The sequence below is a fragment of the Gymnogyps californianus genome, chromosome 1 (assembly GCF_018139145.2).
Source record: "Gymnogyps californianus isolate 813 chromosome 1, ASM1813914v2, whole genome shotgun sequence".
Classification (NCBI taxonomy): Eukaryota; Metazoa; Chordata; class Aves; order Accipitriformes; family Cathartidae; genus Gymnogyps; species Gymnogyps californianus.
Window position 1 is genome coordinate 215,717,306 of NC_059471.1, and position 576,716 is coordinate 216,294,021.

General features: G+C 46.8%; 1 protein-coding gene across 1 annotated transcript; it reads right to left on the reverse strand.

Moving 5' to 3' along the window:
- Positions 1 to 29,466: 29,466 nt before the first annotated feature.
- PLXNA4 (plexin A4) lies at positions 29,467 to 485,854 on the reverse strand. The gene is made up of 32 exons (XM_050892199.1): positions 485,818 to 485,854; positions 456,080 to 457,343; positions 435,586 to 435,768; positions 256,507 to 256,638; positions 183,350 to 183,450; positions 143,095 to 143,218; positions 139,562 to 139,715; positions 136,714 to 136,813; positions 134,505 to 134,619; positions 118,266 to 118,466; positions 110,163 to 110,259; positions 106,638 to 106,828; positions 100,909 to 101,060; positions 100,155 to 100,272; positions 94,580 to 94,716; positions 92,741 to 92,908; positions 86,918 to 87,011; positions 84,344 to 84,583; positions 83,357 to 83,503; positions 77,841 to 78,075; positions 76,169 to 76,311; positions 72,935 to 73,203; positions 69,474 to 69,540; positions 67,165 to 67,311; positions 60,210 to 60,369; positions 53,204 to 53,307; positions 51,319 to 51,418; positions 48,230 to 48,420; positions 44,354 to 44,523; positions 41,516 to 41,728; positions 30,962 to 31,112; positions 29,467 to 30,211 (listed from the first exon to the last, which is right to left on the reverse strand). The coding sequence occupies exons 2-32, from the start codon at positions 457,256 to 457,258 to the stop codon at positions 30,116 to 30,118; spliced, it is 5,679 nt and encodes a 1,892-aa protein (XP_050748156.1). The 5' UTR covers positions 457,259 to 457,343; positions 485,818 to 485,854; the 3' UTR covers positions 29,467 to 30,115.
- Positions 485,855 to 576,716: the final 90,862 nt, after the last annotated feature.

Sequence of the window (576,716 nt, forward strand, 5' to 3'; positions counted from 1 at the left end):
TGTAGGAAAGTTTGAATTTTAATATCCCCAAAGATGGATATGGGCTCCAGTACTAGGCTGTCTTCTGTCAAGGCATCTCCAAGAAGTAAGGATTGTGTGGAAAGCCAGGGAAATGTCTGTCCTCTTGCTAGTTGAGCCATTCAAAGAAAAAGAAGACTTTTCACATCATTTAAATTCTAGGTAAATTTGTGGTTGGTTTGTTTATTTGTTTGTTTGTTCGGGGTTTTTTCCCTGTTCACTTTTTGCTAGCTGTATTGGCTAGTTTAGATTTCACAAATAAATATTTTTATTTATCTTCTTCTGGAAGTTAGGGTAATTTAAGATAACAACCCAGCACTTTCTCCTTAGACATATTGTGATCCTAAAATTGGGTACAAACTATGAAGAGCCCAAAGCCTTAACGTAGGCTATAAAATACTTCAAGGGATAATAGGATATGCATCCACTTTCTCTGCATGAATGAGCCGGTACCGCAGAGGTCAGAAGAAGGAGAAATGTCTTCTAATAACCAGCAATAAGCAGGAAAGCTCTCTGTCATGTTGCAAGGTAGACAGGAGCATGCCTAAAATGTTAGGGTGCTGAGAAAAGGCTTGACAGGGAGGTATGAAAGCACATTTACTCTTGAAGCAGAAAAGGGCAGTAGAAATGGCGCTGTGGGCTGGACTGGACGATGAATTCAATCGCACAGCAAGACAGAAGCTGACTCATGAAGTTAATTGATAGCTGGTTGGTTTGTCACTTACATTTTTCAGCCAGACTCCCTCATGGAAAAAGAAGGATTCTTTCTCTCATAGATGTTAAATGATTGTGAGATTAGTGGCCTAGGAATTATGAAGTCCTCCCTTTGACTCCTTCTGGCTCTAAGCATTAATCAGATAATTGTCTGGGATGTGAGACACTTCTACCTGCTTCTTCCTCCCAAGCCTCGGTACTAAATCTTACCTCTGCACTGGGCTGACTTCACCCAGGCTGTGTTCTACTGCTGTAGATTTTCTGCCTCCTTTATTATGCATATTTACATGGAAGCAGAAGATGGGGTGGAGAGAAGAGGGGTGGTTTTAGGAACACAAGACCAGGTGAGATGCCTTGGTCCACTGCTATTATAAGAGCTATGCTATATAGTCTGTTAAACAAAGGCATCAAGGTCCATCTAAGTAGTTTGGTTTCTTGTCCTATCTCCTCCTTTCATAGCATACTCTAAAGCTTCTGGTTCTGATGCTTTGACTCTTTTTTCCTAATTTTCAGCCTAAATTTATTCATGAGCTCTCTGATCTCTCCCATTATGTGCTCATGGTCTCTGCAGTCCTGCCCTTCCTGTCAGCTAGTTGAAGAGGTTTTGTCACCTTCCCTGGTTTTTATGCAGTCCGGTGAAATTTTTCTGAGTCATAATTTGCTTCAGGAAATGCAATGTGGTGAGTCTCCTCTCCTAAAATAGGCTCTGCTGCTCCTCAGTCATCTGATCAGCCCTTCGTTGTGCTTGTTCCAGGATAAGTTAATTTATAGAGCATGGATGTCCTAAATTGCACATTGCATTTGCCTCCCTACCAACATGAGACAAGATTGTGCTTACCTGCAAAGAAACTCAATTTCACATCAGTTATAGAGGAAGAGGCAGTTATCAGGGTGTATATGGGAGTGGAAAACAGATGGAAGAGGTTGGATATTATTCCCAAGATCATGCATAAGTCAGGATCCATCACTTCTCATACCATAATGAAGCATTGCTAGCACAACTTTAGCTCACAGAAGTTCCTTTTATGCATTTTTTAATCAGCATCGAAGCAACTGGCAATCATGACATGTAACATAGCTTAGAGTTAACAACTCCTTGAGATGAGTGAAGACACCTGTGCCTCAGAGACATGTATTCATGCCCTCTGCAGATGCTGCTGTCTCTGTTTTCATCTGCTTTGCAACTGCAGGGCTTCTCTGCAACCCCAGTACCTGCCAGAAATTTCTCTAGCTGGATGTAGGGATCTATAGGATGGGCATCTCTCTTTGGGCTAGTCACTCTCAGCTGCCTTTACAGCTGGTAGGGTGAATGAGGCTTCTTGATTTATGACCCAAAAGTGCTTGCTGTTGACCATAAAGAGTGCCAAGGATAAGATGCAGTCATGTGCCCTGGATCTGGCTAAACACAGGTTGGATGAGCCCTGTTGTTGTTTTCCTCTTTGAAAGAGAGCTAAGAGTGAAATGAAAGGCAGCAACATCCACAGAAAAGGACTGTCTTCCAGAGTCTCAGCAAACAGGACCTGCTGGAGCCCTTAAGCTTCACAGCTGCCTTTCTCCACATCTGTGTTTTATCCTTAGATTCCAGAAATATTTTATATGCATATGACATTTCTCACATCTCTCAGGCTTGCATGCCCAGTACAGTGTGGGGAGTAATTTTTCTCATCATTGCTGCTAAGATTTCAACTCTGACAGTGGGATACACCTTGCTGGACATATGAGAAGCAGGAAGAATTTTGAGCGACTTTTTGTCTGCTGAGCAGGGTTTGCAGCTCTGTAATGCTACATAAATAAGTACGTCGCTGATTTGTAAACAGAGTGCATTTGAGGAGGAGGAGCTGTAGGATTTTCCATTGAAGGCTCTTGACAGCTATGTCTGAACGCAGCTGGCAGACAGAGGCAAAATAAGATCCGATAGTAGGAAGGAGAAGGTGGAAGGATTTAAAATTAAAATAAGAAACAAACTTGTAATGCTTTTTTGGTGGAATGGATCATCAGCAAAACGAATCTTCTTGCGGTGGGGTAGCTTCTGCCCTTGAGATCTTTATAGGTAGAGTGATCTAAAAACTTTGCCCTGGCTCGTGTACTAGCTCCTAGGCTCAGAGTGAGTGGTCAGATTTCTCTGGAGGTCAGACAGGATCAGAATGGTCCTTCTGGTCTTAACTCCAAGGCATCTAGCCTTGCAGGGGAGAATTAGCATCCATGTTTATAAACAGGGAAAGCAAGGCAGAGGAGCAGTAAGGGGCATACTGAGAACTTACTCATCTTGCAGCCCTGGTCACTACCCCTTTCTAGGGAATGGCTTCTCCCACCGCTTGCTTGGTGTATGGTGATCACAGCCTCCCAGTGGGCACAGGCTCCGTCCCACTGCAGGTGTTCAACTGTGCTCCGATGTCAGTAGGGGCAATACAAGGAAAGCTCCCTGCTCGCCCATCAGTGGCAGGATTGACTGTGAGCTCACTGTTTTGCTGCAAAATAAAGTTATGGTCGGAGGTAGAACATGGGTCCTTCACTCCCGTCCTTGTGTACCTGTCACATCGTGTGAAGCATGCTTCACTGGCCCGTTTTATACACCAGCCACAGGTCCTGTTGCTCTCACGTAACTTTCCTCCTGCTCCTCCACTGGGAAGCTCCAGGTTGGGATGCTCAGAAAGGAGGATGTTTTTCCCAGCTCTCTGATCCACCCACGTGAACTCTGGGACAGAGGCGATGTGTGATTCAAACACATCATATCTCACAAAGAAACTTTTCAGAAAATATGCAGAGCTTTCCAGAGGGGGACAGGGAAAAAAAATCCAGCTGACACAGCCCTGGGAATCTGTGACTGTTATCATTACTCGCCTGGTAAGGAGTCAGGACCATGCGGGGATCTGTCACTGCCAGAAGGCTCTTGAACATCTGTTGCAACTGCAGCAGCATCAGAATGAGGAGGAAAAGATTAATCATGCTCTGGACGTTACTGGCTAATGCATCTTCCCTGCTAGCCTGCAGTCAGTGACAGGGGTGTCCTGAACTATGTTTTGCAGTGGGCTCAGCAGGGACACCCAGACAGCTGGGAGGCTCTGGCCTTAAATGGCTTCATTTAAAAGTTGCTCTCTGGTTAGATTGCTTTTAAATGTTGCTAACTTCTCCCTTGTTTTTTCCCTCTCAATCCCATCTTCAAGAGGGAGTACAGCCTGGAAGTGGATGCAAACAGAATTTGGAGCTGGGATGAAGGCTGGCTTCATCTGAACAAAGCAATCATCATGGCCTGTGGGGCTCCTATGACTTCTGGGAACAGAAAAGGGGGATGCAGGTGTGGATCTGACACATAAAAAAGGCCTGTTTAGAAAAAGGTGAAAATAGAAAGCAGTTACAGCAACTACAAACTCTCCCACGGTTGGATCAGCCAATGAGTGTTTGCTCGGGGGGAAACATTTCTAACGTGCTTTTGCCATGCCTTCAGAGGCTACCACGTGGCGGGGAGAGGCTGCCTCTGTGTTCAGTGATGCAAAGGGCTTCTGCTCACAGCAAACTCGGCTGCTACGTGTCTGCCTCCTCTATGGGTCACCGCTGTTGCCCCAACATCAATAAAGGAAAATGGAGGGGAATGAACTAGGTCTAACTGGCAGGGTACATGTAGGTAAACGCCATCACTACGCTGTATGGCTGAGAGCTTTATTGAGCCGTCTTCACAGAAGAATTTACTGCCTATGGCTAAATTGTCTTTATGGTTCACAGGTCTCTCCTGATCCTCCTTTTTTTAAGATGGTGCATTACATGCTTTTAATGTCACCTGAAGGTACTGGGGATTCTTCTATGGTTCGTGGTAAGAAAAAAAAGGATGGTTGTTTTATGGACCCTTCTGTTGAATGGCTGCTGGACACTGGCAGTGATGGCTCCATGATGCAGAAGACCTCCTACAGACCCAATCCCATTCAGAAAATTTTTATACTGAATCAGAGAAATTGGGTTTCAGTAGACAGGTGCTGTCTGGTAGGCCAAGGTAATCTCCATGGTTTCACCTCACACACCTAAGATGCATTCAGTTCTTGGCATCCCTTAAAGACTTCTCCTTTCTGAGTTCTCTGAAGAGGATGCAATTGCAAGGGATCAATCCCAACCCCATGTTAGGAATAACCAATCTGTCCGTGCAAGTGAGGAGCAGCAAATACGTCTGTGAACACGTCAGGGTAAGTGCCAGTAATGATGATTAGATAAACTCCTAGGTGCTGAGATGATGGAGGGCAGAGTTGTCGAGCTGAGTGCAGGAATAGTCTGTAAAGGCAGTACATTTTGGTACCACAGCATTTCAGAGTTCCCTCACATTTTTGTTACCTCACAGATTCGTGGCGAAAATGGGGTTTTATTCAGTTTTGACAAGATCATTTCTCCCTCTGCAAGACAGGCCATCTAAGAAATAAACGCTGTATAACAGTATTTATCTGAAGGCTGTAGAAGAAGGAAATAAAATAGGGAAGAAAAGAAACTCTTTCTCTCTGGCTCTCTGCGAAGACAAAGCTACAGACAGCAAAGACCAGATTTAGCCAGCCAGTCTCTGCTTAGTCCTGTTGGTGTTTCCTACTGCCTTCAGAGGCCTTCAGAGGTGAATAGGCATCCAGAACCAGTGAGAAATATTGCGGGGTGTTCAATGGAAGTTAGACCAATGAAGTCTGGCCTCAGGGAGAAGAGATATTTCCAGATCTAGAGTAAGATCTAGGTGGTTTTATTCCAGATCTATATACCATGCTTACTCCACCTCCTTTGATGAACCAGACCAAAGAGCCTGTCCAGCTGCTTGGCCACCCCACCGCTGGAGGGTACATGGTCATCCAGTGAAAAGCCCTGGGCTCTGGATAGGAGCATGGCCCCAGACCACAGCTCTCACGGGACACACAGGAGGGATTTCAAAGTAATTGAAACTTGGTTGTGAAATGACTGAAAAGCTGTTGGCAGTTTTGCGACCAAGCTCCACCATTAAAAATCTCCCCGCACCCTGGAACGACCTCCCTCCTTCCTTCACGGAGGCAGAGCGAACTGCAATTAGCATCTGTGCCCGCTGTCTAAAGCAGCTCAGAGTAAAAGTGAGCAGCGTCTCAGGCCATTAGCCCTGGCACCGTGCCACGAAGCCCTTCCCCAGCGTGTCTGCCACCGTGATGGATGGCGGCAGGTTTCAGAGCTCGGCTTGTTCCCAGCCAGTGACTTACGGTAACTTTCTCTGGGGGTTGAGGGTAGAGGAGGAATAAATAGTGCATGAAGCATCCATGGGGGAAGGAGACAACTCCAGGAGGAAACTCCACCACTGCACAGATGTGTAACATCCCTCCCTGACCACCCAGGGACACCAGCTGCAACATATTGTGGAGCTGGGGGAAGGATAACTAGAGATGGTAGCCAAGGGGAGGACCATTCACTGGAGGCTGGAGATACAGGCAGCTGCTAGAGGTGCAGGGCATGTGAGTGGCATGGGGGAAAGCTGCTGGAGGTGCTGGGATGAAACGGAGCTGGGGAAGTGTTGCAGCCAGGTGGATGTCAGGGACAGTGCAAGGCAAGAAGAAAAGTGATACTGAGGTATCAATATCACTTATTGATATTATATCAGGAAATGATGGGTCTGACCCTCTCTTAGCCTCACAGGAGGGAGAGGCAGGCAGGTGAATATCACAGACTGATAAAAGCCAGTTGCTGCAAGTTGCCAATATCTTGCTAAGCCGGAATCGCAAATAAATGCTGTTGCATTTGCAGTGCTGAAGGTATTTGCCCCAGGGATTGGTGGCCATGGTGCAGAAAGGTCATGTCCACATTGTTTGGGGAAGCTCTTTCCAGGCCATTACCTAACGTAGTACTTGGCTATGGCACTCTCTGGCCTTAAGATAGAATTATTATTTCTACTGTGCTTTTTCCAGTTCAAAGTGCCTGACATACCATGTGCAAGTGGGCATGAGCATTTTGTGGGATCAAAAGCTGTGGGGATAGTTTAGGACTGTGTGGTGGAGGGAGCCAAACCTAGGGAAATTCTGGCTATAAGAGCTCTCCTGAGAGAACAGCCCTTGTATTCTTCATTTATGAAGAAACTGGGACTGATCTAACACATACGTACTGCGGGCAGTTTGGGGAACCAGGACCTGGAAATGATCTTAGCAAACACAGAAACACAGAAGTCTGAAATTTCCTGACGCCAAGCTAACTTGCTTAAAGCTGGCCAGGAAAATCCTGTGCTTCTTCAACTGCTTATTAAATAGAGAATGACAAAGTCCTCGTGGTAAGATGTGCTTGCATCATTTGTGAATCATTTTTCCTTCTCTTTCCTATGAGGCACACTGTACAAGCAACTGCAGTGCAACAGCAGTCTTGTTACACCTCCGTTTCAGTGATCCTGATTGTTATTATTGATAATAACAGCACTTGCAGGTCCTAATCAGAACCAGCGCTAGATGCTGTACACAGGATGGTTCCTGACTGAAACACCATAGAAGCATTATATACAGCTCTTATACCTCCCTGTTCTCTTGTGAAACCGTAGGAAGGTGTAATTAATCTGACATCAGCAAGAAAGCTGCTTCTTGTTACTTTCCCAAATTTTTCCTTTTCCAAACAATATGTGAGATTTACCCTTAATTTTCTATATGCCATACGTTTCTCTAGAGACCAGAAAGCTGTTACTCCCTTGAAATACTACTAATGCTACTCTGACACCAGAAATTTTGTTTTTGTCAACTTTTACAAATTACTACCCAATATTTCAGCAGCCACTTGATTTGTGTAATTCTATCAATTTTTATTCTGGTTTAAGCCCTGTGAGTTATATAAGCAATGCCTGTGATGTGCTGTAAATTTGAAAGCACATGAAACGTTTGTGCCCAATTTAAAAGCACGATAAAAGATCAAAACAGCTTGCTGCACTGGAAACTCATGAAAGCTGCGCAAAATGCACTCAGTGAAGAAAACTGTAGATGGAGAAATTACATATACATTATAATTCTGTATATATATGGGGAGACATCTTTCAGAGGTAAAGAAGTGCTTTGCAAAATTGTCAGAGGCTGTGTGAGTTTATCAAATCGTGAAATTTGGCTGTCAGAGTCCTCTTGGCTACTGAAAACACTGTATAATTCAGCATCTCCAAGCATCAGATGTTGCAGGGAATGAGCTCCGTAGACTGCTTGCAGTATATAACGAACAAGTTAACGGCCATGAATCCAGTGGAGCCCTTTGCAGCTCCCCTGCTGAGAGATGACTAGGAAATGTAATGAAGCTGTGTGAAAGATGCTCCCAGGTGACCAGCAAAACGAAAACACTCTGGATCCACTGCTAGAAGTGCACTGAACATGAAGTGCCTTCCAATGAGTTTGATTCTGATACCGGTATCCAAAAGACCCAGCTTGTAGCACCCAAGAAACTATTGTGAAAACCACATATTATCTCATCACCTGAGCTGTGATTTCACCTTCCTCCCACCCAGCCTTGTCTCGCTCCGCTAGATTGGAGGACTCAAAGCCCACGAGCTCTGCTTCTGTAAGCTGATGTTCCCAAGAGCTAATGAACATGTTTCAAGCAATCAGTCATTATGAGCCTGTTTGCTTCTACTTGTGCTACAGCTGAGTCCGGGGTCCTTGGAGAAACTGTCTTGCTTGATTGCCACAGAGTGCATGGGTGTTATGTGACCTTGCTAATATTGTGGATCTACCTAAAAAGTGTCTAATCATTCTGCAGGCAAAATTCTTAGGCAATTTCTTAGCAAATGCTGAAACATTTCTGTGTCGGTCCAAATTGCTTCCTCTCCTTTTCCTATCTGGGAAATAAACAGATTTTTCTGTTTGCAAGGGGAAAGCAGTCTTTACTTCTTGAGGCTGAACTGGGAAGCCAAACATACCCTCTTTAGTATTACTGCTGTCATCTTCATTAACCCCATGGGGCTTCCTTCAGCCATCACTCATCCCTGGCAATTTTTCTGGACTGTGAGCACTGAGCTAGGACAGATCTCTTAGTACAAGTGCATGCAGTGTTTCCAATATACAAAACACTGCAGTGTGAAAGTAAGAGCCCTGCTGCAGTGCACATTCCCTGGGCAGAGAGCAAAGCTGTGTGGGAAGCTAAAAGGAGGACCTGGCAAAGTTTGAAGCAGAACTTTTTACCACAAAATTTTATGTCCTATAGCCTTCTGGGTCCCATATATTTTGTATTTTGTTCTGCTTCCAAAAGGTGCTGTTTGTCCCCTGTCTGTTTCTCAGTGTATATAGTGCTGAGTATTGTGAACTGTATTTGCCTGCTCCTTTTTTTTTTTTGTTGTTTCTCATAAACATATTGTAAACATGTTGTAAAGCCATCAATGGCAGAGGAAGAGAGGGGGAGGGATAATTCTTGGATTTCACTTGCTAAACAGTTTCTAACACCCTGGATTATCTGTCTGGCCTCCAGGTTTTGTTGCAGAGAGTCACAGGTTTCTGCTTCATGTGTATCCTGTGTCACCTTTACCAGCCCTATGGGGGGCTGTTGGCATTTTTACCACTGTTGAATGCAGCTGATGGATCTGCCTCGCTGATGAATTGAACATCATCATTGCTTCTTGTGTTTGGGAGGAGGTGATCGGGGTGTCAAAGCAATCTGAGATCTCCTTGTTCATTTGCAGGGCCTTTGGCAACAGTCACCCTTCTCCAACACTGTGGGGCAAGAGCAGATAGTTTCAGGATTGCCACAGTGTACCGAGTCCTTGTCCAGCACGAGACATGCAGTAACAGACTCTCTACTCTCAGGATCCATTGCAAGAGCAAGGGCACGCTGCATTTCACTTTATAATGGGGTAAGGAGGCCAGAGAGCTGAGGAGATGGGGCTTCAGCTGGGAGAAAGAGCAAGCAAACAGGAGGGGAAGTCTGAAGCAGAGAAATCCACCAAAGAGTGCAGGATAGGATAGGCTGGGTACCAGTGTGCACCATATCCCTTCTCTGCCAGCTTGAGATGGGCTCTGGCAGGGTGAAGATGGCCCTCAGGAGGTGTTATTGGGTGGAGAAAGGACAAGTTTCCACCATTCCCAGATAAATAGCTTGTACTTGTGTGCTATGGGCAGCTGGGGGAGTGGATGCACGCAGAGAGACCTCACAGCCCAGACAGGTTTGCCTGTGATCTCAGGGCACTTTGGAGGATCATTGAAATTAGCTGCAGGTGGAGGCTGTGTAATAAGGTGTGCAGGTTCCTCTGAGCCCGACAAAGGATAAAAAAAGCAGTGAGGCAATGGGATGTGCAACAAGAAGAAAGACTTTCCCTTTACTCTCTTGCTGACCGTGCGTCTGAAACTGATGTGGCTCAGGTACATCTGGGAACAAGGACAAGGCAGGTCATCTGCCCTACCTGACTTCAAGGTGCCAGGTACAGCTAGGACCAGCCCAGCCAAGGGAGCACCCCTTTCCCTGGACCACTGGAGGGATATTTTTAATTCTCTTCCAGCACCTCATGTATAGGGGCCAGGGGAGAGAGAAGGGATCAGTTTACAATACAAGGAAGAGGAGAAAAGTGACATGCCCCAGCACACTGTGGACTTGAAAGCTTTAGCACAAGGAAGAGTAAGCCCTGGAGCACTACCCTAGCATAAACTATTCCCACTTCTCCATTCTTCTCTCTTTTCCTAAGTTTCTTTCCTTTGATCCTGATTTGCTGCTTCTGAGACTTGCATAATTTCGCCCTTGGGCGAGAGGAACAGATGCAAACCTTCTCTTTCCTTCCTTAAGACACAACCTGCAGGCAGTTTTCTGATTTGGGTGCCTGTGGACTAGATCTGCCTTCCATCATCAGGTCACCTCTGATCTGGGTTTTTCTAGGGTGGACCAAGGAAATTGCCTCCAATGAAGTTGGCCTCAGAGGACTGGCCATGGCAAGTACAGCGTGTCTACCCCATAACTGGTGTGGCCTTAAGTGCCTGCTGCAAGGTAGGCATCTTCTTTACTCCAGAGACTGCTGCACACAGTGTCTTTATGATGTTGATGGTTGGCAAGTTTGGACTCCATGGTCAAGTCAGTGTAGATGTGGTATCTGAGGTTTAAGGTTCTGTCTCAGCTCCTTTCTCATATACTCAAAAATATCTGCTGATCTCTTAGAGCAAAGTAAACCATCAGAGTTACTTGGGCCTGAAATGAATTGAGTTTGAAAGGTGTTTCCATGCATTGCTGAGCTCATGGCAGCAAAGAAAGGAGCAGAGCTGAGGTATTTCGGCTCTGCAAGGCTCATACTGCAGATAACCCACAGTGATTTCCATAAGACATTTCTGGAGTAATCTCTAGGAAGCATTAGTACAGATGGATAAAGGCAGACAACAGGAATTTTTTCCTGGGCTCATGCTGTGACTGGAAAAGGAAATACTGCTCCACTAGCACTTATTGGCCTCCCAGTTTTAGAAAGAGTTTTGGGATTTTTCACCTCCTCTCATGTCACTGAGAAAGGGCGGAATGGGACTTTTTTCTCAGCAAGAGGGAGTTGCCAGCAGGAGCAGAGAACAATAATGGTTGAGCTGAGCTCTCTTTGCCGTGCCTGAAGGGTTAGTGCTGGGCTTAAGCCAACCCATGGATCCCAATAACCCGCTCAGCAGGCCTATGGGTAATGCCAAAATCTTCCTTGTCTTCAATCTTTTCCTGCTGACAGCATCTCTCCAGTTTAGTACATTCTCTCTGTGTGCTAGAAGACAGTGGTTTCCTTTCGTTTGATGCCACTATTTTTAGTTACACTTTGTCCTCACTCTTTTGAGATGAAGACGTTGACGGATTCCCACTCCATCACCAGGAAATACCTGCTGTTCTTAAAGAACCCAGAATCTAACCCTGAGAAAAGTCTCAAGAAAGTGTTCATCCTTCAAAAACTGCTGCCGGCCCCATGCAGGCTTGAATTCTGTGACTAGGCAGATTATTTTGGAAGTTTAATTCATCCCACAGACCGAGCATTTGTCATTCTTTCTGTGAATTATGTCATATTCCTAACCAACTATTTGTTAGTCACGTGGTTTCCAGCGCTTCTGTGAACAAGATTTTTAGGCTCTGAATTGCTGGGAAAAGTGATGACTGTTTGTTCTGCATGTTTTAATTATGATTGTTGTTTGTCTCCCAACTGGACAGACTTTTTGTCTCTTTTCTCTTTGCTGGTTATGAATACTGAAAGACACCGGCCAGGTGGCCGGAGCTGTGCATTTTTTTCTGTTGCAGATATCTACCCTGCAGATATTTAGCAAAGGAGATATTGGCAATAGTACAAACATTCAAGTTAATGCAGACCCACTCTCAAGCAAGTTGACTAATAACTAAAAGAGAGAGAGGGTTGAATACCAGAACAATGTTTTCAGTGTGAGAATGCCCATTCAGTTGCAACAGTGATTAAGGAAATACGATTTTAAAGTCCAAATCTGTTATAAACTGGCCATGTAAGATGTCTTACTATCAGCCCATGCCTTAAAAATAGATATTTTATTTTCTTTGTCACTTTTATCTAGATTTAGATTGCAAATACTGAAAGGAAAAACCTTGGAGGAGAATAGACTATGCATAGTGTCCTGCAGACTTGGAGTCCAGACCTCAAGTTCTACGTCCTGACAAGTTCTAACAGTATGTCACAAAACATGCCTATATATACCCTTCTTCATTGGAGTCAAGGTCTGCAGTGGTTTCATCGGTGGTATCAGCCCTATCTCCTAGAATATTTGCTTCCTGCTGCTAGACCATTTTAGCTGGATGATGGCATCTTTTACTCGGCGTCGCCCAAGCTAATCTGAAATCATCGCCAAGGAGCATTCACGGCTCCTTTGAGCCTCTGGAATAGATTAGCAGGGGCCTTCTCAGCATGTCCCTAACCCCAACACTGCTGAGGCCACTACGCAATTAGCCAGCAATTGTGCCGCAGCAAACAGATTGCATTGAAGATAACCAGATGTGAGCAGATAAAGGGGCCGGTGGAATTTGGGCCATGTGTGTCTTATCTCTGAAAGCCTTCAATAGCTTCTCCAGACAAGAGTTCAAACAGCAGTCACAGGCCTGCAGTGCCTCATGCCAGGATGTTTATTAGGCACCATTTCTGGTGATCTAAGCCGGCTAAACTTGCCAGGTGAATGAGAAAGGTCAGCAGTTTGAAGGTGAAGGCAGAGTTGTGTGCTGTCAGATTCTTCTGATCACAGGACATCTGCTCCTGCTCATTCCTCTGAAGGTATCAAAGCACTCATAACACAGGACTGCCAGGGCCTGAGACGAGGATCACAGCAGCTGTCTTGTTCGATGGTTGCATGCTCATTTGACTCTGGTTGCATCAAGTAAGGGGGCTGGGAATAGATATGGCACTGCAAGATAGCACTGAGTAGGCCCAGATAGACCTTCTCTCATCCATGTTTTCATTCCTCGCTGCTGAGCGGTGACACCAACGCTCAGGCCAGGTGCTCCCTGCTCAGGTGGGTTGGGGCTAAACACATTGTCCCTTCAGCTGGGGGTGTGAGGGAGGAGAAATGTAGCTCATGAGAACTGGCCCCATCACATCAGTTCCCCCAATTTTTTTTATCATTCCTGACACCCTTCCCTAGGAAATATCCATGCTCAAGACCACAAACACATCTTAAACTCCATACGCTACAGATGCAGCAATTTCAGGGACATAGTGGTCTTTTCCCCAACCTCCCATACACCTAATATCAACAGTAGTAACAGCGATGCACCACACTTCTGATGATTAACTAGCAAAACAAAGCCTAGCCTTTCAGTGGAAGGGAATTTCATTGAAGACTAAAATGAAGAGCTGTCCAACACATCAGAGAGTTTAGAGGCATCAGGTGGAATCTGAAATCCCATACAAATTCTGAAAACTGTCCTCCTATATCTAGATATATTCAGTCAGCATGGATGTGTTCATGCTTCTAACATCCTCCACAAGTGAACCATCAACAGGGTCAGATGCAAAAGGGGGAAGGCTGCCTTACCTTGAAACTCTTGGTTTTTAAGAACCAGAAAAGATGAAATGAACACTCCTGTGTGCTCAGAGCGTGGCTGCTCTAGAGCACCTCTCAGTGTCCTCTACTCCACGTGGGTTCCTGTAACTTTCACGGGTCTTTTTCAACCTTTCATCCCTCTCATGAGTGAAGGTTCAACAAGAAACTCTTTCAGTCACCTGATGAAAACATCCACCAGGGTTAAAAGTGGCTATAGACTGCACCTAGAAGTTTGTCTAGACGTTTTCTCAGTCAGATCCAGCAGTTTGGGTGTCCTTAATACACTGTCTCTTTTCTTTTATCATCCTCTTTTGCAGTTGAACATAGCAATTCAATAAGCAACCTCCTTCCCGCCCCTTTCATTCCCTCTCTGAAAGGCAAACTGATTACTATTATTTTTTTTAAAGAGTAATCTAAGCTTTACAGGACCTCTACTGTCAGGCTATTTCAGATATTCCATTGACAACTCCTAGCTAGATTTATCTCCAAGGATATTCAGTGCCTCCTGATAGCATTATCCTTCTGCTAATTGAAATTCCGTCCTAAAGGAAGAAAAATGAAAGATTTCCAAAGGGGGTAAGAAATAACAAGGCAAAAAAATAAACCTAAGCAAGCCTCTGAGGCAGCTCCCCAGGCTAGAAGTCTGGAACAATGTTTTGTGCCTTTCCCTTACAATCAACTTCCCAAAGGGGCAGAATTATCAAATATTACGTGGGGCAATCTTAGTAATTAAAGAATTTATACATATATATGAAACACCACAATGCTGATCACAACGCACAATCCAGTTTGCAAAGTATTTTTCTGCTGGGATTCACCAAGACACTTACTGTTTTATTATGAGTTGGCTTTCTTAAAAGATTGGAGTGTTTTTAATCTATTTTTTCCAGATGTTTTACCTCATAACATTTCAGGTTTTACTATATGGCTCTCATTTGTTTGCCCAATAAATTTCTTTCTCCATCTCTCTCTTTCCTCCCTCTTTCTCCCTAAATTTTAGTATGTGATTTTTGGAATGTGATTGCAGCAGAACCCTGCACAGTAGACCACTACTAGTTATCTCCATGAGATGGCTTGGAAGCACATTGAAGAAGCCTCAAGTGAGGAGCAGGAAGACATTGGAGTTAGTTACGTGAGGCAACTTTCAGAGATGGACGGAAAACAAAACCCAAACCAATTAACCAATCAACCAAAAAACTCAACAAAACCCACCCTCAAGGATTCCATCTGACTAAGAAAGCAGAAGTTCAGATGACAAACCTTGCCATCCTGGTTGGCCAAACTAGGAGAAAAAGTCTGTAGGAGGGTATTTAAAAACAATCAGAACATGTCTTTACCTGTTGTGGAAAATCTCCCTTCTCATGGAGCCCAGGAGAAACATCATTCCCATGTGCACTGACCAATAACCTGTTTTCCCATGAGACATCTCTGAATCTCAGAACTATGTCACTGACTTAAAGCCCACATATGACCCTACATGTGTTTGCATTGGGGTATTTTTGCCTGGTGAAACAACCTTCTCAGTGTGCTAAGACTGTTTTCAGAGTTAGTAGCGTAAGATACCCTCAAAAGTTGCACCACTTGTCAGGAAAAGCCTTTCCAAAGGTTTTGGAGCTGCTGCCTAAGTCAGAGCAGCATGAACCCTTTGGCCTTTCAGCTTTAAACTCACATAAACATTTAAGCCATCTCGGCTTAAGTAAGGTATGCTACTGATTTTGCTGTGGTTTGACATCGGTACAACTCCCTCCTGACTTGAAGGGAGTTTGTGATCGTTTATATCATAAAATATATGAAGGGTAATGAAAATGACAGAGAAGGTACAGAAATCTCTGAGCCAGTGAGAAATGGTGCCCTGCAATTTCTCATGTATGGGTGTCCAGCACTTCCAGGTTGTGCTTCTTGATCTATCACATCAAATTCCTAAATTCAGTAAATTGTAAAAGTTCTGGTGGAAGGAGAAGAGGGGATATTGATATAATGTAAAGTGCTCAAGCCCAGTTTTTTCTTATCTATGCACGCTGACCAGCTGGTCTGTTAGAAGAGGTGGTGTGATCTAACACATCACCTGAGCTTTGGACCAGCAGGTTCTAGTCCCAGCTTTGTGTCTGACCCTAGCAAATCACTTCCTTTCTGGAAGATCCAACCTTTGACTCAGATTTACTTTCCTCTTTCTGAACTTGTGCTGAGGGTATTTTATGAGGCCTGCCAGCTTTAACTTACAAGGGATTCGCAGTCTGGCTCTTTACCAACCGTTGAAGTCCATGCTTTGGGAAGCATGGACCACCTCTGAAGTTCAGGCTGCCCAAAATGGCCCACAAACAGACTGAGGTTGGAATCACTTAGACTTGTCTAACCTGTAATGCTGAAATGTTCCAGACTGGGTTTCTGTTTTGCAGGCTGAATGTCTGCACGTAAATGCCAGCAAGAATATAAAGGTGTGGGGCCCCCCCTTATCCCCTAAACCATCAAAGAATGCAATTAAGGGAAACTACCTTGTTTGGCCCAACTTGAAAAGAACCAGGATAGCCCTTTTGTTCAGAAGGTTTAACATGGGTTAGATGTTTGCAATATGGCCTGTGCTAGGGAATGGTTTGTGGATAAAAAGAAGTGAGAAGCAGACTGAGCGTTGCTCTTACTCTCCAGGATGAAGGGGATTGGATGTGAGTGTTTGACTGGCAGATTGGTCTGTAGGACAGCAACTACTTTTATGTCTCTATTAAGCAGGAAAGGAAGGAGGAAGGAGATGAAAGGAAGAAGATAGGATGGGTGGGGAAAGTGAGGAGACCTGGGTGCAGCCTGGAAACATCAACCTGTGAAGTAGGAGATGGAAGAATGGCAGGAAAAAGAATGGATTTACAGCCTGACACCCCCACAGATGGCTCCTTGCATTTGTCCTTTGGCAGACAAACAGACCCCACTTGAATTATGGGGCTATAATTCTATTTGTGGATGGTGGACGGGAAGAGGGGGGAGGTTGCGAGAGCTGTTTGGTGGTTTATGACCTCCCCAGAAGCCCTTGATGGAATTCCAGCCCCATAACTCACAGCTGCCTCTTCTGGATCTAATTCACCAGAGGTCTCTGATGTGGTAGTTGAGATCGAGTTCGGTGTTGTGTCTTGCCCCTGCTGGGGAATTAATCAGATTACCTTTGCTAATCCAAAGCAGGGCAGTTTTATGAGACAGTTTCCCTGGCGAGTGCATTCTGGTTTGGCTTGGGTACTGTGAAAGCAGAGAGCACACTTAGGTACCGTTAACATAATTGGATCAGTGTCTGCAGCCTTCTTTCTTTCATAGTCATCCATTAGAAAGAAAGAAGAGTACAGGACCAGAGCCATGGCATGGCCATCGAGGTGACCCTGCTGTCTTGAACCCTGGAGTTTTTCGATTTGGCCCTCCCTAGTGACATCAAGGAGCTGTAAGCTGCCTGCAGGTCTGCCCTGTACTGCCGCTGGTGAGTGAGACCTAACTCAGGGCCACGAGACCTAACTCAGGACATGAGGTCTAGCTCATGTCCATGCCTGTAGACATGCCTCATAACATTACAAAGAAGAATAGGTCCTGTCAGTACCTCAGGGTCTGTACTCTGGCACCCTGGTGCTCCTCCAGCAAAGGGTTAATCAAACTGGACAGGGCAGCACTTACAGGACCAACTTAACGCCAGTCAGTAGTGTCTAAGGGACAAAGGTGGGATGTCCTGGGATGTGTCACTTGCTCCAGTGGATAGATTTCTCTCTGGCATCATCTCTCTGCCCCCAAAAGGCCATGTTTCAAAATTCAAATCTAACTTCAAAGCCAATCACAAACATTTCTTACGGCTCATTCTCCTATCCCCATATACAAGCCCTGAACAGGTAAGCATCACACTCTCACGATCATAACAGACTGAACCTTTAAAACAGCTCCTTTTCCAATATTTTATTACAAACATCTCCTGACTCAGTAGACCCTTTTCCCAATATGCCTTTCTTTGGTCTAGCTCTGTGTATTTGGCCCAGTAATGCAACTGTGTCTAAGAGCATACAGGGTACAGGGAGCCAGACTGGATGCAGTTTTATCCATGAAGGTAAAAATCCCTGGTACGTGCTCTTCCCAAACTGTCCCTGGGCATTCTCTGGGAGAGGGTTAGCTGGCACTGTCCAAAACTGTGCTGGGGAGCATGCTAACAGCTAGGCATCACAGACAATTTCAACATAATGCTTGATACTCCACCTTGGCCTTCTTTTATTTACTAGCACAGATGTAGCCAGGAAAAACATAATGCCTGGTGGTGTTATCTGCTTGTCGTGTTCCTACCCATAAAATGTTTGTGTGTCATGAATTGTGACTAACTGGTGATCTGCTTGCCTGTGTTGTAGGAACAAGGGCTGCATCCCATATGGCATACTGAAAGAAAGCTGGCCTCTGGAGATGTCTTGGCATCACGTTTGGATTTGGGAGTTATAAGGTCAGTGAGTACATTTCCCATTAGAATTTGTGAGAAGGCAGGAAATTCAAAGAAGTAAATAATAATAATAAAAATAAAACAGTTATTCTCCTTTCAATTTTTTTTTCTTTGAACATCTTAGCTGAAGGCAGAAGACCAAATTGATTCCTGCTTTCCTCCCAAATGCTTGCTGGATTGTGGGAACATACAGCACACCACGGAGGAGTTCAGGGCTCTGCTGCATATACAGCAAGAGACATTCCCTTTCCTAAAACAATTACAGCAAGAAAGGTGAAGGCAGACCCACTGGTGGGATTCATCGCACCTGGCTTTAGAAAGGCACAGTGAAACCATCCGCAGCTGGGCTAGCTCCCCGCATCCTCCCTAGGGTCAGCAAGAGGAAACAAGCATTTACCTCAGTCATTCACTGATCTATTTTAGCCATCGAGGTTGCAATGAGATGAATCGTATCCTGAAAGGACCCATTTTTCACTGGTGACTGTGCAGGGAGACAGGATGACTAGCACAGAAGAAAACACCCACAGCCACTCAGATAACTCCCCGGCAGGAGAAGAAGTGATTTTGCAGCGATCCTGATAGGATGGCTCTGAATAAAACCTCATTGATCCCAGAATCATCGTCTTGCCATGCAGTGTGCTGGCACACCTTGATACTGAAGCTAGCAGGTCTCTGCAGGGCAGGTGACTCCGAGTTATGGTCCCCATCACTCTCGCCACCTTGGTGAGGATAATAAACCTGAGGGTGAGCACAAGGAAGAGAGAGTCTGTCAGTTCCCTTGTACAAGTGATATCCAGTGGGCACGAGAGAGCTGATGCCGGAGTTATACTCTGCTGAACCAGAAAAGCCTCCAGGAAGGGGACTGGTGAGGGGAACAGCTTAATACGATGCAGGCAGCTGAACCTGTGAAGTGTCAGAAAGTGAGTGAGGGAATTGGGAAATAATAAAGGCAAATTGAATGCTCTCCAGGTTGCTGGAAATAGTCCTTCTCAGCTGACATCTGGGATTGCTTTGGGAAGCTGAGTTGCAGACCAGCTCCTAGCTTTCCCCTGAGCACTGAAGACCAGCTCCTAGCTTTGCCCTGTCCGCTCCCCTGCCAGGTTTTCGAGGGGCACTTCGGGGATATTATTTACACGGGATATGTCACAGAGCTGAGGCAAATGGTCACCATTTCCTCAGTGGAGGATCTTGAAGGAGGGATGGATTGAGATGCAGGAAATGGTCATCACCTCTTGTGGACAGTAAAAGCAGGAAAGCTTTGAAAATGCCTCTTTTCTGTAGCTTGGGGATGGGAGAATCCAGCATGGACAGAGCAACATCAATGATCTTAGTGAAGAGATGGGAAGATGGCTCCTGCCTGCTTTATAAATAACTGGTTGGCCTTGAACATCCAGCTTAGCCCATTTGGGAGCTGAACAGAGGCATTTCAGAGGCTGAAAATGGGAGAGGTGGCTGGTGCCTCCAGCACAGTTGTGCTGTCTCTGTCATGCACTTGCAAACACAGCCAACAGGACCTGAGCCAAGGTCTCTCAGGATCTCCAGAGTGCCCCAGCAGGCACCAGACTGATGCCCTGTCCTGTTGCAGACATATCCATGTCAGAGGTTTTCCTCTTCACTTCTACTCTTGCAGCTCTCATTGAATCAATAGGTAAATTCTCCACTAAGTAGTAGCAAGCCCACACATGTAATCCCCTTGAAAGCAAACATTTTGAGCTTACAGCTGACAACAGGGAGCTGCCACAAGCCTGGAATCTGTTTGTTTGGCTGTGTTAAGTAATTGCAGCCCCATTTAATGCTTGGAAGGGTGTTTTTGTGGGAATAGTTGGTGTTGTGTTGCTCCCCAGTCTTGGCACCGAAGACAAGAAGAAACTGTGGTGCAGTACATATCACATATGAGGTTTAGCTACAGGATCACAGTGTAGGTCCCAACCGTGCCCTGCCCTATGGATTCTCACAAACAGGCAATACACTGCTCTGTCCAATTGCAAAAATAGTGACTGGGTTGATTGGTACTGGGAAAAATAGGCTGCAGAGACCCCAGCTTTGCCTGTGAGCTGCTGTGTGATTGCGGGCAACACATTTCACCTCTTCGTGCCTGAGTTTCCTCCCCACCTCTTCCTTTTCCTGTCCGGTCTTACCGACATGGAAGCTGTTATTTCTACAGGGACACTCTCTCTTTGTTTATGCAATGTCTGGCAGAGACTCAGCCTAAAACTACTCTTGTGCAAATGTCAAGTACAACCACTGTGTCTGAAAGGAAGCTTTTGTGAGGTATTTTAGTTTAGGTTTAAAAAAGGCCCCGAACAACAAAAGCCTTCATAACTCTTTTCCTTAGAGGTATTCTTGTTTTTTCCCTAAATACACTAGTAATTCAGAATAGCTGCAATCTGAAGCATTTCTTTGCACACAAAATTTTCTAGCATCGGTTCCTGCAATTCACCCTGCTGCCTGGAGGAGTCCGCTGGGTGATACCTATACAGGCAACACACTGCTGTGACTGAGCTGCTGCTGGGACGTGCTGGAAGAGTGATGCAAGCCCTTTTGGGTGACAAGGACTTTTCCTCTGCTGTGTCCCAAGGAGCAGCTGGACAGAGATGTCTCATTTCCATGGCTGGATGTGATCAGTCTGTCGGCATATGTATGCTGCTCATCTATAGGTACCCAGACACTTGCTAAGCGGTATCAGGCTGAAGCCTACTGCAAAAGCTGTCAGAGCTTCATATGATTCCCTTCCCTTTTTGAAATTCACTTCCTTACTTCCTTTGCATGCTCTCCATTGAGCTGAGACTTGCAGAACTGAGTTCAGCAAAAAGGTGTTTGCTTTCCACAAGACTTATATTGGCACTGTGGTCTGCAAATCCCATAAAACCTGCCAGCTGTCTCATCATTCGGTGAGTGACAGAGGCTTAACCCTATGGAGCATGGCTGGAGTTGCACCAGCTCTGGGCATGCAACCCCAACTCTGTTTTCCTCTCTGCTGAGTGAAATGGAGGGCAGTGGCACAAGGCTGGCTGGGAGAAAGGAAGCAGCGGGAAATGCCGGGAGCATACACAGGCAGAGGAGGCTGGTAAGGATGCTAATGCCACGTGCCCAGCTCTTGGGATGACAGCAAGGGTAAGAAAGAGCTTTGTCACTGTTTTGTAGGGAGAGGGAGGCTGGTGGCTATGTGCAGCACTGGCTGCGAGTCTGCTGGGGGATGTGGGACACAAGGAGGAAGCAGGTACAGGGCTCTGACCTCCTCTGCCATGTCTCATTGCTGTGAGAGTGGTGAATTATGAAAGATGGCAGTTTCATTAGTTCCCACCACCATGTCCCCTTTCCACCTCCAAAGGGACCTGGCTCTGCTTATATCAGTTTGGCTTTTTAAGAGCAGGGTCGGTGAAAAGCACCTATGAATCTTTTGTCTCCAGTTTGCCTTCAGCTGAGGTGTCTCAAGTCAAGTTTCCCATCCTTTGGGACACATGATGAGGCTGATATGTTAAACCATGCAGACCTGTGTCAAGGCAGTGCAAACCCCGCCTGGGCTCGGCCAAGCCCGTCATCAGTCCCAGGGAATCTGACCTCCTTCATTAAAGATTTACTCTTTGCAACAGCCATTCAAAAGACAGTATCGTAAGATAATAATCATAAGGGGAGCACAGTAGTTGGGGAGCAGACATGGGAAAGGGAAAATGGATTTTCCCCTCTTGCTTTAAGCTAAGCTATGCAGAAACTGGAGTGTTCATCAGCTGCTCCTTCTCGCCACGTGTGGGAGGGGAGCAGGGGTAGGAGACAGGGGAAGGAGGGAGGCTGCATTTCTCACTGCCTGGAGAACATCTTCAGCTTTGAACATACTTGCTGAGAAGAGATACCATGGCTGGCAGCAAGAGGGCTGCAGATCTTCCCACAGGCAGCTGATCCTTCCCTCTGCCTTGGAGAGACATCCATCTTCTGCCTCCCTCTATATCCAGCCAAAGATATAGATGCTGAGGACAGATGTTTTCTCCCTATTTGTATGGCCAACCACCAGTGCTGCAAGCAGGGCTTGCCCCAGCAGCAGCCTCAGGCCTGGCATGACATCCTGGGGACAAAGAAGCAAGTGGGCTGGGGGGTTTGCTTGTCCACCTAAGACTGCCTATGACTCTTCCAGGTTTGAAACCCAGTGTAATGATTGCTATTCTAATGTAATGGCCAAGGAATCAGAGGCTGGCTCCCACCGAGGACTTTCCTTTCAAGAGCCATAGGATACGGTTCCTTTAATAGTATCCCTGAATTCATGAGCTTGTCAATCATCTTCAAAATGCACAGCTGATGACACCCCAAAGGCAGATGGAAAGGAATAACCTGGCTGGATCCCACCTCTCCAGAAAAATTTCAAACAATCCAATAATTGTGGTTTTGTGTGAGAGGGAAAAGAAGAAAGAGAGAAAGAGAGAGAGGACAAAAAAGAGAGAGAGAAGGCAGGTGGGGAGGAAGGGAGGAAGGGATGAAGGAATGGGGGAAAGGAAGAAGGGAGGAAGGGAGGGAGGAAGGGAGGAAAGGAGGAAGGGAGGAAGGGAGGAAGGGAGAGGGAGGGAGGGAGGGAGGGGTGGACTGGTGGAAGAAAGATCTTCACAGTCATTTGTTGACATAAGCATGCTGATCCTCAAGCCTTTGCCCTCTGTACAAGTAGCTGGGGTCTGCCCAGCTGGGATCCACTTCCCACCACACTTCACCAGCCCAACCCATGGGCATGAGTATGAAGCCAAGCCCAAAACGTCAACGTGTGCTGACTCTCTGGAGCACTAAGGAAACTCTGGAGCATGTACTGTGGATGGTTGGGAGAGCCTGAACTTGGGAGAAGGCTCCTACGGTGTAGAAGTGAAGTGGACTTGCTTCAAGTGGAAGTGGACCACTTACGCGGTCTCCAGTCTCATGCTTCCCCTTCACTTGAATTCCCTCTCTCTGGCTCTGTTTGCCCACATGAAACAGCAATCACAGCCTGGAGCATTTTTATTTCTTTATTTTTTTAATAAACTTTATTCTATATTACAAATAGGTTTCTTTTCTTTTTTGTTCTGGACTGCAAAATAGGAATGCCTTATATTTACATACACAGGTATACAATTAATTATAACAAAGGTACAGAAGCTTTGCCTTTACCAAGTAACAATGGGATTCCAATTTAAATAGTATAGATTTCATTTATTTTTTAACTAGGATCAATTCAAAAGAAAATCAAACCAACAACAACAACAACCTAAGAAAAAGGATCCCAACCTCCCTTCTAATGCTGTCTTGACATCTCTTTGAGGCTGTTAGTAACACTGTAGTGAAAGGATATGTCTTTACATTGATTTTGTATTTAAGGTGGAAGCTTTAGCAAAATGGAGAATGAGACTTCTGGGCTCATGTGTATGTCCAAGACACAGGGTCAGACACTAGGAAGGGCCTGTCTTGTGACGTTAAATAATCCAGTTGCCTCTTGTCTTGATTCCTTGGGGAAAACACTGGGAGCATTTAGCTAGCACCTAATCTCTCTGCTTCTTTACCCCACTTTGGCCTGGAAAGTGGGTTTTCTCCAGGGACTGGAGAAAGAGCAGCATAGAAATTTTAAATAACACCAAGTTTCTCTTAAGATACTGCAGAAAGGACTGCAAGCTTGGACATGTGCCTTGATTTCTCCAACTGGCTCTTGTGCCTCAGTCTATCTGAAAGCGAACAGCAATGTCTCCTACTGGGAAATGCTGCCTTCAGAGTCAAGGAGCCATGCCAGACCACACCAGCAAGAGAAGGGAATGCTGAAAGAGCTTAAATGTCCTGGTTTTCCCCCTGTTTTCCACACCCAGGTTCACTTTACAGAGCTTCCCTGCACACTGCTCTCTGCTGTGAGCGTCTTTGAGGTGATCTGTTTCCAAGCAGAAAGAATTTCTTGAGGTAAACTCTCCATTTTTATAACAGAAGATTAACACAAAAAAAGCGCCAATGAACAAACAACAACAACGACAACAACAGAAATCACACACGTGACAGGTTGATTAGACTAAGCAGCTTTATATCCTCGCTGGGGTTTTTTTGGTGGTTTTATTTTTTCCAAGTGTAAACCTTTTTTCTTTCTTTTTTTTTTGACATCTTTCTACAAATTAATTTGTTGCTGTAAGCATGTGTCCCCTTGAGTGCTTCTCTAACAGTGTGGTGAACTGAGCCATCCCAAATAGAACATTGTTGACAAGCTCCATTTCCAAAGCATTCTCCGCGAAATGGTTATCCCCTGTAAGACAACATAACTTTTTTGGAGGAAAGGGCATTGCACAGTGGCAGAGGTGAGGGAAAACTGCAGGACTCCATGAACCAAACAATACTCTGAAATGGGAACAGCATTGGGTGCAAAGCAGGAAAACTCAGGCTGTGAATGGCCAGGAGGCTGAGGTTCACACCATAATGCTGAGGTTCATTTGCTTCATCAGTTGCCTGCTCCATAGCATGCCAAGTTTGGATGGCGAGAGCTAGGACATCTCAAGACCTCCACCTGCCCTGGAGGACAACTCTTTTACTACTCATCAGATGCACAGAGCAAATTGTCCTGGCATCACTGAGGCTTGGTGTACGTACTCACTTGAGTATGCCAATACTTCTCTAACCAACAGCTGTCATGGTGAGGCATCTGCCAACATAGAAACACAATCTACTATGTGTAAATGATCATAGCTCCCTAGTTTGGAGAAAGAGATCCATTCCTGGGCTCCCCTGGTCATCCCAGGAGAGGAGGTTATCAGAGGCTCAGAGGAGTTTAAACAACACCACTGATTCGAAAGCTAGATTTTCATACTTATTTCCTCATTCAAGGATGGAGAATATGCAAACTGGGTTCCTGGATGCAATTTTTGGTGAGCTACCCAAACCCAACACAAACCTGGTGGGACTACAATGCACATTCCTATACAGTGCCCTCTGTCTTGCTTCTGTAGCTAAATGCTGAAGTGGGGAGAAGAAAGGGACCAAAACCACCTTGTTGGGACTGATGGGGTTCTGGCAAAAAGGGCTTATCTGGTCACGGCGTCTCCCCACATCAGCAATGGCCGCAGCAGAAAGCAACAGATTTCTATGGAGGAGCAAACCTCTTACACACTAGAGCCTACCTCAGGAGTTTGGGAAGCAGGACCAGTTTTCTTCCTCTCTCTCATTCCTTTTACAGCACCAAGCAATATCTCCACACTATCAGATGAATCTGCTTCATGAGTAAGTCGTCTACAGGCTGCTGGGAAGGATGAAGCATGACTTGTTTTACTGATGCCTTGGTGATGTGAAAGAGTAGTCCTGGTCATCTCCAGCAGCCCAGACTTTTCTTTTTGGTGTGAGATGGTCCTTGAACTTAAAGGTCCTTTGTGGAGACACAAATGTATGACCCACTAAGAGGAGCCCTGGGACTCAGTCCTTTCAGGTTTCCAAAGTGAAGTGCTTTGGAAGACTCTTCCACGTAATAGTGTCTCTTTCCAAAGCACTTCACTAAAGCCTTGGGGAAGGACAGATCTAAATTTTGTGTTTTGGCGTACTTTTAAACAATTTTCCTCTTGATATTAGCTGTTTTGTGCTTGGGTTGTTACATCATAGGAATCCCGGACTTTAGGAAATGTGGAAGGAATGTGTAGTCTTTGTGTTGGCTGACTCAACAGTGAGACTGGCCATGGGACTCCTAAAACTCTATTTATCTGTTTTCAATAACATCATTAAAAATAATGATGACCATTATGTGATTTACTTGGTCTCTTTCCCTTCATGTTAACACCTTCCTGAGGGCTAATGCACAAGATCTGGAAAGTTTGGTAATCACTTTTCAATTAAAGCAAATACCAACTAGAATTCTGCTGGTAAATCTTCTTCATGTCATAACAATTTTATGGTCTCCAGTGTCAAAGAAGTATGATAAGACAACTGCAGTGGTAAAACCACAGATCAGAAAATTGGCATAGCCGTCTTACCTAATGGGGCAAGGCTGGTGTATGCTGGATTAGACCAAACCTTCAGATATGTTCAGGACACAATGAAGAGTGGGAAGAGAAGGACTGGGGCATGTTGGGAGAGGAAGGTGCCCTTGGGTAGCTGCATTTCTCCTTTTCGGTAGTTCTCCCGTGCTGTCTGTTCAAGCGCTAACAGTCTCTAACACCTTCTTCCAGATAACGCACAACTTCTCCCACAACAGTGTTTACTGGAAGGCTCAGTCTGCAAAAGCACATGATGTGATGGATTATGTCTCAGATCACTGTGTCATTGATAGGTGAGTACACTCACAGGGAGGACACAATGTGTTTGCAGAGGGAGTGTTCACCTTTTGTTCCTCTAACCCAGGCGCAAAGTCCCAGGCAAACTCTGAAGTGAAGAAATAAACTTAGCGCTCTCAGTAGAACCACAGAGAGTCTTCATGAGTTCCCTTTCCCCATTTCTGATGGTGCTGCAAGTGTCAGCATTCATTGTCTTGATTGCAACGTCTGAGAAATAAATCCATAAAGATCAGCCTATCATCTGGCATATTTTGGATATGAGGAGCCTGTCCATTGATTTCTGGGGACTTTTTGGCTCCAGTTCTCTCCGTGTGGCTTGAGAAACAGTGTGGAATACCACCTATTGGGCATTTTTGGTCAAGTGTGGAAAGGGAGGTGGGGGGCAACAAATCAAAGGAAGAGGAAGAGAACACATCCATGTTGTAGTAATGCTCATTCTTCTGCTTGTGTCTTTGTTTTTAGTTGTATTTTACATGCACTTAAAAAATAGTTAGCTCAACAAGTGAGGCTTGGAAGAAAGATGCTAAGACCTCTCATAGACTGGGGGATGCTGGGACAGTGGTTGGAAATGGGGAGGGTACTGAAGGGGACACGGCGGGAAGCCCACGCATTTACATCATGACTCTGGCACGTTTTCCAAGTGAAAACCAAAACCAGCTCAAACACTAAATAAAGAAAAACAAAAATAAAAACAAAAAAGGAAAATAAGGAGGAGATGAAAAAGAAGCAAAACACAGATTTTCTTTAAAATCCTGGGGATGGGGGAAAGAAGAGGGTGGAGAGAAAATGGAAATGCCTAAATGGGAGCCTGGGAAGGGTTAAGACACCAATCTCATGGCGCTTCCCATTTCCCCTAAGTGTTTCATTCTCAGTGTCTCTGAGGTGTTCAAGTTTTTCTTGAAAAATATATATATATATATTACAGATGAAAAACTCCGTACCAGCAAGAAGAAATAAAATAATAACAATGGAACACAACCATAATAAAACAAAAACACAGCCCTGAAAACATCAAAAAGAAACAGGGTGAGTCTCAAATTTCCCCTGTGGTGTTCCTCTGACTTCAGTAACAGTGCAGGATTACACCGGTTCACTTTGATACTTTTTTTTTTTTTTTTTAAACAGCTTCTTCTTCCTTTCATGTGCGCGTGTCCAGGCAGTATAGCCCATCACTCATAACCACTTCCCTCCAAGCCAGCTATTTGTCCTTAGACTCCTACCATCCAGCTGTCAGTACAAGGCATGACAATAGGGTCCATATTAATCTTTTGTGGCACTTTGTTTGTCAAAACCTTTGGTTTCTTCCTTTTTTTTTTTTTTTAATTTTCCTTTTTTATGTACTTATAAAAAATATTGTGTTTGTGTTGTTGTTGTAACTTTCTTATCGCTGGCTCTGGTGAGACTTCCACCCCACTTTCACAGCCATAATCAATGGATCTGGAACATGCGCCAACATTACTAAATGGATCAACAAAACCATGGCAGAACCAACCAAACCGAAATCATCCCCAATGCGCAGGCCTCTTAAAAATGCTGAGATGTCCATAAGGTGCACGATGAGTCCATCAGCTCAGCAATCAAACAGAAAGCAAGCAAAATTAAAAAGGAAGGAACGCACACACGCACACAGATACACACACACACACGCACACGCACAAAATAATAATTATAATAAAGAGAGAAATGTCTGGGGTTTTAAAACCAAGACGTGTCCCTAAGTTTGCTGTTTCAATATGAATCTTGTGATATTCTCCCCACAGACACATCCAGTTTTGGACTGCTGTTCTTTAAATGGTTTTAGACAGACTTGCCTACATATGTATCTGCTTGGCTGAACAAAACCCGCTTGCTGACTGACTCCTGTTTGCACCACATCCCCCAGTAGACACACTCATGATCCGTTGCTTTGAAGAGGTTCTGGTTTGTTAGCAAGAGGCATGAATAAAACCAAATGCACTCGTTCTGTAATCAATTTACACACCCTGTCTTTACCCCTTCCTCCCTCCAGGTGCAAAGTAGATCCAGGCTGTAGCTCTGAGGATGGTGTGAGATGGATGTGGGCTGATTCTCTGTGGCATCAAGCCACTCCTCCATGTGCTAGTAAGCTCTGTTCTTTTCTGGTGAGATGAATGCAGACCCAGCTCTTGCCTCCATGGTGTACAAGATGCAAGGTTCTCCAGACCCTGAGGGTCTCCTAGTATGCTGAACCATGGTGTTATTCAGGCTGACAGGTGTATGAACAAAATAGCCAAACGCAGAAGACACGCAGGAACTCATTCCTCTTTGGTTGGCCATGAAACAGGTTGAGATGTTGCTCTGGAGGAGCTGAGCAGAGGATAGGACAGGGTAGTCACCCACAATTGTCCTGTGGTGACAGTGATCTCTGAAGGGGTAGGAAGTGCAAAGAGAGAGCAAATCATTCCCAGGTAGCAACTGTGCCTTCAGCAAGGCCTGTTGGTTCCAGAAATGGAGAAGAGGAAAGGCCAGGAGTTGGCACCAAAAGGTAGATGGGCTTACAGCGGTTCAGAGACCTCCAGAAGACATGCAGTTCAGCTGGGGGTATCTAGGTAGAAGAATATTTTGCAGTGTTTCATTTGGATTTCCTCCAAGATTTCCTTCTAAAATGTGTGGTGACACTTGCTCTCAGGAGTGGCTTTCAAGGAAGGTTTTACCATCAGTCCTATGCACCGCCTTGCTTCATGGCAAGCCCTTCAGTATCCTTCTGATATTCCACCATGAGAAAATAATAGCTTTGTTCCAGTTGAGGAAACAAAATGGAAAGAACTAACAGTTTTTAAAAAAATCCCTCTGGTTGGTTTTTGAGGCCAAGCTCCTTGCCTGGAACAAAATGAGACTTGTGGCTCTTACTTTCCAAGCTGAGGTGGGAACGAGGGAGATGCTGTGCTGTCCATTGCCAGAAGGAACAGAACCACCACCGACGGGATGCCACTGAGCAGAGAGAGCATTTTTGTTGCAGTGCTACGACCAACAGGACACAATGGGAAAGACGGAGGGGGACACAGGTCTCCTTGAAAAATAAGAATAACCATATGAAACACATGGGCAGGGGAGCATTGGTCTCCTCCTCCCCTCTTGACCCTGCCCCTGCCCCAAGAGAGCAGCTACACCGCTGTTTGCCCAGGCAGATAAAAGCCACAATGGTCCCACTCTGGACGGAGCTGTGGCATTTTTCGGGGAGCCTTGGGGTTCCTCTCCCAGTGGGTCACTATCAAGAGATAGAGTTGCAATGGCTCTGCAGGAGAGGATCTTGATTTGCTCCTGCCCTCCAGGATCCCTGCAGGCAGGCTGCCTTCCCCTTGGGGAGACTTTTAGTAATACTGAGTTCATTTCCATGTCCACTCCAGAGGCTACAGCCCTTGGAGGGCAGTTAAAGCAGCATGACAGAAGTTACCTCCCAATTTCCCATCTGCAGAGTGATGATGTGATGTTGGGGGAGGGTTTGTGGGGTTTTTTTTTTGTGTGTAACAGTTTTTCTCTAGGGCAAAGGCAGAGGGGAAGCTGTGAAAAGGAGAGCTCCATCCGAATGTCTTGATGTCCCCAGAGCCAAGATTCCTCTGCAGTCTTTTCTTTTAACCCCTGGGGCTTTGTCACTCTGTCCATAGATTTTGAAAGAGAAAGAAATGAGAGAGAGAGAGAGAGAGGAGCGCTGTTCAGGTGACTCTGCTTACAGCCGATCAAAACTTGCACTTGGTAAAGATGATGATCTTGAGTGAGGCACGACTTGGTTTATCCCTCCCAGGGTGTCCCTGGCAGGACAGTTCTCAGCTGTCTATGCTCATGAGGGTTATGACTTGTTCAAGTTTGTAGGCAAGTTTCTGTTTCCCAGCCTGGTCATCTTGATCAAGGGCTCCGAGAATCTGGAAAAGGAGAGAGAAAGAAATGATAGAGATTTTATTTTTTTTGACCAAAGGGACTGAGTTCAGCACCTTATAGCAGTAGATGAGGGTTAGCTTTCTCTAAGGTAGGTCCCAGGCTTAGCTTAGATCATGCAAAGCAGATCAGTCAACCAGCAGGGAAGTAGGCAGGCAGTTTGGGGTTGACCTGACTATATGCAGACCTCTAGATTGCAGCCAATCAAATGGATTCTTATCTTGGAGATCAGTTATTTGATAGCTTTATTCATCACCTTGCCATGCCACTTGAGATGCCCTAAGGGGTCTCACCCGGTCTTCAACACATAGAACCATGCTGGTCACCTTTAAGTCCTGTGTCATGCTTGCTGGACCATTCTTGGGTGCTTTAGGGTATCTGAAATGGCACTGGGCACATATGCTTAAACAACTTTTGGCCACACGTAATGCAGATCTTATGTGGCGCTTCTCTGTAGTCAGCTAACATCTGACCATCAACTACTGCAAGCCGCTAAATCTGATGATTGACCAATAATAGGAGACAAAAATAACAGGGATCCAGATGGAAGAGTACTGGGGAGACCAATAATCCCAGACCTTCCCTTTCCACACCCCAGGCCTTGCTTTTCATTCCTTAAATCCATCATCCCCCTAGCCAGGATGAAGATAAGTATCTGTGACACATGCTGCGCCCTGGGAATGGGTGGGCTGTCCCATGGTCCTGCAGAACTGCTCTTCCTCCTCCAAGGTGCTTACCTCCTCGCTGTACTTGCCAACGTAGGAGTATATCTCTGAGAGCGCACTCATAGTGTTGAACTCGTTCATATGCATGCGAGACTGCTCGGCCAAGTATGCGTTCATGTCCTGGTCACTGATTGCTGGCATTTTGGCGATGTCTGAATAGTACCTGAGAGAGAGAAATACAGGTGTTTCTTGAGGGGAGAGAGTAGGGAGTCAAGAGATGAAAGCCATCAACAATAAGGAGAAAGAGCACACTTAGTACTCTCGGGCTCTTCTGGTGCCTCAATGATATACCTGGTTGTCGTGGTTTAACCCCAGCCAGCAACTAAGCACCACACAGTCGCTCCCTCACTCCCCGCCCGGGCTTCCAGTGGGATGGGGAGGAGAATCGGGGAAAAAAGGTAAAACTCGTGGGTTGAGATAAGAACAATTTAATAACTAAAGTGAAATATAATACTAACAGTAATAATAATGAAATATAATAGTAATAATTGTAATGAAAAGGAATATAACAAAAAAAAAAGAGGGAAAAAAAGAAAAAAAAGAAAAAAAAACAGTGATGCACAATGCAATTGCTCACCACCCGCTGACCGATGCCTGAGCAGCGATCCGCCCCTCCTGGCCAACTCCTCCCCATCTATATACTGGGCATGACGTTCCATGGTATGGAATACCCCTTTGGCTAGTTCGGGTCAGCTGCCCTGGCCGTGCTCCCTCCCAGCCCCTTGCACACCTGCTTGCTGGCAGAGCATGGGAAACTGAAAAATCCTTAACTTAGGATAAGCGCTACTTAGCAACAACTAAAACATCAGCGTGTTATCAACAGTATTCTCACACTAAGTTCAAAACACAGCACTGTACCAGCTACTAAGAAGAAAATTAACTCTATCCTAGCCAAAACCAGGACACTACTCATGCTCTTCTTTTACAGCAAGGGAGATATTTACCCAAAGTGGAAATTACTGAAGCACTATTCCTGAATACCAGACGTGTGTTGTATTCACTCAACCCTATTCTGAGACTGAAGTCCCAAAGAACATCCTGTAAACTTTCTCCATGCCATCAAAGAAGTAGTCAGTACCTATTGATGCTGGATTCCTTTGTCAGGCCTTCAAGGGCTTTGAGCGCTGCCTCTAGTCCCACAGAGAAGTCCCACTGATCTCACTGCCCACTGAGAGCTCAGGATTTCACTGCCATAGACAAAAAACCACCTTGCGTGCTTGCTTGCACCATTCACACTAGTACATCTGCATCCATTACTAACATCACCCACCTCCTCCGCTGAATCCAGTCTATTTCAGCAACTTCTGTGCTGCTCAACATCTCCCTTTTGCCCCAAATTTTAAGCTGGCCTGATGTCAGTTTGTGGCAACAGGCTTCAGCACTCCCATCCCCACTCTGACTGGGGAAAATCTGCTTTCCTTAGGAGTCAATGTCATTCCCCTTGAACTCAAGAGGACTGGGGCTTTATCCATAGGATACGGATCCCCTAGAACCATTGCCCATCAGGCTGCATCAGCAGAGCAATGTCTCTTTAAGGAAGTTGCTGTTTTCGATGTCCTTCGTCCCCTGGCTAAGGCAGGTCTTGGAGGACAAGGTTTGCAGAAGGTAATCAGTCACTGTCACTCGCAGCTGTGCTCTGCTGTCAACTGGTTAATTAGCTGCCATCATTTACATTTTTAATTTCTGCAATTTGACATTTTGTGCACAAGGAAAAAAAAAAAAAGAAAAAAAGCCCATAGCTGCAGCAATCCACAATTTTATAATTAGGAAGCAGAGGGGACGGGGAGCCAAAAGAGCTGACAGGTGTCCTGTAAACAGCATTGAGACACCTGCTGAGATGGAGGCTGTTTTCCACTGCAGAGAAATTGGACACTGAAGTGCTGTATGATGAGGATTCTTCAGACAGACAAGTGGGGAAAATACTCTCTATGACAGAGTGGGACAAGCAGCTGCCGAAGTCTCCTATGAAAGAGCACAGTGCAAGAGCACTGGGAGGAAATCCCTCCACACCAAAAGGCTCCAGTTTTGCTCAGTCTGGTTTTGTGCCCTGCACTGCCATCCTGATTTATTGCAATGGGTTGGTCTCAGTTGCTATCCTGGTTTTGCAGGGAAGGCTTGATGTAACCCTTCGGAGAGAAAGGCATAGGAGGCAGAGGTCCTTCTCCCAGCTCCATGCATAGTCTTCTAGCCTGACTGCTTCCAGAGCTAGACTCTGGCTTATCATAAAAACTCATGCAAACTTCATTAACTTTACTGCAACTTCCAGTCTGCACAACAACATTATTCTCCCTGGCGTCCTAGCATCTTGTCTTCTGGTCTCAGGACCAGCCAAAAATCCTAGTCTAACTCAGTCCCATGGTCTAAATATTGCCCACTCCCAGTACTCCAGTGAGGAGTGGTCTGGGCTTAATTTTGCTTTACAATCTGCCTAACCCTCAATCCCCAAGTGGACCTGAACAGTTGTCTATGAGTAAAGCAGGCATCTAGAAATCCCGTGAGAACCTGTCCTGCAGAACTACCTCCGGGAGAAGATGATGAGCAAGATGTGTAAATATTTCTCGACCTTTGCCACTCCCAGAAAAACCCAAACAGGTCTCAGCATCAGCAACTGGACAAAATCAGACCTGTGCTACATGGATGTCTGACAAGAGAAAGCGTCAGGAACCGGTGGCATCCATGACAGTGCTATTGCAGGCTCCTCAGAGCCAAAGAACATTGCTGAGAAACAAGGAGTCTTACGGCCAAAAAGCAAGGTGTGCCTTGGCACCCAAAGAAAACTACATCCATGTGCAACCAGCACAGTTCGTAGACTTGTGGGGAAAAACAGCCTGCACTGCAGTGAAATGCATTGATTTATGGTGCCTAAGAAGAGCCCGTGGAGAAGAGCCCAGCTCCTCATGAATATTGCATAGGCACCCTCCTGCTGGGCAAAATGAAAAGTGAAGGGGATTACATCACAGCAAAAATAAATGAGGTCTGTGGGGGAAAGCAGAGGTACTGTGTTGTATTTGCCGGTCTGGCTCTGATCACCAGTTGAAATGCTCCTTTTCCTCTCTGGTTCAGCTAGTCATCAAATGGTGGCAGGATAGTGGGTGTAGGGATAGGGTGCTTCCAAAAAGTGAAACACAGACACACGTATCGTCTGCTTCTCCAGTTTTGTCCTCTCTCCCTTTCACCTGGTAGCAATGCTCTCCTGAGTCTGTGACTCACAAGGGTCTGAAAGCTCCCCAGTCCCTTTCCAGCCCTGCAGAGATATTCTCCCAGCAGCATAACACTCCCATGACTCATCTGAACAATGAAAAGCAATACGCAATGCTCCCTGGAGCGAAGGACAGGATGCAAGAATCTGAGTTTCAGGGCTTGGAGGCCTCTCCAGCCATGACGGACTCTCAAGCTGTGATCTCAATGTTCTGGGTTCACGGGCCATTACCCACCACCATACCAAAGTGTCCTGGTCTCCCCCAGACTCAATTCCCTGGCCATCACACACCTGAGCCGTCATTTCCCATTAAGACTGCAAACCAAGATATTGTGGAAGTGTGTTTCGCAGGAAAAATAAAAGAAAAAGAAGGGGAAAAAAAGCAGGTACCAATAATCAAACCTAGCTGCTAGTTCAGGGAGAAGACATATAATATCCTTCCATCAGAACTCTGCCATGGCCGAATGACTTTATTTATACAGAAGTGTTTCTAATGAAGCCATCATTGCGCTATCTAAAGAAATGATTAATGTGTATACTAAAGCATCCTAGCAGGGAGATGACAATATCCCTGCTGAGTCTTTATTTACCTTCTATTTGAGCCCAGATCCTCAGAGGTACTTAGGGCCTCTCTGCCATTTGCATACCCCTAATGTCTTCAAAACCACTGTGAAGCTGTCGCCAAACCCCAGAGGTCCTTACATTTTCACTGCTGGCATTTGCAAGGCTGCCTGCGTGCCGCTTCCCTTCGCCCCTGCAGCTGACAGCTCTCCCTTTTACACCACAGCTGAACTGTGAGGCAATGGAGGGGGAGCGAGATGCTCTTTCACCACACTGCTCCGGTGAGCACCCCTACGCTGAGGGCCACCAGATCTCACCTGAGACATGGACAGATCATTGACTCACACTTCCACACCCCCAGAGGCTGCATTAGCCAGCAGGAGGTTGGGAACGCAGGACTAAGCTAGATTCCCTCTGAATGAGACAGAAAGGTAGCAAAGCAGCAAATCTAGCTTAGCCTGCCTCCAATGGTTCAAGACTGTGAGTCCAAAGTAGGAAACGGTGACTACATGGTCAGATGTGCACCACTCGCTGGCCTGGTGCTGCAGATTTGCTGCTTCTTCCGTACTCCAGTTTTGGCTATCTCCAGTGGATCCTTTCCCAGCTGTTTCCAGAAGATCCTTAGATGCATATCAAAAGATCTTGCTTTATGTGCTTGAGTTTCCCCTGAATCACAAGAGGAGCCTGAGTTCTTACCTCAAGGCTGTTCATTCTCTGATGTGGCAGGAAATATGTTCATTAGACTTCAGAAGCAATAAAACCCCCAAGAAATTTGGGTAAATCCATCACTCAGGCACATCAGCAACTCAGATGGAGGATGTGAGGATTTCTAGACCATAGGATGTGACTTCATAGGTATCATTAGCACCGCAGCTCACCCCAGCCTGGCTTGAACAGGAGAGCCCATGAGACCATCCACTGCCACTGTTGTGTGGGGAAGGATTTTGGATGCACCAGTATATAGTAGTGCTCCTTCTTATTCTCAAGAAATAATTGTTCTTGTTCCTTTCACATCCTCCTCTTTCCCTGGATTGTCTTTGTTCTGTTTTGTTTTGCTTTGCTTTCCTAAGGAAAGCAATACAACAGTGACCTGGGAATACATCTTGCCCTCTGTTTAGCCAGGAGTAAATGCTCTTGCCTTCGGTACCAACCAGGAAAGGCTCCTCAATGGAGTTGTTTCACAAGAATGACTGTGCTTGCTGCCACTCAGTAACTCATTAACTCATCAAAAGAGAAAAGAAGAGCCGTATTGCCAGTGCTTCCTCTCCAGTCTGAATTTTTCCAGCACGGCCATGGTTTAGGCAGCTTAGCATCGAGCTAATTGCCTTCCAAAAGATCTTTTTGTCATGGCTGTTGTGCCGTCGCTGGGTTGGGACTGCACTCATTAATAATCATTTTAGCATATGAAAAGCTTGTAACGAATCCATGTGCTGCAGACGGCAGACGCAATTACAGCAATAACATAATTAGGGTTATGCAATAGCCGGCTGTATCCAGACCACTGAAGAAGGAAGAGATGCATGAAAGGGATATGGGGGACTGTTATAGCAGAGAAGGGCTGAAGGAAAGCTTGGGAACAACCTAGCGGCGAGCTCTTTCATGGGATGAAGTGAAGCAATGCAAGGACATGCTGTCAAGTTCTTCTGGTGACACGGCATGGCAGTTTCAGTTTCCTGGGAGGCATCTGAGCTGCAAAGTTTGCGTTTGTGCTGATTCAGCTACAGGCAAGACTCCGTTAGCCCAGACTGATCCTGTTTCAGAGAGAGGTTCAAGGCCAGGCTGTTGGGCACTAGTTGGACTTTGGCAGTAATAACATGACAGCTAAGCAAAAGGTACCAGCCCCAAAGTTAGATGAAGACCTGTCAGTTCTTCTAGAGATTCACCTTGAAGAGCTTGAGGGAACAATTCTGTCTGTGTATGCATCCCCTAGCTAGGGCAATGATTTTATTTTGCATGTGCATGGCTTTTCCTGCTGCTTTTCATCTCAGAACAAACGGTAGAGAATGGGTGGGCAGCACTGCTGAAGAGTGAATCAGTGCACAGGTAGTTCCTCTGGGAGAAGAAACCATCCAGCATCGTCTCAGTGCAGAGAATGTGTGGCTCTGAGGCTGTACCCTCTGAGCATAGACACATTTTCATCTTGCCGGCTGAAAACGGCACTATGTAAGAACAGCATGTTACTGCGATGAGAAAACATCAGGAGTTTTTTGGAGACTAAATGTGAAGAAAGACAAGCAAACAGTCTTTAGATACACCAAAAGCTGCAGCAGAAAGGCAGGGAATGAGCTGTATCCCCTGCCCCTGGGGATGCAATGAGATGGCATGAGCTTTAATTACAGCCAGGGAGATGTTGGCTGGCCATCAGACAAAACACTCTGATGGGAAGGACAGGGAAACGCAGGAACCGATTGCCTGAGGAGAGCAGGGGCTCTGTCGTTGGAGGCCTTTAAGAAAGGGGTAGACAAGCATCTGTCAGGAAGGCTTCAGACAGAGCTGATCCTGCCCTGAGGCAGGAGCTGGTCGGGTTGACCTCCTGAGGCCCCTTCCAGCACCAGTTTTTATTATCTCTACTGACAACACCCCCCTACCTTGACCCTTGGTATCCTATATCTTGAACCTTCTTTCTGGCAGGGAAAGGAGACACAGAAGACTGCATTTTTTAAAGTAGAGCCAGGATTTACACCTGTCATTTGATGCTCTCTTTTAAAGTCTTCGGAGTCACCCCGATGTTTCTGTTTAAAACCTCAATAACTTACAATGTTAGGGTGCATGCAGCTTATAATCCTTATTGTACTAAACTAGTCCAATTTATCTTTCTTTCTAAAACTAGCTGCAAAGTGACCAACAGACATCACAAGCACTGCACTGGAAGAGACCATCTATTGACTAGGGAGTCCTGAAACCACAGGCTGACAAGTTACATAGGTTAGATCCTGAATGGGTACAGACTATCCATTTTGTGTACTCCAAACACACTCCCACAGCATTTTCTAACAAGCTTAAGACCTCAACATCTAAAGGCTAACGCTGTGCAAATCAGAGTTGCTTCAGGAAAAGGAAATAGATAAGATCACCGACCCAGGACCTGGGTACCGACAGCTAGGTCAGGTAGTGTTTGTACCCAGGTTAACATAATAAACTGCAGATGTTATAATTCTGAATCCCACAGATCAGGTCACTTGAAACCTCTTTTAGTCCGGAATCTGGCAAGCCTATTTTGAATGGGTCTTCATTAGAAGATTCTCAAGGTGTTAAGAATACTTGCAATGTCTCCATTGACTTTCAGCTTTTCTTTGAGGGGCTATTTTTAATGCACAATAAGCAGCCAAAAGGAGACCAAGTCCCTGCAGGTAAGAGAAAAAAGCACCAGTTCCTCTCCTTGCAGCACTGCAGGTAGTTTGGTCACCAGTGTGCAATGGAAAAACTCTTTGGCTTCTGCTTTTTGTGCTCTGCCCCTTTTCAGTCTCCCACATCCCTGCCTCCATGCCAGGCTTCGGTAGGGGAACATGATATTGATTGTGATGCAGGCAATTAAATGGTGTTAATGAAGTTCAAACAAGTGTTATCATAAGCTTGGCAGCGTGGAGAGAAATGAAAGGTCAGCCACAGCCCTTTGTCATCTTTTCAGTGTGGTGTTGAATGCTAATGAGACAGTCCCAATTAGAACAGGCTCCCCTTTGTATTGCTTAGGGATTGCATCAAATGCTCCCAAGTTCTCCAGATTTCTAGGCTCAAAGGGGACATTTGAAGTAAACTTGAAAAGATGCAGATCTGAAGCTGCTCTAATGTAAATTCAGCAATGCCTATGGAGTTTTACTAACAGAAGTCAGATGAGAATTTGGTCTACCGTTCCCATCTTTTCCTCTTTTTTCAATAGACTCATATAATGATAATTGAAAAGCCTCCACCTTGTTTTAGAACTACAGGCTGACTCTTCATGGCTTCAAAAAAAGCCAAATAGCCTGTCCCCATTTCCTGGGTTAATTCTCCTGCCTCAGTCAGGCCTCATCTTCTGCCGCAGGAAACCCAAGTTGTGGCTGCACCTAGATACTTTTTAGCCATGCGTTTTCACAGTGAAAGAGCCCTGCGTGTGTAATTTGAATGCTGAACCTGGTTTTCCCCAAAAGGCAAGATTTCTCAGCGGGATTGTTTCAGCAGGCAGAGTCCACCTCTGCTTCCAAAAGCGTTAAAAAAGGACTGTTGAAATCAAACTCCCAGTTGACTACTATGTGGAGGTAGACCATTGTCAGGCCAGAATCCTTAGCTATTCCTTTCCCAATGCACATTCACAATCTAAAGAAGTGGAAAACTAATCTTTGAAGGATTGGAGGAACGTACTTTCACCCATGCCTGCTTCTTATGCCAAGGTTATTCCCTGCTTTGAGTTTTGTGAGTCCTAAAGGCACACTCCACACTGAGAAACCAGCACTTGCAAAGGGATGGCTTGGAGTAACCGAGCTCAGCTACAATTTCAACAGACTTGTTAAAAGTCAGGAGCCTGTCTTTACTCTAGAGTGCCTTCAAGTTGGGTTACAATCTACCACTGCCTAATTGCCCTCTTGTAGTTTCTTCTTCATCAAAGAAGTTCATTTGATTTCAGGTTCTTCTGATTTACTCAACTGCTTCTTAAACTCCCCGACTGAAATTCTTTTTATCTTATGATTCGCTCTTTGAAGAAGTCTAGTGGTCTTGAAGGATGCCATCTCCAGCTGGTGCTGACTACAGAAATAGCTCCAACGAGTACTGGAAGCCTTTGGATTTGGAATAACTCCCTCAAAGTACAGTTGCAGAATGGAGAAAAGGAATTCATTAACTCAGGGTAGAATTGAAATTACATTTTATTCATCCTTGATATGTTTTTTCTTTGATCTACCACAGCATCCAGGTGCCATTGCCTTGAGTCAATGGAATTGACACACAAAAATACAAGCAGGGCAGAAGCTCTAACCATATTCCAAAACCTGCAGCCTCCCCCTGGGCTTCAGTTCAAGTTGTCAGACATCAGTGCAGATAACAACCCAGCACATGCTGGGCACAGAAATCCAGTGCTGTTTACTAGCAGCAGGAGGTGTTATGTACCTCGTTTACAAACCCAGTTGTTTGGGAAAACTTCCAGGGAAATGCAGCACCTATTGCTGAAGATCACTGGGCAACAGGATTTAGCTCCAAAAAGTTGTAAAGTGAAATCAATACAGGAAAAACAAAATGGAAACTGCAGCCTTCTGTTTATCCAGAAAAAACCCAGGTGTTGCATGAGGAAATACTCTGTTCTCCACGTACGTACCTCAGTTTGTCGCTCAAATGTACCATCTCCAAAGATAAAAAATCAACCAGGGTCATACGTAAAACAAAATATTTGTCCACAGAAACCAACCACTCTCTACACGCAAGCTTGCTAAAGCGTCACTAGAGTATGACACCTTTGGGTCACTGTTGGTGCAAACTTGATTTCTAAATGAATTTCAAACACCTCTTTCCCCCTGTCCAGGTCAATCCAGCAATCAACCTCAATACATGCTAAGAAACTTGGACACAGTACCAGAAGTAGGTCATAATTAAGCAAGGTAGCTTGTAAGAGCCTTACAGGTTGCCTAGAAACGACATTTGCAAAAGTGTTTAACCGCATCTAAAAATAATTGTCCAGACAAATCAGAGACCAGTGGGAGCATTATTGTAAAAAATGTTACCTCATGCCGACGAGGGGACAGAGCTTGTTGATCAGCCATGCTCTCCTTTCACAAAATGAGAGAAAACCACCCCCGCCAAAGGAAATACAGCGGTTTACAGTGCAGTGTGCCTACAGTAGCAGAGGTCTCATATAACCTGCATGACATGGTATCAATTTTAGACAGTGTCTATGAAGTCATCCAGACAAATCGTTGCTGAAAACTGGATGGCATTGCACAGGAATGATCTGTAAGATAAACCCGTCTTTGTATTTACAGAGTAGTAATCACTCTCCATCTGTGCAGTTCCCAAACCTGTCAATAACGCCAAGTAAGCGTAGCGTATTGGAAAACAAAGCACAGATCAACTTCTGCAAGGCTTGCTCCAGCAGACAGGCTCCTGCTGAATGGAGTGCAAGATGTGCTATTTGCTTCTCCTGTGGAAAATCTTAGAGAACCTGAGGCCCCTACATACTGCAGGAATAGTTGTCTTGGTTGTATTCCCTGTGGAGTAGCTTTGCCAGACACTGACCTTCAGTGCAGTAGATTGAACATTACAGCTACAGGTCTTGCAGATGTGGATAAAATGCTTGGAAAGACCTCTGACCCTTCAGAAAATACCTGCAGAGCTTCAGTCACCAGCCTGTCAATCTTACGACGTCTCATTCAAAGCACAGAAGAGCCTCCAAGGAAAGCTACTGGACTTGGAATAAGGGGAGATAATTGTATGACCCTCAGGATTCAGGCAGTGTGGGGACTGTCACAACGATGCTGAGAACAGCAAACCGTTTCTGGTCTGTGTGGAAAGACTTAGAAGCCCTCGTACTTCACAGGGCTCAAACACATCACCTCCCTTTCCTTCCTCCCTCTATCGCTTCTCAACAGTTTCTTCTCAAGAGAAACAATGATGACAAACACCTTCAGTTCACACCTCTAATTAAATTTCCATCTCTGCTGCAAGGCATGTGGGAATAAAAGGCTAACACGGAGCTTTCTACTTAGGCAATAACCAAAGAAAGAAAGCTCAGAGGCAGCTACCAAAAGCAATACTGATGATGCCTCTTACCTCCATCCATGAAGCAGCGCCTTGTATCACTTACTTATGTCATTCCTATTCCTATTTCTAGAGCTAAAACTCACCTTTCCACCCAGTTCTTGTAGCTGGGGATGTCCTTGGCGTAGAGAAGCTTGTTGGAGGGTGAGTCTTTGCCCAGACGGTGCTCTGAGGTCGAACAGGAGTCCATGAAAGTCTGAGCCACTACAGAGAGGCAGGCATCTGTGATGCTGTTCTTGTGGATGTCGAAGACAAACTGCGGGTTCTTGATCATGTTAACCCAGAACCGTAAAGGCAGGCTGCAAGAGGGATGGGAGGGGTGGAAGAGGTGAGTCAGTCAGTGCACGGTTCACAGGCTTTGTCATTTGAGGTTACAATGGTAAATGGTGGATGGGAATCAAAGGTCATGGTGTGGAGATAAGGATTCTGTGATAAGCTTAAATATACAATGAATTCCTCCCCTACAGGACTGGAGGGACAGCAGTGGAATCACCTCGGGAGTGGCTTTTGTCCCTGTTATCCTTACAAGCCAGACTTTGTCGGTCTTAAAGTCAATGCCATCTTATTGAGGTTGCACATAAATTAATGGGAGTATAATTGAGGTGATGAAAATTACTCCTAACTTCTCTACGTTAGGTTGCAATGTAAAGTTGCACCTGTTGGCTGCTTCATCAGCCGAGGACAGGCATTGCATCCGCAAAACTTAGGGTGAACATTTGTCATTGAGGGACTTGGCTTTTAGCCCTCATAGCAACCCCATGGGAAGAGAGGTAGGTAGAGCTCCCAGGTTGAGACTAGGAGCGTTAATGGCATGCACTGTGTGCTGTGGACACCATGTACTGTCACGCTCCACAGCTCAAGCCCAAGCCTGCATACGATCCCACCACAGTGGGCGTGAAGCAGTTGTTACGTGACAGGAAAAACCCTGTTGCCTCAAGGAAAAAAAAGGAACTGGGAAACAAGTGTTGCAACCTTTGAAATGAAAATATGTATGCCCTAACCAAGGAAATATTATTCTAATTGCAAAAAGCAAAGCCCTTTTTTTCCCCCCTTTTTCTCAAAAGAGCGGTTCATTTGTATGAGATGCCCTGAGGTGTCTACCTGCAGCCTTTGCCTCAAGCCTTTTTGTCAGGGCAAATGCATTCATGATCGTGGCCTAGGAGCTGAGACGTGTCACTGATCACAGAGTCAAACTCTTGTCTCTCTGTCAGGTAGACTGTTAAGTCTACCTTCAGTGTCTGCACCCTCCCAAGAGGAGGTTATTTTTCAGCTTAACAAATTCACCTGATGTTCAGGCTAAACTCCCCAGTTCCTGAGTTTCTTCCATTTGCTCGTTACCTCCATGGGTTCACAGCACCATAAAAAATTCATCTCCAAGTCCAATACATTTCGGCTAACAGCAGGCAGCTTAGCATGTCCTGACAGAGGGATGACATCACGTTTTCCTAAACCACCGTGTGTTCTCCTGAGCCAGCAAAATCACAAAGCAAAGGTAAGGAAAGCCCCACACATAGGTAATCCTACCAGCCAGGTTTAGGAGAAGTGGGAGATGCTTGCAATGAGACCTGATGGAGTTGTGGTGGGGAAGCATTTTAGGCTGGGGATGGAGGTTCATCTGTTGGGGGACGAGGTGGCTGAGTGAACCGTGCAGAACTTCTTCTGCAGGTGTTTGGATGGCAAACACAGCCACAGTGAGGACGAGCAGAGAGTGCATGTATGTGTGCCTGAGTGTGTGTACGGGTGCAGGGAGGGGCTGGGGGGACGAAGTCCCTAGCTGGGAATAATGAAGCCCGTGATGTGACTTTGAGTTAATTTAATCTGATTGAAGAGATTTTTTCATACTGCCCCTTTTCCCACATACACACACACTCTGCCTTCCCTCCTCCCCCCTTAAATAAACCTCCTGCTCATTTAGTCTGAGTGGCTGCAATCAGCCTTAGATTAGTGCCGCAGATAATGTTAATAATATGCTAATGTTTCATTAGTTGAAAGCCTCTTTGGTGCATGGGGTTTCTTTTTTTATGTCACTGCGCTGTGACGATCTGCCATCAGCATGGCTGGTAAAAGGAAAAAATGCATGAGCTGGGAGCCCCATGGCTCTCCTCTGCTGTTCCTTTTATAGTCCCTGTATTTGCACAGGAGAAGGGGAGGGAGCGATTCCCCAGGGGACTCTTTCCAACAGGGAAACTCAGCAGAGAGGAGCCGCAGAGATCTTTTCTCTCCACCGATCCTGGCTTTTCCCTGCTGTCCCATTACACGTACAAAGAGGGTCTGCTGCCTGGCAGCTAGAGCAGGGGGCTGATGTCAGACTTTCTCACTCGCTCCGAAGGAGACTCATATTCAGCTCCACACCCTTTAAGTGCTTAGTATCATTTGAGATGCTCTCCTGGCCTCCAGCTGCCAACCCAGGAGGGTACAAGTCTCCTGTGGGTGCTGCACATCCCCTGCAGATGTCTGGGATACCTTAAAATATCTCAGATGGCACTAGATGCCTATGTGTGGGCAAACAAATGGAGCTCTAGCCCTGCTCTGACTATAGTGGGAATTCAAACACCCAGTCTAGATGAAGACAGTGGTGCTGAATCCTCTCCCATGCCTCCCTAGATATTCCTATGGGCCTGGGCACTGCGGCAGTTAAACACTTCACCATTTTTCCTCATGAGGTACCTCAGAACTACTGCCCTCCCCATGTAATACAGGGCAAACTGGGACCTGTTTAGCCGAAGCACTCCATCCTTTAGAGCATCCTTCAGATTCTGAGATCTTCTGACTTCCCCATCAGCTTGGGAAGACTGAGCCCGGCGCTCTGAGCCCCACGCCAGGATCCTCAGCTCCCCAAGCAGCCAGATCCAAAACCACATGTCCCTCTACTCTCCTTCCAGTCCAGGACCTGGTGCTGGACTGTACTGGGGTGTCTCACTCACCAATTGCTCTTCCAGGTGTGCCGCACGTGAGGGTCATGGATGTTGTGCTTGTCAGCCTGCTCATCCAGGAAGTCAAACATGTATTTAATAGCCAGGGGAAGCGCGCTGCCACGGTGAGCAGTGCTGAAGATGGTCTCAAAGAGGTCGTCTACAAATTTCTGGAGGGTGCCCTGTTGGGAGAAGGAAGGAAAGAAGAATGTGAGATACCAAGTGGGAAGAGGATGTTGAATTTTGGTACCCCACTGAAAACAGAGTATGTCTGTGGATCAGGCCCAGAAAGTGTGATTGAAAAGTGGGAGCCATCTAATACGTGTTAAATGTGACATGAGTTGGAAATTTCAATACAGATGTCTTTAAGCAGGCATGTGCATCTTCACAATATCTGCTACAACTGGTTAGCAGCCAGATGTAGCAGGTCAAGATGCTACCTGTCCTTTCTGCTACTAATACTCTCTGCCAGGGAGGGTGGCTGAGCTGTGGTGGGATACCTTGCCCCATCTCAGGTATATGGTGATGGAGAGGCCCTGATCTGTTGCCACCAAGATTCCTCTCCTCTGCATCCTATCCTCAACTGCTTTAGTGCATGCATGAGACAAAAACTAGGCATTTTCTATGCTGGCTTTCATCCAGGGCCAATTCTTAAGCTGGGAATAGAAGTCAGATGACTGCAGAGCAGAGCAGAAGGTGTCATTGAGACAAATGGGACAAGAGTACCTGGAGAGAGATGGCTGTTTTATATGTGTGAGTAGTATAACAAATAAGACGAACTTCATCTTAATCCCCAAGAGGCCTCCTCATTTTTTACTACCCATTGGCATGGGACTGAGGCAAACCATAGAAGCGATGCATGGATGTGTCAGGTACTGCTCTGCAGACCTCAGTAATGTCCACTGCGGAGACTGCAGAGGTCTCCTTATGCTCCTCTGGGTGGAGAATCCCAGATCCTGTGCTTGGAGAACCACCCTGGACAAGCCAGTGAGGACAGTTGACCTTTAACAAGAAGGTGAAGAGCTGGAATATCAGAGGGTGACCAGGCTTGGAGAAGGAGGCAGTTGAGGAGCTGTGATAACCAGATGAGCTGCAGGCTGTGTTTGGGGGGGAACCAGGCAAGGCATGCTTTCCCTGCTGAATGGGGAGCTCTAGCCCACGTTTGAACCTCTGCTCTGCCACCAGAGCTTCATAAGCATTTACAGGTGAACCAACCATACAGCTGCTAAAATAACCAAAAAGCAATCTCATCTCCAGCAAACGTTTCCTGGTATGCAAAATTTCTTCTTCTGAAAAATAAAACCCTCCCCTTTCTCTGCAGACCCAGAAAAGAAATTCTCCTTACTAGAGATGAAGTAGCAGGTTCCACCAGAGTGGCTCAAGTTTACATAGTGCTAACAAATACTTAATTAGAAAGCTGGTGTCTCTTGCTGATTTACCACTTGATTTATTCTTTGGGAAACAAACAGAGGCACCTTTTGCTTGTGTGAACTCTTACAGGGTGAATAAAGCCCTGCAGCACATGTCTGACTCAGAAAGGGCCCCCGAGGGGAAATCTTGTTGGTCTGACATGGAAGAGCTGCCCTCAGGTTCAGTTTCTGGAGGGAATTAGTTCGCTACATGCTCACCCACACAAACACAAAGAAAACCTCTGAGGCTTTTAGGCAAGAGACTCTAGGTCTCAGAGGTCACGGATTTACCAGAATAAAAATCATTGTCAGTTTAACTAAGTATTCCCTGCGATTGTATTACCAGCAATTGCTCTCTCTCCTCTTTCCCTCCCTCAAATGGTAATGATGAGAAAAGAAAATTGCTCAGCCCAAGAGGGGAAACAATAAACCCCCAGCCTTTCTACTCTCTCCATTGCTGTGCAAGTTTTGCAGCTGCTTTCCTGCCATCTCCACAAAAAAAAAACCCCGAGTGTTGAGTTTGTGATCTGGAACAGAAAGCAAAAGCAATTCAGTGGTGGAGTAGGGGATGTAACACCAGACAGCGTAAATCAGCACCGGTCCAATGCTTGCTGGTTTACACCAGCTGGGGCCTGAGCCCTGGGGAGCATCATTTTCTTTTTTTGTTGTGTGATCCGTAAAAGCATCTTGATGCCAGGGAGCTGGGCATGTACCAGGGGCTAAAGACAAAGCCACTTTATCTCCAAAAATAAATGGAGAGAGTCAGACATGAGAGCCAAAATGAGTTGAGGAACAAATGTACAAGTAAAACTTACGGTAGGACTTAAGCATGTGATGAAGATCTGTCTGATGGGCAAACTCAGATGGTGTTTGCATGAACACATGAAATTGTGTTTGTGCCTGTTAACACCCTGACACGAAATTATAATAGTCAAAACTTCAGAGAAGGGAGGAAGATTGGGCTGTTTGATCACTGCTTGGTTTAACTCTGCTCAGAACGGGGTGAGATAACACCGCAATCAGCCACACCTGAGCCTCAGCTACCCTGCAGTTTCCACTTCTGGGATGCAATGAGATAACTCTCGAGCTAGAGAGATTCGGGCACAGAGACGCTCTGCGCTGTGAGAGGACAGCAGAACTGCACAGGGAGCCTGTCTCTGATTATACTGCCTTCCTCCCCACCTGCCCTAGTCCCTGCTGGGGTGCAAAGGAATATCGTTGCAGCCTCTTCGTTAATGCAGGCTTCTCCAAGGAGACCATCGTCCACAGGGTGAAGAGCAAATAAATGTAAACTCAGACAACTGCTTTTGCCCACACTCCTGTAGAGCCTGTAGAGGCGAGTTAGGTGGAGGACAGTCTCGGTCAGAGATGAAAGAAGGTGAAAGGCCTGAGATCTTTTGTCAACCCCAGAGTGAGTCAGCTGCAGCAAGAACCAGCCATCCCCTTCGCAGGGAAAGGACAGCGTGGTGGTGAATGACAGTGAGTTCTTTCTGTGCAGACAGTGGCAATTAAGCCACTTTCTGTGGCTGTCCAAGAGCCAAAGTCCACTGCAGTAAATTTTAGACCTGTCAGCTTGAGTGATCTCCGCTTGTGCAAGTGTTCTCCTCACGGTGCTGCATGCTCAGTTACACCAAACACTCACATACTGCCCTACTACAGAAGTTTTGCTGGCTCTGGCGGGCACCCACGTAGGAGGCTGGTTTCCAGCATTCTGGGGACTATGGATTGAGCAGATGGGATCTTACCAACTTCCCAACACAGTCTTTGCCCTCTCTGCAGAGACTTGCCATGGGCCAGCTGTGATGTGTGAGATGTGTCTGGGGATTCAGTTCAGGATGTCCCTGCTCTGCCCCCACCTGACTTAATCTGTATTTTCTCTTTGGAGACCCTGAGCTTTCCATGTCTCAATGGGGATGGGCATCTAACTCTACTTGCTCTCCTTGGAGCTGGCCACCTATTAGCTACATCACGGTCAGCTTAACCCCCTGCCAAGTCATCAGCACAAGAATCTTTATGGGCCCAGAAGAAGGGTGGAGAAGAAGGACTTGTACCACAAAACTTAGGGGTTTGTGGCATAGGACCCTATTTCAGAGTGTGAGGCGTGACGCATCCTTGGAACCTGATCTGAGCACATTTACTCCCCCGCTCTTCATTTGCTCAATTTTGGTACAAATTACGTGCCAGTATATTTGACAACCCCAGCACCTACCCCTGTGCTGACTTCCTCCACCAGTCCCATGGCCCTGGGTTCTTTACTCCTCATTGCTCTCCAATGTCCCTTTTCTGACTCTGCTTTCTAAACTCAAGCTCCTTCCCTATATGCTTGGAGCACTCCTCTTGCTCTGTTTTCCTTCTGCTCTTCTCTCTTTATTCCCCTTTGGCACCCTTTGAGCAGTCTCTCATTTCTTGTAGGCAAGAAGTCCCACTGCAGCCTTTAAAAAAAACATTTCTCACCCTCTTCCCCGCCCCCACCATGTACCTTGGTGGCAAGTAATCTTGTCAGGTAGATCTCAGAAACCATCTTGCTGCCCCGGTCACCCTCTTTTTGGTCACCATGCTCATGGTTCTTCACCAAGTGCCACATCTTGACTCCACTCTCAAGGTCAGGGGTGATCATGGGTGTGCGGGAACGGAGGCTGTCCGGGCTGCCTGTGTAGCGGATCATGTTTTCTGCAAAGAGAGATGCATGTGTCTCAGCCCTAGTAGCACTTGTATTGGGATTAACAGGTTTCACCAAGGAAATATGCTAATGACATGCCACCTAATAGAAGTTTTTCATCAGACAGGCAAGAAGAAGACCTCTTCTGTCTGGGTTCTGTAGCAGGTACCTCTCCCATTCAGTACGTGGGGTGGATGCTCATACAGATTCTGGTGTGGGGCTGAGACAATCACAGTTGGTGAGTCCGCCCTGGGGAGACGTTAGTTTGGGTCTCCAAAGTGGGAAGGCTGTAGCAGTACTGCGATGTCCCTGCTCTCACAAGCTCTGCATTTCCATATTAGTATTAAATAAATTTCCATCAACCAATTCATAACATTAGGCTACACAGGTTGCATCATATCTCTTGACGTAATTACAATGTGAGATGGAGAAGCTCTCAAAGCAGCTGTATGGGTCAGGCCTTATTATCAAAGCATTATCTTATGACTGAGTGATTTGCTCAGCAAAGACAAGGGATGTCAGCCAAGCCAGATGTGACGTCAATGTCCACATTATTAAATTAAACGAGGCTCAAACACTGACTTTCAGTTGCCGACGCTCTTTACCTTCTATCACGTTCCCTGGCAAAGATTTGGCCTGGGACAACTAGCACTATCAGTGTCAGACATTGCCCAGGACTGGTTCAGGGGATAGTACCAGCTACTCATGGTAACCAGTATGGCTAAGTACAACTTGTTTTAACTGTATGGATGTTAGCCATACCATGCCATGCTGCTTGGCATTACAGCCAGAGAACAGGCCATGGCCTCTTTGCATAGTAATATTGATGGAGCTAACGTGACCTCTTGTTTAGCTCCCCATCCCCAGACTTAGGAGGAACTGCCTCCCCTCCCTCCTTTGACAACAAAGCAATCCAATAAGTCCTGCCCGGTCATCCTCTTCACTCCCTGCTCCAAAATCTTGTTTTGACAGAAAGTAAAAAGCTGCTGGAGTGTGTCCGAACAAGGGCAACGAAGCTGATGAAGAGTCTAGAGCACAAGTCTTATGAGGAGTGGCTGAGGGAACTGGGGTTGTTTAGCCTGGAGAAAAGGAGGCTGAGAGGAGACCTTATCGCTCTCTACAACTACTTGAAAGGGGGTTGTAGCGAGGTGGGTGTCAGTCTCTTCTCCCAAGTAACAAGCAATACTACAAGAGGAAATGGTCTCAAGTTGTGCCAGGGGAGGTTTAGATTGGATATTAGGAGAAATTTCTTCACCGAAAGGGTTGCCAAGCATTGCAACAGGCTGCGCGGGAAAGTGGTTGAGTCACCATCCCTGGAGGGATTTAAAAGACATGTAGATGTGGTGCTTAGGGACATGGTTTAGTGGTGGACTTGGCAGCGTTAGGTTAATGGTTGGACTTGATGATCTTAAAGGTCTTTTCCAACCTAAACAATTCTATGATTCTATGGTTCTGTGATTCTAAACCAGAACCCCAGGTGGGCCTGCACAAATTTCTTCTCCAAGGACACCTTTAGCCTCCAAATTTTACCTCCCTTTGCCTCTGAGTGATGGCATGAGGCATTCCCCTCTCCCTGACCTTCCAGCAATGCTGCAGATAGAGACTTTTCCAACCATAATTAACAGAAGTGTTGCACCTTTCTGTAGCAAGATCTGAATCAGCCTTATTAACGCATTACTGATCTCTACATATTAATTATCAGGTGGAATATCCTTTTTCTCTCTGGATGCTGTTTTCTTAATTGCAATTAACAATCACTTCTGACCCACTACATCTTCTGCTCCCCCTGCATTCTTCCCCACTCCCTCCTCCTGAAAAATCAAATGGCAAAAGAATTAAAGAAATCCAACAGAAATTACCCCCCCTCAAGTCTTCCTTTTCAAAGGTCACTGTGTCTCTCAGTAATTGCAACAACATGGCAAAGAGGATGAATATTAATAAGGTCTGGTGGATTGCTTATGTCCTTGGAGAAAGAGGAATGGGGTCCTCTGGACACTGAGTAACTGTATTTTCCCTCAAGCTAAAGGGAGTAAGAAGGATTGGAGATGCTTTCATAAATTAAAAAAATAATAATAAACTGATATGACAGCTGCATCCAGGTTGGAAGGTGGCTTTGCAGAACTCTGGTTACACAGTAGAGATGTTTTGCTTTGCCGTCCGGCATCACCATAGTGAGACACATCCTGGGCTGCAATTCTAGCGCAGGGGAGAAAGGTGCGTGACGGTGTGAGTGAGATTCAGGATGTCTCTGTTTGGCTCTACAGAAGAATTTCCACCTGGTCTCTATTTCACAGCTGTCTCATTCTCAGTTTTCTCATGGGTAAAGTGGGAACAACAATCCACTGCCTTGAGATATACTGATATAAGACCTCAGTAAGCTATTTTTATTGTTATTCCAGGTGCAAATTCCCTTGGGATACCTGGGTGGGACACACAACACCCACACTGAGATATAACTGTAAACAGGCTATGCCCCATGTAGATTGTGGTTGCTCATCTGTGCCACAGATTCCTCTTCACAACAGACCATGCTCCAAGGACTTTGCCCACCAGAACGACTGAGCCCATACAGTGTGCAGTGCTTCTCCCTTGTCTCTGTGCAAACTCTAAGAGTGAGACTCAGTGATCTAAAATGTAGGCAGCTAATTATATAGGCTCCTCCTTTCATTAATGAGGGAGGAGAAATACTTCCCAAGAGCAATCCAACCACTTGGATCAACAACTTGGACCAGATGCCAAAGTTTTAGATGGCTAAATCCTCTCCTCCTGCCATCCCTCAAGCAATATCTTATCAACTAGTCATCTGCCTATCATTCTGTCTGCTGGTGCTCAGTGTCTTGTAACCACCATGACGTTTGGGATCTCTTCTCCAGTGTTCTCCCAATCCGTATCAGCACACAAATCCTTACCATACTTGCTGGCTGATGTCCGGGAGACCGTGGAGTTGTTGACTGCATTGTAGGCAGTGACTTGCTTGGAGACTAAAGCTACCACAGATCCATCTGGCACCTGTAGAGAAAAAAGGACTTTGTCAATAAGCTTCTGAAAACTGGCTGAGGAGCATGCCAAGGACAGCAGAAATTCAAGGAGCAGAAACTGAGCCGTAAACCAGTGTCACTGTAGGCAGGACAATAGTTTTGGCCCAAAGCTTCAAATGCTTTCTTCAGTGGGTCTATTAACAGAAAAGACAGGAGACAAAATCTTCTGTTACACCGCTAGAAGCCTGCATTTGGGCAATAGGACGACTGATGACAAAGCAGACTCTGCTCCATTCAGGTCGTGATTCAAAGCCCAGTGGCGACAATGTGAGTCTTTGCATTAACCTCAGTAAAGCTGACAGTATGTTCTTCACAAGGAAGGTCTTATGCAGAACAGGACCATGAGAACAAAATCATCTGAGCCATTTCAAACATCAAGAATGGGATGTCCCATAAGGATGATAAAACTGATGTGAAATTTTTGATTCCTTCCACCTCGGTTGCAGGTGATACCTAGGTACCTAGCTCAGAAACGGATATCTACATTTTCCATTTTGATTGATCGTGTCAGCCTCTCCATGCACAGTCTCCCCCTTCCATGTGACAAATGCACAGCTGGACTGAACTGCCTACCACAAGTTCTTTCTCTTTGCTGTGTCAGAGGGTCTCAGACAGGGGGAAGCAGCAGGTTTGGAGTGGTTGGGCTCCAGGATGTCATGGGATAGTGTTTCAACAGACAACAGAGCTTTCTGAAATGAGCCAGACTTTCCATTTCTACAGCTAGGCAATTCATGTGGGTCCTGTATCAGAAATGTTAACAAGCCAGTGGCTCAGAGGAGCCATATCAGGAATATCTGTGATAAATAAGACATCATAAAAAGGAGATGGGTGAAAAAAAACCTGCTAACAACGTCTAACCCTTGTCTGTGTAATAATAATAATTAGCACTTGCATGGAGTTTTTCATCTTCAAAGCACTGCACAGGCTAATTAAATGGCCCCTCAGCAATCATGGAAGGCAATTATTGGCTCTTTGTAGGTTTAGCCCCACACTACAGATGGGGAAACTGAGGTAACAGGAATATCAATGTCTGTCCCAGCATGCTCCATGTCTGCCCTTAGGATAGCCAGGGTAAACGATGTAGAGCTCAACACCCTGGCAGCTGAGACCTGTTCTGCCCCAGCTCATCCATATAGCTGGGAGCTCATTGCCTGAAGCAAACAACTGGAAAAAGCACAGAAGGGAAAGAAAATTATGGCTGGTTTGTTGGTGAAATAAAATAGAAAACATCCCTGCTCCCCCTGAAAAAAATTGTTCTGGAGTCAGCCAGCAATGTTTCAGTCAATCTGAAGTGAAAAGTTTTGTTTCCTTTTCATATTATTGCTTGCTGCCTCCTCAGGTCAGCTCTTAAATGAAAAAAAAATCTTGTTATGAAACACAGATTGCTAAGGTATGATTGAGGAAATACCGAAATTGTCAGCATTGGTTTAAAGTTAATGAAGTGCTTTTTTTGGGCGGGGGGGGGGGGGGGGCAAGGAGGGAAAGGAGTAGGGGGAGCTTTTGACCAAAACTCCATTTTTCATGAAATCTATCACTTACATAAGATATTTTTGGACATCTTTAGCCCTCTTTTACCGATCTCAAGGTCATGCAGAGATGGACGTCAACTGGATGGATCTACTCCACACAGGGGCTCTGTCCAGTTATGGCCCACTCAACTGTTGTTTATCTCTGCATCTTAGAGAATAACACTTTGCCCTTCTCCTTTTCACTTTCTTAGCTGATCTACCTTCCACCCGTCCTCTCACACAGTTACCTGATAGTGTGCCAGCGTGTTGAGTCTCTTCCAGTCATTCTCTATCTTGGTTGTGATGTCTTCATCCTGAAGGATCATCCTTGCCCCGCTTGCTTGCCGCCACTCTGCAAGAACAGGGACATTGAACTCTGCTGTGCAGATCGCAGCTCTGAGATAGCGGGCAGAGCCCTGGCAATCCCTGTGTCCGTAACCCATGTGGTCATACACGTGCAAGCTGCATCCGTGTAGCGGCATGTCAGTCATTGCCATTACGCTCTGTCAGATGCCTCCAACCATGTACAACATACAAATGCACAAATGTCCCGAGTCCTCTTTCCAGAGAGAAAGAGGAGACAGATGAACCATGAAAGGTTCAGGGAGATGGTTCAAGAAAGTATGGAAAAATCATAGTCATGTGGCAAAGTTTAGAGTCAGGTCCTAGGTTGTCCAGACTGGTTTCTTTACCCTTGATAAAATGATATTGCTATCACAAAACAACTTTTGCACAGGAAACACCCACCCCTTTAAAGCGTGACACCATGTAGAGATCAGAACGTAGAGCAGTTGCCTACAGAGATGAGAGGTCCAAGGCTAGGGCACAGCAACACACAGTGGTGAGGTCTATATAGATAAATAAAGCAATGACCAGAGAGCTGTTGATCCATTGGCAGAGCTGAACAGAGCAAGGTCTGGTGCTTTAGCACCCTGGTTATTCACACTGCTTAACTCTTGGCTGACTCCCTGGCTCTATTCTTGCTCCAACATGGCTTTTTCCAAGACCAACCTGTCCTTGCGTATGTTAGCCATCACCATGGGACAGAAGCAAAGGAATGTGTCAGGGATAGAACTTCATCCCTGGCCCTCTTTCCTTTAGCAGCGTAGACACAGCCTTTATTGATACCCGAGATATGTCTAACTGCCAAGACCTAGCCACAGAGGGGGCTCCCCTGGGCAGAGCAGTGTCTTGTTCAGCACAGCACCAGACCCCGTACTGGGCTCAGTTCATCTCCATTAGTGCTTGCGCAATACTTCTTGCCACTCAAATCCAGAAGTGATGGAGAGCCGGAAGCCTTTAGCTTTGGGCACAGTAGAGGCACAATGGGGAGAAGAGCCAGAGACAGAACCAACACCCTGCTCCGTGGAGCACGTAATATCTACCAGCCTTCAGCAGAGTGCCTGTGGGCAGAAGGACTCCAGTTTCTGACCACATCCAGTTCTCCAGCCTCTACCCCAAAATACTCAATGCTTCTCTCCATCTGCAGGACTGGAGCACCCCGTCACTTCTCAGGGTACCACCTTTTGCTCAAATCTTGAAGAATGCTCCATGTGGAGGATTGTCACAGCTTTCCCCACAGAGGGCTCACAGACTTGCCTATAGGCAAGGAACACATAAAGATGGCCAAAAGGAGAGAAATGTAGTATCACCTGGTGACACCAGGGAAAGCTGTGGCTGAACCACAGCCAACCTGAACCATCCAAAGCTTCCTTTTTGGTTGTCATGTCTCAGTCACAGTGACCCAGCCACATACAGTTTAGCCAGAGCCAAAGCAGAAAGTCTATTCTTTTGCAGGAGTTGTTAATTAAAATGAACTCTTGGATATGGAGGCATCACCTGCCACCCCTGCTTATTTCTCCTAATATAAAAATGCAAGGACCGTTGCAAATTTATTTTGGTTTCAGCAGTTTTCTTATCACATAATTAAAATGTATTGGGAAAGCCGCCCTTGCCTTTATTATTCATTTAAATTAGCAGGAAGAGGTCAGCTGCTGTGTTTATTGCTGGGTGTTACTTTGGCTGGAGATACTCAGAAAGTAGGCAAAGGTTATGTTGGCTAAGCACTGATCCTGAACTGCCCTTCGTTTACTCCAGCTCCTTAGATCCTCACCTACATTATCCTTGTGATGTCTGAGGATGATGCTCTCTGTTCATTCCCACCTGGATCAGATTCCTGGAAGCTAACTGGTCCCAGACATTTCTTGGAAGAGCACAAAATGATGAAGTTTGGACTGGGCTGGGAAGTGGTGCTCTTACAAAGTGTCCCACAGAGTGCCAAAGCCAATTTTACTGTCACAAAGTGTATCCTTATGTGCCTTCCTCATGGTCTCTTGGGGACGGTGTCTCTTTGACCTCTCTCCTTCAGGGCTCTGCATGTTCCTATGGTCCTCCTCTCTCCTGACTCATCTTTGGGTAGAGACACACATACTCACGTAGTGTTTCAGGAAGGATGCACAGGTTCTCAGTGTTGCACTTGGCTCTGATATGAAGGGTAGGCACAGCTTTCCTCATTCTGTGCTTTATTTGTATTCAAGGGCTGAACAAGGTCCTCAGAGCAGCAGCAGCTTTCCCTCTGCTCCAGGGGAGCTGGGGACATTGTGGGATGTCCCCTCAAGCCCTTTGTGCTCCTGCACAGACCCAGGGGATTGCCAAGCCCTTCCCCTTGGCATTCCTGCAGAAAGGGGCCATGTGAGGAAGAGGAAGGGCCAGTCTGACTCCACACAAGACCCACTCCTGAGCAATACAAGGACGAAAACACCCTGCAGGGCAGGTTCAGAGCATCTGGCTTCAGTTTTGCAGCCCGTTTACCCTCACCAAATACAAATCACTTCATCGTGCATCTCAGCAATGACAGGTAAAGGACCCCCAGTTGTGGTCCCCCAATTCTTCTTAGTCTTGCGGGAGCACTGCAAGCTCCCTTTCTCCATGAGTGCCAGCTGAGGTGGTCACACACCGATATGCAAGGAAATGCAGTGGCTGGGAGCAAGGGAATGGGAAGGGAGGGAGCAAAGGAGGAAAAGGTGACCCTGACATCCATATTCACAGCACTAAGTGAAAACTGTTAGCTTTGTCCTCGCTGGCAGCACCTTGTCCCCTCTCTCATCAGATCTGTGCACTTCTCTGCGAGCCGGCACAAAGGAGGGACATACTCCAATCCAATTTGTTACACTTCCACCTTCCGGAGAGAGAGAGGGAGAGGGGGAGGGAGGTAAAAAATCCCATTATCTTTATCAAGCCTTCCAATCAGGAGCAGCAGTAAATGCAAACTCAGGAGACAGCTGCTGTGAAGCCTTTATATTTCATTCAGCAGATAGTGTATCTTTTTATTGCACGCAGGAATTACTTCTTTTTTTTCTTTTTTTCTTTTTTCTTTTTTCTTTTTTCCTTTTTTTCTTTCTTTTTTTTTTTTTTTAAGAAACAACCTTTCTGTTCAACTTGACTGGGAAAAAGGAAATTCCAGGGGCCTTTGACAAAGAGGTGCTTCTTTGAGCTGTAGCAATGCCTGGCTAGGGAATGACTCTATGGGGAGATGGGAGATGGGGAGATGTCCTCCTGCACTCAAATCCTATAGAAAATGTTACACCTCCCTCGTACCTTCTCTCTGATCTGGGTGACCCTGAAGATGCCCGTTGAACAAGGGAGAAAAGGGGAGCAGAGAGAACATTTTTTCCAGGGCAATTGAAATACCCAGGTGGATGGAAGACCTGCCAGCTCACTCCAACTGCTTTCATTTGAGCTCGTCATCATCAGTTACACCATCCTTTACAGGCACTTCTAGGTCATGATGCACACAATCCATTTCAGTCAACTATTCATGCCATATACTGTGCTTCCCACCATTTTCCTAAAGACCCTAAGTCTCCCATGAAGAGCTGTGAAATGGTTTGCAGCTGATATTGTGCGCAGCAATGGCATGTGGAACAAATGCATGTGGCTTACTCAGGCTTGATGCCTATTTCATGATCCTTTGTGCTCATGAAGGATTAGTCTGGAGAGCAGGGGGGCTGCTTTTAGTCTTATGAGTATTTTTTTCACTTCCCAATAATTTCTGTGTGAGAGACAGATTGGCACAGGAAACAGGAGAATAAACCCTTTGTCTGTAGGCTGCAGGAACCAGTACAACCAGGTGGGTAGGAAACAAAAAAGGTAAATGTCTAGTATGCAATGACCTCTAGGAAGAGAGGAGAAAATCAGCTCTGCTTCTGGAGTGGAGAAAGGACCGCCGTGGTTGGGGAAAACAAACTTCACACCAGAACGCGTAGATGGAAGATGCCTGGGAGATATTTCATCCTGTATATGCAAGCTGTCTGCCTTACTGTATATATACTAGAGTTAGACGCAGTTTAAATGGCTCCTAAGGGTTGAATCCCACATCCCAGTACCGCACCGTTGGTAAGTCAGTGAAAGGTTGCCTGACATGGTCCTCCACAATGAGCCTGAGACAGCACCACTGTCAACCTAGTAGCTCCCATCACCTCAGCAGTCCCTTTCAAAAAGCAACTGAAACACAGGGAAGAGAGAATGCCTCAGCATGAAGCCAAATTCCTGTTTTGTGATCCTCACACCCTAATGCTTTCCCGAAGATGGGGTATTTTATTTATGGTGAGGGCTTTAAAAAATAGTGATAACAAAAATAGCCACTGTAGAAAGAAGCCTTTACTCAGAGGGCTGCAATTTCAGTTTTGGACTAAAAAGTAACCTCAGGGTGTCCAAAATAAGTGCTTTCAGCTGACAACCCCCTCCATGAGTTGTCTGGGTAACTGCAAAACATTATGACATTTGCGACACATACAAGTCACTCTGCTTGCAGCTACCCTGCATTTAACAACTCAAAATAACTCATTAGCTTGTTTGCTTTCTTCCATGTGAGCAATCTGGCCTTAGTGCGGACAGAAAGCCCAGAAAACTGTAATGGTAACAGAAAACGGTGTTGCTGTTCAGAAAACCATCGATTTCAAGGCCAGATTACAGCCATCTGCTCTGACCTACTGTTTAGCATGGACTGGTGGGGCTGATCCAGCTGCCTTTGCAGTTCTGAGCATTCAGCCTGGGGCAGGTTGATCCTGAGAGCTCTGAGCTGCTTCCTAATGGCCAGCAGTGCTTTCTGCTCTCCCCTTGCTGCCTTCACTGTCACCGAAGGATGCCAGGTGCCAACAAACATCTTTTCCTGCACAGAGGCTGGGCTGCAGCTGTGGCTGGATGTGCATACCCTCTTGTTCTTGCTTCACCCATGCCAGCCCTGCTCCTCCCAGCTTGTTAGCTACTGTGCTAAAGGAGCCTGCAACTATATTGCTGCTGGCAAGACTCTTCTACTACATGAGGGTTTTTTTGTGTTTTCTTTGGGGTTTTTCTTCCCCAACTGCATCATCAATGCTATTGGCCAAGCAGCTGCTCATTAAGCAGCCTCCTGTCAGTATGGACAAATCTGTCCTCTGAGGGGTGCACACGCTCATAAATACTTTCTGGAACTTGCTGGTCCTCAGCACCACTCAGCAGGTCAATATTTCTTAAAATAGGAACAGTTTGGGATGCAAAATTGTCAGGCTCCAGCTGGGACCCCGCACACACACACTTCTGTATCTGTCAGCTGTCAGAGCTACAGTAAGATCTGTGGACTCCAATTTATCCCTGGTATTTGCAACATGCAGGTAAAATTCCCACCTCCCATTTTGGGTGCATCATTCGTCCCCACAGCAGAACAAACTACTTTCCACTCACACCCAGTCTGAGATCCAAATATAATGGGCTCTGTGGCCACCAACCAGCACCAGACAGGTCAAGAGATCTGGCTGTAAACCCCACTCCTCCAGTCTGCTGTGCCCTGGCACCCTGCCCCATCTGCCCTCATGCTCACACTAGCACTCACCATTCCCCTGCTGACTCACAGAAGCTCCAGAATCATCTTGGGTCCTTTCCTGATGATGGATATGATCTGTTCTTTACTGCTGCTGGTTTTGGCAGCTTGTTTCATTATTTTAACGGCCTTTCATGAGCAGGAATCTTGCTGCAATTTCTGTCAGGAATTCCCTCCTCCCCTACACATACGCACACACATATAGACACTTAACTTTAATCCCTGACCTCTCATTCCTGCCTCCATTATTGCTGTGAATTGTTTCTTGGCGTCAGTCCATTCCTTCTCCTTTTGATTCCTCTTCTACTTTGCTGAGTTTTATAGACTCCATCATTTTCCACTCAAGTCTCTTTCACTGAAGGTCACTGAGGGCAAATTCTGGCAGATACAGCCACAACGCAGTCCCCAGCTCCCTACCAGCCACCTCAGCAATACCCTGAGCAGATTTTTCTACATTCTTTCATAGTAGCCTCCAGGTGTAGTATCACCTCTGCCTCTGGACCCCAACTTCAGACGTCTCACTCCTCCCAGCATCCTTGCTCCAGATTTTGGGCAGAAATGGATTTTGGCCTCAGAGGCACCCCTGCACTGGGCTGTACAGCTCCCAGTGTGCCCCAGAGCTCAACAGCACAACTGCCCAGAAATGGAAGTGAAGCTGGTGCTGCTCTTTCCACCCTCCAAGCAGAGCAATGCACGAAGGAGAAAACCACTGAGAAAAAAAGCATGAATTCATAAACAGAAGAACTGATCTTTCCTTAAGACCTCCTAGTCCTCTGCAGAAAGGAAACCTCAGGGCAGCAGCTCCCAGCCCTGCTGTTGGTGGTGGGGTGCTGGCAGGAGGGGGAAGCAGTCAGGGGTGAGATGGATGCAGCCCACTGAACGGAGGATGCTTCATCCCCTTTCCTGTGCCTGCACAATGAGTAATTAATACTGCTTGGGCTGTGACTATCTCAGCAAGAAGACATATATACCAAACCCTCACTATTCAGAGAAGAGCTAGGAATAAATCTCTGCAGCCTGAACACTGCTGACAACATCACCCTGGGCATTTGGTACTCTTTTTCCAGAGGTCTTTGGCAGGACAGTGAGAATAGCCCCAGTCATGCCTTTTCCATACCCCTGTCCAAGCTGAATTCTGTGGTCAGAAAAGCAGGATGGCTACTGGTCTGTTTAAGTCCTCAAGGCCAAAGATTTCATAAGCCAAGAGTATATGCATCAACTTAATCAGTCTCTTCTGCCCTCTCACCGTTGCTGCTGCTCCGCCTTGCACAAGCACCAAGGGTACGCTCAGTCTGGAGAGGTGGCACCTGCCCCAGCAAACAGAGTCTGGATTGAGTTTGGCTGTCTCCCATCTCCCCTCTCCCCCCTCACATACCCAAGTGTGTGCCCTCACATACCCAAGTCCATATCAGCAGCTTTGGGCCGGTGGGAACAGGGCACGTTCTTGAAGATGGCGTCGAGGATCTTCTCCTTGACCTGCGTGATGGTGTCACAATTCAGGATCTTCACCGGGATCTCGGGGCTGTTCACATTGTCAGGGTTCACGCAGCTCAGGACCTGAGAGAGAGGCAGTGAGACCAACCACACATTTCACAGTAGCATGGGTACCCTGTGGCTGCCCTTCTTGCAGGTCCCTGTGTCCTACAAGCCAGAGCGATCTAGGGTGCAATAAGGGGAAAAATGTGTACCAAGAGTATTCCCTCCTTCAAGAGGGCACAGAGACCTGGTTTCACACAGGGGGATTCCATGCATCCACGCCTGTGCTGCTCTCAACCCCTTACCACTGTCTGTGCCCAGTGAATTAAAGGTAACTAACTCACTCAGCACTTGGCTCTGAGCTAAGTGCCGTGGACTCCCAGATGTTGCAGCCGGTGACTTAGGGCTGACGTGAAGGTTTTTCTGAACTTGTGTCTCACGCCACTTATCTCTATGAGGTGAAACTGCTATACCTGTGGGAACAGCTCCTTAGATTTGAGCCTCATCTCCTTGGCATCTTCACTATACTTAATATGAGAAAGCCCATGAATACCAGCTCAGGTTCTGGTGCTTTCAATAAAAATGGCATTCACCCAAATGGTAGCAGACAATTGTCATTGACACACTCTTTTCATAGAAACCATTAAAAATGGGTCAGGCCTGACCCTGGTTGGAGCTGAATTGATATCCAAAGGGCTCTCCAGAGCTTTACTTGGCCTCTGACCCATTCCATGCTCCCTAGAGAGCTGGCAAGGTGACCTAATTCAGTAGTGGCCTCCTTGCATTGCCACTTGACTTCTTTGACAATTCAGGTAAAAGTGCTCTTCAGTGTCTCAGCCTTAAACAAACTTAAACAAACCATCTTCTGCACAGCCATGGGACTGACCCAGACCCTTCTCAGAAGAATGTGATTAATTTGAAATGCAGGGCTTCTTAAAAAATGAAACACAAAACAACAACTTCTGCTTTCACATATAGAACAAGAAAATTGACCCAACTAGAGAGGCCTCTCATTTCTCAGAAGGAGAATATAATTTTCTCCACAGACTCTGTCCAAGAGTAAATGCAAAGCATATGGGGTGGTGAGGGAGGGAGGGATACCTTAAACACATACACACAGTGTTTAACAGCCATCTGCCTGCCAACTCCTGGCCATGTCTATGTTGAGCATTCGGCTCTCTTCTGGTTACAGGAGTGTGAAGTCTATAAACTTTTATAAACTTAGCACACCTTTGCACTTGGAAGGAGTGTTCAGTGATGCTCCTGGCTATATATGGTCATTAAATGTTCCTGTGCCGCTTTTACAAGCGCAGACATGTTAGTTTTGGTGCCTTAGACAAATTCTACCTTGACTGTAAATTCCCTTCTGTAGTACACAATAGGTACTGGACTCTCCATCACTTTCCATCTTAACCTACTAAGATGCAGTGGGATCTCAAAGTGGCTTGAAACTGGGTAAAATCATATCAGTATAATTATATACTGGCTCACCAGGCTCCCTTTGGTGCTGTTATGCTCAACTAAGAGGGACTTGTGAAGATATTGCTTACAAAGAGCTCTGTGATCTTTCCAGATGAAAGGGGAGATGTAAATATGAGATATTGATTAGATCATAATAATATTATTTATATGTCACTTCCAGGAGTATCGAAGAAGCATCGGGTCAGATTATAATAACAATGGTGCAGATTTACAGTTCTGTGGCATCTTTCATCTCAAAGGATCACAGAACTATACATAAAAAGCACTGTTGAAATGCATCCAGTGTTGAGGTTACTGGTTGCCCCCCTCCCATTACGCATCTGTAGGGAAATGAAGCAGTGATGGCAGGCTAGCACAGCTCTTTTGAGCATGCTGTGGGGGTCACACATGGTACTGGAGACCAAGTTACTCTGCAGGTCTCTCTCAGCGATCTGAGCTCAGCTGAGGTGAAATGAGCTGACGCCAGTCAGAGCAAGCTCTGTGGTGTGATTCATCTCTGATGCAAACACCTGGGGTTCAGTTCAGTTCCCCACATGAAGGCACTTAGCGCCCTTTAAAATAGTCTACGCTACCCTGCCAAGCCAACATCTGGTCCAGAAGACCCAACATCTCCTGCGGGTGCTGAATAGTGTCCACCACACCAGTACCCACCATGCACTGCGAACCATCATCCAGCTGGATGCTGACAATGGTGATTTGCTCTTATAACTTGGTTATCCTTGAAATTCACAGAGTGTCAACTTTGGAAGGTGGCAGGAAAACTCTGCCTGAGTGAGCCACCATCATTCGTGCCCTGACTACAGCAGTCCTTGCTTTCCTTTTTTCCAGCTCCGCTGGAAGAAGAAGGAGCAGGGAAGGCAATATTTCAAAGGGCTGTGCAGAGAGAAGTTTGCTCTTAGTGGTTTCAAGCATAGATGGGGGCAGCTGGTAGTACCTGTAAACCCCTGAACTCCAGTGTGTTCATTTGAATGACAGTCAAGAGGCTCCTTTCAACGTTTTAGGGAATTCAAGCACTGCTTATAGAACTCAACACCCTTCCCAGAGCACAGTGGCTTTGACGTATATGCCCCAGGCTTCACATCAACTCTCGGTGTTTTCCAACTGTTCTCTTGTGGAGCACTAAACTTTTCTCCGTACAAAGACTTCAGGAATTTTGCAGGGTGCATCTGTGTATTGCACACACTAAATAGTTGTTCTTTGGAGATTGTCATGGGCCCTATAGAAGACAGGTGTGTGTAAGAAGTCATCCTTACACCACAGATTGAAAACCTCTGCTCCCCTTCCAACAGACTGAAGCTCCTAATCGTAATGAGGTGTTTGCAATGGAGAGAGAGATTCCTATCACTTCTGTGGGAATCCTCCCAAGGGTTTCTTCTGTTGTCATCCCACGCTTCTATAGATTGTCCCTGGTAGGGGATGACCAGGAGAAAAAAATTAAGCATAGGCTTCATCGATTTAGCAGAGTTCAGATGCTCCAGTCTCACTGAAAAAGTAAGGTTTGCCCTGTGCTTCCACCCAGAGCTGTCCTCATAACAACCAATGTAAGACAGAGGACTAATCCAATTGCTCCTGCAGTGCTGCTCAGCTATGTCAACACAATCTTTGATGTCAACTGGTGGGGAAGAGACCCCTGAGATGGCCTGTGTTGTATTCCTACGTGATGAGTCCCTCTGAGGGAAGTTTTGCGACGCTGATCTCCTGAATGCATTCACTGTTACTGCTCCATCAGCCACCACCTGCCTTTGAGACCTGTGGGGCAGAGCTAACAAGGTGGATGAAGGGGAGAGGAAAGTTCAGTGTCACTCAAGGAGGTGCTGAATGTTTTGTCACTGAGAGGACACCAGCACTTGGCACCACTGTTCTGTCATGCATTGAGGTCTGTGTCAGCATAGCGTAAGGACAGTGCCAGTTGTGGGGTCAACATGAAAAGGTATGGGACTGGGAGCAAGCAGAGTAGTAATCTCTGAGCCTTGCTCTCCCACTGACTGTGTATGACCTTGGGGCATGCCATCTCACTGGATTTGTGTTTATTGACCTTTTTCTACATCCTTGGGCTTTTTTTGTCTGCCAGCCCTTCCAGCCATGAGCTGTCTTTAAGTGTATATATACATGAAATGCTTAGCACCGCTAAGCCCTGATCTCCACTACAGATTACTGGTGTTTAGATAATAAAGGCACAGCTTGTGATTACTCATACAGTGACCCTGGCTTTGAGCTCTCTGCAGTGCTTGAGAGCTCTGCCTGGAGACCAGGACATCGCTACAGTTTCTGTCCCAGGGACAGACATCTTTCTTTCCCTTCTAGATTGGGCTAAGGAAGGTTCAAGGCAGCTAGCATACAGCAAGACTTAGCAACGAACAAGGAGGAGAAGAACCCCAAAAAAAGCCAAGCATAGGAGAGCCTTCTGATATCTTGGTAGTGGCTTCCTCCCTGCCACTAAAATTCCCTGAAAAGCCTTAACCAAAGGCAGCTGAAAGTATCCTTATCCATCTGGAATATGTTGGCAGGAGAGATGATCCGATTAGGCCCTCAGCACTGGAGCTGCCGAGGTGTGCAAGGACCACACAGAGCATGTCACTGCTCAAGATGTACTGGGCAGCTCCCGCCTACCACTCCCAAGCACTAATTAGCCAATACCTTTAACAGCTTCTGACACACATCGAGGTCTTTGCTCCCCTGCATTATTTGTATCAACAGAAATGAAGCTGATGCAGGAGATGGATGGTCTTTCATCTCCCAGTGACAGCAGAGCAGTGGCAGTAGGGAGTGAGGTTTTTGCATCTGGACTCTGGTTTGGTAAATGGTTAAAAAATCATGGATTCTGGCAAAGGCAGATGGCAGTCAGCAGGGATGAGATCTTCCCGTCTCTCATAGACGGAATAATCTAGCTGGGTTTTTAATAACACTGCAGACCAGAGATGATGAGCACTGACTGCTAGCGAAGACATTAACACAAGAGGGTGTTTCTCTGAGGTATACAGCTTGGGAGAATATCTACTGTTTAGTTGCAACACATTTATTCTAGCAAATCACATCTGTAACTAGCTTAGTTTCTACTGTACTGAAAAATCCCTTCTAAGTACAGAAATTGTTATAGACTGCAAAGACTGTAGGACATTGAGGCTGCTTCCTTGGAGAACTGTAGGACCTGGCAGACAGCAAATTGGAGCTATCTGGTTTGGAAAGAAATCAGACCGAAACAATCTAAATTTAGTGAATGAGGTGTGTATTGTAAAATCAGTAATTCCAGATGTCTGAAAGTGCTCTGTCTTCTTTTTTCTCCCTGGATAAGTCAATTTCTTTGGATCTGCTTTTCACTCAAACCATATTTGAAACCATGACTTAAAATATTTGGTCATGATTAACGAAGGCTAAAGAATAAATGCCTTCCAAAAGAAGCCCCGGCCTTGTCTTCCTGGAATAATGACAATAAACAGCCTGTTTCAATGTGCCACGCTGCTGGAATTGTGATTTAACTCAGTCAAGCAGTCATCTAGCACTCATGAAACATGAACAACCCAATGAATTTTAGCTACACACACTGCAAACTCACAGTGGTGACCAGGTGCATTTGGTAGAGAGCAGAAGACATTGAGGGAATTCTTATATTACAAATACTGAATCAGTTCTTGCTTTATTTCATTACTATATATTTTTAATAAAAGATGACAGACTGCTTAAGGAGGGTAGAGGAAAGAAAAAATAAAACAGAAATAAAGAGAAACAGAAAGCAAAACCAATCTTATTTATATTCTGCTTCTTCTTAATCTCCTTCACCAAAGATGATCTCTGTAAATCTGCTGAGATTCCTATCTGGATATATTTGTCTGCTCTTGAGATGTAAGAGGGAGAGCTGATTAACATCAAACAACATAAAGCGAATGGAGGAGAGCTTTGTTCAGACTGATGTATAATTACTACCCTTTGCTGGCTGCTTTATATCAAGCCTAAAAGGATCGGAGGGATTTCCTTTGGTGAAAGTGATCACTCTGCATCTGCATTTTTCTTCCTTTTGCTCACTCTCTCCGTGCGAGATCAGGCCTCCAAATTGCTAGACAACCACACATAATAGAAAAGAAGCACTACGCTGCTGATTTAATAGAAAAGTCACGTTTTTAATATGCAAAATAAAATTGTGGTCTTATTTAAGACTAAAGTCTACCCCCTCATCAGACTTGGATTCAATCAAAGCTCAGCTCTAGACTGTCTGTAGTTACTGAAGAAAAGCAGGCATTTCTAGCGTCAGCCCACCTGAGCTAAGATCTAAGACAGGTCAAGGAACTAACATCGACTGGACACAGCTCTCAAAGCTAGCTAAAGTTAAATGAGATGAGTGTCCCTCAATTGAAGGTGCAAATAAAATAATCTGATGATAAGTTCAGAGCATCTTCTGACCGTCCTAAAATTTGGGGTTGGGGTTTTCCGAGAACAAAGACATGGGAAATAAAGAAATTACAAGGATCACATCACAAGAGGAAGTGTGAGGAGTCCTCCCCCTGAGGAGGAAGGAGCAGCAGAAACAACGTGTGATGAACTGACCACAACCCCCATTCCCTGTCCCCCTGCGCCGCTGGGGGGGAGGAGGTAGAGAAAATCAGGAGTAAAGTTAAGCCTGGGAAGAAGGGAGGGGTGGGGGGAAGGTGTTTTTAAAATTTGGATTTATTTCTCATTATCCCACTCTGATTTGATTGGTAATAAATTAAACTAATTTCCCCAAGTTGAGTCTGTTTTGACTGTGATGGTAATCGCTGAGTGATCTCTCCCCATCTTTATTTCAACCCACGAGCCTTTTGTTATATTTTCTCTCCCCTGTCCAGCTGAGGAGGGGAGTGATAGAGCCGCTTTGGTGGGCACCTGGTGTCCAGCCAGGGTCAACCCACCACAGCATCACTCCAGGGAAAAGGGGTAGATACTAGGAAGTATTTTTTCTAACAGAACAGAACAAATGGCCCATATCTATTGTCTTCACATTCACAGGCATATTCATGACACAAGGTTCACACTTGTCTTCCAATGCTCCCAGACCTCACCTAATCCAGGCAATGGTAAAGGATTGGCACTGTCAGCCTATCCTGCAATGAGTGCAGATGCTTTCAGAGAACAGGCAATGCCTTGGGGGAGCTGGAGATGCTCTGGGCATGGGGCAGGGCACAATGGAAGTAAATTGGAAGCAGCCGTCTTTGCAAACGTGCTTTGCAAGCAGATGCTTCAGCCACAAACCTTGCTGTGTTAAGGGATGTGACTAGTCAGTCTTCAGCAGGGTTACCCTGCTGGGTTGCATGAATAAATTGTCCCAGAGGGTCAGCATGACCATCACCGGCTTCTTTTCTCTAAATCCCCTTTTGCTAGAAAAGGCTGAACAAGCCCATTGGAAGGTGTGCTCAGAGCACTCACCAGTGTCTTGTAATCAATCTGCTGTCGGATAAGCTTGTCCTCACTCAGCGAGTACCGGGCCTCCCCAGTGATCGAGTCGATGGGACCCTTTTCCATCTGCTGCTTGATAGCACAGAAAAGGGAGAACAGAGGTTCGCCAGCACACTCCTGCAGGGGTGAGACACAACCATGAGGTGAAACAGGAGGAGCAGAGGTGAGAACCCAACCTACGCAGCATCTCAATGACTGCCATAGCTTGCATCCCCAACTATTCGAGACAGATGCATCAGTGGGAATCAGTCTATTCCATACAACCCAAGAATAGAGGTGACGCTCCACTTCCACAGAGTGCAACCAGCCCTCTCGAGTGTCCTGTCACAGGACAAAGGTGTCAGTGCTCCCTGGCAATGTTGGGGTTAGCAGAGCCTTGTAGGAGCTGTTTGAGTGATTGCCATCAGGCCAGAGGTTTGCACTGGAGCAGGTGGTGGGATGGGTCCCAGAGGACCTGGAGACAGGTCCGAAAGGGAGATGGACTGCTGGTGCCCTGTCCTCGGTGTCTGGGCAGAGTCCGCAGTCTCCCTGAGCACTCCTATGCTGGAGGCAAATAGGGATGCTCAGGCAGGAGCAGCTCCGTGACCCAGGGGAGATGTGCCCCTGGATCTGTATGGTTGCATCGGTGATGTTAGGCGTGTGGGGCCCAGCACAGGACAGCAACAAGCAGCCCACAGGCAGGGCCAGCAAAGCACACCTCTCCCTAATTTCTCCTTCCCATCATTCGCAGCCACTGCACTCCTCTTCCCACACTTTTCCTAGCCTCTTCTCCCTCGCTGCCCTCCCTCGGCACATTCGCTGCCATGCACCCCTCCTCATGCTTTCTTCTATTGCCTCTCTTCCCCTTCATCTCTCCATCCTTCCTCCCCTCCTCCCCACCTTACCCTCTCCTTTTGCAGCGTGTCCCAACTCAAGGAGCGAGGTCATTTTCTTCTGGTGTAAATCCCAGCAAAAACAAGTTAATAATCTGAAGCAAAGTGGCCCCTTTCTCAGTTCCTACACCTGTCTCCCACTTAATTAGCTTATCTGCCAGCAGCATATTGCTTCTGTGTGCCTGTCTCTTGCCCTTATCAGGCCTCTGTTCAGGCTAAGGCAAGCAGACAAGTAGCTGAGTGGGGTGAAAAAAGCCTATTATAAAAGCAGCTCTTTAGAGAGTCACCTCCTTATATCCTTTCCTTTCAGCTGGAAGCAGGAATCTGATACCGAAGTCACTGAAATTACCTTCCAGGGACCTTCAAAACTTTCCCATGTGTTCATCCTTGGACTGGTTGTGCCTGGGGAAGGCTCAGGGGAATGGGATTGATTTCTAAAGCCTTGAATTGCCAGGCAGAGGGTGGCTATTCTGTCCAAATGGGGCTGTAAGGTGTAAGGATATCTGGCAACTGCACTGGGAGTGGGGGAGAGGTGCAGAGCCCAGCTCCTTCCAAAAATCCTGGTGCCACAGCAATTAGCATGCTTGAGGCTCGGTGTGGGTCCCCAGGAGGGAACTGCCATCACCCAGCAGTCAGTGGCAGGTCTCAAAGGCTGAAAGCCTCTGGTTTTTTACTACACACCACCCCAAGGAGACCCTCCTGGAGGAACGAGAGGGCTCAAGGAGTGTCTCAAGTCTTTTAATTCTTTTGCTGATGAGTGTCCTGCAAAGCCAATGCTACCTCCCACTGGGATACAAGGCAGCAACAGCCTCAGCCTGTGTTGGGTTCTGGATGCAGCAGTCAGGTTTACACTGTGTATTGCGTCCAGCCCTCTGTACTCAGAGGGTGCATGGCCATCCCCAGGGCAGGCTTGAGACAGCCTAATGCCAAGAAGAGCTTGGGTTTGGGCTCAAATTAAACTAAGCAGGGATCTGGTTATGGTGTGCATAAAACAGATAAGTATGATGGAGGCACTGGGCCTCAATGCTGCCTCTGAACTGGGGTGGGAGATCTCCAGCCACTATGCACTGAAAATATGAGCCACCATGTGATGGAGATCTGAATCTGCTAGCAAAAGGAGAGTATTTTCTATATAGGTCTCCATCAGGCTCTGAAATCCTTCACGTTTCAAGTGACCCATAGATACCACCTCTGTACAGGAGAAAGACCAACAGGCTGCCTCTCTAACAAAGTGTCCCTCTTTGTTCTCCCTGGATCAGAAAGCAGCCCCTCTCCCATTAGGCAGTGAGCTTCCTCCAGACAAAAAAGCCTTTTCATTTATATCTGGGAAGTTTTTGCCCCCACTAAATCTCACCAAGAAGAAATGTATTAAAGCAGCTGCTCATCCAGGCATGCTGCTCCTCTTACCTTGAGGAACTTGTACAAAAGGAAGGTGAACCAGTTGGTGAGCATTTTCTCAGCCACAGACTCTGTCCTAAAATCAGCCAGAGAGAAAAAGCAAATTGGAAATGAGTTAGTCGTGCTGGTTGTATCAAAGGGCTAGTCAAAGATTGGCTTTGTCCATCTTACTGCCTAGACGTCTGAGCCCCGTGGAAAGTCTGGCATGACACCATCAAGATTAAGCACATCCCAGGTTCTCTGTTTTAGCTTTGGATTTAGGAAACCTTCAGGTATATCATTACTGCCCTGTTGATTCTCCTGTGACTAGGAAAGTCCCTGTATGTCTGTTTCTCAGTTTCTCCATCAATGAAAGGGAGATGACAATGTTTGAGGGAACCTTCTCAGAGGAGCTCAGGGAGGATAAATCCATCAAATATGAGGAGCTCAGAGTTAGGCCATATGACAAGTAAGCTATATAAATACTTAAGACAGAGAGATCTAAATCACCAGAGAATAGTTACCTGGCATTGACTATGTCCCTGGCATTTGGGAGTGATTATACGGATTCACGGAGCTCATCCTTTTGCCCTTGAACACTCTGTCCTCAACCAAACAAAAATCCATCCTGAGTCTTCAGGGTGAACTTTTCCTACAGAAGGACCGACTCAGACCTGTAAATGTGGTGTGGACACCAGGAGCACAGGATAAACCTGTGTTGGCTCCAGTACATGCACTGGTGTTGCTCAAGAAGAAAGCAAGAGTCCCTGCCTGGGTGAATTAAAGCAGGTCTTCCTTGTCCTGGCTATCGCCAAAGCCACGCAGGGGTTCTCACTTAGGACTGCAGCTTGCCTTTTAGGTTCCCTAGTCCATCAGCATCAAGTTGATCTTGCTTCCTCTGGAGCATGAGACTTTCAAGGGGAAAGGTTTGCATCGCTGGAGCTGTATGTGTGGAACCAGTCAACAGCCTTGCCTGAAAGCAGTGCCCTGTTACACCAACACAGAGCAAGTGATGGTCCCTTCCCTATCTAAATGCAGTTGATCCTTAGCCTGGTTTCCATAGGGATTTCTCTGTTCTTGTGGGCAATTTTCACTTAATGGTGAGGATGGTGGGTGAAGGAATGATAATAGAGGTGTTTTCTGTCACTCCTCTTTTTCTTGCCTGCAACCAGAGAAAGAGGTGATATGGTCCCAGTTTTCTACCAGATTAATGCTGTGTTTCCTTCATCTACAGTGATCATTGCTGTGTCTCTGCCTAGAGACTGCCTCTGTCCAAACCAGCCTGTTTGCCCTGTATTCCCCTTGGTCATTATCACCTAGCTGCTGGTCTCCCTTGGTCATGGCATGATATTCAATTCCAGCAATCCCCATGCTTATGGTCTGAGATCCTCGCAGGGAACGTCACCCAGAAGAGTGCTCTTTCCGATGCTCCCTGGTGTGACACCTGGGACCCATCACATGGTGCAAACTTGTGCATTACCATGAGAAAAAGAACTGAAATCTTGTTGTGTTATTGCTCTCTGCAACAACTTTGATCTCTTTGAGGCTGTAGATGTCATGTGTGGGATGAACACCGGACACAGGTGAGGTGGGAAAATCATTCCAGCCAGCTCCTTCCTCCTGACAAATACTCCCAAACCCCAACACTGCAGAAGGGTGTTGGAAGATCCCCTTCCATCCACAGAGTCACAGGAAGGGAGGAGAAGCATCAGGTTGAAACCAGCTGCTCCAAATAATTGTCTAGGGACCTCACACCAACATCTGAATCCCAAGGCACTGAGCTGTTCACATGTTCATCAGTAGACTCTGTTCTGGTGCTGCTCAGTACAGGATCTCCATTTCAGAGCACAAACCACACTTCTGACTTCTCCTTGTGTTTTCAGAGCTTGGAACAGTGGAGGTGCCTTCTTTGTTCTCTGGCTCTCCTTCCAAAGGGCACATTTCATTTCCAACAAAGATGACTAGAGTTAGAAAAGAGCTGGAAGAAGGAGAAAGAGGGAAGATGGGATGCTCAGGACAAGACAGGAATGAACAACCAGGGAAGATAAAGAGATGGAGAAAGTGGAAGAAAAAGGAGAAAATGAAGGGAGGAGACAGTTGGAAGGAGGCAGTGCCACCCAGCATCAGAGGAGAAGCACAGAGAGGAAGCCTGGGGACAGCCGGAGGGAGGTCACCAGCCAGGCTGTAGGGCTTGAATCACATCAGGGATTCAACTGACACCAAAGCAAAGTCCAGTCTCTGCCCCTGGCATTGCTGCCCTGAACGCCAGGAAGTGCCTTCTGCTCACTTTTTTGCTGGTTCTCCATAGTGGGCTGTGTGTCAGATGAAAAGCCTCCCAGCAGGCACCACAGATCTCTTCCCTGCCCAAGCCGTCCATTGTAATCAGCTGAGGGCTCCTCAAAGTTGGCTCTGAGCAGTGGCAAAGGCCATTCATTTCCAGAAGACCCCTCCTGATTTTACTTGCGGTCTTTGAATCAGAAGGATTGGTTCAGACTGTGAAAAGGAGATGAATGTTATCCTGAAGGGAGAACAGGCAACATTTCCCTAGGCAGGGAAAGCACATTAATTACAAAGCAGTAGATTTCTAATTCGAGGGTTCCCACAGAACTGTGGAGTTTAGACCTTAGACCTGGCCAAGAAACACCAATCCAAACTTGTGCCCTGTATGAAACCAGTTCTGTTATCCTGCTCAGCTCTTCTGCTGGCTTCAACAAGCTCCCAGCACCATTGCTCAGGGAGAGACAGGAGATGCCACGATGCAGCTGAAGAAGACTCTCCATGTGTCCGTAGTTAACTTATGAACAAGAAACAAAGGAGGGCAGTCCACATCCCAGGTGGGAGATAGCAGCAGCTGACTGACTTACCAGGGATATAATACAGCCTGGTCTATGTGATATACTTATGGGTCCTACACAATGCAATTGGAGTTTTCAGGTTAAAAGGGAACATAAGCATAAACGAACATCTTAAGCACACAAAGATTCCAAAATAAGGATTAGGAAGCATGGGCTCTTGCTGCCTTTACGAAGCTTTCTGGAAGATCCACATTAAAATCCAGAGGTATTTTAGTTCTGTAACTTTTAATCATTGACTACTTTTTGGTTAGGGAGGAGATGGAGCAAGATCTACAGACACACTTGCTGAAAGGGAAGAAAATGCAGAGAGGATGCTGGGAGGAAGAGGAGAGTCCTCTAAGAGAAGGCACGGTCTGTCAGGAAGTCTTAAATGAGCAGGAAACCAGAAAGGGAGAGCGATTCAGTCTTCCTTCAGCCCCACTTGCCTTATTCACTCCTCTCTGCAAACAGCTTCATGCCAGCCCTATGGGGTTACGTGAACTGTGGCTGTATATCATCCTGATTTCACACCCAGCTGCACAAACAAAAATCAGGCAAATTTACCCCTTTCCTCCAAATATGACTAGCATATTTATGTTTTAGACAATGGGGCACAGGCTGCTCAGGCCAGCTCACTCCAGCCCCAGGCATCCTTACCTCCGGAGCAGCAGTTTGGGGTGGTTCTTGCTCTCCAGATTTTTGTCTATGAGGTCGGCCAAGAGCTGTTTGAGGACATCAGTAGCGTACTCCAGCTTGCTCTGCAGCACTGTCATGATCAGCGAGGCCACATTACCGCGGTCCCGCATGGAGAAGCTGCGCTGTGACTCCAGCGTGCGGATGAAGGACAGCAGGAAAACCTTGTTGTTGATGAGCTGGGCAAAGAGCTTCAGGCCTTTCTCCACCCGTTCTTGCCTATAGCCAGGGACCTGCGCAAGAAGAAAGGGAGTTTATACCTTTCCCTCACTACCCACTGTCAGACCTCCCCAAATGAGTCACACACCCTTTGCTACCTCTCTGCCCTCATCCCTCCAGCTCCTCCAGCTCTACACTTTGACATCAAGCAAAGTCAGTTCTGAGACAGGGAAAAAGGAAAAGCTGCTTCAAACAGCAGAGACAATTAAAAAAAAAAAAATCTTGCATCTAGCAAGCAGGTGAGTCCTTCTGTATCACAGGATAGTCCTGTAAAAAGGAAGGGAGTCCATACATCATCTAGTGATTAGGAAGCCTGAGAGACCTCCTAGCCACAGCCAGATGATGTTTTTCCAATCCTGTTTCCCTCTCTGAACACTACATCAAAAAGAAATTGCTAATGCCTAGATGTGGTACCAAACCATGTTATATTTTTATTGTAGTCAAACTGAAGTCTCTCTCTGTCTTCACCTAAAACCTCTTTTTCATCCCTGCAAGAAACCTGCTTACAGAGATTTGGGATTCAGCTTTAAGAAGCTAGGAGAGGCAGCAAGAAAGTGAATGGGGAAGAGAGCCCAGGGTCAGGTTTTGAGAAGAAGAGATGCAGTGAGGCAGAGGCTGAGGTGGTGATCATGCACTGGGCCTTGGTTTGAAGAACTAGGTAGATGAAGGTGTGAGAGGACATCCTGAGTTGGGACCTGTCTTGGAGGTTCCACTGCAGTAGGACCCCTGGGCTTGGGAGGGGAGATGGTTTGGAGACAGAGAGGTTGATAAGTCTCTAATATATTTCTTAGCTGTGAGAGGCTGGTGAACTAGTTTTTATACAGAACAATTTAGGACTTCAACACTGGACCCTGGACTCCACAGTCTACAGTGGGCTTTACCCTTTCTGGTCCTTCTGGCTCTAGATGAAAATGGAGCCAGATGAAAATAGAGAACCCCAAACTCATTCCTCCATGTTGCAGAAGCTGTTCCAGCCCTTTAAAAAGCTTCCCTGGAAGCTGGAGGGTCTCAACACAGAGCAACACATGTCACTGAGGCATGTATGTATTAATAACCAACCATATTTGGCACTTTAATCCAAAACAAGTTGGCATGCTTAAACAACCAAGTAATGCAAGGCCCCTTAAAAAGTCATTACTTTTTCATTCTGGAAATTAGAGCTCTTAACTCTTTTTGCATACGGCAAATAAATTACTTAGTAAATAGCTTGAGACAACCAACCAACCAACCACTACCACCCATCCCACCAATAATTATTTTTAACTCACTTGCTTGAACATTTAATATTGCCTATCCTCGGGTTATTATGGAGAATTAAAAAAATAACAAGAAAAGTATTTTGTACTGCATCTGGAAGCAGTTAATTAGCAAATGAACTGGAAATAAGTAAGACCTGCTCACTGCGGGATCTATGCTAGGGCCTTTTGCAATAAATAGCAACTCCTAGGTGCTACAGAGAAGGGAGCAGAATGGGAACTGCCTTCCCTGATATGTTGGTAGCCAAAGATGTTGACACTGAAAGAGCTGTTGAAGCTTTACAGAGGATTAAGGAAAAAAAAAAGATGAATGAAATGAAAGGAAGAAGAGATCAAAGGTGGCAGATTGAAACATTAGCTCTGTGTCTCTCCGTGTGTATCTACATATGGGAGCATCCATGCTAGAACCTCTATAGGGGTCAGATGCTATTCTGTGGTCAGCTGGCTGAGGTTAATGAATATAGGGATTGAAATTGGCTGCGGGTATAATGAAAGTGTTCGTGTGTGCGTATACATATGTGAGAGAGAGATTCATCACCCCTCCTCTCTTGTGCTCATTTGTTGAAGCTGCTTAGCTACTCTTCCTGAGGGAAAGTAGCTCGAGGTGACTCTACCTGCACCCCAAAGGCAAATATATACAGTAGTCAATGTGTAACTCAGCCTCATATCCAATCCCACAAGTCCTCCTTGCTGACAGATCAGGTTTTTAATGGTTCTTTCCATATAGTTTGATGAATTTTGGCTCTCCTGAAGGGAAGGAGCAAAGAGGAGCAGGCACCTCTGATTACGCAGCCAGCCAAGCATGGTATTGCCTGTGCCAGCTCCTGCTCCTCATTTCTGCCAACTAACCCCGGTCTTGGCCTCCAGCAATCCCACCAGCCCATGCCAGAGCCTCTCTGAAGCTCAAAGCATGCCAAAGACTTTGCAGAGATCTCAGCCAATGACCCCTCTGGCCTTGGCCATGGTGTATCCCCTGCTTCTCTGGCCCAGGTATCCCTCGAGCAGAGCCTGTCCATCTGCCAAAGCCTGAAGCAGTTTCACAGCATGGACAGACCTCACTTGGGGTCCCATCAAACTCAGTGTCACCAGTGAGCTAGCAGAGGCTGTGTGTAGACCTCAACAGTGCTGGGCGACGTCTCACCGTCCTCCCAATGCTGTGGTCAGGAAAGTTGGGGTGGAGGAGGCACATGTGGGCAGGGTGTGGGCAGACCGACGTTGTGGTTTTCTGACCTCACTGCAAACCACAGAGCGCAGCAAAGGCGAACCTCTGTAAGTGACTGCAAGTTATTTCTATAGATGTTGTCACAAAATAAGGCCTCTAGGTACTGTGAGTGTCATGTAAACCTGGAGTGACACAGGCAAGTATCCTGCTCTGCCATACAACTATTTTTCCTGGCCCCTGCACAGCAGTAACTAATAAATCCTGTCTAAATAACAAACTCCAGCAGGATGAAGACCAAGGAGAAGCTTAATACAGTAGACCTAATGCACACAGATCTATGAGACTCTTCCAAACAGATGAGTGATCAAACAGAATTTAACATCTAAGATAGCAGCAATCATCTTCCCCTTTCAGCCTGGATTTTTAATGAGGTGCTGTTTTGTCCCTGGTAAGACACAGCATTGTAAGCCATCATGTCCTCACCACTGACACATCTCTTGCATTCAGGACAGAACAGGGAGGCATGAGAGGAGCCAGAAGCAGGAGATGTTGATTTCTTACCTCTAGATCCCTCAGGACTGGATGATCTTCAATGCCAGGGAAAAGCACCCTCATGGTGTAGGTTCGGTAATCAAGGAAAGGGATCCCGGCTCCATCCAGATCACTTGTGAGCTCGTGAATATCTGTCTGTAGCTCTGCAAAGGCTGACACAAAAAAGGAACGACTCATGTAGCAATGACAGTCCAGATCTCCCTCACCATGATGGGAAAGGCCCTCAGACCCACATGCACGAGACTAACTGTATTGGGTTTGCGTGGCAAGGTTTTGGTAGCGGGGGGGCTACAGGGGTGGCTTCTGTGAGAAGCTGCCAGAAGCTTCCCCTGTGTCCGATAGAGCCAATGCCAGCCGGCTCCAAGACGGACCCGCCGCTGGCCAAGGCCGAGCCCATCAGTGACGGTGGTAGCGCCTCTGGGATAACAGATCTAAGAAGGGGAAATGTAGTTACTGTGCAGCAGCAATTGCAGCCGGAGAGAGGAGTGAGAAGATGTGAGAGGAACAGCTCTGCAGACACCAAGGTCAGTGAAGAAGGAGGGGGAGGAGGTGCTCCAGGCGCCGGAGCAGAGATTCCCCTGCAGCCCATGGAGGTCCACAGTGGAGCAGATATCCACCTGCAGCCCGTGGAGGACCCCACGCCGGAGCAGGGGGATGCCCGAAGGAGGCTGTGACCCCGTGGGAAGCCCACGCTGGAGCAGGCTCCTGGCAGGACCTGTGGCCCCGTGGAGAGAGGAGCCCAGGCTGGAGCAGGTTTGCTGGCAGGACTTGTGACCCCGTGGAAGGGACCCACGCTGGAGCAGTCTGTTCCTGAAGGACTGCACCCCGTGGAAGGGACCCACGCTGGAGCAGTTCGTGAAGAACTGCAACCCATGGGAAGGACTCACACTGGAGAAGTTCATGGAGGACTGTCTCCCATGGGAGGGACCCCACGCTGGAGCAGGGGAAGGTGTGAGGAGTGCTCCCCCTGAGAAGGAAGGAGCAGCAGAAACAACGTGTGATGAACTGACTGAAACCCCCATTCCCCGTCCCCCTGCGCCGCTGGGGGGAGGAGGTAGAGAAAATGGGGAGTAAAGTTATGCCTGGGAAGAAGAGAGGGGTGGGGGGAAGGTGTTTTTAAGATTTGGTTTTATTTCTCATTATCCCACTCTGATTTGATTGGTAATAAATTAATTTTTTTTTCTTTTTCCCAAGTTGAGTCTGTTTTGCCCGTGACGGTAATTGCTGAGTGATCTCCCTGTCCTTATCTCGACCCACGAGCCTTTTGTTATATTTTCTCTCCCCTGTCCAGCTGAGGAGGGGAGTGATAGAGTAGCTTTGGTGGGCACCTGGTGTCCAGCCAGGGTCAACCCACCACACTAAGGTACAAGTGGAGAAACAACATGTGGAGAGGAAGAAGAAGGTGGACAAGAGCAGTCTCACCCTTCCTATAACACAGCCTTTCCCCAGGGACAAGTGCCAAGGCTCTCTCTGGACTGTGAGTTAGCAAATGCACTTAGGACAGGGTGGACAAAGGCTGGACTCAGGGAAAATAGGCAAAGTCAGATTAGATCCAGGCTTGAGCCATACCCATAGGATTCAACACTCCTTTTGCTTGTGATATTTTGGCTCAAAGCTTTGTGGGTGGATGCCTCTCTTCTACCAACAGTGACACAGTGTCAGCCTTCCTTCCTCATCCTACCTTCTTTGCACTCCAGTGCCACCCTGGACTCCAGGTTGTCCATCTGCATCTGCAGACGCTTGAGGGTGAGGTCGCTTTCTCTGGATTTGCGCTTGTATGCAATCAACACAGCCACAATGAAGATGATGAGCAGGCCACCGGCCACTGCAATGCTGACAATAGCTGGCAAGCTGAGAGGGCTGTCTGGAGAGATGTAGACCATCCCCGGGGAGAACTCCATCCCTCCTACACGAGCCTAGAGGGAAGGCAGGAAAGAGTTGCGTTGAAACTGTTGAACAAGCAGGATCACAGAGGAGCTCCATCATCTCCCTGACTAAGGCTGAATGATGACCTCCCCTTGTCTCCCAAGCTAAACAGATCATGAAGTACTTGGATAGAGAACAGCTTAAAAACACCTGAAAAGTCATATAGAAGCACCTCTGTTGACAGAGTGACCATGAACCCAACCTACAAAGGACTTGTGGTGAGACAAATCTCACCAGTCCCAATGCCCTGGGTACATATCAGTTTGGGCTTCATTCTGGTTTTTCCATTCCCTGTCCCGAACAGCTATGTTGTGCTGGACTGCCCTGATGACAGTCCCAAAATGCACACAGGACACACAGCTCATGGTTGTGGTCTGATGGGTCCTAACCTCACAAGGGACAGGGGACATCTGACCCAGAGAGCTAGCACAGCAGCAGTCAGTACAGTGGGAATGCAGAAATCAGAGTCACAATACGCTTTTGGCTCTTCAGCCGGGGAAAACTGTATTTGGAAGCCACTGGGATAGGAAAAAAAAACCACAAAACCCACAGAGCCTGGCCCATGCTCTTTACAGCCCCTCTCCTAGCCACATGCTGGCAGGGTGACTGCAGACGCTCATCAGTGGGACAAGGAGCTGAATACAACTTTCTGCTCTCCATGCACTCCCAGAGGTTCCCAGGATTGCTGCCAGCCTCTGGAACATGCTGCTGTGCGAGGACCTTGCTTTTAACAGCCAGAAAGAAACCCTGCAAGTGATACTGCTGCAAGCCCAACAAAATGCTCTGCTGAAGCAAGTCTGTTAGGAGCCCAGTTTTACAACATGAACACTGCTCCCAACAGTAATCCCACTACTTGCTCAAGGCTACTAAAAGGTTGTTCAAGGGTATTTGTAGAGTAGGGTAAGTTTGAGTGGCAGGGGGAAAAGCACTGCTGACTAGCTTGAGGTATAAAAAGAAGGCTTCTAGGACTGTGCTGTGGTAGGGGAACACTGGTTACAGATCAACATAAAGCTAGGAAGATGCCATGCAAAGAGCCTGAAGGATTATCACACGGTGATGAGCCCCATCACTTCACCCCAGCTGAGCTTTGTCACGGAGAGGCACAGCAGGCCCTGCACAACACGCAAAATCTTGCTGCCAGGCAGAAATGCAGTTAAGACCCCAGGGCTACGTGCTTCCCCCTCCCACTGCACTGGGACCATTGCAGCACGTAATTGAATCTTTTTCTTCCTCCCTCACCTTTCCAGCTCCTACAGCAGCTAGTAAAAACTTCCCCCACATCCCAGCCTGGTGGCTAGTCTTGTCCTTCAACTCATTGGCTCTCAGTTAATCAGTCTGTCTCCAGCCTGCCTGCATACGCATTAATCCCAGGCCTCCCATGCCTCAGCTCAGGCACCTACTTGGGTTTCCTCTCTAGGTTGCAGAAGGAAGAAACTGGCCCAAGGAGGAAGGGCTGGAGCCAGCAGAAGAGACTACGGAGCAGAGAGTCATGAATTAATGAAAAGTTTTCCAGCTGCTCTCACTCCTCACCACCACAACCCTTGCTGGGCACATGAATCTCTGTGACCCCACCATCTCCTAGAAATTATTCTGGCCCCAGTTACAACCTCTGAGAAGATGTCTGTTGTGCTCTAGCACCAGGTGTAGGCTGTTCCTCAGTGGGTCCTGGCCAAAGCCACCTAGCTGTAACCCTTATGTCTTGACAGGACAAAAATGAATGTCTGGAAATATCTAATTTCCATGCACAAGCTCCTCTCATGCCATTTTGGGATGGGTTCTAGAAAGATAACAATGTCCACAATGAGAAGCAAAACCAAACCTAAGCTCATCTGACCAGGTAATAGAGTTTCAAGACGACCATTCCTGTAGCATGACATTGATGACTTGTAGAGTATCTTCAGTGGCCAAGGAACAACCTAGCACCCATGTAAGTTGAGGACGCAGCAGTAACTACTTTTCCCATCTATTTCAAGATACAAGGGCCAGCTCACTTATAAAGCCTGCATGGGGCAGAGGTTTGGTATTGGTATGTGGCATGCTCAACTGAGAAGACAAACTGCTAAACCCACATGCTAAGCTATGTACTGAAAGTCGTTGCCTTTTGCCCTAGACCACTGTCGCAAATCCTCCCAGCAACATTTGGTCACCAACTTGAACAATTTCCTTCCTGTTACAGTGGATCAATAAATAGATTCATTATATTTCATTTTCTGTTTCCAACAGTGGCCCTTTTTCTCCAAGCCCTGCTGTCAGATGAGTCCATTCAAGGAGTATCAGACTAGAATCAAACAACCCCATCCCAATCCCCAGTGCAGGTCTGTCCTCAAAGCTCACAGAACAGCCGTCTCCATGGGTGGGATTCCTCTCACCAAACATTCGACATGCACACTGAGTTAGACGTTACAGCATGCTTTCAGAGTCAATACAGAGAAAAAGCACTTTTAGAATGTGATTTATGTGAGCTGCTTTTGACACCTGCTTTGACATTAGGATGAGACATTTTATTCAGTGGAAGTTCCCATTTCTCTCCATTAACTGTAAGGGGATCTAGACTCCTAGAGGTAGGTGTCTAACGAAGTTATCCCCAGTGCGTTCCTCTCTAAAGGTGGTTTCAACACTGGGAAGGTCTCACAGTTCACGAATCAAACTGCCATGATCTGAGGGAATCTGTCTCTTGAAGAAGAAAGCCTGCAAGGCTGCAGTATTATTGTGAGCATTTAAAAGAAAAACAAGCAAATATGTAGACATAGCCCTACTTTATTTCTTGGGCCACTGAGTGTTTCTGAAGAAAGCTATTTATACCTTCCAGAAGACTGAACATGAGCCCTCCATATTACCAAACAACACTTTGGCCACCTGTTAAGCCTATTAATCATGACTGTGTTCTAAATGACACCATGGCAGAGCCCAGTTTTCTCCTGCAAAGTCTTAGGGGCCACCTGCAGCAGTTCAGGAGTTCCTGTTGTGCAAAACTTGACTGTGGTAGTGTCTTTCCTAGTGCAAGTTTGCCCTAGCCAAATGTAAGTGTCTACCTTAAGATGAGATAAATTATGCACTGAACTTCAGTTGCTATATTTGACCATCTCTCCATTCACTATACAAAGAGTCCAGTGTGACTTTCCATATGTAAGTGCCTACATTAGATACCAGCAACCCTTCAAACGTACTCCACTTCTTCATTACAGACCTTCTCCAACATACTTACTAATGGATCTTCCTCATGTCTCTTTCTTTTCCTTGGAAAAGAGCTTACCTCTGAGTTTTAGTCCATCTTTTTTAACCATTGCTCCGGCCTTTTAGTTCTTTTCTATTTTTTCAAATATTTAACTCTGTCATTGTATAAAAGATAGCTGAACTAGATCAAAAACGTGTTGACATCAATGTGTGTCATTGTCACTCTTCCTTCCCTTAGAAATAATCTCAGTGTTGCAATGGTTGATTCACTCCCATGGTTCCCTCTCAGATCTAGGCCACCTCACTTTGAAAGAAAGGGTTTGTTCAGCAGTTTACTCAAGGTCACACAGTAAATCGTTGGCAGAAACAGTAGGAGGACCTGGGAGAGCTACCTGTCAATTATCCTGACCATCAAAGTGACATTCATGTGAAACATGGGGATACATTTTGTACCAACCAGAGCAACAGAGATGCTGTGCCATGCTGGAGGAGGCATTTCCCAGCCCAGCTGTCCCCCTGTTAAGTTCCAGATGCAAAGTCCATCCTTGAGCACGGGCCTCCATCGCAGGTGACCTTCTGTATTTGGTTCCCAGCCCAGACGCTGTCAAAGCGTTGCCTCGGTTTTGGCAGTTGAACGAGATATCTGTAACTTGCCCCTAATACTGATGCTCATTAACAGGCTTCAATGTGATCATCTTCCCATGTTTCCAGCAGCATCTCTTGTTTGATCAGCGTCCTCAAAAAGGGATTATTCTTTTCTCTATGGCTTCGCTTAAGCTGTCCCAAGCTGTAGGAGCAGGGGAGTCTTCCCAATTAGTAAGACCTGACCAGATGTTCATCCTCCCTGATCCCCAGGGGTTGATTATTGCTCACCTGACTTTGAGTTTTCTCTCTCAAGGATTGGCTTTGTCCGTCTCTGACTAACCGTATTTTTAATTATATTCATGAAAATGACAGGGAACACATATTGCCTTGTTCAAAAGCTTTGGTATTCACACAGAGAATACCTCTCACTTCATTATTGCTCCTCTTGGAGTGTCTTAATGTGCTTTACAATGAATCGAGAGCCACGGTATATTGGCATGGCTGAAAAAGATTATTACTTCTATTTTCCAGATGACAAACTTTGGCACAGAGAAGTTAAGTAGCCAGTATGAGGTATCCCAGCAGCAGTCACAAATGAGACCCGAAATGGTCACCATAAACTCTATTTTCTAAAAGTCCCCAGAAAATTCTCTTTTTAAAGAGCCATGCAGTGTCTCCACCAATCTCTATGAGTCTCACTGCATTGAAATAAATAAGTATGTGACAGATACAGCTTTGGGAGGGCAACAGAGAGGTGGAAAAATGTTGATCACAAGGAGTGAGAAACATTGATCATCTGTATGTCTGATGTCAGTTGTTAGCTTTTGTTGTGTTTCCACCCACAGCTTGGTACAATTCAGATGAGTTTGCTGATGTACTGTTTATCAAGCAACAGCATTGAGGAATGCAAATTACTGAGAGGAAAGTAAAGAGGGAGTGAATAAATCAATGGAGAGAGGAGGAGAAGCTCCCTCTGATGTGATCACTAGGTCCATTTTTCACAGGTTCCAGGAAGGATATGCAGGAGCATACTAAGTTGTATAGATGTCAAAACCTCAAAGTCCAGTCACACTGTCATCCATATCCTGCATTTTTTTTTCTCCTACATAAAGGCAAATTTTAGCCACCAGCATGTTAGTAATTGCTGGGAACTGTGCTGAATTTAACAAAGTATGTCATGTAGGAAACATGTTACATATATGAACTCACATGAGTATCTAGGGTTCATACAGACCGTACAAAAACAGAAGAGAGGCAAACTTTCCTAAAGGGTCTTGATTATGAAAGGTTTCCCACTGTCCATAAAGATCTCCAGGTCACTCTTCTACTCTTCTACTTCTCCAAATTATTCTTGACGGGTATATTATATCAAGAAGGGGCCCTGATGTTTATGGGATCTATGGAAGGCAAATGGTGATGCAAACTCCTGAGAGATCTCTGCCAGCTCTTCGGCATTGGTGTGCCCTCCCAAGCCACCCAGGGAGGAAAGGCTGAGGTTTAAGCACCACTTACCATCACCTTGTGCCGTCCAATGAGGTTTGGGGACTCACACAGTAGCTGCACATCTGATACGGTCACCGCACAGGGCTTCTCACCAACCAAAACGGTGTAGTTCAGCTTGGCATTCCCTCCCGCCACTGGTGGGATCAGGTTCTTGCCCTAGATAGAAGGGAATATCACCACCCCCCCCAAAAAAAAAACACTTCAGGAAAGAGTTTGCCTTCCACCTCTAGTTTGCTCCTGTGACCCAAGTTTTAACATTGCACTTGACATTTGTGGTTCACCATTAGATAACACAGAGAGGAAAAACCATTTTAGAAAGTCATGCAGAGGACAGCATGGATGGCTACAGACTGTCATCAGTCAAAACAGTCTGTTCTGTTCCTCTCTCTCTGGAACTAAATGAGAAATATTGCATATAAGTCTTGCACAAACAGATCCTCACAAAACATAATCAGGGCAGTAAAACAGACCCCTTTCCAAACGTGCAAGAAGGTATTCTGCAGGCACAATCATTTCTTTGCACATGCGCCACTTAGAAGTGCTGATATAGAAATGTTCGATCATAAAATTCCTTCTCTGTATTGCTGTCCACATTACAGAAATGACAAAGGACTGGTGCAGGATTTAACCAAGGGTGAGAGGAAGATCTTGAGAACCCAAGAAAGAAATAGACTTGGGTATTTAATTGCCAGCCTTGTTGCAGTGGTAGAAAATGTTCTTTGGTGAACAGCAGTGGGTACAAATTTAGACTGCACACAGGTAGCTGCAGCAGGAGTTTATATTTTTTAGTTATGGGTATCGGCAGAGGCCAAGCAGTGATTCATGTCTGCAGATGGTGACTCTGATGTGATATGATATGATAGGTGCAACGAGTGAAGGAAATTTCTGGGATGCAATTGGGATGCCATTGTGATTTGTGGGGTGCTGGCAGACACAGAGAGGCAATAGTCAGAATGTGTTTGTTGTTCCTCATCCAGTCCTTGGTCCCCATCTCACCTTCAGTATGATGGGACTTCCTGGCTTCAGCTCCAGGATCCCCGAGGGATTGAAAACCTCAAAGATTGGGTTTGGGTAGTAGGTGAAGTTGGTTTTGTTGAGAATCAGCAGGGACTGCACATTGTCAAGAATGAAGCCAAACTCCTCTGGACGCTCGGCGAGCTCAGACTGGTGATTGGGGTCAACAGCCAGTGCTGGAGCCTGACAGGTCATCTCCGTGCTGTTCTGCACCTCGCAGTTCTGGAGAAAGAAACCCAACACAAGGAGAGTTTATGGAAAATGCCCCCAGCCCTCCTGGTGGGCAGATACCTCCCAGTGAAATGCTAGCCTACCTACTGCTGGAGGACAGGGAGGAGCAGACCTCCTAGGTTATCGTGAGGCAGGCTGGTGCTCCACTGCTTCAAAACATACCCCATACCCAACACGCAATCAAGGCTGGGAAGGGATTAGGAAAGCTTTGCTGGGGCAGGTGTGTGGAGCAGTTTGCACTGCAACTGGGCATCCTGTGCCTCTTCCCTGAGGGAGCTCAGCCTCTGGGGTTGCCAGTGTCGGCATCCTCCCCCAGCCTCATTTCCTTCTGGAAATAGAAATTTCTTCCTTTTTTTGTACAGCAGAGATTAATCAAAGCCTCACTACCACCCTGCAATTAGGTCTCATACTCTGGGGATCACTCCAAAAGCGTATGTCCAGTGCACGCTCAGTTGTGCCCAGCATTCCTATCTGAACATCAGGTTACCTGAAATGAAGTCCAGGAAGCTGGAGTGGTGAAGACAGTGGGGTAGGTCTCAGCAGACCCTGAAGTTGGCTTCCAGCCCTGCCAAAGACCTGCTTCTTTTGTGTGTTTGAGAAATGGGTAATAGATTGTGAAAGGCTTTTTATCCTGACTCCCATTTTAAACTAGGAATTAGATGTCTGGTTGTCATTCAGGATCTGAGCCTTTGTCTTTCTCTAGCTAGTGTCATGGTTGCTAGCACAATGCATCCTGGTCTCACCAGGAACCAACAAGCTCTGTGGGGAAACCACACCAGCTCCGTGGGATCCCAGCTGTGCTTGATATGAGGATCTTCTCCAAACTAGTTTGATACTTCCAGCATTGAGAGTACACTCATTGTCACAGCTAGTATAGTTCTACAGTGGACAGTTCTACATGAACATGTTTGAGATGATGAATAAGCTTCATCATCTGCACAATGGCATGATTGTTTGAGACCACTGTGTCAGGCAAGAGCTGAAGTCTGCTGAAAGAATAAGATGAAGTCATGCAGGCTTCTAATTCTGCAGGAAAGCTAGGTAAGTGTTTGGCTGTGCTGTACCACGAAATAAAACATATTACCAAAACATACCTATGAATATGCATAATCAGTCAGATCAGGGTTTTCCCAGAGTTCATGAGGGACTGGAAGATTGCCAGTCAAGATCCACATCAGACTCAGAAACCAATCTCAACAGATATGTCCTTAATCTGGTGAGGTGTGAGAGGTGACAAAATTGCTTTGGATTTGGCTTTATGAAGGGAGATATTAGCTCATGGCAGAGCTGGGATAAGACCAAAATTTAGGTGTCTCAGTCTGCAAACTGCAGATGCAAATTAATCTATCCCATTTTCTTTTTGGATCTACCACAGTTTCACCATTGCTCATGTGACAGTAGATTATTTTAATGTCCGCAAAGTGCTTTGAGAACCTTGGGTGGATTGGGATCCCATTAACCATGGGATTACGCCCATGGATTAATCTTAAAACCTGAGAAATGCAGAGGATCTGGACATTCTGCCCCCACCCCAATTAGTCCCTCTGTATTTTTCACTTTTGGAGCCTCTTCTTCTGGGATGCTCTTTCACACTTTGTCCCAGGAAGTGCCCATATGCAGCCAACAACTTTTCAGATGCTGTTGCATGGCCCCATCCTCCAACCTACTGTAGGTATCAGCAGGTGCTTCCTGCTCCTGAGTCTCCTAATTGGAGGTGCTAAACTCACACCTTTTACAGCTCTATCAGGAGCTGCTCAGCAGCTACTGGTAATTGGCTCCTTCCAAGTGAATTGTCCTCCCAGACCTTGGTAAAGCTCTGCTGGTCTCCACAGAGCTGCTTCTGATTCCTCAGTGGTCACTGAGAATTGAATTAGGCTGTAAATCTAGCTGGTTAAACCTGGATATACTCTTGCAGGATCTCAAATAGTCCAGGGAGCGGACACAGTAGTACTAAAGAGTATTGCTCGCAGTCCCTTCTGATCCCAGCACACTCAGCTAATAACATGAATTTGGGTCTACTTATGCACAGGCATGGCTGATAAATAATGTAGGTTGTACATGGGCCAAGAGAGAGGACAGGTATCCTTGAGCCAACAGAAGAAACAGGCTCAGGAGCTGAACGACCTTTCATATCGCCTCTCTCTGTTCCCTCTTTGATCCAGTCTTCCTTCATGGAGAGAAGATGGGGTGATCTTTCTGAAAGCAAGTCATCCCCTCTTTTCTGGATGCGATAGGAGATTTCAAGCTCCAGAGCTGTTAGCCGGCCCCTATCACCACCTCGGAGATGTCCCCTCCTGTGATCCCCAGCTCAGCAGCCATACTCACGTTGACGTGTTCCTTTCCACCATGCTTTGCCCGGATCTGAGGGTTTTGGATCAGGTCTAGGTGAGTTCCCCACACTGCAATGGGTGTGTTGCCGCTAGAGAAGAAGAAATGAAAGAAGTACATGAACCCAGCTAGCAGATATCAGGACTGATTGCACCAGCAGTGGGTGATCTGTATTCCTAAACGTTGATTGCAAAGTGTCTGGCCACATCTCACAGTCCCATAGGAAGGGAAGGAGAAACAAAAAAAACCAAATAATTTTTCATTCATTCATGAGCTGGAAAGAAGTAAAACCACATGCTTGCTAAAACTGTCACATCAAGCAGCATCTGGGTGTTTTTCATTGTTAGGACTCAGCAATCACAAGCTTCAGTAATGAGAAGAAGAGTGAGAAATTTAACAGGGGTCTTCAGAATGGTCCACAGACTATCTCTCCTACATCACTTAAGGAAGGGAGCCCAAAAAACCCTTATAGATACCGTCCTGTGCAAGCAGCTCTTGAGGATTCAATGTCACCTTGGTTGAGGGCTGCAGTCCCATCTTGCATGTTAAACCTGCTATAAAAACATCACCCTGAATAACATAATGTCACCTCAGTGAACCCACTTCAGTGCTGCCAGGAACCCAGTCTTGCAGCATCTAGAAGAAACAGAGCCAAAGTCTCCAGCCTTGGTGCGCATAAGGCATTTGCTCGGTTTCCGTTTGGTGATCCAGGCAGATAAGCTCTGCCATGTGTGTTAGATCCAACAACATATGACAGAATAGAGATTTCCAGTCACAGTGTCCCTTTGCTCAGGCAAGGACTGATTCCCTAAGAAAGATGATTCATACAAGCCATGACCCTGCATTTGGTAGATCTTCTTGCTTTTGTCACATATCTCAGCCCAGCTTTAGATGGGGAGATGTAGATGGAGCCCTTCTCGTTCCCTGCAATAAGTGTCACCGGAAGAAAACAGATTTCAGAAACACCCTTCCTTCCTTTCCCTTGCCTTTTCCACCTGCAGCCAGCAGTGCTGTTTGTGGGACTTTGGGGAGCAGAGGGGAGGGAGGAAAGAAACTGCAAAGGAGATTCCCAGGCTTCAGTAGGAGCTGATGTGTGGGTTGGCTTTGAACGTTGTGTTGAGGGGAAGGGTTCACCATAGGCAGCTTTGGCCATCCCAAATCAAAACAGCATTACTCTAGCAGGGTGAGCTCTCCCTTTGCAGAACTGTGGTGGAGGCAACGAGATGCAAGGGCTGAAGGGGGAAGAGTCATCCGAGAAAGCAAAACCCTCAGCTGTCAGGGCTCACACAGCCGGGGCAGGATGAGGAAATGTCATCAACAGACAGCCCCATCTCTGAGGTTTTCCCAGGGTGAGGAGTGCTCTCATCAGTTTCGGCACCTGCCTCTGTAACTCCTCTTGGAAACTGTCCAGGCTGCAATTTATTTCCTGCAGCGTTCTGCTGGGAATGGGAGGCCATGTGGAAATCGGTGGATTGGGAAAAGAAAGCTCAGAATCCCTTTCCTGCCTCCAGGTAAACCTACGCATACATGAAAGGTGAAAGAAATGCATTATAAATGAGAAAACACCAGAGAATAAACACACTGGAAGGGAGAAGCCTGTGTTGGCCAACAGATCTCCTCCAGTTCTGACCTTTGTTTTCCATGCTCCTCATTTATCTTCCATTATTAATCAGATGGGGCAGGTAGGAATGAACGCAAATATACATCTCTGCTCAGCAGTGTAGCTCTCAGGTTTCAGTGAGCTGATCACAGCTAACTGGGACTGTGCTTCAGCCCCTCTAGTTACACCCACACTGATAAACCAAACAGCCAGGACACCAGCTCAAACACTGGCTGGTGGCCATAGATGCTTGATAAGCTGTTAGTAGTATCCCAGGCAATGCCCAGTCGTGGTTCAAGGGATAGCAAGGGCCAGGGAACACTCTGAACCAGCAGGATAGATGAAGCTAAACTGCCTTTGAAGGAGGAAAGATCATTGGTGGTACAAATGAGGGCTGTGCATGCTCGCTGACTTCAGGACCAAAGAATAGACCTGGATTAATTACTTACTAGTTTAAACATAGCCTATGTGACCAAGAAGCCTGTAAGTTTGAAGTCATGAGACATGAGCTCTGCCAAAGAGCAGTGTCACAACTGTATCTTTGGGCAGGTGCTCCTGTGACACTTCTCTGAGAGGTTCCTTATGGTCTTTCATTCAAGTAATGCCTGTATGGACTGATCCATGGTTAGGACAACATTTGACCTTGAGTTTTGCAGAGTATCTCAACTTCTTGCTCTCTGAAACCGTTAACTGTAATGGGAAATTTCTAATGGGGAATTTTATGGGGCAAAACCACATTTTGCCATTTCCATAAGATCTGCTTGGATGGTTGAGTTTTCTTGAATGCACAGGGGATCTCTTCTGAAGTCATACATCCACTTACAAGAGACCTACCCCTCCCTGCCTTACAGAAAAAATACCCTCTGCCCAAAATTCAGCTTCACATTAACTATTCCTGATATCACCCAGGGAGAGCTCGCTCACCAGAAACCAGAAAAGTGTATAAACCAAGTTGTTCTTTCTCCACTGTCGTGGTTCTTCTGGATTTTTGGCTGTGAGCCTTTATAATTTTTATTATTATTTATTATTATTATGAATCTCTGCTGATTCAAACTAGAAGGGATTTTGTATCTTTACTCAGTTGAAAGTTTTACGTGTTCCAGACGTATCAAATGTGTGCGCATATGTACAGATATATGAGTGTGTGTATATATACATAAATCCTTTTATTTAATCAACCAAGTCTGTGCACACAGTTTTAAACCCACATGTTAAAAATTCTGTGTTTGGTTTGGAAACTGAGCTTGCAGGCTCAGACCACAGTTATTAAGCACAGCCACAGCACTGGATCAGAGAGGGGCCTTTTCTCTGAAAAAAATGCCAAAGCAGTTGTGTTTGCCGAAGACATGAAATCACCCCCAAACCCTCTCTGGCTTGCAAATCAAGCAAATAAAACTGTTGCTTGCCTTTGCATTAAAACCACCAACCATTGCCTTTTGTGTCTGTGGGTGAATGCCCGGTCACGGCCACTTCTCGCCCAGGTCGGATCAGAGCCCCAAGACATGCTACTGCCCAGCAAAATAATACAGGTGCCAAGACTACGAGCTTTCTTAATTTAACTCTTTATTGTCCCAAAAACTCTGAGCATAATTTTCTGTCTGCAGACTCAGATAATTGCTGGACCTAACTCAAATCAAACCCAGATCAAAAGTATTAATGGAGCCTCATAAAATTCTAGTTACCTGCCAGCCCAGTGTGACTTTTTTTTTTTTTTTTGGCTATGGGAGTAAATTAGCAGTAATCTTTTCTTTATTGTCTTGGAAAATGGCACTTGAGAAGGTTTTAAGCCAGGCTCAGTACATTCATTCACTAATTTTGCAAAGCTGGTTTAGTAGCAATCATCTATCCCTCAAAACAGCTTAGCCCCACAGCCAGGAGTGATGAATCCAAGAAGCACAGTGGATTTGCTGTAATGAATCATACCGCATAACAAATATACTGAGGAACAGCCTCCTCAGTCTATCTCTAGATCCACGTGTCTTGACTAACTTATTTCTTGCTTGATTCTCAGGACCGGAGTTGGCTGCACTTTCATCCAGCTCTGCGTGGAGGCCTTACTCTAATGCTTGTCTCCATTACGACCTGCTAGACAGAGCTCCACAGCTAACAGTTACAGTGCTTAAAACTGTCCCTGACACCCTGCACCACAGTGGTAATCCTGAATATTGCAGCTGCTCTCTCTGCACCCTCCTCCAAGGTTATGCACCTTTGGAATGTCTCAAAAGTGCACAAGAAAGAGGATGAAAGTGGACAGGTCTGGTTAAAATTAGGCACCTATTAATGCTCAAGTGGATGCTTTCTGATTTCAGAGACACTGAAGAGAGCAAAGGGTAGAGGTTGTACCTGGATGATGAGACAGGTAGAGTCCCAGTCATCCATCCTAGCAGCTACACACCCTACAAGTAAGCTGGCACCCACTAAACAAGCACCTCTTCTTAATTTCCTTTATGCTGGGAGGCAGGATGGGAGATCCAAGGCAGCAAGCAACAGGATGCAGAGTCTCTGCAACCCCGGGCTGGGCAAAGCTTTGCCAATACACCTGAAGCATCTCCTTGGCTGCTTCTTTGTCTCTCGCTGGCAGCTTCAGCAGAGAAACCAGCAAGCAAACGGGCTCTGAAGAACTTCTCCTCTCACCTCCCAGCCAGACCTGAGGCCAGGCGGAGGAAGGTCCCCGTGCTGCAACTTTCCTGGGGGTAATAGGGGAATTCACTCTCCTAGGCTGTCAATCTTGCACGTTTTAACTGGCACTGAACTCACTTCAATAAGGAAAGGAGTAAAGCGATTTCTCATTTCACTGATAACCTGAACTCTGACTGAAAATAAAACCCCCAAATGGAAAATCCAGACACTAAAGCTTCAAGCCCAACGTACAAAGATTCAATCCAGCTAAATCGGTAAATTCCCTCATGGTAATTAAAGGCACTAATTGATTTGTGAAAACATCTTCTGGATGGGAGCTGAACTGGGGGGATTTACAAGCCCTGCTCCTAATCCCCAGATACTCCAATCAGTCCGGTTTGACAGGGAAGCAGAGAGCTGCCGTGGATGAATGAGGGGAGACTAAGATTTCTTATTTTGTATCTTTTCAAGGAAATGCCAGTGCATTTAATGACCAATTTCTCTCTTCCCAAGGCCATTCCTGCAGGCTTCTAAGAGCATTTGGGTATCGCTTTGATGCCTTCCACAACCAGGGCAAATGTTCCTCTCAGACACCTTCATGTGAACCCTCTGAATTCACTGAAGCAGCATCAATAGGGTAAAGAGAAAAAGGGATGCCTAACGAGGAGGAAGGCTGTTTGATAGGGCAGGGACCAGGGATCCCTTTGTGTTTCATCTTGGGAGACAGCCCTGGGGCTTTCAGGCATGACAGCCAAACAAGAAATGCTTAGTCCTAAGCCAGCAAGTCCATGAAGGCTGTGGGAAAGGCAGGAATTGCTGCTTTCAAACCCAAGGGAGATTCACTTCTCTAAGCACAGTTATGACATTTATGCCTGGATTTAAGAGATCAGTGACTGGTCCTGCTGTCATGCCAAGCTGTGGACCCAGCCCAATGGGGTCTGAAACCCAGTCATGACCAGAAGCACTAGGAATTACAGCTTTTAGGGATACAACTGTGTAGTTTAACCAGCCCCAGTGGTCTGTAATATTACTCAGACAGGGAGCATCCTGGTGCTGGAGATAGATAGATAAACCCTGGGCTGCAGTAAAGAGGGAGAAAGCTTCATCACTAGGTTGGAGACTTGCTGCACCTACCTTTGTAATTAAAGCATGAAGTCTCCAAGGCAAGCTTCTGGTGAGAATTGGCAGCTGGATTTTGCTGCATTAAGCCAGGAAGCTTTGCTCTGCTAGTGAAGGCGGGGTGCAGGATCATTTAAGTTTGGACTACGTGGAGTTTGTTTGGAGAAAGGACCCTGTTCCTGCCCATCCCTCACTAGTCTCTGTGGAAATTTTGCCCCGGGTACACATGAGCACAGACACAGATTGCGCATCCAAGGTGTTACAAGGAATGCACAATGCCCCACTGGCCTTTTAGTCTTCCCAGGAGGCAAGTCCGCCAGACCTCATTGTCCTGGGCTCTGGGAAGCAGCTCTGTACAAATCAATTTCCTAGTGAACACAATGCTTGGAAAGCACTTTTCTGTATCAAGGACCAATATGAACACACCAGTGCTGCATTAGAAAACCATGGGTGGTGGTAGAGGGTGTCTGTGGGATGCTTACCTGAAGATGCTCCACTCAGGCTCGATCCTCAGGATGGTTGGATCCTCTACATATTCATACTGCAACTCCTGATGTATCTTGGCCTTGTCCACTCTCACGGACACCTTCACCTTCTCAAAGCCTTCATCTGAGGCAGTGGTGTTACAGACAATGTGTTTGGTGGATCTCCTGTGATCAGAAGCAAGTAAATATAAACCAGGTGCTACCAGCAGCAAAACAAATGGTGCCAAAAAGAGCCCAGCTACTTACTTTTATGTCCTGTGACCTTAACCTATGCACTGTGGAGTGGCGAAACGCACTGCTACAGGAATATGCTGTGAATAGTGTGGCACATTTATCTGAGGAAGTAACATTGCCTTTTCTCTAGTTTAAATAAAACCACAAGAGCCATCATTTCTCAGGTCTCAGAGTGAAAACTGAATCCCAAGGGAAGTCCAAAACAGACCTCTCTCCAGAAGTATTTCTGTGTGATTAAATACTTGATGGCCGTTTCCTTCCTGCCTGCAGACATATGCAGCAGCAGCTCATAAAAAGGGGTGTTTGCACCTCAGCTTTCCAGTCTGGGATAATAAAGTTTACTTTGCATTAGGACTGTAAGCCTTGTTTAAGTGCAGTTTGCAGAGTGCCTGGGACATTTGCATGGAAGGTGCTAATATAGTGGGAAGCATTTTATGATTATACTCAAAGAGGATTCTGCATAAACCTTTCCTTTTGGGCAGGGCTCAAAACCAGCTCCAGGTCTGAATTTTGCAGTGGCCCTTACCTTCCATAAAGAGCCAAAAATCCAGGCTCCAAACACCCTCAATCTCGCCAGTCCTGTGATTTGTGATGCAGCCTCATCTTATACCCCTAGAAAGGATAAAGCAGGGTGCATCCTTCCCTTGCAACACGGCACTCACCTTCACTGACTGCACCCTCCAGGTGCTCTCTAAATTCCCCTGAAAGACCACGCTCAATCACTCCTAAAACTCCCCAGTCTCTTCAGTAAGGATCTCCAAGTTCCCACTTGGCCTTTTAAATCACAAGCTGTGACTTCATCCTCCTGAATTATATATGCTGAATCACACCGCAGTCATGACAGGCAGCTAAACAGGATCCCCACAGCCAGGAGAGGGAAAGGCATTGCCCCAAGACAGTGGTCCCAGGTCTCCTGTGAATGAGCCCTTCCTCTGCCAAGGACAGGCTGGGAGAAATGTGCCAACTTTATCTTCAGCCTCCACCAACACTGGCAGCAAAATGTGTTGCGCTGGGTGGTTTTGAGCTGCGGGAGCCCCTGGGAACGGGATTCAGGCTCATTCTCACAGGGATCAGGGAACATTCGGCAGGTAACACTGACATTAAGCCTCTCTGAACGGCAATTGAACAGGAGCCAACCCAGAGCTAAAATGTTGCAAATCGTCCATTTCTTAGCACTACAGGACTATTCTGGGATAAAAGGGAGGTGGTTTAATACTTAGAATCGATGTTGTCAGATTTTCTTTGTCACCTCTGCTAAAGCAGGGACATGAAAATGAATCTTTTAAATGACATACTCCCAGAGCAAGTAGCAAAGCATAGGACCGTGGAGAATTGTAGTGAAATTTGACAAGGGGCCACGGAAAAAAGCACATCAAATACCAGTCAAAACAATGAAATAAATCCTATTCTCCCACCCCAAAACATGCACAGTAAGGTTGCACATGGTACAGAATGCAAAAGTCCCGTCGCTGAATAGACATGGCCACAGGCAAAAGAGGCACTTGAGGGACAGGGTGTCCGGGCTGCAGAAGAAGTCTCTTGACTATAATTGCTCACATCTTTCAGACTCAGGCATGTCCAGTAGGAAGGACTCATCTGTACCTGTAGAAGAGGCAGGGTTGTCGCCCAAAGGTCACGATGACATTGCTGCCTGCATTGAGGTTGTTCCCCGTAATTGTCACCTGGGTGCCGCCCGACACTGGTCCTCGCTTCGGCTTGAGATCAGAGAGTGTCAGAGTCTGTGAAGGCAAAGGGTCATGTTGAAAACACAGCAGAGGAGTATAGGTACTTTCCCTCTCTCATTTTAGGGACGGAGAGAGGTAAGCATCTCCAGGGGTTAATCACGTGTTAGCTGGACTTCAGAAGATGACCATATCTTTTGGCCAATAGAGGAGCCTAGGATGACACCAGTCCTAACATAGATACCCTGCCTGAATGCCAAGTTTGGTGGGATGAGTTCAGACCCAACCCCAGTCTGTTCTCCTCACCCCTGCAAAATCAGGCCTGCCCTTGTAACCGCTCAGAAACACTCTGCTTGCAAAGTCAGTTCCAGGCCTGGAGCAGCTGGAGCCATGATCTCCCATCTCCACTGCTTGTTCGACACAGCTCAGGTGTCTTTTTGCCATCATGCAACACCACCTCTGCAAGATAAACTGGGTCTTGAACTGGCTGATTGGATCTTAATGGGGACTCTCCACCTCCAAACTATGGAGCTCACAAGTGATGAAAATGATCGGGTCTTGAAAAGATTACTCTAAACCCTATTGATCTGAGAAGAGAACAGAACCTGCTGTATAGTCCCAGAGAGATGCCTAAAAATTCCCCCTGTGCTCACGGGCTTTTTCCCTGGGAAGGAGGAGAGCTGTGGTTCAGCAGAGCATCTGAGCTCGTGTCTTGCCTCTCCCACATGCCCACCGCATGACTCCAAATCTTTCTCTTTTTCTTATCAGACTTGGATGCTGAGACAGTCTAGTACTGCATGAGTGTCCTGCACCGCTACAGCATGGCAGTGCTCATGTTGAGATGTACTCTGAAATACTACAGCCACAAAAGGAGCACTGTCCATATGAACACCTTTTTCCTTTTTCTGCTGATTTTCCGAGCCTCTTTTCCAAACATAACATGGTGCTGTGTTAATATATCAAAAAAGGGCACAATTCCTTTAGAGGCCTCAAATCTCAAACCTCTTTTTCTTACCCTCCTGCTTTCCGTTCTTCCCAAAATGAAGATAAAATACTTGCACTCTGAAGGCACAGATCACCCTGTTACCACAATGCAGAGAGGAGACATCCATTTTCAGGGAGAAATTTGGAGTTACAGTTTATTCTTTCATTTGCATTTTAATAGAAAAACTTTCCATTCAGTCCCAAGTGAAAAGCTACTATATGCATTTAAATGAAGATTATTTTTTTCCCCTTTCTTTAAGAATGATGACACAAATGCTTGAAGCTCTCCTCAGCTCCTCTGAACGAGCAGGTACATCACGCAGTCACCTTATTGAGCTTTGGAGACCATTAATCCATGTTTATAAAACCACCTGACACACACCACAGCTCCCTCTTTAACACACACAGAGCCCTCTCTGTCCCTGTCCCCCTCCGGCTAATCATTTTGAAAAACAGCGGCAAGGTTTCCACTTTGCTTTTGTTCAAAATGCAGCTACCGCTTGGAGAAAGGGCTGAACATGAAAATCAGACATACAGCTCTGTAGAAAAATCTGTTGTCAGAGCTGGACACTTCTTGTGTTTAAACTTGACTGTTTCTGACATGATGTTTTGGAAACTGTTTTTATACTTTTCTGGGAATATCCTCTAACAGCTATTATTGGGATAAAAGAGGCAGGAAGAGTATGTAGATGCAAAAGATGCACTTCAGTATGTAGTGCTCCTCTATTTTTAGGGTACCACCTCAAGCTCTGATGACAACTCATCTTTAATCCCTTATTGATTGTCACCCCCACCAGCGCAAATTACTACTGACCGTGATGGCTGCTGCTGGGACGTGACCTCCCACCTGGGAGAAAATGGGTTAAGAACGGCCAACGTGGTGCACATAGCCTGCACAACAGCACTGCAATAGTATCTGCTTTACAAACCATAGAGGAACATTTGAGTTCAAGACCCAAAGCCCTTGTCCCACTCCTGGAAGGGTTTCCTGCCCTCTCCTCAGGGGTAGATAAACTAGCCATGCCCTTTTGAGGATCCTCGCAGACTAGAACCACATCAGCAACGCTCCTTGGCAAAGCGTTGCTGTGTCTGGTGCCGATCGTACAAAAGGGTTTGTGGCTAAGCTTTCAAAGTTGCAATAAACCATTAATTATTCACAGTGGCCTTCATAAATATTGCACAGCATGTTTGCAGTAAAACTCAGCCTCCAGACTATTTACCATTTCCTTGCTGGTGAAAGGTGATGGAAAATGCAAGGGGGTCTAGTGGATCTGTAATAGGCTGCAGCGGACAGTGACAATGAGGGAAAGAAGATAGGAAATCTTCTGTACTTTTCTAGGAGTTTGCCCACTTTCCTCTGCTCCCCAACCCTTTACTTTCCTCCAGTACCTCCTCCACACAGGCAGTCCACAGGGAAGCTGCCATCAGAGCTGTGTCTAAACCGACCTCATGGTGCATGTCAAGACCTTTGTTCCCACTTCATTCCTCCCGGGGACAAGGGCAGAGCAAGATGTGACTCACACACAGCTTGTGCACCTGGGTTTTCTTTCTATAGGTTCAACTGTAGCAGCAGGAGGGGAAAGATAGAAGGGAGACCTGTTGCAAATGCTCTCCTGGGACAAGGATTTTAGGAGCAGACCCAGAAGAGATGCAATCAGAGTAGCCCACATCACCTGCACTGAGCCATGTGTAATATTCTCATCCAAAGCTAGAATAAAGGCAAACTTGCTTCAGCATCTGAATTGAAAAATGAAGGGTAATTTTTTTTTTTATTATTAGAAGACCATGGCAATAATCATAGCAACAAAATTAATAACTTTAAAAAAATTATTTTTCATTTAGATCATCATAAATTTCATTTCAGCCTGCAACCAAATGCTTTGTTTCCCTTTTGGCTTATTGTACTCTCTAATGCAATTTGCATTTTTGATCACAGATGAGTTTAAAACAAACTAACAGCATTTTTAATTTAAAGGTTCTGATTAGAAATGTGGAGAACTGTTCTAGCATCTCGAAACTAAGCTACCTCTTTTTTAAAACACTGAAATTAAATACTCTGTTGAGTTCAAAATATCATCTCTTCCAGTTCTTGCAGGAGAGGGAAGCCTGAACCTATTGGCCGAATTTCACCCTGTTTTGCTTCAAACCTTTTGAAAAGCAATTTTCCAGAGGATTTACTATGCGTCAGAAAGCGACCTTTATCTCCCATGCGATGCCCTTCCTTAGTTTTCAAACATCTTCCTTCCCTTAAAGCTGCCACCCACCATTGCAGGATGCCAAGGCATGTTGTAATGCCTGCAATAACATCTCTACCATCCCAGCAGAAGTATCAGAGGAAGCCAAGCCACGCCAACAAACACAGCTCCCGCTATGAAAGCAATGGACATGGGAGAGGGCATATGATGGGCAGGCTGGAAAGCTCTGCATTTTTTTCTGTCTAACACAAAGGTATCGAGGTATTCAGCAGAGAAAACCCTGTTGACTTCAACTCATGCACGGCTGGGATAGCTGGCAGCCGGAAAGCCAGCAAGTGAAGGGAAAAGCTGTCACAGATGGACACGGATGATCAAAATCGGACAGTAATTCCAAGAGTAGCAAAGGTGGCACGCTGAAGTGTAATGTCCTGGAAAGAGCCCTTCTGTCTGCCTAGTGGGGGCTATCTCTCAAGGTGTTTTTCTGCCCCCACCACCGTAGCACCTGAGTGACATCAGAAAATACAGAGAACAGAGAAATTTCTGTAGCTCAAGGGGGAGATCTAAGATATTTGCACTCATTGCCAGTTCCCTTCACCATAAAATAATGCTTGGGCATGTGAATAATTTCAGAAAAGACCCATTCCCTTGAAGGAGTTGAGAGCTTTTGATGGGAACAAAGAGACCCTCTCATCTCAAACCTGCACAGATCTGCACAGATCAAGGCCAGGCAATGCTTGCATGTCCCCAGCAAGGGGTCTTAGAGCAATAAGCAGGTCTCTTGGCCAAGGAACATCGTCACAGAGGAGCAGAAAACCAAGTCGAGTATACACCATGCGTTGGGCTCTGCTCCCCTCTTCCATGAGGCTTTCACCACAGCAAAGCAACAATCTCAGGCTGAACTTGCACCCGTAGTAGTGCAGAATCAGGTCCAGAGCCTATCTGACTGCTTTGCAAGCTGATGTCCCAGACTGATGATGTAGCAAGCCAATTTGCCAGCCTCAGCAGTCCCTCTAAAAAGAGGAGTGTGGCTGCTCTCTGATTGCCATCAGCACATATTGAGTGGAAGTTGTCATGTGATCCCACTGCTCACCACGCCTAGGGACTTTTGACTCCATCTCCAAATTCCTCATGGCTAAGTCCTCTTTCCAAACCACCCACTCTTAAAAGCTAACTGAAGTTCAAGGTTGTTGTTATCTATCGTTTCACCATGAAGCATCTAAAACAGTTCCTACTTGCACTGAGCCCCAGCCATACTCTACAGCTCACCTGCAGCCTGGCTGGTGAACTGGTCCCTCCTGATCTACTGCTGGGGTGCAGCACTGCTTCTCCTGGACACCCAGAAACACCACCTAACGCAAACACTTCTTGAATGCTACATCCTGCAGAAACACCTGCCACTGCTATGGTGACTGCCTGTGGCCAATTAAATGGGAATTTTTATCCTTGCTAGCAGAAGGCCATGGGCTTTGCACTGACCCAACACCGCAGGGTCTCAGGACGTCTCTGGGCTTGCTGTGCCCTGAGATGGGTGTCCCTGTGACCACAAGAGTCCCTTGGCCAACAGGCTCGTGCCCAACCTGCCTGAGCTCAGCGCTGGGGACACCCTGCATGGCCAAGGGCTGCCGCCCCGGGCAGCCACTGCCCAGCAAACACCAGCCCTTTGTGTGCCTGGGCTGGGCGCTGGGCAGCTCTGCCACTGGCGCTGGGGACCAGGGAGAAGGGAGGAGGTGATGGGGAGAGGGGGGATAAAGACACTTCTGGGGACACCCAAGAGTGAGGAGGAAGAAACCCCACCATGAACATCACACTCCTCCTGCTGAAGACCTCAGGGTGGTAATGACTGGTGGCAAGCCCCATGTTTCTCCTGGAGGACACTGGTGCCTTCAGCTGTGGGGCCTGAAGGGATGCTGGTAGGTTGAGCACCAGACCAGGGAAAAGTAAGATATTAGGGAAGATTTTTTCCTTTTTCTTTTTTTTTTCCTCTTTCTTTTTTCTTTCCTCCTTCTTTTTTCTTTCCTGTATAGTATTTTTAACTATTAATGAGGATTTTCTGTACTAATTTGGACCATGGCTGTATGTAACTGTAACTGGACTAATAATTTGGACTATTATTAGATTGTTAAAACATTAATTAGGCAAGCTATTTTTGCTCATGACAAGATTTTGAAAGGAAATGGAAGGAACAACTTGGTGCATACAGAACGGCAGTGAAGAGCTCAGAGGCTGAATATGGTCAAGGAAAATGGATAGATGCAGCAAAGGGGACCAGGGCCCAAGGACCCTCAGGGCTAAGGAGAACTTCTCGCAGGAGCTTACCATAAAGTAGTAAAGCTGTGAAGACCTGGCCATGAACTCTGGTTTGCACTCAGCCACGCAGATTTCCACGAATCCGGCATGCTGGCTGGGCTTGGCCTCCCCCATCTCACATACAATCCTGTGGAGAAGAACGAGAAGCAAGGTTTGAGGGATGGTTTCGTGGTCTGGGTAAGATGGAATTGGAGCAAACAGCCCACACTGCTGGGGAAAGGACTGTAGACTTAACCCATCTTCTTCTTTCCAATCCAGGATGCAAATAGTGGACTAAGTTTTTCTTTAAAGAGTGGTGGCTTTTGGCTGTTGGCACTTGGTGGGACAAATACTTAGCTGGTGTAAATCAGCATAGCTTCACTTAAATATACAGACAAATGCTGGGCTGAGGTCTGACCCCAGGGGTCCTTCTATCCTCTAGCCTTGCATTGTGGACAGCTTTGCAACTGTAAGGCTTAATGATCACTCCTGCACGTGTTAAGCTCCTTCTTGGGACTGCTGCACCCCAAACTGGAATTGAACACCCTTGTGGTGGCTGTTATGTGAAAAGCAGAGGATAACTTCAGGGCATATGCCATGAGGACTATTGAAATATCCAATCCAAATAAAGGGATTATTAGCTCCTGAGCTGTAAGCGAGGAATGGCATCTTCCATTCCTCACTTCCAAGGTTGGTTGGAATGGATTCCTTAGAAGAGCCTACAGGTAGCAATGACTGTTACTAGGTGTGCTGTGGCCCACTGTCTGCCACACATCCAACTTACTGCTCTGCTGGGATGTACCCTTCCACCAGCGGTTTGCACTCCACTCCAGCCACTTTGACGTGAGACGCAATATCTCTGAACTCCAGCCCCAGATTCTCCCCACGGATGGTCACTTTGGTCCCTCCTTCACGAGGGCCCGTCACTGGATTGATCTGGAGAAATAAGGCAAGAAAAAGGAGAATAATCAAACCACCTATGTAAAGACATCAGCATCCTCTCAGGTGAAAGAAGAGGCAATATCAGGTCTCTTTTTGACCACTAGACACACTCATAATTATGAATGCTGAACAATTGAGGGAACAAGCCTACTCCAGATACATCACTTGGTCCAGGTCCCCTGCAAATATATATGACACATGCCCCAACCTCAGAGTACACAAAATTCTGCCCCAGATCTCATTTACTCTCTTTTAACTACTTGCAAAACATTCAGAGATGAGTAGGAGATGATTTCTAGGTAGGAGCAGGGATTTCTGGTGGTGCAGCTGAGCTCTGCACTTTATAGACATGAGCCATGGAAAGGCAGGAGAGGGGCGCGGTGTAAAGAAATGGGAGAAAGAACAAGAAAAGGACACAAATGGCTTCAGCCAGTCACTTAAAATCCTAAATTCCCGGCCCAGAGCACATGGAGTTTTTGATCTGTTCTGGAGGTAGGTATTGGTCAGCTGAAAATGTCCACCTGAAAAATACAGCCGAGACACAACAGAAACAGCGTGTCAGATTAGGTACAGAGTAGGTAGACGGTGACTGAGACAGCAGCAGCACTTGCTGTATGCCAACACGTATTTCTGAAAGAGCTCCAGCTGCCCTCATGGGAGAGCTGGGGCCAGGGGAAGGGCAGGCATAGGAGCATGGGCAGCTTATTTGTGGGGTGGGAAGCCCCTGAGCCCCAGCATGAGATGAGTAGCTATCCCAGCCATCCTGGTGGCTGGTGGCATGATGTTTGCATCCCAGTCTGGACCTTCACCAGACCCTAGCAGGGGTAGGATCGCTGTGCAGCAGTGGCTGTGTTGCGCAGCAGAGCCAAAGCACCACCCAAACTCCAAAGCTCACCTCTCCCTCCCGTTGCAGAGCCTCACCCTACGCCCAGAGCTGTCTGTCTCTGTGCAATATTTCTGGCCCATGCAAAGGAGGTGTGTACGTGGCAAAGCATTCTGCCTAACATCCATTACCCTTGTTCAGAGCTAGGTGGAAATTAGCATTGGAGTTGTCTCCTCAACATTGAAACAACACAGAAATCGTGGGGCTGGCCTTTAATTGTCTCAGTTCTGCCCTTCCAATTATTCACCGTGCCCAAATGCTTTGCCGTGCAACTGGCTAGTTGAAAGGGACTTCAAACGTTGCTTTCAAAGGGTATTCCCTGCTGCCCATTCAGGATGCCATGGCTGCCATCTGCCAGCATTGGCAAGGCTTTCTCTGCAGTGAGGAAGGGGGAATTCCCTGTCTGAGGTCCGTACCTGCCGGCCGATGGCTCTGCCAACTGGGATTCTAGGGCTGGCAGCTAGACCCTTGCGTAGCAGTCGGACTGGCAGGGAAAGTCGACGCACTGGCACCAGCAGGGCTGTTCTTGACCACTTCCCAGCACTGAGTCTGGCACCAGGGTTAGCCTAATTTCCACCCAGAGGCCAATTTTTAGAAGGTCCATCTTTAATAAAAGGAGAGAGACCCTGGCATCTTTAGGGGATATTTTATTTTGGGTTATTTTATTTTAGGATATTTAATTTTAGGTGCCGTGAACCACCTCCTGAATGAGTGTGTCTTTGCTCTGACTATGCAGGGAACCACCAGAGGTTAACAAATTAATAGCACAGATGATCACAGACAAGCGCTTGGACCTGTAGGGTTGTGTAGCGTAGACACAACCTCTGCAGCACAAGATCCCTGCAGCAGCCCGGTCTCAGGTCCAAAAAACAGACAAATACCACTTGAGCCAACAAAATCAAAACCATGGCAGGCTTATTCCTACTCCAAAAGTCAACAAGATACTTAAGTCCTAAAAAGAAAATAGCACAACATTCATAAATCTGACAGGTGAAATGACTGTCTGGGTTGGCTGTAGATTTGACCTTTGGATGGTCTGTGGTGATGAGATTGATAGACAAGTAGAAAATGGATAAAAAGAAAAAGAATGAGAGAGGCATTTGTGATTCTTTTCCAGGAAATGAGGAAAGTATCTTAAAAAATGAAAATGAAAATGAAATTTCTGTTCCAGGAGAAACTGATTGTCTCAGCTGGGGACTCAACATTAAAAACTTGAACTATTTTCCAAAAATGGCAATTCCAAAATATTTTTATTCTGAATCATTCATAAATATCTATTCAAGCAAAGTTTTCTGTTTGAAATACCTGTTTTGCTGACATCAGTTAATCCTCTCCTGATAAAACACTATATGAATGATGCTGGAAGGCTAGAATATATCACTATACCAAATGCAATCTAATATGTACTCAAAATGAAAAAAGAAAGATAAACTAAAATTCCCATATTTTATTTTATTTCCGTATGTATTAGACACACTTTGTAAGAGAATTGAGCTCCCCGTGGAATATTTTGGTTCTGTTTTGTGGTATTAAACTTGCCATCAAATGGTTTTTACTTGTTCTAGTAAGGTAGGTGTGTAGTAAGCCAGGTCTGTGGCTAATTAGGGCTCACCTATGCTTGAAAGAGCTTGCTAGCATAAGCAGTACATCTCATAGCAGGTCAAAAGAGGACTTTTTTTCTCATGTAACTAATGTCATTACCCTGAATAAAAGAAGGTATAGTGGTGAAAAGGAACATCTTGCTAGAAAAGTCCTTTTCTTTAGAACTAGGGGTAAGTTTGAGACGAAAGTTTCACTGCAGAAGTCACAAAAAACTCAGTGGAAACATTATCATCCTCCTTCCAGCTCTGTCTAAAGCACGAGATTTTTAAAAATTCTTGCTATGACTCAAAAAGCATCAACAGGAAACGTCCTGGTGTGAAAACAGCGCAGCACCTCTCAACCCCTCCCTGTGCGATTTTTAATTTGTAAAGGCCAGCTTCAAAACCCACTTATTTCCTTAAAACAGGAGGGCCTGGGATTCTCCCAGGAGCATGTGGGTGATTTTTTAACCCCCACTCCTCACACTCCCACAGATACGTACAAGAAGAAGGTGTTACCATGCTGCTTTCACAGCGAAAAGAGAAGGAGCCTGTTTCTATCACAGGTGCAAAAATGTGGAACGAGACCTGTCAATTTTGGAAAGGAAAATACAGGCAGGGAAACAAAAGCTGCCAGGAAGCCTCAGCTTTCTCTTGAAGACCCAGAGCTGCGACACTGCATCGCAATTTACGCCCTCCGCTCATATCAGTCTAATGCTTGTCACTCTTACAGGAGGTTTTGTGGCTCAGCGAGTCTGTAAGTCCTTTAATTTCACTGAGTGGTAATGTAAATGCAACAGCTAGTAAATAAGTACAGGTTATGGGAAGCTCTGTGCTGGGTGCATATGTGTGCCTGTGCAAGTGTGAGTACACGTGTTTTTTCTCCTCCTTTGCCTGCACAGATACTGCCCTGGCTCCTCGCCAGAATATGCATGCTCTTACCAACCGCTCCAGACCTACCATTAGCTGCAATGTATATCCAGTCACTTGAGATTACTTCCATGCTAATGGCTCAGAAAAAGACTTTCCAAGAGCCACTTATGATTGCACCAGACAGTTGGAATATTTCATGAACGAATATTGCAAAGATCTGTTTGAGCTTTGGGAGCTGTTGGAGGAAATGCCAGCAGAATTAGAAGTAAGTCCCTTCTGGAGCTGTAGGGTGGAGAGTGAGTGCTTTGCACTTCATAAAGAGACTGTAGACGCAGGGTTGGGGTCAAAGTATGACAGAGAAATGTGGATGGACCTTCAGAACATCATACTACCACATGGTCAGATCCTTCTGCTGTAGTTGGTCATCCATCACTTTCCCAATACCAAATGCTATGAATCTGTGCAAAATTTCTGAATCTTTCCCATGGTTTGAGAATCCGAAAAGATTCAAAAAAGATTTCATCCAGCCCCCTATAATTTTCAAGGCCTCAAAGCTGAACTTTCAGATGTAGCTGCTCTTTCTGGCTGTCTCTGGGTTTGGTTTCACAGCTTCAGGTGGTTCAGGTGGGCTCAAAATTACGAGCCCCAGATAAATTCAAGTGCAGTGGAGGCCTCCACCTTGGAAACATCAGGATGAGCCTGGCACTCCAGTAGTCCAGCTGAGTCAGTACTTTAGGGCCTGATGGATGGCAGGAAGATAGATTGAAACAGAGTAAGAGGGGCTCCTTTCAATGGCATCTGGGAAAACCAGAGTCTATCCAGCCTTTGCTTTCACAAAACCTTCACACATGGACATTGGTTTAGGGCTTGTCCATAGCACCCACATTTTTTGATTCTTAACTGAATACAACTGAAAAAGCCTTTCTTGCTTTCTAGGAAAATAATCCACCTAATGTTTCATATTAAACTGCAACCATGGAAGCTGGATTTTCCTCCTTTGCATTTCCCTTTCTCTTCCCTGTCTCACTTTCCTCTTTACTTTTCTTATTTGCAGAATAAGGCCCTAGCCACCCTGAAAGGGTACTCATGTTAACAAAGGCATGGTGACTGAGAAATGCTTAAGGCAGGAGGCAGTTGGTAAGGATGTAGCCCTCATCATCAAGGCTCAGATCTGTTATGCTGCCTGCCCTGTGACCCTGAAAATGGTGCCCATCGTTACGGCAAAGGCGTCCTAAGACAGCAGAAAAAAATCGCTTTAGACTGGAGGCGTGATTTCCCTCCCTTGCCTTCTTTCCCTTTCTCTGCTCCCTCTCTCTATGGTTTTCCTATTCTCTTATCTCCCTTTTGTACCTTTGCCCCAGCTCTTCCTTTGGCCCAGTCAAACACATTCAATAGGAAACCTTCTAAAGAAGACCATTATGTTGCAGATCCTTCCCCCCAGCCTTGCCCTCATTCTCTCTTTATCACTTAATAGGACAGTTCCAAGCTTCATTTAGTCCAGGCTTCATCCTGCCTCCTCCTTGAGCCTTCAAAGGGAGAAAGCTGACAACAGTACAGGGCTTTGTTTGCTCTGTGGGGACTTCCTTCATGATGCAAAGTCAGCCAGGCAAACAGAAGAGCCTTACTCCGCTGGAGTCAGTGGAGTCTTGTTTTTTTTCTGGACATTGACTTTGTCCATGTCATGCTGCCGGGAAGCATGAAGTACAACCTGCCCTCTTCCTTGACCTTCTGTCAGCAAAGCTTAAAACACTGTGGGGTCACTCAACATCTCCTTCTCAGCCAGGCTGGCCAGAGAGGCTGTTTCAAGAGACAGTTGGGCTCATTTGATTACCCTCACACCATCCATTTGAGATGCCCCAGAGCATCTTGTCTCACCTTCAGCTGCTCCTAAAGGCTTCATGTCACATCTGCCAGCTCTGTGTGGGCAGGTCGGATGCTCCAGCGTTCCTCAGATTGTACTAGCAGACTGTGTTTGTGCAACTGATTCACGTCCACATTGACTATGGTGGGAACTCTGACCCCCTGCTTACCCCTACGTTGTAGACACCTGAAGTTGCGTGCCTACCTTTGAAGGTCACCATGGCCTCCCATCCCCAAGGTTGCCTGGGGCTTTGCCTGACCCACCAGAACTCAGCCCTGACCTTCCCCTCACCAACCCAAAGACAAATCAGGAAAATAAACCAAGGAAAGGGTATGAGAGAGAATACCCCAGCTTCTTGCAGATCCATGACTTACATCCATGATCTTGGGGTTGGTGCATTTGCCCTTGGTGCTGGACAACTCCAGCCACTGGCTGTCTTGGGCTGGGCAGTGCTGCTTCAGCGTGCACTGGTTCTGCCCCTCGCACCAGCCACACTCGAAGTCCGGGTCGGCTTTCAGGCAGAGTCCGCAGCTGTCCCGCATGGCCCCACACTTGTACAGGTGAACTGCAGGGACAGGAAAACAGAGAAGGACCTGAGAGCTGCAGACAGCATGGGAGAGTGGTGGGATGTCAGAGGGCAGAATGAGGAGCGAGAGAGGGGAAAGCGTTCTGGGCTGCTCGTCCCAGAAGCAGGATGGGACCTCTCCAAGGGCGGGGTAAATAAAGGAGGAAAAATGTTTACATCCTTCTTGAAATAAACTGCACTTGACAGAGTTCATCCCCCTTGCAAGATATTTTGGGAAGCTGAGAGCAGAAGGAAGGATGCTGTCCTCAGTAGGGTGATGGGCTGCAAGCAGGAGATTGCAGGGGAAAGGTGCTTGGGCAGTGACTTGGTCTCAGTCCCTTCCTTTTTCAGAGACTGCCTGAATGTGCCACCTATAACCAGTCTCAGCCTCAGCTCTTCATCCTAAAATTATTTTCTAGACTCGGTCCACCCACAACTTAAACTTGGGGATTTGCCTGGTGTGAAACTACCCAGAACTGGGTGCTAAGGTAATGTCACTTAGGTTTCCCCCTCAACAGAAATCCTAAGAGATAATAGTAAATCCACAATGGTTCACTATGAGGCTGAATCCAGGGATTCACAATTGGCCTTTCCTTCTTCTTCTGCTGCAGAAATTCAGTCTGCTTTACACTTTGAAGTACTAAGTTGATCCTCCTCTAATACAGACAGCAATGATTAATGCTTAGCTCCATCTTGGGCTGCTAAGTGATTATAAGCAGTCAAAGCTTTTTCCAAATACAGACTAAAAACATTGCAGTCCTCCTATGAAATAAGATAGTGTTATTTATCCTTATTTTACTGATATGTAAACTGAGGCCTGGGTTGCACAGAGGGCTGATAGTAAAAGTCTCCTCCCTGAAGATGAAGATGGCAGAATCGAGGACTTCAAACTTGCTTTTTTTCTGTATTTGTGGGCATGTTGGTGGATTTCTTTATAAGATGGGGGATTTTCCCTTTGTGCTTCTGTTTTGCTGTGTCAGTAGGTGACTAAAGTCTTGTCTGTGGTTATTACTATGCACAATCCCAAAGCTCAAAGGCTTTGGATATGTGTGCTGAAAAGCTCTGTCTGTCTCTTCATACCGGCACCCCAGAAGTCAGCAAGTATTAACCCGTGCAAGGAAAAGCTCAGAAACTTTTTATTTCTCCAGGTTGGGTGCAAGAAAAGTTTGCAAAACAGCTGTCAATCACAGTGTGCTACAGGCCTCCTGGGATACAGCCCTTTCCTTAATTTTCTGTTAGATTTTCTCAAATTTGCTGAGTTGCTCTGCTTGCAATGCTATCAGTATCTCTGCAGGCACTTCAGTAGGCTTGGTTTAGTTTAGTCTTTCAGCCTACCAACCCAGCCCATCTGATGCTGGCTATGAAAGTAGTGACATCTTGGTTGCTTGAAGGCAGTATACCCCAGTGCAACTGCACTTAGAAAGGCATTGGGTCTAATCCTGCCTCTGCCTCTCCCTCTCAGTTTTCCAGAGAAGAAGGTCTGCTTGTTTGCAGCACTGTCCAAAGCCCCGACAGAGTTTTGTGTTTGCTTGTAGCCACTACATTTATGCTAGTAAATAAAGCTCTCTGTGTCCTCGAGAGCATGTGGTATGCCTCCGTGTGGTATATCCATGTGCACATGCCTAAGCTCTCCTTCTGACCCAAAGCATGATGGTATCATCCAAACTACTCATTTGGGATAGCCACCAGCCAGTGTCACTTCCCAGATTTTTCCTAGTCACTACTTATAACCTTTTGGGTTTGAACAATCCAAGAACTTGTAAGGGACTGCGCTGAAGACTGAGCACCACAGATATTTCTTGAGTTCGCCCCCTGATCTGGTTTACGTTACCAGCACAGACATGCCTGAAGACACAATCATCATGAGATATTGATTTTACTCCTACATCACCTAGGGCGGCTCAGTACTGCCCAAAAAAGCATTCGCATACTTGATGTGGACCATGTTGCATCAGGAACGCTCAGGCTATAATGGCAGCAGAAAACTAAGCAGGACTGGGGCAAGTGCCCAAACCCTGACCTCCAACCCACGCTGTTAAAGGCTAGCACAGTCCCTGGCACTGTTTGGGCCCATGAAAATTAGCACTGTCCTGGCAATGCCTTGGCACAACTTGGAGAGCAGGAGAGAGGGCAGACAGCTTCAGCATGGAGAGAGACACAGGCTGTGCCACACTGGATGCTGGATGCTAGGCAAGGGTCTCCAGCCTGTTGTGTTTACTGAGTGGATTTAACCTTCAAGAGCCACAGTTTTGGGGAGGACAGTGCAGAACCTTTTGCTTTCAGACTGGCTATTCGAACCCACTGGCTATTCGAGCCAGCAGAGAAAGACATCACAGAGGTGGGTGCAGGGGGAGAAGGACAGGAAGGGATCATGCCGTGGGGAGAAGAGTTGCCTTCTGTATCGCTCTCCAGCTTCAATGTGGTGTTGGTGGAAACCTCACCCATCACCCCTCAGCACGAGGATGGGTGTGAAATGGTGTGAGAGGAGCATGGGAGCACCTGATGGGGAGAGATGGAGTGGGAGAAGATGAAGAAAGTGTCCAAGAAAAGAGAAGGTAAAGCGAGGGAGGGAGAAACTTCTGAGAGGTGGTGATGTGAGAAGGAGAGAGTCTGCAGGTCTGAGCTGTAAATGCAGAGCAGCCGAGAAGAGAGGTTGCCTGAGGGAAAGGCCTCAGGGTGGCTGAGGGTAATGAACAAGAAGGAAGAAGATGTGAATGGACTGTCCATCTCCAGCACAAATGCCTGCCTCAGGCTTGTGGCTGGACACGCAATATCCCTCTGTGAGGGGCACATCAATCCTGTGCCATCGGTGGTAGTTAAACGGAGCCAGGCTCTGGGCAGGAGATGGTTTTCTGTCCTTTGCCATTATCATTTTATTTTGTTCAGACTTTTCCCACGGCGAGCTGCAGCCTTTCTCCTCCCCCTCTCCCTTCCCTTGTTCATTACCACACTGCCTCTGAGCAGAGAGCGCCCGATCTCCTGGCATGTTAACTTGAAGAGCATCACTGCGGACAAAATGAAGAGAGGGAGAAAGCTGGAGAAGGAGGGGCATAAAAACAAGACACAAAAATGTGGGGAGAAGCGGGCAGCAAAGAGGATGAAGGAAGAGGGAAAGCAACACAAGTGGGAGGGAGAGTCATATTTCTCTGGTGCAAAGAGAGAAGGGCGGGGGGAGAACAGAAAGCACACAAAAAATTGGTAATTTGCAGAGTGCAGAGAACAAGTATGCACCAGACAGCACAGGGAGATGGTGGCTGCTTTGTTAAGCATAGGGAGCGATGCGGCCCGTTGCTAAGGTTACCACTTCCAAGGACAAGTTGAAATAACTCTTTACCTTTGTTCTGTGCTGGGTTGTCAATGTTGAAATTCCCGTTCCACACGACCGTCAGCTCCACCGGCAGGCTGTTAATCTCCATCCCTTCGTACGAATACTAGAAGTGGGAGAGGGAAAAAAAAACAAAACAAAACAAACCCAGACTTACATGGTGCCCAGAGGTGGGGAGGGGATGGGACAAGGCAAGAGGTGGTGCCACAAGTCATGAATAAGAGAAATGGAGCTGTCAGCTACCTCACGGGGTGCTCTCAAAGTTGTGGGTCTCAATAGAGCAAGCCGTGCCCCTCTCAATAGCCTACTTTTAGCTGTTAAGTGAATATTCCACGATTTAAGCGTATTTGCATGTGATGGGGCTTATCTTGGAAATCTGCCTTCTAGGTGTTGAGCACAGCTCTGAAGAATATTTTGCCAACTCTTGAGTGTACCTTTAAGGTGTACATTATGCACTGTGGGTCTACCATCCAAATACACCTCAGCTGTGTACTCCATAGATGCTCAGCATGTATGTAAGGTTATCTACACTAGTGATAGTTTGAAGAACTCTTGGAAACTGAGTGAGGTCTCAGAAAGCAGGGAACAGGCACATCATGGAAATACCTTAAAAAAGGGGAAAATGGAAGTTCTGTGTAATTATAGACCTGTCAGCCTAACTTCACTTCCCAGAAAGAAAGTACATCAAATTATTAAACAATCAATTTATAAGCACCTGCAAGATGATAAGGTGATAAAAATCAGCCAGCATAGATTTGTCAAGAACAAATTGTGTCAAGCCAATCTAATTTCCTTTTTTGACAGGCTTAATGGCTTTGTGGATAAAGGGGAGGCAGCAGATGTGATTTATCTTGATTTCAGTAGAGTATTTGCTACTGTCCTACAGGAGATTCCCATAAACAAACCAGGGAAATAAGATCTAAAAGAAGCCACCATAAGGTATATGCACAAGCTGCTGGGGGAAAAAAAAAAAAAAGTCAAATAATTCAGTGTCAGGCTGGAAGGGTGTTTCAAATGGAGTATTGTCCTGGGTCTGGCATTATTCAGTATTTTCACTACTGACTTGGATGATAGACTACAGATTTCGTGAATGACACTGTTTGGGGAAAGAGTGCAGGAACATCCAAAAGCAAGGTTAAGAATTCAAAACAAACTTGACAAATTGTAGAACCGGGCCAAAATCAACAAAGTGAAATTCAATACAGGCAAGTACCGACTATTCTTCAGTAGGAGAAATCAATGTAAACAAATATGAAATTGGAGTGACTGGCCAGTGCTGCAGGAAAGTGTCTGGGGACTACTGAAGATCACAAACAGATTGTGAATCAACAATGCCATATTGCTGCCAAAAAACCCAAGCAAATCTCATTTGGGGATGTACTAGCTAGAGTTTGTTACATACGTAAGCCCCAGGAGGCAATGATTTTTCCCTACTCAGAGCCAGAAAGGCTTCAGCTGGAGTAGGGGGTATCCAGTTTCCAGCAAATATATATTAAGAAAGCCATAGAAATCTTCTGAGAGAGTTGGACAGACTCAAACAAACACTTGTCAGGCACAGTCAAGGTACGCAGATCTGGCCTTAACGAAGGAAATGGAAGCTGATCTCTGGAGGCCTTCTCCACTCGGAGAGCTCTCTGACACATGGTGCTTAGTGTATGTTTTCAGCTAGATTTTGGTTTTTCATAAGCCAGTTCACACAGGGTTCACCCAGTTGCCCGTCAGATCCCACTGCCCACCTCCATCAACAGCTTCCATCCAACACTTCACCAAAAGGCAAAAAGCCTCGTAATGGGAGAGGAGATGGTTGCTTTAAGGGCAGAACGGGAACAAGGCAAGAAGGAGAGAGACATTTCATGTCTGCTATATTACTGACCACAGCGCACATAAGGGTTTACCCTCCTGAGATCGGGAATCTCCCACTGCACTGGGATCTATAGCGGGACAAACTCCCACTTTTAAAGAAAAAGATGTTTTCCCCACTACAAGGTTAAATATAATTCAGTAAGCTGTATGGTTTGGTTTGGTATGTTTTAGAGACCACTAAAGAGTTCCCCATCACTTAAAGTCTCAGCGTGGTTTTCCACAGAGATGCCAAATCTCTGAGCCTTTAGAGGTAGGTTTTTCAGTATCCGTTAATTACCATATAATTGCCGAGTAAATCGTATATGGTGATTTCAGTCCATTACGGCAGAGTGCTTGTTGCACGGTAATTTTTCTTTGGACAAACTAAACACAATTAGCCACTAATCTGCAAGACCCTGTGATTACGATCTAGTCGTAGGGTATTTATGGGTATAAGCTTTGTGGTTACCATGGAAGTAAAGAGCAGCCAGGTTAGCAGAGTCCTTTGCAGTAGCGACGTACCCGCCAGTCTCATTCAGTATTAGCATTTTTATGACACTTCTCGGTGTCACTGCCAGCAAGATGCAAGATGATGCAGAGCCGCTTGGACTCACAACACTGGCTTTTCACAGCTTTTTGGAGCTAGGAGCAAGGATGGGGAGACAGGAGTGGGAAGAAGAGCGCCTGAAAAGTAGAGAATAATTAATCTTCTGCCACTCAGGAGCTTTGCAAATGCCTGCTTTGCACAGCACTTTGTGAACGCTCGTTGGGAATGGGAAAGAGCATATATACAGAACCACTGGTCACCCTTAAGTCAGGAGTTGAGTCTGTAGGTGCCTGAGAAAGCGCTACTTTCTGCCTCAGCAGAGCCTCCTGTGTACGTGTTGGGATTTAGCTGTTAGCAGAGCCTAGACGGGGCTGCCAAGGGACAGGCAGCTGGAGTCCCCCAGAGCCTTTCATCTCACTGAGGATCCGAGCGCCAGCAGCAGGAGCCCAGCTGGGATTTTAGATCTTATCTGTCTGTGGCACCAGGGGCAAACACATATTAGACTTGTTAACTCAGCAGACTTGATCCAGAACTGGAAACGGATGCGAGGGAATAAACAATGGGATCCCCATGGAAGAGCTCCAAGGATGAAGCCAGCTGGGGGCTGGAACGAGGATGCTCATGCTGCCATGCCCGGCCTGCTCAGACAGCTCGTGGGCTCCACAGCAGCAAAACAGAGTAATTTGCAAAGTAACAGCAAGTAAATGCTCCGTCCTCTTCAGACCACAGGAACTGCTAACTCATTGTGACCCCTGTTCAAAGCCCACTGAACTCAATAGGAGTCTTTGAAAAGGATTCGCTCAGCTGTAACAATAAGATGGAAATATGTTTCAGAGAAGAAAAAAGGGATGGTGTATCAATCTCCAGGACAGCAGAGCTTCCCAGATACCCCTGCTAAGAACATTCATACCATTAGGGTTTGTATGTATACATTGCCGTGCACAACTTCCTCCAGCACAGGCAAAACTGCTCAAAAGACGTAAATCTGACTCCTAAGTCTGCCAAATCTGGATTCCTGGCATGCAAATCAAATCAAAGCAGAAAATTACAGGCAATTTAGAGGCCCAAACTGAGAAAGAGAGGCTACCCTTCTGGAAAGGCAGACTGGCTTTCATCAGGAAACGCCAAAAAGCTGCTAGAAGGAGCTATTGTAATTCACAGGAACAGCACAGTGTGTTTTGAACTCCCAGGTACCAGCTCTTTGTCTCTTAAAATCTTTGCTAGTATCAGATACTCCTGCTGAGCCCATCACATCACTTGGCCATTTTGCCATGTTGTTAGTGATTTAACATATTGTACGCAAGCTACTGTAAACTCATTGACTGTTTGTCTCATGGAAGTTCACTATCCTCGGACCAAGAGGATGGCTGCAAAATCACAGCTATCAGTTCTACAATAGCTATGCAAACATTAGCTGCCTTCATGGAAAGATATTTTGCATTTCAGAAATCTGCAAATTCCTGGCTCTTTTGGCCATCCTGTTACTACAAGCACCCTGCATTAGAAGGACTCAGCTTCACAGACCTCCGAGCCATGCAGTTTGTGCAAATCCATAGCCATGCTTGACCTCTTGCTGCATCCTGCTGGGATGCTGTATCACCGGGTAAAGCCCTTTGGTAGTTTGGCTTGGACATGCTTAGGACGATAAACCAAGAGCAGTTACGTGATGTTTCCCCTTCATACCTCAAGCATGTCCAATGGCAGGGAAACGTCTGCAGACAAGCAGCATTTTAGCAGTATTTTGGTGGTAGTCTGTTTTCCCTGACACCACTTTTGTGATTAGAGCTCAAATCTGGGCATTGATTCCTGTACCTGGCTCTGCCACCAACTCCTTGCATGATCCTGTGCAAATCATTTAATCCCTCTTTGCTTCAATTTTCCAGCCATAAACCGTAGGCAGAAAACTTCTTGCCCACAGTCATCCCGTCTCCTTGGACTCTCTGCTTCCCAGAGCTGGGACTGAATTTTTATGTCTGGGTATCACCCTCACATCATGATTGGGGTTTCTCTGCGGTATTTGAATGTAGATAAATAATAATAATGCATCATAATAATTGAGAAGTGGATGTACAACTCACAGCCCTGTGCTTGTCTTCCTTTGGTCACCCATAAGTGTTTTCCCATGATTTCTGTGAATAGCTCCTCATTTTTTCCCAGCTCTGTTTTTTCTTGGGGTTTTTTTTTTTATCACTCTCTCCACTGTGTGAGCCACACCACAGAGTCAAATGCTGCTGAGATCTTTTGCTCAAGTGCAATGATGTGACAAATATAACATATTTGCTTTTCCTATCCCTAAGTTACACAGCACTTTCAGCTGTACCCTCTCGGGCCTCACAACACACAGACCTGTGAAGGACTTGAGGCAAATTATCAGCAGGGATTTTGCTGCCAGAAATCAGTGTGTGCTGCCTGTTTGTGCCAAGGCCAGGCAATGGGCAGGCTCCCACCAAGCAAGAATGTGGGCTTAGTCATTGAAGCAGGTAATGGCAATGATCACGACGTGGTCAGGTGGGTCATCTCTCACCCCTCTCCCTGTTCCTCATGCCGAAGGCTGCTAATATTGGGCTGATTGCAAGTGCTGGGGCTCCCACTGTTTCCCACTGGGGAGATTGCTCTCTACCCTAATAGATCGAGCAATTTCAGCCATTCCTGCTGACGTTTTTACTTATTTATTTATATGTCTCCTTAGCTCCCCTCCTTTTCATTTCCTCCCATCACTCTGTGTCCACACTGTCGGCAGAGCTATCATAAGTGCAATAAGGAATGGCAGGCAGGGTCTCTCTGAGTGATAATTGCGTGCCTTGGGTGGTGTGATAGAGGACAAAACCCAGAGCTGAGAGTCTCAAACCACTTGACAAGAACAATAATTGTCCCGAAGCATGCTGCCTGCAGTGACTTATTGCTGTTATCAAATGAAATACCTCCAGGAAAGACAGGGGGAGAGACAGAGCTGGCTACTGACTGGACCGAGCACCTAGGCACCATCAGTGCTGGATATGACATTACTGACACACCATCAGGTAGGCTGGTCCCACCTGGGTGTCCTTATAGCATCCTTTAACTGAAGTTGGAGCCACTTAGAAAAGCACCTGCTTAAGATGGTTCTGATCCCTGCTGTAAAACTTGAGGGACCAGGCAGTGGAGAGCAAGAGTTAAGGCTTTTTCATGATCCGATCCTGTGTTAAAGCAGGAAAAATCCTGCATTTTTCAGAAGTTATTCTGCAAGAGCTGAATTTGAGCTCGTCGGTGCCTAGTGTACGATGGGAGGGGGTAGATCTTGAGGCTTATGAAGGAAAACAAGCCAAAAATGATTGCTTAGTCTAGCATGCATCACCAACAGAAAGATCTGCTGGCAGGATAGCATCCCTTCAGGGACACACCATCACAACACATCCTCCCACCCTCCTTTGGACCTTCTCCAAGCCTGCAATGCAGGTGCTACATTCAGTGTCTCATCCAGCAACTCTGCTGAGTAAAAAGCTCTGTCGAAGGGGGCTGATTCAATTTGCAAACAAGCTCATACGGCTGTTTCTAAAGCCAGGTGACCCTCGGAGCAGAGGCTCATTGTATCGCAGTGGCTCCAGACTGAATGCTAATTCTAGCAGGGAAGGAAATAATCATGATGGAGACATATCTACAGCACTCCTTCCCTATTGTCTGCATCCTCTGCCACCTGCTCTAACAGAGCCTGGGCTTCTCTGTTCCTTTTTTGTCTCTGTGTGAATGTTTCTTTCTTTTGTCTGGCTCTCCCTTCCACATCTCTTTCTCTCAGTGTCTGGCAAACTCAGAGCAACAATAAAATAACATTTCTCAGGAAAAAAAAAAAAAAAGAACCCAAATCAGAGAGTCAAAGTGCCTTCAAAAGAAAAGGGAAGAAAAAAGAAGGAAAGAGAAGTAAAAAGAAGGAAAGAGAAGGAAAGAGGGGGGGAGAGAGGGGGGGAGAGAGAGAGGGGGGGAGAGAGAGGGAGAGGGGAGGCAAAAAACAGGATAGAAAAGAATTTAGTTTATTCCAAAATAAGCCTCTCTCCCTGGAGAAGAGAGAGGTCCACCTGAGTCACCACCAAACATGGGACAGGCGCCCTACAGACACCACACAGCAGCAAGGTTGTGGAGTGCCTTGGAATTATCCTGAGACTCAGCCCTACCACCCTGCGCAGCTCAGGAGTAGCCTTGAATGTTCTGGCATGAAAACAAACATTAAAATCAACATGGTGCTGTCACAGCACTCAGGCATCCCATGAGCAAATGCATCTGGGGATTCATCGAAGCCCACTTCTCTGGTCCTAGGCACTAGCAACCTCTTGGAGCATGCAGGTAGTATGGGAATAGTAACCATTACCTCTCAAAAACAGGCTCATTTATTGGATACCACAAACTTGGATGCTGAGAGGGACCCTTCAGGACTACTGAGGCAGTCAGTCCCCTGCTCAGCCCAACTATGCTTAAAATCATCCTGAGATAATTCATGCTGATGCCTATGTGTGCCAGAGAATTCATGACTCTAAAGGGTGGCTGCTCTCTTCCCTGCTAAGACTCTTTGGACAGATATGTAGACTCTGACCAGGTCCATATAATACCCCTTTAGCCAGAGGCTTTTACCATTATAGAAGAAATTTATTTTTATTTTAAAGTGTAATGCCTTCTTAATTTCTCAAGCCATCCATTTCTGTGAAACCTCAAACCTGGATGCTCACAGGCCACTAACCAGTAATGAAAATCAGGGGGAGGGAGGGGGACAAAGTAACAAATATAGGAGTGTCATTGGGAAGTTGCTTGTTTGCAACAGATCGTAAAATGTGTGAACCGTCTATAATCTTCAGCACGCTGCTTAATGCAGCAGAATATGTTGTGACGGATTTTAACAAGTGCTGCCCAGCATGGAGTGGCAGAACTGCAGTGAAGTGGCTAAAGCTTGTAATTAGCTCTTTGACTAATAAATCATCTCGTAGTAGCAGCAATAAGAATGACTCAAATGCATGTCTTGGAGACGTGAATCTCATGGAGAAACCTCCGGAGAAGCAGACACCACCATTGCACATATGCGCAGCTCCTGGCAGACGCAAGTGTTTGCCCCCAAAACTGGCATTGCTGCGGTGACACCGTCATGACTCACACAAGCTCCCTGGGAAGGGGGTTACTGGTCCTGCACTGCAGATGGGGAAGCCGAGGTGGGCAGAAGCAAAGAGACTAACCAAAGGTCATGCAGTGAGTCAGTGGCTGGAGGAAGGTTTGACTCAAGCCTTCAGCATCTCACCCTTCTTTTGACCCATTACATGCTGGCATCCGTCAGACTGTTTATATGGGGTTTTGTATGTCCCATCACCAAACCCCCACGTAATAACCTTGACTCTCAGTGTTGACATGAACACCTATCCCTTTGGAAACCCTTTTGAATGCACACAAGGATGTGGCACTGTGAGGATACGGGCAGGTTAAGCTGATAATAATGCCTATGGGTCATGCCTTAGGTGCTCCGGCATGGCCAAATGCTGGGATCCAGGGGCAGAAGCAACGACTGTGTGGTGACACCAGCCAGCCTAAAGAGCAAAAAAGGGCAGTTTGCAAGCTACCAACCAGCCTTTCCTTGACTGTGGCTGGAATCGGGTAGGCAATAAGGTAAAAAGCGCTGCAACGCAACCCCAGATCCCATTGGGACAGTGCTGTAGGCACTCCTAGTCCTCCTTGGCCCCTCCATCTCTCCCGAGCATGCAGGGCTTGCTCACCGAAGTGTTCTGGCACTGTACACTGGAGCTGTTGAACCTCAAGGCCGGCACCCGCTGCTCATTGCCCTGGATGTTCAAGATGCACTCGTAGCCTCGCTGGCCCGACTGCGGCTGGGGTAGGTTCTTGGCCTTCAGCGTGATCGGCTTGATCACTTCCACTGGCACCAGGATCTTCTCTGCCTGTAGCAGCTGGGGACAGTCCTAGGGAGAGAGAAGACAATGCGTCAGGTCAGCATATGGGTTTCCCAGCCCCAGGTGGAGTCCTCTGATGCTTCTCAACTTTCTCACTTCATGCTTTGCTTCAAGAGATTACAAAGTCTTTGCCTCTCCCTGGGCCTCAGCCTATTACAAGGGTATTCAAGGAGCATTACCGGGAAGGCTCAGATAAACAGGTGAGGAAGGATTCCTTTTACAGACCAACCTTTCCTATCTCCCTTGTTCGCGCTACAGACTTTCAACCTTCAGGACCCAGGGAAGCTACTTCTGGTGCTTTTTAATACCTGCTCCGTTAATCAGGTAGTGGGAAAGCAATCCTGTTCCCTCCAGGGACTTAGCCCAGTCGCAACGCCATGACATGAGAAGTGAATAAAACAAAAATCTGAGCATAATTCCTTGCCTCCCTAACAGCCAACACACCATTGTACAAAAGGCACAGCTCTAGCTAGCTCCAGCAAGATGTTGTAAGCTATAGAGTCTGGGCCGTTAAAAAGAGAGGGGGTTTGGGCTTAGAAGGAGACAGAATATTTATTACAGATGGATTCAGCTCCCAAGAAACGACTGTTACACAATGTGTGGAGATCCCTTGGAAAGGCTTGCCACCATTTCACAAAAGGAGCAAGGCTGAGTGGATGTTGCTAATCCAGTGCCTCTTGGTGGGTCCCTCACACAGGTAGAGGTCTGGGCACCCAAAGCTGCAATGCAGAAGGCTGTATTCAAAGTCTCATTAATTTGTGCAGCTTTAGTTGGAGTAGCAATGCACTGCTTCATAGTACAATCAGACAACTGCAAGCTGTCAAATTCATGTATTCTAGGAAGCTATCAGCTCTTTAGGAAATTACTGCAGCGTTTGCCTGGCTAATCCAAGGCAGTTTGATATAAAATGGGATCCCTTAAAAAAAACACTGTAACAGGCTACAAAACATAAGCATGCCATATGCACAGACCACGTTGTCTTGATCACTTGTGAGTGCCTGGCTGTCCCCTCTTTTAAGTCTTTTCAACTCCTAGATGCCAAGAGAAAGCCTGTCTCCTCTTTTTCTTCTCTGCACTGTATTTGGCACACTGCCTGCTCTCTGTAGAGCACTATGGTATCATGATGGTGCAGCCACCCTATCCAGTCCAGAGAGCAACACCATTTCAGCCTACCCTGCCCAACATTAAAGCCAGGTCCAGCCGGTGCAAGCAGAGACAGGGAACTTATATAGAGAGGTGCAAGCTTAATCTGTAGGTGTGGGCAAGGAGGAAAATGACTGATCCAGAGCTGGAAAGTAGGGAAAGGGACTGAAAGGCTCAAAGGTGGAATTTATGGCTTATGAGAGCCTGGGAGCTTGTTAGAGCAGATGGTGGAAGCATCTTACTGAAGCAAATAGCTTAGGAAGATAAAGAAATGGATTAGACGTGTAACATCTGCAGTTACACCAAACAGGAATAGAATTACAAGAGCCATCAATCATCACACTGCGGGTTTGAGCTGATCCATGGCCGAGGCAGGAAGAAAATCCAGTAACCACCTAGCACATCGCTGCAGTGAAGTTCAGAAGCCTTCCTCAGTCCCCAAGGAGGATCTGTCTGTCCTAGTGGAGATGCCAGACTGAAGAGCCCTTTGGGGCAACCTGATTTCTCATCTGCACTTATAGGGTGATGCTAATGGTATAAGTACTTGACAGCTACTGATGGACTTCAATTGGCTTTGCCCAGGCTAACACCAGAACCAGGACAGCCAAGCACACAGTCACTGGAGCTGGATGGAAGTAAACCATCTTGGGTCTGGTGGCCATTTGTCTGGGCTAATCTGGCACAAGGCCTAGCTTAATAAGTGCTACCAAGGACTGAGGCTTAATAGGCCATCACATTAACCTGGTTGGATGGTGTAAGGATTGGAGGTGGCAAGCCCATGCGGTACTGCATTGCAGTGATGAGCTTTACCCCTGTGATTCTCTGCTGTCTTGGGGATCCTGGTTCTGAGCAGCACTTCAACAAGCAGACATGTGTGAGGAGGCTCCAGGAAGCTGAGTATATACATACGCAGTGGAAGTTGCCTTATACCTCATCAGGTACAAGACACAGCCAGTGTGGAAAGAGGCTGTGTCTGACCCCCAGGAGTGCTTGAGGAGCTACACTCTGTTCCAACACTCTCTGCTCTTGCTGTTGTCCTGTCCCATGATGAAATGTCCCCAGGGAACTACCAACGCTGAAACACAATGGCTAAAGTGTCGTAGAAGTGTTTGCCTTGACAAAAGGGCAAGGCTTGAGAGTCTACAAAGTCTTTCCAACCTTGAGTCTAATGATCCTACCCTGTCAAGGCACACCAAGTTAAGGCTAGCTGCAGGGTTAAGTAGCTACTTAGCATGAGAAAGTGAGGCATAATCTAACCCTAAGTGACTTAGACCTTTAAAAAACCCAGAGGGCAGGGGAAGGAGGTGGTCTAGGCTATATTAAAACAAGAGTTCTGATCACGCCAGCAGATATCATGTGTAAATACCATTTGGGACTGTATGGCTTCAACACTCCCTGACCCTTCCCCTTCCCCTGCCCAACACGTCCTGGGGCCTCTGAATGAGCTCCCTCTCTTTCTCCTGGCATAAGAAAAGACCTTGGCAACATCATCTCAATTTTTTTTCTCCCCAGATATAGGAGTTGAGAGAGAGGTGCATTGGCAGAGTGAATCAGTGGGACAGGAGGATGGGAAAGCCCTATCTGCTGCTGAGCAGCCATTTCCCAAGAGTGGGCATTTTGCCTGATGCCTGTCAAATGGAAAAGCCTCCGAAGGGGGCTGGAGGATGAGGGTTGGAGATAGTCCACTACATTACCTGCAGGCCAATCCCAGCTCTTCAGGCTGGTCTTTCTTGCCTAGCTTTATCCCGTCCCCCTCTACCACTGGTGCTGTAACCTTTCTGATAACACTTGTTTCAAGTTCATTAACAAGCAGTGATTGTGGCAGCCCCAAAACAGGATTCGTTTGCATATAAAAAGCTTTGCAGTACTGTGAGGAAGTTCATTATAGATAATTGAAGAGGCGAGCGCCATAAAGAGGAAATCCTCCCAATGTGGCTTTATCTGATTGACCTAATGTTCTTTCTAATTGAAATGGGGGGGGGATTGGGGGAGAGAAAGGCAATTTCATTGGGTGATGTGCTGCATAAAACCTCAGAGCTTGGACTAGGCTCTGGGTTCGAATTCAAACGTAGTACTCATTTTGCAGCCTGTGTCAATCTTTGGGTGCCTGGTCAGGTTTGTATTTTTGAGGGCAAAACATTAATCTGCTCAGAACAGACCCTGCAGCAGGACCCAAGCAGAAGGATCCTTAAAAAAGAGTTATCATCTTGGGCATTTTCCAGCGGAGGCAGTTTCTCTTCACCTTTCCTCTGCAATGGACATCACCTAGGTTGGAAAAGAACAGTTTTCACATGATGTAGGGGAAATAAAAACATCCACTGCCAACAGCTGTACCAAGGAAGGGCACAGTCCCATTCCTTTTGTCTTTGGTGTATAATAAATTAAGCCTTTCCCCCAACTCTAAGGGGACCTCGTTCAGATTCCAGAGGAGCTAAAATCCAGCTTAATCTGTACCGGGGCAACACATTTGAAAGCAAACTCTTGTTGATTCATTTTATGTGCGTAGCTTCATTCTATTCCTTAAATGCTTTCAAATGAGTCAATCTCTTTAAAATAATATCCTCCACCCTTGCCAATTACTCGTATCATCAGTGATGCACACCTCAAATCACCAAATTTTGCCAGTTATCAAGTCAGAGAGCTTTTGCAGTGAAAACACTGCATGAAATGGGCTGTACTCGTTGGGTCAATGGTAGTTTAATTTTCTTTATTTATAACTCCTTGTAGAATGCCTGCAAACGTGTTTTGCTGTAGCTTGCAGAAATAATGAAGTCTCAGAAATATGAGAACCCTTTCTCTCCTTTTCTCTCATATATGTGTTATGGCCCTCATCACAGCTATACCTGAGTGAGTCCCCAGTGAGAGCCATCATGAGAATTCTGCTAAAGAGGGCGATGAAACCTCTTTGAGACTATGTGATCTTAGCCCTGAACTAATTAGTTTGGTTCCTTTATGGTGCTTCATACATATATAGTTATGATTTCATGAAGATTTCACCATGCTGTTTTCCAGTATAAGCTGGAGACAGACCGGATACTCTGAGTTATCATCCTCTCCTAGGGATGAAGCATGTAGGGATCTTTCACAGTCTTGTGATATTGCATGGGTTTTCTTCTAACCTTATTTTGTACAGTTTCACTCTCTGTTACTGGTTTTTTTCAAAAAGAAAATGGGTCTGATCTATTTTGAATGGTAGGCATCCTACATGGGAACAGGTAAAACATCCATGAAGGTTTAATACAATGACCCATCCACCTGCCAACAGTGTCCACCTCATATCGGTGTCCCAGATCACTTGTTTTCCCCTGTGCCTTTCTTGTTATCCAGAGCATTCAGGTAAGGGAATCTTTCCTACTTTTCCTTCATACTGCTCCCTCGTGATCCCTGGTAGCATTGACGGGATCTCCACTTTCTACAGAAGAAAACTAGAGCTCACCTATTGCTGACTGCATTGTAGGCATCTTTGGCAAGACAAACTCAACTCTTGGCAATGGATTTTCACCCTTCCTTCCCCCAAAGAGTAGGAGTCATCTCCATTCAGGACCAGACATAGCCACTACCACCAATTCCTCCATTACTCATCTCAAAGCATCCAGTTCCCCTTTTCTCCTCCCATAAGAATTAATTTCTTTATCCTCAACTTCAGGGTTTTTCTTAAGACTTTCTTTTCAATATCACTCATTCAGCAACCATCTTTGTGCCTTATCCAAGCCATCTTGCTGGGAAGGAACATGACCACAAAGTGAATCTAAGTGGGGACCAAAACTTATTCACTCAAGCTCTTCAGGACCTCACAAGAAATGATACTCAGATTGTTATTTACTCACATATTATGTAAATACAATTAATCTTTTGTTCATCTGCTCTGATGAGCTGTAATGTACCATTTTCCCTGTGTCCCCTATGGCTTTCTCATCCTCCCACTCTGTGCTGTAATCAAGTCAAGAGGGTAAGATTTGAGAGGCAGGGATTGGGTCTTTATAAAGATATCTAGACCACAGCATCTGGATGCTCTGTTAGTCAGATTAGATTAAAAAACATTAAAACCAAAAGAGAACAGGGAAAGAGAAAGAAAAGGAAGGGAAGGAAGGAGGAAAAGGAGAGGGAAAACAGGCAAACAAAAAAAAAGATATTTTTTTGTCATTGATTTTAGAGGAATCAGATTTAACCTGGATAAAAAGCAGGAAAATAGCAAGTTGGCAGATGAAAGGCAGCAGGGACTGCCTGGAATATGTTGCCTGAACTTCCCTCTCACACCTCAGCACGGTCACCCAAATTCAGGGCTATGACATCACCCAAAGAAAATCAGATGCTTGTTTAGCAGCTACCCTGTACTGCTGCAAACAGAGGGCTTCAGGCTCCAGGGCTGACAAGCTGGTTCCTTCAATGAATCACTTTAAAACTCTTGCACAACTTCCCAGCCCCAGGATAATCTGGAGAAAGAAGCAGCAAGGAGCTCGGCATTCCCAGTGCGGGAGGGGAAGGGGTGAGTTACAGTCCACGTTGTGTTTACATTATTACACCACTAATTCTTAGCATCATAAAAATTATATTTAAAATTTACACGAACAGTGCCAAGGAACGTTATTAGGTTATAAAGTGGAATCAGGTCAATGCTTTGTAGGCAGGATTCCAAGCTCCATAAATTTCTGGATATACTTCCCCCAAATTTACATCGGCACTAGCAGCAATCAAACCAGCTACAAAAAAGCTCACCCGGTCAAAGAATTTTTTAATGCATCATATATTTTATCTGCACTTCCTAAGTTTACAATGTTGTTAGTTTGATTGATGGTGTGCTCAGTTATTGGCACAGCAAAAATAATAATACATGAAGAAAATGCTCAGAACTTTAAAGGCAGCTGATGAGGAGAAAGCAACAGGATTTATGAGAAGTCTAAACATCTGCAGAGACAACAAAGGAATAATTGAGTCCTTGCATCGCTGTCACTTCTGATGGCTCCTTTCTTGTTAAGAGTCTTCCGTGCCTTCAGGAGCAAATACCAGCTCTCTTTTGTCAGATATTGCAAGTGATTCTGGTGCCTGGGAAAAGGTGGTTGGCCTGGAGGCTGGTGCTCAGTCTATGGAAGAGATTTGGCCCTGTTTAAGATCTGTGCAATCTAGTAGCTACATACTTCAATGGTGGCTTGCACAGATTAATGTACAGATATCACTGCGGGAGGAAGGGAGACCAACAGATCAATAGCAGATCATTAGGTCAGCTGCCATAGCCTCTTGGGTCCCTGGCTTCGGTGTTGTGAAGGCTAGAGAGGAATGAGTGATGCTGATCACCAGAGAGTGGATACTCGAAAAGCAGAAGCTAAATGAAGATAACTAACCTCCTCTCACATGGCTCACTGCTGAATCCTGTTTATCGGGAGCAAAGTGACTCCCCCAAGGCCAGGCAGGCAGTGCCGGGAAATGACCCAGGTCTGTTGAGAGCTTGATCCCAAAGTAGGACTATTCTGCCTCTGAAGTCAGTCCACACATCTCTGCTGATCAACATTAATGATTTTATCCTCCTTTAATTCTTTATTAATAGAGTCTTTCTAAGCTGGTCCATTATTTCACAAGGATCAAGGTCAGGCTGCCATAATTATCCAAGCACCACATTTATCCTTTTTAAATAGAGACACAACGTTAGCTTTCTTTCAGCCATTTGCTGCTTTGACACACTCTCAGAAGGAAAAGTAATGATCCAGAGAGCAGGAGCCTTCTGGTCACTGGATGAAGGGAGCGGGCTAGTGACAAAAATAGTAGATGATTGTGTCATTAGGTACATTAGAGAGTGGCTGCTGGAGACATGCAAGCAGCCTCAGTTCTGGTCTTTCCTGAGTAACTGCCTGGTTTTGAAATCATAAGAAATATGGAATGTGTGCATTGAGGAAGGTGGTGTATGTGCAAGAGACAAGATAACCATGTATCTACTTGGATAAAGTCTGTCATTTGTTAAAGGAAAACCCTGGTTAAGTAAGACAGCCTTTCAGAATAACACACGTAGTAAAACTGGATTGTGCAAAGCCACGGAAAGCATGGGGCAGAGCACAGGCAGCTTATAAAGCAGTAATGAATTTATTCTCTAATTATTACTATATAAATCTGCATCCTTCTGCCTAGCCAGCCTTCTGTCCTTCTGTAATGACTTCCATCTGAAGTTCACAAGACCTTTCATATATATCAAAGTGCTGTACATCTATGCATGGCACCACAGCAGCCCACTGAGGCTGCAAATTCTGAGCATTGCAATAATACCCCTTACTGCTTATCCATGTAGATACCAATGACATTGATGTGTCACTCCTCAACAAAGCTAAGTTTCCTATACATCTGTGCCAACAAATGAGTTTTGCATTCATAAGGGACGTTCTCCAACCAAGGCTCCCTCAGAAGTGACAGGGACTCTCATGACAACACTCTCACATGGGGATTTCTGGTGTCTAACAAGGGTTGCGCCCAAGCTGTAGCGCTTTCTTCCTAAGAGAGGACTGAAAGTCTATTTCTCCTCCAAAGCTGCCCATTTTTACAAAGTTAGTAGGAACTTGGTATCTTTGAGAGCTCCAGACTTTGGCCCAACTAGGCCAAGAATGGCCAATGAGTTCAGAAGTCAATAGAGGAGACAGTAACAGATGGACCAGAGGTTGCACACACAGGCCAGGCTGACGCAAACCCACTTCCTTTGGAAACCAGGACAGAAGCCCGGAAAGTCATAATACTTTGGCTTCCACAGTGGGAAGGTCGGGACCATGATATCATGGCTCTTGTCACCCTCCCCCTCACCGAGATCCATGACAGCATGAGATAACATCCAAGCCAAAGGAAATGGACTCATGCTCAAAGACAAGGCGGGGAAGGAGGGTCTGGGCTCAGCCTCCTGGAGATGCCCCAAGCAGGGCAGGAGACACATTCCAGCTTCACCTCTTATCTGCAGCTTCGGCATCTTGAGAATGTTTTTCCTTGGCCAGGTCCCAAAAGCTCACATGTCCCAAAGTAGTGAATGCAGCTGAGGCTACAATAGAGAAAAGCAAAATCTTCCTGCTTCAGGGCCAGGCCATCACCCTGGACTAAGTCTGAATCGGGAATTGTCTTTCCTCCCTCAAACTGCAGGGTGCCATACAGATCCTAGCGCTCCTAACAGATGTCCAGATAGCCAGAAAATCCTGTAGCCACTTGAGGCATTACAATGGCATTGCACTGAGCTAGGCTATCAAAACAATATAAGCTCCTCCCGATGTTATTTCAAGGTTGCTGTGTTGGCGGGGACAGATGACTGTTATCCTGTTGCATTCTGAGATCACTCTGTCCTGTGGGATAAATAATCTTGCATGACAAAGATGAGCAGCCCAACTGTTATGAGTAACATTTAGCAGGGACATGGTATTGAGTGTCAGATGCTTCTTACGTCTCCATTCAAACTAATCTCCCTGAGTTGCTCCTAGAAATTACATGAACAGGTCCTTGATTAGTCACTCACATGGTGGCTGGAGAAGCTAAGCTCTAAGAAAACAAGATATTTATTAAGGTAGGATGAACCACTCACAGGGAAGCCTTTTTCCATTAGTTCTCAGTTCCTGTTGTGATTTGGTTGGAGGTCTCAACAAGGAGAGACATGATGGAGCTGCCCTGCACCAGGACAGATTTCCTGCAGATCCACCACCATAATAATCAGAAATCCTGCTAAAAGTTACTGAGAAAATCAAACAAGTTACCAGCCTTTTCCCCTGCCAGCTGGATGACTGCAGGGCAAAAAGGCTCAGAGACGACAAAAGGTACCCAAAAATAACAGAAAAAGCCACTTCATACACAGGCTTTCTATCTTTTTCTTCACCTCAGTGCAAGTCAGTATGACTTGCAAACAACAGCAAATTATCTAATTTGTTTGTACATGCTCAAAGACTTCTTATGAACAGCCCCCACTGCGAGATCACAGCTCCAGGTACTAAGTACTGTACAAGCACCTATTAACAGAAAGTGCTGACCCAGATCAGAAAAGGGTGGGAGAGAAACAGGGGCACAGAAAGGTGAACATGTCCAAGCCAACTCCTAGCCAGGAATAAAACTCTCATCTGCTGAAATAAAACCTGTGGCCTCATACACTACCTGATACTGCCTCTGAGCGGTATTTTCATGCTCTAAAAGGACTCCATGAACAAGGGGAAAGCTTTCTGCCTGGCCTCCAATTTCTGTGTTTAATTTCCTCTTATTATTATCTGAAGCACCCCCTCTGAAGAGGGTGTACCCGCTACACGATACATCTCCATTTCTGGGAAAAGGCTGTAAAGGTGGACGAGGGCTGAAATGCCACAGCCTAAAATGTCAAACGACCAGGAGCCCCAAGGCACGGCTGGATCCAAACCATCAGCTACAGCCTCCTCCCAGATTACCCCTGCCTCCCCCCGGACAGGATGCCGACAAGACTGAACTCCATCACACGTGCTTGGAAACACTTCTAAGAGCTAAACACATGATAAACACCAAACCCTCATGCTGCTTAAAAGCAGGTGCCGTGAAATGCATGCATCACTACGCCAGATCCCATCTGTATGGCGTGGCTGCTGCTGCCCGCGGCAGCTGCCTGTCTAGAGCTGCTCCTGATCCCCTCGCCTCTCCTGCCATTCCCCCTGCCTGCTCACAGCACTTGAAGGCAGCAGGTTGCCTGCAGTTGCCATAGAAACTACACCTTGCACTCTCCCCTTAATGATAGACAGGTGCCAGGATAAGTGAGCGGATAATCGACAAGCAGGGAAGGATTCGGCGCTCTGGTATTGGCCTCGCTGCAACTGTCATTAGAGTCCCTGAGAAATGAGAGAGATATTAATTTGAGCAGAGATGGGTTTTCTCTCCTCCCCGTGCTAATGCTTCTGCCTCTCTGGCCAGGTTAAGGGAGGCTGGAAACAGGAGTGGGAGGGAAACCGAGCAGTTGCCACAGCAACAGTTGAAGATGCATCACCAGAAGGTTTGTTGATGCAAGGGAGCAAGGAGTTGACCATGCTCACCTGATGGCCCAGCAGGTCCTCTACCCCCTCCCCAGTGCAGCCACCCAGGCATTTCCACTGGGGTGCATTTTGGGAGGAGGTGGGCACCGTGCCTTCCTTCTGCACCTCGCAAAGAGGACAAGGCAGGACATTCGGGGGCCCTGAAAACCTGTCTGCTTTTTGAGACCTTGGGGCAAAGCCCTCCCTGAGCCAGACTGAGATGCACCGGCAGGGTGGGGAAGGGCGCTGCTGAGTTTACCGCAGACAAAGTCCATGATGAGGAGACGTGGGCATTATCACTTAGAATAGAATAGAATAGAATAGAACAGAACAGAACAGAACAGAACAGAACAGAATAGAATAGAATAGAATAGAATAGAATAGAATAGAATATTTTCAGTTGGAAGGGACTTACAACGATCACCTAGTCCAACTGCCTGACCACTTCAGGGCTGACCAAAAGTTAAAGCATGTTATTAAGGGCATTGTCCAAATGCCTCTTAGATATCTTCCAGTTCAGGTTGAGCTGTCATTATCACTCCCTGCCTTCTTTTTTCCCCTCCCTTCTTCCTTGTTTCCCAAAAACCCCATCCCTAAGAAGGACAAGTGGCTGGTCAGAGCTAAATCCGTACACCCTATTGCAGAGGCCACCGGTACAGCTCTTCGTTCGGCATGAGGCATGAGCAAGCGCTGGGCAAAGCAACACTCTGCTCCTCAGCAGCTGCTTGCCAGCATGCGGCTCACACAGTTTTCTATTGCTTTTGACAAATTAATATTTGAAGCAGTTGTTTCTTTTATGTGGGCTTTACTGTTGTTAGCACGTACAACTCGACATAAAACACTTTGGTGTGAGATCTTTTCTTCTGTTCTCTTTTTAGGCAGCAGATGAAAATCCTTTTAATAAAAAGCTTTTTTGGGGGAGGAAGAAAAACACACGCACACACAAATCGGTTGAGCAGGGAAAGATGAAAACCTCCTTCAAGGTAATTAAATGATTATGTATCTTTTAAACCCAGCAGATAATAGATTTGTTATCTAGGCTTGCTTTTGGCTTTTGCCATTTTTTTTTTTTCCCTCTTTCCCCCACACAAAGCTAAAATCCTTGCAAGGCCTGGAACAAGATAGTGTTCATCTTAGAGAAGAAGGCACAAAAGAAGACTTAATCCTTTATCCCATCAACTCAAGTAGGCTACCCCAGCTTACCCATCCTTGTCCAGATGTCTGTGAAACACTGACATGAAAACTACCCACTGGATCAGAGCAGGTCTGTACGAAGACAAGACAGACGATGCAATCAGGTGTATTGGGTAATAGATATCAGGAGAGACAGGTGCTGTTTCTGCAGCTTCTATCACACTGGAGACCCTCAGATCAATTGCTTTGCCCTCCCTGCCTCAGTTTCCCTCCACTGCTTGTTGACTGTCTTGCCCATTTACAGAAGAAAATGACTGAGCTCTCTTACTTGGTGATTGTGTCAAGTAAGGGTTGATTTCACAGTGTGTGAGTCTGCAATGCAACGGTTTGTGGTGCAACGCTAAGCCTGCACTACGACTTTAGCTACGGTCAGCAACAAATGTCAAAAACAGAGACAGGATGGCCAAGAAAAAAACTAGAAAGCTGGCTTGCTCCCCTCTATCTTTGAGACTAATTCTCTCCATTATTGCTACAGCTCTCTTTGGGAAAAACAACAACAATCCACTTCAGTATTAAAATGTCTTTTTTTCCCTCATTCTTTCCCTTCCTGCCCTCAATAGCAATAATATCAGCTCCCCTTTATAAAGCAAGAAGTCACTCAGTATATTTCAAGCTAGTGGACTTGGCTTTCGAAAACCTGCTGTAAAGGGAAATTATACGCCAAGCTGAAGCATTTCTGCCGCAAATCATCCAGAGACATCGTCAACCCTATTTGATTGAGTTCAGTGCCATAATCATAAATACTCTTGCTTTATGACCACGCTGGAGTTCTTCACCAGGAGCAAACATGGGCTTTCCCAAGGCTCCCAGACTAGTTGATTCAGCTCTATTATGGGCAGAGCTGATTCACTGAGCACCTGACAAGTGACAGGTAAGAAAGTCATGGCTCTGTGTTGATAGCGAGGGATTTGCCTTTTCTGTCCTTTCTCCATCTCTGGTTTAGTTTTGCTTGGTGGTGGTAGGACAGCTGTCCTGTCCCAGCCCGGGGCTGGCTGGTCACAGCTATCCACCATGAAATTCAAAGGCCCCCCTTGGATGGTAGATCGCAGGTTACATAGATAGAAACAACATTTTGCCTTCTGGACAGTGTAGGTCATGGCCAAAGCCTTTCTGCTGTCCCACTGGATCAGTCTCAAATTCATCCTGCACTCTGCATTAATCAGCAACTCATACTACAAGGAAAAAAAAAAGTAAAAAACCCATGATCCTCTCAGAGAACATGAAGAAGACCTGAAAGAAAGGCAGGCTGAGCCTACGGAAATCCAGAAACTTGTGAGATGTGCTAAGGAAATGATGGAGTTGGAAGTACATATAACAAGCGTCCATTCAAAATGCTCCAGGCTGGTCCAGGGGTGATGGGTACCAGCCCAATCAGTCCATTTGCAGCCCAGGCCATCTGGAGAGTGGGAAGCCTCTTCCCACATGATGGCAAGATGCTCTACAGGCAAAGAGAGAAAAAAATCACCTGGAGGTGGGTGTATCAGCAAGAGAAGGTGAAGGCCATAGTGTATCAGCAAGAGAAGGTGAAGGCCATAGTGAGGGGGAAGGGAGCAGGCTTGGCATGCCAGCAATGATGATTACAGAGGGAAGCGGTTTCTGGCACCGGTCCATATGACAGAGTAACACCAATATTTGTTTGCTTGGCAAGGAGTCTCTTGGTGCAATCAGACCATATGATCCTGGAAGCTGGCCATGCTAATCTGCTCAGCAGATTCATGGAAGGACTGCAAATGGGATGGTCCAACCACCCCATGCTGGTAGTACAGTTTCCCATCAGTACCTCCTCGAGACTTACTGATTTAGTAGGTACTCATGCCTGGATGGTAGCAAATGCTTCCCCCTCCTCTTCTTCCGGGGGTCCAAGTGCTTGTAGAGGAAAGGATCAAACGGAGCATTGCAGATGGAGATGAAAGGCCAGTAAAAATAGGCCCACTCAAGGTGATGGTACATTTTGAGCGCTCCTGAAGATGGCATTGGGAAGTCTGGAAATGGACCTCAGTCCTGTCAGCCTTGTGAGTCATGTTATGTCATTGGGAACTGGGTGGAGGTCTGGACGGGCGATGAGGAGCCAGGCTTGGCTTCAAGAGACCAAATGGTTTCTATTGTTCAAAAAACTGACTCAACGAATAGGCATGGGTACAGGACAGAAAAGGAAAGAATTAAAGGTGAAAGTAAAAAATAGACAGTGGAAATTTCAGTGAGAGAGATGAGTCAGTGAGAAGATGGCTTCTCAAGAGAAGCGTGGGAGACGCACGCGGCATTTGTTCAAAGTGCCATTTGACAAAACCTTTCTGGCCACAGAGCGAATGTAAATCTGTGTTTGTCAGAATGCACTTGTGATGCCATCCTTCCGCAGCCCTAGTGTCCTTGAGGGCCACAAACACACAGATGGCAATGAGAAGGACCCTGAAGCTACGGGGCATTTCTCACATTGTCAGGCAGAAAGCTATCTCTGAAAGTTTTGGGTTTTGCAAGGCCATTATCCTTGCAGATATTGTCCAGTCGTTCCAGTGCTGAGAAGTGTTTCTTCTGCACAGCAGACAGCAAAACCAGCTCCTGAACTGAGCAGCTGACTGCCAAATGTTGTCTTCCGTGGGAAAGAGGTTTGTGCCCAGAGATGGTTTTGCTGCAGAAGCCAACAGGGCTGCATCCCTCATTAGCAATGACCAATGTGACATACATGTGCCGTATGATGCTATCATTGTCTTGTGGATCAACAGTTGTCTTCTAAGGTCAGGTTTGTGCCTCTCCCTGCTGCCAAGCAAATCACACAGAGCAGCTTTGCAAGATCAGAGAGGGAGTATTTGAAGCTTAGCAGGAAATCCTCTGTTAAAGGGGACGGAATAGAGAAAGAGCAATCTCTACTGACAGACAAAGCCCCTCAGACTGGATCTGTCTCCTAGTCTGAAGAGAATACCTTTCAGAAACAAAACTAGTGAGAGATGATAAAGCAGCGATGGAAAAGGTGTGCTAAAATAGGCAGATCTGCAGAGGACAATGAGTCCACTGCCTCCTCCCCAGTTCTGCAGAGCAAGACCTTAGAGGGGATAAAGTAAAGACCAGGGGCTATGCCATCCCAAGTCCCTTCCCTAAGGAACTGGGATGACACAGAGCTTCTCATGATCTCCTTTCTGATCGGAGCAAGTGTCAGAAAATCCAGGGATGAGATAGGGGTTGAGGGAGGAGGAGATGCACTGAGATTTGTAGGCACTTCACTTTGGGCAGGGGGCTGGAGGAGAGAAGAGGTGGGAACTGGGAAGGTGAGTCCTGTGCTTGGTACATGAGACACACCACAGGAGTCTGCCAGAGGAGATAAATGGTGGTGGCACTGCACAGCAGCAAGCCGAGACAAAGCGTCCCAGGGAATGCCACCTGAGCAAGAGGTTGAGGTCCCTCCAGTTCCTGAAGTGGAAGACACAGAGACGTGTGGCCAGCAGGACCAGCCAAACTCTGCCAAGGCTCCATGAAGGAACAGGGCCTGTCTGGTTGGGATAGCCTACCAGAAGGGCTGAACCCTGGGCTGCCTTCCTTTACCACTTCACCACTGACTGGAGGGTGTCAAGCCCTCCAGCTCCTCAGCAAGTTTTCCAGGAGGTTTACAGCAAATTCTGAATCCTAGTAGGTGAAGAACTGGCAGCCTCCCTGCTCATGAATATTTATGGCCTGTCTTAATGCCACAGCAGTTCAGGATGTCTGCTCCAGGACACCTCAACCAGCACATATGTGACATCTCAACCAGCACATAAGGAAGGGGTGGGAGGGAACGGGGGATGCCACAGGAGCGTGAAGACACTGCACGTGTGTCATCTGGTCCAGCAAACTGGCGTGCCTGGGGCATGGGCTGGGGGTAGGTGGGGGAACACATTAGAGACACCAGACCCAGCAGGCAGCACAGGGAGCAGTGGGGATTTTGTCCTCTGAATGCGACACACGTTGCTGGAGTCTTCAGCAGCCGCCTCTGCGCCCGGTGGTTCAGCAGATATCAGATCTCTTAATGGGTACTGGTCCCTTGGGCCAGGCAAACAACGAGCCATCTCAGGTCATTTACCAGACAGGCCAGGATGCTTTCAGACTATTCCTGACCAGGAAGTAATTCAGTGGCTTCCTATTTGTATTCTCCCGAGCTCCACTTGTCTGCGAGTGCTCATTAGTTACAATACGAGCCAGACAGCATTTGCAGCGCAGCAGCCAGCACTGTATTAAGCCCTAAGGTCCAGTTCAGCTCAGCGACTGGCAATGAGGCATCCCCTGGCCTCATCTGGAGGCAATTTGATGCACTGGCCATTAGGCACCAAACCCACGAAGCCACAGAGGTGCTCAAAGCATGGCTGAAATCCACTGACACTGTGGACATAGCCCTAAAACCTCCCCAGATCTCAGAAGCCTGCGGTATCTGCTTAGAGGTAATTTCCTTCTCTCCTGGAGGACATGCATGCCCAGTGTTTCCCATCCCTCCCAGTCCCTTGGTGCCGGGAGCTTGCAATGACTTTCCGAGGTAACACACTCCCTGTAGTGTATAGGAGGGAGAGGGCAGCTCCCTGGGGGTCTGGTAGAGCAGAGAGGAGAGGAGCTATCTGCAGAGAGAAAGGTGAGGGTCTCTGGAGGGTGAGCAGAAGAGGGAGAGGGTGGGACTGGAGGTGAAGAAGGATTCCTGGACTGTTGGTCTGACCCAGGCTGAAAGGTGACATCAGCCCTGAGTAGCCCATGTACGTGACGCGTGCCCTGTGCCCCTGCCTACCTCGGGCAGCTTGACTCGTCCCTCCTGGAAGGAGCAGGAGCTGGGGTCATGAGTGCAGACGTGGCGGTACTTGCACCAGTGACACCGGTAAGGGCTCTCCACGCATGACAGACACCTGGAAATAGAGAGAAAGAGTAGTCACTTGGCCAGCTGGGTCCTGTCAGCCAACAGGACAGACCTTCAGGCTAATAGTGTTTCTCAGAGGGAAATATAGCCTGGCGAACATCGCTTTTGCCATCACTAGCAGAAGGCCACAGACTTTGAACTGACCCAACACCATCAGGTCACAGGATGGTGCTGGACTTGCCATGGCCTGAGCTGGTTGTCACTGTGATCACAAGTGTTTCATATTAATTGGATAATTTAGATTGCATTCATATCATTGTAACTAGAGTAATAATAAATACTGGTTGCATTTTGGTTGGAGGAGTGATGCCCATGGAGGGCAGTCCCTGTGCACTAGCAGTCCCCTCTGGTGAATCCTCCCACTCTCACACATGATACAGAGGTCAGACACAAATTGGGATGCACCGAAGTCAGAAAGCCAAGGATGAAGCCGGGAATTTTCTCCCCCTCATTAGTGTGAGTTCTGCCCAGGGTGATGGGGCTCCTGCAAATATATTAACTGTATTCTTCTTTTCTTCATCTCAGTAGAGAAGGAAAGACTATTGTAGCACCTGCCCAGGAAGCAGAGGGCATGTTTAGGACGTCACCTACTCAGGGTGTAGGAAAGAGCCATTCCCTCCATCTTACAAGGTTTTGCTCTCCTATGCCCCATAGACCCTGTACAGTAAGAGCTGCAAACACCTCTTCTGGCTGTGTTACAGCACTGACTTATACCTACATTACACTTTTTTTTTTTTTAATTTAATACGATGTCTGCTCACCAGCGACCAAACTGAGTCTTAACAAGCTCTCTGCACAAAACAAGCACTGGATGGTAGTGACTCCTGGTCACTCACACTGTTGGAGATTTTCATGCGGCTGCAGGCTCTGAAGCACCTGGAGGGGATTCTGTGTGTCTGTGTGTGTGTGTGTGTGTGTGTGTGTGTGTAATTTTCCTGGCCCTTATGTGCCACTGGGTTTTTAATAGGCAGGAGTGAAAAAATTGCCTCCAGTAGAGCCTGGCTGAGCCCAACAGGCAGACGCACACCCTCTCCCCTCTCTCTGTGAAATCTTGCTCAACTCCAATCCACTTTCAGCTCTGGTATAGCAAGCTATTCTTCAAATTGGTAACAAGTGCTTGCTCTGATACATCAAATTAAAAATGGATAGTGTATTATAGTTTGTCAAGTAAGAAACCAAAACATGCCATAAATATTTAACACCACCATCTCTCCGGCTCTCCCCCCCCAACACTTGCTTTCTGACACTGTTTGTCAAAGCAGCAGGAACACGGAAATAGGATTTGCCTTTCCTTGTGAATTGCTGAGCCACAGTAATTATCTGCTTTTGGCACTTCTGATGGCTCAGTGGTGGGGACAGAGCCGCTCAGCCTTGCTCAGGGGTGGATCAACCTGCTGGAAAAGCATCTTTCTGCAGAAAAGCTGCAGACCCGCTCCAGTGGGGCAGCTCCTGAGCAGCCCTGGGTGCCAGCTAAACCTCTTTAAGAATGCGGTGCAGGGCAGGAAAGGAGCTCACAGGATGGAAAAGATGGTCTTGAGGGAGTCATCTGGGTGTTCCCTGCTCAGTTCACATCATGTGGGGACCAGAAACTCCTGTCTTCCCAGATCTGGGGGTCCAAGCCCATGCTAACCACCTGGGGCAGGCTCCTACTGGTGGGACTGACAGCATAGATGAGGGTTGGAGGTATGTATATATGGGCAGGATCCAGCCATCCACAAAAAACTGCTTAATAGGAAGAGGAGAGGACCATTTACTGAGGTCATGACTTGCTTTTGACTCAGTTCTGTGGCAAACTCCCACTAATGTGATGCTCCTCTGCCTGAGGGACACATGAGGATGTACCACCCCTCAAGACAATGCCTTTCTGCAAAGAAGGCTCATCAGCAGAACAAATGGTCACTATACTACTCTTGGTCTCCTCGAGAGGGACCCCACCATGCTGACTAGCACACAAGTCACCCTGACCCCTCGTTACCTCCACACCTAACCAGCTTCCTGAGGAACACACGCCCCAGTCAGCAGTGGGTTCTGTGGCAGATCCAGAGGTGGAATGGAAAGCAAGTATCAAAAGAAATGAACATACGAGTTGTGGACACTGCAGTTGTAGAAGACGAAGCTGGTGCTGGCAAAGGTCATACCCGTTTCTTTGGACTTGAGCTGAAGCTGGACAATGTGATGGTCTCCTGGGGAAAAAATAGACACATCAGTGTGTGACTGCTTTGTTAGCCTAGTTAAGCCCTGTTGGCCACGCCACCGGTCTGACACTGGAGCTGTCCCACAGTACGTTGGCTAGTCTATCCTCAACAGATGCAGAAAGTGCAATAAAACCCTTCTAGAGCCCAGTTCTCCAACAGGTACATCTTCCCCTCTTATGGTACAGGGGTGATGGAGTATGTCTTCACCACTGGAAATTATCATACCTGGAAGCAGAGTCTGGGCTGGATGATGATGACAGGTCTAGACCATACCTCACTAATTTAAAAAATATGGTGACTGAAGTCATCAAGTAGGAAAGCTAAGCTCAAAGAAAGGATGCAGATGTCTGGAATTAGGAGGCCGTTAAAATGGAGTACTGTCCTTAAAGTTCTTCCTTTCTGTTGGTTCATTTGGTGTCCCCAGAAGGAAGGGGCCTGTGGAAGATTTGACTGCTGGCCCCAGACACTGGTGGCCTGTGCATACACTGTCTGAAGGATAAACGTAACTGCTTTCCTAAGGGGATAAAGAAAGATCTACGTTCCCCTCACCCTCATTATTTAACATCTCTGAATAGGGCCCAATACCCAGGACAACCACGCCTGAAAAAGGCCACCTCCAAATCCTGCCCACCAAGAGAGGTTATACCTTGAGAAATCAGGATGAAGGAATGAGCAAGGAGGATAGATACCAGTAAGAGTGAGGATAGGGTAGGGGCTCCCTATCCACCGCCTGGGAAATGCTGATGAACAGGAAGATTCCCATGTGAACAGTTCCTCCAGGTTCACTCACCCCATTCACCCCAAGGTCCATTCACCCCAGCCTTTGGCTACAAAGAACCCACCTCAGTGTGAGAGACATCCACAAGCCATTGCACTTCCAGAAGGACACATCCGTTTCCATAGCAGACCCATCTGCAGCAAAGCCTGCACCTCAGCTCCTACACACCATCTCCTCATTCCCTTTCCCACCGCTCCCATGCTGGGCAGTCAACTGTTACTTCTTCCCACAATGTCAAAAGCCCTATTCGGAGCCCATCAGCTGTGGGTAATGAGTGGGTGCAGTAATTGCAGTAATTTGGTGGGGAAGGGACCCATGTTTAATTCAAGACTTCAACCTGGCTGGCCCTTTCACCTCTATTATTTTCCTCTTCACCCGAAAGATTCATTAATCAATCAGGCCAAAGCAAACTTGACAATTCGTCACAGCGTGCACCCGCGTGCACACTCACCCACCTACAGGCACACACACACACACACACACACGCACACAGACGCACACACAGACCACACACTTCACCAAACACATTTTGCTGCCAGCGCTCGACTCTGCTGCCCATCTGCTGCCGCCGGCTTTGACAGCTCTGTTTCAACCGCTTCGTATTTAACAACTTTGCCAGCGTCTTGCATATATTTTAAAACAGGATGTGAGGATTGGATGGCCCCAGGGATCAGACGTGCTACAGAGCCGCACATCCTTTGGTTCAAATCCAGCTTCTGGCACTATGCGTGGAGGACTTGGTCTTTGCAGAGGTGTGGAGCACCAGCTGCTGAAGTTGATACAAGCCGCAGGTGCCCAGCTTCTCTGAAAACCATGCTTCACATAAATCTCTCTCTCTTGCCCTGCCTCCAGCTTCCACTGGTATTTTTATTTGCTGGTTGATTATAGCCTGGCCTGGGACAGATGTCTATATCAAGGAAATAGTTTCTAGCATCCAACTTGGTAGGCAAACATGACTGATGATAACTCAGTGGGACCTGAAAATGGTAACAGCCCTCTGGGGGCTTGCTCTGGGACCGCAATGGAAAGCACATGCAGCTGTGTGCAGCTTGGGGAGAGCAGAGATGATGGTGACAGCTCATGTCACTTCACTTTCTGTGGTCTGGGGATCCTCAGAGACAAACTTTACAGTAAATTTTCATGAGAAGTCAAGAACAAAAAAGGCAGCATCCTCTCTGTGTCTCTTGGGATGATCAACAGGGCTGAGGTTTTTATAGTAAGTCCCTACAAAGAGCCACAGGTGCTCTTGAAAGTACCTAGAAAAGTTGTTAGAAAAGGGAAATAAAAAAGGGCAAGAAGTTGTGGGTGGGGGCACCATCTTTGGGGACAAGGTATTTTTCTGTGCTGGACCACTTTGGGAGAGGGAGCCAGCAGCAAACCTGGAACAGCTGAAGGCAGTAAAGGCCAGGGACAGAGACAAGGAACTGAGCATACAGATCTAAATCTGGGAGGAGCAGGATGAAACTACAGACAAGATCATTTGGGTCTGCAGGACTTTCTGGCTGCTGCATGGGGTGGGATGTGTTGAGAGCACGTAGAGCCTCATTCCCTGGGTTGTATAACACCAGCCTGGGCAAAAGGTGAGCGAATATCCCACATCCATCTCTTGTCTTTGCTGGATATATGCAACTGCCACTCGGTGGCAGTCTGAAAACACATAGTATCACACGTAAAAGCACCTTAATGCAGGTACTGGTATTGCAGCTCAACGCTTGCACACGTGTGCACACATAAACACGCACACATTCAGACAACTCATGCTACGATGTACTGCTGTGCAGCTCCACCAGTGAGTACCAACACAACGTCCCACCTACTCCCTGTGCTTTGCATACCCAGTCCTCAGGCTCTCATGAGCCAAACTCTGCTTTGGGAGAAAGCAGGAGGAGAGACACAGGGGGGCGGGGTGAGGAAGGGAGGGAGAAGTAGTGCAGACGGAGGAGCTGTGGGATACCCACCGTTCTCTGTGACGATCTGGGGCACCTCTTTGGCAGCTGGCGAGATGCATTGGATCTGACTGCCCACCACCAAGCCATCCATCTCTGAAAGGTCCTCGAAGGTGCAATTGACTCCTGCTGACAGCTCGGGGACATTGTAGGTCTCCAAGACCAGCTGCAAGCAAAGATGGAGGGAGGGAAGAAGAGATAGAAAAAAAGAAAAGAGAGAATACTAAGCCAAACAACAGAGCTGGATCAGCAGGAAAGAATTACACTGGAGAGGTCGGACAAAGAGCCTCTTGCTAGAGAGAGCATCCTCCTTCAACAGAAAGCAGCGATTCAGGAGAGGGATGTGTGTGCGGAGGGGGAAGGGGATGAGATGCTGATGCCGACACAAGTGGTACGTGGCTATGCAGGGACAACTGCACTGCATCTCAGTGCTGGCTGGGTCAGTGGAGGGGAGGGAGTGCTCACTATCTGTCATGCAAGTGTAAGGTTAGGCAGGGAGTCTTTGGAGCCAGCCGTGAAGACCAGGGCTTTGGTGGCCCCAAGGCACGCGGTTTCTGAGGAAGGTGACTACTACTCACAAGAGGCACTCTGCAGACTACAGAGAAACTGTAGCGCTCCAGTCTAACTCTCTACGGCCTGCTGTCCTAGCATCAGCAGATGGGGGAGCGCTCTGTCACCAAGTTCCTGTGTAAGGAGAGTCTAGTTACAGCCTTCAGTCCACCACAAAAAGCCGCTGTCTCTAGAGGCACAGCAAACCTCTCCTGCCCATCCCACCAAAGAAGCAGTTGGCTCTGGGGACATGCTATATTGGGGCTCCATACATAAAAAAAAACTGTGAAGGAGGAATTGCTCATGTTTTTAGAGTTCACAACACCCGCTGGCATTGCGATGTCATTGCTCATGGTCTTGAAAAAAAGGAATCTCGTGGCTGGTTTCCACCATGTTCATTCTCTGGAGAAGGACCCTCAAGCTGCTAACTTCCCAGACCAGCTAAGGTCCTGCACCATGGCTCTCCATCACTGAGGGTCCTGCCCAACCCACCAGACCATGTCTGAACACAGAGAGGCATCCCAGGGTACTTCTAGCACCTGCCGATGACCCAGTAGTTAGTATAAATTTAGCATTTTGGTGACGAAACACTAAAGCCAACCACTTGACACAGGCACAAATGCAGATGCTCTCCACGCTTGCCTCCTCCATGAGCTAGCTGAGGCCCCATCTGAGGTGACAGCCACTGAAAGGAGACACAAATGCATGCTGAAATGTTGTTTCTACCAGCACAAAGAACAGAGGAGGTCAGTTCAGGTGACAAAGCAGGAGAGGATGATAGGATGATAACATAACATAATGCTTACTGCTCTCTCACACTGTGTTTTCCTCACTTAGAGAAGGCTTGGAGCTATTTCTTCACACTAGGCACCACCAGGGAGAAAGGCTGAGCAGACAGGCCTTAGCCCTGGCTGACATAAAGCCTTTGTGAGAGTATGTTCATTTTCAGGCAATGGGAATGGCAATGGGAAAGGTGGAGTTTTTCTTGGATGGGGAGTAGGAAAAAGCTTTGGTTATTCAGATGGATTTAGCACTCAGGCTAAATCCATTCTCCCTGCTCATTAATACCCTGCTAGCAGTGGAGAAGGGGAAACTATTCTGCTTAACAAACCTCTCTCTGAGCATGGATAATGCAGAATAAAGGTGTGCCATGCAGAAGGTGACACCAGTGGATAGACCAGTAGTGCTTGGCCACAAATGTCATGAGCCTGTGCACACTCTGAACAGACAAGAAGTCCTACATCCCACATGCCTGCTCTGGAGCTGCTGCAATGAGGAAAGAATGGAGCCTTCCCTCAGCAAGTATCTCTTCTCAGAGATCCCAGAGCGGCAGCCCTGGACTGAAACAGACTCAGATACAATTTTCCAAGTCCCTGTTAGTCCCCAAAATTTAAAAGATTGGCTGGCCACACAGATACCTTCTCTGCCTCTGTGGGTAAGAACTCAATATCATTGACCCTTTGCTAGAATCCAAGTGAGACTCAGTAAGGACACTACCAGCCATTCATTCATTGGTGTTCCCCTCCTGGTTTGCCAGGAGACTATCTTTGGTGACTGTGGATGAGCTGGGTCACCAGACTATCTGGGACTGGGCTGAGACTCTCATTGAAATGTTCATGCAGATTATTGGGCAACAGTCAGATGATGGTAACTTCTGATCCCAGCAGCTCTGGGTTGACTTGCCCTGCGAGTAACCTAGAGGTAAAGGTCTTTTATTCTGTTATCATTTTCAATCGCCCTGAGCCAGCTAGTCCCCCAGGATTTATTCCAACATGAAAGAATTCACCAGCTACTGAGAGAATAAGAAAAAGAAACCTTGAACTCCCAGAAGAACAAAGGACTTAAGATGTCTCAGATCAGTTTTGTTTGAAGCCTAGGAAAGTAAAGTCACAGCACAGTTAAGAGGCTGAAACAAAGCAGCAATGATTGGACATGCAGGCTTTGAAAGGCTGATTTCATTACCACTGAAGAAACCCTAGCACTCCAAAACCTGTCACCCAGAAGATGTCTGGCAGCTGCAGCTTGAGCAATTCCATTTAGACCTTTCAGGGTGTCGGGCTAGTGATCAACTCATCCAGAGATGGAGCTTTTGGGGCCTGGGTTATCAACTTAATCCCAGTCCAAACTAGTATGGCCAAAAAGACAGAGCCCTAGTAGTCTGAATGAAATGGGTCTCTGCCTCCTTCTCGGAGCGTGTTGGGGTCTCACCACATAAGGTACTGCCATCATGAGTCAGGAGAGAAACCACAAGCTGGTTAGATCTTCAACAGAAATTTCTTGCCTCAAGGCCAGAAAACGATCAGGATCATCTACTGCTCTGCCAGCATTCACTGTGTGGCTTCATTGGCTGCTGACTTGAGTAGCTCGAGGCCATAAAGGTTAAACCTTGTGCTGAGGAAGGTCACAAGAGATAGCATGAACCTCGGCAGCCTTAGGTTCCTCTGCGTAGCATCCTGCCTCTCTGCTCTGCATACTTAGCGCTGGAGCTGGAGCAGGGTGGAGTTCTTGGTGGCTTAAGAAGGAGACATTTCCACCCAAGCTGATGGGAACTTGGAGCTCACTGAAATAACTCATGGTATCCCTCACTTGTCCTTCTTCTAGAAGGTAATTTCTAACCATGATAATGTCCCTTGCCTAAAGTCCATGCCCAGCCATAAACAAATCCCTCTCCCAGGGAAGTAGACAACTACACTGGGTGCACACAACACTTGCAGGGCACAGAGTCCCTTCAGACCCGCCCTCAGCCACTCACAGCAAACAGGGAAGCTTCTTTCCACACTTCTAGACGGGGGATAACCAAGGCCAAAATATTCTCCCTTAGCAAATTTTTCTCTGTGCCAGGAAAGTAACTGGGGAAGTTAATGGACTCTGGAAAACCTCTTGCATCAAGCTGCCAGTCCTTCCCACTCATGCTGAATCCAGGTTGCACACACCTGGGTCTGTCAGACTGCATGGGCAGACTAAATCTGAGAGGGGCAGGGATTAACGTTCCTCACCAATACGTTGTACTGGGAGACGGAGATGTTGTTGGGATGCACGGTAAGCCGGACGCACTGCTTCATCTCCGAGGCGAATCTCCGAGGCTCGCTGGAGCGCTCACACCGCTCCTTCCTTGTGCACCTGAGCAAATGGGAACAGAGAGGGACAGAGTTAACACAAAGCCAGCCTGGGAGGATGAGGACAACCCTGGGACAGGGGAGGAGTGATCATTTTGGATGGAAAGTCAACACTGTCCGCTTTGGGACTGCACTAGCTGGAAAACCACACTCATGCCCTGGTGCGCTCTTACTCCAGTGCTAGCAGCCGTGGGATCGCTCAGCAGGCTGGAGAGTTGCAAGGACACCATGAAAGGAGGAAGGGTGATGGGTGAAAGCCCCATCCCTTGGGCAGAAGGCACAGCTGTAGAGATGCTCTGTCTCTCTACCCACATAGGAGGTACAGTGTAACCTTCCCCTGGGCAAACCCACAGCCCTGAAAACTGTACTGTCCTAGGGCAGTGGGACATCTTAGGCAGGGATGTCCTTTTAGAGAAGCTGTGCATAGCCCATGCTCTTTGGCCCTGCTGAGAAGACTACAGATCTGTGCTACTTCTGGGCTGCTGGTACCTCTCCGCTGGGAAGGGGCAGCCCTCCAATCCGTTGCTCAGCAGCTGCTAAGTAGTCGCTGGCAGATTAAGGGGGTTTTGGCGTCTGGTTTGAAAGTGCCTGACTAGTGGTGCCCGGGGTTGAATCTTAAAAATTCTAATGTTCCCAATTAGTGACAGTTTGGTGAAAGTGGTGGGTGCACGGCACCTGGGCTGCGCAAGGCCACGAAGCTTACACCACGCACTAATTGTTTCCAGTGCTTTCAGCACTGCCACTGTCTCTCGTCTTATCTGTCCGGTGTAAACACAAGCCAGCAACGTGAATTGGTAGCGGCGCACCTTGTTTGAATCCAGATTTGCATTTGCTTAGCATAAAGCATATCTGTATTTTACTCCACATGCGCCGCCAAGGCCACCGCTTCAAGGAAGATGTCTGCCTAGAAATCCACAGGGTTAATACAAAAGGACAGCTTCAACTGCATGCCAATTACCTTTTGCCATTAAGCTAATGTTATGGACTTGCACAGGGTGTCTTCAATGGATTTTGTTATTAGCAGTGCTATTACCCCCATTAAAATCAGCTATAAAGACTAAGTGCAGATGTTAAATTATTCACCCACTCCCAGACTTCAGAGTCTTAGTTGTGAGAGCACGTCGGGGCTGTTGGAGGGTTAGCTCCAAGATCACCCCTCAATGTCCTTGCTCCCTGGAGCAGAGATTGCTCCTATCTGCATGGGGATTTGCAGATGGGGATCTATGGCAACACTTGCAAAAGTAACCCAATATATGACTGAGCCGGAATGTTACAAAGCTTGGGGGCTGGCCTAAAACTTCAGGGCTTGGCTTCTCTCTGGTGGCTGACGCTAGATAAAATGAACACCCCAATTTCAAACTCAAATTGCTCCATCTTTCTGGTAGAGGAAAGTTTTGTATTTCCAGTGGCAGGAATCATAAAGGGAGATCTCTGCCATTCTCAGCATGCTCTCAGTTTGCTTTGCAGATTTGGGAGAGCAAGAGCAGCATTGCAGCTCCCACTCTCCGCTCCCTAGAAGCCTTCATCCCATTAAGTCTCCTTTAGTGCTGCCGCGTGCTGGATCAGGAATTTTAAACGTGCAGTCTCCAGAGGGTTGGACGGATAGCTGATTAACTACTCCCAAAACTGTAAGTCCCCTATCACGGAACAAAAGCCACGGCAAAATGCTGACCTGAGATTTTTGTAAGCCCTTCTATAAAACAAATAGACACAGCAATCCCATCAAAGCTCTGCAGGGTGTGGGAACTCCTCTCCTGAGAATAGCTTGGAAGGAAACCCTTTTGGGCTCGGTGTCAAAACACAAGCGCCCGAATTCTTCAAGATGTCCTGCTACCTCCCATTTATTTCCTCCAGCTGCAGCACGACAGAAATGTCTGGATTTTCTAAAATTACACGGGCAGATACCCAGGCTCAGCTCAAGTGTAATAGCACAGTAGGTTACAAACACATCCAGCACATTTGCACAGGAGGGCAACACATAGGCATAGGTTAAGCATCTAGGAAAGTGGTTTGTATTCCCAGCCCCACCACTGAGCAGGAATATAATAATCAGCATCATATCTTGCTGTTTACTGGTCATACACATTTAAGACATGTAAGTCTTCAGACTAAAAACTCACTCTATATTAGACTGATGTGTCTTGCAGCCTTGATACCTGTTTTAAGGTGTGTTGCCATCCAAATAATGAAATGATGAAAAACCAAACCAAACTAAGCCTGATTTTAATATAATGTTAAGGTTGCAGTGTCAGGCTCTCAGGAATTAGGTACTGCCAGACTGCAAGTAGCTTCTGCACTCCTAAATCTGCTCCCTGCACTGACACACTGCAAGCCAGACTTTAATTACAGGATCACACATTATTATTCCTTTTTCCATGGGTGACCTCAATTCTGCCACTTCCAAACTTTTGACTTTGACTGTCTGACTTTTTCAATGCAATTTCTCGATTTAAAACAAAGGGGGGGAAAAAACCCAAAGCACCCAACTGTGCCTGACGCTTGAGTCTGATGATGGAGAAGCTCTGCCAAGCTGAACCAAACCGCCCTGGGCTCTGGGTCACTGGCAGGATTCAGGCTCTCAAGTCAACATCACAGACTCATTCCTTGAGGTAGCAGCACAATTCATCTCAGGTAGCTGATCCCAGTAGCTGCATAATTCCAGACGAAAGGGATGGAGCTGCCTGCCAGTGGGTTTTGCAGGTTTGTCCGTGAAGAAAGGAGTGATGGGGGCTCTCCTCCAGAGCCTTTTGCCCATGGTTTCCCCCATCTCCTCTTCCTTGACCACCTTATCTATCCTGAGCTGGAGCATGTGGAGCATCCTGTGGTTTACACACCGCGCTCTCCCAGGTGTCTGCCCAGCACCTGCAGCTGAGGTTCTTCAGAGGCAAAATGTGGTGGATTTTCAGGGGAGCAGAAAAAGGTACATACCTGTCATAAAGTAACCTTCTCCCTCCAGTCTTCCTCTGCACTGCCAAAAATGTCCTGCCCTCCCCAAGAGTGGGGGGAAACAGCAGAGAAAATTGTTTCAGCATGTGCAGAGCAAAGCACTGCCCTCCAGCATCAGCCTCTCAAATCCCTGAATGGTGTTGGCTGAAACGCAGAAACAAATGTGGCAAAGCACCCAGCCGCTGAAGGCAGCTGCCCAGAGGGGACATTACAGCCCAAAAAGTAAGTTCAGCAAATTGTAAATAAAGGCAAATGGGACTTTTAATAAATAAGTACTTCCAGACACAAGCGCCTGCCTTAGAAAAGTGGTCACCTGGAAGGCAGCTGCCTGCACATGGCAGCTGGACTGTGAAAGGCATAATGAAATATCCCAACCCTAACTAATCATTTCTGTTGTCTCTGTTGAGAGTCAGCGTGTACTTGGGCCCTGGGAGATTGCTGCGACTCTGCTGCGCTCTCATCTGGTGTGTCTATTACGGCTTATGCAGAAAAAATACCTTGTACTGCCAATAACTCTTTCGCTTTAATAAAATATCAGTAACACTAACATGCTGGGTCTGTCAATATGCCGAGATCATTTTCCACTGCCATATAACCTAATTCAATGCTATTCATGCTGTAATTAGCTGGTGCGTAACTCCCACCCAGTGGCATCACATTACACTTAAGACACCTAAAAGAGCATATTCCACTCCTGAACTTATTTGCATAAGATTATGGTGTAGACACAGCACTTCTCTGTATGTCTTAATAACACCTGCTATTTCATTATCAGCTGCATCTTTAACAATTGCAAGTGTCCTGCTTCTGTCCAAACCATTAGTACAAACACTAAGAAACTGGTTCTATCGCTGAACCATGAGGAATGTTATTTCCTCCTCATCTCCCATTAAAAATAAATACCGCTAACGCTAACTCTCTGTTCACCGTCCACTAACCAATTATTTTAATAATGTTAAATTAATACTTTGCGCTTCTATAGCATCTCTCATCTGAGGATCTCAAAGGGCTTTGCCTGGAGCTAATTAAACTTCACGACACCTCTGTGAGGTTGAAACATTACCACGCAGAGACGGGGAAGCGAGGCATAGACGCATGCATGTCAGAGAGCAGAGCAAAGCCCAGGTCTCCTGAGGATGAGATGAAGGCCCTGCTTTGGGACCCAAGAGATCATGGTTAAATCCCAGGTCTGCCATCTGGGACCTAAAGCAACCTGCTGGGGCCACATTCTGCAAACACCAGCTGCAGAGGTGCTATTCCACCTCTGCAACGAGACGCTAAGGGCTCTTCTGCCTTGCTAGACTTACTCCACCACCTCCAGGGCTTGTCCCTAAATGACCAACGTTAGGAGGTTTAATCTGAAGCCCAGAAATCTTTGGAGAGGCTGAGCACAGACCCAAGAGCTCCATGCACCTGGATAGACCAGGTACAAGAAGGGTCAAGTGGGGTACTCCTCCACCTGCAAGCTCTTTGTTTTCCCTGTGCACAGCATGGAAAACAGATCATGCTACTGCAGGGTTGCCAGCCTAACAGAAGGCATGTGTGCCATGTGCATGCCTGCATCTGCCTTTACCTCTCAGTGAAGACACATCTCCACCATCCTGTTGTAGAAAAAAAAAAACAAAACAACACCCTACACACACACAAAACCCCCCAAACCAAAAAACATGACCTTTGTTTTTCATCCTGGCCTCTTTTTGACTGTATCTTTGTTTCCTCCATGCCCAGCATAGTGGGGTCCTGAACCTTGCTGCACCCTCACCATACAGTCCTGCAGACCCTCATCCCCATCCTATCAGTTTACCCTGAAGAGTGACTCTCGTACTTCTTTGTAGCATTGCACCTCCCCTTCCTCCCACCTTGGGGTTGTGACTTTGCCATCCAGACCTCATGGGATCTGGACTAATGGTGATAAACTGGCTGTGATCACAACATCTGCAGGGGATGGAGCTTGGTTCAGGAGGCTGAAGGTGGAAAGATCTTTTCTGACCTTGTAGAGGCTAAAGATGGGGAGAAAACTGGGGAAAAGATGTTGTTTGCAGAGGGAAGGGAGCAGGGGAGTTGTGGTGCCAAGAAGTAAGGGCTAACTGAGGCCATCCCTCATGAGAGCAGCAGGATGGGACAAGTGCCTCCAAGGGGGATATTTCTCTGCCCCATGGACTTCTTGTCCATCTCTCCATCCCACCACTGTCTGAAATGCCTGAGTTTGCTTTGGGTGACTCCTGATTTCTTAGCAGAGGAAAAAAAGAGGAAGGTACCGGTGTGATCTCCCCTCCCAAGCAGGATGCTCAGAGGTCGGCAGAGCTGCAGATGATCTTAGGACCTGAGCCAGAGCATCCCTGCAGCTCCGCAGCTCCCATTTCTTGCACCAGGATGGAGACACATGCTGCACAGAGAGCTCTACAGACCAAGATCTACAGCCTTCTCTCTGGCCATTCATTGGGGACAAACTACTCCACAGTCTCATGAGCTATGGGCTTTTCCCTTAGTCATACCTGCCAGCAAGCGAGCCCTGAGTATCACTTGTGATAACAAATTGAATGCATTTAAAAGGCACAGTGGCCCTTGTGCCTGGCCTTTCTAGTGGTAATTATTTTCTAAGACATACAAAACCCTGATAAGATCATGCAGTGAGTTTCTCTCATCATTTGGGCTTGCAGAGTCCGAGGTGCTCAGCTGCTCCACAGACCCATGTGGTGGCCTGGAGCCACAAGGCTTCGGGGAGAGGTGGAAAGTTGTTCTGCTAATTCACACCATTAGCCAGATCTGGTGGTCCCTGCTGGAAACCAAACTAACTGACACCCTGAGTGGACTAAATAGACAGAGACGAATAGTCCTGGGAGGAGAAAGCCAAGAAGAAAGTTTCTCTAAATCCTTTTTTTCTTCTTCTTTTTTTGTGCGGAGGTGGAAATAGTGCAGTCAGGAAAACAGCATACAGTCCTGACTAAGCCTTTCTTGTTTATATCCATAGCTGTTGAAAAAGGAAAAGATTTTGATTCTCTATTTTCTTCTTTTTTTCCTCCATTTTCCCAGAAGCAGGCTAAAATATCCTACTTTTCTAATAAAAGACCAAAAAAATGTGTCAGTTTTCTGGCAATGGAAAAGGTCTTATCTGCAATTTTGTCAATTAAAAACAATTTTCAAGACAAAAGAGTGGTGATTGGATCTGATCAGACATTGCTACTCAGAACAGAGGCGCTTTGTTTTACAAATGGCAATTAGCGCATTATACGATTTTTTTATTCACAAAAAAAAATAATCTTACCGTTAAAAAAAAAAGAATTCCCAGAAATAAAATCCAAACAAATTAATCCTTTTTGGAGAAGCCTCACCATTTGATGCACAGTAGTTTTCTTTTGACTGCTTTTGCATTGCAAGGCTCATAAACTGGCCAGGGAGGTGGGCTTGCAGGGAAGAAGAGGGACATGAAGAGTCTGTATTTGATGCCAAAGGTGGGGGGGAGCAGCATGAAAGACATCTCAATGGTCTGGGTCAGCTCGGCAAACCGAAATGACACCCTTCCGCCACCTCCAAACAGGTAATTTGTGGGCATCGCTGTTTTGCAAAAGGTTTTGACATTTCAGCTTTCCTTTCTGATTCCAAACGGTGACATTTCCCGCAGGGGACAAATTCACTCGCCCTTTGACAGAATAATCACAGCCACCCTTTCCTTACACCTTCCCCCCAGTGCTGGTAAACTCGAGGGGGCAGGTGGGAACCTGTGCACATCCCGTGCACACCAGCCAGGACAGGCCACCGGGGAAGGATGGGACGTTTTGATGGGACACGGGCTCAATGTCGGGATCCCCGTTTGCCTCCCCGACCTCTTCATTGCTAGACATTTTGTTGTGGTGTGGGGTCACTCACACCGAGGTCCTCAGCTTGTGCGAGTTGGAGATGTTGCCCCATCCCATTCCTCACCCTTTCCCAGTTCTGTGGTTTTTTGCTTGGACACAGTTTCCCATGCTTTTCTCATGTGTCTTCAGCTCTTCCCCTTAAATTCACCCTGTCTTTTGGTCTTCCCTTCTTCTCTTCTTCTCAGGTTGTCTGTCTGTCTCCTTGACTCTTATCACCAAGGTTGTCATATGTCTCCTAATCTCCTCATGCTCAATCGAGAGAAAATAGGATATGGGGAAAGAGAACATGGGTGTGGGTGGAGAGGGGATGGGGACATGGGGAGAGGGGAGGAGGGTGGGGACAAAGGGACCAGCAGACAGCTTGCACGTCCCAGACTCTCTGTGAGGACAGAGATGTGCAGGGCTGCTGTGAACACCCACATGGTCCAAGCCACAAGCACTCCCGCCTCTTCCCAAGCTTCACAGTCTGATCTTTCTGCCACCTCCAGTGGTCTCCTTGCCCAGGCACATTGGATAGATACATCCAAGGAGAAAGTTCAGGAGGAGGGTAGAGGGGATGAAGGGAAACTTTCAGGGAAATCTTATTTAGGTCTCAATTTGAAGACTCTGAAAAGCCCAGATGGCCCCAGCAGTCCTGCAGCAAGACAGGACAAGAGCCAATGATTTTTCATTTCTTCCATCTCTTCATGTCCAAGGGGAAATCTGAGATTTCCCAGCCCAGCAAGAGCCCATGGTGAGGCAGGCTGCACTTGCAGCTGGCTGGCAAGTGTCAAACTGAAGAGGCTTCCACATCCCCAGCTCAGCACAGACCAACAAATTGGGAATCTGAAATCTAGTGGGAGGTGCAGGCATGGCCCAGTAGCAGCTCTCCTTGCCCCTGAGGGGAAGGAGCATTTCCTCCAAAATGAAATAACAGAAAGGATGGCTGTTCCTCAAAGTCTTTCCTCTTGTACCACATCAGCATTTGTGTCCTGGGCAAAGCTGGGGCAGGCTACAGAGCCTGGGAGGTGACAGGGAGACTTCTGGCATCACCGCATCACTTGTGTTTTCCTCTCTACACAAAGCCAGGCAGCTTCTGGAAGAGGGTCATTTGATGTCCTCCTGCCTTCCCAGCACAAACATTGCACAGAGGATCACCCAAGACTCCCTGTCCCTGCTCTGCCCGAAGTCCTTGCTCAGAGGCCAGAGGAGGTGTCTACTCAAAGACCAGCCAGGTAGGTCGGCGATGCCTTTTGCAAGGTGGTCAGCAGAGGGAGCTCAGTGGAAGCCAAGCGCAAACCCTCCTAATGACATTTTCAGCCAGGGCTGGGGACAGGAGCTCGGGAAAGGGACTGCAGGACAGAGAGAGAGAGATTAATTTCCAGGAGGCTCTGGAGATTCCAGCTCTCCGGCTGTGATGGTCTGAATCAGGCTCATCAGTCTGGTCCCTCTTTCAGGATGAGATGCAGTATGACAGCTTCATTTTTTATTGGGGAAAAGTTTTTGATTTCCTAGTTGAAAAGAAGGATGGGACAGGAACAGAGCAACTAAAGGCATCTGGGGACGTAATAAGAGGTTTGTTTTAGCCAAAGTCTGACCAACGTGTAGAGCTGGCTTTGTGTCTCCTGAGATGGTTTTATCACAAGGGGGGAGCAAGGCTGGGGAAGGAGGGAGCAGCTGAAATTTGCCTTTGCCTCTGCTGGAGCCAAAGCAATTTTCTGGCTAGAGTCAGGAAAAGGAAGAAGATTCAGTCCCACTTGTGTGTAAAGTTTAAGGTCAGTTTTAGCAATGTTTTGACATTTCCAGGTTCCCTCGGGGTCCTAAGAATAGGAATGCCATAAATTTCAAAACGCAGACATAATTGACCTTAAACTTTATGTGGTGATGTGGCGAATAGCCATCCCTCCCTGACTACTCTTTCTGGCCTCCAGGTTGCCCTCCATCCCTGCCAGAGGATAGCTGAAATTTAGCTCTCCCTGGCAACAAGGAGTTAAATTTTATCCACTACCCGGGACACTCCGTTCAGGACAGAAAGGCAGGTGATGCTACAGGAAAAGAAGGACAAATTTGAGCTGAGATCATGCACAGGATCATTCCTGGGGAACTTGTCCTGGCAGTGAGAGGAGGGGAAGCTTTCTCAGCAAATTCATATGCATCCAAGGAAGGATTGGGACCCTTGTTTTCATCTTTGGCTCTAACCACAAACCTGCTCGCCTCCCCGAAAAACCTGCTCTTTGGGCATCAAAGATAAGCATGGGCAAAGAGGGGGAAAAGGCCACTGGGGTGGCCTGGGGAAGTCAAAGCAGTGGGTTTTTTTAACTGGCAGTATTTGGGGACCCAGAGGTCTGTGGATTCTTTCAAAGAAACATGAAAAAGCTATCTCAAGAAAGCTGAAATTCACTCTTTGGAGTTCTGCATCTCCCCAGGGCAATTTGTCAGGGACCAGGGGCCGCAAAAAAGTTTCAAACCACTAACCAAAGCTCACGCCCAGCCCTGCTCTTTTCAACGTCCCAGCGGGGACGGCCCTGGGGCAAAAGACCAGAAGTCGCCTCCATCCTCGGGCTGCATTTCGGGGAGGGAAACACCACCCTGCCAAAGCTGCCTCTTCCCCGCATGCCTCCTGCCCGCCCTCACCAACCCTGTCGCTTCGCCAAATAGAGTGAGGATGCTAATTGCTCTGCCTGCTAATCTATTCTAATGCATGGTAATAGAAGCCGAGTTTCTGCCCTGATAACTCTCCCAGCTTATGCTGCAGAACGGCAATCCCACCGCCCGCCCGTTATCTCTGTCCCCAGGTGGGCTCCTCCCTCTATGGCAGCAATTGAATAAGCCCACCCCCGGAGCCCCGCGGGGCGTGGGTGCAAGGGATTTACTTCTCCATCTCCCGCCCTACAAACACTCCATAAACAGCATCCCTCCCGCCTGCTTTGGGGATTTCATGCCCCTTCTCCTTCCCCTCACCCCCCCCTCCCCAAGTTTCCAGAGCTGCAGATTGTCTTGTCCGTGTTAATCCTGCCTGACCCCCCAGGGTTGGTCCATCAAATGCAACCTGCTCCTCAGCCCCAGCCTGTGAACAAAGGTTCAGTGGTGGCCCAAGGACCACACCAGCTCACACACCGCTGGGGTGCAGCCACGGAGAAGCGATTTGTGTGTACACATGTGTGTGCCTCTGTAGGCAGATCCCTGGTGAGCATTTTGATGGCTCATTCAAGCCTGAGATGAACAGGAGCATTTCACATGCAAATCCCTGGAAACTTGGAGCCTTTGTCCAATGAAGAATTGGAAATTGTTAGCTGGCACAGGGGGAGGAGAGTGTGGAAATGAGGGAGGGGGTCTTCGGAAGGTGATGTTGAAATACACTCCTCAGCTGGTACTGCTCAGCATTATAGAAAGGCTCTGTTCCTCCCATGACAGCCATCATGTTCAGAGACCTCAAAAAGCCCCAGCAAGCTCTGCAGCATCAGTCAACGGCCGGGATTGAACAACTTTGGGATGGGGACTTGGCTCCCAGTGCGTCCCAGCCTCAGGCTACAGGTGATGGCGGCATTTCAGCCTGGGCAACTCTACTTCCATTGTCTTCAGTTTCCAGTGAGACTCGTGCCATGAAGCTAGGCTGCCCTGATGAGCCCTGGCATTTGTTGATTCCCACCTAACACTGCAAACTCACTTGAAGCAGTGACTAGCAGCAATCTTGCCGGACACGCAGAGGTCCCTGAAAGAAACCTATTCCCCGCTGCAGAAGCAGTCTGAAAAAAGCCAACACGTGTGTTTGACATCTGGGAGGATGGGTATCATCACCTGCCTTCATCCACTGACCCTTTCCAACCTCCTGCAAGGGTCAAAGACACAAGGAAAGGACATCTCTGAAGCTGCAGGGTCTCTGCTATGCTGTCCCTTAAATCACAGCCCTCTGACTCCTTTTGTTGCTGAACTAGCCAGGCACAACACAAGCCTGGAAGCTAGAGGCAGGAGGAGAATCTCAGAGCACAAAATCACAAGCAGCAGGCAGAACTCAAGCCAAAGGCACGCGTGTGAACTGCAGTCAGTCCAGAGCACTGAGGTGGTCCACAAGAAAGAAATCACAGGAATCTGCCTGGAACCGTCTTTTGCCATCTGCCCATAAAAGACTGGGCTTCAAATGAAGACGGAAAAACCCCTGAAGATTCAGCTGAAGGCTACCTGAGTAATACAAGCTTCTGTCCCTGAGGAGGCAGTGAAATAACTTTCCCAGCACTGAATTCACTTACAGTCATTTTAAAGAAAATTAAAAAAAGAAGAAAGGGAGAGAAAGGGAACAAGGTTGCTAGATAAGGCAAGTAATTAATGAACAAAATTACTTTTCCCAGAGAGCATCCTATCATGGTGCTTCCTATTCATGCTAATAATATTTGTGAGTGTCTTCCCCAGAACCTGGGTAGATAACACCTACGCTCTCCCGCGCTCCTACATGCTCTCCTCTGCAAGGGCTGATGCAAATAATTTGTTCAAAGGGGCTGAAGTTCTTTGTTCCTGGCCTGATTCAGATGCCTCAGAACATCATCCCTGAATTCTTCATGGGAGCTTCTCTCAAGTAACTCCAGAGAAATATATTTGGTCTTTTCCCTATCACGGTGGCCCGAATGCCAAATATCTGTTGGTGAAGACGATGGGAGGTGCCCAGGCCTTCAGAAAGGTAAAATTTGGCGTGTGCTGCTCAGAGATTGGGGCTAATCCAAATCAGTGGTCCTGAGGCTTCCTCATGAATCACTGCCAAGACTGCAGTGAGACCTAGAAGTCCTAGGAAACAGGTGGGAGAGTTTGGTACCACTTCACCCTCACCTCTTAAAAGACAAATGGAGCAGGAAAACTGCAAATGAGGAGCACAGCATCTGTGTTCAAGGAGGTTTGCAGGGAGGTTTGGGGAGCCATGGGAAGTACACTGTAAGGGGTCTCCCACTTATACAGATACTGAAACACTGCCAGACTCAGCCAGCACGTAATTGCTCTTTTGCTGTTAGCATCTGCTGTCCTGACTTGGGGAAGGATAGTAAGAAGAGAGAAAACATTTCCACAGGACAGACTGGTTGGGCTTGAACACTGTTTATCGAAATCCCCCACCTCTAGAAACCCCTTGCCCCAAGCAATTTTACCCAGAAAGGTGCAGGGCATAGGAGACCCCACAGAATTTCTCAAACCAGGCTCTCCCTCCCCACTGCTCCTTTTTGACCTTCACCAATATCTCCTTTTTCACGTCATTCTTCAGCTCCTTCCCTTTCCTCGTCCTCCTGCCCACGTGCATCCATCCATCTGCCCATGTCCCCCAGCAACAGAGCCAACAGACAGTGATGTGTGCTGTAGCTCCGGTATTTGCTGCTGGCAGAGACAATTCTTCCCTCCGGGCCCAAACTTTCCCCATGCTTTGCAGCAGTACAATTAGAAGCCTCAAAAACCACAGAATATCACAGAGAGAATTACATCAAGTCCCCATCACCATGCAGACCTGGGAAGGGAAATCTCCAGCTGCCCCACGGTTCCGGTTGGAGAGGAGAGGCACTCTGTGCAGAGAGTTAAGCCTCACTGGGGAAAAATAAGCCAAGGAACTTCTTAGCCCAGGCTTGGCTTTCTCTGTGAGATGCGAAATCACTGTGATGGGATTTGCTGCCTGAAGAAGACAGGCACCCATGGAGTTTCACCAACCCTACCCAGACCGTGTCTGAAGCTCCCAGTTAATCTCTAGGGTGTTCGTCTCTTCGGAGCAAGGAAAAAGCATGGGCTGAGCTGGAAGCACAGCCTTCAGCAGTTGAACTGTCTCAGAGGTCATAAATAAAGGAGAAAATGTGTTTACACAGTAGTTTTCAGATCCTTATGTGACTGATGCACAGGCTTTTGGTCAGAGCTAGAGCTTCCCAACTACCTAAGTCAGCATTTCACCCCAACTCCGACACAAATAACAATAAAAACACTGTTCAAAGTATGCCTCATCCTGACTTTCACAGCTCAGCTCCTTCACACTGTGCGCTAGGAAAGGGAATTTGGGGGACAGAGGAACAAGAGGAAAAATACAGCAGGAAGGATTTTACTCGTAGTCTCACTGCTCTTCTCTGTCCAATTCTGCTCCAGCCAAAAAGTTGGAGAACAAGCTCAGTTCCCCTCTTCTAAGCCTCTTCTCTCTGCTAAACACTAAGGGGTACTCAGGCAGCCTGAGCTCCCTCTACAGTGGTTGCCTACCCATCAAGGAGAGCAACCTGGCTCAGCAGAGAGGTTTGGAGTTGAGCAAAGGTCCACCCAGACCCAACCCATAAGAAACAAAAAGACCAGGACTTCAGACCACTGTAGAAATGATCCTTGCTTCATCCCTCTGCTGCTTTAACCATTCAGCCCAAAGGAGGTCCTCAGGCTTTATTCTCCTAAAACACGAGGAGCTCCTAGTCTGGTCTGGCACACCCTGCTGAGCCTGCCCCTTGCACCGTGAGGCACAGGAAAGCATTCCTTGACCTGAGGCGTTGCTAGGGATCTCAGCTAACACTCCAGCTGCAAGGAAAAGGCTGTCGGCACGTGATGTATGAATTTCCCCTCATCTGTGCATGGCTGGAAGGGATGGGTTAAACACTGAAAAATTGCTGTGGTGCTGTGAATGACCTCCGGCAGGCTGGGTTGTCAGATGCACAGCAATAGAGCCATTTATTATACATTCCAGGTGTCCATCTCCCACACACATTTTCCTGTTTTCCTCCCCTTTAAAAGCACGTAGTTTCTGAAGAAAACGTGCACGGTGCTCCTCTCTGGACAATTCTGAGACTACTGGGTGAGCAGGATAGCTAGGTTGCACTGGTGGATGTGATAGGAGTCCCTATGGAAAGACGTTATGTCTTCTGGCTGTGACAGTGCACAGCAATGCTACAACACAGGCTGTGAAGTGATAGTGTGGATCCAGTGTGGGTAGGTGGTGGGAAAGGGCTGGAGATGCTGAAGGAGGTGGGAATTCAAGTGCAGTTTCGTGATGTTGTCTCTCATGCACGATCCACCCGTACAAGACATCTTCTCCCAACACGATAATTTGTGATGGGCAAGAGTCCAACTATGTCCTCAAAGAGCAAGAGAGTCCTGCTAGACTTGAAGTCCTTCAGGATCAACCCTATAACATCCAATCCAGAATCCTGGATTCAAACCATCCATCTTATGGATTGGTGACAGAACTCAGGTTTTTAGTTGCATCTGGAAGGGACCGGCACTGCGCAGAGGGAAAGACCTGGCAGCAGAAACAGAGCCTATGGAGTGTTTGTGCTCTCAGATGGGTTATAAATTAGGGGGAGGTTTCTTTCAGACAGCATGGTTGGAGTTAGAGTCAGGTTGATGCTCTGCATGTAAGGAGATGGTGGCATAGAAAGGTCTAGGTGACGTGCTTCTGTTGTGAAGGTAAAGGACGGATTTGGCAATAGGCTGAAGTGCATTAAGCCCCACTTAAATGATCCTGCTCCAACCTGCACACCTCGCTGAGGGAAAGGAGAAGTCGGGACATCAGCCTGGTGGGACAGGCTGTAGCATGCTCATCCTCACTCATCCCTGACCCGCTGAGACAGCAAAAAAACTTCAGCACTCAGACACAGGGTGGACCCAGGCTCCCCTTGTGCAGAGAGCTGCCAAGCTCAGGGTGCCTCTGCTCCTGATGGTGCGAACGTCTCGGCATCGGAGGAGGCTTGGACCAGTGTTTATCTCATACTGCAGATGTGTCCTCGGGAGCGTGGGTAGGTTGGCAGAGCCAGGAGACAAAGGGTGTTTGGTGCAGGCTCCGACCCACCCCTTCCCCTGCTGTAGCTGTCCCTACAGCCTGGGGTGTTAAGCATCATTTGAATCCGGTGCAGCGCATGAGGTGAAGGTGTTATTATTCAAACCACTGGTTCCAATGAGATTATCCAGTCTAATGGAGCAGCTTGCATGGACCTCCTCTAAGCCTGAATTTTCACTGTCAGAGAATCCTCAGTCAAGTGGAAAATTAGAAGGAGAAGGGAAGAGGGGATTGTGGAGGGGAGAAGGGAGGGGATGATTAAGTTCTCTAGAAATTAATTCATAACTAGAGAAATGGAAATAATAACTCCCCAAGCCGATGGACAATCCCCAGCAAACACATTTCAATTTGGAAGCCAGCTTTGCTGCCGTTGCATCGTTTGCTTTCTGGCTCACGCTGCTTCATTGATTTAATTTTCCACCCAAGGTGTCGACTTTGTCCTCGGATTGTGGCTCCTGCTTTCTCCCTGCCAAGGCTCGAGCAGTTCAGAGCCCCCTCGCTACCCCTGGCCACCCAACCTGCAGTGCCCGGTGTTGGGCAAGTCCAGTGGAGACCACTGGATGGAAGTGAGGGTAGAGCTGGAGTAGCAGCTGGGTAGCACTGGGGAAGAGACAGGAGGAAAGAAAGGGGAAAAAAGGAAGGAAAGGAAGGAAGAACCTCACTTTTTAGTCCTCTTTAGGTTTTTTTCCCAGGAATGGATCCCAGCACTCAACAGATTTAGAAGCTCTTGTGCAAAGCACACATGCACCCTCGGTGGAGTTCACAGCCAACACCAGCCTGTTTCATCCTGACAGCAAAACGTGCATGTCTCTTCAGTATATTGTGATCCCACACACTGTCCAAGGGCAAGACAGGACTTGGTCAAAGCCTTTAGACTGTCAAAGCTGCGACAAGCAGTTTGTTGGGTGAAGCAGCTTCTAAACACAGTTGGATATTCAATTCAGAGACGGCAGGGCTCACCTCCACGGCATTATTTAGTAGCAGTGCCACATAGAGCAGCTTTGTCCCCAGTTGTGAGAGGTATCACAGTAGAGGCTTGTAAATGGTGTCCTATGGCCTGACTCTCGACAAACCATGTCCTCAGCTGTCAAAAGCCAGACCTGTTGCCCAACAACTGTGTTGACCTGGGAAATGGCAAAATAGCAATGCAGAGCTTTTGGTCCCAAGATGCCAGGACCACGGGTTCAGCTGAGTACCAGTTAATGAACAAAGAGGTTGGGGTACGCAGGCTGATTTGCAGCAGGGGACAGCGGATCTCCAGCAGTGAGGAGTTCCTGAACACAGAGCTCTGCTCAGCTGCTTGGCAGGGTTTGCACACACATGCACACACAGCTGCCCCAAAATGGCCTTGAAATGGGGGTGGAGAGAGTTAACAGTTGTTTACCCGATTCCCCAGTGCAGCTCGGTAAAATGTTACTGCTTCCCAGAGGCACGAAATATAATTTTGCCTTAAAGGTTAATAGTATTCTACTCACTGAGGAAAGAAACGAGTGCTTGAAAAGCTCTTTCATTAGGATCCCTGCCTGCTGCACTTCAGATGGTACCCAGGGCTCTGACCACCAAGGGGAGCTGGCCTCTCCCAGCCAAAGCCTGCTCTTCCTCTCCTCCCGCCTGCACAGCCAGCATTAGCAGCTCTGTTTGCAAGAAAGATCTCTTTCCAGGGATTCAGAAGTTTCTAGCACTGAATTTAAATTAAAGGTAATAGTCATGACCTTAGGCAAGAGTGAGTGCCTTACTCATGAAATGCAAGTGATATTTCCCCGTGCTTTGTGGGGATTCATTATCCTTACTAACAATAAATGCACCGAAACGGAGGAAAAAAAATGCCCAATCCTTGTGGCAAGGAGAAAGCTGAGAGTCCTCAGCAACCAGAGGCTGCCCAGGAAGAACTGCGCTGAGCAAGCCCACTCCTCACTGAGTTGCTGACCCTCTCCAAGCACACCCTCGGTAGCATTTGGGGGTACGGTGCCCTCCTGCTGCAGAGCAGAGGATGCACCCACAGCTGCCAGGCGATTGATAACTGGGAAGATGCTTCGATGAGGAAGCTGTGACCTTTACGTGCTTTAAGCCTCTCGCAGAAGAAGAGGATGCTGGAAAACAAGGCTGCTCCTAGTTTATGTGTAAATATGCCAGGTGCTATGATCCACTTGCTTTCTGCAACCACAGTGGCTTTAGCTCGGCTCTAGACTGCCTGATCAGAGAGAGTCTGATCAGGTAGACACTGTCTAGGTCCTTCTGGGGTGTGAGTGGCATCTCACAGAGTCTTGCTGTTGTCTGTGAAGCCTGTTTCAGGATGGGTAGTTCTGGTCCCTGGCTGAATTAGATTGTGCTTGCTCACATTCCGTCCTCCCAGGCTGCCTCTGCATGTGAACTGGGGCCAAGACTTGGATGCTGAGGGATGATAGGCTCTTGGTGGGTCTCTCTTCAGACTTTCTTCCAAACACAGACTGGCAGGTCAGCCGTGGGGACATCAGGCTGACCTAAGCAGATTCAAGATTGTGTTTAATTGCCAGTGTGTCAGTCTGCAGCACACACAAGACTCAGAGGCCTTCTGCTTCAGCCTTGCTCCTGGTCTCTGCTGCACATTGCCTCCCAAAGCCCTGGCCTGGGCTTAGTATCAGTCATGAAACAGGCTGATGGTTGCCCTTTGCCCAGTTGTTAGCAATGGACATAAAGGCAGAATAGTCACTGAGACAAATATAAAATACAAGGCTCTTCTCCAAGCTCCGTGTCTTATAGACTGATGCAGGATGCAACACCAGCCTGGTGTCTCCTGAGCCTCCCAGCAGATCCATCACCTCCCTCCGTGGCTCAGGAGAGGATGTGAGCCACAAAAGGCAGCAGAAAACTAATCCGTTTGCTATATAAAACAGTCAATAATATGCAGGACATTTCCTATTAACCACTGAACATCCAGACAATTACTCTGATTGATTCCAATCAGGTTTTACACCATGCTTTATCCATCAGCACAAAGCTTCACTGCCTGTTAATATCATGGGACAAACCATTCTTAATGGAGGCTGCCAAACAGTATAGCGTCAGCATTAGCAGTCACAAGAATTGATGAAGTAAACGCAGCGTTAGGATGGCTGGGGTTTTGCAATCTCTGTGTGGAAAGCACAATAAAAAATCTATTAGAGCATCCACACAACAGCAAGCTCACCAATAACTCTCCCTGTGTTCTGAATAAATTTCTAATCTGATGGAAAGAACTGAAGAGATACCTTGAGATATATGTCTTCTACAACCAGGATTATTACGCATGCATGATACTAATGTGATGGATGGATGGATGGATGGATAGATAGACAGACGGACAGACAGATGGACAGACAGACAGAAGATCTGGTTCATTCCCTGCCTGCCTTTTAGCTGGGACTGGGAATTTTTCTCCCCTTTCAAAACCATCTTTGTGGTTGCTCTTTTTAACATGTTTGCAGCAGGCACAGTGATCAAAAAAGGCTGTTGAATGTAAGAAACAGAGGTCTCCATGAAATTTAGACACATTAACCAACTATCACCTTCTCAAGACGGGGATGAAAATTATTTTTGCCTCTGTCCCCTGCACTGATACAAAAAAGTGACTCTGCAGCAGAGAATAAGGGTGCATAAAGAGGATGCTGTGAGCCAGAAGCAGCAAGAAAACTGAACTAAGAACAGCAATAAAGAGGCTGCGACCCCACATATACCACGGGTGCATGAAGGAAAGAGAGATCAGTATGGAGAAGAAATCATCCACAGAGCTCCTGTTTGCATCAAAGCACGTGGATATGAGTTTATATAGCACTTGAATACAGTTAATGTGTGAGGTGTGTGTATATACACATAGACAATGTACACACAGATATCTATCTAGCTATCTAGAGAGAAGAGAATAAATGCTCAACCCCCAGCACTGAAACAAGCCCCCACTGAAGAGGATGAGAAAGGAAAGTCCCCATGGGGGACTTTGCAGCGTGAGAGCATCTGGGACCTTCCTCTGGAGGAAGGAGATGGCCGAGCTGTTCCAACAACCACTGCTGAAGACGTTACAGCCCTTCCAACTCCAACGAACACAGCCACTATCTCTCCCCATGAAACCAGCAAATTAGCGACACAATAGGTCCAGCCCAAAAGTTTTGGCTGGAAGTGGCAGCTCCACCACCATGGGCACCTCTTACTTATTCAGTCAGAAAACCTGAAATTGGGACATAAGTCTGAAGTCACTCCCTCCGCTCCGTGTATGTTTTTCAAGCATATTCTACAGGCTGTTTTCCAGTCCTCTCTTACATGCCTTATCGATGTGTTTCTGTGTCTTCTATTAGGAAGAGTACTCCACAAGCAAATGAACCTCCGTGTCAGGGGTTTCCCTGATGGCAGTCTCAGGTGACAGGTTATTGCCAGTTCACTTCCAATGAGCCACACTGCAGAATCCCTGTCCCACACTGATCCTCCCTCCACTAACCTGTTAATTGCTTTACCTGCAGTACGTGGATTTAGCTACTTTGGCCATAATGATGACGACATGTTCCTGCATGTACAGCCTGCTATTAAACAGAACTTTATTCAGACTCATGGGCAAATGGCTAGTAGCTGGGCAGTTGTTCTTGCTCATCCCATGGCTGAATGGGTGCCAGTATGGATTAAAATCTTGCTAGCACTATAACTTCTTGTATTTTCAGTTCACCAGAACTACAAATTACCAGCACGGCTGTAAACTAGACCTTGATCTCCAGTGGATGCTTGTGATTACCTTTAGAAACTGTCTTCCCCCAACATCAACTTTCTGATTACTTTTTTCCTTGACTTGATCAGTTTTGCCCATTTTTTTCTTTCTTTCCCAGTAGGAAAAAAAACCCACATTTCCGAAGTGCTATCAATAGCATGCATGCAAAATACCTTTGACCAAAGCCCTGGGTTATTTTATCAGATGTCGAGGAGAAAAAGGAATGGCAAACAGCCCAGAGCACTGATCGGAAAACCTGGTTCAGCTTATTAATTTGAACACCTGGCATTGGCCGTCTTGTGCAGCAAGGTCCATAATATGGATTCCAAATAATTAGAGGAAGATCACGGGCAGGTACAGACCTTCTGCCTTCACTGAAGCAGCCAGCTCAGGCACACTGAGTGGGGGATGCTGACCTCAGATATATGTGGAGGCCTCATTTCTAGTCAATGATTCAATATCTAATTAAAGTATGTGCAGCGCCCACGTAGTGATTTGTTGGTGTTGCTCTAAAGAAGCATCGGTTGGACCAGCACTTTGTGAGAAAGCAAATCCCTGTTCCCACCCAGCCATATCCTACTCTCTGGTCTGCAAACAGCCCCTGAAATACAAATTTTATTTTTTATGTTTCTGTAACAACCTTGAACTGTTCCCTCTGATTTCATGGGTACACTGATGTTTAAAGGAAAGAATTAGGGATTTCTGTCCATGGCCTTGCAAAGAAGGAAATGGATGAACTCGGAAGATCAGCCAGACACGGGAGCCCTTGTTCCTTCCCTAGGCACAAGACACGTATGCTGCAAAATTCAGAGTAGAAATCAGTACATCAGATGAGTGATAGTGCCAGTTTGCAATGACACATATGTGGACCTGGGTGGAGGCAGGGGAGAGTCAGAGAGCTTCAAAGATATTTAAAAACTTAACTCCTTTGGAGCAATAATTATGGTGCATCTTGAGAAACACACTCCAGCTAGGGAGCTTTTCTTGTAACACGGGGTGAAAGTCTGTGCTACCAGTTACAGGGACTCTACAGGACTGTAGAGTGCTGGGCGATGCAGGCAGTCAGTGCCTATTTCTATCCTGCTACCAGGTCGTTTTATTTTTTCTTCTAGCTTTCCTCTGTCCCTTCAGACACAGCTCTATCTCAGTTTGTGTTTATAGATTTCTTTCCTTACTTTCACACTCAAATCATTAGCAATTATCACATACAAAGAAAGGGGATCCTCAGTACCAAGAAGTTGATGTCTGGAGGTAGCTGTGAAAGAGGAGCCAGCAGCAGCAAGCTAGACCTCTCTTTGGTACAAGAAACTTATCTTGTTAAAATAACTCTTCCTCTATTCCCAGTCTGACCAGAATGGATACCCACCAACTCAACCAGCCTGTCCATCCCAGAGCTCACAATGCGCACAGCTCTCACATGACAAGGTGAGATGCCCTAACATCTGTATTCAGGTATTTCTCAAATCTAGGAGGAAATAAGTCTCAGATCCAGAAGGATCGATTCAGTAATTCCCTGAAAACTGTGCGTAGCTCAGGGATTTCTCCACCCTCCGGTCTCTCATGACCTTGTCACAATGACTGGCAGGTTGGATTTTAGACGAGCTTGTGGCTGTGACATTGACACACCTCACGCCGGAATCGTTTAGATGACCGGATAATGTTGTCATTCAAAATCCGTCCTTAAAGCATCACCCATCACACATGCAGAGGAAATCCATAAATCCAGCACATGTCCTCCCTGTATGCCTGGAGGAAGCAAAACTTTTGAGTCACCATTTTTCAGAATGTACAACCTGAGATCTACAGGAGAAACATCACTTGCCCATCGTGCCTTAGTGGCAGAGTTTTAAATGGAAACCAAGAATCCTGGTGCCTGGTCCCCAGGGAAAAGACCACTTCATAATAGGCTCACCATGACAACACTGATACAAACTTCATCAACTGCAATCAAAGGCAAGAAAACAAAGGATGAGACAGAGGGAGACAGCAAAAATGACTGACTCGAGATGAGCTGAGCACACATTTTAATGGGTATTTGGACTCCCCGCTGTTGCTGCTGAAAGGCTTCTGCAAGGATCTTGGCTTCCCCTTCATGCAGTTACTGAGCTAATCAAACACAATTCAGCCTGGCGCTGGACTGCTGTCCAACAAAAGCCGCAGCTGGTGAGAGGGAGATGGAGTTTCTGAGCAGGACCACGGGGTGGCTGAATGGAAGAGAAGCCCCTGCTCCAGGCAGCGTTGGGCAATTGCCAAACATTGTCTTGCTCCAACACCATGCCAAAGAGCCAAACCAGCCAACCATGCCAACATCAGAGCCAAAGCCCGCTCCAAAGCACGCTGGGCAGGGTGAAGAGCAGTTTAGCAACTACATGCCTACAAAGAGCTTCCGGACACATCCTGGCTGGATGGGCATGGCAAAGATACTCATCACACTCTACATCAACTGCACTGTGATTACTCGGTGTCGTGCTAGTAAGGCCACAGATCAAGGGGCATTTATTTAAGAGATGTGCAAACTGAAGCTTGAGAAGCACTTGAAAATGCAGAAACAGAGAAATAGCTGCAACAAATCAGCCCAAATATCCGTATAGCCATTCGTTCTGTCTCTGACTCCAATAGCAGATACTTGGGTGGAAAAAATAATAGAAGAGAGATTACAGAGTGAAACTTCTCCTGGTTTAAACTCCCAGCTTCCAGCAAGCAATGACATGGGGACTGTCTGACCTGGAGCCTGCAGTGATGTCATTGTATTGAACAGCTCTCAACAGATCTTCCTTTCATTAATTTGTCTAATTGCTTTCCAGACAGTTGTATTTCTGGCCTCTGTAATGTGCTTCACAATGTTGCACAGATGAATGACACATTATATGAAAATGTCCTTTCTTCTGTTTGTTTTAATATTCCACTTGATAATCTCATATAAAGTTCCCTACATCTTGTGTTATGAGAAATGGTGAGTAATCATCTCCTATTCACTTTCTTCATTACACTCATGATTGCCTGGATATATTATAGCCCTCTCAGTCATCTCCCCTTTAAGATGAAAATTGCCAAGTCACACAATCTCTCCTTGTATAAAGATCGTTAGAAACCCGTGTTCCTGCTTCCCACACTTCCCACCGCCTTCCTGGGTCGACTATATTTATTTTAACTCTACATGATCAAAAGTGCCCAGTGTACACAGCATGGGAGAACACCATGGATCACCACATAACGATACTCTCTGTTGTGCTCTCCATTCATTTCCAAAACATGCCTCGCATCGTACGCATTGTTTGAGGTTTGTGGAGAATTACCCAGGCTGACTTCACCACCTCCTTCGCTACAGCCGGCCACTGAACACCTCGAGGTGCAGCCGTCTGCTGCCTCTGTTGGTTAACCCTGCACCCATCAGCCCTGAGCTACACTTGCCATTTTATTACTCTGACACTCAGGTTTGTATATTCCTTCTACAACTCCTCGCAGACTTTTTCACTTTTGACAACCCTGAAAAACCCTCTGTCACCAGTTATCTTTTCTGCTTCACTCTTTACCCATTTTTAGCTCATTTATAAATACACCAAACACATGTAGTCCCATGGACCCCCCTTGGGTATTCCATCCCCCTATGATAACTCTTTATTCCTGATCTTTATTTCCCATCTTTGAACTGGTTACTAATCTATCATCAGAAGACTCTTCTTCCTGTCCCATGACAGCATAGTTTAAAATCTTCGCTATGGGAAAAGCATTAATTTCTCTGTATTAACCACATCATCAATATCATGTGGACTTTGATTTATTTAAAGAACAATAATAGACTTGTGACACCCACGCCCCTCCCCCAGCATGTCATATGCTTTTTTTTCAGTCTGTTCTTAATCATGGTTCAACCAAATTGAAAGGTAAAAAAAGTCAGATTTCTAGATTGTAGTTCTTGGACCCTTCATTAGTCCAACTTAAAAAAAAAAGATGATACATTTTCCACCTTTCATTCCTCCAGTATCAAGGCCAGCGTAAGCAATGAGGTGTATAACAGATTTAATAACTTGGCAATTTCATATCAGAGTTTCTTAAAGATCTTTCAGTGAATATCACTTTTATGCTCTAAAAGCATTTTTTACTAAACCTTTAGTGAGAGACACTTCAGACACCTTGTGCCCTTTAGAAAGTAAACTTCTAGGGGAACCTTGTTAAATTTTAATCATTCATTTTTATGAGGTTAGCATTGTGTTTCCTATGTGGGCTGCCTTATGATTGTTTTGCAATTCACACCATAGAGTTAGTGATCCTTTTTATTATTTTTTCCTTTGAGTACAACTTCCAATTTTGAATAGTGTCTCTTTACCTTGCTGTCTAAACAGGCTTTTTAAAAATTTTTTTTCATTCGCTTTTACCGTCTTTCAGGTCTTTTTTCGTAGGTCATATAACTTCACAATCAGCCTCTTATATGATGTCTTTATGCAGCCTCCAGGACACCATGAAGCACTTACCCTTGAGGCTGCTCCTTTTAACAAGCTTCCTCATTTTTATGTTTTTTCCGCTTTGAAGTTGAACTTCACTGTAATTTTTATTTATTTATTTTGCTTCTACAGGACACTGAATTTGAGTACCATGTGGTCACTCTTACAGAGCAATGCATTGATAGCTGTACCGTGCAGCACATCCTGCAAGTAAATCCTAAGAGTAAATCCGGACTTGTTTCTCTTTCAGTGGGTTTACGGGTATGAGCTCCAAGAGTTGTGACATTCACTCGGTGCATACGAGGCCACTTGAAGTCTCTCATTACCGCATTTTCTGCCCTCCCAACCTTTTGGATTTCTCTCAGCATGTCACAATCACTTTCGCCATCTTCAAGTGGTCAATAAACTAGCCTTAACACCGTTCCCTTCCCTAGGGATACCTTGTCACTTGTGCACAGATTGACCCTATTTTCTTTCTTTGATTTTGCATTTTCTTTAACATAAAAGCCCTTTCTTTACCATTTTGGCCTTCTCTGTCATTCCTGTGTGATTTATGCCACAGATGAGCTTCCTTCTATTAAGGTTTTGGGCTCTGTATCCTATTACCATCTTCATTTAAAGCAGACTACTAGCATGTGCACAGGAACAAGTATATGTTTAATTTTGTCTGATTGCTTATTTTCATGTTCCCTGATTAAAAGGGGCATTTGTTGGGACTGATTTTTGCTGTTTCTTACCTGAATTTTATCAAGTTCCAATCCAACCACTTTTCAAGGATAAAGGCATATTATGACTTCACCTTTAGACAATTAATTTTAACCTTCAAAACCTCTTTCTCGCCTAATTTTTATTTAACTAGCAACAGCCAGGTTCCTTCCTGTGTCGGCTCCCGCTCTTTGAAAAGGTTTCCTTATTTCTTATAAACTTTTCCTACTCTGTTTTCTTAACTATGCATTGAAACACTGTCTCTGTGCCTGGTTTTGCATTTGAGAAAATGCTTCTATAAAAATCTTGATTTTTAGCCTGTTATCTTAACAGCTTGTGTCTTTCCTCCAGGATTTTCCTCCTACTGTCTCCTTGCCATTGGCAGCTGTGGCAACATCCCATTAGTATATGAAACAATACTAGGAAACATTCTCTGATCCTGGGGCCAAATGACATGATCTGATCACATTCATGCTACTGAACTCTATTAACTTCCAGAACACCTAATGGAAATCCTCCCTGACCCATTTGATTCCCAAACATGTCCAGGAATTGTATGAAGGAGTGATAGCTGGCCCAAGCCAAACTATATTCTAACAACCTTGCAGCACAGGTAGTTGTCTTCCAGGACCTAATAACGTTCCCTGGAGTTATTTTATTTACTACTACAAATATACATTATACAGACCAGGGCCCCAGGATTCCTTCCGGTGGAGTCTGTCTGGATGGCCCACGGGATCTGTCATGTCTCTTCCTTGCAGGCAAATCTCTGATCATTCCTCGTTGTCCTCAGAAACACAGCTACATGTTTACCTGCTGACCAAATCTCCTACCATTCAGCTTGTTTCCCTCTGTCATGTGTGATCTCTGCCCCTGAAGACATGTCCTTGGCACGAGGGGCCACATGGATATCATCTAGGTGGAGACCTTATTTATGTGGTTCTTCATCCTTTCTCCAACTGTTAACCACACGTTACAAGGCGTTCCTTCCTCTTAAATTTGCCATAAGGGAGCATCCCTCCCTCTAACCTGATGGTGGGATCGCTCTATCATGTTGCTATAAGTTGCATCAGTGAATTTCCGTGTCACCTCAAGCCCTTCCAATCTGACCACCTTGATCCCAGAAACCAACACTTCTCTCTAAGGACCATGATCTGCCAATACCATTTGCACCTATGTAACACCTGCCCATGGGGCAAAAGCTGATGCTCTGTGTCATGACCCAAAGCCCCACTCCCTTCCTGGAGACTTGGCAAGCCAAAGGAGCATTAAGATTGTGATATCAGCTGGAAAATCTGAAGTCCAGAGGTAGCAGGGGTGGGATTAAGATGGTAGATTGAGGCTCTTAAATTTATGTGTCAATCTTTAGGTGTGTGAGCTGACATCTGAGCTCCCTAGACAAGGGATTTATTCAATACAGTCAGCAGAGCCCGGAGAACTGATTCACCTACTGTAACACAAGGGCTCTGTTCTGTTGACCACATACAGGGTATCCAAGACAGCCACCTGGGGTTGGCAACTGTGACACAGGACCTATGGAGGACTTGGTCAAAGCAAAAAAAGGCCAACAAATGCCTGCATTTTGGTAACTGAATGGAGCCTCATATCTACTTTAGGGTGAGCTGTGTCTCTCTTTAGACTCCACTAACTGTACAGATAGGGAGCAGGATCTCCTTGCGCTGTAATGGGGTCTCAGCACCCAGCTTATATGGAGACACGTGCATACACAGACGTGGCAGGTCACAGTCAGAGTCCTAAGCAGAGCTGAAAAGGGACGTTAGCTCTCCCACACACAAAGCACAGAGGTGGAAAGGACCGCCTGATTCACTCAGTGCTTCTGCAAGCAACCCCTCCATAGCAGCTTATACAGAATTGTTATCAAGCTTTATCATAAAATCAGCTATATTTTTAGCACTCACTAATCCCAGTGGAAGAGTACTTCAGACACTCATTCTCTTCCTGGCCAGAAACCTTCTTCTACCTTACACACTAAATGCCCAGTTTATATTCATTCCCTCTTGGGCCAAGACTATCCACACCTTAAACACCCTTTCTCTTTTGTAGGCATGTAATCCCTAAATCTACACAAACAGTGGTCCTACCTCTGACCATCTTTGTTTTCTATACTCATTGAGACCCACGCAAGTCTCTTCTTGCCCAAGCGGCTCTGCTAGCCCTTCTGAAAGCCTCTCCTAGCTCCAAATTTTGTTTTTTCCCAATGCAGGCAGAAAAGTTGCAGTATCCTAGCCTGGTACCTTAGGCAAAAGAAACTCCATAACATTAACACTGTAAAATGTAGATCAAGTCAATGGGGGAAGACACCTCATCCACATTTCCATCCTAGAGAGATACGTCTGTCTGTCTACCAATGCAATGACCCTGTGCCTGCTCTGGAGTCCCTCCAGGGTTATGCCAATGAAACCCCGATCAGATTTTCTGCTCTGTTTGCATCCACGCTGTTGGAAAAAGTGAGCTAACCTTCATGCCAAGTATCCCAAGGGGGTAGCTGCAGGAGTGACAGGCGGGCCAACAAATTCCCATCTACTTTCTGAGAGATGTTTCATCTGCAAATAGCTCTGACATGACAGAGACAAGTTGCTATTTCAGATATTTAAAGATATGGTATAACACTGCTTGGCCTTAATTTTGGGCTTCAGCAAGCTATTGATTTTTTGATTCTTTATATTATGTTAATGATGTCATGATCATATCAGAGCAGCAGTGTACTCCCATAAAGCTCCAGAGTGCAATACTTAATAGATACTGTATTAATTGACTTTGCTATAATTCATTGGACGCATGTTTTCACTCTGAAGTTGTGGGTTTTTTTTTTTATTAACAGTAAATTCCCTAAACATCCAGGCAGAGTGAAAAGTCAAAGCATTTATTTCTCCTCTTAGTTTTTAATTTGGGAATGGGGGTAGTGGGGAAGGCTGTCTTCTTCAACTCACCCCAATCGATAGGAGATTAAGTATAACACTCAATAACTCAACTGATATGTTCCTGAGCAGCTCAAGAGGCAGCCGAATGATATTTTGTCAATTGGCCAGATGAGCTTATGCTATGGGTCGGCTCTCCTTCCCTTCTCACCAACCCCTCCAGATCCTCCATCAATTAAAGCTGGGAGGGAATCCTCAAGGTTAGTTTTTTGCCTTTGGTCCTTGAGAGCAGAGAGGGGACCAGAGAGCAGAGGCTCACTGTTGCCCTAACAGTACTAGTAAGAATTAAGTCCCTACCATGCAGAAAATCACATTCATGTCTAGGTATACTGAGACCCTACCCAGAGAGACTGTAGAATTCAGATCCATACCTGAAAATAAATTTTATGAGACAATGGGCTTAAGATGGAAAAAACATTCTACTTTCTGGGTTACTCATACACTCAAAGTTATTTACAAGCTTGTTTGCAGGATTGGGACTGGGTGAAAATGAGGAAGGGATCAGATTGATTCGTTCTCATCCACGTTTGCAGTTTCTCTTCTCCCTTAGAAAAGCACAGAGCTAAAGCTCTTGGCAAGCATCCCAACGTCATCCTCCTACCATTATTAACTGGATGGCTCTTTAGAGGTGCTGGGTGAAAGAGTGCCAGGGAAGCCTGCAAGGAGTCAAGAAAAGCCACCTCTGGCCCAGCCACATCTCAGTGGTAGCTCCGACAGAGATGTTCCACTCTGATAACACTTTATCAGGCCAGGCAAGCTCTAAGAGACAAGGAACAGACAAAATAAGAAAGTGTTATCTGAACTGAAATCCTACCCCCTTGCCCTGCACTAAATAGTCCAGCACTTATTTGGCAAGGCTGGCTGGCATCCCTTCCAAGCTGGTGTTGGAGGCAGGATGCATCTGGCTGCCTGTTCCCAGCTCCTGGGGTGCCAAGGGAAAGGCCAGCTCATGGGGGCTCCTGTCCCTCTGCTGCAGCTGAGAAAGTCTGCAGACGAAACTTGCATCTCTTTGTGGTGAAGGTTGGGGGTCTGCAACAAAACGAAAGGAGCCCTGTTTTCTTGTGGTCATCTCCCTACCTCAGCCCTGAGCCACAAGAGTGGGGCCCTGTTAACAGAAGTGAGAGACTAGAGAGGCCTCACTTCACCCCCTTTCCTTCTCCATCCAACTGCAGGCAAGGCTGCATTTCAAACACCTGAAGCATCTTGGCCTCCTTTCTACTCCTGCTACCGAGGATCGGAGGGAGGGGAGAGAGGATGCAACCGCAACCAGAGGACAGCCTCTTGCAAAGACTGGGTTCCCAAGGTCCTCAAGGGCCAGTGCCCAGCACTGTCAGGCACCGCAGTACCTCTGCACAGCTTGGTGCATCTCGTGGCTGGGTTGTGCATGCCACTCCTATTTGCGAGAGGGAGAAGATCTAAATGAGGTCTTGCCATTTTCTGCTCTACTTTTTCCTGACTGCTCCAGCCTTCTGCCCTCCTCCCCAGACCTAGGAATCAAGCAGGGATGGAAAAAGGAGAGAAGCAAACATATAACAAACACCCCCGCCCACCCCTGCAAAACGTGCACTTAGCATCTGCACCAAGCTAACAAGGGAGAAGCCTTCCAGGCATGGGTGAGCTAGATTGAGATTATTTTCTTAACATGTCTCAATTAAAATGTAGATCTCCTTTACTGCCTGGGGCCAGAGGGGCAGGAGGCATTGGGAATGAGATATGGGAGGGAGAAGCCAGACACAGGGGCGTTTGTTTCATTCTTCGCTGTCCTGCCTGCCTTAACCCTTCTGGTGCCACCTCTGCTCTAACAGCCAGACAAGGCACAGGGTGATTTGGGTATGTTCCTTGGGTTAAGCAAGGAACTACACGTCTGTTTGCACCTTGCCATGTCTACTAAGGCTCCTTCTACTTTAATTAAACAAATCCAAAACTTACTCAGCCACTGGTGAGATGAAATTATAATCGTCGTGCTTTATAGCCAGTACTGTCTGGGAGCCTGCAGTCATCAAGTCCAGCTCCCTACAGGACTTCTGCAAGCCACTCATCGTCCAAAGTGCTTTAAGGCTTTGGACCTCACAGCCGTCTGTGAGATGAGGAACTGTTACTTCTCTCCTACAAACAAGGGGCTAAAACACAGCGAAATTAAGGATTGGAGTCATTGTAAGTTGGGCATTGTTTGGTATAGTCACTTAGGTTTCCCCAATAGCTACTAAAAGAAACTGGCATTTCCAGAGGGTAATTCACCCCACTGCCTTAAACACCTCAGGGTTAAATTGAATGTGTTCAGAAAAAGTGCCTCTCTTCCCTGGCTGCTGAGACAAGAAACCTAGTAGTAGATGAGATAAATCCGATCCTAAGTAACTTGTCTAAAATCATGCAAGATATCTATAGCAGAGCAGGGAAATTAATACTGCTCTCTCTTGCCTAAGGAAAATTCTGTAACCAGTGGATCATGCTGGCATCCCTTTCTAAATGTACCAAGGGGTCCAGGACTTGTTTTTCCCAGTCAGAAACTGCTCCAGATCTTGTCTCACAACAGTGCCTCAGACCTTCAGCCCACACCAATTCCCACTTCCTCATGTTATTCACAACCCCTCCAATCCCTTTAGCCAGGTTAGGCAGAATCATCCTTCAGCTCCTCCATTCTGTCCCAGTAGACCCTTCAGCATTTCTGCTCCTCCTCAACGTATTTCTCTGCCCCCAACTATCTCTTCAGTCTTTGCCACAAGATAACCAACAAAAAGACATGCTAATTGCTGGTGCAACTTCCTAGGCAGGGAAGCAAATAGTGGAGGAAAATAATCAGAAACCTGCCCTTCCTTCCATTAGCAGGGGCTGGTGCACGCTCTATTACAAGATACAGCCACGCCTGCTTGCAGTGGGGCTGCCCCATGTCCCTACAGTATATAAAGAAGCCCATAGCCAGTGGCAGAAGAAATCCACAGCCAACACGTCTGTTCTTCACTGTGAATTTGGCCTCCCCTGCAGGAGGATGGCAAGAAAACATGTTTTCTTTGAATATCCTGGTTTCTTGCATCCAGCCATGTTAGCCACTCCAGTCTAGCTCTGGCTCCAGGGATGAGATTCTATTAAAAATGCACCCGTTACCCCGGCAGAAATTAATTTGGTCCAATCTGTTGGGCATTGGAACAGGAGGCAAGAAATATTGTTCCATGTCCAGATCTGCCACTCATCTCTCATATAACTGCAGCCCTGGCAATGCGCCGTTTTTCCTGCTCTCCTCTGTGGCTGACCTGCACTGGTGAGCCCAGCAGAGAGCTGCAGCCAACTGACACTCAGGCTTGCTCCTCGCTGCTGGGGCAATCGGTGGGGTTCATTTGCAAGATGTTTTACTTGAATGTTGTGTTGTACGTGAGGGAGGGACTTCTGTATCTCCCCACAAGGCCAGAGATCAGGCTGTCATCTGGCTCCTGTAATTCATGGTGCTAAAACATCTGCGTCTGTCTTGGTAGATGGTTCCTGCTATTGATGGTATGCTATTCAAAAGCTGCTGAAGGACATATCTGAAGTGGAAAACGATGGAAGACAAGATGTTCAAGAAAACAGAACGATGAGTTGCTCAGAACCACTCACTAAACAAAAGAAATACGTATATTGCTGGGGACAGGAAGAAGAGACAATGCTCGTAGCAAAGCAAGGATGATCCCACAAAAAAAAAAAAAAAGCCCCACAGCAGGATGAGATAGTTAGCTTCAACCTCAGAAGTTCCTGTGAACTCACACAACCTGCCTCTAGGACCACAGTACTACAGGGAAGGGAGATAAAATCTCCCTGGTACAGAAGCCAGCCGGGAAAGGATCTACCTCTGCACCTCTGTTTGGGGAATGAGCGCAGAGGGGTGTGAGAGCAACAGGTAGAATTAGAGGCTGGAGACACACGTACTGGTGGCACGTGGGGGTATTTGGTGGCAGGTCTCTGATTGTGGGAGTGTGCAACAGAAGATGATGGCGTGTATTTATGGGTAGGAGTGTGTGTGTGTGCAGATCCACGGAGAGAGTGAGTCTGAATAAAGACACACCTTAAAGGTTTACTGTGCTTTTCTTTAGGAGGAAGAGCTTCCTGATCCTCCCCCCGCCCTGTTCCCTTCTGAGACCTGTCACAGGTTGAGGATGATGAAATGTCACAGAAGAAACAGTGGAAGTGGAGGGCAGACGTACCCCCCACCCTGGGGAGAGCTCGTCTGGCATGCCATTTTCCTTCATTGGCAGATCATTGGCTGCAGAGGCACCAGGGAGCATCTGACAGCAAGACAGAGAGCTATTCCCTACAAACAGCCCAGCAACTGAGACAGAGTTTCCCAAACCATCCATATGTCATGACACTCACTGAGTGGCACAACTTTGCAGGAAACCCTAGACCTGCTTTATTGCAAATTAGGACCTTGGAGGACTTTAAAATTCATGGGAGGAGTGAGACTGGTCAAGCTGCAAAACCCAGACCCGGGTTCTGGCCGCCCTGAGAATATGTGGGGAGAGGACATGCCAAGCTGAGGTTGGGCTCTATTTTATTGCGCACACACAGGCGTCTAAAGTCACTTGAGATGTCCTCAGGAGCCCAGCTGGTCCCCAACTTATCCTCCAGAGGAAATGGGTCTCCTGTAGACTCTGTGTCATATTTACCAGCCCCCGCTGAACATCTCAGATACCCCAGGCACTCCAGTTGCAGCAGAGAGCATGGATGGGCAACTGAATTAAGTTCCTTGTGTAAATAAAACCACCTGTATTTCAAAGTCTCCTTATGTTCTCCATGCATCTGTGTTTAGGCACCTGAATTAAGTCCTTATGTTGCTACTCCATATCTAGGTCTCCTTGCTGGCTCTGTTAACTTCCACTTTATAATCTAAGTCAGGGTACACTCCTTCCCGGTGGCAGCCCTGTAACTTTGCATCTCAGCTCCAGCGCACATCTGACAAGCTTTCTAAGCTGATCAGAGTGGTCATACAGCCTTCCCCTGTCCCTGTTCCCTCCCTAGCTGTTACCCCAGATACATACTGTGGGATATCTAGATATGCCACCCACTAGCAGGTAGTGTCCCAGAGCAAGGGCAATGCTGAGATGACAAAGGTATGATGTCCCCTGTCAGGGAAGGCCCCCAGGTACCACTGAGCACCATTATCCCTTTCTCATTGCATGTCCTAGCACATGAGACACGTCTCCTAGCCCACGGTAGACTGTGCTGTGTTTCACATCCAAGAAGAAGAAACCCCAGAGATCTTTCTCTGCAGAGGCTGAACTTTCTGCAATGCTAAACCTGAGCTGCCAATGTTTCTGTGATGGAGACAAATCACAAGTAGGACACCTAACTCACAGGGCTGCATCAGGAGAAAGCTTCTGCTGGAACCCACTGCACAAACTAATTATCTTCCCGCCCCTCCCCACTGCCCTCTAGCAAAATAAGCTAATCAAGGAAGAAGGTTGTTATCAAAACACATTTACCACACGCCTGCGTCTTATGGTCCACAGTGCCCGGTGCTGTCCCCGAGTTGCCTCAGGCAGGCACAGCCACCGAGATAATCAACCTGTGAAGGGCACAGCTCTGCCCTGCACTGCTAGGTAGACCAGAGCAGCAAAAGTGCTCCCAAAAGGGACATAATGACATCTAGGGAATGGAAGGACTTCAGCGGTGCTGGACGCACAGCGTGCAGGTACAGCAATGGGTCAGCTCTCCAGGACTAGTGATCGGCTGTTCTGCTCAAAGGTACAGGGCTGGTTCAGAGTGGTTTATTCAATGTCATCACCCATCTGTAGTGAAATGCGATTCCCAGGAGCCTCCGTTTCACTCGGGGCTTTATTATCATCAATAGGCATGCTCCCCGTCCCAAGAATTTCCTCCTGCTCTCTGGACTAAGAGCCCTGATCTCATTTCAAAAGGCCATTGGAGAGCTGTCACATTTGGGGCTATTTCCTCTGCTCCAAAGGAGAGGCAATGCCTAGGTGCGAAATGATGGGTACTTTAGCTATACCTCAGCAGACAGATTAAAGATTATCTAAGCTCAATGCAGAATGCTTAATGGGCCAATGTCACTCTACAGAGCCCCCCTGCTGTGCACTTCCCTCTGTGCAAAGGCTGAAATGCTATCTCCAGTTTCGATAACTACCTGAGAAGAAGTGGGAATCACTCTGTGCCAAGGCCAATTGTGGGAAGATGACTCCACTTTCCCTTGCTATCAGATGGAAGAGGTTCACAGGCCATGTGCAGGGCTGTCTGACCGCCAGCTGTGACCAGGGAGGAGTCAAACCAAGCGCTGTTTGGAGACAAGACATCTTGACAGCTAGTTCACTCCTACCTTTGCCACCATTGACTGGCAGTGCTAACACTGCCAAACAACTGATTGGAGACTTTAAAACCAAATGAAAGAGTTCAGATTTCCTGCAATTACTTTCCCTCCCAGCATTTATGTATTTCTCCCCATCATGTACCAACAGCATGTATCTGGAAATCTCCTGTTGCAATGAGAAATGCCCCCAGATACCTCAGACACACAGGGGTATTGAACAGAGCGATTGAAGTAGCTCTGAGCTTCCCCTCTGATGGGGAAGATCGGCCCAGCCGGCTACAAGTTTCAAAGGCAAAGCAGGATTTGAGCTGGAAGCCACTTGTTCTTCATGTGGCTGATCCACCTTTAGGAAGATTAGGACAATTGTCATGTACCTTTGACGTGTAGAGGGTCTCCCAGGTATTTGAAGGCACCAAGAGCTGACCCATGGCAAGACAATGCTAAGGCAGGAAAGTATACAGAAAGCTTTTCCTATAAAAAAAGGTCCCAACCATGATTGTGAAGACTTATTCATCATGCCAGGCAAATGCAAGACGCATGCAAATTGCTACCTTACTGGCTGGACACTGGTTTGCACTTTGGGACATAACAGCGTGGGGAGCACAAAGCAGGAACAGCTGAGGCCCTGGTTTCTTGTAGTGGAAGCTGAGGGTCTATAGGATCACAAGCCCCTGCGAGAATCAGTAAATCACTCTTTTTCTCACTATCTGTTAGAGCTCAGAGTGGCACAGGACCGGGTGTGATATTCCACCCTCCTGCCCTGCTGGGTCCCTGAAGCCTAATCCATACAGCCCTTCCCAGTACCCCTTTCCCACGCAGAACTTAAGATATCCTCCCTCCCCTGCACAAGTGGAGGAAAAGACTGGGAAGGAAAAGAGAGGAGGTGAAGGGGAAAAGAAAGAAAAAACCTCAGCCTGAAAGACAGTCACAGTCTTTCAGACGGCAGAAAGTCAAGCAAGAAAAAGACCCTTCAAAAAAGGTCTTATTGCAGCATCTGTAGGCAGCTTAGGTTACCCGAGACTCTCTAGTGATTCAGAAGACTTTGACCAAGAAAGTTAAAGCCAGGGACGATCAATGAGCCTCTGCAAGCAGCATCGCATCGGGTTACCTGCTGAGACGAGACAGCGGGAGCTGCACTTCGTAACTTTTTCTTTTTTTTTTTCCTGGTCTGGCAATGAGTCTGAGCATGGATAACAAACCTCCCTCCCCCTCCACACTAATCCCTCACTCCCTAGAAAACAACTTGTTTAAGTGCCTTTTTTCCTTCATATCACATATAGAAATTAGAATTGTAATTTCTGGGTACACAAGTATCCTGCAGCAACAAGGGAGACGGGAAGAGCTGAAGAGCAGGAGGACATGGAGGCCAACTTCCCAGATACTGGGGCAGGTGTCTGCTGCCAGAGGACAGCATAAAACCCTTCTGAACAGGGCTGTCCTTTTGTGAAGAAACCAAAAAACTCTCATATGGCTTCTCAAGTGTCTCATAAACACCATCTCCGCTGCTGCAGCTATCCAGTTAATCCATGGTCAGCTCAGCCCGAGTAATTGTGCATACCAGATTTTGGTCTTCCCTTGGCTAACCCAAAGGGATCCAGGAAGGTGGCTGGTATGGCCCATATCTATCTATCTCTTCTGTCATTACTTCATTCATGGGGTGAGGATGCCTACAGGAGGCCACTGCATCCTATTCCCATGGTTCAGGAGTAGAGGGGCCTCTTCTGGCACGTGCTCTGCAACTGGGGTGCAACTGGGGTGCAAAGCCAACAGAGCCAGCTCAGGTCCCTAGGTGAGGTTCTTGGGTGCCGGAAGGACACATAAAGGACATGTGCAGCTCCTCACAGATGAGCAGAGGAGTGCAGAGAGCAGAGCCGACTCCTGGCTCTGCTACCTCCACAGTAGGACAGACTGGTGATGTTTAAACAAACCTTCTTCCCTCCTCAGCAAATGTCAGTTCCTCCAAACCAACAGTGTTTGTTGACGGCCTGCTTTGCTCAGTCTCTAGAGCTGGTAAAGACTTCTGGGAGAGAAAGAAATCACAGATGCCCAAATGTTTCATTTTAATGGGGGGGGGGAAAAAAGTAATGCTTCACTTCAGAATGACTTTTTACTTCGAAATTTTAAGCAATTTACTAAAACCTGAAATAAAATCCCAAAATAAGAACTTCTGAGGTCTAAATGAATCATTCTCCAATTACTAAATGGTATCAGCCCCTTCTAAAACAGCTTTCAAGAACATTTCTTATTAAAAAAAAATAATTGGCCCACTACAAGCTGGAAAAAAAAGTTTTGAAATATCACAAGCCCTCCCAGAAATTAGAACTATTTGCCTCTGTGATTGCAACTTATGACCTGCCGGCCAAGGAGTCCCCGTAACAGCAAGGGCAGATCCCAGAAGCAGAAGGAGGCTGGTGCCTAGGGGCTGCATCCTCCCTTAAGGACCGCTTGTGCATGTTTGACTGTTCACCCCAGAATTAGACAAAGGCTACATCATAAGGATGAAACGAGGCAGCACAGCTAAAATCTAGGAGTGGCAGCTAACATAACAGAGCCTGGGACAGGTCCTTTCTGCACCCAGCAAGACCAGCATATTTCCCCTTTATAAAGTGTTGCCTCTCCCTATAGGGACGCTGCTGCTCTTCTATATCCATATATCCCAAATATCCATTCTGCTGGCAGGTGTGGTGTTAAGTACAAACCGGAGACACTGCGCAGGGCTGAAAACTTGCATGGTCACCACATACACATGGTCAGTGCTTGTGCATGTCTGCTCTGGAGCTGGTGCTGGGCCAGGCAGGGATAATGAGGGCTCGTTCAGCTGCAGAAGGGTTTATCCCTCCCCTGGGGGCAAAGAACCTCAGCTATCTCTGCCCCTCTGCATGTGAGGTGGAAAGGAGGTAGGGGAGGGTAATAGTTTGGATATGGATGGAGACAGAAAAAACTTGCCAGGGGGTTTGGAGGGATGTTCAGATATTGGATGGCATCTTTGGACACTGTTGCATCTGACATAGGAGGAAGCTGCAATTCATTTCAGGCTTGGAGAAGACTTTGCTCTGCTCTCATCCCTCTCTGCAGCCCCCCGTTCAGGCTGGTGACATTGCTTCAACCTTGCAACCAGGCAGTGAGTGCCTCCGTGCCAGCTATTAGCTTTTCAGCCTGGTTCCTTCCCCCCCGCTCCCACCCCGGCCCCTTGCCCTCCCCTGGAGACCCATGCAGCAACCGAGCGCCACATTTTCAATTTACACCAACTAAATGATTCATCGCCGCCTAAAGAGGCCTGAACAGAGCCCAGGAGGGGAGCAGAGCTATAGCAGGGAAAGGGGGGGGGGACACAAGATCGAGGCTAAAGATACAGAGATGAAAAGCTCCGGTGACCTGCTCTATATCGGCTCTCCTCTTCTTGGGGCAGAAGCCAATCAATCTTCCCCCCCTCCTTTCCCCTGCAGCCGTCTGTGGGTCTGTCTGTCTCTTTCTCTCTCAGCGGACTCGAGTTTCTCAGTGTAAGGTTAGGACAGCGGAGCTGTGGAAATTGATTCCTGAGCCCTGGCACACTGCCTTTCGCGCAGACAGCCCAGCTCCGCAGGGAGACAATGGATGGAGAGCCATCCACAGGCGTCCCCAGACCTCTCATGTGGTGGGAGCTGAGGATAGCTTGGAAATGGGGGTCTGGGGAAAAGGGTCTGCATCAGCCCTTGAAGTGCAAATCCCAAAATAAGAGAGACCCATATGGGAGAGGCAAAAAGATAGACGCTGTACCCCATCTGGCAGTTTTCACCTGTCTCCCATTCTACCACTGTTCCTCTTGATGGTTTATACCAGAGGAGAACGAAGAGTGAAAAGCATAGCTTTGCCCACAGGCAATCTGGTTTCCAGTACCACTCTACCCCAGGTCTTGCACAGCCCGACTGCCTCCTCCATCCCTTCCACAGAACAGCTCCTACATCAGCACGGCTGGATTCAGCCATGCACTGGAAAGCCCCTGGATTCCTGACTGGGAGGGAAGAGGGAAGGATTAGCGCTCACAAGGGGAAACGCTTAAGGCATATTTCCCCAGAGATCCTTGTGCAGAAGTCATTGACGATGCACCCCACTCAACGAAAAGTCTGTTTATGAATCTTAAGGGCTTCTGATGTGCAAAAAGTTCTAATAAGAGACGTAGTATTATGGCACTCTCACCCTGAATATCCTGCACAGCCAAACCTTGTTGAATGGGATGTAATTGGCTCCTCTGCTCTCCGGGCTACCTAAAAGGATGAGGAAACTGAGACCCAGAGAGGAACACCTGAGGCTGCACTGAAAATCCCTTCCAAACTAGGACTGCAAATCAGATTTCTTGACTGCAATGGAAACTAGGGGGAAGGAACAGACTGGAGTGGGATTTGATAACATTTGCCTTCCAACTGCTTCAAAAAAATCCACAGGGAATTAATCTCAGTGACCCTGCTGCAAGGTACATAAATAAGAGGTGCCTCTCTTTTCCAGATGAGGAAACGAAGGTTAAGTGAGCAAAGGTAGAAGGGCATGGGGATGCTGACGTCAACCAGGTCCAGACTGCAAGGCCAAACTTCTCCTTGAAGGATCGAGTCTGTACGGGGGTTTCTTGTTCTCACTGAGTCGATGCCGCCACCCTTACTCATGACCAGCCATCACATTTCTGACACTCCTTCACAATGAGCTGCTGGGCAATCTGCAGTTGCCTCTGCCCCTTTTCTCTCCTTTTGGAGATTTATTGCTGGATGTATTGATTGCTTGTTGCCACTGACCCTGGATGGCAGGAGATGAAATATCTAGCATTGCTGTGGTACAATCAACGGCCAAATTCATGCTTTCCTATACTGCTTGCACATAGTCTGTGCTGTCCTTCCACTGACAGCAAAACACACAGTGCTCTGTGGGATGGATGCAGAATAAGATGAGATGGAAACGTACTATAGAGCTGTATATCAATTGGAAATATCCTCAGGTCAGCAGGGTGAAAGTTTCATGGGTTCATGCCTACCAGACCACAACTCAGGACTGGTTTGCCAAGGATCCCTTGAGCAATTCCAGAGCCTGAGTCAAGTTTTTGGACAAGTTTTGGGATGGATCACCTAGATCTGATCTGAAATTAAGCAGACTGTGGTGGCTTTGGATGAGGGTCACACAAGCTAAAGAGCATCCACAGAAGGCTGGAATATGGTACAGGTTTGATCCCTTTTCTTCTGTTCCAGAAAGGAGAAGTAGCAAAGAGGATCGCTTCAACTGGATCACTGTCTCCACCAGGAGAGTTTGCAATGCAACAGGAAGAATTCAGAGGTGATCTCAGCGGGAGAAGACAGACACACTGCAATAGCAGGGTCCATCAGAAAAGCCCTCCATCGCTGCCAAGGACACTGTGAGACTTGGAGTGACAGCACCCTATAGAGCCACGCTCAGCTGGAGACATTTCGTTAGACAGATCCAATGCACTTTCCAGCCGCTGTCTCTGCTGAGAGGTTCTTGGCAAATGAGACCATCCTGCCACTCAGAGCCAGGAGCTCAGCCAACCTGACACCTCCCTCTCCACAGCTTTGGCAGAGGGTTCTCTGCGGGAGGAGATCACTAGCAGTGAAGGCTGCAGAGAGGAAACTTCAAGATCAACAGCAGCACTAAAAAGCCTACAGTAAACAAAGCCAAAGAACTAATCTCCCAGTCCTGAAGACACCTGGATCCAGTGCTCCTTGTGAGGCACTCGATAAGCCAGTACTGTAGAATAATGAAATGGTGAAATGAGGTCCTTTCTTGGCCTGTTATACAGAAGCCCAAGAATGTGGATATAGACAAATTTGCTCAGCATCCTGGCCAGATAAGCCAAATGAGCGATTTAGCTCATTTGTGCTCATTTGGCACAGTTGAGATGACCCACACAGGACAAACGCTCGACTTCAGGGTCAACATTTTCCCACAGTGAGAATACAAACCATAAGGTCCCCTTGAAATCTAACTTGGAGTGGATCCCATGATGCTTACAGGGACCTGATTCCTCTCTAAGGGCAATGGAGATCATGACATGTCTGAAAGAGCACAGGTTCAGGTCAGCAGTGGAAAGTTGGAGGTGCTGAGACAAGTGTCCGAGCCAGGCTGCTAGTCAGAACCAAACTGCCTTAAGCAATGGAAACAAGAAGGTAATTGTCACCCAGAGAAGAGCCGCTGGAGGGTTTGATTCAAAGCGCATCAGGGTGGACAGGTGCTTTGCTGGTGCAGTCAGCAGACTGTGGATCAGGCGGTTGAGGAGATCTGACCAGCCTCTACCACCCTTCTCTTCCCTTGTCTTCCAAAAAATGCTTCTCAGTTAAACAAAGTCTCCCCCAGCAAGTCCCAGAGACCTTGCCGGAGGTACCTGGGTGACTCACTGGCTCACCTGGCTCAGCCAGAGACTGAGACAGCATTTTGCATCTCTGCCATGTGTTGTCACAGCCATTGAGGGAAGATGGTTGGTGGAAAAGCAGGGCTGGGATGGTGGCAAACACCAGCAGGTACTTACGTGTTGTGAAGAACACACCATCCACAGTGAGGGTCGCCTGAGCCCAAGCACTCGCTGCAGGTCTCGTACTGGCTACACGACTCCACGGGCACCCGAGTGAGCTGCAGGAGGAAAGGGGACAACCTGTCAGGCTTTTCACAGGGCTCTGCAATGCCCATAATGACTGGATGGAGGTGCCACCCTCCCTGTCCTCTTCCCATGGTGCCTGTCCTCCCAGAGGGACATTCCTGCAGAGCTTGGCAGGCCTGGGGCAGACAGAGAGATGTGGCTGCAGATTGCTCCAGAGTTCAACCTGGTGCAACCCCTGTCCAGATCAGCACTCAACTTGGTGCAACCCCTGCTGAGATCAGCACCTCCCCTGTGGCCTTCCCCTCTTCCACGTGGCCTTTCACACTTCATTGCCAGATGACCTCACTTGCACAGTTTCATTGCCACATGATCTCACTTGCACAGTTTCACAGGGAATCAGCAAATCAGGCAGGCTGTGTGCAGACTGTGGTGACCTGGTACCTTAAGACAATTAAACAACGTGTAACCTTCTGCAGCAAGTTAAACTCACAGGATCTCAACGCTCTCCTACACTCTGGTTGTGGACCCTGTTGCTTCCTGGCTTCCTGTGAGAAATGAGGTCTTGTGATGTCTTTGTCTCCCTCCCATGACCTCCCGCACCACCACTGGTCCCAGGAGAGCGTTAGCTCCACTCCCCATTGCCCGTGCATCTTTCCGTCCATCAGTTGTCCCATCCCCGGAGACGTTTCTCCCAGCAGGAAAAGGACAAAGGCTACCAGCCTGGGTATTGAATGAGCTTGCTGTCACCCTGACTTTGCAGCTCAGAAGGTGTTAGAGGTGGACCTGAAACACCCATCTACTGCCAAAATACTGCATTTTTATTATCTTTTTTTTTGCTTTCTTCCTTTTTAATTAAAGTGTTTCAGTCAGAGATTTCAAAGACAGAAGGGACTGCCTAGCCTGACCTCCTGTCTAAAGGACCAGAGCCTTTTGATTCCTGTTAGGTTTTGTAAGCCCCTTACTTCTTTTGAAGCCAAACATACAATTTGGGCCCAATGACCTGATAGTCTCTTTTCCATTGAATAAGCTTCAGAGAGTTTCTATAATATACACTCAATTGCCAGTGCCTTCACCCCAGCTCATGTCAGCAGGGAGAGTTTATTCCTTCAGATGATGTAGTGTGGTATTATCCTGATGAAACACCACTGAGAACTGCCAACTATAAACTGCAGAACAGTTACTCGTGACAAACGACAAGGGAATACACCCGGATCCTAGTGACAATTTTTTACTTGGTGCAACATTCAAGAGAGTTTGAGCTGTGAAGTGACAGATTAAGATTCATTCTGATTGCATCTGTAAATGAACCAAGAACTGGCTTTTATGTGTAAATATATATCAGGCAAAATTCCAGCTATTTATGAAGACCTTTTCTGTTTGTATCAGAAATTGTCTTCCTAACCCCTATACAGACACTCCACATGGTAGTTGATAGTTTATGAGCAAAAGCTGAAAATCTGTATTTTTACCTCTGGCAGGCGGCAGTAGCTTTAGGAAACTTCAGATAGAAATATGATGGGATTTATTTACCATTGCACCATTGCCAGTGTCGAGTCACCCAAAGAAACCAACTGTGGCTACTGAAAGGTTTTAATGAAAAAGGGACAATGTGGAAAAAAAAAAAAACCAACACAAAAACACCTTTCTCAAATCGAATCTATTGCTATGAGCATAAGGACGTAATCAGGACAGACCACAGAGCAAGGAAAATAAGGGAGCGAGTCATTCAAACTTCTGTAAGTATCAAGAAGTTTCAAAGGTAAGATGGCTTGGCCATGAATGCAATTGTTCCACCTTCCTTAAGTGTCAGGTCAAGAAGGTGTCAACTGTTCATCAAATAGAAATTGTGTGCTCCAAGATTTCACCCAATTAGACTTATGCTGAACCCAACATTCTGTGTTGCATCCAAATTCCCAAAAGAGATACAGTTTTTTACAAGCAGACATCAAGGGGTGGACACTTTATAATTTCTTACGTTGGCCATTGTCCTGCTTTCAGCTGGGACAGAGTTAACTCTCTTCTTAGTAGCTGGTACAGTGCTGTTTTGGATTTAGTGTGAGAATGATGTTGATAACACACTGATGTTTTAGTTGTTGCTAAGTAGCGCTTATCTTAAGCCAAGGATTTTTCAGTTTCCCATGCTCTGCCAGCAAGCAGGTGGCAAGGAGCTGGGAGGGAGCACAGCCAGGACAGCTGACCCGAACTAGCCAAAGGGGTATTCCATACCATAGAACGTCATGCCCAGTATATAAACTGGGGGGAGTTGGCCGGGAGGGGCGGATCGCGGCTCTGGCATCAGTCAGCGGGTGGTGAGCAATTGCATTGTGCATCACTGGGTTTTTTCCCCCTTTTTTCCCCTCTTCTTTTTTTGTTATATTCTTTTTCATTACTATTATTATTATTATATTTCATTATTATTACTGTTAGTATTATATTTTACTTTAGTTATTAAACTGTTATTATCTCAACCCACGAGTTCTACCTTCTTTCCTGATTCTCCTTCCCGTCCCACTGGGAACGGGAGGGGGGAGCGAGGGAGCGGCTGCGTGGTGCTTAGCTGCTGGCTGGGGTTAAACCACGACAGCCATTCCCACCTGTCATCTCCACCTGAGAAAAATATATTGTGAATTATTTTTCCTTGATCACATCTAGCTTGACCATGTCTGCGCTGTGAACATCAGAGTACTTGCAGAAAAGGCAGATAACTCAGTTTTGAAAGACTGTAAATCCGCCATTCCTCAATCCAGATGCAATTGATTGTGTAATCTCCACCTTGTAATTAGAAATTTGTGAACACAGTTGGGATTGGCTATGCAGTTCCTATCCAAAATCCCCTCAGTTTAACATATGGTGCTGCTTGATTTATCCTCATTAGCTCTAGATAGTTTTTCTGAATCTCAGTTTCTGAGCTATTTTACATCTGTCTTACAGAAGTGAGCCTTGGCTAAGAAGTTTAGATCAGAACATGCACTTTTCCAATATCTAGTGATGTTTCGTTTGAATGTTCTGAGTCAAAATTCACTTGCGACTATGATATATGTACAAGAAAAAAGTCCTAGAGGACTGAAATTTGCTATTTCTTCGCAAATTGCTACAAAAAGAGTAGACAAAAAGCTGTCTCTGTAGGCTTTATTATTATTATTATTATTATTTAATTAGCCATCAAAGGATATCCAAGATCCTTTCAGAGGCAGGAGGAGCCTACTGGGAATCCAGATCTTCATCTTTGCAGAAATGCTTCATTTTTGGTGTATTTAGGGTACTTGGTTTCTATAGGACATAGTTTGTATGTTGTGTAGGAGCACACCTTGCTTATGTTGCTGTCCCAGAGAGCGCAGCTATGCTGTATGAGCTCGCACCAAGCTACATCCCACATCCTGCCAAGCACACCAGAGTAGTAGGTGTCCTGGGTCACCATTTGCATTGCTATGTGTTATTCCTGCTGTATGAGACCTTTTACGAGTTCACCTCAAGTAGCTTTATTGCGAGATTAATTAAAATTGTACCACGCTGATAAACGTCTTGGGCTGTAAGTGTCAGACCTTCTAATTAATAAAGAAAGAAACTACAAAAAACAAAGGAGCTGTGACTGAAAGGAAAGCTACCTAGGGGTCATCAGCTGAAAAGAAAAAGAACATCAGGCAAATAAGGAACATCAGAGGTCTTATTTTCCTTTGGAATATAAACTGTAATTAATTCAGCTCAGCTTTCCAAGTTGAAAGTTTTGAGAACTGACCGTGCCCTATGGGAGCAGTCAGCTTTTTATGCTGCCCCTAAAATATCTGAAAAAGAAAAGTCCATGCAGCCTCCCAATTACAGTGCCTTGCCATTATTCACTGCGATGAAGGGACTAGACAGTGCTGAAGGTTGAAATCTCCATTGTAAACCAGACTGTGATTACTCCTTCCACCCCTTCTCCATCCTTGGAATGTCTAACAAACTTTTCAAGGTCATTTCACAACCTCGGTGAGGCTCCCTGCCGCTGGTCTTTCATCGGGGTGGAACTTGGATTCAACATTTTGCAGCAAATATAACCAGGGTTTCAGCAGACAGAGGATTAACAAAAGCAAGGTGTCCTTCATTTTAGGGCAACATGAGCGAGGTTAGAGTCATTTATATTCCTACAGTGGTCACGGCTTAACAGGTATTTTAGCCTCACTGGTTTAGACTAATACATGGATGTATGAAGAGACTGCTGTTGTTTTAAGGGCTTATATCCCATATATGATGAAGCACCTATCCCCATTTTATCAATGAGAGCTGAAGCTGAAAATGAGGTCTCATGCAGCTGAATTAGGTGATATCTAAATGTCTTTGAAGATGTGGACTTAAGGCATCTGAGCAAGTTCATGCAAGAAGTCCAGGAAAGACCTGATTATTGAACACTAAGTTATTAAGTACAACGTATTTAGACCTTGGGTTCATTGAAATACTGAAGAAATGAAGGTAAGGTTCCTATAGATCCCTGTCCACACACCTGAAGGACATGTAGGAGCTGCTATGCCTCCAAGGCTCTGTCCATAGCAGACCAGAGGGACAGATGATCTCTGATCATCTCCAAGGTAGGCAGCATTTCCAAAGCAGCCAACCCACCACAAGATTTCCAAGATCACTGCTGTGCAGTGGAGGGTGTGAAAGACCCAGGAGCCTCACCACTAGCACCTTGTTTGAACAGGGGAGACCCAGGGGTCAGGACCTGTATCCCTCAGGCAGCTTCACCCTCTAGACTGTCCCCTACTCACAGCTATCCAGAGTGAGATGCAATCCCAGAGCCAGGGTCGGACAAGTGGTAAGTAAATCTGATGTCCTTCTCAAGGGCAGCAAGAAAACGATGAGCAGGTCCCGCTGCCGTAGCTGCGGCAGGATTTGAAAAGATATTTCACTTCATCAACACATTCATTCACCGGTCCCCAAAGAAATCATTCATGAGTTTCTGGCTCACAAGGGCATCTTGAAAAATCTGGCAAAATCTGCAAACTGCTGTATGGTTCAGAGCTCACCTGCTACATACAATTTCAGGGCTTTTCACACAACACCGGGGCCGTCCTCACCTCTGATCCAGCCTAAATTCCGAACTGCAGCTTCTCCAGCTCCCAGCCTCACTTCCACCCTCTATTTCTAGTATGAATGAGTTACAGAAAGTCATTTAAAACAAAATGATTGAGGTTTTTGGATCTGATAGACAGTAACAGCTAATCCTGTTAGAAATTTGGCTCCCGCTTCTGCCATTATATATTCACAAAAGCTCCTGCTATGTGCTCAGTCATAATTTTCTGGCTCCCATTTTTGACTTTTTTATTTCAATATACATTATGTTTTTTTCCCCCTTAAACTGCCAACATTCTGGTCAAAATGTGAATCATTGCTCAATCTCTGCTGTTATAATTGGATGTTAATACAGCGGCGGGATTTATTCAGTCTGATGGACTAAGTTAATTTAAATGTACAAAAAGGCATCTTAAGTAGCCAATTTCCTTCCCAACAGTCAAAAGATACATTTCCAAAACACTGAACAGTGACTCCGTCAAGCCATGTGGGTTCTGTGAATGCTGCTATCTTTCAAGACTCAGTCAGCCCCGAAAAACTGCAGAAAGATTAAGAGAGAAGCTTATTTGATTTCAAAGCCTTGAATAGAGTGTTCATGATAATACAGTTTATTAACTAGAGCAAGGCAAAAAACACCTAAGAGAACACTGGTGGAACCAGATTCTGCCCCCTTAACAGCGTCAGTGAGGTTGTTCGGTCACCTGCACAGCATCCCAGGATGCCAATTTTAATTTGGCCTGAATTATGGACAAAGGGACCTTGAATTCCTCTGTCGTGTTTGAGATCCTGTGCCTCATCCACCTGACCTACAAACTCAGCAAAAAACAGGAACACAGAAAAGAAAAGCCCAGGGAGCTGAAGCACGTCTTAGTTATACTGGTAAGAAACAGGACTCTCATGCATGCAGATGGCTGTAAAACTGGTGGGAGAGGAGATGCTCCTGCAGGGATAGAGATGAGGCTCTGGGTTTGATTCCAGCCTGCCACTCCAGCATGATAAGTAAATAACTTGCCAGTCCCACTGGGACAGGGAATGTCATTTCTCATCAGACACTCCCAAGCTCTTCCTCTTCATTATAGCACTCTTCCCAGTAAATCCATGCTTGCATACTTGGAAAACTGAAGGCTTTAATTAAGGAGAGTTAATTGGAAGCAGCAGTAGCTGTCAAGGACAAATGACACAATAATTAAACTGGGGGTCAATGTCCTGCTGCGTGGCAGGGTAAATTACCTGTCCAAAATAGTTGGTCACAACGGGCTTCCTACCTACAGCTGTATGTGTGCTGCTTCTCCTCCTCTCCTCTTGCTGCCCGGAGCTGTCCTGCACGTCTTCGGTGAGAGACGTCTTTACTCTGGTGTTGCCAGAGCAAATTCCCAGCCACAATCACATGCCACTCACACAAACAGAGGTAAAGCAATGAGAGATACAGAAAGATTTGAGGCCCACAGCCTCCGTGGCAATAGCCCCAGAAGCCTTTAGGGTAAGGCTGAGAGATGTCAGTTCCCATCAGATGCTCTCACGATGAGATTGCTATTGGTGCTCCTACAGCAGAGCAATTTTCTTTGCACCCCTTGCAGTGCAATTCTCTTCTCCGTGCCTCCCTTGGCAGGACCCTGCTTTACAGCTGGCTCAGAAAAGCCAAGTTGGGGACTTTGGGAAGGCTTCATTTCTGATCCATCAAATCTGTAAATCTTGCAGCTTGTGGGGAACAGCTCCGGCATGGGAGGTATGCAAAGCAAGGGTTTTGCCCTCTCACCAAAGTCTGTCTGCAACATCAGAGTGTAAGTCTAAGCTAGAAATCCAGGCTCTGCTGAAGGAGAGACCTTTGGCAGGGCAGGATTTGTCTGCTCTCTGTTTTAGATGTCTACCCAGGGACGAGATAAATCACACCCTGGATGTTCCTATGTCTATCCACTGAATATAAAGGAGTCTAGACAGCCAGATCAGATGGAGACATTTACAATGTACTTGTTGAATACTGGGTGAGGTGAATCTCACATCAGTGCCATGCTTAATTTTCTGCTATTCCTCTAACCTTGCCACTGCAAACAATCCCCAAACATGCTAAGGTCTCCCCTCTTCCTAATTGTAGCACCAGAATAACCAGTTACAATACAAAATGCATTTTCTTTAATCACTGGGAGAGTGGTAGAGGAAATCCACTGTGTTACATAGCTAGAAAACTGTTCCAGGCACTCAAAAGACCTTGTGTGATGACACGAACAGTGTTTGAACAAGTGCCTTTCACCATCTGCTCTGTAAATACAGCCCTCATGCTTTGCTGCATCCGAGCTCATTCCTGCTCTCTGTTCTGGCTTTATTTACAAAGGAACAGACACTCAGATAACAAAGATTATCTCAGTCATTTTCTTGAAGGCTTGACAGCTTCCCAAGTTCACCCTTCAAAACTGCTCAGCCTACACTCTGTGCTGTCCCTTCTTCGAAGAAGTCTACCACGCCATAATGACTCTTCTCCCAAAAGCATCAATACTCAAGGAGAAGCTAGGGACACACCATCCTGCTATGAGTATGGCTGGCAACCTGGAGATTGAAGAGCCTGGGTCCAGAGGTTTCAGTGTTGAATCTCATTCAGCTTTCCTCCGTTCACTCTTGTTTTTTCCTTACTAAGAATGAAAAACCCTTATCCTCAGCTGGGATAACAACAGTGCATCCCATCGGCATGCTGATGTGCTCTCTGCAGAGGGCAGGAAATTTATTAGGAATCCTTGTCCGTTGTAAAAATCACAGTTCACCAGCTCAGAGGTGTGGAAGGAGTGGCAAGTGATTTTACCCAAGTCTGATGAAACCAGCCACCTTCTTACCCACCCTGGAAACCATCAGCTCTGGCCAACTTTCTCTGCCTGTAGTATTCAACCTGTGTTTCTCCCTGCCAGGTCTAGGTAGCTTCAGATCCCCCCTGCCTTGTTTACCGCTAAATCTTTATCCCACAGTCAAGTGTTTCAGTCTGCAAACTGTAAAAAAAATGAGGTTTGGCTAAATGTTTTTGTTCAAAAGCCTTCAAAATAGAGTTGCATGTCACAATTAACGCAGGGCCAGCCCAGGCTTAATGAGAGCCGGTGCCTTTGTGGTTACTGAAGCATGCCTGCCGATTAAGGGATAGATCGTTACCCAGCCTCTATAAAGACTATATATAGATTTAATTGGGACCTGTAATGGAATTTATGTCACTGCAATGGGCTTTCTCAAAGTCCAGCATCACTTGAAGGCTCCTGGTGGAGGCGTGAACAGTTAAAACACACAGGGAGAAGTTAATAGTAATTTCTAATGGTGATGGCTGCTTTCCAGGTCACCTTGTTCCACCATCTTTCCAGATGTTCCCATCCTCACCCTCAGTTATCGAGGAGCATCTTCCTGCAGATTCATTCACCTCAGCAGCCCTCTCAGGTAGCCTGTCGTGTCTCGTTGTTGTCAATTCCCATTGATTTAATCCTATCACCACTCTGAATCCCACCTTTAGACTCTCATCATCTGCCCAGTTCAAGATGTCTTCATCCCAGTGTCTGGAGGATCTTTGCTTCAGCTCTGTCCCCAGCCACCCTCATTCCCTCTTGGATTTCTAGCTCCACCACTTGATGAGCCATGCGGTTCATGAAGGGTTGATCATGTTGATCTAATTCCCTTGTGCAGGACTATACAACCCCTAGAAGCATTGTCAAGCTGCAGAAATTGTGGCAGGCAGACAGTTTGAAAAATGCCCTTTTCTTCAGCTGTGATCGGACTTACAATTCCCTGTAATAGCATATAAAAACACCTGTACTGGTTGGGATCAACACTCCACGTATCCCAGTTCCTTGCCTTCAGCCATGGCTTCATGGCACTAAAGAAAGCATAAGAACAGGGTAAGCATATATGATATGTCCCCAGCAGCTGCCCAGCCTTTCGCTATTTTCATTCAGGGGAACTTATGAGTCTTAAGTGTCTCTATTCCATAAACTGAACAGATCTTTCTTTAATTTTCTGGTTTATCCTTGAAATCACATTGACTTTTTGCATCCACAGCATGCTTTGGCAGGGAGTTTCACAGTTCCAGAGCCCACTGCTTGAAGGAATCACCTCCTCTGGTTTGTTCAGGACTTGATTTTCAACAGTTTAATTTCATGCCCTGTAATTCTTGTATTTGCAGAGGTGGTGCACAGTCACTTCCTATCCATCCCCTTCTGCCATTCATAATTTCACCAATCTGAACCATACACCCCAGCTCACCTCTTCCCAGGCTGAGGAATTTCTGCTTCTTCAGTCACACCCCACATGGAAACCACGTCATACTTCTGATCATCCTGGTTCCCTTTCTCTTTTGACCATTTATTTACCCTTGTGAGGCAAATGCTGGGCAACAGGAGAGGCTACCTGGTGGCTTAGGTCATCTCATTATAGCCTTCTCCACCTCTCTCCTGCCTGGACTCTCAGGCGCTGCCCACATCATCAAAACCTATTCGGCTACTGCCTTTAACAGGGTGCCACCTCTCAGCTTGAGGCACATGACCATGCATATCCTTCAGGCTCATCTCAGCTGCAAAAAAAACCCCACATCAGCTTAAACTGTGATTAAGACTGCTTTATCACGGGCTCAGCGAACGGCAGGTAACTCGTAAAGCTCTGTGCACTCGATTGCTTTTAGCGATGTGAGCATACAGTGGTACTGAGCTTCACACAGCTCCTCAGAGGACACGCTTCTCCTTGCCATGAAAAGGGGCACTCATTTTGTTCCCTGATACCCTCACACATACCCCCACTTTGACTTCTCTCCTCTCATCACTGCCTCCTCTCCTTTTATAAGTCATTCTCCATGCAGTGCCATCAAATCTCGGCTGACATGAGCTCTGCAGCCTGCCACAGGCAGCATCAATTGGAGTGATAGCATCAGCTGAAGAGTTATGAGGTCACGCCGGTTAATCTGCAAACCAAAAACTTAAGATCTGAGGCAGGGAGAGCCATGATAACCTTTGCTTGTAGTTGATCCTGAGCTGCAGCAAACATACACTAACCCAACCTGGAGACACAAAATTGGGACTATCCAGGTTTATTACAATACCTCTGCCTCTCCAGAGCTCTCACCACCAACTGCGTTACTGAGCGTTTCAATCAGGAATTAACCAAGATCCAGGGAGAAAATGTGAAGCAGGCTCTTCCCAAGCCCTTAAATATATGTCTCAGTTTATTAAATGAGAGAAAACCAGACAGAGCTTACTGCTCATCTGACGCCTGTGAGAGCTCAGTGCTCTTTCAAGGTTTGGGTGGTAATTAGTGCTGCCAAAAAGACAACGACCAGGCAGAGATGCAGGCAACTATTTTGGGGCATATCTATTTGCCTTTAGATATCTCTGCTGCTTGTTTCAGTGTGAAATAAGTGAGAAGTTCCTAGCAAAGCCCAGCTCCCTCTCTGCAGCACTTCAATTCGTGGAGGGCTTGAAATGCAGAATTCCTACTGAGCGCAATGAGGTTTGCTCCATCCCAGCCCCCAGTGCCCATATTTCAACGGATTAAGTGCATAACCTAGTGCAGCAAGCACTACACATGTTTTCCCAGCTTTCTCAGACATTCATCTTGCCATAAAATGAAAGTTCAAGGACATTTAATTCAGGCATCATATAAATGCATAGCATTTAAGGTCAGAAGGGACCATCAGATCATCTGTTCTCACCTCCTGTACATCACAGGCCACTAAATTTCTCACATCTACCCTTACACTGAACCAAATAATCTGGTTTTAGCTAAAGCATGTTGCCTAGAGAGACCTCCCATTTTGATGTGAAGATACCAAGAAATGGAGAATCCTCCATTTCATGGGCAGTTTGTTCCGGTAGTTAATCACTCACACCATAAAAACTTGTACATGCCTTACTTTTCACGTGTATTCATCGGGCTTTGGCTTCCAACCACTGATTCTTATTCTATTTTTCTTCTCTAGATTGAAGAGCCCTTTAAGCCTGCTGTTTTCATCCCGTGAAGATGCTCAGACATGCAAATCGGGTCATTCCTCAATCTTCCTTCTCGTAAATTAACAGACTGAGATTCTTTCTGTCCCTTTGAGGAAATCATACCTTCCCGCTCCCTACAAATAATTTTTGTGGGTCTTTAGTGCTCCGCTTCCTATCTCTCAGTGCTCTTTTACAAAAGAAGACTCCAGAGCTGTCCGCAGAGCATGACTACTACTCTCCCACTGTCTTGCACTCCTTCAAGGATGCAGGATGGTGTCAGCCTGTTTCTGCTACGGGCTAGACTAGGAGAAACCCTTTGCAAGGAGGTAAAGAAATTACCTGCTCGTCCATTTCAGTCATTGCTTTCTAGGACACATCTCTCGCTTTCCAGTCTGACCTACATTCCTTCTTAGGAGACAGAGAAGTTTGCATTTGTTTTGTGTGAGGAAGCCAAAGTCACCCAACCTTTCTGTCCTCATCAGCATTAATGCTGAGCTAATCATTGCACTCTGAATATTTTATCCACAGTATTTAATATCAACTTCCCGCTCATTCATGAAAATTTTCAATAGCTTTGGGCCCAATATTGATCCCTGGAGAATACTACTAGGAAAACCCTCAGGCTCTTTGAGAGTTGCCAAGTATTAAGCCATTTTCAGAGATGTCTTTTTTGCTATTTTTAGCTTTTTTTTTTTTTTTAATGGGAACAGGCTGTGGTGTTGACTCAAGTGCTGTACAGAAAGGTAAAGACAGGGCATCCACGTAATAAAACTTCATTATTTCCTTAAATAATAAATCACCTGTTTCCTCAAAGAATGAAAAATGTCTTGTTTTTTATAAAAATATGCTACCCAACTGCCATTTGGCCCAATTCGGGAGGAAGCATCAGAAGCTTCAGACTTATCCAGGGACATTACTACTTAATATTACCCCTTCTAACCACCATGAATCACTAAAGCAGGGGTCTCACTGACGCACCTAAATTATGAATATATTCCCTAGGATATTCGATATAGGGCGTTTCAGGTCTCAGGTGTGCGAAGTCACACTCAGAAGGGCCCTGCCCTATCCAGTGCCTGCATATTGTAGCTTTATACTTGTCTAAAATGCCTCAGTGAATAGCCCGAAGTTGGATAGGCTCAATCTGGAAACCTGTGGGGCTGTTAGGAGATGTAGTTCCTGAGGCTGAGATGACCCCCAAAACGGTGGTTGCCCTGTGACTACAGGCACCGCAGAGGTGCAGCAGCATTGATACAGCTGGTTTTGCTGACATCCAAAAGCATGCATGGGTCATCCTTTCTCCTGACTCCTGGTGATAGCTCTGAATTCAGGCCTTTGCATGCATCCCTAAGCTTGTGCAGGAGCACACAAGGTTCTTCATTTCTCCAATCAGTTTCTCTTTCTCTTGCTCTCCTGTGATTTTTTTCACATTTTTCTCCAGCCAAAGCAGAAAGCTGAGACTCCCACTGCACCTTTCTTTTTATGGAAAGACATACACGGCGCCCAGACTTCTTGGGAAAAAAAACAGCTGGCATGAGGATCTGTAGAGAAATAGAACTTTTGTCCCTATAGATAACTGATTCAAATCTGATTTAAGGCCTTCAACACTCCCCGGTACTGCTTTGGTACCGTATGAAACAGCAAGATCTCATTTCAGCTCCTTGCTGCCAGGCATTGAACTCACAAAAGCCGCTGTGGAGCAGGAGTGCCGCTCAGGGGGGCCAAGGACCGGGTCTGGGGGAGGGTGATGGCGTTGGACGACTGCAAGGTGAACGCTGCCAGCTGGCCTGTGCATAAAGCACGGAGACCCAAGAGACCCCACAAAGCCTTTGCCAACTCCATCCAGGTGGTTCCTAAACTGACATCTTGAAAGAGAGCAGGATTAACCTACTGAAGCATCTTAAAGGAGCCCTCCATCTCAAAGATCAAAGGCACACTGGCTCCACGTCTCTTATTACACCTGCCTCCCTTGTGGGCATCCCTTACAAAAGCCCACAATCTGATTTGGACCGGACGATTTGCTCAGGTGCATTTCACAGTGCACACCACTCCATGCAAAAAAAAAAAAAACAAACCCAAGAGTACCAACCCAAAAATACCCTTTTGTCCCTGGCCACAAAGAAGAAGGGAGCCCTGTCTGGCACATAATGCAAGGGGAAAGAAGTGAGAGCAAGGAGCAGGGCCAGGCCCTCAGACAGCCCCTCTGAAACACAAGCCGTACCCTATAGCTCAAAGGACTCGCTCCTCCTGTCTACCTCCAGCAGCCAGGACAGTGAAGCTCCCTCGCTCCCACAGCAGTCCCAGCACCTCCCGGCAGGGCTGGCTCACATGCACACCGCCGGCATTGCAAGAAACACTTCTGCCTCTTGGCAGGACCCTGCTGACCCTCCTGGACCCTTTTATCCAGGTCTCATCTGCATCCCAAAAAGAAGCCAGTGGCTTCAAAGATTTGGAGTCTACTTGCAGAGCTCAGGGCATCTGACTTCACCGCCTCAGTAGCAGTAGCAGTGACCTCCTCATTGCTCCTTTTTACTCTTCCTTTTCTCCAGCTAATGCAAAAGGGCCAGCACTCTTCACCTGCTGTCCACAGAGCCATTCAGGAAGGGGACGGGGAACAAAAAGCATCAGGGATTAGAAGAAAGTCAGGCCTAGCACTGAAGTGGCTGTCCGAAGGTCGAACACACTTATGCTTTTATTGGCATAAGAATTGACACCAGTTTTATTAAAGCAGTCTAGCCACTATCTAAATATTGCTGTGGCCACACATATCTTGGTTTAAGAAACCCTCTGATGTATAGACTGGCCAAAGTGGAGGGAAGCTGAGCTAGCTGAAATCCCCTCTCCTGAGGTCTGTGTACTGGATCTGGCCTCCTTTCAGCCACAACATGTTCGTAGCACCCATAGGATGAGCAGAGAGGACCAGAGGTATTGATCACCTGCCATCACGCTCCTTCTCACGCGTGCAGACACATGCGTGCACGCTCCCATGCATGCACACGTGCAACCCTGGCAGCCAGCTAACGGCATTTGCAAGCACTGGCAGATTTATACCGTACAGAAAGGGGCTGTGGGGAACATTTTTTTTATTTACCGGATTCCATTTCACACCGGTGAACCGTAAAATTATAACTACAGCTTTTCTCAGTCTTTTACCGATCTATGATATCTGTCTGTCTGTCTCTTACCTATCCGCACGCATGCAGTGTGGTGGCAATAATGTATGTCCTGAAGGAACAATATCACCTCTGCTTTCCGAGGATTACAGCCTGCCTTTTCCAGAAACAGCAATCCCTGCCCCTGGTTTATTAACTGAACAGCAGGCATTGAGAAAAACCCTCACCCGCACAATCAGGAGAGTGGTTTCCTCAGCATTTATGGAGAGCAGGAAATTAGGAACGTATAATAAAACCAGAGGACAGCTGCGGATCAGTTTCAAATCTTACCAGAATAATAGGTGAGGAGGAGAGTTTCCTTCCAGTGGCCTGGAATTTTACCTGAGGAGAGCTGTATATCCCCTGCTTTAACTTCATGAGTTATAATATCAGCTTTTTGGTTCGTGTTTTAGAAAAACACAAGAGCTCATGCCCCTGTTCCTTTATCTTCTCCAAAGGACACACAGATTTTATAGGTATCTGTCCCAAGGGGGGTGAAGGAAAAGTGATGGTTTGTACTTATTTTATTTCTTGTATCAGCCATTGCTCCTGGATCAGCATCTCCAAATATCCTTCCCTGTTTGGAGATCTTACTTACATCTTTGGAGACAGAAATAGTCCATGCAGGAGGGAAACCCAGCCAGGTAGGAGCACAGCTCAAGTCCCTCCCTGGCCAGAGACCCATATCTGCACAAGTTATTTAATCTCCAATTCACTTCATCTAGCCAATGTGTCTCTGAAAGGGACATAAACACTATCCAGGACTGTTTATCTCCATTGGTTTTGAAGGGAGCCTATACGGGAGGTGGGATGACTGTGTAGCACGGCTTTTTTCCCCATGCACAGCAAGGGTTAGAGCATATCTGCAGCTCTTGGCAATACTAGTGGATGTTTAGAAAGGCAGGTACTGAATCCCTGGAAACATTTATCTCAGATGGTTTGTTTTCCTAAAAGATATGCAGTATTGCTGAGCTGGGGGCTCAGAGCAGACATCTCCCTGAGGACTTCTGTGACCTGAGTTACGCAGATCGCATTAGACAATCACGCTGGTCTCTTTTGGCTTTCAATTCTATGAATTTATAAGTAGTAGCCAAATAGTTTCAATGATAATTGTCAGCCTGTGCTGAAAAGAGCTTAGCTAGGCATACAGACCTTATGTGAAGTGAAAACTTATTATTATTATTATTATTATTATTATTATTATTATTGCAGATGGGTTTTGTCTTGCTCAGCTTTAAACTACATTTTCTCTATCAGGATATAGATTTCAGAAGACAAGTTGCCTGACCCAGCGACCAGGCCTATAATGGGACTACTCCAGTAATTGCCATATTCGCAAGACAAGTATGAATTGCTACTTCTAGATTAGCCACACAGACAGTGGAGATGAAGTTTTTCATCACCCTACATGTGTTTTGTTTTCTGCTGATGCATGAATGTTCCAGCAATTAGTTTGCTGTGTTGGGGTCCTGTTTTCCACACATTTTCCCTGAGGTTTTATATTGGAACTTTTGTGAACTATTGACAGTATAGGTTTTTAAGACAATTCCCAGTGAAATGACCATTCCAGCACCCTCAAATGTTAGTGTATGAATCTGAATTTTCTGCTGTTTTGCAGTGCATTACAGATTTAGAGCATCTGTGATACTGGCAACATTGGCAAAGAGGCGGTGTTGATGGGTGATGTAAGAGGTATTTACCAAGTTGAGATTAACTAATTGAATTCCCATCTGATTAGACCAGGTAGCAGGGCTTCTAAAAAGCCCCTGATCCTCTCCTACTGATTTGCTCCAAGATATTGGAGAGGTGTCCTGGAAAACAGTGATATTTATAAATAAAAGAAACGAAGGGGAATGCAAAAAGGAATACATGAACAAGACTTCGAACAGAGGACCGATATTCCAAAACCCCAGCTCTGATTGCCATCCACAGAAGTCCATACAACCAAAAACAAGTCACATCCTCCACTGCCTGCTCTGCCCCAAGTGCAGTGTGTTAATGAGAACAGCACAAGAGGGATTCTCACCTGTACTTCCAGCTACTACTGGAAGGTCTGGAAGATAAGGAAAGCCAAAGAATTCATGATCTCCTTGCCATTTTAAATATTGTTCCCTTTCCATTTTTTTCTCTTCCTTTTTTTTTTGCATTATTGCAAATTTTGCAATTTTCCATTGCCAGTTCCTCAACTAACAAGAATCCTAAACATTCTTATACAGGCAATTATGGAAAGGGGTTCTGTATTTAAATGCCCTGTAGTATCAGTGAGATTATCACTGGTCATTCCTACTCTTTGACTTCTTTTGAATTCCTAAATTTTAATTCAGAGTATCCCATTAAAATTCATCAAAATTGGTTTTTTGAATGAAAAATTAGATTGACTCAACAGTTTCCCCCAAAACCATGTCTGCAGAAATCTTAATCCTTTCATAAAAGAGTCTAAAGAATTATTTTTCCTATGACTCAGAAGAGATCTGATTTACTGGTCTGATCTCAGTAAAATTCCATTTCAACAGAGTATTTAGTCACAGTTTAGTATTAGCTTCTCCATTTGCTTGGCTTTGTTTGTGATTTTTTTTTATTTTTCATACGATTTGTCAAGCAGAAGTTGATGCATGGCTCTTCTTGAAAAGGATAGCGCGGAGACCAATTAGTCAACCTAGAAACTGGCAAACCCCTCCTAATATGACTGCATGACTGCCACAAACTGGCAGCTAAATAAAGATCTATCTAGCTTTTAAAAATATTAACCTTTTTGTTGACACTGCCATTTATTAGAAGATTTATTCTTTGAATGACGAGATGGATACAGCAAAAAGGAGAGCTAAAGGCCACCAGCTACCCCATCATCACACAGATGGGTAGCAAATGCCCAGGGGTGCTTTATAAAGACTCACTAAGAAACCATTTTGGCAAAATAACTGAGATTAAAGCATGAGTTAGAAGTTCGGTTTGTATAAAATGCTTCCTTAATTACTTAGGAGCTGACAGACTTAATAAAACCTAATATCCACCCCTTTCTGTCTCCTATTTCTGCTGTCAAGTTGAGCCAGATGTTTCATAAAAGGTGCAAGCATCCTACAAAAGGCAGGGCCTTGTATTAGGTATCTCTGTATTCTCTAATACCTAGAGACTGGTTTATAGTCTGAAGAACTGCAGTTAAGACTTCTAAACTTGTAGGTTGGTTTATTTTTTAAATTAAAAATCACATTAAAGCACTAAGCTCCAAAACTTTTTTTTTTTTTTCCCTTTTCTACCTTTGCTTGTAAATGCATCTCCATGGATGCTGTTTAGAACGAAAGCTTGAGGGGAAAAAAAATAAATAACCACCTTAGTCATTGTCCTGGGGAAATTCTCGCCCGCAATGAGCCTGCAGAGTCACTGCCAGTGCCCACTGCAAGGACTGAACTGCAGGACAGGTTGTGGTTGGGGCTGGCTGGGAAAGCGCCAGCAGAAGAAAATTCCCTGGGGAGATGCTGGTTCACTGAATTCAATTCATCGACCACTGACAGATTGCAAGGAGCTGTTATTAGGCTCAGCACATCAGAGAGGGAGTAGAAAACTTCCAGTAATTCGCAAGTTGTGCACCTGAACTTAGAAATGCTGAGCTGGTTTTGGAGCAAAAAGAATAATCTTTTCCAAACAAACCTTTCTCCAGAAAGGAATTAAAGGATCAAGTGTTATGCTCAAAATACCTGTGGTAGCAGTTTATCTGGGAGAGTTGCAGCGGTAGGAGCTGAGCAGGAACTCAGACCCAAAGCACTGAAGATGAAAGGTCTGAGACAGAACAGTCTTCAATAGATCATCATTTGGATAAACGTATATTGTTGACAAGCATTAATAACCCATTAACAAGCAGAAGTCTGGGAGATCTATCTGCAGCACCAGCTATTCTGTTCCTGCTTGGGAAATCATTGCCTCTATTATAACAGAACACTGAAAGCCAAGACAGCTTCATTTTCAGTGGCAAAAAGGGTGAGCGAGGACAATTAATTTTCACCCTTCATGAATTCAGGAGGCAAGGAGAAGAAAAGGTGAGATTGAGAGATGCTCTTCAAACTGTCCACCAAAGGGAAGGAAATTAAACCAACATCAACTGGTAGTTAGACAAGCAGTCCCAAGCTTGGTAAACAAAGCTGAATTCCCAGAGCATCCTTTAGCTCCTCTAGCTGCCGGCTGTTGATAAGCTCAGGACAAAACACACAGACGATCTACTGGGAAAGGAACGAGGTCAGAGTGCAATTCCACCTTTAACAAACTGTTTTTCATTTTTACCTTTTCTGCTTTGTTTTCGCCAGGTCCCTGCAATCACTATTTCTTTGTCCAGCAGGATTGGAAACTTGAATTTCCGTGGCGGTGCTTGCGTTGCAGGAGCTCACCTCGTCTGTGGGAGCTCAGGCTCGGGGACATGCTGGCCACATTCACCCTGCAAACCAGTCCTGCTTGTAAAGCACCACTCTGGCATATCCTATTGCTGTAAAGCGAGGACAATATCCTCTTCCAGGGACAGTCACAGTGTTTAGCAGAAAACACTAAGCGAATAAGGCACAGTTGCCACTGGAGCAAGTGACCTATTCTTTTCCATTAAAAATGTCTGGCTGTTTCAGGGGCAGGATTTAATAGCTCATCTGCGGGAAGGAGCTGGGAAGGACAGGAGATTTGATCGTATGAAAGAGGTGGGTCTATCAAACGGTGCTCTGAAAGCGCTGTGCAGCCTAATAGCTCTGATTTTATCTACCGACAACTTTGAGAGGTTAAAGAAAATCTCTATGCTCACCTCTCCCCAGTTCCCCTGGGGGTTTCCAAGTGTATAGGCACATCAAGAAGAGAATAAAACAATTTCTGCATAGGTGGTTGGTCAAGGGAATAAACAGACTGGCAAGGAAAATGAAGCAGCAGAGATGGGTAGCTTATATGAAATGCAAAGAGTCCATCTCTGCCTCCTGAACTCCTGAGCCACAGGTTTACTGGAAATGGAGACCGTATCACTGTTTTCTCTCTTTTGAAGGTCTCTGCTACATGTTCATCAATGCCCCTTATCAGAAAAAGTTTTCTGGGCTGGAGATATAAAATCATAGAATCATAGAATGGTTTGGGTTGGAAGGGACCTTCAAAGGTCATCTAGTCCAACCCCCCTGCAATGAGCAGGGACATCTTCAGCTAGATCAGGTTGCTCAGAGCCCCATCCAACCTGACCTTGAATGTTTCCAGGGATGGGGCATCTACCACCTCTCTGGGCAACCTGTGCCAGTGTTTCACCACCCTCATCGTAAAAAATTTCTTCCTTATATCTAGTCTGAATTTACCTTATTTTAGTTTAAAACCATTACCCCTTGTCCTATCACAACAGGCCCTGCTAAAAAGTCTGTCCCCATCTTTCTTATAAGCCCCTTTTAAGTATCGGAAGGCCGCAATAAGCTCTCCCCGGAGCCTTCTCTTCTCCAGGCTGAACAACCCCAACTCTCTCAGCCTGTACGCATAGGGGAGGTGCTCCAGCCCTCTGATCGTTTTTGTGGCCTCTGGACCCGCTCCACATCTTGGTGTGACCAGTGCAGCTGAGCCAGGCAAGCTGTACCCAGTCCATCTCTGTGCCGCTGAAGAAGGAACAGACCAACAGCAGCATCCCTTCCTGGAGATGTAAATCTGAAGAATGATGAAACGAGGGATGGGAGATGAGGAGAGGGAAGACAAAGTCATCACTGAAGATGGATTAGAAGTTTTAGAGAAAACTGTTAATTTGCCGGGCAGCTTTGCACAGTAGAATCGCCTTGATGGGGAAATGAAGGCAGGATCAGACTCCTCCATCAGAGACAGTCCCACCTCAGTGGGAAGATCCTCTGTTACGTGGTAAGGGGAAGTGATGGAATGGAGAATTTTGTCTGTGGAAGATGTGTGCCTGGGGACCCATCAAGGGCAAGCTTCTGTCACCAGCACTTGCCGTTTCCCCTGTAACACTACAGATGAGCTTCTCTGTGTCATAGTTAAGGGTCACTTGGTTTCCATTATGAACTTTCTTTTCAGGAGGCCGTAATTCACATATTTTACATTGCATGTAGCTGGGAAAGGTACCAACTCCTCCCCACCCCAAAACCAAAACACAAAAAAGCCAAACAAAAACCCAACAAACCCACAAAAAAAAAAAAACCCCAAACCAACAGAAAATCCACAAAAAAACCACAAAAAAAAACCCACAAAAAAAAACCATAATGATGGCTCCTGCTATCCTAAACTTGTTTCTCCAACATGAAGGCTGGTTTGGGGAGGTGTTGTTTAATCCTTTCTAGAGGTTAAAAACCTAAGCCTCAAGAGAAGGTATTTGCTAGAGAAGCTGTTCTGCTCTTTTATTTTTTTTTTTTTTTTCCAGTTAAACTTTAAGGAAAGGCTGAAGATTGCAAATGTGATATTTGGCTAGGAAGGATTCCAGCATGAGGAATCACCGCTCTTCCTCTTCGTTTTAAAAGACCAGTCTATTTAAGGTTCAAAAGCATATGTTGCTCCCCGCTTAAATTCCATCCCTTTTGTTGCCTGGCTGCAAGCGAGAGGATGCCACTTTTCTTCATCTGGCTCAAAACCATCGTGTTGCTAGATTGTACATCACGGATTATTCACTAAGTCTTGGTTATGTGATGATGTGACATCTCAACAGAACTCCCTGCCAGTACTGTGTGAAAATATTCTCAACTGATCCCACCGTCAGAGACAGAGTCATTTGCATGTGAAATTGCTACTGTCTTTGAAAACAGAAAAAGGGCAAGCAAATAAACCTCTGCCAACACTGCTCCCTCCTCTGATATTGCCTGTTACCTGCCAGTGTCCTTCAAATTTGCACCCACCTTCCCAGGTCAGGTCTCTTATGTCTTGGACCTGCTGAATCTGAAAAAATCCCAGACTTTGGTGGCAAGACCCTCACATTCTTGGGTGCGAGAGACCCACTGCTTTGTTCCTTATACCTCCTTAATGACAGTAAGATGCTTAGCACAAAGCCCTATATCCTTTGTTCAAGGCTCCCCATACCTTAATTAAGTCCCATCTTTCCCTGTGCTCATACTCATACTAGAAGCAGGACTACTACTGTGAGTAGGACTTGTACTACTTCATCTCCATTTCTTGCCCATTCTTAATCAAAAAGAGGGTTCAGCTGATGAGTGGATATTAATGGCAACAAAAGCTTTCCACGGCATCGATGCAGACTTGGTGCAGTTAGCTGAACTCCACCAGCTTCGGAGGCAACGAGCGCGCAATTGAGTGAAGCCTTAAGTAATAATATTTTAGCAGTTCTCAGATGACACAGGAGCACTGCAAAAATGTCAAATCTAACACCATTATTCAAAAATGGGAGCATGCGATTAGACAAGCAATTATACACCGAGTAGCTTAACATAAATTGTGGGTAAAAATATCAGAAACAATTTTTCAGGTTTTAGTGAGGGAGCACCTTGTATAGCATAATTGGATTAGAGGAGACAGCCAGCATGGATTTACAAGCAGGAGGTCTTTTGCTTAACTAACTTGTTGGAGTTCTTTGAAGCTACAGTATTACTGCCAAGGTAGGTAAGGGAAATGTAATAGATGTTATGCACTTAGATTTCCCAAAAGCAATCGGTGAGGTTGTACAGTGAGATTATCGGCTAATGGAAGAAGTCGTGCTATAAAAGCGGGCTGGCTTTAGAAAAATGGCTCAGAAGCAGAAAACAGCCAGTGCGTGGGCTGGCTTGCCATGTTCGTTCTCAACCTCAAAAGTGAGTTATTTAAGTGCTTGTCCTGGGGAAGAAGGAGGTGGAGGGGTTCAGGCTTGGAGATCTCTTCTGCTTAGATTTCAGAGAGCTCCCAGCCTTTCACAAAGTGCAAATGTCCCACAAGAGCTCAGCTTATTAGCCCCGAGGATGAGAACAGCCCAGGGACATCATTCTTCCTCCAGAAAGAGGTGCAATTCAAAGGCAGCCTGGCTGCGCACGCTGTATGTTCTGCCATCCTCAAGGCTGCTCGCAGAAGGAAAACCAAACTTTACTTCCACTGAACAAGTGAGGAAACTGAGGCACAAGCAAGAAGGAAAATGTGCTTGATCTCACCCAAATCAGTGCCAAAAGGAGCACACATCCCGCAGGGCTGGGCTTTAGCCTCTGGCTCGTGCTGCCACGGAGCATGTTCAAAGCAGAGGACTTTTTGTGCATGTGCAGGGTGAGCACAGCCAGCCTCAGCACAACACCTACCCTTGCCACAGGGAGAGGCCACCCTCACAGGGAAAGAGGAGATGTTTTGGGACAGATGGGTGCATCGAGGAGTGGGCAGATAGGGTGCTGGCAGCAGGCACAGAGCCCTCCAGCAGGCAGATGCTGTGCTTTCAGCCCCTCATCTGCAGCCAACAGACTAATTTCTGCAGATTTACATCAAAAGCAGGCTAAGGAGAGGACCTGAGCGGCCGGATTCATGTCACAGTCCCCGAAGCTCTCCCAAGAAGCCAGTTGCTCCTTCTGTTTCTTTTCCACATCATGTCTCAGCAGCAAGCAACATTTTGCTCCCAGCTCTAGCTGCTTTTCTTGGCTGCCCTTGGAGCTGCCAGAGCCGATAACGCTGGAATCCGGGTTCAATGCAGCCCTGCTGCCGTCCAACAACAACGGCGACTGGGTCGGGGATCAGTAGTGTTCCCAGGCACCGTGCAAGGCTTTTGTTGGATGCCCTGCAGACCCTGCTCCAGCTCACAGACCGCCGGCCGCCCGCCCCCATAATCTCATCCTGCCTCTCTCCTCCGCCAGCTCCGTGGCTGTCATCCACACCACTCCTCCTGACATCCCTGTTCCCTTATTCCCCCTTCCCACCCCCGCAGAACATGACCCAAGTTTGTTATGGATCAGTGTATTTACAAAGCTTAAGCTGAAAATCAATTTTAATTACCAAAATCAGATTGCCGTATCAATAAATCACTGGGGACCTCTCAGAAACAAGGTTGCACCTGGAAGTGGAGCGAGGGAGAGATAATGACTCATTTTCCCATTGGGCCCCTCCCTGTATTCACTGGACAATATTCATCAGCATTGTTATCTTTTGTATTATTGAGGGCATAAAAGGGACATGAATGGAACTGGAGTCAGTTTTAAACAAATAGCGTTGGCTGAAACTTGATTTACCAGTGACCTCTTGACAAGAGCTCCTATTTTTTATATTAAGGATAGTGGTGAGGAAAGTGGCTGGAAAACCTTTCATGGTGTCCTCTTCGTCAGGGTAAATGATTGATCGAACTGCATCCTGGAAAGCTAACTAATCCTTCACAACTGGAATGAAAGGAGACTACACAGAGCATCATTCTTCCCATTGCAACAAGCCTACCTAAATATATGATTATTCAACACCATTATTACTAGAGGCTCTCTTACCTGGATGTGTGCTGCTTCATAGAGCTCAATGGTTTGGGTCTGGGAAGAGTCACAGTAATAGCACAGCACCCTATTTCTTCTTTCCATCCTTGAGTCAGAGGGCTTGCCATGAACTCCAACATTTTTCAAGACAGGCTCAAAGTCAAAAGAAGGAAGAGGCTGCAACCCAGATGGTGGTGGCATGCAAGACGAGGTTTGAGCAGGTCCCTGCTCTGCGTGCTGGAGGTACAGTGAGTAGGGAAGACATCTTCAAGCTCTCAAAGGCAGAGACAAGATGCCCCTCTGCTATAGCCAGCACTCATGCCAAGAAATAGGATTTCTTAAGTTTCAGACCATCAAAATTGCTGCTGGCCTGGGAAAGTACCATAGAACGTCATGCTCAGTATATAAACAGGGGGCAGTTGGCCGGGAGGGGCGGATCGCTGCTCAGACATCGGTCAGCGGGTGGTGAGCAATTGCATTGTGCATCACTTGTCTTTTCTTGGGTGTTATTTCTTTTTTTTTTTGTTATATGCCTTTTCATTACAACTATAATTATTATATTATTATTATTATTATTCTTAGTAGTGTATTTTATTTCACTTTAGTTATTAAACTCTTCTTATCTCAACCCACGAGTTTTACCTTTTTTTTTTTTTTTCCTCCTCCCCATCCCACTGGGAGGGGGAGGGGGAATCGGCCGCGTGGTGCTGAGTTGCTGGCTGGTAACACGACAGTCTTCATTCTCTGCTTCCCCCAGCTCTGCCACACCAGCCAGAGGGAGCTGACCAAGTCAAAAGCAGAGGGGAAGTCATGGCGGGTCTAAATTGGCATCTTCCACTGTAAAACAGCCAAGCAGCTCCGCTGTGCCCAATGCTATTCACTGCAGAGTCATAACTCACTCTCCAACAGACGGTGGGGCAGATACGTGAATATCCCAGTTTAGGGACAAGACGCCAACAGCAAGACGTATCCTCAAGTACAGCCGGGTACTGATGGTCACCACTGAGCACAGGTGCCAGATCTAAAAGGTACTTGACTTCTGTACCAAAATGAATAAACTTTTTTTCAGAAGGAATCCAAGCCCTGCCAAATGCCAAACTTCAGGCACTCTTGGAGAGGCCACCATAGTCAAGCCCAATCTGACAGGTATTTAGGCACCTTCATGTCCAGATCCACAAAGGGACATAGAGGGTTGTTACCACTGACATGAGAGGGTATAAAAAGCTTAAATGATCAGAGATCCAGCTCACAGCAAAACACTATGATCACACAGACTATCTGAGAGAGAAACAAGCATTACACTCTGCTCTTGTCAGCCCCAGACCCTTTCCCTGGGCACTGTTCTATACCATATGGGACATGGGGCTGAGCCCTTTGAAAATCTACTCTTACATTATTACTGAGACAAACCCTGGGGATTTATGTAGATTTGCCCCTCCTGAGAAAAGTCTAATTCAAATAAAAGCCTGGTTTTTGTCTCTTTTTCTGATGCATAACTGCCAAGGGCTTGTGCATCAAGGACTTTCTGCATCTTGCCTTGCAAACCGAGACCAAGTCTCGCAAGGCCAAGCGTGAGAGACAGGTAAAAAATTGTCTTCAGCGAGCTATCCAAAATCGCCTAGGAATAGATGCACACAATCTTAGACATCAAAGTTGTTCTCCCTCGCTCTCATTCCTCTCTGGTTAACATGTCAGGCAGGGTACCAATGAGCAGCCTTTGCAAGTAAATGGTGACCCCCACCTTTGACTGCCCATCAAGGGAAAGATCCAGAAGAAACCTATAAAGCAGTTCCAAAAAGAGAGAGATGAGAGATGGTGACTTTAGGAAAAGGATACAGCCCAGAGATTTCCTCCATCCACATTCCTCCATCCTGGACCCAGTAGCTACATCCAAACGTGAGGGAGTCAGCCAAAATCAGATTCAGATGGAGAAAACAAAGCACTGTCCATTGCCAGTGAAGAAAAAGAGCTTCCTTGGCAATCAACAGAGATATTTCTTGCAGAGTTACTTCTTTTATCTCCCTGATACATTATGAGCACCCAGATGAATACAAGGAGATGCTGCCAGAGACACAGGGTCAGCAAGGGACGAGCCAGACCTTCCCGCTGGAGGTGATAACAGCTCCTTGCTGGAGCTCTGGCAGTTTCTTCTAGTGCTAAATCCTCAGGAGTTATTAGAGGTGATAACTTCCCCCTCACAGTCCATCTATTCATGCTGCGTCTTCCCCTATTCATTCTGCATCTATGACACACAGCTGATCCCTTGGTGGGTGCAGTTTCCAGAACCTGTATCATTTTTATTGTAACCTCAGAAGGCCAACTTAGTTCTCTGCTGCCGTAAGGCACAAGGTGTTTGACCAGCTGTGTCTCCGTTTGGAGGAGAAACCTGTGCGTACAATCCCTGAGTGAATCAGGACCCAGGAGGACAGGGAAGACCCAATCCTGTGTCAATAAGACCGCACTGGAGACAGGACCGAGGTACCTCCTTGGTGTGATGCAATCTGTGGTGGGACTGGTGTTTTTTCAAACACACACAACTATTCTGCCCTTTTTCTGTTGTGGGTGGGAACAGGATGGCCAGCTGTTGGAAGTCTGTGTGCTTTACACTCACCTACAGCCCTGCCGTGTCCTCTTACAACACTTTAGCCTGATACACAAGGAGGATTTTTCCGAGAATTTGCAGTGTTTGAGTGATTGCAAGGGAGGATAACACTGCTCTTTCACAGATGGTCCTTATTGCCATGGTCTGGTTTCCAGAGGAGCAGAGTGGATTTCTGTGCTCAGTGCCCTTCCAAGATAATAAATTAGCTGGGCACTTCCTTCTCATGCTTGCCTTGGAAGTTTTACTGTAGGCATCTGCAGGAAATAGGTAAAAGGTTTGCTAGATTGTTGAAAAGAGCTTTGGACCAGAAATTTGAGCTCTCAACACTCCTCCCACACACTCAAACTCAGGAGTGAGAGCAATTTTCTCTTTTATCTTTCTAATATCCCTAATACCCAGCAAGGGAACAGCAGGCAGAATAATGGGTCTTTTGCTCTGTGTTTGAGGAAAGGAAGAGCAGGCGCTCAGCTGGGTGGGCAGGTGGGATGTGAAGTCATTTCCCTTGGGTGCTTTGAATACCCTTCTCTCACCCCACTGAACGAGATGGGGGGAAATAAAATTGTCTTTCAGATATGGCCAAGGAAGGCACATCTAACTACCATCGCACCAATAAAACATGTGCAGAAACTCCCACTTACGGTTAGAGTGAGGTTGCAGTAGCATCAGTGATGCAGCGCCCACAACATGAGCAGGAGTAGGCGCAAACATGTGCCCACACTTGGTGTTAAATGGTACGCATTTATACACAGCCGATTCATCAGAGAGTTTCCTTAGTGGCAGACACAAGGTGGTGGTTGTGTACCAAGGTGGTATCATGAACATCTCCTTCACAGTATGGACTCAGGGTACCTCGTTGGGGTGTAGGACAACTCTGTGCTTCATATATCCTACCTGTGGCTACATCCACTGGCAACAACAGTTGACTTTTACTCTTGGCTCTCAGAGGCAAACCTTTTGCTCCAGCAGGATGAATAATGATGCTCATGTGTAGGTGCCAGGGACAAACGGTGACACTTTTTCCATGTTTTTAAGTGAAAAAACAGTTTTTCTACACAGAGGGTGGGTTTTATTTTAAAAAAAATGTACCTTTGTTTGGCTTTTAAAAAGAAAAAGATGGGTTTTTTTTCTTTTAGTAGATAGAAAAAAATCTCATTTCCTTTTTTTGTTTACTTTAACAAATCTACACACAGAGACACATACTTTTTTCTTGCTGGAAGAATAGAGAAAAAGAATAAAAATTGACATAAAGTTGGTCTCATTGTTTTCCGCAAACAATGGCAGTTAATTTTTGTGTATAAATAAATGTTGATATTAATAGGAAGATGAATGCATTCATGAAAAAGTTTGAATGCTGTAAAAAAAGTACAATTGTGTCTGTGACCAAAAATATAAGTCTTTGTTGGTGCTTCATAGAGACTGCCTTTGCAGCCTCCTTTTGCATATGTATGCTGGTTCCTTGCGTATGTCACTCATCACCCAGCAACTGCCTTCTCAGCACATACATGTACTTTCCTGTACATATTTTTTAAGTGGCTGAACATTTGACCCCAAGATTCATTCTGAGGGCAGGGTGGTTGTTTGTTGGGGTTTTTTTAAATGATAATGATGCAAAAAGAAAAAAGAAAAAGAAACAAAAAAACGGGAAAAAACATTTGGCTCAAAAGTCAGCTCTTCCATCCTTCTGAGTGAGGTTATCATCATTGCTGCTGCAGGCAGATCAGAATAGCCATCCTTGCAGGAATGGAGTCCAAATAATGAGACTCCAATTAATTGCTTCTTTCCTCTGCTTTTGCCAAAGTTTCAATAGTTCAGTCTCCATTTTGATTTCCTGTTTCAGTTGAAGGATATATCCTAGTTATTTGCTAGGGAAACTTTACTTATGGATGGTATATTTCAACATTTTTAGACCTTCTTCTAATTATCAACATGGAGACTATGTTTTACTACCCACAGGCCAAACCCATGTCAGAAAAGCCACTATGTATGGCGGTGTCAGTAAAGCCCCCTCTGCAGAAACCTTAAAACTCCTTTAGGGTTCCTTGATGCAAGATGTCACGGTCTCTTAAATGCTGACCATCCTCTCCATGATGCCTTTGAATTCAGAGTTTAAACCTCACTCCAAGAGCTGGCTATCAAGGCAAGAACTGTGCTGACCTTCAGTGCTCAGGTAGGTGTTTTCTAGCCCAGAATGGACAGCTTAATGTGTCACCTTGGTGGAGACACACTTTGCTGTCATTAAAAAGATCTGAGACTCTCTTATCCTTTGCTCTGTTTCAAAGAGGAGTTAATTCAGGGAAGTCCCTGGTTTAATTTGTGCTTTCTTTGCAGGAGATCAGACAAAGTGATTAGGTGATTACAACAGTCAACTCTCACCTTGCAGTACTGAAGTCTCATCAGATACTGTGAATCTTCTTGGGAAATAGGGAGCACCGGGCTAAGCTGTCTCAACTCATGTCCAAGAAGAAGGTCCTTTCAAACACCTTTCTCTGGTGTACTGCACATTCAAATCTCGGTGGGATGCACTAGGAAATTAATTCTGCAGAAGTGGATAAATGTAATGCCCACTCACTTCTGCTTTTACTGACAAGCAGGGGAAAAATAACTGAGATGAAATCTGTTGTGTAGGGACAGAGAGGGGAGATCAACAAGATGTGACACTGCAGTCCCAACCGGAAAACCACATCTAGTGTCGCATTGCACATAACTCCCTCTTGCTTGCACAGCACTACGGCTGTCTCGTCCTTATCCTGGCTCCATTTTAATGGCAGGCCAGTGAACTTTTACTTCTGGCCATGATCAAAAGCAAGATACAGGCATAGTCGGGCTACAGATATGATTTGGCAAAGCAATGCCTGTCTTCTTAAAAAACAATCCCTCAAGCAGTCTGAGATCCTCGTGAACAAGCAGGCTGTCTGACAGCTGATGCTATTTTACGCAGTGAACTATCCTTTCATTCACTAGAAATGTATTACATTAAGATTTATTAAATTACATTTATTAAATTAAGAAATAAACTTTAAGCAAGCTTCCTTCATTTGCATAATGGGAGGCTGTGCAGCAGATGGAGAATGTAGACTGTAGGCAGGCAACATAACGCAGGAGCCTGCATGTTTTGTAGATGAATATCCTCCCGAACACTCTCCCAGTTGCCTCTGAATGGAAAATAACCACAATTTCCATGTACTAGGTGGTGACAGTGGGGTCAGTGGCAGAGGACAATGAGTAAAACTCCTGGACCCCAGCTGCCTGGTATAACCTTATCTATTCAGCATGTTCATCTGGACCCAATTCATATTCCCAAACAAACCTTTGGAGGGCTTCTGGAAAAGCATAGCAAATACGAACAAATGTAATTTTCCAAGGAGGGCAAATGCTGCCCAGATATTCACACAACTTTGCATAAATAAGCTGGCAGAGATTTCAGTTCAAATTCAGTTAAGTGAAGGAGAACTGCTTGCCAAAGCAAGCCCTGGGTCTTCTTTTAATTAATTGATATGGATTTGTTCATTTTGATACGTAGACCTCAACGCACCGTCCACCTGATCCGTATCTGCTGGTTAAATAACAAAGTCTAGAAGACAAATATGAGTGCACCAAGGAACAGCTCCTAAGGCAGCAGAGAAAGTCAATGAAATGGAGAGCACCTTACGGTTCATAATCCTGATCCTGCTATATTATAGTTTCATGCCAGGTAGGGATCCCGTTGGTGGCATGAATTGCTCTGTCTCAAGTCAGCAAGAACTCCAAGAGTCCTAGGCATTACTCAATTTATTACATGATTAACTGATTCCCTGTTAGCTGCATATCAGTTATTCATCATTGATTATTTTTATAGTTTGCTAATACTATAACGGGTAACTGCCTAGGTTATAAAGGCAATTACACTAAATACCAAGCAACAAGTGCTCCAGCATTTAGCCAGAAAATGCCTTGTCTGCTTGAAAAAGAAAAAACCTAAAGCAGCAAAGATCAGGAGGAACTAATCTGCCATCAGGCCAGCAAGAAAGAGCTTAACTTAGAGAAACAAGTGCATGAATGAAAGGAATTGCTCAAAGCCAGCTGGAAAGACAAGGAATGGGCCCTTATGACATGGTACTTAGAAAAGACATCTGGAAACCAGCTTCTCCTGGATCTATTTCTGTGCAGCTGATCCCATCCCAGAACTCAAGAGGACCAAGCTTAATAGATTGCTCGTGCTGAGCCATATGTGGGTTATACAGGTAACCTTTAGGTACCAGAGCCAGGAACAGTGGCACAACGAGGAAGGGAAGAAGGGACACTGCAGGCAGAGGGGAAAGAAGAAAGATGAGCATCAGATGAGGGTAAACAGTTCAGGTCGGTAATAGCAAGGCCTGAAGACCAGGAGGTCAATGTGGAGGTCGCAGGTAGTGAGGTCCAAGGATGCAAATTAACTATTGACCTGATTTTCCGCATTTCCACCAAGGTCGCTCAGCACATCGGGGAATTGGGCCATGTCTGTTTCACTGACAGTAGTGGGGTTTTGTATTTTTGATTTTGTGGTGTATTTTTTCTGTGCTAAGTAAAGCTGAAGACTTCCTTCTCCCATGGGAGAAAGAGAGAGTTTTTAACTGTCTTCTACCTATTGCTGGTTTCCAGAGCTCACTGATTATTAAACAGCCCTTCCCCCACAAAAAGCTATCCCTTAATGATCTCGAGGAGAAACAAATCTGATCTTGCTCATGGGACCCAGTTTCCAATATGATTGATTTGACCTGAACCTAAGCTGACCACAAAGTTAGAATGCAGATCAGATGCAGAGAAGTGGCCAGACCTACGTCAGCAAATCATTAGTCAAGTGTAGTCAAGTCCTGGACGGGGCCAACTGCAGATCCACAGTGGTGAGAGGCTGCAGAGAACTTCACCCGACACGTCTGTGCCACAAAGGACACACAGAGCTGATACCAGGTGGACTACAGAGTTAAAACTCCCAGCCCTGGACTATGTGCCAGAGCATCTGGTCTCTGCAGACCTCCCTGGTTCTAACTTCTCAGAGATCAGCCTTCATTAGAGAAAATACCTGACAAGTTACAGCTCGTGTGTTCCTTTGTTGGACTTATATATAGATCCCCGGTTTAGCTGTATCCTTGTGTTTATTCCCCAAAGCACGTGTTACAGCTGACTCCAAAATGCTGATATACTCTAGGTGTTGATGACAAGATATAAAGCATTCTGAAGGACCGCTTTTGCAAATGCTGTTTGCAGAAGTGATCCCAGCCCCCGTCCGAGGACAAACTTTGTCTGCAGTTCTTTCCTTTAGTTTCCATTTATTCATTCTGTTCAGTAAAAATATAATAAACCAGTAAAAACAAAGGAAAACCGTGTTGTTCTGTGCACTAAATCTCAAACCTCAGTTTTCATTGGTTTGTCCTCTTACAACATAGTAGAAATGTGATTTTCATCACTAGATTTTACACAATATGGGACAAAACTTTAGCACTATAAGTTATTTATTTGAGTTCAGTGATGTAATGCTCATGCAAAAACACTGATGAGCCCACCTTACGCATCCGCAGAAGAAGATAAGTTGTAATACTTTGGATTTGCTTACACACACAAGTTACGCAAATTTGAATTAAACTAGCATAGTTAAACCAGAGCATTTTGTTTGTTGACTTTTATTTCAGTTTAAAACTTCTGTTCTTTTTTTTTAGCTAAGCTAGTACTCTGGTTCATCCAACAGCAACTAAACAGATATAGAAGCTCTGATTAAATAGATATAACAGCATCCACATAAAATGCTGGGCAGATCTAAACACATCAGTTTAAGAAAGCCCCCTGGAATAAATCAGTATAAGTGTCTGCGGATGTCTAGATTTTAGTGTGGCACCTAGGAGTGATTTGAACATCTCTTACTCTACTTTCTCTTGAGAAAACAATGGAACACTCAAGTCAACTCTTAGCCAGAGCTGCCTGCCACTGGTTCCCTGTGCAATCAATGGAGAGAAGGGGCTGGGAGCCCAAGTTCACCACAACGATATATGATTAGACTATTTTCAAATGGATATTGGGCATCAACAGAGGAAGCCAGTGCTCTTATGCTTAAAGGAAAGGATTGGGTATCAGAAGAGACAAGCAAAGCAACGTGATTCTTTGGACAAATCAGGCATTTCTGGCCATACTGGAAGCACTGGCATGTGCATGTTGTCCCATACTATTAAAATAAACCCCCCAACTTCCAGCATATTTTAATGCATGATTCACGATTTGCCCTATGATTTATTTTTATGTGTTCCACTTCAGGCTTATAATCTCTGGTTCTGCGTAAAAACACCTCCAAGACAAATTATTTTTTTAGGGGCAGTTATTTAAGAAAAGGCAAGGAACATGCCATACAACATGAGCTGACATCTGTAATGCATGGCTTTTCCCAGAAAACTAATAAAAGAGACCCAAGCTGACGCCAAGAAGGCACTTCCTCTGCAGATAGGGGAAAAGAGCCAGCGCTTTACTTATGCCCAGCCTAACGTGCCCATTCTGTATGTGTGTTGTGCTTGTGATATATATCCATATGTACTGGACATCTGTTCGTGCGCCTGCCGTAAAAATATGTTATGGATATAGCTTTCTAAATGTACATGCTGTACGAGTGCGTGAGACATGCATTATGGGCGTTTGATGTACACGTGTGATGTGTCTCTCCCGTCACGTAATGAAGCACATGGTACATTTATGTGTATACAAACAAGTGTCATATTTATGACAAGTCACATTTCTGTTCAGTCACTTGTGCACGGATGTGTTTGAAGACAGGATGTTGGTGTGCATCTGTGGACCATGTATGCAGGCACTCACACGCCGATCACGAGATGCAGAAACGAGGTGCACACTGTCCTTGTGACGCCTGGTGAGACATAGCTTTATCAATGCTGTGCTTGTATTGCATCTACCGTATTATGCAACCCTGTGTGTGCTGCATGTTTTGTGGAGCTTATGTACCCTGTGTTTTAAGAGCATGTGCCCTGTGTCATGCACTCATCCTCTGTTGGTAATCTAGATCGAGGTGTGTGCTCCAGATCACATGACTTTTGTAATAATAACGTTCATTACGCACACTGCAGGTACTGCTGCGTGTTACACGCTGTGCCATGCATGTGTGTGTAGTGTGCTTCAGATCCCACGCAGTGTCCAACTTGGGAGGACACAGGGGTACTTGATGGGAGAGAGCCCCCTCAAAATGCTGTCTAATAAGAAGTACCCTGTGTAAATACGCCCATGTCACTGGCAGAGACACAGCACGACATTTCCACTGCCTGGAGGGAAAATAATTTATGTGGCTGCACATTAAGTTTGTCAGACAAGTCAGAGAAAGGAAGATCCGTCTTGCATCTGATCTCCAGGATGCGGATGGCAAAAGCAGCAGTCTGGAAAGCTCTGCATGCATGAAACGCACTGAGCCTTCACTTGCTGTCTCACTCCTTCCAACAAATTTTATGAGCAATGTGGGGAGGAGGAGGACATAGAAACGGAAGAAATGGGTAAGAGAGGAAGTTATGAATAAGAGTTAAAGAAAAATAGCAAAAAAAATCATTAAATTATGGGTCCCCCTTTAACAAAAGAGATAGCTGTGAATGTGATCAGAGCAACTGGGTGATCGCCCTACCCTGGCAATGTAGGTTGCCTCACTTCCATCTCATCTCTCACCTCCTGAGTGTCATCTTTTCCTAGAGTGACTGAAGGATCGATGCTCTACTGTCAGAAACAGGTACTAACTTTTTTAGCACAGACTACAGGAACCCCCATGGGAACTCAGACTATGTAAGTCCAGCTCCCATCTCAACGACAAGCTCACCAACCAGTTCCAACCCATTTCTTGCTCCTCTATATCTGTGTCTTTGTGTATAAAACGTTAACAGAATAGAACAGGATAGATTGAATTGCCATCTTTTATCAGATCAATGCAAAACTGAATAAATCAGGTACAGTTTTGGGTCAGACTTGAATATCCAGAATTTTTCCATTTCTAAATGCATGCCTGTCTTTCCCAGACTTATGAGTTGATTATTAGATCTACTACAGGGTGATACTTCTATTTCACTCATTTTCTCTAAACACATTAGCTGACTTGCAGATATAGAAAAATTCCCACACACTTTCCTGTGGTACACAGGCTATTTTTTCTGTTTTGCTTAATTATTATTAACTGTAAACACACGTTGCATGGCATTTTAGCATGTGCTGCTAGGATGGGCTTGTCCAGAGATAGCAGAATTAAAACCCTTCCATAAGTGCAGCGTCAACAGACTTAAGACCGCCGTGTTGTGCCAGATTGAGCAGTTTCACTGCCACTCTTTAAGTCTGACAAGATCTGGCCAGGGCATGTGGCACATGTCTCTTTTCTTCTGCTCATGCCACCAACTACCAACACTTCAGCCTTGTGCCTTACAGAAACCTGCTGTACCTCCTTCTGCACCCCTTCATGGTGGTATTCGAGGCAAAGGCTGTGGCTCCAGGCAACATACTGGTGCCGAGATGAAGACAAATCAGAAATGAAGTACCCTGTATGGGAACACGCTGGTTATAATGTTTGTGGATGATGCGGTTTGGGCCAGTATAGAGCTGTGGCTCTGAACCTATGGCTCTGAAAATATGCAAGATGACCCACAGCTGTCCCACAACAGTGTAGCACCTCTCTGCTTGAAAGGTTACCATGGAGGGATGTGGTAACCCATAGGAAAATGCTGAAGCTTCTTAGCAGATGATGTCTGGAATATTTAAAAGCTACTGGGTAAGAGCAAGAGTACTCTTCTGTAGGGTCTGTCACCGCACATCCCTGTGTTCCAGCAGGATTCCCAGGAGAGGGAAAAAATAGAGGAAAGCGGAAAATGAAGACTGAGAACTGAGGATTTTTTCATACACCTTGTTTGGTAAATGGCGACAATGTAGCCAGGGAAGTCAAGTCAAGTCATGGATATCACCAGGTATGCCATGGATGGTACTTCATTCACTAGAATAAGATCATCTTATGGTCTTATGGCATCTTACGGTCCATGATGTAAGTCCACCTTATGGTCTATGGCATCTCTGCACCATCTTAGGGGGTGGTGGAGCACCTGTAGGATATCAGCCCAACAACTGTGGTGCCTAAGCCACAGTTAGACACCTCACATCCAGCTCAATGGGAGTGATGACCCATTCAGATGGCCTGTTACCCAGGAATACCAGACTTTGGCTCCCTGTACAGTGAGTGGAGAGAAACAGTCACAAAACATGTATTTAGCACATGTATATAGTAGGTGGTTTGAAGACAATTCTTACATTTCTCTGCTGGTTGTAGAGACAGCCAGGGTCTGGCAGTGCTGAAGAGCAGCAGGCTGGATTGTTTACTGTCCCCTTGAAGTTATCACAGTTGGTACGTCGAATATGGTTTGGGGCTACAGAGGGATTTGAGAAATTCCTGCATGGTTTGTTCAAGAAAACCATCTGCCAGCCTGGACAGGTCCGTGCGTCTGTCCAGCACACAGCAGACTGCTCTCTCTGGGACAGCTGTCCTGCAACGACTTGTGGAAGGCAGAGTTTGTTGGAAAGTGAACCAGGACTGCTCAGCTCGGTGTGAAATCTCTGGCATTATACCGCACAGGCGGCACACTCCTTGCTTCTGAAACAGATGGAGTTAATTCCAGGCCAGCGTCTGCTTTGCAAATACTCTCAGGAACAGCTGCCCCGACCGGTAGCGCTGCTACTACACACTGACTCGTCGCAGCATCTGATTGCTCTATGGCATGGCCAAGCAGAGCGCACCAAGAATGTCCTTGTCCCCCATCCCCACCGGCTCACGGCTGCTTCCCCAAGGGTCAAAGAGGCGAGTCTGTGCGGTGTGTGAGATAAATGCAGCCCTGCTCCTGCACTCAGACTGCCTGAGACCAAAATGGTCTGGGCCACCACTCCTGGGAAGGTGGTAGGGAAATGTTGGATCTGAAAGCTCCTGGCTGTTTATAGCTCTTGGCTATGCCCGGTACTTCATGTGCTGCAGGAATCCCTCAGCACTCTGAGGTCGGAGCATCCTTCCTCTAGACAAGATTCAAGACTTCCCTGTAGATTTATCACTCAGCCACATACAAGTGCTTCCAGCCCTCTCCTTCCACCCTTGTACCACTTACTTCCACCACTATGTGAGGACTCCCTGAACCATGACATGGACTAAGCAACCGTTGCAGTCAATGAAGACATGCCCTGGGAAACTCCCCATCACTGAAAGTTAACAACTCTTACCTGAGGACTCCTTCCTCTACCTCTTCGCTGAGAAGATCAGCGAAGCTTCTCCTCCTTTCTGAAGTGTTTTCTATAGGTATAAGATACAGCTCTAGACAACTTCATCATTGCCCATCCCTCCCTGATCAGAGTAAGGCAGTCCGTTAGCTGGAAATTGGACCTTCACAATGATGACAAAAATTTGTCAGGGGCTCAAACAGTTTGGCTAGAGGAATGAGATTTCATCCTGAAATAGTCTCAGAGTGAGGAGAGTACTCACCTCCACATCACACAGGACAGCCAAAGAGGTTAGGTTAAAGTAGGCTCAGAGTTGGGCACTATAGCTTTCCAAAACAACCAGGAAGTCTTAGCTTCACCCTCTGATATAATCTGATATCTGCTACTGAAAACATCTGTCCATGCACACCATCATTCATTTTTACTAATGGATTTGCACTGATGAATTTATGGAGAGAGGTAAATGGGAAAAGTGTTTCGCACTACTGTAATATTTTTTTAAGCTATTCTCATCTTTTCTGTCTAAATAGGAACTTTCATAATTTTTTAAAACGGTTCAAAGAAAAACTAAAAACAGTGCTCCAAGCTTGCAGGTGGCCAATGTAGCATTGCTCAATAGTGCAAGACCCTTCTTCCCTTCTTTCCTTTAATTTGACTCAGTTTCTCAAATCTGGGGCTTTCCCTGTCTAGATCTGACCATTTGGCTATACAGACAAGGCTCTAACAATTCCGTTTCAGATCAGACAAAACTCTGTGGTTAAAGTTTCAGTTGCAGGATATGCTTCTTTTTTTTTTTTTTTTCCAAATAAAATAAAAAAGCATAAGAAATTAAATTATCAATTTCTACCTCAAAATAACTGTTGTAACAATTTGCTGCTTAACTAGGTGTCTGTACACACATGCCAGCACCCAAACATGTGCACGCACACAGATATCCAAACTCCTATCCTCTCCAGGTCTCTTTCTGCACCAGTCTTCTGATCAAACACACTTCAGCCATCATCAGTTTCATCTTTCCTCATCTACATCAACCTTTTTCCCTGTTTCCATGATCATTACAGGATCATTACAGGCTTTTGTACCTTTTCACTACCTCTAGTTTCCTCTTCAAAGCTAGTCCTTTCATTCCCACCCCATTGTCGCAGAGGCTCTCGTGACTTTTGACAAAGAAAAAAGACAAATTTTATTGCAATTCATCTCGCCCCTCTCCAAGACGACCTTCTTTTTCCTCCCTATCCACTGGTACATAATCTGGCAGAGTTGGCAGGACCAGAGCAGTATGTGGTGCTGCAGGTCAGCGCTGAACGCTGCCTGCCCTCCAGTTTACCTGAGCATTGCATGAGATTAATATAGTTGTCACAGGAAGAACAAAGTGCATCGCTACATCAAGGGAACATTGTAAAAATCAGACATTCAGTTCTTGTTGGAAAATCTACTTTTCTTTTTTGTGGGAAAATCAGTAGAGCTTACAAATGATCCATCCATCCACATAGATATATTAGGAAACTACTATTCACCCCCAAATAAGTCTCTTTGTTGAGCATATAACCACCCGAGGATACATAGGAGTTTGCAATAATCTTATAAATCTTAGGCGCCTTTGCTTCCTTATCATTACTGATCTCCTGGTGCCATGAAAGTACATAATAAAAATAACCATAAAAAAATCTTAGTGAGAACTTTATTTGGAAGAATGTGGATCATTTCAAAGCATGACCTGTCAATCCAAGGGTGCCACCAATGAAAAGTGGATCAAAAATACAGAACAAAAGTGTTCAGTGGGCACATGAAATAATGCCAAAAACTGGGAGAAGGTGGCAGCTGTGCAGGAGTAGAAGTTAGGAGAAAAGCTGATAGTAAACAATTTTTCCCTTGTTATGTTTGCCAGTCTTCAATAAAGGAATAAATCTATTGACTGGGATCAAACTGAAATTCAGATATTTCTGTTGTTTTTTCCCTCTCCTTACCAAAATTATATTAAAACAAACAATAAACATCATTCAAGTGATCCATAAAGAAAAAAATAATTTCATTTTAGTGTCCTGCAAAGAAGGGAAAGAAATGAACAGCTACATATTAGAGAGGGGAAAGACAGCACACCTTTAACCAATAGTTTGCAAGATAAAATATGCATCCAAGATGCAGGAAAATGTCTTTAGAGGGTGGTTGTTCTCCAAAGTCGTTGAAATCCACAAAAACATATACTCTTCCCTTCCAAACTAACAGACTCCTTCAAACAGACCAACTTTGTTTTGTCCAGGATTCTCTCTTTCCAGAATACAATGAAGATCATCTTCACGGCTTCCCAAGGAGAGGAGAAAAAGGTAGAGTTTCCGCAGAGGGAAAAATCTCTTTTCACTCAAAGACTAGAGCTGATGATTTGCATGCTGGAAGCAGAATGAAAGAGTATTACAAACTGGACGGGGTTTCTGCTCTTGATTTGTCAAAGTTAGCTCTTTTCCATATTCGGGAGTCCCAAGGGACACGTGTAGCAGCAGCAAAGCCAGCGCTGAGCCCATGCAGACCTGAAATCCATCTAATTAGTCCACTTTGTCAGCCTGCTAATGGTGCTCTCCAAGCTGAATCACAAGCTGGCTTTCCCAGCAACTAGGCTTTCTGAGGCAACTGCTCTCTGCTCTCACTGTCCTTGGTTGGGAGAAAGTCTGGACAGCCCACTTAAAGAAGTGACAAACTGCTGCTGGACAGATTTGTCCTGGTTACCTAAGTTGAGTCTAGACAGAGGACAAATTAGATCGCATTTATCTGTTCCTGCTGCTTGTCAGACCATCATTCCCTATCTCCTTAGCTGGAGAGCATTACCCTATCCTCCATATAACCACACCAAACAAAGAGTCATGGGTAGACTGTACCCCATCGGGATAAGGAGAAATATGAAAATAATCAGTCATAGAATTATGGGGCTTGCCCAGGAAAATGTGAAGCGTCAGCAGCTGTAAGAAGAATGCATCCAGCTGCCCTTGCTTCAGAAACACTTATGCAATGAGTTGGTTTTGTTGTCTTGGAGCTGGACACTCCGCAGCAATGTCCACCTGACCCTTTTCTTCTCCATGCTACAGACACATACTTACAGGCACAGACAGACACTAACAAGGACATGCAGTTGTGGATAAAATTCAACGGGTGAAATGCCGATGTCTACATGTAAGCAAGCCGGCTAGGCTCCCTCCTTGGACAGCAGAGAGACACAGGAACTTCAGGGGAAGGATTAGTCTAATCCTAGTACAGACACAGCGTAAAAATAACTGTATCTCTCCATCAACTGTCAATGGAGTCTCAGGTAACAAGTCAGATGATGGAGATGTCTCCATGGTAGACATAGGTTAGTTGAGTCTTGCTTGGTATGTCTCAGTTTCCTGGGAGCTCTTTCCATTCAAGCACAGAACACCAGAAGAATACCAAAGTCTGAGGTTTGCTGAGCACTGCCAAAATTCCGCAGGTGAGTTTTACTCAGGGATTTGAAGGACCACGACTGTTTTAGCTCTATTTCTATTCTATCAATGGAGCCTGGGGATCCAGTTAAAGAGGTGAAGCCATTAAAATTACAGGCATTTTAATTCTGTTCTAAGCAATTATATAAGCCCTATCTGCTTGTAGAGAAAGCCTCCCTGTGTCAGAGCTAATATTAGTTTTAAATCTCCAACCTATTCAAATTAATGTGAAACTGTAAGTTTCCACATTCTTTGATTAAACATTCTGCTGTGTAATGACTACTTTATTATTTCCCCCCTCCAAATTACTGATTGTTGTCTTACATTACAGCCTCATCGGTACTTATTAAATTAACAAGACTGTGAAACACTTAATGAATCAAAACTCATCAAGTGTTTCCAAAGTTAATAACTAATCTAAAGATTTTTTTTTACACTATATCTGCATGTGAAATTTATACATTCCCCACACAATCGCCGAAGTTCAGATGGTCCTAATCTCATGAAAGATTTATTACTGCATAGCTCGGTGATTTATTCAACATTTGCTGAAGCAACACGTAGCATATGTAGGGAAGGGAGGAGCGTCTTTATTTATTATTTAATTTCCAAGGTTTATTCCAAGTTCTTAGGAACCCTCCGTGTGTGTGTCTGCAGACTCTCGCCAAACAGCAAATCTGCAGTTGTAAATTGGAAGTGGAAACTGGGGTGCACAAAGGATGGCCTAAATCCAGAGAAGAGTGCCTGTACGATGACAGGGACAAAATAACAGAGAAATTACTATTCCATGTTCCAAAACATAAGACCTAAAGGAAAAGAGTTTTTTCAGGATTATGAAAAAGCAGACAAGCCTTCCCATCAGACATTAGGAGGAAAATTAATAGATACAGGGGGGATATGCGCTGTAGATTGCCAGGAAGCGTATGGAGGTACAGCATGTAACCCAGCAAGAACTAGTATGACAGCATCCTTATCCCCAGTAAATCCATCCCTGGACTGGCAGTACCATGCTTTACACCAGCCATACCCTAATCCAAAAGGGCCCGAGCATCCCTGAAAGCAACGGTTGTGCCCAAAAAACACCAGCATGATGACGGTGATAGAGACAAACGCTTTTGGGGGTACGTGAGGTAGGGCAGGGTGGAGACCCGTGCAAGTGCACGCACAACCACCAGCCCACAGGACCCCACGTGCTTGTGACACAAGCACAGTGATGACTCCCGGGCTTGGAAAATGCAATTACATCCTCCCTGCATGAAAGGCTGAGTGCAGGTGGACCTGCGGCCAGCACTGATGAAGCAGGAGGGTGCGCGTGTGCACCCACCGCCGTGGTGCATGGCATGGACGGGTTGTCACTGGGACAGCCAAGGAGATAAGAGATGCCCTCCATGATCTGGGGATAAGCAAAACGAGCTCACTTCCACGATCTCTGCTGGAGCGTGCTATCGACACCGCCCATTGTGACATCTTGGCAACCATGAAGTCTTTTGAGAGCAATCCCTAAAGCAGAACCTGCTCCAGGTGAATAGCTTGGTGAGGAGAAAGCAGAGGTTTTCCAGTGGATTCAGTAACTCCAGCAGAGATGGCTCACGATGAGCAGAGCACAGGGAAATGCCCTTCCTGCTCACCTGCACCCCCCTCGACGGAGCCAGCACCGCTGCACAAGCCTGGGAGAGGGGCTGGTTCTTAGGTGGGCAGAGGATGGGGGCTACCAAAAGGTGACAGGGAAGAGGCAGTGCAAAAAAGGCAAGGGGAAGAGCCAGAGAGCTGGCAGGATGACCACGGCAGCACCGTCTCATGCCCTCGCTTCCAGCATCACAGCAGACCCAGGTGCTCAGCTGCCCATATGGAGTCTTGCGCAACTCGAACAGGATTTATGCTCCGTCCATATAAATTGCATCTCTCTGCCAAGAGTGTGATAAATGTACCCTACAAAGCTCCCTCAGGCCCCACTACCCTTTCCCCCCTGCCCTGCACCATCTCTGTTCTCAGCTACCTCGGGGCAGCTGGATTTGTGATTACCCACTCCAACACCCCATCAATCTTGGGGTCCCTTTTACACGTGTAGGAAGAGATATCTTTCTGTAATGACAGTGCTGTAAAACACGGAGCCTGAAGTACAGCCTTGTTCGGAAAGAGCTCACAAGCAGCTAGCAGGGCTGTGATGAGAGACCAATGACCAAGCCGAGAGAAGAAATGCAACCCAGCCATATGGGGCTGGATGACAAAACCCGTCAGGCGTATACGGGAGAGGAAAAATTCATCCGCAATTTATGCCGCAGCAGCTGAGACCCGAGAGTGGCCTTTTAACTGGATTTTACACCAATTCTCTATGATGCATTGTGAGGAGAGAGACAGGCACAGAAGGGCCTTGGCTCAGCCCCAGGGGCAATTGTGGAGAAAAATGCAATTACATCTGGCTTCTGAACTTGCCCTTGCCTTCCCCTGGCTGTATATGCTGTGCTCTCACCTGGGAAAACTCATATGCAAAAGAAAGAAATTGGAATAAATGGCGCTGCCATTGCCATCAGTGACCCTGTGCTCCTGCTCCCCATTCCCTGGAAAAATTTTCACGCCGTCCCAAGCACGGTGTGATTGCGATCAGGGGAGACGGACCTTGGCCCAACCCTCACTGCCCACCGCACCTTTCCTCATCTCACAGAAGACTCTTGTCCCACCCTTTGGTGGACCCCAGAGACGTTCAAGACTGGTTTGTCCATAGACTGCGCTGGATTTCCACCTTTCCACTCCTCGCTTCTCCTCCACAGCCTGTCTGCTCTCTGTTCAATATGTTCCCAGGCTCAGAGAGGGGCTGCGGGAGGTGATCCCCCACCTCGATGTTCATCAGGGCATGGGGGGATGAACATCATCTGGCCAGGGTGTCGTAAGAGCCCCCACTGATGGAGGACAACACAAAGCAGGGGGAAGATGAATCCTTTATGACAGTTCGCCCAGCCAGGCTTCCTCCCATAAGAGGAAGGATCTACCTTAGGAGGTGACTGGGACTAAGCTTATCCCCAGGAGCTCGCCGTGTCTGCAGCACACACTCCCCTTAGTTGCCCATGAAAACTGCCCCTGCCTCTTTTCCCTCTTCATCACAACAGTAATTGTGTTACTTAACTCATAGTGGGGATGAGTTAATTAATTCATGCATGAATTAATATTATCACCTTCCCCAGTCCAGTTATACCTATCGATCCAGAGCATTCACTTGTCTTGAAACACCAAGATCTGGACTGAAACAGGGACAAACTGGAGTTAAGCTACATCTCAATCATTTATTTCTATTTGTTTACAGATTTCTAAACAAGAGCAAAGTCCTCACGTGTCTGGCGCTGTATAGTTTTATCAAACCATACCATTTGGTGGTTTTCTTAAGGTCATAAATGAAGTGTCTTGTCTGCCTTTCTGCTGGTGGGATGTGAAACCAGATGTCCTGACCCCCACAGTTGTGTCTCACCCCAGAGATTAGACCCCTTCAAACCTAAAACTATCATACTGAGGGATGAGGAGGAATTTGGACGTGGAGCCCGCCAAAGAGGCAATTTCGAGCCAGAGACCACATGGAGCCCTCCAAAATACCCCAACCTGCCAGCAGTGTCAAGTAGTCCATAAATTATCCCTGAAGCCTTCTGGTTTTAATCAGTCCCACTCCCTGATTACTCTTAGAACGTGACTCCAGGCCCCAACACGGAGTATTTATCTTGCATTAATTAGATTAGAAAAGCAGGGGTATTCAATACACCGACTAATCAAGTCAAGCGATCAATACGGCATGTGGCAGAGCCTTACATTGTCCTCACTCTGCAAGATGACAAGTAATGAATTAGTTCTGGAAGGTGCCCAAAATAACACTTTGTGACCTAACACAGGGGAAACATGAACTTTCATCTGTTTCCCCACTGGAGAAGAAAGAGATGGTGCCAGCATGTGTATACCAGTATGTATATACCATTCCTGCAAGGCAGAACTGGTGAGGCTGAGTAGCAAAACATAACTCCAGGTCATTGGCCAATATGGAAGGGTATATTGGACTTCAGAAGCAATTATAGCAAACCAAGGTACGATGTCATTGCACCCTGCTGAACCTGCTCCTGCCATTTCAGCTGGGCTCTGTGTCCTTCAGCTGGCTGTCCCACACATGTTGCTGCTGTGAACAAACCTCCTTGGAGGTGACTGCATTTTAACCTCTCTGCAGTCTCAATTGAATGGATTGTGGTCACACTTTGGTAAAAGGCACAAGGTCAGTTTGGATGGCTTATAAAAACCATCTTCAGAAAGAGTTACCTAAACCCTGATGCAGGAAGTCTAGGTCTTGTTGTCAGTGGGGATTTCCTATGGTCTTTGGTGCTCTGTGGTTTGGTTATTGGGCCATGACACTAGTGAGTTATTTTGTGAGTAGTGGGAAAAAAGAAAAAAGGAAAAAAAAAAAAAAGACTTAGCAGCAGCCATCAGTAGATGATGAAAGTGCAGACTGCTCTGTTTCAGGCAATGATGACTTACCCATGGAGGAATGGGCTTACTGATCATTTCGGGTCATTGCTTATTATGTTACAAGGCTGAATTGGGGAGGAAGTCCTAGCCTGAAAGACAGAAACACAGAGAAAGGTGACCCTGAGTTCACGTCAGCATTAAACTGGGGTTGAGAGTCTGTCTGGTGAAGCCCTGTGGGCTACTCAGGACTTATAAGAACAGTCTGCAGAGCTGTTTCCAACCACAAGCTGTCCTCTGACCAGGATGAGTAGAGAGGAGCCCCTGAGTTACAAACACAGCTTTACTGTGAAAGGCTGTCCAAGCAACTTTTTAACCTCCTTCTCTCCTCCCCTCCAGAGCTTTCCTCATTGTTAGAAAATAAGTTGTTACAAAGCCACATATTGTTGCTAAACCAGTAGCTGCTCTTTTGCTATAATGCCTGTGACAATCCATATCATATTGAATTGTTCTGTTGGGTAGAGGGATGCTTCTTCCTTATTTATGGCAACAATCAGCTGAGGATGGAGAGCGCTCGTCTGACGCTGTCTTGTGTTTCTGCACATGCTCTCCACTTGCGGGTTTCACCAGCTCTTATAATTAGTCCAACATGACTTCCCAACCCAGACCACCCATTTTACCAACCAAGCCAATGCCCCTAACCTAACCCAGAGATTACCCTTAGAAGGGAAACGCATGTGAGGGTGAAGACTCTGCCACCTCCCTCGATAAGATGGGGAGATAGTTTGTTCCCCACGCCAGCAATGCTGCGCTCAATGTCTGGAGGGATGTGGAATTTCTGAGTAATTAGGGTCTTCATAAAATAATCAGTTTTGTTCCTCCTGTTCTGAGCATGTCTTACATGAATCCTGCACAAATGGGCTCCATTAAGGGAAGGCACAAGAGCAAGACAATTAGTGTGACAAGCTACCTCTGTCTTCTCAGCAGCCGTCTCCTCCATCCCCCAGGTTGGAGCTCCATCCCGAGACCCGCAGCACTTGTCCTGCAGAGCAGAGGTGCTCCCTTCTCCCACTCATCTGTCATGCACAAAAGTTGTGCAGCGCTTCTGCAGATTGGGCTCCTACTCCAGTTAATTTTCTTTCTCCCCGTGCAGCCTGAAGCAGTTGGAGCCTGCACTGAGATGTAATGATCTCCTGATTTTGTTCTTGTGAGTCAGCCTCTGCTCAGTACAAACCTCTGAGCTAATCCCAGCGTGAACAGCTGTTTCTGGCAAAATGAGGGACAACAGGCAGACAAAGCTGCTCTGGGTGTTTGTTTCCTTCTTCTTCAGGAACTAAATCTTCCCAGTTAAAGTTCTTGAGGATGTCCATTAAGTTTATTGAGCTTGCAGGAGGTCTCAACTACAGCTCACTGTTTCGTGCTCAGCTGTTTAGATCAATGCAGCAAACACTTAACAATTTAACAACCTGGTGGGAGGGGAGAGGCGAGGAATGTGGTTGCAATTAGAAGGGTGTTTTTTTTCCAGGAGTTAGCATTAAAAAGCAAATGGAAACATGGTGAATATCAGAAAAGGAATTGTAATAGGCGCAGTCATTCCAGGCTCTGTCCCTGCTTGTCTTTCGGAGGGAGGCGGAGGTAGTAGGTACAGTTATTGCAGTCCCAGGAGCTGGTTTCCCGTTTGAGGAGGTCTGAGTGAGGTGTGAAGCTCAGATCCAGTTTGATTACTACCTCTTCTCTCCCGCTGTACTTGGGAGATGAGATGACCTCTGTGCCCACGACACTCTGAATGCCGTTCACTGAAGCCCTAGATCCCCGATCTGACCTTAGCTGGTAGGCAAGGCTAGACGTGAGCCCCGACCTCTCACAGCGCTTCTACCAAGCATGGTTTCCTTGCTAAACAAAGACATGAGCCTGCTTCCATTGGCTTCCATGAGAACAGCTTGTCAGAAAAAGCTGGATTAACATGATCTGGTGTGCCCAGGGATTTATAAGCATTGAGAAAGAAGGTGCTCTTACTGGAGCTCCTTTACAAACACAATTTCCCTTTACTAACTGTGTGGATCACATTAGCATACAGGGCTACAGATGAGATGAAAACCGCACAGCTGACATGTTCTTTACAGTCTTCCTAATGAAAGACTTCTCCTGGTCTGTTCTCAACCTACAGCCTTGGGGAGGAGACACTGAAGAGGTGGAGTGATGTGCCCAAGATCCCCAGCAAGTGCATGCCTAAGGCAGAAATCTCTAGTGCCTCGGTCCCCTCTCCTCTCTACTCTCGGTCCCCTCTCCTCTCTACTCTTCTCTGTCAAATTCCCAGAAAAGCAGAAGACACGCAGATGTTGAGATGAAAGGGATGATGAGGACCATGCACTTGCCAGGGTCACTTCATGGTGTAGCCTTCTAACTCACTCTGTTGTTACTTCATCTTTCCTTCCTGGGAGCAGCTGATTTATCTTTATTATCCTCCTCTGTTGTCACTGTCATTAAATTTTGTTGAGCCAAGAGACTCCACTGTGTGCTTTAGTAATTCGATCAGAAAGGAGGGGAAGCAGAGCTGAGGTAATAGGCAGCGTGAAAGAGGTCAGGAGAAGCAGCCGTGGCATATTAAGGGAAATACAGATCTGGGCTCACTTGGAAATGGTAATCATACAGAGCGTGCCTGAGCAACTGGCAGCAATAATCTAGAGCAACAGCGACCCAGAGCCCTGTTTGTTCCCCTCTTTTTTGTTTCCCCTAGCTGTAGTCTCATCTCCCTAAGACCTGATCTTGCAGGGATGTCACATACCAGGCTCCTTTCTCAGGTTTTAGTCGGTCTTTACCAATGCAAACCAGCTGCTGGAATTAGCAAAGGAAGAGCTCAGGCATTGCTCTTCCCAACTCGCCATTTTACATGCGCCTCTGCGTGAATTTGTGGGTTGTTTCATTTAAGCATCAGCCATTGAACAAGCCCAGTGGCAAAGTAATCATTTATCTGTACTATTTTATTTATATGGCAAGAGTCCCCTGCTGACAGAAGAATCCCACTGAGTTGTGCCCTGCTGCAGACAAGTAGTAAAAGACATTTTAGTCCAAGTCTAAATGGACAAGAGCGGGAGAAAATGCAGGGAGAAAGGAGCTTCAAGGCATTGGAGATGAAATTCATTGATCTCCTAGAGATCAGAATAACAAAGAGAAAAAAGAGAAATTATTTACCTTGGGGGTCAGCAGCAAGGCCCTGTTTCTTAAAGCCTAGGCCAGCACTCCGGTTGCTAACGCATTTGTACTTGCACTGCATCTCCTGCCCCTGTGTGTAAATCATGCACCCGTGAGTCATCTCACTGAGGACCGTGGGACCATTTCCATGACCAACTCCCAACATCAGGCAGGAACTTCACCAGGATGCAAACACTGATGTTGCGACAGCCTTATCAGCACTGACGTGGGTAGGGCTTCATGAAGAGAGGAAAAAGCCACCTTTAGCTGTGGCCATGTGCATCAGAGCCTTTCAGCTTAAACCATGTAACACGGAGTAAGATGTTAGCACACAGGTAACCTTAGCTCCTGAACAGTTACAACAAGCTGGGAAGATAACCCTGAATGTCACTTTTTTGGTACTTCTAAGACACGCCTTCAAGAGAGATACACAGATTCATTCGTTTTTCCTTTTCTTCTGTTTTTTTCCTAGTGCCTTATTATGCTGTGTAACATAACGCCAGTTGTGCTGGTTTTGGCTGGGGTAGAGTTAATTCTCTTCATAGTAGCTGGTATGGGGCTATGTTTTGGATTTGTGCTGGAAACAGTGTTGATCATACAGGGATGTTTTCCTTATTGTTGAGCAGCGCTTACACAGAGTCAAGGCCTCTTCTGCTTCTCACCCCACCCCACCAGCAAGGAGGCTGGGGGTGCACAAGAAGCTGGGAGGGGACACAGCTGGGACAGCTGACCCAAACTGGCCAAAGGGATATTCCATACCATATGACGTCATGCTCAGCATATAAAGCTGAGGGAAGGAGAAGGACATTGGGGGACGTTCGGAGAGATGGCATTTGTCTTCCCAAGTAACCATTACACGTGATGGAGCCCTGCTTTCCTGGAGATGGCTGAACACCTGCCTGCCCGTGGGAAGTGGTGAATGAATTCCTTGTTTTGCTTTGCTTGCGTGTGCGGCTTTTGCTTTACCTATTAAACTGTCTTTATCTCAACCCATGAGTTTTCTCACTTTTACCCTTCCAATTCTCTCCCCCGTCCCATTGCAGGGGGAGTGAGCAAGTGGCTGTGTGGGGCTTAGTTGCCGGCTGGGGTTAAACCATGACACCAGTATAGTCATGTGTCTTGTGGCTAGACACGTACAGGTACATACAGCACCCCCAATCCCGTGTACTCACCTATATGTGCACAGTAAGCAAAACTGTAATGTGTTAATTATACAAACACACAAAACCATATTATTGCAGTCAACTACAAAAAAACCACACGTGTTTACACTGTATGCATAGGTATATACAAAGATGACACAGTTAATCTGGTGTATTTTAAATGCCCTTTTAGGATGAAAAGAAAAGCTTCCCAGGAGCTCTACTGACTACCAATGACTAGCCCTGTTCTGAAGACAGGTGTCATGAATCCATCATTTGTGTTGCATTATAAAGGGAGCCTGCACATCTGAAATAGAGGGTGAGATATCTCTTTTACACACATGCAGAAAGTGTGTACAGACAGAAAGAAACCATGTCTCTTTTATCTTGTTTCTTGCCTTCACATACACATGCTCTCACATGTATGCGTATATACACACACAGAGACTTCATGGATTCCCTGAAAAAAATACATAAATAATGAGAACTAATATAGAGAAGATGTCCAGAATCCCACGTGCTGACTGGGCTAGCTAAGGTCCAGCATGCAGCGTAGTAAACAGCAATTTCATTGGAATAAATTATTTATTAGTTTTTGAGGGTTTTTTCCTTGAAGCTCATAAAGGCAACAATGAAAAATTACTCCAGAATTTATTCATTCTGCATGCTGGGAGAAACATTGTGTGTCTGCATATATATACAGATATAAAGCAGACCACGCTGTGATCTTATATTTTTACGAACAGACTGCAAGTTTATGCACACCACAGAAATAAGCAGAACACCGTAAAAATTAAAGGAGCAGTGCCGAAATCCAGTATCTTTGTGGGCACATAAAAAGACAGGGGTATAGTTTGCTTTAGATACTATAGATGGCTGTTCACTTTCCGCTTAACTAGGCTGGAGCTGAGCTTTGCCAGATGATCAGGCACTGAGATACCGTGCTAGACTTGGGCCACTGCCCTGGACTGCCACAGCAAATGCATATACATTGTGATTAGGGCTGTCCTGCAAAGTCTCTATGCACTCAGCTTCAGTGAAGACCCCTAGATACTCTTAATTTTTTACTGCAGTTTCCTGTCTGGCCACAATCCTGATACTGCCCAAAGGCTTCCAGTGGTCCCATGCTGATTGGTAGCAACACCATGCTGGATATGCCAAAATCTCCGCCGTTTTGAAGTTATTTTTCATTTTTTACTGGTGTCTTGCTGTTCTTTGTTATTCCATTCATAGGCTATGCCCAGCCTTTCCGTTGTACCTCTAGCAAGACTTGACAGCACCTTTGAGATTTCAGTCATGACAATCCATGTGGATAAATAATCTGCATTTTCTTTTTCTTCAACCAATAATCGAACTTGAAGTCCATCCTCCACTGTTTCTAAATCCTTAGCACTTGATCTGGGGCTCTGTACTAAGTTTACCTCCATGCTACATAGAAGAACAACTTTATATGTTGAAGTACAACTCCAGGGTTCAACAGATCATCCTCCGACATCTAAGGATCAGCGGAGGTTCTCTTGTAGCACAGTCAGCTCTTTGCAAACCCTTTCCTAATATTGGACATTTTTCTGGCTGCCCTGAAACTCAGCACAAAAATAGTCACTGGGCTTTTAGATATATTACGCCATGTGTTTTCCATCATGGTAACACAGACGTATCTATGGTGGAGAGCACAGACCTGCTCCAGGTGAACAACAGCTGCTGAATCACATGCAGTCACACTGCCCAGAAGGTTAGAGGAGAATGTAAATAGCCCAGAAGATGAAATAAACTTTTGGAGGAGTGTCCTGATCTCTGCTGCAATTTATCCATAAGAACCAAACCAAGGAGCTTCCACACGTCAGCTCCTCCAGGGACCCATTTCCACAAATTCGTTGTATCTCTATGTGCGTGATGCACTCCGAGAAATAGCCCCCCAAATGTCCTTGAAGGACTTTGCCATGGATCACTGATTTTTCTAATTCCTCTGAAGTTCTTCATCAGCACTTTTGGCTCTGGGATCCACAGCCACATTTTCTAGAGCAGTGATGTGGGTTTGTTTTTTTGGAGAGTCTGAAGTGAGGGCTAAAATACTGTAGCTAGCTTTAATTACTGGTGGATTAGCACCAGTCATCCTGACACTCCTTGATGCCTGAGCCATGCTGCTGACTCCAGGGGGGTCATTTCATAGTCTGGGATCTGTGTCCCTGGAAGCTGTGTGGTCTCTCGTTCACCTCCTTTATGGAGTGGCTGGGAGCTATTGTGTAGCCAGAATAGAATAGGGTGACAAGAAAATCTCAACGGCTGTAAGCAAAGTACAGCATGAGTTTGCTAGAGTATTTAGTCCGAGCCCTAAGACTTAAAGCTGAAGAACTGATATTACTATGTGGCTTCTTAGAATCCATTTCTGGTATTCTTTGGATAGCAGTCCCCAAAATGATCTCTGTTCAGCCCACCTCAGATGCGCAGAACAACGACCTAGGCAAGAAGGCTGAGGAACAGAGAGAAATGAAGGGCAGTGGACACTGCTGCCCCCTCCCAAGGGGATGAGAACTATTTCCTTGGGGGAAAATGTATTTATTGCCCAGTGGAAGCAGGCCACCTGCTGACACTGTGCCAGAATGACTGGAACAATTGACAACAACCTGGTCTCTGCTTTGGGTGGGAGTCTTGGACAAACATCTGAGGATGCGCCTTGGTGGCAGAGCAGCCAGAGTCCCAAGCATCTCTGTAAGGATCACAGGGACATCCTGAGTAAAAAAGAGCACGGACGCTGGACACAAGCCAAGATCCTTTAGCTGTGGTATAGAAGACACCTAAAGTAAGAATCATCTTCATTCACAGCCAATGCAAATACCTCCCTACAAATGAGCTGCTTGGACTCCCTTTATAAGCACTGCAGTGCTGCAGCTACTGCTGAGCATAGTTCGTGCCATCCTAAAGTTGAACCTGTAGGAATCCAAGTGTATTTCACCCCAAAAGGGCCAATTTCTCTCTCCTACCAACAGCAGGTGTCCCGAGGCTTTACCTAGATGCGGACAAACCTGTTACAGTAAGTTAAGATGAATACCACCACTTCTGCCTACAGGAGTCTGCTCTACCCACAGGTCATTAGCAGACGAGCACCCCATTCCAGAAGGATGGATGCATTACCAGGAAGCCACAGTGTCCCAGCTCCATCAGCTGGATACCAGCAGTGATGGCTGCACTGCACTCAGCCTCTTTCCAGCCAGTGGTGGGAAGGACAAGCAAGGAGAAAGAGGAAACCTTTCCTCTTGGATAGTATCTTCCATTAATGTAGCTTGAAGCTCTTTACAAACAAAAACTCTGGGCTCCTAAACTTCTTGGGCCATAGAGCTTCCTTTCTTCCAAGGCAGATAAGGTGAGAACCAAAGAGGACCTTGGAAATCTGAGTGTTGCATGGGCGTTTTACAGTGAACAGTTCCCTTGTAATATACATACAACACACAGAGATGAATTTGATGAGCTTGACGCTGGTGGCCTGTGCTCTGCTGAGTGAGGACAGGAACCACCACGACACGGTTTGGAGAAGATGACTGTGCAAGAAACCTTCAGTAGCCACTACTGCAGTCCATGAACTAAGGGATCTTGTTTAACACTGTTTGTTATTGCGAGAGGTTAGTTCAGCCCACCTTTCACATCGTGGGAGCCAAGGCATGCAGGGGTAACTCTTTTACCCAACTTGTCTTAGAACGTGAGTGGCTCAGCAGGAATTTGGATTCAGGAGAGCAGACGTCCCCAATTTCCTCCATCTTGGGTGGTTTGGATGGTGACAAATTTAGGCAGAGGTTGAAAATGCTGCCTGCTGCCCTTTTGGCAGGGAATTCACAGCTGCTGGTCTGTTGTGCTCCCCTCTCGTTGATACAAGGTCTGCCTTCTCAGAGGGCAAAGTGCTTGAGGGATGCCCCTGGTGCGTTTGCAGCTTTACCCCAGTAGTTTTATGGTTATTGGCTATTGCTCCAGCTTTCTCAAAGGAAGCCAGCATTAAAATAGCTTTCTATATTCATTGAGTACCTTCCATCATCCCTTGGCAGCAGTCATCCCTTCACGTCCTCTCAATGATGTTACTGGCATCAAGCACAGGGCCCTACCAATCCCAGCTCTCTGATGCACTTAATTAAAGCAGAATCACTCAATAATTCTGTTGTGCTTTCCTGGGCATCTGGTCATTCACCTCTCATGTGCACAGGCAATTAATTTTTAGGTTGTCAGTACAAAGGGATGGAAACAAGAATATTAATTCCAGCCCAGCGGGAGGAAAGAAGGAACTTTTGCTGGTGTGTGAGTCCATGCTGCATCCTGCAGGGCTCTGCCCCCAGACGCTGAGTGTCCACGATGCCTAAAGGCCTCCCAGAGTGTTGAAAGTTGGAAGGGAGTGAAGGTTTTTGAGATAAAACAGTTCCCCCCTCCTGCCCAATTCCGTTAATATTGTGGATAAATTAATAACCATGTTCCTGCCTGGAAACCTCATCAAAATCAGTGGCCCAGGGTGCTACATAAAAATAAATGCCAGACCCTGCTGCAAGGAGCAGTATGTGGCCGTTAGTGACTTGTGTAGAATCACAGAGACACCATGTAGAAATCTCAAGACCGAAATTCCTGATTCATGGGCTAGGGCATTTTCATTAGTTTATCCCCTTTGTCTCAATCTTAAAAAAAAAAAAAAAAAAAAAAGAAAAGCAGTACAGAATCATCATTTTCCCCTGGCATTTATTGAAATGTCATTTGAATGAGACCAAACAATGCTTTATGTTCCTTTGGGTAACTGATATGGACAAAAGTCCATAAAAACAGGAAAATTGCAACTCTGATCTAGTTAATGGATATTAGAGGCACAAAATGCTTTCAAATGCACACAATTATTTTTATCTGCTAATTGAGGGGGTGAAAGCTTCTTTCTAGGAAATATGGTAATATATATTGATCAGAAGAATGAAGCTTCTATACCAAACCCTGAGCATGATGCAAGGTTAAGAGATTTTAATTAATGAAAAAGCTTTTTTATGAAATGATGCCACCACTCAAGGAGAGTATACACTATGACCTCCAGTTAAGTGGAGACACCTTTTAAATATGACACTGCTCATACGAGCATCACTCATTCTCTTTCTTGGCCAGATAAATATTGAGCAGACCTGCTGCCAGACCAGGCTGTCCTATTCTGCCCTGCTTGCGTATCCACTGCTGAGGCAACCACCACAAAAATCTCAATCCCAGATATGGATGTCTTTCAGGCATGCCACAGATCTGTGAGGGCATCAACCAGCAGTCTAAGCATCTGGGTGGGACAAGATCAGCACTGGGGAGTGAAGATCGACAAGGGAACTACAAGATGTGTCCAAAGAGCACATCTCAAACAGCCCATGGTATCAACTGTCTATTAGCACTAGACTAAGAACAGAAACTGAGGAGTGTAAGACAACGTGCACATGTGGAAGTAGCAAGGTGGAGCAGGAGTAGATCTGTAGATATAAAGAAGCTGGGCACCCAGTGTGCACATGTTTCCAATACACACACTGCATACGTTTCAGGAGGGTTACTTCAAGCTACATCCAGCTTTGTCCCCTGGACTGAACATGTATTAGCATTGGCTGTGGTCCTGGAGCGTATCTGCTGATTTAATCTGTTCAAAAACAGCTGGGTCATACAGTCTGAGCCATCGTGAGATGAAAAGAAAAGATGTTAAGTAGGGACAACTGGAAGATTTGTTACAGAACTTCACTCCTGATCTGAATAAATTTAAAACAGCAATGCAGATGTACCCACAAGTCCTGTGTCTTTTACTCCTGAAAACAATTCCTTTGCATTTATTTTAAGTCCAGACTCCTACAATTACCAGATGCCCAAGATGCCATTGAAATTAAAGGCTTCTATCTCTTCTTGTGAACCTGGATTTATTTTCTAAGTAAGTCCTACAAGCACAAATAGAAATATAAATTAGCTCTTTCTATCACTTATTTTGAAATCTGCCTGGCTTGCCTTGCAAATGGAAATATAATGAATTTCAACTTCAATTAGAAACAAGTGCTTTAATTGTTCGGTATATTAGTGCCACATTGTTTACAGGATTATTCTTTTTTAGGAAGCACAGTCAACTTAGACTGAGTCCCAAATGGATGGTAAACTGGCAAAATCTAACCTGCAGCAGTGTTTTTGCTACCTGAAAGGTAATATATTTATTTTCACCCCACCGGGATTCTTCTGCATCTCAAACCTGTACAGGACAGATGCTAAATTGCCCAAGACGGCAGAATTATCATACCACAGGGGCAGAACGGAGTCTTTGCTGCAGGATTTAACTGGTTAGCTTGAGTACAGCAATGCATCTACACGTGTGTCTTCTGTTAACAATATATGGTTACAGCCCTACCTAAAATCTAACCTGGAGCTTCTTTACCTAGTGGAACAGACCAGACCCACTCAAGTCAGCTTGTGATGGAGTGACAAGATTGTTCTGCCGTAATCTCCAGTGTGAAGAAGAATAACACTTGTCATGCAAAATTGCTGATATATTTGCGTTTATTGCGATGTTTCTGCTGTATTTGTCACTGGTGGCATCTGAGCATCTAAGTTTTGGCTGTACATATTCCTTAGCAGGGTCATGGAAAGCCAAATGGAAAAGGATTGCTCTATGCTGAAAGCCATTACACCCAGGCTCAGGTATGGGGCTCAGATGTGCTGCTGAGTTGAGAGGGGTACACCCAGCAGAAAGTCTCATTAAGGCAGGGAGAAGTAGACAACACTTAACGACCCTCCAAAGGGAACACTTCTTCTAATCGCATGTTTTTATCTTGCTTCTGATACTGTGCAATGAGTTTGGGAGAGGCCAGCAGAGTCCAATGGAAATTCAGAGAAAAGCAACATTATCCACTGAAACGTCAGACAAATATCGACTTCTCCACAAAAGGCTTACTCAGACGCCCTCGGTGAGTCAATATTTGGTGGGGAGCATTAAAATTTCACAGGCCCTTGACCAAGGTGACTTTCTACGAGTAGGACTGATCTCTCTCACAGTAAACCTGCCCACCAAGCCTGCCACGTGTGGGCAGAGGAGGTCCAGCTTTCAGCAACCCTTGGTTTTCCCCTGACTGACAGCAAAGCAACATTCATCTGTTTTGCTCTGCTAGAGATAAAAATCCTCCTGCCTGGGGGAGGTGTCTAAGTAACAAGTCCAAGGTCCCAATAAATCCATAGCAATGGTGGAAAAGAAAGGGCACGTCCAGACACCATGATGATGGGCACTTCATAAATACAGCTGACAGGTCAGAGAAATTGGTAGGTAGATTTCTGGCATTTTAGCCCATGGACACATGCTCTGTAAAGGCTGGACTCACTTCCAGCTGCAGTAAAAGGGAGATTTCATGCTTTGTGGGAATTGTCAGTCCCCAAAAGCTTTCAGAAGCTCGTGACTGCATTTCCTGTGCATTATATCCCATTATGCAGATGCCTTAAAGTAAATGTAAATCACATCAAGACTAATTGTAAAGGGCTTTTGGTTGTGAGAAGCAAACTGGTTTGAGATGGCTTCTGACAGTCCAATGGCCACGTGTCTTCGCCCTCTTCCCCTCTCACTCTGCACTCTGCCTCCACTCATCCACACATCGTGATGTCCTGAGCTCTCATAGACAAGGCCAGCAGGGCTCACTGGGTTAATTAAATCAGCGTCGTTTGCTGTCTGGAGCTCAAGTGACAAATGCATTTCCAACCTTGCCCCTTTTGAGGGAAGGGTGGTTTGTGAAGCATGACGGTGGCTCAGGGCTCCTGGATTCTGTGCTCACACGTCTCACCCAAGTGAAGGCATCCTGGCCCAGTGATTTGGTTTCCCCCCTCTTGTTCACTGGGACAGAAAGCACCAGCAGTGTGTTAGTGCAGTAAGCACATTTCCCCTCCGCTTTAAGACTCCCCCTTTCCTGCTTCCCTTCCTGGGCTGTCATGGGGGAATAAGATGTCAGGAGATGCTTGGGAAGACTGAAAGGGACAGTTCCCCTCCTCCCCACTCAGGCTGTGAATGCGAGGCTAATTTTATTAGCCCAGCCACTACATTATCCAAATAGCCCGTCGCCAGCCTCCCGATGCATTTGCAGATGCATTAGCGTAATGGTACCGTGCACTGCCAAACACATGCTGCCTGCCATCCCAGATGTGCTCCCCAGGCAGATAAGGTGATTCTCATGTTTTTGGGTATATATATGTATAAAAGTATATACTGGAGCATCCAAAGATGTCAGCAGCTTCAGAAGATTTTGAGCACACAGAGGGTTACAGAACAAGGCTCATGTTTTGTAACACCCTTTGAGGTCCTACATAAGCATGGATATATATTTACAAAATGCTGCATGTTCATTCATCATATGACAGTTAGCCTATATGCTTTATCATTTGCAAATGTTTACAGCTAGACAAAAATAAGCCTGATTCCCTGCTTCCTGTCTTCTGTACTTTGAGGTTTGCAGAAATCTGTCTAACCCATGCAGGCTGTGACTTTCTTACGTTAGCGCAATGCTGCTGCTTCTTTTAAGCTGGAGGAGGAGGGATGTAACTCGGAGGAGTGCCAGGTAACGTCTGTGTGACATGGCTTTCCTCTTGCCCTGTGACCTGGCATGAACATCACAGCAGATCCACCTATGTGCAGTAGGTCCAGGTTTTCTGTGTGTCCTATATATGATGAACTCATGCATCATCCTTCCAGCCACCCACATCGTCTCACAACAAACCTGTTGCATGATGGGGAGAAGATGCAACGAGGCTCCTGCCACTAGAGCAACTCATTCACACACAGCCTGCTCCCAGTCCAACCCAAAAGAGATGGCAGTTAGTTAGGAAAATGCTGTAGCCTTTTATGAAATCTTTTAAGAAATCACTAAGGAGCCAATAAATAGCTACATCAGGTCTGTGTCGCACAGGACCATTCTCGCGGCCAACAAGAGAAAAAGCAGCATCCCAGGCTAAGAGCAAATCACGGTGCCAGAACAAATTTTTTTTTTCCCCACAAATGGAGCACTAAATTCAGGGTGACCTTTCACTTGACGAAATAAAAAAAATGAAGTTAATTTCTTGGAGAGACAGGATGGCAGAAAAAAAATAACAAATGCAAGCAAAAAGAGAATAAAATTGTCCCATTGAAATGCACAGGACATTTCCAGGGACCTGACCCAGCTGAGGAAGAAAATTTCAGCTGCCCAGTAAAGTAGCTTGCTATTTTTCTTGGACACTGGGGTAAAACTGTCTATGCTAAAACCTACAAATAGTCCCTCTGCTTTAAGAAAAAATGATTCAAAACTGCTGTTCTTTGTCATGTGTGAATTCTCCTTCCTTCTCCTAAACAGTTACATGAGGAAGCAAAGACACACACAAACTCAAACACAAATACAAATACTTCAGTATTTAAAAGATCTTTTTGCACCACAACCATTACTGTTGTTCCTCTAAGTAGAACGAATAACACCCCAAAGCTGTCTGAGCACTGAAGACAGGGGCAAGGAGTCAGTGCAAATTGTTGGTTGTGTAAACTTTGTGCCACAACTAGTAGTGGGTGGATTGATTGTCAGTTCAAAAAGAAACTCTAGAAAAGAGAAATGGGGGCTGTTTGGCTTGCGTGGGAGCAGGGAAAGCCTACGATATTTGCCACAAGCACTTTTATCTGTTTAGCTATGAAAAATAATGAACATAAATGATCAGAAGGCAGTAAATGGATCTGCAGCTACCCTCACGAAGGAATGCTGATACACTGTTTACACATCTAATGTTTGTTTTGAGACTCCACAATCTCCGCAGGATGCCTCAGTGCATATGGTGTTGTCACTGTATTTCTTTTTGCTTTTTAATTTATTGATCCAGGATATAAAATTGTTCCTGAAGCCCTGGCTTGGTTTTCAGAGGTTCCCTTTGCTGGGAGGAGGTGGTGCACCTCAAGCAAACCAGTCCGGAAGGAGCTTGGATGCACAGAGGTGGGTGAACCTGGTACCTAAAGATCAGCAGGAGACACCAGCGGGTTGTGAAACCCAGGGACCCCCCACTGACATGTTGATTTCCACTGCATTAGCAAACGAAGAGCCTTCATGGTGTGATAGCTGCAACAGGTCGTTATCCTCTGAGGATGTGTCCACATTACCAAATAAAACAGGCCAAGGACCCTTCTAAAGCCTTGCTGGTGAATAGCAGAGTGTCTACATCCCTGAATTTTCTTTTCTTCCCTTTTTTCCTGAAGATGTGGTTGATGTGTCCCTACTGCCCCAGGGACCGGTCCTGCCCATGGTATTTCCCTGAGCCTTGCCTCAGCACTGCCTGGAGGAGTGCTGCCTGGCACAAGGTAAACCCACGGCAGGAACCGTGCTAATAATTACGTGGTGCTGCTGGTGGTGTTCACTGTTTGAGCCTGTGCTGGCCCTGTTTACCTGGTGATTTTGGCATAGCCCAGGAGATCAGCACACGGAGGTGAGCGAAGAACAGCCTCCTCCTGTGTCTGATGATAGCTGTTTGGGCAGCACCACTGACAGGTCGTGAGAACATCACAGCTGACCTTCCCAGCCCCTCCTAGACCTCTTGCCGCACAGAGACTTGTCTTGCATCACGCAAACATGAGGTCCTTGTGGTCAAGCATGTGCTCGAGGTGGCTAACAAGCAGCTATCCCTGAGCACGGACAGCCACCTCAAGGGACGCCCCTGCATCTGTAGACAGCCTTAACCAGAGGATGCTGCCAGCTCAGTGACCCCACTGCACACAGCAAGGCTGCTCCAGCAAGCTGCGTGGGCTTTCCCCAAACATGTACCCACTCTTCGCCTCTGCTGCCCCTGTTTACAAAATAGACTTCAGCTCTTAATCAATATTTCAAATGTTTAATTAGGAGTACAAGCTGAAAGCATGAAATGCTCAAGCTGACAGCTTGCAATAGCTCCTGTCCTGTGGAGTAGTACAGAGACTTCGAACCTACCTACACAAATCACATAACACTGTGTTTGTACTACTCTGTAAAGTTGTATCTGCACTGGTAAATTTAATATGCCCTGCATTACTCTCTGGTCCTAAGGCCAGTGAGTATAGAATAGCAGATGTACACATCATTAAACTCTCTTAGCCTGCAAATGGAGCAGCTGCGACCAAACTGCCTCTCAGAAACTGTCACTGGACATGGTCGTCCCTGAACCATGTCCAAGACTGTCTGGGAGACAGCTTGCCGGCCCCACGGTGAGGATGTGCCAAGTGCCATCACACCAATTTAATGGATGAGACAATCCACCTCCGGTGCCTGGTCATGCTCCCTAGTACTGGTACAGATGTAACCTAAAGCCCATGTGGCTACCAGTTCACTGCTTGCAGGAGCAAGGAAAGCCATGATTAGGAAAAAAAAAAAAGCAGCAACAGCAGATGAAAGTAATCCCTCCTCCATTCCCAGGCCATTCCTGGTCCCATGTCACAGAGTACCATCCTCCAAGGTGTGCACACAAGTGGTCCTGAAGTCCTGCCGTGAACCAGGGCAGTAAATTGGCCAGCTTTAAGCACAAACCAAACCAAGAAAATAATTTTAAATGTTTTCTTTTTTCAACTGTCGTCAGTCTAGAAGCACAAATGCAAGACCTGGGAAGGGATATTACAGATCCATATTGACACGGGAGATAAGGTATCATCAACGTATGACCTGAAAAAGACAATGTTCTCTCAAACAGGGCCCATATTTGCTTCCTTGGTGGGGCACAAACTGCTGGATTTTCGGATGAGGATCACAGAAGGTGTTTTCTCTTTGCAAGCACACGGTTAAGATGGACTGTGCAGAGATTAGGTGGATTTTCCCAAAGGTGCAAGCTCAACCTTGGGAAAGTGCTGAGTATAGGGATAAGTAATTAGTGATGGATAGCATGTTCACCAAGTCCATTAGCTGGAAAGAAAAGCAAACCTGCAGCATTCTCAGCTGGAAAGAAAAGCAAACCTACAGCATGCTTCACATTCCTTCCCTGCATTTTCCTGCCTCCTGACAGCATCCCGACGACCCCCTCGCAGCCCACGCTGCCGCCTGTCAGGGGGCTCCCCTCAGCAGAGCTTCGCGTCTCATTGAGGACTGGCATTTCCAATCAATTAGACATGTCACCGCTGAATTTCTCTGCTAATTACTCGAGTTTATTATGTCTAAAGCCAGGTTAAATGCAGAATTCCTGAGGTCAAATGGGGTCACCCAGACAATCAGTTCCACATTTTCCGTAGCAAAAGAGACCCGCACAATCAGTCACTGCCAAGTGGTTTGTAATGACCAACCTGCCAGTTAATGGCCTGAGGTGAAAGTCTCGGGAATAGATAATGCTCTTGGAGAGAGAGAGGAAAAATAAAAGTGAAGTAGCAATGAAAAAGGCCACTTCGGAGGCAATTATAGCACAGACGCATGAGCCCACAACCCTTTCTTGGTGTCTTAGTGTGGAAGGAGAGGGGTTTCCTTCACACACCAAGCAGCTCACAGAGAGCAAGAAGAGTCTTCCTTTGCACTGGTTTCTGGGTCTGACCCAGTTGCCAAATGCCCTTTGGTTTCAATGGTGTCATTTGAGGCCACAACGAAAGCAAAGGTGCTCGGGGTAAGGACCGATAGGCCATAACCCACGAGTTGTTCAAAAGTGTGCCATGAGCTCTGCTACCTGCTTCTTCACCTCTCCTTGCCTAGCAATAGATGCGGTGGTTGTAAGAGGGTTGCAAGCCAAGGAGAGCCTGGGAGGGCTGTTCTTGAAAAACAGAGCACACAGCTCCCTTCAGAAGGAAAAGAAAAACATCTCCCCATCTGTTTCGGAGACGAAAGGGTTTTCAAATCTCTCTTGGCTCATTTCGACACTGCATCCTGTGGGTGAAAGACGTCCTGTGCCTTACCAGCATTTCGCTCGGAGCCGGCTGTAGCAGAGCATGAAACACTTTAGCCCAGACAGAGCACACGGGGAGGCTCAAAGTGCTCAGTATTTGCAGCAGCAGCTGCCTGAAGAGCCTTACCTAAATGTCAACACTGTTTTCAGAAACAATTATAGGGAATGCAAAAATAGCAATCAGGGAGTTATGTACCTCTTCTCCATCCAACGGCTGGCAGATGAGTTTGTATCATGAGGAAGCCAAAAGAGGATCCCTCCGACTGCTGGCCCTGAAAACTCCCTATAAAAGATAACACTACACACGCTTCCCTTCCCAGGGTTAAAGGCTTCAGGATGACCAGTGGTGTGGAGGAAAAACAGACCCCCGTGGATCCTCCTGCAGCTGGAGAGGTGCTGCAGAGCCCTGACAGTCCACGCCGTCAGATTCTTCATGGTCTCTTGCATGGGTTTGGCTGTCCAAATTGCAGTCTCTCAAACAACGTCCAGGAATGGCTTGGGTTTATTCCCTACACAGTCTGGATGGAGCTACCCTCTTTTGGGAGAGTAAGAGAGCTGAGATCTACAGGCACAGGCCACACTGCAGCATTTGGTCTCGGTGCCAGTGACTGTTCCCTGGTTTATTGCATTTATTAGTATAGCTGCTGGGAAAAAAGGATACTTTGTCCTGATGGAGGCTAGCTCAGTGCAAACGTCTGCCTGTCTCCTTTGTGCCGGTGCTCTGTGAATCCAATGTTAATTATGTGAATCATCCTGGAGGTGATATTCCGTTAAAACACATTCCTGATGTGACGCTTGGAGGAAACACGTGGGTTACCTTTGCTCTTTGGGGCAGAAACTACTGACATGTGAACTTCAAAAGTGCTTGGAAGGTTCCTTCCAGAGAAAGCTTCCCAAATGATGTCATGGGAGCGGGGATCTTGTACAAACACTGTCTTTCAACCTCAAGAAATCCAAACGGTTTTACAAGTTCATAAATACATCACAAAGGCATCCATGGATCCAAACTCTCAGAGGAGGGACACAAGGGCAGGTATTTACATAGGTGTTCAGGACTAGAGGAAAAGAAGTTAATTCATCAGGTGAATTAAAGGAAAGGATTTCTAGGAAGTCAGAATGATGTGAAAAGTGCTGGGATTGGGATGAAACAGCAGATCTAAGTTTAAGGACCATTATTTCAAAAAGTCCCAACTTTAACCTGACTCTTATTCAGGCAATGACACATGGGGCATTTGGCAGAGAACTTGTCCTGTCCATGTACAACATCCATTGCATGGGCAGGCAAACACCCACTGATCTATCCACACAACTTTCTGCATCGATTTTTCTGTCCCCTCAAATCTTCCCAACCACCCAAACACCCTGGTCTTGCTACGTTTATCCTATAGACACAACCACAGGTCTGTGCCCGGACTCTAGGGAATGTCATTACAGCACTGGGTGTCTTCCTGGGCTGCACTGTCCATCTACGCAAGTGGCTAAGCAGGCCAAACCTACACTACAAACAAAAATACAGATACACCCTATATAACAGAGTATTGACCAAGTGCTCAGTTTGCTGGTTCAAAATATATTTCTGAAGGAAAAAAACAAAGCAAGACAAACTAAATTAGGTCTCAAGGATTCCCATTACTTCCTCATCCAGTTAGGAAATAAAACAAGAAAATAATTTTCAGCGTAGTTGAGTACGCTTGTCTCCAATCACAAACTGGAAAATCACAAAAACTGGAAGAAAACCCAAACAAACCCTGAAAAAAAATGGAAAAAACTTTAACGTCACAGTATGACTTTAAAGTTCTTTTTTAATAGAAAAGAACGTAAAACCTGGTTTGCCTTTCAAGGGCAGGTTCTGGAATGGATTTCATTTTCCTGTTCGTACTACACACATCTATGATAATAATGACTATATCAAGTAATATAAAGTGATGAACGATATTTAGCAGGGCCCTAAAGCAAGAAAGACTCAAAGCCATCAGTGCAGAAGACACAGCAAATTCTGGAGCGCTTAAAGAAGTTCTCCCTGAGCCTGACAACGAAATGCCTATTAATCCCCACCAACAAGAGCATGCTTAGGAGTTCAGTGGTATCACATGAAAAATAGAAAAGACATTAGAAAATGATAACTCTGTGCACTTATGGTGTAAGGAAAACCCCAAGACAGCAAACACTTGCCTCAAAGAAAGTAATAAAATACATGAGCCAGCAATGGAAACAATTATAGGAGCATATTTAAAATGCAGTAATTAAGAGAATGGTCTCTGACAGCCACCAGGCACCGATCCGGGAAAGCACTCAAGCTTGTGTTAGATTTAAAAGCTTAAAGCCAAGAGGTATGGAAGTACCTATACCTCTGAGCCAGGGTCTCTGTCTTGCCCAAATCCTCCCTCCCCGGGAGCACTGGTGCCCAGGCTGGGTTGGAGTGGAATACCAATATAGGGGGATGATTAACAACTGGTGCTTTCAAGTGACCTGCAAATGTAAGATCTGTGCGAGGTAGTGGAGAGAAGGAGATCTGGCTGTCAGTGAGATTGGAGGAGACAGATGTTTAATGGAGTCCAGGATTACAGATCTGCCAGGCTTCACATGTAATCACCAGCTTCTTAGGTTTCCTCTTTCTTCTCCCCTTCTTCTGGGTCTGTTACAGGGTCAGGGCTGGGGGAGGGGAGGATGGAGATTTTCAGATTTCCAGCTAAATTCCTTGAGCTGCCCTTAATACTCTGACCTATTCCCAGCTGAAACCAGAACCTATCAGTCTGGCGGGACTCAGAGAGATGGGAGTGGATTTTTTGTTTAAAACAAGAGGAGCGACGCATTTAACTCCGTGGATCCGCCTCGTTTTCCCCAAACAGCGCTGTAGCTCTGCTGAGCAGTCAGTGTTTGACCCAGAGAGGCCACACCACAGAGGAACAGCACCGCAATCAATAGTGCCAGATGACCCACACGTCGTGTGCCGGGCAGCACTGTGCTCCAGGGGATAGGTCTGGATGGCTTCCCACCCATCACCCGCTCCTGAGGATCGATAGTCCCTGCCATTTCTCACCCGGGGAATGACTCTACAAATGCTTTTTGCATTTATGGGCATTGCTCACTCTTTCCCCCAGTCTTATTCATTTTTTGTCCTCTGTGCAAGGCAGGGGATAGCTATTACTTTGTGAAAGCAGAGCCCCATGAATTAGAAGGACCAATGTTCCCACTTAAAAACACAGGGGACAGAAGGAGGGAGACCTGGTTAGACTGAATGACCTATCTCATTCCTCATGTCATGACTCCAGGCAACACCCTACAATGGTGTCCACCACATGGATACCTTAAGGCAAGGAGTCCCAAAGACGAATTAAACCATCCTCTACAGGAACACAGCACCTTCGAAAGCCTCCGTGCATCCTCCAGCTCCTGTGCTGCTTCTTTGAGCAGCCTGTGGAGGAAGCATCCTGGCATGGGGATGACTCTTTGGCAAGCTAAGAGATGAATGCAGACATTAGGCATTGCTGAAGTTCAAGCCAAATGCAGATGCACAGATGGCAGTGTGAAAGCCGTAGTTCTACCCTCAAACATTGGACACATAGAAGAGGACATAACTGTAGAGTTCAGGCACGAATATGCCACCACTGTGACTGAACATAGGTCTTTTAATGAGAAAAACTGTATCAGGCACTAAATTGTGTTAATGTATCTGTATGGACATAAGTGCACCCCAAACGCTAGCCCAGGGGCGATTGGGAGACTCAGCTCTGACGCACTACTCTGTCACAGGCATGTGGCATGACCAAGGACGTGTCACTCAGCCCCCTCTGCTCATCAGCTGTAAAATTCCACCAGCAGTACTCCGACCCAGAGGGCAGTTATATGAATTCATGTCTTGCCAGCAAGCAGGGTTTAGACTCTGTCCATGGCTAAGATACATGTATTCAAAGTACTTGAGCAGTTGCACTGATCCACTCCCCCCCAGCTGGATCCCAGTGATTAATGTAATGTGCTTGCAGAGAAGTCATTTCTCTGGGATGGGGCAGGTCTGGAAGAGACAGGGTTCTGGCACAGATAAGCAAAGCCAAGCATGAAGCAAAGGGATACCGACCTGCATTTTGTATTAAATCCTTCCCTCCAGTGAAAGACTGTCAAACCACTCCCAGCTAGTCCCCTCTACACAGCTTGGGTTGTCAACGTTCCTCTAGATAGGATCAAGAAAGCTATAACTTAGTGTCATCTACAGGATGGCTACAAAGAGGAGAACAATTATTCTCTCAAGCAGCATTTGCCTCTCCAATACACGCAGCAGAGCTCAGACTAGATACCTGATGGTAACATAGCAAATGTCCCTCTGAACATTGGGATCTGGCAAAGCTTTCCAGCTCTCATTAGGGCATGGACACCAGCCTCAGGTGTCAGGAGGAGGCCTGAGTTTTCAATAGCCAGTGGCAGGAATTGCGGAGAGCTCCAAAAGAGGTCCTGATCTTGGAAATATCTTCTGTACCTTCAGGACACATGGAGTTACAGTGGTTTGCCCACAGCTGTACAAGGACTCTGTGAGCAAGGCAGGATATGAGTCTAGGTCTCCCAAATCCTGGACTGTCTCTCAACCGCAAACCTTTTCTCCTTTCCAGTGTATTCAGCATAGTACTTATTTTAGGGCAAAGTGGGGCACTTGAATACAGCATCAAACTGGCTTACAAAAGCATTTCAAAAGCATAAAAAGAGCTTAATTCAAGTGTGAAAAGCCCAAGGCTGAGGGACAGTGGGAGATGAAATTCCAAATGCCCATGCCTCTCACGGGATGGAGAAAGCCCCCGGTGGAATTTCTTCTCTTGCCATAAATGGCTCATTTGGGACACCTCCAAGACCTTGAATTGGTTCCTCACCTGCCTACCCCAGCTTTCTGAGTTATTTACATTCCTGCTGGAACACACAACAAACCCAGCAGGAGGTTAAGGGATTCCCTACTCCCTTAATTATCCCACAACTGCTTACTCCTAGGATACCCATGCACTAGCAGCAAACGAGTTAAAATCAAGCTCAACTATGACTTTTTGCAATAATACGCCTTTTGCTGATAAAGAATTATTTCAAAAGAGTCAGCAGCGCAATGTGCTGCAGTTTTGCCGGTGGGCCAAATCACTTTTATCATTCTTGGCTGAGAAACACAGGCACTCACACAGTGTCCTTTCCATCCTTAGCTGAGCATCCATGCAGGATTTTCCATCCATGCAGTCGTTTCTCAGAAGGCATCTGACCTTATTTAACAGGCCTTTAATTAGTTGAAAGCAAATGCAAGGGAGAGCGGAGTTCAGCCTCTGATATTGCTGAGGGTGATGAGTGGTATTTTCGGGGTAGGAAAGAAGAGTCAAAGAGAACAAAAGTTGCCTTTGCTGCCAACTGGGATTACACTCATTGCTTGCTAGAGATTGACCGAACTCTAGGAACTGTTCTTCCCTGTTTTGTGCAGGACTGCCCAAGAGCAGGGCAGCTGGGCAATGAACTGGGCAGTTTGGAGGCCTCTTCTTTTGAGGATTTAGAGAGAGCCTAACATGACGCATCTTTGCAAAGAGAGTATGCATTTCAAGTCTTGACTTGGGCCTCTTAGAAGCTCTGATGTCCCTGATCTTACCTAGGATGTCAGTCTGGTTTAGGAGCAGTCAATTACTCCAAGGAAGAGTCTACACCGTCGACACCCTTCCTTCCTGGCTTTCAGAAGTTGAACAGTGGGGTCCTGCAGAAGACCTGACCATCTCCAAAGAGTGGATGTGCACAGAGTGGTCATCTTTCACACTATGTGCAGTAGCCTCTTCTACAGGTTGACAGTCAATACTCCAAGACCCTACAAGACAGCAGAGTTGAACGAAAGAAATCTGCAACAGCAGTGCCAAAAGTTACAGTTTATGGGTGTCTCTGCTGCTTTTAAATCCCCAGGTCAAAAAGTCACACCTATTAGACAATCTCAGCTTTCTATTTTCAAACAAGATCATTTCTGTCTTTTCTGGTTCTGGATCAATGATGAAAAACACGGTCTGCACACAACCTGATGGCTCACAAACAAACAAATGCAAATTAAAAGGAAAAACTCTTGAGTTATTTTTAAAACTTGTGATCTTGAGCCAGTGTTTCTGGGGACAGCCTCAAACTGACAATCCCCTGGAAACAGCCACTCCAAACCTAGGAGTTAATGCTAATTGAAATCTTATGCAAAGACCACATTTGAAGAAATTAAGCTCTAATTAAGTAAAGTTATTAATGATTGTTTTAACTAATTGATATGATAACATAAGCAGCAGACAAGATTTTAATCAGTGGTCATGAAAGCAGAAGTAAACTAGCCAGTCATCACCTCTTCTTTTGCAGCTAATTTGCACACAATAATTCTGTTGCAGACAGTGACTCAGTGGCAAAGAGAAGAATAAATCTCAGGAGGCAAATAGGTATAAGCCTTCCCCATTTTAATGAGAAACAGACACAGAAATGCCAAAGAGACCCTGTCAACATGATTTGCAATACTGTTACTTAATTTTTACCAAATGTGGTTTCTGCCATGCTTTAGTTGAAGTGCATATTTGTTTCGTATTTCATTGGCAAAGTTTAAAAGAGCCCCCAAAATACCTATCTGCTTCTGCTACGCATGACCCTACCGGTCTCACCTTCGACATACTGTAATGATTTCAGGGAATGATAGCACTGCACAGATGTGATTTATTCTCAGATCATAGATGACTTTCTGCTAGTTTACAGGGAAGATGGACAATTTTCCGCTGGAGCGTGAAGCTGACTCACCTGCACGAAACAAACCTGCCTGAACAGAGGACAGCAAATCTCTTTCCTTGAGTCAAATGTAGCGTTATTCATAAACTGTTTTCAGAACAGAGTCTTCCCTAGCCATTAGTAAACGAAAAGTAGGAGGCAGCTCAAAGCCTTGGGGTTTTAATAATATGAAGTTGGGGCCTCTTGCTGTTTGCCTTCTGGTTTTTAAGCCTTTAAGTTCATTTTCTCTAGCTCTTTCCTTTGATCCCTCTATATCAAAGGGAAGAGCTGAGATTCTTATGTCTTGGAGTTGCTTCCAGGTGCTGCGTCAGCTTTGCAAAACACACCTAGCACTGGGAGAGACCCAGGAGTCCAACATGATGAAACAGAGATATTTAGGGGGTGATGGAGGTGACCTTCCAAATACTAATCCAAAGCCACAACAGAAATATGAGCATCCTACACCTCCTGACATGTAGAGCTGGGCTGCATGTGCATGTCAACAGTTAAGCATCAAGGAGGCAAGAAGGCATGGTCAGCCAGCAGCGTGGTGGCAGCTGGAAGAGGAGAGAGCAAAGGAACAGGGGGTGCCAGGAGTGGAGGAGTGACAGAAAAGCAAGTACAAATCCATAAATGAGACGACAGGGTCACAAAAAGGGATGGGATCAGAGAGGCAGGGACAGTGAGGAAGGGGTGAAAGAAGCATCTTAACCCCTGCAGAGAGCTCCACGGAACTTGTAGGCTCAGGCTCCCCATTTGGGAGGAGAAGGAGATTCAGAGAGAGGATTAGAGGAGGAAGAGGGACCTAAGGAAGCATGTGCGTGTGTGATGAGGAGCAGAGGAGATGCAGAGACACTGCAGGCCTCCTTCCCCTGCTCTTCCAGCAGCATTTCCCATCTGCTCCTCATCCCCTTAGATCAGTGTGTGAGGCAGAGGACTCTCCAGTGTCTGCGCACCAGAAACAAAGAAGGAAAAAGAAACAGCCCAAGCCTCCAATGTAGCGATATCCCCATTGACCCCCAGGGAACATCTCGATACAGGGACAAGTGCCATTCAGACAGATAAGTGAGGAAATGACACCCCGGAGCAGCCCTCTCCCTGCCTCCACCACGCAAGACCCCCGTTCAGTGGGAAACACGGTCCAGCTTGTACCTTACTCGGAGCCTTTGTGAAGGCTGGGACTAAATGGCAGATCTCCTGATAAATCATGACAGGTTCCATGCATGCACCAACCCTTCCCCACTCTGTTGACAGGGACTTGAAACACACGTTCGCACTTGAAACATGCATAAGCCCGCACCTCTGTGAAGTGATAGGACCTTTGTATACTGTGTCTCTGGGTTTTGGTGACAAATCTTCCCATCTCCCTCATTCAATCAATCTCCCTATAAAATATGTATTTATATATAATGGAGTCCCTCTGACGGTGACAAGCTCTTGCGTCCTGCTCCTGAGAGCACGGCATGTCTGATAGTGCCAACAAGCGCGCTTGGCATTCAGAGGAGCTGCAAGGGAGGACCTGTTTCAGCCACAGACCGCAGGCCTGAGCTGGGTCCCCCATTCCCCCTTGGAGCCCAGGGAGTTCAGCTCCAGATGAAAACCCCCATGTGCAACCCAAGGACCCCCCCAGTGCACTGAAGAAAGTGCTCCCATGCAGATGTTGACCTTAAAAAGGCCAAGAGACATATTTTTTTGGCAGCACCAGAAAGCCTCTTTTTGTAGCCAGATTTATAGTGACAGCTCTTTGAAGAAGTTTCAAGTTAAAGGGTGCCTTGCTGAGCTGAATCCAAACGCCTCATTGCAGAATAGTTTGGGGCATGGCAAGAGCAACACTTGCTGGGACTGCCAGAGCCACGATAGGACTGGGACAAGCTGGAGAAATTGGCTTTATCATTGGGGCTTCCATTCCTGTTGAGGACTGGTGAGCGATGGAGCCAAGCCTGGCAAAACTGCTTTTAATGGAGCTGCTACGCACCCAACAAAATCGCTCTTATCTCCGGGGCACAGCCAGGGTTGAGCCCAGCAGACGGAGGGAGGAGAAACCTTCTCCTTCTCCAGGGATAGGACCAGCCCTGGTGCCTGCCTGCATTTGAAAAGGTCGGGTCAAGCCATCACCCTCCTGTCCCTCATCTCCACAGACCTCACAATACCAGGGGATTTCTGTGGGCAGTGAAAACCTCTGATAAGTCAGATCTTCATCCATTTGTGAAAAGAACTCTATGACGTGGCTTGTACAGTGGATGGGATATATGCTCCCCAAGGCCAGCCTGCACTCCTCCACGCTGTTCATAGTCCTGCCTCCAGCAAAGGCAAACCCCTGCACCCACTCTCAGCCACCGAGGCCCTACAAATGTTAATTCATTTGAGCACTTCAAGTGCTTTATATCATGAGTGCACAGATAGTGACTGTATTGCCATGATGGCAGCGCTGTCATTCGCATCGTTTGCCATGTCGCAGATAAAATCACAAATGGGAAAAGGCTTTTGTAGCGTTGAGTGTTTCACAAAATTGAATCAGATTTTAAATAATAACAGTCCATGCCCTTTTCACTAACCTCTCTCATACAGACACCCTTGGGCTTCAAAGATGGGTGGGAGGAGATGATTGAATAAATCACAAGAGACTCAGGGCTCCTGAGTTCTCTATAGGGCTCCATCAACAACTTGTAGTCCTAAAAAAACCTGCCTAAGCTTGTGCTTCAGAATAGCCAACCACAAAATTAATCTGCTCATGTTGTAATCATCAGGGGAGTGCAAGTAGTCAACATACCAGCAAGAATATGTTCTTGGAAGTTTCTGGAGTAAAAACAAATTGCTCCTCTTGTTTCAGATTTCATTTTTTAAGGAAGTGAGTAAATGAACAGTGCTGTCCCATTGCTCTTTCCTAGAGAGAATCAAGACACCTCCTGGGTGTTATGAGACCAACCAGCCCAAGGGAGCCAAACATCTTGTCTCTGTAAATCTGAAGGGCTGTACAAAGCCAGGTGTGGTATCTGAGCTGACCTGTTGCCAAATGGGCCTGCACAAAAAGGACACTCTGAGCAAACTTGAAATCAGTGGATTGATTATTGGTGTATCATCATGCTCAAGGGCTTTGACCATGAAAGGAGCCCCATTCTACTCAAAGGAAAAAGAAAGGACCCACAGAGTAAAAGGATGAGAAAAAGGAACAGTGTCTTGACCGAAGTCTTGCAGGAGCTTGCAAGCATCACCTGCCTCCAGCTTCCTGCTCCCTCCCAACAGGTGACTGGGACTGTTTTCACTTCAGCACTGGAGGTGACATCCCATCCTTGCCCAGCATGGAGCAGATGAGAAAGCAATCCCAGCTTTGTCATCACGTCCTTTCTCCTAAGTTATTGTCATCTCACAGCTTCTTTAATAAAGACGAATTTACAGAGTTGCTCCCCTCCCCACTCTGAATTTTAGGTATAAATATCCATAGCTTACGGAGCGGGTCAGAGACATTGCAGAGGCACAAAACATTTAAAATAAAATGGTTCAAGCAGAATAAATGACAGTCATAGATTGGGAACTACAACCCCCCTACTCTGCATGTGGAGAAGGATAGCCAGCCTGCCATATCTGAGTGCCTGGACCACAGCAACCCTGCTAAACACCTCCCTCCAAAAACCGCATGTATTCCCGGCCTTATGGGGCAGGAGAAAACTCCTCTTAGCTTACGTAAAGGCTAATAATTTCATTGTTAGCCACAGCCTGGAGAAGAGCCACCTGAAGAGGATATGAGGAGGGTCTATAAAATCATGGCAGGTAAAGAGGAAACGATTGTTCACTGTTGCATTTTTAAGGCAGGAATTTGTGGGTGGTAAAACGCCCACAAGGGTGGATGAGAGGAGGGGACATTGTGGCCCATCTCCATCCTCGAGACTGCTGACTGTTGACCACTGCAACGCAGTGCTGTCAGAGGTCAGGGCACACCACACAACATCTAGGGCAGATCTTGGAGTTAGGGAACTGGGCAATACTGGGAGGAAATCACACTGCTCTGAAAGTGCTACTGGCACATGTAGGCATCCTCCAGGCAATTCATGAAGGCAATAAGAGGCATATCAAGTGGGAGTTTTGTGTTTGGTGCCACTTACATGATCCAAGGTCAGGTGGGTAATACCTGCTCAATGCATCATTGAACATTATTGTATGGGTGAACATATCACATTTAGACTGGTGGCCTCCACTGAAGTTGCACTGTAGGGCACCTGCCATCACCCTACCACAATCCCTTATTGCTCCTTTTTTCCTGTGGATCTAAAGTTCCTCATGAGCATGCATGAATCAGCCAGTTACAATAACTCAAGGAACCCTGCATGTCCACAAGACTAATTATATACAATGGATTTCTTCATGCAAAACTAGTTCCTCCTCCTCCCACCCCAAGCAGCAAACTTCCTAAGGCCAAGCACTCTGCTGAAATCAGCCAGACTTCCATGTTGAACACCCAGATTGGTCTTTCCCTGGAATCTGGCTGTTTGTTAGTATTTTCAATAATAATACTAATAACACAACAGGAATGTCATGCTAGACTTCGCCTGCACCCTGGCAGGCAGCGTCCTACACTCTTCATCACTGTGTCTCAAAGAGGCTCCAGCTTCTCCAGATACTCCAGTTGGAGTCAAATGGTTCAGCGTTACACTTATCTGTATCTGTGGCAGATGTAGCCACAGTTTGAATGGGGGTGGAGAGCAATGTGACATGCAGCAGATGCAGTAGCAACTCCTTGTCATATAGCCAGTAGGACGTGTACTGCATAAAGCAATGCCGGGGGTGGTTTCTGCCCCCTTAGTTCTCTGCCCCTGGCCCCTCAAAAATTGCATCAGCATATAAATGCAATGGTTTCTAAGCACGAAAAATCATGAGATCAACAACGGAGCACATCTTTGTAGTAACTGTGTTCACTATCAGAACTTCATGTGCCATTCTGATGTCCATAGCATGATCAAGCTAAAAGCTTTCAAAGTACCATGGACTGAGGGATTTTCTTACCTGCTTCTCAGACATGATGTAGAGGTGTTCATGATCCACTGAGAAGGCCATATCCCGTAATATGGGGCCAGTATCCACCACCTGCACAATCTCATACTCCAGCGTGTTCTTGGTGGTGCCGTCCACACGGATCTGCAGAGCAAAAACAAAAGCAGGGAGAGAACGTGACTATTTTTCTTCCTTCCATGGAGACCGTAGAATAATCATTGGAGAAATGTATTGTGGTCCAGGTCTTTTAGACAACAACGACTGTCATCACAAAGTGAACTTTTCCCCTGCCTCCTCACTTAAAGGATAAAGCAGGCTTAACTGCTTCTGCTGGTCCCATCAACACGAGAGCACTGCAGAAGAACAATCCAGAGCCTGCTTACTTTTATCTGGCCCTATCACTGTGTTACTGTCATTGCCTGGACAAATCTACTGAGCTGAAAATGATGGCACAAAGGGCAGAATTTGTGGTGATGATGAGCAAAAGATAAGAAATACACAAGAGTCTGCAGGACTGACTCACTCAAATGTTAGTCAGACAATATTATTGTTCTTATTGCTAATATTCCATGGGGCAATATATTATTGCAGAGTGTACAATACAACACAGACTATTTCTCTTGATGATTACATATATCAGATATTGAAATCAGTCCTGCACAAATATGGCACCTTATGATTCCAGACACATCTCATAACAGGGTGTCACTTAGGAACATCAATAACTGGAATTATGAGAAGGAACCAGACACACAGTCCCAGTCTATCCCTGACCGTGACCCGGTGATACAAAAGAAAATGCACAAACCACCAGAGTTTTCTTTACCTGTCTAAAACCAATTTCTAGAGATTGGGTGCAAAAGCAGCTGGAGAACGTTTGTACTCCCTTTCAATACTATAATCACAATTCAAGATAATCTAGCTATCCACAAGAGTGTCGGGTCCTTCTGGATCTTGTGATGCTCTGTACTTCAGCAAACCCCATGGCCATGTGTTTCAGAGATGCATCCACATTCCTTATATCTCCCTTGCTATGTTTTCAATGTGTTGCCTTTCACTTTCAGAAAATCTTCTATCCTGCAGCAACACAAACATCACAGTACCCTTCCCTAGAAGAAACAAAGTTGTAGTGGATGTGCTTCATGCTCCGCATCATGATCTCCATACCTTCCTGACCAAAGGCAGACCAAAGGCTCCCAGTCCCTGGTTTGCACTTGTGCAGTTTGATAGCTGAGCAAAAAGCACCCTTCCCACCCAAAGGAAATAACAAGTTGTGGAGAACTTATGGTATCAAGACCCATTTCCACTGTTCCCTGGCACAGTCCACGAGCTTGTTCCTTCTGTATCAACCTTTCATCCAAGAAACTGAGCCTGAATCATCGTCTATATTAGAAAGGCAAAGAGAAAGGAAGAGAGGGAATGACAAAGGGTCTGGAAAACCTGTATGAGCAAAGGGCAGCACCGATACACAGATTCTTATCTTTGTCTTTCCTCAATCTCCCCACCTGCTATATGACAACAAAGAAATTTTATTCCCCCAGGAAAGACAGGAGAAATGAGGTAGAGAGGAGTTAGAGGGGCTCCCTACGACAGCAAAGGGTGTGGAGGGTGCTCAGGGATGCTTAGATGCTATGTGCTATCCATCAGCCTCCGTAGAAATGGGTGCACGTGCAGGCATGTGCTGTTGGGCTGGTCAAATGACACCAGAGGATTTGCAGTTAGTTTGTCATCTTGGTGGATCTGGCGATGACAGCAACACACATGGCAACATCAACACACAAAGAGGGCAGGGCCTGCAGCCTAGCACTGAACATCTTTGCCTCCCGCTGTCTCTGCCTACGAGGAAAGAGCTTGCTCGTGTCCATGGTCCCTAAAGGGTGAATTCAGCTCCTCAGAGTCTCTCCTCTTGAAAGTGGACGCTGATGTGATTCACCCATGAGGTCAAGGGCAAAGAGGCCAACAGGCTCAGGATGACTCTTTCCTCTTAGGACAGTCAGGAGAAAGAAAGGAAGGAGACACAGAAAGGGCCGCAAGGTTGAGAAACACAGGAGTCTCCCTGTTGGGGCTCTGCCTAGGGCAGCTCGAGTGCCCCCACGGCAGGACCCTTTCCTATTTCTCACGGAGACTTTCCTGCACCAAGTTCTCACTCTCAAGGAGCGGTTGCTGAGCTTTGTCTGCTGTTTCAACTCTGCCTCTCCCCCCAGTCCCTTGTGGCTGCTCGTCCCTGTCAGAGGGCTGCAGAAGATCCTCGCTCTCTCTGTTGATCACTGTGTTAAACAAACCTTATGTCTTTGCTGCTTTGACCTTGATTTTTCAGCATCGTCAGGGTCAGATCTGTAGGCCACTAGATATGTAAGCAGGCAATTATCACCCCAGGGCTCAGTCACTGTCCTCAGCCTTTGCCAGGCCCCATTAGAGGAGAAAGAGCTCAGAGATGGAAGAGGCAGGCTGGAGAAATAGCTGGCTGGAGTTAACAAACCATGCAGATAGGAGGCATAGCCCCCAGGGATCTCCCCTGTGCATTTGGTGCAGGTAAAAGATTGCAGAGGTTTCACACTAGGAAAACAGAGATACTCAGAAGCGATTTAACAGCTATTGCTAGCCTAATTGCCTGCAAAATCATTATTTAGCAGAGGGGGAGAGAGGGAGGGAGGAACAGGGCTCATGCCACCGTACATGTGCAAACACACACACACGTGCACTGACGCACACACAGCCCAACAACTGTAAGTGCAGAAACCTCTCTCTCTCTCGTTAAAGCTAGTAGCTAAGTAAAAAGAAAATTGAGAAGAAGGCCAGAAAGTCTGGCAGACATTCACCCACGCTGCACAGACGGTGTAAGCCCTGCTCCAGCAAAGAGGTGATTATCGTAGCTTGCAGCCAGAAGTCTGGCCCTTAACTCAAGCTATCCCTTTACCTGTCTTAAACTCTGGCGTTCTTATGTTCAACCCCAGGCACGGAGCCCAGAGGATCTCCACCTTCCCTGCACATTCTTCTCAGTCCTGAGCATCAAACAACACAACAGCAATTTCTCTTAGAGATTTATTCCTGGCTCCCAGACACCCACTAGAACCAGGGCATTTGGATTAGCAAAAAAAACAAAAGAAGAGTCTGTGAAGGGGTAATGAGAAGATTCTCATCACAGCCTGCAAGTGATCACCACTAAAGTCAGGGACATGGATACAATCTCTGCTCAGAAAGCTCCCCAAGTTGCCAATTGCAGGGAATTTGAAGCATGCACCAGCAGTTTGCTCTGTTCCTGCTCTTCTTTGCCAGCATCAGCCACAAGCCCCATGTGGAGCTGGGGTGCGGGGATTTTCTTCTGACTGAAGTATGCGTATTCTTATATTCAAGATGTTCTTATTAGGCTGCGCGATTAGAGCCTGACTGACAGTCCAGTGGGGATTTCTCCTTGAAACTGCCTGTGAACCATGAGCACCTCTGCAAGGCAAGAGGAAGGGAAGCAAAAAGCAATGGAGAGGGCTCCAGGACCATACACGAGTCTCAAAATGTTTAGTCCACTACAACCACCACTACCAGACATGTACACACTCCTCCACAAACACGTTCATCACCTCCACCACAGGTATACCTGCTCCCACTGCCTACACGTCTGTCCTGGACAGGCACACGCTCCTTGGACCACAAGATGTTCTACTCAGCACCCCAAGTTCCCTGCCCTCCTTTAACCCAACACACATGTGATGAGCTCCCGGGGACCAATGTGGTCTGGCTGCACACTAATCCTGTTTCCCGGAAAGCTGTATTCACTGGGCTTCGTTCTGCAAAGCCAGCTGCTATTAAAACATCAGCATGATGCTTCACGAAGGTCAACTACCAGGGGACCTATTCTGGCAGCTGTTTGTTTGTTTGTCTGAACATTATCTAGGTCTGGCTGTTTATTTACATCCATTGAAGTATCAGACAATAAATATCCTCTCCCAGTAGCAAACAGATGCTTGCACTCGAATGTTCTGGCTAGCGCTGACTTCAAAATGATCTCCTTAATGAGCAAACAACACTATTAATCTTTAAAGACACAGGCTCTGGCCTTCCCTCAGCTCCCATCCTCGCCATGGCTAGCCCTACAGGCATACTGGCAATCAGCCCACGGGTCTGGTAGATGAAAGATGGTAGAAGATACCTTCCATCACTCGACTAGTGCTTTTCAGCATTATCTGGGTCTCCCAAGCTGCTGTGGGGTCCACAGGAGGGTGATGCTTGAGCACAGTCTCCCAGCAAGCTGGTGGTAGATGCCTCAAACACACTTCTAAGAGGGAGTTGGGTTTTAGAGGTTGGGATCACATGGTTCGAAGAGAGGGACACAATAAACTCCTCCAAATCATGGGTATGGACTCAAAAGGGTCAAAGAAAAAGCAGTGGGGTTGGAGGACAAAGAAGGAATTGATGCTAGCAAGCACTTAGTCCCATTGCTGGAAGATAAACCATGATAATGGAAAAAAGCAAACATCTTTAAGCTCACCAGAGCAACAGAAATGCCTGCCTTCCAGACTGGAGCATCAATCCTGTCCTGTGGTCTGAGAGGACCATGTCCCTCTGTTAGCATGTTATTGCTCCGCTAAGCTGGTTGGGGACGGTCTCTTTTGGAAAGCCTCATTGTGCAGATGGGGAGGCTAGGTGAGAAAGAAGTGAAGTGACCAATCATGCCAGCAGCAGAGCTGGGAAACCCTCTCCCAAACTGTATGTCTACATTAGCAAATAGCATAGCGTAAAAGGGGTTATCTGTAAAGGGACACTGTTGCTGCTAAAATCCAGCATGCACACTAGATGTGCTTCAGGAGCTTTACTTCAGACCCACCAAAGCCTGATCCCGTAGACTGAATCAGTGTTTGGAGCACATTAACATCATCCAGTTTTGTTTTATCCAAGAAAAATCCAGTTCATACACTTTAAGACTGCTCTGCTGTATGAATCACAGCAAATTAAGCACGGACAACTGATTGTCTTCAAAATTGTCTTCAGACTCACTTCAGAAGCACGTTCCTGAATGGGGACTCCTGTTACCACCTCACTTCTATTTTATTCTCCCCACAGCTTGGACTGGTCACTGGCAGCAAAAGAATGGATCATTTCCACTATGCCAGTTGAGCTCAGCTGTTTCCTACTCTTCTAAAACCATCACCTCCTGCCCAGAGCATCATTCCTGGCCCACCAGAGTCAAAACGAGACCCTCTCCATTAACTCCTTTGTATAAAGCATTTGAAACCCATCCAGGACTCCTTAGAGTCTGGTCAGGAGCTGGATCATGATGGCCAGCCAGGCAGACAGCTGGAGCAGACACTGATTGGATGGTAGTCATTACAAATAATTAAATGAATAACTAAGTGGAAGAGGAACTGGCGAACCATGGCTCACTCAGCCAACCTGTCCCTCCCCGACACTCTGCTTTTCTGCAGCATCAGCAGCCCCTGGGCTGATGAAGTTAAAGGGAATTCGTCATCGCTGGCCCCAATGCTTCCAGCTGGTGCTCCAGTAGCTCCCGCTCAAGTCATGCTGGTGGTTTATTTTGGCCATGAAATTGCCCCGGTTCCCAGGGGAGGTGATTAAGTGGCTGCCAGGAAGATTGCAAGGGTGGATTTCAAAGGCAAAGCCCCGCAGGTCTCAGAATCCATCCCTGCTGCCTCCTCCTGGGTGCGAGGGAACAAACACGACTGTGGCACTGCCTCTGAAAGGAGGAGAAATATTTTTGGGGCAGGGAAACTCAGACCTGGCAGGACAATCTCTGTCCTCCCTGTATCCCGAGGCGTCCCTCCTTTGTCCTCCTTGCCTCTCCTTCTCTCAGGGCTTCTCACTGAAATCACCATCATTATTTCTCACTATTGGATTAAGGATCTGCAAACTTCATTTCTAGGAGATCCAAGCAGCCCTGGAGCCCAGCACATCAATCCAGGCTGCTCTGAGCATTGCCCAGCCACAGCCTTACGACTGCGCTGGGGCTTCTAATCCTTCATTGCTTTTCCAATATCAGTTCTTCCCTGTTTTATGAACCTAATGTTCCCCAGCGGACGCTGGAACTGCTGGCTGCTGTTCCTGGCATGGCGAGGGGGCAAAGACACAGCAGACAGCATATGATCTAATGTCAGGCCATTATGACGATCATCTATTTCTGCTTTTCCATTGATTTGGGTTACATGATGTAGCTCTATTGATCTCGGCAAAGACGGGGAAGGGGCTGGTGACACTCCATGCTCCTCCTATTTCCCTCCGTTTTGGCGTGTGTTTTCCAGTCAAATAATCCGTTCTAATTTGCCTAAAGCCTATTAACAGGAGATCAATTTCTAATAAGACATGACATTTCAATAGCCCAGTCTATCTGCTGATCCAAAAGGCCTTTAGAAACACTAATTGAAAAAGCAAGGGGTGAAGTATCTCTTTCTCCTGCCTAATAGTCAGCAGCCAGCAGCCCTCTCTCTTCACGTGTGCAGGTGTTTTAAGGTGCTGCTTGCATGGACGATGCCAGCACATCCAAATACAGATCTCAGAGCACCTTCAGCCATATGGAGAGCAGAATCCTGGAAAACCAGGTGGTTAGTCTTCTCAACACTTATGCTTTCAATGCTATCCAAACCCCAATGTGCCATGATAGCAGGCGCTGTCACCAGAGGTGATGCTAGCTGATCCGGAGAGGAGAGTCAACCCCAGCCTTTTGCTTCCAAGGGAGACCCACACCCTAAACTTGCAAGTGCCCCCCAGCTTTTACACTGGTAAGGCTCACCTCTAAAACTCTGTCCCAAGCTCATCAGTGTATGTGTGATCACTCATCTAATTATATCCGCAGACCCAAAGTTGTACACACAAAAATACCCCTGCAGAAGGCACCTACAGGCACAGCATGCTCTCTCCATAGAATGTATATGTACACCTGAGTGCTCCACACAACAGGAGGGACGGCAAAGCAGGCTGGTCTTGCAATCCCTTCAAGTTCCTGGTTTACATTTCTTTTGTCCAGGAGATTTAAATCTTGTGATTAGCAAGCAAGCAAGTCTTATTTGCTACAGAATTGCAATAGCCAAGGAGAATGGTTCTTCTTCCCTTCTCCACCCACACAGCACCCAGGGCCTTTTTTCCGAACAGCAAACATAGGGTTTTCAAGAAAACAGCTTCCCTAGAATACCGCTGGCTAATCCCTATCATCTGCAAGCATTGCACTGTAATCCTCCCTCCGCACGCCCTCGGCCGGGCTCTGGCAGGGAGCACGGGTGGCTGCACTGGGCAAGAGCACGGGGTCTAATCCCTGCAGAGGAGTCACCCACTGACCTCTTGTGTAATCCAGCCAGGCTGCAAAATTAGGTCAAATAGGGACATGCCTGACTGCTGTATAGGAGATCTCCCTTGCAGGGCAAGCGCAGCACACCGGGACAGAGGAGGATTCCTCTTACTTCAGCAGGGCCAGGAGAAAGATGAGGCAAGATGTTGATGGCCATCTGTTTTCGGTTCATGGCATAGGAGTTTCGATTTCATGGTGGGTCAGTGTCTCACCACGGATCAAGCATGCAATGATCTGGGATACACTGCAATAAACCTTCTGCTTTGGGCCAGAGGGTCCTGCAAGCCAGGAGATGAACTCCTAGCTGACAGAGGTCCCCTTTCTTTCACAGCCCATGGCACGTGACTGCTGTGCTGTACCACTGTGGTTCCCCACCAACATTTATAGCAAAAGATACTTCTGGCTGCAATGGATTTATGATCTAAATTAGACATAAATAAAAGACCAGCCTTTCATTCTGGGCTTGGAGAGCACATAACACGGTGGGTTTATAACTGCTGCTCCCAGCACCATAAAAATAATAATTGCAGCTGGCAGTGTGGCCAGCCAGGCTGTACCTGGACTGCAGGGCTCACCCCAAATTGAAACAAGTACAGAGCTGGGGACAGGGGGAAAGGGAAGGAGATGATCGGGTCCTTTCTCTCCCTCACCAGGGAGATCAGGTGTATGCAGCTTTCACATTCATGAGGCAATTGACAGATGACATCATTTTTGAAAGCATGGTTTACACACACTCCCCTGGCGCTCCCTGATTGATAAATTAGACACTCATGAGCCACGTGCTAATCAATGCAAATCATTAGTTTGTAACAACACAAGGCAAGCTCGGCAGAGCTCATTTTTCAAAGTAATGGCCTGCCAAGTGATCAGTGTTCAGCAACAAGCCCTGCCAGGCGATCTGTTAACGGGCTGTTGGCACTCACCTATGGCACCGGGCTGAGGCCTTTGCTGTCCAGTCCCCCCCAAGGACTGGGTTGAGCTGCTCCGTGCAAGAGCCAGAGCCCCAAACCTCCTGTTCTTCCTCATTCCTCTCCATGAGGTATCACAGCTCTTGGCCTTTGGCCGGGCTCTGTTGACAGTGGCCACCTTGGTCCCAGGCATCTGGGGTGCACATGCTCTCACTGCCCATGAAGACTTGTTCTCCACTTACCCCAACCCTGCAACCTAAAATAAAAGTTATTTGAGACTGAAAAATTGTGCTTTGCCCTCTATCAGTGGAAAACAAAGCAGGGCACTCAAAGCATTGACTTGCAGATATGTCCTAGAAAACTTCATGTGACAATAGTGGCATCTCTAAGAGCTAATGTCTGCATCAGGCATGTGTTTGGCCAAATGAAGAGGCCATTTGAACACTCTAGCCACCAGATTTTACATCCAAACTTTTGGCTTCAGGATCTTACAAGCGCTGCCCAGCTGAGTGAGTACTTTGGGAGAATGAAACTACATCAGGGAAAGACCTGCCACCATTGACCTTTCTGCCAGAGCAAAGGGAGGGCAGGAGCATGGGACGACTCTGCTCCTTCCCCAAAGAAGCCTGTACAGCCTCTGTGTCTGCTTCCCGTGCTCCGCAGGATTTCAGTCCCGCTGGAAACAGAGCAGAGTCTCTTCATCCATGGGTTGCTTTATCAGGCACGTATCCTACCACAGCTGCTCTATAGAGCACCTCCAGGTCCTCCATGGAGAATAAAGGTTCTTGATTTGACGTTCCCAGAGGTAAAGTTCAGTGCTCACAGAGAGAGTCCTGTTGCTGGATGCTCATATTTATGATCCTAGTGCATAATCTCAAAGGTCATCCTAGTGCTACTCTGTTCATACACACTACGACGGGGCTTTTGGATCCCGCAGCTGTCTCTCTGCAGCACACCGATGGTTACTCTACAGCAATAAACTCATCTCCTGCTCCTCACAGCACCCTATTGCAGGAGGTGCAAGGGAATCCCCTGGACCTATCAGCTCTATAAGTCTTCTGATACATCATGGAGTTGTTCCAATTTTCCAGGGTGCAGGATTTCAGATGTACATAAAGCCACTGGCCATGGCAGGAAGTGTACAGATCTCTAGGCACTTTTGTTTCTCCCAAACTGGTGGAATTTCATTTACATGGCCAACATTTTGGGGAGGGAACAGCTAGCTTTTAAATGTTTACCCTGTTACTGCCACCAGTCCTGGTTCTTCATAAACAGAATGTAAATAGATGCTTTCACTCAGGGTGGGTTCTGGTTGAGATTAAGGGAACAACGATGCAAAAAAAAAAGCATGAAAATTAAACTTTTACATACAAGAGCATGAGTGGCAGCTCGTGAGGTGCACGACCCAAAATGCTTGCCTAACTCCAGGCAGTTCTTAAGCGGGGGTCAAACTGTAGATAAAAACAATTCAGACAAGTAACACTACCAGAAAGGCTCAAAGCCCTGCATGCTTTTGGTTCAGAAATACCCAGAAGCGCAGCGCGTGTGTGAATGGGACTGACCAGAGACAAAGCTCTCAACATAGTTGGCCTGGAGTACAAATCCTTACATGGGATTGCTCAGAAATTGAGGCAGATAGTAATATGGGATGGTATGAGGACAGATGGATCACAACATGGGCTGGATCGTGAATACAAGTCCTTTATAAGTGTCTGTTCATGGGACTGAGGGACCAGATTCCTCCCAGAGATGAGCTCATCCTGCCGTGCCGGGAATGCAATGACCCAGAGGGCTGGGAGCCCCGCGGCGGGGGGTGCAGAGCAGCACCACAAAGGGCCCTTTGACTGCGGCCAGACGGGGTGAGCTTTGAGACACCCACAGATCCTCACGACACAGTGTCTCTTGAAGGGAAGCCAGCTGCCCTTTGGCAACGGGAGGCATGCATGTGTGTGGACACCCGGGCACCCGCATGGACACATGGGCAGGAGAGCACGCAGCAGCACAGAGATGGGTGCAGGCAGCAGAGCACACATCAACACAGTGGCATGCAACAGCGTGGAAATATTCGAGCAGGCAGGGGTGTGGAGGCACCCAGCAACACACGCACACATGTGTGCACACAGCCTGCCCACCGAGGCTCATCTGCCTGGACTGAGGATGCTTTCACCAACACACCACAGGGTCTTGGTCATGAGCAAGGGGCCGTAGGGTGATGTAAAGATGAGCACCCGCATGCACTGAGTGTGTATTCACACCCAGCAGAGTCTGGGGTGGGAGCACACGTGGACAGCGCAGGCATCCCTGCAAAAGGACCTGCTCCCTGTAGCAGAAAACACAGGGAATCTGATCTGAATACAGGCATTTACACACACCTCCGGTGGCACAGTGCCCTGTGCAGCTCCAAGCATCAGCGAGGGCAACAAGCTCAATCATAGCCTGTCACATTCAATCTTGGAGATATACAGACGCATTTGCAATTTCCCTTTACAGCGTATCAGACGCGGACCAAAGCTCCTGCTTTGCTGAGGATTTGGGTACTTTCGCCACTTTCTCTAAAAAAAAACAAGTAAAAAATCATATCCCAGAGATTGTATCGCTGGTCGAGTAAGATTCTCTGTTCTTGCACCGATATTTGTGCCAGGTGCTGGTGCTAAATGACTACAGAGAGATGCAGAGAGTGATGGGCTGTGAGTGCATAACTGAAAACAGAAATCTGGGGCCAGAGCTCTTTGCTCACTCCCTTGCTAAGACCTATGGGCTTGGGTGGGTGGATGGAACGGTGACTTGGGAACAATTGTCAGCATGTGGGGTCACGTTATCTCCAAGGCCAGGGGAAAAGGGAACCTGAAAAAGAAACTCTCCAAGGAAATCAGCCAGCCCAGACTCTCTGTCCAGTCCTTTTTGTCACTTGACATCCCTGGGGCTAAGGTTGAGATAATGAGGTCCCACATATCTCTGGGCCCCAGCCCCACTGACAGGGTTGTGCTCTGCAAAGGTTATTGTAATTCAATTGCCGACTCTTTCAGCTCCTGGGCTTCTCAATGCCAAGGTGACCTATTAAGAACTTAATATCAGACAAAAAACATCCCTTGAAGCCTTTCTAACCTTCATAATCTATGTTTATCCACAGGAAAAAAAAAAGGAAAAAAAAGAGAAAGAGTGAATGCTTATCTTCCAATATTGCCTCAGATAAAAGGGAAGTACCACCTGGGGACAAAGCTCCACGTTTGCCCTTTCTCCCCTTTCATGCAAGCAGCCAGAGAACTGATCCAGCGCTGAAACAGTGGACGAGGCCTCTTCCATTCACCTCCTATAGACTGATCCTCCACTGAAGGCTGCTCTCATCTGCCAATCCACCAATGGTTCCTCTGCTTTTGTCCCTGATATCTGACCAAGGGACATGTCTCTCTGCAGGCCAGCCTCAGCACAGACCACCTTTATCACCAGCCAGTCCCAAATGAGTAGCAGTGGTCCCAGCAAGTGCCAACTCTTCCATCAGCCAACCTCCATCAAGACCAAATGCCTCAGCAGACATCTCTGCTCAGCTGTGTCTCACTGAGGCCTTCACCTTCCCAAGGCTCCTCTCATCTCCCATCAGCTGGTCCTCATTAGTGACCCAAAGCCATCTCTCATGCTTTTTTTCTTCCAAGGCCACCAGACAATTTGTTGGTCCTCTCCAACATCACTTGGCTGGATTCACTTGCAGTCTCCAGCACTGAGCTACAAGGCGTTCCCAGTCACCACCAAATGGAGAGACAGCCCCCTCCAAACTCCTGCAGAAAAGACCACACCAAGCACATCCCTGCTCAGTTCCTCCCTCTCCATCTCCTCAGTCCTTCCTGAAAGGACCAACAACAACCTTGGCTTGCAGCAGCTTCTAAATGGCCCTATGAACTCTATGTAGCTGCTTGGCTTCATCAAGCCTGTCCCCCTAGGATCCCCAAAACCTCCAGCCACCTGTGCTGAGAGCTACTGCAGTGCCCTCACAGGAATGCAGCCACTTCTGAGGATGCCACATGAGCAAACGTGAATGGCAGGAGGAAAGCATTAGCAGCCATGGCCCTTGCTCCACCTCAGCTAAGAGAGTAGAGAGAGGCATAGGGGCTCTCAGCTCTGGGGCAGGAGGATGAAGGGCACTGGTATGTATAGAGAGGACATGTAATGAGAGAGAAGAAAAATGGTCCCAAGCCCGGAGAGCAAAACCCTGCTCCCCCATGGTGAAAACATGGTGAAAACATGGTGAAAACATGGGCCCAAGTTCAGCATAATGATTACATCAGAGATCACTGGATATGGAGGAGTGGAGCAGTGAATATCAACAGTCCTCCTTCCCAGTACCCTCCTTTGCACAGCCTCTTACTCCAGCCTGTGCTGGTAACAACGAATGCTCTCTATTCTCCTTCATCCTCTTATTTGGCTCCAGGGTTAGAGCAAGGGACTTACTTGAAAAATCAGACTCTTAAACCTTAGCTGAGCTATGAACTGGCCATATGACTTTAGAGATGTCACCTACCCTGTCAGTGCTTCAGTTCCCACATTTTTCATTGAAACCCTCGTGGATTGGATGATTTTTAGGGGAGAGCTTCTGTGGCTGCAGGAAAGGTTAAATGGAGGTTCTTGAGATATGAAGTATAGACTCAAAAAATACTACCAAACTAGCATGCATCATTGTGCACCCCTCAGCTCAGAGAGTGACACAGGGGAAAACAGCATATTGCATGATCACCCCATGGCACTCAGATCATCATTAGGGGCACCTCCAGAGAGGGCTGGGGAGGGTAAAAATTGATTGCTGTTGGAAATCTTCAAATGAAAAGTATTGTGGAAGTGAAGTAATTATTACCTCCAATAGCGTAAGAATAGCACGTATCTTCAGACCCTTTATCACAGGGGTTCCTTGCACATCAATCAAAATTAGCCAAATGTGTATTCAAAGCCCTTGATTGAATTATCTAAAATTAATTCGAAGGAATTTTAAAATAACAGAGCAGTAGGCACATTTTTAATGCTGGTAAATCACCAGCCAGGACCATCAGTGTAAAGTCTCTGTGTACAAAGAGACAAAAGGTGGAAAGGCAGCAGTCGAGGATGGCAGTGATTTCTTCCCAGCCAAGCACAACCCAGCATCTGCAGAGCATCAACCCAGGTCTATGGAAGCGAAGCTGACCACCCCACGGAGGAAACAGAGCCTTCCGTGTGCACTTAAAAGGATTAGCAGGTCTGCTGGGAACTGTCCTAAGGGAGCTGTATGGCACAGAGGGCAAGGCACAAGGCACGATCAAGAGAAAATTAAGAGAGCCAGAGGGATTTAGTGGGCGAGTGCTGACATATTATTCCACTTAGACAGAGGCAGGGGACTTCTGGGAGAGGAGAAAGGCTGCCTGAGCCATTCAGGTTGGGTCCTGGCTGCTGAGCTGGGAATCAGATCCTAGATCAAGCTGTTGGGGAATTTAAGTTGCCCCATCAAAGGAGTTAGAACGGCTTTCATGAGTCTAACATGATCTTGTAGCATTGAATCGGCCCACATACCTCTTGCCTGATGGAACTGCAGGTGAAATATGAAATGTAAGGAAATTCAGAAAGCAGAGAGCCTGGAAAAGCTGAGCACAAAGCGGGCCCTGATGGACCATCTCTAGGGACGCTTTGGCTGAGCCGAGTGGTGCACAAGGACCACAGCCCAGCAGGGAAGTCAGAGCAAAGCTAAGAAGAGGCATCGTCCTTCCAACTGGACTAGCCTGCAGGTCTGCAACTCACTTGGTGCCCCATATCTTCCCCCAGAACCTTAATTTACTTTTGTAAGCACCAGAGCAATGTCCTGTCTGAGGCAAGACAGCTAGTTACTTTTCTTCTAATGTAAGAGACTGAGACGCCTGAGCTCTAAAAGTAGCATCCCATAAGGAGCTGCAGGAGTCCTCCATCCTCTAAAGGTCTGTGACTTGTTATTTACCTAAACAGCTCGTTACCTCTGTACAAGTGGCTCATACCTGGCCACATATCAGTGGAGACCAATAAACAGGTCCTGCCTGAAAAGCGGGGACAAAGTGCAAGCATTCCTGGGGTGGTCGCTAGCAGAATAGAAACCATACCCCAGACGCTACTGCTGCAGTTGCGTGCTTGGATAGCAGAATTTGGGAAAAAGCCCAGGACTGCTTCCCAGAGATGTTCATGGCACTGTTGTGTTTCAGGTTCCTGGGGTGCCTAAACAGGATCTTTCCCTGCTATCTTGAACATGTCAAGCAAGGCAGGGAGCATGCAGCAAACCCAGCTGAACCTTTGGCGATGGGAAGGTGATTGAAGAATAGCCTGGGCATGATCTTCTCCGGTCTCCATAGCCCTGACCTATCTCCCATGGGCCGGGGTAGAGACAGCAAGAGCGTGTCACTCATGGGAGATGAGAGATCACTTTCCTCTGGGACCTCGAGGTAACCCGGGCAATGAAACTCTACCCAAAGCCATTTTAACATAAGGTCGTGGTGCGAGATAAAGCAAGGTCAGGAGTTCAGCGTCGATACAGCAAGTGCCAGTCAGGACACAAAAGACTCGGGGATCAGATATACCTGCCAAGCGCTGCTTGGGAGGGAGGGTATTGAGATGCATAATTACTCCCCCTTTCATCTGTGCTGCTTTTCCCCTCGGTTCACACGGCTCTCCTGGCTTTGTCCTTGCACAGGTTGCCTCCGAGCAGGGTCCTAGCCGAGGCCCCCCTCCATAGCCACACAGCACACTGATACAGTAACTGAATGAAGAGGGTTGTAAGAGCTTAACCCCCCCTTTCACTGAAGCGATGGCTCAGGCTTCAGCCGAATCACTCCTAAGAGCAACCAGTTATTTCTCTGATCACCTCCAGCTTTGTGCTGGAGTAAATCAACAAGGTTACCCCAGATTTACACACCAGTAGTAGCAGGGACTCCAGAGGAACTAATGTGGACTGGTGACTGCACGAAAAGAAACAGGACCTCAAACCTTCAAAGTAGGAGCAACTCCTTTTCCCTGAAGTCCTGCCAGAGTGGGTTAGTGCTGGTGTTTCATATCCCAAAGTTTGGGGTGTTATTTAGTGAAATTCCAAGTCAGGGAGATATAATTTGCAAAAACCCATGCATTTCGAGGTACACACTGATTTTCATCCAAACAACAGCTTGAAACATCTGCAACATTGAGGATTTGCTTGGAAACAGACCCCTTGCTGGAATTACCATTTGCTCACCCTTTCCCAAAGCCTGATCTCCTTTTGAGGGAAAGCTTTCCATGTTTCTGGGGTTTTGTTGTGGTGAAATAAGATCAGTGTCATGAAACTGAAACAAAACACGGTAAACCTCAGGTTCGGAGATCTTCACACTCCCTTCAGGATGCTTCACAGAGCCTTTGGGAAAACAGATTTACAAGTGTCTGGAGCTCACTTGTTTTCTTCTCTCTCTACAGATCTCCTTCATAAGACAGAAGGGGAGGAAAAAAGGCTTTTTAATAGTTACTTGACCAACCCTTATCAAATCACATCTAAAGTTTTCTTGGTCCATGGGAGATGGCGCAAAAAGTGGAGGAGGTGAGTGGCTATGCCTGCACATCCAGCGCAAAAGGAGGGGGAAGGAGAAGGGGTTGGGGATGGGCCGTCAGTTATTTTTGGTAAGTACTAGTCCAAAATGCTCCTTTTTGGCCGAAGCTTCTCTACGTGTGCAGCAGATGGCGCAGCTGCAGCAGCTGTCCCACTGCCACCCACTGTCCCCACTGCCACCCACTGTCCCCACGCCAGCCCCAGGGCCATCTGAAAGGGCATCCCTCACCAGCTGGTGGTCTCATCCTACCCTTTTTTTGGCTGGCTCCTGCACCGTGCAGCCCCCAGCACTGGATTTTAGCACTCTCAGGGCAGTTTACAGTGATGAAAGTGGGGCCATCAGCTGTCCCAAAGAGGGGGTACACGTCCGCAACGGATGCAGGAGGCACAGCTCCATCATGCGGAGATGAATGTGCCGTAAAACCCCACATCGGTGCCTCCTGGGACACTGGCATCATTCACAGCCCTGAACTCAGCCTGAGCCCTCCAGCCCTCCTCGGGACATTTAAAACAGGGCGAGACAAAGGACAGGCTACAAAACGGGCCATGGGGAGCAATCCTGCATTGGCTCAGGTGCTTCATTTCCATACCAGGAGGGAAGAGCCATGTTCCTGGTGCAGGGCTCGCCTCCGCAGGCGATGCCAGTCCGGGTGATGGAGACCAGAGCCCAACCAGCTGCCCCAGGAGCCAGGAGCCAACCTCCTCCCACTGCCTGCACCCTTCTGGGCCCGGCTGCATTCATCGGAGAAGACTGGTGCTCCTCATCATGGCTGTAATGGTTCCCGCTGGACTACTATTTCTGTCCGGGAGTGACAGAGGAAGGCAGTGTGAAGCCTTTATTTTTGGGACTCCAGGCTATCTTTGCAGGCTTTGTGGTTTAAAGGGACATGCCTGCTCCCTTTATGACAATCGACTGCTTCTTCTCTCATCTTCAAAGGCTAAAGCTAAAACTTATTACACTGCCAATTTTGTCCCGAGCCAACAACTCCCCCCCACCCTTTTGTGTTGAGGAGCAGAGTATGATCATGCCTCGCCTTTTTCTTATTTTTTTTTTCTTTCTCTGCTTTTGTTATGCTCTCTTGGAGGAGGACTAGATGGTTGCTTATAAAAGGAAGAAACTTGTGTTTGTATACAGATCTCTTTGCACCTGGGAAAGAAAATACAGAGGGGAAAATATTATTCTGTGTGGAAGCATCTTGGCCGTTGGTGGCAAACAAATTATGAGAGGAGGGACACAGAGCAGGAAGAAGAAAAAGTTAAAGAACTTTTTTTAGTGAGGAGGTGGCCGTGTCCTATATCTTTGTTTGCAGTTGCCTTCCCCCACCCCGTCCCCCAAACTGGGAACTCTTCAAAGCTTCTTGCCCTCGGCCCATGGCCTTGGGAGCGGAGCGGAGACAGCCACAAGCAGGCTGCCAGCCAGCCAGCTGCCACCTTTGTCCCTGCGGTAGCACTAAAAAGCACAGCTGGGAAGCGTCTGGGGGATTTGTTTCCCTTTTTTTTTTTTCTTCCGAGAACAGTCGCTTTTTTCTTTTTCCTGGAAGCACATTTTTCAAACTCAAATTTGCCCAACCCTTCTGCGAAAGTCACTGCACTTCTTCCCGACAGCCACAGGGTGTCAGCAGCTATATGGACTGGGTCCCCTATAGGAATCCCAACTCCCTGAGACGTCCCGGCGCTGGAGCAATGCTTTGGGATGGGTCTCATCCTGCCCTGTCCCTCCATCAGAGTTTCCAACAAGCAAAGGAGAGCCTTGTCCCACAGGCTGCTGCCCAGGATTTGCTCCAAGCCCCCAGCACACCGGCACAGGACTTTGGGGATTTTAGGGCAGGCAATGTCAGTTCTTCCCCGATGGAGAAATGATCCAAAATGATCCATGAGCTGGTGGCATGTCCTGGCACAGGAGGGCTTTGAGGGGCAGCTGGGGGTCTAGGAGAGGAAAAAAACCCAGAAGTGACAGGGGTGACAATGAGATGGGCTAAATTTCCAAATTCCTTTGTTTCTGAAGATCTGAAGCCACCTCCTAGGAAATACTAGCAAGGGGACTTCAGTGGGATCAGGGACAGCCAATTCAGACCCCAAAACACCACTTTATGGCCTCATTAGTGCATTAGTTGGGTATTCCTAACCAGCAACTAAGAGCTTTGCCATGTCCCACCCACGAGTTAAAAACTGCCCTTTGCCTTTCCAGCTTCACCCTGGGAGGGAAGCAGCAGTGAAAAGCCCTGAGTCCATGTGCACAGCCATAATCCCTGGTGTCTGAGAGAAGCATCAGGAGGTGCAGGGGTTGCGTCCTGTGCCAGCCCCATGAGTGTCCTTTGCTGTCACTTATCCTATTTTGTGCCTCTAGTGTCCTGTCTGTAAAATGGGAACAGCGAAATCTCCCTCCCTTGCAAAGTCTGAGCAGCAGGGAGAAAGAGTTGTGTTGAGGATGGAGCAACTGTGGCAGAAACCCTTCAGATCCCGTGTTTCTCACAACAGCGTTCCCATCTACTCCTCAGACCATGACAAAACGAAGTGCCGCTTCTAGTAACCCAGCTCAAAGCAGAATATTTCGGATGCAAAGATTGGGGAGGGGCAAACTAAACCAACCCGAAAACAAATGGATGAGGACTGAGCAGCCCTGCTCTGTCTGGCTCCAGAGACGTCTTGCTGTCACCGGTTACCTGCATGCCTTCCAGGCGTGCACTAAACGTGGGATTCATCTTGTTTAAGATGGTCTTCCTGAAAATTAGACATCTCACCTAATGAGTCAGGCAGGCTTCCCCTCTAGTCAATGGAAAGAGACAGGTTTCACCACGGGGCGATTCGTGCCATCCTAAATAGGTGTCTCAGGCAGATGGAGTGAATTGCTTTCTGGAGATGCCAGTGTCTCTCCATTATCTATAAATGGCAACTCATTTCGATTCAGTGCTGATGATCGGCATTAGGTGAGACAAATTTCAGCCTGAGTGACTGTCTGGCATCTCTCACAGATGGGCCATCCACCCTTTCCTTGCTGTCCATGTGGGAAAAGGTGTGTGGATTGTTTGTTACAGAAATGCTTAATTTTGAGGGCAGTGTTTGTTTGCTCAACATGTCATATTACAAGAAGAGGGTTGGAGAACTGTACTTTGATCTCTGTCTATCTCGGGATGCTATGCTATTACACAATTATGAACCAACTCCTGCAGAGCTAGAAGAGCTGCAGACATAGAGCTGTTTCTTCTTTTAGATGAGCAGAAAACGGGCTACTTGGTAGCTTGCAGGTAAGAGCTAACAGAGCTTGCCATTAGTGCAGAGCTGACAGTAGGAAACAAAGGATTTGCAACCACCATCCTTGTTACGTGCATACATGCCTTGTCTGAGCTGGAGTTTCCCATGAATTCATGGTTTCCCAGTTACATTACACTGCTGCAGTACAGCAAGGTGGCCAATTCGTAGTATATCAAGAGTAAAAAGAGTCTGTTAATCAAGTGGGAGTGGTAAGAGTGCTCAAAGACTGCTCAGACAAACCTACATTGAGTATATGCCTTTAACCAGAGAAGTTGTGTCATATACTCTGTACTCTCTAAAATCACCTCCACCTTGTTTGTGTTAAGCTTCAACCATGAGCAGCTTGTGGCCACTACTGAGGCATCTTATTCATATAAGATGAAGGATGTAGCCAGCTTCATAGTGTTGGGATTTGGTCTGTGAAACCATACAGGCTCATCTGTAGCTCACAGGGCTTTGAATCATGATGGGGTCAGTTTTAACATACTTAAACCCGTTTGCAGGCCCCCATGACCCTGGTTGCTGCGCTTTATGGTTAGAAATAAGATGCCATGGGTAACTGCAAGCATAGCTTTAGGTGCAAAAGCACATTGATCAGCTGTGAAGGAACCTGGAAGAACCTGGTTATGGCTAAGCTCCTTGCTGTCCCGTTCAACACCAAGTGCTGTTCCATGCTTGGTTAGAAGCGAGCTTTGGCAGCACCTCTTAAAAAGCATTGGGTCTGTCCATCATTTCCCACAAGTGTCTGCTTCATCTACATGCAAGTGCCTTACCCAGGGGAGCTCTGTCCAGTTCCCCCCAGGGACCTCTCTCCCCACACTTGTCAATGCTTTTCTCACTCGATAACAGTTTGGATCCGCAATGCAACACTTAGCAACGGGTAAGGGAGACCATTCTGCACTTGACCAGCACTGGGCTCCCGTGTCTTTCTGCAGCAGTCCAAAAAATCCAAGCAAAGCATCCTCTGCCTCGTGCTGTCCCATCAACTTCCTCCTGATGGGGACCATTTCCAATATCACTGGCAAAAGCGGTGTGTACCAGGCAGCGGGTCGCCTCCCGACATCTGCCATGCACATTTCCCATCCCCTGCAAAGGGCTTTCAAAGCAACCCTCTGCTGGGATGTTTGTACAAACATATGTATTTACTGTGTCAACACACATTAGAGAGCAAACACATTAAAAGGAAAAGGAAACAGACTACGAGCTGAGGCTTCTCCAAACCTTGCTCCACCGCAGCTCTTTCCTGGGATCTCAGGTTGATGACAAAAGCCCTCATTCCCAAAATCTCACCCCGCCTCCCCCCAGCTTGTGCCTGCCCAGACAGCCACAGGGATCAAGCCGCTCTGGCCAGCAGACATCTCTATGCTGGACATGTGCCTGAAGATGGAAAATTGAGGCATTTTGAGCCTTGTGATAGAAGGCTCCTTGGACATTTTCGGTTCAAAATCAGGAAATACAGCTGGGATGGAGCAGGGAGTGCAGAGGATACGGCGGTGCAAGGGGCAGTGGCAAGCAGAGGATTGTTGCAACAAACACGTTTCTGGTTCAACCCCAAGTCCCAGCCATCTCCAGTGCTGTTCTGCCTTGCCTGCTGTAAAGTTTAACTTGAAGGCATCCTCCTCGTAAGAGTCTCATCAGCCCAACCCCTGGGGAACTCTGCCGTGATACATGGTCCCCCAGGCAGAAGGCAAGTTCGTACAGGCAGAAGCAATATTTAACAAACCTCCATTTTTCCCAAATAGGCCGAGGATTTCCAGGGTTATTCATTCTTGTGATGCTACAGCCGGGAAGAGCAGCACTTAGATGTACATAAAAAGATGTTTAAAGAAAAACAATTCCTCCTGACTTGTCCCATACTGGATCCAGCTGTTTCTTGCATTCACTGTTTCCTCTTCAGCTTGGCGCACAACTGCACGTGTGTGTGTGCATGAACACCCAGACAAGACAGACAGAGGTAATTATAAAGCTGAAGCCACCTAGCACTTCCCAGCTGTCAGTCCCAGAAAAAAAAATCATGATTTAAATGCAGAGACATCTACCACTTAAGTAAATGTAGAATACCTGCTACAAGATGTGAAGAGCGCAGTTTAAATATATCTTGGAGAGGACAGTGACATAAATGCTTGCTGGTAAGTCCAGCAAAGCCTTAGACACAAAAAGAAAAAATATTGAAACCAAAATCATCCAAGGACATGGGGAAAATCCCACTGTTGTGCCATGTGAAAGCTTTGCTCGGCCCATCCCACAGCATTGATGGCAAAATCATCTGCTAAACTCCATCCCCTGCCAAGAAATGCCCCCAGGACCATGCACCCAAGCCTGTGCTGGTACGATGCACAGTGAATAGCCAGTGCAGCGGCAGCGTATGGCAACGCGCTTATATGGGGAGCAGGGATCGCCCCATTTGCAGGAACCCAAGCCCAATGCAGGTCTCTGCAGCACTTGGCATTGCACAGCCTCAAAATTCCCACGCAAGGCTGCCTGTCAGCGGAAACTCTGGCTCTCGGGAGGGGAACAGCGGGGAGACCTTAAAAGAAAAATCAATGCCAAATGATGTGATTGACACTTCAAAGGGTGTTTGGCACCTTGCCAAGGAAAACTCTCCGTTGCTTTGCAGGACCAAGCGTACAGGAGAATTCCCTGACCCAGATCCACTTGCCTGCCTCAAAACCATCCTGCCACGCCTATCCGCTGCCTGGCAGATCCTGGTCGTGGGGCATTCACTCTGCTCAGGACAGTCCTGGATGCCATAGGATACCATAGGATGCCATAGGATGCTGGTGGTGAGAGAAGGAGTCCTTCCCATAAAGAGATGCATGGGAAAGCATATGTAGGTGAGCAATCTCCAAGAAATCTCACTCATCTGCTACTGCTGGGAATTCAATGCCTAATTTTCAGAGCACTAAGTCCAGAGTTACTCCAGAGCAACCTAAGGCAGCCTGAGCTTTTGTAGGGTGCATCAAGCCACTGGGAGCTGGGGGAAGACATGTGCAAACCCTTTGGCTAGCATTAGTTGATATTTCCCTGAATGACCAGGATAAAGGAAGAAGCTTGTTAAATCAGGAAAGGCTGTGAGCACACTGGAGAGCACAGCTTGGAACACAAAACGATCTGGATGAATCGAAGAAATGGTTCAGAAAAAGAAACGGGATTGAACTCAGGGAGGGCAAATACTCTCAGGCAACAATAATTGAGTGCTCAGAGGCAGACAAGGGGAGCATGGACTCAGCGGCATTGCAGGACTGAGGCAAGGGGGGTAGCATACACCATGTGCTTAAGTCAACAGTGCTGGGCTGCTGCAGGAGGTACAGCCTCCCTGCTGCGAAAGACAACAGGCACGTGTGCTCGTGAGCACGTGGCAGAGTCCAGCTGCCCTGACGGTACTGCTGAGGCCACGAGTGGGGCACTTCAGCAGGCCAGCTGAAGAGGACAAGACTCATGGGGGACCTGGGGAGCCTGAACTTATACGGCAAGGCAGGAGGAACTGGGGCTGTTCAGAGAAGATGGAGGGAAAGCAGAATGATCTTCAAATGTGGAGAAAAAAGGAAGAGCATAAACCTTTCTCAATGTCTGGTGTGGGTAGTCTGTGGATAACAGTAGGGAGGCTGGTTTTAGATGTTGAAGAAGCTTTCTAGCCACAAGGGTAAAGGAGCCATGGGACAGCTTGCCTGGGGAGCCTGGCAGTTTGATGAACAGGCTGGAGAAGCTTCAGTCAGGGGGGATACAAGTAGAGTTAATCCTGCCTTCAGGGGGATGGACTAGACAAGCTCTCAGGTTTTTCCCAACCCTGTTTTCCACTGTTTATTGTGAGCACCCCCATGCACAGGGGAGGTTCTGGCTGGGACTGGCTCTGCAGCTGCTGCTCTGGACAAGAGGAGCTGCTCCCAACCCCGCCGAGCTGGCAGGGACCCAAAGCTACCTCCCAGAAATGACAAATCCCTGTGCCTCACCCCCGCTGGCTTCATTCACATAGTGGATACTGTTCAAATTAGCAGCCACCTGCACTGCTGCTGCACTCATGAGTGCATTTACCCACGTGCTGCACTCCCTCGTACACAATGCTACATCCTATTGCTCCAGGCGTGCACCCCGTTGTTCTTAGTGCCACAGCAAAACAAAGCACGCTCTAACTGCTTCTTTCCTCGGACACCAAGGGACATCATGGCTGTGCTTTCCTGTGCACATGGGGGCAAAATGTGGCAAGGTTTTGGAGGAATAATGTGGTGTCATGTTGTCACAGGTTTGGGCTTGGTGTCACAAGTCTCTGCTTCAGCCTTGTCCATCTGCAGCCTACGTGGCATGATTAAACAGCACCAGCACACCAAAGGATCTTTGTATGTGACAGGAGATGTGAATTAGGTAGGGGATGTGAGCCAATGGAGACCAGTTCCTAGAGTATATCACAAATACCACCACCAGGCCCTTTTCCCAGCAAGGACCAGGACAGCACAAGCCATGGAAAAGGTAACACCACCTACAAAAACACTCTTTTTGAGATGTCTGCCCTGTCACCACATGCTTCTTTTACAGGGACTGCACAACACCACCCTGCAAACGGTTCAACATCTGCTCCCCAAATAACACATAGCAGCTACACAAAAGTCCTCCTAGGTCAGGCTGAAGACAGGGTGAAACTAGCTGGGTGAAATTTCACTTCAGATGCTTGATCTAAGGATGACTACCCTGGTGAGCCATACAAGAACCTCGACATACCTCCATACGGACACAAGGATGGAGAAGGACTGCTGGTATCCATCCCCACCCTGCACCTCCCAAACCTCCCTGGTGATGGATTACATTAAGTCGGGTTCATTGTTAATAACTGTACAATTTACCTAACAAATTCAGAGCTTGTAGTAGAGCTTCATTAATATGTTTAATTTATTGTTATATTTCCTTCAGGTTAATGGTTTGAGAGTCCGTCAGAGTTTAATCTCTGCAGTTATTATAAAGTGCTTGTTTCTTGTTAAAATGCAAAATGGAGTCAACCAAGGAGATTTATGGATGATAAACCAGCCAGAATAAATCTCTCTCCCAGGTAAGCTGAGGGGGCATGGAAGGGGTGATGAACATTAAGCATTTTAAATACTACAGACACAGATGATACATGTCAGAAATAAGCAGACCTTCTCAGCCTACCTTCTTTGGATAGTCAGAAAACCAGAAACAAGACTAGTTTACCCTGAACTCCCATCCTGGAGGAAGCGTGCCTGAGCTCCAAGACTTCAAACAAGTGAAGATTATACTCCAAAGCATGCCATGGAGGTCACCTTGCTGCGCAACAAGTCCATGTCAGAGCATGTCCTACCTCTCTAGGCACTGGTCACAAGCTCTGCAAGGACTTGGAGGACACAGGCCGCTACACCTATCTTGTGGTCACCAAACACCTCAACAACAACCCAAGGGGGACACCAGAGCAAGAAGAAAGGGAAATGTGCCCTGATCCTTAGAGCATCTTCTTGCACAGGCCCTTTGCCCTCGGCTGGGAGAAGAGAATAAAGTTTTGCATTCCGGTGGCAGCTTCTTTGCCCTCTTGAAGGAATCTCAGCATCTTCGGTAGATGGAAGAACCAAGGAGCAGCACAGGGAAAATGGGTTTGGTCCTCGATGCCTGGGTGTAGGACCCAGCTGGCCTGACTCTAGGTGGGTGTGAGGAATAGCTGGCATATAACAAACACAATGGGTTTGTCCAAAACAAGCAACAAATAAGCTTTTCTTCCTGTGATACAAGGAATGCTGAATGGCCAAGCTTGTACCTGGCTGCAACCACCCTGAACAGATCAGTCCTGCAATACACCATTCCTGCATCATTTGCACTGGTTGTCTTTGATAGTTATTGTCCTCCTCATGGATATTTCCTTCTAGTCATTGTACAAGGACAAAAGCAATGCCCATCCCTGTGCTGTTTCTCTCCCTCAGCACACAAAGGAGAACAGGTTCAGATGAACGAGCCATGCACCTGAGTATGTACAAAATCAATGTATTTAGTGCATCATGAGACTCAGCTGACATGCACACTCTTTCTAGAAAATTAAGACATTACATATGAAATAAATTATTCCAATAAGTGCAAATAAATGCATCCAGGATATGCTGGAGTTTCAACCGGTTTCACTGGCTCAGGAAGACACAAATTCCTGTAGCTGGATGAGTGATGTGAGTGAGGACGTCTCTGTGCTTGCTCTGTTTATACACTCTATCTACTTCTGCTGATGGCAACTCCTAGAGACACGGCACAAGCATAGATGAGGGACCTTATGTTTAACCACTATGGCCATTCCCGAGTTCCTCTCTGCAAGGGGATTTGTAATTAAGGCAGTGGGAAATGGCTTGCTTCTGCGGGCTGGCAACAGAACTGCCGTTCCACGTGTTGCTGGCATAGGCAAGGCAAAAAGCAATGAGGGCATGATAGGAAATTAGGACCAATCTTCCTTGGTCATTGGCAGTCCTGACTGAGAAATGGAGATGATTATATTAGTAACCTTGAACATTAACAGCATGAATGTGGACACAGCCTGATCCTGCCAGTAGTTGAGGGCACATGGCATTGTGCAAGAGATGCCTAAGCATTTAATAAGCTCTTGCCCAGACTGAGCCACGGCAGACTGCAGCAGCATCAGGAGCAAACAGTTCCTGAATGCCTAACCCATTATTCCCCATGAAACCCCACACACAAGCTATCTCATATCGATGACTTGCCTTTGCAGCAGCAGCAGCAGCAGCAACTCTGCACTCTTCTGCATCACGCAAGCCAGATGTCAAGGGGTCAGCCCCATCCATCGCTTCAACACAGAGCTGGAGGACATGCACCTTGCATGGAGGTAGTGAGTTACACTACAGCTGCTCTGCCAGGGCCATTCAGAGAAGAAAAAACAATGCTGTATTTCACAGTGCTGAATATCTATCTGCAGATGCAGCATGAGTTGCAGTTAAATTGCAGCCCAGAGGCACAAGGCCAGTGCATTCCTCTGAAAGGCAAGTGGAGGGTGAAGGAGAGCACAGGGGTGGGGATACTTAATTCATGATAAATTGCAAGAGATGGTAGCTACCCAGAGGTGGAACAAGAGCCAGGAGGCATTTGCAGTAATACCTGCCACTCTCTTCGGGTGAGATCTGAGCACACACATATATAGGCATGTATTATAAAAGCTCTTTCCCAACTCTTTCCCTGAAGTGCGCTATTTTATGGCAAACTTGAGGGGGAATTTGAGTGAGGATGATTCAGGCAAGATAGTCCCTAGACTAGAGGTCAAGGAGGATGAATAGGTAGGACAAGGCAGCCTAAGAGTTATGCTGCTCTATACATCCAAATCCCAGGTTGGATCACGGGATGAAGAAGAGTAGTGATCTTATTTAACCCCTGGTAAATTTAATCCAAAACAGAAAGTTGGCTGCAGCATAGCATGAGCTTAGAGTTGTGGGGTAATAACAGATGCGTGTGGAATCTCCAAACTAGGGCCCCAAATAGGCAAAAGACTGGAACAGCATGTTTGAGTTAAGCATGCACACATGTCCCATTGCAATGAGTAATGTTCAGTCATGTGTTCAAGCACTTTGCCAAAGAGGAGCATCCAGCAGCAAGGCTGGAACAGGTTAGCAGAGCAGGGGCAATTTTGGCATCGCTGGGAGCGCAGAAGACATGAACCAGATGGCACAGACTGAGGGCATCTTTGGGTCTGGGACAGCAATGTGGTAGGGAAGCAGACGATGCATTGATGGAGTCACGTAGAGGGTAGGTGCCATATCTCAGAGCAGATAAAGATAAAGCGCTTCATCATGTCTCTGTACCAGAAGTTTTTTTCAAAGCCTGCCCTCCCCATGCAGCCAGCCACCAATGCAAACCACCTCAGCCCTGATCTGTCAAAGGTTTGTCTGGCTGAAGCGTTTGATTTTAAGGACACAAGCGTGCAGTATTGGAGCGTTATCCCCCTGGGAGGTGGGTCAAGGAAGCTCCTGTAACGCTCTGTGCACAGCGAAGTCAGGATTCTTGCTACGTGACATGCTTCAGCCCAAAGGCTCCTACAGCAGATACTGAATATTTATGAGTGTAAGACAAGGATCAGCACACCTACAAGACACAGGTTGCAACTTGGCAAAAGAAAAGGAAAAAAAAAAAAATGGTTGGAGGTGGGGTGGAATATCAGTTCTGGATTTGCTGGCCTGCAGAGAGCAGGAGACAATCAGAGCCAGGGAGCTGCAAGGCCATTTATCTGCTGGCTGTTCCCGAAAAGGCGTGCAGTTAATGGTACACGTATGAGCCATAAACTGCCCCTGCTACCGCAGCTGTGCGTGTTAGGAGGGGCCCCAGGCTGGCGACCCTCCAAAGGATGTCTCCTCAACTCAGACACAAGGGAGATGTGTTGGCGTTTAACCTCACGCATCTCAAAATTAGTGTTAACGAAGTGCCTTCTCTAGGCTCCCATACAGTGCAAGGGAGATACGCAGCTCTTGAAGGTGTTTTGTCCCATCAGCTCTATGCACCTACTTTTGAATGGGATGAACCACTTGCTGACTAAAAAAGGAGTCCAGCTGACCAACTCAGCCTCCACCCAGAGCTGTTGATCACCGCTGATGTTTGCTGTGGGAGGGAAAAATGGACTGGATTTGAAGGACCCCAGTAGAGATGACGAGATGGGAGAGCTCTGGTGTGACCTGTTGCATTAGGAAATTGCCCCACAGAGCTCCTTGGAGAAGTGCTGCATCCTGCTAGGAAACCAACTGTGATCCACGCTGATCTGCAGATAACTAGGGACATCCCCTGGGGCAGAGCAGGGCTTCAAACCCTACCTCCAACTTGTTTAGGATGGTATGTGTCTTGCATAGCTATGATGAGTTCACTCCTTTGCCCAGCCTCTCCCAAGAAAGCCAGCAGAGGCACAGCCCATGCTGCCTCCAGGTAATTCCTAGCACGTGGAAGCATGAAGCCTCCCAACTGCACAGCCACAGAGCCCTCCGTGTGGTGGCCATTTTCCCTGCTTGAACAGCCACCTCGTACGTCCCCGTAGCCTCCAACCTTGGCATCTGCAGGAACTTGGCTGGGCCAGCCAAGTGCTGCGGAGTCGGTGCCTTTCCCATCTCTGGCGATGCCACAGGATGCCGCAGGAGGAGGGGAAATGTGGGAAGGGGGACTTGGCTCAAGCACAAACCCAGCCACCAGCCGGGGAGGGGCTGGCCCCCATTCCTCGCCCAAGATGCAGCTTTGATTTTGTTCCCTTCTCCCAGCCGACTGGAAATCTCCCACTGGACAGGAAGTTTGCAGCATCCAAGGGGCACCGGATCCCTCTTCCCCTGTGGGATTTTCAGCTGGGGAAGAGGCAGAACAGGCGAGAGTTCAGTCTCTCTCGGAAAGTTGTCAATGTGGCAGGCGGAGTCCTCTCCCTGCCGCTCCCCCCCTCCCTCTGCCTTGCATGAAGAGCTATTTTAAGTCCCACTTGTGGCTGCCTTTGTGATTTCCCTGGCAAAGCCGCCTCTCTGACATCAGAGCAGAACAACAGGCTGCTGGAAACCCCGAGAGCAGGGAGGCACCATTCCCCTCCTCAGTACCCCTGTGCAGGGGATGGAGCACAGTGACTGTCTCCTACCTGATCCCAGAAGATGTTCCCTGCTGCAGGATCCAAAACCCCGTCCAAAGACCCAAGAGTGTGTCACCAAGGGGTTAGGGGAATAGGCTGGACTGAAATGGGTCTCTCTTTGATGCAGATATCTGCTAGTACATGGTGGTCTCCCATACAGATGACTGGCTGATATATGGCTTAGACCTATGCCTAGCATCCCAGTGACTCAGCCAGTCTGGTATGCTTTCAGCATCCGAAGAGCCTCGGCCAGTGACAAGGCACCGATTCCTGAGATACATTGTGCTTATATCTATAAGTAGCCTAAAAAGCATCTTGACTGGCTGCTTGCTCGGTGTAGTTACAGCCTGAGCCTGGAGAATTGCAAGGCCTGAGTGTTAAACTCCTACAGCCCCAAGGAAGAACATTGCTGGAAGGAGCTTCTGGCTCAGCTGCTCCGTGTCTTGTACTGGCCCCATCAGCAGAGAGGGAAGACGGACACACCAGTGAAGCATTGCCAGTGGGACACAGCCCTGGCTGCCACTATGCTGAAAATTTAGGCTTAGGCTGCAGTGCTTCGAGCACAACGTGGTGCCACTAATTACATCAGTCTCTCTTAGCTTGCGGCTCCCAGCGACCACTGACCCCTGCCACTGGCTTGGATCAGGGAGCATGATGGAGCGCCAAATCCCTTCCCCATGGGGCATTCTCCAGAGAAACAGCTCTGCTCATTCTTTTGTCACGGCCTGATGTCAAGATGGTCTGGAAAACGTTTGGGCTGATGTCCGTGCCTCTTCCTAAGAACCTCCTCTGAGTGATAACAGGGAAGGAGCAGAAGACGGTCTGGAAGGAGCACTAAACTCACCCCAGGGAGATGCTACCAGTTGGCAGGCTTGGTAGCCCAGGCTTTGGGGGAGCTCTCCTACCAAGTCCTGCCCTGAACCAGCTCTTGAACACACAAGAAAAGAGGTTAAGTAGAAATCTAGCACAAAGTCAGCAGTATAAGAATAAATGGGCATGAGCTATCTTGGCAAGGAGATGTGCACAGTAAATCCTGGGTGCCATAATCATAGGCACAGAAAGCTGGTTACTCTGGCATGACATGTCCCATCAGAAACTCCCCATATTTCAGTTTGACTGTATAGCATGTAGCAGAAACAAACTCTTGCCGATGCTACCTAACTTTGCATATTGTCAGCCTGTTCCCAGGTTTCTTAGAACACATGATTTTTTTTTTTTAAATCTAAAAGACTACTCTGTTTGGAGCTTGCTGGCCAACAAGAAAAGGTCTTACTCTTCCTTGTGATATTTCTAGAATTATTGCTTTTCCAAAACACCTGTACCAGTCTCCCCTTTACCCACTGGCAGGTATCTTGTAGATAGATAAACCCATCTCAGGATTTCTGCTACAGCTAAAGGAACTTCATTTCCTAAAGACTGCGCAACTACGAGGGACCCCAGGGATTACTGGAGAAAATGGCTGGTCTTCCTTGGCATGGATCAGCCATGGGACAGTTGCTATATAACAGCTTCATGTCTGTATGTCCCCGCTCAGAAAGCTCCTATGTGTAATAAAGGCAATAAAAGGATAGGAAGAAAGGCAAAGGAAGAAAGAGCTGATGTAAGGTCAACCAAAAGATCTGTGGTTGTCACTTGACTTCACAGCCCGAATGGTCTTGGAGCCAGTGTTTCAAGGACACAGTGGCTCGCCTTCAAAAGCAGAGCTCCCTGCCACTGCAGATACAGAGGGACTTTGGGGCTCTGAGACATGAGGGACCTGCAGTGCACCTGGGTAGACTGCAAGGACCTTGCATCCTCTTGGTCAGCATTCATGCCAATGCACAGGTGTGAGAGCTTATGGTCTTCCTACAGAAAAAGGTTGGTGCTGACCCCACGAGGGTCTGGCCTGAGGCTCCAGTGCCACAGTCCGACCCAACATCCCACAGCAAATAGCCTTGAATAACCCCTGTTCTCTTCCCAGCCAGAGAGCAGTCTAAATCTCATAAGAAACAGCACTTAGGAGAGAAGGGGACCACAGCCAGCATTTGGCGCCTGATACTTATTTTTCTGGAAGGTACTGAAATGTCTCAAGGACACAGATAGGAACAGCAGAGCACATCCGTGCATGTTTTAGGAACTTCCACTTTGTTTTGACTCTGTGCCTTGCGCATAATTATTCTGAAGTGTAGCCTGAACTCTCCTGCTGGTTAACAGGGAAAGTCAGAGCATCTTGGCAGGATCAATTTGAATAAGTCCTATGTTGGGAATGGCTTCTCAAAGCAATAAAACCACTGAGCTCAAGAGTCAGCACTTCAGATGAGCGATCGAGTGCCAGGAGCTTGACTGGACACCAGGTCCACAGGAAGCAAATGCAGACATCAGCCAGAGGTTTAGGCCAGAAGCACTTATCCAGCACCACTGGTTATCCAGCACCAATGGCAGTCAAAATGCACACTAAAGAATTACCAGACCCTGAGGTTCATTTCTTGGGTCCTGCCTTGGGACATTGCTGGCCGTCTGATTACCAGTTAACATGGGACTTTATGTTTGGGGCCACTCCTTTGTTTGACATCAACTTCTCCAAGCTGGCAACTCTCAGTACCTTTGAATATGTCACTCCTTTCCCAGTGGGATGGCAATGCCCACTGTCAAGGGGTCAGGTTGGAGACTGTCAGCTTGTGAATGCAGTGGCTCCTGTGTTCATGCACCAGGGTTTCTGGTTTAATACATAAAGTGGGAGGCAATCAGCTCAGGACCACCTGGGCCTCCATCAAGATACATGATACGTACTTTTCCACATGTGGAGAACCAACTCTGTGATATAACCCCGCACTGAATGATAGCTCGGAAATAATAGATGCATTACACCCTGACTACGTTATCTACATGTCTCCCTGTCTCTGATGGGTCAAATACTGCTGCTGGAGGGCTGGATAATTGTACATATGGTAAGCCCCAGGTCACTCACATCACTATGATTAAAACCTCATGCTTTACGGTATCAAGTATTATTACAGGTGACAGCAAGATTTGCATAAATGTGCAGCATATGATCATCATACTGCATCTGGTCTCATTCTAAGTGGGTTTTGTTTGTTTCTCCCAAACCTCAGAGACTTTGGTTGTGCTCATGACAAGAACTCAAACAGATTTGCTGATGATGTGGAAAAAGAGGTACAGCCTTCACAGACCAACAGTGACTGTTAGAAAGTCAATGATGAACCTGGAGTAGCTGCACTTTAGGTTCCTTATCCATAGGGCATATATGCAATGCAAGCACTCATATTCATTGAACCTTGTAAGCCAAAGATCTGAGGTTGTGTCCAACTCCAGTGATACAACTTTGTAAGATAAACCCAGCATCAGCTGCAGAAGGGACTCCAGACACAAAGCTGCTTCTCCCCTCTGGGTACGACTCATTTCCATTCTGCTTGGCCTCCCCACACCCTTAGGAGGGGGCAAGGGGCTACTCTGTCCATCAGGCTGACAGGATCGGCAGTGAAATTTCATGCCTGCCATTGCCCCTCCAGCTTGAGGGCAGTAAGACATAAAAGAGCTGCTGCCAACGTGTTCCCTCCTGCCCACCGACCAGGCAGCAGACAGCAGTGCCTTTGCTCTGCCTGCACGGCCAGGTCTGACATCCCTTCCCCACCGTTGTTCAGCTCTGGCATGAAAGCAGGACTTACAGCCCTCCCTTTTTATCTCAGGCTTGCTCACAGACACCAAGGCTGCAGGAAATCCTGCTGCAGCTCACCTGGAAGGGGTCTGGAAAGGCAGCTTTGTCATGCTGCCTTGAAAAGCCAAGCCTGGCTGAGCACCACACTGATGGCAGGAGGATTGTAGACAGGAAGAGGCTAAGATGTGGCTGGGGCTGCAGGAGAGAGGTGAGAATGAGTCTGACAGGTAAAGGAAACACAAGGTGATAAGCAAGAGACCATGACACCTGCCTTTGCCCTCCTGGCTGGAAGCATCTCCACCCCTTCTGTCGACCTGGATGCAGCCTGATCTCCTTTGGGTTTTGCTCATCTGTTGCCCTCCCTCTGTCTCCAACCACATAGCAAAGCCAGAGGACCACAGTAACTGCAATCCATGTGGCTCCTGGTCTCATGTCCCACCAGGAGCTGGTCCCTCCCGGTTCCAGTCTTGGCTTCTTCTTGGCTAGGGGTTGGTCACTGATTTGTCAGTCAGTTCTGATAGCTGTACATCTGAGCAGCATCAAGCTAAAAGACTCATGATGCATCTGCTCAGCTCTGTGTTGTCTCTGCAATAAGGGAACCAAGCTAGCAAACCTCAACAGCTCAGAGCCAGTCCCAGAGGTGGACTTCACGCCTTGCTCTCACCTGCTCTGCTCTGTTCCCCTCACACCTCTGTGCCTTGCTCCCGATCAGCAGGGCTTTCTGGTCTTTCAGCTCTGAGTTTCTCTTCCCACTTACCAGCCTCCTGTCCCTTTTCCTGTTTCATTCCTACCATTCACCATCATGGGAAGGACACGTAAGCAGGTCTTCCTCAACTTATTCCAGCCATAGAGATGCTGTGCCTTTTGGCAGATTGCGAGAAGGGTTGACAACGGAGAAGATGCCAACATGTTCATTTAAGGCAGGAGACACAGCCCACATCATTTTCGTTCTGGGGTGTGGGAGGCAAGGTGCTAACCTCCATAACTCACCCCACCACCCCGAGGCATGAGGGATGCCTGAGCCTTGGGGCTTCCTTCTGGAGGGACTGGCCAAGCCCTTGCCCAACTGGCAGTGGTGGGAGCTGAGTCCCTTCCCACATGTGGCTGTAGGAGCTGCCTCATGAGCATCCAGCACTCCTCTACGTGTTAATAAGCAGCTTTGTTCTGCATCACCTAACTATATAATGGCAGCAGGAGTTTATACAGCCACAAATTAATAGCGCAGGAGAGCAATCAGCGCAGAATGAGATACGTCCTAATGCGCTCGCTGGAAGGGGACAGGAAAATGAATGCTGGGGACACTCTGCTTGCCGCGGCCTCTCAACCCTGCCAGCTGGGCTGTGCTGCCACCACTAACAAGTTGCTTCCCCCTGCCAAGGATAACAGAGCCACTGGCACCCTACCCCGTTTCAGATGCAGAGGCACTCTGCTCTTGGCTGCCTCAGGAACCCAAGTCAGGAAGGATGTTTTTGCACTTGTCATTTCTGCAAGAGGGAGGAACGTCTCTCCCAGCTGCTTCGGCTGAAATCCAGTCTTTATGTAATCAAATATGACCTCTAGCTGTCTGTGTTTAAGGCTGCCATCGCTGCGATATCATTCATACTGTTAGGACTAAGTCATCCATCTCCTCAACTATAAATACCTTATAATCATCCCAAAGGACCTGCAGTACTTCATAGATGAAGGTGCCTGGAGAAAAGGGTGGTTCGGCTGTAAGCATCACTTCACTCCTGAAATGCAGCTGCCTCTTGGTGTGGAATGTATAGCAGCTTCTGGCAACTTTGACCGGCAGAAAACCCACAGAAATTGCCAAAAGGATGAAGAGCCACCCCAACTCAATCTGCGGCCAGGATAATGCACTGCGTTAATATAAGCACTTTTGCAGAAACTATGTCCAGGCCAGCTCTGCGTGTTCATCCCACATTGCTTCCTGCTTTGCATGGTGGGAGCAGTGCAAGAGAGGGAAAAACCATCCACGCTATTTTAGACAACACCAGCCACTCCTGCCAGGCTCTGCAACGTGAGGTGGAAGAGAGATCAGAGCAGACACAAAGTCCCTGGAATAGAAGGTTTCTGCAAGAAACCCAAACTGCCGACTCTTATTTACTCGTGTTACACAGTGTGATGTTAATTCGACAATTAATGCTCAGGCTGATAATGGCTGGTCCCACCTCCTCCGAAGCTGCACCTGCTCCCCCTCCCACTCCTGTACTCCCCGGGAATCCACAATGAGGTGAGACCGCAGCAGCCGCATTGTGCAGCGGCTCTGCTTTCACAGCCCTGCGTATTCGGGACAGAAATCCTCAAGTTCGGGTGAGATGTGCATTAATACAAGTACAGTCGTCTCATCTGTATCGTGTGACAGCAGCTTTACCAATTCAGTTCATTCATAGACATCACTCTCAGGCGCCAGACACCTCTGCTAACTAGGATCTACTGGCACATCTTGCCTTGAAAGTAATTGCCTCCTCCTCCTCCTCCCACAACTGCTGGGGGAGCTTTTGAGGGCCCTGTGGGAGGGGAAGCACCTCTCAAGCAGGGAATCTCTGAGCATCCTCCGCCTGCACAGAGGGAGAGGCACAGCGTGCAAGTCATCGCCCTCAGCCACCATCGCAATGGGAGGCTGATTTATTTGCTGGCTGGTTGGCTGGTGGTTTGGGGTTTTTTTGTTTTGTTTTGTTGGAGGGGAGGAGAGATTGCATTGTGGTAAATAAGTCACATCTCCCTTTTCCTGTGCAGTCGCAAAGAGACCAGAGGATTGCAACTATCCTTCAGGCAGAGCAAACCTGGAGGCCAGCCAAAGAGTGGTTTAGCTGTCACGCTTGACAGAAGTGCAAGGACCCTCTTCCAAGGGTGCTACATACCTTTCAAGTGTGTGGATGGACAGAGGGGCTGGGCTTTTGGCTCATAACAGTGCCAGTCTGCAAAGGTGCCTCCGCCTTTCCTGTGCCTGAAAACACCTTAAACCTCAGACCAGAGCATAGCTCAAACCACCTCCTTGGGATACAGGATCCTATGGCATCCTGGGGCACTAGGGAGGTATTGGAGGGGGTGGTGAAGGGAAGATTGGTTCACGATGTCATGTGGTTGAGATTCCAGTAAAACTGGGCTTGGAGACTCCAGCCTTCCCTCACAGGGCTCCAACATCATCCCAGGCTTGGGGAAACCCTGAGTGGGACTGGAGAGTGGGGGTCAGGATGGAACCCAGACGGGACACCGTGTTCTCCCTGGGCTTCCAGATGCAGAGCCAGTGGTAGTGGGAACTGCAAGCTGGTGTCCCAGTGGAAGGACAGGTAAGATTTCCCTGCCAGCAGAGTCAGGGCAGGAGGAGACCATCGACAGTAAAGAAAAACTCAGCTCCACCGATACTGGACAAAACTTCTTCCAGAGAGGAGGAACAGCCCTGGGCACACCCTCCCCTAAAAGTCCTCTGTCCAACCTGTTGCAGCTGTAGTACATCCCACAGAACCCTGGATGAGGTCTGCTTTCCCCTGTAAACCCCTTCCCCGAAGCCTGTTTAAGGATCAAAGGCCCGGTTAGTGAAGGAAACCAGGAAAATCATGTTCTAGCAAAATCATCTTCTGCTCTCCATGCCTTCCTACCAGTTCAACCTCTTTCTTTGCATGCAGCTTAATTAGCTGCATTAGCAGTACAAAGGAGAATGCTAATGGCTTTGTTTTGTCATGAATGATAGTTATTTGCCTCCCTGGGTGTTTGCAGGTTGGGGTATAGCAGCAGGAGCTGCTTCTGGACCTGTTCAAATTTGCCAAGATAGAAGCAGCTCTGCCTGGGAGCACTCCAAGGATTTGCAGCCCGATCTCTGGTCGAGGAGTGAAGGCAGCAGGTCCCTTAGTCCAAGGACAAGCCAGGAAGGCAGTGAGTTGATCTGCAGCCAGGGAAGGTGGTGAATACCTGCTTGTGGCTGTGGTGACTGGCTTACCCACACCTGGGAGATAACCACGGAGAATACGGCAAGAAAAGCTGCCTCTTGCCCTCCACTTTTATACTTTAATAAGAGCTCATAGCAGTCACAACATTGCAATGCTGGATAATATGCAATCGAAAAGCTGCAGCAGCATGGCTGCGGGGCACATGGCATTAGCGTTCCTGTCAGGTCCCCGTGGCTCCACCGGGGTTTTCAGTTAAATGGCAAAATAAGGAAAACACACAAGAGACTGCACAGGGAGAATAAAGCTCATTCCCAGCCTGGACCAAGAGACTCACTGCTGTGCGCTGCCACAGGCCAGGGCACGGGAGAGCTTGTGCCTATACATACATACAAACTCCTGCTTACAAATGCACAAGACTGAATGCAGCCCTCTGCAAACTCAAGGGTACAGATTTACACCTCGTGTCCATGCACACGCACACATTAAGAATGGCAATAGCATATACTACACACACACAGAGCTGCACTTAGCATCCTGCTTTGTCTAACCTCTAGTATGCCAAGGTGGACATAGTGTGCACTCCACACATATATGCACACATATAATGTGTTTTCATAGACTCCCTACAAACACTAGCATGCGTAATTACATCCAATTTGAGTTACAGATACGCAGGTATATAAACATCTCAATTTTTCTCTCTCTCCAGCCACTCCTGTCCACCGTAGCACGTAAGTGTATTATTTGCCTTGCCCAGTGAAACCCAAGGCAGCACTACCCACACAGGTACAGCACAGACCAGCTCTACTTCAGCCTGTCCACAAGTGGACACATGCACAGAAACAGCCCCAAATATATCCAAAGGTGTTTGATTTCACATGCGAGTCTCCAGGCCTTCACACCCACAGTGGTTTCCCCTCTGCCATGGTGAGCTGTGCAGCAGATCACTTTGGTGGTACAGTGTGAAATCAGCTGCTTCTCGAAGGGGCTACACCTTTCCCTTCACCTCCCCTTGGTGCTACAGTAGCACATCCTAATTGCAACCTCTTCGTTGTGGGTGCGCACCAGTGCAAAAGAGCCTTTCACACCTGGTTTCTTTTCAAGCCATCCTCATCTGATCGAGATATGTGATCCGATGGGGTTCACAACACAAATAAAGCAAGTCAGGGAGTATTCATTCCCTGGAAGTCACCATCTAGAGCCTGCATGTTATCTGGGCAAAGATCTCCCCTTATCACAGAATCAGAGTAGCTGAGGTTGGAGGCACCTCTGGAGATGATCTAGTCCAACCCCTTGCCCACAGCAGGGTCAACTAGAGCAGGTTGCTCAGGACATTGTGCAGTCAGGTTTGAATATCTCAGACCATGGAGAATCCAAAAACAGTCTGGTCAACCTGTTCCAGTGTTCAATCACCCTTACAGTAAAAAAATTTTACAGTAAGAAAGATTTTTCACTGCTAGCGAGGCCCAGACATAGGGGTCAGACAGGGTGAGCCAAGGTGATGATTGATGTACAGATCTAATCAAGAGGAGCCAGACCAATTGACCAAATGTAAATGCACTGGTAAGTTCCCAAATGAGACAGCATTGACTGAAATGACAATTAAACCCAAATGCAGCTGCAGTTGGGGAATTATGAATGTTACAACTACATATTCCATATAAGTTTACAGTGAACATTGTTAAACTGCTCCAATGTTTTCCAGCATGACACGACTTGAAAACACCAAGAGCAGGAAGGGAGATGGCCCAGCCACACAGAGTGCACAGACCTTGGCAAGACAGGAGACATAAGTGCTTTTTGTTTGGATGTTTTCTTTTATTCTGCGCAGTTAACATGATGAAACACCTTTTAGCACCTAGTGCAGATGCAGTTTAACACCTCCAAGGTGGTATTAGCAGGTCACAGTACACCCCAGGAGGGAGCAGTGTGTGTGGGCACATAAGTGTGTGCATGTGTGCCTCTCTGCGGAGAAAGTGCTGCGAGACGGCTCAGGCAGCAAATTAAATCTCCATTTAAGAGGAAATTCATGGTATTTGTTTCACACCGTCTTAATCCTTTTGTTTCCGTGCCATCCTCAGGACTGAAGCTGGGGGCCTGAAGATGTATCTCTACACCAGCATCCCCCAGTTGTCCCCATGTGCTGCATACCAGGTCGCACCACGGCACACGTGAGCTGAATCCCTATTAGGCAAAACCCAACCAGAAGATGGGAACACACGGAATAGGCTCCAACCAACAGCAGGCATTGGGTCATCCTTCCCTCAGGGCCACTAGATTGCAGTCACAGTAAAATTCCTGCAAAATATAGGGTGAACCTATAGGCAGGGGCGGGGGGAGAAAGGCAACAGCCAGGGTCTGCATCTCCTCTCCTGCTACCCTGCCCCTTGCCGAAGGGCACGTCTGTCCCGTGACTGCGCATCTGTGCGTGCATCTGTCACGCGAGCCCCGGTCCCTCCTCGCCATGTGGCCCCAGACGTGCGTCTCACACGCCGCCGCGTTGCCCCCAGACTGGAGAAGTCTGCTCCAACGGTCTTTGAAGTTCGATGCCTCACAGCATTTATCACCATTAAAGGGACCCTCCACGGTGAAAGAAAGAAGGGCTGGGGCCGTGCTTGTGCCTTGCGGGACCGAGCACCGTGTTGTCAGCCCTCCTGCCTCACAAATCTCCTTGCGGGGGGTTGTTGCTGGTTTTCGTGTTTGAGGGCAGACGCTCGGTAGGATCTGTGCTGTGTGGAGGCATGGGAGCACAGGAGCACTGCTACGCTGTCGAGCTGTAAGACAAACTGGGACCTGCAAATCCTGGCTCCTCTGTTATGTCTCAACTACAGTATAAAATGAGCCACAGACACTTCTGCTGTCACCGAATGACATGGCATAGCTTGGTTTTATGCTTATATACCCTCTTGCTACAAAACCGGGGTGACTGCCTCAACTCTGCTTCCTGAGGATGGTTCCTGGTAGATGTTAACTCTTGAAGCAGGTCTGGGCTTAATCTTGAGACACCACAAATTGGCTCAGGCCGAAACCACACTGGCAAATGTGTTGGAAATTAAACAATGCGGTCACTCAGGGGCCAGAGATGGTATTTAGCATCCTGCCATAGAGATAACCTGCAACCTGCCTGCAGCAGCACACAGCATCCTGGCTCCAGCAACAGAGATGGAGGAGACACAGCAGCCAGAGACAATGCCAAGAAACATACTCCAGCCTTCCAGCTCTCTTGCATGGCCGACAGCCCAGAAGATGCTTCAGACCTTCTCTGGAAGCTGGCTGAGGAGTCAGTAAAGCACAGATGAAAGTTTGACGGTCTGCCACTTCCCTTCATTATGAGCAAAACGCTCCTGCGGGCTGCTGACAGGTCTGGTGATACACAGCACGAAGTCCGTGTCAAGCGAGTAGCTTGGCCCCTGTGTCAGCAACCTGGCTGGAATGCTCTGGAGACCACCTCTGCGGCTGCAGAGGGGACCCATAGGGAAAACTCCACTGGCGCAGGGACAAGAGATGATAGAAAACTGCACCCAGGGACTCCTGCATGCAACAGTCCATGGATAAATGCGTGGCCATGCTGATATCTGCGTTGAACCCTGCTCTTGGCAATGTCAATGAACTCAGGGCTGTTCATCAGATCCGTCATAATTATTATGCTTTAGTGGCATTATACTCGCCCTTAAGAGCCCCAAGAAGAGCCTGGGCCCCACCGTGCTGGGTGCTGTCCCAACACCAAAATAGAAGGCAGAACCTCTCCCCGGGAGCACCCAGCTCAGCCCAGCTCCCCTGCCAGGCAGTGCACTGCTGCCCACTCCTGACTTATCTCAGAACAAGGTGAAACTTAGTATGTTCATGACTTCCTTGAAGCATCTGTTGATGCTCTTGGCTCGCCAGAGCATCAAGGCTTCACAACTGATGTAGCCACTAAACAGACAAGGTTTTGCAATGATTTAAGCCTCTCATAGCAGCTGAGGTGGTGTCATGACATCGTCCACCTCTTTTGCCAGGAGAGCCCCCTCCTTTCTTTACAGCCTCTACTTGACTTGTGAACTACCCACAGGATCCATCAGACCTTGTCTGTCCTCAGCAGCGGTCTCTACTCAGTGACTTTGCTGTTTGAGTGCATTCCACACAATTTTAGTTTCCATATGTCAGGCCAGTGCTTAAAATGTCTGCAAGCATTTAAGAGAGCGGTGCGCAACACTTGGCTTTCAGATCTGAAAGTGGCACTGATCATAAACGCGGGGCTGTCAACGTGATGTGGGCAACATCTGCTAATCCAGCCCTTCACCCAGCCGTTCTCCAAAGCGCTCTTCCAACTGCATAATAAAGTGTGTTGAAGGACAAACAGGATTTTTTACATTTTTAGCCTGTCTGAATGTGCCAGTGCTTTGATCTCAGCTGCTGGGTCAAATTAAAAGAAATCCAGAAAGCTGCCGACGTAAAGGTCAGGCTTTACTTCTAACTACTCACAGAACATATTGACATGTGGTAAAGAAACAGAAAACTTGTATATGCTGGAGTTTTGTGTTTGCATTCTTGCAAAATTTTAGTAATATTAAGGGCATTAAGTGTGGCTTGTTAACTGTTATGTCCTGCAGCCATATAATGGTGTTGGGTTTTTTTTTTTAGTTTACCCACAGGCCTTTGCAACAAGCTCAGAGAACCAACTGTTGCTGAGCGAACTTTTGAACCTCTGCGAAAGCAAAATGTGTTAAATTGCTAGAAAAGGGGAAAACAAATGTATGATGTTTTGTGACATCCACAATCTGGGAAGCTTCACTTCTTTGGACTTCCCAAGGAGAAGAAAGGGATAACTGAAACGTTTTCTGTTTTAAACATTACGAGCCCAGTAATAGATCAAGGCATTAAAGCTAACTGAAAGCCTTCAATAACCAATTGTTTAAGAGAGCTATAAAACAGAGTCAATTTAATATGGCCAACTAAAGAAATGATGTTAGGGCCACCCTTGTATGGAAAAGGACTGGTCACTAGCAAGGGTGGGTAGAGAAAAATCCCAGCATAAAGCTAGAAATGCCCCCAACCCCCCCCAGCCCGTTGGGTAGTGTCCTGCACCATTAAGTGAAGTTGCATTGCTTGTCTGTAGCCTGGAGAAGCTTTTGTGCGCTGCTTTCAATAGACTTGAATAACTCCATCGTTTGCCTATTTCACGGGGCAGAGAAAAAAACTCTCAGGCTAAGACGAGAAGCCCCACGCAACACCATCCTGGGGGAGGGGGAGACGGAGGCTGTCTGCTTCCCCACGTGGTCTCCCCGGCCTCCCACCCCCCCAAGCCCCCCACTTTGCAAACAAACCCACCCCTCCTGCCTTTCCAACAGCTGTTCCCAGTCTGCCCGGCTCCCCCATGGCACCAGCCCTCCCCAGCCTTATGCGCAGCCCCCGGCATCCTGCCAGCTCCCACCAGTATCGGCATGCCCGCAGCTCCAGTTTGCCGTGTCGCTGCTGGGGTCCTGCTTGCCCAAAGAGGGCGAGGCGGGGGATGCTTCAGCATTTGACTGCTCATGGATTTGTTGCATCGTGATGCCCTCCGAGCCAGATTTTGGAAGAAAAAGATTTGCTTCCCGCTCTCCCCCCGGACCGAGAAGGGGAGCAAGCACCGCACCCTTCAAAGCATCCGCGTACCTCCTATCCAGTTCATAAATACATGTTTGATCCCGCAAGGTGCTGCTTGCTTTCATCTCCCACTGAATTCAATGCAGGCTTCCCGGCTCACGAGAAGAGGGGTCCCAGATGGGAAAACAATTTGACAGATGCTTGCAAAGGATTAAGAGTTTCCAGTCGCTCAGAGTGGTGCCTGCACTGACGGAGACACCATCAGAGGGAGAAACTGTATTCAAACTAAACCGAAAAACTACCTCCAGTAAGTGGATTATATGAGCGTTATCATCCAAGACGAGCCTCCCTCTGCCGTCTCTCCTGGCAGGGATGGTAGGCAATATTATAATAATCTGTGCACCTGGTGCAGCAGCAGCTCTGCAATGCGATTAATGAACCTGCTGACTGGTAAGGAAAACTTTGGGGAACAATTTGCCCTGCTGCTTCTTTCAATTCCCCTTGCTATGGCAGGGGGTGGGGGTGGAATACTAGGTCTTAATTCAGGAGGAATTCAGGGCCGTGCATCGGTATTTCCCAAGCAAAGCAGGAGAAGCTGGAAAGGCTGGGAACCTGCTCAGAAGCACTTAATTCCAGTATTTAACTTCCCTCCCTTGATTGCGTGCGGTGAGGAGTGCATCTGTGCACATGTCTGTATGTGAATGCCATGGTCGTTCCCAGGCTCAAACGTCCTGGTTGCAAGCCAAGCAAAACGTCTTTTGCTGCTCTTAATTTCAGCCAGGGTTAGTCCACACCACTTGTTTCCTGTACTTTTCTTACCGAAATGAAAGATTTGTGAAGGGAAATGGGTCAGGTAAAACAAAACAGTTTGCTTGACCTGAAAGAAAACATCTTTTTTTTTTCCCCCCTTTGCATTGGTCTTTTATTATTATCATCAAAAACAATGTCACTACCACGCCGTTATTATTCAATAATATTATAGTTGGTTGCTTTATTTCATTGAATTTTGAAGATAAGCTTGATTTCAAGAGGAATAATTCAGAAGTTTCATTTCAAAACTCTAAAGCTGAAACATTTCCCAAATTTCTACCCATGTCTTTCTTGCAGATCGCTTTCATTGAAAAAAAATTGCCCTGAATTTGATGCAAGTTTTTCAGTTAGGATCACCCTGCATTTTTTGGTGACTAAATAACAAGGCAAAAGAGCTTGCAGCAGCACTTCCACGCTCAATGAACTGAAGTGGGATCTCCCGACCCGCTCCGCAGGGGGCTGTACAGAGCACAGCCCTTCCCGGATGAGTTGCATTTACAGTGCGTTGCTGCACAGCTGATCTGTACACGTTCCTGGGAGGTGCTCAGGGTTTCTAGGTGGATGGCAGCCAGACCAAAGATGCCCTGCAGTGGTTCTGCTCACTCCCGAAGGAGAGAAACCCACAGCAGATTTATATGGAGAAAAAAAAAAAAAAAAGGAGAAACCACATATGAAAACCCCAAACCTCAAATACCATCCAGACAATGTTTCCAGGTACGAAAATGAAAATATATGCCCAGAAACCCAGATGCCTCATAGCCCTAACCTGAAGGCATCTCTTTTAATTCATGACAGCAAATTCCTGTGTGCAGCAATTGTGACAGCTCATGCTGTTCCCCACCGGCTGACACACCACAAGAGGAGAGCTGGCGTTTCGGAAGGTGGCACTATTTTCACTGAGCCATCACCATCTGGGCTGTTGGAAACACTCTTTTGGATCTGTTGTGCTTGCCCATGTAGTATTTAAGCCCTGACCAGGTAAATCAATCAATCATCAGATACAAAGAGCAAGGTCTCTAGTGGACATTCTCCTTCCTGAGTTTTGTTTTGAACATTGCTATCTGCTTGGGGTGGGATGAGCTATGAAGGGCAAATCATGTTTAGTTTGGAGAATGAACGACACCAGGACACCGTTATGTAATTAGAAGCATCTTGAGCAGATGCAAGTGAAGCTAATCAAACACTGCTTCGTAAGTGTTATCATCAGCCTCGTAATTATTATTATTCTATTCCCAGGTGGCAGAGACAACAGGGCTCCTCCTTCACATGAGGTGTCATACAAAGGCAAATCAAAAATCGCAGTCCCTGTTCAAAACCGCTTACTGCTCTGGTAGTCTGCTTCATGCCATGTAGTGTCACCACCAGCTCCCACGCACCACCCCAGACATGGCCACGTTCCCGTCCCGAGCCAGCTCATCCCTGCCTAGAGCGTGCGAGCTAATCGCTCGCAGCGGGAAAGCACCTGGGAATCCTTTCAAATAGCAGGACGATATCAAGGCAAGGTGTTAATAAAGTGTCACTGGCTCCTTCACCCGCAGCCCCACGTGGCATTGCGGCGAAGACGGTTGTGATGTCAAAAGCAGATGGCTATGTCGTCAGGGGGGAGGTAAGCTGCACAGCAGATGGACACTTCAGATACAAAGATCCCTTTCGTGCAAATTGCCCCCGATGATAATTTAAAAAAAAAAAAAAATTACAGAGAGAGAGAACTGGAGAAAACATCTGATGTGTGAGCAGTACGGTCTCTAAATAGAATATTTTTCCATTTTCCCATGAAGCATCAGGAGGTTCTTAAGCTCCAAAGTATTCGTTTAACTCCTTGAGGCTCTAGTCTTACATTTCCTTCGCACCATGCTGCCCTAATATACAACACACTCAAAATTGCTGTCTCTCCTAGTTTATTTCTAGAAAGCAAATCGTTTTGCACCTGCTTACACACCAAACTTAACATAGCACAGATTTTTTTTTTTAAAGTAACTTTCTTCCCAGGCGCCCCCAGTGGATTTACAGCCAACATACATACAATGCTAGAAATCAACCAGTATGCACCAGTATGCCAGGTTTATACTTCAGATGGGTACATTATAATTTTAAACAGCATAATCAGACTGGTTTCCTCCTGTTGGAGCACTGTATAGAGACAGGTAGACAGGAAAGTTCAGTGGATACAGGGACAATTCCTCTTGCGTACCGAGTTCACACTCAATTTATAGCAGTGTTAAGTGAGGGGAGAACCATGCACGTATCTGAGAATATCAAGACTGCTATAAATTAGAAATTATAGAAAATCACTTAATCCACTGAAGAAATGTACCTAATTCTGGGGTGAGACACGACAGCAACTGAAAGTTTATTCAGCGTCTGAAATTCTCACAGATGTTCCCAGGGTGCCTAAATGGGCAGTGAACACAGGGCAAGTAAGTATGCAAACAAAGCTACGTACGTCTTCATACCGAGTCTACTACAACCACAGAAACACCATCAAAGATATGTCTGGGTCAAGAAGAACAGGTGTATTTAAACATGCATCAAGTAAATAACATGTGTTAAACACACTCCTGCATGCCCAGGGAAGGGAAGATCTAAATAATGGATGTGAGATCCCTTTCTCCTGAACTAGAGCAGGTCCCAAATGCTTGGTCCTTCTCCAGCCTGAGGATGCAAACAGACAAGGCTCGGGAGAGGGCATTTTTAGGGACATCAGAGGCACGCACATGCAGCAGATGAAACGGGGGAGCTGCTATTAGAGGAGCGCTGGACCATGGCCCTCCCTATGGGGCTTGGGCAGCCCTGCTTTCTGGAGGTGGTGGTAACTGAAAAGCAGGGATGGGACAGTCTCCCTCTCTCAAAAGAGCCCAGCTGGACAATAAATCATTCCGACAATGAAAAATACAGGCATTTACTTTGGGCAAGGAACTCCAACCCTCACCAGCACATTTGCTGTGAAAACTGGAGCGGTTTGCTTTCCCAGCTCTACCGCTGCTGATGCTTTCGGCTCCTTCATCCACGCGCGCGCCTGGCCCCTGGCCCTTCGCTCTCCCTCTCTGCTGCGTGCGATGCGCAGTCAGGGATGCTGCCATCCACCTCCTGCCCAGGGCATCGTGTCATCTGCTGTGCTGAACTGCCTTCCCCCGGGACCTGGAAACTACCATCTGAATGGGGTCTGGAGATAATGAACCCTCAGCAACGAGTAAATAAATAGCGTCCTGCCCGTATGCCCAGCTGCACCCAGGATCCTGGTGACAGCTCGCTGACAAGGGCAACAATGTTTTTTGATCCTTTGCCTGCAAGGTATGGTACCGTCCGGCTCAAAACAGTGGGGAGTCAAGGCTACAAGCGCCAGGGAGCATCCTGTATTCAGAGATCCCTTTTATTCCCCTGGACATGAAATTGCTGCCCTCATGGCAGTCTGCACACCCGCTTCCACCAGCACCACAGAGGATGAAAGGACAGGAGACTGGGAAGATGTAGGAAGTCAGATGGATAAAAACATCTCCATCGGGTGATGCTGAGATTTTGGATGCTTTGCTCATTGAATTGCTTGAGCTGCTGAATGCAGAGGTAAGATCAGCCCTGGGTAAACCCCCACTGGCAAAGAGCCTGGACGATACCACATGTTACTGGCCAGAATCACCACTCATTTCTTTCCCTGCTGGTTCTTTCGCTGCCTCTTCTCACTGCCATCTCTCTGCCAATGCAGCCAAATGGATAGCACGCGAGGTCATGGCCAGCAGTAGCGCAGATGCATCCTACCCAGATGTTATCTATGACAGGTGGTCAAGGGGTTAATGTAAGTTCAGTTAAGCTTGTCGCCCCAGATGAATTAACACACGGGCATATAAGCACACACAGAGGCCCGCCAATTGATTTAGGATATCACATCAGCCTCCCCAAAGGGAAGAGTGAAGTCCCCTCCCAGCACCCACTGAGCACTTGGTGTCTGCCACTGCCGTCCATGCCTCGGGCTCGCAGTGGCATGGATGGCCATGTGATGAAAATAAAACCACCACCACTCTGCGGCTTCCAATTTGTCGCAGGTTGATGTCCAGTTGGCCTGGAGCATGAACAGAGTGAGACCAGAGGTGTCCGCAAAAGACAGCAAAGATGCAACCTTCATCTAGCTGGAGCAGGTCAAAGCAATGGGTCAACCAGCCGGGGTGGACCTCCAGGGCACAAACCCTGTGGAGTCCCTGCATACGTATGCTAGCCACCAGTCCAGGCCAGAGGTCTCTGCTGCTGTCCCCCTTCACTGTAGCTAAATTCAACTTTTCACGGCAACAATCACACCTTCAAATGTGAATATGCCTGAAGACATCTCAAGGGCTGGCTACTCAAAAGGAAATCATAATAGTAGGGACTAAATCTTGGAAGTTCAAATCACAGACACCAGCAGATTGGTGGCAGTTTGGATGGTGGATTTTGGTGCAGGACATCGTCTCTGCAGTGGCTAGACAAATAGCCTAGTTCACGGTTGAAAGCTCCTCAAAACTGAAGGACTTCAGATTTTGGGGCTCTGGTTTGAATCCATCATAGTTAATATCAAAACCAACACAGACCTTTGGTTCAAACACAGGCTGGTTCTGATAGGAGACCCTGAAAGACTGTATAAATTATGAATTTTTACTTTTCTACACTTTTCTACTCTCCACTTCTTTCTCTTTCTGGGATTTGACCATCCCTTTAACGAGAAATTATCCTAACATAGAAAAACAAAGTCACATTTTTATCTTGGGGGAAAAAACAGAGTTGTTATTAGTTTGCTTTCACCCCACTGAGCTTTAGACAGTTACTGCAGTGCTGAGCTGGGAATTAAGTCATCTTAGGCTTCCCATCTAGTCAACAGAAAAAAGACAGGCACCTTCACAGAGCAATTCAGATCTGAATTACCTTCTGGAGGTTGTAACCACAGAGTAATTGGTGCATTGACTTAACTGGTTATTTTTAAAGCGTTTCTAGCAGCTGGGCAAAGGCGAGTAATTTCACCTTCATGGGATCCAGTTGTACAGCCTCTTATTCCTTCTAAAATGAGAAACTGTTTGTGGGCAGCTGTTCAATGCTGCTTTCAAACAGGTCATGTTCTAAGCAGACTTAAGAGAGGTCATCTATGCAGCCTTCCCCAGTACCCCAGTATCACTAATTATATAGCAGCAGCCCTGTGCTAGCCACCTTTGAAAGTGCTGCTGCGACATTTTACCTAGCATATTAACAATAGTGTCACATTTAAAACAAAAATCCACTGAAATGCCCACTCAGCAGTCTCACAGCAAGGAGTGCACTGAGAGCGTGTCAAGGCAGGGAGGATAGAGCTACCCTTCTCACCATTCAAAGATCTGATCTCTCCAAAATTAACTCTAGAAGTGTGAACTAAATGTCACCTACAAACGATGATTTTTGCCTCATCTTGAAAATTATTTAACAACTTTGATAGTGTTTTGGCTTTGTCCGCAGTCATGCCCATCTCATGTCTGGCGTCAAGTACCAGATGTTGCTAACAAGAATTTATTTTCACTTATTTTACGGATGCATCAGAGATGACTCGCACAAAGCAAACTTCACCTGCATGTCTGCAAAACGCTACTCCTATAGAAATTTGATCCTGAGAATTGCCTTTATCCAGTTGCTAATGGATGTTTAGCATGTGAGAATCCTTATCTTCTGAATTTTGAACATAATAAGCTTTCTGTGAGCTTTTCATATAAGAGATATTGACTGGAAGTAATTCAAAGAAGTTATTCAGCAATCGCTTGGAACAACAAAAGAGCTTGAAACGGATTTACTGCTCGTTGACAGTCTGCAGGCCACACTGGTACAGCACCCCACTTCTCCAGGAGAACTCCTGACATGCCGGCTGAGCTGGGCTAGCCTATACCACCGAGATACCTTCAGAGAGGTAAACGAACTGTATTTACAACAGAGAAAACTAGCCCAGGTGAACCATCAAACCCAACTACCACCTCTGGAACCAAGAGCCTGGTTTATTTATTAACGCATTTGTAGGACCTCGTATCTCCGTAGGCTGCGGTCATTGGAAGGAGAAATTCAAACAGTGAAGACGGTCTCAAAACCCAGCCAGGGAAGCCAGAAACACTCATACAGGGACAAACACACTGCAAGATAATTTATTTCTTTTCCCATCATCTGTCATTGGGATATACACATATTATCCTTCAGGCTTGCTCCCCACATCAGTCAGTGCTCCAGCCGCCTCAGTGCAAGATTTGGCTAGTTTTACGCCCTGAGAGGGGTATCTTATTCCAGTATCTGATTCCCTGGCAGCTTTGAAGTGTCACAGTGTACTGGCTACAGTAGTTTTGAGCAGGTGCAGCTTCACTATTGCTTTACAAGGATGCATTTTTTGCCTCTTTGCTCTGTGACTTGGTGCTTCAAATCTGAAGTGTTTGTGGGCTTCTTGCCAGCGCATTGCTTTCAGACTGGATCCTAGTTTAATGTCCCTTGCTTTTCCTGCCTCCTGCCAGCAAGTGCCATTTTTTCTTTTGAAAGGCTCTACTGCAGCAGGTGAAAGAGGGTATAGACTCAGGAAACTATGCATGGGAAAAGGCAGGGGGGAAAAAAAGTAACAGAGGCCGCTTCCAGTCTCAGCACCTACTTTTTGTGTGAGTTAGAGATCAGAGAAAATAAACCCAACAGAGCGGTTTCATTATCACAGGGGTAGAGGGTAAGGATGGGGAAGATGAGAGCTGGGAGACCCCCTCCTTTGCCTCCTGCAGGGCATCTCCTCACCGGCCCCTCATCTGATCTGGAAAACCCTCCTGGTTTAGAGCAGAAGAAATAGATTTTGTAATGATGGTGTGGCGGAGCAAAGGACCTATATCAAGAGAAGGAAGGAAGGAAAGAAAAAAACCAGCATCAAAGAGAGGAGGGAAGAATAAAAACACTCCTTTGCTGATCCACAGCTGAGCTGGGCAAAGCTTATACAAGATAAATAACGCTGACATTACAAAGTTATGGTTAATTCATTTTTCTACTTGTCACCACTTCGGATAATTGGCCTACACAACAAATGTGGGGGAAGGAGGTTGGCTTTTTTGTCTTTTTTTTCCTTCCTGAGACGTACAACTAGGATTAGACGGTGTGTTACACCGCTGATAAAAATAAAGAGAGTGATCTAAAACCCTCAAACTTTAATCCGGAGGGGTCGCCGGTGAATAGCACAAGTGCTGGAGGATGAAGTGAGACCTGGTTGTCTCTATGGTAACTAAACCATCACTAGAGCAAGGATTGACCTGGAGCCTTCAAGCAACTCTGGCTTTGTCCAAGGCACTGCGTAGCGTGCGCTATTGCCTGTCCACTCGCCTGATTTCAGGGAGATTTGCACAGTACCTTAGAGTTTATTCAGAAATCTCCAGCTTCTGGATTCAAGTGATTAACTTGGAATCCCAATGTTGGTTATTTGTGTAAATGGAAGTTCTGAGTCCTTGGGTGGGTGAGGGAGAGCCTGAAAATATGACCTCACATACTTTAAAATGAGGAAGGCCAGTCTTGAAACAGCCACCCATTTTATATATGCTACCAAACATAGAAAACACTGGCTCGGAGGTTTCAGAATACAAGGAGAAACCAAGATAAAGGAGAGAGGCTGGAAATCAGGCACAAACACAGAGAAACCATAAGACAATCAAAAAAGTTCAAATTTATACTAATCTTTAAATCTGCTGATTTTTGATGCCTGATTCATGATTTCAGAACCGGAGGAGCTTCACAGCAGATGACCCCAGATAGCCACTGGCTTTTAGTGCTGCTTTATCATTTCATGAAAGGTTTATAGAGGCAACCATCGCTTCGTATATCTTCCCTCCTATCAACCAGAAAATTGTCTGTAAGTCACCAAGGAAAAAAACAACAACTTCTTTTCTCTCTGACCATAACAAAAGCGTCTTTTCTTTAAAAGAAATCATCTTCTACCTGTGAGAAGACTCTACCAGCAAATACTATTTGCTAAGTACCTAATTCCCCTCATTTTATAAATGCCACGGGTCAGTTAAATACAAAGTCTATGGGGAAACCCATTTTTATCAGACAAAGCATTACACTTAAAATCTTATTGGCGTTAAAGGGGCACACAATACATATGAAGTTAGGAACTTGTTATTTGCCTAATTAAATTCAAATCCCGATTAGATCCAAAGCCCCCCCAAAATGCATGAGTACTTCTTCATTTAGATTACGATTAAATATTCACAGCCCCAAATGGCAAAAAATGCACAAAAGCAGGTGGTCCCGGCAATGTTTCCAGGCTGCTTAAGGTGATCAGATCCCTACCAAGCCTCAGCCTTAGCCCTGACTCTGCCTTACCAGCCAGTGTCTGTTATAAAATGCCCCAGGAGGAGGAGACAATGAAGCAGTGTTTGGTTTTAAAGGCGATTTCCAGAGGCCAGTGAGTAACCCCTCAGGTGTCCATTGGCCGTGGGATCTGCCTGGGAAGCCTTCCTGACAAGCTTCCCTCAGTCTGGGAAGGCTTGCTCTGGCTCTGCAGGAGCGCAAACAACAGAGGGAAGATGTTTTCCATTTCAAAACCCTCTAAGGGAAGGACTGGCTTTAAATGAGAGCAGTGGTATACAATGAGTGCTGTAGGAACAGGGGTGTTTTGAGGGGAAGTTGATGCCATCATACACCGGTCGAGACAAGGCTCAGAGTGCAACCAGCCAGGGAGGATTCAACTCGAACACCCGTTTCTGGAAAGCATTGCTATCCACAGGCAGCAAATGGGATGCTTCCTCATGAGATTAGTCTCCCCAAATCGGAAGACCATGACCCTTTGCTGGTATAAATCAATGCATTGACTTCAATGTGGTTTTTTTCTGATTTGTATCAGCTAAAGATTTGGCTATACCAGGCAATGCTTTGTTTAATAGTGTGATCACAGTGCTCGCACTGCTGTGTGTTTCATGGGCAGGTCAGCCTTTTGCTGCTGGGCTACATTCATGAGCCTTGAGGGAGACAGGTAAATGAGGGATGGAGGAGACACCCAGCATCAGAACTGGGGAAAGGCAAGGGAAAGTGGAAGGGAAAGACCCCAAATCATGCCCGGGTACATATCACCTTTCCCCAGGGAAGAGGACCCTAAAGCCCATACCTGGAACACAGCAGTGCAGGGAAAGTGCACACACACACACACACACACATGAGTTGTTCTACCCAAAGCTTTAACAACATGAGGATGAGAGTGCACTTTCCTAACACGTGAGGCTCTCAGTGCACTGCTTTGGAAATAAAGCCATTTTCCCCTTGCTTCTCCCATACCTCTATCTTGCCTCTATAAGCCAGAGCCATTTAAGAAACTTTAGAAACCTCACAGGAAGTTTGTAAAGCAATTTATTGGGACTAGTATTCTTGTCCTCTGTGAAACCAGATGACTGAGTCATGCTGGGCTTAAATGTGCAGAGCACAGAAGGAGCCATAAAAACCTTGAAAAGAACCCTGAACAGCTTTATTATGCATGAAAAAAATCACAATTTTACATCTAGCATTTAGGTGCTTCCAGGATTAGAAATAAATATGACATGTCCTAATGCAGACCCAGTCCCTTGGATCAGAGAACTTCCACTTCCCCATCTCCTCGTGTCCCTGGATCTAAATACATTTTTAGGCCCAAGAAAATTTGGAAACCTGCCTGTCCTGAGCTATGGGAAGGATTAGCATGAGAATTGAAACTGCAAACTTGGGGGCAGAGAGGGGAAGTACTACCTTTGGCAGATTAATTTCATTTTTCCATGTACTTGGCTGCTGAGGATGCACAAGAGTTTGAGGTGTCAGAATGAATTCAGGGGGATGGATGAGTAAGAAAGGGTCAGCTGAGCATTCAATGGGCACGAACAGCGTGCAATTAAACACCGTGTGTTCCTTGAGACCTAGCTTGGCGTTACCATCAACAGGGAAAAGCATTTGGCCTTGGGGTGAAGAAGATGCCAACTGCGTGCCTTTCACCAGCTCACAACCGCTCTCGCACTACCCCAGCCTTTTCTTTCCTTGCTGCCTGCCAGCTCCCCCTCCTCCCCCAGCCCCAAATGCCCAATCTCAGGCATCCATCCCCCACCCCTTCGCCTTCTGCCCCCGTCCCTGAAGGATGGATGAGCTTGCCAGAGCAATCTGGCCCTTGCTAGAGAAACTGCTCAAAGCCGGCAGCCGGAGCGAGCGCAACAATCGATTGGACATGGGACATTACGGATCTGTGAGCGCGGCCGGAGCGAGAAAGTGGCAGCTTTGTGAAGCTGAGTACACGTGAGGATTACGGCATTAACAAAGCTCCCTTAACCGATCAGCCTGCCCCTAGGTAGATGGGGGACTGGGCTGGGGTGGGGAGCGAAGGGGATAAAGAAGTGGCAGCATGAAGTTGCCTTCCCCCCCCCCTTTACAAAAGAGCAGCACGAATAAGAAGTCCTGGAGACACAAACTGCCGCCTGGGACTGTAGAGCCGCGGCTTTGCTCATCAGGGCTCTGGGCCAAATATCCTGCCGGCGTAAATCCGTTTGATGCCAAGGGAGTAACCCAAGGATGAATCAGACCTGGTGGGGAGGGTTTATTGCCTTCAGTTCAGGCAAGAGAGCGGAGCTGTGCCAGCTGGGGTGTCAGACTGAGTGACTCAAAAGGACTTAGGCACCTAAATCTATTAGGTACTCCAAAAAAAGTGCTGTCTCTGATTTTAAGGTCGAATAGTCTTTTTTTTTTTTCTGAAGGCAGCTTAGAGGACCTCTGTTTACTATTGTTCTTAATAAAAAAAAACAATAACAACTTGCAAGTACAAAGGGCCTTTTATGTTTCTGCTGAGGCTTTTATCTCAACACACTTTAGTAAGTGCTATATCAAAATCACTCTGCCCACCACCGAAATTCAGTGATCTCTGGACTGCAGAGCAGCAGCTGTTTAACAGTGTGCAATAAAGCTGAGCAGCAGTTCAGGACAACGAGTGAAGGAAAGCAGTGTATGTGGCTGAAGCTGACAGTCCCCCTTCAAATCAGGATGCTACCTCATAGCAGATGGGTTGAGCAAATAGTTTAGCAGCAAGAAGCATGCCCAAGCATTTAGCGTCTTGGAAAAATGTTCCTGCGATTACAGGCTGAGCCCGTGCTCTTCTCCTGGGCTTTGAGGGGATGCCCCTACTCAGCTGGTCCTGAAGACCCTGGCTGCTACCCACCATGAGCCTTGCTTATGGGCACAGGCAGCAGAACATCCTTCCCACATGGCCATGTGCTGTCTGCACAACTCCTGTCTTGGAGAAGATCAGATCCCCACCCAAACAAGCCCCTTCAAAGCATCCCCAGGCGGACCATTGCCTAAGCACTGCGGTCTGTATATCCTGACAATACCACGCAAGGAAAGGAAGTCTCTCCAAGCCTGTCACAGTTCAAGGAGTGTCTGGACAACGCTCTTAGTCATATAGTTGAGTTTCAGGCAGTTCTGTGAGGAGCAGGGAGTTGGACTCGATGATCCTTATGGTCCCTTCCAACTTGAGATATTCTATGATTCTATGATTCTATGAAATGTTAATGCTGGAGGAGCAGGAGACTGTGGTCTAGCAAGCCTAAAGGACTTAGGGATTTATATAGTTATCCCAGCAGAGGAAGTTCAGAGAACTATTTGTGGGACAATAATGCGGTTGCTTGAGAGACATTTTTTGAAGCAACCTAAATTTATGGAAAAGAATGAAAATCTTCCAAGCAAGCAATGGAAGAGGGCATCATAGCTGCTCACTGACATTGCAACGCTGGAATAGAGGGAGGGTACTGTGAGGTTTAGCGATGGAAACCCTGAAAGAGGACGGGGCCAGGGGAAGCCCAAAGCTAGAGCCACGGACAGAGAGAGGCGACAGCCATGGGGCAGCCATGTGTGAGCAACATGAGGCTGCAGCCTTCAGGGACCATGAAGAGGATGGTGGAGTAATTGAGACACAGGGAATGAGAGCAGGGAAATCAAGTTTTAAGTGTGTGGATAGATAGGAAGGGCTGTGTCTCTGAAACTGTCAGCGGAAGGCATCTGCAAAAAGCTGGCTTGTATCTGTGGCCGTAGGAGAAGGTCATATCCTGCACTGGGACTGAGTGACGGTCAAGGTGATGCTTTTGTCCACAGTGACTAAGGAAGGTCAGGCACAGAAAACCTGAAAGGGAAATCAGACCCTTTACAAGCTGGTGTTCACTGCTTTGCATTACAGATCCCAACCTGGGATGTCTTTAGAGAGACTTCCCACGGTCAACGAATGAAGCAACTGGAAAAGAGGCAACCTGCTGAGGTAAGCCGACTCCTGTCCGTGCTTTGGAGAAAACCTTTTTGTTCCTAAAAAGGGAGCAAACATGTGGAGCCCCGCTAGAAAATAAAAAGGGGCCGATTCCCTCATATTAAGCCTGTTATTAGGCTCAGAATCAAATTAAACCACAGGGCTTTTCACTAGCAAAGTGCTATTTTAGGGCTTATTAGACTATATTAGGATTGGCATAAATTTCCACTGACATAATATAGGCCTTTAATTGGATTTAAGGGCGAGGAGGCTGCATTAAACTAAAATCAGTCCTTGCAGAGGGAAATTGGGTATTCTCCTCACAACTCCTCTGCTTTCCCTTGGCGTGAATCCCAAGCAGCCGAGCAGGCTGGGTAACCCATTCAAATCCAGATGCAATTGCTTGTAGCCTCCTATATCGATCTGATAAGCAAGCTGGCTGCTAAAACATAACACACTCACCACCACTTGTTAGCCAAAGCCTCGCCGCTGTGGTCAGAACTCTGGTTCACTTGCAGCTTGGGCAAAAATGGCGTTTTCTTCGACCCAGTCTGCCTGCTAGACTTCACATGAAGTATTTGTCCGTGAAAGGTTACAATAACAAAATCTCAAAGCCAAGACCTTGACTTAACCTCCAAAGAGCTGAGAGCATCAGAGCCACAGGCAATAATGAAAACATAACCCTGCTGGTCCTGCCATGCTGGAAATGTGAGTCAGGAGGCACTCCTACGACCTGGGTTTTTTCATGCGTCCCCTGATTAGACACGGGAGGCTCTCAGGAGCTTGGAGGTCAGGGGCTCTCTCAGCTCTCCCCGTGGCACGGCCACGTGCAATTCGTCCTTCCCCCAAGAAACTGAGACCAGCCCTGAGATGTGCACAGACAGGTCTTGCACTCATGTCATGAGATGCTGTGAAACATGGTGGGTTTTACGCTCATCAGTCCCCAAGTCACTCTCCACTGAAGAATCAGAGCTATTACAGGAACTGGTAATTTTTCTTTTTTGTGTGTGTGTTTCTCCAATACTGCCCACCCCATGTGAGATACAGAAGCTTGAGAAGGAGAAAATAAAACCTACTTAAATATTGAGTGGGACACGCTGCACCTCGGGTTTAATAAAGGCAGAGATTAACTGATCATTCATCCTGCACCTTAAGAGATGTCCATTATTTGGCACCTAATGGGCCATGACTGGCTTCCAGTAATAAGGCTCTACCAAAAGGCATCTGAGCTCATCTGAAGCCCCAGAGACACAGAGAAACCTTCCATCATGCAAAAGACTGCTTTGTACATTGGTACTTGATGTTATGAGCTTGTCCGCACCCTGTAATATCTGGAGACAACTTTGTCATACAAATACAACCCTTTTCTTACACCACCAACCACTTCACGTCTGGCTGTGTCAGGGATGGCGGTCTCATAATCGAACTCCTGCAAGTGGAAAGCATTTTAAGTCTAAGTTGAGCCAAGCTTATGGTTTTCCTGAGAAGATGCTTCAAGGTCCATTCTTTCAAGGTCATGGAGCTCCTAGATAAGCTTCAGAGTCTTTTCTCTCCCAACCCACAGCTTCTTAAGTTTTGGGGGATGCTACCAAATCTTCCCTTCTGAACTTGCCCAGTCCCATAGTCACCAGACACACATGGACATCATTAGTGGAATATGAAGAAAAGGAAGGAATTTGGTGCTACTGTTCGAAGAAATTTCAAAGGATGCTCCCAGGTGGGGATTATCATTTCCAAAAAGCAGATTTTAGCAGAAATTTTGGTACGGCACTTTCCACATGCAGGTGCACGTGTCCATGCATGGGGTGTGTGCATTATGTGAGTGTGTGTGTGTGTGTGGTGAGATGCAGTATGTCACAGCTCTGCAGCTGCATCCTGTTAGCACAAACATCTAGCTGCCCAAGATGGTGATATTTTTCATCCAATGAAACAAACTTTATTCCTTTCCTGATAGTTTTGGGATTACTTCAAGATGTATCTAGGAAGCCCGACAGGCCAAACGTGGTTGATGGATTCAAGGTGGCAACATACCCCAGCAATGCTCCGTGGCTTTCAAGCAGCCACAAACCTTTTGCTGTTGCTCTGCTGCCACATCCCTCGCAAGTGACCTCAATGGGCACGGTGTATCCATGCAGTCCCAGCTCTCTGACACTCACTCAGCCCAACTTGAAGTGTGTGGGACCTACCTGCCATGCAGGAATGACTCAATGGCCAGCAAAACTACATGAGAGTAGCTGGAGTTGGACAAAAAACTTTGATTACGCTGAGATCTCAATCTTCATGCTTGGCTTTAACCATATCCATTAGAAAAGCCCAGATGACTTCATTGTGCAGCCCCCGAGGGAACATAGCCAGGGGAAAGAAAAACAAAGCTGGGAACCCCAAAGTGTTGCTGAATGTCAGGAGTAAAGATGGCTTTACTGGCTGAGAGTCACAATTGTGAACTGAGACCTAAAGGTCTCTCTGAGCAAATCTCCCATATTGATTTGCCTTGCCTGCAACGAACAAAGCAATCTTTGTAATACAGATATCATGGGAACCGTGACCTTGCTTTGGGGACTTATTCCTCAGTGGTTGTAGGAATCTCTTTTTTCCTTCAATTTGAACTGAGAAAAGCCTGTTTGGGAGGTTCAGGAGTTTTCGGTGACAAGTGCAGCTCTGCAGATGAGCCGCAGACGGGCCAACGAATGGACCTGAAATGCTTTAAAGCAGTTTCTGCAATAAGTGCACTCTGACATGGGCTCTTTTGGAAACACACCATCATGAAAGGGCTGCTCTGCCTCTGCTCGCAGCCCCGCATGGTCCCACACCCATTCGACCCAGTGAGAAACGGGTGATCGAAATAGGAAGAGAGAGCACAAAACTTGAAGCAAGCAGGAGCTGGCTCCTTGGGGCATTCCTGTTTTAAACGCTCCACGTGATTCTGCACTTTCTGGCTCCAAATGGGACCCAAATACCGACGGATCAGGGGAAATGCTGTCCTCGTGATATTTCTGAAGTAGCCGAAGTCAGGGAAATTCTAGACAGAAGATGGATTTTCCAGCTGTAGAGAAACTAGGTCAAACATTTGAACTTTTGGATGCTTAGCTGCACTAAACTTCCTCCAGTGCTCTGCTGCTGCGTATGGCTAGTTATTGCCAGCCGTGCCAGGACTGGTCCAATCCTGCCAGAAAGCTAAACCAAGAGGAGGGAGACGATTTTCCAGTCCTGCCGCATTAACAGACAGCTTTAGAGATGCCTTACAAATGCGTTTCTCTCCTCCTCTGCCTTTGGATATGATCTCAAGACCTTTCTCAAGACTATTTTGCGGCAGCTGACTTGCGCCTTAGCGAGAAAATATAGGCTGAATATTGAGACACATTTCTGTTATTCTGTGGGCAGATCTCTCCCGGGACATAGGAGAAGTCCCATTGCTTGAGGCATTTAGAGTTAGACTGGCCAAAGCTCCTGGGAGTCTCCATGGGGAGACAATCTCGCCCCTGCCTCTGGAGAACGGAACAGACCTAATAAGCCTTCTCTGTGTCTGATTTCTCTGATCCTCTGATTAAAGTATGTTCATATCATTTGCATTTGAATTTGCTTTTATTCACCCCCTGATGACAAAATGTGTAGGCAGGCAATTCAGGAGATGATGTATTTATGTAACTGTAAACTAGGTTTATAGCAGTTTAATTAGTAATATTAATAACGTCACCTAAGCTTAATGATACCAATTATAACACAGTAAATATTTCTTATTGGATTACAAGTAGCAATATTGAAAGATGAACTTTCATGCTCAGTCAAACTTTCTAAACATATTATTTAAAAAGAGAGATAAGACAGTTTGCTTTTCACATGTGGATAGCTCTTTTAATCTCAAAAAGGGATAATTATTGCATATAAATATTTGCAGATGGGAAACACTGTCCCATTTGACGTATCAGCACCTCTCCTCTCCCTGCTTTTGCTTCTACGCATTGAGATGGTGGAGTGGGTTGCCGAATTGTACCAAGTGAAAAACACCTTTTTGATGCCCCAGACAGGTGATTACGAGCTGCTGTGATGCACGGAGGAAGAGAAAGGGTCAGAGATCTGCAAGAGAGGAAGGTCAAGGTTAATCTGCTTATGATGTGCTGTATTCTTTGAGGAACTGTAGATGCAGAGGAGACAGAGTTAGGAAAGACCCTTTGGGTCATCTGGGATGAGTCTTTCATAAGACTTCCACTTTGGCCCGAAGGCATCTTTTGAAGGTGGCAGATGGAAACAGTTAAGACAACTGAGAGCTGTTTAAAATCCTATCACTAATGCAGCCCCATCTCTCCCCCTACCATGCAGGATTATCCTTGGCAGCGTCTTGCCTCTCAGGATTGCACAGGTCCTGCTCAGTATTTTCTGAGCCTGGTGAATTTGTCACACTTCTCATTCCTATGCCTAGTTGACCAATACACTCTGGATTGCTTTTGTTTGGGTACTGGCAATGATCAAAATTAAAATCTCTGGGATAAGAGTTCTGTTTAATATCTTAATATTTTTATCAATGATCTGGATGAGGGGATCAAGTGCACCCTCAGTAAGTTTGCAGATGACACCAAGTTGGGCGGGAGTGTTGATCTGCTTGAGGGTAGGAAGGGAGGGATCTGGACAGAGGGATCTGGCCAGGCTGGATCGATGGGCTGAGGCCAATTGTATGAGGCTCAACAAGGCTAAGCGCCGGGTCCTGCACTTGGGTCACAACAACCCCATGCAACGTCACAGGCTTGGGGAAGAGTGGCTGGAAAGCTGCCTGCAGAAAGGACCTGGGGGTGTTGGTCGACAGCTAGCTGAATATGAGCCGGCAGTGTGCCCGGGTGGCCAAGAAGGCCAACAGCATCCTGGCTTGTATCAGAAATAGCGTGGCCAACAGGACTAAGGAAGTGATTGTCCCCCTGTACTCGGTCCTGGTGAGGCTGCACCTCGAACACTGTGTTCAGTTTTGGGCCCCTCACTACAAGAAAGACCTTGAGGTGCTGGAGCGTGTCCAAAGAAGGGCAATGAAGCTGGTGAAGGGTCTGGAGAACAAGTCCTGTGAGGAGTGGCTGAGAGAACTGGGGTTGTTTAGCCTGGAGAGAAGGAGGCTGAGGGGAGACCTTCTTGCTCTCTACAGCTACCTGAAAGGAGGTTGTAGCGAGGTGGGGGTCAGTCTCTTCTCCCAAGTAACAAGTGACAGGACAAGAGGAAATGGCCTCAAGTTGCATCAGGGGAGGTTTAGATTGGATATTAGGAGAAATTTCTTCACAGAAAGGGTTGTAAAGCATTGGAACAGGCTGCCCAGGGAAGTGGTTGAGTCACCATCCCTGGAGGGATTTAAAAGATGTGTAGATGTGGCACTTAGGGACATGGTTTAGTGGTGGACTTGGCAGTGTTAGGTTTACGGTTGGACTCCATGGATCTTAAAGGTCTTTTCCAACCTAAATGATTCTACGATTCTATGATTCTATAATAAGATTCCTTATTCTACAAAATGGTATAATAGAAGCAGATTTGCTGCATCCTGACTATGCTTCCTCAATCGTCTCTTCCTAAACCTGGATTTACTAGAACTGCCTGCAAAAGCAAAAGACAACTTCAGTTTCCAGCATGGACCTACTCTTCAGACTCGCTCCAGAAGCAGTCCAGAATATCATCTTCCTCCTGTCACTTTGGCCCTTTTCCCATCAATTCTCTTCCCCAGGAGCTTTCACATCCACTCTTCTTGCCTTGATCAACACTTCACATGATACCCAGTTAAGCAACAGAATCAGACCTCACTTCCACTTGTCTTGTGGAAACTGAGAGTAGTTCAATAGTAGTTCAATGAAACTGTCTCCCAGGAGGTGTGAGGAGGGAAGGGGAATCCTACGTGAGGTCTATTGCCAATAGAGTTATTAGAGCACTGGGCAACCAACAGTCTATGGGCCTAGCTGGAAACCATGTCTTCAGGTCACTGTTTAAGATGAGGTATTGTACATCACTCTCAGGAAGTGCCATTGATCACAGAGAAAGCTGAGGTTACTGCTGTGCAAAAGATGACAGTTTTTAGAGGTCTAAAATGCGGGGATGGGAATTCCAGCCTTAATACCACCACTATGAAAGCCAGCAGGTCCTGCAAAGAAACCAAGGGATGAGCAGACCTCCCAGGTCTGACTTGTCATGGCAATGCCTCCACTATATACCCGACATTTTTCTCTCTCTGATTACTGGATTTTTCATCTTGCCTGCACAAAGGTGTGCAATGCGGGAAGAACAAGAGGAGCAAAAGGGACTGTCGAGGAGGAGGAAAGGGTAAAGGAGGAGAGAGAAAGAATATGTCTCTATCCACAGCCTCACCACATAATTTACAAGAAGGGGCAACTCATCATAAATAACACAAAGCTCCTGGGAACAGTGACCTAATCAAGATGTATAATTGCATGCCTTATCTAAATGAAAGCATCATTTCAGAAATGATAATGTGCATCACCGTGGATTCAATTGCTATAGAGTTCAGTACTGAAGGGTAATTATAATGTTTAACAAATATATTCCCTTTGGGGGCCTGCAGTTAAAGATATCATGTCCCGGTTTTCCCTCATGATGCACGGCTACTACGAAATTATGAGGGTTTCCTCTCCCTTATGTAATTTTTCATTGATTTTCCAACAATGGCTTTCTCTTGTCCTGTCCAGACTGGCTTTTAGGAAGGCAAGAGGCAGAGATTACAGGGAAAAAAAAAAGTTACCTAAGAGATGAACCAAGGAAAAAAGTAGGTCCTAAGAGAGAAGTAGAAATCAATTCACCTCACCTCCCTGCTTGCTTGGCATCAACCTGCACAGCAAGCACTGCAGAGATCTGACAAACTTGGGTTAAAGACTGTGACCAGACTCCTACCACCCTGCGAGGAAGGATGTTCTCCCCTCGAACAGGCCCTGCTGCCTGGGTATTTGATACAATCCTTCAAAATGCTTTTTGTTAATCTCCCCTTCCTTCTACTCATATCCAACTGAATAATGCCTGTCCCTTATAGGAGAAAACACGCGTCAGATAGATAGCTCCAGGTTGTTACCATGCATAATTGATGTGCTACACTCAGCACGAGGGAAGGTGTAACACAAACAGGTACATATCCTATATTTACGCAGAAGCGGGGCATAAAATAAGCAGAAATACAAAACAGCTTCAGAAAAGGAGATACTAAGCGGACCGGTAGCTTTTAACCTGGAGAAGAGACAACCGATGAGGTGTCTATAAAATCACAGATCGGAGAAGGGGGAGAGCAACCAGCTGTTCCCTTCCCAGCACGTAGGAGTGAGTGATCGGGCAGCGGCATTAGCAGGCAACAGGTTGAAGACAAGAGAAGGGAAGCACTTTTTCATGCAGTGTGTAATCAAATTAGAGAACTGGTCGGGGCAGGATGTCAGGCAGGCCAAAAAAATATGAATGAAGTAAAAAAAATTTAAAAATCAGATGACTTGAAGGAGGATGGGTCCATTAAGGGCTATTAAAAGCTATTCAGGATATAACCTTCACCTCGGGAAGTCCTTACACCGCTATCTGCTGGAAGTTCAGAGGATATTCAGGACAAGGATTACTCAGCACATGCTGTTTTCCATGTGCATCTCCAGCTCCAGCCAGCACACTGCTCCAGGGACCATAAGTCCGTGGTGCAGTTTATGCACATCAGCTGCTCAACAGCAACGTGTTTTGGCCTCTTCAGAACAAGGTGCAATTGCAAAGAAAGGTGCAGAGCGATAACACAAGGCACTCGGGGAGAACGCACTGAGCCTGCTGCCCAAGGTTGCTCCAGTTCTCACTCAGAGGCATAAGCAAGACTGGTTGCTCCATGGAAATGTCTTAGAAAATATTCTGCAAACAGACTGCCCCATTGAGCCCTCGCTCTGCCCTGGATGCAGCAGCCAAGCATGAAAGCAACCCCCAAAAGTGTATGCTATTGCAGCAGTGTCCTGGTTATGCCATGCTGGGAGTAGACTTGTCATGGCATGGATGAGATCAGGTCACCGCTACTGTGGGGAGTAATGAGCCTGTGGAAAATAAATATATTTTTATTCATTTATTTTTTCTTTTTCTTTTTCTTTTTTTTTTGCCATACATGATAGATGAATTCAGCAAGAAAGACAATCTAGTTTAGAGACAGATCTGTCAGCTGCAAAATAGCTGATCCTGCTTTGGGTTATTAGCTGGGAAAACAAAATTGAGCCAGCACTGTATTTTGAGAATATTTTTTAAACCCACATTAATAAAAAAATATAGAGAGAAAAATAGAGAGAAAGAGAGTGAGAGGGGAACTTGGTTAGATGAATAATTTTTGTGTCGTCTCCAACACCCTGATTAAAGTTGTGGTGCCTAAATCAAAGATACCAACAGCAACCTTAAAAGAAGACTGAAAACAATTTTGTGTGCTGCCATTTTCCCCTCTGACTGTGTTTCATTATATATAAAGTTTTATTTTGTCCTCTTTTGGTCTTTGAAACTAAAGAAGCAAGAAGGAGGTAGGAAAAAACAAAAAGCCACAAAAAAAATTGACACCAATCTTGTTTGCTTCCTTCTCTTCGCCTGCATCGATAACTCAATTGGATCAGAAGTGAAGCGCCAGCAGAAATGAACTGAGCACAGCCACTAAATGAAAACCAAATGCTGGATTGCAAAAGCAATATTTCCAATAACATGAAATTACTGGGCTGACTTTCCTCCCTTCCCCCAACACATCACAGCCAGGCTGTTGTGGCGACCAGTGCAAACTTTATCTGCTTACAGAGGGTACTGGGATATTCTGCCTCTAAGCAGCCCTGAAGCTGCATTTATTGGTGACAGACCAGCATCTGCTGTGGGAGACCGAAGCAATTTATGCAGAATATAAAGCTTCAATCACAGACTGCCTGGTGTGTATGGAAGAAGTATGGGTGCACGAGTCCACTTGCATTCCCAGCTCTGCCACCACACGTTGGGCAAGTCACAGCACCTTTCTCCGCATACATCTATATTCGCAAAGTAGGGACCGTGACACCAACTCTACTTTATTAAACCTTCAGAAACCAATGTGCATGTCATATAATGGCGGGAATTTTGACAGTGTTTAGCCCTAATCCTAAAAAAAAACAAACAGGGAAGACTTCTGCTTTCAAAAGCCCTCTCTTTGCTCCCCATAGTGCCCAGTGATGGGTGGCATGGTAGGTCCCCATGTGAGACTGACTTCTCAAAACCAGGGTGTCCAACCAATAACACATTAACTCATTGCAACTCATCTGCCATTTGATAAGGGCTCCCTGCCCTGGTAGCAAGGCTGTGCTGGGACAGGAGTCACTGATGAGACACACGGGAGGATGAGGGTGATCCTTCACCCCAACTCCGTTCTCCCATGGCTGCTGTCATCTCTGCTCTCTCCTGCTTCCACAGCTCCCCTGCCAAGATATGTGGTAGCTATCTTGTGTCTCCCAGCTATCCAGCAATCCTAATTCTAGAGATACACGGCCCAAAAGTGTGTCCACCTCTTGCCTAAACCTTGAATGACAAATTGAATGCTAAAATCTAAAGGGGAGGACCTTCTTACACACCCAAGTACCTGCCTAGCCAGGGGCCTGTGTGAACGTGCACTGATGGCTAATGCCTTCCTGAGTTTGGGTTTCCTATTTCAGGTAGATGAGTAACCATAAATGCAAAGCTAAACACCACAATAGCAGAACAAGAGTCTGTATTTCCCCAAACATGCGGATCTTCCATCAATGACCACTGCATTTGCAGGCCACAGAGTGAACAAAGAGTGGCCCAGTGCAGAAGACTATTCACAACCCTTTATACCACCTACCCAGCCACGTACCCTCCAGTGACACAACCCATTCATGATCCGTCAATGCTCAGCAGCAGAACAACAAGCTTCTGACATGTTTGTCTTCACGTGATCCAAGGTTTGAAATAGCAGCCACCAGTTCCACGTGAAAGGTGAGGGGAAGTCCTTGGGTTCTTACTTCTGCTTCTGATCCAACACATGGATTATCCTACCGAAAACCTACCCCACAGTGCTCACAGCAGACCCACAGCTTGCACATGGCAACACTGTGTGTCATTGGGGCCTGTGTACTTGTCAGGCTTGGAACTGGAAGGACTGGAGCAATTAAAAGTTGGATTACGATGCAGCGATTTTTCCCTCCTAGACGGCGCTGGGTTCACATAATGCCTGGGCAATATGTCTGCGTGTGGGTTGTGAATTGTTTGTACGTGCGTATGTGGAGGGAGGGACGTCAGTGGGAGGAATTCATTAGCATTTTGGTTGTTACACATCTACGCTCCAAAACACGTGGAACAAAGAGAAGACACATTGGGGAGCCCTGCTTTGCAAAAAGCTCTCTGACATTCGCAGCTGCTCAGTGTGCTGGTGGCCAAAACCAGCCAAAATCCCATTGCTTAGGACATACCAGGCCAAATCATGAGAAACTCTTCACCTGCCTTTCTGTGAGCCTTTCTGCAGCTCATCACCTATACGCTGCTGCCACCCCAGGTGTTTTTCCCACTGCTTGAAGTACACCTTTGCTGCAGTTTGACTCTCTGATTTCTCATCCCACCCAAAGCGGGCACAGAGAGTAGATGACTCCCTTCCTCCATGCAGCTCCTGCTGATGTGCACAGGGATGGTCTGCTGTCTCATCACTGGACATCTCTGAGCGACCCAGGTTTTCCCAACTTGTCCTCAGGTGGTCACATTTTGAAGATGACCCAGCCAAGCTCCACAGGGAAAGGCACGCAAGCAAGAAAACACACCAGAGCACAGCATCCATCTCTAACACCAAGAGTTCATCACCATCCACTTGTGTTTTCTTAGGGACAGAAGGGCCATGGGATTAACAGCCCAGGAGACTGATACAGGACCAGGGCATGGGAAGTGTGCTCAGAACAGCACAGATCCCTTAAAAGCATGGTGATATATTCTCTCCACCTTTTCATCTCTAGTTTGTTCGGAAGTTCATTAGAAAGGAAAAGGAAATGACCTTACAACCAAATAAGGTCTCATGGACCTTGCAAGGGAGCACTGAGGTCTCTACAGGAGCTCTAGCATAGGGAGAGGCAACTGTCTCATTAGTTTCAGTTGTACGTTTGTTTTTCTGACCACTGCTGCTCCTTTCAACTCTCATCTTCCCCTCAGGCAAAAATCAGTTGCACAGGCTGTATTAAGCTTTTTACTAAGCCTCCTCTTTGATTACAATTCTCAGCAAACCACCAGGGTGCAAGAAACATAATTAAATACCTTGCTTACTCTGTAAACAGGCGATCCCCAGAGAAGGCAACCCATGACTCCCCAGATGGGCTACCCAGAAAAAGTCTCCCCAACTTCAAGGTGAGACTAGCGAAGTTGTAACAGTTGCATTTCTGTCCCTGAGACATTATCTCAACAGGCCATGCAAAATGCCAGTAGTGCAGTAACCCAGAGAAGGATAAAAGAAATCGTTTAAGCGATAAGTGACTTGGACTGATAAAAAGTAATAACTGTGCAAAGTGTATAGCCAATGCACGTTCCCTGCCCTGAATGCTTTGCTTTGAACATAAAGCTCATCAAAAGCATTTAGTTTTCATACAACTTCTTCAGAATGCCAAATCTAATATCTAATCTGTTCATGACAAAGCCCTGGGAACAGTCGAAGCAACAGCATAGATGCAGCCCAGTAACGCTACGAAAACCTTCCTCACTAGAAGAAATAAAGAACAATATTTATTAGCAAATCCTCTTGCAGCCTTCACCTATCTGGAATACTGTCTGGGCATGCCAGGGGTTTCCCTGTGTCTGCCTCCAGAGAGCCTTCGCACAGCTCCTTGCTAACACGCGGATCTCAGGAGTATAATTAAAGCAACAGTCTCGGAGCAGAATGATGCATTGATCAGAGCACCTATGGAAAGTGCTGGAGGGATGTTCTCTGGGGAAGGGTGAGGAGGGTCTCTGAAGACTGGCGTGATGAAGTGCATGGTTTTCAGTGAATTTTGGTGACTTTTGTAATTATACAAGTGAAGGAGATAAAAGTAGGGGAAAAAAAATAAAAGACAGAAAAACCCTCAGGCTTCAGGAAGGAAGTTCACCAGGGAAGTTTGTGTCATGCTGTTGGAAAGATGAATTATGGAGGTTTTTCACTTCCATCTGCAACTTTCGACAGGGTCAGTGCCAGACTGGATTTGCCCACCTTTCTGGTACGTTCCACCACACTACCAGCTAAAGAAAATCTGCTGGAGTCCGATGAGAGCAACTTTTTGAGAAGAGCCAAGGCTGTCAGAGGTCCCTTGACCTCCCAACAACTCCCTGCAAGAAATGTCTCAAGATGTGCACAGGCAGTTTGGCCAGGGCAGAACAGGACACTAGCTGTGAACATGAATGTCTGACTGTATGGAGCTATGAAAGAGTGGAACTCTAAAGCTCTCACCATGAAGAGGATGTCCCCTTCAGCTCCAACAGACTTGTACAATGAGGCTTGCTCAGCCTACCAGCAAGATACCTGCTGTGCTTTCAAAGCAAACCAGCTGAGGGGCACAGCGTGCCTGGTTGACCATGAAGCCCAGGTGCCCAACTGGCTCCTTCAAAACTTGCAAAAGTTACTGAGCAACATATTCAAAGCTATGAAAAAGTGAAAGCAGAAGGAATTTAGGCACAACACACAAGATCAGCCGTTCTTCTTGACATTCAAACCCTTGCACATGGCATCTTCTTCCCTCTTGGAAGGTGGATTGCATGACCCATCAGGTGCCTGGGATGCCGATGGGAATCTTTGATGTCATTGTGCTAACTTAAAGAGTCCATGGGGCCTTCATTAAACAATAAAATATTTTGGATGATTTTGTTATTAATTGTGTTGCCTTTTTAGCCGTTGCATTAGATAACTCGACACCCATATGGAATTGGGGGAGGGGGAAGCCACAGTAGCATAAAGGAAAGGAAACCAGGGAAATGTGAAACTTTCATGTGAGATAAGAACCCCATAACACTGTTATTATATCCCTCTGCAGTCAGGCGGTCTCCTGGTTTTAATAAAATCTCATTTTCCTTAAATTTTCCCATGTGGCCAACGTATTATGTGTGGAGTTTAATGTAGCAGGATATGATCTAAACTTAGACTCAGGTGGTCTGGGCCCTCTGGAACAGACGGGGTGGATTGTCAAGCCCTGGATGGGGGAATATTAACAGCAATAGAAAACACTTGCTTTTTTTTTCCTTTTCCAAGATCTGAAAAGACCTTACTATATTCAATTAATGATCCAGCCAGCCAGCTCAAATCAAAGAGACATGCATGCAGCCATGAAGGGGTGGGGGGTGAGGGAGGGAATATAATCAACACTCACTTCTCTTTGTTGGAAGTAACAAAGAAATTAAAACAAAAATAGATTTCAAGATTTTGCACATGATTGATTTGTGTGTTTTGGTTGGGTTTTTTAAATTATTTTTCATTTTGCAAGGGTATCTGTTTTTGTAAATCACTCCAGCTCTATTCCCTGCAGAACTCCTTAAGGTTTTCATTAGGATAGGGATATCACATTCATTAGGATCACTGGTCCTGATGAATTCATTTTTGTTGTCACATACAATTCCATAAGTGGACTTCACTTATAGTTCCAAGGGTGATCCTCTGTCACACAGCATCAGTCACCAGATTTTTAAGAAAGAAATATTCCTGAAATGGGATGTGTTTCAGTATAGAGAAACATCCTCTGCACCAGCCCCACTCGAGAGCATTGGGGCTTTTTGTTTTTTGGTTTGCTTGGTTTTTAATTAAAGAGGTACACCATTAAATTGCATGTTCCTAAGAGCAGCTCATCAGGAGGCATTTCCAGAACTGATGCAGCACCGAAGCAAATTCTTTGTTCTGGTTGTAAAGCTTAGTCCGGCCAACTTCTTATTTTATTTGCAACATTTCCTGCCCTGTACTATTTCTCCATGCATTTCCAGAAGGCATAGTCAGGTTGTTGCTGCAGAAGGGAGAACATCGGGGGCAGTTAAACAAGACATAATGGATCTGTGGTGCCCTGCTGAGCATCGATTTAGCAGTTTCTGTCTGTGGCTGCAGGCTTCCAAATATAGGATCTCACAGTCAGAGATGACCAGGATTAACTGGCAGGACTTCCTGGATCTGTATTGACCGGTCATCCTAGTCAATGTCAAAACAGCCCCCTTCACTGCTTACAGACCAGGACAGACCGCTACATGGAAAATGAGCCCACCCAGAGCCCAGACTGTGTGTTGGGGGAGGTTAGGGTGCAGTCATTCAGATCAGGTTGATGAATATGGGCACAAAGGAAATATACTCAAGCAGGTTGGTTTAGGTTGCAAAAAGGCAGGCGAGAAATCCTGAGCACCCAGCTGTGCCCCTTCTACTCTGACCACAAAGCATCTGACAAACCTGAGGGAACTTCAACGCCCTCTACAAAGCCAGCAAGACCCTGTCCTGCGTGTGATGGTGGGGAAGTTGAGGCAGAGAAGGGTTAAGTGTCAGGGTCTTTGGCAGAGGACTCAGAAGTCTTGCTTTCCTGCTTTCAGTGTTACTTTGCAATCAGGTATGGAGGCTTGTGGAGGGAGCAGGTCTCCACTGGAAATACAAGGTGCGTTTTCCCCGGTGCCTCCTTCAGTAGCAAGGCCAACTTGAAAGCTCCCTACCTCCAGTTGCTTGCTCCTGAGCCTCCCTCCTGTCCTGGAGAAAACCACCACCTCCATCAGTGTGCCGCTCCATGCAACTGCAAGAAGGGGAACCCAGATGGTGCAGAAAACAACGGCCTTAAACATTCTTCTTCAGTAATTTCCAAAAGCAGAACCACAGCCTTTATAAGCAACTGCGGCTACCATCTATTTCTTAGTGTTTTGAAGATACCAAGTGGGCAAAGGTGTACAGAGGGAAGGACTATCTCATGTCACGGATAGGGGACAACGGTCTCAAGAGTGAAAGCCCAATGCACTCATCCTGCTCCTTGCAGAGCTGCAATAATTATTGCAAAACAGAAACCCTCTGGTTTGAGCTAGTTTACACCCACTTTGCGCTTCTGTAAATGGTCCTGGTCAGGAACAGATAGGACCCTTGGGGACATATCAAAAGCTATGGATATTTTACATCAGAGCTGGGAATTGCACCTTGATCTCCTAAATTGCAGCCCAAAGCATTAACCAGGGGCTCATCCTTTTATATTAAAACAGTGGAAACATTACCTCCCTAAGGACTTGTCTTCTGGAAAAACTCACTCCCTTTAAATTCACACTCTGTTATACTCTGGAAGAACTTTCATGTGTCAACAGCTAAGCAAAATGATTAAAGATAACTCTTTTCTATTCCCTTGATTTAAAAAAAAAAATCTTATCAGACAAAGACAACCTTAAAATCCCTTTTTCCATTTCTTAGATCAATAGACACAATGGGGTATCCCAAGCCCACAGCATCACCCATCAACCTGCTGAAACAACTCATTCAGACTTTGCTCTGGTTTCAAAATACATCTGGAAGGAAGAAAGTCTTTTTGAATGAGTACCTTTCAAGCCGTGTCAAGTGAACACAGGCTTTGTAAGCGAAGGGGCATTGAGCAAGATGCAAGTCATCAAGACTCAGAATTGCATTGGTTAGATCTGAGGCCCGGGAGGCGGTTGCCTTCCAGATACAATGCTCCAAGGGTTTCGATCAATCTCAGATAACGCTGAACCCCAAGAGGGAAAATTAGTAAAAACTGGTCAACTGATCTCCCAGTCTAGCAACAGTGTAAGAGCTAATCTCCCTTAATCTAATTCAATGGACTCTACTTAACATCCCCTGCCCTTTCATTCTTCATACGGGAATAGCAAAGGATGAAATCAACTCCTTTCCGCTCTCTGATTCTGCAGCAGGTCGTGCAGACCTTACATTACCCCCCTCCTCTCCCACCCACAAAGCGAAGTGCTAGCCCAAGACACTATTCTTCCACTGCCATCTAAGATTTCTCCCCAAAGCCTACTGCTGCCCACCTGGTAAATAGGAATCTCACCTCTTGTACCCTTGCTATTGCACCCCACGCTTTGAAGTTTCCAGGAGCTAATTATATCACTTGATTTGAGCAGGAAGAGTGGAATACAGCCTAGAGCAGTGTTTGCTTACGGAGTAACTCGTCCTGCCTGCATGCTTGCTCTTCATCAAACATGAATGTCAACAAAACCTCACTTTCCTCTTTCATGAATTTTGAAAGAGCTCTTTCTAGTTTCTGGTTTTTTTTTTTTTCTTTTTCTTTCTTTCTTCATTTCTTCCTCTTCTTCCCCTGGGATTCTCAGAAGGGAAATGGTAGAGTTTTATTACAGAGGTCACTACAGAAGGCCTGTGAGTTTGATGGTCTACAGCCTTCCTCGTTGCCATTTGACCCCATATAAAATTATTATAAAAGCCTTCCATGTGAGACCAATCATATAGCAACCCCCCACGACAGAATATGAGCAGAGTCTGCATATAGACCTCAAATGCAGCAAAGGAAAGGAGATCTACCAATTCCTGGGAAGAAGAAAAGGGCGCATTTCACTTCCAGAGACTAGGAACACACAGCTCACCTTAAAGCCGTGGATGAGGATGTCACCTGGACAAGGCACGCTCTGAATCACACTCTAACGAGCCATAAATGACAAGAAAGTTGCAAACATCAGGCTGTGAAATTGCAAGTTTTGCATCTGAATTTATCCTATCTGCAGTGCTGGAATTGAGTTACTTTCCGCACTTTGTTCTGCAGGGATGGTAAGATGAGGATGGCCAATTTCAGCTAGTTGCAGGGTCTTACTCTGATAGATCTGAGCTGTATTATTGTGAGGGTTTTCCAGACCTGCAGAGGAACATTTTAATTCCAAATAAGAAAAAAAAAAAGGGTGGGGAAGGCTTGGGAGACTTTATAAAATCATGACCTTTCTTTAAATAATTCCAAAGTAGGTTTTTACCTTAAAACTATCTGACAGCACTGAGATAATATTTTTACTGCACACAAAGCCCTCATTAGGAGAACTTTTATGCTTAAGAATTAGGCTCTTGCTTATTATTGCTTCTTAATGTTTCTTTACTAAAACTGATCTCTTCTTTATTCTTCATTTTATAACCCTCTTTCATGACAAATATCAGTGGAGTGGCTCCCCCTACACACACTCTTCTCCCATTACCCCTTTGTTTCTATTGCCCTTTCCCTGTTTATTGATTACAGCAAGAGTCAATCTCTTTTTTTCTTTTTTTCTTTTTTTTTTTCCTTTTTTTTTAAATGGATATATATCACTGAGCCTTACAGCCACAAAGAACAGGCATTTTGAAACTGGCCTGAGCTCCACATGCCGAGTGGGCCAACAAGGATTTAATTCAAAGGCTCCTAGAATCAATACTAGCCTTTGACTTGTCCTTATTTTATCCTTGTTGATGGTTGATGTCTGTTGTCAAAACTCCTGGAAGGCGTCTGCTGTGATTTGCTATACTGGCTGTGGAGACTTTAATGAGTAGAGTCACTCCTATATTTGAGATTACCTTCAAAATCCATTACCTAGTCTCACTAGAGAGATCTTGGAAATATTCCACATGGAGAAGCAGCCAAACACCTCCTGTTGCACTGTTTTCTCTTTTACCATTGGACTTATCCTTCCTCAAATTGGCCACTTTGCAGCCCACAGCTCTCATAACCTGTCCTACCACCCAGGGCTTGCTCCCCATCACTGTGCACAGGGTTTGGAGACACCCAGCCTCCTGCATCCCTCAGGTTCCCAAGACAAGCCGGTTGGCCACAGCTGCCATAATGTTTCCCATTTGTCTAGTAGCTTTTACAGGAATATTTCAAAGAGCATCCCAAGCTGACAAGGAGCCATTTTCCTCATTGCTTTACCCAGAAGAGGAATCAAAGGGAAAGATTTGCCCCAGGAAACATCCATCAGTGAGTCACACAAGCCACAAAACCCCATTCCCAGCTCCCGGTCTAGCAGCCACATCATGCTCTACATGAGCTCATGAGAAGCAAGGGACTTACAGCCTCCCTTTAAAGAGCTCACTAAACCCATTCCCAATTCTTCCTTTATTCGAACTGAACAGCTCAACCTCTGATAAAAACCCAAGATGAGACTGGCTCTTTATCACCCTGTTTTGGCCTGTAGCTCTGAGCAAACTGAGAAACCACATCCTTTCTGGCGGTCCTTGCCCTGTTTCAACTGAGCCATAAAAACTATCACACCAGCCCTGTCCACAAATCGGCCTGCTTTGCTGAATGGGTGCGTTTCATGTCATTTACCTTCTGCTTAATCGTTCTCATGCACACGTTAATTGTTCTCCTACATGAGCAGGATACTAATCCGAGCTCAGATAACCTCTCTATCCTACTTTACATGCTGGTTCACGCTTTCCCTTATTTTAACTGGAGCCGTTTTTAATTCCAGTTAGGAAATTGATTATTCACACTTTTATTTGCCTTCTTTAAGAAGAAAGCAGAAGGAGCGCGAGAGGAATTGTAAATGCCTAGGTTAAGACCAGAAATGGAAATCTTGCATGTCAATGTGTGTGCATGTACGTGTCGTGCGCACGAACGGACAGGCAGGAAAGTGTCCTCATCATGTTCCCGATCAATACTTGGGATGCTTTTTGCAGCAAAGGTGCTGAGGCCAGGTCACCGGGGCATGGAGGATATAAGTCTTTTTAGGCTGGCAGAAGGGCTGAAAGCAGCCTGCAGGCAATCAGACAAAAAAGTCTCAACCCAGCACTGAAGCCTTGACAGTGTCAGAGTCTGCCTTGTTTCTCTGTGCAAGGCCCGTGCATGTCTCAGGGGCTCTGAAATTTAGGATAGCAGCTCAGCCTGGGACCATGGAGCCAGAAGGGGAAATGGAAGTGGAGCTGTGCACCAGGTGGGTCAATGGAAATGGTCCCCTGGCCTTGGGTCACCAGCAGGAAAGTGTGAGGCTGGTTTGTTCTCAGTTCTTGCTGGTGGTTTGCTTATGAGCAAGTGGGCGTTAAAGTAGGTATGCTGGTCCCAAAGCCCTCAGTGACCCCATCAGACCTCTTAGCTATGTCTAGCAACACTAAACACAGACTCCGCTGGGCATTTCTTCATCTGAGTCGGTCACTCAGCTCCCTCAACAGGCAACAGAGAAATGGGCAACTTCTGGGCATCATCCACCTGAGCTCTTTTAGATGCTGACACTGGGATGAGATGGTTTGCTGTTCAGAAATTCCCATTCCTTTCCATGGACTGCAAAGGTGTGGGATGACTGCGCCCTACGGAGACATCACAAGGCTTTTAGAGACAGTCTAGGCTTCATGGGATTGCAATTTTCACAAGGGGGTTACAGAAAGCAGAGGGAGGCAAAAGGATTTGCTGAAAAACACACAGCAAGAACAGATTTCAGCTATGGCAAGCTGAAAGATGCTAGGGACGTGGTGGGGAGGCAAATGACTAGAGAAATCCCCCAAGCAAAATGTTTCTCTGTTATCCAGGCATGTTACTAAGGTGGCTCATTTAAAGCTGTAATTTTAGATATCCTTAGTTGCCATGCCCCTGTGCAGCCTAAAGTCTCCAGACGAACACTGTCCCTCATGATACATCACAGTGAGTGGCAGGAAATACTGCATCATGTCATTCGCTGGAAAATGGAGAAAGAGTTTGTTGGGGGTTGTTGTTCCTGGAATAAAGGAGGACACACAACCAAACCACAGCAATCACCATTCTCAGCTGGTATCCTTTCTTTTTCAGTGTTCTTCTCCTCCTTTTTTTCTTCCTTTCTTTTTTTACTTTTGATAGAAATACCAGAAATCTCTGCATAGTCCACATTCTTTTGAAAATAAAAACTGTTCATCAAAAAAAGCTGGCTTTGTGCTAAAACCAATAATAATAATAATAATAAGGAACAAAGCTATTTTGGACAGATAATGCTTGACTGGCTTTCATAAAAACCTAGAGGAAGGACCCAGAGTCTGATTCTGTGTTCACATAGATGGACAGTTTTGGCTTTCTCTTGCACACTTGATTCCACTGAGGTCAAGTCAAACAGTCAGGTTGGTTGTATGGTATGGACGAACTTCACCTGTGGGTTAAGAACACACACAAAAAAGGAACTTTTCTTTCCTTTTGACCTGCTTAAGACTCAGAAACAGACCGGCAGCTACACGAGTCAGAAGCCAGCATAATGCAGCAGCCCAGTATCCAGCTATTTAATCTCTGGCCAGACATGCTCCGATGAAGTAACAACAGCAGCAGAGTCCAGATGCATTCAAGATAGGCTGTGTGCCCCTGTGCATAATGCAGCGAACCAACTCACCAAGCCTGGCAGAGGCAGGTAGCATCTTTATTTCAATCTGGTTTCTACTTTTCCAGTCGAATGCATCGGGAAGCTCCATTATCAGTCGTAAAAGGTTTGGTGCCGCTGAACTGGAACTGTGTTGCTAATATGATCGACCATTAGGAACCGGGCTTTGCTTATGATTTCTCAGGCACCTTCAGGTCTCTATTAAGCAAGAGCAGACTACAACTGGCAAAACTCCTGGAAGCTGTGGGGATTTGACTGCTGGCAACAGAGCTCTTGCAGAGCCTGCACAGCCAGGCGAGAGCAGTCCTTCCCTGAGTATTTACAGTATGCTTTAAGCTCCAGTTCTAGTAACTTGATTTTTCAAGCAAACTAGATGGGCACCTGACTAAACACTCTTTCCTCAAAGCTCTCAGCAAGCAGCAGCACCAGGGCTATTACCTACCTCTCCTGTCCTTCCACTCCCATTCCCCCCAGGCCGTACATTGCCAAACTCCAGTGGGATGCAATTGCTCGGGTGTGGGCTAAAAACTCAAGAATCAGATCTGTTTTCGCCAAATGGCTGCGGTTTGGAAACACCAAAGCCTGATTGCTTTTTCCTCGCCTCCCCAGACCGCAAGCTGACTGGCAGGCATGGAGCTACTTCGATAAAAGTGGAGACAGCAGGATTGGGTCCATAAAAAACAACATCTGCCCTAAAATCTCCCTCAAAGTAACAGATATTTCAGATACTCTCTGCATAAAATGACCTTCTCTAAAGAACATCTGCTCTGGTGAACATCAGTTATGAGTTCTCCTCCTGGAAGCCTCTATAAATAATAACGCACTGAGGGTTGAGTGAAACCTTATTAAATCTGGCAAGCCTGAGGACTGCTCTTTGCTCAGGACCCAGGCAGGGGAGGAAAAGAGAAGCAGCAGTAGAAGGCAATGCCCAAAACTAAGTCCATGTGCAGAGTCAATCAGGAATAGGAGCCCCAGGGGCATAGCCCTGTTGCAAGGCACATGGATTCAAACGTTGGGGATTTGATGAAGCGCCAAAGACAAACATGAAGAAATCAGGCTGGGGTCCCCATAGACAGATGGAAGTGTGGAGGGAAAGTGTTTAGGCAAAGTGCTAACTAGCAAACGGAACCACAAGCAAGTTTACTCCCATTGTTTGATCACCAGATACATTCAGGGAACAGAACTTTATGCATCCTTTATACGAGAGTGGGATTTCATCAAAGGGATAATAACTGCATCATCAATTTCTCCTTCGAAATGAAACCCAAACATTGCCTGAATGCAGAAGCCAACAGCAGTAGCAATAACATCGCTGGAAAGAACTCTATAATTGCAACTCCATAAACCATAATCTTTGTTTTAGAAATAATACCTGCTCTACAAGTGACTTACTCTCTGTGGTACCACCTCTAGAAACTCCCTGCAAACAGCGTCAGCCAGCTTAGGAACTCATAAAATGCTCAAGCACAGCCGCTTCAGGAAAACATATTAACTAAATGGAGCTGCAGGCTTCATTCTCCTTTGCTAGAAGATGATTCCTGCCTCCAGCTCCACTCCTCATAATTTATTTTCCCCTTTTAAGTGCTGATATGCACTCTCTTACAAAAAAAGGAATGCCTTTCTGATTGTACTGGCAGAGAGAAGGCTGCAGAGCTGCTTGCTGCTCTGCATGGGAAACTTTAGTTCACTTCTCTCCAGTGCAGATTTTTTTTTACCTATCTATCTCCTTTGGGTGTTTTCATTTTTGGATGGGTTGTTTTTGTGTAGTTTGTTGTTTTTTTTTTTAAAGTGCAGACATACTTATTATCCTCTCCATCAAGAAACCTCACAGCTGCCAGAGTGAGAGAAAAGTAATTACCCCGAAGAGCAACAGGAACCTATTTAAAGCAAGGAGGCAAGAGGGTTTGTGCAGCTCACTGGGGAGAGGACAGCGATGGAGCGAGTGACCCATCTGAAGGGGGCCAGATGGAGTTCCTGCCACTCCATGGTTCAGGGCAAAGTGAACTGAGGGCTTGTGAAAGGTACCGGCTCGATAGTCTGGGCTGCAAAGGGAAAGCTGCTTTACCTGCCCGTTATTCATCTACCTGAGTCCATCGTGGAAATGTAATTGCCTTTTTAATCAGGAACACGATAAATCAAGGGCCTCTGCGTGAATTTGCACTATGAAGGGGCACAACCCTGTTCAATCCCCGGTGACTTTCAGTTCCCCTTCCCTTCTTGCCAGAGCTGCCCATGGAAACCACCATCCTCTCCTCATCCAGGTGCCGAACCCGTCACCAAGAAGACTTGGGTGTAAGGGCTGAATTTCTTTCTCGCCGTTTTCCTCTGTGGGGTCTGCCAACAAATTTCTTATCAACCACAAGGCTTAAAATTGTGTGTTTGGAAACCCCCCTGCTGGTATCGCTGGGGGAAATTCGAGACTTTAATAGGACTCACATGGCCAATACGAAAAAGAGAGCGAAAGGCACTGCAGGAGAAGGAGGGAGCGATAGGTGGATGCTGGCCTTCGCAGGAGGAGGGGATGCTTTCTGGAATCGAAATAAAACTCACCCAATGTTGCCACAAAAAAATTACTCTGTGTACTGCCTGGAGCCTCCCGAAGTAACAGGAGTTTCCCACTGACTTCAAAGGGCTGTAGACAAAGCCCACAAAGAGTTTTTCACTTCCCTGTGCTGACAGACAACTGAAAGTTGCAGGAATTGAAGCAAATCTTTTCTCCTTCTTTTGTGATATGCAGGGATTCCCCAGATGGGCCTTTCCCACATGATATGATTTAGTTCTTAGGAGGGGCACCAGGATAATGGGTTTGAAAGGAAACTTGCAGTTTATCCATAGAGCACGTAAAGCAAAGTAGAGGTGAGTCTGGAGCCACTAACAGGATCCAGGCTCAAGATTTAGGGTAAGTCTAGACTCCCTTCCATGCCCTGACTTATTCTATGCTTGCCTTTGGGCAGCATCAGCAATTCAGGAGGACAGAGTGAAACTCAACAGCCAAAACTGAGATGTAAAACAGACACAGGAAGCCTTTCCCCTCCTGAGGACAGAATAACAGCTTTGGCAAACCTCACATTCATGTACACCCCAGCACCATCCACTAATGCTAGATACTGACGTGAGCCGTGATGGGTCCTATGAATCATAGAATCACAGAATAGAATCATAGAATCATTTGGGCTGGAAAAGACCCTTCAGATCATCGAGTCTAACTGTTAACCTAACGCTACCAAGCCCACCACTAAACCATGTCCTATGAAACGAAAATATCCAACTGTCTGGTCCAAGGGCAGAACGTTTCCTGCCCTGATGTACAGAACCAAGTCCAACAGTGCAACCTGGCACTCTCGCTACCCACGGGGTTACACCACCAACCCCAAAGTCTTAACTCCAGCTTTCTCCTCCTCCTCCTGCAGAGCTGATAAAACGGATGTGGCCTTTATTTGCCTCCAGACCCAGTGCTCTTTTCCCAGCTCTATCTGTGGGACTTTTGTTCCTCCCAACAAAGGGAGATGCTCTGTTCCCCAGCCAGGGAGCTCCCTTACCGTCTGAGTCCTGATGAAAGGAGAGACACTTGAAACCAACCCGGATGGCTTGTGCCCTGTTTCTAATTAGCACATCATCTGCTTGCTTCTAAAAACAGCCGCCTGCATGTGTGCCTGGAAGGAGAGTCGCTTGCAACAGCACCTCGCTCTCCAAGCAGCCTGGAGTCAGGCCAGTGGGGCCACCTGGCCACGCACCAGGGGATGTGCCACGATTTTATAGCAAGTGGGGAGGCTGGTACCCCAACCCAACCCAAGCAGAGGAATTCAGACCATGGGGCATTCAGCAAAGCAAAGCAGGGTGTTTTTCCCAAGGGCAAGATGAAGGGGAAGCAGCTGAGCTGGCAGTCTCCTTGTCCCCTCCACCCTGGGAGCTCTTCAGACCATCAAGTCTCCTTGAGTTTCTCTCCATGCTTCAAGTCTCATGCTGGGATGCCCAGACTGTGTCTGGATACTCCAAATTAACATCTAAACCGCTTGTTACAGATGACCCAGGTACACAAATAAGCAAACTGGAATGGGGTTTTATGGTGTGATTTCTAGCTGCAGGTAACTGTCTAGGTACAGGTTCTCTCCCCATTTTGATTCATTCCTTGTCTGTACAGTGATGCCCTGAATGTTTCTTTCTTTCTTTTTTCCATTTTTTTCTTTTTTGTTTTTTCTTTTTTCCTTTTTTCTTTCTTTCTTTTTTCCTCTTTCTTTTTTTTTTTTTTTTAATTCATTAGCCGGCACAGCAGGAGTTTAGCCACTGAGAAACTTTCTGCAATGCAAAAATCATGTGCGGTCTCAGGGAACAGATACATGTGGGAGAGAGGTAATTACTGTTCTCCATATCTGTCTTTAGCTCTGAAATTAATCCATTGAGAGCACTGAATTAACTTAAGACCAGAGAGATCTGAGGATTGTTTCTGGCAGTTTGTCCCAGTGATGCTGGACCTGGTGCGAGTCTTTGGACAACAGCCAATGCGGACTGTAAGCCAAAGACAGGACTGCAGACATGGCAGGTCCTGCAGAAATAGACAGCCAGTCTGTGTGAGGGATGCACATAAGAAATTAGGGAAGATTCACTGTCCTAACCACCTTCCCAGATTGTAAGGAAGCCAACAGTCAGTGATGCTGCATGTTAAAGATCTGTCCTTAAATCTCTCATAGTAAGAGAGAAGAGGGCAATTAGAAAAACATCAGGAGGGAGGGAAGAGTCAGGTCCAGGTCAGCAAGGAAGCATGTAGGACCAAGAAAAGGTTGGTATTCCCTCCAGCCTGGCTCCTATTTCAGATGTGAGCCCAGTCTAACCCAGCCTCTCCTGAACTTCAGCTCTGCAACAGTGGTAAAGTGAGAGAGATTTTTACTTTTTTTTTTTTTTTGCTGTGAAACAGCCACTGTGCCCAGTGAAATCTCTGTGTGTCTGTCTGGAGTGAAGCAGGAAGGGGACCCAGATTGAAAAAGAAGTAAAGATTCAAAAAAAGGATGGAGGGTGGATGGTGAAATTCAGGATTCAGGGCCTGTTGTCTCACCAAAGCTTGGGTCTCTCCTACACTGATCTATATCACATCTTTAGGTATAGTCTTGATTTAATGATTGAGTCAATCCTAGGTTTCAGGGCTGTCAGGTAAATATTAGATCTGCTCCAGCCTGGATGCAGCTTCTTACAGACAGAAAGGGCAGGCTTTGAGCTTAGGCAAGGCTCTACATTTTGCTTATGACTTCTCCAAAGTTCATGTGAGTCTAAATCCGAGTTCAACTCACAACAGAAGACACATAATCCTGATCCATTCCTGGTCCAGGCTTCATACCTCCCACTCAGCGGCATTCAGATTTGTTTGGTCTATCCCTTTTTAAATGTCCCTCCTCCTCTGTCAATGTAAGATGCTCCGCATACCCGGAGAGGTTGGCTGGGCAGATTCAAGACATACTAGTCTTGGCAAGCTCTGCCAGCTTGCCCACATGACATGACTGTGGCACTCTCAAAAGATATCGGGTTTTTGCAAGCTGTGGGATTTCCTTTCTGAGCACAGCTCGTCAAAGACCAAGATGTGATTTCTCTGAAGCTTCGCCCAACCGATCTCTAGCTTGCTGTAAACCCCCGGAGGTACTCAGCTAAAAGTGGTCCAGATGGCACTGGAAGACACAAGACATCAACAAGTCACATCCAGGCTAAGACAGTGATGTCTTTACAGAGACTGCCCAAGCCTAGACGATGACAAGTGAAATCAGAGCTGACCCGAAAAGCAAACTGAGCTTTCTCTCCCCACAACACTGCCTCTGCTTCACGAGACTGTTTCTAAACCGATCCATTACCTTGCTTTTCCTTTCACAGTTTCTTCACAGCTCCATCTCAGCCAGAAGTTGAGCCATCTGAGCACATGAGAAAGACTTTTCAGATGTGAAATCTGGCTCAGTGGGAGACCTAAAAATCTCAGAGGCAAACTGGGCACAGTCGGTTCACCAGCAAATACCCCAAAGGCTTGTGTGTCGCCAGAGAAGAGCTGAGTCTTGAACACTTAATGAACCCTCTGAGATTTTCCCATCATGGCTAAAAAACAACATCACAGCTCCTCTCCTTAAATCTGTGTTAAAAATCTCTCCCTTATAAACTACATTTTCTGTTCTCCCTGTTTATAATTCATCTGGCAGTGCCAGCTTGGGAGGATTCAGTCCATACAAAAAGATCTGATGGCACTTTTCAAACATTCATGAGCACCCTTGAGAAAAAGGGATACAGTAAACAGATTCCCTTATATCTCCAGAGAATTAATGCAGAGTAAACTACACTAACTGACCTTCCCCCCATACCGAGACCATGGCAGCATCTAGCGCACAAGCTTCACCTCCCAGCACCCGATATAGATGCTAAACAGCTCTGTCTCCATGTGACAGTACAGTAGGCACTGATTGAAAACTCCCTGGCATGAAATGCCCTCACATCACCTCCGAGCACCGCTGACATCCCTCAGTCTGCTTCATGCTGGAAAGAATCTGCTGTATCAGTTTGCAGCTATTAGTCATCAGGAGAACTGGGAGTCACCTTCGAAATGCCTCCCTCCAAGCATCTCCGTCCCCTGCCCTGAATGTAAACACGTCCATAGCCAAAGCTTGGTTTCCACAACTGTATCCACTAGGCTATTTATATCCCTGGTCCTCTCTGCATAAACAAAATCAGTAATTTATACCTTGCAGCAGCAACTGCGCCTACAGTTATTGATCGGAGAGCTCTGCATGTGAGTTCTCAGCAGCAAAACCAGGGAAATACCATCAAGTGTTCACATCTGCGCCCACAAGGTCTGCACCTCGGTTCTTGCTTCTCTAACAAGGGTGATCGCTCACCACCTGGGGATTGTGAACCGAGGGATTTGGAAAGGCTTATGCATGGAAGGGAGATTAACACGGACTTGAGCCGTCTGGCTGGAAAATGTGGGAGGCATGATAGTGGTATTCACAGCAACGAACAGTTCAGTCCAGACAGGACAGTTGCTGCCTTTCTTCCCACCTTCTACATGGAAAGCTAAGCAAATTTTTTACTTGCACTTCCTTTAGATTTAGTCTTCTGGGGTCTTTTTTTTTTTTCTTTTTTTTTATTCTCAGCTGGACCACAAGTGGATGATGATTTCCATGGAGTGGGTGGCCCTGCAGGCTGCTGGGAGGCGGGTGGTTATGGTCCCTCCCCAGCTGGGGAGACAACCGCTCAGAGGGATTACCTGTTCCCTAAGCCAGGTGAATAGAGGATGCTGTATGGTTGGAGCCCCACAGATCTAGGTTAGCACCCCCCTTGTGACAAGCTCCCCGTGTGACCTTGAACATGTTGCTTAGAGGCTCATCTCAGAGCCGATTAGGGGATTTAAAATAATTTTCCTTCAAACTAACAGGAAGGGTTTGCTTATGGTTTTTTTTTTCCATTTCTCTTAAATCTGTTAGGTGGCTTCGAATATCTCAACCATAATCTCCTTGTGTTGCAAATGCAACCATCCAGCAGATGCAACTTCTATACACGCAGTAATAATTAATGAACTCGAAGCTCTTTTGACTGAGTGCATGGTCCCCATCTTCTAATTTCTCTGTCTGACCAGATTAACTGACCTTTCAGTTAATGGTAGTCCAGTCTTGTGGTGAAAACGAACATGAATTGTGGTATCGGAAAAAAATCATCTGTAGGAGTGCTGCCTCCTACAGAAAAAAATCTTTTGGGATAGTCTCCAAACAGGGCAGATAGAAATGAGGTGCGAACACCCGAGCAGCGTGTCCCTTCACATGCATTCGCACCAATCATCCTGCTTTGCAGGACCCGGAGACCTCAGATGACCTGAAAGTGGACAAGACGTACCAGTTCTCCTGGGTCCTCCCATGGGGCCAGAGCTAAACCAGCTACGAGATCTCTTCTGGGCCTCCTCCACAGGGAGCAATACGAGTGCAGGGAAGGATAGAAGCCACGCAATCAGATGGCCGAGAGCTATATTTAATTCTTGTCTCTTAATATTCATGTCTTTTCTGTGCCCAAATTAAACCACAGGATTTTGCGATACTTGGGTGTGAATTCGTATCTGGTACGGAGATAAACTGAAACAGAGCTGTATGAGATCTCATAAGATAAAATCCTGTCTTATTCCTGATCACTCCAGCTGTGACATTTTTGCCCTCTAGCTACAGGGACTGGGTGATCATAGACTTTATTTCAGCACTGCAAGAACTGAGTTTAGATCTCCTGTTGCATTGTGGATGCTTGTTTTGCTCTCATGTTAGAGGAATGCTCTAGACAGAAGAATCATCAATGATCTTGAAGAAAAAGGATACGACCTTACGTGAACCTTACTGTGTGACCTCCCCAGAGAATGCTATGTTCTCAAGTTCAGATATTGTTAATATCCTCCATCAATGGAGGAAAACACAGCAGCTGATCTTGCCAGACTGACTACAGAAAAAAAGCTCCCAGCAATGGCTTCAGTGTCAAGGAAACAGGGAGAGGGAAATGATATTAGTCCAAACCACCTCAAGTTTTTGATGGAGGTGGATGAATTTCATCCTGTTTCTCCTAAGTTCTGCAAATTCAGGAATATAAAAGCCCTGGGACAGAGATGAGCGAAGCAGGCTCTCAGAGTCAGTGTTTAACACCAAGATGCCTCTGATGCAAGTGTTTTGGGCTTTAAGATAGTTTGGAAACTGCAATTTGTTTTCAAAGACCACTAAAAAAACAGGGAGAAGAAGAACAGAAACAAAGAGATACGTCTGCACTGTGAGGTGAAGCAGGTTTGAAACGACATGAAGCAGTGCAAGCCATGCAGCCTGCATACCGTCGTGTTGCCCTGGTGTTTTTAGCTCAAGGGCACTGTATTTATGCACAGGTACGCCAGGTACTCCACAACCCCTTGTGACAGCCATCGGGAAGCCCTTCTAAGAGTGGTCGCAAGCCACCTGCACTGTGGCACGCTGAGACCATATGGAGGCACATGCTTCATCCAGCCATGGGAGAGACTGAGCTTGGGTTCATGTGAAAGTATTAAGTACGCACTGCTCTGGCAAACTTCGTTTAGACTGATACTCCTGCGTACCCTGCAGTTTCAATGGGGGTGGTGGGCAACGCTGGGCTCAAGAATGGGCTGCTAATATAGACAGCTCCCCCTAGAGACAGAATAAGAGAGAATAACCACCTTGAAAAAATAGAAGAACCAACCACCAATGCCTTTGACAGCACCCAGGATTTCCTTTATGCTGAATCCAGCACACCATCCCCATCATCTTCTATAAGACCTCACTACTGCTCCTAAATTTGGCAGCTGTCATCTACAGGAGTTACGTGATCTGGAGCTAATGCAATTAGCTGTGACTTTGAAGGCACACAGCAGCTTCTCATCATTCTCAGAAGAGCCTTAGACAACTTGGGGACAGCAGCCAAGCTCAAAATGACTGCCAGGAGTGTCACGTGCTGTTCCAGAGCTGAGATAGTGTCTGCAATAGGAATGGAGCCTTGAACAGATTAGGGGAAGGATGTGGGAGGGAGGGAAGAATCACAGAATCATAGAACCATAGAATAGACACGAATGAATGAAAACAAAGAGGGATCAACATCAGAGAAAGGAGGGCCACACATTACAGGGTCAGAGTGTGAAGGGAAGTGAAGGAAAGGGGAAGGATGGGGGGGATGGGGGAAGACGGAACACAGTATATAGGGGAGAGAAGGACAAGAAAAAAATAATCAAGTGGATTAAACAGGGGGAGCTGGGAGAAAGCATATCCATTGAGAGGGGGAAAGCCAGTGCATTGAGATTGGGAAGTTGAGTTTAGTTTGTAGTAATTATTAGGGTCGGTGCTCAGGGCTTCATCAGTCTCATCTATACAACATCAGCACCGGTATCTCAAAAGAGACATTTCAGGCCAGGTGCTCAGCTCTGGATACAGGACATGCTCTTGATGGTCTGTTAACGCCCTCCCATCAGTACAATTTAACCCTTGCCCAGCGGGTACCACCCAGAACCCCTTTCATCTGGCATATTTGAACATTGCTGCCAGTATCCACAATGCTCGGCACTGAATCACTGACTGAGGACAAGCTTTTCAAATGCTTTCACTGATGGGTTATGATTAAATATGGCCTGGCAAAAAAGGTGAGAGGATTAAAGTGCCATCAAAGGCAGAAAAGAGAGGCTGGCTTGCAGGAGATCAAGCAAATAAGTCAAGAAATAGTCTCTGCTGGCCCATAAAGCTGCTCCTGTTCATGTGGTTGGGTCTTTTATTAGTCTTGACATATTGCAAAAAGTTACAATAACTACTCCCAAAGATCAGATTTTCTGCTAGAGGCTCTTAGAGGGCATGGCCCATTCTCTTCTTTCATCTCATTGCCAGAGAGGCACCATTTGTGAGACACCCTTACCAAGGAGACCTCACCGCTCATAAGTTGGGGGAGCAGGGTCCCAGATGGACTGTGATGGTGAGATTGTGGACCTGCGTGCATTCTCCCTTGTATGCCCACGGGCTGGGGAGAGAGGGAGTATTTAGGCACAGCTACACAGGCAGGAGCTCTTCAGACTAGATATAAGGAAGAAATTTTTTACGATGAGGGTGGTGAAACACTGGAATAGGTTGCCCAGGGACGTGGCAGATGCCCCATCCCTGGAAACATTCAAGGTCAGGCTGGACAGGGCTCTGAGCAACCTGATCTAGTTGAAGATGTCCCTGCTCATGGCAGGGGGTTGGACCAGATGACCTTTAAAGGTCCTTTCCAACCCAAACTATTCTATGATTCTATTATGCTATGGATGGCAGGGGTCAAAAAGGGCTGTGAGATTACAGCAAGCCATAGTGGCACTTCTGAGGATTTCCAGCTCTTACACCAGCATTAACATCTCTGTCAAGCCAGTGGGACTTCCAGATTCCCATTTTGACCCCAAGGTGCATATACATATTCTAGGCTGATCTGGGTCACTCCTTAGCATCCCGCATGCTCAGTGTGGCTATAAGTTATGCATGCAAGCTGTGCACACGCACAGATCTGACTTACTGTGCCTGCCATGGGCAGCCACCATGTGCATACGCTGCGGACATCTGGGTTTCTTGGCCATAAAACAGCCCTTGGTGGGAAGTCTGTGCTTGCAGACAGTTAGTGTATGGCACCTGCAAAGTAGACACAGTCGGAGCCTTTCATCGTACAGAAGCCTGCCAGAATCCAGGAGCCACACATAAATGCAGGACTGCCTCCAGCTCTACGTAGGAAAGAACATGCCTTCGTATGCTCCCTGTATATGAAAGTTATATGCAGATGTCTTAACATGTTTGTGCCCTGAGAAAGAGTTGGTCGTTAGAGGCTGCAGCTCGACAGCCCATTGAACTCTGCACAGAGAAGGTCCCTTGTGTTATTCTGGGCTCCACAATAAGGTACGTGTGAATCCTCATGTGTTTGTTTTCAAGAATATAATGTTCACACAATGTGTGCAAGGACAAACGCAGCCTGAAAACAGATAACCCAACCAGCATAGCCTGTTTTCTGTAGCTTAGAAAGGAGACACCCCTGAGCACTGAGCTATCCCTGCACAGCGTCACGGCCCCGCTGTCGGGACCATACTACACCTTGAAGCATCCCTGATTTTACAAAGCAAAAGAAAACCCCGGCCGAGAGGTTCATACCTTCCAGGAAAATGAATGCATTAATATGAGTAGCTCGTTCACGGCTAGAGGGCCTGTGGGAGGAGACTGGTGTAATTATAAATGAATCCAGCATCACGCTTAGACCTCGTAAGCCTAAACTCCTCCAACGTCCCGGCTTCTCCACCCCTGCCAGTCCACACACCTCAGTGCATGCCATGGTAACCAAGAGCAGATGCTGAGTAGCTGTTGCAAACAGATGCCGATCTAATGAGTGTGTCGAGGTTGGGGCAACCGGGCATAGAAAGATAAGCAGGTGTCAACATCACATCACCTATGACACCATCCATCACGCTGTCAGGCTGAGACAGACTGCCTCCAGATGGCATCTAATCCAGCAGTGCGGGACGCTGGGCCAACAAAAGGGGTTGTGTCAACGTGCACCACGGTGGTGCCAGCCATGTGAATCTGAAAAGGACTGATAGAGGTGGGAGAAAAAGGTGTCTTTCTGTGGTTTGCAAGAGGAGTCTGCCTCTCTTCCTGCAGCAGCTCAAGGAGGCAGCCTGGATGAGAGCGAAAGGAGAGACAGGCGGCCGCTTGAGATGTTCTGGAGAGATGTGTGGTTCACCAATGGCACGGAACTTCCTCTCCTAGAGCAGCTCAGGTAATAAAAGCTGCACAAACACTGTCTGCAGTGCAAGGGGACCGGGAAGTTAATCATTTGGCAGGAGGAAGCTTAGAAAGAAAAAGAAAGCTTGGGAATAAACATATTTTTTCCCCAGAGCGGCATCCTGTATCTCGCTGGAAGAAGATGACAGCTCTGAGCCCAATCCTGTGCTGCATCAGGGAGAGATTGCAGCTGGGGCACCTCGGTGAGCGGTACCCACCCTGGTATAAATTAGATGGGAAGGGACAGAAAAATTGAAGCTAATATTCCCAGAATAGTCAGGACTTGGAGGTTATTAACCCCTATTTTCTCATTAAATTCTAGCTTAGGCAAACACTTTTCACTCATCTAATGTAACCCAGAGAGATGAGTCACTTCTCCTTCCCATCCACAGCTGTCAAGAGTACTGCTGGGCTGTTAGCCCATTGCAGGGCGAGCAGCTTTTCTCTCCTGGGTGTAGCACTGTATGATAGACCAGAGCCCTCCCCTGTGCCCTTTCCCAGCCTTGGCTGTTCACCCCCGTCCCCATGCCACCTTTCCCTTGTGTCAGCGCAAATCTGTGCCCACAGTGCCATGCAGCGAACCTGATCCAGCTGGAAACTGAATTAGCGAAAAAGACGTGTATTATTTCAGCCCCCGCATTTTTCCAAACCCGTCGGTGACCTGGCTGCAGAAGCAGCACAAGAGGGATGCAATGATGTGAGAACAAGTGGCCGGGAGGTTGGGGTCAGTTTTTTCTGTAGTGGGTCATGCTGCTTGGACCACACACAAAACCAGAGCACGGCAGCACAGGGATGCTGCAGGTATAGACTCAGAAGAGCCAGGGACCACCTCAATACCACCATGAACAAAACCTCCCATTTTAATCCTAAAAACATCAGAAAAGATCACATTGGTCACATCCAGCTCCCTGTCACCATAGGCACCTTTAATGCAGGGGGCCTGCAGACCATCTACTACACGCACCATGACACATGGTCACCGCAAAGTGTTGCCCAAGATCTACAGTATGAGGCTAAAAGCTGCAAAATGCAATATGCCACAGGAAGAGGGAGAGAAGGGCATTGCCAACGTTGGCTCCTTGCAACAGCCGGTTAATTTGTCAGGTAGTAATTCATTAGGTCTTAATACATAGGGTGGTTTTAGAGCAATGGGAACTTAGCAGCACTCAATGTAGACGTTCTGTGAGATGCCAGCAACATGGTACTCTCTAGACAGCCGTAGATTTGTTATGTTAATACCCCCGTCTCCTTCTGAGATCATCAAAAGGCAGGTGCTGTCACACAGCAAAAAAATTACAGTTGGGGATGGATGGATGTGACTGGTGCTTATTGCTCATGCACTATTGGGAAGGCACTCAAAAGAATGCTGAAAAATTAAGAAAAAAAAGGATTTTACTATTTTCCTTCTGATCCATTTATGAAATCTCTCCCATTTGGGACTCTCTGGACCAGATTCTTCCTCCAAGAATACGCTGGAGTAATGTCATGGATTTCTACGGAGTGCTTCCAGCCCAGGATGGAGTAAAGGCGGTGGGAGTCTGACTTTCCCTCTTTAACGTAGGCTGCCCTCAAAAGCTGCAAGCCCCAGGGAACGGGGCAGTGTGGGAGCGCTTCTGAGCCTGCAGGCAGAGCCTACAGTCCTAGACAGGCATTCAGGAAGAGCTGCTTTAGTTTTCAAGCTCCTAATTGAACTAATTGAGCTTCTGCAATTTGCCGGAGTTAACCCTCCCCTCGTCCACCGCAGGAGGCCAAAACCTTGCTGCCTATTTGGTTTTGATTTGGTTTTGCAGGGCACCCGTGCCTGCGTTTTCCACAACAAAGGGGAGACGGAAACTGTTGTTGCTCCCGGACCTCTCAGGGTCTCCCTTTGATTGTTGTATTTCCTACCAGTGTCAGCACTTGTGATATTAATGATCTAGACAACGGGTCATTAAAAACCATTCGGGAGGGGGAATGCAGCCACATAAGGAAGGATTAGAGCCCCCATCGCTATTAAAGAGTGAATATTCACCCTGTCCAATTAAAGGGATCTTTGCCTAATTGTGGGAACACCACTCCTCCAACTCCCCTCTGGCAGGAAGGCTGTGGAATAATTTTATCACCCTCCCGAATAAAGCCGAGGAGATATCTGACAAAGAAGCTGTTTTTCTGCACCTGAGGTGCCCAATCCAAAACATAAAAGTGATGCTGCTCAGGGAATCACGGGCTACAGTCTGACAAGGTTCACAGAGATATTTCAGCCAAGGGGGACTGGTGACTACAGCAAGGGGCACCTCCAATTTCAGTGTCTTTTCATTTTCTTTTAATGTTAATTGGATTAGAATTTCAGTTGGTCGGAGGTGTATTTTTGCGTGTGTGAGATAAAGACACATAAATACAAGCGCCATTGATGGGAGAGTAAATGGAAAAAGAGGAGGATGAAGAGGCCGTGGTGGTTGAAAGAGCAGTCACATCCACGGCTTCTTCCCTGGGCTTCGGGAAAGCAAGATCTCTTTATTCAGAGCTGTGAACCTGATCTTACCCCAGGGTCTGGAGCGGTGGGAAATCCCTTTCCTTTGTCAAGAAGCACCATTAATACGAAGACAAAACAGCAATGAGCTGTGAAGCAAACAAAGAGGAGTCTGGAGAAATGAGTCCTGTGCAAGCAGCTCCATTTCTCATGCCCATGCTACCTATGGGGAAACTTAGAGGTAAAGGAAAAAAGGCTACAATAACCATAGTCCCCATTGGCCCCTCAGCATGGCCTCCACCAGAGCAGCTCCCAATTTACAGCACCTTCCAGTATTGCCAGTCCAAGAGGTCAATAACCATCAGTCTCCCCCCAGGAGATGGTGCACGAAGAAAATAGATTCCAGCTCATTCTCTCTCGCATCCTGCAGCCTTTGCTCTCCTGGCCCCCAAAATGACCCTGCTTCACTTAATTGGACCCCCATCTGACCTCCAAGCCCTCCTGCGTTCTCCAAATGAATTCCCTGGCAATGGGGGTCCCAAAATCTGCTCCCAGCTCACGTATTGCTCTGCCGATCTCCGAGCTCCCGAATCACCTTGCCCAACCGTTAAAAGAGAGCGCCCCTCCCCACCGTCTTGAGGTTATTGGCTGTAATCTCCTTGAATGAAAAGCACCATGAAAAAATACAATATTATTATGGCTACTTTCCCCACCGGAGCTGAATTTAAGGAAGGTAAATAATTGGCATAAAAGAGGCTTTTGAAAAGCAGGCCTCTGAACCCATTTGTTTGTGGATTTCTAGCAAATGCATCGCCAGGCTCTCTACAGCGAACTACATCACCACCACATGGAGAGAGAGATTAAAAAAAAAAAAGCTTCTATTTATTATAAAACTTTAATTGGCTTTAAAGAGTGACTGTCGTGCTGTCTGACACTTGAAAGTGTTCTGTACAGTAGGAGACATAAAACATGAATCATTGCACTTGTTTTTCGTCGTCTTTCCTGCCACGTTTGCTAATTATTTAATCTCCCATGTCAGAAGCAGGACTTCTGCTTCTTTTTCTGCCCAGTTTTTTCCTTCCAATTTTCTCCTGCACTAGAATATGGCACAGGTATTGCCCTGGTGCAGCTTGGGCACAGATGGCACAGATCTAGAGGGGCCAAGGAGAGGGAGGGATTCAGAAAGGGGTTAAATACATGCATGGGTGGGAGATCATCCACAGCAATTCAACATGACAGTCCCAACACAACTTCTTGCATGAATTCCTCATCTTCTTTTTGATGGAAGCTGAGGGTCTAGGCACCAGGTCCACTCTCTGCTCTTATCCCATTCCCATAAGCATCTCCTACTGACCACGCTGGATATGGGATCCTTGCCCCAAGCTGGCAGTACCTCTCTTTACGCTGTTTGCCTGTTGAAGTCTAGTCAACTCTAGGCTCACAGATCATGATGCTTACATGGGCCCTGTTCACAAGTGACCAAGAGGACCAAGAGATGTTTGTGGAACCACGCCCTGAAGCATCAGAGAAGTGCTGCTTTGTTGGGACAGAGCAGCTGCTCCTCTCCATTCAGAAAAAAGGGGGTTCTCCCTGTAGAATAGGGGGAGCAATATCTTCATGCAGCACTTTCTACTGCAGCCATCACCATCTGAAGACACATACACTCTTCTCTTCATCCCTGTGACAGTGTCCTCCCCATGGACAGAAAATAGCTGAAAATCCTGCATCCGCTAGAAATGGTTAGAAGATTTCAGAGAGAAAAAATATAATTTTTCTAGTCTGCAGCACTGAAACAGAGGTCCTAAAATAACGCAAGATATCCTGAGGGCAAGCCACAGAGAAAAGCCCAGACAGACAGATGGACAGAAGTCACAGTCGTGTCTTTAGATGCTGTAAAAGTTTACTAACAAAATCCTTCAAAAGCCAAAACCCCAGATTTTTAGCTAGAAGCTGTGGATGCTGATGTGGGATCTGTCATTTGGACAGAGAACAGAGACTTTACACCAGCCCCTTGCAGGAAAGTGTGTCTCAGCCGTGACTCTGCTGCACCGCACCGGGCTCTGCGGCACGGTGCCTGCTTCCAGCGGTTAAGTGTCCTCCTCCACAAACCCAGCCCTTAAATAATAGAAATAAGAGAGTGAAGGACCACAGCAAGCCAGCAAGACCTCATCCACCTTCCCACACTTCAGGGCAGGACCTGCAGGGTACGGACCACTTTCCAGTTGGCCTGGAAAACTGGGCTTTCTCCTCTGTCTCTAGCGACCAGCTCCCAAGGGCTGGCATCACAGGGGGATGCTCCCCTCTGCCAGCCTGCATGTCGACGTTGTGGTTTATCTCTTGGCAGCAGTGCTACGTGGCACAGCAGCTTCTGATACACACATCTCCCTCCTGGAGAGAAGCATCTTGGAAGGGGACAGGAATGCATCCCCTGGGATGCTCACCTGCAATTTAGGGCCACTGAATGGTGCCTCTGATTGTGGATTCCGGAAAGCTGCCACCATTTTTGAGCATCAGAGTTGGGGTGGGGGGGGTGGGGGGGGGTGCAGAAGAGTCTCAGATGTTTGCAGAGAACAAATAATACCACTAATAAGGCTGCATAATTTTATGGCGCTTGCTTCCCCATCTTCAAAGGGCATCCCACAGCTTTTGGCAAGCCCCTCTGAAGCAGAAGCTAGTCACCAGCCCGATGCCAGCTCAGGGTTTAGCATTAGCAGGATTTAAGGTGACTGTTGATATCATTAATATGAACGTTAGAACACAAACGCCGGCTGCCAGCCGGCAGGGAGAGCGTGGGCCCAGGAACTGCTCACCAGGGGAAAGAAACCCATGCAAGCAGCAGCCCTAATTCTGGGTGCTTTGGAGGCAGAGGAAGGGATTTTCTCCCCAGGCTGGCACCGTTTCAAGTAATAACTGAGCACCTTGCAACAAGAGTGACCCAAGCAAACTGCTCGGCTTCATGTCGGATGGTGGCAGAGCATCGCCTGTCCCCTGCTCCCCAGTGCGTGACAGCAGCTCTGTTGCCCCCCGTTCCCCTCCACCGATCCACTGTGCCCCCCTTTCAGCCATCAGAGGGTACAGCCCAGCTCTTGCCCAGGTGAGAGCTTCATGTTCTGCAAGCAGAAAGCCCCAGGTCATCTCTTCCCAGGTCATCTCTTCCCACCGAGCGAAGCCTGAGCTGAGGTTCCCCAGTCTCTCCTTCATCCCCTCCAGGGACTTCAACCAGAAGGGCTGGGGATGTTTCTGTTCTGCGGGGACAAGAAACTGGCCAAGCATGGGACCTTTGCAAGGTGGTCTCTTGCAATCACAGCCCTAAAATGTGTTCAACTTGACACTCAAAGGCATCTGAAGAAGGGATTTCTGCACCCGTGAAGCCTCTCAAGGTATTGCAGCCCTCCCCAGACACCTCATGCACTGTGAAAACAATGTGCAAAACATTATCAGAGAGGGGCTGCTGGGACAACTGACTGACCCATACCGGCAATCAGCTTATGATATGAGGGATGGGATCATGTCGGCTGAGCAGGCACAGCTGCTAATGTTATTCTTGTTCATCAGAATACTTAATCCTACTTTTTTTTTTTTTTTTTTTAATAAAAATAAATCCTCAATGACTATTTGCCTGAGGCTTTAGTTAGAGCAGCTAATGGGGCGGTCACGTGAACTGAACCCTCCGTATGGAGTAGTGAACAGTATCAAGATAGCTGAACTCAAGTAGGGAGGGCAGGAAGAGCCCAAATGCAGGAGAAAAAACACATGCAAAATGCTCTGCTGTGAATGCACAGGGGTGTGAAACCTCTGGATGAATGGGTGTGAGAAGGTCTGATATATCCATGTGCAAGCCAGCGTAGGGAGTGGTCAGGAATTGCTACAACCCTTGGAAAAATCCCAAGCAAACATCAGTGTCACAAGCCCTGGGGATGGGAAACGTGGCAGGCTGGGGTTAGACGGGAGCAGAGCCCAAATGAACAAGCCGCTGGGAAGAGCGGAGGCACAGCTCTCCTCTCCTGCCCCTGTGAGCAAGGGCTGATGGCTGTGGGTCACCCCACGTAAAGCCAGCTGCTCCGCCAGCCCCAAATCCTGTGGTGGTGCTGGGATGCGGTGCAGAGACAATGTGCGACCGCTTCCTCCCCCAGATGCACAAACGTGCCAGGTCCTGGCATGCAGCAGCAAACCTCATTCAGAAGACAGCAAAGAGCACGTGCAGCCCCGCACCGGTGCCAGGAGGCGAGTGCTGCCACCGTCCAGCTCTGCAAAGACGCATCCTGGCACCCGCCGGGCTCCCGGCACCCTCCCGGCTTTGCAGGGAGCCACGCACCAGCGGATCGCCTGCGCTCCTGACACAGCACACCAGCCGAAGGAACCACAAAGAGCCTTGAAAAGGGTTTAAAAGGTTTAAAACCTCAGCCAGCTGATGGAGAGACCTCAGGAAGAGGAATGCCAGAGGGGCATATCCAACCCTTAGCAGGAGGCGTTACCATGCAATCGTTTTTTGTAGCCTTTTTTCTTTAGTTTTGTTTAGAGTCCTCAGTTATCCTCCTCTCTGAGCAGCCAGAGCAGTTCACACCTGCTTTGCTCTGGGCACAGCATCCCTCTGAGCTAAGTCCTGAGCCTGTCCATTGGTGCCACACAAGTCCTGCAGCCAACAAGTTTCCAAGACACGCATGGCATACAAAGGAAAGAAAAGAAATGCCGGAAGATTAGACCCTCCGCTGAAACTAATTGTTCAATAAGCCATGAACAATATAGCGTTTGTGTGGTTTGCTTCTCTGCCTTTCATCTCTGGGAAGGAAAAATAAACAGTACGGGGAGAAGGGCAAGAGGTGCCAAGAGCCAGGATGGGGTTAGAGGCAGGGGCACGGGCAGGAGAGCCAGCGTCTGAACCAGGACGGGGCTATGACGCTCTCTCCTAGTCCCGTCACAACACTGCCTGCTCTCACAAGTGAGCTACTTCACCAAGGCTGTCAGTGCTTTGGTCAAAGAAGGCTTGATTCAGCTCAGAGTAAATCAACAGCGTGATTCCCAAGCCAACAACATCGGAGTCTAGTCCACAAAGCAGATGAGAAATAAGACCTTACATTCAAGGCTATTATTCTGGGAACAGCAGCGTCTCATTCAGATTAGATTAATTGACAGGAATAAAAAAGAATAAGTTGATAACTCCGGACACACAGAACATTTTTATTCATGCTGGAAAGAAGCCCAGATGTAATAGACTTGCACAGACACCCACCATCTCTCCCCCCTCCTCAGTGCAGTAGGCACCATCAGCAATTTCTTTCCTGATCCTTAATAAATTAAGGGCAGGACGGGATCTGGGGCACCCAGTGAGACGGCATCCTAGCAGCCTCAGCACGAGGCAGATTGCTGGTCTTCGCCCAACTGCAAAAATTAACCATCTACCCAACATATGGGTCCCAGAGAGTCTCCTGCAGAGCCCATTCCTCCCTCCGCCCCCCACCCCCCCCAAGCAGGATAATCCCCTTATTGTTATTTAGAGACACAGAGATGGGTCTGATCCACAACCCCAAAATCCCCATGTCTGGAAAGGGCTGAGGAAGAGAGGAGATTACAGATTCATGTCCCATGAAGGGGAAGAACTAAAGAGTCAGATCCAGATCACCCTGAAATCTGTGAGCATCTGAAATTTGGATCCAGACCCAAATTTCTCAGATGCAGCGCGGCTCCATCAGCACGTTGTGTGCCCGTACAACGGGCTTGCTGCAACCTAGCAACTAACAGCTGACTGCCTCGATGAGCTCAAAGCTTAAGGAAGAAAAAAGAGGATCAACTTCAAAACAAGGACAACCACTGAACAAACACCAAAGAGTTCAGGCGCATGAAACCTAGATATAGGGAACAAATGTTTTACAATGGGGGTGGTGAAACACTGGAACAGGTTGCCCAGGGAGGTGGTAGGTGCTCCATACCTGGAAACATTCAGGGTCAGGTTGGACGGGGCTCTGAGCAACCTGGTCTAGTTGAAGATGTCCCTGCTCATTGCAGGGGGGTTGGACTAGATGACCTTTAAAGGTCCCTTGCAACCCAAACCATTCTCTGATTCTATGAAATGTAGCAGTGCAAAATCTGCCTGGTCAGGGGAGCAGCGCCTGGAAAACTCCAGCAGTTCTCCCTTCTCTGGCTTTGAGTTACTAACCCTGAGGCTCCTGCACGGGTTGGTAACTCAAAGGTAAAGGTAAAGCTTCCTGCTCTGGACCCAAATTGGAGCGCATGGCTTTTCTCTGCAAGTAAATGCACAGTCCAGAGCAAGTGAAATCATTACAAGCGTTCGGCGTACAGAGAAGCTTCCCAGAGAATGGCAGAGAGGTAATGACGTGGCTTTACACAAGCACGTGGGCAATGGGATTGCCTGCACCAGATCCCACAGTATCATCAGACACAATGCTGCCCAACTGGATGGAGTTCAGTCAAGGCGACTGGAAGGACGTGTCACTGATGGAGCGGTCACAGAGATAAACAGGACCAGCATCTTTAAGTCAAGATTGCCAAATGTTTTCTCTCCAAACACAAGCCCAACCCCACTGCCTGCTCATGTGGTATGGAGAAGAAGGAACCCTTGAGCACAGGACCCAAAGATGGGCTACACCAGCCCGGTGCAATCCTGCTCTCTCTCCTGCTTCATGACTCGGCGTGCTAGACATATCCAGGAGGCAAATCCCAGCTCAGACTGACCAGCTGGGGCCTGGCAGGGAAGCAGGGGAGATCTGCAGTGCTGCAGCATGTACCTGTATGAGACACTTCATCACCTGAAAAGAAACCCATAGGCAACTTGATCATCTCTAAGCTGGAGTGTGATGGCCATGATATGCTGAGACTGGATGGGGCACCAGCTCACCTTCCAAAGGTCCTGTCATTTGAGATGTTTTACTGCAGAACAGAGCGCCTCTCAAATGCTGTCTCCCACAAAATGAATCTCTCTTCCTTTCACACATGGTCTCAGTACCACCATACAAGGGCCAGGCAAAGAAAAACACCTTTTATCCCTTCTCAGAGCCTGTCATTCCTGAAAAACAAGAAATCCTGGATTGCTTTGCTCATACTGCAGAATCAGTGCAAGGCCAGATCCAGAGGGAACTGAAATCCGGTGAAAACTTTCTTTCTGTCTTCCAACCTAGAAATGATCAGAAAGCCTGTCAGTGTGCCCCAAAGCAGCCAGGAATAGCTGGGAGGGAGACCAGAGGTTGGGGCTGTGGGGCCTTCGGGGAATATTTTGCAGTCATTTGGAAGTCGGGTGCCAATGTACTGCCATGTGCTGTCCCTGATTCAGTGCCCAAACCTATTTTGAAGAAGACATACTCCTTGCTGGAGTTAAATTTCCACCTTTTTCCAATGCTCCTGGGACTGCACAGATGAGGCAAACCCAATTCTTCTGTCTTCCCAGATGCCATGCAGTATCCCCAAATCCTTCCATGAATCAGCAGGGAACCTTATCGACATGCTTGTTGTGGCAGCAGAATTAACTGCTGGGGTGATTTTACCAGAGCAACACATCAATCCCATTTTCTATTATTAGGCATCTGTGTGTTATGTTCATTGATCCTGGGCACTAAATTTCCTCAGGGGTTAACAATACTTTCAACACGCGGACAAAAATCCATGGAAGCTTAAAGAATACTCAAGCGCAAGATTCCCAGAGGTCCCCAGGGCCCATGTTTTCTTCAGTTTACACAGACACATCAATATATCTCCTTAATTTCATTTCATTATTCCTCCTGTATAGTATGTGTGTTCCCCCTAGATTGACTTGAGGGAGCTTTTTTATGACAGATAGGAAGATACACTGCCCCACTTATTAGGTGTACCTTGTGTTTTGTGAGCTTGATGGTCAGTTTTCAAGACCAGACTGAAAACACGTCTAATTCCTTTGGTTTCCACAGGAAAAAAATGTAAGTATTAAGGCCTCTTGTGGATGCAACATGAGATTCCAAAGGGATCCTATTATAAAAGTCTAATTGCTGTCCTATTACAAAATGAGATCCAATGAACATCCCCATTAGCTAAGCAAAGATGGGCAGAGATTTTAATATGCAAAATCAACAGTGAATAGGTAAATGGAGTCTAAAGGAACAGTCCAGGGTAGATGAGAAGAGCAGACAGATAGCAGGTAGAGGGACAGGAGATCACCCAGAGACGTAGTAATAGCAAGAGGCATACAGTAGCTTGGCACAACAGGTGGATGATTGATAGATAAGTCATCAGATGGAAAATGGACACTGACAGCAATTGAACTATGCGCAGCCTAGACCCGTCCTGGCTCTTAATCCCTCAGCACTCCCCTAGAAAGGGCACTTGAACACCAGATCAGGCTCGCAAGAAGAGGCTGGGAAAAAAGGAAAGAAACAGCTAGAGGAGTGAAGGTGCTTCCCCAGAAATGGACACCGTCCCAGTCATGATCCTGATGTCTTAAAACCTAGCCCTGGGATCTCACTCATCTACCAACGTCCTGTAGAGAAGGTTTAAACAGGTAGTGAACAGTATATCAGTGGTGAGGGCCCAATTTTGCTGCCGCGGTGCTACTCTAAACCCAGAAGAGTTTCTCTTATTTCTGCAAAGTTACACCAGAATATACAAAATCAAAATCTGGCCCATTAGAGCTCACATTTACCTTCTGTGCAGAATGCAATTTTCTTACATCTGTTCTAGCTAACAAGCAGATAGAAAGGGTGAGACACTGAAGGCAGAAAAGACAGGAACAGTAGCTAAATGATGGCTAATGGGCAGCTGATCGAGTAGAAGGACAGATGCAGAGAGAGATGAATAGAATAGATAAACAGGCATCAGACCCCAGTCTCTCAGCAATTACAGTCTGCTCTGGAAATCCTAATCTTCTGCAGTGTCACTCTCCAATAATTCCAGTTAAATTAGTTATTATCCCTCATTTGTGTTTGTCCCTGGAATTATTTTGGTGGCATGGATCAAAGAAACACCATGGGTTTTAATGCGGCGTGTGCTTTTAAAAAGTCAAAGCATTAGAAAGTGCTCCCCACTCTAATGCATTCTCGTCTCGTGCCAGAAAGTGGATCTTTAACTTCTAATTACCGCATCTCAGGATCTGTCCAAACAACACTGCCATGTCTCTCCTTGCAAACACAAACAGATGAGGTTCCCCAGGGATTCGGGGCCAGCTCGACACCTATGAGGGGTAGCAGTGCTATCACAATTAATAAAGCATGAGCAGGCACTAAACAATGCTGAATCCAGCTCTGTAACTGCAACCCAGTTGTTTGTACTTTCTTTTCCCTTTCCCACCTGATTCACTAAAAAAATCCCTTCTGCAACTGTACTCAAAAAAAAAAAAAAAAAAAAGATGAAGAAGGAAAAAAAGATCTCATTACATGTTTAATTTAAAACTCTATCAGTGATTAGGATATTTTATGGACTGATCATCTGCCAAATGTTACGGTTTAAATCAAAGCTGCTCCAGAGTTCTGCAGGAGCCATAAAGGAGATACAGGGTTCGGGGTTTTTTTCCTCTGCTTTGGAAACAGTCACTGGCTCAGACATTGTGCTGCAAACAGCCAGGAAAGCAGTGGACAAGGAAGCAATGGCGAGATGGATAAATGAGAGGGTCTGACAGAATGAGAGTCTTAAATCTTTGGCTGGAGGGAGTTCCCCCAGTAGACTTGGAGATCCATGGTGACCAGCACGTGCAAAGCAATCAGCACGTATTTATACATATCAATGATGTGAAGCAAACAGAAATGTGCAGGGGCATCCACCAGCATCAGCTGCTGGTTGTGGATGTGTAAATGGGATGAGTCCTGTCATTGCATGACACACAACAGATTGGACAACAACTGAAATGCAAGGAGACAGTGCTGGGATGTCTTTCTTATCAACCAAACTACAGGATTGCAGGGCCAAGAGAGGCACCTGTGGCAAAGGGATCCCCCAATAAAAGGAGAGGGGGAACAACAGCAGCCTTGAGATCTCAAGGAAGAACCATTTCATCCACAAGAATGGCAACCTCCCCTTCCACCCACATACCCCCAAAAACATATTAGCAGCAATAAGGGTGATGCCTTTCAATCCCAAAACTCAAAGCAAAACACGGCTTTATGGCTGGAAGGACATCAACTGCAAGAGAGGGTGACTTGGGGACAGAAGGTAGGTTTATCAGCTGTGAGGATGTGGCTAAAATGCTGGTGCCACTTGAACCGGAGAGGACCACACACAGCAACATGGCCAGAGATCTGCTGTGCCCAGTCTGACTGAGTGAGCTGGCAGGGCTAACTACACTTTTTCTTCTAATTTCAAAGCTTAATTTAGGAGACCAAACTATATCCATGTCCTAGACCATAGCAGGAAGGCCTGATTGGGAAGCTGAAGGCAAACACCCTACGCTTCCCACCTTGCCTGGATTTGAGACCAGACCAGCCAGACCTGGAGGAACCACTAGACCTTCAATGTCCAGAGGATCCTCACGCAAGGACAGCTTGGATTCCCGGATCTATTTTAGGGTTGCCGCTTTAAAGACACAAAAAATTAAAACTGGTCTTGAACAAACAGCCTCTTCACATTCAGAATAAGTCTGCATGGAGCTCGGTAGCTCCAGCAAACCCAGAAGCCCCACTGCGACCGGCCAGGCTATCAGGAATTGCCCAGGGGACAGCCATAATCTGCTTTCTGACATGCAGAAGGCCCATAAACAAATGATTATGCTTCTGTGCCTGAGTTTCCCTAATTTGCAAAATGTTGATAATGATTGGGGCTAATTGAAAATTTCCCATCAAACATTATTAGGATGGGGAACAGGGATTTTGAATGAACCATTTGCAAAAAGCCCAATTTCCCCCATATATCTGATTTTTGACAGTAAAACAAGGAAACAAAAAAAACCCGACACCATCTTAAGTCTTTGGATAAAAGGACAAAATTTTCCATAGAAAACACCTACTATTTTCTGGATAATTCAATGACCTCCCAGGCTTCATAAGGCTTCTGAGACTTCTTTTATTGCACTTTTAAATAATTACAGATGCTTTAATGGGAGGCTCAGTAGGTCAAGCCTTATTTTAAATGTTCATGCAACAGACCTCTGGCCAAGTCTGAGTTAAGTCTCAGACAACAATGCATTCACTAATGAAAGGGACATCCAGATGATGAAAAAACTGCACAAGAATAGCCAAACTCTGTTTTTTACATCTGATCCCAGCAGGTTTTTGAATAGCAGTTGCTGGCAGGGAGAAGGACAGGTCTAGACCCTTCTGCCACTGTGTTTTCATGAGGACTGGGTGGCTACATCTGTAGATAAGCAAATAAACCAGATCAGAGCTTATTCCCTTGCCCCCTGCACCAGTTCATATCCACACTCCTACCAGCACGAGGGCTGCATCTAAACTGCTGACTGGGGATGAACTCCAGCCCAAGCTACCCCAAAGCTTGTCTGGGCATCAAATCTGAGAGCTGGGAATTAAATTTAAATCCCATCTGAGAGCTGGGAATTAAACTCTAGGGGCAGCCATGGGCCAGAGCTTGTGCCTGGTGGACTTTCTGTCCCTGACGTAGCCTGGCAAGCTGAGCCAGGCTGGTGACCAGGACATCTATCCAGCCACCAGCATGGGTGGGAGACCTCAGCAAACCACCAGCAACCTCAAATTTGGAGGTTGGTGCACTTAAGCACCCGCCTAAAAAGACCCCCGTTGCTGCACCTGCCTTGATCTTCTGCCCAGCCAGGACTGGCCTTCATTATGGTTTAATGGCAGAGGTGACCAGAGGGCCTGGGGCCATGGTGTCGCTTCCATTAAGCAGATTGCCATGTCCCTTTATAGCCTGTGCTCTGCCTTGGGAGAGCAGGGCCAGCGAGAAACACAGAGGGCAGGAGGACACAGCAGTTGGCTGCATCATTGGACTAACAAATACACACACATAACGACATACAGCAATGTTACCAAGCAGTTAATAACGGAGAATAATTAGCAGAGCCCTGATCAGACATGCAAGCAGAAACACGCTGAAGGCGATGGGAAGACTTCTGTCAACGTGAGGAGACGTTTTGGATCAGACACCAAAAGACACATTCATGTATTAGTGAGTTTTAGACACCTACATCCTTCCCTGCAGTATGCCTTCAAGCCTGGCCTCTAGTTTTTTTGCAGCCTAAAAGGAGCAGAGAGGCTGGAAAATCCAAGAGAAGAAATATCGCTGACAAGGGTTGAGGTTTCAAGAAAAATTGGCTCCAGCAGGACTGGATTTCCTGCTGCCTGAGAACTCAGGATCCTCCTGTCAAAGATGGACCCGATCTGAAATCCCAGCTCCCACCTGCGTCGCAGGAAAGTTTAGGTCTGAAACCCCAAGCTGCTGTGCTCTGCAGCTGGAAATTAGAGTTATGTGGGACCTCGACTTCTTATGCACAGCAAATCCCACAATTTTGGGCTTCTGCTTGTGTTTGCTCAACTGGATAAAATATCACATTTGGAGATTTCCTGTGAGTGAGACTGGGAGGCTTGTTTAGTGTCAGCAGGGAGGCTTTGCTTTGATTTCCTTTTAAATGAGCATGGCAGAAAAAACACTCCTTGCAAGGCAAAAATTCATTAAAAAAGTCAAACTACGCGATCCTGATTGAAGACAAAGCAGTCGCTACCTTTAGCACGAAAGCCTCGCATCAAAATCAATAAGCCTTCGCAGAAAGTTTTGACATGGAAACATGTTGCCTTGTTTCAAAAAAGAATCACCTGGAAAATTATGGATCTGCTCAAAAACATCATGCCAGCGTGTGCCCCAGGCTAAAAGGAGGTTTTGAAAATGCTACGGAGCAGCCACTCTCTGCTCCAGCATCTGCGTCCTGTTAGAAACCCAGCATAAGTACAGCGGACTTGTGTCTCCTTCTCCTTAGGTGATGCTTTTATTTGGAGAAGAGGAGGAGAAAGAGGGATGCTCCTTTCTGTTGGCTGTTGTTGCTTTCCTTACACTGAAAAAACCCTCTTTCAGATGAGAAACTCTGCAGGATTGGATCTGGAGGTCCACCAGAGCTGGTGGACCTCAAACTTCATTTTTTCTGTGATTTGTGGATGTCCCGGTATATGAATATAGAGCCCCCTCCTCCAAAAAGTTCACAGCATCGCAGTGCTTATCAGCACACTGCAGGGACTGGCAAAGGGGTGTCTATCCCCATCCACACTGCCATCCGGGAGCTGTTGGTTATCGATCATCGTTTGTGCAATGCACAGTTGTAAAATACAAGCGGCCGAGCAGGATTCATCCCCCCAGTACAGGTCACCTGCAAACCTGGAGAATCACAGGACAGATTTGCCATTGCGGAAGAAACTACCAGACAAACTTAAAAGCAGACGTGAAATTTGCAGAGGGGAAAGGAGAGGAAGGGGGGAAAATCAGTTGCTGAACAGAAAGGCAGAGGGGAGGAGGAGAGCGGAGAGGTGAGCTGTGCCGCGGAAAGGGATTAGCTGCAGTGCACGGCCCGCTGGGGCAGGCGGCAGAAAGCCTGCCGGAGCCTGATCCGCCACGCCGCGACCTTCGCAAATCAATTTGGCGCTCCTGCTCTGCCTGCCTTGAAGAGAAAAGGACATGCTTCCTCCTCTGCCCACCCTGCCTGCACCTCCCGTCCCGCCTCGCACGCTCTGGGTGACATTTCAGACAGGCATAAGGGACCCCCTTTTCAGGAGGAGAGCAGGGGAAGCTTCCTATCGGGGCCGGGCTGTAAGTGCAAGGTTAATGCTTGGCAATGCATTTGTCACGGACATCAAGCCCTGCAGGAACAGAGTCACAAGGCCCAGAGATTTCGAGGGGTTTGCAGTGGTTTGGTGGGTTCCCATAGGTGTTTTGTGGAAGCTGAATGAAAAGTGCTAGAAGCTGGGCAGAGGGAAGATGGGATGAGTACAGCCATTCTCCAGAAACCTCCCACCCATCACGTGTCCCTTCCCAACCATCCCTTCCAGGCAATCAGAGCAGGCCTCAGCCTTGGCATCCCAAAAACCCTTACAAGGCTGCACCGGGATGCTGGGAGCATGGCAGCCATGGGAAGAGAGACCCACATTGCAGGGGTGGAAAGGGAAGTTCAGGTAGAGCTCCTGTCCATGACTGGAGGGCTCTGGCTGCCTGTGAGCTACAATTTCAAAGTAAAGGCTCTGCTTATGCTGTCTGCAGAGACCAGAAATCAACACCCTGTATTGCTCAGCTCAAATGCTCCCAAAGTGGAGCAGAATCACGAGCTGATGGAGCCCCTCTTTGAATCGCAGGCAGCACCACTGACAAATGCAGCATAGGGAAACTGAGGCACAGCTCGAGAGGTTTGCACTGCAGCGCACACTCTGTTCCCCTTACCATCGCTAGGCACATCCCATTAAACTGTGAGTCCCCTAACACCGTCCTCCAAGTCCCCCTGCTTTCTGCCTGTAAAACCAGTCCCAACAGGAAGGGGCATTGCCATGTTCCCAGCAGGACAAGAGAGCTTTAGGCTTCCCGGAGGAATCACCCCCTGCCTGGGGGATAAAGGAAAATGCAACATCCCATCCCATCCTTGGAGAGAAAGATTCAGTTACTGTTGATGTCCATGCATTGCTCCCCTAGCTGGCCAGACCCCATGGGCTGGGACAGAGCGGGGGTCCCCACACTCAAGACTTCCGTTTTTAAAAAACACTATTTAAAATCAGTTCTCCTGAGTCTCTGGAGAAGGACTTATAAACTCTCACAGTAATTCAAGGGCTTTGCAGACCTCATCTCCTCCTGCTGCACGTGCAAGGGGAATTTCTCGGTCCTTGCCTTCCCAAGCATGAACAGCTGGCCACACATACATTAAATAAATACCTCTGTGTGCAGCTTAGCCTATAAAGCCTGCTTCCTTGTGCAGTTCACTCAGCATACATTTTCCTGCCAGCCCCACGTCGTGCAGTCTCTCTGGTGTCCTGTAACACGGTTGTGGTTACGCTGAGCTTTGCCCTAAGTGACAGCACCGATTCGACTCTCTCTCTTGTACTCAGCCACCTGCTTCCATAAAACTCATGTGAACTGAAAATCTTGGAGCCCCTTCCCTCCTGTCAGACCTGGTTGAAACAGAAATGATTTCCTAGAGCCTCTTCATGCAAAGAGCAGCCACTGGTCCCTTAACTGCAATCACTGGAAACTTTGCTGGCAGAGGGGTGGGAGATGCTGGGAGCCAGGGTGGACCAAGACTCCCTCGAGCCAGACATCATACCTCTGGCAGGGCTTCATGCTGAAGCTTTAGGAAAAAGCAGCTCAACCAAAACATGCTACACGTGGCCAACTGATCTGCGATTTGCAGGGAAGTCGGAGAGGGTGAGATTTCAGCTGCCTTTCAGATGATCAGCTGAGGTGGGTAAGCCTTATCATGCAAGAAGAAGACACACCGTGAGGGTCCTGAGTCAGGTCTCAGCGTGATGCATGAAAAGCAGCTTCTGCTGGTGGCAGAACAGGCTCACCCTCAACAGCACCAGGAAAAGGGACACCTTTAACATCAGCTGTCTACACGGAACAAGCTTACATTGATGGCACCAGAGCAGAAACCCAATCAGGTGGGATCAAATCCTCGGTTTGGTAGCAACACCCTGTGTGATAACTCCAGAAAGGTCTCTTGTGCCTCTTACAGCCCAGACCCCAGGCACTGCAACACAAGGATCCAGAGGTAGTTCCCACAGCATGAAAGCACAAAGGGCACAAACAGTATTTAACAGAAGTAGGTCAGGGCTGGAGAAGGGACGTGAAAAGCTTCATTCCTCCACTGGATCTCATATGACAATACTACAAAGCCTGGTAAAAAGGGAAAATGACTGCTTGTTTCATTTAAAGGTTCTTAATGTGACCGAGCTGAAGTTAACCCACATGGCAAACAGCACAGGATACTACCGGCTGCCAGGAGTGCAGTGGGGTGGTGACCATCACACCAATAAATACAGTAAACTTGCTGTCATGCACTTGATCTCACCAACTGAAGGCCCTCGGGGTGCTTGGGAGAAAGGGGCAGTAAAATGATCCTCATTGCCAAAAATAGGCAAAGTGAGAGAAGGAGGATCCTTCCACCATCACCAAGCAAGCCAGGGGATTGCCCCAGGACAGCGTTCATTCGTTAGGCAATGACGTCCTTCCCACCAAACCACTGCAACCTCTGGATTCATATACCCTGAGAGTATGGTATGGATCCCTTAACTACTCAGACCAGGTGGGATTTGCAAATTAACTCTTGTAGGGGTATTGCAGACTTAGTCCAGACACCTGAGGTTAGTCCATGAGCTCTGATAGCTGTTCTGAGTAGAAAGGCCTGACCTCTAAAGGACTCTTAACAGTGCAAGACTAAACAGCAACTAAAACCTAGATGCAAGTTTGCAAAATAATCGTTACTGAAAATAATTATAATGGTATTATTTAAAAATAAACATTGGAGTTTTCTAGCCAAAAAGCTGCTTATCAGAAATCACTGTATGCTTTAACTCAAGACTTGAAATCTTGTATAAAAAGCACATTGTCATTCTTGCAGCTAAAGTGTAGGCCAATTTCTCTTTAATAGAATAAGATCTTCCTTGGAGAAGATTGTATGTTGCTGATAATTATCTGATGACATGTTGAGGTTTAGCAGATGGATTAATTTCGTTTTACATTATGCTATTAGTGCCACCAGAGGGGTGTGTGGCTGTATCCTTTTGGGTATTAAGCTAAAGAGCTTGTAGTATACTTTACAGACAGTGGCAACTGCTGGCCTAAAAACAAGCCTCTACTGTCTTCTCGGGAAAAGGTGTCTACAGAACACTGTGGATCATATGCTGTCGTGCCAATCATAGGGAAAGGCCAAACTCAGCCTGTTAACTGAAGATGAAGGATGCTCCAGGTGTCCAGGTCCTCTTTCTGCCCTCTGCAGCACTTGCTGCCAAACAACTCAGACCTCTTGATCTGCAAGAGCGATTTTCTGTGCACTCTGCTGCAGTCTGTACGTACAGCAAATCAAATGACTCTATCCACCATGTAGAGTGCATGCTTGTTTTAAAGATACTTCCCGATCTATCCACCCCTGCTTCCCAGAAGAGTTATTATACACAGGCACATGCGACTGGGGAACCAAAAGGCTGCTGCTCTCAGAATATTAAGTAAATAAATTGGTTGCCCTCTAGCATACCTTTTTTCTCCCAAGATGACCCAGGCTACTGAAAAGCTAATCCAGCCTTCTACAGACTGGAAAAAGAGTGTGTGGAGTTCAATAGGGCTCAGCTACCGAGCTCAGCTCAGTTAAGCAGCAAAGGTGGAAAACAGGAGAATGAAATGATGCTAAAGAAGGATATTGACTGATTATCATGTGGGATGTCTGGAAGAAACTTGAGTGGCATCTACAACAAATATACTGAGAATAGCATCTGTTACACTCTGAAACGCTCTCCAAGGGGGGGAAAGAGGGGAAACTCCATTACCCTCAGCAGGAAGTCAGGTTGGACAAAATAACCTTGCAGTGAAGAAATAACCTGGCATTGACTCACATTATAGTTCCCTACAAGCCTTGCCTCGCTGTGATGGGACTCCAGGGAACTAAGTGGAGTTCAGAGATTGCTGCCACTCTGAGAGGCTGGGACGAGGATCGTGGGAGAGAGGCAAAGTTGGCTTTGATATGATTTTATGCTCTCCTAACGCCAGCCTGCTCTAACACAACAACCAGAGGCTGCTCTAACGCTCCCAGGTTTTACAACCTCTCTATACAACCAGGAGACAAGCCATGCCAGGAGCAGAACGAGGCTGTTTCGATAGGGGATATCCCCACTTGTTTGGATGTATTTTGGAGGACATGGGCCACGCTGTCAGACCCAACATGGCTGGAAGAAGGAAAGCTGCTGGGTTTGCAGCTGATGGTGTTTCAGGAGACCCTGGCTGCCACTGCTGCTCCCTCCCAGCCACAGCAGCTGAGCCGCAGCATCATTACATGGTGTAGCATGTAGCTGGCACTCTCTAATCCCTGGATCTTTGCTTGCACACAGAGCCCCCGTCTCGGGCAGCTCTGGTTAAAAACATACATGATTTTTATTTCCTTATCTATAACCTAGAGCTGGCTAGGGCAAGGCAGAAAAATCCAGCAGGTTAGCAGAGCAACTTTCGGACGCAAGGACAAGGTGTTTGGCCTTGCTGAGAGTAGCAGCTATCCATACGGCAGTTCCTTTCCTGCTTCATCTGAAAGTTCCCAGGAGCTCAGCTGAATCTCACTGGACCTGCTCTCCAGCCCTTCTCAGCACGTGGAGGCTAGTAGGCATTTAAGCATTGCTCTTGAAAAAAATGACAGGCCCCAGGGCCCAGGCTTGCGATGAGAAATAGTTCTTATTTTTGTGAGTGCAGCGGGTTCAGCCAAGGTCGATGATAGCGGCGCCGAGGGAAAGCCACTGGAAAATATAACTAACTTTCCCATCACTCACTCCCCTCCTTCCTCAGCAGGCTGTGGGCTTGCTGGAAAAAGCCGAGCAGAGCCACATGAGCGGACAGGCTCTGAGAGACAGGGCTGCTGGGGCAGCCTAGCTTTGGGCTGGGGGATTTGAGGTCCTCTTCAGCCGAGGGTATACCCACCAAATGCACATGCTGCCAAAGACATAGATACTCCAAGCCACAACACACGTCAGCAAGGATGTATCCCCTCCAAGCCCAGCTCGTTTCAAATAACCATCTGTGAGTCACCACACAAACATTATAGATGCCACAAAAGATACAGTCACATAAATACACACATCACCAACATAGTGCAGCCTGTACCCTCTGCTTGCGCCGGGCAGAGATGCTCTGCCTGTGCATGCACCTGAACATATGCTCACATGGAGTGCATGCTCCTTCCTTGAGTTTCTAACTCCCTAAAAAAGAGCATCTCTTTGAAGCAAGATGAGAAACCTGTGCTGTTCCCTAAACAGAACCCCCAGTGTCATGGATGGCAAAGTAGTCGAGCAAGTCACCTGTCTTGGGAACCGCCAGGATGAACTTGTGGAACCAGAACTAGCTCAGAGCAGAAAGGTTTTCACTGCAGAGCCTACTTATTTTAATGAAACACAGCCCCCATACCCCCCTCAAAAAAAATTCCCCTGCCATTGTGCGTTTTTACATTAATAATAGAGGGGAGTCGATGAGCATGATGACCGAAGAGTGGAGTTAATTGGATTAGCCAGAATTGTTCATTGCTGCTGCCACGCAGCCCCTAGTTACAGCCGACTTCTAGCTGCAGAGAGCTCATCCCCGAGCTGCAGCACCTTGGCTTCTTGAGCTCCTCTAACTTCTGGTTAGAAGGTCTTGGCAAAGTGCAGGTCTAGGCAAGTCAGTCTGCTCGCCCAAATGTCCTGGCATTCTGTCCTGAAATGCTACAGGGAAAGAGTGAAAGGGGAAGAGGGGTTGTTGCCAAAAGAAGCATGACAAAAGCCAGTCTCAGAAATCTGGTCCCATGTTGAAGACTAACCTTAATTCTGTGAGCAAGTAACTCAGGCTCTACATTTGCTTTGATTTCTTTATACAATCCATTTGCTGCAATAAGAGAGACCATCAATAATACACTGCAATCAGGTTGGTTTTTTAACTGTGGGATCCTGATTCAATGCAAAGATTTCCCTTTTGCCCCCATGATCTCTGCATCAGGACTTAGGATTACATCTCTTACTTGTGCTTGGCTCTGCATCAAGAAGAATATCCCATTTTTTAAGGCTGCTGGGGTCACATCTTTAGCTCAGGAGATGTGACTTCAGTGCTGAAGGTGCTCTGCTCCTCCAAGATGGTCATTACACCCACCCCCAGCACTAATTCAAACCATGTGTGGGGGTTGGCTTACACATGTGGAGGCAACATTGATTATATTTTATAGGAGTTATATATTAAACTTTAGTCCCCAAAGTCCTATAATTTTCCTAACAAGTTACCACCCTGCACTCATGCAATGCAGCAGGACTTCTGAAAGGAATATACTGGGCTTTGACACGAAACCGCAGCAGCGCAACGAGAAGACAGACAGCCCATCCTTCGCTGTCCAAAATTTCCCCACAGAGAGAATACCCCTCTATTAACACTAACCCTTCAGTGACATTTTACCTGGCTGCATAAACCTCCTGCCACATTTCTGGCAATCCCTTGTCACCCTTTCTCATCATCAGCTCCTCTCTGATGATATAATTCAGGAGGAGCAGTGCTGGGTCCTGGCCAGGTAGACTTGGCACTTGGTGCCTAGCAGAGATGCGGACTGCGCTGCCTGCTGCCTTCCCCGACTCCAGCCTCACCACAAATGGAAATAAAAAGCAATCCAGCTTCTGCCTGCACGTAATACCCATCGCGGGTGCATCTGCATAGAGTATTGTATTGTATGGTTTCATGTCACTGTTTAAAAGTTGACACATTTGGTCCCAAGTAGGAGCTGCAATTAAGTGGCATGCTTCTCTTTTTTTTCATCTCATTTCACTGAGCTGGAAACCCAGCAGTTAAACCCCAGCCCTGGTGAAGTTAATGGTGAAACTCTGATCAGGTTCAAGCAAAACTTCCCCCAAGATGTCAAGGAACAGAGGGAAGAGTGAGTAGACTCCAACTCCACTTTCCCCTCCAGCCATCCATCTACCTAGATATTTATTTGATCTTCTGTCACTACAATATCCGAGTGTTTACAGCAGACCAGTATTCACGCCAAAGCTGAATGAAAATCCTTAATGGTGCTTACGTGCTGTGATATACCACCGGTGCTCACCGTCACCTCTGGTGCATACGAATGAAAAAGAGAGATCCTCTCGTCCCTTGCACTGACAATGCACATGGGGAGAGAGATTTGCTGAGGGCTCCCTGGGTACAGATTTGTGATCTCGGATGAATAATGGTTTAGTTTATTGGAAATTCGTTTTTCATTTTACTTCAATTAAGTGACCAGCGAAATCAATCACATACCTTCTGCAAACACTAAATCTTCCAGAGGGAAAATATTTATCAAGTCCCAAGCCACCAGCTTTAGCCCCCTTATCCGTCTAGCTCTCTGGAATTGCTTTGCAATGTAGAGGAAAAAAAAAGCAAAAAAAAAAAAAGCCAACTTGACAAACTGGAACTTCAGAGGATAAAAAGCAGATTTTGAAGCAGCAATGAGAGTGTTCAATACAGAAACATCCTATGGACTCTAGCAGAGACAAAACCAGGTGGTTATAAGTATGCATCCAAGTGTCATTGAGATGACATAGCTGAGTATGCACCTCTCTGCACAGAGTTGCTATATTTAGTTATTTTTTAACATCCCCCGAGACCTCTACTGTAGGTATGAAACTCCTCAGGCCAGAAGATGGTTAAAATGAAAAGTTTGCTGTTTAATTCTGCAAGACTCCTCCGTATGGCACCAGCAGGAATCTACCATCAGGGAGCTGAAGCGGACATGCAACAGCTTTGGCAGCCTTGAAATCATAGAACCATAGAATCATAGAACAGTTTGAGTTGGAAGGGACCTTAAAGATCACCTAGTTTCAACCCCCCTGCCATGGGCAGGGACACCTTCCACTAGCCCAGCTTGCTCAAAGCCCCATCCAACCTGGCCTTGAACACTGCCAGGGAGGGGGCATCCACAGCCTCTCTGGGCAACCTGTGCCAGTGCCTCACCACCCTCACAGTGAAGAATTTCTTCCTTGCATCTAATCTAAATCTACCCTCTTTCTGTTTAAAGCCATTACCGCTCATCCTATCACTACACGCCCTTGTAAAAAGTCCCTCTCCAGCTTTCTTGTAGGTCCCCTTTAGGTACTGGAAGGTTGCTGGAAGGTCTCCCCGGAGCCTTCTCTTCTCGAGGCTGAACAACCCCAACTCTCTCAGCCTGTCTTCATAGGAGAGGTGCTCCAGCCCTCTGATCATCTTCCTGGCCCTCCTCTGGACTCCCTCCAACAGGTCCGTGTCCTTCTTATGTTGGGGGCCCCAGAGCTGAATGCAGTACAAGGTGGAGTCTCACGAGAGCGGAGTAGAGGGGGAGAACCACCTCCCTCGACCTGCTGGTTGTGCTTCTTTTGATGCAGCTCAGGATGCAGTTGGCTTGCTGGGCTGCAAGCACACATTTCTGGATCATGTTGAGCTTCTTGTTAACCAACACCCCCAAGTCCTTCTCCGCAGGGCTGCTCTCAATCCACTCATCCCCCAGCCTGTATTTGTGCTTGAGATTGCCCTGACCCATGTGCAGGACCTTGCACTTGGCCTTGTTGAACTTCATGAGGTTCGCACGGGCCCACCTCTCAAGCCTGTCAAAGTCCCTCTGGATGGCATCCCTTCCCTCCAGCATGTTGACCGCACCACACAGCTTGGTGTCGTCAGCAAACTTGCTGAGGGGGCACTCAGTCCCACTGTCCATGTCACCAACAAAGATGTTAAACAGCGCCGGTCCCAATACCGACTCCTGAGGAACGCCACTCGTCACTGCTCTCCACTTGGACATTGAGCCGTTGACCACAACTCTTTGAGTGCAACCATCCAGCCAATCCCTTATCCACCGAGTGGTCCATCCGTCAAATCCATGTCTCTCCAATTTAGAGACAAGGATGTCGTGCTGACTAACTGGGTTTTTCTCAAGCATCAGGTCATGGTAAACTCTCATCTCATTATGCCTCGCTGAGCCTAGCTCACAGTATAGTGGTCAGGGATGGACAAGTTGTCTTGGGCAATACCTACATCAATATTACTGAGGATTTACACGTCTGTGCTACCTTTTCATCCCAAAGCTATTGCTTTTGCAAACCACAGGGATCCAGTTCCCATTCCACTTGCAGTTCTCAATTTTCTGAGTACTGAGACCCTGCAGGACCATCACCCACAACTCAAACTGAGCTAAGTGGGGAATTTGCAGTTGCATCCTCATCCACATCCAGATTTCCTTAAAGTGGGATGAATAGAGACCTGGCTTTCCTCTTCAGGCCCGTCTCTAGCTATCCTTGCTCACATAGTCTGGGATTTTCTGCTGGATTTGTAAACGTCACTCATGAAACTGGTCCTTAGGAAAGTGTAGTGACTGCAGTCATCTGCCTGCCAGCAGAAGATAGTGGACTTCAGCTATCCTGCAATTCAGTCCCTGGAGGGAGCTCAGAGGTATGTAAAGGTCAGAGGAAGGCCCTCCAAACTCCCTAGCACACTGAGGCTTAGATCCTCACTGCTAGCACCCAGGGAAGCAGCTGATTTATAATAATTTAAGTACTGGAGGTACTTTTAAAGAGCTGCTCCTTCACCAGCTGGTTTTGCACCCTCCTCCCAAAGGTGCGCCAAGAGACACCGTTGAGTAGCTTCTTGGCTGTGTGGCAAAGGACACAAACCTGAGCTGCTAGACCTTGTCCTAAATGAGGCTAGTGCTTTACCTTGGGCTTCCCAGGCACAGCGGTAGCATTGCAAGGTGAAAGCAAGAGCAGACTGCTCAGCAGAACCAGGGTTCCTCTTAGGACCACCAGGACTATGCCACAATGGAGGGATCTTCTGTGTCAAATCCTCCAAAAAAGGCTTTCAAGAACAGAGACTTTTTGGTGAGGGAATTCTTTCCTAGCAGCTACGTAACAGCCTCTAATCAAATATAGCTGAGAGAAAATGGAAACATTTGGGGAGACTAGTGTGGACTAAGCAGAAGCATTACAAAATAGCTGTCTCAGGAAACACCATGTACAAACAACACTCGATTGTCCCCTTGACCAATCCACAGGACATCTGAGTGAAAACTCAGTTCCTGTCTCACAGGCACAGATAGGCTGACTCCTACAAGAAATCCTCCGCTAGGGACTTGACCTAAGGCATGGAAAGTCAGAGGAAGGTTGTCCTTCAATTTTAGTTGGCCTTAGACTGGTAGCCATGCAGTCACTGTGTTAGACTGCTCACAAGGATCTGGGGAGCACAGACCTGACCTGGGATACCCATCACGTGCCATGGTTTCTCCTGTCTCTCCCAACCGACCGATTCCTGGCAGGGGAGATGGAAATGGTCAAGCCAAAAAGACCAGAACGCTGGGAGAGACCAGCAGCCAGCACCAGACAACACACAGGCATCAAAGCTGTATGGACATGATGGGACAGAGGCTGCATAAATCAATCCAAAACCTATGAGGAGAGGCTTGAGGGCAGGAACATGAGTTTAAAATGCTGCTCAGTGATCAGAAAGGGATTTCAGACAGGCAGAAATCAGCACTACAGTATCAGAGACAGCTGAAATGTTTTGTTACACACGGGAAGACAACGGAGCCCAGTCCTACCAGAGCTCCTGATCCAAGGATGCAGCCTTCTGCAGCCCCACATTCCCATGGGATCTCAGCGACTCTCCTCTTGCTTGCTTTGTCCTACATTTAATACCCCATTTCCATCCCTCTGCCCCCCACAGCAAACCACTTTTATGATGATTCCTTGCTTCGTATGCCAGTGTAACAACCATATCCTCATTCGCCATCCCATAACACTCCTGCATCTGTTTTCCTGATGCTAATACAAAGCTTTTTTCTCTCTGAAGCTGCACTGGTCATCCAACATTCCTTAACCCTTACTACCTTCCCAACCTTCAGCCTGCCCATGCAACCTCCAGTACCACCTGGGAAACAGAGATGATTCTGCATCTCCTCTTAAATTATTAAAACCCAATCTTGTGCCACTGGCATTAATATGTTAATCACAATTACGATGCCAGATGACAACCACTGGGCTAGATCCTCAAGAAATGAAAGCCCCAAAACCACTCATAGAATCCTACCCCAAAGTAGCCAACTGACTCTGAGAGCATGTATCACGTCATGGCAAGTTTTACACCCAAACAGATTTTTGCTTTTTGTGTGCAGCCCTTGCAAATGTCTGCTCTAAAACTGCCGGTAATCCACCTGCCCACTGCTCTCCGCACATGGCGAGATCCATCCATCACTGTGTGACTATTACCGCAAGCTTCCCTACCACAACAATCCAGACCCTGTGGAAATCCATGCAAGTCTCCATGGGGTAAAGACTCAGAGTAGATTTGACATTATTGGAAACAGTGAACACCTAGACTATATTCAACTGTGCACATGTTGCTTTTGCCTCCACTCTTTCCACCTCCCCTTTCCCTCCCCGCGGCTTTGTCCTAACTCTTCCCTTCTCAGGCATGGATATTAAAGTGCAGGAAAAGAGAAAAGGGGTCATTCAGTGAAGATCTGAGTCTAAATCTCCTAAAAGTATTCTGAGTCTCAGCCCCGGTTCACATGAAGACAAACCCAAATTATCCCAAAAAGGTTTCTACAGCTGGTCTTAAAACCCTTCATATCATCTCTAAATGCTCCACCTAATACTCCTCCATACACAACAGCTGAAGCACTGGAGAATCTTATGACTCAGTGTGTTTTAGTCTCTGGTCCATGGGCAACTTCTATAGCCATACAAAAAGGTGACAAAGAAAAGGAAATTCATACACAGATAGTATAGGGAAAACTTTGTGTATGACAGTGTCCTGGTTTCAGCTGGGACAGAGTTAATTTTCCTCTTAGTAACTGGTACAGTGTGTTTTGGATTTAGTGTGAGAATACTGTTGATAACACTCTGATGTTTTAGTTGTTGCTAAGTAGCGCTTATCCCGAGTTAAGGATTTTCAGTTTCCCATGCTCTGCCAGCAAGCAGGTGTGCAGGAAGCTGGGAGGGAGCATGGCCAGGACAGCTGACCCGAACTAGCCAAAGGGATATTCCATACCATGGAACGTCATGCCCAGTATATAAACTGGGGGCAGTTGGCTGGGAGGGGCGGATCACTGCTCAGGCATCAGTCAGCGGGTGGTGAGCAACTGCATTGTGCATCACTTGTCTTTTCTTGGGTTTTATTTCTCTCTCTTTTTGTCATTCTCCTTTTCGTTAAATTATCATTATTATTATTATATATTTTATTAGTAGTAGTAGTATTATATTTTATTTTACTTTAGTTATTAAACTGCTCTTATCTCAACCCACAAGTTTTACTTTTTTTTCCCCAGTCCTCCTCCCCATTCCACTGGGAGGGGGGAGCGGCTGCATGGTGCTTAGTTGCTGGCTGGAGTTAAACCACAACAGACATTCCCAGTGAGAAGATGGTTAAAGTCCATAAATCCAAGAACTTTGAAAATGCCTACAGAACAGTTAATACCACTCAAGTTGTTTTGAAAGCCTAAGCCGGATTTGGCCAGGATGCTGAGGTTCACAACCTCAGTCTGCTGGCTTGGGCTGTGGGGTACTATTGATTTAAAACTACCGTAAGGAGGTCAGGACTAATATTTTAACAGCTCTAGCTTAACATCATGCCAAAACACTAGTGCAATCTAGACTGCCTCACTCTGAGAGGCAAATGCCATCCACCCAGTTCTTGCACAGCTCCAACTTCTTCCACTTCGGGGTTTTAAGGCTCCTGTCCAAATACTAACCTAGTCCAAACACTCTTAGCTTAAAGGTTACAGCAAAATTAATGCTTTGGGATCCCTAACTTCAGCTAAGTACACTGCTTCCAGCAAAACTGCTTGACTGAGGACCAAATAAATCCCTTGCACAACTCCAATAAAGCAATTCCAATGGGTGGAAAGACTTTAGAGATTTATCTGGTTTCAGGACAAGGTCATCTTTTCATGCAAAAATCAGCAACTTTCTTGTGAACCTCATTTAAGTAGCAAGAGATTAACAATTCATTTCTATTCTTTATGGATCTTCATTCATTGCTTCCTGCGGACAGAGGTCCCGCCAGGCGTGTCCAGTTACGTGTTTTTATCAATGGTTATTGATGTTTTTCAATTACTTCTGTGATACTTTTTGAAATACATTTGTATGTGGAAAGCACTCGATATAATCCCATCCCAGCACTTTCCAGGCTGGTATGCTCTTATTGCTGAGCTGGGCTCACATCTCTGCAGTTTGTACAGCAGCTCTTCACTGCTTGGTCAACACATCCCTTAGTGCCATCTCACGGACATGCTTATTGATAGAATAACTCCAGATCTCTCTACAGATGCAACTAATATAGGTTTGGATCAGATATCTCAAAAGCATCCCTATGCAGTGATATTTTCTCTAAACGTCTTCGGAATCACTGTATTTATGTCCATGAATTAGGACCGTTGCAATAATATTCCCAGGTGTGGTTATTCGGCCTCTTAACCCCTCCCTCCAATATTTTTTCTTTCCTAGCCTTTACTGCTTATTCCTTTTTATGGACTGCCATTGTATTTTCTTTGAACAACCACACTACAGTACTAAAAGAAATCTCCTAGCATCTCTACACTTCTTGTTACCAAATGTTACCCCATGCTGGAATTTATGCAGAGAATATTAGATAATTAAAAGCTGTGTTGAATGAAGCCCTCGCCTTGAAAGCAACGTTCCCACAATCTGTGCCCCCAGCTTCCAAGCAGCCCAGTAGTCTAGCCAAAGTGATCACTTCTTCCATCAAACTTTCCACACACCAAGAAATGACAAATGAAACCAGACCTTGGCACTTTCCATTCTGCCTTGTTTCTCTGGGAAGAAACTCAAAATCTGCTGTAACTGCTCTACAAGATATCCATACAAACCCCTGAATCCTATGCATGATCATTCCAAAACACAGTGCATTTCATCCAAAGAACCAAATGTCCTCATGGAAACTACACAGCTAGCACAAAACCACAACTCTATCACAAAATGAACTAAATCAGATCACAAACTGAACTGATGGGAAGAACATTTTTCACAGAAAATAATCCTTCTCTGATTTTTCATTCCTGACCCTTACCATAAATTGATGAAATATCTTCAAAACCAATTTGGGGAACTAAAATCCCTGGTACCACTGAAATTAAAGACCATGGACTAACCCAGAGCCATTGGTTTTATGGCCATCTACAGCTATGCAGATGGCATCTCCCTTCCTTCTGCACTGGTACTAAAAATGTTTTTTCTCTTTCTCCCACTATGGCTATGGACCTGCCTCCTCCGCTATTTCTACCACCCTTCTCAGCTTTTCAGATGCTAATTGCTTTTCTCACTAAATTGAATGCTTAATTAGATTAAACGAAGAACAATAATTGTGTCTAACTAGTATTTAACTGGGATTGTGCTGTTTCTTTTGAGATGTCATGAAGAGATTTCTATACAAAACTGGGTGCCCATTTCTTTTCAGTTCTATCTGTTGATTCAATAGAAGTTATTTTACCTTTTCTTGCAGACCCAACACACTCATATCCTTCCATCCGTCTGGATACAACATCACCATGGCTAAATCCACATTAGTCATTTAGAAGATCATATATATATATATATATAGTTATAGCTATTATACCCACCACCTCTGTCTTTGGCTTGTTTTATATACAGTGGAAGTGGACACAACTAAATAATAAATTAGACACACAATTGGCATTATTGGATTCAGTATTTTACAGTACTTGTCACTGATGGACACAGAAAGGGATTTCTTTAGCAATATCAGTGAATTAAAGTTATTTTCCAGTAAATTGAACACAAACGCTTGTGGCAAAAGGGTTATTGGTGAAACAGTCAAACCCTGAAGGTCAAGACAGTCACCCACCTGAGCAGACCACTTCAAATAGCTTCACCCCTCACCTCCACGTTCAGTGTCTGGATGCAGTATGTATCTATCTATCTCAGACATTTATAGAGTTGAGATGCACGCTGGCTGCAGCAGTTTTTCTATGCAAGCCACAGCAGCCCTGTCCTTGGCAAAGCCTGGCAGGATCCATCAGAAGCTAGAAGCTACTTTCTGACTCCAACAGAGACAACCACATCCCTCTCTGATTCTGCCTCAAATTTTGATTGTTAATAAGGAAACCAGTAACTGGCTGAGGGTCTTCCTGACTCTCTCTTCCCACCCCACTTCGGCATACTTAGGACTATACTGAACTTGGCAAGAGCCCCTTAAGGAAGGAATAGACTTTGTTTAGGATCCTCCTTCAAGCAATCCGAAGGGATTAAAGGTGGCACTCTGAATGATGCAGTACATCAACAAGACGGCAGTGCTTCTCCTAACAAAAAAGCCATAGGGGGCTTTTTCTTTGCAGAAAAAGTCAGCCATACTTCTATGTTTGGTCTGCTACACTCTGCATAACACTCTCCTGCCTATAGCTCTAGAAACGGGGTACAATGAAGAAGCTGTTGTCTGTCAGAAGGGTTTGCTGGGGAATATGAGTGAAGGGAGATAGTATTATTTATGCAAGCTGAAACAGGAGCTGAAGAGGTTTAAAACCTCTGGATAATCAAAATTAGATTAAATTCTTGGTGTAGGACTGTCCTGGTTTCGGCTGGGACAGAGTTAACTCTCTTCTTAGTAGCTGGTACAGTGCTGTGTTTTGGATTTAGTGTGAGAATGATGTTGATAACACTCTGATGTTTTAGCTGTTGCTAAGTAGCACTTGTCTTAAGCCAAGGACTTTTCGGTTTCCCATGCTCTGCCAGCAAGCAGGTGTGCAAGAAGCTGGGAGGGAGCACAGCCGGGGCAGCTGACCTGAACTAGCCAAAGGGATATTCCATACCATGGAACATCATGCCCAGTATATAAACTGGGTGGAGTTGGCCGGGAGGGGCGGATCGCGGCTCAGGAACTAACTGGGCATTGGTCAGCGGGTGGTGAGCAACTGCATTGTGCATCACTGTTTTTTTTTCTTCCCCCCCCCCCCTTCCTTTTTTTGTTATATACCTTTTCATTACTATTATTACATTTCATTATTACTATTGTTAGTATTATATTTTACTGTAGTTACTAAACTGTTCTTATCTCAGCCCACAAGTTTTACTTTTTTTTCCCTTTCCTCCTCCTCACCCCACTGGGAGGGGGAAGGGGGAAGTGGCTGCGTGGTGCTTAGTCGCTGACTGGGGTTAAACCACGACAAGGACCCAACTCAAAAAAATTGTAATTATAATGCAATGTTATACAGTAAAAGCATTTTCTTACAGGGCTCTTTTATCTTGAAAGATCCCCAAGTCACAAGTGGCATGTGGTTTTCTCCAGGATGGGATGCAGTGAATGCATGATAAACCTTGCACATAAGACAGATTATTTTCTAGCTGGACAGAGGGGAAGCAGGAAAAAGAACAAGCAGAAAGACACCGCAGTTGGGCTAGGACATGCAGGCTTATCCTTCCCTGCTCTCAGTGCCTACAAATCAAATCACCAGGTAGCTCCACAGTATCTTGAGCAAATGTATTAGAGTCAAAGAGAAAACATTGCAAGTAGACATAATATACCCTGCCCACAGGGCCACGTACCCTGACTGGCAAATTTAACCTCTTGCTACCTCTAGAGGCTTTTTAGGAGGATAGATAGCTAAACAGATATCAAACACACCTGACTTCGGTCAGCTATGAGACCAGATAGGGAAAACAGTGACTCTGATTCACCTTAAAGCCTCCTTATTCTGCCCAGTGCTCTAAAATAGATATAAAAAAAGATGTCAATATGATGAACATCCATCCCGGTCAATCTCTGTCCTGTTAACCAGAACAGGGTAAGGTGGCCCTAGCTCAATAAAGGATGGGTTGACATAGGACACTCAAAACGGAGAATAATTCCCTGAGCAAAACTCTCATTGTCTCTTTCTCTCTTGTTTTGTACCTATAGATCTTGTCAGCTTCTTTTTCAACTAACTCGCAGTGAGGCCCCTGGTCCTCACACTGGCCCAGAGGACACCTGCCTTTCCAAGACAGACCAACGGACTGGGAGACAGATGGCGTGCCTACATGAAAGCAGGTCTCAGCAAAGCCATTTTAGGAGGCTGTGCTCCACACTGATTTCCTCCACAGGACAAACCAGAACTGCCACCTCTCCCTCCTGTGGTCCGGAGCAGCCAGTGCTTGTTTACATCGTTTCTGCAGTTTTGCTTAATTTAGAGCAGGCTCTTCTGGTGAGTGTCACCAGTTCCAGTTGGCTGGCTTTGATGAGCGCAATGTGACTGCTGGGAACTGAGACAACCCTTTCAGAGCACTCTGTTTCTCTGTGTCTTTCTCTCCCTGAAGCATCTTTTGGGTGGAAGGAGGAGAGAGGAGCGAATGTTGTCGGATCGAACAGTACACAGTCATTTGCAAACTGGCCTCAGGAATGGGTCACTACCGACGCGTGAATGACCAGAGGCATTCAAGTCCTTGCTTGACAACAAATAGCTTAAAGAAAAGAATATTTTCATCTTCAGAGAAATCAGTGATAACTCCAAGTCAGATTCTTCCAGAGACAGTAATACTCCCTGTCTCTAGGACAGTTAAAATGAAAGTTTCATCTTCCCTGTTTGAAGATGGTTTGAACAAAGGCACAGAAAATAAAAAGGTTTTCCCCTAAATCACACAGACTTGGTAACGAACACTCAAACAGAAACCCCATCTCCTACTCTCTGCCTCATCCCTCTTTGTTTCACATGTCTCTTTTTACACTGTCTTTATAAAGCGCCATCACGCTAAATGTTCGATGTGTTGGCACTGGCAAGGTCAATGGCTCCAAATCTCGTGTCTCGCATGTTCCTTACACTTGTCCTTAAAGAGGAAAGGCAAGAAACTCAGCTAAAAGAAAGGATGCAAATCTTACATTCAACACAGTGACCGGTAACAACCCACATGCCTCTATCTTCTCTAGCTATCTGTGGTGTGCTGTAGCCATGCCCTGTCTATACAAACATGGATTGTTGCTCCTCTGTGACACTAGTATGTCCTGCATTGGTAGCATCAGCTGCAGACTCCTTTTGCTCTGTGATCCCACGGATCCCATCTGGCCAACCAGATGGATCCACCTGGCTGGCCAGATCTTTGACCTGCTGCTCAAATTTGACCAGTACATGGGGTGCCAGTGTGAACAACAGGTCATGCTACCCTCCTGAAGATAAAGCAGTATTTGGGCTCAGTGGGGTCTCTCCCATCGATCCTCCTCCACCACAGGAGCTCAGGCATAGCCTCATCACATGATTATGTTTGGTCTCCTGGTCTGAAAGAGAAGAAACCAGAGGTTTGCAAGAGTGGATAGTTGGAAACTGCATGACAGGAGCCAACTTAGGAACAAGTGTCCATGAGAACAGAGCTGGAAGCAGAGGTGTGGAAGGGAAGGATGCTGGGAGGAGGTATCAGCAGCCCCCTGAAGACTGAGGGAGCACTAACAAAGAGAAGAAATATGTCAAGAGCCAAAATAAAAAAGCATCAGAGCCCACAGCTGTAGGCTGGGCACCTATTTTGTTTTGAAAAGCTGTCCACCTCCGCTGGCTTGATTAAGGAATATTAATTAGCCAAGCGGAGAACACCACTGAATATACTGACCACAGTTTGACCATTGCCTACAGAAGAACAAAAACTGATATGAACGCTTGGGAAAAAAGGGGATACAGCTGGAAACCAACATAGTCCTGCCCTGTGGCACTTGTCTATCTCCCTCTCCTCCTCTTCCTCTTACCAAATATTTAAGAAAACCTCAGAAAACTGGTCTCCTTTTCTTCCCCTTGGCAGACTGTATTTCCTCTTTATTCACAATGACTGTAATTGTATTATTTCCATAACAACAGACTGTGAGATCAGAGAGCTGCAGATGATGGGTTGGAAAAGGAAATCAGCCAGGTAGATGGTCTTAACCTCTCCATGTCTCTTGTGTGATGGATGGGACTTCTCAGGAGAAGCACCACCTAAACTACCCCATGAAATATCACTGGAGCTACACCAATATACTCCAAGACCCCAGCTCATGCTCACAAGCACCTAAGGAAGGAGTGGGACAATGTGCAGCCTTTCTGCAGCTGATGACAGGGCTAAATGAGGAGATGGACTCTGCCATATACAAAGGCTGTTGTTTATCGAGCCCTTTCTGAATGAACCAAACGTTAAACACACGCTTTGATTTGTGTCACAGTGAAGTCCATCGTCCTTACATAAAGGTGGAGCAGGTCAGCATCTCCCCAGAAAGTAGCAAAGAGCCTCTTTCTCTGGAGTGGCAGGGCAGGATTTGTGGTGCACGCAGGTGGGGAGAGCATACAGACCCTGAGCAGGACCGTCCACCTCAGCTCAATGGGTTGCAGAGCACCAATACTCTTTAAGGGAATAGTAAGTGACAGGAGACAATGTCACCTTGCAAAGTGAAAGTGGTCTCACTCCTCTCCTGCTATCATTTTGTCCCTTTCTATTCAAGGCTTTGAAACCGCTTTACATTGCCACTGGGGGAGAAGGGAAGAAGGGAGAAGAGATTCTGGCGAGAGCCATCACTAGCCCCAAGAAGAGGCAAGGATCATTAATGAACAGAGGAGAACATGCCAAAAGCCGAACTAAGAAGCATCAGAGTTCATAGCCAGAGGGAGGGGAGTTATTTCGTTCTGAAAAGCTGTCCACCTCTGCTGGAGTGAGCAGAAACAGTTGTCACTGGCTCCATGAGCAAAGAGATGGGAGGCGCCGAGGGCTATTTCCTGAGTTGTCCGCAGTCACGCAGGACGGACACATGCAGGAAGCACAGACTACATTGGCTATGTCCCCCCTTCACCTTAATACTGACCATGGACAGAAAGAGGACACCCCAAGGACGGATAGGTCAGGCAGAGCAGCCTGGCTGACAAGGTGTCACTAAACCAAGCGTGGATACGGCTCTAAAAAACAGTGGTCATGGCAGCAAACGCTCCTGGCTCTAAGGTGCAATCACAACATGATATCAGCATCCGTGTTGCAGGGACCAGACTCACAGGCCACCTTGGGAGTTCAACCAAGGTGGCTCCTTGTGACATTGGCCAGCAGGGACAGCCATGGATTGCTCATGAGCAAGTTAGTAATACTGTTAGGTTAACGGTTGGACTCAATGATCTTAAGGGTCTTTTCCAACCTAAATGATTCTATGATTCTATGATTCATGCAACAGGCTGTGGCTGTGCCTAACACTTATGCAGAAGAAGAATAGATCATTTTTTATCCTACTGCATTCCCAATCAGTTTTCCCCAGCAAACACCAGATACACACAATTAGCTTGAAAAGAAAAATATCTCTAAGATGCATCTGGTCAGAGAGATGACTGGCTATTTTGTGGCTTTCATTTAGGGACTGGATAAGGGGGAGGGGGTGAGGGGTGTTTTTAATAGCTAATTAGATAGATAGCTTTCTCAAGCAGTCATTAAAATCTGCTAATTATCCCATGGTCTCAGTAAGAAGAAGAAAAGCTCTCCCTCCGGATTATTCCAGCGCTGGTGAAAAATCTTCAAGGCCAACAAGTTGCCACTCTCAAACTTTGAAAATAAACCCTTGGAATTAACCTCACATTGGGATTCTCATTGCATCATTTCTGCCTTGCAAATGGTTCCTAAGTGATCAGAGGTGAGTGGGCTTCCAAATGAGCTACATCCGAAACGCATGCTTTCAAATGGCAAAGTGATGAAGGTTATAAGGGTTACTGGTCTTTGTGTCAGGGTTTAATGTGGGTCTGGAAGAGCAGACGAAAGAACGTGCATTGTGATGGACCTTGGCAGCACTCGCACTAGCACCAGTAGTGTCTCCTGGAGATGTGACTATCATCAGCTCAGCCCATTTGAGCCGTGTTTCTGCGATACAGGAGATACTCAACTGAGTGGTTTGATTCAGGGGTCAATGTTGTCCAAGCAAGATCCGAGAAGATGGATATCCTGCACCCCTGCTCTGGCAGGCAGCACTTAGCCACAGACAGCTTGACAACAGTCTTGAATAATCTATCATTTTGTGCTAGCACTTAGCATTTGAGAGCACGGATACAGCTCAGCCCCTCTCATGTAGTGCTCATGGTAGTATTGACCTATGCAGACTAGTTAAAGCCAGCAAAATTCAAGCTCCTTGAAAATATTGGCGTAGAGCCTCTTGGAAGATGGTTTTGAGCCTTCATCTTAAATCAAATTAGTCATTCAATATATCTTCTTCACATGAAGGATTTCCCTTTTGAGCTCTGTGTTGTTTATAAAAGTCCATACCTTACTGCTCAAGGCACTTCTGTGAGACAAGACAACAGCTGAGCATCAGGAATTTCAGGCCAGCTTTTGCAGAAGAGCCTCATTCACTGCCCTGGATTTTGGATCATCGGGAGCCAAAAGGTTGTGCACCGCAAGGATTATATGATGTCAGCTGAAATCCTTTTTGGCTCTGGAAAAAAGGAACATCCCCGTCTGGGCACCCCCAGAGTTAGGAGCCCTCCTCAAAGTTCTGTGATATCCTTCAGACACAGAGGATGGCATCACGGAGCTAGCGTAGGGTTGGATCAAGGCTCCTTATCAGCGTATGCAAAAATTAACTCTGCCTCATCGGAATGAGGACCGAGACTAGATGACAAACTTGTGAATGTATTGCCTCGTTAGCTTACACCTACAGACAACTCTGAATGCTCATTTTAAAGGTTGCAACCTATTTGCCAGCAGTTTCAATGATGTGGTAAGGAGAGACATAGAAGAAGAGAGTCACTACTGGCTAAGGAATCCCCATATGGATTTAAAGGATGGAGTTGAGAGCAACCCATGAGAGTTTCAGGACCACTAGCAATCAGACTGGAGCCACAGAAGCAAAGCACAGAGTATTTGGCAGGTTGTTAGAATCTTTCACAAGGACAAACTGAGCCAGCAAAGCTTATTCATCACAAAAAAATAGCATATTGACTTAGACTCCCCAAAGAGAAAGGCATTAAAACAAGCAAACAAATAAAAACATTGCTCCTGAAAAAAACCTTAGGATTAGTACTGTGTAAAATAAGTTGCAAATCCCCAGACAGCCAGGGAATTCAAGTAAACAGAACAAAAGCAAGGTCTTCCTTAGGAACCTGGCTGGGAGAGAGGAGCTGGAATTTCCCAACTCTGAAAAAATTACTCTGTATTTTTTTTATGAGCAGAAGTCGAAACACTGGTCTTTCTCACAACCGAGTACTGATTCTCCCCATATCCTCCATAACCTCCGTTTGCTGCGCTGAAGCAGAGAAGGAACAAGTATCAGCTCATTAACACCTTTTTGCAGCACATATGAGTTCCATTTGACTGCTCAGCTCAGGAAACCTGAGGAGATCGTGACATGAGGGGGTACGGCTGCAGGCCGGAGACCGCTTCATCACCTGAGCAGCAGAGCAAGAATGGTACTCCGTCATAGACAACGAATCGAGACAAAATGAAGAGTGAGGGTATCTCTGGGAGCAGCAAAGCAAACCCAGAGCCAACCCCAGAGAAGACTTCCAAGGCAAAGCACAAAAAGGCTTTGAGCAGCCATCGCGTGGATCATCGGGGACAGAAGAGACAGCAGGTCAAAGCTCTGTGAGACCTTAGCTGCTCACCTTGCCTTCTGTCCTTTAAGCTCCCCAGCAGAACCAGGGGAGCTGGAGGAGGGGGTTCAGGCAGTCCCCAAGCAGTCTGACCAACAGCCCTACCATCATCTCCAAACAGGCATTTGGGGACATCATTTAGAGTGCTCCAGCCCCAGGCTTGAAATGGCCCATCTGTTTGTTTGCCGTCAACATGCAATGGTCCTCAGAGCAGACCAGGAGGAGAAAGCACCAGCTTCGGTGCCTCTGCGTTCTGCAGAAGGAAACAAAGGCTGCAGGGAGCAGGACCCCAAGGGACAAGGGCCCTGGAGGAGCTTTAACAGCAAAAGACATAGAAGATCCCAGCCAAAAAGCAGGGGGAAGGATGGAGGGAGAGGAGACCAGTAGAGTGGTGTGAGGGTGCCTAAACACAGGTGCTGATGCAGGCGAGCAGGTTTCTGTTTAAATCTTTTTATTCAAGGCTGAGCCTGGAGTGTAATTCAACCTCCTTCATTAATGTCTGTGACCAATTCAGCACACTTCTGAAATCTGGATGACCCAGAAGTGTTCTTGTAGGTCCATGGACTTTCTAAAAGGGGCTGGTCAGACGAGGAAGGGAGAGAGCTTGTTGAATTCTCTCTCTTTCTTTTTTTAAATACTCAATCAACCTGCAAGCTGAGGGAAAAAAAAAAAATTAGACTCCATTAAGCTACTTAGAAGAAAAATCACTGCCTCTGGATTGTTGAAGCCTGCCAATTTTCTGCCAGTCGCACTGTACTTGTTCTAGTCTGAGAAAGAAAGGAGGAGAAAGGGGAAAAAAAAAAAAAGACTAATAACAGAAGAAAAACAACTGTGTGAAACACATCAAAATAACATGAGTTGCTTTGATTGTACTTCCCAGCAGCTAGTGCTTGGATTGTGTTCTGCAGAAGAGAGAAGAACGTAATGCAAATAGGTAATGAAAGCAAAGCAAATACGCACCTCACATATTTCCCCTGCCCCCCCAATATATAAATAAGTAATTCCTGCAAATGGAGGGAGAATAATTTGTCTCTTTATGAGGTACATGTGCCTGGAGATAGTGTTTGCAGCTGGGAAGGAACTGAGATTTCCTCCCCATTCACACCAGCTCTCTCCACTGCTGTGGCAGGTGAGAATTCTTCCAATGTCCTCATGTTGACACCAGCCTCTGCGTCCCAGTGCCATGTGTTGTTGAGGTCCTGGCTTAGCGGTTGGTGTAGGGGAAAACATCTCCCTTAGCATCACATTTTCTAGTAGAACATCCACCAATGACTTCTTTGAGGATGGTCTTCTGCAATACGGTGTTAGGTGGTCTTCCCTGTTTGTATGAGAGATGGGACCTTCTGACAGTGTCTGAAGTACCACAGACATGCCACTGCGTATAGAATTGCCACCCACCCCAAAAGGCAACGGTCTGCCTAAAGGTAGTCCAGACAACTGTGACAAGACTGATCAAGGTCATGGCAAAAACTTGCTCATGAAGAGGGATTAGCAAGGGCTCCGAGACTGTACATTTCAGAGGGAGATGAATGTGAAGGGATGATAAAGGTCTATTAGAAAATGACAGAGGGATCTTTTGTTCTTTCTGCCTCATAATACAAGAAAAAGGACAATTCCACAAGAAAAATGGAATTAAAAATGGGGAAATATAAAGCTGATACAAGGAACTGCTTTTCCCCTGTGCTGTATCATCATGGGAACTTTCGGGAAAAAGAGCCTACTAAGCCAAAGGAAGAAGTTGATGCATTTATGCAGCCTACAACAACAGCCACTGCTAGGGGAATAGACAGTAGGCCACCCTACATGAAAATATCTACCAGCCATCTAGTTGTGTGTCTGTCAGCACTGAGCAAATCCAGGATACATTCAGGAGATAGCAAAGGGTGCTTCTTCAGCTTTTGACAAAACTGAGTTGCATTCTTCAGGTTCACGCAAAAGCAAATCCTTTGCCCAGACCCACAGCAGCAGCTCATGGTGGTGCACATCTGGTAGAGTGGCACACGGGGAGGCATTTGCTAAGAGCTGTGATTCATCTGTTTGCCATTCCCTCACCCCTGGTACCACCAGAGCTGCAGAGATTATAGGAGATAAGGCTAGAGAGGACTGTGCCAGGGGCCACATCCAGCCTGCAAATCACCCATCAAACCGTTCCCTAACACACGGTATAGCTCTCAGATGGGACCAAATCACAGTCTGTACATGACACCATATTTCCCGAACTTGCTCCTGCCTCTTCGTGTGTTCCCAGGACAGAAGAAAAGAGCCCATCTCCCTCTGTGAGCCAGTAGGGACAGTGACTGCTGGCATTACGTGCCAGAAAGCACGTAATAAGTTGTACGGTGCTGCAAAGGAAGCAGGGCCGCAACAGGGTAAGTCTGCAACCTTGTATGGAGATCAGTGTACGCTCAAGAGAAGAGTCAGTTGCCATTAACGTCTATCCTTTGTTTTTCTTTTTTCGCCCCCCTTAGTTATACTGGGTACAGCCTCCTCTGGTAGAAAAGGACAGCGGCAGGCAGGTCCAGAGGAGATAATAGCACTGACAGGTCCGAAACACCGGGGCTGCAAACCACCACCCCAAGATATTTCCTTCTAGCTCTGTCCAGGCAGATTGCTTTTGCCATTTGGAAGCAGGTCACTGCAGTGACCTGTCCCTCCCGTAACGTGTCACCATGGGGGTCCACGCTTTGCCTACCCTCCTAGCCCTCAGCCCCTATTTACCTCCAGGTGTGGACTGGATGATTTCTCCCAGGAACCAGGAGGAACCAAGGACAGAGGTAAGCGGCCACACTTCTGTCTTTCATCTCTAAACTTCCACTGCTTTCCAGCTACTCCTTCAGGCTGTTTCTCATCCACTCCTGCCCAGAGGTGGCTGGAGATCGCCACAGCTCAAAACCTTCAAATTTCTACACAAGCCAGAGATGAACCACCCTGCCTGCAGCCTCCAGCTCCTCCTCTTTACAGCCCCATCTCCCCAACCCCACTCAGCCCACAGCAGTAAGGAAACCTGGGATACGATACTGAGGGCAAGCCTCAGGCAGCATTTCTCCTCTCCATCCCGGAGAGCCGCACACAGAAGCCAGAGAGGCTGGCCAGCTGGGACGGTGCTGGCAGCGGCAGCCTGCAGGCATGCAGAGAAGTCAGTGGTGATGGAAAAACAGCAGAACAGCACTGGGTTTGGAGGAGGAGAGGACAGCTCTGATATAAATTCCTCCTCCCCCCTGGACTGCCCCTGCTTGGTCAGCGACTCGCCAAGCTCCCAGCTGACAGCACTGTCAGGACACGGGGCCCCAGATGGAGATTAAGCACCCGGAGACTGGGATGAGGAGGGCAAGTCAGTGCCAGCATCCAGGGGTGATCCAAAGCCTCCTCCAGTGCCTGGCGCTGATCCCACATGGATGAACGGGGTCTGCTTTCTGTAGGGGTGCCTCCAATCCCGTAAGCTAGCCCTGCTCATCGCAGGGGTCGTGATGTTGCCATTTGGGGGTCCCACTCTGTTGGATGCCACGTCACCCCACAGACATCTGTTCTCTCCCCCTGCCATGAGAAACCGATGCCCAGACTTTACGCCTGGAAGATCAGGGCTTATTTTGGCCTTTTCTAGACAAAAATAATAGCAGCAGTCCTACGCTCCCCCCTTCCCACTGTGCTGGCAAAAGAGGACTGTCAGTGAAAGAAGAGCAGAGTGTTATTAGACCAGGTCTCTGCTGGATCCCCAATACCTCTGTGATGCACATCATTGCAAAAAACCTTCACCCACATGGGGAGAGTGCAGTGGGTGAAGAGCAGCAGACATTTGCAGGGAAAATGAGAATCAACATAACAGCAATTGGCTTCTGGGGAGCTGCACCCCGCAGTTCCCCTGAAACCAGCTGCCAAATATGAAGAAATCTCATTGCAATATCTCACCCCCTCCTTCTGCCCTACGCAGTCACCCCCAAACGCAACAAACCAAACATCTCCTCTTTTTCTTTTATTTCTCCCCCCGGCAAGCAAACAAACAACTCAATGCCAGGGGGAGAAGACCACAGTGTCTCCCAGCGACGGGCAAAGCCCCCCCGTGAGGGTTCAACCTGCGTCATTCGAGTACTGGAAAAGAGGAAAACAGCAAAGCTCTCGGGGAGGAGAGGTGTGCCTGGGATGGGGGAAGGCTTGAAATTTCTTGAACGTAATACAGATCACATATGCATGAGCCTGAATGAGACATCCCCTGCCAGCACCTCCCAGCCTGGCAGTGATTCAGGTGTCCCCTCGATTCAGGTCCTGGCATCCAAGTCTCCACCGTGGATTTTTTTTTTTTTTTTTTTTTTTTTTTTCCCTTTTTCCTTCCCTTCTCTCTCTCCCTTTCTGGAAAGTGTTGTACTACGCTGGCAGCCTGCCATGCTCACGTCTGCCTCCCACTTCATCCCCGTCTGCCATTGTTTCCAATCAGTTTAGGAAACAGCGCTGAGAACAATTAGAAAAGATAACGAGGAAGAATTACATAATTACAGGCCACCGTATCCAAAGCATTTTTGCAGACTGAGCTCTGCCTGAGGGAGGGAGAGGGACTTAATCACGCTCTGTCTTTGCCTTAATTTGACTGTCTTACCATCATCATCACGAGATAACTGGAGAGAGGTCCTTCTGCAGCTGGACTCTGCAAGCTGCCACAAGAAAGCGTTTCACCCAAAAAGATAGTTGTCCCAGGCTTGGGAGAGAAGAATATCTTTCTTTCTCCCATGCCTTATCTGTCTGGGGGAGGTTTCAGACTCAGCCCTGCCCAGCTGCCTCCGTGGATCACGTGTGAGCAGCAGACTTTGCCGGTGGCAAGAAGGAAGGTGCTCAAGGAATTAATCTGCTCTTAAGGTCCCCGCTGAGCCTTATGCAATAGTCCTCAGCTAAGCGAGGCTCCAATGTGCCAGCAGAAAGATATCACAGAACTGCAAGCAAGTGAAGACACCAAGAGCAGCTCCGCACGCTGGAACAAATCTGTGCCCACGGTACGTGCACTCCCCACCAAAACCCCTGTCCCTCCGACCAGACCTCCTTGCTACAACGAGCTGCAGCTCTGGTTGTGCGCACGCATCTGTAGCTAACACAGGCTATACACCTGAGCTCTCCTCTACCCCTCCCATCAAAGTCCTGCTTGATATTTCACCTGTGTGGCCCAGGCCACCCATTATTTCAGTATTTTTTCCAAATTACCTGCACAGCGCTGTTGTGACACCGGAGTCCAGGTTTCTCCAGGCGGCTCGGCGTGAAGCCAGGAAACCCAGCGCTGAATGGCTGCTGTTTGTGTTGCTAAACACCTGCCCAATTTCACCTATCCGATTCCCTCATTCCTCCCCGTACAATAGGTTCACCACCTGCCACCTCTTGCATTAGAGCTACCAGAGAATACAATGCCAGGAAAGGAGACATTTACCCAGGAGAGCACTGTCTTGAATGCTTTTCTTCAGAGGATTTCAAAGCAATTCTCCTATCATCATCCTCGTGTGGATGGAGGCAGAGACCGCTATGTGAACTGATATTTGATCTGGCTTCAGAGAAGCTCTAAGCTCACTGCATCTTCCTTGCCATACATGCTGGGGTTGATTTGCTGCTCAGCTGTTATTTCTGGGAGCAGACAAGCATCTTCAAATTTAAGAATCCACTTATTTGGCCGTAAGCGACTCTTAACAAACATCAGAGTAATTAAAAATCTCCCAAAAGCATGAGATCTGGGAAATGCCTTTGATATTTGCTCTGACTACGAATGCTCTCTCATCCTGACTCAGTGTGTCACAGATGTTAACTGTGAATTCCCTTTCATTCTTTAACCTCCTGAGCTCAGCAAATCCACCATTACCACGTCCTTCCTGATCTAGGTGTAATTCAGAGCTTTTGAAATTAAACCCCTTTCATGACACCTTTGATTGAGATGTTCCTGCAGAAGGACTCTAGGGCTTCCCTTTTAAGATGCAATGAAAGTGAGAAACTGTCCAGGCTTTGCAGGAGGGCTTGAAATTTGAAAATCAGGCATGGGAAATAACACACAACGCGTGGATGTACAGGCGTTCATGTGATCTTGGAACAGGAGCTAAAGGGCCGGAGCAGCGGCTTCTTGGAGGTTCCTTCTCCAGTTTGGCTGATGGCCTCCTGCGCTCCCCACTTATAGGTTTGCTGGGCAGGTGAAGCATTAAGAGATCCTTGTACAAAAATGCCCATTCTATCATTTAAAATAAATCAGGCAGCACAACCCAAGCCTGGGGAATTACACACATAAGCGACGCAGATATTTCCAAATTAACTCATCTGAGATTCATCATCACAGTGAGTATTCGGACCTGGATTCATATCACATAAATTTAAAGTAACTTAGGAAACCAGTCACCCGATGCTGCTTGCATCAGGCAACGAGATGAAGAAGGCACCTTTGGAGAGCAATTCAGATCTAAGATAGAGACAGACCACCTCTGGACATACTAATGGCTCTGCATTGCCAGTGAAAGCCCAAGGGTGGCCAGGCTGCTCACTTAGGTATCTAAAGTAGGTGGGACTATGTTTCTTGGGATGTGGTTCTCAACCGTTGCAATGATCAATATACGGGGATTGCAGCATGCTTAACTGGGAGGGACCAGTACTGCTGAGGAAGTCTGGACTGGGACACAAGATGCATTACTCAGTGAGTAAAATTATCAGCGTCTCCATGTTTTTTAGATAATCCGTGGCAGGTTAGCTTGGATTTCAGAGAGGACCTGAACAACAACTCAGTCTGGACACTCTGCTTTAAAATGATGACATTAACCAGCCTGTTTTGCTATGTTCCCATCCAGAAACGAAGCTTGAGTAGTCACACAAGTTTGGAGATGCTGATAGGAAGATCTTTAGAACAGGACTGAATGGACATCCCATGTTTAGGGTTCCCCAGGCCCACTCCAGATGCAGTAACATACGCAAGCTTTTGCAGGGAGGGGTTTCACACACAGAATTTGAAGCACCTTGGGATGGGTCCGGGAAAGAGCCAGGGGACTTCCCAGGGAGGGGACAAAAGCAAAAGTGGATGAAACACACAGGGAGGAGTCTGTGTTTATGAATACGTGTCTGTGATTGAAAAGAAAACACAAAACGAAACAAACCAGGAGGATGGTAAAAATCAAAAAAACAATGTATGAAACATGGGCTGAATGATCTATAAGGAAAATGCTCCTCAAAGCTTTGCACCAGTCGTCAACGGCTCTTCAACACAGCTGCATAGTTACAGCTGTCACAGGGGTAGGGTTTTTTTGCATGCACTTGAGCAAAATGAAAGCCCCTCTCCCAAGGCAGGGGGTCCAGGGAGGGGTGGGGGAAGGAAGAGGGGTCCGTTTTTGTCTCTCAGAAGCACTCCTTATGGCACTTGCTTGATTTCCCATTGTTCAAAAGATGGCTTCCCATCATTGCCACCATTCCTGCAGCGAGGTGATAGAGACAGAGTCATTAGATTAGATGAACGTCCGGGGGAGGGACCCTCCTGGTGCAGAGCCCTTCTGATGCTAAGAGCATCCCAGCCGGGTGCCTTTGGGAGGAGGATTTCCCTGGGATATTCTCCACTGCTCCCTGTGGTGACCAGCACCCTGCCAACACTGTGACCCTCCAGGGTCCATCCAGACCCCACTCTGCTGGGATCCCTACAAGCTCTGCCCTATTGCTGGACCATCGGGGAGGGGCTCCCACTTGAACAGCCCTCCCTGAGCAGAGCAGTCCTCTCGTCCCAAGGGCCCATCTGCACCGCTTCACCCTAGGAGAGCAAATCTCCAACGAAACAGCAGCAAGAAAAGAAGTGTTGGGGGGGGGGGGGGGGGGGGGGGGGAGAGGAGGGAAAAACGGTTTCAAAACCTGGACACACCAAGAGACTGTTTCCATGGCAACCTCTCGTTCCTACAGCAGCTCAAGCCTGTTTTAATCAGTGGCAGCATTTGCCAATAAAGTCTGCTGGGGTCCGCACTTCTTTCCTGTGTATCTGCGCCGGGATGAATGGGGCCACGCATCCCCAAAGGCAGGGGACACCTTTGGGAAATGATGGTGATTATTTTTTTCCATGGGGCTTCGGTAGCTGGAGCCAAGCTGCCGTGATACCTACCCCATGCCACGGAGGGGGTGCAGGGCAGCGCTCTGGGCACGCACACCTCTGCAACCATCCTTACACTCGCTTCCCCTTCTAGAAAATCTCAATCCAAGCAGCTTCACAGCCTCCTTGGCCTGCTGTCAGCAAGCTTAGCCCTTGGTGGCTTGCAAAGCTGCCCCAAAACCCATGACCCGCCAGTGCTGCCTGCAGGCATCAAACCGTGGTGGAGGTAGGAGCAGTGGGAAAGGTCCGGAGGCAGCTGCTGTGGTCAGTACCATACGGTGTGTCAACGGGGCTGCGCGGAGGTGACACACGGAGGAGGTGAATAGTTCAATCCTTGACAGCGGACGCAGGGGATCTTGTTTTTAAAAAATGGTTATTTCCACTGGTCTAGTTCAAGTGCACTTTGTTCTTTCCTACCTAGAGCCTGCAAGGTGCCAAATTGCAAGATGATATCTCATGGCAGTTTTCATGTTGTTTGTAATGTTGTTATTTCTAAGGAGTCCAAGAAGAAAATGTTTAAATTCAGTTCTGGTTCAACTCCAGAACAGCAGGTCTGGTTTAGATGGCTTAAATCAGCTTCCAGTTCAAGTTCATGTCAACTCCCCTGCGATTTCGCAGTGCAAATTTAAATAGCATAACCCAAGCAATCAAAACTGCCTAATGCCCTTGGCCTCAGATCTGAAGCAGCTCTGCAAAAAAATTGCTCGAGCAGGAAGTGTCATAAATCTTTGTTAAAAATCTTCATGGTCACTATTTATACAGCATCTGTATCATTGGGGTCTGGATTAAAACTGGACAGAGACTTTGACTTGTATACAGTTTTCATCAATCAACACAGGGTAAGCATTACCCACAGCAAAAAAACTTCTCAACAGTTTTGAAAAGTTTGAGACGTTTCTCTGTAAAATTTCAAAATGAAAGATGGAGAGATTTTATTTTTGAAGGAATTTTTAATTGATTTTAAAGTTACAAAAATTAGGAAATATCCAAGTGAGGGAAAAATATTTCATTAAGCTTCAAATATTTAACTGGGCCCTGTGTTAAAGCAGTACATTCTTTAGATGCTTTTTTAAATGCCTTCATTTCAACAGAAAACTGGAAGAAAATGTTTTAGGTCAAACAAAAGATTTTTCAATGTGTTTTTCATTCCAGCCAGTGAACCTAAAATCAATTATTTGTACATGTTTAGCCCTGATCCATGACTAGGACTTCTCCAGTAACTCAAATAAACACAAATTGACAGTAATCTCACTTTGTTTGGGTTTGCTTTCTGCAGATGTTCTAATGGACCAGTTTGCTTTCTGCAGATGGACCAGTTTAGCACCAGGGAATTTTGCAAGCATAAACATGGAGCAATTTTCAGGGACTGTCTCTGGAGAGTGAATTTTGAACACATTTACCCATCCTGCTTCTAGGAAGTATCTATGACATACCACATAAACAAGCGGTCTGTCCTATCAGACCACCACAGCCCAAATTTCACGGGCTTGCAATGAAGTGCCTGACAGAGCTCACTGCTTTTTCCAACAGGGATCACCCAATGGAGCTGATAGGTGGTGGGCTTAAAATGATGGGGGCTATTTCTTTGCACAACATGCTGCCAAACCATGAAGCTCCCTGCCTCAGGGCATCCTGGATGCTCAAGGTCTGCACGGCTTCAAAAAGCACGCAGGCAGATTTGGGGAAGAAAAATCCACCGCAGGCGTTAAATACAGTAGTAGCATATAAACCATCACAGCCGCTCCTCATGAACGCCTCTTCCCAACTCACAAACTCTGTCCCTGATGCCTCTGTGCACCTTCACTTCAGCTTCTGCTCACTGTAAATATTTAACAAAGCTCGCTCTCTCCGGAGACCCCCTCCTCAACGCCGCCTCGGCTGAACACTGTGCAGCTGAACACCAGCCAAGGTTAACAAATTTGAGTGAAATGTCATGGCTTAGCCCTTCCTTCCTTCTCCGGCACCCTCCAGAGTGTAGATTCATGCTCCACAAGCCACAGGGTGTTGTATTTGTTTTTTCTTGCAGGGAGCTATTCCCATTTAATGCTTTGCCTGACAGCTGCTGTGATTAATAGGTGATGTGCCAAAAGCCACATGCTATTATTATTATTATGGCAACATTTAGAGGTCATAACCAAGAGCAGGGTCCTATTGTGCCAGGCACTGTACACTGTTGGAAGTGGTCCCTGACTGAGAAAAACTCCATCGAAGTAGGCATTTCTGGGAATGGGGGGAAAAAAATGTACAAAAATGGAAGTGCTGTGTTTTTTTCTACAGTATCATACACAAGGTAAGCAGCAGAAGAGAATAACTCTGTCCCCCAACACCTTGACACTCAACGTGCTAGACCATGCTGTCCACCAGCTGGGAATTAACTTTCATGCATAGTCATTCTGCCATTGCACAGGGTACATGCATGGGTACAAGGTTTTTGGTCAGTGGGTTAGATTGCATCTGCAAGGTTAGACTAGCACATTCATGAGAAAACAAAAAACAAAAACAAAAACCAAGCAAAAAAACCCAGATTTTGTTAAATAGCGTCAGAAAGCCGTGCCTTCAGTATAGACTTCCTACCCCATCCTGGAGAGCTCAACCTTTCCTCTCTGTGATATGTATTTTAACACAACAAACTGCCTTATTTTCTAAAAAGAGGAGCCTAAACACCAGGTCAAGTGATTTGACCAAGGTTTCGGAGCAATTTGGTGGCAAGGGCACAAATAAGACCCTGAAGTCATAACAGCTTGTCCAGCATCTTGTCACCTAGATCCCGCACGCAGTTCTGAAAGATGCAACATCCCTCAGCTCCCTGTACCATGGACCTTACTGGAAGTCTGCTGGCCTTCAAGGTGGAGACTACCAATCCTGCTTGACTTCTGTTGGCTGGTGAGAAATAGAGGTTCAGATGCTCAGTAAAAATAGCAGAAATATTATGTGTCCTACAGCCACGCAGATGAATTCTCAAGTTCATTCAGTTGCACTACAGGGCTGGGTAATATGCTATCTCCAGCTATTTGCTTGTCTTTGAATTCACGTATCATTCCATCCTCAGTAAGACATTGCTGTTTAGAGGAAGAGAAACAACAGCTATAAAGGATGAGAAATACAGGAGCAGAAACACAGGCACAAATTATGATTTAAAAGATGCAGTTCCCTGCAAGCTGAAAGCTCCCTATCATCCCAAAATATTTGATTCGGAGGCTTTGTTCTGGTCTGTGCCCAGGGGCTGAACTCTGAACCCCGGTATCAAGACGTCTGCCCATATCCCGCTTTTCAGCACTATTGCAGAACTGATGGACTTTTCAAGTCTTCATGGACACCTGTGTTGTCAGAATTGGGAAATGCTAAAATAAGACACAAAACCAGGCTACCAACCAGACACCCTTTTAGCTGGACCCAGATTGGGCAAAAAGAGATCTGGATGCCTGAGGACGTGGCAGATTAGGTTTAGGATTGGTCCTGCTTTGCCCTTCAAGGAAACCGCCTGGTGAAAATGAGCAGAGGAATGTTCTCCCCCTGAATCCATGAATCCACCCTAGAGGCAGCTCACAGCCTTTCTCCCAAGCCCTGCACAGAAGTAGAGACCATGCACCCCACCCAGAACTTGTCCAAAAGCTCAAGAGGGCGTGCTCTGAATGCCTTCATTCAATTTACCTTTTTAAGATGCACCTCTTATAGACCAGTCCATGCGGAAGCTGTTTTGTTCGCAAGTACCGTTACACTATGATTCATTCATGACAAACATGAGCCCCTTTCTGCTCTCTCAGCCTTGAAACTCTACTGGCAAAGGATCGACAAGCGCAGCTCTGCTACCTCCTATCCTCTCTCACCATTCTCTGCCCTTCCCGCCTCATGATGGCCAAGACCAGCTCCTGGTCCTATTAGCTCTGGGTTAGCCACGTGGAGGTCTGAGATCTCACGTGCTCCCATGTCATCTCATCTGCTCCCAGGAGCAAGCAGCTTTTGTCTTCATGTGCAAGGCGGGAGCACAGTCAGATCCAGAGTAAACCCTCTACTCAGGGTTCTTTGCAATCCCACACAAAGGAAAAATAACTGAAAAGAGTGAAAGGGGGAAGGATTTCTGAAAATGCATATTGCAGCACATGAACGACTGGTATGTTGCTATTGACTGGTGCTCCTTTCTATACCCAACAGGAATAAATTCTCCGCTATCACACAGCACTGGGATCTCAGTATGTTTTTTTATTAAGAGCCACCTTCACTTCAAAACAGAATAAATAAGTAAATAAGAGTGAGTACCACTACAGAAAAGCTGCCTTGGATCCTGGTGGGATATTACATTTGTCTGGGCCTGTCAAACCATGTAAGCTTGACTCCGCATAGGAAATTACATTATGATACACAATGGCCAACTCTGGAAAGAAAGAAAGTTGTCCCACAATAAAACCCAATTGGCCTTCTTTTTGCAGTGCTGTCTCTGAACTAACCAGCCTGAAACTGCCTCAAAAGAGTCTGACATGTAATTTATACTATGGCGGGGCATAATAATTTCACTTAAAGAGGAGAGATTGTCAACTGAATCAGAAAATAGCTACACCTGTGGAAGACAAGTTTAATATGATAACAGTTCTGGGAGAATGAAATAAGTAATTCTCCCTTATATACTTCTACTTTAAAAAAACCAACCAAACAAAAAAGCCCAAACCCACCACAACTCCCTGCAATGCTACCGCATGGAATCAATCAAATATCTCCCACATGGACAGTTATTAACTGTCTCTTGTTTGTGCAAAGGACTATCAAATAAGAGCTGGGCCTTGGAAGTACTTCTGAGTTATTGGCTTTTCCACGCTCATGAAAAAGTCATCATGTTTATCTCTGTAGAAGAAAAAACCTCTTCCAAAAAAAAAAGAAAAAAGAAAAAACCTGACAGCTTGAAGGCAAGAGCCACGTGGCATGCTAGAGGAGAGGGGAAAACGGCACGCAGAGCACAAAGCCATCCCCAGCAGAACTCTAGCTAGCAGCACCCCATGGAAATCCTTTCCCTTTATTACAGATGCAGCTAAATAGCATTGAAAGAAAATGAAAACCAACAAGAAGCAGGAACGGTTTTATCAAACCTCTGCAAGAGTTGAACTGCTCCTGGGAGCAGTTTTTTTTTCCCTTCTGAGCAATGCAGCAGTGACAGAAAGGATGATTTCTCCCATGCACACCACCCATAATTCCATCGTCGGATTTGATGTTTCAAAAGGAAGCTTCAATCCCCATGAATAAAAGCAACTGTTTGAAAGAGATTATTCACCTGCCATGTAACCTAGACAGGAGGGAGCTGATGGCTTGCAGTGAGGTTGTGATAGGCCAGCCTTTACCCCTCCAAGTCTAGATTCAAGAAGAAAGAGACATCAGTACTGAATTTTCACCATGTGCCGATAGGAAAGAAGGTATCTTCAGCCCTTCCTTCTCTTTGTGTCCTCCTCACATCTTGAGTATTAACTACAACCTGCACTGTCCTTTTCTCCTACACCTGATATGGTTATGCTTTTTCTGAAAGAACAAAAGAGAGATTTGACTTCAGGGGGAGCCTTGTTTATTTTGCTCCTGCACATAACTCTCCAAAGCCAGGGCTTCATCTCATGGTTATTGAAGGCCTTGTAACTCTCCTCCCACTTCGGTCGGAGGCTGTTTGTTGCCTGCTCTGAGCTTCCTTCACATTCTCCCTGCTACCTGACTTTCCCCCAGTTACCTGTGTTACAGACCTTAGAAAGAGACAAGACAGCGATAACCTTGGAGATAACTCTAGGTTTTTCATCTATTGAGAGAAGAGAATAGCTTTAAATAAAAGTGGAAATTTAAGTAGAAGGTGGACAAGAGGTGATAACAACACCCATGTCCTGCTGTCAAATAGCTTAGTGTAGCATTTACCCCTCATATAAACCCATGAAATAGTCAAGGGCTTTATCATCTTGAAAAGAGTCAGCAATGAATCTAGCTTCAGGCCATCTATTTTGTGGGTGCTCTCCAAAACATGAGTGATGGAAATAATTCATTGCCATCAGAAAATTCCTGCCTTCCCATTTTCCCTCCAGACAGCCCTAGTCAAGTCGCTCACTGCACCCTGCTTTTCTCCTCCTCTCTGGGCTAGCAGGTCTCCTTTCTGGTCCTCGGGATGATGCAAGGAAGCATGGAGAAAAGAAAGGAAGAGGGCAGTTCCCACTTTCATCTTCCCAGGAGACAGCAGCCACCTCCATGCATCTAAGGATGCTAAGAAACCACAGCAGCCTCTCATGAAAAAAAGAGGCAAAAAACAAAGATTGCATTGAGTGAGAACTGGAATTAAGATAATGGACCTTAGAAGATGCTTTGCCAAAAGCTGAGCTAGCACTTCACTTTGCACAAGGAACTGGTTCATCCCCGCCGCACTAAAATTATGATAACACCCTGGACTAGTCCCATGATATGGTATCCATCCCAAACCATAAGAAGCATTTCAGAAGAGGGAACAAAACCTTCACTGTGGACCATGTAAAAAATTCACTGTGGAAATTAATGATCTATGACCGGTCTCCAACACGTGTAGCTCAAGTGTCTAGCTAAAGGGGAGACCAGGATTCCCTTGACACACAAGAGTTTGTCTTCCTGAGTTGTCTTTTTTTTTCCCTGTGTTTTTTCTATACATGTTCTTTGTCATGGAGTCTGACTCTGTGGTCACCTTGAACCTAATATCCAATACATCTAGGCTAGAAATACACATTTTGTTTTGTGCATTTAGGGAAGCAACAGGGAAAAGAGAAAATGGAAGAAGCTGAAAGCACTGGGAAAAGGAGATAGAGGGGGAAAAAGGAGATTAATAAAGAGGAAAGAGAAAAAAATGACAGCGGGGGGGGGGGGGGGGGGGAAGCAATATAATTAGCAGAAACCTACCCTGACACAAATTAGTCCTGCTCTTCTAGGCAGCTTCCCAGGGAAAGAAGAAGGGTCAGGGAATCCAATTTCCTGCCCTCCTTTGATGGAGCTTTCCAGTGCCAAGGGAGCAGAGGGTAAGTTCAGTTCTGGAGATTCACAATGCCCACATATCCTTAAATACTGAATTCTGCCTTCCATGTTCGTCATTGCCTGGGAAAGCTGGAGGGAGCCCTGGGAAAAAGCTGCTTAGAGCAACTGGCACTGCTCTTCTTTCTCTTTTTCTGAGCCAGGCATGAAAGTCTTGGGAGAAATTCAGGAATCCATGAAACTTGCTTTGAGAGAAAATGCAGCTGGCTCTTGTATGGAGAAGGGAGAGAGCCACCTTCTCTGACACTGAATAAGAAGTTATCCACAGTTTTCCCATCATCCCAACCTATATTTAATGACAGAACACACATATATGCATGTTAGAGGAAAGAGAAGACTGCAGATATTCTGGGCCAATTCTACAAGGAGTTTGTTATTCTGCTACCCAATGGTCCTTTCGGGAAGAAAGCAATGGACATCCTTCTGGACCTGGAGTCAAAATTAGTAGATGTGGGATGGTACATCATTCCAGTGCTTCAGACCTGTATTCTGGTACTTTTTACACACCAGTTGTGGGATACATTGACTGCACAACAGGACTTCTGTCCTATTACACTGTTACTTCCAGTCTGACTATCACTGTGGATGTGAGCACCTTTCGATTCACAAGGAATGCCTTACTTGTATCCTTCCTTGAGGGTGCATATCATATTGCAGCAATTTTTGAGCAATTTCCATCATGGTCTAGATAGATGAGACTCCAGAAGAGGCAGAAGCCGGATCACCAACAACCTTAGTGCTCAGAACCAGCTTGTTCCTCATCCACAGCACTTTTCCCAGAACGAGCACAAATCACAGGTAATCCTTGGGGTCACTTGGCTCATAAGTTTTATTCAGATCCCCAACGGGTCATTCTACATCACCTATTCTCCTGTGGCACCCTAGTTGCTTTGTTCTGACTTGGAGGAGGATCTAGGTTTTGCTTCTCCTTGGTATTACTGAGAAATTAATAGTTTGAAAATAATTAAAACCTGCCATTCTCTTTTCTTCAGCCAGAGGTGACAATCTGTCTCCTTTCCAGCCAACAGCCTGAGGCGAGCTGCCCACACCCATCTTTTGGGACTGAAAAACTGTGGTTCAGTCCTATCCAATGATTGACAAATCCAGCAACTTCCATCAGCTTTGGCTCAGATCTTAACTATATAGAAAAAGGGTGATTAATCTTGTAGGAATGCAGCATCCCCTTTCTCATTGCTCTTGAACGCATACTCAGATACATCCAGAACCTGAAAAACACACCTGACAGTCATACGGCCTAGAGAGTCCCGTTGCGTTTGAGTAGAAGTTGCAAGCTGTCTACTTATACAACCTTTACTGAGGAGGGAGAAGACAACCCTGGGTTTTTAGACAGTAAGAATGGCCTTACTGGGTCTAATCAAAGATCCAGCTAGCAAATAGCTGCCTCTGGTGACGGACAACAGCAGATGCCAAGGGAAGAGCAGAGGAAAAGGGTAATACAGCAATATGCGCCCAAAATACACTTTCCAAGAGTTTTAGGCTGAAGGACGTCCCAACCCAAACGTAGAAACTTTACAGTTAATGGACCTCCATTGATTACTTTGCTACAGATTTGTCTGGCTGCTTTTTTGAACCCAGAATATGTCCTGCAGCAGGAAGTTCTACCAGTCAATTAGTTTTTGTGACCAGAGAGATGGCTTTTTTCCCCCAGAACAAGTTTCCATTTGTTTTGAACCTGACATCTGCTAGTTCCCTAAGAAAGTCCCTAGTTCTTACATTGGAAAAGACAACGAACAATTGATCTCTATCCGCTTTCCATGGAAATGACTCCCCCCTCCCCCAGAAAGAACCCACCAAAACCCGACAAAAAAATCAAACAGTGCTAGAAGCTGGATTTCTCACCAGGAAAAGAAAACAGAGGAATAATGCTGGGGCTGTCTATTAAGGAGACCTCTCTCAGTTTTTAGATCATCTTAATCTATTCAGGCTTTATACCATGCTTCCATGCTTGCTATTTTTACAAAACAGTTGACCCCTACGTAACAACAACTGTTTCTTTATCAAAACCTCTTCTCTCGTGGCAAAAAATTTACATCTTTCACTGCCAGGCTCTCCCAGGACTTTATGGATGACAGATCCATCCCAGCTATACCAGAACACTTTTCAAATTTCAGCAGCAAAACCGAGATTCAGATCCCCCCTCTCCTTACCAACGCAGATACCTCGTCTCTCTCCCTCTTGGTTCTGCACATCTATTATGCGCATTTTCATTAGGAGCATTTTGCAAGTGATCTGTTGATTCATTGTATTAGAATTGCAAACAAATGGTATCATTTTCCCTGCACGCTCTTCTCTGAGAATTCAGCATTGATTTCCCAGCATTGTCGGGCTACTTGACTGACACTTCTGGTTGATTTGAACCCTTTAAGATTTCTCGCTGAAACTACTCCTGCTCATCAGTTCTTCTGCTAGGACTCAAGAGCTTGCAGGAGCTCAGGCACCTGTATTAGTTTACACAGTCCACACATTTCCCTATTCTATATATGATTTATAATATTTTGCCTTGAAATCGTAATGCGACAGCGGAAAGTGGGGAGCAAGGGGCCAAATTCAAATCTACCCCTGAAGTAACTCTATTGACTTCAATGTTTACTGTGTGTCAGATGAGCATGTGCGTTTTTATCACATCCAGACCTTCAAAGGGCCCTTGATGCTCTAGGCAGCCAATGCACAATTTAATCCTTCAAGTGCTGGGATTATTTCTTTTTCCTGTGTGTTTTTGTCTTTTTAATAGACAAATGTGAATTTTCCACGGCTGCTGTTATATCTGAAACCACAACAAAATACTTTCAAATGCTGTCATATTCTTTACTTGCGTAGAGACCCATATTAATGGGTCTCACACACCTTGACAAATATTCATGGATCCTGACATATCTGGCTTGCATAGCGAGGTTTAGGATCTTGCAGATGAAAAGAGAGGGACAGCAGCAGTAAATAATTTGCCCACACTGTTGCATAGCGGGGTCTCTCTGATTGCAGAGATCACTGCCAACAAAATGATCCATTTAAACGTGGTACTTTCAAAAGTCTAACTATCTTCTCATTAGAGAAGAAAACAGGATAAAAAGCCCATTCAGGATCTGTACAGCTCCCATGGAAATCAGCAGGTATTTTTGCACTGCCTTCTGTGGGAGCTGCATCCTGCTGCAAGGTTCTCAGGACATTTCAGCGTATTCTGCCTTAAAAGAACGAGGTTTCAACACCTTCAGTAGTTAAGTACCTTCACACCCCTATGAACCTGGACCACAATGTCAGAGATCAACTCTCCTTGCGAATGACCAATAAGGGATGCCAAGATCAAATCCAGCTACTAAGCCAAGACTTTAAAACAAAGCACCAGAGCATCGAGGTCATCTGCACTCACTACCAGTGCTGAATCAAGAGATCTTGTGGGGAAAAGGGCCTTTGGATGCCCAGGACTCAGGATGTTAGGTAGGAAGCACAAGGAAAGATCTTTTAGTGCAGGAAGCAATCTCTTCAAGACAAGTGAAATGATTTCGGACCTTTGACACCAAATTGTGCAAAGCCCTGGAAAACACACTGATTTGGTGCTTACTATGAGGTCTTGAAGACGAGATGATTGGCAAACCCTTCCAAATGTTCTCCCTTTGCTGACTGGATAGCTGAGCCTTCATTCAGCTGGATTCAAAGTGGTCTCGTGCAGAGACCTGAGGGCACCTCAGTGCAGGAATGCGAGCCCCTCTCTGCCCATCTGCCTCCCACGCAGATCGTTGAAAGCCTGGCCCCGTGCCATTAATAATGATATCTCCTGGGTGTGTTTCTCTTCCGACTGGCTGATTGATTTTATTGCTGTGGCAGAGAATTGCAAAAATGAAGTGCTCAGCGTACCAAAATGACATTTGTGTAACTTATATTGTAAATACTTACTGACACGCTGACGTTATTGTTAATGTAAGAATGTTAAGAGGCTATTAATTTCATTATTGCTTAACCAGAAGTGAGCACTACTGTCCTCCTCTCCAGCCCAGCTGCCTGGCTGGTGAGGTGTCCTCCAGAGAGCAGACTGGGAACGCAGGACAGTGCTGAGGATGACAAATGCTGGTGCACGGTGGGGCACAACTCCACACGACATCTGTGCGCATCTGCAGCCTAGATGGAATAGCTGCCTTTATAAGCCTTAAATGGACAGGGTGTCTGGAAGATTTCAGTGGTGTCCCAGCCTTGAACTGAAGCTACGTGGAGAAAGGGCCTTCAGCCTTTTCTTGGTTCCTCAGATGAGCATCAGAAGTGATCTTTCTTGTTTTGTTTTTCCTGCTTTCTCTTTCTTGTCTCTTCTCATCCTTAGAAAACCCTACTACAAATCCGAGAAACTATTTCTCAGCAACAGAATAATTCAGCTTTTCCCTATGCTCCCGAAAGTCATGTACATCCAAGACAGAAAAGACCCTGTTTCACCCCTTCTTGGATGATTCTCAAATTTATGAGGATGTCTAAACCTGTGGAATTTATGAACACCAATGTCTTCTTTGCTTACTTTATCAAATCTATTATTTTATACACTCTACCAGAGTTCATCGTAGGTCAGATCCAGAATCTCTCAGACTCCAAGAAGTTAGAGCAAGAGGGGAGAAAAAGACCTGTAAAGTCGTCTAGTCTGACCCTCTTTTAGTGCGAGAAGAAAGAGGTTCCCTTGGGGAGACCGGGGTGAAAGGATACAGAGAGACAGCTCTTGTAATGGGAAAACTATTAGCCCAATGAGTTGAAAAAGTGACAGACTGATGATAAGAAGTAGCCTGAGTATGAGGAATAACTTCCTGACAGCAAGATCTATCAGACTGCAGGAGAGAGGCCCAGGGGAAATGTCAGGAGGACCAGCATTCAAGCCACTTAAAACAGAACAAAACATATTTGGAAGGAAACCTGCAGTGACCAGGAGACTAAACTAGCTACAATATCTTAGCAATAAGTCTTTTCCATAGCTAATAATTCATGAGGAGATATCAGGAGGCACAAACAACGTCCAAAGAGGAATGCAGTTGAGTTACCCAACTTCACTGAATGAGCGTACAACTGCTACAGTTTGTATGTCCCCTGGGACCTGGTGCGGCTGAACTAGGCTGATCAGAAAGATTTGCAAAATGGCTAGAACGTAAATCCCTACCCAGTACTGGCCAGAAGCAGCAGCAATGCAAGATTCACCACTACACAACTTCTTACAGGTAGAAATGTTGCAGCACTTCAGGCTGCAGGACTTCTAATCTCCAGGTGACCCCAGGAAGGCAGTGAGTATGATCCAGCGGGTATTTAAAATTAAGCACCAGTCTTTATCAGCAGAAAGCCATGCAGGAGAGCCTCTGCCTGACCCCTTCCCACAACTTTCCCCTAGGATATCGAGTGACAACACAGCCAATTAGAAGCCGTTCATCACCACAACTGTCCCAAGAGGTGACCCATCAAGGATAATGTACTCATCAGTAGCCTCATGCAGGTCATGCTGATTCCAAGGATCAACCAGAGATGGTTGGGAGCACATTACCCACTCCCAGGGTTGCACCCCTCCCACAGAAACAACTGGTTTAGGAGATGCTGGGACATCAGACCCAGAAAGACTGAGTGCATCTAGCCTTGGAGATTAAAGAAGGGAGGGCTACTTGTGTACGCCATAGCCCCTGAATCAAGACTCGCATTCATTCACTGGTTCTGCTTCTGACTCACTGTCTGACCTTGAGAAAGTCATTTAATCTCTCTGTGCCTCAGGATCTGCATAAAAATAATTATTATAGCTGATGTTTTATGGGAAAAGACTGCTACTGTATAAAACATCATTCTAAAATGCCCTTTTCAAATCCTTCATTAGAAAAAAAAATTCTACAGGGGGGCAGAGTTTCAGAATCTTATTAAGCCTTTCCCAGCGTCTCAATGCGTTTGACTAACTCTCAATACACGCTATGCTACATTTAGATCAGAATTTGAGACTACGAATTGTTCATAAAATCTTCTAACTTATTCCAGTGGCAGCTTCAAGTTCTGATGATGAATTGTATCTAATTAGTTATTTTGTCATTTGCAAAGATAGCTGGATAATAAATCACTATTTCCAGCTAGAAAACTTTGACTTAGCATCTTCCCTCCTTCTTAATCAACTTTTGAGCCATTCATTAGGTTTTCATCCAGAAATCCTTTTTCAAACAATTGTCAAGCAACCAATATTTTTCAGGTTAAAATGAAGCTGGAGATGGGCAGTTATTTTCTTGTTTAAGGAAAAAAATTCCCTGATTACTGTCAGCCAAAAAAAAATAATATTCGGCTTAAAGCTTATCTTCTGTAAAATAAACATTGCTACAATTTTTCACCCTGTTCCAAGCCCTCCAGCCAGAGAGCAAAGGCAGGGTTTTGTTGACAGCACTATTTGCAAGAACAGCTTTCCTTTCTCTGTTTCAGGTTATGATCTCTGGGGAAGACGGTAAGAAAAAGGGGGAGTTTCTGAACCTTCTTCACACCAGTATCCTTCCTCAGCTGGCCATGCATGGTCCCTCCAAGAGGAATAATCTTTAGCATCCCAATATAGAGTGCAGAAGAAAACAAAGGAAGAGACTGATCTGTTCAGAGGGCTCCACTCTGTCCTACCATGCTATTTTTCCCTCTCTCGTGGCACAAATTATTAAGCAGATCTTTAGCTGTCACTCATTCCAACTGCAGAGACAAAAGTCTCTTCTGCGTGAAGCCACCACAGCTCAATCAGTGTCACGCCGCCGCCTCTCACTCACGTATTACCCAATTTGTTCATATTAAAGACCTACTCAGATCCGAGACTGTACAACACCTCAGCATCATACGCTTCTCACACAGAAATAACAAAAGAAAGAGAGGGCTGTGTTTCATTTGGTTGTTTTGGAAGCTGCATATGACAGTGGCTGTGGTTGCCAGTCTTTGGCGGACAAAAGATTTGTCGCTGTTACAGGACCAAAAAAAAAGGGTTTTTTTTCTGCATGAGTTATATCTCCAGTTATTTAAAATCAAAATACTGATGTAACAGCTTTCGGATCACAGCTTGGATTTCCTTCACTGATTTTCCTTCATCTTATCTCCTGCAGCACTGGAGGATTTCTGAAACTCTACCCTTGCCTCCAAGCAAGCACCTATGTAGGATAGCCAACAACCAGGCTTGGACAAAAGGCCATCCCTGTGCCCTACGCTGCAGAGAAGGCCAAGACGACCAGCCTTATTGGAAACTCAACTTTGGCGGGATCAAGGAAAGTCACTGCAGTGCTGTGAGTCCTTGCAGTGAGCTCTGTCACCTGATGGCAAGAGGATATTCCACCTTCAACCCAACATCTGCCTAATAAGACCAGAGGGGATGTCAGAGGGAGCATGAAGGAATCCAGCATTAGTGTCCAGAGCACACAGAGCACGCTGGTGAATCCTAATGGCCTGACAGGGAGGGAAAGTCAAGGCCAGGGTCATCCTCAGTGATTGCACGAGGTCCCCAGGTACCCGGCAGGGAGGGAAACCCCACATCAAGGGCAGGTGCATTTACAAACTGTTGCGCTCTGTATGCTCAGCTCTGTTTCCCTGTACTGGTCCTGAGCTTAACCACGATAAAATAATTCAGGTGACAGAGTCCCAGGGCAACAAATGAAGATAGAAGCACCCTGCCAAATTCTTCAAACACTTTTCCTCGAGCTAATTAATTGCTGGATGCAAGGTTACCTTTAGGAGAAGGCCTGATGCTTTTCTCATTGCTCTCTATGCAACAGCCCCCTCAACATCAGGGATTTAGAAATGCACGTGGATATGACCACCACTCTGCAGCCACTTTTTTCAAGGAGACTGATACTCTGCAACAGGCGGAGGCAATAAGATCGCAGCAAGCCTACCCTGTTTTTCCAAGTTCAAAATGAGCTCTGGGTTCATTCATATGCACTTAAAGCCCGGCATCTTTAACATGCCTGAAGGTTTTACCATCTTCTGAGATTTCCACTTGAATTACAGCAGCAGTGGGAAAAGACTGAATGAGTCACAGTCTGGAGCTTTGTCCTCCTCTCATCCCGTTGAATCACGCACAGATAACCTGATGAGAGGTTGTGCATCAGAGAGCACAAGGCAGCTGTGATTTGAAACGTGCCTGAAGTCCAGTACCAGCAACTCAACATTCAAAGCAGTGGGAGGAAAATTCAGATACATCTCAGGCACAAGTCTAGCCCTGTTTTCTGCTCTCTTGTCCTGAGAGAGTTCATGAGTTGTTATGCCACGCTTGTGAGATAACAGAAGGACATTGCAATCCAGCCATTCCCAGTGAGGGGAGCTACGAATAGGTCCTCTACATGAAGGGCAGGAACATGGGGTAATGGAGGAACACGTGCAGTCTTGGATGGTCCTGAATCCCATAGAAACATTCCATGAACTGCCTCACTCCCAGCCCATGGACTTCCTTACTCATCCTCCATAGCTTCAGCTCTGAGGACATTAACTGTTGAAAAGAAATACCACGCTGGAGGTCTGCAAGGGACATACAACTTCATGTTTCAAGGCATAAGCCAACCTTATATAGATGGGTCAAACCCTACGTAGACAGGTCAAGGGGAAATATTCCCACAGGTTGGAATATGTCATAACTCCGTTCTGACAGCTTTTCTGTACCTTCTTCTGAAACGAAGGCCAGAAAAACACCACATGAGCTGGACTTCAGATCCACTCTGATTCTCCATTTGGTCAGCAATGATTTCCACCCCGTGAAGCACTCGGGTGTCATCTTTATAATGAGAATTTTGGTCAGGGGTATGGAGAGCGGAGAGAAAGCAAGAAGGTGACACTTCTACATGCACCACATTCTAATTGGGGTGAAGGGATGCAACAGTTGGAGAGCAGCAAGTTATTTTCTGCATCACTGGCCTGTCAAAATATGTTTCTACTGAGATATAAGGAAGGAAAAGGACAGAGCCCAGGAACAGCTCCCTGTCAAGTCAGGTCTAGGAAACATGGAATGCTAGCAGTTGCCACCATGAGCTGGGCTCAGCAAGGTGCTCCATAGCCTTTATCCTGGAGATGGCACGGAGCTGGGAAGGTTAATGGAGAACCTCAACCAGCCACAAAAGAAGGGGGAAGGGCATCTGAGGCAAAATTGTCCAGAAATCATTTTCATAGGTAGCTTTGCCCATGAGGTAATATGATCTGTCTGTTGACATTTGGTGGACTTTGACTTACCAAGTACATTTACCCAGCTCCCGAGGGCACCAGGGGTGAAGGCTCACCCTCGCACGGCCAGGCAAGTTTCCCAAGGCCCAGAAAATTCAACCTCACCCAAGTACAAAAACAGAGCAGTTCCCTCCCTACCCAGCTCATCCCAAGAGAAAGATTGTGAGCCAGAATCCTCACAATATGTCTGGAAAGATCCATGTTCCAGCTGGTCGAACGGTATGAGCCCAAACCCGAATATGGAAAAAGCTCTTCCTGATGATGGGAACAGATAAGACTGCTACAGACTCAGTGTGGACAGAGATGATGAAGAAGAGAGAGAAGAGCTTTTCCTCTGATGATCACTGTGTTTCTCTGCTTTGGATGGAGAGTATGACCAGATCCCTTCCTTTACTTGCTGTGTGTCCTAAGCATGCCCATTCCAGCTAAACGAACAGAGCAATTAGGGATACCTTCACCCAGCAACAGTGGGACCCCTGCCCAAAGCTGCAGCCAGCACAGCAGTGCTGTCTAACTCAAGGCAAATTACCCCCCCAAGGAGCTTCCGTATGAGAACCGGGGGTCTGAAGGGCAGGAAGCAAGCAGGGACAGGGACAGAAAGCTAAAATCCATGAAAGGCAGAATATAGTCCTGCAAGAAAGCTAAGAAAAAGCATTTCTTTGGTCACGTAGCTAGCTGGAAACACAAAGAAAAATTGGGGCTATCACTCAAGTGCATATGCAAGAGAGAGGCTGAACTGGTGATTCCAGAGGCAGATATGCCTGTGCATACCCATGAAGGACCCCTGGACCGCACTGCTCTAACAATGTGATTTAACTTTGATCCAGAAACATCACATCTAGTGCTAAAAGCACAGCTCAGTGTTTGCTTAGGCTCCTCTGCTGACATTGCCACTAAATAAGCACCCCAGTCTGATGCCCTCCCCATCCCAGGAGATGCCCAGGTCCCCTCTGTGGGCCAGGAGACACCACAAGCACAGTACCCAGCTAGAAATGAACTCCATCCTTAGCACAGCTCACACAGAGATGTTCCCTGTGTACAGCTCTTTATAAGCTTCCCTTCCTCATAAATGAATGATGAGGCCCCTTTAATTGAATTAATTCTAAATGCTGATCTTGGGATGAATTATCAATGTAAAACAGCAGTGCAAGCACAGGGCGTTTGCACAGCGCTGCCAGCCACAGCGGCTCGCTCGCTGCTCACAAATGTTTTCAAACAATGATATGTGAAGGGAAGGAGGGAAGGGCCAGGACCCAAGGGCTTCCCTGATGGGATCCTCAGGAGCTCCTGCTGTGCTGCCTCTCACCTGCTCGAAGCCCCCAGCACCGTCCGCGACAGGTCTGGGAGGTTCTTTGGATGCAAAAAGTCTCTTAAGACTGTGTGTTAAGGTATCACTTGTATAAGGTTGAAATAAGACCAGCCGTATGCGAGTCAGAAAGATGCTGCTCTTGTCCAAATAGACATCCAACCACCCCAACCAGGTGATGAGACAATGAAGGACCAAGCGTGGCTGAGAGTTTGATCACAGAGGTGTGGGGCAGGACAATCTCAGAAATTCCTCAGCTCAGTCCTATATCTGACCTGCAGAAACACCTACCCTCAGTGGACCAGCAGCTGAAAATGGTGTTCAAGCAGCCAGTTCAACTAGCAGCCCCTGAAACACTAAGTCAAGGCTCCTTCAGTCCCATCACCCTGTCTCGACACAAAGGATCTTCCCTGTCTCGCATCAACCTGCCACCTCGGAGGGCTCCGAGTGGGATTATGTTGCACGAGCACAGAAAGCCAAGCAGCAAGCAAAGCTGTTCCCACGTCTGCTCTTCCCAGCAGGTAGGTGCGAGAAGCCCAGCCATGCAGGAGGAGAGCTGCAGTCAGAAATGTGTCAGGCCATGCTTTATTTCCTCAGGAGCCGGCACAGTTGGTGGGGAGGAGTTCGAAGGGAAAAAAACCCAACACCGTAGTGGAGATAACTGAGATGTGAGCAGTGGTGCAGAAAGCACGATGGAAGCAGGTGAGAAAGAAAGATCCATACCCTCCTCCCACAAACACTCTCCCAAGAAAAGATGCTTTAATCCTCCACCACAACCTGCAAACCACCTCTCCCCCAGCACGGGCAGACATCCCCAGTGCTGTTCACTCTGACACCAGTTTCAACAGGACCAGGATTTTACCCGTCCAGTTAAAACAAACACAACTGCTACACATAGCCCAGACACGAATCCAAAATAAACTGCTCCGTTGTGAAGGTAATGGCACGTTACCTTCCCTCAGTAAATCCCTCGCTTTGAGACGGGCTCTCCGTCCCGCAAATTCAGGCTATCCCACCTGTTGGCTTGGGATTACCTTCCCTCTCCAGTTAATCCTTGGCACGGCCATCAGCTCCTCCACAGGCTTATCCCCCTCCCCGTGCACAAGCTCTATCCCCGACAGTATTTGTCAAAGACTTTTCCTCAATTTCCTTACACCGAGCAGCCGCTCAGCTCCAGCCCTCTGTGGCCTATCAAATTTTCTTCAAACAAGAGTCTAAATAAATAAAACTGAAGCAATTGTCTCAGTCACAAGTTTTAGGGTAAGATTTTGGTGATATTAAGTCTGTCCAAGGCTTGTCTCCTGTCTCCAAAAGCAATCAGAGCTGGGCTTTTATGGCACAAGGAGCAGGGTAAGTGCAGATTGATTTTTCCTCCAGTGCATCCCAGGTCCAGGCAATAAGCTCGGGAAAATCTCAGCTGACACATAACACCCAAACACAACAGTAACGAGGATGGGAATAGATGATACAGCCTTACAAATCAAACCTAGAGGCACTGGCAGAGCTGGTCAAGGCGGTATCAGTGAGTAATGGTGGGTCACGCCTTATAAAAAGGGTCCTGTAGTTATACTGCACTTACTAGGAATTCAACCCCACATCAAAGACACTTCGATACAACTGCTGCGGTCTGATCTTTCATTACACAACTGCCATTAATTCATATAATCAGAACACTAGTGACAAGACTATTTTCCCAATCCTTGCACCCTTACTGTGCTTAATACCACTGCTACTGGAGAGTGGATTTATTTACTACATCCAGTTTACGATGTGTTTATTCGCGTCTGTGCCATGACCTTTCTGGTTGGAAAATTAGCAGTTATTAGAGGTAGATAAAATAAAATAAGATAAAATAAAATAAAATTGCCACAGCATAATTAAACTCTAATTATTATTGAAATGTGACCTAAATGAGATTCCATCTGTGTAATTTCTTTAAATACACATATATATAATATATAAAAATAAATACAGATAGATGTCTTCCTCTGTAGGTGTAATTATACAGCTACATCATTTATACATAGCCACACTGTATGTATGTTCCACAAAGCAGGTATAGTAGCCGGTATATGCATGAGAAGAAAGTTATAAACTATGTTTAAAACATGATCGTTACTCAGACTATTCGACACCTCAAGTATCAAGAGATACATTTGCACGGAAATCATACATTGTTTGCTAATCACTCAAATGCAAGTTTCCTATGAGCTTCCCCTCCTCGACAGCAGGGTCCCAGCAATGGACTCAGCTATCTAAAAAGTCCAAGAAACATTTCCTGCTTGTCAATTAATAGCAAAGCAGAACTGGCTGTGCTCAAAATAATAAACAAAACCAGTGCAAATTCCTCTGAGCAGCGGCTGGGCACTAAACTGCTGAATCAGCTCCTCTGTAACACAGAGCAAAATGTAAAGCAGCCATCAGAAAAGCACTTAAAAAACAAAACAAAATTTAAAAAACCCAACAACCCTCACCTTCAGAACGAAATCAGAGGAGGCAGCAGCAGGAGCATGTATCGTAGTGTCTCTGCTAACAAATCCCTTCATCAAATTTGTCTGGTTTGTGCATGTGTGTGAGGTGAGCATATGTCTCTGTCAAATATTTCTGGCGGAGGCACTTATAGACAAGACATGCTTAATGCCCAGTTTTCGCTGCTTTTTATGAAGCGGCCACAGGAGAGGCAATTTTTAAGTGCTGTTAGCAGCGTGCAGCTCTGTGAGCACTGGTTGTCACACCTTACTCCAAGGTTGGAGTCACTTCCCATTGCAGCAAACCCGTGGGCTTTGGGGCTGTTATTTGCAGCCCCCTCTGAGGTTGTATTACTGTTAAACAGGCAGCTGCCTCACCCAGACACCTTGCAAAAAGCAGCCTTTGGTGATCCTGGTCTCAGCAGCTTTGTGCAGACGGATGCAATGTGGTCTGCTCGCTTGCTTGGGATGACCTGCTCTCCCCATACAGAGTAGAAAAGTCCCTTTGGCCCAACTTCTAGGATGACACCTCTGTGCTCCAGCGAGGATGCAAGCTGCTGGAGGAGGCACTTTTCTGGGTCCACCTCATGCCGGTCCTTAGCTCAGCTGGGGTGTTGCTGGGATAACCCTGTCCTCAGTTTAGCATCCAGCTCAGCCCCAGTCTCTCCCATGCACCAGCTATAGCCCTATGGGACCACCAGCCTGCCCAGCCCACCGGCAGTGAGAAACCCTTGGGCTGGGCAAGTAGAAGAAGCAAATGAAGGTGAGGATGGAGCTTGCAAAGTTTGCAAACAGAATCACACAATGTGATGCCAGCAATGGCAGGGGCCTGGATTTGACCCAAGGATGTGCATTCCAGTCCTACACCTCTGTGCAGCATGGCAGAGCTCTGCTCTCCGGCCCTTCAACAAGTTCTGATGTAGCAGTGTGGGGTCAGAAAAGCCATTCTAATGTGGTGCAGGGCACATTTTGGAGAGGACATTGATGTACCTTCTTCCCTCACCTGCTCTGATTGGAAATGAAGCCAAGGAAGAAATCAGGAGCTAATCCAGCAGTTCTGGAAATGAAGCAGACAGATAGATAGATAGTGAGGTTTGTTTTTCATTACAAAACCTCAACTGTGCAGAAATAACCACGGAGAGGTGATTGGCAATGACCCTCCAGGGATAGCATGAATGAAATCATGGTGACAAGGGACTCTGAAAGCCATACAGGAAGAATGGGACAGGGGGAGTCATGAGAAGTGATAAACTGCAAAAAGGGTGAAAAAGATCCCCCTGACACACCAGAGGCTGAGAGCAGAGAAAAGTCTGGCTGCCCATCAGCACAGAGACAGCCCTGAGATCGAGAAATCTTGGTCTTCCAAAATCAAAAAGCACAAGCACGTGAGTAGGAGGAGAGCAGAGATGTTCCCAGAAAGAGAGAGGTGGCTCCTCGTTTGAGCAATTTTTTTGCAAAGATGATTTTAGGAAGAGCAAAGAGGGAAATTTCATCTCAACTTTGCAAGTTTTGCATGTCCTGGGAAAATCACTACTCTTAAGAAACAGAAAGAGTCACAGGGCCATGCATGTTGGGTGGTTCAGACAGTGAGATGAGATGACCACACTCTCTGCTCTGGCTTTTAAAGTTGTCTGTCTTGTAGTGAGAGAACCAGAGACTCCAGGAGGAGCCTTGGACAATGGGATGCCGTGATGGCAGAAGTGCTGAGGAGACACAAAACTGTGTCACGAACTCTCTGAGTTGAGGATGTTGTGTTTGAGGCAAGAGATCTCTTAGATATTGGACTGTCAGGATGGTCCACCAAAATTATCATAGGTGATGCCAGAGAGATTTGCAGACCACTTGTCTGAAGCCAGCCATGACTATAGAAACACAGGACCGGTGAAGACTCATGAAGATGTGAAAGGTCCAGTTCTCAACCAATATGGCACGTAAAGAGTGTATAAAACGCCACTACGCAGGCACTCGAGTGGCTGTTTGAGCACCAAGCCTGCTTTCTCTGCCTGTGTATGCTCTGAGCACTGAGTACAGCTTTCCTCCTAACTTATTCATGATGTTCTGGCAGTCTCACCAAGTTCACCCCAACTCAGCTCATGCAAAAAACAAAAGCTTGGAGCGTTACAAAGGGCATTTCACCAGCGTGGTGGAGGGAGGGGGGACTTCACAGCGGTAACACTGCTCTTCCAGAGAGCAATACAGCTCCAGGAGCTGCAAGGGGCAGGAAGGGAAGGTTATGAACTCAGGCCAGCTTGGAGCTGCCTCTTCTGGGAAGTCAGGGCCTCCCACCGGGATGCAGAGTCAGCTACAAGCAGAAGGGTTTGAAGCAGAGCCACTGCGGGGAGCTGTTTCCAATTGATACTCAATAAGCACAGAAAGGGATCGTGTAATCAAGCTGCAGCCCTTCTACCTCCGTTACCCCTGCACTTCCCTCCTCACATGCACACTCAGGCTGAAAAGAAAGAAATGTGCTCTCAGCAGCCTCCCTTGCAAAAAAAGTTCATCTATTTTCCCACACTAATCTGGCCACCGGCCTCTGGTTATTGCCAGCAGCGCTAATGCACATGATTGGAGTTTGCATCCTCCAGATGAGCAGATATTCATGCAACAGGGAGGAGTGTAGTCACCTTCGCCGTTCTTACTGCTCCAGGACACAGCGGAGCTGGTGTTCAGACTGGAAAGGAAAGAGTCACGGAGAGCCATGCGTTGCGGCTTTGCTAATTTCCTACTTTTTATCCTGTCGACAACCCTGGGAGATGTCCTCTCATGTCAGCACTGTAAGGAGGAGATATAACAAATGTGATAATGCCAGATGCTGCTGATAAGGGATGGAAAAGAAGCAGGTAGGACTGCTTGCTGCCCCCCAGGGAGAATAAGTGAGATAAAATTACCAGCTCAGAGCAGCCTGCTACCTTCACCATGAGGACTCTGTTTCCATTAGCTGAGATCCTCTCCTCCTACCATTCAGGGATGCTTAGCACTTATTTGCAGCACCCCGAAAAGATCTGCTGGATCTTCAAGAGGGCAACACAGTGCCCACTCCAAAGAGGCCCTGCTCCTGCCCAGACATGATGCATATTTTTAATATTATTAACAATAAATGTTTTGGCCTAAGGTAAACACAAAAGGAGTGGAGGTACAAAGTTGCCTTGGAGAGTATTGCCTTCAGTTCTTACAGAGAGCATCCTACAGGATATACTTCAGGGCCTTGCTGCATTTCATTCCCTGCAGGCTCTGCCCTGACGGGAAGGCGAGGACGAGGACAGAGCCCCACGGCCAGGGGCAGCAACAGTTCAGGGTCACCACCCCACCCCAGTCTGAAATCCAGCCCTGCTGCACCCTCCGCTGCAGCAAAGGGGAACCAGAAAGGGAGCAGGTGACGGTAACCCAACACTGGCTCCAGCTGCCCGGCTGCAGGCAGGCGATGGGCAGGCTGTTATAAATAACATAATCAGTGGCTCTCACGTAAAGCTGATGGAACAAACACATACATCGGTCTGGAAGCAGCGGATAGATGCATGGACAGAGACGTGGTTGAGGGCAGATCGAGTCCAAGATGAATCCCAATCTCATGAAACTTATTCTAGCTCTTGGCCAGCCTGCTGGGAATTATAATCCTTGAATCTTTTTTTTTTTTTTTTGCAGGGAAAGTGCCACGATCTTAACCTGGCTCTATAAATTATTTAACTCCTTTGTATCTCCAGCCAGGAGAGTGGACATGTTGTTTCCTGGCTTTGGCAAAGACCTGAGAGATGCAACGAGGAAAGCACCCTCGAAACACAGAGCCTGTGTGTGCCTACAAGTGAATACTCACAGCCACCTTCCCATGATAGTGGCTGGCAAACACCGGCCGACCTACAAATCAGGGAAGGAAGGGTATGAATTTTGCAACTTCAAACTTCTCATCTGCCTTCTGCCTGCTAAACCACCTCTTCTGGGACTACTCCTAACATGCCAACAAGGTTCAGCACAGCTACCATTTAAAATAAGTCTCCTCTCACAATTTAAAAATACCCCATACTCATGCCAACAATAGCTTTCTACCATGCCACAATAGCTCTGTATTTATAGCTATGATTTCTTCATGCCACACACACACACAGCAGATCCAAGAATGCCCATCCCCATAAAAAGGGATTTTGTTATTTTAACAAGCTGCGGTGAAACCCATTTCTGCCCAGGAGTGAGTTTCAGCCACACGACCACAGATCCACGTCAGCACGGGCAACGTAGGACTTCTCTCCCCGCTCCTCGCTAGAGATGACAGGGCAAAGTCTCCCGAGGGTTAACACAAAGCTACAACCACTTCCATTTGAGCCGTAATTGAAAATCAATAGGATTGGTAGTTTGAATACTCATGTGCGTAAAGCGGAGGTCTAGGAGTCAGAAGCAGGAGTGATTTCTTCTCCTGGCCCTGATCTGAAACAGAGATTTTCTGAGTTCTCTGGGCTTGTGATCCAGCATCAATAAAATGAAGATAATCCACTGTTGGGTTGTAATTCACTAGAGCTTAAAAAGTGCTGAGGCAGATAGGTGCATGGGACACACTCACGGAGAGCAAGTTATTATTAAATATGTTGAAGTGAGAGGCAGCAAGGGATACAGAGTCTTCCTTTTTTTTTTTTTTTTTTTTTTTTTTTTTTAAAGAGGAACATCAAGGAAAACTGTGCATCGGCGATCCTTGCTCCACTTGACTAATACAAGAAGCAGCAGTGCCAGGACACCCAAACTGAGATCAGCATCCAAATGTGCAAGGTGCTGTGCAAGACACACGGTCCAAGCAGGCGACAAAGACTTTATCATTCCTGTGGGGATAAGGCTGGCTCTCAAGGAGATGCTGCTGACAACAGCAAGGGGCTGTGCACGCTCCCCTCTCCAACATGTAGCCCAACCTCTCCAGCTCCACTGACCAACACAGGTCTTCTCATCCAACAGCAAGCAAATTTCAACCTCTTAACTTGCTCCCTCCACGCTTTTCCTGCTCACTTTTTGTTGCTGCGTGACCTGGAAGGTCCAGAGAGGGAGGAGCAGCGTGGACGGCTGTCAGAGGCATATCCCACAGTGCTCAGAGCATCAGGAACATGCATTGGGAGGGAGCCACCTCTGCTGTCAAAATAATGGACCTTGCTACGTTACCTGACCTCTGCCCTGTGCCACCTCGGCCCCTGGGAATGGCACTTTATGTATATTGCGGGCAGGCTCTGGAAAGGAGAGATTCGTTTCACTAACGGGGTGAAAGACCGTAGTGAAGGTGAGGGGGAAGAAAGGTGGAATTACCGATTTATCCTAAGTCAGGATCTGCAATAAGAGGAAAGGATAAAGGTGCCACCAGTTGCATCTTCTCCTTTTTCAGCTGCAGTGAATACCACCGTGCACTGCTCCACAATCACCCATCAACAAGAAGGGGGTTTATAACCAAACCAGTGCTCCAATGTGAGCAGCGTTACACCAGATTAGGAGGACTTATTGCAGCATGTCACGTTGTCCCTCTGCCACGGGAACAGCTGTGCTGGTAAAAGCACTTTAATAACACCAGCAAACAGCAGGGAGAACATCTTATTTCTTTATTACAGCCCAAGCGGCACAACTCTTAAGGCAGTCAAGCTTCGTGCCATGCTGCCTGAGCTGGCTCACATCTGGCCTTCAGCTCCGGCTGCTGAGCAGCTCCGAAGCAGCTGCCCAGTTCCTATTGGATCCAAACTTCTGCAAATCTGGAGCAGTAACAGAAACCTTGTGCTCCCAGGCAGAAGCAGCCTCAGTGGCAACGTTCATTTTGCTCAGCCCTGTTCACGGCACAGCTTGGATGTGTCATTAAGAATCCAATCAATGTGACGTCATGGGTGTAATTGAATTATATGTATGCTCAGCAGACCCTTTACACTTGGTATCCCCATTGGCTAATGCTGAATTATGATGGATCATACACAGGGATATATGAAACATGCATGAATAACCCAAGCATGCATTTTTAATGATGCAATCCTGATAACTTCCCCCTCCTAACAAAATCAAAATGAATTAAACACAAGTAGCTGTCAGTGGCATAAAAAAAAAAAAAAAGAAAAAACCCTCATCATTTAAATGGCAACATGAAATGTTCACCCAAATTGCAGTGTGACTAGGACCGTTTGTTGTAATGATACCAATTAACATATCTATCCATTTAAAGTTTCCAGTGCAAAAAGAAAGAGCAGCTTGGGTGATATTAATGCTAGGGAAGAAAGGTGACGATAATGGATCACAGGGAGTGAATAGGACTGAAATGAATGGGGTAATTCAGATGAATTGTCTGACAATGGCTGGACAATCCCCCAGAAGAGCATGTCCCCAGATATAGGATAGAGCTTGCAGGCTTGTGACATTCATTAAAATAAAATAAGGGCAAAACCTGCAAACGCAACAGTCAGAAATGATCCAAGTCAGGCAGAGACCACTGGACTCCCGGGGTCTTCCTTGAGACGCTACGATGGCCAAGTTAACCTGAACATCCCAGATGAATGGCTTAGCTACAGTGGCTTTTCTCTGGGGTAGAGGGGATCGAAAGACTTCTTGAGGTCACTTCCATACCTGTATTCTCTGATTTACCTGATCATGAGCAAAGAAGAGGGAATCGTTTGCAGGGGTGGTCTTGCATCTTGGATTTGCACTCTGCATTGCTACTGACCTCTCACAGACACAGCGCAAGAACTATCTTGGACAAGTAGGCAACATGGGCCCAGATCTGTGTGTCCCCTTCTATCAGAGCCATCCAGATACTCATCTTTTGCCTTCTACTCTGTCAATATATCAATTACCTAATACAACCTTTTAAGCACTCTGTCCAGGGTTACAGCTTCAACTACCTGGGCTAACATCGTTCTGATTTCTAAATCCCTAGAAAAATGGGCAGCAGCTCTGTTAAAAAAAAAAAAAAAAAAGAAGGAAAAAAAAAAAGAAAAAACTTTCCGATTTTAAAAAGTAAGTCCTTGGGGACTTCTAAAGAATTCAAGTCATAAAGAAGAAAAATTTGTTCTTACTGTGCGGATCATGAGTTTCTGCTATGTTCAGTGAAAATCAGACATTTTTGTCTCGTTGCAGATTTAGTATAAAGCACAATGTCACAGACCTTGTTCCTAATTGCAGACAGGCTGGACACAGTGGCAAAGGATAGAACCACTAGAGATACCGTATGTGTCTCATAACAAGCTCATTAGTTCTAACATCAGACCCCATGTTCCTCAAAAACTGTCCCAGGGCCCCTCTCAGCGTTTATGCTGAGCATGCTTAAGTAGCAAGTCTCTTAGAAGACCTGTAGAGAGGAAGTCAATATGCTTTGCAACAGATGAGCAAAGGGTCATCCTTTGCAATTAATAGCAAGCGAGTTGTTAAATAAATAAATGAGAGATTGTTTATCTTCTCCGAGTGGGTGGCTAGCATGCCTGCCTTGCTTTTCTGCAAGAATTTGGCACGTCAAGCACTATCAGCAGATTTTTGAGGACGATGGGATCTGTGTACAACCATACCAGGGGTAAAACACAATTCAGGGTGGAAACAGGGTCAGAGAAAAGCCCTTCTTTCCTGAGCGCAGCAGGGTAACTCATTAAGGGAATAATCTTGCTGTCGTCCTAGGGACCCTGAGGTTCACCTGTCCTGTGCCACAACTTGTGTAGCTTGTGCAAGTTCAGACTTTCTGCTGGGATGTCTCACATGGAGTCACATACCCCTGCAGCACATCTGCACCAGCAGGGCATTTCATGACTCTCCCCTTAAGCATTTGGGTTATTTGCACAGAAAATAGATGGGTAGCTATCTCCAAGGAGTGGTATAGGTGATGCTTTGAGCTCGGCTGTCTATATACACACAGACATCCTGGCTAGGAGGTGATCTGGACCACTTTCTTAAAATTAAATATCTACCTCTTTTCCAGGTAAATCCACTTTAGGCATCCAAGTATATAGCCTGAATAGTTTTGCTCTCTCTGCAACTCCGGGACAGTACCACTTCCATACCTGTCAGCAGAGCTGGGAGGATAAATACATTATTGATTTGATCTGCTGGGCAGCCAAATCCTACGGCTGGAGAATCTCTGAGTGGCACATTAAGTAGCATCCACAACACCCAGCAGAGATGACCGCAGTCTTGGTTGGAGCACCAAGACTTCACTTCCCTTTAAAAAACAGCCAAGATTTTTTAAGGAACTGGTATTCATCAGGAGAGGAGGACTAGGAGAAGGCATCTGAAAAGGGCTGGATTTCTAAGGATGCACACCGACTAAAATGCCAGCATTTCTGATGCAGTAAAAGCTCAGTGTCCAAAGTCACATCGCAGTTTTCCTGATCATGGTTTTTCACAACAGACAGTAGGTTTGTGAGAGAGTGGAAGTGCTCTCCCTTGAAGGGCTCACTGGTGACCGGAGCTGTGAACTGTTCTTTACAGACAAATCATCCCCACCATGTGCATGCCTGCCTCCCTTAGAAGAGCATTACAGACTTACACTGGAAGATTTCAAGCTAAGTGGTTTTTTGTTTCTCCTTTCCCTTTTTGCTTTGCACCAACTTCTCTGTCTTATGTAAATGTTAAACCACTGAGGTGGGTTTGTTTATCTTAAAGAGAGTTAATTCATCTTTCTTGAAGAAAAAACAAAAAAAGAGGAAAAAAAAAAGAGGCTTCAGCTTTGTTAAATTTCAAAAATAAAATCACTTCATAAAAGCTGCTCAAAGATGGCATATCACTGGGAGATATTTAAAATGCAGGCAGTGGGTTTTTAACTGTTCCCGAGAAACACTCCTGTCGAACAGAATGAGGGCCATGAGGTTAAAACACAGCCATCATAACCTTTATTGCTTCATTTTTGTGAAGCCATTAACCGCAGGAGGACCACAGATGTGCCACAGCTCCAGCAGCTGGAGTGAAATTCAATACCCACATCAGAACCTAATTTATGATCAACCTGTTAGGAGGGGGCAGGGAGGCCAAAGCACGGCATTCCTGCGTACCGCACGGCGGGGAAATCAGAGATACACGAGGGTCTAAGAAAAGTCACGTGTTGAAGGAGCTCAGCCAAACCCCTTGCACAAACGCACAAGCGTGTGTCACGCGGAAGGAGCCAGCACTCGCATCAGTGGTGAAGTCTTGCAAGTGGAAATTTTGCATCTGAAAGCAGCTGAACCCCAACAACGTCCAGCTTTGAACTAAGAGTTCGGCTGCCTGCGAAACCTCAAGATGAAATCCAAGTGCCACTGTGCTCGGTGCAGGACGTGCTCATCGCAAGTGACAGTCCATTCCCTGAAGAACTCGCAGGCTATGTAGAGAAGAGCGTAGGAGGCGTGGAGAGAGGAAAGCGTTTTGCCTGAGGTCATGCTGCAATCCGCGATAGAGCCAGGAATAGATCAAGGGTTCCTGCTCTGCCGTTATGTCATACCGAGTTTTTTTGGACTACTCTTCGTGCCCTCATGTTCTCTATGTTGCCCCCAATCTGATCTGCCCTTCCCCATCAACCACCTGCTCCACTTCATTCAGATCCTTCTAAGGAACTTGCTCCTTCAAACACTTTCCCCTCTCAGTGTCTGCCTGCTCCAGTTACTTGTGCCCTTCTGATTGCAAGTGCCTGGGTGTAAGGACCTCCTGCAACTGGAATAGTACACCCAAGTAGTTTTGAAAGTATCTTGACTACATCTTTGCATGCCTAAATACTTCCTCTCTTCTTTAATCCATCCCATCCTACTAACTTGAGTCTCCAAATCACATGGAAGTATGCCAGGCATTCCAAAATATGTTGTTGAAGTGTGCCCCATCACCCAGAGCATCACGCGGTGCTGGTGCATAGCGATGCGATGCTCTGCCCACGTGCAGCAGCAGAATTCACCGGGATAACATCAGAGCCAGCCCTGGGATCGCTGCGACTGTCAGATGTGTGATCCCAATGAGAGACCAGCCTGCTCATGACTCATAACTGAATTTGCTGGCAGTGCCCCTGGTCGCTGCAGATGCCATAAATTCTGCAGGCTCCCTTTCCCTTTTAAATGAGCCTAAAGTTTTTTTCCTAAGCTTTTAGCAGTTTAGGGAGCATTTGTAACAACATCAAAAAGAATCAGTCACTTAGGGGTGCACACGTACTGGGTCTGCTGGCAGCCCCTCTTGTCTCCTAAACTATATGAGTTGATGTTGCAGCCCAGTGTCTCCACTGTCAAGCCATCTTCCGTATATTCTTTGCAACCTTGAGGTGTATGGACTACTGCCTGGCCAGGTAAGAGCAGCTGAGCTTCATAGAAGAGGTTGGATAAGTCGCCTGCATTAGAATGAAGAAAATACAGAACAGTACCAAGGACCAGAAGAAATGGCCCCATCTGAGCATGTTAATCAAATTCCAGCAGGAAAATCATGCATAAGATAACCCTGCACTGAGCTTTTCTATTATCATAATGTTGGAGCGCCTCGCAACCCCTAATTGTTCACGAGACCCCTGACAAAGCAGGGAAACACCATTACTGTCACTTACAGACAGGGAACAGAGATATAAGGGGTGTTTACATCTGAACAAGTTGCCCTCAGCTCCCTTTATTGTTAATAGAGAGAAAGAGACATTTTTAGGACACAATTCATCTGACCTAAAATAGGCAATTTCAGTCTCCTGCAGGATGAGATGTCTCCTAAAAGGTCTGATTTCTCTCGCTGGACTAGAAAGGGAGTTGACAATACCTCCTATGGATGGAGATATCTACATTTAATGAGACGAATCCCCACCCTCCAAAAGGTGGGTCCATAAAAGTCAGTAGCAGAGCAGGGAACTGACCTCAGGTTTCTTGTGTTTTAGTCTGATGCTCAGATCAAACCGCAGATGGACATCCAAGATGAACAAGGCCAAAGGGCCAGCCAGCAGTAACAAAACTGAGGAGGTTTGAAGCTACTTCTGGGTAAGGAATGAAGGAGATGGAAGAGGGACACCTGAAATACCCTAAAGGGCAAGGTCAAAGGACAGTCAGGCAAGGTAGCTATTGGAAGAAGGGAACCAGATGACAAGACAGCAGAAGAAATGAGGTCATACGCTGTCCACAAGATGCAGCAGATGTGAGGAAGATCCGGGAGCAACATACACTGACTATCCCAACAAACATATATGGGGCAAACTTTGCCGAGACCCCATCCCCAGTCCAGATGATGTTCAAGGAGGAACCCAGTCCTTTCCCAAACACCCTCTTCTCACTCCCCTCTCCTTCTTATACAGCAGGAGAAATAGGGAGATTGGACAGATGAGTCCAAGATCACCCAGAGAGCTGGTAGCACACAGGGAACATAACTGAGAGCCTCCAAACCCCACCACAGCACCCTAGTCTGAAACCCTGAAACTGAACTTTCTGGGAATTCGACTCCAATTCCAAACTTTGCAGCTCTATTAAAAAAAAAAATAATAAAAAAATAACAAGTAGGTTTGGAAACCGTGTGACAAGGCTGATCTGTGCATCTTGGAGGGGGGAACTGCAAGGAGGCTGCCAGCACATGTTTCCATCAGGAGAGTGAAAACAAACAAATAATAGCTAGGCTCTTTGCAAGCAATTAAATAGCGGTTAATGAAATCACCTGCCACCGACAGAATTGACAAAACATAGAAAATAAGTCACGTCAGAGTCTGCCAGAGCATCCCTGGCACGGACAAGGGGCCTGATGGCTGGTGTATATTTAGTGCCAGTGATATCATCTTTCCTAGCAGGGCTTGCCTTCTGCAGCGAGGAGAAGGGCAGCACTTCCATGACAATGTCAGTGTGAGCTTTAAGAGGAAAGCGCCTGAGATTTCCTTAACAGGGAAGAAAGCAGCACAGCGGAGGGCTGCACAGCGGTAGCCTGGGCTACATCACAGAGCAGGAGACAGGCAGGGGCTGCAAAGCATGATCAAGATGAAAACCCAGGGGGAAAAAGAAAAAAAAAAAAAAAACAACCGAAAACATAATATCCATGCTGATATCTTAAGCACTGGCAGATGATAGTGTAATGAGCTTGTGGTTATTCAGGTCCTGCCGACTGTTGCCCCACCATAACCTGGGACTGCTCGGAGCTTTGCAGGATGGGTAGAGCTCAGATCCCCCCTAGCAGGTTCCCCTAAAGACAAATCCTTTTTGGCACAGTAGAGCATATAACACCTTGGTGAACAGTCCTGCGTCTGCACATACATGCATTATGCGACAATTTTTTAAAGGCAGAACATTGGAATACTAATTGCCACAGGTCTTTTAATCTCTTGCCCCCCGTCACTGCTTTGCAGCACCACCAGTCCCCTAAAAAAGTCAGATTCCCCTAAAAATGAAAGACTGGCTTAAAAATCATAAATTAACAATCAATGGTCAGCTTTAGCTTGCTGTTATAGTTACTAACAACTAGTGTCAGGATGCGTTTGGGACTTTCAGCATTTAGGTGTTACATTTGCCTGCATCCCCCCAGCCTAAGCAGCCCCTTCCCTCAACATAAGAATGTCTCAGTCATGCAGCCCAAAGCCGTCTTACATCTCTAAATGAACAGACGTAATACACCAGGGTAGCCCCGCACTACTCACTATCCTAAAAGCTTTTCTTTTCCCACTATATTATGATAATTTATTTCACTACTGGGGCTCCCAGGTGAGTTCAATTCTCTGGCTTCCAAGCAGACAAAAATGCTAACCCGGCAAAAGAAGTTTAACAAAGAGCCTAAATGCAGCAGTCTCATAAGATCTTGCACCTCTCCATATATTGCATGCTAAGATAGACGTGCAAGCAAAACAGAGAGATACAAATTTGGAAACGTTGTCTTTTTCTCCATGAATAGTAAATCAGCTCAAAATTCAGAATTTAGGTGGGATTTGGGGAATTAATTTACATCATCACAAGGAGGGGAAAGGGCTTGAAAGCATCAAAAGATTTTGACTTTTCCATCTCACAGTAGAAATACCTGTAAGAAGAGAGCTAATTAAACAAAACAAAAAAAAAAAAAAAAAGGAGAAAAGGGGAGGTGAGGAGGTCAGATAACCATAAGTGGTTGTTTCATAGACCATAAAACTTTCAGAGCTTTGGAGGTTTGTTTGTTTTGTTGAAAAAGAGGAGGGAGAAGCAATCAGTTTTGATTTGGCACAGGGCGGTGGGGTTTTTTTATTGATTCTTTTTGTAAAACTTTCTCTATTCTGTAAGAAAACAACAAAATTAGTTATTCTCATTGTAAGAGACACACAAATACTCAAACCTCACAGGATGCCAAGGTCCTATTACTTACCAACACAGAGATGTTGTCTGAAGGACAGGAGAAATGCATTAACATGCACAACATGTCCTGATCGCTCAGGTTAGCTCTATCATCAATATGTTCCCTTAGACCCCAAGGAGATAAATCGATTGCATATGAAATCCAAAAGAAACCCGCAGAAACTTGTAAGCAGTCGGGAAACGATCAAAGTGCCTGTAGTGTGCGAAACCACATCCAACCCAGCAGATATCACAAGTCATAAACTCCCCCCGATAACCCAGCCTTAATCAACCATATGACAAATGAGGCAAACACAGGGAGATTTGCACAGTGCCGCTACGCTATGTTTAATTAGATTTCATCAGAACGGTTCTGAAAAATTCATATGACGAGGTCTCTGCCAGTCTCAGTGATAACCTTTTCCCTGACATCGCTGGAATTTATTGCCAGCTTCAGTTAAAAAAAAAAAAAGAAGTTACAAGAAGTCAAAAGGAAAGATGACTCCAGACCACAGCCATGAGCATCCCAGCAGAGTGGGATACCAGCACAGCTGGCAGTAGAGACAGCGGTTTGCATTTCCAGGATGCCATAGATGCAACAGTGTGCTGGGGTCCTTTGCCAATGTACCACATCAGCTAGAAAAACAACCATCAGCAAAGCTTCCAAAACCCACCCAAGTCCCTTAGGAGTTCATGTTTTGTTATCCAAAGTGACCCAGCCCTCTGAATCATCAGCAGAACATGTTCAGCACGACAGAGCGTAACCAGAGCTGAAACCCACAGATGACTGGCTCCCAACTTTCCTCTCTAGACTTTGCTTCTCTTGGCACCCCCAGGGTCCCAACCCATCTCCCATTGGAGCCTGGGAGTGCTCGACTTGTTTCCAACACACACTTCCAGGCTCACTGCACCAAGGGGGATCCCAGCTTGGAGGCATTGGCACAAACTTCATGCAACGCTGCTGATATATAAGAACAACTCTTACCAGCAGTGATCTTCTATGGGATGTGGGCCATGGAAGGAATATCTCTGTTAACACAGCCCTGCTGTCTCTAGTCAAGTACAGATGCCAACCCAGCTAGCACATCTATTTCCTTTTGGGGTCTTGCATTGAAATACCACTCCAACTCAAGTCCTTTTAAATTTAGGAGATGAATGATCATCCTTGGGATTACAGCTGGTAGAACACTGGCCAGTGCAAAGAAAGTCAAGCAATAACAGGGTCAAGTTCATGAAAAAGGCATTATTGGCATTAACCTAGATTTGACACTATCAGGTTACAGTCAAATCCATAGGGTTAGCTGCTGCTATCAGAGCTAGCAAGATGCTTTCTGGTCACCCTGGACACAGCATCCCAGGTGGACTTTGCTGGAGCCACAGCTTTGATTAACTGTCCTGGTCTAGCCTTCAGTCCATCCCTCACCCAGCAATGATAGCTTTTCTAATTTCAGAAAGGGCCAAGGACCTGCAGCTCTTCCATATGGTTTCATTTAGGAGAGATGAAAGGCTACTGACAGGGGTTTGGAGGAAAAAAAGAAAAAAAAAAAAAAAGAAAAAAGAGACAAGTGTCAGACCAAGCAGGAACAGATCCCTGAATCCTGCGTAGCAACACACGACTTCACTCCTGCAGACACCGTATGGGTTGGGGTCTACAAAAACCAGCACAACTCTCTCATGCTTCCCCCCAAGCTTCACACACATGAGTCCAACAACCAGCAATCCATCAAAGTTTGATTGCTCTCAAAGCCAGGCTGCCACCAAGACAAAATGAGAGAGAGATGATCAAGCATAGCAAGCCAAAGTCATTAAACCAAAATGAAAGACGCACGAGGGGAAGAGATCAAGCTGGAGAGGAACAGGGGGGATTTTATTTCTGCTTTCCTTCTCTTGGCTTCACAAACACCACCAGCAGCCTTCACAAGTGGTGGATATGCAGATGACGTTAAAGCCCCCTAAAAGAGGTTCACAACCACCATGCTGATGCCGAGGGGCTGCCACACAGCAGGGAGTCTGGGTGTGTGCAGGGAAGAGGTGGAGAGAGGCTCTTCAAATTAGCTCAAGCCCAAAGTCGCTTATCCTAACAAAGGGAGGCACATTGCTTTTTGCCTTTTAATTAAGAGCCGGCTCATAAATCAAAGCTCTTGTTCCTACACTTTGGATGTCAGTGGAGGAAAAGGCTCTTTTTGAATAACCAAGGCTCCTTTATGCAAGCTGCCGTCCCTTCTCCAACTCCAGTAGCACGGCTAATTACACTACTTCTGTTTGCTGTTGTGAACCCACTCTGCCTTTGCCAGGCCAGGAACTGGGCCTCTGATCACCCCCAGAAATGCCCAGCTATGGGTCACAAACTGAGCAAAGCCTCCCCCAGCTGAAACATCAATGCTGGGTAGGAGAAAATTACTGTTAAACTAAGCATTTCCCTATGTTTCCTCAGGGGTATCCACAACTTACTTCGAATTAAAGGGTTCCTAGAGGTGGGCTGGGGAAACTATCGAAGGCAAATCGTTTTCACAGAGCAACAGCCAGAGAACAAAGCCTGAAAGGCCTGAGTTTAAACTTTTAAGCAATATTTGTTGCATGCACACACATATATGTATGCACATTTTAAAATACATTTCAAAATTCTTCGTCCATGGATATTCTGTTTTCAGCCACTCTGACCCTACGCTGTTGTCTCTGCACAGCAGTCATTTCTAGCACCCGGGAGATGAGCTAAAGGTGTCAGTCCAGACTGCAGCAAATATGTGCAGCAAATAGTCCAGCTGAGACTCTAAACAAAGCCTTGGACAACATAATGAGTGAACAGAGGGAACAAGCAGCTTTCACGCAACACATACTTTATAGGCACAATGGGATCCTGTGAAGAGCTTCAGAGAGAGCAGGGAACTGAATCTGGACCTCATTGTCATGGTTTACGTCTTCACCAGTGCTCAGTTCCCATCCTCTGCACCCTTTCTGCTTCCTTCCTAAAGACAGGACCTGTCAAATTGTGATGTCTACATCAATGCCTATCTGAACCAGATATCAGTCATCTGGCCAAAGGGAGGAGGAGGTGCAAAAGGCTGCAGAGGTGATTTTGGGCACAGATATGGCTGCAGGATGGTGAGGGGGATAGAGTGGAGGATGGTGAAAGGAAGAGACGGATGCACAGTGCCTTATCAGGGACTTGCTGTTCTTTCAACTGGCTCCCTGATAACATATGGAGCTTAATCAAATATGCAAATGATGTCCTATCTAGAGACAAGGGAAATAGAGAAATAAACCCAAAGACCATGCATGAAAACAAGCCGATAAAATGAGGGAGTGGATAGAAGGTTTCCTCTTTTTGATAAAATTATTTCAAAAGATTAAATTAAAGCAAAACTAATTAGGAGAACCGCACTTAAGCCGACTTCCCGTAAGAAGGGTCAGTAGGCAAGAGGCATTCAAATCAAAGGCAGATGCAAGAGGCACTTCAAGGGCTCCCTGAAAAGTCATTATCCCAGTCAAAAGGGAAGGGGATAGAGAGGAGGAAGGAATGACAAGAGCCAGTTTGGCTGGGCATCCATCCGGGCATTAGAGGAAGTGTATGGGGAGTTAAATAGCCTCTCTTTGTCTCCCTGGAGAGCAGAAGTAGCAGGTGAAGACTAAAGCAGATCACCTAATGTCCCATCCAGAGCACTTCTCAGAGAACAGAGGGACAAAGACAAACAGAAGTACATAGACTGGGGGGGATGAGGATGTATCTGCTCTTCCTTGTATCCCAGCCCTGCACGGTTTCCATCAACAGCACGGGCGCGCCAGGTACTGCAGCCTGAATTCTCCACATGTCTTGCACAGAGCTACTGACACCATGCAGAAAATCACCTGCTGCAACAATGCAAGTGACAACCAGCATCACTGCAAACTGTCCCCTGGGAGGCTGCAGGGCCCATGGATTTCAGCAAGGTACCCTGCAGCAGGTCGTTGTTATCCGTCCCTTTGTGTCCGTTTTTGTCACTAACATCCCCCTGCCTGCACAGCGTGCAGCCTCAGCCCGCTGTAGGGATATCCAGCTCAGCTGCTTTGCGACTGGAAACCTGTCAAATTCAAGCTGCAGCTTCTTAGAGGAAGAGTTTGAAGAGGTGACGGTACAACCTGCTGCCTTCCCTGCTGCAATGGGTCCACTGGAGCCCGCTATTTCTCCTGGACTTGGAAATAAAAACGCATGGTACAGCACCACCGATGCAGAATTCATGGCAACAGCCAGCAAGCGCCTCTGGACTTTGAAGTACAGATTGCATCTGGAGGGATTAGACAGTCATTTGCGAATCTCGTTGCACGGTCACTGACAAGACTCTGAGGCACTGTTAAACCAGAACCTCCAAAAAAAAGAGCAGCACTCAACGCGTGTATGCAAGGCACCCAGCGAAAGCACAGCTCAGCCAAACCCTGCACACCAGCACAGAGATTGCTGAGTAGGCAGTAAAGCAGAGAGGGGTACTTGAGGGAGAGACACGGAAAATTAATTGCTCTCTGCCAAAAAGCAGGCTCTAACTCTTGCTGGGAACAGCAACCTTCCTAGCAGAAAAAAAAGGGAGTTTTCCTACTGCAGTTAGATACTGCGCCGAGCAACGAGCTAACTGCAGTGTGCTACACGGACAAGTCGTAGCTCAAGTCCCAAAGCAGTGGAAATGAGGGGTGTGAGAGGCAAAGCACCCGCCTGCAGTGACAGAGCAGCTAGTGGGTATTTAAAACAAGTGTCAGCTGCACCAGTTCAGCAGCAGAGTCTGGATACAGGCCCTCTGATGTGGTTTAGGGCCTGGGGTTTTGCAGAAGAGGGTGGATCACAGGGTAACCCAGGCTGGAAGGGACCTCAGGAGGTCTCTAGTCCAGCCTCCTGTTCAAAGCAGGGTCAGCTGTGAGATCAGACCAGGTTGTTTTGTTCATTCAGGCCTTGAAAATCTCTAAGGATGGAACCTGCACAACCTCCATGGGCAACCTGCTTCAATGTTTGCCCGTCCTCATGGGAAAAAGCTTTTCCTTATACCCAGTTGGAAGTGCTCTCATGTCAACTTATGCCTGCTGTCTCACGTCCTCCCACAACTCACCAACACGAAGAGCCTGTTTCCATCTTCTCAATAACCTACTTGTAGGCATGGGAATGCTGCTGTTAGGTCCCCCCAAGTTTTCTCTTCCCCAGCCTGAATAAGCTCATTTCCCTCATCCTCTCCTCTCAGGGCAGGTTCTCCAGCTCCTGACTAATCTCTTCACCCTCTCCTGAACTTGTTCTCGTTGATCAACATCTTTTTTGTACTGAGGGGCCTAAAACTGGGCACAGTATCTAGATATGGTCTAGCAATTGAGTTCAAGATGATCACCTTCCCCTCAATCTACTAGCAGTGCCCCTATTTGTATAGCTGAGGATGTTGTTGGCCTCTTTTGCTGCGTAGGCACACTGATGGCTCATGTGCAACTTGCTGTCTACCAGGATCCCCAGGTCCTTTTCAGGAGAGCTGCTTCCCAGCCAGGCAGTCCTCAGCTTGAATCGTTGCAAGAGGTTGCTCTTTTCCAGGTGCAGGACTTCACACTTCTTCTTAAACGAGTTCCTGTTGACCCCATTGCTCCATCCTGTCTAGGTCCCTCTGGATGGCAGCCGTGCTGTTCAGCCAAATCCTCCCAACTGACTGCAGCTCTGGGATGAACAGATGCCCAGGGGAACCTGCTTCCCACCTAACTCGACCTCTAGCTGGTGAAAGGTGAAGCGCAACAGAAAGATGTCCACCCACTTGCAAGGCTTCAGAGCAGCAGGGGAAGAGAGACAGCACAGCAGCCTACGACTGGGATGCACAGGTCCTGCATCTTTGATTTCACCCGTGAAGATAGTATCTGATCACCCAACCCCTTTAGGTCATGTTGGACTCCAGTATCACCAGCCAATGACTTTTAGATGACCCAGTACAAATTGGTGTCACTGCCCAATGTCCCCAGAGATTCCTATCACCACCCCTTTCAGGGCTGCCTGCTGGTACACTCAATATGAGCATCAAGTGCCAAGTACACCACAGCTACCAAAAATCACAGCTTTCTGAATGCTACGGCCAGAAAACTGAACTACTCTTCAGGCATCTAAGCTGGCAACGACCTCTCAAAGAGGGACTGTATATCAATGTAGGACACAGACAACTGCTGCCTTCACAGACGTCAAATACAGATGGGAAGCGGTATCACTCCATCACAAGTGAGTGAAGCACTCGGACTCCTGCTGATTTAGGAAGCTGTGAGGAGAGGCCAGGGTGAACAAGCCCCTCTTGCAGAAAGCAGCTTCCCAGCAGGAGCCAGAGCTTCTACAGCATGTTTTCAGAGCAGTCAAGTCCACTTGCCAAACAGTTGGGGAAAAAAATAAAATTTAAAAAAACCCTGACTCTTTCAAAGCAGCAGAGGGAAGGAGAAGGAAGCTGAGTTTCCCTGCTGACATTCGCACAGAGCTGTCAGCAGCAGAATATCCTCCAGGGAATATCAAAACCGAGCAGAGTTTCTCGTCTTGTGCGTATTCAGAATCCCCCTCGCCTGGAGAAACAGTGAAGATCTCTGTCTTTGCCTGCAGTTATCACAAGACTGCAAACCTGTGCATGGCAAACCCAGGACTCTCTCATTAGCTCCAGCTCCTTGGATGGGAGGTGAGGTATCAGAGGAGAAAAGGAAGATACTCCTCTCCGTGTGGGTACGTCATGGTATCACCAACCCACCCAGAGCTCTATCGCCTGTGGGACTCTGCCCATCTCTTGCACCCTTTTAACTTGCTTAAATTTTTTTGCATGAAAAATTCCATTTCATTCCTTTGTTGCCCACTCGTGGCACTTGAGAACAATCCAGCTTTGTGGAAGGACCTGACACGCTGCCAGTTCCACCAGGATTCAGCTGCTCTCTCCTGCTAAATAGGATGAACCCTGCTCTGGGAAGGGATCTCACCCCATATGTGAGGGGGCAATGACTGTAGCAAGAGGACCCATCATAGCAATCAGTGATGATAACAGAGCTGCAGGTCTGGGTGCCCTTCGGGGTTACCCTACTGAAGTGGTCCTGACACTACTGTAGACCGAGGTGCATCTTCTCCAAGCCACAGGCTGACTCCTTCAATAGCCGTCAGTGGTTCCTACTCTCTCTTCAAGGCAGGCGGGCTGTAAACAGCACTGTAGCATCCAACCGGGAGAGCTGTCAGCCAGCTGATGGGACAGGGTAGCCACAGCTACACGGCCAGAAACCAGCACGAGCTCAGACTTGCAGGTATTTTCCAATCCAATTATCTATCCGAGAAAGCCAGTCTTCCCCAACGCAACGGTGAGATGGGCCAAAATGAAAATTGCAAATTTGAGCTCCCTATGGTGTTTTGTCTCTGGATCCAAAGAAAATAGGATCTCAAGGATTCAGGGTAATCTGGAGGGTGGTTCATGAAACTGGTCGATACTGAGAATTTTCTACTAAATAGAGGTGATACCTGGTGGGAAGTGCTGGCCAGATTTCAGAGCTGTCTGATCTGAAGTCTGATCTGAATGAAAACCTTCACCCCGAATGGCAGTCCAAATTGAAAAAACCCTTCAAAGACCTCAAACTGATGGGATTTTATGAAAAATGAAATACAGGTCACAGAGTGGAAGAATTGGTTTTTAAGCCAAATTTCTTTCTCTGCAAGGAATTTAGCATAGAGAAGGCTTTGAGTGAAATATTTTGATGAAATAAAATTATTTCTTCTGGGGAAGTTTCAAATAAATGTACATTACTACTACTCCATTTTCAAGTAAACATTTCAAAATGGACGAAGAGCTTTGTTTTGTTAGAAGTGCAGTTCCTAGGGCTGTTCCCAGGTTGACATTTGTAAACTCAAATCGACCTTTACACCTTCATCTACACACAGAATAATTGCAGGTAAGTTGTATTTCTTTGACCGGAAACTATCCGCACAAAAGCAATGACCCATAAATTAAATGCATAGGGAAGGAATACAAGGAATACTGAATACTGCTACGCTCTCTTAGTGATGACAGGTATTAGTGGCACATAATTTGGCCAAACACACTAGAAAAAAAATCCAAAACAAGCATACAAAACCGTGCAGAGCATCTCCGCAGGTACATCTCTAGCTTTCTCCTGCCACCAGAGTGAAGAGCTGAGCGTGTAAGGAGAGAGTGCGCAAAGGACAAAAAAGCCAGTGGATTTCGGCACCTGGCTGTTTTACAGCCAAGTGGTTTGTAGGAAGCACATACCCAGGAACACCTCCCGTTCCCAATGGTTTACTGCGCTGTTTGTAGAGACAAAACAGACATTCCTTAAACTCAAGTGAGGCTTTTGTATCTCCTGAAAACAATCACTAAAAATTCACAGGGGTGCCGATTGACTTTCAGCCACGGGTTTTGTTTGAAGCACTTCCCATCGTACGTAGGAGCTCACTCTGCCAACCAAGCCCACCAGGCACCCTGGAGTATACTAAAGCTGTGGCAACGCTCACCAACATGGTACGGAAGCCCGGGGAACACCACGGGCCAGCCAGCACAGGAGGTAATTACAGATACTGGGATCTGACCAAAGCACTGCAAGATGAAATATTTCTCATTAAAAAGTACCGCAGGATCTTTAATGCCCACAAGTGGTCAGGAGCTGGTTTTCCATCCCATCTGATTTGTCTAGTTTAGCTGTTTGATATGATCACACACCTTACAACCTTTAGTGCATTAATTTTCTCCAACGCTTTTTTGAGCAAGCAAAATATTTTCTGCCCTTTGCAGGAGAGAAAAATGAGGTACGGAGGCACACCAGAAGTTTCTGGTAGAGCAAAGAACTGAAGCCAGCTGTCTCCCAGCCCACTCATCCCTGGGCCACCCTTCCCTGTCCCAAGATGCCACCAGCACCCATCAGGCCTTTAATCCAAGGGCGCTGGTTTCTATACATGAGATACGGACAGGAGGAATTTTTCTTTTCCGTAGGTCTGCATTTTTATCCTGTTTATATCTTCATTCTGCAGGGCCAGGCTGTGCTGTGGACAAGCCAGCAGAATTGCAGAGCATATTTCTACAGCACATTATTCAGTGCCTTCCCGTTGGTCTGCACATGTAGCTATGTGAATGAGCGAGGGTTGCAAAATGTATTTTGCCTGGGGCAGTGAAATAGCTGGGGCCAACCTTGTCATTCTGTTTCACTCACTCTTTTCCTACCCTATCTCTATCTTGGTTTTTCCTTTTCTTTCTCTCTTTGTTGTCTTGGTTACATGGGCAGATTCCTGATATGCTGCTAGTTTTCATTTTAATGATATGTTCCTGTAAAGCACAATATTTTAGTTCAGTTGTGTGTGCCACTGGATAAATTCCTTTGACATATGTGACATTTGTATATCAACTAACAGATACTGCTTTATGACTGTGGGTATTTTGCAGAGTATTCACGGATTGCATACATCAAAATCTGATCTACAGTCTGCCACTTTCATATAAAAATACACACACGCAGAAAAAGACTGAAACTGCAGGAAAAATAAGGAAAGTTTCTCCAAAACCCTCTTGTAATTACTTGCAGCGAGTCTTCCAACAACTGAGTAGATCCTGCTATCCTGAAGATAATCCCATAACTCCTCTCTTCATGCTATCCAAAATACCTCACTGTAGCTTGACCGAGTAGCTGCACTGCACCAGGAGAAACAGCAGTACGTACCGGGCATGGTAGGACCCAGCAAGCAGAAAAAAAAAACCCAGACAGCTCCTGGGCTTTGTCCACTGGTACATGGAGTTTCATCTAATCCTACAAAGCTTGTTCCAATTTACTCATAGGCATTTTTTTTTTTTTTTAAACATAATTCAAACTTCATGCTAACATAATGGATTATGCTGGAGTTGCAATACCAATGCAGTATTTCCCTCGCTTCCTATTCAAAAGCACCTGATTGATGAGCCAAGATGGAAAACTAAGCTTCAAAAGGCCCATGAAGTCTTGGCAGGGGCCAAGGAGTTTCAAGTGAAAATCCTGAGTGCCAAACTGGCCTTGTGTGGCACGCAGAGGGGAAAACAGGCTGGTGTCCTGAGTTCAGATACCTTCAGGAGCCCTGGAGGAGGGCAGTGTGTGGAGGAGAGGCAGCCACTGCAAAAGTCATAGCAAGGATGGGGCTGAACCTGCAGGAACTGAAGGTTTCCAGGAGCCTGGATCAACTGATCCAAAACAACCACATGTGTTCAGGGGAGCCCCATTTTGCTTTGCATTCTGCCTCTCTGGTGGAGACTTATTCAGCCGAGGAAGATCTCAGCCGGAGACTCCAGCTCTGCTCCAACACACAGACCCAATGCAGTAACTACCACAGGCAGAATATTCAGCACATTAGGAAAAAGGGAATAAAATGAAGCTGTCTCAAATTACATCAGCCAGTTCAGCTCCCCTCTTCTCATTCTTTACCCTATAAGGCTGTCCCCGCTCTCTACCACACTCCGCAAAGCACTAAATGCTTTCTCTCCTATTTTCCCCTATTAAAAGGAATCAGATCTTGGATTCTGCAGTGTGACCTGCAAAGGCAAAGACAGAGCTGTGTCTGAGTTTGCTTCTCCTGAAGCCAAAAGAAAAACGAAAAGCTTGCGAGTGCAGGGAAGCAGCAGTCATTCATAACTGTTTAGGTCTTTTGGATATTTACCATTCAGATCTCAGCTACCCCATTTTTCCCCCCCAAGAGACTGACTGGAGAACTAAACAGTTTATTATGATATCACAGATGACAGGGAAGCAAAACCTAATTAGTCGGAGGACGAGATTATTACAAGTGTTTAAAAAACAATTTGGTTCCTTTTCCACATACCTGAATAGACTGTTAAAAAAAAAAATTCTCTTTTCGAAAGCATCAGCAGCCTTTCCTCTGTTGAACAAAGGCAGAGACATTTGCCAGCAGACAGGATCCTGTTCCCCTTGCAGGCCTCCCTCAGCCCGGGGGCAATGCCATCTGAATTTACAACCCTGATTTTCTTTTTAGTGAAGAAACAGGTAGAGGAAGAAAACCAGAGATTTCAGACCTTCCTTAAGCATCCGTGAACAAATGACTCTCTTCCCCGTCTGCTCTGTCCATCCTATACACAAGCCACAGTGTGTCACCTTTTCATAGCACCTTCCTCTCCCCAACTTGGAAGTTTTTATTTGCAAAAGAAATTCAAAGAGGAATCAACACCCAACCCAACCCCCAAGGCTCTGCCCAACCTCCCTTCCCAGCTTCTCACCCATCTCCATTATTATGGCAAAGCCACAATCTCCGTGCACATACAATATTTTGCAACACTCCTGGGCTGAGCATTCAGACAAACGTTGTCAGACTGGCACGTAGGTGTTGAAATGGAGGCGGTGCCCATCATTAGCATGAGAAGGTCACTTCTAATACCTCTTCTTGCCTTGAGAAAACCACAGGTAGACGATTCCCAGCTTCCACCTCTCAGGCCTCTCTACTATTGCCTTACATGGCAAACTACAGAGCTACAGCCACGCAACAGGCATATTTTTAGTCAGAATGCACAGTGAGGAACATAAATACACTCTTTATTGTATTTGGGTTTATGTGGCGTCAACCATAAACATAATGCTCATTATCATTCAAGACACAGCTTTCTTTTGATGAAAACGCTCTTTCTTTAGTACAAGCACCCAGCCTGACCTAAAAAGAGCAACCGCTAATCCCATGCTGGGCTCATGGTGAAATCACAGTCCGGTCACATTGCTCTGAAGAAAGATCTCCAGAGCATGAATCCTGTTTCTTAACAAACTTCAGCAGCAGTCAGTTTTTCTCCAGCATGCACAGATACCCTGTGATCAACTATTTAATTAGAGATGGTCTGAACACAAAAAAATTCTTGGATGTAAACGGCATCAAGTCCGTCTGTGGCTGGGTGTGTGGTTTGACTTCAGAAACATTCATTTGCTGATGAACAACAATTTAGAAGAAAGATTTTATCCTTTCTCACATCAGCTCTATCCCTAAAGGGTGAAACACCGTTTTTTGCCAACTGAAACATTTTCTGTCCTCAAAATAGGTGATGCACCTTAGGATAAGGACTGCGCTCACACTCAATGCAACACTGCAAATATCCATAAGAACGTGAAAATCTGAGTTAGAGGACCACGTTAGGTCTTACCTTCTTGAGCTTCCCACTCTTGGTGCCCACAAAAGCCAGGGAGTGGTTCTTGTAGACGTAGGCAATCACAGATGTCATTCTATCTCCATCCTCGGTGAAAATGGGGAGCCCTCGTACCATGGATGATACTCCCAAGGGGGCATTCATATCCAGGCCACAGAAATTGTCGTCAATTGTTAACAGCTATAAACAAAAAGAAAGAGAGTGTAAAAAAAAAAATGAAGCCACCGATTCTTTAGCCATTTGGGAAGTATCCATCCAAGGAGGGACACCATTGCCTAACATGCCTATAATTTATGCAGGCTGACAAATCAATGACAAAGGCAGGACTGGAGAAATACAGAGGTGGAAAAAATTTGTCTGAAGTTGCATGATGAGTTACAGACAGAAGAAAAACTGGAAACTTGCTTCCCTTGAATGACAGCCCAGCAGGATACATTACGTTAAGCCTTTTTCCTACTGCTTTACCAGTCAGTTTTACCAGTTAAGACCTAGCAATCAAAGACAAAGTCTGCTGAAAATGGCTTAAACATATCTAGTTCTGTCAAAAAAAAGTATGCACATCATTCCCATGGGATCCAGAATAAGGACCACTGAGCTAAACCTGCACTGGCAAATAAAATAGACCCTGGCCTGCCCTCCGGCTCCGAGACCCAGTAGTAAGGCTCACATCTATGAAACCTCAATAACCTCTCCCCTCCCACCTCCAAATCCTGTAGCATCACTCACACTACATCTTGGAAATTATAGTCCCCCAAGGCACGTCCAGGCATTCTCTGGGAAAGCTGGTCAGCCCAGGCCAAATCTGCAGTAGGGACCATGCTAAGGATTAAACACTATAGACGGTGACTGCACACACTCCCCATTCCTGGGGTTAGTTTAATCATATAGTCCTGGGTCTTTCTCTCACACTGTTTGGCCTGGGCACTTCATCCTCCTAGGTCTCCATTTCTTCCCCATGAAATGGAGATTATCCACATTTATCCATCTTACTGGGGTACTGTAACTCACTGAAGTTCTTTGGAGAGGAGGGAAGGTTTCACAGCTGTTATGGGAGCTTTCCAGCATTTGTTGGAGATGATAACCATGAACTCCTAACAAGAAGAGAAAAGGCCCTGTTCATTAATGCTGCTGCCTAAGCTCTAACACCTATTGCATTTGAACTCAACAGGCCTGTTGTCATCAGACAGATGCTCCACTGGGATCCTTGCGTATGAACGCATGTAGTGTCTAGTTATCTCTGAGGGTTTCTTTGGGCTTCAGGGAGTTACAGAAGTGCAGCAGCAGAACAGTACAGACAACTCTTCTACCTTAAGGCACTGTCTGCACAGTAGGTGAGGCTAATACAGGTTGCCAATATGAAGATCTCCACAGAATAAGTGAAATAAAGATGAAGCTCCAAATATCACATTACACAATTACCAAAGCAGTTAGACTTCATTAACTTCACTGGGACCACTTACAGATTTGAAGTTAAGCATCCGCTTAAAATGTTTTACCGGACTAAGGCCTAGAAAGGCAATAATTAATTCTACAGGAAGGTTGCCTATTTTTCATATACGGTAATAAAGGACCATGACAATTTTCTTTGTCTGAGCTCACATCTTCTTGGAAGCATGGCTAGAATATGTACTGCTCTTTACTTGAGTTCATGAGCAGTAAAAGCCTGATAGTTGATTCATTTTATCCTCACCCAGCAATTACAGGGAATAATTACAGATGGTTTTACTGAATGGAAGAATAATGTGTCCTAAATGTATTTATAAACACATAAAACCTATGAGGAATTCAAACAGCCATTAGTAAGGAACAGCTAGCCTGAGCTCTGGCCTGCAAGAGTCATTAATGTTTGTGGACTGCCCTTTCAGAGCTAAAACACCAGCTCAAAGAGCAATTACAGATCAGAACAACAGCCTCCACGAGCAGCAGACAGGATGTTGCTACTCTACAATGCCAGCACAAAGTCTAAGATAAATCTGCATCCCAGATCCAAAGGCCAAATTCATCTGAGGTCTAGTACCACCAAGGTGATGACCACACTTCAGGGAGGCAGGACACCCCTGCTGACAGCACGACTTGCAAAAGCTGAGTGTTTCTGTGGATAATGAGAACACGCACAGCTTCATTACATAGGTCAGGATGGAAAAACTGCAGCTTGATTACTCAGGAAGTACAAACATGTTTGAAGCAGCGACGCTACCCAGATCTTTCTGCGAGACATGAGACACTGACTGCCAGAGATGAGCTAACGAGAGGAGCGGTGTGTTGGTCTGATGCAGTGTGACAAGCCTTCTGTTCACCAGTTCACCACCAGACACATCACCTGGTGTGGGATCCATCTCACCTAGCTTTAGCCATGTGAAATCTTAGTAAGTAGCCTACAGTGGTCATCTAAACTACCTCCGTAATCAATAGAGGAAAGCAGGTATGTCAGAGAACAAGCCATCCAACCAAACTTGTAATGCACTGGATCACCTTCTGATAGAGCCAGCTGACTGCAAAAGGACTTCAGATGATTCACTCAGCCTAAGCATCTAACATTAAGATGTATCATGCTTTGAACAGGAGGCTGGACTATACGACCTCTTGAGGTCCCTTCCAACCTGAATCATCCTATGGATGTAGGATCTGAGAATGTCGTGGTTTAACCCCAGCCGGCAGCTAAGCACCACGCAGCCGCTTGCTCACTGCCCCCCCACCCCTGGGATGGGGGAGAGAATCAGGAAAAAAAAACTCGTGAGTTGAGATAAAGACAGTTTAATAGGACAGAAAGGAATGAAAAACAATGATAATGATAATAATATGACAATAGCAATACTAAAAGAATTACACTATACAAAGCAAGTGGTGCACAATGCAATTGCTCACCACTCGTTGACCGATGCCCAGTTAGTTCCCGAGCCGCGATCCCCCCTCCCAGTTAACTCCCCCCAGTTTATATACTGGGCATGATGTCATATGGTATGGAATAGCTCTTTGGCCAGTTTGGGTCAGCTGTCCTGGCGGTGTCCCCTCCCAGCTTCTTGTGCCCCTCCAGCCTTCTTGCTGGCTGGGCACGAGAAGTTGAAAAATCCTTGACTTAGTATAACCACTACTTAGCTACAACTGAAAACATCAGTGTGTTATCAACATTCTTTTCCTACTAAATCCAAAACACAGCACTATACCAGCTACTAGGAAGAAAATTAACTCTGTCCTACCCAAAACCAGGACAGTGAAGAATCCAGGTCTCGAAGTCAGGCCTAGTTTAACCAGAAACTCTTAAGCTCTCAAATTAACATGAACTATGTTTCAAGGCTACAATAAAACTGTGTAGGTGTCTCAATCAAACTGATGGCCTGACACCCTGAGAGAAGAATTGTTTCAGACTGAAAGCAAGAAATTCCCAAACCTTCTACAAATGGCAGAAAGAGGGGCAAGGGAAAAAAGTCCTGCTTTGTCATGGTTTTAAAGGAAAACAAGAAATGGGAAACAGCTTTCTTCACCACCAAGAGGATGAAAAGCTTAATAGTGCCTGCAGACATCTTACCTAGGGTGCAGCGTATGAAGCTCCATCTCAAACAACAGGAAATTACACCGACAAGCAGGGAAACGATAGCAATCAAGCAGAGCTGGCACAGTCTGAGGCATCCTCCTTAGTGTAGCACAGCCTCCCACACATTCCCCTCCCTGCAGCACAGCCAAAACCAACTACTCCAGCTGAAGCACTTGGAGACCAGAAAGAACCCATGCAATCATCTGGTCTGCCTTCCTGCATGAACCCAGGACCTCAAATCTCAAGGCAGGAGCTGCCTGTGCTGTTCTGCAGGGAGATACAAGCTACTTCTCTTTGCTCCCCAGGCAGGTCTGGGTCCACACAACTGTGAGGATATAGTACTGAGCCCTCTGTAACACACTCCATCCACAGCCAGGATGTGTTAGCTAGAGTATATAATTGCCGTAGATTTATATCAGAGCTCACATAGCCAGAGTAAGCTCTCATCCTCCTGCGAACCCCTAAGAGGATATAGACCCAGAGATCCCAGCATCAAGTGAAATAACCTGTGGCTGATGTGCAGCACATCTCCAGCCTGTTGAGACTTGATTAATCCAATTCCCACAGGTTAGTTCCTCCTCCATCAGACTGGGCCCAGCTCCAGCTGAACTCAGACCTCCCCTTAATGGGGCTGATATCATGGTTTTCCCCCATACAGACACAAAACTAAATTTAAGCCCATTTGTTTCATCTTATTTCTCTGAGTTTATTTACAGAAGGACACATCCTTATAAGAAGGGCTTACAAGAAAGATGGGGACAGACTTTTTAGTAGGGCCTGTTGCGATAGAACAAGGGGTAATGGTTTTAAACTAAAATAAGGTAGATTCAGACTAGATATAAGGAAGAAATTTTTTACGAGGGTGGTGAAACACTGGAACGGGTTGCCCAGAGAGGTGGTAGATGCCCCATCCCTGGAAACATTCAAGGTCAGGCTGGACGGGGCTCTGAGCAACCTGACCTAGTTGAAGATGCCCCTGCTCATTGCAGGGGGGTTGGACTAGATGACCTTTAAAGGTCCCTTGAAACCCAAACCATTCTATGATCCAAGCACCAGGGCGAGGTTGAAGAGTGAAATCAGCACTTTCTCTTACATGACACAGTTCAGATGAGATCTAGGACCATCACAGCACACCCTAGCCTCTGAGACACGCAAAGTAGTGTGTGAGGGCTGATAAGGCCATGATGCTCACTCCCATGCTGTTGCATGGGTGCCAGAGAAGCAATCGCAGATTGTGGTTTGCAGTGGGGACAACCATCCCCCAAGAATAGCAGCAAGGCCAGCAAGCCACACACCACATGAAAACTATTTTCATTTAACATATTTGGGTTATTTCCTCTGGGGATCATCTGCAAAAAAATGCCAGCAAGCAAAACCCTACAAATAAACATCACCCGGCTTCTGTGCAGCTGTGGCTCTCAGCTGCACACATGCCTTTGTAAAGACAGAAATACAGTCATCTTCTTCAGCAAAGAGAAACACGTAAGGAAGTTTGGATTTATGATGAAAGGGTCAGGAGTTGCAAGCACAGGTTTATTTTCAATTCCAGACACTCCTAGCAGCAATATAAAGTAGCCACGTTAAACTCTCTGGAGCTTCTCTGCTTGGCAATTTCACGTTAACGACTTTCCAGAATGAAAGTGGAGGTGAGGACATGAATTCACTCTGCTTGCAACACTGCTGCCGCACCAGCTGGGATATCAGGGAGGGGCAAAGGGAAGATCTAAAGAGGCAGGAATAAAATCAGCAATGCTCGTATCCCGAGCAGTTAAAATCTAACTCAGAAATTCACGGCACAGTCTGTAGGTAACTCGGAAAGGAAGGAGGGCCTTGCAGTTGAGATGCTGAACTGGAGTCAATCAGTTCATCATCCCACACCAGGTTCCCACCTGCAAAAGATGGAATATTACTCACCACCCCTCTGCCCCAGGAAAGCTGCTAAACACAGGTTTATAAGGTGCTCTACATATCCGAAATATCTTCATGTGAGAATGATTGGCAGCTCCCAGGGCATAAATGCTCTCCGGAGTCCCACCAGCTGCCTCTCCATCTTGGGCTGATGTGCAGGGGGAAGCCAGCTGGTGAGAGGCTGCTGTCTGCTCCTGCTGCCACTCCCTGCATCGGCGACCAGAGGGTTCATCTGCAGCCGTGACACTGTGGCCAAGTGTCACATTCACCAGTGAAATAGGAAGGATGTGCAAAAGAATGGGCCTGATTTACTGGAGGATTCTGGCAGGCATTTGCCTTCTCCAGGATTAAGCCGATCAAATAAATAATTAACACATCCAAGCCCTCCTGGAGAGGATGGTTTTACAAGGCTGGCGCTGGCTCAGTCCCCTAGAGATTCGCTGAGCCCCAAAAACCCCCAAACTCAGCAGAAGGGTTAGAGCTCTGATTACAACACCTCCTTCCCCTTCCTCGTCTGATTCCCCAGCAGAAGCGAGCACTTTGGCATTGCACGAATGGCTGAAGTACCAGATATTAGGGGGCCAGTGCAAACAGTGCTCGTAATAAACTGCAGTTGCCCCTTAAACATCTGCTTTAGCTATTTGACTCTGAAACAGCCCCTGATAATCAAATACAGCCTAATCCATACTTTGGGAAAAGCTTCGATAAAGGATTAGCCATCCCTCCTTCCTCCTTGCTTTCACTCCGGCAAAATCTTCCTCCCCAATCAAAGCACCCGGGCCTTTTTCCAGATATCTCAGCAGGCTCCGAAGCAATTCCACAGACTCACTGGGGATAAAGGCTGTCCCAACGGCCAAGTCTCGCCTTTGATTTACAGCTAATACCTAGCAGCCCTGTCTTCATATGGTGGCAGGTACTTGGCTTCTCGCTCTTGTTATCTCAGGCTTGGCTACGCCAGATGATGGAGGGAACGCATACATTACGGCTGTCTGTGCTGCCAGCAGGGCGAGGGAGCCAACAGCAATAAGAAATCAACAGTAATATGCATTTGAGTCTCTGCAAGGAGATATCCAAGGTCTTTTCCACCACCTGACTGCAAGATCTTCTTCCCTTCCTGACTGCAAGGACTGAGTGAGGCTGAGGGTGGGCATGTATCCTACCCAATAGGATATTTAAAAATCTAAAGAGATGGAAGCCCTAAGAAAATCTGTCACCAGGAACTTCACGGTACCTGAAGAGATACAAGTTAGGAAATTTAGGGTCTAGATCACCTGGTGCAAGGGTGAGTCATAAATCCCCACCCAGCAGAGCTGCAAATGATGGAAACCATCTCCTTGCAAACCACAGGTCTTTAAACTGCAACATCAGCAGTATGGTACCCCAGGCTTGTGCTTCTCCTGTTTGCCTGTGCATGTCCTCTTGATGGTATCAGCATGGGCTTCAATGCTTGGTAAACTTCTGGTTAGGTGCTGGTTTGCCTTACCCCTGGCATTAGTACCTTGCCTTCCTTAAGCTGGATTGGCTCTGCCTCTGACCTCCCGCAGTATCTCTGCTTCTGGCCATGCTGCCTCCGAGTCTCCCTTCTGACTCCTCTGAGACCAGTGGACTTTGGTTCATCTGACCTTCTCCCCATGATCTGTGCTCTGAACTTCGGCAGAACCATCACGTCTCAGCCCGTTGCCTGTGTCTAGCTATGAGGTCCTAGTGCAGGATGGAGGCAACTCCTCTGACTTTCACCTCATGCCACATCATTCACATAATTTGATGCCTGTTACCGCCCTCCCCATCACATACATTCCTGACAGTGGGTCAGGAAAAGGCCACGGGCTTGCCCAGTGAGCATCAATGGCTGTAGACCTTCGTCATCTGCAATTCAAAGCCACTGGGAAATTTTGTGGACAAAAAGATGGGAACCCTGGGCCACCAACCAAAGATAGCACAGATCACCAACCAACCTGCTCTTCAGTGGTTAGCCTGCAGTCTAATGACATACAGAAATATCCAGTAGCGTTTCCCCAGGGTGCTCTGTGATATAACGGAAGCTGGATAAAGAGCCAGCATTTGGAAATACATTATAATTGCACACTGCTTTTCACTTGGGCAACCACAGCAATGGTTACCATGCAATTACATGTCACCATATACAAATGACAGTGCAGTTACAGTAACTTTACCAATTACAGGGAAATTGCACCCACTATGGTAAGAGGTTTCCATTCAAACATAATTCAGGGATGTAAGAACAGAGGGGAAAGTTACTCAAATGGACTAGAACTGGTACAGGCGTTTGGTTTTTAGGTCTGTAGTTTAAGCATCAGTTCAAGGACTGGTGTCAAGTTTCCAGAGTGCTGCAGAATCTTAATGTAGTACAGACTTTTTATGCCTGCATTTATGTTCTTGCTATACTGTGAGTGTAAGGCTTCCCAACAGTCTATACCATGTACCCCCACGTCATAAAATTTGCAATTTCCTGAAGAGGAGGCTGCCTTTCCTACAAAGACTAAGAGGTTTCTTTAGTCTTCAGGCCTTTTGCTCAGCAGAGCTGGTTGATTATTAGTAACAAGTAATTGTTTCTATAAATTTAGCATCCTCTAAGTCCTGACTTTCTGAATGATTAGTGTGCCAAAAGATGTGTACAATGTACATCAGTTAGTGAACCCCTAAAAATTTTCTTGACCTCAATATTACAAAATTTAAGCAATACTGGCAGTAAGTTTGCTTTTCTTATTTCCTGCTGCAGGCCCTGGAGATGCAGACCACAGCTTTCAGGGTCTCCTGATTCTGTGTCACAGCCACAGAGCTAGTGAGCAGCAACTGCAAATGCTTTTCAGCCCATGGCTTGTTCTCAAACTCTTCTTCCCACTTTTGCTATGCACGTTGCCTTCCTACTGGCATGGGACTGATCGGCAGCAGCATTTCTGCTCTGGAAGCAGCTCTGGGCTATCAGAGGGAAACAGTTCGTGCCCCATGAAGGAAAGTCCAAGACTGACTATCCAGAGAAGCACATCATAGATACCAAGTGTGCAATACCGTCCTCAGCAAAACAACATACTTGCTTCTTGGTCTCTTGCACAGAAGACACTCCTACCATTACGAGTGAAGATGTAATTAAGGATCCAGCCTGAAACACCACCAGGTTAATGAATCTGTGTTACTGGCAGATAGTGTACTGATACCAGCTTCACCGTATCCCTCAGCTCCTATGTCAACTTCACCTCCAAACCTCTGCCAGGAGAAGCAGTCACACTATGTCAAGACAAACAAGGCAAGGTGCAGAACAGACTCAGATACCTGCCAATATTTTTCAGTGGGATATTTACACTCTCTGTGTTTGGATATTGTAACTTAAGTGATATTTCAAGCGCCTTGCTTAGACCCAAAGAGTCTGATGTAGGCAGGGAAGAGGGACAGTACCTCCAGCAGCAATGCAGAGTGTCAGACTGAGGTAGTACAAACACTCCCATTTATGGAGGTCTTCACATCCCACGTGCCACACACCGTCGCTGTGTCAGCCAAATCTCCCTTTTGCACATGTCATTTCCACCCCCTCAAAAAAATTTCCGGCATTACGATTCCAAATCTCAGCACTAGCACACCAAGCCATGCAGCTGGGGTGAAAATCAGATCCCCGAGGTGTGTGGTCACTGAGGTTCACCCCCTCACAGGTGGCAACTGTACCTACAAACAAGAAGGATGGATGGGACCTGAAGAGCAGCAAGTGTGACTGTAAAAGGAAGCTGAGTTCTTCTGCGGTCCCATAAACTTCCCCTTGCTGGCTCAGAGGCTGGATGGATGAGGCACTGAAGGATAAACAGAGGAATATGATTTCTGTGGCTCTTAGCTCAGTGCTTTCCATGAGCTTTAAAAAATTCACTTAAAATTTTTCACACCCCCAAAAAAAGAGATTATTGAGTGTGGAGACTCTGCCTTTGAAACCGCCATGGTCTATTGGGTAAATAAGCATTTAGGGATTTTTCAAAAGTGAAATATTGATCAAATAAGCTGCTAGAGCTCTTCTGTAAGAACATATTCCAGCAGCAAAGCTGTGTTATGCACCTGAAACACGGTAGCACTGACTTCCCCTGGTGCTGCTGTAGCTGAGATGGGGAGTTAGAGTCCCAGAGAGAGAAAATCTTAGGTGAAAAGGGTTTTCTGTGTAGGCAGAAAGACATCTTTGAGAGGAGAAGTGCTCGCCAGCTGCTGCATTTTATCCTAAAGGATATCGCATTTCCATGATCGGCCAAAGGTTGCCTATATAACAGATTCCTGGAAACATCAACTGCAGTGATGAGAGAGGTGTAAGAAGAGACTGGAGCTCTATCCTCTGTCAGCTGTGCCCTGTAATCCTGAGCATCCTTGACGTAATATGGGTTTCTTTCAGGCATGTCCATCCAATAGAGACACCTAACAAAGAGACATTCCCTTCCCCGAGTTACAAACTCTCATGTCCATCTTCACCAGATGGACACAACAGCCACACTGCAGGGCTTTTCTAAGGTCTCCACACCAATATCATTGCTGTCTGTTGCATGCAATGTTGAAGGGTGTAGGAGCCTTCTCTTGCTGACCTGTCCTCCCTTTCACAGACAATGTGCCTGGCCCATTATCTCCCAACACTTGCTGGCAGCAGAATGGTTAAACCAGTGTTTCTGGAGCATTTCTGGCAGCCGCCAGGCACCCCTCATTCCTATTCCAGTGACGCACACCAGCACCTTGCCGGATAGAGTCCAGCTGCCTCCCCTATGCCTGCACCACCAGAGATTCTCCACTGAATCACAATTACTATAATTATTATGTTGTTACACAGACAAAATTATCATTTGGGCTGCAAAGTGCCACGCGCACCAACAGCGCTATACAAATTAAACAACAACGCTGCTTTGCATGCAAGCAACACCTTTGCCCGGAGATGCCAGAGCCGCTTAAAAGCATTAATTAAGCCTCACCGCAGTCCTGCAAAGGTAAGCTAAGTGTTGTAATGAACGACATGTATGTGCTATTGCTCTTCAGCACGGGGAAATTGAGAGAGCTCGGCTGGGTACGAGAGGCCCTGGCTTGCTCATCAAATAACGGAGAGTTGTGCCGAGCTCCAGAGCTGCACATCTGTATCAGGGAGAACCGAGTTGTGTCTGGTCCTATCATCTCATGGAAAATTAATTTAAAGAAGCCAGGTTATCAGTTTAAACAACGAACTAAAGCACTCGAGCCCTGAAAAGAAAAATCTCCCACTTGCTGCCTCTATCTGTGCAGATCTCGGTACTTGAGGAATTCAGAGCACTTGTGTCAGCCGAGTATAAATTCACTCAAGCCATTAAGCTCAAACTCCTCCTGCATCTGAAAGCGGGACTGTGCAAGCGGAAGGCTGCAGCCGGCCCTCAGAAGCAGGGACACCATTACAATTACTGCCCTGTGTTTCTTGGCGCAGGATCCCGACCAATAGCCCCAACCCATTGATAAGTGCTGGGTCATTCCCTCATTAGGAGGAGTACATTTTTATTATTCCCTTCTGCATGCTCCCTCACTCTGCCTCTCCCACTCTCTCTCTGTGTCTAAATACACGCCTGGCTAATATCGCTTGTTTACAGGATAAATCAGCTGAACAAATCCTATTATATTTTGGAACACTGACAACGACGGGGTAATGACATTGAAACCGGGAAAATACGATGTTGTTCCTACTGATCTAATGTCACCCACATGCTCTATCAGCTATGCCAGCTTCAATACTGCATGGAGGAAACAGAGGTGTCTCTGTCTTTCTGCGGTGCTACCATTTAGTTGCATGCATATCTGGGTGTCTTGCCTTTCCTGTGTTTCAAGTACTTCTCTAAATATTTTAAATATTATTAGAATCTGCACCATAAAGCAGAAAATATTGGGGCTGCAATGTTTACTAGCTCCTAAATTGAAGCAACGGGGTGCTGGTGGCACAGGGAAGATGTCAGATCCTACGTTTTGGGTAGTTATCTGCAGGAGAAAGATGCAACAAAGGTCTGCATTTCAGCAGGCCACATTCATCCACTTACTGACATTTATCTGTGCAACAAAGCAGAGCCGAAGAGAAGGATGGTTCAGAGGCAGATGCGTGCAGGACACCCAGGTCCCCAGTTCCATCCTGAACTTGGACATATCTACCCAGCCAGGTCCACGCTGGCTCTGCAAACACCGCGTTTTGTCCCAAAGCTGTTGTCATGTTACCCAAAGACTGGGCCAGCGCTAATAAAATACCTCTCAAGCAAACTTACAGCAAACCCACATTCCACATTAGCACAGTCATGCGGATGCCAGGCTGGGAGTGTCTGGGGCAGATACATGGTCAGATGAGATTTGGACATCTCTCTGTAGGTACAACAGCTTTTCTTGTCTCCGTATTCACACCTGCCAGTCTTCAGGATGGACGCTTCCAACATCCGTATTATCCTACCTGGTATAATGGGGACCCATGTTTCCATGCAATTTGGATAAAGAGAGAAACATGCTTATTTCGGGGGGCGGGGGGGGAAGTCTTATGTTATGTGTGTGCTGGAATATAAAATAAATAGACATGCGCATCAGATCGTACCCAGAGGCTAAACATCTTCGCTGATTCTCCAAGTACTAAGACAGACCCTGCACTGTTTTTCACCGACAGCTACCCTTGCATCAGGCAAGCGAGAAAGGGTCTATGCAGGATTTGGCCCAGAAAGCAATGCTGAATCCAGCATACCCTCGACCCCCTCCTCAACAGAACGGTTATTGTACAAACTCCCGCGCTCGGCTGCCCCCAGTCCGGAGGTGCTTTAAATAGCATCAGGCTCACAAAGGGAGCTGGAGTCACTTTGCTTCTGGCTCTTCCAGGACGGCTGAGTTTTGCTTGCTGTTTTTAAAAAAAAAAAAAACTGTTGCACAAGCATTCCCATTGGCCTGCAAGGCGACCTCCTGGTGAGGCAATACGGGGTCAGGTTTGCGAAGTAGCTGATCTCCCGGCGTGGAAGAGAATACGAGGAGATCATATGGAGCCTTCCAAAAATGCAAGGCTGAGCCACAGGCGACCGCAGGGCTCGACCACAGAAGAAAACAGCCTGGGTCGCTGGCAGGGGAAGCAGCAAAGATCACTTCCCAGAAACAAATCTAATTGTCAATGTGGCAAGAAGCACAGGCAAATGGCACAAGCAGTGATGGAGAAGCTGGCACCTTGCTCACCTGCAGAAAGCAGCTGCTGGGGGACCACCAGGACCTGGAGCTGATGCTGAGAGATGCTGAGCTGCTGAGGCAGAGCCAACGTGATCCAGAGATGGGACTGATGGTGGGGGAGGGAGCTGTGCCTGAAATATCTCAGACACAACAGCGACTCAGCAGCCTTGGGCCCTCCTCCGACCTCAATGAACATTTTGTATGAGCAGGGTCAACCAGACACGAGGAGCCAGGAGAGAACAGCACTGTGCACGGGTTTGGCGCCCAGCCACTTAAAGGCATAGGGTTTCCTCTTGCTTTATGCTTGGGAAGTAAAGAAATGGTTTTGAGAAGGAGATTGTTTCCAAAGCATGCTTTTTTTTTTTTTCCCCCAGGACACACAATGAGGATTTTGGAAGGAGAGGTTGCAGGGTGGGGGTGTGATAAGAAGGTAATTAATTACCACCAGCATTATTTCTGCATGCACACTGATCTGGAAGTATCCTTTCAAGGACAGATGTTTAATACTGAGGAACATACTTAATAACTCAAATGCAATCATCCTCTCCGTGCAGTTAGGCCCTGGTTTACAGCCATTAACTGCAAGCTTCAGTTGATGTAGGTGCTTAAGAGTTTTTGTTTTTCTCTCCCCCAGGGGTTCCAAAGCCACTTTTTTTTCCTGCCTGGAGTGCAGAGCACTTTACAGAGGCAGGGAAGTGTCCTTATCCCTGCTGGCTGAAAGCAGAGAGGTGGCACATGGGAGGAAGGACTGCCACGGAGGAAAAAGTGAAGATGAACCCATGTGGTGCCTGAGAAGCCCCTGCAAATGAGCTCTTACCAGGTTAGCATATGCATTCCCACCTGAACAAGCGGTGGCCTTTTGAAGATGCCCAGAGGACTGGGATGTTGCCAGCAGCTATACCCAGGCTGAACTAAGAGCTCATGCAGATGCTGGAGAAGTCCTGTAGTGCTCACCCAGCACTGCTCAGCCATAGGCACGTACGTCGATGGAAAAGCCAGGAGGGTCTCATTCCTGTAACTCCGTTAGACCCCAACTGTTGTGTCCCTAGCAGGAACACTTGGCATGGTAATCAATGATTTAGTGCTAATTAGGTAATGAGCCTGCTGGTCACCTCACAGAGGAAGAGGTGGGGAGACTTTCCTAATTCCAGTTACAGAGGGGCCAGGACCTTGCTCGGAGCGGTGGAGATTTGAACTCAGCTGCTCTCCATTAGCCTGAGGAGCATGGCCCCAGACATCTCTGGTCACTTCCACCGCTGACAATAATCATGAGAAATACCAGCCACGTCGCTGGAGAGAGCGCCCTGCTCCGCTTTCGCCTGAGCTGCCTCATGTGGCAAGATAATATGACATTTCTCTCTGATGAAGTGTCTTTCATCCCAGAGCACAGCCAGCTTTGCAGGGGAGATGATGGTCAGGCCTGCTGGAGACGAAGAAATGAGGAGTGGAAAGGTGCATGAGGGAGATTTGCAAATGACAGAGCTCAGCCATAGAAACCCTAGGCCAGCACCCTACCCCTGTCCATATTGCCTCCCCAGTGAAGCCCTCCATCCACTCCAGCTCCCAGCATCAGCAAGAGGATGCTTGTCGCCTCTTATCAAAGTTGCTGGGCTCAGCAAGTCCCTCTGACAACACGCTCCGCACACATGCACACGCACTCCCATCCAACACAAACTGATGTGACCAATTATACAAATACAGATCTGGCAGTAATAAGCCTGTTTGCTCCGTCTCTGAGTCTCCAGTGAGCATTCCCAGAGAGGCATTACCGAATTTCTGAGGCTGCTGCCTTTGCACAGACTGCACTTGTCATTCTTTTTTTTTTTTTTTGGTTCCTGCTCTTGTTTGCATCTTCAGAGGAAGAAGAAGAAGAAAACACTGTTAAAAGTTGACCAAGAACTGACCTCAACTGACCATGAGCCCTTTGGATCAGGAACATGAGCCTGTATAATTTGGAGTAAAGACATGTACGCAAGACTCTTGTGCATGGTCTATCCGGTAGAGATGAACAAAAAGATCTATTGTGCAAGCACAAGTGGCATTGACCCCTGCAGAGATTTACTTAGGATAGCCTGACTGGCAGGCAGTGACATTACGAGGTCTAATGAAACCGATAGCTCATTCCTGTGACTGAGTCATTCCCCTGGGAAAGCGGCAGGCTCACATACTGGCCAAGCCAGCCAGGAGAAACGGGCAGGGGCTGTGGGTGCAAAATGTCAAAGCAGCAGTATCGCATGGACCTCCTTCCATGCATTCCTCTTCCCAAGGGCTAAGCAAAAGTTAACACTCCCTTTCACCCCAACCTTTCCCTTTTAAGGGAAAATGATGGGGGAAATGACAGATAGAGATGACAATTCCTGCTTTTTACTTTGTAGAATGATTTTTTTCCTTGAAATGCCCCTTCTTTCCAGCAGCTCCAGCCCATGTCCTTCTTTCTAAATGACCCTGTTTTTCTGTCCCCCATGCTAGAGAGGAACACGATAGCAAGGATGATATTCCCTCTTCCTGCAACAGTTGGGAACATTGGGCACAGCACTAACATCCACGAGTCCCTGAGCTGCAACTGTTTTACTGTGCCTTAGCTAACCCTCCTGTAAAACAGGGGTGATGCTGCTCCCCATCTTGGTGTCTTAGAGGTGACCTGTCAGACCTGTGTCCTGTTAACACCAGTGATGACAAATGCGAGCCCTGGGAGGAAGAGGAAAATCATGAAATAGGCTGTTTATAGGAAAGTCGTGGCCACCCCATCACGAACAGTGGCCTTGCCAGGAGTCAAACTGACTGTCCCATAGCATACACAAAGCCCTTCTACCACCTGAGCTAGAAATGGCCCTTCCTAACCTGGTGGCGTGGAGCAAAAGAGAGCTCATGGATCAGCCCCAAGGACCAAGCAGCATTCATCCTGGGGTGAGGTGCTCATGCTGCCAAAGCAAAATGCCTGTGCACTCAGCTGGCATCCAGACATGCCTGACAGCCATCCGTGGAAGGACTAATCAGCAATATTTCCTCCACAGCCTCCTCCTGCGTTCAGCTAAACCCCATGAGTACAGCAGTGCTTGCTTGATGGGCGTCAAGCATCTAGGATGGGTGGGGGGGGATGCAGGGAAAGCAGGAGGGAGCAGGAGAGGAGAGTCCACTTGAGGAGCAGATATATGGAGGAGATGCAAGACTCTCAGGGACCTAGGCACTGGTATCTGCAAAGATGTTTTGGGGAGTCACTGACTTAGATTTGCCTTGAAGCAGCAGAAGCACAGGAAGCCTTTATAGCCAATTCACTCGTCAGACAATGACTCGGGTCCCCAACATCCACCTCGCCTGCTCTCTGTTCGCAAAGTGTTGGAAAAATATTGCCCAGCTCTTTACACAAGGCCTTTTGTTGGCTGGTCAGCTTCGAAAATATTTCTTTTCTCCCCCAAGTGACAGCGCTGCCATGAAAAACAGGAAGAGATTGAATACAGTAATTTAAACAGTCAAACTCCATTTCCTGCCAAAAGGAAAAGAAAATACCAGCAAAAGGTAGAAGCCAGGCGATAGTTGGGGACAGACACTTTGATTATCTTGGACAGATATTTGCGCTGTGTATCCGGTAAAAGTTACAGTGATGGAGGTGACATCTTTTCATTTCAGGGACTGGAGTCTGTTAGGCGGCAGAGCGGCAGGAGATGCTGTGAGGCAGATCAGGCTGATGAGGGGACCAGGATCTCGCAGGATAGCAGCCCTGAGTTGCAGTCAGCTCCTAAGCTGACAGCCGGGATCGCATGCCAACAGCACACTGTGTTTGGGACTTCATTGCAAGCTAAAGCTCCAGACAGAATCCTCATTCCTCTTGCAGCTCCCCAGCAGGCCCTGGCACCCTCATGCTGCTTTGAGGTCAGTCTCCAATACCCTGCTCTTCTTCATCCATGCTTGTGTGTCCCACACAGCAGTTCACCTGCTTGCACCCCGAGGCAGAGGGGAAGGCTCCCCTGCCTCCACTACTGAGCATCCCAGTAGTGCAATTGTCACTGGGCTTCAAAATGCACCTATTGTTAATCCTATTCCATAGTAATGAAAATCAACAAATCCCCCAATGATCAAGACCTGTACCGAAATGGCCCATTTACATCCCTATCCTCCTCCCAAACTGCCTTTTTTTTTTTTTTAAAAGAAATTCAGCATTTCCCAACTGTATCAACAGTTAATCACAAAGTTTACGAAGCGTATTTAAACCACGGCCTTCTTTATCCAACATGAAGATTGTTTTCTGTTTTAAGAAGCCTCCTTTTTCCCTCCAGAACAGCCCTTCCTTCTGCCAACACCTTGCATGTCCATACAGCCTCGCTCCCTCTGCTCCGTACGTTGATGCACCACGCTGCACCACAGAAGTGGTCGCGTTTTGGTGAACACACAATGCTCTTGCTGGATAGCCAAAGGGGATGAAGGTGCTCTCTGTGGCTATATAAGTAGGAACGGCTTCGGTACGAGGAAAGCAGATTTAGATTAGACATGAGGGAAAGCTTCCTAGCAGCAAAGACAGATCATGTAGGGAGAGAGAGGAATCCTCATCGCTGGAGGTTAAGAACAGGTGAGACAAACATCTGTCAGAAATATTATAAGTAGGGCAGAAGGGCAAATCAGATGACCTCATAAGACTTTTTTTTTCCCAGCCTCATTTTTCTCTGATCATATGAATTTCTAAGCATTTGGGGTCAAGTGTACTGTTTAAATACAAGCTATTATCCTGTATTCGCAGAGAGGAAAACCAGAGAGGTATTACCTGGAACTGTTCATCACCTGAGTGAACATTACCAGTTTGCAAATCAACTGCTCAGACATAAAAATCCATCATTTTTTCCTGATTTATGCTGAAGATTAATAGGAGGAGAGCTATAACACAGGGACAGGGCAGGAATGAACATTGAGGATCCTCCATTCATCTCTGGACTTTTATATTTCCCATTCTGGAAATTCTTCTATCACTCTGCTAACATCTGCAACACGCAGACGCGGTTGGCACGAGAGAAGCACAGGCTCATTACACACTTGTGTCTCCGTCCTTTGCCTTCACATTGGGTTTGCAAACCAGACCAAGGCAAGTCTCCAGGACATCCAACCCTGCAGGACATCTGGAGACCCAACGCCTCCCGCTGCACGTTGACCGTGAGACACAGTGCGTCTAGCCCAGCTTGCTGCCAGGTCCTACCTGACCTCAACTTTCCCAGTTCCAGCTGCACCAACAAAGCTGCCTGACCAGAGGAGCTGCAGATTGCACTGTACGACTCTGGCCAAGTGCACCGTTCCCCCACATCCTTGTAATTATTTGTGTGCGTATTGCAGGTTAGGAGAGCTGTGCTAGGAATGGTCCCCAAGAGACTTCTCTTGCCCTGAAGCAGCCTTGAGCAAGCATTACACCAAGGCAGAAACAGAAGCATCCTAACATGTGGACCCCCTTTGAGTCAGTTATTGCCCTATTAGAAAAATATTTGTTACCAGAAGCCAGACCTGACCACGCACCAAGATGCGAGGCCAGTGCTGTAAGCCCAGCTCCATAGTCCATGGTCCTACAGTTAATACCACAAAGAAGGGCTGGAATAGGTCTTCTAACAGTGTTTCTCTGCAATGCACAGTGAGGGTTTCCCACAGCTCATCTCTAACCATCTGCTCAATGCCAGGCACATCAGCTGCATCTGTTCACCTGCAGGATTTCGGCTGCTGAAGGCAGGGCAGCAGAGCTGAAGTTCAGGTCCAGCCTTGATCGCAGGCAGGTTAAGCCTCTATTTGCACCAGCAGAGAAATACTTGACATCCACACAAAACCAGGGAAAGTCTCACTGATGGCTCTGTAATTGGTTTTAGAGCTGCTTCAAATACATGTGCTAAGAGGCAGAGCAACAGTGCTGGTGGACGGCTGGCAAGCAGGACATCAGCAAAGGAGACGAGGCCCTCACAGACATATATCCAGGCTCCAAAATACTTCACCAACCATCAAATATTTTCCAAGCTTAGCGGCTGGACTCTGCAACCCTTACAGCAGCCAAGTCACTAATACCTCTTCCCTCGGGCAGCACAGCTGATCTCAGACAGGGCTTGCCAGCAGCTCTAAGTAGACTCATTTAAGGAGAGGACAGCACACTTAGTTACACTTTTCAGACTCTTGTTTTTTCTTCAAGGATCTCCAGGCTCTTTCTCCAGCTGGGAAGCATTAGCATCTCTGATTCACAGTGAAGAAATGCAGTCACAAATACGCTCTAACAGTTTTTCCCACTGTGTCACCCCATCTCTGGCTTGTTGTCCTCTCCCCAACCTCTGCAATCCTGTCCCTCCAAATTCAGTCTGATATATCAGTCTTCTTGGCCCGGGACTCACCCCAAGGGACACAAGAAAGCTGTTGGCTTTTTTGCTGCTGTCTAAAGCCACAGAAGCCAGGTGACTAAGAGGTTTCAAACCTCCTGATTTGAGAGGTCCAGTATTGCAGATGTTAGTATGAAACACAAGCAGAGGAGATTTGCAAATGCATGGAGAGGCTTAACAGCCCAGGAAAGAAACTCCAGTGGGAAGCTCCCAGCTTAAATCTAAAGGCAGCTCTTTGAATGTGCAGAGGCCTTGAGGCTAAACAAAAAAATCAAAGCCAGATTTGGGCACAGCCTTTCTCCCTGTGCAATACTCCATAGGGAGCTTTGCAGGTCTAGGCAGAAGAGATCCCAACTAAAATGAAGGACCTGTCCCTCCGCACGTTCGGTGTGGGAGTATGAGAGCAGTGCAAGGTCAAGCAACAGCGCTGAGAGCACTGGTGTAAAGGGGAATTAGGGCAGAGTAAGGCAGGATCAGCCTCCCCGCAATGAAATTTCCATCTGCATTCGTCTTAGTCCGTCCTTGTCCTGCAAAGCAACAACAGCAGGGATCCCCCAGCAAAGGAGGCCTGAGTACAAAGGAAAGCCAGAGCAATCCCATATCCCGAGCCCTGACTGCCTTGAGATTATGGGGCAGGAAAGCGCTCTGGTGTTTCTCCGTATTCCTTTTGCTCAGACTTGAACTTGCCTCTCACTTGAAAGAGCTAATTAAGGAAGGAAATCAAAGCCCAGAGAAGCGGCTATTACAGCAGCCTGGGTGCAGTGCCGGCTGTAATGCTGATTTCTGTGCATGGAATCAAAGCCAGTCGTATGCTGGCGGGGCTGACGCAGATTCCTGCAATGACACTTCAGCGAACCGACAGAATAAACTAAGACATTTCTTAAGACCATTCGTAGGTCAGGTAGACCAGCCTCTTCCCCAATCCTGCCCTTAAATCTTGCAGCATTTAATCCTTGATCTGCAGCCAGGCCTTAATTTTTCAGTGCAGAGGCAACGCAGAGCTGGCTGGAAACTGGAAGATGAGGGACTTTGATGGTTAATGACCAGTGCTTCTCAGCCCTAGAAGAAATGAAGCCCTGGCTTCACAAAGGTCCCTGAACAAATCCTGCTCCGACTCCAGCCCAGGGAAATAAAATTACACCAGCAGACACAGAAACCAGCACAAGCCATTGACATTATCTAGGTCCTGTTTTGGTTTAGGTTTGAGCCAAGACTGCACAAGGAAACGTGATTTCACCCCTCATGAATTGCACAGTGAAGTAACTACAACAGGCAAATTCCTCCTAAAGATTTCAGGGCCCCTTGGCTTAGTTCATCAATAAAAATAGCGTGCCTGGGGAGGTCATAAACTGATACCTTCCTCAGCTCGTCCATGAGCAAACTGAGGCATGAACTGGTTAAATTAAGTGGTGTGGTGAGCTGGAGGCAGAGCCAGGAGTGGGGCGAGGTAGGCTCAGTTCCTTGGTCCCTGCTCTAATCATTGAGCCACCCTCTACGATCTGTGAGCACATGAGGAGGTTAAGGTTGGGTGCTTAGAGGCTTCACTTACCGCACTGCTACAGGGAATGTCCTTGACTTTGAGCCAGGCCAGATCTAACGTCCCTTCTCCCCTGTAGCAGGACTGCAGTCTGTCCTTGATGCGATCGTTGATCTTTTTCAGGACAAAGATGCAAAGAGCGGACTCATCCAAGGACTTCATCTTCCTTTTTTGCCCCTTGGAGAAGACTGTGAAGAGGATATCATCCTCAGGGCCAACACCCAAAGACCTTGCTAAGATGGCTCCAGCCTTAGACAAGTAGGCTGCCTGGAGCAACCGGTACTCCACCCCGTTCTTCTCACAGCCAATGGGCACCTCAACATAGGAGTTAAAGGCTGTGTCCTCCTTACAAAGCCGGACCAGCTTGGAGGTATAAACCTGCTCCTTCGTGGTGGAGCCAGGTGGTGAGATCATCTCAGGTTGCAGAGTCAGGAAATAGACAAAGTTACCACTGCTGAAGCCATAGATGTAGTAAATATCAAAGTCAGGGATGATGGTAAAGGTGTCTGAGGGGATCTTGATCATAGAAGCCACAAACTCATCATGAAAGACATATGCAAACATCCCATCTGCCTCGGAGTTCTTGGTGAGCTTTCTGCTGGAAATAGTGGGGAAGTACTCAGGTTTGCCATCCACGGCAGTGGCAATGAACAACTTGTCATCCATGTTGCTGTAAGAAACAATGACTCCAAAAACAGAGCCACTCTCATTCACCCCAGAGAGATAATGCTCCTTCTTGTGGAAGGGCTCTCCCAGCTTGAAGAGGTCATCCAGCCTCAAAAGCTTGCAGATGCCCTGGTAAAGACTCCCACAGGCTATCAATCGATTCTCCTTGTAGTCTATGAGGAGCATTTTGTTTATGTTGTTAGTGGGCGTCAAGGGTTCGTTGCAGGTTTGGACTATCCTGGGAGGATAACACTTGGGATTATCTTCATCAGGGCCAGTCTGGTGGGTCACCAGGACCTTCAGGTCACTGGAGAGTTTGTAGATCCTGTTGACAGCTCCCAAGTAAATGTGCCCAGTTCTTTCGTCAACCACCAAGTGGTTGAAGTTTCCCTCTGCTTGGTCTCCAGTGAAAGTGATGAAAGGCCTCTTTGGATGGAGTGGCTGCTGCCTACCAAGAGGCGACACTGTGGTGGATAGCAGGAGGTAAGAAACCAGGCAAGTCCATTTCCACATGGCCGGTGACATGATTAGAAAGGTTTGTATTCCCAAGGGAACGAGGATTAAAAGCCGTAAGAGTCTTCAAAACACCAATTCCCTGGCAGATTTTGTCCTACAAGCAAAGAGAAAAGAAAACAAAAGTACATTACTATGGAGTATTCCTTCCTCCTCCCTCCTTCACAACCATGCCATCATCAGAGCGTATTTAATTGCTAATCCTCCCTTTCTCGTCTCTGAGCTCTCTACTTAAAACCAGCACAAAGGGAGCCCTCCTGAAAGAAAAGATGCTGCTAGAAAGAGCAGAAATCACATAGCAGAATAATAAATCAGCACCCTTTTACTCTCCATTACACACACACGTGCCCCATGGTGCAGCACAAAAATTCACCAGAAGCCAGAGCAGTGCAGAAGGCTAATGGTAGAAACATCAAGCAGTATAGCTGTTTGCACTGCCAACTGTGACCCAATTGTGTATTTGCTATCTAAGAAGACAGCACTGGAGAAGGATTATTATCCTGCTCTTCTGGATGAGGGACTGAAGCCTAGAGAAGGTCAGGGACCTGCCTACAGGGACAGGTCCAGATGGATGCTGAGCTCTTTTGCAACCCTTGAAGTTTGCCAGGAAGATGCCAGCTCTGCTCTGACATTAACATCCTTTCATGGAGACCTTGGTCCAGAACTGGCCTGTTTGAACAGGCTCTCTGTGGCTTCCAGATCAAAGCTGCCTCATGCTGGTCCAGCTTGGAGTACAGACGTAGGAGTTGTGGTGTGCCAGCCTTCGCAGCCACATCTACAAAGGGCATGCAGCCAAGCACGGAGCAAACTGTCTCCTCCCTCCCCTGGGTTCTCACCACAAGACCGCTCTCCACCCACTGCACAGCCAAGAAAACACTGTATAAAAGAGAGATACAGTTCCCCTGGGCATCTCAGATGACTGAGAAGAAAGGGGTTGCCTAACTATTAGCAGTAATAACGTCTAAAGGACCATGAAGTAGGAAAACTAACAACCCAGGGACCAGCCTGGTGACTTTCCAAAGAGAGGGAAGAGGGCTTCCTTGCATCACTCAGTCTCTTAAAATCTCCCAGGTTTTAACCAGGATGGTGGGAGCAGTATGGGGTTCAAACAGCTTCTGTAATTTGGTGAGCATATCACCAAGCCCCATCCTCGTGCCATGGAAATGCATCTTCCTACTCAACATATCCATCTGCTCCCTGTTTCTTCACTTTTTCATGGCTGCTTCTGTACCAAGAACAGCTTTGGCCCTTTATGGCCCCACAGAGCATGTGGGAGATGGAGTCCTACCAGCTCAGGTCTCACAAGCCAAGCTCCTTGATGAGTGTTGACTGCCCAACCCTTGTTACTGGTGGCCAGGCTGAGGCACACAAATCTTTCCTCTTTGACATCCAGATCAGAATTTCACAAAACTGTTTTTGATTTTAAAAAGGACACAGGCCAAACCCCAGCTCCACTCCTGCAGGCCAGTGTCCTATTACCTCTCTCACAGAGTGACTTTGCTGAAATCATCAGGGGTGTAACTAGCTGAGCAAAGGTGAAGACAGCCAGCCCCACACAAGTAGGAGGCAAGGAAAAAATCACTGTTTGCAGATCCCAGCAGGGAGGAAGATGTGGCAGTGACACAGGTCTGGATTCACAGCTTTTTCAAATCTGTGCAACTCTGCTAACGCCAGCGGAACTGAAAAATTTACTTCAAGAAATAATAAAGAGAATAAATCCTGTCTTCTTTTGACCTGTAGACTGACTAGATCTGATAGTGGAAAGGGTAAGTCTGGGCTTGTAGAGCATCCGCCGCTTTTATGCCACCCCAAATATTTCAAAATTCTCACAGTAGCCAGAATTTCAAAGCTGTTGTATGATCACCTTCACCTCCCACTGTCCTCCCTACCGCAGCAGCCACAGGCGTTGGATAGATGACGGCCAAAGGTCATTTCACATTTACTTTAGGCGTGTTTACCCTGTTCTGCTTTGCCTTTCTGGTCAAGCAAATATTTAATAAAATCAAGCTTATACTGCAGAGTTTGCAAGACTGTCTTGCGAGCAGGAGAGGATTCGCTCTGCAGGGATACGCAGGCTGGTCACGTAGGCTTTTAATAACCTTTATTATGATAGATAGAGCGGCGATGGGATGAGCTCTCCCCGCACAACCATTCCTCTTTCAAAAGAGGCCATCCTTGAGAGAGCAGCAGAAGAGGGAAGCTGTCCCTGTTTGAGTCCTGTGTTCAGAAACATCACGTGGCGACACTGAACACTGGCTCCCGTCACTTATGAGTTATGATCCATATTTCTAACAGACAGTGGTTTGATCGGGCACTAGACAGATCTAGGAAGAAATTATTCTTTTCAAGTACTAAAAAGATATCTATTTTAGCCCTATATTTTACTATATTTTGCTCCTCTTAGCCCTGCAGAGTCAGCACAGCTGCAGGACAGGGAAATGGGAACTGTCGTGACCCAGAGACTGAAGAGGTAACGAACAGCCCCTCTTCTGCCACAGGAGCCCTGCGCCCAAAGGTCATTCACAACACCCAAGAGCAGAACTGCAACAACAGGAGGAAGCCTGCCCATTAAAATAAGCGGCCAACACAACATAAGAGGAGATATGCTCCAGATGTGAAATCTTTGAGGCCCAAGCAGATGAGAATGAGGTGAGACTGTCACTCGTAGAGGAAGGGGATGGCGAGAGGAACCTTCCTCTGGGCAAAGACAGCAAATCTGATCTGGAAACAAGAGAGACCACAGTAAGAAACTCCAGGAAGGCTGGATGAGGAGTCCCTTTTGCAGCAGACAAGGGCGCTTCAAAAATAGTGAACTTCGTGGAGGAAGATGCTCACCTGCAGAGGAAAGAGCATCAACAGTCTGCCAGCACCGATAGCCACCGAGCAAGCACAGGAGCAGCCTTTTGGGACAAAGCAGGGAGAGCAGGAGCCTGGGGCTATCTTGCCATCTTCCATCAGCCATCTGAGTGACCCTAGGAGCAGGATTTTCTCTTCTGCTGGCACTCACTCCTTCTCTCCCATCTGCTCATGTTGTTTGCCCTGCACCCTCTGTTCTGGAGTCCCAATCAGTACTTGAGCCTCTAAGGGCTATAATTTATAATTGGGCTTAATTAATAAATAACAGCAGAGGGCAGAGGCAAGGAGGACTAGTTGTTTAGCTTGCAGAATAGAGCAGGGTTTATATTACCCCTTAGAGGATGCACCAATGAGAAGGGGGTTATGCATGTCTTTTTATTACCCATGTCTGGATAGCAGAAATCATAGCAGCTGAGAAGACAAATAATACAGTGCCATAGACATACCCAGTCTCTTAGGCTGCTCGGTCTACAAGAGAGTAATTATATTGTAAGAAAAAAGCAAATAAACAAAAGGCCACAGTGAGCAGGCAGTGAGGTCTGGGCTTAGGCTCTGAGCTGCGTATTTCCAAAATAAACCCAAACCACCTTCCCACAATGACCAGGCTCACTTGCCTTTTCCCCCAGAGACGTGGCCAGCAGCGATGCCATGACCCACCATGTAGGGCTCCTGTGTGAGACCAGACTGTCCCTCTACGTGGCTCCTGCCATAACAACCTCTTCACCAGCACCTTCAAGGTCCCTGGGAAGGTCACACAGCCTCTACAGCCCCAGGGCTCTACAGGGAAAAACCTTTTGGTAAAAAGCAGCCCTGCCTTTTCTCCCTCTGTCCGGAACAGCTGCCCCCTGGCTCTGCTGCACCCTTCACATGCAGTGGTGGTACGGAGGGGGTGCCACAGGTCATAACAATACAAAGGTTCTCCTCAAGACTGGATGTCCTGGGTGAGTCTCTTCATCGCCCTACAGCATAAAAAAGCCAAGACACTGCCTACCTCCTTCTCTGACCATGATTAGGCTGTGGTGTTACACAACCTTCATGACACGCAGCAAACTCAAAGCAAGATATCATTCTTTTTTTCAGAACTGGAGCTACACCAGATTTGAACCTAGTCTGGACATGAAATCGAAGCAGAGGAAGCCTTCTCGCAAATCCAGCTGTTTCAGACAGGGTTCCATCCATGGTCAGAGGAAGGTCTCAGAGTCAGCTCCCACATAAGGTCTCACACCACTCTCTTGCCTGTGGAACTAGCATCTCAACTCTATGTCTTGCAAATAACACATTCCCCATAACACCCCTTGAATTCACACAGTTTGGTTTAAGGACTGGTTTCCTCTTGAAGGACAGCAAGTTATGATGCTACCCTACAGTGAGGTTACTTTTTTACTGTTATTGACCATTTCCAGCAAAGGTTAGAGACCACTGAGTCAGAGGATGCAGCTTCGTTCTGCTAAGGGCTCTCCGGGACACGATCCCAAGACTCTACAACATGCAACCCTATGGTAAATAGATGGGGCCTTGGACAAGAAAAGTTTGGATGCAAAAAAGCCTAAGAGGAGGAAACTTTCCTAACTTCTTTTAACTCAGCTGGTGGCTGTTATTAGATGGGAAAGCTAGGGAATGCTGAATACATCCTCAAAATGCAGCAGGTTTCAACGGGACAAAATCAAGAAGGATGCACTATGGCTGAGGAAGTAGGAATAAATCAGGAATAAAGAGGACACAAAGGGCTGGTCTGTCAGTTCAGAGGGAGGGAAGGACTTGGGAGGAAGTGTACAGGGAGAGGGGAAAGAGAGAGCTGGGGCATTCGGTTTTGATTGACAATCTCACAAAAGCCATGGTCACGTCCCTGTACTAGAGACTGGCACAAATCCACCCCACTGCAATGACAGCTCCTGAAAGAAACACGTCACTGGGTGAACATGGAAGACGACAGCATCTCCCCATTTGCCTCACACACACACAACCCTCCTGCCATCAAAGGTGGTAGACAGATTCACATCACCAGGTCCCCTGCCACAGCCACATGTTGGCAGCAGGGACTCTGCAAGGTCAGCGGCAAGAGGAGTCATGCGTGAGAGCCTGGCTGCAAAAAGCCATGGAAGCAAACCCACCCTGGGTCCAGCTCCAGCCAGGGGCTCAGAGCAAAAATACATATTAAAATCTAGAACACGACCAAAACGTGCTGAAAAACAGCACTGGGAGGGGGAAAAAACCCACCACCTCCTCCTGCACAGTGGGTCTGACACCATCCCGGAGTGCCGGTGGCTGGTGGGACAGGCTCAGTGAGTTCTCCACCAGGCAGCCCCTGGCCAGGAGGAAGCCAACAGCGCCCAGGGCTCCTGGGCAATGCCAATGGCACGGGCTGGGTGGTTAACAAAGCCCAGCGTTAATCAGGGTGGCACGCTCCTCTGTTTACTTTTGCTCCACTCAGGCATGGCTATTCATTTCCCGGGATGCAGGAGGCCGTGCAGAGATGCTGACAAGGCAGACACCCGGCGACGGAGCCAGCACACAGCGATTCAGCACCAAGTGCAGCTACACAATCCCTTTAATCTCCGCTAAAGATTTTTTTTCCTGGCTTCCTTTAATAAACCCTGATTACCATGGATAGAAGCTTTTCTTCGGGAGCTGACATGGTGAGAAAACTCATACAGAGACATTGTCGGCAGCTCCCCCAACAAAGACCGGCTTCTAACTTCCGCTAAATCCTTTCTCCCCGAATTTACAACCTGTCCAACGCCTGACGGAAACTGAAGGCAAGTCTCTCTTGGAGGGTATCCCATGCCAGACCATCTTTTCTTTGGAGCTCGCTGCAATGAACGGATCCCAGCGCAAGCTGCAGCTTGTCCCAAATAAAGAGATTAATTTCAGGAGTGGTTGGTTGGCAAGGCACTTAAGCTAAGGTGGGACAACATGGCCTTCCCTCGTCACACAGATTATTCTATTCAGGCACTCAGATGGTGCCCATTACCTTGTTACCTGTGCATCTGCCAGAAGCATATTCAGTGACGGGATTAACACTTGCCATGAGTAGGACTTTCTTCCTTTTTTCCTGATTCCCCCATGTGATAAAACTGCATGTGGATGGTATCTCTGCCTGCGTTTCAGACTTGGTTTCCTATCAGCAAAAGCAGGTCAGAGCTGTGCTCCTTTGTGCTTGGAAGGGAGAGCAGAGAGGTTTGTAATGGTTTCTCAGTTCCTCCAGGAATTTGCTACGCAGAGACTTGAATAAAAGAATACAAATATTCAGTGTCACAGAAACAAGAATGGGGTTTTGAGGTCAGGGAAATAACCTACAAATCTAGAGACCGGGGTTAAACTCTCTTTTCTGGAGCAAACTCGGCCGTGAGTCTCCATGGTTGAGTGCCGCTCTCCACGACACACGTAACAGTATTTTCCAGTGTCCTGAAAGTATTGTGAGGATAAATCTGCTAAAATTATTCCTTATCACAGTAACTGGCGAAATGTAAACCGCCAGACAAACAAACTATTGTAGCAAGAACATACAAGGTCATTGATTTTAAGCAAACCACGTCACAACAGTGCCTAACTTTGTTGATCCTACCTTGAGGAACGTGTGTATGAGACCATATAGGTCCAAAACACTGAGAAAAGTGAAAAATTGCCAAAAGCTGGAGTGTCAGGTTGACTTCTGTTTCAAAGTCTCGTTCTTGTCCCTAACAAAGCCATCGTACGCTCCTGGGACTCTGTTCTCCCCACTACAAAGTGTTTCTCTACTGTATTTCACTGAAGTGCAGCTCTCATGGGGTTGGCAGTGCCAAGTTGGCCAAGAAATTAAAAGGCACATCACAGGTAAGGAGACCATGATCAGCTATAGACACGAAGAGGAATAAACACAGCCTCTGCCCCTAAAGGAATGATGAATACTGAAAAGAAAATGAACTGGGTTTCATCCCAGCAGGTCTCCCCAGCTTGTATATCAATTACAGCATTTTAGGACAGCCTTGAGGAAAACGGCGTTTCCTTCCTCAGAAGTCAAGCTTATGCTCGCAAATTCCCTTCAAGGCTTCGGGGGCTCTGAAGAGTACCCAAACAAAGTCTTTAAATTTTCTGGACCTGGTTCAGGTGGGAGCCCTAGAACACCACTTTGATCCTCAAACAGCAAGGAAGGGCCTCTGACCCCAGCTTTCTCCGTGAGTCAGCAGGCAGCTATTTTCTTGTTGGCTGAGGCTGTATAGCACAGTTTATGTTGCAGTGAATGCCAGTGGGTGGATGTTTCCCCTTGCTTTGCAATCTTGGGAAGATCTGTGAGACACAAGTCCTCTCTCTCGGGCTGAAGTCTTGTAATTAGCACTGTATAAATCCATGAAGAGCCAAATCTCGTAAGACAGAGACCATACTTCAGCTGTCTCCCGAAAGCCTGGCAGAGAGAGTACCTCCGTATTCACAGTGACTTTGCGATCACTGGCTATTTCACTCCCAAGATCTACGTGAGATGCCAGCAAGGACAAAACGTGGGACTTAAAGGAAAAAACAAAACCTTTAGACTTTCATCTACCAGTTGTTGGAGCACGGAGATCTATATTTGGAGGTGGGGAAACCACTTGCAAAGAAGCCAGGAGAGAATCCCCAGTCTTCAAAGTCTGAGATTTCGCTACATATTCAAAAGGCAGCTGGAGCAGAGCAGCCTGAGAGACACAGGGTAAAAGCAACAGGACTGGGAAAATCAGAGATGATACCGGGATGGGGAATAAGGTTCGGAAATAAAGCTTCAGAGGGACGTAGAGCTGGCGGATTTGCTGCATAGGATCAGGCTATCTGCAAACCAGATGAGCTTCAGTTACCAGTGACCAGTATTTGATGGTTCAGAGAGTATGGGAAGTTCTCTCAAATGAAGAGTGTACAACTGGCCAGCCCAATGTGATTAATGCAGAGCACGGCTGTGTACTCACAGAGATCCAGGATCCTCTGGAGTAAGGACCATCAGTCCTGCAACTATACCCAACCTTACAGTCGGAAATAGGCTGAACACACAGCAGGAGTAGGAACATAAAGAAAATGCTGTTAACGATACTATATTACTGGGAGGAAGGAGTCAGATAGAGGTGTGATGATTTCTCTTCAGTGATGCAGGGTTTGCAGCAGAGGCTAGAACAGAGTTTCCCTTTATGCTTTATTCAGCATAAAATTTCCTCCTTTCATTTATGGCAGGTATCCAGCCCATTTTGGAGCAGCAACCACTAGCTATGGATGGGGCCAGTGAAAAGATCTGACACAGCAAATCCTTCATCTTCAGCTTCCCACGTGAGTGGCTAAAGAGAGCAGATGAGCGAGTACAGTCCCATAAAACAGGGGTGGCTGGACCATCTCAAATCTTAGCCAGATCTCGAGTCCAACACACACATTATCACTAGCGGGAAGGAGTAGTGCTGACTGGCATTTGCTCTCCCAAACCTAAAGGAAAGCTTCAGTTTACTGCAACCATTAGCAGTATTTTTATAGTGACATCGGTACTGAAGATTATGGAAAAAACAATATTAGCCATCTCCTTGTTTCATTTTCTCTGCACTTACTAACTCTGACCAAATTCCTAAATGCTTCTGGGTGGGTTTTTATGCAGCCATGAAGCTCCTGGGCAGACACGTGCCATTTATTTTAGCACTCTGCCTTTTACATGACAGCTTTTCCAGCAACTGGTCTCTGTCTTTCAGCCCTTAAGCAGGTCAGATGAGGGACAGTCTTCTTCCATGTTTCTGTAGCACCTAGGGCAATTAGGTCCCAATCTGGTTAGTTCATAACTTGCATGTGTTAGCTGAGATAATCTATATCTGCTGACTCCATGGGCTTGAAAAGAGATCTTTAAGAGATGTCAGAAGGCTGACAAGTCCATACTGCTGCCCCAAAGTTCACCAGCCCTAAATTCCAGGCATCTTCTGCAGATATGAGATTGCTACAGAGCACGATTTCTTCTCTACAAATGAAACAATACAGCACCAAACAGACATTTTTTGAACAATACTAATCTACTGCATGCTTTACTTGGCTTTCCCTTACAAATATAATACAAACTGCATTAAAATTGTTTATAACCTTTAACCGTTCTGGCATAAAAGTATTTTTTGTCAAGTTCAAAACAAAGCAGGGCTCAGCGCAGCTGCTGTATTCAGAGTGACATTCCCTCCGAGAAAAAATACCCAAGATCAGACCAAACAAGAGATGTCCTCTTCAGACAACTTCGCCTCCGAGCGCTTTGGCAAAAACCTTCTGTCCCCACTTGACTTGGATTTTTTTAACAGGTTGAAGGGCAGTTGAGATGCCACCCGATCCAAAAGGCAAACGAAGGAGCCGGACTCTGATGGAGAGCCCCATGCTTGCACTAGCAGAGACATCCAGCTGAGACACAATTTCAAGCCCAGCAGCAGCAAGGGGGATTGGCTCTACTCTTTGTGCCGATAGCTGTAATGAGGCAGTGTGGACACAGCCCTGATAAACAGCAGCTTTGCGAGCATTTCAGGGAGGGAAAAAAAAAAAAAGCAGTCTGACATTTATCCCACCACAGTCCCATGATGCCCCATTTTACAGGCAACGCAGGAAGACCACAGCAGGTACTTTCAGCAGAGAATCAGCAGCAAAACTCCAGCCCCCCTTCCAAAAAAATACCTGGATAAAACTATTACTAATTTGCTATTAACTTTCTCTTCCAGTAACTTCGTCACCGCAAGGCAGAGGACAAGCCTAGCTGCTGCCAACACATACAAAGGCCAATGGGAAGTTATTCTTAGAGCCCTGCCCGGCTGTTGCTGCAGGATAACTAGCTCCAAATCATGCTTGACGGTCTCAAGATACTGCTGAGCTAGACAGGACATCCGTGGCCAGGATCAGATACAGACAAGAGACAGAATTGTGCTAATGTGGGTAAAAAGATAATCACACGCTATGTTTGTTAACAAGAAGATTAGAAGAGAGCCGATGTTGTATACACACACAGAGGCTGCATTTGCAAGGAGATACACAAATCTATCCTGTACAGCATACAGACGCATTTATTTTTGCACAAAATTATGCAATTCCTGTACTCCCGGTGCAGGGCAGTGTGTGCATGCATAATTACACCGAGCATTAGCAGCAACACCTATAGCTCAGGTTGTCTGACATGTTCTGTACTAAGACTCGGTTTTAAGGTCCTCATTACTTTGACAGACCTGAACCGCTCAGGGGACAATTTCCTCAGCTCGATGTCTGCCTCAGGCTAACATCGCCGAAGAAAGTTGCATTCAGAATAGCTTGGGCAATTCTGAGAACTAAATTAGGAGAAAAGTTTTTGCAAGTTATTGATTTTAATTTTTTTTCGGTGTTTGACCTTGGTTATATTCTTGCCACTGTCTAACTGAAAAGCTTCCATGCTTCGGAGCAGGTAGTAAAAATTGGGAGGGTCATGCTGTCATGGGGATCTTCTGGCCGTGCCTGAAAGTCTGGCGAAATTTGACCAAGTTACAGCATCTAATAACATATACATTGCAAGTAAAGATTTTGCCTTTTCCAGTGCTCCCAGGATGGATCAAGACAGCACTTGGGCTATCACCACAGGAGGAGTAAAACATGCTCAACATCAGGGATGAAGGGACTGAGCAGGTTTTCCCCACACTTATTCGCTGTGTCAGCTGGAGGCTGTTGTGGTACCAAGCACTGCTGCTCAGGAAAACTCTTCTGTGCTCCCTGATGGACTCACGCTGCAGCTCAGCTTAATTAACCCATTTGGAAAGCAAAAGAGGAGAATGCTGTGACATAAGGAAGGGAAAACTGGAAAGTGGAGGAGGGGGAGAAAATGGGGCAGAGATAATTTAGGAAAAGGGATATGAGCAGAGACTGGGAAATGTGGGCAGATTGCAGATTTGCAAGTTCTGTAATCATTGAAACATCCCCTCCTTATGAATGGGGCATTGATCCCCCAGCTTCTGAGCCTCCCAGTTCCCCTAAGATGGGTTTCCTCCAGCTGCTGACAAATCTGGAGGTCAAATCAGTTACACAGGATTAAAGTTCTAGGGAGAAATTTCCATTTTTGTCTTGCTCAAGAGCTTAGAAAATGCATACCAAAACAAAAAAATGCAACTGCAGAATGGAAAAGAGGAAAAAAAGAGCAGGTAGTTGCTGAACTATTGCAGACTTATCCAGCATCTTCCCTAGCCCTTCTATGTGAGAAGAGGTTGCAAGAGGTCTTCCTGAGCAAAGGACAACACCACCCCCTTCCAATTCCTTCTCAACACCAATATTTAATGTCAAGCCTGGAGTGAGTTACCAAATTATGAGACTTAACAGAACCAGGAGCAGCAGCCTTTATTTACTGACTATTCCTATGTAAGTTAAAACCACACGAATTATGTGGGAGGGTGGGGTGGCACAGCGCCTGATGACATGATGCTGCTGTTGCTTTGCCGTCCTGCCGTAGCTCACACCAGCACATCACACCTTGTCCTGAAGGGCCCTTCCAGCTCCCCCCAGTACAATAACACATTGCTGCTTGCGAGGGCAACCAGCAGCTCTAATCAAGACGTTCCTACTAAGAGCGGGTCCCCGCCTCCAGAAGTTTCAGTCTAGAAACACCCCAGGGAGACAGAGGTCCAGGGAGGTGAAGACTTGGCCAAGGTCACACAGTGTCAGCGTGACTGAGACAGAGATACAGCCCATGGGTTTAATCCCGAGCTCAGTGCCACAGCGACAAGACAACTATTCTGCAGAGCAACGCGTGCAGCACCAGGGGAACCTCCTTTATAGCTGATTTTCTCTATTATCACCTCCTTTGGTGCACGTTTTAGGAACACACGCACACCCTAATGGCTCTGGAGCGGTAAATTCCCATCAATCTTAAACCCATCCACTCCACCAGCACTTTGCCAGCATCAGCAGAATAGGTGCATTATACACTCGAGTGTCTTTGTTGAAGCTACTTTAAATAGTTCAGTGGTCACCGTGTTCAGCTGTGAGTCTGCATGGATGCGTCCAGGGCGTCCTGAAATGATACAGCGTGGAGTCCTGCTGCTGGCACCCAGCCTGCGGAGCCGAGGGGAGGAAGGGAGGAGGCGTCTGCTCCGGCTACTCGGCTGCTAAAGGTTTCTGCAATTTATACGTGCGCTTCCCCATACTGACAAACCTCGAGAGGAGACACTGTCAGGCTGCCATCAGCAATGGCACCTTGTAGACAGCTTGCTGCTGCTGCAAAGCGCACCTGCAAAAGGCAAAATCCCTCTTTCTCCTTCCAGAAATATCTTCCCTGGGCCAGACACTCAGACATGGATGGAAGCTGCAGGTGCTCTGCACTTTGCAGGATCTGACCCTTCATTTGCACGAACACACGCCTAGTGCTATCCACAAATCACCCTAGAGCAGCCACAAGGAGGGTGATGCAATTGTTTTAGCTATTTGCACAGCCTCATAATTGCAGATCCATCATCACATAGCATTAGCTGTGTTAGGATAGGTGTTACAGAGAAAACCCAGCACCAGAAACAGGCATATGAGCCCATTCAGTCCGCAAAAGATAGTTTATGGGTTTGCAATAACCAGTGGTTTCAGATCTGGGTCGTACTACCCAGAAGAAAGTTACTTGTTTGCTTAGCATCAGCTGCAAGCAAAATGTCACCCCAAACTCTAATTTAATCCAGATCCAAACACCATCTGCTTTGTTCATCTCTGCTCACACAGTCCAAAGGCACCTGTGTCTGAGACGAGGGGCATTTTTAATGTGGGGGCGTGGGAAGGTCATCTCTGTTCATAAAATCCTCTTCGTTAGAAATGGAGGCCTTGATCACACAGGTTGTAAGACCTGAAGCACTGCAAAACAGATGCACAGGTGCCGAAAGAGTAAGACCCACAGAGGACTGTTTTCCACGTGCGCTGCACTCCCCAAGCTGCATTGCAGAGGACAAGCCTGCCCTCATTTTCCCACTACTTACATCTCTCCACTCATCCCTCTCTCCAAAAACAGGACTTGTTGCTCTCTTCCCTCACCTCGCAGGATCCCACAGCTGCCCTTTGAGTGCTGCACAAGTCTCAAATACGGCAAAAAGCATCTAAGCCTGTGCCCATGCCCCCCCTGCCCTTTGGGGATGCAGTCACAACTGTTTCGACACGAGGTAAGAGCATCCCCTCTGCTCGTGGAGAGCATCATCTGTGCTCCAGCCCCCGGGGGCCTCGGGTAAGGGGCTGGAGCACGCAGTGCCTTGTCCTGGCTCCTGCGTGGCTGGGACACGCAGCTTGGGGCCGGCTGGCGAGGCTTGGGTGGCTGCAGATGGATTTTAATGACATGAGGCACGCACTCAGACAGGAGGCTGGGGTGAAATTTGCCCTCGCTTCAAAAGTTAGAGGCTGTAAATCTTTTGCTTTGACTAGAGGAAAAAGGCAGGGGCGGAGAGGAAGGGAAACGAAGTTTGGGTTGGTGGTGGTGGCATTCGGCTGAATGCAGCATTGGTTTGTACTGGGCGCTGGTGAGCTTAATGGGGCAGACGTGGGGAGCGCATCCAGGTGCCACTTCTGGGCTTATTGATTTGTTTTACTTAGTAAAACAAAAGTATAGTGATAAGTAGAAACATGGACTTCTCCAAAAAGCAGCAAGCCCATCTAGCAACTCCCTTTGCCAGACTGATGCTCGCTGGGTCAGTGTCAGCAAACACACTCAGGAAACATAGGACTTGCCGTGTGGACCAAACCACGCTCCAGCAAGTCCATGGTCGTGGCTCAATACCGTGGGTACATCAAACACCGACCTGTCCTCTCTTTCTGCAGTAAATAGGAAATTCCCATCAGCTGCCTGCAGTAGGGAACCCACAGCCCACAGCTGTGGTCCTGCCAGACACCGGAGTGCCGAGATAAAAATTGTGGTGGCGTACGCAGGTGTAAAAATGCTATCGCAATTCAATGGGTTATTAATAACAAGATATTTCTCCTCTGCGGCCATCTGCATCCCATACACCCCCACAAATCCAGCCCTTTCCTCTTCCAGCTACAACACTTTCCCTCTCTCTCAGGGCAGATTATTCCCTTTTTTTCTTTGCCTTCAAATCATGCATGAAGGTAGCGCTCAACAGGCGGTTTCCCTGGTACGGTCCATGCAGACTAACATTGTGCCAAGCACCATGAACTCAGCACAGAGGTTTTTCTACCAAGGTGCCAGAAATAATACAAATAAACTCTTCTTCTCTCCCTGGCTTTATATCTACAGCTCCCACACATCACTACCAGCAAGGCTTTAAAACTAAAACAGACTGGGCCTATGTGGCTTGAATTTATTCTGAAAATTTATCTCTTCTTGCTGAAAGCCCTGTGTTTGCTTGATCTTCCTGCCTTCCAAGTCCTACAAGTGCCACATGTTGCACAGCTGGATTCCTGACAGAGAAAGAAAACAGGAGGGAAGAGAGAACAGATTTTATATATATATATATACACACACACGAATGCAATGGCCAAGATTTTCAAAAGTTGCCTGTGAACTTCAGCAAAGTAGCTTCAGATATCTCCAAGGGACCTATGTGCAGGAAGCACAGAGCTCTTGAGCTTCCAAAAATCTGCTCTCTGCGGGCAGAAGAGGAAAGAAAAGGAAATGGGGTGCTCCGAAGGACTTGCTGCTCTGAAGATGCTCAAGGCCAGCTCTTGCAGGAAAGGATTTGCAGAAAAAGCTGTGTCGGGGAAGGCTAAGATAAGACAGAAGAAGGAAGAAGCATAGATCTGTGTGGCAGTAAGGGGAACGCTGACTACTTTTAATTCTCAAACTTGCTGGGGTGTGACTGCTAAAATAATAATGCGTTTGTCCAGCTCCAGGAGAATTTGTTCACCCTCAGGAGCCGTAACAGGGGAATATCCCCGGGCTCCAGAACAGCTAACGGTCCCACACAGACATGGGCAGCAGCATCCACTTCCAGCGTGCCAAGCCAACTATAAAGCAAGAAAAGCTAAAGGGAAGAAAGCCTGCTCATCTTGAGCAGCATTTTTAAAAAATCACCCCAAAGGAGAAAATGAAGAAAATGTTATTTCCTGTGAAATGAAGTATTGCGCTCTGTAACAGGAGGGGGAAAAAAGTCAAAACCAAAGCAAACTAGAGATTCAGTTCATAAATACAGGAGAAGGTCAGCTTCCTCCTCACCAATATCTCAATCCCACTGGACTCGAGCATGGTATTTGATACAGAGCAGATATTTGATTCCTTCCTCTGCGTGGGAAGGCTGACACACACATCCTCCACCCCTTCATCCACCTTCCCCACCACGTAATGGCATCGCCGCGGGCCAGTTTAGGTCCCTTCTGCCGACCACCCTGCTTCAGCAACAACATAAACCAGTTTAAAATCCGCTCCCTCTTAACGCTGAGCTGAGGAAGGGATTATTTTTTTCTGTGTTTGAGAATAGGCAGTTGCTGTAAAACCTTCTGCCTCAGCCCAGCAACAGCAAGACCTTGGAAGAGGCTAATTATGGGTGGTGAAGTAAGTCACCACTGGCAGAGAGTAGTGGAGAAGAGACAGGCGAGCACAAACCTGCACCTGGAGACCTTTTTGCTTATTATAAAATAAAGCTGTTTCTGCCGCCTGCGTTACCGGGGAAGGAGAAGCAAGACAGAAGAGAGGACAACCACCAAGTGAAACTGCTGCGTGGAAGGGGCCCTGTTTTTCTCTGCCAACTCACTATTGCAAATCTAAGGAATACAGTCTTCAAGCATCACACTGTAACTTTTGCATAGCCTTGTGCAGGTATGGAGAAGCCTCAAAATTATCCTATGCACACACACATACCCAGAAGGAGGGGAGGCAGAGCAGGAAAGCAGCCTGAATGGACATATAGGCTACTGCTGGGGGGAAATGTGGCTTGACGCACCCCATGCATCGACCAGCAGGAGCCGCAGACACGTCTCCATGAGCATGAGTGCATGCACAACCAAGGATTGAGAAAGCAGATTGTCACCGAGTCGCAATCTGCTTGAGATCTCCTCCAGGCTCGGGGCACCTTGTGCTGCCCCACTTGAGTGCTCATGGCCAAGCTCCAGCCACTTGGAGGGACGAGTAGTGGTGCACAACCTTCATCCTCTACCCCTGACAGTCCCTCAGTGACCCCTTTGCAATCAGCAGAGCCTGGACTAGCACCTCCTGAAACGCATTAAAGCAACCGAGCTCACAGGAAGCCGCATTCCCAGACACAAAGGTTTTTCCAAGATTGCACCATTTATTCCCAGTCCTGCGGTGAAGCAAAACCTCAAACTTTTTCCTCCCTTCCCTCTCCTCCCTACAAGCTAGAAAAAACCCTCTCCCACCAGTGCCTGATCAAGGGATGTTCGAGGAAAAAGGAGAACTGGGCTTGTCCTAAATCCCTTCTAACTCTGGCTGTGCAGCAAGGCTGCTCTTCCTCCTCCAGAAATCTCATCTTGGACCTGCAAGACCTTTCTGATGTGGTGGGTTGACCAGGTGCCCACCAAAGCCACTCTATCACTCCCCTCCTCAGCTGGACAGCGGAGAGAAAATAAAATGAAAGGCTCATGGGTCGAGATAAGGACAGGGAGATCACTCACCAATTACCATCACGGGCAAAACAGACTCGACTTGGGGAAATTAGTTTCATTTATTACCAATCAAATCAGAGTAGGATAATGAGAAATAAAACCAAATCTTAAAAACACCTTCCCCCCACCCCTCTCTTCTTCCCAGGCATAACTCTACTCCCAAATTCTCTACCTCCTCCCTACCAGCAGTGCAGGGGGACGGGGAATGGGGGTTTGGGTCAGTTCATCACACGTTGTCTCTGCTGCTCCTTCCTCCTCAGGGGGAGGACTCCTCACACTCTGCCCCTGCTCCAACGTGGGGTCCCTCCCACGGGAGACAGTCCTCCACAAACTTCTCCAACGTGAGTCCTTCCCACGGGCTGCAGTTCTTCACGAACTGCTCCAGCGTGGGTCCCTTCCCCGGGGTGCAGTCCTTCAGGAACAGACTGCTCCAGCGTGGGTCCCTTCCCCGGGGTGCAGTCCTTCAGGAACAGACTGCTCCAGCGTGGGTCCCTTCCACAGGGTCACAAGCCCTGCCAGCAAACCTGCTCCAGCCTGGGCTCCTCTCTCCACGGGGCCACAGGTCCTGCCAGGAGCCTGCTCCAGCGCGGGCTTCCCACGGGGTCACAGCCTCCTTCGGGCATCCCCCTGCTCCGGCGTGGGGTCCTCCACGGGCTGCAGGTGGAGATCTGCTCCACCGTGGACCTCCATGGGCTGCAGGGGGACAGCCTGCCTCACCATGGTCTTCCCCACGGGCTGCAGGGGAATCTCTGCTCCGGCGCCTGGAGCACCTCCTCCCCCTCCTTCTCCACTGACCTTGGTGTCTGCAGAGCTGTTCCTCTCACATCTTCTCACTCCTCTCTCTCACTGCAACTGCTACTCCCCTGTAACTTCCTTTCCCTTTCTTAGATCTGTTATCCCAGAGGTGCTACCACCGTCGCTGATGGGCTCGGCCTTGGCCAGCGGCGGGTCCGTCTTGGAGCCGGCTGGCATTGGCTCTGTCGGACACAGGGGAAGCTTCTGGCAGCTTCTCACAGCAGCCACCCCTGTAGCCCCCCGCTACCAAAACCTTGCCACACAAACCCAATACACCTGAACTGTGGGCAAAATTGGCAATGATCTGTGAAAAGTGCAGGATGAACAGACTAGCATTTTCTAACTATGTGTATTTTGCATTTGTGTGTAGAAATGTGCATATAAACATGTAATTTTATGTATATGTATAAAACATACAAATACATATATATATATATAAGGATACATGCATGTAGTTTTATTTAAGGAAAAAGGGACCCCAACTTCAACTACAAATGAATGAGAGAGCTGGGCACGTGCTGGTAGTATCACACAACCCAAATCTCTTTCTTACACTGTAGGACAATCAAGACTCCTTCTCTGAAATGAATGCAAAAAAGGGCCCAAACAGCTGGAAAAAGGGTGATGCACGTGAGAAACCGCCTTTTCTCTGGTGCACAAGCCATCCCGCATCCTTGCCAAAATGTGTTATAGGCACCCACTGATCGGTCCGCAATTGCAGCCCACGCTCCGAGGCGTTATTCTAAGAGGCAACAGAAGGCACAGCCGGGAGAGCAACGTTGTGTACACGGGAGCAAAGCGGTGGGTCCCATGGCCAGGAGGACATGGGGACATGCTGGGGTCAGGTAGGGGTGGATCAGGTGATGGCTTGGGGGGACTCATCCCTACCGCTTTTCCCAGTCCAGCACAAGGCAACTCCGTGGGTTCACACTGCAAACACCCACGTTTACACTGGGAAGCAACCAGGAGACAAGAAGTTATCTCTACTTCCATGCAGAATAGGTAAAACAGAGAAATATGTACAGACAAGCAGGTCACACCGAGAATACGCAAGCCCTGCTGCCCGCCTGCGCCTTGGTTCCCCAGTGCGGAGGTGCGAAATAAGTCCCCGCCAGGTCTCACGGATGCTGGAAAATTCAGACTTGTGAAGATGCTAAAAATCCTCAGCTTAGTCCAGATTTGGAAAGCTTTGGGAAGAGCTTCGGAGCGCATCATGTTCTGATTATTTACTTCTCCAAGCTAAGGAGAGACCTACTTCACACACTGCCTCCTGGAGAGGCGGAAAAATCAGGCACGTAAAATAAGAAGGAAATGGAAATCGACTTGATAGCTCCTTCCCCTTCCTAATGGGTAATACTTACCTAATTATGCCCGCTTGCCATTTCCTTTCCCTGCTTTCTTTGACATAGTATGCAGAGAGAAATTTGTCCTAAAAGTTGTTACTTTCATTCAGAGGCATCCCTTTGAGCTGTTTGCCTTGCTAAGACAGGCAAGGGCAGCAACTCCATTATAAGGGAGGAAAAAAAACCCTCCTGAATGGCTCTGACAGGCGCTGGTTTTCGCATCCAGCTCCTGCTGCCTATGGCTCACCTCTCACCTCCCTTCTCCACCCCTCACCCGGGCAGAGGGGTGCAGCTCCAAGGATGCCTCATGCCTCCTGCCCTTGCTTGGCCAAGGTGAGCAGCTCCTGGTCTCTCGGAGCCACCATGGAGACCAGGCAGGGAAAGCCAGAGGCTGCAAAGACTCTCTGAGTCCAGCAGCCAAAATGACTCTGCCTTCAGCAGGCATTTGGAGAGAAACCTGAGACTTGATGGTCTCACGGCTGGTGGGATCCAAGGGGGCACCCCACACCAGTCCCAAGTCCATGCCACCGCTTGGATGACTTCTCTCCAAGGGCATCAGTGTCACAACCCCGTATCCAAGCAGCTGGCTGCAGCTCAGGGTGAAGAAAAAGGGGTGGTAGAAGCAAAACACGACCCCTCCAGGTCCACATCAACACGGGTGACCCGACCAAAACATAGCGAGCTTTCATTTGCCACAGCCAGCTTCCCTCCTTTAGGGGAGGTCCCATTTAGTGCTATGCTTCATTGCCCCAGGAGTAGGGGAGGGGTTGGCACACGCAGGACACGCAGGACCATCTCCCACCCCAGCAGGGTGCTCCCAACCATCGATACAACAGAGACAGGCTGGATGCGACCCTACGCTGATGACTGAACACTGCACTTGTGGGATGGGTTGCAGGAGCTTCTGACACAGTGAGGGGTGAGCATTCAGCCCTCTAGACCCCCACAGCGGACCCCCCCCATCCTCCCCTCCACCTCCAACCGACACTTCCCAGGAAGGCCCCCCCTCAGCCCTGCTCTTGCACCCCAGGTGTTTTTTTCTCTTCTCCACAGGGAGCACAGCTTCCAGGAAGGAAAATACAAAGCCCAAAGGGATTGACTTCAAGCAATGAAACAGGCTCTGCAAAGCAAGGTGTTTTATTCCTGCTCGAGGGGGTGCTTTAAAGAGCCTCTTTTTGTTTCCTCAAAGGCTGGGAAGGATGTTTCCCAGTCCCAGCCTGGCAGGCTGGGGAAGGTGGAGACCAGGAGGAATTCAGGGAACTTCAAGGGCCACACTCTGCAAGCAACAGCAGAGATTTCCCCACTCCCAAATCCCTCCACATCCAGCATCCTGCACTGGTCCAGCCATTCCTGCATCCCTCTACACCCCGCAGGGGCTCATCCCCCCCAGGGGAGCATCTGCAGCGACTGCACGGAGAGCCCTGCCCTGCATCTGCAGCAACTGTGCAGAGCATGCGAGGAGGGGCCGAGCCATCCCCCCTGCAGCTACACGGACCAGCCCTGAAACTTCACCTCCGAGTTGTTAATTCTGCATCAAGAAAAGCTGTGTTGTTTTCTTTTTTTCTTCCTTTTTTCTTTCTTTCTTTCCTTCTTTCTTTCTTTCTTTTTTTTTTTCGCCACCAGGCATTTTCCAGGGAGTCCTTTAGAGCTAGGAGGGGAAGAAGGAAGAACTGCACAGCTAATCCCTGCTGCAAGCAAAGGCAAGCCCTCCCCTGCCCCAGCCAGAGAGGGAAAGCAGCCCCGCTCCTCCCAGTGCCTCCGGACATCCCTCCATCCTCCCAGCCGTTCACCTCCTGGCCCCACCGAGCCACACCTCTGCAGCGGCTGCAGCATCCTCAGGGCTGCCAGAGTGTGAAGGACAGCAGGATGGAGGGAGGTTTCTTTGCAGACCCACCTCTGCAGCGCTGCCAGCTTCGAGGGGAAGCCAGGAACCCAGTGGTTGCAGGCAGGGGGACCCAGGCATCTGGCTTTGCATCCCTACTGCACTGCCCAGCATTCCCAAAACCAATGGATGTGTCCGGAGAGCTGTATAAACGGGCTCCTTGCAGGACCCCCTCCTGCAACTCTCAGCCAGAGCATTGCTCAGCACCCAGCCTACAGAAGATACCTGCTCCTACCCCCTGCACCCATTCCTGGGGAGCAAGAGCCCCCAAAGCAGGCTTTGTCCCACTCCACGGCAACTGGAAAGCGATAGTTAGGGCAGGCAGAGAGATACCCTTAGCACCGCTTGCTCTGCTTGGCATCTTGCAGGCTGCAGCCAGCCCTGGAGAGGTCTCCCCGGCACAGCCTGGCTGGGTGCCCAGCTCCAGGGGGGCTCAGGCAGAGCAGGAGCCCGGGACAGGAGCACCGGAGGAGCTTCCCTGCCTCCCAGCGCGGAGAGATGGGTTTGCAGAGAGGGGGGGGGCACTTCAGCAAACAACAAGGAGCAGCGCATGCAAAGAGATAAGAGAAGGTATTTACCAGGCAATCACTACAAGGTCCTATGAATATAGTATTTGTGATGGATGAATAGACATATTATTACAGAACTTAATGCAAACCCTTTGCACCAAATGGTGACATGCGATTACTAGTTTGGAAATAACTAAGCTCATTATAATGAAACGCTTCACTCAAATCCCCCTCCAAAGGATGGATCTGACGAAGGAAGAAACCTGTGACAGGAACATACTGGGGGGATTTGTTTAACCAGATCAGCCCGCTGGGCCAGCACAGCACGGTTGCTTGCCTCCAGCGTGGCTAAAGCCTGGATTGCCGGGAAGCGTAACCCACCAGCCTGTGTGGACAGGGTGGGCAGTATCCCACACCCAGCATCGGGCTCTTCTTGGCACAACCCTGCGTTTAAGAGATGAAAAGAAGCACCTTTCAATAATAAATAATAATGCTAACTATGTGTTTCTATAGCAACTCATCACCATAGCAGCTAAGCACAGGAGGAAAACTCAGAGCTCATCCTGCCGTCTTCAGGGTGAGGAGGCAATTGCCCTCCTGGAGGTGGCTTCGGTGGTGGCAGAGCTGGGACTTAAACCAACAAGTCACCCTCAGGGTTGCCCCTGAGCACTGCCCTCCCCAGGGTAGCTGTCTGGGATGGGGGCTGGATGCTCTGGAGAGGTGGAGCCTGGGGTCCGAGGGGTGATGGGGGTACGCAGCCTCAAAAGCACCAGGCATCGAGGTCATTGCGACCCTCTAAAAGAGTCCTGGGGCTCCAGGGTGGCTGGAAGGAAAGGAGACTGTGGCAGGGGACAACCCCCCCATACAGCCAGGAGGACACCACGAAGGGGAGAATACAAAGGGTGAGACACAACCAAAAAGAGGAAATGCCCAAAATTAGCCGAGCAAATACCACCCCCCAAACACATACACACCTCAGGGGAACAGCTTACAAAACTCCGCGTGCTGCTCTGCCTTTAGCAAGAACCAGAAATTTGCACCAAAACCCTGACAAATAAAAGGGGTTTCCCAAAACAGCCCAGAAACTCACTTTTTTAAGCTAGCAAGTCAAGCAGACATGCCCATCCTCATGTGGGTATGGGGTTTTGGGGGGAGTTTCCCCCTAGATTGTCCATTAAAGAAAAATCCAAGCAAAAGCCTTTGATTAGCTCCACAACTGGCGTGGTCGTATTCCCAGCTCACCTCCTCTCCCCAGCAGAGCTGTGATAACAGAGCCTTTTCCTCCAACGTAGAACAGCCTCCTGCTCCTCACCACCTCTGAAAGCCTCTGAAAAGCCTCTGAAAGCCTCTTCCCAGCCAGCAGAAGAAGGTGACACTGCCCAGGGATGCGACAGTGGCCGTCAGTGACTATGAGTCGTGTACATGATGCTATTCCTCAGGCTGGGGAGTGAGTTCCCAACCAGAACCTCCCTGGTTTTATCATCTCACTTAGGAAAAGTGAGTCATTTGTAAAGGTCATTAGAGCAAAACGACTATTAGATGATGGCTAAAGGGACAGCCACTTCTACAAGACCACCCCCATTTGATAGATGGGGAAACAAGAAGCCAAGGGACTTGCTCGGGACCATGGGGCAGCTCTCCGGCAAATCAAAGTCTCCCTTTGGCAGCCCAGAATAAGTTTTCCTAAAGTAAAATAAAGCTGTGTTGCACACCAAGCACTTGCTATTCCATCAATAGGCAATTGTAACAGGATACACCTCCTTAGTCTCTAAATGAGTTTTCTTTCCAGCACTACATTATAGACAAATCCCCTGTCACAAAAAACAAATAAATCCCTTTTCACAATCAAATATGCTCTAACCAAGTCAAACAGGGCCACGCGCACATGCAGCGAATCTGCAAACCTTTTCCCAACTTCCCAGCATGACCATCTTCCCTTCGGGGGGCAGGAGAAAGGCAAAAAGGAAAGGAAAGAAAGAACGTTTAATAGAAGAAATGAAGTGGCAATTTCCCAGTTCAGCTGGGGATCAATATATGGGCTCCTCGTGGTTTCTGTTTCAAAGGGGCTGAGCTCTCGCCGCCGAAGCCCAGACTGACACAACGCCAGTGCTTGACTTATGAGTACTTCATCTCGGCAAGATATTTTTAATTTAAATCTTGCTGCAGTTGAGTACGAAGCCATCCGGGTTTTGATTTACTGCTAATTCGTCGCTCCGATTCCTATAACTCTAAACTCAAGTCACCAAACAGTTTAACGCCGAGACACTCACCAGTGAGGCTCTTCATGAATGAGTGTCGGGGGGCTGCTGGTGGCAAGCGCACGTTCCTCACTTCAGAAGAAACAACAAGTATATAAATATTAACCGTCTACACGCAGTCGCAGAGTCCAGCATCACTTCACTATTTCAAAGGAAAACAATACTGGGATTAAAAAAACCTCCACCACCCTCACCTTTCCTCCCCCATGTAGTGTTTTATGCTCAAGGAGAAATAACAAGCGGGTCGGGGTGGCTCATTTCGCAAACATTTACATGCATTTGGTGCAGCGTTGGCTGCGAGGGTTCACCAAGCGTCAAGATTTATTCCTCAGGCCCTTGCATGAGCTCAGAGGAGGGGGAAGTGTGTGAGTATATATCATGCAAATGCCTGTAATGGAAACCTATCCCATATTATCTGCATTAGATCCACACATTCGTCCTGTCAGAAGGACAAGGCAAATTCAAGTGCCAGTCAGCTCCCATAAATTTATTGCCAATGGCTTGGTGGGAAAGCCCCGGCAGACCAGTTGTGTATGGATAATATAGTTGGAAGGAAACTCAGACATCAGGCATGAAAGCCGAGAGAGGCAGCGACGCAAGGTCTCCCTTCTGGGTCACCAGTGCAAATCCAGCCACGCTCAGCGGCAGGTTTTGTTTATTCCTATGCAAAAGAAACCTGTGAATCTCAGCCTCTTGACTTTTGGGTCTGGATTTCTGTTTCACGACACGAAGTATTCAAAAAACCCTGGAAAGCCTTCCTGGCAGCAAAGCCTGGAGTAAAAACAAGTCACAGAGTCTGCAAATGACCTCTCTTTTTCTAGTGAGATCCCCCCCAAATAAGGTCAAAGCCACCTGCTGACAGACAGCATAGTGGGGATGGAGGTTTCAACCCAATCACTGCTCCCACTCAGGTCTTCAGGCTCTCCTCCAGCCCTGAGAACTTGGTGTCTTCTACAAACATTAGTATTTGAGATAGAAAGAGCCGGGAACATTATACTTCAGCAAAGAGTTGGCTTCTTCCATGGCTCCAGGAATCACCTTTGAAGAGCTCATGCCCCCAGCAAGGTTCATGTTAGCTGGAGCACCGAGCTGCACGGACTAGAGGTGTCTAAAATGAAATGACCATTGGGTTTCCAAACCGAAGGGTGCCCATTCAAAGCCTTCAGAGCATCTCTAAGGGCTCACAGGGTTTGGGGTTTTTTTTGCAAAGGAAAGGGCTGCAGGACAGATGCCACGCTCCACTGGCTCCCGTTGCAGGGAATGCAGGGCAGAGACTTGGCACCTCTTACCTGGGTGGCTGCTCACCACCTTAGGAGATGCAACCAACCAAGGACGAAGCAAACTTAGCAGAGCACATGCACCAATGAAGAACAAAGAAAACCAGACAGTTCCAGTGGGGTGAGTCAAAAAAAAACAAACCAAAGAGGAATGCCAATTCCAGAAAATCGCCACACAGACTGTCAGTATCACAACGCATCCCATTTTTGCCATGATCTCTCCATTCCCAAAGGTGATTAAAAGCATTTTGTACCCAATTTTAAAGATAGGGTAACCAAGGTTCATGAGAGAACAGCTGCCCCCTGGCCAATGCACTAACCCAAGATGATATTTTCTCATTTTAAAGCACCCATCTGTCATTTTAACCGGAAAAATTTCAATCTTGAAAGTGTCTGGTTCTGACCAAGCACTGCTCTTGGTTGTTGAAGCACAGGCTCAAGGGCAGGGGACCGCTCACTGCTCTCATCTCCAAGTACCACTTTGGGGTTCGGTTTGTATTTCACGGCAGTGAGTGAGGATTCCCATCAGTAAATGTGGACTGAGCCTTTTGCCTCTCCGTGCCTCAGTTTCCCAATCTGCACCAGGAGAATGAGAATACTTTCTCACTGTTTTGAAGTACTTCAGAGCCTGAGTGAAAAATATCCGGGGAGCCCTATGTATTTATTTCTGTATTTTTTGTCGCAGGCTCCTCGAGAGCTCAAACCTAAGGGATATAAAGTGCTTTTCACCCAAAGACAGTCATGCAGGGAAGCACACTCATCGCTGATATCTTGCAGTAAGTCAGTGGGTTGCCCAGACTCTCTGCACAGACGGGAAGTCTCGTTGCCTTGGGCGCCTGGAGCAGTTGGTGTTCATTAACTGAGTCTTGCAAGCAAGAAGGAAGGAGTAAGAAAGAGCCCTCTGAAGCCTTGCGTCACACTGGTGGGGACCAGAAAGGGCTTTTTATTTGAGCATCAAGCGGTTTGAGGGCTTTACTATGGAAAGCAGTCATAATCCTAATTGCATCCCTAGCTGGGGAGGGGGATTCATGGGCAGGACATGAGACTTTTGAGTCCCAGCACTGCAGCTGCAAAGGGGTGACGCTGGGTCTCAGTCTCAGCTATGTGGGACCTCACTTTAAGGGGGTATTGTGAATAATAAATCAAGAAGAGCCAAGTGACTCCCAGGACAGTATGCCATTTTGCTGGAAAACACCTGTAGGCAATGCCAAGCCACAAACTTTGGCATCGCTAACTCCGAAACTCAAAGCCCTACCTCTAACACCCTCCCCACGTAGGATCCCAACGCGGAGCACAAGCCTACCATGCCAGCATCATTCCCAGGTTTTTAGGAAGCTTTTCAGAGTTCCCTTCCAAACAAGAAACTAATTCCTACACAGCGTTAACCCTCAGCATACCCGAGTATCGTAAGACCTTGCAAGGCTTTTCACCCTGGGGCGTGTGAGCGTGCAAATCAAACCTCGGCACTCCGGGAAAGAGGTAGATTTTATTGCAACGGCTCAACGTCAAGGAAATTGGGAGACAGAGATAAAGCAATTCAGTAAAAGGAAAAAGATGCAACACAAAAGGGGCTCCAGCATCCCTCCTCCCCTCCTCACCCTGCAAAAGTAGAGGAGTCAACATGAAACTGGCTCCGGCAACCCGCTGCCCCCGGGATCTGGCTGCCAAAGATGGTTTCTGCCTTCCCGGCGGCAGATCTCAGCCGCTCTCGTGCCTGCGCTGAGCCCTTTGCTTTGCCACATCTACAGGCTGTCTAGCGCTAGGCTCGCTGCGGGTGCAGAGAGGGATGCTGGTAGGTGAATGCATGAGGAAAGGCTCGAATATTTCATCTCCCCTTGGAGAAGTTCAGCATCTCTCTTAGGATTTGCAATAGCGCTCATCCCTCCGCTAGCCAGGTGCCGGATTGCAAGCTGAACAGATTTAACACCAGCCTTCAGCGCCTACAAGGCAGTTACGATCATCAAGCAAAAGCTTCCCAACAGCACCGTGACTGATCATCAGCCTGTATTTTAAAACACCCGTCTTGGACATAACAGTTAGATCATGCGGCTGTCATTTATTTTGCATCTTATTGATATCGCCGAGCGCCGCGCATTTAAGATGGGACAGAAAGGAAAAGCCTCGGACTGGTCCTTTCGGAAAGGAGACACCCCCATGGAGGATGGGTCTGGGCAGAGGAGGGAAGAAAATCCCAGGCTTTCGTGACGGGGCTGGGGTTGCATGTTTAAACCTGGCTGCACACGAAAAGCAGACGCACATCTGTTGCACCGCTTGAAGCCAAGCTCTAGTGAAGGGTCCCACACACAAACAAACAAACACGCACTTCCCGAGGCAATTAAACCACAAACGAAACGCTGCTCGCATCCCCGAGACCTTAAGACAGCGGCTTAGCCAGGGGGAGGAAGTACCTAATCTCACACTGGGAGGCACACGCTGTAATTAAAATCACAGAGACAGCAAAGGCAAAGCAACCCCATGCTCCACTGGTCCTACCCACTCACGGATTTAACCGGCTTCTATAAACAAGACCCGGGTGAAACAGAGGACAGATAAAGAAAAGAAGTTAGCACGCTTTATGCCTTCCAAAATATTTGTGCAGGACTGGTGCATGCTCAAGATAAGTCCCTAGAAGGCTGCAAGCAGTTGCATCGGCTGTAAAAATCCCCTGACACTGTCATTGTTCCTCCGGAATAAGAGCATCCCCCGGCAGTCCTTGGGGTCCCGGTCCAAACCTTCCCTCTCTGCACCGCTTACCCCCACGACCTGGGAAGCCTCAGACCCCCTTTGCTTTCCCCAAAACCTCACATCCCGGGCATCGCATCCCGGTGGCGGAGGGAAGCCATGAAAAATCAGGTGCATTTCCAGCGAGCTCTTTGGTACGGCTGCCCGGCGGCAGGGCTGGAAAGCAAAGCGGAGCAGACGCGGGGTGGAAGTTCTACGGGAGAGGAGCACGGCCACACGCTTTCCACCTGGTCCCTTCTAGGAAGGCGAGTCCTGCAGGTCCTACACCCGAATCCAGCACGGCAAACGCTGCATCCCTTCCCAGTACGGGGAGCAGATGGGGCCCCAGGAGGAGGGTTTCCTCTGGGCTGGGTATGTAGCAGCCACATGCAGCCACTACAAACCCAAACAGCACTTAGCCCTGCTGGGGCTGAGCAAGTGGGTTTGTTTATCTGGGAGGAACTCATCTGCTGCCGGAGTATTATATTTCCACCAAAACCATGTGCGGCTCGGTGTTTAGATCACTTCTCCCTGTCTACATAATTTAAGGGCATATGTCTGATAAACGAAGAGCATCAATAACGCAGGTTTCAGTTGCAGCAAACACATGCACGGAGGGAGGGAGGGAGGTTTATCAGCGCTGACTCCGCAGCCGGGATTTGGGCAGTCAAACTCTCCAGCACCTTGCAGGAAAGGAAACGACAGGGGGGTCCCCCCTTCCCTCCTAGGTGTTCCCCGCCGAGGGTGGCCCCTGTCCCCATTCACCGGTCACCCGGGAGGTGCTGGTCCTCCCCGGGAGAAGGGCTCTGCCTCCAGCCCCGTCCAGCTGCAACCTCGTCGGGAGCAGGAAAAGTTTGCAAATGCCTCCAGCCCCTCGCCGGGGGAAGGCTCTGGGGCACCGAGGGAGGGAAAATACCCCCCGAGGGGAGGAAAATCCGCAGCCGGGGATGGCCGGGGGTGATTAGGGACAAGCTGCGACGCTGGAGCCGCTACCTCCGGGGAGAAAAGTTGAGCCTTGTGCATGGGGAAAAAGGCATCGGGGAGCCGGGGGGGGACACACCGGGCACCGCGTCCCCTCCGCGCTGGGGATGTGGAGGAGGGGGAGATGCCGGGGGTCCCCGCTGCAAACCCCCGCAGCATCCTCCCAAGCCAGCCCGGGAGGGGCGGAGGGGCCGTGCCCGGCCACCCCCCGGCTCACTCCGCTGCCCGCGGGGGTCCCTGCCCGCCAGCCCCGACCCCCTCCCCACGACCCGGGGGTAGCGAGAAGCGCCGGGGGGGTGGGGTGGGGGTCCTCCCAGGGCCCCCCCTCCCTCTCCACTCCTGCCAGGTGTGGAGGGCAGGTACCGCTACAGCCCCGCCGGCCCTCCCGGGGCATCCTCCGGGGCATCCTCCCGCCAGCCGCCGCTGCCGGGGCGGGGCGGGGGGTTCCTTACCTGGGAAGGCTCCTCGCTTGCTTTGGGTGGGTTTTGGTATATATATATATATTTTTTTTTTCCTCCTCTCCTTTCCCCCCACTTCAGTCTTCAGAGCAGGCGCCGCATTGACACTGCAGATGGTCTCTGTGTGTGTGTGCGTGCGTGTGTGTGTGTGTCTCCAATCCCAAATACTCCACGGAGGCGGAACACGGAGCCCCTCTCTCTGCACTGGGCAAACCGTGTCTGGCTCGCCCAGAGCTTGGGGGGGGGGGGGGGGGGGAAGGGAAGAAACGCAGCTCCAGTTTTCACTCCCCCCCCAAATCACCCCTTCCCTCCCTCCCCCAGCCCTTCCCCCCCCCGCCTCTAAATCAGCAAGGGGGGGGGAGAGACAGGCAGCCGAGCTGGCAGGCGGGGTGCAGGCAGGGGATGCGCTACGGGGCCATGCCCGGCTCCGCGCCCGGCTCCGCGGCCGCCGCGCCGCTGACTGCCCGCCGGGGAGGGCTCGCACTGCGGCTGTCTCGCCAGCCCTTCCTCCCCAGCCTTCCTCTCCAATGGTGGCTGCGGAGCGGGCTTTGACACCCAGGCTCTTTTGCAAACACAGAACACACGCACAGGCACACACCCCTCTTCCGAAAAAAGCCGGAGAGGTGTGGAAGTGCGGCGGCAACGCAAGCCCAGCACGCCAGGGAGGGATGATAATAATAACAATAATTTAAAAAATAAAAACGATAATAAAAATCCCTTTCTGTTCTTTTTCTCTCTCTTCCCCCCCCCCCTTTTTTTTTTTTTGCAGAGAGAGTGGCCAGTTGCTCCTCCTTTCGCCAGCCCACCCACCTCTGGGCGAGGGGAGAAGGCGGAGGGGCGCAGGTTGTCTCCGGAGGGGGACCCCCACGCCGCTTTTCGTCGTCCTAAAGTTTGCAGGGGATGGGGATGGGGACGGGGATGGGGACGGGAGCGGGGCCGCCGCCTCCGAGCGCGCCCGGGGCTGCGAGCGCCGCCGCCGCCGCTCTCCCACGGCTGCAACTCCGGCTGCCTTGATTTCTCCTCCGGGTGCCTTCCCTCGCTCCTACTCACTACTGACACCTAGGATCTCCAGCCTGATTGGGCTAATTGGGAAATGTCGCTGCCCCAAAAAAAAAAAAAAAAAAAAAAAAGAAGAAGAAAAAAAAAGGAAAAAAGAACCCCAAACCTCAAGGAATCAAACACATCTTGCTGGCTCCCTCCATCACCTCCCCAGAAAAGCCCTTCCCTGCATCGTGGCTCTGGCTGGCATCTGCCTCCCCTTTCCTTCTCCAGCATGGGCCCCGCCGCTCTCCTCCAGCTAGGACAAAACAAGGAGGGGAGCTGATGAGAGCGGGCGTAGGGAGGCTCAGAGGAAGATCAATCTCTCAGCTTGGGTGAACAGTAATCCTAGAGAGCGGCTGCAAGCTGCTCTGCTCTCCGGGTCTTCATTTAATTCCTGGCAGCTCCAGGAATAATAGTATTTTTTAAAAGCCATTAGTGCATTCTGCCGGAGTTTTGTGTCCGGCCTGGCTGGCCGGGCTGCCCCACAGAGCAGATCCCACTCTACAAGTTCATTCCCCCCCGTGCAGAGACCTGAACTCCTCTCTGCAGATAATATCTGGGCTCTCCTCGAGCCGAAAGCAGAGCAGGCAGCAGATGGTGGGAAGGAAAGCGGTGCTCTCGGGGTGTTGATAGCGGCACGTAGCAACAGGGCTGCTTCCCCGTAGAGACGGGGGAGCCCTGACGCCGCGAGAATGGGCGCCTCGCAAAGGTCTAGGGAAGAGGGGAAGCGAAAGGGAAGCAACCGGGGAGACCTCCTCTGCTTTCAGGGGTGTTGGTCATGCTCACATGAGGGCAGGGAAGGGAAAAGCCTGGGAGTGATCCTGCAGCTTCCCCCTACCCCGTACAAGATGAAGGCATCCAGCAGGGATGCGGGGGGTGGCTGGTAAAGGGGGTTCCAGCGCTCACGGCGAGCAATAGCCACGATCAGAGGCAGCGATTGCCTCTCAGGAGGTACGCTGTACAGCACCAAGCACAGCAGGACTCCCCCTCCTCCCCACAGCCTCTACCATTCACAGAAAATCAGGCTTAATCCAAGCTTTGTATTTTTAATTATCTTAAATTTATGCCACAAAACACGGGGGCCGGGGGCTGTCTATTTGCATCCTCCAAGATATTTATTTTTAAACAATATCATGTTTTCCTTAAAACAAGTTTTATCTCCCTGGCGCGTGCCTGTGTGCGCGTGTGTGTTTTGCCTGAGCTCTGGTTTACATTTCCTGATGGATGGATGGGGATTCAGAGCCCTTTTTTAAGGTGGTGCATAAAATGTATTTATTATTCTTTATCTCCTGCCTCTTGCAAGGAGTCATTTGTTTTCATTCAGAGAAATGAATACTATGTGAAGCCTGAAGAGTAATAACACAGCAAAATGACAACGGAAGAGCGAGACGGAAATCTGAGAGATACAATGGCAGGTTAGTAACCTCTAAAGATCACTGCTGTTGTGAGCAGTACAGTATTATTTAATGTCCAGTCTGGCTTGCAGCTCCATTTAATAAAATATACGAAAATCTCTGGGAAATTTGGTCTTGCATTTAAAACTGGGCTGTTCTGCTAAAACGGGATAATCTGGATACGCCAAGATTACTTCCCACTATCTGGCGGGGAGGAAGAAATTAATATGAATTCTTTCTGCTTCTTAAGACAATGGCATGAGTCAATATATCCCTGCGCTGTTTGGGTTCATAAAGGAGTGAGTGACAAATGAGACTTTATTTATAGGCCTTTTCATGAACTAGGCAGTGGGGGCGGAAAAGGGTTAGGGCTGGAAAACCCAAATGACATCCCTTGACCTGTGAATAGCTGCAGTAAAAGGGCCGAAGGACAAGGAGGGCTCAGGCTAACCCTGTTGTCATCAAGCGGATATTTTGCCCCTGGCCATGGTGACAGCAGAGACCATGGGTCCCTCCAGAGAGGCACTGGGCACCCCCACCACCCCGCTCCCAGGGGAAAACCCACCGAGGCTCAGCACCAAACAGCACCAAAGCTGCTCTCAGCATCATCTGAGAAGAGGCAAAATCATGCTGTCTCCATCCAAACGACCTCCCATGCCTGATTTCCCCTCTCCACCCCGCTGCCCCAAAACACTGCCTTTGGTCCCCATTGCTCGTGAAGTCTCGGATGCCGACAGCACCGCCGCAGCTCTCTGCCGTTCCTCCCCTGCCGGCGAGCGGGACGGTGGCAAACGGCGCACGCATCCCTTCATTTCGTGCCTTGTTATCCGAGCTACACACAGAGATCGCTTCCAACAACACCCAAAGAACAGTAAACACCTATTTTGCCGAGGACGTACATCTGTACGCTTTAAAACTCAACCGCCCCCAGCGACAAAGCAGTGGAGCCAATCAAAAAAAAAAAAAAAAGAAAAAAAAAAAGAAAAAAGGTACTGTAAGAAGTTGGGTGGGTTTTTTTTTGTTGTTTGCTCTTCCCCCCCCCCCCCCCCCCGCCATTTTACAAGTTTGTTAAACCAACCTGGTATTTAAGTTGCTAAAAGCCGGAGCTGCTTGTTACAGCTCCGGGCTTGTGCCGAGCGCCGGCACCGCTAAAAACCTACATTGCAGCGCCACCTGCAGCGACCGCGCTTGGTGGCAGCTCCAGAAAGCCCTAAAACTGGGTGAAATCAAAATAAAAAAGCCCGGGGAGAGGGCTGCTAGCTTATGAACTTGTTCCTCCAGGTCTCTTTTTCACGCCCTTCTGCCCTCCGGTCTTTCAGGTGTTGGAGGTTTGAACAACTTGCCCCTGCTCTGCTGACACCCGAAAGAAAATTGGCCTCTCCTGGGGAGCTGTCACCGTCCCCCGCTGCTGACAAAGGATGTCTTTATCATGCTTTTGGAGGGTGGAAAAATTCATTGCGAGCTGTTTTAAAGCTGGTCCCGGGCTCTGCGTTTGTCACTCCTGACACCCCGGGGAGGGATGGGATGAGCTCTGCCCCTAAGGGCAGTTTTCGGTCTGGGTGCTGACTGCTGGGGTTGTTGTGCTGTCAGCTTTTTGGCAGTTTTACCAGCTTCAGAAAGGGTCATGTTGATAGAAAATGAGACGAAAGTGCTACAAAAAAACCTGCAAGAGAAGAAGTTTGCAGGGAAGAGCCGGGTTGTGTCACTTGGTCACCAGCCACTGCCTTCCCCCTTTGTTCAGAGCCTCTTTGCAACTAATTTCTAATGACGGGTGGAGAAAAAGCCCTTGAGAGGATCTGTCCAAGCCATCCTCCATTTGTACTTTGTCCAGCACGTCTTTGGAGCCTCAGGGGTTTGAACACTGGTTTATCTGGGAAACCTGGGGTGTCTTGGCACGGAGCAGAGCTGTGCAAGGTGCCCTTCCTCCTCTGCCACTGATTTGCTGCACAGCTTCTGGCAACTCCCTTAACTTCCCTGCCAGTCCTTGCAGGTGTACTTTTTTTGGCAGCTTTCTTAGTAGGCCATTTATTAAATAACATTTGCATCAGTTATCTAATGTCTCCCCCTTCTCTTAGCCCTTTAGCAGCTACGATGCAGCGTCAACCAGAAGTGAGGCTTGCCTTCATTTTTTTACCACTTGTTTGGATGTTTTCTGAGGGAAGCAAAACCTCCTTTCACATTGTCCCAGGGAACAAACCCAGCAACTGGCAGGAGCCACAGACCTGCCGGGCCTGACTGTCCCCTCCCTTGGCTTTATCGCCAGGGCTCCTTCCCATCAGTACATACCCCAGTCCGTGTTAGCATCTGGATTCAAACACTAGGTCACCAACCTCAGTTGAGTTACAGGAAGTTTTCCAGAGCTATTCAACCCAAATTTCCCTTCTTTGTTGTAATTTCAATACCCCTGCCTCCCTTCCCATTCCCTCTTCTCTGTCCCCCTGCTCCAATTCATCCCCCCTTGTCTCTACCTTGCCAGCAAGGTGCCACTGCCAGGTAAAGTCTGTCCTTCCAAGCAGACCCAAGGATGAGAGAGATGCTCATTCCACATCCCCTGTCCACTCAGAGGGGATTTATGATGTACTCAGGCCGACAGCATCATCTGCACGTCTTTCCAACCCACCCGCCCTCTCCCTGTCCCAGCCTCCCCCCGCCAACTCAGGAGCCGTCCCTCCCCTTACCCCCTGCCCTCCCCCTTGAAACTCCCCAAAGAACAATTTTTCTCCTTCTCCCTTCAAATATTTGTCGACCATTATCGCCGCCGGTCACACCCAGGCTGTCATTTGTCCAAACAAAACAGAAGGGGGACGGCCGCAGAAGAAGGGCAGATGGACGGAGGCAGGGTGAAATGAGAGCCAGGGGAGCAGTCAGGCCATAATGATAAGGAGAGTATAAAACACAGGCTGGGGCTGTCGAATTAAATGAGGGGACGCCTGAGAGGGGCTACTTCAAACCGCGGGAGACGAGCGAAAGGGAATAATATGGAGGCAGGCAGGTGGAGCGATAAGATACAACCAGAAGAAGTCGGACAAATTCATTGTTTTTTTCATTTTGGAGGACAATGTGAGTGGGAAGAGCAATCAATCCCTGCTCGGGAGGGCTGGAAAGCACAGGGGGAGATAAGGAGCGGGGAGGTTTCGGAGGTGGAGGGATGAGATGGAGAAATGGGTAGAGAGGCAGAGGAAAGCAGGCCAGGGACATGCAGGAGAAGCTGGAGACTGTCTGGGAGGAGAGAGGGGGAGGCTGGACGCCGACACTTGAGGCACACGGCATCGAAAGGGGCTGCTGGATTCAGCCAGGGAGAAGCAGCACTCAAATCACAAGAAATCCAAAGGAAAATAAGACAGCCTAAAGAGGGGAAGGGCCTAATCCAGAGATTAGGGCTTTAATTTGGGATTTGAGAGCCCAGGTCAGACTCACTGCTGTGATGCTGCTCCTGGGTGATGCTCCAGTGGGTACCACAAATGCAGAAGAGAGGATAGGAGCCAGGCTGGACCTGCAGGGATTTTCCCAGGAAGACCCAGAACTGCCCAGCCCTTGCAATTGGTAATAAATCTGGAAAGGTGTTTCGGGAAGTTTGCCTCCCTCGGACAGCAGGAAAAGGAAATGCAAAATATACTTTACAGCCTACCAAATCTAGCAGCTAATTGCAGATGTCAATCACGGCTACTTCTGAATTGGAGGTATTTATAAAGCCTCTTTCCTACGTAGCTTTGGCATTTTCCTCACTCGGAGAACATCTACCCAGCCACCTACTTCTGCAAAACTTTTAGGAACAAGATCATCTCGCTGCCTGTCAAACGTGGCTGAAATCAGCAGTGGGCACCAGTAGAAAGCACGGTGGCAAAAGGTTTGTTTTGTTACAACACCAGACTAAAAGAAAAACCAGAAAAAGAAGCAAACCAAACCCACCATTTATGATTTTTTTTTTGTTGCAACTCATGATTTTTAAGCCATTTGTGTGGAAATGGGAGGGAGGGAGAAGGGGGAAGGCTAGCCCATATTTTTTAGCATGTGGGGTTGGCAGCACACAGAGTTACCCGGTTAGTGAACGTGGGAGACAGAGAGGGGGAGAAGCATAAGCTCATCTAGGGATGTTGCGGGAACCCCAGTGAAGAATAGCTATTCTTATATGTCAGCTTCATCACCATGGTATCAGAAAGGAAGAACAGAAGGAGAAATGACAGAAAACGGGGGGGAGTGGAGCAAGGCGACTGAGGAAAGAGAAACAGGAAGGGGAAGCGAAAGCCATTGCCCTGATGAACGATATCACTTGTTAAATAGTTGGTTCATGGTCACCCCAGTACCCTGGGTTTACAGACAGAACGATGCTGCTAGGCCCTTCATAAAACACCCCTTAAAATGCTCCCATATTCACAAGAGCATGTCCTCTCTGTAATGCTGAAGTGGGGCTTATTCAACCGGCCCTTCCTAAAAGCTTCAAAAAAAAAAATATATATATATATGCATGTATAAAAACAGGACAGCTGCCCTCTCCACTTTGTTTACTGGTAGGACCTATACAAAACAGCACTGATTTGCTTTCTTGTTATCCTGTGCTGGGTGGATTCATCTGTGGTGAAAACAGACTGTGCTGGAGGGCAGCTTTGAAGAGCTGTGACCCCTTTGCCGTGCTATAAACTGATGGTGCAACACCTCAAGAGTACAAATTCTAACTTTTTTTCTTCTAAACCGGATTTTTTTTACCTCCTTCCACCTCTGAGTGTATACAAATTGCCCAGCAGATCAGGATAATGGTCTGTGAAGACTGAAATTCAGCCTTGGGCCATAGCCACTGAGGATGCTTGGAGCCACCACCCACACTCACGTAAGCAAAATCTGGTACAAGAGGCTTCCCCTCTATAGGGGACCACCCTTGTACTTTCCATGTTGCTCCTATGGATGTTCCCATCACCAGTGTTTATTTTGCTTCTGAATCATGCTGAGATCTCCACCTCTCTGCTGTCTCCACTTCTCAACTTCATGGGAAGATCTCCTTCACTCAGGTACAGCAAAAAGGGGCACAACTCATCTTTCTCGCATCCCTGATTATTTCAGTTACTTTCCACCACTCTCCCAAACCATCACGTGCTCCTTCCGGGAGTCTGTTTATCCCAAATTCCTCCCATGTTTCAGATCATCTGCAACACCTACTTCTTTCCCATTTCTCTTTCCGCCCAGACAAAGCTCTCCGGATGCAGGGGCTATCTTGCGTTATGAAGTTGCTCAGTGCTTCAGTCAAGGCCTTTGAATAAAATGACCCAACATTATCTCTTTAAACCCGGGTCATTTTGTACAGCTCCTGGCATCGATGTCTCCGTTAGGGCCTTTGAATTAAATAGCTCCACTCCGTCTCTTTGAAGCCATTTGACTTCTCACCCAAGCAACTTGGCAGCAGCATCCCTCCCCCTTCCCTCTCTGCCTCCTAACACCTTTTGTGCAAATCCCCACCTAAGAAATAAAAGCCGCTGGAGGTGTAAGCCGGCCACGCGTGTTGTAACCCTTTATTATCTGGGGAGCCCCACTCAAATGTACAGAGAGATAATGTTAACGGAGTGATGCATTTTGTCTGATCTGGAGCTGTCTCTGAAAGATAAATGCTGAGGCAAAGCAGAAGCATTTAATCAAAAATAAACCACCTCAACATGTGGTGTATTATTTTTTTTTCTCCTAAAGAAGCAAAGCTTGGTCCTGTCATGGCATATTATTTTGCCAGCATTATCTCTGTTATTTCTAAATAATTCCATTTAGTGCTGGTGATGGGTAGGAGGGCTGAGATACAAAATCGAATTAATTAGAGTGACCCAACAAACTTGTGTTTGCATTGCGAGATTCAACATGGCAGCAAATCTAGCTGAGAACAAATTGCATTCAAATTAATTTAAGGAAAATAATTTGGGGCATATCAGGTTTATTTAGGATCAATTTTAATAAGCTAAAATAAAGTCAAGGCAGTGGGTGATACCATCAGCCAGTCAAAAGCCAACTTTGATAGAGGTTTATACAGCTGAATGACAGTTACTTTCGAAGCCATTATTAGAAAAGCGGCTTTTTGGAGTGGCTCGGACAATTAAAAGAGCACCTCAATTACAGCCGCTGGAAATATTAGTAATGAATAAATTATCCAATAGGTTTGACCCTCCCTTCCTTCACATAATTTCCAAATAATTAAATTCCTTCCCACATTTTGAGACATTGTATTAAATTCACCTGCAGCAGAGGATCAGTGAAAGAGGTGAGCCCTGCTTCATCCATTTGACGGGTGCAAAGAGCAGTGTTGCATGCTCTGATAAACCAGGCATGAGGTTTCGGGGGGGTTTCCAAAACAGGGTTATATTTTGCAAGCGTTTTCCTGGCATGTCCCTGACCCAGTGTTCTTACACAGGCTAGATACGCTGCATGCGGAGAGGGACTTCTTACAAGGGCGTGTAGTGATAGGACAAGGGGTAATGGCTTTAAACGGAAAGAAGGTAGATTTGGATTAGATGTAAGGAAGAAGTTCTTCACTGTGAGGGTGGTGAGGCACTGGCACAGGTTGCCCAGAGAGGCTGTGGATGCCCCATCCCTGGCAGTGTTCAAGGCCAGGTTGGATGGGGCTTTGAGCAGCCTGGTCTGGTGGAAGGTGTCCCTGCCCATGGCAGGGGCGTTGGAATGAGATGATCTTTAAGGTCCCTTCCAACCCAACCCATTCTGTGATTCATGATTCTATGCACATAGCAGGACCACATCCTGGATGTGTAAGTCTTCAAGCGCAGAGAGAATGTACGCATGTTTGCCCATCTCCCATGTGCAACCCAGAACATCAGGAACAGGCTCATGGCAGGCTAAATCACCAGGAGAGGTTCAAGAGCATCAGATGGGCCTTAGTTGAAAGAGGCACGGCCATGGGGAGCCTCAGGTGTGTTCCTTATTGAATATGGACCTACCCTGGATGCTCTGCATCCATGCTCTGCTCCAGCCCAGGGTCAGCTGTGCTTGCTGAGACTGGAAGCACTTTGGTACAGGAGCTCACTCCTGCATCACAGCAGAGTGAATTCAATGAGGATCTTCTCTAGGGCAGCAGGTCTGGACCACGCAGGACTGTGGGCAGCATCACCAGGCCTGCAGATACCACACCCCTGCCTTCACCCACCACAGGAGTCATAGAATGGACCAGGATAAACCTAAATCAGCTAAAATTACATTTTAATCTGTCTACAGCTTCCCCCATGCTACACTTGCTGTACCAGGAGATTTAAAGAAATAAAATTTCCTCCAGGCCGCAAGCCCTGATCCTCAGGGGTTGTCCTGCCAGTGCACTTTTCTTAGCCTGATTTAAGAGTTGCTTTCACTCCCTGACCATTATCCTTTACCTCGTAGGAGATCAGCATCTGATGGCCAATATTTGGCGGTACCTGTCTCTTACCACTTCAGCCAAATGAGCATGCGATTGCAAACGGTAAATGCCAGGCCATAAGACACTATAGAAATTTAAAGGCCTCTCAGTGATTTATTGCTCTTTAATCAAGGGCTTTTAACATTTAATTAAAAAGCTACAGGAGTTGTCCTCATTTCTGAAAAATCTATCTATGTTTGGGGGAGTTAGACAACATGAAACTCGATATATTCTGCACGTCCTGGGATCATAGCCCTCTCTAGAGCAGAGGCAGAGAGGGTGGGCAACAGGAGAAATAAAGTACGCTTTTTTCTTACGGCTTTAAGATCCTGCAGTAATTTAAGGTGATAAATTAACCCCCATTATTTTCAAGGAGCTTGAGAAACCATGAAAGACTCATCAGCGGACCATGCTAAAGATGCAACAGGCAGGATCTTGCAGAGAAAATGTGCCATGCAGCAGAAAGAAGGGTCAAACGAAGAAGATGGTGACCACGGCCAAGTCTGTCCTACTCCCCATCCCTCCTGTGGCCCCTTGTGATGCTCCCCTGGCAGGTGGGAGAGCACTCTCCAAATCGTTGCTGTGGCTGGGAAGAGAGAGGGTTTGGGTTTGGGACACCTACAAGATGGTCATCCCTGGCACCCAGCTCAGGCAGCACCCTGCTGCAGATATCCCTCAGCCGACACTCAGGGGCTGTCATGCCTTGGACAAAATGTCTGAATATTCCCCAAAAGGCTAAAGAGGACTATTTTTTTTTTTTTTTTTAATGCTGAGCATCAAAGGAGGCTCTGAGGTGAGTATCTTAAATATAAACATCTCCTGTTAAATGAGATGAATTCTACCCTGTGACTGATGTAGCAGAAGAAAAATGACCCTGTGAGCTTCTTGCTGGGACACCTTGTTCACAGTTCCTGCTCAGTGAACATTTTGTGATTTCTAAAGAGTAGAAAAGCATTGAAGGGAAGACGGAGAGCCTCTCCCCACACACGGATGTCCCTGTGGCTGGGCAGTCCGTGGACTCAGGCTTCCCGCAGTCACAGACTGAAAATGTACTTATACCATTGCCAAAACAGCCCAGGAAGAAATTGCATTATTTTTCCTGACAATTTTATTATATGCCTGAAATAAAACCAACTGCCAGTTTAATCTCATTCGTATGCCGCGTGGTAGAGATGGATCCGGGCATCAGGAGGGCTCAGTTTTGCCCTGGCAGGCTGGAGACCTTGAGATGGGAGTATATCTCTACTTCCACTACTTCTCTTCTCGAGTTTGGACTTAGTTTTGGAGCTGTTTGCATCAAGGGCTGCCTCTCATTATGTATGTGGGTGCTGCCTGGCGTAACAGAGATGTGATCTTTGTTGTGGCCTCTGCAGCTCCTCTAGTACAAATAATAATTTCCATTCCATCTATTCTTTTGTTTGCTACTGATCTATATTAAACAGTTGGTGATTACTACATTTATGGGTGATTATTGCACTTATGCTGTGTTAAATCTAAATGTTTGTTTATCTTTATGTGGTCTCTGTGTATATGTTTGCATGGCTTTTAACTTTATGCATTGCAGAGTTCCTTAATTATAAAATCAATAAATTTTTTAAACTTATGACTATTGCACTGATAGAAACCCACACAACGTCCATGTCTGTATGCAACAATGATTCTTATCTTGAGCTTGTGGCAGTACACAAACCTCAGCTACAGGAATCAACAGACTTTTTTAGTTTATTTGGGGTTTTTTTTGTGCTAGTAGCAATTAATTCTTTGTTAGCTTGGCTCATTCTCTGTTTCTCATCAAAGCTTTCCTCTTGCAAGCTGTTCTTCTCAGGCAGACTCTCGTCTCCCTGGAGGCTTGTTGACTTCAGTTAAAGTCATGATCAGTGAAAGTCACTGCCCAGTGGTGCCTGTTGAATCAAGGCTTGGAGAAGTGGGTTCAGACCCCAGCTCTGCCACAGGTGTCTCTTGAGTCACACCTACACCAGGGAGAAGTCCTGAATGGAGTAGCTCCGTTACAGCTGCGTTGGCTCTTTCTTCCACAACCTCATGTCTTCTGGCGGCGATGCACTGCCGATGATAAATTCCAGACCTTGTGCAGCTCCAGGCTGACTACAGTAGGAAGCCTTTTCTCCAGGTATAGGACAAGGAGGTGGTTGGGAATATTTAGCACAGAATTACCAAGGGCGAGACATGCCTGACCAACCCAATTGCTTTCTGTGATGGGTTGACTGGTTCTGTGGGCAAGGGGAGAACAAGGCATGTTGTTTTCCTTGCTTTAGTAAGGTCTTTAATGGGCTTTCCTACAGCCTCTCCATAGAGAAACAGGGGAGATGTGGAAGGAACGGGTGAACCACCTGAAAGTGGGTGAAAAACAGACTGAGCCTTTGGGCTCAATGATTAAGACTAATTGGTGGCTAGTTACATACAGCGTTCCTCAGGGGCAATACTGTGTCCATCAGTGGCCTGAACAACAAGACGGAAAGCAACCTAGCAAGTCTGCAGGTGACACCAAATTGGTGTGGCAAATTGAAGGACAAGGCTATCATTTAGAGGGACCTTGACAGGCTGGGGAAACGGGCCTACAGGAACCTCATTAAGTTCAACATGTCTTTGTTGAAAATCCTGAATCTGGGGCAACCCTTTGTACCATGACATGCTGGGAACTGGCTGGCTGGGGGATCTGCAGAAAAAAGATCTGGCTTCTGATGGACAGCAAGCTGAACTTACATTAGCTGTGTGCCCTTCAGCTGTTGAAGGCTAAGAACATTCTGGGCTGTATTAGCAAGAGCATTGCCAGCTGGTCAAGAAAAGTGGTTATTCCCTCTACTGAGCACTCTGAGACAACATCTGGAGCACTGTGCCCAGCTTGGAATCCCCGAGTACAACAGAAATATCAAATAAATGGAGCAAGTCTAATGGAGGGCTACCAAAATTGCAGAGGGCTGGAGCACACAACATACCAGGAGAGCTGGAGAGCTGCATTTCTTCTGCAACGAGAAGGCAAATGACAGATCTAATTGCTGCCTCCCCCTGCCCAAAGGGAGGTTGCAGGGAAAACAGAGCCAGTCTCTTTTCATGGATCCACAGTGAAAGAACAAGAGGCAACAGTCACAAATGCAACAAGGAAATGGCCAGTTGTGTGTAAGGAAAAAAATCTTCGCAGAGTGACTGAGCATGGGGCAGGTGCCCCAAGGTTATTGAATGTCCATCATTCAAATTTTTCAACACTTGACTGGACAAGGTCCTGAGCAACCTGACCTAACTTCGGAGTTGTCCCTGCTTTGAACAGGGGTTGGACTAGAAGCCTCCAGAAATCCCTTCCAACTTAAGTTTCTCTGAATCTGCTGGAAGACATGCCAGCTTGGACAGAGCCAGCTGAGGACTTTCTGCACCAGGGCTCACTCTGTGGTGTAGGCACAGCTCCTGTCTCCCCGTAGCTTGGTGGACTCTATCTCCTCCAGCTCATTGATAAAGATCTTAAACAGGATGGATCCCTGGTACTCAGTTGGTCACCAGCCTCCAGGCAGAGTGCAACCCCTTAACCATCGCCCTCCAAGTCCAGCCATTCAACTAGCCATTTACCCATCCAGTTGTCTACTCATCCAGCCTGTAATGTTCTACCTTGTCCCTGAGCCATCACAAACTTCTTGCGTTTCCACTGTTCTTAGCAAGGATTTCCACAGCCTTGTTTTCAAGCAGTGTAACAGCACAGCTGGTTTCTGCTTTGCTGGGCGAAAGCAAAGCATGTCATCAAAGCATATCCTGCAATGCCATACCTCAGATTATGCACTCAGAGAAAAGGAGCTTCTCTTTGCTCACTTTCCATGCAAGTGAAGAGAGTGAAGATGTCCTGCTTGGGTCACCAAGGATGATTTTTACTCATATGCTAGTCTGCAACCATGGTCTTCTGAAGCGACCTGCCAAAGGAGCCTAGACATAGCCTTGTGTCTTACTCTAGTGCAGCACCAGCAGCAATATTCAGGGGGAAGCAAGTTTGTGAGCAGATTCTGCAAAAATGTGGCAGGACAAAGTTCTGAAATGTCCACCAGGTTATGTGACTGCAGGAGGTAAAAGATATTTCTGCATTACTTTGTCCTATGAAGGAATTAGACTGAGCTGAACATCAAAACCATCTCTCCATCCTTCTGGGGGCAAAGCACACATTTGCTTGATTAAGGCTCTGCTCTTATTACTCCTTCACCCTGGCCGTGCCTCAGTTTCCCCCATAAGGTTGTAGTAATATGGGAGCGTGTTACAATCATCAGTATTTCTCCCAATACCAAGAGTCCTGAAGCTCCTCCACACAACTAAAACCTGTGAATTGATAAATATATCAGGAGATGCCCACTGCCCGGCACTTGTTGCTACCTGTCGTTGATGAGGAGCTGCGAACCTCCCAGGGAGGCAGGAGCTGTAGCCACTCAAGTAAACACAAGCTAATCAACAACCAGCATTAAAGAAGTGTAGTCAGGTGATGACCTCAATTTCTTTTATTCCCGGCTATATTTCTCAAGCAGCAGCTCACATCGGCTCTTACGCTTTCTTTGCCACTTACATCTAATTAGGATCCGTGCTCACAAGGAGCATAAACATCTGTAATTAAACCGAACCGCAGTGCCAGGAGTGAGCTGTAGGGAAGAGTTCACTTACGTGGCTGAGTGTGGGAATTTTTGGCATGGCTGGAGGCCGGGGATGCAGTGGGAAATGACCACCAGGTCTCTCACCGTGGACAAAAAGCTGGTAGGAGTCCTAGAAATGCACGTCAATGGGGACACAAACTCCTTTCCAAAGTGTTGCCCAAGGGATGGGTCTGGAGAGAGGTCCCAGAGTTGCTAGCCACGCCACGGCCAGGATTTCTGTAGTATCCCATGCGTGGGCTTAACCAAACTGCTAGCCAGCGCCAAGCTCAGCATCTTTAGTTTTGCAATCCTATTTTACCACTATTTTTCAGGGGGAAAGTGAGGAAGGAGAGAAAAGCCATGCTTGCACGCAACATGAACTCTCCCTAAAAATGTGATATTTACCCCAGTATAAATGTATTCTATGCCAGTACAGGTGACTTCACCTCCCCAGCAGAGATAACTAGTAATTACAATATGATGTTTGGGAATGTGCACATCTGAGATCAATCTGGACTATTGATATATTTTTTAAAATCTCATCTTAAATCACACCAGTTCCACCTGTAGAAAATATTGACACAAACATGTTAAATCTCATGCAGACTTGGGCAGGTGATTCATAAATTTGTTTAAAAAGCAAAGAGAAATCACCTAACTTAGCCAAAATTTATTTGGTATCAGTACGTAGCCCTCACTCCATCCAGTGCCAACTTGAAGCTACCTTTTTTGTGTTAAATCAGGAACAGCAAGGGGTTATAATTGCTACACTTGGGTAAGATGAAAACTGGAGAGAGAGAGTCCCAGATCCAATTGCAATTCTAAGGGAAACGTAGGAGCATAATCGAAGTCCAAAAGCAGCCTGTGGATGTAAGTCCCCGCTTGGAGCCGAAGCCAGCAAGTCAGGTGTTGCCGGGTCTCTGTGGCACCACATGGTCAGAAATGTAATATTACAACTCATTGGAAAACCTCAATGGGTTGTAATTTTGTCACAGCATTAAAACACACCAGTGGCGGAGGCATCCCAGGGACTGTGTAATTTGAAAAAGACACATTCTAGCAATGACTTTTTATTTTTCTTTGAAAGAAAAGCTGATCTTAATGGTTTCAATTATTTTTCGTCCAGTCGCTGCCCTAGGATGATGCGGAGTTTCAAACATGGGCAGGAAATAATTTCAAAGGCAACATTAAATGTATGTTTATGTACTAAAATATGTATAAATGCAGACCACAAGAAATAGACTGCGAAGCATTGCATGGAGCTAATTCCACTGAGGGAGCAAAGGAGCCCACAAGTTTACTCGCACAGTTTATAAGGTCAGTGCAATCCTTCGCTGGGAATTGTTTGCTTCTAAATAACTGTTGCCCAATTATTTTTCTGAAGCAAATCCCACGTCTTCCAGGTGGCTACTGATATCAGGCTAAAAACTTGCCTGCATGTAGCCTGCTTTCCCTTATCCAGAGAAGAAATGTGGCCTCCTGAACATGAAACTAGAATCCAGGGCCTCCAATATTCTTGGTACTGGAAGAAGTCAGAAGCTACAAGTTTTCTGGGTGATATTGGGAAAGGCATTTCCAGCTCCAGCCTGCCTCCTTCTGCGATACCTGGAAGGAAATGGTTCTCACATAACTCAACCCACACTATTTTAAGAAGTCAATCCAGGAAGATATTTGAGGTTTTGATAGTTTTCCAAAGGCAAGGCAGGATTTTTTTTAATTTTTTTTTTTTCCCCTAAATCTGGAAGACATCTCCTGGGACAGCAACACGACTTCCAAGCTGGCTCTTGAACCAGTTATGCTTCATGCACTTTCAGATGACTTCTGTGCAAATTTTGAGGCTGCAGGCACTTTGCCAAAAAGAACTGTGTCACCTGCAACCCGCAGGTCTGCCTGAGCTCCTCATACCCCGGAGCAGCAGACTCATATCCCAGCAATTTAGCCATGCTGAGGAAATTGGGACTTATCTGCAGACACTGCAGGGTTGGTACCACCACTCGACCACGCAGCAAATGCCCCTTATCTCCTGCTGGGGAGCTCCACCGCTCTGACACGAGGACACCACCATCCCTGGAGAGATGTTGCTGACAGATTGGCCAAATTAACAGATTCCTGCGATAAGGTTTCTGCCCTGTGGAGATCTCATGAACAGTAACAGAGTGACTAAGAGGAACAGAGGATCCTGCTCCAGTAAAGTCAAAGCTACACTAAAACGGAAATCCATGGTAATTTCAAACAACAGGCAGCTATTTTGGATACTCATCCCAGTTGTTAAAACTCATCATTCCCTTTATAATCCCAGTGAAGATGCTTACTGTACTTACCCAGGACAGAAAAATGTGGATGGGACATTTAGCAGAGCTTCTCTGCGGTCGTTCAGTTGGCCTTAAATACAGCGGTCATTTTCCTTATGAGAGCTTCACGGGGATAAATCAGCCACACTGAGTAATCATGCTAGATCCTAGGAGATTGGAAGAGGCACAGAAAAGATAGACGGCTTTGTGGTTAAAACACTGGGTTATGTCAACTGGAAGAGCAATTCCTCCCACGTCTTCCATCGCAGTCTCTCTGCAGATCAAGCTACAGGTTTTGTGCATTTGGACTATGAACTGCTGGAGATCAGGGAGGGTAGTTGTGTTTGCACACCTTCCAGAAGGATGGAACGGCAATTCTGCTTGGCACATGTAAAATTTACTGCAATACGATGAATAATAGCAATGATTTGCCTTCTTCAGCCTTCTGGGGTTGGTAAAACCAGACGATCTCTGGCAGAACTGGAGTTTTACACACAGAGAGCACAGGGGACTGATTTAGCCAGGCTCTGGCTGAGGATGCTGCGTAGACTTGGGAACACGTGACAGAGGTGAAGCTACAGCCCCTTCAGTCTGCCTGGGAATTGGTTCCTGCAAGAAAACAGGGAACTAAAAAAGCAGAGCCCCTTTCACCTGGAAATGGTCTTTTCCCGTATTTTAGCCTGTTGTGAACCAAAGTACCTGCCTTGTACTACACCAGAGTCCCTATGACAAGCAGGTCTTCTCCTCCCTGGGTGAATCTCTCTCAGCTCCCCCCGGGAGGTAGAGATGACCAGGATGGATCCCCATGCTGTCTCTTATCTGAGGGGACCTACACACAAGGGAAGTCTGTACTTCCCTCTGTCTCATGCTCTTTTCCATTCCCTGCATGTGCTGCTTGCCTGTGCCAAGCTAGTGGTGTAGTGAAGCTAATAACTCACTGATGCATATTCATGAATGCCAGATAATATGTTAATGACACTATGCAAACACATTTGTTTAAAAAAAAAAAACAAACAACAAACAAACCAAAAACCCAAACTCCAGGCCACCTTGGTTTGGATTGTGCTCTTCCCAGCCTCTCCAAGGAGGAGGTTTTGCCTTGGTACAGGTCACTGCATGCCATCTCCTATTACGTCCACCCACCCCCGTAGTTTGTTTCAGACTTTTGACAGTCACGACCTATTCGTTATTTCAGACAGGCCATAGGTTTCTGCTCGAACCGAACCTTTGTGCCTTGGAGCTGGGTCTCCCGAGGCTGGCCATGCTATCCACGATGCAGATGCTATCTACATCTGCAGAGTCCTCTTCAACAGGAACAATTCCCACCTGCTTTGAGTACTACCCAAACGGATTTGCAGATATGCTGTCAGGACTGATCCCAGGAAAAAAATGACTTTTTTAAGCTCCTTGGCTGAAATAAATATAACAAAAAGCAAAGAAATATTGTTTGGGGTGGATGTTACCAAAACTCATTCTTCTCAGACTCACCAAGAACTGGAAATAACCAAAACCAGCTGGGTGCACATTGATCACAACAAACTCTTCCCTTTCATCTCTGAATATCTTTTAGAAACAGAAACGTTGACAAAGAAAGGTCACTGTCTCTCCTTGCACTCATACATGCCCAGCTAGGTAAGGTTGCTCACCTTCATGTTAGAAAAAGATCCTATGTGGGCATCCATGGACCATCTTAATTGGATTCGAAGCAAGGATTTAAACAAGACTGTCTCATCTTTCAGGGCAGGTCTACTGAGAGAGAGAAGATAAGGCAGTGGGGGGTGCAATGCCTCCAGCTGAGAGAGATTAGCATGTTGGCCAGTGTGAGGAGAGGCTGTAATGATCACGCATTGCTTTGAGTTCATTGCATTCCCACAAAAGGCTCTGCCCCCATCATACCTCTCAGCGCACTCTATTAGGGGCAGTGGTTCAGAAATGATGCGGAGAAAGGAGGGCTATTTTCTGAAGAAGTTATGCAAACAGCGTTTGGCATCTCCTACCTGCTCACAGAGCAAGCGTGACCCTGGTTAGCTTGAAAAAACACAAGCACAGCCATCACCTTACTACATCCTGGGGAAGAGTCCCCAAGCAGCAATCCCACCATTCGAGTAGGGAGGTATCAATGTCCCTGAAGGGGCTTGGTGCTGCTCACGATGGCCCAGCATCCATCTGCACCAACCTTGGTCTACTAGCAGCAGTGGGATACGTTCCCATGAGGTGATCGGTTATTGCCTAAAAGTCCGCAAAAAAAGAGCAGTTCCCAACATTTTGCAGCAGCTCCGATCCGGAGATGAACAGAGCGGTTGCATCTTTCCACCTGCAGCTGCCCCATGTCAGGCTGCCAGAAAGCCCTACATGGGTGTTTCTCAACCTTTTTTAATCAAAGACCATGAAAAGATATTAATAACCCTCTCCCGGAGTTGCTTATGTCATGGTGTTACAAAAGAGTTTGAAAATAAAGGCAACACTCAAGTGTTGCTTTGTTTTTCCCCCATTTTATTTGTTTGTCCATTTGTGGGTTCCAGGTTGTGTGGGTTCATACAAAAAGGAAAGGTTTGCAGTCATTTCACAGAGCTTCTCTGAATGTCTATAGCAGCATTCGGAGACCTTGCTGTACCTACCCACCTCTCCGTCCAAAGGGTTTGCAATTTCCCCACGGTGTTTGCATCCCCGTGGCACCTTTTTCTGCGGCCCTTTCTGCCCAGCAGGAGCAAAAACCTGGGCCAGGATGAAAAAACCCTCACACTGTGAAAGAGAAAGAATTATACCCGGCCAGGTTTCATCCGTCTAACTTTATGTGTCATCAGTTCAGATGCATAAATCTGAGCGAGTTGTCTAGACGTCTTTTATAGTCGATGGAGAGAAAGAAGAACTTCCCGGGTGCAATTCAGCCCAGCTGGGAGAGATGAATTGTGCTCTAGAAGGGAACCATCTCTCTTTCCCGACCGTAAAGCAAAGTCGCGGCGATAAAGCAGCTCAGACATAACCGCCTACCTCTCGGCAAGCTGCAGTTAGCTGAGAAAAGTCCCGCTCAAAATAACCCACAAACAACTGCCAGCTTCCCTAAACAGCTGTTATGGTGTAACAGAATAAAAGCATCCAGGGGAGAACTGCGTCTCGGCAGCGTGCTTCCCACCGACCTCAAACTAGCACAAGCCCCCGACCACGGTGAAATTATCTGACGTGGGAAAAGACCTGCTCCAAAACTTGGCTTTAATGCACTGGACCAGAATTTGGGACCAGAATTTGGGGCTGTGGTATGCTAGAGGAGCTGTGCTCGCTCGGGTTTTGGTTTTGCAGCAGCAGAGAAGTTGGACAGCATAAAAGAGACTGCAAACCCTCCCAGGGTGGTGTGGGCTGTGCCGCGCCAGCAACAGCATCTGACTCCTAGAGATGCAAGCACAGACCACCGAATTACAAAAGGACTAGAATATTGCTGCAGATTTTCCTGACAAAAGAGGCTCCACCTTTTCCTCCTTCCCAAACATGGGAAAATTTCTGAAAATATTTCCTCTGCCCCTTTGGAGGCTCCACCAGCACGTACACACACACACACTAGATACACAATCATTCCCCAGGTTTGCTTTTCAGATTTGCCAAGTGACATTCCCCCTCCCTCCTTCCCTCCGTCTCCTGCTCTTCACTTCCCCCACTCCGCGGAGGCACCGGCACGACTCGATTCTTTATAACATTCACCATCACTGGGAGACCCGGGGCTGCTTTGAAAAATAATAATAATAATAAAAAAAAAATTAAAAGGAAAAAAAAAAAGCAGGGAAAAGGAGCAAAGGAAAAGAGAGAGAAAGAAAAGAATGCATGCCAGCTCCAACCCGCTGCCGCGCCGGCATGCACACGGGTTGCCTTTTGCTCGGCGCACATCAATGCCTCTTATCCTCCAAAGTTATTTCCCCTGGAGTGAACCTATCAAAGATTTTCAGCCTCTCTGGAGAGAGCAGTTCCAGATAACACTGGATTTCCTTGTCAATTTTTGCCTACCAAGCTCTGGCAGCATTTTCTACCTGACACTCTGATCTTGACACACACATACAGAAGAAGTGTACGCATGCATGTGTGTGTGTGTGTGTGTGTGTGTGCGCGCGCGCGCATGCGTGTGTGTGTGTGTGTGTATTTCTGGAGCTGTTTCCTCCTGCTTTACAAGCAATGCAGCTGCCTTTAGACTGCAGAGAGGAAGGGAAAACCCGGTAACGCTTGGCATCTGTATAGCACCCTACTCATCTGTGATTCCTGTAGTGTCTTGCCCTCCTTGTAATTACAGTAATTAATATAATTATACTAATAATAATCATTATTATTTAGGGTGTGCCAGATCTTTCCTAATACAGCTCCTTCCCTGGAAATCCTAGGCCTATATTTGTAAAAGAAGTCACTGTAGGATTTCCAGATAAATGCTCCCCACTAAAATCCTGCTGCTACAACAGCTGGGAATTCAGAAATATTCATCCCCTCTCCTCTCTTTGCTGCGACAGCAGTGCTGGAAGGACCAGCCACTCCAACAGGTTCCTAGCAAGACTCTGATGGTTCAGATAGGTCTTTCTGGTCACTTGTGATTTTTTATTTTTGGGTGGAGGGGAGAGATTAGTAAGATCTGATGGTACTGACAGCCCACCTGGGTGGTGTGGTCAGCCTTTGTCAGCGAAGGCGTTAAGGCAGTGGTGGGTGAGAGCAGAGACTCCGTGCAACCCCTAAATCAGCATCCCAAGAAGCCGTGTAATTACAAGGCTCTACCTAGAGGGCCCAGAGCTCGTTAGCCTCAGCAAAAACATAAGCAGTGTATAGGTGCTGTAACTCATGCTGGACCGAAGGGCAGGCACGTCGCAGTGCAGCGAGCTGCAAGGCACAGCTGCTTGCCTGTAGCTTCAGCCCCGACCAAGAGTTTTCTAAAGCTCCAGCACAGCTGATGCCTCCTGTGCAAAACTGGTCCCCCAAAACATAGAATCATAGTTGCCAATTGATGACTTCTTTCTATTTTGTGTTTTCCCCCTGGACTCTATGTCCCAAGATGACATTAGACCCAGCTCCAACGTGGACTGTGCTCACCAGCTCAGCTCCCACAGTGAGCAGGAGGACAGTGGCAAGAAGTGACTCTGGTGTGTCACTCAACTGTCCTCCTCCTTCTGTGGCAATGCTGTCCTCAGCACATGCACGGATGGTAGAAATCACTGTTCTGTGGTTAAACATAGCCCTTAATTATTCGCACTGTATATATGATCTTCCAGCTTTCTGCATATCACCCAGGTCGTGCCCTGGAAGTAGCATTGCCTCCAAGGGCAATGTGAGACCCCCTGAAGGTCTTAGTGGTGTGGGAGGAAGATCCTTGAACACAATTTGCAGTCGCTGTTACCAACATTAGGTCATAACATTTCCACATGAGTCCAATAAAGTCCTGTGGAAGAAAGGGAGGCCCAGAGCCACCTCAGCACCCCTTGGATACTTGAGTGAACCACCCAGTCTAGGAACCCACCGTCAGCATCACGTCAGGACTCCACCACCTTGCCCCCTTAAGCATCCACGCTGGTTTTGCCCCAAGGACATGCTTTCTCCAGCGGTGACCGGAGAAGCAGGAGGAAGGCAAACGAGAAGGTCAGTGGGGCAACCGTGCTAGGGAGCGAGAGCATGGTTGCTACATCTGTTGAGGCCACCTGGCCATTCAAACCAGACCTCAGGGCTTGGCTGCTTTCAGCCAGTGCTGCTGTTCCAGCTGCAGCGAAAGCATCCCAGTTACCCCATGCACAACCTCGCAAACCCAAACACCGCCATAACGCTTATCACACTCCCGTGGGTGTATGGGTCACCACCCGGCTTGCCTATAGAGGCTGCTGGTGTGCAAACAACGAGACCGTGCAGGCAGAAGAGTCACACTGCATGGTGTCCATACGGCCTCTTCCAGCCATTGGGGGACATATGGACAGCAAATGATTCCTGAAGACCTTCTTGCTGAAATCAAGAGCTCTGTTTGAAACTCAGCAGCGCAATACAGCCCCTTAATAGCAAATCCAGCCCCGGAGAGGACAGTTTTAATTGCAAGCTTTGCTCAAGGGCTCACCTGTGTTACTCCAGCCCTGTAAATACAGATTGGAGACCTGGGCTTCTGGCTAGTTCATGCTGCTCCCCCTCCGGGAGTTTCAGCATTTGTCAATTCCAGGAAGATCCAATAACATTTTAAAGGCAGGATGTGAAATTGGATTATGTGGGACTCAGCCTTTGAGCAGAGAAGAGGCAGCTCTCCTTAAAGGCCAACAGCAATCTTTCCTTTTTCCCTGCCTGGGACCTTCACTGAACCTTGAATGGTGAAGCACATGGTTATTCCATTTCACCTTGCAGCTGGCTTGCTGTAATTGATTATATTTGTCAGCTTACTTTTTTTTTTTTTTTTTTAAATGCCATGAATGGATTCATGCTGCACGTATGTGTAAACCAGAGTCGCTGCCCTGCAACAATAGTTCCCTGTTATTCTCTGTTTTGTGCTCACAATGGGAGAGATGCATCCAAATAAGACAGAAAAATATTGCTTTATAAACCTGAAGTAGGTGTGCAGCATCTAATCCAGCCATCCATCATCTCTCTGCTCTAGTCTGCCTAAAGTCAATGGGGACAGAGAGGGAAGAAGCAGGCAACAATAACAGTATCATGGTAACCGTGAGAGCGATGCTGGAGTGGATTGTCTGCTCCAAGAGCACAGGGAGGGGTGTGCAGCCTTACACACAGCTTCACCAGGCTGGGTGTCCTGGGTAAGTATTAATCAGATACAAAAGGCAATGTGTCACACCAGAATAACTCTGCTATTATTATTATTATTTATTTCATGTAATGCTCTAGCTCTTTAGTCAGGTCAGAGCCTTGGTCTTTTCCTTCAAAGCCTGAAATAGCTGGAGGCGTGCATGGCTAAGAGCATACTCTGCAGCCCCATTTTCAACTCTGCTCAGGGATGGCACTTTGCAGACAGACTGCTCCTGCCGTGTCTCCAGCAGCTTGGGCAGATGGGAGGTCGCCGTGCCACCGGTCGTGCCGTGAGCCAAGGGCCCAGCTCGGAGAAGGGGCCAGCTCCTTCCCTCCCAGCAGCCCCAGGAGATATTCCCCCAGCGCACAACGGCAGCCCTCATCCTGGCAATGCTGAATGTGATGGTACGAAGTGAAATCATAGAATGGTTTGGGTTGGAAGGGACCTTAAAGATCATCTAGTTCCAACCCCCCTGCCATGGGCAGGGACACCTTCCACTAGACCAGCTTGCTCAAAGCCCCATCCAACCTGGCCTTCAACACTGCCAGGGAGGGGGCATCCACAGCCTCCCTGGGCAACCTGTGCCAGTGCCTCACCACCCTCACAGTGAAGAACTTCTTCCTTGCATCTCATCTAAATCTACCCTCTTTCTGTTTAAAGCCATTACCCCTCATCCTATCACTACATGCCCTTGTAAAAAGTCCCTCTCCAGCTTTCCTGTAGGCCCCCTTTAGGTACTGGAAGGCTGCTGGAAGGTCTCCCCGGAGCCTTCTCTTCTCCAGGCTGAACAACCCCAACTGTCTCAGCCTGTCTTCATAGGAGAGGTGCTCCAGCCCTCTGATCATCTTCCTGGCCCTCTGGACTCCCTCCAACAGGTCCGTGTCCTTCTTATGTTGGGGCCCCAGAGCTGGACACAGTACTGCAGGTGGGGTCTCACGAGAGCAGAGGGGGAGAATCCCCTCCCTCGACCTGCTGGCCACGCTTCTTGTGATGCAGCCCAGGATACGGTTGGCTTTCTGGGCTGGGAGTGCACATTGCCAGGTCATGTTGAGCTGCATGAGGGGCTGCATCCTTCTCCCCTCTCCTCCCATCTCGGTCACACGATGCAGGCTGCCCTCTTGCAAGAGGCTGCAAAGACAGGAGGCGAGGAGAGATAGCAGAGCAAAACTCATGCCCAAGGGCCACGTTCCACTGCTGCTTCTCACTGTGGCTTTCCAGGAGCTGCAGGGACGTGACAGCAAAATGCAGCAACTGGAGCTCAAGAGCCGCCAGCATCATGATGGGCATGATGGGGGAGTGTGAATAGGGACACAGGAGAAGCTGTTAATGCAGGGTAGATGCTGAAGTAGCCTTAATCCATTTGGCAAATCCATGCCTGACACTGCATAAAACTGTGCATTGAGAAATAAAGACAGTGTTTGGTGGAAGTTTGGCAGGGTGTGATGTGTGTTTGCTAATGTACGGTCTGCAATAGCAAAAGAGAGAAATCCTAGTATATTAAAAAGAGAGAAATCCTGATATATTCCTGCCTCTGCATCAATGAGGCATTTTAAGGGGTGCTCAGTCTGCATCTGGATGGCAGAGATGGCTCCCATACTGCTCTCTCTGCTCTCCTTTCCCGACAGGTCTCTCCAGCTAGCACATTTAAGTCTAAGGGCTTGGCTCGCCGTCAGATCGTCACACTCAGTGGTTCATGGATGGGACTGAACCCAAATCCATTCTCTGTGGTTTGATACCCAGCTCTGCCTCTGCTATTAAACCTAAATAACAAGCAAGTTCAGTGGCTGCAAAAGCTGCCAGGCCATTGCAGCTTTATTTAGTCGCATAGCAGGTGCATTTTGGGAAGTGGTTTTTGCAGTCTTCCCTCACACATGCATGTCCACTGCCTGCCTGTGAGGTTAACCCATCCCTGCAGGATTAGGATTGTCAAGACCGGTCCTTTCCCCCTCTGTTAGCCAGCAGAGCATCTACTGCAGGGTGTCTTTGTGCTGGAGGCGTGCAGCTCAGAGGTGTCCCCTGGTGCCACTGGAGTATCTCATAGCGGGTTTGAGAACTGGTCACCAGACTCAGATGGGACCTGAAAGCACCAGAAGTCCTGGATGGGTGGGTGGATGGACGGGTGGATGGATGGATGGATGGATGGAGATGTTACCCAGCATTTGCCATTGCCTAAACCCCAGAATCACCATGACAAGGTCCTATCCAGCAAGGGCCTCACTGCAGATGCCTGGGAAAGGGACCTCTATATTTAGGAGGCATTCAGAATTTTGGTTTTTCTTTCAGGAATTTGTCCAATAGCTTTTTGAACCTGTGTAAATGTCTGCCATGAGAAGGCAGCCGGCAGAACAACTCGCCATCTGAAGGATGTCCTTGTGTTTGTTTTCAGCTTGCTTTCTGCAAAGTGCTGTCTGCCTGGCAGAGTTGATGCCTCCTTGTTATTGTATCAGTAGAGATGGTGAAAGAGCTTTGTGTCTTCATTCCTCAGTGGCACTTATGGTTTTACAGATGTCTACTGCATCCACTCTCAGCCATCTCTTCTTTAAAGTAGTTACGTTGCGTTATCAGGATGTCATTTCTGGCTCTAAGCCACAAACTGAGCAAGATTTGCAAGGAAATAAGAGAAACTATCTTTGCAATGCCCATGCTCCTGGCTTGCTACAGCCCACCCTTGCCTCCAACTTGCTTTGCAGCCCTGTACAAACCGCTTGAACTTGGATTCACCTCTCCTAACTCTGACTGTCTAAATTTGAGGCATTTTACAAGCCAAACCTAGATACCTGCTTTAGGGGAAGAGAAATCCTTCTGTAGACTGTCAAGGGACTTCAGCCACCAGCTCTTGCAGAGGCACCTGTATCGTAGCCGGCTGAATCCCACCCGTAGGGTTAGGGGTGGTAAACTCAGCCTCCTCCCCACACACCTCCTTTTGCCCATCCGTACAAACACAGGCAGCTTCCCCACTTCATGGCATTATTTAGAAGCTCAACTAGTTAATGGCTGCAAAGTGCTGGTAAGATGGATAGCACCATAGAAACATTGTTCTCGGGAAGTACTTCCACAATTTTTTTAAAAAAAAAAAGAAAGCCACCTGACAAATCTGTGGCTAGAAGGGCCGGGATGTCAAAAGAGATGGACAGTGAATGACTGAGAAGGGGACAGGAATTATAATTCATCTTCCAGTTGGCATTTGTTTCATTTTTATCTCCACTTTGGCTTGAATGCTCAAGAACAAGGTAGGAGGAAGGAGTTTTGTTACTGACTTACTAATGTCTCTGATGAAGGGCAAGAAACCCTGCAGTGCACAACTGAGACCCCCGCTCTGTCTTTACATTGCTGCTTCTTCATGCTTTTACTATTTCTAAGGTAAAAAGCAGGCAGGGAAAAAAAAAACACCAGCTGAAAAAGACCTTCTCAGATTATTTTTTAATATCATAAAGAAGTGGAAAGGGGCGTTAACTCTGTAACTGTTCTTTTGTGAGTCAAAACAAGTCAGGAGGATGCAAACTTCTCTCCAACTCATTTTTTGCTGTGCTTTTGGCCCGTGGCCCTTTCCCTTGCTGCAAGCCTGCCCGGTGTCACTAACCAGTGCTGAACGTACACAGCACTTAAGGCTTCTTTCAGCTTTTTCTGCAGGCAGCTGCATGCCGTCGTCTCTGCTGTTTGCACAGCTGAATGCCTGTAATACCTGAGTCAGGGCTGAGCGCAGTGCAAATCCCCCCAGCTATCAGGAAATCCAATTTTATGGACACGGCTAAATTTGTGTGATGTGTTGGTGGATTAATTCATGAAGATCATTGCCTTCTCAGTACTGTAATTCAAGCTCTTTTCTTACAGGGGAGAGAGGCAGGCAGACGGGTATTTTCACATCATGGGGCCAGTCAACAAGTGTCACAGTGGGATGCAGAAGCAGCATGTAAGATTGTGCTTGGCCGAAGGTCAATACGACTATTATAGTGCTGCATGGGATTGGTCAAAGGTTTTAAATGAGCAGTCCAGATAGGTTAATTCTGATTTCACGGATACTGAAGGGTCAAAAGGCTTCCAGTGACTCTGAGAACTGTATGTATGTATTGTCCATTCTGGGATTTTTTTTCTGGATAGATGTAGACTGGCCTAAATCAATAAATCACGCCTGCTTTGTGGGTCAAGATGGAGAGGAAAAGCTTTTATTTGGGAGACAACAGTCTGCTTACACTGTCATACTGCCCCATGTCCTTCTGCTTTTTGCCTTTGTACAGTGTTTTTTCCTCCATGCCCTAGGAAAGCTGCAGGTTGTTACTGTGCCTTTCTGGTGTCCCTGGCCAACACCACTCCAAAGCCCTTTATCCCTGAACAAGTAGCACCAGTGTTTCCCCTAGAAGAGCCTTCCCAAAACAGATATAGAATCATAGAACCATAAAACCATAGAATTATTTAGGTTGGAAAAGACCCTTAAGATCATCGAGTCCAACCGTTAACCTAACACTGCCAAGTCCACCACTAAATCATGTCCCTAATATCACTATTCTTGCACTGGTGCAGTCCCTTCCACTAAAGTGAAAGCCAGAAAACTTCACTCCCCCCGTGTAGGGCTGTTTAATGGTAGCATCACTCCCAGAGACAGGAAGATAATTGATATTTTCATCCTCCTTTACTTTGATGAGAAAACTGAGGCCCAGCACAGCTGTGATTTGTGGAAGAAGCAGTATGGGTTTCCCCACACCCAGCATCCCTCCAACCTATGTTTTTCCATCTTCATATGGGTTGTTCTACTGGTCCTGCAGTGGGAGGAGCCACCACAGTCAGCAACATCCCCAGCAATGTCACCGTTGCCTTCAGCCTTCATCTGACAGACATGAGACATCTGTTTCCTCCAGCTCCCAACCATGCGGTACGTCCTGCTCTTCCCCTTGTACAACACAGAACACAAGCTCTATGTCCACCAAGAAGCTAGACATCCCTTGTGTCAGTCCAGCACCTAAAGCATCAGGGTCACAAGCGGCTCATCGCAGCAATCGCTGCAGTCATGCACCAGAAGGTGCCAAGTAACACTGCAATGCGTGCAATGGCATGGGGTCACCAATTCAGGAACCTCAGTGGGAAACCATCGCTTAGACATTGTATTGTCTTTGCAATGAAATGCACGTGAACAGGGACCTAGTTACAGGTGATACTGGAGCTAAAGGGAAACCTCATGATTTTGGGGCCTCTCAGGACCTCAGGTCAATGGGATCCATCATCTGCAGCCTCCACAGCCCCCACAAGTCAGGACCTCCCTGCAAGCAGGACCGGTAGTTTGGTGTTGGGATTAAACTCAAAGCACATCAAAGAGTTTGGAGGAATAGCATTTGCTCTACTTCATGGATGGAGAAAAAGATGAGGGCAGTAGAGACATAACGTGTCTCAGGCTACATGGGATCAATTGCAGATTTGGGAATAGATCTAGGAAAAGCATGGTGAATGTATGAGTGTGTGTGCGCATACAGCGGTGGGTCCCACTAAAGCGACCAGTAGAACCTCCACTGTCTTCTCCAGAGCAACGATTTCATCTAACAGCTCAACCCCTCTATGACTTACATGAACATCCTTCATATAAATACTGTGCAGTGCTGATGATCAACCAGCGCTGCTGGTTCCTGCGTCTCACCTAACGCCCTCATTCCTGCACCAATTCACAGCATCCCACAGCATCTGCGGGGAATCACTGGAGTTTTCCGAGGCTTGATGGGACCTTGGGAAATGGCAGAAGTGAAAGCCTAAAGAGGGTTTGATCTGATGGAGGCTCATCTTAGATGCAGAAAGGAAAAAACTGTGCATCAGATGATAGGAGGAAGGACATCATACCACCCTACAGGACACCTTAAACACCTTACACACTGAAGTACCCACAGGCATGTGGTCTGTTCTTCCTGCTCCCAGTTTATGCCCAGTCTCTCCCCATCCATCTCTTTTTCCTTTTAAAATCTAATTTCTCTAACCTTTTGGAAGCAGCCAGACGTGGTTCAAGAATGACCTTCCACCCCTTCCGTTAAAGTCTGTCTCCCTCTCCCTTTCTTCATATACCTGTTTATATCAGTTTCAGATGAATGGAGAAGGCCCACTGAAAGTGTTTTTCTGGGATATTTTTTCACAAATTGAACCATTATACCTAATGTATGATATTAGCAAAGTGTGTGGTATTAAACAGAGTAGTATTTAGCACATAAAATATATTTAGAATTCTAGAGATTTGGATCGTTTTCTCTTTGCAATGCTTAAAATGTGTTGGAAAGCAAGGGAGAAGTGCATTAGCAGAAGGATCGGATTATGATTCAAGGCTGAAGAGTTAAAGCTCCCTGGACCACTGTAATTTTGACCCCTTCTCCAAATCATTATGCTAGGACATAGGGCCTTTCATTACTTGAGATTATAACACTGGGCTTTGGGAACTTTAACTCTGCTTTTTCTGGCTCTTGTGGGTTTAAATCATAATTTAATGTTCCATTAAAATAGTTCTTTTTCTTATTTTTTTTCCATTAAAATAGTTTTCTTATTTTTTTCCTAATGAATTAACTTGGAGAGGTTTTTGAGAGTGAAGAGGGAAATTAAAAATGTGGAGAAACTGGAGAGATTGACTCGATTCTTACACAAAAGCCTTTTTGGCGTACTTTAAGAGAAGGTGAACACACCATAAAACCACTTTGTTCAGGATGAATGATGTAATGAGACCTTTGTGGAAATGAGAATTGGATCCAGCATGTTCATAAAGACAAAGCAATAAGCCCATCAAAGAAACTTTCTTCATTTTGTTTCATGTGAAAATATGTTTCAAAATACGTAAAAAACACAGCCGTGTGTTTTTAGTAAAGAAGATTCTTCCACCTTTCTGTCCTTCCTCTGAGCTCACCTCTCCTCTAATCCTTCCTTCCTTGTTCTTTTACTTAGTAATTTCTGTGATGCCCTCTGCTCCCCTCTGGTCCTACATTATGCATTTGCCCCATTTCTCCAGTCCCTAAAGACTATAGGGGTTCCTCTGAGAAGCCTCAGGTTTTTGATTTAAAGATCTTTGATACAGAAAAGATGTTTCTATGGATTTGTAGAACACCGGACAAATATGCAATTATTATTAATTTTTTTACGGTTTATGTGCAGGGTTGTAGGTAGATACACCATCAAGTTTACAACACCATTGTGCTAGACATTTCTCATCCATATGCTACACATCCACCTTATCAGAGAGAGCCAAGGGGTACATTGTCCTGCTGTTGGATGGCATTGTGAGCAAGGGATATGCCATAGGTCACTTATCAAGGTTTCTTTGTATACTTGCTTGGACATCATGACACCTCTTAACTTGTCCAGGAGTAAATGGGTACCAATTTACAACATGACAGCCATTAAAAGCAGAGACATAAGATTACATAGGGTCTAATGGATAAAATGGTTATAAAGATGGAAAAAAGGAGTGACTGTTGGTTCACAGGACACAGAGCCCCTTTCTGTTCTTTGCATCCAGGCCCAGGACAGGGATGCTACACCAAGAAAGCTAGTGGAAGGCCAGCTCTGGGCTTCCCACACATGTTGCAATAATGTCTCTTGCTTGCAATGCAAGTATATCCTAAAATGTACAACGTACTCAGCAGGGAAAACAAACAAGCAGATAGGTGGAGGAGAGAACAGGGTGACAAGCATGTAGCAGGCATTAAAAGATTGCATGGATTATCTAGGAGCACATATGGGTATATGCAATAATCCAGCAAGGAGCTGTAATCATAACCTGACGTTATGACTATTATTATTATTATTATTATTATTATAAATTTTAATTAAATGTTGAGTACTGACATGAATCCCTTTCCTACCAGCATGACATCAAAGTCTGCTGGAGATCTCAAATCAGAGGCTTCTGTTGTTTTCAACAGCCTTTGGACCAGGCCATTTCACCCACAGGAAAAACCTGTTGCATTTCAGAGCTGTAAGAAGAATGCTAGCAAGAAAAAAAGCAGCGAGAGAGTTAACAAAGTGATCTGCTGTGTGAGGTCTGAAAAAAAAAATACTTCAATGAAACAAATGGGGACAAATTTTGAGACCACGGATGGTGTTTGCAAAAATGGCAGCCATTGGCCAATGTTCTCTTTCTCATTATTCCTCATTTGTGGAACAAAATCAGACATTATCTCCAGGGATGTTTTCAGATGTAAATAGATGACTGGGCATGTTCCGATGTTTTTTACCATCCCTAGTGTTTATGTTTCATATCATTTCATGGGCACACTTCAATCAGATTGCATCAAAACTTGTGGCCAGATCAGGGGTGTTTTGACTGAAATGAAGATTAAACGTTACTCCAGACGATTTACAGCCGTCCAAAACTAGATCTAGAAGGAAGCTGAACCATTTGTCTGGCTCTTTCAGAGCCTCAGGGGTAGGAAGTTTTGTGCAGATTTATATTTTTTATTTCTATAGTCTTACAACCGCTCACTAATGAGAACAATTTCTCACATCCTCGGTGTATGTAGGACACCAGCGTCGCAGCTCTTGAACCACGGGGCTAGATACGAGCACGTTCACATCTGTGCACATCCAGAGTAACTGATGGAGCAACCAGAGTCTGAATCAGACCTACAGCTTCAGGTCTGCAGAGTCACCTACCAGCCATGTCCTCCTCTTTGTCATCCAGGCTGTTTGCACTAGACTTGAATCATACCCAAACGTAGCCAAGCTTTCAAAACCTTGAGCTCTCAATTCAAGCTTTTCAGGCTATCTGTAGGTTTTTAGCATATTTTTCTTCTGTCTCTGAGTTATAGCAGGTGTCAGGACTTTAGGTAAGACACAATATTTCAACGGGGCTTTGTTACTTGAAGAGGAGCGTTAGTTCGGGATCTGATGAGCATCACCACAGTTATGTCCCGCTCAGAATTTTCCAAAAATAATCTTTGGTTGGGGGCTTTGTGCCAGGAGAAGGATTCAGATTGGGTCACCATGTGAGCTGGGTATTTTAGAGACAGCAGGAACACAGTCTGCGCGCTTCCCTTGATCCATTCATCTTCGGACAAGTTTTGATGTTATTTGCTTGATCAGGTCTAAGCGATTCTTTGGGAAATTCCTTTTTTTCCATGGTGCACAAGCTGACAGCTGGATAAGGGGAAAAAAATGTCGTGAGTTTCCTATGGATTTGGTGTCTCAGGGCAAAAGTGTAAGCTATTTTTCTGGCTGCTGAGTCTGGCAGTACAGGGAAAAGGCAAGTGGAGGAGTCATGCTGCCAAAGGAGAAGCATCTTCTTAATTTGCTGTAACTTTGCAATCCCTGCACAGTGCCATGGGAAAGCTTTGGGACTTTTATAGCTCCTCCAGAAGATGGGTTGGAACTATCCTCAGTATATAACTGGGGAAACCACATCCAAAGAGGGTACCTCGGTGCACTGCATGTCTTCCCAATGACTAACTTTAATCAGTTTTTTTTTTATTTCTATTGTATTTTATGCTGTTGATTCACATCTCCCAGCACTCTGCTGTTCCTGACTCCCTGTCCTCAGCTGATGAGAACCGGGGTTGTGCATCTGTCTTTCACTGCTGTCGCATGAAGCGAGTCCTCTATGTTGCATACAGATGAGACTTGGCTCTCACTTGCGTGGCAGCCAGAAGGAAATCCGCAGGAATCACAGCTCCCCAGGTGTAAAAGTATAAAAAAAAAAAAAAAAAATAAAAAACAGGCTCGCAGTTTGCAGAGAACTGGTGGAAGACACTAGTGCCACTCTGCCAGCATTTGTGATTTTACTGCCAGCCTCACAATGTCTAGTGGTGTCTTGAACCAGCGGAAGGATTGTACGTTAAAAAGCAAATGCCATGCGGTTGTTGCTAAGGAGCAAAGCTAGGACACGTGAGCCCTCACGGGTGTGAAACCAGAGGGCTGTAGAAGGACCCCAGATGTCACTGCTTTTCAAATCCTGAACTGTTTTCTTTTTGCACTCAGGATTGGCAATGGTAAGATTAATGGCTGGATTGTACCTGTGTTCTCCAAAGTTTCTTGCGATAATGTCTGATCCCTGAAGATTATCCCTACATCTTCTTCAAACTCTTTCTATTTAAACATTTCCTTTACAAAGGCAGCTTTCAACCCTGCATTTGAGAAAAATATTAAGCTGTTTTGTCAGAGAAGAGACACATATCAGAAAGGGGCTCTCTCTGCAGCATGTGCCTCAGACATCCCCAGCTTCTATTTATGCTGCTTTTAAGCATAAGGATAGTTTGCTTTTATCTGTCCAATGGATTTCTGTTGCTGTGATCATTGCTCCCCTGGGAAAGGTGTCTGTGGATCTTTCCACCACCACAGAAACACAAAAGACCCCTTTTCCTTTTGTCAAGAAGCCAATGTCAAGAATTTCCTGCTCTCTCACTTGGGGGTAGTGACTGACCTGGAAAGAACATCTCAATTGAGTATTAGTTTTCCCAAATGAAATATCACTTACCCTCTTCTTTGCAGTGCCAGTAATATGAATGGTCTCCAACCACTATAATTGCCTCGCAGTAGATTGGAAAAAGAAGGAGCAGCTTTGCTGATTTGTGGTTTAGAAGAATGTACGATATATGTGTCTCCAACTGATATTAAAGATGACAGATTGAAATCTGAACCGCCGAAGATGTGCGCTGCAGATGATAAATTGCCCTCCAACTTTGAGAAGAGTTGGATCATGGCTCAAAGTGCAAGGGAAAGGCATGCAATGAAAGCCAGAAGACCAATGCGTAGTCTCCACAATTAGTGTAAGCATCCATCCTACATCTGTAGAACGCTTTCTATTTCCATATGGATGTAAGTGAATTAGTGTGCTGGGGGCTGATAACCCCATTAGATAGTCTGCTTCCCTTTAATGGTTTGATAAAAGGAAGGTGACAAGAAGATAGATAGAGATAATACTCCAGGCTTCTTGCAGTAGAACCATTATCATTAACAGCATTAATTAGCCTATAATACACTGTACAGAAACACCAGATACAACCAGTCTAAAGGGAAGTAACCTGACGATTGTCAGTGACATGATAGCTTAGCATTAGCATATACTGATCGTTGAATATCTTTATCTTCCTAACCCGGCCTTTCAGAAAGGGAAGAATTCCCAAGGCTGCCTTGCAGGCAGCATCTCCAGCCAAGTCATTAAAAAGACACACAATTATGGAAGTGGGAGCCACAAGGTTGGTAGCAGACTCCAGAACCTTTTGCCATCAAGTCAGCCCATGCAGGGCTAGTCCACTTTTTACCCTTTGGAGACTATTTGCACTTAAGGGCACATTAAGGTGGACTGAATTGCTTCTAAATCTGACAGCCTTTCCCAGCAGACACTGGTAATGCCTTTGGAGAGCAACTCAGCTTGCTCTGGTAAAGAGAAGTGCAGAGAATAACCCTGAGTTTGCCCATAGGAGGTAACATATAGAGAGATATAGATGGAATTGGAGTATAGCCCTAGACTGGGCGGGTTTCAGCCTAAAGTCAATCCTACCGTCCTGCAGTCTGGATGTGCAGAGGTGATAAATTACACTAAGGGAGAATTTTACTGTTACCCCTTGCGAGCAGCTAACCAAAAACCCTAAAGCTCCTACTAAGAAGATAAATTAACTGTGGAATCAGTATTTTTTTAAGGTAATCATCTTTCTCTGCAAGGAATGTATTAAGCCACAGAATCACAGAAATACAGTTGAGTCCCCTGGACCAAAGCTGAATCAGGGACATCTAGATCATGCTCAACAGAAGTTTATCCAAATCCCCTAATCAAGGAGATTTTACAGCGTCCCTTGTTAAGTCATTTTAGCATTGTGTTGCGAACACGACTTCTAGTCCCCCTTAGTATCCAAACTAAATCTTCTTTGCTGAAAATTAAGATCATTTCTTCTTATTTTTCTCCCAATGGACTAGAAGAATTGCTCTCATCACTTTTTCAAGTATCTTTAGTCTCCTGGAAGACTATTATTCTGTCTCCACTTGGCTTCTCTTTTTGTGGCTAAAGAAATACAATTCCTTCAACCTATTTTGCTGATTACAAAAGTAATCAAACTACTGGAGAGGGTTCCCTTGCTCTGAGCACAAATCCTCTCTCAGCGAGGAGCCCTGAGACTTTCTTTCATCAAGCTTTTCTGCATGCTGCTTCTTCAATCTGTGTGATGCTTTTCCCCACCAGCACAACTGCGCTGAAAGAAATATCGAGTTTTAACCTAACTGCTCTCGGTGTCTCAACAGCCTGAGGCACGTGGGCTGTGGGAACCCTCCTTGGGTTCTGGGTAGGTCCTCAGGGGTTAGGCTGATATCTAAGCTGGTTTATATTGCCTGACACCGGAGGTTGTCACAGGACTCTGAATCAGCCACAGCTTTGACACAACCTTCACAGGGAGCTCCCAGAAAAAGACTGGAAGGATTTTAAACTCAGAAACACCCAGTTCTATTTGAATAAAAACTCCAATTGATTTCTCAGCTAAAGGACAGAAAGAAAGCGACATCTCCAGGGGATGTTTCATCCCAGATGCTAACCTTAGGCTGGAATGAAACTCTCCTTTTCTGGAGGGAGACCTAAGGTTTGCTCAGCCTGGACACCCAACCTTGAGATGGCCTGCATTTGATGAGATGGGTTACATGTCTGTGCTCTATTTTTCTTTTGCTTTCTCACAAACAGCTCCAGTCCAAACAGAAGGAAAGGGTGATTGATTGATTTATTTATTTGGTGATAGAGGCAAAGTTTACGCTCCTGATTCCTTGGGTTGCAGCACTTTTGTATCTAAAAGTATTTATTTGGCTCCTTAAGCGGGTGCTTTGACCAAACAAATCCTTCCAAGTCTCTTCTTGAACTTACTCTGTACGTGGTCTCAGGCAGACTCCAAGCTCAGCCACTCTGCCTGTCCATGCAACCCCCAAACTCCTGGGCACTACACACCCATGACTACAAACAGGTACCTGCTGTCACCAACAACAATCTGTGTGGGACCATGAGAAATGCACTCATGAAGAGCCTTCAATGAAGATGAGGGACAAGTGAGACCAGGATGTCCTGCAGTGACCAGGTGGACACCCTTCAGCTAGGTCTTTGCAGCTCCATTTTCCAGCTCTTCTGTTTCCATACTGTCCTTCCAAGAGGGAATGTCCTTGGCAATGGCAGGGAAGAGATCTGGTTAATCAATACCACTGTTTTTCTTGGGAGTGCAGTCTCATGAGGAGTTGCAGGATTGCATTCAAGTCTCTTTGTAGAAATCCCTAATTTAGATGCTGTAACTGGCCTGGCATCTAAACCAGAGCTTTCTGACCTTGGCTCTACAGCCAGCCAGTGTAAAGAGCTAGGGCTGATAGCTAAAGTAGACACCAGCAGTGAGCAGTTGCTTATGGCCCATAGCTTACCCAGTGCCAGCTCCCACCTGGCACTGAAAGCAACCTGGGGTCTATCCCACCTATGCTCAGGAATCAGCCATGGAGGCATTTCCAGCTGACCAAATCCTCCCTGACTACCTTCACAGCCAAGGGACAGAAGTAGGCACTCACAGCGTGAAGTTCATCTGCCCAAGCATGGATGTCTCCTTTAGGATGAGATGATTCATGTCTGAAAGGCTCTCAGTGGTGCCTGGAGGGAGCATGGGGGGAGAAGCTCAGTGCAGTGGTGAGATGAATCTCACTTTGGACCTCACCTCTTGCAATGATTGGGTATTGACACCGGGGAACAGTTTATACCAGCTTTTTGCTGGTCATCTAGTAACTGCTTTAGTGAATAAATGCTGCCTATTCTGCTTGGGCTGGGGCTTGGGAGGAAAGGAGGGGAGGAACAACGTCTTCCTTGGGGGATGAAAAATATGGAAAATGAAATAGAGCAGACAGCAGAGAGACTGACAGCTGGAGCCTGCTGGATCTATTGCCATTGACTGTAAGCTCGGTTAAGGTGGCAGTCGTCAGCTATAGTATCATCCCACCTAAAAGTGGAAAGGAAATATCAATACTGAAATGTTAGAGGCACCAAAAAAGCAGAGCAGAGAGAGAATGTGAAATAATGGGACTGCAATGATTAAGACAGACAGACAGACAGACAGTGATGTTGCTGCAACGACTCTCGGCTGAGAATGAAAGTCTACATTTCATTGTAAGAAAACATAAAAGGAGATGAATTTGCTCTCATGCTGCCTGCAGATTTTGGTAGGCTGCCAAACAGATTTCCTGGGTTCTCGGAAGGAATTGCTTAGAGGAAATACCCAAGTCAGGAGGGTTATTCTCTTTTGCTTACAAAAGATACCTGGATATAGTACTTAGACCTCCAGTTTTGGAGCAAAAGGATGGATCCACACCTCTCCATATATATTATAAGGTCTGAAATGGCTTGAGGTGAGTGGTTTCTCGAGGAAAAAAAAAAGCATTTGGTTCTTGCTGCTTTGAACTTGCTGTATATTTCTCATTGCTTGAGGTGAAAATCTGCCCTGAAACAGCGTACATGCATCAGCGTGTGTATGCATGTGTGAGCAGGGGTCAGATGTGCACGCAGCATTGTTATAAATAAAAGGAAAGCGGCTGTCTTTTTGCATTGTGCTCGGAACCAGGGCTTATTTCCCTAGAGGTCCACACGTCCCATTTTATTTATGATCTCTAATGGCACCATCCCAAATGATGGCGGCTCCACAGATGGGCCTAGTTCCCCGAAGGGGACTGTCCCATGAGCACAGCTTTTCGGCAGCACTAGCCACCTCTTCCTCGCTATTTGGTGCCCAGCAGATGTGCTATTGTCTGTGGACACCCTGGAGGAGCACTTTGCTTTGGGATGAGGCTCATTTGCTTTACTCTCTTGAAGAAATACTGGGCATGCACAAATCTTGAGGATGCTTTTGAAGCACAAGGCAAAGTTATATTTCATGTAAAGCGTTTCCTTGCAATGAAAGTTTTCAAGGTTACAGCTTTCCAGGGCTTTCCTGTACTCAAGATCAGCATCCCAGATCTATGGATCTCCTCTCTTTTACCCCTACGGCAGCTCTTGGTTTGTGCATCTTGCTTACAGAGCAATTTCACAAAATCTCTTTTCCTGCTGCAAAGTCAGTGTATTGGGTTTGCACGGCAAGGTTTTGGTAGCGGGGGGGGGGGGGGGGGGGGGGGCTACAGGGGTGGCTTCTGTGAGAAGCTGCCAGAAGCTTCCCCTGTGTCCGATAGAGCCAATGCCAGCCGGCTCCAAGACGGACCCGCTGCTGGCCAAGGCCGAGCCCATCAGTGACGGTGGTAGCGCCTCTGGGATAACAGATTTAAGAAGGGGAAAAGGTTACTGCTCAGCAGCAATTGCAGCCAGAGAGAGGAGTGAGAATATGTGAGAAACAGCTCTGCAGACACCAAGGTCAGTGAAGAAGGAGGGGGAGGAGGTGCTCCAGGCGCCGGAGCAGAGAGAGAGATTCCCCTGCAGCCCATGGGGAAGACCATGGTGAGGCAGGCTGTCCCCCTGCAGCCCATGGAGGTCCACGGTGGAGCAGATCTCCACCTGCAGCCCCTGGAGGACCCCACACCGGAGCAGGGGGATGCCCGAAGGAGGCTGGGACCCCGTGGGAAGCCCGCACTGGAGCAGGCTCCTGGCAGGACCTGTGGCCCCGTGGAGAGAGGAGCCCAGGCTGGAGCAGGTTTGCTGGCAGGGCTTGTGACCCCGCGGGGGACCCACGCTGGAGCAGTCTGTTCCTGAAGGACTGCACCCCGTGGAAGGGACCCACGCTGGAGCAGTTTGTGAAGAACTGCAGCCCGTGGGAAGGACTCACGTTGGAGAAATTTGTGGAGGACTGTCTCCCGTGGGAGGGACCCCACGCTGGAGCAGGGGCAGAGTGTGAGGAGTCCTCCCCCTGAGGAGGAAGGAGCAGCAGAAACAACGTGTGATGAACTGACCCAAACCCCCATTCCCCGTCCCCCTGCGCCACTTGGGGGGAGGAGGTAGAGAAAATCGGGGGTAAAGTTAAGCCTGGGAAGAAGGGAGGGGTGGGGGGAAGGTGTTTTAAGATTTGGTTTTATTTCTCATTATCCCACTCTGATTTGACTAGTAATAAATTAAACTAATTTTTCCCCAAGTCGAGTCTGTTTTGCCCGTGACGGTAACTGGGGAGTGATCTCCCTGTCCTTATCTCGACCCACAAGCCTTTCGTTTTATTTTCTCTCCCCTGTCCAGCTGAGGAGGGGAGTGACAGAGCGGCTTTGGTGGGCACCTGGCATCCAGCCAGGGTCAACCCACCACAGTCAGCTTAGGAAACCTCTGCTTCACTGTCCAGCTCCTTCTTCCCACATCCACAAAGTGAGCCAGGAGAGCTGCATGTGGGACTACGCTGAAAACCATGTCACTGAAACATCTGGGCAAAAAAGAACCTTCTGGAGGTTGTGGGTGCTTTTTTGGAAGGAGGGTTGGGTATTTAAGGGTTATTTTCAACCAAGGTTATTTAGCAGATTTTCAAAATCAAAAAATCGAAAAAACAAGCTTGTGATGGAGCAATATCTGCCCTTTCCTCCTAAGATGGAGGCAGCTGCTCTCCCTTATTCTTTTACTCCCAGATCAGCCCTTGCAGTCCCAGAAAGGTTATAAAAATTATTAGTGACAGCAAGAAAAAGGGATCTGCCCTGACTATGCAATATCCTCCCCCGCCCAAACCTGTAAGCAATGCCTGTGGTGCTGTTGATGAAGCCAGGAGGAGCCCTCAGGAGAGCATCCCTTCCATCCCCATCCTGCTGAGAAAGCGTCTACATCCCCCTAAGCACCCAGACAGAGCCTTGGTTTAGGTCTGGTTCATACTGCTCTTTTTAGAGGAATGGGAGGGAGAAATGGGGAGAAAATCTTGTTTATAGTGGTGGTTCAGAAGCAAGGCCAGGGGGAGCACGTATATACGCAAGAGCATTCATATGCACCTGAGGCTTTACCTCAGTTGCCTCCTAAATAACATCAAGAGGCATCGGGGTGACAGAAGGCAGCCACAGCCATCTCCCTCCTTCCCCCTGCAGGCCTAGCTCTGATTTTTTTCTTGCCCAGTTTTCAAGGCTATTTCAGGTCCTAAAGCCAATCCTTCCTGCACCTTCCACCTCTTTTCCCTTCATTTTTCACTGCGCTGGGAGAGAAACATGAAAGCTGGGTTTCCTCTGCAAAGCAGAGGGGACCAGTGATTGCAATTATAGCTCTCAAACTAATGATGTGCAAAGACTCTAGCTAATAGTAGTCTCTGTCCATAGGATGGGGATATCGTGTGTTGTCCTAGCTCTGGTTAGCTTGTGAAACAGAGAAAATCTGATTTAACAGGGGAGTATTTCCTCAGCTGGTATAAACCAGCGTAACTTGATGCCTTTCTAACGGCCAGGATGGATGACGATAGCCCCAGGATGATTTCCCACAAAGCTTCACAGAATCTGAATGAAATAAGCACAATTCATTGCAAGTCCTTAGCAAAACAAGCACACAGCTTGGTGCTTAAATTTCCCCACCATCACCGCTATTTTTATGTACAGCCAGCCAGTGCCATATTTATTTTCCCGGCATCATCCCCTGGTTGTTTTACAGGAGCAGGACTTGACATACAGGGTGTCAGGCAAATAACTTGCCCAGTGCTTCAAAAAGTCAGCAAGAGAGTCAGGAATCACAGCCTGGCACCGTGCAAATAAACACATCTGTCCTCTGGCTGCGTGGAAAACTGCAGGCATGGGATTTAAGGGGTGGTGGTGAAATGGGGGTAGGGAGAAAGGTGTAAAAAAGGAGCTGAGAACAGTGCCTGTTCAATGAATGTATTTGAGTGGGAGTCAGTTAAAGGCTGGTTTATGGTAACTGCATCACACATTCACATTCATCTTTCTTTAAAACATTTTGAGTTTCCTTTACTCACTACCAAGGCAACTAATTCCTGCAGGAAAACAGGGTGAACTCACACAGAGCGGTTGTAAACAGCAGTGAGCACAGCAACACCACGCTTGTAGCTGCACAGTGGCCAAGTCCAGAGCAGTTCAGCAGATACGGAGAAAACTTCTTGGCATCTAGAAACCTCTCACCACCGACCCCCGGGAATGCACAGACCAACCCACTGACTATGCAGTGCAGGGTCCACCCGCGCGGTGTACGGTGTTTCAGATACGCTGCTCAGATGCTGACGGATGCTCAGACATGCTCAGCTTCAGCAAACAGCGCTGCCGATGCTGGCAGGCATTTTCCTTCTCACATCTGACTCCAAACTTCTCCCGCCTTCTCCCCCAGCTCAGCTGCTCTGAACAACTCAGGAAGGAGAGGTGGCCTTGGAGGAGCTGAGAGCAGAGAGCGAGCTACGCAAGGCATCTCCGCTCACACCGTTAACGGTATTGATCTGACTTATGGGCACTGCAGGTGTCAGAGCCTAGACTTGAACCTTAGCATCCCACACTGGGACAGAGGAAAAAGGAGAGCCTGGCCTCATATGTCCTGGGAGGAGTTCTGAGCCATGCCTCTGCAGGTAGCCCGCCGTGACATGACGAAGAGGGGGGCAGCTTTGGCTGTCACCTCTCCCAGCGGGGCTCACAGACCTCAGGGAGAGAAGGGCTGGAGCTCAGCTGGTGGAGCCTTGGCTTAGTTACAGCACCGATGATGACCCTGTGGCCTTTGTGAAAAAGTGCGCTCAGCCCTCGGGCTGGAAAGGTTGGACACCTCTGGCTGATTTATCCAGAGGCACTGACACAGACAAGCAAGGTCCCAGCCCAGGGAAGTTTGCGGAAGATGGATAACACGGCACGGATATTAATGGGCCATAAGGGAAGGTGGCAGGAAATGTGAGGAAGCTACTGGTACCTGACACTTGCCTTTCAAATATAATTGCCCCTTGTCTGGCTGATGGAGGGATTTGAACCCGGTGCTTCCTACGCTGGAAGCACAAATCTCCAGGGTCTGCACGAAAGAGCAAGGACGTCGCTGCACTGCTGACCCATCCCTTCTGCTAACGGCGAGGTTCGAACCTCGAATCTCCAGCCAGACGTTCACAATTAACAACATGCACACACGAGAGCACCTCCATATTAACCCATTATCATTGTCTGCCCTCGGACAAGCCTAAGAGCAACTGAGAGTTTCCCCACACAGCAACTACCTCCTCAATAGCTGAGCAAGTTTGAAGTCACCGTTGGCCCAGCCCCTTCTTTGTTGCTGTGCTTCAATCCATAGATGCTAAGGGTGGGTTTCCATCCCACCAGCCACATTCAAACTGATCACCTGGTGCTCCCTCAAGACAAATAACCACAAATAAGTGCAACTCATCTTAAAATACAGATGGTAAACAGATTACTCAAACTGAATCCTCAAAAAGCTTGTCCTTCTCCGTTGACTAGAAAGAAGGCTGATTAGCTCTGATACAATATCTGTATCATCTCACCATAAGACCCTAAAAAGTCATGTTGGAGTCATGTCTCATGAAAAGGGAGTTCTAAGCCATTTAGACACTTCAGAAAATCCCACTCTAGAAATAAGGTAGAATAGAGGTAGCAAGATGATGATATGATGATCGATAAAGCAGACAGGTACCAACGGCACTGAAAGAGAAGCCCACTACCGATTGCAGTGTGAAGTCTCCTCCCAGGTAGATGAGGAGCAGTGGCAACTTATTACCCTGAAAGGCAGGACAATATAATGTATCCCACCTTCTGGCTTTGGCCTTTTCATGACAAAAGAGCTCTCCAATTATCAAAAGTGACTAGAGATTTTTAGGTGCCTCCTTTTCACAGGGCCAATTTCAGGTACCTTAAAGGGGATGGAGCTTCAGGATGCACAGCCTAACTCTCTGGATGTCAGATTCCTCTGAAGTGTTTCCTACAGGCCACCTAAATATTACATCCTCCAAATTCCCTCAAAAGTTGATTTGCAGTCTCTGTGTTCCAGTCTACACTTGTTTCTTCCATAGGTACCATCGTCTTTAAAGCCTGACCCTTTTCAAGGTCTGTCCACTGTGTTTCAACACAAGGTTTTGCAACAGGTTAAGGACAAATATCTCTGACCCCTACATGAAGTGGGCTAGAATTAGCTCCCTGGTTTTCAAAGGGAAAGCAGAAGGAAACTGCAAAGAATGACTGAGAGTGTCTCAAAAGAGTTTGCACAGAGCAAGAACGGTCTCCTGCATCATGGCCTTCCCAGTTTAACTGGGAAGCTCTCCTGTCTTTGGTTTGGGCTCCTCCAGCATTTCTCTGAAGCCAACGGGCAGCCATCAGATGGTATGGTTTCCTGCTATGTTGTGACCACTCCTTGTAAGTGCAATCTGATCTCTCTACTCCTGCCTCTTTTGGGGTGCTGAGCACTTTGCGCAAGGCCTGCCAGTTGTACGCGCACCCAGCACCCATCCAGAGTACCGTGGATTTGGTGCCATCCGTAAGTACGCAGGGTTGAACCCTTGCTGCTTCCCTTGGGAATCCATCCACAAGGAGGTTTTGAATGCTCCCCTCACCCCATTTTCTGCTGGCACTGTGATTTGTCTTTCCTGAGACACACAATATTGTGTGATTTTGATTTTCAGATGAACAATGGCAATGAAGAACATAAGAAGAAAAAGATTCACTTCATTTTCTCTGTTAATAAGATACATTTCGTACTCCTGTCTCCCTCCTCCCCCTTACTCCGAGCTTTCACTGATTCAAGGAACTGTTACTGGGTGCTTGTTGGAAACAGCTCCTCTCTGTTTACTGTCTCTGCAGGAGATATTATTGCCTCTCACAGCTTAAATTCATGAATCTTTTTTCTGTTTGTCTGTCTTTTTCCAACTCCAACCTTCCTTCTTGCCTCCGTTTTCTAGCTGGAGAGTGCCTGGATATTCAAACTACTTTTGAGACAAATCTTATTGCTTATCCTTAGTGTGCAAGGATATTAAGCATGTGTGCAAGACAAGGAGTCATGCTCATAGAATCATAGAATCATAGAACCATTTAGGTTGGAAAAGACCTTTAAGATCATTGAGTCCAACAGTAAACCTAACACTATTAAGTCCACCACTAGACCATGTCCCTAAGGGCCACATCTACACATCTTTAAATCCCTCCAGGGATGGTGACTCAACCGCTTCCCTGGGCAGCCTGTTCTAATGCTTGACAACCCTTTCAGTGAAGAAATTTTTCCTAATATCAGATAGCCTACTCTAGGTGCCTTGCTTCGGTACCACAATGATGGAGCATCACCAGTCAAGGGCTATTCAGTGACTTACCTCCATTGTAACCCATGGGGTCAAGAGGAGAAAAAGATGCAACCTCAAATTTAACAATCTGCAATTTGAATCACCAGTCTGAATATGAGACCTGACTTGTCTCCCAGTGACAGTGGTAATTGATTTTAGTAAGACCAGGATAGGCTAGCAGCGAGGGAATGGCCAGCTGCTTGCAGTTATGAAGCACTCCTCATCTGACTTTGCAGGTTTCCTAGGGTCCATCCTAGAAACTGGGTTCATCGCCAAGACCATTAGGATGGGCAGCAGCCTGCTCTCCTCCTCCTCCAGTGTTCAACTGTCGCTGTGCCAGAAGAAGCTCACCCTGATTTCAGTACGGATGATGTGAAAGTAGCACCAGACCCAATTTGAGGATGCTGGGTAAGGCTGATGGTGAGCAGCCTCAGCTGCTGGTGTTTGCCACCACCTCAGTGTCCCTACTTTGGGTTAGCTACTGTTATCTCTATCTAAAGAGACTTTCTACAGTGGTGGATGGAGGGGGCATGAGTGACCCAGCTCATTGCAGGGTGCCAAGGGCAGAGAGCAAAGGGGCCTCATGGCCACGGTAGAGCCAAGCGGTCAGAAATGGGAAAGCTCAGCAGAGAAACTGCTTGTAGAAAATGGGCTGTCATTGTCTCCGCTGACCCTTTCCCTCTGCTGAGCCAATATTGCAGTTTTCATTTCCAGGCAGCAAGCTGGAAGTGTTTCCTTCCCTGTCTACAGATGCCAAAGGTGCCTGAGCCGAGACAGAAGCTTTCAGGGCGGCTCATCACAAACTGCACCACAGTAAACACTCGCGGGGCCGGAGCGGTGCTTTTCTGAGCACCATGCATGCTTTCTGCCTTCCTCCGCCACATCGCAGAGCAGCCTGTCAGGAGTGGGACAGTCACAGCCTTTGCCTGTCAGACTGTGGGATTTCTCTCTCTCTCTCTCTCTCTCTCTCTGTGCCTTTGGTGCAATGCAGTATTTTCTGCTCTAGCTGCTTCGCTCACTGGAGCCCTGCAAGTGCTGGAGAAAATGAGGGGGTTGCTTTGCAAAGCCTCCCTGCGTGCAGCTACCGTTCCCATCTTAGGTGGGTCCATGCTTAGCCCAGTGATGGAGCAGGAGCGTGAAGAAGACCTTTTATGCTCCGGTTCTGCTGCCTGCTCTTAGCAAAAAGTGAAGACTGGGAAAGGAGGACCAGCAAAGAAGTCCAGTGGGGGAGCCCAGTTTCTGGGGAGTTTGTGTCCAGAGCACCAGCCCGCAACTCAGAAAACATCTCAAGATGTTTCTCCTTGTGTCAGCTGATGTGGAGAGGAACTCGAGAAGACACCAGTAGTGCAGAGCTTGTCATATCTAGGATAGAGAAAAAACAGCTGGGTAAATTCAAATTTTTTCTGGCCAGCAAAGGGGAAAGGCCCATGTGCACCGCCTCATGGCTAGCTCCTTTATGGTGGATTGGCCATATCCACACCGCAGAGCACCACACCCATGGCTTGTCCATGACCCTAAGACGTAATAATTATGTTTTGGTGGATTTTATTCTGCAAAATGCCTGAAATGTAAAAGCTATCCCCCAAAAAAGTGTTCAGGCTTTGTCTCAAAGGCACAAGGGGATTTGTACGCAACAACTATGAAACGGTAAGTGAGCTAATAGACATGCACCGTGAGCAGTGTGGGGACCGGGGAGTAGCAGCTACTCAGGCAGCTAAGCTGACAACGTAGATGCACCTCTTTGGTAGAGGCTGCAACCCCAAAATGCTCAGGTAACTCTGGGGAAAAAAACCCATGGATTGCTGTTGCAACAACTTCTGGCAGAAACCCAGCCCTACTGTGTTTTGTGTGTGCATAGGAATTAGGAAAATGTGTAAACTGTGCTGTGGTTTCCTGCCTTTATGTAGGAACTTCCCTCCATCCCTCGCATTGCAACTACTCACACCTTCCAGCCAAACCTACAGAGCTTTGTCCCAGAGTAGCAGTACCCTGCTCCTGCTCTACTCCTCGTCCAAAGGCACAGAAAGCAGCTTTACACCTCACGCGACACTCAGACATGCTCAGCAATGTGTTCAATGGGTTGTGCAGGGCCCAGAGCAGCAAACAGTGGGTTATCACCAGCTTTGCATGCTCAGTGGAAGTGTCCTTAATCACCCTTGCTCTGCAGAGTGAAGGAAAGGAAGGAAGGAAGGATGCAGACAGACGGCACAGACCTCTCGTTTCTCTCCTCCTCGCTCCTGTCCACTCTAATGAGAAGCAGGCAGAGTTTCTCCTTCCCCAGCAGCCATGGAGCTTGTTTGAAGCAATTTGGAGGCAATTGAATGAAAAGGAATAAATGAGTGGATATTGCAGTTTATGGATGGCTGAGTCAAACCTGCAGGCAGTGATTAGAGGCCCACAGTCCCTTTTATGCCCACAGTAAGAAAATGACTTAAATTTGTTCCATTTTAGCTCCAAACAGGAGGCGAAGTTGTAGTGGGCTGGATTGTCAGTTATGCCACCTTTTAATATTTATCTGGAGGAAAAACAAAACAGAACAGATTTTTTTTTATTTTAATTTAAACAAAGTGTCAGTCGATTCAAAGCAAATTTCTCTGGCTTCAATCCTCTCCTTCTAGCTGAGATGCAAAGAAATGAAGGTGGGGAAAACAGAGAATACACAAGTGCAACTTCCTTACTCTTTCTCCAACCTTCATTTGCCCTACAAATAGTTTTCAACCCGGCTGTTTGCCCAGCTGGGCCCTTGTTAGAACTGTCTATGGTGGTTCCTCACCTTCTTCCTCACCCGTTTGCAATGTCAGCCTGGCTGAACAAGTGCAGCCTCAAAGTGTGGACGAGATGAGCGTGTCATAAAAGAGCTTATCTGAACTTTAGTTTCATCACTGCCTCTGCTACTGATTTTCTGAGTAACCTTGGGTAAGCCACTAGAAATTTTTTCCCCAAAACATATGCCTGCTCGCTGCATTGCCATTAGCCATGCTAAAATCTGCAGGTAACTGGACTGGAAAAGGCAGGCCAACACACTTGATGCTTCAGTTGCCTTTCTGCATAAAAAGACACCCCAGTCCTGCACCTTTAGGGTTGATACCAAAGGAACTCTCAGGTCCCATCACTGCTGTCTTGTGGCCAACGCAGCCAAACCTTCTTCCCACTGGGACCAGGGTGAGGTGCTGGAGAAGGAATGGGGGAAATCTGGATTTTCTTCCCACATGAAGCTGGTTTGCAGCCGAGGTGCACACCAGACAGAAAGATGCATCCCCAGCTTTGAAGAATGAACGGTCTAAACAGAAAAAGGAAGAAAAGGACAGAGATTCACCCAAAGTCACCCGAAATGTCAGTGGTTGGGGTAGGCTTGAGATGCCCTCATTCACTGCCCAGTGGCCTTGCCTCTATGCTACAAACAAAAAATTTACATCTTTGTATTCTTAAACTACCTTCTCTCATCAGTGTTACTCTCAAGATTTTGGTTTGTTTATTAATAGGGAAAAGATACAGTAAAATTTAAAATGTACTTGTCAACCTACATCTCTAACAGTTGTGTTTTCCAGTCTCCTGGGACAATGGCTACGATGGCATCCGAATCTGAATCCACCACATCAAGTCTCCTCCTTTGTAAACCGATGGAAACTTGACATTTTTCAAGTCTTTTAGAGAAATTACAAACAACAACAAAAAACAGCAAAAAAACCTAGAAAGCCACACACACTTAGAGCATCAGCTGCTGAAGCCATATCAAGTTTTCAATGTATAGAAGGGCAAAAAACACCCAGCCACCTCCTGGATGACGAGTCTTCTTGCTGCTGATGGTAACTCTCATTCTGGTCCTACCTGCTCTATGTGCTGCAGTGTTTGTGCTGGTTTTTTGTCAGCTTGACTGTGATGGACTTTTTACAGCTTGAATTTTGCAAAGACAAACATATGATACCACTTCAGATGAGTAGGACCTTCCATGCCAGCAGTGTCATGTATTTTCCAGAGATAAAGGCAGAGCATCATATACACAGTTCAAGGTGTACTATGGGAGGTCAGTTCTCTCGCAGCTTCGTTCAGCTCTTATGCATAATCCCAAGCAACTCATTTCTTCACTGTAACCTCTTCTAGTCTTTGCATATTTCAATGCTTTCCAGGTAGATATGTCTCTCACTGGGGCCCCCAGCAGTTCCCATCTGAACTGGGCTTGGATTTCAGCTAGGTCCTCAAATTGTTATTATAACGCAGAGAAGAGCAACAACATCTGCACAGAGTAAAGGTACAAAAGTACTGTATGAGACAGCAGACAGCAACAGGACCAACAACAGAGCATAAACAGTGGGGGGAAAGTTTGCTTTTTCCTATGAAAATACCTGGAAAAGGTAACAACAGTACACCAGACCTCCAAAATTGGTGGATGCTCAAGTCACTTGTGCTAAGCCTGGATGGAAAGAGGGAGAAAGATGATGCCTGGACTGTTGGAATAAGCACAGAGAGGAGAAAAGGTATTAGGATTTGATGTGGAATGGAGTAAGTCCCTGAAGGTATCCAGATACAGAGACTTTATAATACTTCAGTGGAGTTACTTCATTTCTGCTGTTGCACGAGCATGTAGAGCATAACAGAAGCTGAAAAACTATGAGTGGAGAGAGAGTCTTTTGGTTACAAAACTCGTCAGCAGCTCAGAAAGTATAGATGTCAATCATGGCTCCGCTCTAGTTTTTTTTAACCTGACCACTTGCTTACGGCTAGATTTCCCAAAGAATCCAGCTCCTGAGCTAGCTGCAAAACAGTTTTATTTGTTTGTCTGTCACTCCTGTAAAACATGTTGAGGTTTTGTTAAAAAAACAGACACTTGGAAATGGCGTATTTCTCAGTTTTTAAGGAAAACTCACACTTTCTTTTTGTTGAAAATTATTTCTGATTAAAAATGTGCACTTTCAGAGAACCCCCCTTCTCTTTTTTCTTCTTTTTTCTTTTTTTCTTTTTACTTTTCTCTCTTCTCTTTTTGCTTTTAGCTTTTTTCTTTTCTCTTTTTTCTTTTTTCTCTTTTCTTTTTTCTTTTTTCTTTTTGTTTTTTTCCCAAAAATAGTAACAGCAACAGAAATCAAGCAAACAAATCCAAGAACCTCCTATGGAAAAAGCTCTAAGGCTCCTGCCTAAGCACCCAAGAGAGGAGATCAGATTTCCCAAAGTGCCCAGACTGCAGGAGCCCCCATTCGTATCAGGAAAGCTACAGCCATCAGAAACTATTCCTGGCTTTATGTAGGGACTCAATCAAAACTCTCTGGAGTCTTTGCACTTGGTCCTCTCCTTGTGATGTAAGACACTGTGGTCTGATTTTGGTGGCCAGTGTAGGGGCTCCATCACACAGGAATAACCGAAGTTCTTTACAAACCAAGTCCAATCATAGAATCACAGCATTATTTAGGTTGAAAAAGACCTTTAAGATCATTGAGTCCAGCTGTAAACCTAACACTGCCAACTCCACCACTAAACCACGTCCTTAAGCACCACATCTACATGTCTTTCAAATACCTCCAGGGATGGTGACTCAACCACTTCCCTGGGCAGCCTGTTCCAATCCTACACCATGGGCCAGAGAATCATAGAATCAAGAACCACAGAATGGTTTAGGTTAGAAGGGACCTTAAAGATCACCTAGTTCCAACCCCCCTGCCATGGGCAGGGACACCTTCCACTAGACCAGCTTGCTCAAAGCCCCATCCAGCCCGGCCTTCAACACTGCCAGGGAGGGGGCATCCACAACCTCCCTGGGCAACCTGTGCCAGTGCCTCACCACCCTCATAGTGAAGAACTTCTTCCTTACATTTCGTCTAAATCTCCCCTCTTTCAGTTTAAAGCCACTACCCCTTGTCCTATCACTACACACCCTTGTAAAAAGTCCCTCTCCAGCTTTCCTGTAGGCCCCCTTTAGGTCCTGGAAGGCTGCTGGAAGGTCTCCCCGGAGCCTTCTCTTCTCCAGGCTGAACAACCCCAACTGTCTCAGCCTGTCTTCATAGGAGAGGTGCTCCAGACCTCTGATCTCCTTCGTGGCCCTCCTCTGGACTCACTCCAACAGGTCTATGTCCTTCTTATGTTGGGGGCCCCAGAGCTGAATGCAGAATACTGTCAGAGAAGACAAATACTATTGCCGTACTTCTGCAAACACCAGTCCTGCCAACTGCAGAGCATCAGGAGCCACTTTCCCACCTCCTCCCTCCTCACAAACAGTTTGGAGCTCAGCCACGGCCCTGGAAGAAGGCCCAGATATTTATGTTCCTGGACTTTGGCTCATGGCAGCCAGTGTTTGGTTTTGAAAACAACTGCTGATTAAACAGAAATCCCCTGCCGAACAAACAAAAAGAATCTTTTCTTCCCCATTTTTGCCCATCCGGTTATATGCCCAGGCTGGAACAGGACTGTTTTGCTGGACAAATCTCTTCTTGGCAAATTCCAGCAGTGGATGCACTGCTTTGGCTCACACCTGCGTTGATGTTCCTAGGAACTCAGAGCCTGCAGAAGCTGGGAGATAGTTTGGATGATGAGGGAAAAGGCTTTTCTCAAATGGTTAAACTAACACTCACTAAAATTGATAGGTAAAATTCCAAATAGTCTTCAGTGCTCTCCCTCAGCCCTGCAGGGTTTGATTTTGGTCCTTAACACCTTTGCTTGCAAAGGAGCCTTCACTGGTGACAGCCATTGCAGTCCACAAGTAGCCGTCTTACACAGCCCTTCAAAATGCTCTCAGTTTCCCCAAGACAGAGTGGTGATGTGATAACTCTGAAGCACTCCAACAAGCTGCCATTCTGACACCGGAACAGCTATGTTTGGCCTCCAAGAGATCATAACCATTCTTTCCATCCCCAGCACAACACTTTGTTATCCCCAGCTGGAGTCTGTGCCTTCACACAGGTTTTTCTTTGTATTGCAAGTGACCCTACTGTTTTCAGCTTTGATGCAGACTCTATAGTGCGTGGTGCTGTACATGCCCAAAACATTTATAAAGTAAATAAGGCAGACAATGTTTGGGAACAAAAACAATATGTGCCATTTTGAAGATAGGGTATGGCTGGAGGCTGGCAGTTCTTGGCCATGAGCTTATCCACAGTGCACTTGTTAAAATGGCCTTCCACATTTGGTGTGCTATGTGTCATAACCTCATCCTCACGGTTTCATTCAAAAGCTATCCTCAAGTGGGAACAAAGACTAGCAAAAACACACTTCCCGAATCAGCTTCCAGCTGACATCATCCCCATGTCTCTGGAGTATCCCCTTCGTGCCTGCAGAGCATCAGACTACATGGACCATGTTCCTCCCACCACGCTCTCTTGTGCTTGACTATTGATTAAATTTGTGCTACCACATTTCCTAGGCAAACCTTTGACATAAGAGCACGTCACACTATCTGGGAAGAGACTCACCGGATTTTCCAGAGAAGCTTTGCAAAGGAAGCCAAATCTTCAGGGCAGCTCAACAGGCTGGGTACTGAGCTGGTCTGAAAGTCTGGGAGCTCTCAAGGGCTAGACACTTCTGACAATCTGAATTCTTTGGAAATCTTGTACCATAACTTAGTCGAAGTGCTACAGGGACTCATGGCATACCCAGCCCTAGGCTGTCATCTTCTGAGCCCTACCTATGTCTTTGCAGCCTCTTCTTCTGTTACATACTGCATGTTCCTTCTTCAGTGGTGCATTTAGAAATAATTGAATATTTTCCATCACAAATTATTTCTCAAAGCAATCATATTTTTTTTTCCAAACTACACTGTTTTTCCAACAGTATCTTCAACACCAAAACCAACAGCTCAGCTCAGTGCCCCAAACCTGAAATGTTTGGATGGGAGTATTGCTCACTTGCCTTTAGCCCCATTCTTCCACAGTGTGAGATTACCTGCCTGGAATAAATCTCTCACAATGTACCACCAACTTTTTTCAGGGAGACTATGATTATAGAGGAACATGCAGACTAACAAGAAAGTCTAGAAAAAATGGAGCAAATCTCTTTAGGCACCAGAGAATGGTACATTGGAACCAATGTTTCTTATTTTCCAGCCGTTTGCTCCCCAAATGAATATTTTCACTGAACTCCTTGCAAAAACATCTAAAGTGGTAGGGATAGAAACTTCTTCGTCTGGCTATAACTGCAATGGTATTCCATTTAAACAAACAAACTTTTTCCTACTGTCTTTCACACATTCTTTAAAGTTAGTTCTTATGAAGGGAACTTGGGATCCCATCTTTGAATGACAGAAAAGATACTGGATGATTTCAGTGATGCAATTTCTCCTCTTGTTCTCTGTCATTTCTGCTCAAGCAGTTGAAAAGAGATCCAATCTGCCTTAGACAAGTGACCATCTGACCTGGACAGCAGTCCGTGTCATGTAACCCATCCAACAGCTGTCGAATGGTAATATCCTTCAGCTGACCATTGGTCTAGTCTGGATTGACTTGTGAGCCAGTGACCCGGAGGTGAAAGCCTTCAGTATTCCCTTACTAATCGTGCTCAAGCCAAAGGAACTTGTAGGACATGGTTACAGGAAAAATATTAGTGGATATCAAAGCACATTCACAAGTATTTTCAGTACTGAACACCAAGGCGCCACGAAGTCTATTGAGAATAGCTCTGAAGACTGTGTGTTTGGATGGAACTAAAAGTAAAGGAAAATTAGAGCTTTATACTGACATATTTCTTGGCAGGGACCATGGAGCACTCTCTCCAAAGAGTGGGTAAATACTCTGGTCACTTGAATTGTTTGAGACTGGGTTGGCATCAGCAAGTACAGAAACAGTCTTGTACTGGTCATGAGGTGATCTAATAGGTCTTTCTGTCTCTCATTTCAAGCCCTTGGTCCCTTGGGCCATCTCTTTCCTTTGATGCAATTGCTTTAATTCCTGGTCTGAGGTGGGCTCCTCTCTCTAATCTGCAGAACAATGATGCACTCATTAGTTTTCATTCTTACCCCTTGGTCATGCCTTTCATTACATAGCAGACACTTGCTATGGTTACCAAGAAAGAAGAGAGCAAACTAGCAGCTTCGGCTGCAGTCTGCTGTACATGATGCCGATAGACCCATGTCGTGGTTTGACCCCAGTCATCCGCTCAGCACCGCGCAGCCACTCGCTCACTCCCCCCACCCGGTGGGATGGGGGAGAGAATTGAGAAAAAAATAAACTCATGGGTTGAGATAAAGACAGTTTAATAGGACAGAAAGGGAGGAAAAATAATGATAATGATAATGATAATAATAATAATATGGTGATAATAATACTAAAGGAATCAGAATATACAAAACAAGTGATGCAAAATGCAATTGCTCATCACTCGCCGACAGATGCCCAGTCAGTTCCCAAGCACCGATCCACCCCTCCCGGCCAGCTCCCCCCAGTTTATATGCTGGGCATGACATCATATGGAATGGAATATCCCTTTGGCCAGTTTGGGTCAGCTGTCCTGGCGGTGTCCCCTCCCAGCTTCTTGTGCCCCTCCAGCCTTCTTGCTGGCTGGGCACAAGAAGCTGAAAAATCCTTGACTGAGCATAAACACTACTTAGCAACAACTGAAACCATCAGTGTGTTATATCAACTTTATTCTCCTACTAAATGCAAAACCTAACACCATACCAGCTACTAGGAAGAAAACTAACTCTATCCCAGCTGAAACCAGGACAACCCATTATACCTTTCAGGGGTCTTCCATACTGCATTTGGCAAGAGATGGGAAAGCATACCCCTACCCATACCTCTATGCAGAGCATGTCCCATTCCAGTCTGGTCCCATATAAGACCACAGGATCAGCTCACAACAACAGAGAGGGAGGTGAAAAGCCCCAAACTGGTCTTCCTCATCCACAGCTCCTCATATTATCCCTCATAATAACATAAAATAAACCTGGCTGCAGTAGGTCAGTCCAAAGGTCCCCCCTCCAGTCCACTAGCTTGCTTCCAATAATGGGCAGCTGCAGATACCTGGAGAGAAAGTATACAGAAACAGGCAAATATAGAATGATCCAAGCCCCAACTTATCCATTCAAGACCCATTCTTTTTTCCATCATGGCTGCACCTCTTCGATGGGCTGGCACACATGGTGGGTAGGTAGCTTCAAGATAGGCATATGTTCAAATATCTTATTCTAACTCTGATTCACATTAGCCTAGAAAACCTGGAGGAGACTGACAGCATTGGCTTAATGAAATTAAGTGTTCTTCTTGGAAGAAGTGAAAATTATTCAAACTGAGTGAGTGTCTTGGGCAGGACCCATTATTTAGAAAGCTTGATCATCTCTACACACTGCTTTTGGACTAAGGTAACCCAGAGGAGGTTCAAGGGGTGATCTAGAGAAAAGCTGTCCTGAAATATTTGGGTCCATATGTCTGATGACTCTGAGTTCATAGGAGAATCTTTCCAATCCTCACTTCCTCTTGGATGGAAATTTGCTGCATTTGATTCAAGAACCAGAAAGTTCAAATGCCGCATTAAAGTCAGATATCAAAGGGGGGGAAAAAAGAAAAAAAACAACCCAAAACCAGTTTGATGATGGGGTTTAGGGCAAGCCTTGCTCTATTCAAAATTCATACACCCAGCCCCAGTGATTCAGCAGTGGAAACAGCTTGATCTCAAGAGTCACCAAGAAATGGGAAACAATTGAGATGGGTCTTGAACCTGTAATTTTCTTTCCCAAAAAAACATAGGAAATTTCAGACTACTTCTCTTGTCTTAAACTGGGATGAAACTAGAAGCCATGCTCACATGCACATCCCAGTGGTGAACAGTGACCTGCTGTTTTGCCTCTGAAGTTTCCTCCATTTGGGTTAGCCCCAGGGGCCAATGCAGGGTCATCCTCTTCCTTGCACTGCCTGCCCAAGTACTTCACCGTGTAAATGATCCAAAAATGGGCACAACCTACCCCCCACCCACTTTCAGCCTGAGTTTTAGGACAAAGAAAAGCGTCTGCCTCAACATGCAAGCCCACGATGTTGCCCCTAGTCAGATGACTATTGAACTGCCGCACCAGCAGTTTTTATGGCAGTTTAAAACATTGTCAAGGCAGCATCAAACTGCCTGTTACATCCAAACCCAAATGGCTATGGAATGGAGCCCAGAGTGAAATGCTAAATTGGATCCTATCAAATCAGCATCAGATCATACAGGCTAAGCGGTAATGAATGGCTCCTAACGACAGAGTTCATCATTATAAAGTAATGACAAAAGATACATAACCATTGAGGTCTCCAACAGTGCAACCAGCCGCCACCCATCACCTATCCCCTCCACTCTGTCGCCTGCTGGTTTTTTCCTATTAGGGTGAAACTTTTTTCTGGGGAGTGTTTTTCTCCCTTTAACTGGCAAAGGATTTCAGGGCTCATTCAAGATAAATTATTCAGTCTAAACGGAGATGCAATAAATCTTAAATGGCAAACAATAGATGATTCTCCCTTTAGACACACAGAGCCTACAAAACTAATCTCCAGCTAAGCAATAGCATGTCCCGCTACAGCTGCTGATGGCAAAATTTACAAGGGTAGCATTTGTTTCCTTATGTGCATCTATATTTAGATTGCCATAGGGCCTCCCCTTCCCACGGCAACACAAGGCAACCCATCGTTGCATGTGTGAACTGGTCACCATGGGAGAGAGAGAGACAGAGAAATGGCTCACCAGCTCTCAGTTTGGAAAAGATTCAGTCATGCAAACTTCTAGCTATTTCGCTTGTTAAATAAGGACACTTAAAAGTGGAAGAATGGATAGAGCAGCTTGTATAACTGAATTAGGATTAGCAGTCCCATGTATTGCTTTGCTGAGATTTAAGCCTCTCACATAGCTGGACTTGCCCTTCTCTTTTTGGAAAGCATGCTCTTGGCATGAAATCTCCACTGTTTAAAGTAATTTTACCCACTCTGAACCCAGTGGACCCATCTGGAAGAAGGTGAAGCCTTAGACCCACCTATGGCACTCAAATCTCTGCCCCATCACCCAAGCCGCTCCTCCTTTTTCCTCCACCAGAACTCAAAGCACAGACTAAGTTTGTGGCATCTGGAGGGTGGTGCTGCTCTGTAATGAAGAGAACCAGCTCAAAACACAGAAAATCCCCACCACAGATTTAGTGCCAGAAACCAGCTGCAATAACACTGTGGCTAGCACAAGCTTCGGCCACCGAATGCAAATAGCTGTCAGTGGATCCTCGGCAAGCCACATTTCCCCTGGCTGAGGACTTGGCCTTCTGTGTTTAAATCTTTCATCACATTGCACACCCACTCCTTCCTGCCATCTGCCAGGCGCGCCATGCCCCGGGCCAAGTCTGGTGCCGGCTGCTTCTCCCTGCACAAGCCTCCCCAGCCCAGATATGCCCAAGTGCTTCTGCACACTCCAACTGCTCTTCTCAACACAGAAAGGAGCCAAGTTGGGAGCTCTGCTGTCATTTCCCCTACCCCCACATCAGCTGTAGCAGGAGTGAGCAACTGCTTTGGCTTCTCTTTACCTTTCAGGGCCATCTGGACAACCTCAGACCTCGTGCTAAGGGAAATGGAGGAGGGCCAACAGCACCTTCATGATGTCACCCGGGAAGCAAGTTATAGCCTGGAAGCAGGAGGTTTATGTACATTCATGAAATACTCAGGGCTTCCTTGCGCTCCTTTACGGCTGTGGAGTCCTCTGGGAATGGCATGGACTCCTAATGGATGCTGCATTAGCTAATCCAGTGATTCAATTACTTCTAAATACTCTCTGGTGGCAGGGGCTAGTCTTCCTGCTCACTTACTGGAAATAGTGGCTCTTCCAGGGGGAGGGGAGAAGAGCTTCCATTATAAGAAACAACCCCCTCTCTTCTCTTTGCATTGTTTTTCCACAGGTAGTGCTCAGCCTCCAAGGGTACAGATGGAGGCAGACAGACCTGAGATCAAGCACTCCCCTCCCCAGCGGGCCAGACACAAACCCTTCCTGGCTCCACTATCATAAGAGCTGTATGAGGAAGGTAAATCATACTAGCTCAGCGCAGCGATGCCCCAATGGCCACTAGCTTGTGGGAGCTGGCCCATATCCATCTAGCACAGGGTGAAGCCAGAGGTGCTCAGTCCTGCTGACACTCAGCTCTGTAGGCTTGCTAGTCTAGGACCAGCATCCAGATGATAGCAGGCGTTGCCCTATCCATTTACTACATGGTCATCCTTCAGCTGGACAGCACTGTGTTCAATTTTGGGCCCCTCACTACAAGAAAGACCTTGAGGTGCTGGAGCGTGTCCAAAGAAGGGCAATGAAGCTGGTGAAGGGTCTGGAGAACAAGTCCTGTGAGGAGTGGCTGAGGGAACTGGGGTTGTTTAGCCTGGAGAAAAGGAGGCTGAGGGGAGACCTTCTTGCTCTCTACAACTACCTGAAAGGAGGTTGTAGCGAGTTGGGGGTCGGTCTCTTCTCCCAAGTAACAAGCAATAAGACAAGAGGAAACGGCCTCAAGTTGTGCCAGGGGAGGTTTAGATTGGGTATTAGGAGAAATTTCTTCACCGAAAGGGTTGTCAAGCATTGGAACAGGCTGCCCAGGGAAGTGGCTGAGTCACCATCCCTGGAGGGATTTAAAAGCTGTGTAGATGTGATGCTTAGGGACATGGTTTAGTGGTGGACTTGGCAGTGTTAGGTTAATGGTTGGACTTGATGATCTTACAGGTCTTTTCCAACCTAAACGATTCTATGATTCTATGATCACTAAAGAGGATGGCAAAAGCATGGGTACCAGGCTGGACAGACTCCTATCCAAGCAATCGCTACGTATTCTACTGCCCAAATTCATATTGCAGCTTTAGTGTGACATTTCTTCATTTCCTACCCTGAACTCTCCCTCTGTGGATGAATACACTTCAGTGGTGCATTTCAGACAGTCATCCTTAGGCATATGCATAGGCATCACCTGTATGTCATACAGCAAATCCACACTCTTTTAGCTAGTGCTTTGCTGTATGGACAGAGCTTCATAAGCCTAAGAACAGCATTAGTCTTAGTTCTTGAAAGCACAGATGAGATGAAAGACAAATTCAGCACACTCAGAGGAATAAGAAGCTCATGCCAGAGAAAAGCAGGTTTGATCCTGTAATGAAGGAGGACTGTAACCAGTTTCATCTGGTGGATATACACATACAAAATACTGCTCCCCTCTGGAAAGTAATCAGCCAGACCATGGGAGGGTCTGCTGTTAGTCTCAAGTGGGTTTTACGTAAGAATACACTTATTTCTTAGAAACAGACAGAAAAATGAGGAAAGATTTGCACAGAATGGGAGTGCCAGGTACACTTCCTTTTGATTTGTCAGGGATGAGCCATCAAAGAAGATCCACTTTTGGCTTTACTTTTACATTAGGATTGCTATATTCACTTTTGACCAGGGAAGTGCTAAAGTATACACAAAAGACTTTGTCTGCGTAGCCTTAAAAGGGATAGATAAAATCTTACAAGCTTCTGCCAAAACCTTCATGTGGCTAGAAACCACAAGACAGACATTCACACATTGGTTCGTAGCCTGTAAGAGCAGAAGAGATCAAATATATATATATGTTATATATATATTAAAAAGTATATATAATACAGATATCTAAAATATATGTGTATATATATACACAAATACATATGAAGTATCTTCAAATAAGTAACTCCCTACTGCGGAGAAGAATCAGTGTTTGCAACATGCTGTCAAGCGATATGGAGCTGCATTAATTACAGTTTCACTCGGTGCTTGTCCTAGGCTTGGGCTCTCAGGGAGAAATTGCTATTTGCAAGTGGTTTAACACCCTGCTGCCGCTGCTCCTGAGTTCCCAGCTCGGAGGGGCAGGAAAAGTGCTGTTCACAAGCAGTTCAGCTCACTGCTGCTGTAAAAAAAGGGGCAGCAGCGAGTATTTGCCTGAGTGACTTTCCCAGGAGCAAAGTGTGATCAGGCAATTCAAATCCTGGCTAATCTTCCCATCCAAATAGCACAGGACTGAAGTTCAAGACTCTGCCCTTCAGAGCTGGTCCAGGACTTTCAGAAACCTCAAGCTTAGATACTAGACTCAAGTTTCAAGAGAATGAAAGATGTCCTTCATGTGAGGACAACACCCAGGCTCATTTTAGAGGAAAGTTCATGCCAAAGGATGTCTCCAGCAGACTGTTTGGATGGAGCCACCCTGTTTTGCAGGAGAACACAGTTTAGGCATGTGGATGTGATTTGTGCTGGGCCACCTGGTCTCACGGCGAAAGGCCTTGGTCTGGTTTACTGATATGTATCCATTGCATGGTCCTGCTAGATCATTGCTTCCTGGACTGGGTGGGATTTCCATGGGCCTTGGGGCCAGTGCTGCCCTGCCAATGTTGCCCACACTGATTTGTTTAGGAGCTGGGTGGAGTTTAAGGAGAGCAAACAAGGCACCCTGCTGTAAAAGTCCTTGTTCAGCATCAACAAAAACATGACTCCTTCACCATTATCTTTGGTGGAAGCCCTTAGGCTAAATCCTTCAGTCATAGGTGGGACACAGGTAACCTGGAGAGAGTGGAGGAGAAGGAGATATAGGGAGAAAGCCTGCATAAATGGCAACACAGGACAGGCAGAAGATATCATAAATTCAAGGAGAGAGAATCAAACAGATACAGCCTGAAATTCAGATGTAAATTTTCTTTGCATTGTAGAAGAACTAGTTTAGAAAGAGGAAATTATGAATGAGGAGGGATTGGGATATGGAGTCACCTTGGAACGTGGAACAACCAAAGTATGAAATGACTTTGTTCCTCTAATCTGCGAGATGCAGAGGTCCTGCCGCTCATTGCCTGGTAGGTCTGGAGACAACTGCCTGGTTGTAGAGACCACTCAGCCACAAGGACAGGCAACCAGGTGATGGACATGCCAGACTGTATTTAAGCTACCTACTCTTGTATGTGGGTTTAATTTAGGGCTGTACCATGGTGTTTTAGTTCAAGAGAAGAGTGATTCTGACATTCTGCTATCCACGGTTGTCAGACCGTCATCTCCTACTGTCAATGTAGAGAGGTGGGCAGGCTGTCTGAGCAATCCCCTTAATGCACGTACTCTGGACATGAAGCCTATGGGGAACTATGGGGAACTTCCTTCAACTACGGGGAACCTAGATGTGGTGATCCTACGCAACACATGATCTGAGCTGCCCATCACTATGGGGAAGCCTGCTGTGTACTGCAGCTGGTACCTATGTCCTTCTTGGAAATCATAATGTGGATATGGCCTTCATTTGGGGAAATTCTGGACAAACAAAATTCGCTGTCCCCACTCCACAGCCATGAAGTACTTCTCAACCCTCCAGAACAAACCTCAGGCCTTTAGGAAGAGCCATAGCCATAGAGTGTGACAGGAGGACCAAGGGCATTTCCTAGCACTACTTGTGCACCCCGTTGATGGCAATGATGGAGTTAATATAGCTCCCATCTACATGTTGAGCAGGCAGCTTGCCAGAGGCTTGAAGTCTGGTAAATAAGCAGGCACATCTTGGCTCACTGGGAACAGATTGTTAACTCAGTTCAGCTCAGGGTGAGACGCACCGCTGAGCGGCTGTCATTAGCGGAGGAGGATTCAGTGGTCATGACTGCATGTCACTGTCACAGCCGGAGCTGCACGGGACTGGATACCTGGTAAGAGGAAATGGGTTTGGCTCTCAACCAAGTCTTGCAGTCCTTGCTCCACCAGCACTCCCATTCCTCGTCTTGGTGTAACCTGCTGTTCAGTGGGTGTTCCATGTTCCTCCCCTGGCAACCAGCCTACGAGCATGCAAGACTGCTGCAGCTATACTTGTGTCTCAAGGGATGAAAGTTCCCCAAATCCGTCATGAGTCCTTCCCTTCGTGTCGATCCCAATGCAAGGACCACCAGGTTTGTTAGTATTGCTGACTTACCTGAGATCCTGCAGAGCCCTGGTGGCAAACGGGGCAAAGAGACCCCAAGCATCATCATCCTGGCTGACACACTACGGCAGAGACAACAGACTGGATGCTGCAGCTTGAGCTGCAGCAAAACCAGTTTAGTTGAGTTATAGGACACTGACGGAGAACTGAAATCTTGTGAGCGTCTAGGTGGGGGTAAGGTGGGCACACCATCCATCCCCTCTCCAGGCAGCCACCTCACCCAAAAGGCCATGGCTGCTAGCAGTCATGCAACTGAGCACCTCTGTCTACCCAAGGGGCATCTCCCCAACACAATGGACAAGGTCCACAAGAGAACTGGCTTCTCCAGTATTCTTTCTGGGACCAAACCATCAACTGGGCTTCAGTTAGTGGAGCCACATCATCAAATCCCCTTCTAAAACCTGCCAAACCAGAAAATACAGCTGTCAGGAAACCTGTGCACCACAAGGGCAAATTCTGGAACATGATCCATTTAGGGAAAAAAAACAGCAAATCCACAGCTCACCCTTTGCTGCTCCCTTGAGTTGGAGCTCAGACACAGAATTATGGACCTATTATCTGGACTAAAGGAAAAATCCATCAGGAGCCATCGGTATAGGGCACGTATTGCACATTGGAGCAGTTTCAGCTCAGGCCAGCCGAAGCCAGGGGGACTCCATCTACTCCAGCCAGCTTGTCGCAACGCCACGCTTGCATTTTATTCGTGCGTCCTCGGTGCAATTACGAGGATCTACATGGGAACTTTCTCTCCGTCCCCTGTTTGCTCTCAGCACGCAGCGAATTCAAAGCTGCGCTTCCAACATCACAGGGCATTAGAATAGAATTGGTCGCAGTGTCACAAAATCAGCTGGAAAGTTTGCAGAGCTGCAGCAAGGCAGGCAGGCTCATTTTTCTCTGTTGATAAAAAGCCTGAAGAGCGTTTTTATTAAATCCATTGAGGGGAACCCCAGGATCAGTGGCAGAAGGGGACAAGGGGTTGTTATGGAGAAAAATCCTCTCTTAAACCACACAGAAATCTTAGAGAGAGGCTCAACAGAGGCACAGTGAATTATGAAAAATTATCAACAACTTCTAAAAATGAAATGACCACAGCACTGTAACAAACCAGCTCTGAAAAATACACACTAAAACCCCACTAGGAGATGGAATCCAAACTGTGTAACAATACAACTTTATCACAGCCTGTGTAGCAATCAGCAAACAAGCCTTCCTATAGCTCAGACTGCAGAGGTTTTGGGGTAGAAAGGTTGGGAATTCGATCTCTGCCAAGCTGTGAGAAGCTATGGTGCATGGCAGAGAAACAACTGTAGTGAAAGCTTTCTAGGGCAGGATCCGTCTCGTATCACACTGGCTGCTTGGTTGGTGCTTAAATAACATAATGAGAAACTGCAACATGGGGACAAGTCCTTTTGCAGGCGGACGGCTGCTGCTTGCCCGCTAAACCCAAACCAGACCCCACCAGATTTATATTCAGCAGCCAGCCACCAAGCAGGTGCTTGTGAAAAACATCTCTGTGATGTAGGGGACAGCTTTGAAGCCCTGTCCTGTACGCTGAATCCTTGCCCTGAACCCAGCCCAGTCCATATCCCTTGCTTACTGATCCAGCCTTCTTCTGCTCCTTAGTCTCTGTCCCTGACCAGGGATTCAGCTGTGCCTGCTGCTTTCCCAGGAACTTTCCCTGACGTGGTGCCTGATGCGAACTTCTGCCCCTTCCCTGCTCCTTGTTTTTGGTGAATGCTATCTCCACAGTTTTGTTACCTTTAATCCGACTCTAACCACACTCCTGCTTGCCTTTTGAGTAGCAACACTCATGATTTGGGGACCTCTGACACTGTCTCCTGTTTGGAGGAGACCTAGCTTGACTTCCAATAACCAACATCATAACAGAGAGAGAAAATCTAGGTGTCTTCTTTCCATTATAGTATTTGCATTTGCAACCTTACTTCTACATCAAATGGCAAATTTGGTAGCAACCTGACAAAAGAACGATGGCTTACCATCAAAGAAACTAAATGCAAGTTGGCCAAGTGACTGACTTACTTACCCATAGGCAGTCTCTGTGAAGGAAGCCTTCACCACCGTGGAGGATTTCTGTGGCAGATGCTCAGTGGAGTTGATTAGACAGAAATAAGCTCTCACTGTCAGACCAGCCCTGGCCCTCCCTCTCAATTCAGGTGGAGAAAGGGTCTGAAGAGAGAAATCTTTCTCCTTTTCAAGTGCTTCCTCCTCCATGCTACAAAGTGTTGTTCCCACCCTTGTATGGCCTGTGCAAAGTGGGAACATGCAGCACATCAACCTTTCCCTAGGAAGCAGACTCCCAAGGAACAAGCGATACCATTTTCTGCAAGTGAACTTTAAAGAGGAGGAAGCCTTTGTTTCTTAGATCCTTTTAGGTTCTGATCAATAATGAAGCTTCAAACCTCCACAAACACGCCTTTCCCTGCAGTCAGACCAAGCCTTGAGGCTGCCTTTGCTCCTTCTGATGATGGGCAGCCTTTCTTCCAGCCCTGCTTCACCACCCCTCCCGGAGGGTCTGCCATCAGAGGAGGATCCAGGGTCTGCACATTCAGTATTCAAGCCGGCAAACAGCTACGACATCTACAGAACCAATTAGTAAGAAGGAACGGCTGCCACGGGAGCAGTGACCGATCTGACTTCCCGGGGTGGGCGAGCAGAGAGGGTGACATCTTAGTGACACGGGGCAACCCATCTCAATCTCAGCTGCATGTCCATCTCATTCATAATGCAGCTGGGCCGTTCACTGCTTTTCCCTGTTGCTTTCGATACCGGATGAACAGGAAAATCACTGATCATTAGCAACAACAGACAGAAGGTTCCCAAGGGCAAACTTTATATTGTATTCATAAAATCAACTCTCCTCTCAGGCAGTCTGTCTCCCTGTGGCAGGTCTGCTCCACAGAGCATCTTTAAAAATACAGTTTTTATTTCAGTAGTGCGAAAAACCAAGGCCTTCTTATGCTAGACAGCACACGATTAAGTAGATCATCTCTGCTCTGTAGAGCTTAAAATTCAGATAGTCAAGACAAAGTGTAAAGGGAACAAGAAACACAGGGAGATGAGCTGACTTTCCAAAATCATACTGGAAAGTAGTTTCAGGGCTGAGAATACCACCGTGGTCTCCAGCCAGAGGCAGGATCGCTACAGCACGGTGGGACTGTCCCATTAGTAATAAGTTTAAATACTCTAAGTGCTGGAGTGCCTATCATTTTTCTTGGAGACTGTCCTGCACCCTGATCATCTGGAACTGATACCTCTGATATTTAGCCTGAAGTACTATTCTCTCCTAGTCATAATCCAGTTTACTGCACAACATAGTTTTCTCTCCCTCTCTGTTTTTTACACGCTTCAGAGATCTTTAGTCTCTTAGGATGTGCTCCTACCTGTCATTGCCTAGCGAAAGGCCATTGCACGTCTGCTCCTTGACCCTCTTGCTGCTCTTCCCTGAACTCACTCTGGTTTGTCAAAGTCGTACAGGTTAATACCGTGCCAGATTACCCATACTGGCACTGCAGTCCTTTGGAGGTAGCTGCACAAGAGAAAATTACTCTTATTTGAAGATCATCGCAGAGAATAGTGCTTTCCACCCAGAGTATATGTGCCATCACTTTCCCGGTCACTGGCCTGCAATGCAGACACTTTATAGATACATGACAAGACGGCACCAGCATGTCACACATTTAGCTCAAGCCTTGGCAAAGTTGGGTCCATTTAAAGCAAAGCCCTGGCCTGACAACTTCTTCTCATCAAATAAGGTGGGATCAGCAGTGTCTCTCTTTGGGATACAGATGATCACTCAGTCTGGATTTATAGGGGTTAAAACAATACCTCTGACCTCACTTGGGACCCATAAACAGAAACAATAACATCTGATACTAGTCCAACACCATGAACAGTGGTGGCCAAAACTATATGTCATTGTTAGATAAAAGCTCACGGTTGAAATAACCCTCCATGGCTGCAACATCCTGTGAAGACAGAGACGACCATTCCTTTGGCCAGCAAGGGAAGAGGCTTTTGTGCAGCATTGTCCATCTATATAGAAAGAAACTAACGCAGGAATGACTGTATGGTTTTTTTCCTTTTGTTTTTTTGTATCTGGTCTTGTACAAAGGTCGTTTGGAATCATGTATGTTCTGCAGAGCTGGAAAAAAATCAAATCTCACAAGGATCTTCATTTGGTTTGGTACCCTGTAATGTTTTTTATTAATGATTCAGACATGGGAGATCATTGAATTTGCTAGAGATAATGAAATAAGGGCAGTGGTTAGGACTCAGAAGGACATAACCATTTTGCAGGCTGATCTTAATAGAGAAGGTGAATAGGCACAGAAGTAGAATATGAAATTTAATGTGGCTAAGTGTGAAGTGATGCATGGGGGTAAGAGCAGTCTCTGAGCTAAGGGTATTTTAAATGATGCTGAATTAGTAACACAAAGGAGTAAGATCTAGACTTAACCGATGGAATCAACATTCACTGTCATTGTACGGTGATGTAATATAATGTCTCAGGGTCAGGCCTCCCCAGGAGGTCAACAGGAGAAGCAGGTGAGGGCAACAGCAGGCTCAGCTAATGACCATTAAGGTAGTTAGAAGGAGACTTATTTGCTTCACTCTCTCCTGATGCCAAGCATCATTCTCAGCTGCTACTTAAAGCTGTCAGGCAACTTGGGCTGCTCACACCCTGTTTTCTGATCTTTATTACTTTGCCAAAGTTTAATTGGCCCAGCTGATGCTTCCCAAGCTGGGTGCCTGCTGCAGGCTGGTTAGTTAGTTATTTGTGTTATTATTTGCCAGAGGAGGTGGAAGCAGGGAGGAGGGGAGGAAACTTGGGTTTCAATAAGAAATGAGTGCAACTTATTCCAAGTCAAAATGCATCGAACAAACCATTAAAAAAGATTCTTACTGCTTTCTAGGGGGAGCAGCACTGCCTCTTCTCTGCTTTGGAATAGGGATTTGACATGAGAAAAGAGAGATGGAGTCATTCTGATGTCTGGGGAATGGCTTTTCCCGCTCCCTGGGGGTCGTGTATTTGCTAAGTTAAAAAACCTCCAAAAACTTCAGCTTTCCAATTACTCAAGAAAGGCTTGTTAGTACACGGTGACTACATCCCCTGAGCTGTTTGTTTGCACTGACCATGCTCCTTCCCCTCACGCATGCAGGAAAGCAGCTGGGTAAACCAGGGACACTTGAAGATTTGCTAGCCCACCACGGCGAGAGCAACTTGGGACTTCCCTTGCAACAGTCCCCTCTTATTTAGGACAAGAACTTGGAGCAAGGAAACTTTTCTCCATAAACTCATTAGGGCCCCTTTTGGCTTCTCAGGCCATGACTGAAGAAGGAGAGAACAGAATAGAACAGAACAGAACAGAACAGAATAGTTTGGTTGGAAGGGACCTACAATGATCATCTAGTCCAACTGCCTGACCAATTCAGGGCTGACCGAAGGTTAAAGCATGTTGTTAAGGGCATTGTCCAAATGCCTCTTAAACACTGACAGGCTTGGGGCATCTACCACCTCCCTAGGAAGCCTGTTCCAGTGTTTGACCACCCTCTCAGTAAAGAAATGCTTCCTGATGTTCAGTCTAAACCCGCCCTGGTGCAGCTTTGAACCATTCCCACATCTCCCAGGGAGATGGTATCCACCAGGGAGAAGAGCTCAGCACCTCCCTCTCCGCTTCCCCTCCTCAGGAAGCTGTAGAGAGCAATGAGGTCACCCCTCAGCCTCCTTTTCTCCAAACTAGACAAGCCCAAAGTCCTCAGCTGCTCCTCATAGGACATTCCTTCCAGCCCTTTCACCAGCAAGAATAAAGAACAATAAAGGAATGAGATAGATAGAAGAAGAGCTTGACACAAGCAGATGTTGGTTGAGAGTATCTGGAGTGATGGGACAGATATTTGCTGCAACCCAAACCATGACAAGGCATCGTTTTGGGGCTGTACTAGTGGGCTTGGACCAAAACCTCACCAAGAATCACACTTACAGCTTGGATGACCGCATGTTGGTGCTGCCATGTTAGTTTGCCAACGCAGATGTAGCCTGGTGCTCCCATCTCACACTTTCTCCGCTGTCAGCAGTCATAAATGAGACTTTTATATTCCTCACATGCTGATCAACACAGAGCACACTGTCATCCCATCATGGTTAACACAAGCAAAGGAGCTGTGCAGGATGAATCTAAGAGACGAATCCTAGTGACAACCAACAGAGCAGGCAAGAAAGAGGAATTCATGGAGATGTAGCCTTTTTCCTTAAAAAAAGAAGAAAATAAAAAAAGAGGCAGTTATTCATAACCCTGAGAAAAAAGAAGATTGGAGTTTTAAAATCAGAGCTAGGAAATGCCAAAATTGCCAGTGTACATACTTTAATTCAACCCCTGTCATATATACTCATTATATTATAATCTTAGAATCATAGAATCATAGAATCATTTAGGTTGGAAAAGACCTGTAAGATCATCAAGTCCAACTGTTAACCTAACACTGCCAAGTCCACCACTAAACCATGTCCCCAAGCGCCACATCTACATGTCTTTTACATACCTCCAGGGATGCTGACTCAGCCACTTCCCTGGGCAGCCTGTTCCAATGCTTGACAACCCTTTTGGTGAAGAAATTTTTCCTAATATCCAATCTAAACCTCCCCTGGCACAACTTGAGGCCATTTCCCCTCATCCTATCACTTGTTACTTGGGAGAAGAGACCAACACCCACCTCGCTACAACCTCCTTTCAGGTAGTTGTAGAGAGCAAGAAGGTCTCCCCTCAGCCTCCTTTTCTCCAGGCTAAACAGCCCCAGTTCCCTCAGCCGCTCCTCACAGGACTTGTTCTCCAGACCCTTCACCAGCTTCGTTGCCCTTCTTTGGACGCGCTCCAGCACCTCAAGGTCTTTCTTGTAGTGAGGGGCCCAAAACTGAACACAGGATTCGAGGTGCGGCCTCACCAGGGCCGAGTACAGGGGGACAATCACTTCCCTAGTCCTGCTGGCCATGCTATTTCTGATACAAGCCAGGATGCTATTGGCCTTCTTGGCCACCCGGGCACACTGCCGGCTCACATTCAGCCGGCTGTCGACCAACACCCCCAGGTCCTTTTCCACCAGGCAGCTTTCCAGCCACTCTTCCCCAAGCCTGTGGCGTTGCATGGGGTTGTTGTGACCAAAGTGCAGGACCCAGGTTAGCCTTGTTGAACCTCATATAATTGGCCTCGGCCCACCGATCCAGCCTGGCCAGATCCCTCTGTAGAGATCTTAATTACATGGTTGCCTGAGTTTTGTCTCCAGAACTTGGCTCACAGGATACAACTTGCTTATTGAGTCAGGCACCAGGTTTCTCCCTGTCATTCAGCGGATAACCCCATCCCTTATTTTTCTGCACAGTATATGAGCCTTGCTCAAAAGGCAGTATTAGAAATTTGAAATTCTTTTCTCTGCTGATCCCCTATGCCAGAAGCTTCACTAGTATGAATGAATTTACTTTCAAAACACTCTCCTGAGATGAAGCTGTAGTATGATCCCCACAGTAAATGCTAGGAGATGAGACACAGAGATAAAAACCATATATCCATTATGACTATTTGATTTGAGGTTGCTGTGACCCATTTTTTCCAAAAGGTTAGCCTTTTTTTGAGCTTTCTTTATCAGATCTCTAAGATGCCATTCATTTTAGCTGCAACTTTAACTATTCAACATTTTTACAAACTAGTCTGCTTGGTTTCAATGAATGGTCAACAAAGAAGATTTTAGTCTAAATTACTTTCTGTGTGTGCGTGATGAAGGGACTTTTGTGGTAGAGTCAGGGCTGAAATAGGGTTAGCCACAAAACAAAAATTCTCTTTTGAATGAGGAGAAATGAATAATCAAGATTGCATTTTTAAAATATTTTAATGAATCTGAGATCTTCTGCAATGGACGAGGGGGCAAAAAGAAGTAGAGTCGTGGTTAGGCTGTATTTCTGGAATGAGCTTAGGCCAAGCTTTAGTCCCTGCCCTGAATCAAACAGAATCAAGCTCTCCTGAAATTGTTCCAAGTTTTAGCAAAAGATAAATAACTGAAATATTCACATGGTAAGAGGCAGACTAATGGGACAATCACACACCTTTGAACTTCTGGGGTTTCCCATCTTCAAATGAGTGTCCATATTTAGCTACCATCTGTCCCTTAAAACCCTGTCCTAATCATCATAAGCCTTCCTGCTCAATCATGCTTTTCCATCAGGAAAACATTTTGGGAGAAAATTTCAAACCAGCTCTGCGTTTCCTTGCCTAAATCTCGGCATTGGCTTTTCTCTGCTTCAGTATCTCACCCACTTCATCGCTTCCCCCGGTGCCACTGCTGTGCAGTGGGTCCCTGCTGCAAACTGCAGCTTTCACATCTCTTCTGCAGCAGAGGAGACAGAACCCGTTTAAGAAAATGGGGTCTTTATGAGAGTTTTGTTTCCCTGAATAAATCAAGGAAACTGGAGATTTGGTAAACCCTAAAGTTTTAAGTGAAAATGCAACACAGTCAACAGGAAACAGTACAGAATCACAGAGTAACTTGGGCTGGAAGGGACCTCTGGAGGTCTCCAGTCCCGCTCCCCACTCAAAGCAAGGCCAACTCCAAAGTTAGATCTAGCTTTGAATTCAGATGAGGTTGCTCAAGGTCGTCTCCTTGAGCTATGGCTTTAGCAGAGAAGTAATCCAGGGATTTCCCTTGGAAAGCCTCACCAGCCATGGGCAGACACTTGTGCCCAGGGGCTCTGCTGCCTCATCTCAGGAGATTCCTGACCGTAAGTATGCCCTAATGCGACAGAGCAATAAATTGCCTTGTCCACATCTCGTCTGTAAGGCATGCATGCCTCCATCCATTGCCTTATTTCAAAAATGTCAGAGCTTTATGAACTGTTACCAAACCTGTCTCACTTTGCAGGTGGGATAACTGCAAACCACGTTTCCTGCTGTCTCTGAAGAACTTCACAGGCCCTGTCTAAAACACAACTGTTTAATTGCATTCATTAGTATGTTCAATATAATGTAATGCCAAAGAAACAAGTACCGAGCGTGTAACCAGCCAGATGTATGAGAAAGGTGATCTGCCAGGCCATGGGAGCATCTCATGAGAGGCAGCCTAGATGATCGCCTCCTGTCCCCTACCGTTGTGCAATTAGAGCCTTTATCCTAATGCATGTACCCACGTGGGCACCGGCGACCAACATCCTGCCCTTTCCCAACTTTTGAGAGCTCGTCTTTGTAGCCTTAATGTCCTTTTAATGTAGATTTTTTGATGTAATTATTTATTTACATGACTGTGCAGCCTAGAGGGGCTCGCTTACAAGGGTTGCGTGCGAAGACTGTGATTACTCAGGCTTTGCAGAAGATGATTAAAGCAGCGTGACTAAAGTGTTTAAAGTGATCTGTCCTAAAAAAGGGCAATGCGTAAAGTGCCCTCTTCCTGCATGCTGCAGCTGCTGTCTGTATTCAGAGACAGATTTGTTAACTGCAGTGACAAAAGGGAGTTCTTCTTTCTTTTCCTTCTCATCGCCTTGGCATTAATCAAACACAGCATGCACTGGGTTTTACTCCTTCCAGTTGCCCGCTCAAATTGTTGACTCATTTCCAGGCAGCTACACGTTCAGCAGCCTCTTGACAGCAGCGAGGTGGGAGACGGGTCCCCAAAGGCGTAATTTGAAGACAGTATATTTTACAGAGCTGTCAAGAAGTTCTTCATTGGGGCTGCTGAGCCTTTATTACTAGTGACGTGTTGTAAGACAGAGAGGACCCAACTTGCGTCTCGGACTTCAGGATGAGTTTGCAAGACTGATAGAAAAAAAAAAAAAACAACAAAAAAGAGCCCCTCTCTTCAGGATAGAGCTTATCTAAGCTGCTGCTTGCCAAGCGAGATAAACGTGGGCCCTCGCAATCTGATTATCACAGTCATTTCACAGGCTTGATACAATCTTTAATCCATGGGCCACTATGAAATTAAACTGGTTGATCTGTTCAGGTAGAGGCAAGGGTTGAATAGCTGAAGGATGAAAAGGAAGAGTGTAAAAGGGGAAGATGAAGGAATTTCTTTTCATCACTTGGTTTATACAAAGTCAGGCAGAATATTCATTGTGGGTGGCAAAGTTTGGAAGAAATGGTGAGGGGAAAAAACCACAGCAACAGGAAATCTTAATTTGAGGAAGAAGAGTCTGATCACAAATATTTTCCCTAAACCTCTCTAATGTTTGTTCACATGCAAACGCTGGACAGTACTTGCTTTTAGTACGCAGATGAAATTTCCTATCTATCACCTGCTCCAAAATGAGAAAGGAAGAAACAGAGGTGGAATTTAAGAGTATTTACTGGGGTTTTAGAGCATTCTCCAGCTGGACAAAGTGGATAAGATGTATCTCTGAATTGCAAAATGACTCCTGAAGAGTAGTAACTGCCTCCTACCCACGCCTGTAAAGGTCAGGCTCTCCATGAAAACTATGTGGTCCTGCAGGAAAAAAAAAAAGCACCAGCACAGCCACATGGCCTTATCAAGGAGAAGGTGCCCAGAAAGGGGAGAAAAGGATGAAGCTGCATCTGAACACTTTCTGTAGGGCTTGAGATTTGCTAATACGACACTCACAGGAGGCATCTCATGAAGGAGCCAGTTTTCCAGAATGCAAGACCCATCCTTCTAAATAATCCCCTCCCCACCACAGTCCCTAAGGTAAAAATTCCCCAAACTGTTGCATATACCAGCTTTACCCCCCAAAATAGTTTTTCCTCAAATGGAGAATGAAAGGAAGGAATTCCAATCCATGTAACCAAAGTTTGATTTTTCTGGAAGTGATGAACTCCACCAGTTTCAGTGGACTTAGTCAGGTTTGCACTGATGTCAGTGAGATCAGAGGTTGGTCTCAGTGACACAGAGCTGGCAGAGTAGTCCTCAAATTTTCCCTAACACCATGGGCATCTGGTTCGCTTTTGGTTCTGTCTAACTTCCACCTCAGCAGCGCCAGCTCCGCAAAAATAGAAACAGCAGGGGATTGACGGAGAGGTGTGTTGGGCTGGAAAGGCTTTCATGAAGGGAGATGGGTTTTTGTCGTCTCGTCTTTGAAGAGACAGTGCAGCAGTCAGGTATTCAAGCTTGGCTTGTGTCAGCTTTTACAAATGGAGCGATGTGAAGAGTTATAAATGGAGGGAGCTTTTAATCTCTGAGCAAGCTACAAATCGAAGGTGAACCTCATTAACTTGGACACTTTGTGTGTTAAAAATGAGAAGCATTTCACCTAATGAGAAGCTCTTAATAGGTGTTGTTTTTTTGCTAAATTATCATATTAACCAGCAGATAATTAACAAGCATTTTCTTAATGTGGTGCTCTACTGATAAAATCTCATTGTCTATAAATCAAGCCACTACAAAAAAAAAAAAAAAAAAGGCTTTTTAATCATGCTGGGCATTATGGGCAAAAAGTACAAGACAATTTTAATTGTTGGGGAACTAGAAGGAAAAGACAAGAATCTCTAATCTGTTGGGGGCATGCATGGGGCGCCTTAAGGTAAATCAAGCACTTAGGGCTAGTTTTTAAAACACTTTAGAGTACTTACGGGCACTGATATGTCATTATTGAAATGGCTTCCTCCGACGTACAATGTGGCAGAAGTTTAAGAGCAAATGCTAGATCCAAGTGATACTTTAGAGGAGATGGGGGGGTTTCCTCTAAGAAAAAAAAAAAAAAAATCCTGGAAAGTGAGCCAAGATTAAAGCTTAAAGGCACCTTTTGAAAATAGCATGGGCTCTTTAATAACCACGTGCTGTTGGGACCTTTCACTGTCAGAAAGACGCCTGCTCCAGCAGCACCATGATGGTGTGTTAGCTCAGTGTGGTCTGAGAGCAGAGAGCCGCTAACGCGGCCATCACTGGATGGCTCGAACAGCAAAGCCTGGGGAGTTCCCATAGCACCAAGCCCTACCACACCGCCTCTGCCATCTGTGGCCAGCACTGCTGATTATACATCAGGCCAAAAGATATTGCAGGTGGCCCTCCAGTAAACCCGGCTCTGGCAAGACAGGCTGAACTTAGTGGCATGCTCGTCCCATTTCTACATGAAGGTGCTCCGGTGCTCTGCAGCTCAGTGGTGCATTTCATTTTGGTTTCTACCAATTTCTACTCCATGTAGCCATCAAAATAGTATCTAAGAGTTTTCCATGTTAAGTCTAGCCCCCATCTCTACATCCCTTCTCCAAGTGACATAAGAAAACTGTGGCTAAACCAAAAGTTGACCTGCAGTTTCCCAAGTCCCTCCTGTTCCTCCCAGCCCAATAGTCTATTTAGCAGGACAACGTCTACATAAGAGCATGGCTCTCACTTCTGGCTACATGAGCCAGAGGTGGACAGAGGTAGCTCTGAGTTCCTGATACCCCACACCCTTCCCTTTGCTGGGACGTTTGATGGGGTACTTGACAAACCCTCCCTCCCAAGCATAACTGACTTGTGACTCATTTCCACCCAAGTGCGTGCTCCCAGCTCTTCCCTGTCATTTCCACTGTGCTTCCTCACTGGGAAAAATCCCTAGTTCGGTACCTTTCTTACAGACACTCCTGCCAGCCTTACAGACTTCCAGCCCAGAGCTGATCAGTATCTTGCTCTTTGAGCAGAACAACCATGGAGTCACTGGCAGCAATTTCTGAGATGTCCTGGTAGCTTCTCAGTGTAGCCCTTGAACTGCCAAATTAATTTTAGCCTGTTCTCAGAGTTTTACTACTTCACAGCTCTGCCTTTCATATCATCTTTGCCCTCTCTGTCCGCAGGGAAATTTGGGCAAGGGAGGATTTTGCAGGGAGGAGAGGCGGCGGAGCCGAGCAGAGTGCAAGGCTCCTCTCGGTGCTCCCTGCCCACGTTTCCCCAACACCTGCAAATTGCGCTGGCTCGGAGTGACACAGCAGCAGTTTTCTTCTTGGCATCCAGCTGCTCCAACTGCTTGCTGCTGGGGCTGTGGGCTCTGCACCAGCTGGCCCGGGTCAGAGAAAGTTGGGCACGGATAGGAAAGTCAGACCAGCGAGCAAAGAAAAAAACTACAGAAACCAAGCTCAGAAGCAAAGAGAAGAGGAGAAAAGCAAAACAGAGAGAGAAAACCTTCAAGCCCAAACTGTTCCAGGGGTCTGGGTGTTAGGATATGAATCCTTCATTTCTAGTTGATAATCCATAGCTATCCAGAAGAGTCCAGCTGCCCTCATGAATACTCATGAGGCTGTGGGCATGGAAACAAACCTCAGATCTTTTTGCTCTTGTGGAAAGTCATCAACTAGTTGGATGAAAGGAGACTCCCTTCTGATGGTCCACGGTGTCAAAACTATGATGCATGCCTTGCTCAGCAGTTCTCAGCCCATCTGGCAAACATGTATGAATCTGTGCCTCTGAGGACCCCAGAAAATTAGCTTAGATATACCAGCACCCATCATGTGGCCATGTCCTTAAGATATATAACCCAGCCTAACATGGTCAGAAAGGAGCATAATGAATACCCTGATGTTCCAGCTACTTTCCATCCTTCCACATTTGATGCGTGGAGGGGAGAGGCAGAGTCCCAATGCAGCACAAATCAAAAAGCCTCTAATAGTTCTTTGTGAGCCGCACCCTAAGAGGGAAATGCTGGAGGACCCCCAGGCGGTGAAGAGCCTGGATGGAGACCAGTGAAGCAGAGCTTGGCTCCTGCAGGCTGGAGATGTGAGAAGCGAGAGGTTGGTTTCACCACAGCACGTTTGCACGAGGAGGTTTGCAGGGGATGGCTCTTCCCTGGCTTGTCTTATGCCCCAGCCCAGGTACCACCGTGCCCTGGGCCAGCACTGAGTGAGTAGGTGTGCTGCTCTGCCTCTTACCAGCTCCCATGGAAAAAGGAGGGACAGAGCTGGAGAGACAGCGTGAGGTGAGAATGGATGAGAGTGAAAAATAAGGGGGGAAGGAGGAAAACAGAGCGCTCAACACGATCACATGTGTTGGGAGGGCATCGGGCCCCAAGCACAGGCCATGCATTTCTAACACGTACTTGGCACTTGCTTTTATATCCAGCAACACGAGGACTTGTTAGAGCTAACTAAAGACCACCAGGAGCCTTCATCCAGAACTCAAACAGTGGAAACTCTTCCATTAACGCTCCCTCCCTGCCAGCTCCTCTCCTTTTCTTCTTTATTTTACCTCTAGGTTATGGCCAGCATCTCGACTGGAATTACCTTGGGCTGCTGCTGAACCAGCTCTGACCTCCGCTGCAAAAGTTTTTGGGGCACAGTGACTGACAGTAGAGTCCTGGCTGATGAGTGTGAGCCATACACCCTGGCCCGCTTCTCCCTCCAGCCAGCAACGTGGTGGGGTAGGGAGGGGGAGGTTGTTTCGGGCTGTTATAGCAAATTTACTCTGTGATTTATGGGAAGGGAAAATCCATTTGGAATTTAAAACTGCTATTAGCGCCTTTCAGTGTGCATGTGTCTGCATGTATATAAAATATATATATATAATATAAACCCTTATAAAAAATAAAACATAACAAAAAGGGGAGGGGGAAGGGTGTTTGCAAGCCTTGCAGGCACAAAGCGCTGGAAATGTGCAGCAAGCTTTATAATTACCATAGCATTTCCAGTGCATTTGGCCACAAAAGCTCTGAATTGAATTGCTTAGCATCCCTCCCTGTCTCCCTGCGACTCTTCCTTGCATCACAAAGCTCAGAAGCACCATTTGAAGCTTCAAAAGGAACATTTTTGTGAATGAGATAATCAGCGCTGACTAATCGGCCACGCACCCCTCCGTGTAATCCATACACCTCCAGCGGAGGGAACAAAGCCACGTCCAGCTAATCCCCTTGGGTCATGCCTTGAAGCATGTTGCATGGGCCCTACGGCAGGAGAGGAGGCGGGAAGGATTATGCTGTCAAAAGCAGATGTACGTCTGTGCTCTTACATCAATCGGGACCTCGTTACGCATAATTCCAGGTAAGGAACTCCAGGGGTGAGGCTGTGTGGCAGCGAGCCCTTTGGCGCACTTGGGTCCCCGTACTGATGGTACAGAGGTGACCTTATTGACCAGCAATGCAGAAACCATGTGGGAAAGCACCCACTGCCCCAAGCTCCAGAGCCCTGTGCCCTGTGGATGGGACAACGTGGGTGGTACATCTCACCCACGAGATTGCCATCTCCTCCATCACTTGAGAAAAAGTCTTAAGCACCACTTTATATGCTGTCTAGCAGGTGAAATCACTTTCCAGCCCATAAATGGTGGCGGGCTGCTACACTGAACGTTGCGGGACCGGGGGAAAGGAAAGACGAGGCCGCGGAGGCTGTAGCCTTGTGCTCAGAGTACCCAAGGGGAGGGAGAGGAGCTGTACGGGGGTCTGGGCTGCTCATGCATTTCACATACAGAGCCACTGGATCAAACAAACAGCAAAACCCAGAAGCAATCTCAGAAGCTCTTAAATCCCCTACTTCCTCATTGCTATGGAAGAAGCGTATACTGTGCGGGGAAAGGTGAGCAGGAGCATGCGTGCGCTTGTGTGTGTGAGTGTGCACAAATGCGTGCCTGTGGTTGGCAAAGCGCACGTTTCTGACCCAGTGGCTCACCCCGCATCACCTGCAGGCGTAAATTTGCTGATAAAAACAGACTCAGAACTGCCTTGCTGAAACAAACACTCAGGAGCGGTAAACATCCGTCCTTGGGATCTAAACTTGCTCTGCTGTTAACAGACTGCATCTCAATTAAAAAGGCAAAAAGCTTCGTTCCCCTTTCTCCAAAATCCACCCCAGAAGAGAGAAGCTGTTCCTGTTGCACTGCAGTAAAAGCAACCCAGTCGAACGTCTTTGGAGAGCCCTGCTCCCTCCAGACGGAGCAATCTCTCTCTTGCTGACATGCTCGCATCCATACACGCTTATTCCTGCTCTGTGACTCTCCAAAGGGAGCCATCACTCTCTTCAAAACGCTCTCCTGTAGTCAGCGGTGATAGGCAATGTAATAATACCTTTTATTGGGTCAATACATCAGCTGGAAAACAGAAGCTATTCCTTTCTTCAGGTGATGGCCAAAGAGTGACCTATGTGAGTGTGCAGGCCAGTATATTATAGCTGTTAGGCTGGCCCGATAGGCAGGATGGTATATTTACCTCTCCGTTTGTCTCTTGGTGCTTTATTGCATTTCCTGTTTTGTGAGCAGCCTTAATAAAACATCTTTCTGAAGGGCTCTCCGCTGCGTAGTAAATATCCTCCCTCATCCGCCAACTTAGATAGGGATCAATCAATCAGAGGAGGCCCCTTGGGATGCCAGGGTGCATCCTTCAAGGTTAGGGACTGGACAGGCAGGTGACAGCAGAAGGATTGCAATGTTTCTGCTAGGAATTAACACCCCCTCCCCCCCGCTGCTCGCCAAAGAAACAAAAAAAAGAGAATGGGAGAGTCCTCCAAAGATGGGAAAGGTTTCATCTCTCATCCTCAGCAGGGTTTCTTTAAACAGCCTGGAGGAAAACAGGCATCCCTGAAATCAGCCATCTGGGTGACTTGGTATAAAGAGCTGTAACACAGCAGAATGCCTTGGGCTCTCCTGCCAGTAGACATCAAGATCTAACCATGGATTGAGGGCTACCACGCATGCAAGGACTTGGGAACCTTCCCGTTGAGAGATGGGTCAGGACCAGGGTGTAATAATCTCCGTGGGTAAGGCTTGATGGTGGCTTGTTTGCTTCGTGCTGCTCGGGAACTACATGAAACGTCTTTTCTAGCTGACAAGCCAAAGGGTGGCACCAGCTTGGTGGGCGCAGGAGCTGCCTGGTGTGAATCCAGCCTGGCTCTGCTCAGTGCCAGACCAGGTGACAAGGCATGTCCCCCCACGGAAAGAGTTTCGTTAGGGATAAAGCCTTGACAACAAGGTTTTATTGCTGCCTGTGCTTCCCAGCTTTGCAAGCATCTCTCATATTAACTCTTCGGTGCCTTCCAGAAAGCAAAGAGAGGAATCCAAAAGATTAATTTATTGCTCCATTATTAACACATTAAAATGTCAATATTTGCCTTCGGTGGCCTGCAGTGCCAGATGGGAGTGTGGAAGCTCTCACGTAAGGAAGCTGCAACCATAAGTAACGATGACCTTTTAATTGGTCCGTTATAAGGTCGGAGCTTGGCCACCACATTGGGAGAGTTCACTAAGCAGTTAATCCATTTAGCAGAGTCCGGATCTTTGGAGAGGATGTAAGTGGTGTGGTTGTTGTATAAGCTGCATTTGAGAGTCATTAAAGGGTTGCTTTTTGCAGGAAGAGTCGCATTTTAACAGCATTAGCTCCCGGCTCCACCAGGCAAGCCCTTGTGAATTATCCTTCACTGAAGCTGCAGCTATAGATTTCATCTTATAGTTTCCTATGTATAATAAACGACAGGTTTCAGACATCCTAGAAGAGGGCTTCTAATGGCAACCGGCATGCGGGAGCAGACGATACATCCAGACTCAGGAGTGAATTAAACCCGAGCTCTCTGCCGACGGCTCCTCTCCAGCTGGACGGAGGACAAGAGGCTGCGCGCTGGGTAGCGTATTCGCAGGCTGCGTTTCATAATTTGGCTCCTTGCACACTGATCGATGACAGGCACAGTCTGCAAGCGTACATCCAGTACGTGCTTCCACCTGTAGCTGTTGTGGATGGTGCAGCTGGCTCTTCGGCCAACTGGTCCGCGCTCCGCCACCACCGCGTCTGTGAACAAGCTGAGCTGTTTCTTTGCTGGTGTCAACCCTGCAAAGGGCTTGTCCCAAGCGGGGAGGTGCCACCGTTTAGTTACGGAAACCCCTGACCAGACAGTACCTGCCAAATTCTGTCCTCTAACATGGAGTTCACAGCCTCGTGCAGGATGAGACAACGACCAATTCAGAAGGATGCGTGATTAGGTCAGGGAAGGAGATGAGGCTGCAGGAATGAAAGGAAGGCAGGGTCCTTGTTCTCCTGACCGGCAGCGTGGGGATGGTTATCAGGAGAGGAATAAGAAGGGTCATTCATTAATGTGTATGTGTTTTAAGGCCCTTCAGTGGTTAAAAGCTAGCTAAGCCCATGCAGGCAACAACTGCTAAAGTCTGAGGGCGTGATTTGGAGCTCCAGCTCTGTGTGCTGAGTAAAAGGCTCCAAATGATGCAGAGGGGCTCAAAAAGCCACACTGCTGCAGGCAGGCCCTCGGCACAGGCCTGCAAATCTGGCCTCCAAGAAGCCCCACAAAGCCCTTCACAGAGGCAGCACGCCAAGACAGTGAAAATGCAGTGTGAAGGCCAGCAAGCAGTGCTTCACCAGTGCATGGGCTAACTGAAGAGATGCTACAGAGTGAGAACCTGAGTTAAACCCCAAAGCCAAGAGAGTTGGTTCTGCTTCCTTCCCCTGTCTGCCCTCCCTACCTTTCCCTCCGGTGGTTCTACATGGGGCTGCTGTCCCCTTCATCTTCCAAAAATGATTATACTAACTGCAGGGGACCCTCTAAAACCTTCCCTGGTCAGAAGGACAATCCTGCGCATCTCCTCAAAGAAAAAGACCCCCAGTTACTGAGGAAGGGTGAGCGTGGATGGTAGTGCTGGACCAGCAAGGACAATTAGACCATAGGGTTCCTCCATGAGGCTGCAACAGGGCAAAGCCCTGCAAGCCCTCTCCTGAAAATGATGGGAATCGTGGTGCAGATATCTACAGGGATGAAAGCTCAGGTTGTGGAGGTGCACGGCCAGCAGGACACCCACATTGCTCAGGTGGTGCAAGGTTACACCGAGAGTCAGGTTTAGAAGGGAGACTTGAGCCGCCCATCGCTTCTCCTGGCGAGCACGGCAGTGGGACATGCTGCCCCATCGATAAGAGCTGTAACTCGCCCAATCTCCACCCGTTCATCCTTGTACGCTCCTATCTCTCTAAGTTTCTTTTCCCCAAAGCAGCTCATCATCGCGCTGCCACAACCTCCTGCCCCGGACCTCATCTGTATGGCGAACCCAACTTTTATGCTCAGCGGCAGCCCAGATTAGTGCCTTGTAAATAGAAGCATCTTTGTGCCCAAGCACTGACCTTTGACTCGGCTCCTGATCTCAGCGGATTCGATGCGTCCGGCTATTTGTCTTGCCGCTTGCCGGGAGGAAGAATAGGAGAGGGGAGGCAGCACGCGAGCGGGAGCTGAATGGAGCGGGGCTCTATTCTTGGCTCCATCTCAGACTTCCTCCCCGACCCTCGGCAAAATTACTTACTCTGTCTATTCCTGGGTTGCGCGGGGTCGTACCCTGCTGCAGTGGATATCCACTGGAAGTGCTCGTAGCAGTAGGAGGATCAAAGGGTGGAGGATGTAATTTGGCTGGAGCCTGTATTGCTGCGCTTGAGCCTAAAATCCAGTTCTGGACTTTTCAGAATCTCAGATGGCCAGGGACTGGGAAGAAATGAGAGAAACTGTGTGGTTTTACTGCCATACCTTCTTCATCATCACACCACAGCTCTCCGCAGCACAGCCTCCTCCTCCTCCTCCTCGCAGGTTAAATCCAGACCCCACATCTGCACCTTCCTCCCCATCTCTGGGGACATTTGTCTAACTGATGTTCCTCCATCTATTGCTGCTGCACACCTCAATTCTGCCACCGTGTCTGCCCATCTCCTGTCCACCTCCCACCCTCCGGCTGGTGTCCTTCTTTCCCTGCCCCCTTTCCTCTCCTCTCATCTGAGGATTAAGAAGCAAATTTAGTCCATTTCTAAAGACATACCAAGTCCCACAACCTCTCCAGCTCCTGCCCTCTCCAGGTCTCAGCTGTCCCAGAGACCTGGATTCCTCCCCTTGTCCCAGTCTCTGCAGGAACCCCCTCTTACAGAAAGTCAAGGTACTGCTTTACCATTAGAGTTAATGTTTCCAGTACTACTAATTGTGTCTCCTGGAACAGGGACAAGTTAAATAATCCATTAAAATGGGGGGAAGGGGAGGGATTCAATACCTTTAGAAGCAAAAACCGGCATAACTGTGTGATGGGAAACTCATACAGTTGACTCACGCTGGAGCAGGGCTGGCTGGGAACATTTCTAGTCCCTAGAGCCATGCCAACGCTGAACTCTCCAGTTCATGAATCACAAGAAATGACCCCATTCTGGGCTGCATTTGTGACAGTGAGCATCAGGCAATACGCTGGTGTGGAACCTCCACCCAAGAGGTCTGTGTGGACCCTCAAGCAACACACATATAATATCACCCCAGATACCAGCTCCAAGCCCACTACCTAAAGAGATTTACTAGTCCTACTCCCTGCAATGTTTCTCACCTTCACAGAGGTGGAGATTGCTTTTTCAGCATATTATCAATGAACAGAGTTTGCAAATTATCTCGTAAATACCTGCAGCCTCATTCAAATGGCAAGAAAGTAAACATAAACCTCTCCCAGGCAGAGAGGGACACTCCTCTGCTGTCACGGGGGCTTCACAAGTAACTCCTGGGGCCTCCACCGCTGTAGCTTTCTGCAATGATCAGCTGGAGGCCTCTCATGAGAATAGGGACAACAAACCCCTCAAATGCATTAGGGTAAGAAAGGGTGAAAACACATATCAAGACAGGATTGCAAAGTACTATGAGGGAAGGAAAGAAGGGCTGAAGAAAAATGTTGGGAATCTCTTCTGGCATCTTTATCAAAATGATACATCTTTATCAAAATGATACAAACATACCAGGTTTGCTCTCAGCGCACCTTAAAGGCCCAAAAGAAACACGAGGAAGCCCACCTCAAACTCAAGCGATACAGATGTCACCCTGAACAAGCTAAAACACACTAAATGCACAGCTGGGAAACAAATTTGAAATTGAGAATTAGGAAGGAAAAAAACCTCTCGAACCAAAAGTAAAAAGAAAAGATCTAAAATTTTGGCAGTTCTCAAGCTTCGGACTGCTAAGCCCAACCTAGAGACACAGCCTTCGGGTCCGCAGACCGCCTTCTCTGATAGTTTAGGTGTTACACTCAGAATCTTGTTGTGGGCAAAAATGGATCACACCAAATTCAGGAAAACAATAGTGTATTATTAGTGCATGCGTGATGCTCACCATGCCAGCGTCCTTCTGCGTCCTATGGTCAAAGGCACCAGTCACCTCCAGCAGAAAGGTAAGGTTGTCACTGCGAGTCATCACCATCCTGAGGAGGTCCTGCAGGGATGGGAGGGATACACCTCTCCTATGAGGACAGGCTGAGAGAGTTGGGGTTGTTCAGCCTGGAGAAGAGAAGGCTCCGGGGAGACCTGATTGCAGCCTTGCAATACTTAAAGGGGGCTTATAAGAAAGATGGGGACAGACTTTTTAGTAGGGCCTGTAGCAATAGGACAAGGAAGGGGCAATAGTTTTAAACCAAAGGAGGGTAGATTCAGACTAGATATAAGGAAGAAATTTTTTACAATGAGGGTGGTGAAACACTGGAACAGGTTGCCCAGGGAGGTGGTAGATGCCCCATCCCTGGAAACATTCAAGGTCAGGTTGGACGGGGCTCTGAGCAACCTGATCTAGTTGAAGATGTCCCTGCTCATTGCAGGGGGGTTGGACTAGATGACTTAAAGGTCCCTTCCAACCCAAACCATTCTGTGATTCTATGATTCATCCAATCCTACTGTAGAAGACTGGAAAAAGGTATTAATTTGCATGATGCATGAAAAGAAGGTCACATCTACTACGTCCAAGCTTCAGTCAGACAGACACAGGGAACCTATGGATCCTGTCAGTCCGTCCTAGCACTAGAAAGACCCTCTCGGGCATTGCCATTAGGGCAGGAAGACCCTGTGGTGCAGTTTACTGTGATTATTGCCTTCCTGCCTTCAAGAGACCAGGGCTTGCCAGTTGCTTCATCATCAGCTCCATATCCACCTTTCCCTTGAGATGACCACCCACAACTGTATTTCAGACCATTTAGTGGCAGAAAGAACAAGGGAGGACAAAGCTGATCACACTCCCAGCCTGGGTGGATGTGCTCTCCCCCAGGCTGGATGTAGACCATGGTCTGACTCCACTCTCAAGCCCACAAAGGTCAATGCCCAAATTATTAGAACTCATTTAAAGGTCCAGATACAAGATTAATTTGACCGACAAAGGACGAATTGGTTTCAGGACTAATTAAGTATATATACTTGGCTTTGCTTAATCAGTGAAATTTCCAATGGCATTAAAACGTCTAAGAATACAAATCCCCAGAGATTTAAAGCAAATAGTTAAAATCAACTTAGATCCAATTATCATGTAAATCACTAATGACCTGGGTAAATTGGAAGCTCTTTGGCTCAGCCTCTAGGGAAGAATAAACCTGATAAAAATGAACATGCTACCTGGATTAATACACAGGCTCAGGGGACTCCATTGCAAATATTCCAATAGGACTTTTTCGGTGACATTGTTATACATTGCAAAATGCCAATATTTCAAAACAAACAGTTTTCACAGGAAGGTTTTGATGAAACTTTCAGCAGAAACTTTCATGTCTTTGTGTTCAGCATCCAAAGCTATATTCACTCAAGAATAGCCAATTATCCATTGCTGGGCACATTCCTGCTGAATACTTTAACTGAAGGGCAATTAGTTACTTCTGGTCCCGTCTTCCCGCACTCTGTTTTTCATCTTGCTCACGGTCACAGCCTGATATTCCATCTATAAAAAGAAAAAAAAAAAAAAAGAAGGTGATTAAAGATTTTGGTTTTGGTCTAATGAAAAAGAACTTGCAAATGTTTGTTACATGCCCCAAGATAATCAGATCTAGTTTTCTAAATTAATTAATTAAATGAAAACAGTGGTGGACAAAGAACATGAGGTATCTTCCTTGAACAACTTCAGTTTTCACTTGAACTACTCGAGTCTAGATTTCCAAATCTGAGGAAAGAGCACAAAAGCATTATGGTGACTGAAGCCACCAGATGGATATAAGATATCAGACAGCAAACACAGAGGAAACACCTGTAATAATAGTAATATTTTTTCACCCACACTCACTTTTAGGTGCAGGCTACAGGTGGTTCCCAGAAGACCTAATCTCCACTAACCACCTAGGCTGTCTTATCTTGACTTGTTTATTTTGCCAGCCCAAATTCCAACCTTCTTCTCCGTTCATGGGAATCTCAGGCTTGGAAAAAGTGGTACATGAAGAAAAAAGAAAAAAAAAAGATTAAATATGTGAATAATATAGGAAATACAGTTTTTATATATCCAGTTATTACAAACCCTAGTGTTTACACCCGCCAAACTGCAATACACATTAGGAAGTGCTGCCAATAAATGAGTATTCAAAGCCTTCATCTCCTGACTCCAGAGTTTAGCCAGGAAATGCTCACAGTCAGAATCCCTCCCATTCCAGATCGCTTGCTTTGCTGTGTGATTTCCTAATGACCCACCAAAGAGTTAATCTGAGTGTAACGAGGCACGAATGGGATAAAGAACTAACAGTAAAAACCTCACCCACAGTGGAATAAAGTAATTAAAGAAATGTCCTCGGACCTTTGGCTGTGTCTTACGGAACAACAGAAAGAACAATACTAAGGTGCACCAACCACCCCAAAAACCTACCTGAAATTAAAGCTGTGGTCCCCCCACCCCAAGTGATGGTTACAAAAGCAGCTTCTGGAGAGCTGTGCTTGTACATATGTTTTGGCCGTGCCCTTTTATTCCAAGCTCCCGCTCTGGTATCAAAGCACGATCCCGGAGGTCTGCAGTAGGCTGGATTTTGTTGCGTCCATCAAACAGTGGCGAGAGGCACATTAAAGTGGACGGCCAACTGGAGTGCTGCGGGTTGCAAGAGGGCTCTGCTGTGTCAGAAAACCCTCCCAAAAGGCACATCAACTTGACCAGGGGACCTGGTTTTTAAAGGAAGGTGCACATTCAAGCCACACAGGGTAATTTCTGATTGACTAAAGAACCCTCGTGAGACCCAGATGAAAGGCATGAAAGAAAGCCATACCCTCCTCCCTACCTCCCCTCTTCATCTTTGCCCTTCCTACTACTCCTTTGTGTTATTTTGCTTTGATATGTGCCCAGGAAATCTCTGTGCGCTTAAAAAACTTGGGTACCCAGGCAAATAATAAATGTCTTTTTGTCATTTCCTGGCGTAGAGCACTTCAGTACTTGAGATGCATGCTGGTACTTCTCGTGTGTTTGTTTGCTTTTAAAGAAAAAAGGCTTAATAAATAGACAAAGTAGAAAACAAAGGAAATCCACATTCCTCCTCGCTCACCCTCTCACTCCTCAGGAATCCCCCAAAACTCTAAAATATGGACTAAGCCTCAGCAGCTCGTCATCCTTCCTTTTCTCCCGTATCGTTAGGAGGATCATTAGAGGTCACAGTACAGTCCTTGCGAGGATAAAACAGCTCACAAAAATTTAAGTCTGTGGCTAAATAAAACTCCGATTGAGCCACTCACTCAAACCCTTGTTGCTGAAAATGCCCAGCAGCACTGAAGTATTGTAGGTGTAGGGATGCAGCAGGCATCGGGGTGGACTTACAGGTGCATGGGAGAGGAGGAGGAGAGGCTGAGCTGCAGGGCAGTGGTGGAAATAAAACTCTGGCCTCTGCATTGTTTTTGCTGCTTTTCCCATCCTACCTGGGTAAAGGAAACTCAGGGAAAATTGTAGCACGTCGGGTCCCCCGCAAAGCCAAAGGCAGCCTTTTGCAAGGCAAAAGCAAGCCCTGGTCCGAGCGTAGGCAGAGCCGTGAGAGATGATGGCGGCCACCGTCACAGCGCTGTGAATGCAATTTATAACGCGGTGTATTGACGTGATAATGAGAAATATCGCATCGGTAGTGCTTGCTCACCCTTCACCGAGCAGCACCCGCTTGCTCATAGCCCTTACCGGGGAACAGAGACACCTGCCATCACCTGAATTGTCCTCAGGGCCAGGAGGAGGAACGTTGGCTAAAGTGGGGCTGGAAAGATGCAAGTTCCAGGCTTATCATAACGGGATCTCCTTCCAGCTGGTGAAAGGAGGAGTTTGCTCCCAGAATAAGAGATCTGCTCTGATCCTACAGCTCCCTATCAGGATCCTGGACAAACTGATGAGGATGGACCCAATCAGGTCCTCACCGAGGGCTCAATGGACGTGCATCACCACCAAGGCGAGTTAGGGAGCTGAGCACCAAGCCCTCCATCTGCAGCACTCTCCCAGACAAGGCTGGGGCTGAGGGTGCTTCAAGAGGCTAAGAAAAAAATCAACCAGGGCTGCAATGCATGGCCTGAAAGCACAATTTCCTCCTGGGCCCTGTGATTAGACGAGACCCTGACGCATGAGCATTGATTACCCTGATGTTACTCCAGATGAACTACATGCTTTTAACAGTTGCTTTCTACTTTTTATTCTGTGCCATCACCGCGTTACATTACGAAATTATTCAGTCTCATTTTATATTTATTTATGGCCATTAGCTCACTGCCCAATGCTGCATACAGGCACCATGCGCTGAGCTTGCCCGCCCAGATATTCATCACATTAGGCAGCGCAGGACAATTTAAAGCCAGGCTAAGCCAGTCCATGTCCGCTTGGTTTGGCCCTGGGTCTGAATTTCAAAGCTAAATATCTGTACATCTTCACAACCACCAAGTCAGCTGCACGCAGACAGAGAGGGTACGCACGTTTTACGCTTTAGGGTGGAAAACCACATCCTTCCTCACGTGACATGTCACATTTGGCCTGGAGAATTTGCTTTTCTCTGGGGAATCAAGTATTCATCTGTAGTCGGTTCATGAGGTAAAAATAGGTCAGATCTTGTTTCCCCCCAGGGTTCTGGGATTTTTTTTTTTTTCTCCTTGTGTTGGGAAAACCCTCCCTGGTATCCCAGGAAGCTGAACCTGAGATTTCCCTGCATGTACTGCAGGACGAGCATCCACCTGCACACTTGCCTGTGGCTACCAGTTTACCCGGGCTCTTTGTCCCCAGAATTGTATCACTTGGGATGGAGAGGCTGGAATTTGCTCTGCTGGCTGCAATGCATCCAGCAAAACCCAAAATTTCCAGGGGAGCATCCACGGCCAGGGGAGCTTAGCACCCACGCACTCACTGGAGCTTCACCGGAGTCAGTGGGATGCTGAGCCATCCCCGTCTCCTCTGTGGAGCGTAAATGTTGGCAAACAGGGATTTGACTGTTGCTAAGCTACACGGGGCCGATCGGTGCAACGGTGAACGCAGGGCTGTGCAAGCTCGGGTCCCTAATCCGCGGGGTGAGGAAAGGGGGTTGTCTGCGAGCGGGCGAGCCCCGGGACACGCTGCTTGCAGCACGGTCAAGGTTGGGAACACCAGCTGCTGCATCATGCTGCTGGGGCTTAAAAGCCAGCGTTACCCTGGGGATGGGCGGCATGAGAAAGCAGGCAAGGATGCTTGAAGATGTGTCTTTTAAGATAATGAGGGCTTTAAAGAGCTTAGCCCCTTGCTGTAAAAACAAAATCAAATGCCGTTATGTAACTCCCAACCCCTCTAAAGCTTCAAACACATCCCTTGAAATTAAAAAAAAAGGAAAGATTTTAATCTGGAAAACCCCTCAACCATCACAGTATTTCACCTTAAAAAAAAAAACAAAACAACCACAACCAAAAAACCCTACCAAACAACAACATTTCAAGCAAAGCAAATAAAAACCACACCCTGAACAGAGGCGATGTGCAATACAGCCGAGCTGGGACCTTCACCTCCCACCCTCACCAGTGTCTCCCCAAAGGTCGTGGCTCAGAGCCCACCGACTTCGGGCAGACCCCCGGGTGCTTTGCCTGCAAGTTTCTTGCAGTGGGGGCTTTTTCTTGATTTTTTTTTTCCTATCACTGCTACTTAATGAATAAAGCCTAATCAATACTCACAATAAAGCTTCCTAGGCAGTTGGAGGGAAAGAGACAGCTCAAAATTATCATTATAATGGGAGGATTGATTCTCCCTCCTGTAACTCAGCTCTGAGAACCTCAGACTTCAGCTCACAAATCTGACCCTTTGTTTAGCTTGGGTTGGTTATGGCCTTGCCAGCGTGGACACGTGTGTGTCCCCAGCTCACATCACCCATCCTGCAGACGCCTTCCAAGCATCAGCAGAGCATGAACCAAGGCAGACAGCCCCAAGATGTTGCCAGCTTCAGCCTGAGAGGGTCCTCCATCACCCCAGCACCCCATGTAATTTGTTTTCCTGGAAATTGGTGTTGTTAATGTTACATAAAGCCTCACCATCTCTAGGTGGGTGCTTTCAAGACCAGGGCTTGGACTGGCTTTTGACCAAGGAAGAGGTGTCGTCTTAGCCTGACTGGGGAAGTTTTATCTTAGTGCCTCCAAACAGGGGATTTTTGAGGTATTTCTCGTTGGAGATCCTTTTCATGTTACAAGCTTTTACTCCGAGTGTTTTCTGTCTCCAGAGCAACACTGCTACATTAGCACAGATCACACAGAGCCTCGGTGCCTCACCACGGGGGAAGGAGAACCAGCTTCCCCAGATAACCACGCTCCTGGCTCTTCTGCCATGGCCACCAACACTGGGAGCAATTAGTGTCTCTGTACAAACCGCTCTTGGCTGGATCCAGAGTGAATAGCACCAGCAAGAGGTCCGCGGGCTTTTGTACACAGACCAGCGATGGTACTTGAATAGTACTTACTGTGTTTGATGAGGACGGGTGCTGTGTGGTGGAGATATAGGTCCAAGCACATGCACGCACACACTCTGACATGGCTGCATCAAGCTTTGGTGCTCAATACAATTTTTCAATGCAGCATCGTTGGCCTGGCGTGGGGTCAAGTCTCCTGCTCCTGCCAGACTGCTCTGGGAGCAGTCATGGCTGCTACAGGGACTACCCAAGGGACCTTGTCCTATGGCACTCCTGTACCAGGCACCTCTTCTTTTATTACTGATACAGCAGCTGCTGGGAGATACAACTGATATTACTGATACAACAGCTGGCTGTTGAGAAACGTGTCAGGGCTGAATATGAAGCCGGTTTTAAGTACAATGGATGCAGAAGGCAACAGTGTCCCTAGCTCACATATGGGCAGTGTTGGGTATGGCTCTCCTAAGCTAAGTAAATGGTCTGCAGAGGTTGTGGGGCATGCGATGGACACCGTGCACCTTCTACCAAAGAAGGGAGAACTGACAACATCTTCAGTTCCTGGAGCAATAGGGTATTTTGTTAGACTGAAATACCCGCCTAACTCAGAAAGTTGTTGGGACAGAAAAAAAACAGCATCCAATGAGTACCAAGTGCTCCAGGTTCTCCTTGTCCAGCTTCCTTGTGAAGAGAGAAAAAACCAAAACCAGTCTCATGGAAGAAAACTGCTGTATTCATCAAAGACCAGGTATCAGCAAGGAAGCTGAGGATGGCCTTGTTTGCCCAAACAAGTTCCCACCCCAGTAGCTGGTACTTCCAGGACGTTATTAGAGGGACTTTTAGCACAAACACGGATACTCACCCTGCTTTTGTTCCATGTTTAGCGGAGATGTGGACAAACACAGATCGCAAGATGCAGCAACACAGAGAACTTGAGGGAAGAGATAAATCTCTCCTTGTTCAGGATGCAAAGGACTCCTCCAAACACAGATGCATTGCGCCATCCACACACCCAAGGGAGCTCACCTACCACCCTGCGTGGGAGACTCCCGGACCCCCAGACGATGAGCTGCGCTCAGCAGTCAGCACAGTAAGCAGAGGGTTTGTTTTAATGTCATGTTTTCGCCCCTGTTTCGTGAGCCTGCGGTGAAGTGTTCCCAGCAGCAGATTTAGACCCACCGCCGTCTGGCAGAAGCCCGGCCACAAGCCCACGAAGGAGCAGCCAAGTCGAAATGAAGACAAAGCACTTGGAGGTTTTGATGGACGACAGGCAGAGCTGCCTTCAGTCTGAGCCGCTCATACAATATACAAACGAAGACACAAATCAATGCAAAGTGTTTGGACTCCAGAAAGAAAGAAAAAATCAACACATCTATCACACTCACACACATGTCCATTTGAATCCAAACACTGGCAGCGCTTTTTGTCAATGGCAGCAGCTGGATTAATACAAACGGGGATGTACAGGTAACAGGACAGGAGGTCCCTCTCCCTTCCCTAAGAGGCAAATACTTCCCTGCTGCCTTCGGTATCGTCACCGGGACACACAAATTCTTCCAGTGCACCTTAAAGGAAAGGATTTAGCCCCACTTTAAGGAAGGGACACTGAGGGGATAAGTACGACCCCATGGCTGAACTTTGAGGAGGAAGACTAAGTCCAGGTTAGACTATTGAAGCAAACAGCTGAGAAACAAAAAGGAAACGATGCTATAGAAAAGATAAAACAGCAAAAGGTTACACCAAAACCTGCCTGACACGAGCTCTGCTCACAGCTGCTATGTGGGGTCTTGTCCCAGCATGTTCCCTGGAATCCAGTTCTGGCAAAGCTGGTCACACTGGAGAAGGAAACGGGACATTTCTGGGGCCATCATCAGTCAGGCACCCCCAGCCTCCAACTATTCCTTTATAGATGGGGATGGAGAGCGGGCGATAAGCCTGCCCGCACGTAACCCTATATCCTCGCTTTCTTTCTAGCTCTGATGGGGTACGGAAGAGACTCTCGGGGACCTTCTGTCCATCTCT

Coding starts and splice junctions, on each gene's coding strand:
- PLXNA4 (XM_050892199.1), bottom strand. CDS start 457,258: ATGTCACCGGCCATGTGGAAATGGACTTGCCTGGTTTCTTACCTCCTG. Junction 134,620..136,713: donor AACTGCAGTGTCCACAACTC/GTATGTTCATTT, acceptor CTCTATTTCCAG/GTGTCTGTCATGCGTGGAGA. Junction 94,717..100,154: donor CACAGCTTTACTACTTTATG/GTAAGCTCCTGC, acceptor TTGCCTTCACAG/ACTCTGACACTCTCTGATCT.